At 55.1% G+C, this 558,801-nt stretch overlaps 11 protein-coding genes, 2 long non-coding RNA genes and 1 pseudogene across 70 annotated transcripts; 5 read left to right on the top strand and 9 right to left on the bottom strand.

Annotated features, from left to right (window-relative positions):
- The first annotated feature begins 52,113 nt into the window (after positions 1-52,113).
- Ncor2 (nuclear receptor corepressor 2) lies at positions 52,114-177,303 on the top strand. 29 transcript variants are annotated; one of them, XM_087198246.1, is made up of 50 exons: positions 52,977-53,108; positions 67,236-67,410; positions 89,164-89,370; positions 93,253-93,380; positions 94,437-94,614; positions 98,273-98,452; positions 101,552-101,665; positions 104,489-104,545; positions 108,324-108,376; positions 111,544-111,606; positions 113,791-113,857; positions 116,257-116,483; positions 116,718-116,811; positions 118,394-118,572; positions 120,287-120,341; positions 122,352-122,450; positions 129,774-129,889; positions 130,743-130,915; positions 132,300-132,362; positions 139,536-139,678; positions 143,000-143,147; positions 145,238-145,288; positions 145,917-146,547; positions 153,726-153,846; positions 154,346-154,514; positions 156,902-157,066; positions 157,916-158,055; positions 158,328-158,430; positions 158,577-158,681; positions 158,858-158,961; positions 160,100-160,250; positions 161,349-161,489; positions 161,706-161,792; positions 162,170-162,456; positions 163,476-163,830; positions 164,784-165,005; positions 166,045-166,296; positions 166,667-166,816; positions 166,893-167,036; positions 167,113-167,308; positions 168,348-168,874; positions 169,685-169,828; positions 169,921-170,066; positions 170,350-170,543; positions 171,171-171,320; positions 171,431-171,576; positions 172,139-172,192; positions 174,768-174,995; positions 175,726-175,905; positions 176,226-177,303. In XM_087198246.1, exons 3-50 carry the CDS (start codon positions 89,269-89,271, stop codon positions 176,405-176,407), a joined length of 7,764 nt encoding a protein of 2,587 aa, XP_087054372.1. In that variant the 5' UTR covers positions 52,977-53,108; positions 67,236-67,410; positions 89,164-89,268; the 3' UTR covers positions 176,408-177,303. The 29 variants fall into 29 exon arrangements, with proteins under 29 accessions (XP_087054374.1, XP_087054372.1, XP_087054377.1 ...); XM_087198248.1 differs by lacking the exons at positions 52,977-53,108; positions 67,236-67,410 and adding an exon at positions 52,114-52,252; XM_087198251.1 differs by lacking the exon at positions 67,236-67,410 and having other exon boundaries at positions 52,999-53,108.
- On the bottom strand, positions 72,843-78,769 carry LOC110348802 (uncharacterized). The gene is made up of 3 exons (XR_015446255.1): positions 76,603-78,769; positions 75,243-75,968; positions 72,843-73,703 (listed from the first exon to the last, which is right to left on the bottom strand). It is a non-coding gene; the product is annotated as an uncharacterized LOC110348802 (long non-coding RNA).
- Positions 177,304-178,285: 982 nt separating the features above from the next.
- Positions 178,286-188,096, bottom strand: Rflna (refilin A). The gene is made up of 3 exons (XM_013071938.3): positions 187,786-188,096; positions 181,657-181,766; positions 178,286-180,764 (listed from the first exon to the last, which is right to left on the bottom strand). Exons 1-3 carry the CDS (start codon positions 187,978-187,980, stop codon positions 180,452-180,454), a joined length of 618 nt encoding a protein of 205 aa, XP_012927392.1. The 5' UTR covers positions 187,981-188,096; the 3' UTR covers positions 178,286-180,451.
- A 94,309-nt stretch (positions 188,097-282,405) lies between these two features.
- Positions 282,406-326,193, bottom strand: Znf664 (zinc finger protein 664). 9 transcript variants are annotated; one of them, XM_087198042.1, is made up of 6 exons: positions 326,028-326,186; positions 325,408-325,536; positions 313,095-313,213; positions 312,685-312,773; positions 286,215-286,281; positions 282,406-286,113 (listed from the first exon to the last, which is right to left on the bottom strand). In XM_087198042.1, exon 6 carries the CDS (start codon positions 285,535-285,537, stop codon positions 284,752-284,754), a length of 786 nt encoding a protein of 261 aa, XP_087054168.1. In that variant the 5' UTR covers positions 285,538-286,113; positions 286,215-286,281; positions 312,685-312,773; positions 313,095-313,213; positions 325,408-325,536; positions 326,028-326,186; the 3' UTR covers positions 282,406-284,751. The 9 variants fall into 9 exon arrangements, with proteins under 9 accessions (XP_087054168.1, XP_087054167.1, XP_012927294.1 ...); XM_087198041.1 differs by having other exon boundaries at positions 312,685-312,770; XM_013071840.3 differs by lacking the exon at positions 313,095-313,213 and having other exon boundaries at positions 312,685-312,770; positions 326,028-326,193.
- Positions 326,194-326,313: 120 nt separating this feature from the next.
- On the top strand, positions 326,314-351,744 carry Ccdc92 (coiled-coil domain containing 92). 5 transcript variants are annotated; one of them, XM_021257631.2, is made up of 5 exons: positions 326,588-326,738; positions 345,356-345,440; positions 349,081-349,227; positions 349,820-349,861; positions 350,541-351,744. In XM_021257631.2, the coding sequence occupies exons 2-5, from the start codon at positions 345,374-345,376 to the stop codon at positions 351,305-351,307; spliced, it is 1,023 nt and encodes a 340-aa protein (XP_021113290.2). In that variant the 5' UTR covers positions 326,588-326,738; positions 345,356-345,373; the 3' UTR covers positions 351,308-351,744. The 5 variants fall into 5 exon arrangements, with proteins under 5 accessions (XP_004844023.2, XP_021113290.2, XP_021113289.2 ...); XM_021257630.2 differs by lacking the exon at positions 326,588-326,738 and adding an exon at positions 339,329-343,257; XM_004843965.4 differs by lacking the exon at positions 326,588-326,738 and adding an exon at positions 339,330-343,264.
- Positions 351,745-352,259: 515 nt separating this feature from the next.
- Positions 352,260-450,571, bottom strand: Dnah10 (dynein axonemal heavy chain 10). 7 transcript variants are annotated; one of them, XM_021257625.2, is made up of 79 exons: positions 450,305-450,562; positions 448,075-448,170; positions 445,711-445,811; positions 444,926-445,034; positions 443,277-443,392; positions 441,839-442,061; positions 441,174-441,331; positions 440,460-440,690; positions 437,322-437,512; positions 436,113-436,311; positions 434,651-434,845; positions 433,313-433,483; positions 431,626-431,802; positions 430,710-430,859; positions 430,152-430,324; positions 429,346-429,497; positions 427,403-427,567; positions 426,541-426,748; positions 424,608-424,764; positions 421,795-422,271; positions 421,564-421,722; positions 417,693-417,809; positions 417,510-417,612; positions 416,393-416,571; positions 411,309-411,520; positions 409,950-410,103; positions 407,648-407,881; positions 405,339-405,461; positions 404,303-404,536; positions 403,319-403,542; positions 402,448-402,717; positions 402,182-402,365; positions 401,146-401,280; positions 400,512-400,664; positions 400,045-400,233; positions 398,520-398,666; positions 397,203-397,394; positions 395,979-396,097; positions 394,154-394,312; positions 391,774-391,909; positions 390,084-390,206; positions 388,823-388,957; positions 388,307-388,523; positions 388,101-388,220; positions 387,072-387,217; positions 385,056-385,208; positions 383,063-383,323; positions 381,444-381,616; positions 379,990-380,083; positions 379,538-379,705; positions 379,072-379,260; positions 377,169-377,340; positions 375,735-375,938; positions 374,907-374,987; positions 372,451-372,648; positions 371,694-371,855; positions 371,032-371,206; positions 368,393-368,574; positions 367,420-367,556; positions 366,779-366,996; positions 365,426-365,647; positions 365,173-365,320; positions 364,078-364,357; positions 363,753-363,982; positions 363,003-363,276; positions 361,486-361,590; positions 360,920-361,074; positions 359,900-360,054; positions 358,410-358,593; positions 357,924-358,124; positions 357,309-357,518; positions 356,883-356,978; positions 356,296-356,467; positions 355,906-356,037; positions 355,538-355,749; positions 355,282-355,449; positions 353,879-354,059; positions 352,925-353,070; positions 352,260-352,537 (listed from the first exon to the last, which is right to left on the bottom strand). In XM_021257625.2, the coding sequence occupies exons 1-79, from the start codon at positions 450,516-450,518 to the stop codon at positions 352,391-352,393; spliced, it is 13,812 nt and encodes a 4,603-aa protein (XP_021113284.2). In that variant the 5' UTR covers positions 450,519-450,562; the 3' UTR covers positions 352,260-352,390. The 7 variants fall into 7 exon arrangements, 6 of the variants coding, with proteins under 6 accessions (XP_021113284.2, XP_021113285.2, XP_021113286.2 ...); XM_021257626.2 differs by having other exon boundaries at positions 430,734-430,859; XM_021257627.2 differs by lacking the exon at positions 379,072-379,260.
- A 315-nt stretch (positions 450,572-450,886) lies between these two features.
- Atp6v0a2 (ATPase H+ transporting V0 subunit a2) lies at positions 450,887-483,049 on the bottom strand. Its single transcript, XM_004843963.3, has 20 exons — positions 482,782-483,049; positions 477,554-477,632; positions 476,513-476,610; positions 474,257-474,394; positions 473,340-473,428; positions 471,498-471,624; positions 470,136-470,218; positions 469,078-469,171; positions 468,478-468,690; positions 466,980-467,130; positions 466,693-466,829; positions 466,161-466,348; positions 465,977-466,067; positions 463,705-463,823; positions 462,505-462,715; positions 460,751-460,870; positions 458,333-458,452; positions 456,279-456,396; positions 455,619-455,790; positions 450,887-454,194 (listed from the first exon to the last, which is right to left on the bottom strand). The coding sequence occupies exons 1-20, from the start codon at positions 482,896-482,898 to the stop codon at positions 454,092-454,094; spliced, it is 2,568 nt and encodes an 855-aa protein (XP_004844020.1). The 5' UTR covers positions 482,899-483,049; the 3' UTR covers positions 450,887-454,091.
- Positions 483,050-484,268: 1,219 nt separating this feature from the next.
- On the bottom strand, positions 484,269-505,111 carry Tctn2 (tectonic family member 2). 4 transcript variants are annotated; one of them, XM_087198037.1, is made up of 19 exons: positions 504,919-505,110; positions 504,651-504,758; positions 504,286-504,362; positions 502,298-502,493; positions 500,342-500,442; positions 500,022-500,218; positions 499,412-499,544; positions 498,244-498,382; positions 495,609-495,674; positions 494,817-494,951; positions 494,593-494,670; positions 491,708-491,788; positions 490,716-490,827; positions 489,184-489,290; positions 486,704-486,860; positions 485,582-485,707; positions 485,252-485,340; positions 485,016-485,118; positions 484,269-484,474 (listed from the first exon to the last, which is right to left on the bottom strand). In XM_087198037.1, the coding sequence occupies exons 1-19, from the start codon at positions 504,995-504,997 to the stop codon at positions 484,399-484,401; spliced, it is 2,160 nt and encodes a 719-aa protein (XP_087054163.1). In that variant the 5' UTR covers positions 504,998-505,110; the 3' UTR covers positions 484,269-484,398. The 4 variants fall into 4 exon arrangements, 2 of the variants coding, with proteins under 2 accessions (XP_087054163.1, XP_087054164.1); XM_087198038.1 differs by lacking the exon at positions 485,016-485,118; XR_015446178.1 differs by lacking the exon at positions 485,016-485,118 and having other exon boundaries at positions 484,376-484,474; positions 486,666-486,860; positions 504,919-505,111.
- Positions 505,112-507,444: 2,333 nt separating this feature from the next.
- Gtf2h3 (general transcription factor IIH subunit 3) lies at positions 507,445-522,497 on the bottom strand. Of its 2 annotated transcripts, none has more exons than XM_004843960.3 (13): positions 522,367-522,497; positions 520,336-520,415; positions 517,221-517,327; positions 515,684-515,850; positions 514,603-514,665; positions 513,438-513,467; positions 513,272-513,300; positions 512,236-512,310; positions 512,016-512,069; positions 510,491-510,559; positions 509,793-509,928; positions 509,673-509,709; positions 507,445-509,598 (listed from the first exon to the last, which is right to left on the bottom strand). In XM_004843960.3, the coding sequence occupies exons 1-13, from the start codon at positions 522,377-522,379 to the stop codon at positions 509,529-509,531; spliced, it is 930 nt and encodes a 309-aa protein (XP_004844017.1). In that variant the 5' UTR covers positions 522,380-522,497; the 3' UTR covers positions 507,445-509,528. The 2 variants fall into 2 exon arrangements, with proteins under 2 accessions (XP_004844017.1, XP_087054166.1); XM_087198040.1 differs by having other exon boundaries at positions 509,677-509,709.
- A 35-nt stretch (positions 522,498-522,532) lies between these two features.
- Eif2b1 (eukaryotic translation initiation factor 2B subunit alpha) lies at positions 522,533-535,880 on the top strand. Its single transcript, XM_013071837.3, has 9 exons — positions 522,533-522,656; positions 523,694-523,795; positions 524,823-524,959; positions 525,040-525,156; positions 526,435-526,547; positions 526,961-527,029; positions 528,453-528,528; positions 529,873-529,998; positions 530,498-535,880. Exons 1-9 carry the CDS (start codon positions 522,644-522,646, stop codon positions 530,660-530,662), a joined length of 918 nt encoding a protein of 305 aa, XP_012927291.1. The 5' UTR covers positions 522,533-522,643; the 3' UTR covers positions 530,663-535,880.
- On the bottom strand, positions 531,696-543,466 carry Ddx55 (DEAD-box helicase 55). Of its 7 annotated transcripts, none has more exons than XM_021257618.2 (14): positions 543,310-543,466; positions 540,723-540,773; positions 540,545-540,631; positions 539,765-539,856; positions 539,625-539,687; positions 539,139-539,288; positions 538,208-538,397; positions 537,739-537,821; positions 535,746-535,908; positions 534,788-534,880; positions 533,725-533,958; positions 533,277-533,445; positions 532,429-532,721; positions 531,696-532,112 (listed from the first exon to the last, which is right to left on the bottom strand). In XM_021257618.2, the coding sequence occupies exons 1-14, from the start codon at positions 543,415-543,417 to the stop codon at positions 531,936-531,938; spliced, it is 1,953 nt and encodes a 650-aa protein (XP_021113277.1). In that variant the 5' UTR covers positions 543,418-543,466; the 3' UTR covers positions 531,696-531,935. The 7 variants fall into 7 exon arrangements, 6 of the variants coding, with proteins under 6 accessions (XP_021113277.1, XP_004844013.1, XP_004844015.2 ...); XM_004843956.4 differs by having other exon boundaries at positions 533,725-533,839; positions 535,746-535,877; positions 543,310-543,464; XM_004843958.4 differs by having other exon boundaries at positions 533,725-533,839; positions 535,746-535,877; positions 542,443-543,415.
- A 15-nt stretch (positions 543,467-543,481) lies between these two features.
- On the top strand, positions 543,482-548,386 carry LOC110348927 (uncharacterized). The gene is made up of 2 exons (XR_002394577.2): positions 543,482-543,772; positions 547,769-548,386. It is a non-coding gene; the product is annotated as an uncharacterized LOC110348927 (long non-coding RNA).
- On the bottom strand, positions 544,778-555,472 carry Tmed2 (transmembrane p24 trafficking protein 2). Of its 2 annotated transcripts, XM_021257621.2 has the most exons (5): positions 555,190-555,472; positions 553,661-553,853; positions 553,241-553,261; positions 550,327-550,434; positions 544,778-546,266 (listed from the first exon to the last, which is right to left on the bottom strand). In XM_021257621.2, exons 1-5 carry the CDS (start codon positions 555,367-555,369, stop codon positions 546,142-546,144), a joined length of 627 nt encoding a protein of 208 aa, XP_021113280.1. In that variant the 5' UTR covers positions 555,370-555,472; the 3' UTR covers positions 544,778-546,141. The 2 variants fall into 2 exon arrangements, with proteins under 2 accessions (XP_021113280.1, XP_004844012.1); XM_004843955.2 differs by lacking the exon at positions 553,241-553,261 and having other exon boundaries at positions 555,190-555,469.
- LOC147822038 (U2 spliceosomal RNA) lies at positions 547,420-547,542 on the top strand (annotated as a pseudogene).
- Positions 555,473-558,801: the final 3,329 nt, after the last annotated feature.

Raw genomic sequence — 558,801 nt, 5'->3', positions numbered from 1 at the left:
TGAGGACCCAGAGCAGGTGTGCAAAGGCCCTGTGGCCAGGGTAGAGCTCTCAGGGCCAAGAAGGCCGGCATTGCCACCTGCAGTTGTGGATCTTCGATGCCTGTTATGGGTACATGTTTGACCCTTAAATTCACCGGTTGAAATCCCAACCTATCACATGGTGCACGGGGAGTGGGGCTCAGGAAGGTGAGCTGGGGGGGGTGCTGCAGGGAGAGCAGGACCCTCCCTGGCTGCCCCACCTGCCAGCCATCGAGGCCTCCCATGGGCCCCCATTGGTGGGAGCCAGATGATTGACAGTCCCGGGGCAGAGTGCAGTGGTCCACATGAGCCGCAGTGGGTGGGGCTGTGAGGATGAGTTTGCTTTCTCTCTAGGCGCCCAGGCTGAGCATGGGCTCGAACCCGTCTGGAGGCCAGTTCACATGGGCCAGCCCGCAGCGCGAGGACCCTGGCACCCGTGCCAACCAGAGCGCTCTCGCGAGTGGACAGTGGCACAGCCCCGCTGTGACCGGGCCGCGTTAGCTGGTGCCAGCCCCGCTGATGTTCATCAGAACCGCGGCAGAGAGAAGACAAAGGGCGCGCTACTTTGTAAACGAGGAAACCATGGTCCCTGCCTGGTGGACTTGTGTCTTCGAGCTGCTGGGACACATTCCTGCAGGCGAGGTGGCTTCCAGCAGCAGGAGTTACCTTCTCCCGCGGCCCTGCGACCCCTGCAGGCGTGACTCCCCATTTCCAGGCTCTCTGGGCATCGGGGCAGCCACAGTCCTTGTGTCCCTTGGCTTGCAGGCCCCTCCATCTCTGCCTGCAAGGACACGATGGTCACACGCTGTTTTCTCCGGTGCATCTCATGCCAACATTTCCCTCTTATCTCTGGGAGGCTGAGGCAGGAGGATGGCAGGTTGGAGCCCAGCCCAGGCAATTTAGCAACTTAGTGAGACCCTCTGCAGCGCGCCACGTGCCGGCTGAGCTGCAGCACCAGAAGCCCCTGATGCGGACAGCCTCTGTCTCTCCTCTTGGTTCCAGGCTGGGCCAAGGGCACACAGCAAGTAGGTGAGACAACGGGTTGGCATAGGGCAGGTGGGGACTGCACCGGGGAAAGCCCGGCCTACCAGAAGGGGTGGAGGTGGGGGCAGTGTCCCGGAATTGCACAGGCGGGAGGCACAGCCCTGCAGTGAGGTGGGGTCTTCCTGGCCTGCCTCTTGCTGCAGTCCTGCCATGCATGGTGTATATGTTGTGTACTGCACAAGTGCACTGGGCAAAGAGCCAATCGGGCTGATCCCCGACCTTGCTCAACTCAGCTGCCCTGCAGCTCGTCCTGGAAGCACCGTCAGCTCTGGTGGGTGCAGGGCCAGTGTTACCTCCATGTGTGGCAAACTCAGCCAGGAAACTGACTGCCACACAAGGACATGTATGCCGGGGCTGCAGGGTGGGGACAGAAGCAGCTTTGGGGCTGGGACTCAGCCCCTGGTCCCCCTGGGTGTGGTCTCTGGTGGGCACCGGCTACTGTTGTGTATGTGTGGCCCCAGCCCAGGGAGCCTGTGCTCCTCTTCTCCAGCACAAGGGCGGTCAGGGCCTGAAGGGGCCCAGCAGGGCGGTGCCTGAGCTGAGTCCAGCCCTGAGAGCTTAGGCCGGGCTCACCCGGGACCAGTGCCGGGAGGAGAGAGGTCTTCCAAGGAGGCAGCCAAGCCAGCAAGAGGAAAGCAGGTGGCTCTGGTGGTCATCCGGCCTCCAGCAGGAAGCCCCTGCCCAGAGTGGAGCCCACACCGAAGAAGGCAGACTGAGGAGCAGAGAAAGAGGCCTTTCCTGCTGGCCTGGAGCACCTGGATCCAGCTGTTCCTGAAGCTGTACACTGACCTGCTCAGATACCAGATCATAAGCTATGGGCTTAAGCCCGCTTGGATGGAGTTTGTGATTACAGACCCTGCTGGTCTCATGCCTGCATCTCCAGTCTCGAACACCCAGCCCAGGACCTGGGAATGAACCTTTACCTGGGCAGGCACCTAGTCCCCATCAGCCTTGCTGTCCCATCTTCTCTCCTCACTGTTCCCCTGGCAGGCAGATACGCTAGCGAGAGATACATCCTAATGTATATTTAACAGCAGCTCAAAATCAAATTAATTTAGATTGGTTAATAAACTGTAACATCCGTTTCTGAATCAAGCTACATTTTCCTCTTGAGCAACTGAATTCATGTCTGTTGGTTTAATTTGTTGCTATTGTAATCCTTTAACACTGATGAAATTATGGAAAGGTTTCTAGTGAAATTACCCAGATTTGATTAAGGTTGAACGTATTAATAGTGCTCCTTCCTGGGGCTGCTCTGGGCTGGGAGACTGGGAGAGCCTGGATCATTGTCCCTCTTCAGACAGCCCCGCCTGGGGTGTGCATTTATTTATTTATTTGTTTGTTCATTTTACGTTTTATTGAGACAGAGTCTCGCCATGTAGCCTAGGCTGGTCTTGAACTCACTATGTACTTCTGCCTGACCTTGAACTTGTGATCCTTCTGCCTCAGCCTCCTGAGTGCCGGAATCATAGGCGCATGCCACGTCGCCTGGCAAGTGTGCATTTATTGAGCAATAATGTATGCACAGCTTGCCGGTCAAGGAGGACCCTGCAGAACAGGCACAGGGTGAGAGGGAAGTTGTGGCAGCCACTGTGGAGACAGTCCCAGCATTCCTTGGGAGAAGAAACGTCCAGTCGCCACATGCCCCAGTGACCCTACCCCCAGGCCCACCCGAGGAGGCACACACAGATGTCCGCAGCAGCACCAGTCCCAGGGACCAACGTGTCCCCTGCAGGTGGTGGACACATACAGAGTAGTCCCTGTGCATGGAATGTCCCTAGGCTGGAAGACAGCCGTGGACAGGCCAGACACCCACAGCCACGGGCTGAAGGCTCCCTGGGTATTGCAGAGAAGTTGGGACAGATGGGCTGGGTCAAGCCAGTGCCAGAGGGAGGAGGAGGGGGACACGAGGTGGCCAATGGAAGACAGAAACCTCTAAAACTGCGAGCCAAATAAACCATTTTGTTCTTTAAACTGTGTGTGTCAGGCATTTTGTCCAGCCACAGGAAAAGTGGCCAATACATTTGCTGACTCATGAAACTGAATATTCCCCAGAGACCAGCTTCACGCACGCCTTGATCCAGTTGTTTATAGAATGTTTCAGCCAAAACCCTGAGCCTGACAGTAATTGGCTCAGTCTGAGTCACGTGTTCCACCTCGGAGCCAATCACAAGTGTCCAGGGCGATGAGTCGCCCTGATTGGCCTGCCCAGGTCATGGGGCCATCCCTGGAAGCAGGGGAGAGGAAGGTGGTGTACGGCTGCAGAGGACAGGTGTCACTGCAGCCTTGGAGAAGTGGAGAGCAAAGGCAGGAGGGAATGTGCCCAGGAGGCTGGTAAGGGCGGGAGAGGAAAGGAAGGGGCAGCCGGCTCCGGAAGCCTGGGGAGCGCGACTCGGACCCTGGCCAAGGGACCGGCCATGGGAGCCGCCTCGGCTGGCCGGCTGGGTTCTGGGGCTCCGACACCAGGGGCCCTAAACAGCACACTCGGCTGGTGTGTCATGGTCTGTACCTACGTACATGTCCCCCAAGAGCCTAGAGCTCAGCAGCGGGACCTTCAGAAGCTGACTGGGCTGCGAAGGCTCAGAGCTGACGGTCTAGGAGGCGGGGCCTGGCCGGAGGAGGTGGTCACCGGGGCGGGGCCTGGGAGGGGGTCTCCCAGGCTCCCCCCTCTCGACTTCCTGTTCCCCTCGCGGTGAGCTGCGCTCCTCTGCCAGGCCCCTCCGCCTCGCTTCTCTGCCATGGACTGTGGGCTGAAGCGGGAGCCTGAATAACCTCTCCTGTAAGTTAGAGGTGGCGGGTGTTGTGTCCCAGCGACGGGAAGGTGACTAGGACGGCGTAGAACTCAGGCCCCAGTGCACCCGCCGGCTGGACACCTTGGGGAAAGGACTGGAGCCGCCCTGTCCCCGCTGGATGCCATTCATTCCTCGTCCTGTGAGTGTTCCCCCAACACAAGTTTCTGTTCTGACATTTTTGCTACGTCTCAGCCGCCACCTCTAGAGTTGAATTTTGGTCCTGGAAGCGAGGCTTGGGAGCCCAGGGCCCCCTTCGCTCCGGAAGCACAGATGGGGTCACTCAGAGGCCACGGTCACCGAAAGTAGCTGAGGGAACAGGACACCGGCAGGGAAGCTCCACTCAGTCCCTGCTGGGGGAAGGGAACTTGGGGGTCAGAACACAGAGCTCTCCTGCGTCTCCTGCTTTGGCTTGTCCGGGCCAACTGTCCCCACTGTCAGTGTCCCCACCTGTCCCCCCGGGAGAGCTAGGTCACCGCTGCCTGTCCCTGCACCCAAGGCCTGATCGAGCTATAGCTCAGCTTTATTGATCTTGTCAAGAGCGGTAATTCAGGAGCCATTGGGATTCAGGGGAGGAAGCCAAGTGATTGCCAGGTCTGCTGGGCTTCTGTTATCCCTGGTACAGCGCTCAGCTCAGGGACAGACACCTCAGGGAGGGTGACGCGGCGGGAGCCAGCAGGGCAGGGCGGGTGGTGAAGACACTCTTTGGGGGGGGGCAGGGCCCCAGGGCTGTGAGTACATTTGTCCCAATCCCAGCCAGATCCCCTTGAGTGTTGGCACAGAACCCCGATTCCTGGGCCCTAGCTGCGGGTTTTTGACTTCCCCATGCAGTTGCAGTTTGATGAGACCTGGACTCCAGGGACTTGTGAGTGACACCCAGGTGGGCCGTGCTGTGTCACTGCCCCCTCCAGCCCCAGTGTCCCCCCAAGGGTCACGACTGCCCCCTCCAGCCCCAGCCCTTGGCACAGTGCCTGTGACAGATGAATGAATGAGCAGTGAGTGCTCCCTGCTGCTCCTGGACCCTGGGGGCCATGGCTTCTCCGTCCAGGCTTCGTCCCATTCTGCTGGGCCTGGCAGCTGGCAGGGGCAGGAGAGGCTGATGTCTCCCCTTGCTCCTCGCCTGCGCCCCCTTCACTCTGACTGTTGCTAACACGGGAAGGTGGAGGGGCCTTGTGCTCCCCAAAGAGCCCTCTGCATCCTGTGGGGTTCTGATGACCACGAACTGTCATGTTCTTATGCTTTTCAAGTCAATTCACATCTTTTCTTTTCGGCAGTACTGGGGACTGACCCCAGGCCTTCACATTGACCCACATCTGCAGCAAACCCCCCCCCCATTTTTTTTTTTTTTTGGTACCGGGGATCAAACTCAGGTCCTTGCGCTTGCAAGGCAGGTGACAGAACCTCTGAGCTAAATCCCCGGCCCCATCATCCCCCTCCTTTTGAGACAGGGTCTCACTGTATAGTTCAGGCTGGCCTTGAACTCATTATGGAGCCCTGGCTGCCTCGAACTCATGGCAATCCTCTTGCCTCAGCCTCCTGAGTACAGGTGTGCACCACCATGTTCAGCATCCCCAGCCCTTTTATATTTTGTATTTTGAGACAGGGTCTCTCTATGTTGCCCAGGATAGGCACGAACTTAGGATCCTCCTCCCTCAGCCTCCCAGAGTGCTGGGATGACAGGTGAGCCCCACCACCTGGCTAATTCACGACTTCTTGCTGAGGCCCACCTGCCTTCCCCACCTGCACACCCTGGGGCCCAGCTCCCCGTTTTCCCAGCCAGGGGACTTGGACCCACTTCACGGAGCATGGGAACCTCTGGTCTACAGCAGAACTCCTGTGAAACCGTAGGTTTGCTGTGTGGTCTACACCGCTGGCTGTGAGTCCAACATCCATGCTCCCCTCTGGCTTTACTAATAAAACCTAATTCTGTTCAGAACAGAACAGTGGCACCGGTCTACACTCTGTTTTCTTGCTTCCTCTGCAAGCAGGGGCCGCCCCCCAACACAGCTCTGGCCAGTAAGACATTAGCGGGTGTCAACAGGTAGGGATAGGGAGGCAGAAGTCAGCACTTTGCCTGTGCTCTTTCCCTTCTCTCTGCCTGGAACACAGATGCAGTGCTGGAGGTGGAGCAGCCACTTTGTGTCCATCGATGACTATGAGAAAAAAAATGGATAGAAAAAGCCCGAGTTTCCACATCACAGTGGGGCTGCCCTCTGAGCCTTGGACAGGCTGTCTCCAGATGTCTCATTAAGAAAGAAACGGAAACCTCTTATTTGGGCGAACCACTGCTATTTGGGTTTTTTCATCCGTGCAGCTCAGTGCAAATCCTAGTTAGAATAAACCCTCACAACTGGAGGTCACCTCCCCTCTCTGTGGCCCGTAACCTGACTGTAACATGGGAAGGAGATAAATAACTAATGCCTTTTCCTCAGGGCTTCCCTAACAATTTGCTGAGTGAGTTTACACAAACCACTCAGAACCGGCCTGGCAATAGCAGTCATTCTGCAAGCCTTTATTATATCTGTCATTCTCCAGCAGGGACAATACAGGAATTCCTGTCCCTCCTCCCTCAGATGCAGAGCAGACACCAGTGTGTTGCAGAGGAGCCATCCCTGCGCCCGCACATCTGGAGGATAGGAAATGTGTTCTTCCCCAAATAGAAAGGACAGCAGGGAGGAAGAGAGGGTGGCACGGGGAAGTGTCAATGTGACAGTGGTGTGTGACAAAGCGTGGGAGCGGGCCTGTGCCCGCCTGCTGCTCCCTACACGCTGGGGCTGCATTCTTGCTTTTCCTCCAGCACCAGGGGAGGAGGGAGCCACCTGGCAGCTGGGGCGGAGATGAAGAGGCAGGTTGAGCCAGGCATGGTGGCCTGTGCCTGTCATCCCAGCACTCTGGGAGGCTGGGACAGGAGGATCTCAAATTCAAGCCCGGCCTTGGCAACTTAACTTTGCAAGACCCTGTCTCACAATAAAAAGGGGCTGAGGACGTAGGGTAGGGTGAAGGCCCTGGGTTCTGTCCTCAGTATTGGGGGAGAAAAACCCGCTTGAGCACCCTCGGGGTGCCCTGTGCTGGGGGCTTTGTGCCAGGCCATCCCTGTAGCCGTTAAGTGTCCCCCCCTCTCCTGAGGCAGTGGCAGGGACCAGCCGGGCCACACCCAAGCCACTGTGAGCCACTGTGGATGGCACAGAGGGGCAGGCTGTGCAGGTCTCCTTCCCCAGGTGCCTGTCCTGGTCACGTTACTTGTGGCCTCTGCCCCATCTTATAGATGGGGAAACTGAGGCTCCCGACAGTGATGTGACCCACCGAGGTCACAAGTCTGGCAAGGGTCGGATACCTGATGCCACCCCTGTAGGCTTTGCCATTCGGAGCAGGAGTGCAGATCTGGGGTGAGGGTGAGCCCGGGAGGGGCCCTGGGTGCAGGCAGCTGGGCGGAGACAGAGAGGGGGAGAGCAGCACTGCACTGTTCCTCCCTTCCAGGCGGGCTCTGCAGGACTCGCCATGTCCGGACCCATCTCCAGCAGCTCCGGGCGCATGTTTGCCCCCATGGCCTCATTCACAGGGACACGCACCTGACTGAGCCCTGCACTCACCCAGCAGCAGATTCCCTGTGAAATCTAGAGAGGAGCAGATGGGAGTACCTGGGCCCTCATGGAGTGTGTTGTAGGTGCGGAGCTGGGAGATCCCAAAATTAGAAACAGTGGGGTGCAGTCGCAGGCAGCGGCTGCACTGTGGGAGTGACCGGCAGGGACAGGCAGAGGTCATGGGGCGGGCAGGGGTGACCCAGGCAGGCTTCTAGAGAAGGAGCTGCTTGGGCCTGGTCCAAGTCAAGAGTCATGGCTGGAGCAGTTCATGTTGGCTGGAGGCCACAGGACACACCCTGGGTTGGGGCGCCACGAAGTCCTCAGATTCCTCATCCAGACACTCAAACTCCCGCATCCTCACTGGAAGCTGCCAAGTGCAGGGCACTCACTGCTAGGGCCCTCTCCTTGGAGAAGGAGCTCACCAGTGGTTGGCTGGATTATGTCACATGATCACAACTGGCCCAATCTCTGGCTGGGGTGTGGCCATGTTGGACCAATCAGGACCCAGTTCTGGGCCTGGGCATGGCTTTGGGGAAGGAAGATGGCCGAGGCCAGGCTGGCCAAGAGGGGTACCTGTGCTGCCTCCCATGCTGTGAAGCCTCAGTGCCTTTGTGCCCTTGAATGCCAAATTTATTGAGCACCAGCTGGATGCCTGGGTTCTTTTCTGTCCCAAGCTCTGGCTCCTGCTCTCTTCCAGCCACCTTCCTGCCCCTGGGCCTTTGCATCTGCCGCACTGGCCTCCAGGACACCTCCAGAGCTGGGGAGTCCTCAGTCCGGGGTCCCCCTCCACTTCCCAGCACCCATGGCACTGGGCAGATAAAGCGTGGCATGATTTCATCACTTGCTGCCAACCTGCAGTTATTTCACAGCCCGGACAGTCCAGTCTGGCCTTTTGCTATCTGCGTGACATGTGTACGTGGGTGTGTGTGAGTGTGCACCCATGCATGTACACAACCCAGGGCCTTGCACAGGCTAGGCATGCGCTCTGCCACTGAGCCCTTTAAAGTTTTCTTTTGATACAGTATCTAAGTTGCCCAGGCTGGCTTTGAACTGTGTTCCTCCTGCCTCAGCTTCCTGAGTAGTTGTGATCTACGTTGGTCCTGACTCCTGCAGCCGGGCGGCCTCCCCACCCCTCTCCACCTAGGCTGGAAAGCGACATCAGCCGTGCTGCCTTAGTTTGGAGGTGACTCGTTCCAGGTCACCTGGGGAGAGCTGGGGACCTGGTCAGCCCCACGCCTGCCACACCACTCACAGCAGCTCTGTTTCGTGGCCCAAGGCTGGGGGCACAACACAGTGACGTGACCACGTGTGACATCACACGGCCACACACTGACATGGCAACAGAGGCCACACTGAAGCCCGGCACAGCTCTGCCCCAAGGCGGCTGTGGCAGGGTGGTTCCCTGGCCACTGTGTCCAAAGCCACGGCAGGGAGCCTGCGGCGCCTCTGCTCGTGCGTCCTCCCTGGGCCTCAGTTTTGCATCTGTCAAGTGGGAAGGATAGCAGTGACAGCCCGAGAGGAGGGCGCCATCCTTGAAGCTCCAGCCCGTGTGGCCCTGTCATCGTGCCATCTGTGCTAGGGCATAGGGAGGCGCCGGGCCAGGACCACTCCCACCACCCGCTAGCGGCCTGGGAATCCCATGCCAGCAGGTGGGCCATGTGTGTGCATTGCTAACCAGGAAGAAGGTTAAACAGAATATGCGGGGAGCTTTAAGACCCCCCAGGACCCCCAGAATTAGGAGCCCGCACAAGTGGCACCAGGCTGCTAGTCCACAGCTCCTGTTCTGCCCCCTGGTGGCTTGGGGACAGAGGTGTCTCAATGAAGAGGCTCCTTCCTGCGGTGGGAGGAGTGGCCCCTGGTGGAAACCCTGGCAGGTTGAGGGCCACAGGCCTTGTAACCAGCCCAGGGCCTCCAGGGCTCAGCTCAGCAGCCAGGTAGGAGTGGCTTTTACCAGCTCTCACTGAGCATCTGCCATGAGCAGCACTGTTCTGGGTGAGGACAGGAAACACAAATGCTTGGGCTGGAATGGAGGGGCTGAGGGTGCGGGTGCTGCATGCCGTGTAGTAAGGAGCTGGCCCCAAGGTGTGACTTTACAAAGAAACCTGCGCAGAAGGAGCCACCGTTGGCATGTTTGCTGGAAGGGCCTTCTAGCAGGGTGCAGCAGTGCAAAGGCCCTGAGGCGGCCTCACACTCTGGAACCCAGGAGAGGGCAGAGGCCAGGCAGCCGGGCCTGACACTCTGGGGAGGCTGCGGAGAGAGGTGAAGACCAGCCCAGGGCCAAACGCTGTGGGCCTGGCCAGTCCTGGAAAGGATCTGATTCGGGAATTTACTACCTCATTCCCTTGGCAGGGGGCAGGGCACTCTAAGCACAGGTGTGTGCACCCCAAAGTTGGAGGCCCAGGGTGCAGTGCAGATGCCTCAGTGTGACCTCAGACCGGTCTTCCTCCCTGCCCGCTGCCCCCTCGCTGGGGACTGTCCTGTTCCCCCTGGGATGACAGGTGCACCCAGCTTCCAAAAAATCTGTTTACAAAACCAGGTTTGGGGCCAAGCCTGGCTAGTGAGCCATAGGCTGCCACCAGGCCATTCATGTGACCCAGTTCCAGCCAGTGAGGCTTGAAGAGGATGTTTATCTTCTTTTTTTTTTTGGTATTGGGGATCGAACTCGAGTCCTTGCGCTTTCGCAGCAGGTGGCGAAACCACTGAGCTAAATCCCCGGCCATATCTTCTCTTAAAAGAGAAACAAAGAGGACATGGCCACCCTTTGTCCTGTGGGATGTGATGACCGGATCTGTTGCAGTCATCTTGGGACCTGGAGGGGAATCCTGATGCTCAGGGTGGCAGGAGAGAGAAAGGAAAAGCTCCGTGTCCTGAAGCCAGTGAGAGCTGCTGAGTCAGACAGCCCCAGAGCTCCCCGCAGATGCTCATTGCGAAAGCTGTTGGGATTAGGATTTTCTCTTACTTGCTCCCTAAGGCAGCCTGGCTAATCCAGCCTCCTCCCTGTGCCCAGGGCCCTGGGTGCTCCTGTGCCCGTGCTGGAGTCAGCACCCTCTTCTCTGGCCCTCTGAGTGGCAGTGAAAATCCTGCACAATCATCGTCCAGTGATCTGGCTTCCTGTTCCGAACCCGTGCCTGAGAGCCGGGCTCCATGGGGACAGCGAGGCGTCTCTCCCTCAGGCTGCGAGTGGGCTGTGCTCCGCAGGTCCACGCTCAGCCCAGCTGCTGGCTGTCACCTGCTCTGTGGCTCCGGCTGCCATGGCCCTCTCCCCAGAGGCAGGACGGGCCCCGCACAGGCCACGCGAGAGCCCTTGCTCAGCCTGGCACCCCTTCCTGTCGGGGACCCGCCCCTCAGCTGGGCCAGCTGGGAGGAGCCGAGTCTGTGCTGTGGGTGGGTGGGGAGCTCCCGGGACCCCGCTGTGACCCTAGGGAGCTGGGGGGGGGAGGCTGGCGCTCAGACCCAGCCCACACGATGCCCAGGACAAGGGCAGCTGGCCCGTCACCATGGCAATGGCCTCCAGGGACCTGCGAGCTGTTCTCGAGCGGCCGAGGGCAGCCTTGGCGGCAGGGCCTCCATGCCCATGGGTGGCCTCCTGATTTACAGCTGGGGCCGCTTCTGGGTCACAGCACCCAGCAGGGGGGGACAATCTCAGGGAGCGGCCACGCCGGGCCTGGTTAGCAGCCAGCTCCAGCCTTCAGGGGACTCCTCCCCACCCCGTGCCATCTGTCCCTGCATCCACGTTCTAACTGGGAGGCCTTGGGCTTGGCAGTTCATCTCTCCAGGATGCAGTTTATGTTCTGAAAAGAAGTGATGGAGCTGGTGTGGTGGTGCACACCTGTCATCCCAGCCCTCTGGGAGGCTGAGGCAGGGGGATCTTAAGGTCAAGCCCAGCCTGGGCAACTTACTAACTTAGTAAGACCCTGTCTCAATATTTTATTTTTTGGTTTTTTGTACTGGGGATTGAACTCAAGACCTTGCACTTGCAAGGCAGGGGACACCACTGAGCTAAATCCCTGGCCCCTCCTGTTTCAATATTTAAAAAAATTTTTTTCTTAGCCAGGCATGGTGGGGCATAACAATAACCCCAGTACTCAGGAGGCTGAGGCAGGAGAATTTTTTAAAGGGCTCAATGCACACATTCCCTCAGTCCTTAGGGGTCACTGCCATGCATTATCTCCAAGCCCCACCCTTTGTGACCACCGGCCCCAGGGGAACAGGGCCTGGAGAGCTCACTGCTCTGTCGTGCTGCGCTTCCACCCTGCTCCCCTGGTACGGAGGGAGACTGAGGCACGAGGCAGTTCCAACCCCTGCCTGGGCAGGGCCTCAGTTTCTCTCGCCTGTTTGATTTCACAGAGGTCCTCAGAGGACCCAGGAGGAAGGACCCAGCAGGGAGTGGTTGTCTACTGCATGCAGATGTGGTTCTGGCCACTGGGCTGCCTTGGGGTAAATTAAGGCAGAGATGGGACCCAGGGAGCAGAAGGAGGCCTGCAGAATCTGGGCCCCTCGGCCGCCGCCTCTGCCAGGTCGCCTGGCTCTGTGGGGTTGGGGTTGGTGCTGACTCCACGGGGCAGCTTGCCCTGGGGAACATCACTTGGAACCCTGCCGTGGCCCTGGCGCCGGGGCCTGGGGGAGGGGAAGCCATGCTCAGGGTGGCCAGGCTCATGCTCCCCGGGATCCTGCTCACCAGGGTCACCCCGAGGGACACATGCATGCACACACACACGGACACATACGGGCATGCCCACGCCTGCACATGGACACTGCCCGAACACAATCATGTGCACACACGTGAATACGTACACGTGTGCTCGTAAACGACAGATACGAGCACACCATACGTGCGCCCACGCATGGACACACGCTCACACGGTGGGCACTGCCCCAGGCGCTGCTCCTCTCTGAGCCTTGGTCTCCTTGTGTAGGTCAGTGCCTCCGATGGCCCCAGGCCTGAGGACCTCAGGATATGACAGGAGATGCTCTCTCCCAGCGGCGACGTCCTCGTACCCATGCTGTCGCCTCTGGGCTGGCCCGGGCAAGGTGACCTGCTCCCCTTGCCCCTCGCTCTCTCAGCTCCCTTCCTGGCTGGGCCTCATGGGGGCCACAGCGCAGCATCCGGAGCCGCGGGGGCGACATCACTCGGATGTCAGGTCCGCCCTCCACTTTTCATGTTCAGAGTGCTTCCTCGGCACTAAATAATTAATTCTTGCCGTGCTCCCAGGCGAGGGCATAAATAAATGTCACTTGTGTGGGGTGACTAGGCCTGCCAGGAATCGCAGCTGACAGCTCTGGCGCCTGCCCACAGCCTGTGGGGTCGGCTGGGGATGTGGGGACAGTGCGGGCCCAGGAGGGGACCTCTGGCCTCAGCCTTGTGCCTGGGGCAGCCAGAGTGGAGGCCCCGAGCCCCAGGGACAAAGGGGAGCAGATGGGGGCAGCGCTTCCTGTCCCCGCTGTCATCATTGCCATCCCCCCAAGGGCCCGGCCTAGACCCCCGACCATCCGACCCATCCCTCCTGCTCACTGCTGTAGCCCACGGCCTGGGGCTTTTCTAGGGTGCGGCCTGGGAGTGCTCGGTATGGAGCCCTCTCCCCGCCTGCCCCTGGCGTCCAGCACAGGTGTCCTCACGCCCTGCCTCATCCCTGCTCTGTGGGCATGGCCACATGGCTTTCTCCCCATCCCCGTGCCTGGTGCAGCCAGTGCCCAGAAAGGAGCCTGCACACAGTAGATGCTCGCAGCACCTGCCCTGCTCTGCACCAGAGCCTGAGCAGCTCCCAGCACACGGCAGGTGCTCAGCACACGACGGGGCTCATCATCTGCTCCCGGGCGGGTGCTTGGCCCCGAGGGAAGGGCCCAGGCTTCCGTGGGCACCCGACAAACGCTGGCTTTGCACCTTGCTGCACCCTGGCCCAGTCACCCTTCTCCTGGGCGCAGCCCAGCAGGTGCACGCGGCTCTCACCCACCACCACCCTGAGGAGCTGCAGACGGCGCCACCTGGCCACCTGGGAGGCCGGGCAGCAGGGGTTGGCCACCCGTCCATGCTGCACCACTGTCCTCTGGATGGGTGGGCCACACAGGGGCTTTAGGGTGAACAGGTGTCCTGGCTGCCCTGCAGTGAGTGGGGTCCACATCTGGCCCCAGTGCCTGGCACAGCAGGTGGGCATCAAGAAGAGTGACCAGGATGTGTGGGACCAGCCTGGGTGGGAACAGGACTGGGGCTGGACCCCACCCTCCCACAGCTGCTGCCCCTGTCCCCTGCCCGGGCACGAGTGAGGGAAGACAGTGTGTGAGTTTCCTGATCCGCATAATGAGTTGTGTGGCTTTCTGTTGGTGCCGAGAGCCTGTGCATGTGAGGACACACGTGAGTGTTGCTGTGTGTGTGTGCCATGTGTGGGTTGAGACAGCATGCTGGGGTGCTGCTGTCTTCACATGTGTGCACCCTGGGGCTGTGTGAGAAGGTTGCCCGGCATGCTGCTCCCTGCCCATGCACCCCGATGCCCTTGCGTGGGAGGGAGGCCCAGTGGCCAGGGTGACTCGCCAACCTGGAGGCTCAGGACCCCAGTGGCAGCGCCTGTGACACTCGATGCCACCGGGATCACAGCAACAGGATCCCAGCAAGTGTGGCCACAGACACAGGGACCAAATGGTCCACAGTGATCACGTCGAGAGGGCCTCGCAGCCACGTACCCATCACCACGGGGAAACCCATCAGCCAGTGCTGGCCCAGGGAGACTGCACGCGGGGACTCTGGGCATGACGGGGCAGCAAAAGAGGACAACGGAGACCACACCGCAGCCCGACTGCAGAAGGCGCTGGGCTCAGGCAGAGCTGGAACCACAGGCAGAGGGGAAGTCACCTGCCAGAGTCACACACCCAACAAGAAGGTGAGGCCACCCCGTGTCAGCATGCGGGAAAGGGGAAGCACCCACTGTCAAGCCAGGCCACCTTCCCAGAGCAGGGAATACTTCTCCAGACCCAGGCCAGGGCGACTGCGTCCCCCTCCTGTCGCTCATAACAGTTTTCAGTGCTTACTGGCTTTAACACATTCCTCCCAGCACTGGAGACCCAAGGTCTGAGAGACGTCAGCAGCCATGCTGTCTTGGAAGGCTCTGGAATGATCTGCCAGGCCTCTGCCCCGAGCTTCTGCGGTGGCCCCCGTCCTTGGCGTCCCTGGGCTCACGGCTGCAGCGCTCCAGCTTCTGCCTCTGTCCGCACACAGCCGTTCCTGTGTGTGACTCTGGCCCCAGATTTCCTCGTCAGGGCCAGGGCCACCTAGGCTGTACAGATTTGGGAGGCACCACTGACTCCAGTAGGAGCCCTGGGCAGTTGTCAGGCCTGGCGGTGCAGACCTGGGCTCTCTAGGTAGCAGCTATACCGCCTCCAGTGGTACAGACCCAGGCTCCCTGGGTTTGAATCCATGCTTCACAACTCACTGGCTGTGTGACCTCAGGGAGCTGCTTTGCCTCTCTGGGTCCCTCCCAGGTTGCCCGGAAATTAAATTAGCATGAGCCCATGGGGCCTTGGTGTGGCCCCTGGACCCCAGCGAGCCCTGCACAGGCAACCACTGCCACCCTAACTCACAGCTGTCCCCTCCCGGGTGGGCAGAGGCCGCAGTGAACATTCCCTGCCTCTTTCCTTCCTTCCCTCCCCGGTGGCTGGCGCTGAGCAAGCCCTCAGCCTCCACACACCCAGGCAGGTGGCACCTCAGGCCCGGGATGGGCGCCAGGCCTGGGGACACCTTTTGTTCCCTTTCAGGTCACCCGTTTCCCACAGGCGGTGTCACTTCCCGTCATGGGGTCACCCGAGTCTTCCCTGCAAGGCCCGTTTGTTACCCACAGAGGAAGCAGGGGCTGTTTTTAAAGACTCAGGGCTGCCAAGGTTGGCAGGGACAAGGCCGGGTCTGTCCTGCAGGGGACAGGGTTGGGCCCCGGGTGGTGTAGTGACGCCAGAGGGCCGAGGCGCAGGCAGTCACCGGGTGCACTTCAGAGGCTTCCACCATCAGGATCCTCTGCAGATCTGTGTAGATGCCACCAGGTACGGTCCCTGGACACTGGCTCCCTCTCTCCGGGTGATGGCGGACAGCTGGCCTTGGGTTAGGACAGGTGGCCTGGGACAGAGGGCAAGTTCCTGAGCCAGGCCAGGCCTGAGCTCTGTAGGGACCTCTTTCTCCCAGCCGGTCACAGCAGGGACAGCAAAGCTGGTCAGCCGGGCCAGGTCCAGGTGAGTGTGGCCTGGAGATGAGATGTGGGGACACAATGCAGCCTGTCGTCCTTCCCTCCGGATGTGAGCATGAGAGCTTTAGGGACAGGCTCAGCTTGTCTCTCTGGGGACAGCCTCTGGCATGTGACCTGGCCACAAGAGCCTCTGTCCACAGCCCTGCTGTCCCCCTGTCCTGCTGTCCCTTGTCGTAGGAGCTGGCTGTCATGCTATGGTCACAGGGTCACTAGGGCTGGACATTCTCTGAGCTCTATGGCAGCCAGAACTTCCATGAGGCGAGACCTCCACTGTCTGCCTCACAACACTGCTGCACCCCAACTGTCCCCAGAGGGCCCAGCGGGAGCCAGCTTCCCAGTGGACGGCAGTGTGCTGACTGCTTCCAGTCACAGCTGCCCAGCTCCCTCCCCCACCTCAGACTTCCTGGTTCTGATTAGGGTTGGGTTCCACCCATTGGTCCAGAGGTGGACATATGACTGGAGCCTGGCCAATCAGAATTTTCCAAGCCCCTGGCCTTAGCAGTTGGCTAGGGATCATCAGATGACCTGATTGGTCCAGTGTGCGGCCTGATCAGTGGTCTTTTCCATGTTGAAGGTGGGGCCGGCCCAAGACTGAAGTCAACAGAGTTGCAAGCGGCTGTGCTGAGCCCAAAAAGGGAATTCTGAGGACACCTCTCCAGCCTCTGGATCCAGCCTTGCCCAAGGTTAGGCCTACCGCCCCATAGGATTTGTTCTTGCAAGAGCTAGTTACTTTTCTTTAGAGCTGAGGCCAGTTCGAGCTGGGCTTTCTAGGAGAGCTGGACTCCTAGCTCATAAAGAGGCCAAGGAGGAATTTGAACCCAGACCTAGCCAAGTTCAAACTCCACATTCTCCACTTGATCTTGGCCAAAAGGCCGAGAAGTGATTTTTATTTATTTATTTTGGTACCAAGGATCGAACTTGAGACCTTGTGCTTGCAAGGCAGGTGGAGGCACCACTGAGCTAAATCCCCAGCCTAAACTCCACATTCTTTGTCATTTGTCACTTCCCCAAGTCCCACCCACAGATCCACTCTCCCTTTTCCACGAAAGCCTCTCCCATCCTATTGGGTCGCTGCCACTGTCCCCGGACCCTGCTGGCTGGTGTCTGGGGCCCGGGGCTTCTCAGGAGGGACATCCTGGCCATGGACAGCTGGGCCGAGCATTGCTCTCCTCAGTGATGACTAAAGCCCTCACCCTGAGAGCATAGCTTAGGTCACAGAGGCCCAAGGAAAATGGACAGAGCTCTAGCAGAGGTGTGGGGTAGAGAGGCTATATTTCATCAGAGCGGAGAGGAGGAAGGGGCATTTCAACTATACCTTCAAAGTATAAAAAGATGTAGCCAGGCGCGGTGGCACAGCCCTGTGATCCCAGCACTCTGGGAGGCTGAGGCAGGAGGACCACAAGTTTGAGCCCAGCCTGGACAAGTTTTTAATTTTTTTCCTGTGGTACCGGGGGACAGGGTCTTCACACTGAGTTATAGTCCCAGCCCTTTTTAAACTTTGACACAGGCATTGTTACCGCAAGTTGCTCAGGCTGGCTTCAAACTTGTGCTCCTCCTGCCTCAGCCTCCCAATTAGCCGGAATTACAGGTGTGCACTATGGTTAACTTAGTGACTTAGTGACCCTGTCTCAAAAAATAAGTTAAAAGGGCTGGGGGTTTAGCTCAGTGGTTCTGGTGCCTGCCTCCCAGGGGCAAGTTCCTGAGCTTGGTCCCTGGTACCAAAAAAAAAAAAAATTTTAAAAAAGGTCTCGGCTGTGGCTCCTCGTAAAAGCCCTGGGGTGCAGCCCCGCCTCAGGCTCATTCTCATCCTCCCCGCTGCCTGTCTGTCCATGCCACGGTAGCCACATTCCTGACCTGTCCTCCTGGGAAGGACACACAGGTGGTCTCCACTGGCCCCTTTTAACATTTCAGTAGCTTCACCTTGCTCCAAGGGCCACCACCTGAGATGGCGTTGGTGGGACAGGGTCACCGAAGTCTCACTAGTACACATTAAAGTGAGTGCAGTTCCAAACTCTTTCCGAAGCGCCTGTCCACCTCCCACCCCCCTCCTGTGCGCGGCTCACGCTGGCCGGGGCGGTGACAAGCGCTGGTCACCCCTGCGGTTTCTGGGGGGTGAGGATGGAGCTCGGGCTGCCAATGGGCATGGAGGTTGAGCTCGCTTTGCTGCCTGCCACCCTCCATGGACAGAGACACTGAGCACGATTCATGCCGCTCTAAGGCCTCTTGTGTGCAGCCGGCCCCGGTGGGTCCTCACTCAAGACAACACTGGGCCCTTGTGAGGCTGTGGCCATGGGTCCTTCAAGCCTTCAGTCTTAGACAAGAAAAACTTCCCAATGCTGACGTCACGGATCCTGCCGGGCCACCCCTGCCCTGTGCATATGTTGAAGTTCTAAACCCACTGCTTTAGAACACGACTTTGTTTGGAAATGGGGTCTGTGCAATGTAATCAGATGAGAGGGCTCACGCTGAGGAGGTCGGGTCTGATCCCACGTGACCAGGGTCTTTCCAGGAAGGGGAAGTCCGGACCTGGCCCCATACACCAGGAGCACACTGTGCCTACATGAACACAGTGATTGAAGCAGGATGCCTCCAAACCACGGGGTGTCAGCGAATACCTGTGATACCCCCGGAACCAGGCAGGACGGGAACAGATTCCCCAGAAGGAGCAGGCCCTGCCCACCTCGATCTCAGACTTCTGTGAGTGAGGACACTTCTGTTATATAGGCCACCTCGTCTGTCGCATTTTATCACGACATGATCGTTTATGTAGAAAATCCCAAAGAGTTCATGGCAATGACAAAAAAATACCAAAAAAAGAAAGAAACACAACAAAATCTCAAAATCTCTGACATGAACACACAATTGTGGCAGGCAGGATTGCAAGATGCAAGGTAAATATACAAAAGGCAGTTGCTTGTCTGCATGTTGACAAGGAACAAGAAGAACTGATGCAAGGAGAAGTTGGTGGTGACATTTCAGCCTCTGGGTGATGTTGGGCTCACAGGACTGGGAAGGACAAATGATGTGGAGAGATTCAGGAGCTGCCCTGTCTACAGAACTGGAGCATTCGTGGGCAGGAGCAAAGATGCCAGCCATAGGCACACAGGCCTATTTGCTGTGTGAGACTCATACATGGATATGTGTCCATGTCCCCACTGTGGGAGGCCTCCCCACTGTATCGAGGTGCAGTTTTCACCAAGCCCAGGAAGGTGCCCATGGAAGCATGGCCCTGGAGTTGAGGTGGGAAATGTTTTAGGACCTTAATGTCCCCTTTGGGGAACCCAGGACAATATCAAGTGCACGGGGTCACCTGTTCAGAAGCAGCTCAGGCTGGAAGTTGCTGGTGTGAGTGTGTGTGTTTGTGTGTGTGTGTGTGTTTGGGTAGTGGCAGGGTGGAGGCTCGGGAGCCCTCTCTGTTTGAAGAACAGAAGGGGCTGGAGGGCAGAGGAAGAGGGTCATGTCTGGGTGCTTGGGGCCATATCAAGGACTTTAGATTTTCCATAAATGACATGATTGGTGCATTGGCCCCGGCTCAGCCCCAACTTCCCACATCCACTGGGAGGACCAGGGGGACCTGCAGCAGGCAGCAAGGGGCCAGCATGTAGTGGTTGCCCAGAGGGCTCTCCTGATTGATGACATGGGACAGTGTGGTATCCACCTGGCTCAGTCCCAAGCCAGCTCCGAGCACAGTCCGCCCCTTGACCAGGCACCTGCTTACCCCCTGTACAGCACTGCACAAAGAACGTGGATTCAGGAGCTGGGCCGGAGATCTCGGTTCCCTGTGCTGGCTGTGCGCTGTGGAGCAAGTGCCTGCCCTCTCTGCTCTTGTTTTGCCATCTGTTACACAGGACCGCTGACAACCCTTTCCCCACAGGCTTGGTGTGAGAGCTGGTACATGCAGGCACTTTGCAGACTGCCCTGCATATAGTAAGGGCTCAATAAGTCCCTGTGACCTCTGTGATTATCTGGAAAAACAAAATCCAAAACACCCAGCAGCTGATGTGTTTGGGTGGGGTGGGGTCTCTCGTTGGGGTACAAAGCAAGGAAAGCTGGGTGTCCTGAAATGGTGCAAACCAGAGCTTCGGCCTCAGCCCCGCCCTGTGGCCTGGCCCCCTGCCAACCTGTGCCCAACCTTGAAATGGGCTGATGCCATGTGGGAGAGGCTCAGCTGCTGCTGGCCTTTGTCCTTGGGCCTGCGGCTCAGCCTCTCCATCTGCCCATGCCACGGCTCATCGGTGGCATGTGGTCGGTGGGCAGGGAGCCAGGACGTGCCTAGGGATAGGAGAGTGTGTGTCAGGAGATGAGGGTGGAGCCGGTTCCCCACTGCTCCCTGGGCCCAGGAGCTGCAGAGCCAGGGCCCAGCTGCCCTCATTAGCACCAGGTCCACGGACTCCCAGGACCTTGCTGGGCTGGGAGGGACAGATACCAGCAGGCTCTGTCCTCTGATTTCTAAAAGGAGGCAGGAAAAGCCATTGCAGCCTGCAGATCCCTCTCTGCTGGCCTTTCTTCCTGCAAGCACGGAGGTGTGGTCCTGTCGCCCGCCACCCTCCAGAGAGGGCTTGTTAATTTAGGGCTGAGCAGAGGTCACCATTAAGCACAGCCGTGTGGCTCCCTCGCAGACGTCCCTGACTTCAGGACGCTGCGTTGGGCTCCCACCCTGGAGGGGCAGGGAGGCTGCCTTGGCTGGCCGTGTCCTTGTCACTGGGGCCTGCAGCCAGACACGCAGTGATGGAAACTTTTAATTTTCATCGTGCCCATCTACCGATGCTCCGTTCTAAATCACGTTAACAGCAGATTAAAATATATATAAGCTCATATTCGAGGACATTCCTGGAGCCTTTATAAATGACTTAAATCAGAAGTTTGCTCAATTGTCCTTGGGTGGCTAGAGGAGGGGGCTGGGGTCAGGTGAGTTGGCGGAGGGGCCCAGAGGGGCGACTGGAGGTCGTGCGGACAGGGGAAGGGGGATGGAGGACCGCAGGCACAGGCCAGTGCAGAGACCCACCCTGTGTTCCCGGTCAAACAGCAGTACAGTGCCAGGTACACCTGCAGGACAGGTGCGACCAGACCAAAGGCAGGCCACGCCCTTCTGAAAGACCACGCCCCTGGACAGTGGGCAGACTACGCCCCCATGGGCAGGCCACCTCCTGCTAGGTGTCACCTTCAAGGACAGACCACGCCCTGAGGGAGGCCACACCCCGTAAAAGCCACACCCTCAAGCATGTCACGCCCATCTAAAACCCTGTCCTGGGAGGTCACTCTCTCTCAAAGGCAGTACCCTGGAATAGACCACGCCCTGCCCCAACCACGGGGTGGGCGAGCCCGGGCAACTTTGTTCTCTGCAGTTTAGGAACTGACCCCTTCCCCTCTGCACCCGCTCTGCCCCTCCTGCCCTGGCAGGGGCAGGGAGAGGAGCCATTCCAACTCCACAGTGGACCCTGCCTGCTTTGACTCCTCCCCAGGGTCTTTCCTGCTCCTTTTGGCGCCAGTGCTTGGATTTTTCCTTAGGGAGCCAGGTCTCACTGAGCTCCAGGCCAGGAGGAGAGAAGGGGTTCCACACCCCAAATTCCAGGGGTGGCCAATCAGCAGATGGCACTCTCCCCCTCACTGCAGTGATTGGGCCTGACGTGGCCATGTGACCTGCAGTGGTCCAATGAGAGTCAGTCTGCTGCTTTTCCTGGAAGCTTTAGGAAAAAGAGTCTGTGGGTTTGCTGAGCTGGAGGGCTGTGAGCTAAGTATTCCCAGGTGCTTCTGTCATCTGGGAGAGCCTGGAGGAGGGAGAGAGACCCCGGGTTCTTCCTGCTAGGCCCTGGATCCAGCCATTCTGAAGTCTCTGTGGTTTTAGAACTCAGTACATTCTCTCCTCCGCTTATACCCCGGGGTGCCAGGTCTGCTGTCCGTTGTTATCCAGGGCCCTAACTAAGCACTGGCCCCAGAGATTTCCACATAGCTTGATCTAATTGGGACAACTCTTAGGTTTGCAGACACCACCCCTGGCCCAGCTGCCTTGTCCCCAGCCTCTTGCAGATCAGCTGTGTGACCTTAGGACTGCCCCTGGGCCCTCTGAGTGGCCCTGGTTTCACCACTGGAACATAGGTGACGATTGTGGCCCCTGGAATGTGTGTCCAGTGATGCAGCAGATGGATTCCATCATCTTGGCTACAGACTTTTGTAGACTCCACCTGACACTGACCTCAGGGCCTTTGCACTTACTATTCTCCTCACAAGGTTCCTCCCCATTCTGTCTCCTGGCCCTTTTATTTCTGAAGTTAACCATTTGTGAATTTATGTCCATCTCCTCTCACAAACCTGAAAATTCTGGAGGGCAGGGACCCTGCTGTGACCCCAGACTCGCCCTCCACCTCCGTAAACCAGTCCCAAAGGAGTCAGTTCCCAGTCCCAGAAGCCTTTGGACCTTAGGGTAGGCTCCTTTGTATCCCAAAACCCCTCGCTTCCCCTCTGCACGGTCCCTCCCCTGCCATTGTCACCGCCCACTCCACACCTCCCAGCCTGAACTATGTCATCTCTCCAAGAATGCCAGAGGTCAAAGTCAGGGCTGGCTCCGGTGCCCCAACCCCAGCCTAGGGGGGTGCTCAGACCGCGCCATCTGTCCGAAAACAGTTAGTAAGGAATAGCGCCGGGCTGGGTCAGGGGACCAAACGGTGGGGCTTCCAAATCCACAAGGCCCTCGGCTGAACCCGCCTTCCCAGCAGCACCCCCAGGGGCTGGCCAGGGCTCCCTCCTCAGCCCAGAGTCCTCCAAGGCCCAGCTCAGCTGGGGAGGTGGCTGCGACCATCTGGTGGAGCACGGGTCTGAGCCAGACGGAGCAGCAGCCGTATTTGCTGAGCATAGTGCGTGCCTGTCTCAAAACATGCAGCTCGAGGGGCGCCAAGCAGCCAGCGGGGACCAGGCGGGGAGGGGGGACAGAGGGCAGGCCCGGCCTGGATGGGGCTGCCTCAGAGCCCCCCAGCTCGCGGGCCTGCGAGACCCTCGTCCCCAGCCCGCCTGGCCTGTGCCTCCGTCCCGTCCTAGGGCCTCCTGCCTTGTGTTCCGCTGCATTTCCCTTAGAAGGGAAGGGAAGGGGCCACTTTGCCAAACCTTGCTGATTTTATCTACTTAAGGTTTGGCTCGCTGAGCTGTTTCTTTTTGTTAATTTGAATAAGTTGCCTGTGTCTTTAAAAAAATCAGGAGATTTTACATAAAAATCTGTATGTTCAGCTTCTTTTGAAAACAGATGCAGCAAGGCTAGGACACTGGTGTCCAGAGCTGCCAAGGTCAGCGCCGGCGGAGGGTGGCAGTGCCCGGTGGAGACCTGGCGCGATGTCCCGGGCCTTCTGCCCGCTTGGTCATTCACTGGCTCATGGTGTGGGGCTGCGGTGCTGTGCCTAGTCCTGCCTGGGGTTTATGTTCTCGAAGGGGCGACAGACGCAGATCCTCTGAAACAGTGTATAGGTGTGACCCGTGTCACCGAGGAGATGGGGAGGAAAGGGGTGGAGGGGCTGGGGAAAGGAAGGGAGATGGGCGGGGGACCCATAGGCTGTCTGGGAGGGAGGAAGGGACCCAGGTGTGGCTGGCCTCGGACTGCAGGGAACAGCAGGGCGACAGAAGGCCCTAGGCTGGGCCTGTTCGTGAGTCCCAGAGCGGCAGGGAGGCCGAGCCGAGGGCCGCTGCGGGTTGAGGGGCTGGGTGAGAGGTGGCGGACTGGTGATCAGGCCGGGCGTGTTGTGCTGCTTTAGACTCTTAAGTCGTCAGCCACAGAGCCCTGATTTCCAGAGTGGGGGCCAGCTTTGAGCACAGCAGGGTTTTATTTGCTTTGTTTTAGATTTGGTGGCACTGGGGATGGAACCCAAAGCCTTTGCCCTGAGCTACATCTCCTTCCCCTTTTTAAGTTTTGTAATGAGGTCTAAGTTGCTAAATTGTTCAGGCTGGGCTTGAACTTGGAATTGTCCTGCCTCGGCCTCCCAGAGTGCTGGGATCGTAAGTGTGCACTGTCACGCCTGGCTACTCCATCTGAGTTGTCCCAAATCTCCAGAAACCCCTGGGCCACCTCGGGTCTCTGTCCCTAAAATGGGGTAAGGCAAACCCACCTGGAGGCTGTGTGCCAGGAAATTACTCTGGGGCAAAGCTGGGCACGAAGTGTTCAGACCATGGCCACGTGTGGGAAGAGCCTGGGGCCGGCAGCTGCTTTAGTGTAAAGAGCAGAGTGAGACCAGGCGAAGGCAGCTGTGTGCACGCTGGTCCCCAGGACACTTTTAGAAATCGTCAAGAACCCCAGCGAGCTGTTGTCAACCTGGGTTCTGCTTCTCAGGATGAAAACGGATACCATTTCCCAGCATGCATTTGGGACTCACATAAAGGAACAGCAGGCGCCTGCGTGTCATGTGACCGGAAGTGACGCTAGGGATGGCTAACAACTACTTTAAAGTCGCAGTGAGAAGCCGGGCCTGGGTGCCTCTGTGGGAGTCTCTCCGTCCAGGTGCCAGGACAGAGCTGGGTTGTGGATCTGCTCCTGTCTCAGCCCTTGGGTCGCAGCTCGGGCGAAGGACGGGAAGAAAGCCCGGTGTCTCAGGAAGGCTCGGGCCCAGCTCCTCGGGCCACACTCTGAGAGCTGCTGGTCGTGGCCTCTCACAGCTGTGATGCTGCCCAGTGGCTCCCGCCAAAGGAAGCAAAACATCTGGTTCAGGGCCGGACGCTGCGGGCTATCATGGGGTGCCCCGGGAGGCGTCCCCTGAGAGTGGCCAGCGTCACCTGCCACTGTCCCCAGACCTGACCCTGGGCCTGGCTCACTCAGCACGGCCCAGGCAGGTCAGAAACACCCTTCTCGGTTGGCCCCAGTGCCCTGCTGTCCCCAGTTTATAGGGGAGCACACGCACGGGTGGTGGACAGGACCCTGGGTGAGGCCGGAGGCCTGGCCATAGCACAAGAAGCTGCCACCATGCAAGGAGCTGGCTGGCCACTCTCTGAGGGAGCCTCAGTTTCCCCATCTGTGCAATGGGGCCGTAATGCTCCCTCCACTGTGGCCTGGGCACGGGGAAGAGCAGCACAGGATGCTGCTGTCTGCTCCCTACTCTGCTGACAGGAGACTGAGGTCGAGTGTAAGGGACACAGGCAGCCACGGTGCCCGGGGGAGCCCCCACCCCAATGGGGACCCAAGAAAGCATGGGGTTTTGTTTTTGTTTTGAGGATGGAACCCAGGGCCTCATGCAGGCTAAGCAATGCTCCGCTGCTGAACTACACTCAGCCCCTTTTTATTTAGATTTTGACAGGGTCTCACTAAGATACTATGTTGCCCAGGATGGGCTCAAATTTAGGATCCTCCTGCCTTGGCCTCTTAGTATCTAGGATTACAAGCATGTGTGGTGAAACCCAGCTGGCAAGTTTTTGTTTTCTGGGTGTTTTTGTTTTGGTTTGGTTTTTGGTTTTGTTTTGTTTTTGTTTTTTTTGAGACAGGGTCTCGCTATCCAGTTCTGGCTGGCCCTGAACTCACTATGAAACCCAGGCTGGCCTGGGACTTGCAGCGATCCTCCTGCCTCAGCCTCCTGAGTGCTGGGCTTACAAGCATGCGCCACCACGCCCCGTTGGACAGGGGGTTCTGGACACAGCTGCAAGCCTCCCCTCCCGGAAACCCAGGGAGGTGGGGACAGGCAGGGAGCAGGCAGAGCTGGCTGCCAAGCAATGACCTCATCCCTCCGCCCAGATTCTGATGAGGTGACCTCACCGCAGAGGGGAGCAGACGCCCGGGCCGGGGAGGCAGGGGTGAGGGGCCAGCCCATGCCGGCCCAGAGGGGCTGCTGATGATCTCGCGCCCTGGCAGCGGGGCGAGCTCCAGATCGAGCCAGGCCTTGAGTCAGCAGTGGGGCCGTGCAGCCATGTCCGGCTCTGGCTCCCGGAAATGCAGCTTGCTCTCTGGTGGGGAAACCAAGGCAGTACATCTGGAAGTGGGTCTGCTGCTTCTGGGCCCTGCGTCCTTGGGCAGGCTCCTGACCTCTTGGAGCCCTGGTTTGGTTCTGTTCGGTTTGGGTTTGGAGACCGGGTCTTGCTGTGCATTCTGGGCTGACATCATCTGGCCCCACAGCATCACAGAGTGTGTCCTCCGAGCAGGGAAGGCCAGGGCGGCCTGGCTGCCTCTTGACTGCTGTGCTCCAACACTCCCAGGAGTGGCTGGCCCAGAAGGATTCATCCCCAATATGTGGGATGAGGTGTGATCTTGTCATTGTACAGCCACTGTCCGTCCCCCTCCTCAGTCCCAGGGGCAGGTGATGCTACATCTTACTGTCTCTGCCTTCTGAAGTCTGATGACCAGGGATCAATAAACCACGGTGTGTGGGGGGGGGGATTTACCTCAGTGGTTTCGCCTCCTGCTGTACAAGCGCAAGGACCCAAGTTCGATCCCCAGTACCAAAAAAAAAAACCATGGGGATTGATGATGGTTTGTTGAATGAATAATTGATCACAGATTCTTTATGGGCAGCCAGGCTAGGGGCTAATCCAAATGGGATAAATGTCTCATTCCCACTCGCAAGGGATCCTTAGCTAGCGAATAAAAGGTGGGTTGAGTGTTCACACGGCCGACTTTCTGCCTTCCCTGACTGTTAGGTGCAGCCAGGAGGACTGAAGGTGCCACTGACCTTGAGCAGAGGAGGTCGCCAGGTCACCTGGGGCCCAGGCCGTCACAGGTCCTGGCATGGAGCAGAGGAGGCCAGGATCTCAGGGTGCTGCCTGCAGCTCTGAAGGGGAGGAGGGGCCTCAGGCCAGGGACCCAGGGGCCCTGGCCGACTGCTGAGCTCCACCACCCAGGTAGCAGTCTGTGCTGTCCTCAGCCCGGGTTTGCAGTTGGTCACTGGGTTCTGCAGAGAGGGAGACTGAGGCAGGAGGGAGAGGGTGTGAGGGGTGCCATGTGTACCTGGCGGGATGGGTCCCAGGAAGCTCAGCACTCAGCACTGTCTCCTGGGGCCTGTGTGGACTTTGTACGCTGTGGCTGCCTTCCTGGTACTCTGGGCTTTGGCACATGCTGATCCCTCTGGGAAATGCTGTTCCCTGCACTCTGGGTGGTCTCACTCAGGCTGCTGTAACCGAATCCCAGGGAATGTGTGGCTTCAACCACAGAGCTCCCTCCCCTGTGCTGGAGGTGGAGGGCAAGGGACTAGGGCACTGGAGTGGCCCCCGGGCACCACTTCCCACTCACTGAGGGCAGTGTCTTTGATGTGGGCTCGAGGAGAGTGGGTGAAGGCCCCACCCCAAAGCCCGGCTCCCCAGACCTGGGCTCGCTGAGTCGCTGACCTGCCTGGCAGGTGGCTCTTGGGACTCACCTCAGAAGCTTCGGGGTCTTGGAGTTCGAATCCCAGGCCTGCCCTTGAACTGTACAGCAAACACCCGCCAGCCAGGTGGGAGCCGACGTCACTTCCCTTTTTCAGTACTGGGATTGAACCCAGGGCCTTTGCCCTGAACTACATTCCCAGCTTTTAAAAATTCTTCTATTTTCAGACAGGTTCATGCCAAGTTGCCCAGGCTAGCCTGGGAGGTGCGATCCTCCTGCCTCAGCCTCCAGAGTAGCGGGGTTACAGGCATGGGCCATGGCGCCTGGCTCCCCCACCCTCTTTTATGCCAGCCTTTGAATCCAGAGGAGCTGATAGCTCAGTCACCCAGGCTGACCTTGAATTCAAGATCCTCCTGCCTCAGCCTCCAAGTGCTGGGACGACAGGAGTGCGCCCCCTTGGCATTGCACCCGCTGCTTGGAGCCAGCGATCTGTAGCTGCCAGGGCAGCTCTCGCCTGTTTCCTCACCCAGCAATGGTTCAGGCTGGGCACACAGTGGGTGCTCAACCTGGCCTGGCCCCGCAGGAGACTCAGCGACAGTGGCATTTTTCTTTTTTCCAGGGCTTTTTTACAGGGCTGCAAGGAAAGACTGAAAATGTTCCTCAGCAACTTTTCAAATGTCTAGCGACCCTGGGTGCGTGGCGGCTCCTTCCCACGCAGGGCTGCTTTTCCTCAAGCAGCAAGCGCGAACGCTCCCTTCCCATCTCAGGTATTGTCCGCCTCCCTCCCGTTAGCTGCTCCACGGTGCCCGCTGGGCTCCTAGCCAAGGCCCCTGGGGCCGAGGCTGTGGGCTGTGGGCAGAGGGATTGGCTGGGATCCCTTCATAGGGAGGGCCTCAGTTTCCTCCTTTATAGGATGAGGCTCTGCAGTGGACAGGACACAGCCCGGGCTGCCAGGCACCGCTGTCGCTGCTCTTGATGGAGAGCCTGGGGGAGGGGACGAGAGAGAGAGAGAGGAGGTGGCCCCGCTGTCACTGTCGCCAGAGGCCCGGGGCTCCCTGGGCCCCAGGACTGGCTCCGGCCTTGGCGGACTTACTGGTGAGTCTCGATTTCCCGGAGTCTGTGCTTTGGGGGGTCGGGGAATGGTTTTGTGGAAAACAATTTTCCCACAGACCAAGGGTAGGTGGTTTGGGGATAGTTCAAGCACATCCCATGTGTTGTGCACTGTATTTCTGTCCGCACTGTAATACACGGTGAGACCATCACAGGATGCATGGTAATGCAGACCAGTGAGAGCCCCGAGCCTGACTTCCTGCAGCTAGAGGACCCATCGCAGGTGATGCAGACAGCACCCCGCAAAGTGTGCTGCTTGTGCCCAGTCACTCCATAATCTCCTCTGGCTGCTGTCACCGCAGAAAACCCTGCTTCACAAAGACAGGACGGGGAAGGGGAGCGGCCAGCCAGGGCTCTTGTGGCCATGTCAGAGTGCGTGGAGTGGAAGCTGGCCAAATACTTGGGAGGCCAGTGTCTCTCACCACATAACAGCTGACCCTCTTCTGGCATGGACAAGGTCATTCCCCTGGCTGAGTCACCGGTGGGTCGTGGGTCTGTCCCTTACCACTTCAGATGTGTTCTACACTAGGAAGCCAGATGCGAGTTAGGGACAGATTCCGGTGTGGGCAGTGACTTTAGTCCCATCCTGCACAGCGCGGCTGAGTTTGGTGACATTTTCAGAAGGTGGGGTTTCTGTGCAGAGGACAGGGTGTGTAGACTCACGTTCAGAAGCGACCTCTGTGACCTGAGCAGGGAGACCAGGTATCTCCCTGGTCACGGCGGCTGCACCGTCCATGCAGAAAGCGACAGGAGGAGCAGCTCAGACCCCGCGGTGCAGGGGTCAGAGACCTTCATGGTGCTGCAGCTGTGGAGCGGTTGGCAGCAAAAGCACCCCTGATCCCTCTCTCTCGTGCACACCCTCCTGGGAAGCACATCACACAGACACAGGCAGTGCTGGGGTCATCCGCACAGAGGCCTCGCCGTCCTGGACCTCTTAGCAGGGCGACTCACCCATCCTGTCAGCCGGGCCTCAGCTCCCGCTGGTTCCTCGGTTCACCCGGCTGTGGTGCTGCTGGAGGGGGAATGCGTGCACCCTCTGAGCTGCAGCTGCTCTGGAAGCTCAGGACCGATGTCCTCAGTGGCAGGCGGGATCAGCTCTTCACTGGTAGTAAAGGCTGCTTAGCTCCTGCAACGCAGCAGCCTCCGAGAATGACGCTCGCCGTACGGACACATTTGATGCCTGGAACCCTCGGTCATCGCTTCTGTTCTTCATGTTTTTTGTTTTTCTTTTGAAAAACTCCAGAGCCTCCTCCCTCAATGCCAGGGGCTTGGTCTGCACGTAGTGGAGCAGCCGTGAAGTTTTCATGGCTTCACTGGACAAGCAGCTGCCAGGTGTCGTACAGCATGGCTGGGGAAGCGAGTCGCCCACCCCATGAAACCATAATTTAGGCAAGGCCCTTGGTTCTCTTGCAAACACAGCTTTCTTCTGGTCGGCATCTCAGAGTCTGCTGCTGTCTCGTCGCTGGGTCTTGGCCCCCTTCTAAGAGGCTCTCCAGTGATGTTTGTTTCTTACCTACTTTGGCCATGGTTAACTGCATTTGCCAAACTGCGCCTGAGAGAAATCAGTGCAGAAAGAGGCCTGGACAGAAGTGGTAAATAAAATAAAGAGTGGTCAGGCAAAGAGGAAAACAAGAGTCAGACTCTGACTCAGAGCCTGCACCTGGTGCAGCTGTGCCTTGATGTGCGTCAGCCCAGGCACGGCTCTACAGCCCGCTACCACACACGTCTCGACCCTCACTTGCCACACACGGAGAGGGCTTTGACCCGAAGCCATTGCTTTGTTAGATTCTCCGTGCAACCAGACCCCTCCAGTGTTCATCTGCATTTGCAGCCACTCCCCAGGACTGGCATCACCACCCCAGCCTCACCACCAGGGCCTCTGACCTCAGCCCCTGCTCCTCTGGGACTCCCGGGCCTGTCCCTGCCCCGGGGCCTCTGCACCTGCTGCTGCCTACCAGGACACCTCTCCCAGGAGTCTGTGGGGCTGGCTCCTTCTCATCGTCACCCCTCCTAATCCTTGGGCTGCCATAACCCCATCCCCTACCCAGGGGGTGAGGCTTCCAGACTGGAGTTTATTTCTCACTGCACTGGAGTTGAGTCCACAGTCAAGACCTTTCTGGGTCCCCAAGCAAGAACAAGGCCAGATAAGCACAGCGCTGTAGTTCCAAGAAAGTTGTTGGACGGACAGGGGTGTGTTTGAGGCTTCAGGCTCTTGCTTAAGAGCTGTGCAGCTTCAGGCCGGTCCATGTCCCTCTCTGGGCTGCTCTTTCCTTACCTGGTTAGTAGCAGCCCACTGAAGGGATGGTCAGAAAAGATGAAAAGTGTCCAGAGACATGAAGTGTGCACACCAGTGCCGGGCCTCATATAAAATGAGCTACACTCATGCGTCTGTGTAGATGTGTAGAAGAGACAGGAAGGAAACACACCATCAAATACCAGCAGAGGCCAGGCCCACAGAGTGTGGCAGCCCATATTTATTTTCTTCTTATTTTTTTATCTTTTAAATTTTTATTTATTTATTTATTTATTTTTGTACCTGGGATTGAACTTGGGACCTTGCACTTGCAAGGCAGGCAGTGGAACCACTGAGCTAAATCCCCAGCCTCTTATATTTTTAATGTTCCAGGTTGCTTGTGTTTTAATATAAATAATCAATACTTAGTACTTTTTTTTCTTTTTTTTTTGGGTACCGGGGATGGGACTCAGGTCCTTGTGCTTGTGTAGCAGGTGGTGAAACCACTGAGCTAAATCCCTGGCCCAACTTAGGGTTTTTTTAACGAATGGACCTTTTTTTTTGGTACCAAGGATCAAACTCAGGGCCCTTGCGCTTGTGAGGCAGGCGCGGTGCCACTGAGCTGAATCCCTGGCCCTAACTAATGGGCTTTTAATCAGCACGGTAATTACACACATTTACGTGGACAGTGTCTTGTGGTCACAGCGGCTTTAGTCATTACACAAGCCTACTTTCTCAGTCCCTTTGTCAAAGACCAGACAGCTGAGTGTGTCTGGGTGCTTTTGTGTGTGTGTGTGGGGTGGGGTTGAGACAGACTCTCTGTCTCGTGTAGGCTGTCTTGACTTCACTATGTAAGCCTGGCTGGCCTTGGACTTGCAGCAATCCTCCTGCCTCAGCCTCCCAGGTGGTGGGGTCACAGGTGTGCGACCCTATGCCCTGCTTGGAAGGGAGCGCTCTTGTCCCTGGCTCCTCCCTGCTGTCCCTGCTTCCTGGCCACCACGAGCTGAGCGGCTTTCCTCTGCCAGGGCTTCTGCCGAGCTGTCGCTGCCTTGGACTAAAACCACAGGGCCTAAACCCACCCAAACTGTGAGCCGAATAACCCGCTGCTCACTGGGGTTGTGGGTGTCAGGCACGATGCCCAGCGTGGCGGGCGTGACTAAGATGCCCTGTAAGCGTGGCGTTTGGGATTTGTCTTTCTGTGCCTTAGTTTACTTTGCGTACATTCGTTTGTCTGTCCTTCCTTCCTTCCTCCCTGCCTTTTTTCCCAGTGTATATTTGGTGCTGAGTATTGAACCCAGGATCACTCCCACTGAGCCATACTCCCAGCCCTTTTTAAAATTTTGAGACAAGGTTTTGCTAAATTGCCCAAGCTGCCTTCAAAATTAGAATCCTCCTGCCTCAGCCTTCTGAGCAGCTGGGATCCCAGGCATGTTCTTTAAACTCAAAAGTCTTTTCTGACCCCTTTGGGATAAGCACATTTCCATTGTCCAACGTAAATACGTAGATCCCAGTGGACAGGTGAGCTGGAAATGCTGGCGGCCATGGTGTCATCCGCTTGGGTTTCTTCAGGGCTGAACCTGGCTGGCCCAGCCTCAGCCCCAAGCTCCAGCCGCTCACACATCAGAGTCTCCAGGAATCCACGAGGAGCTGCCTTGTGAGACACTGCTTGGTTCCATCCTGGACCCACAGGACAGCACACAGCCGAACCGCGGGGCCTCCCAGTGACATGGCACACAGCGTAGGACAGGGCCTCTCTGCAGCTATGCTGGCTGACACAGCGGACACCCATGGAGGGATGTCAGCACACAGGCCCGTGACGGCTGATTTGTACATCCTCATGCACGTACTGTATTTTATATTTCGCAAGAATGCTGAGGACAGAGGGATACAAGTTCCTGACAATTCTCTCTTCCTTCACATCTTGATACATTTGTCTAAAATTCCGGCTCATCAGCAGCCATTTTGTGACCATGAGGCCCACTAGCCAAGCACAGAACAAAGCTGCAGAATAGAAAGAGGGAAGGATCCTGGCTTCTCAGGGGCTGTGTTGAGGCGCTGCTGGATGAGTCTTGATTTCCTCCCAGTGGACCTGGCTCAGTCTCTTTGAGTGCCTTGACTGGTGGCTGTGTGACTATGAGGCCGGGCCATAAAAGGTGGCAGCTCCCCCTCCCTGGCTCTCCGGGGGCAACCTGAGCTCAAGGGAGCCACCCGGGGCCGCAGCCTGGAGGGCTCTGTGGGGCTCGGAAGCAGCTGCCGGGAGTCTCGGCCCTGTGTCCCGAGATGGAGGCGGCTGACCCCTGGCCGCCGCCCGCCTGCACTCCAGTTTCTTCTGGTTATGTCAGGGAGTCATTGTCATTTTATGTTTTTAGATTAACGTTTTGCTCAAGGGCACAGTAATTAGTGAGCTGTGGGGAGCCGGGCTCTCTGGCTGCAAGGAGGGAAAATCTCCCGTAAATCTTCTTCTGTACCCCAGGCCACAGCGCCCACACCCAGTTCCAGGGCTATGGGTGGGGACGGAGGGACCCAGCTGGCCACAGCCCTCCCGCCACGGGCAGTGGGTCTCGGCCAAGGCAGCGGGGTGTGACTGACCCCGGACCACGTAACTCAGCTGCTGCCTTTACGGAGACTGAGCTGGATCCTGGTTCCCAGATGGTGGCTTCCTGAGGTCAGCATTCAGTGCCCGCTGGCCAGGGCCCGTGCTCTGCTGCTCCGGCCTGCTGCATGCCTGCCTGTCCTCACAGTACATCGGGCTTGGCTTCGCCTTCTTTCTTCTTTGTTTTTCAGACAGTGAGGGTTGAACCCAGGGCCTTTGCATTGAGCTACATCCCCAGGCCTTCTTACAAATTTTGACACTAGGTCTCACTAAGTCACTAAGTTCCCCAGGCTGGGCTCAAACTTGCAGTCCTCCTGCCTCAGCCTCCCAGAGTGCTGGCATGACAGGCCTGCTCCCCTTAGCTTTCTCTTTTAAGCAAGCAGCCTGGGCCTGGGCTGGGAACAGGTGGAGAACCCTGTGTGGGGGTGGAGGAGGAGGAGGGGGAAGTTGCGTTGTGGATGGAAGTGGGGAAACTGAGGCCGGGGAAGCTGGCTACAGCTGAGCCCCAGGTCTGTTTCGGGGGAGCTGAGTGTCTAGGCAGCGGTGCTGACCTTAGGGGACAGCCGGGCTCCACTGGCCAGAGCCCCCAAGGGCGCGGTGCCAATTAACCACCCACCGCAAACGGAGCTCACATCACTGCCCATGACGCCAGGTCTGTAGAGCAGTGTTGGACTGAAGCGATCAGGAATCCACTGGCTACAAGGAAACACACTTGAGCTAACAGTGGCTTCAACTGGAAGGCTGTTTCTTGTCTCCTGAGGAGGGCATGGAGAGGGAGGTGGTGCCCAGGGGCACCTCAGTTCCTTAATATCATACTGAAGGTCATGTCTGTACTGAGTCACTTGGTTTTCTCCTCATGGTGGCAAAATGGCTGCCACAGTTCCGGCCATCACTTAGTCATACAATATCCAAAGGTAGGAGGCAAATGGGAGCAAGTTTCTCTTCCTGTTTCCTCCTTATTTTTATAGTGAGATTTGTCTTTCCCAGAAGCTGCCAGCAGACTTTCCATTTCCTGGCCAGAAATGGGTCACAGCCTCTCCCTGGCACACCCAGGCCCAGGAGGTGGATTTAATTTCTAACACATGGTAGACTGAGGGTTGATTCTAAACAACAGTTCATGGAAGTGGGGAGTAAAGGATTTTTTACTTTTTTTTCTTGAAGTAAAATATGCATATTGTGAAATTCACCCCTTTGGCTTTTGTTAAGGGCTTGACCTCTGTGTTGCTGAGTGACCATTGCCCACGTCCACCTCCTGTCCCCGGAGACCTCGCAGGTGGGAACTGGGTGACTGCGTCCTTCTGCTGAGCACCCTGTGCCTGTGGGTTCCCTCCTCGTGGGGCCCACCGTCCCTGTGCTGTGACAGGGACCCAGTGTCAGGAGGAACCGGGACCCATGCTTGCCCACGGGGACGCACGTGCTGTGGCCTCCAACGACAGCAGAGGAGCGGTGGGTCCGTCCACAGGATGGAACCCTCCACAGCCACAAACGGGGGAACATGACCGGGCTGCAACGCTGGGGAAAGCCAGGCATGGAGGAGCACTGCCGAGTGGCGCTGCCTCCCCACATCTCTGGAGCTCATAAATGCACACACAGAGAGCCCAGCCTGGGGGCCGACAGGGCCTGGCAGAGGTGGGATGGGGACTGGCGGCTTGGTGGCCCCAGGGTGGAGAGAAGGTCCTGGAACCAGGCAGTGTGTGGTGGCAGGGCCCCCGAGAGCCACTGCTCTGTGAACGTCCTGAGACCCTGGCCCTGGGCACCCGAACCAAACAGAGCGCAGGGTCTGCCCGCCAGTCGCCCATGCTGACTCCCTGCCTCAGTTTCCCCATCCGTGTAGTCAGCGAGACCCGGGAGACGTGCCCGCGTCTAGGACCGCGCCATCCGTGTCTGCAGGTCGGGGACTGCAGAGGGCATGGGTTCCCCCGAGGGCAGTGCGGGGGCTGGAGGCCGGGTCCCCCACGCAGCCCTGTTGCCATGGTGAGTGGTGCCCTCTTCCATCATGGTGACAGTCCCGCCTGGCTGGCAGCCGGCCAGTGCAGCCCAAGGGCAGATTAATGCTGCCGAAGTGCCGCTGTCTGCCTTCTTCCAAGCCGTGCCCTGTTGGGGGGGACAGTGCCCACCTCATCCCCGCACCTCCGCACAGCTGCGTGCACTGGAGCTCAGGCCCTTCATGTGAAAAATCTCAGTGCCAATACCTTGTTCTCCACCGTGGTCAGAGGATCACTTATTCATTCAATTAACATCCACAGAGCCCTAACTAAATACCAAGCCATAGGGGAGTGGCTGTGCAAAGGCCCTGGGGCAGGAGGGCACCTGCAGTGGCAGAGGGAGCTGAGGAAGGTGGGAGGGGACAGAGCCCCCTCTTGGGGCCATGGGGGCTGCCACACCAGTTTTTAGAGGACAGGGAAAGGTGTAGGGATGCAGATGTGTGCCCAGTGACAGCACCAGGGTAGAAGCTGCTCCTGCCCCAGCCCCTGGATCTCTGAGCCCAGGAAAAAGAAGATTTTGATCGATTAGTGATGCCTGCCACAGGCTTGGGTTTTTAGCTGAGGCTATGTATGCTGTCTATGGGTCTCTGTCCTTGGGACTGCTCTGCTGGGTGAGGACAAGGGCTCTTCCTGGCACGTTTCACTGAGTCTCCTAGTGAGGTTCTCTCTGTGCGCCCTCCTTGTCCCTAGGCTGAACCAGAACTTCAGGAGGGGTTTGGGGGCAACAGCCAGTGACCATCCAACTGACTGTGCCACTCACCCACAGAGACACAGAACCCAGCCCCAAGCCAAGGTCCTTGGTTCACCTGACTGAGACTGAACTTTCCAGCCGAGGGGGAAAACAAAGGCGTCTGTACTGCACCTCCATCTGGGAAGGCCCTCTGGAACTCTAGGTCCCTGAATTGTGCAGTGCACAATCCATACAACCTCCCAGAGCGGCCCTGATGAAAGCATCCATAGCACACATAATTTTGGGTAGAGAGACTCTCCAACAACATCTGTCACTTAGAGAGCCTGCCAATGTCCCCTCTGGGCTGTGGCCCTGCGGCACAGGTGTGCGTGGCAGCCACCCCTGTGGGTGCCACAGGCACAGGGCGCTGCTTCTGGCACCCAGCTGTCTCCTTCCGCGTTCCTCTGCTCCTCTGAAGCGCAGAGCTGAGCAGGCGCCTGACCCCAGCCCCGCCCCGCTCCGTCCCCAGGCTCCAGCGCAGATCAATCCCAAACCCGTCACCCAGCCCACCGGTCAGTCAGGACAGGGACCCTGGCCGGGCTCACGTGGCCAAGGTCGTGGGAGCGCAGAGGGCAAGGACTGCGTGGGTCCCGTGTGGCCTCCCCCACCCCTCCGTGACTGTCATGGGCGAAGACTGGGTAGGGCCCTGCCGCCAAGGTAACGCTGACTTCCGCCGGTGGAGCTGCACGCAAAGTGCGCAAAGGCTACGCGTGCCGTGCGTCGCCCTCGGTTTGAAAAGTGAAACACGTCAGTGCGGTCGGTCAGGCTGTTGTCCCGCGCTCTGGGAGGCCGAGGCGGGAGGACCCCAAGTTGCCCCAGCCTGGGTGACTTGCCCACTTGGTGAGACCCCATCTCAAAATAAAAAAACAAAACGGCCGGGGATGCAGCTCAGTGCGAAGGTCCTGGGTTCAACCTCCTGTGCTGAAAAGAACGCAGAACACAGATGACCCTGGGGACAGGGACCTTGAGGCCACCCAGCGCTTCGGGGCAGCCGCACCCTCTGTGGAGTGAGCACACCGCGCTGTCCCTCCTGCCTGCCCTGGGCCTGCGCCAGCTCCTCTGCTGCCCCTTGACAACTCCCCTGGGGAGATTTTCTCCTGGATCCAGTTGGATGGAGCGGCTTGGAGGGGAGGGAGGGAGGCGGGGCTGTTCTGTGGAGAATGCCGGGAGGGGCAGCTCTCTGAGGCAGGATGTGGCCAGGGACAGAGGCAGGCCGCGCCGAAGCGGAACAGCACGTGCAAGGGTCCTGAGGCAGCGCCGGTCCTGGGCAGGTGAGGAGCAGAGGGAGTGGGGGCCAGGGGCCGATCACGGGCCTTGTTCAGCCAGTCAGAAGACAGGGACGGTGGCCCTGCAGCGGAGGGAAGGGCAGGTCTAGGGCAGGACCGCAGGGCCGCATGGAGGCGTCACTGAAGACCGAGGTCGGCGGCCAGCGCGGGGCCTGCTGCAGCAGAGCGCCACACGCCGGGGTCGAGTTCCTCCCAGACACAGCCCGTGGTTGTCTCTGCCTCCGTCGCACCTTCTGGGTCTCTGGCCTGTCCGAAGGGCTGGCCCCTGGGTCTCCGCCCCGCCCCGCCCCAGCGCAGGCTCCTGCTGCGCCCGCAGGGAGCCTGCTTCCAGACAAGGCCGTGGCTCAGCTCAGCTGGGTGAGTTAGGCCCCCGCTCTGTCCCCCAAGCCTCTCCTCTCCCTCCGTCCACCCGGCCTCTCCGCCTGCAGACTCTGGCTTAGCGGCTCTCGTGGCAGCCGAATCGGGAGAGGGAAGGCAGAAGCTCCAGCACCTGTCGAGGCTCAGCCCAGCCCAGCTGCGAATCCCTAGTGGCGCCACTGAGCCAGTCACTTTCAGGGAGTGAGGCCTCATGCTCCACCTTCCGGCGGGAGGAGCTTCAAACCCCACCTCCTGGCAGGAGGAGCCTCACGCCCCACTTCCGGTGAGAGGTACCACAGGTCCAGCTCCTGTGGGAGGGCTCACATCCCCGCCTCCAGTGGGAGGGGCTAGAGGCTCCACTTCCTGTGAGAGGTACCATAGGCTCCAGCAGGGGAGCAGGGCTCTGGGCTCCTCTTCAGAGGCCTCCCACTGCCCAGTGGGACCTCAGGGGCCCCAGGGGGCAGTAGTCTCACCCCCACCACCAAACGTCAGTCAGCTGGGGCCCTGGGACCCTTAGGGCTGATGGTGAGTCTCCCACCGAGGAGCAAAGATCAGAGCCACTTAGCCCCACACTCACACTGGGCGGCTGAGCACACGAATTAGATGCTAATGAAAATAAACAGTCATTAGAACGCGACAACACGAGGGGAAACAAACACCATTTGAAGGTATTTTACTAATTTGCCCGTGAACTCTGCCTGCCTGTATAGCTGTGGTTTCCAGCTGGTGGAGATGTCGTGCCTGTGTGTGCCAGGCAAGGTTGGTCCTCTAGGTAGCGAGTGCCTCAGTCTGCCCCTCTGTGGAGTAGGCAGATCGACAGCGTGGGGCTCAGAGCTGTTTTCAGTTACGTAAGGAAACTCGCGCATCTTCGTGAACACAGTGCCTGGCGGCTAGTAGGTGCTCGGTAAACATGCCGTCTTATTCATTCACTCACAAGGCAAATGCACAGAGGCCCATGGGATTCCGAGGCTGCCAGAGCCCCCGGGCCAGGCGATGCCATGGTGGGGCTGACAGAGGGCTCCCAGCAGGGTCCTCAAGAAGGGAGGATGGAGGGGCACTTTGCCTGGGAGAGCGTGGGCATTGGGACAGCACAGACTTCCCAAGAGCTCACTGCCAACCTTGTGGTTCCTGTGAGGCTGCGGGCAGCAGGCAGAGGGTTTCCCGGTGCAGGCTGCAGGGGCACTAGGTGCTTCCCGGGCCTGGGCAGAGGCAGGGTCCGTAGGCACAGCCCCTGGACCCTGGGGCAAGGCCACTCTGTGGTCACCCCGGGTCACCAGGGCCCTTGTGTATGCATCGAAGGAGACCCCTACCCAGGCCACCAGGGCCCAGAGCAAAACAGACACGTGTTTTCCCCAAGTGGCTATGAGGACTCCCAGGACGGCCCTGTCCCTACATCCCCACGGGCTCTGGCCTCCTGACCCCTGCCCAGCCAGCCTGGACCTTTTCACCCTGCGGCCGGCTCTCCTTTGGCCTCAGGGCCTTGTAGCCAGAAGGCCTGGCCATCCACGAGGCCCGGGCTCCCCCAGAGCCTTACACAAAGTCACCTGTGAGGCCTCCAGGGCAAGACCCTCCACACTGAGAAATCTACCCATGAGTCGGTGTGTTGCCACACACCTGTAATCCTAGCTCCACAGGAGGCTGAGGCAGGAGGTTCTCAAGTTCAAGTCTAGCCAGGACAACTAAACAAGATTCAGTCTCAAAAAATAAAAAGGGTTGGGGATGCAATTCAGTGGTAGGTGCTCGCCTACATGCATGAGACCTGAGTTCCCTCCCCAGCACCACACGCACACACTCCTCACACTCCATCTCACGACTCCTCGAGAAACCTCAGGAGAAAACGCTACACGCAGTTAGGAGGGCAGGGGTTAGAGAAGCTGGTAACACTGCCAGTGAGGGTGTCTGGCCCTGGGAGGCCCTTACCTGGCTTCGAGATGCAAACAGGCACAGCCACTTGGGAAGACTCTGCTGGGCAGGTGCTTCTAACGTGAAACTACGGCTGTCTCATGACCCTGCACACAGATCCAAGAGCAGCAAAACCTGTCTCCACAGAGAGGCTGGGTGCAGAGGTCACTGTGGCATTAGTCATAATTACCAACAACTGGAACCAACCTGAGGGCTACCTGAATGGGTAACCATGGTGTGGCGTTTCCACCCAGTGGAGTACTATTCAGCTATCAAAAATGTGAGCCATATGCAACAATACAAATAGGAAAATACAATGCAGAGTGAGGGAAGCCAGGTGGGAAACAAGAGTTACGTAAAATTTGAGAAGAGACAAGTCCGCTGCAGGGACAGAAGCTAGATCTGCAGAGTTTGGTGAGGGTGGGGTAGACCCCGAAGGGGCAGGAGGGAAGCTCTAGGCGCTGGCTGTGGCTCCCTCCTGCCTCAGCAGAGAGGACCCAGGCACAAGCTGTACTCGGACTTCCTGCATTGTTCTGTACCCCAGTTTTTGAAAGGGACTCTGCAAAATGCCTGAGGGCTATTCACTTGGGATTCACAAGACTGCCTTTTTCTTTCCCCTTTCCTTCTGTTTTCCTTTTCGTGCAGTCCTGGGGATGGCACCCAGGGCCTGACACACGCTGGTAAGTGCCTCACCACTGGGCTACGCCCCAGCCCTTTTTGTTTTTATTTTGAGATCTTGTTAAGTTGCCCAGACTGGGCTTGGACTGTAATCTTCCTGCCTCGGCCTTCTGCACAGCTGGCATTGCAGTGCGCCGCCTCACCCGGCTGCTGTTTCCCAAAGTATTTCCTTCAGTCTCAGCACAGTCACCGGCCTTATCCGTGGTTTCATTTTCTGCAGTTTCAGTGACCTCCCCAAGACATTCGTGTTTGTCAGGACCCCGGGGAGAGAAAGCACTCTGGGCGACTTTTATCACAGTGAGTTGTTCTCCGCGTTCCACTGGCTAGCAGTCATTAATCTCTTGCTGAACTTTAACCTAGGTGTGATCTTTAGGAGCAGCACTGTCCGCCCAGGGCTTGCTGCTGTCCACCGGGCCTCGGGGTGTCCCCCTCACTTTGTACAAAGTCACCTCTGGGCAGGATCATTGCGTTTGTATGTTACTGAGGATGGAACCCAGGGCCTTCACACTATGCTGCATCCTCAGCCTTTTTTATTTTTATTTTGAGACAGAGTTTTCCCAAGTTCCCCAGGCAGGGCTTGAACTTGAGATCCTTCTGCCTCAGCCCCCCAAGTGGTAGGAATACTGGCATTTTCTCTTTCTTTCTTTCTTTCTTTCTCTTTTTTTTTTTTTTTTGGTACTAGGGTTCAAACTGAGGACCTTGTACTTGCGAGGCAGGCAGTGGAACCACTGAGCTAAATCCCCACCCTGGCATTTTCTTATTGTTGACGACAGCCATTCTGACAGGCATGGGGTGAAATCTCAGTTTAGTTTGATTTGCATTTCTCTAATGGCTAAAACTGTTGAACATTTAAAAAGTATACCTACTGGCCCTTTGTACTTCTTTTGAGAAGCGTGTATTCAATTAATTTGCCTATTTATTGACTGGACTATTTTTTTTTCTTAGAGTTAATTTTTCTGAGTTCTTTTATTTATTTTTGAGACAGAGTCTTTCTAGGTTGCCTGGGCTGGCCTAAAACTTTTGGGCTGTGGAAGGCCCCCTGTCTCAGCTTCCTAGGCTGCCAGGACACAAATATGTGCCACCATGGCTGTTTTGCTTCGGGACCCTGAACCAACCAACCTCCCTCCCTCCCTGTCTCCCTTCGTTCCTTCCTTCCTTTTTTTCTGGGGAAGGAACCCAGGTCCTTGTGCATGCTAGGACTCTACCACTGAGCTACACCCATTTCAAAAAGGAATTTGAAACTTCATTTCAAAAGGAAATTGTACAGCTATCATAAATGAAAACCACACCATTTGCCACAAAGAAAAGGTTATAATAAACCGGCTATGGAGGCGGATGCCTAAGTAATCCTAGCACTCTGGGAGGCTGAGGCAGGAGGATTTCAAGTTTGATCCCAGGCTCGGCAAGTTTGTCACTTAGTGAGACTTCGTCTCAAAATAAAAATGTAGAAAAGGGCCAGGGGTGGAGCTCAGTGTGAAAGCCCTAGGTACCTAGTACCAAAACACTTCTAATGACTATGATAAAAACTAATTATTAAAAAGCATCATCCTAAGCCAACTTACAAGTTCACCACTGAAACTCACTGCAGGTGGCCTTGGCAGTATAGACCCATACTACTGGAAAGACTGGCAGGTGAGTACTGCTGGGTCTTACTAGCACAACTCCCCCAATTGTGTGGGGGTCCTGCCTCTTCCACCTAAGCAGTCAGCCTCAATTGAACCTGCCCTGGGCCCAAGGAAAGCTCTGATTGGCCTGAGGGTCCAGAGAAAGCTCTGATTGGTCTGAGAACCCAGGGAAAGGTGTGATTGGCCTGAGGGTCCAGGGAAAGCTCTGATTGGTCTGAGAGCAATCCAGCCTCTTTCTCTGGGATTGGATTAGGACTGGGCATGTGACTCAGTTCTGGCCAATAAGATGGTGGGGAAATCTTCTGGGGTGGGACTTCTGAAAAAGCCCTTCTGCCTTCATGGCTAGGAAGGGTCTTACTTCTTCCCTAGATTCTAGCCTGGAGCAGACGCCCCTGCTGTTCCTCCTGTTGTTCTCAGCCTGCAGGTGGCATCACCCCCAAGGATGCAGAGCAAAGAGGTGGGAAGACTCAGGGTTCCTGGGAACATCACTAGCAGCCCGCCCTGCCCCTGTCTTCCTACTAAAGCCATGGAGTGGACCTTCCGGCCACTTGAAGCCCACAGCCCTTCACCTGGGCACCTGGTGTCCTGGGCTTTAGAAGTAAACATGGGTTCTGATCCTAACTGGATTTCTCTCCCGCTGTGTGATCCCAGAAGTCCCTTTGCCTCTCTGAGCCTCATGGTCCTCATTTCTAAAATCTGTGCATCAAGGATCATCGGCAAGAAAGCGGAAAGACGAGATGTACGGAGTGGGCCTGGAGCTAGCCAGAGCCGCCCCGCCATCCTCTGCACCCTGTGACTCTCCAAGGGCCCAGTCACCTCCGGCCTCTGTCTCCCATAGCCCCAGCTCCAGGGTGTCAGGAAGCGGGAGCTGCCCTCCCTGAGACAGGGAAGGGCCCGGTCACTTCAGCCATGTCGCGTTCCCTCCGCCATCAGCCCGGACATTCGGTCTTGCGGTTGTTGGGCAGCGGAGTCCCACGTTCCTGGGAGCCCAGCCCACCCAGGACAGCAGAGGTGCCCATCCCTGGGTGGTGGGGTCTGTGCCTTGGGGTGGCAAGGTTTCGGAGGGAGAGGGTGAGCCCAGGGCTGCCACCTTTCCAGCTGGCCCCTCCTCTTGGCCCCTGGCCTCTGTCCGGACCTATCCTCAGGCACAGAGCTGGCCCGGGCAGCCTCTCCCTCCTCAGGCCTGAACTCCCCCACACTGCCTGCTGTCACCATGGCCATCTGCTGCCTCCTGAGAGCCCCTAGAGGAAGGCGAGCACTGGCACTGGGATGGGGAGGACCCAGTCCGAGTCCCGTGGCCTGGGCGGCTGGACAGCAGCGCGGCCCTGCACACAGGGCCAGGCCTTGCTCATGACCTCAGGGTGGCACCCGGCCTGGCCCAGGGTGAGCCAGGTTCCCTCCGCCTTTAGGCTCCCTGGGGCCCTCAGGCCAGGCCTTGCCCCCCGGGGATGGTGTTGCATTTGGGGACAATGCGGCCCTGCCTCCCTGTCTTCCTTCCTTTATTTGAAATTGTGATAAACATAAATGACATGAAATTGTCCATTTTTACTGTGTATTTTTATCTTATTTGTGGTCCTGGGATTGAACCCAAGGCCTTTGCACTGAGCTCCAGCTCCAGCCCTTTTTATTTATTTAGAGGCAGCGTCTCCCTACGTGAGCGGATGGGGGGCTGCCTCCACCTCCTCAGTGTTGAGATTGGGCGGCTGCCATGCCCGGCTTACCCTATTATTCTGGTAACTGGCAGCCACGGCTGCAGCTTTGAGCCAGGCATGGCCTGCAGGCCATGGTGCCTGCACTCCGGTCACTCATCGAGTCCCTTTTCCCAACTTGTGCTCCCCGTGCCCTGGTCCGAGGGCTCTGCCCTGCCGTGGCTGATAAAGGGAAGGTGAGCAGGGTCCCCCCGAGCGGAGAGCTTAGCCCAGCACCCCACTCTTAGTAAGCACTCCGCACATTATTTTGGCCACTCTGGGGATGCCCGGTGTGGCCACGCTGGGGACGTCCAGTGACAGGGACAGAAGCTCCCTGAGCCCTCAGTCCCGCCTCTCGGGTAGGGTCTGGGGAGCTGCTTTCTGTAGCAGCTGCCGGTTTCCTGTCTTCTGAGGCCGCAGCAGAACAGGATGGAAGCTGTGTCCCCCTGGCCAGTGGACAGGTGATCCTGACTCAGCTTTGTGAGCCGGGCTCCACTGCTGCACCCACTTTACAGACAGGGAAATTGAGACCCCAAGCTACTCAGAGGCGTCATGGCAGAAATGGATCTGAACCCCAGCCACCGGGTTCCCTTCTTTCTTGTTATGGGGACCCTGACTTTAGCAGAGGGTCTATTCCTTTCCATGCTCTGAGGGGAATCCTGAGGGCTCTCAGGCTACTGCTGTTACCCCACTTTCTTTACGGGGTGACTTAGGCGAGGGCTTGGTACTCAAGTCTAATTCATGAGTGCAGGGGTGCAGTGGGCTTTGGAGAAAGGTTTCTTGTTCCTCACACATTGGCTACTGTGTCAGGTTGTATTAGCTGGAGCAGCGGCAGCTCTTTTGTGGACATGAGGACATTTATGATGAGAACCAAACCAAGGAAACCAGGAAAACGGAAGGACCTTTGCAATGGCATCAATCGGCTGAACTCCCAGCTCCCTTCCTCCTGACTCACCGTGGGAAATAACAAAGGACACTGTTCAAGCTGCTTTCAGCTGAAGTTTCTCTCTCTACAGCACTGAGTGTTGATCAGCGTTGTGCAGATAAAAAGCCTGCCTGGCTGGGTTGCTGCTGCATGTCCAGTGCCTTGAAAACTGGCTCGGCACCCAGTAGGTGTGCAGTTAATATTTAGTCCATGAGTGGATGCGATGAGACAGAGTGGCGGAGGATCCATACGTTGGTTCCAGCATGGAGCAAGCGGAGACCGGAAGCCCGGGACAATGGTGGCCGTGATGTCAGGGGCTGGAGGTCATACTGCCCTAGAGGTCACAGCTCAGCCCTGAGACGTCTGTGTGTGCTGCCCCCAGGGCAGAGGGCCTGGGTTAGGCCAGGGATTTGGAGATTCAGAGAGCCGAGATGATCCAGATGATCAGCCCAGTCATCACTTGATGGCTACAGGCTGGGGGGAGCAGAGGTCAGAGGCAGAGATGCAGCCACAGGAGCAGAGGTGGGAAAACTGGGGTGGATCCCGAGCCTGAGTCCCGGGGACGCTGTGATCCAGGCTGGAGACACCTGGTTCCAGACTGGGCATCTGTTTCTGCCCTGTGCCCCAGAACTTTGCTGTTCTGAGCCCTGGCGTTCGACGTGATTTGTTACAGCCGGGACCATGGCCCCAGGTTCCATCCAGGACTCTCTGGGACAGGCCGTGCCCAAACTCGTGGCTTCAGACAGAGAGGGTCTTTGAGCCTGAACCCTGGGAGTGCACGCAACCCTGGCAGCCTTAGCTGTTACTGTCCAGGCAGCACTAACCATGGGCCTTGGCCTCCAGGAAGTTGGCCGGGATTCCTCCAGCCAGTGGGGACCCTCCCCTCAGGCGACAGATGGGGCCCTGGCCCTGGCTAGGGGCTTCACCCCAGCCCCTCCTGACCTGCAGGAGCGGCTCACAGAGGAGGACGCGGGGGAAGACAGCTGTGTCTGGGCTGAGAGTGGTGATGCGCTGATCATTGGTTGGCCTGCTTGGCCGCCCGCAGGGCTTGGCGTGGCCCCAGGCCTTGCTGCCACCCAGGAGTGGACCGTTCCATAAATAACTTCAAAGGAGTCCCACGGAACACAAATTGGAATTTTTCCTTCCTTGCTGCTGCCAAAGCAAATTGTCCTACAGGTGTGGACGGGCTCCGCTGCCTCCCCGGGCTGGACTTGTCTCGGGGCTCGCTTGGCAGGCTGCGCCTGGGGGCCAGGTCCTCTGCACCGCCCGGAGCCTCCTCCTGGACTCACTCTTTCCTGCACCTGCCCGCCTGGCACCCCAAGGACAGAGCGGCCCTGAGTTCCCCGAGACCCTGGCTCACAGGACTTGGATGAGACAGGTGCTCAGCCCCCAGCTCCACCTGGTCTCCTGCCTCATGATCTCTGAGCCTCAGTTTCCCCTTGTCTTCTGCATGCGCTGTTGTCCCTGTGAAATGCTGTGTGAACGCTGGACCATGCTGGGAGGCAGGCAACGGCCAGGGCCACCCACGCCTGCTTCTCTTCTTTCTGGCCCAGGCAGTCCTTTGTAATCCGCTGAGGACAGGCAGAAAACACAACCTGGCCCTTCAGTGGCTTCTCGAGAGAGCTCACTGCTCCTGCATCAGGCAGTGTTTCCTACTGAGCCGATGCTTCATAACACACAGCCCCAGAGTCTGGGCAGCTACCAGGGAAGCCTCTCCATCTCCACATCACAGAAAGCCCAGGGCAGCGGAGGCTCAAGAGCCAGGCCCCGAGTCCCTGGCTCTGCTGCCCTGGCCGGAACTCAGTCACATGGCCACACGGATGCCAAGGGGACCTGGGCATACAGTCTGGTCCCATCCTGGAGCAGAGGCTGGGGACGCCACACTCTAGAACCCTAGGCCCTCGAGGAGGAGTGAGAAGGGACGGGGAAGTGCCCCAGGAAGGGCCCTTGCAAGTCGGACACCTCCAGGGATACAGGGCCTGTCCTTCCAGGGGGTCACTGTGCCCTTCATGGGCCCCGCTTCCCAGCGACCTGACTTGAATCCTAGACCCACTGCTCACTGGCGCCTGACCTGGGCATGGGCTCTGGGGCCTCGATTTCCCCTCTGTGTAGTGGGCCAAAGCTCAAAAGCTTCCAGGGCTCTGGCTTGGGGGCACAGTTGCTTCCAGGGTGGTGACTTCCCCGCCCGGCTGTCCTCGCACTGTGGTGCTGGTGTCCCTCAGGGTGAGCCACCGGAGAATAAGGTGGGAGCCACAGTGGTCATGCAGCCATCATGGGCAGCACCTGCCACATTCACTAGGAGGCTTCTATCTGCTCATTCAGTCAGTCAACAAACACTTCATCAGTACCGACTCCACATGTGCTGCTCAGGGTGTTGGGGACACAGCTGCGGACAAGACACCCAAGCCACGGAATTCACATATTTATGAGAAGAGAGAAATAAGTGAAGGAGACACCGTGTGGGCCAGGGCCTCAGCCTCGGGGTGGGGACTGGGACTCTAGACTTCCCAGCCCCGAATGGTGTGACCCAGCTCCTTGGGAGAAACCTCTCTGCCTACTTATCTATCTGTCTTTCTATCTACCCACCCTGCTTTTCCTGTGTCTTAGGAGAACCCTGACTCATACGAAACATGACAAGTTATACAGAAAAATTACTGTACGCGGGGAGGAGGACCAAAAGTTGGCCAAGGGGGCGGGATGAGCAGGAGCCTCTCATGCCTTTGGGGGGAGGTGCCGTGCAAAGGCCCTGGGGCCAGGTCGAGCTGTGACGGAGGTGGCTGGGTGCAGTGGGGTCCTCGGGGGAGGCAGGTGCAGCGAGGCGGGGTCCCTCCTGATTTCCTGGCCTCCCACACCATCTGGGGATGTTGAAGTCCTAGGAGGGGCAGGTGCTAGGACAAGGCCAGCTCAACCCTGGGTGACAGCCTAGTGGCGCACTCGCCGTCTCTGGATGTGGGACACGAGCAGGGGAAACGCAGCCGGAGCCCCAGCCGTCCGAACTCCTGAGCCAGACCAGCCAGGCTCTGAGGTTTCCTGCTCTGCATAACGGGGATGGTAGTGGCTCCAGTCTTTGTAGGTGACACCCGGGCCTGGCCTCGTGCTCCACAGAGCTCAGTGTACACGCATTTGCTCAGTCTCCATGGTAACCACACCAGGTCAGGTCAGCTACTGCTCCCCATTCTGCGGCTCAGAACCCGAGATCAGAGAGGTTGAGTGACAGCCTCGCATTGCTCAGCCTGGCCATGGGGCTTCGAGGCCTTGACGCCTGCCCACCAGGTTACACGGCCCCCCAGCTGTGTCATCCCTGTAAAATGCCCAGCTACTCTGGGCTCAGCATGGGGTGCATGTGTGAAGGTTGCCCTTGGAATCTCTGAGTGGCCTCAGCAATTCAGTGTAATCAGCACAGCACCCCCAGAGCCACCCAGGAAGCAGCTGGGCGAGAGGTCAGCCCCATCTTCCAGGTGAGGAACCCAAGCCTCAGAGGGCAGAGTAGGCAGCCTCACTCATGGCGATCCTCCTGCCTCAGCCTCCCAAGTGCTGGGGTTATGGGTGTGTCCTGCCATGCCTCACTTCTGTGGATGCTCTTTCCTCCCTTGCTCCTTTGCCTTCTGATGGTCCTAGGCTGGCAGGGGACCAGCCTTGGGTGGCTGAGGGCCTGTGGCAGAGGTGAGGCTTCCAGGCTGGAGCTGGGAGGCCCCTCTGTAAGGCATGCAAGATGCCAGCCCCGCACAGGCTGGAGGCCCAGAGCAGCTGCGTTGGCCTGGCCGCTGGTGGCCTCTCGGGCCCCCGCCTTCAGGCTCTGTTGGTTCTGGTCACTGTGGCCAGGAGCCTAAGGGAACCCCAAGGCTAGGGGGCCTGGGAACCGGATTGCTGGCCCGGAGGAGAGGGCGGAGGTCAGCCCAAGCAGCACACGTCCCTTCCTCTGCCGGGCCCCAGGTTGACCTGCCCGAGTTTGTCGAGTGACTGACAGATGCATGTGAGCAGCTGAGCCCAGGCGGGTCCCAATTTGATCTGCTGGTCCCTTTCTCACGTCCTCCCCCTTGGGTGGGGCCTCTGGGGGCCCAGGCCCTGGGGACAACATGCATGTGGGAGCTTGGTTCTCCTCCTCCCAGTCAGTGGACCCAGCATTTGTTTATTTAGGCTCTTTAAATCAGGGACTTGCTGTGTAGCCTAGGCTGGCCTTGAACTCAGGGCGATCCTTCTGCCTCAGGCTCCTGAGTGCTGGAGTTACAGGTGTGCACCTCTTCGCCTGGCTAAAGCAGATCTGGCATTTAAACTCCTGAAATGAGCCAGAGGGGCCCAGCAGGGCCACACTGCTGAGCTCCACAAGCCCACACTGTCTTCGGTGGACAGGCTCTGTGTTCTGGTCTCGCCTGGCCCAGGTCCTGAACTCCGGCCCTGCAGAGGATGGGACAGCACAGGCCAGGCCGGGACGGGGCGGCCTCCCCAACACTGCCACAGCCCAGCCCAGCCGGACACCCAGGGCTCCCTCCTGATATTCTCAGGGAGTCCGGGAAGCCGTGGTGTGGTGCACATGTGGAAAAGGAGCCTCTGGCTTCCCCAGACTATGGCACACATGGGCTGCAGAGCAGATGTCCACGCTGGGAGAGAAGGAATTCTCTGTGCGTGCCTCTCTGAACAGCAGCAGGATGAGCACTGGCGCTCCAGTGATTCCAGGCACCTCTGTACCCCACTGCCCCCCGTGGCCCAGACACAGCTCCTGGAATCAGTCATCCCCCCCCATCTGCTCTTTGTTCTGGCCACAGGGCCTTTGCACAGCTGTCCCTCTGCACGCTCCCCTTTTCCTGGGGATTGGCCCCTCGAAACCCCCACCTGGCTGGGTTGGGCTCCTCCTGGTCCAGCCACAGTGTGCAGCACAGCGTCAGTGCCCACTATGTGCAGAAGGACTAAGTGGAGCTATAGTCGTGGAAACCAGGCTTTCTCAGAAGAGGGTCTCCTCCCTCCCAGAGGTTCTGACCTTGGGTGGGAAGCCGAGCTGGCCCCAGCGATTTCCATGTCTCTAAGCATTTGGGATTCAGTTTGCATGGCTTGCGCTCCCCAGGCCCCCACTGGAGCTCAAACCCAGGAGCGCCCTACTAAGCTACCTCCCTAGCCCTTTTTTATAATCTCACTTTGTTTGTTTGTTTTGAAATAAGTTCTCACTAGTAGTCCAGGCTGGCCTCGAACTTGTGGTGATCCTCCTGCCTCAGCCTCCGCAGTGCTGCAATTCCAGGTGTGCCACTCTGTCTGGCTGAAACTTGCCTTTTTAGGCAGGGTGATAGACCGCCGTGGGACAGGTGCGGGGTGTGCCTGAGCACCACCCCTCTCTGTCACTCACCCCTTCTCTAGTGGCAGCTGCCTTTCCTGGCCAGGCCTGGAGGCTTCTGGTTGGCGGCTCAGTTGGAGGCAGGTCCCCAGGGTGAAGAGGCTCCGTGATTTTCCTGCACATGGTCTGGGGCACACACATGGGCTCGGGCCTAGGGTTGTGGATTTGGGCGGCTGTCATTGGTGGTGGACACAGGCCCTTCGCATGTGCTCTGAGGCCCAGCCCTCACCCCCGGGGGCTGCTGGGAAACCTGCCCTGGCGTGAGGCCTGCTGCTCCATGATGCCTGGCAGGCTCTTTTCTGGGCTGGAAACATGACGAGGCCTGTGCCTGGGAGCCTTCACATTGCCAGAAATGAGGACAATGGGCAGGCAAAGACTGGAGCCTAACTTGTCCAAGGCGGAAGTGTAAAAAAGCAGGGTACAGGCTCGGTCCCCCTTGCTCCTGGATCGCCTGGGCCATGCCCGACCGCCAGTGGCCTCCCCGCCCCTCTGCTGCACGCAGGTCTGTGTCCGTTTTAATTAACTGAGTGCCTACCATGTGCTGGGGGTACAGCAGGGAGCTGCAGCTGACATTCTAGAGGCAAAAGACAGTACCCAAGTGACAAATAAGTGGCCATGAAAATTACAGATGGGGAGAGATAGTGAAGGAAAGGAATCAGGTGTTGGACTAGGGAGTACCTTGGCGTCAGTGAGGGATTTTTTTCTCTTTTTTTGAGACAGGGCCTCAATACTCTGGCCTCAGCCTCCCGAGTGCTGGAATTACAGATGTGCGTCACCATGCCCAGCCAGTGAGGGGCTTTCTAAGGAGGTGACATTGAGCGTGAACCTGAAGGGAGAAGATTGCTGGGCTGGAGAGGAGGAACAGCTATGCAAAGGTCCTGTGGTAGGGAGGAACTTAACTACTTCACCGAGTCCTTAAGGAGGAAGGGTTGAATGATTAGAAGGGGCAGAGGGAGGACACAGCAGGGCCAAAGCCCCCAGGATGTACACAACACCCCTCTCCCATCCCATCTGGCCTGTGTTGTTTACTGCTTGTTGCCTGACATTCGTGGGTGGCCTCTTAGCCCCAGCCTCAGCTTCCCCAGCCGTAAAATGGGTGCGTTGGTCTCTCCCTGGCAGAGCTGACGTCCTGGAACCGCTCTGTGATTATCCGTTACCACGACTGCAGCAGGGGCGCAGGTGCGCTCTGTTCAAAGCTGCTGGGGGTGCAAGTTGCCCAGCGGGGTGTGGGAGGGTGCGGGAGAGGGACTGCAGACTGGTCCTGGGTGCCAGCCTGGGGCGCTGCAGGGCTTCCTGCTCCATCCTCTGAGCCGGGGTTGGGGACACCTGGGACGGAGCACAGGCTGCGGAGTCAGCTGCAGGGGCCAGGCTCTTCATCTCCTGAGCCTCAGCCTCTCTGTAACTCTGGGTTCGTGTGGGTACTGCTCTAACCCTAACCCTAACCCTAACCCTAACCCTAACCCTAACCCTAACCCGAAGACGCCCAGCCGCTTCTCCTGCACAACCCTAGATCTGGGTCTCACGGAGCTGAAATCCTGGGGTGATCTCAGGTCACAGGCTGGGGGGGCTGACCCTTTCCCTTTAGACCCAGGGGAGGGTACGGGGGTCTCCCGCAGGCCTGGCCCTGTCTACGGGCTTCCTGCAGCAGAGGGCAGGTGGGTCAGGAGGGAGGGGCCTCTGACCTATGACTCCCCCCCCCCAGTTCCAAACTGCAACCTCCCCCCCCATACACTTCCCTTTTCCCCGGGGCTCCCCAAATACCTCCCGACTCAAGGCCTGTGGGGTGCACAGGGGTCAGGCTGCAGGAGGCCGGCACCGCTCCCTGATGGAGGGGGCAGACATGAGAGGGGTCCCTGGAAGCCGCAGCCGCTCCCCTCTGCCCCTGGGGTTCTCAGATGTTACCAGATGGTAGAACCGAATCTGCTGAGATGTCACTCCAAAAAAGGAAAGTTGAACTGAAAAAAAAAAATTCAAACCCCAACATCTTAGGGGAAGAGGGATGGGCGGCGGGGGCTGCAGGCTGGGGCTCCCCGGGCCTCTGCGGCTCACACTGACCTCCGGCAGGAGGGGGCAGACTCGGGAGGGGGGTAGAGGGGGTCCCGCTGAGCCCGCCAGCATGCATATGCTGTGTGTGTGCGACCACCACCTGCAGCGCGGCCCGCGCACGTGTTCCCTAGTGACACACTCCGGAGCCCGCAGTGACAGCCAGGGCAGCGCGCAAGGCCAGACACCTGCCCCACGCCCCGGCGCTGCCATTCTGGACCCGCGGGCCCCACTGGCACTCGCGTAGGGCGGTGACCGTGCACCCCCTGGGCCGGGTCTCCCGCCTCCCACGCACCCGTGTGCGTCCCGGCGGGCTCCGTGGCTGGCCTCCTCGCTCCCCCACCAGCCACTCCCGGGTTATAATTTAATCCTGAAACGCGATTCCCGGGGAACCGTGGGGGGGCGGGGGCCGCATTCCCCTCCTTCCTGCTCCGGGAGTCGCCGGAAAGCAACTCAAGAAACTCGGCGTCGCGCCAGAGTGCTCTGCGCGTGTGCGATCGCGTGCTTGCGCAGGGCGGCACGCGCGTCGGAGAAAACGCGGGCCCTTTAAGGCGCGGGGCCCGGGGCGGTGCGAGGCGCAGAGTCACCGCCTCCCGGGCCCGCGCCCCGCCCCTCCCCTCCCCTCCCCTCCCCTCCTCCTCCTCTGCCGCCGCCGCCGCCGCCGCCGCCGCCGCCGCCGCCGCCGCCGCCGCCGGGAGCTGAGCGGGCCGGGCGGGCCGGGCCCACGACCCGCGTCCACGACCCGGGGCCGCTACCCGCGCCCGCCCTGCGCGCGCCGCGCCCGGGGACCTGGCGCCCTAGCACAGCGGCGAGGAGTCGCGCCCGCCCACGCGGGGCCTGCGCTCTCCGGGCCCGGCCGCGAGGTGAGTGGGGGCGCATCGGGCGCTTCCGGGGCGCGGGGGGCGCAGGGGGCGCCTCGATGTGGTGGCCGCGTGTTCGGGCGCGGGAACTTGAGGAACTCTGGGCCGGCGGGGGGCGGGGGTGGGGGCGCGGGGCTGGAAACGGGGTCCCCCTCGCGGTGCGCCCCGGGCCTGCGCGCGCGGCCGCCACGCGTCCCCGCAGCCCGGACCCAGGGGAGACTCTGCCCCGGTTTCGCCACGGGCGGCGCGTGTTGGGGCGGCCCTGGGATGGCATCCCGGACCTCCGCGCCGGCTGCGGTGTTGGCGCGCGGCGGGCCCGGTTGCGGGAGGGTGGGGGAGTCGGGTCGCTGCCCCCCAGGACCGCCCTGGAGCGCGCGGGGATCCACGGGCGCGCCCTCCCCCCTCCCCTCCCCTCCCCTCCCCCGCCGGCTCTCGAGTCCGCGCCGCCCCCCCGCGGCTGCGATGCCTGCTCCGCACCGCCTCCGGGTCCCTCCCGGCCGGCGGATACTTGGGATGCCACTAGTTGGGGAAGTTGGAATTCCGAGCCGATCTGGGGCAGGCGGACTCGGAAGCCCCGGGCCCTGTGTGTGGGGCGGCGTCCCGGGCGGGGGGGGGGGGCTCCCAGCCGGGGCGGGCGGGAAGCGGGCGGCGGGAGGGAGGGACGCGGGTACTCAGGGTCGCGCCGTGCCTGCGAGCTCCGTTGCCTGGGCTCGGCGAGCGTGGGGCGCCCCGCGTGACTGTGCATTGTGGCTCGGGGCCGGGAAGCCAGCGTCCCCGCCGCCCGGCGCGCGCCCGGATCCTCGCGGATCTGTGCAGGCGGCTCAGCGTCCTCCCTTCCTCCCCGCCTCCTCCCCCTGTGGTGAGAACTGGTTTTATTATTATTTTTTTTTTCTCTTTGCAAATTTGGAGGAAGGATGTGAGGGCGGGAGGGAGGGACGGGGGAGGAGGGAGGAGGGAGAGGATCCCCTGGGCCGGTGGGGGAGCCCGGGGCCGCCGGGCTGTTATCGGTGGCCTTGACTTTGCCCTTTTTAAAGCAGCTCTGGGTCCCAGCAGCAGCTTTGATAAAGGGGCGCTGGGGCAGGGCTTGCGGGGTGGGGCGCTGCTGCGTTCCTCGTGTGTGGCCTCCTCGGGTTTTGTTTTGGTGGGGGGCGACCCGGGGAGGAGGAAATGGGGGGGGGGCTGCGTTCCTGGCCGCTCGCAGTGTCTGCTCCTTGGTTTAGGCTGTTCTTCCTTTTGCTGCTTTGCCGATGGCGTGACCCTGGATGAATTCTTAATCTCTCTGTGCCTTGCGTCTGAGTTCTAGGGTGGCAGCAGGACCGGGGGTCACAGTGCCCAGAGGGTACTTGTGTGTGTTTCTGTGCCTGCTGTTGTTGATTCTCACCCTTGATCTCTAATCCAAGGGCCTGGAACCCTTGTGGAAAGGGGCTGCCTGGACTTTTCCTGGGGTTGCAGGGCATCTGATGAAGGAGGGGCTCCTCGCTTCCGGCAGCCCCCCTGCTCCCCAGTCCCCGGGACGGAGAAGGGGCACTCTCCTCCCGGTGGTCGAAGGCCAACGCTGAGTCCAGGACCACCTGCGTGCCCAAAGCCCGCAGTGAGCCTGGGCGGCAGCCGGGGCGCCCTGGGTGCTGTCTGGCTTCCCGCACCCGTTGCCTTGTTCGTGCCTGGAAATTTACTGCACCCGGTGTCCTGTAGCCTGCAGCGCCTGGGCCCAGACGTGGGGGCGGGCAGGAGCCAGCGGGCAGCCCGGGATCGATGCTATCGATAGATCCGTGTAAACGGTAATGTGGCTGTCAGCCCGGTGAGGGATGGAGACCCCTGGGGTCCACCCTCCCCCTCTCGGTGTGGGTTCCCCTGCGTGGGAAGGATTCCTTTGGCATAATCTCCTCCTCTGCCCAAATCATACTCTCTCCACCTCCTGAAGAATTCCCAGAGCTCTGCAAACGCACACTGAGCTGGGGAGGGCGAGATTGTTCTGGGCTGGGCCAGCTGCCACTCACTGCTGGCACTTGGAAGGGCGCTGGAGTCGGCTGCCTGTGACCTCGGGACCGGGTGCGTGTGAGGCTGCCTTCTTGGCCTGCTGTCCCCGGATACAGGAATCCTGCGCTCCATCCAGGCCCTGTGGAGAGGTTGGCACTGATACCGAGGGGCAGAGGGGCTTGTGTGGCTGTGGGAGCAGAAAGGGAAGATCCCCACGTCAAACATGCCCTGGGAAGGGTGTGGGCTGCTGCTTGTGTGTTTTCCACTCTGTTTCCTCTGAATGTCTCAGACGCAGAGCAGCAGTCTCCCGAGGTGACACCTGGGGACCGAGACGACTGCCAGCCAAGGCACCAGTCTGCAGGACAGAGCTGGCAGTTCCTGCCGCCTCGGGGGAGGCCTGGGCTGTGCAGGAGCCGTGTCGCCCAGGACTCCAGGCGGTGCAAAGGTCAGCTCGTGGCCAGAAGCCCACTTTTCAGCCACCCAGTGAGCTCTTGGTTCCAGGCTGGAAATCTGTCCAGCAATAATGGGCAAAGCGCCGTGCCCGTGCCAGTCCTCCTGCTTAGTCTTCCTTAGTGTTGGTCTAGGTTGCTGTCAGTACTGTTCTGCATTGCGCATGGGGAGATTGAGTCTGGAGTGGGAAGGTGACTTGCCCAGGGCACTCAGCATCAGGGCCTGGGATTCTGCGTGTCCCGTGCAGTGCGGTGGCGTGCAGTCCTGACGGGTGCCTGGCAGAGGCCGCAGTGCCTGTGGCGGGCCTAGCATTTCTTTGAAGTCTCCTTTTATCTTATACATTCATGCAAATTTGGCATTCGTCTTGGTGACAAGGCTGTATTTATTTTGAAATGAAAACATGGTTTTGAATTATTTAGCACGGTGTATCACGGGGCTCCGGAAAGCTTCCCGAGATCAGCCCCGAGGCTCCGAGTGCAAGCAGGGTGCGTTCCTGGGCACAGACCTGGGGAGGTGGCAGCTCTGCCCTTGCTGGCAGAGGACGCCACCAGTCGGGCAGGGGAGCGAGGTCACTGTTGGGGACTCAGTTCACGCATCCAGGTGTCGCCCCGCCGGCCTTGACCGTCCAGATGCCTGGCCCTGAGGAACTGTCCTAAGCAGCAGAGGGCCCGTGAGAAGGGCGCCTGCAGTCCCCCGAAGGCAGCCAGTGAGCTCCCGAAACCCAGCTGAGAGCGGAGAGCTGCTGGGCTCTGGGCTGGGGGCTTAACACCCCGAGCCTCCGTTTGCTGGCACCTTGGCCTCCGATGTCGGGGGTGCGCTGTGGGCAATGCCCTCCTCATGGGCCCTGGGCAGCGCCGAGCTCAACCCCTCCCGTGGTCATGGGGCACCATTCTAGGAAGGGAGCTTGGAAATCAGGCTTATGGGTGCGGCTTGAGCTCTGTCAGTTCATAACTTGAGCCAGGTCTCTGACCTGCTGGCTCCGTTTCTTTCTTTTCTTCCTTCCTTTTTTTCCTCTTTTTCGCCAGTGGTAGGAGGATGGAACCCAGCGCCTGGCACTTGATAGGCAAGGGCTCACCACTGAGCTGCACCCCCAGTCCTTTTTATTTTGAGACAGGGTCTTGTTAGATGGCCCAGGCTGGCCTTGAACTCATGTCCCTCCTGCCTCAGCCTCCTGAGTGCTGGGCTCACAGGTGTGTGCCACCCTGCCTGACATTATCCTTAGCAGACAGCATGTAGGGGGAGCAGGCTCTCTCTGTGTCCCTGTGCTGCCCAGCCCCGAGCCCCAGGTGCCTGTGGTGTTGAGTGCGAGGTGGAGCTCCGGACAGAGTTTTGATTAATTTCAGTCTGCGTAAATGTGAGAGGCACCTGTGGCCGGGCTCATGGCCACTCAGCGTGACAGTGAGGAAAAATTTCTGCAGTAAAGTTGAGTGGCCCGGGGGTGAAGTCTCGGCCCTCTGGTCAGCCTGGCACAAGAGCCTGCCTCCTGCCGGCCTCGCCCTGCCTGGGCCCTGTCCCTGAGCTGGCGCAGTGGGGCCTCCCTGCCTGCCCTCCTGGCTGTTGCTCCTCCAGGCGCTTGCTGGGCCCCGCACTCCCTCTGGAGCCTGGGCCCTCCAGGGTTCCCCACCAGACCGCCCCATGGCCCTGGCTCCCATAGGCATGGCTGGTGCCTCAAGAGGGGCCCTTCCCTAAGTGGCATCCACGCGCCAGGATGTCTTTCCACGCAGACAGGCTCAGGTGACATTCTTTCCTGTTGCTGTTTGAATTTTATTAGAAAAACTGAAAGGAATGCATCAAAACTCTGCCCATTGCTTTGGGCTTTGTAAAAATATGTTTTTATAAAAGAAAATGCATGAGTCTGTAAAAAAGAAGTTTAAGTGGTATGGCCACGCGGAGAGTCCCTGTGGTCCCTGCCTGCCTGGTGTCTGTCCCCCAAGGCAGGCACATTTGCCAGCATCTGCAACACTGTGGGGAGAAGTTGGCTTTCAGGGGCATGTGCTTGTGCACGTGTGTGTGTGCAAAACAAACACAAAACCTGGTCTGGTGGTGCACGCCTGTAATCCCAGTGCTCAGGAGGCTGAGGCAGGAGGATCGCTGTGAGTTTGAGGCCAGCCTGGGCTACAACGAAACAAACACGCGGTGGTGTCAGCCGCACACTTGTGTCCTGGTCGCCAGCACATCTACAGCTGAAGAGAGCCTTGGCACTTAGGAGCACATGGGCAGGGGTCCAGCAGGGGATGAGAAGGGTTTTGGTCGAAAAAAAATCTGAAGAATCAAGTTTGATGATGTGAAATTCTCTGAAACGAAGACCTCAGGGTCTCCCGGTAAAGTGTGGCTGGGAGGCCGCGAGCCTAGTCCCCTAGGGGGTGCCCTCACCTTCCGGAGGTCCCACTTCTGTGCTGGGTGGCTGTGCCAGGGGTGCGCAGAGCCAGGGGTCCGATACCCCTCTGATACCCCTCTCTGACCCTTCGTAGAGAGCAGTTGCTGATCCTGGTCCCACAGCACTTCCTTCGTTTTATTTTAGTTTTGGCCGTACTGGGGGCTGAACCCAGGGCCTTCACAATGAGCTGTGTCCCCAGCTCTCTTGGTTTTTTTAGTTTGAGACAGGGTCTCCATACGTTGCCCAGGTTGGGCTGGAACTTGCGATCCTCGCACCTCAGCTTCCCAGAGCTCTGGGGTGACAGGTGTGTCCTGGCTGGCCCAGTTACTTTCTTCTTGTTAACCTCAGGGTTTTCTGGGGTGATTGCGGGGGGCCCCAGGGAGCCCCAGGACCCCTCCCTGGTCCTTGCTGAGTAGGGCAGGCTCTTGCTGTCCTTTGCTGTTGTAGAATGGAGCGGGAAAGGGGGGCCGGGCCGACTCAGCACTGTGGCCCCCAGGGTGGCCCGGGACGGTCGGGGTCTGCTTAGGGCACTGCACTGGCCAGGCAGTTTCTGCACAAAGCTGCGTGGTTTCTTTTTCTTTCTTTGCCTCGACAGCTGGGAAGCTCTGAGCTACACTCTCAGGCTGTCTGGAGCAGTTGCTGGCCTGTGTTTTGGGTTTTACCTACTTTACCGACTTCACCCTTAATTCTCAGGTTAGCAGTGTGTCCCTGATTTTCCCCCTTTGTCTTAACTTTGAGGTCTGATTTTATCTTACTAAATGGGTTCCCGGGCCAGCCTCAGCACTGGAGGCCCAGAGTTATCGTGGGCAAGGGTGGGGCCAGGATCACCCGAGTGCCTCTGGGCCACACGGGTCCTGGCCAGAGGCGTCACTATTCCTACGGTGGCCCAGGAAGCGCCCTGGAGTGTCCAGGGACCTCAGGATCCCTTTGGGGACCATGAGTCTGGCCTGGACTTGTGCTGCCACGCTGTGCCTCTGGTCCAGGGTCGCAGGTCCTCATGTGGGACTCCATGGTGCCTGCCGAGACCCTGGGTGCAGGCTCCGCAGCAGCGTGGCGGCTCGGTGGCCATGGCAGCCTGTCCAGCACTGCCCGCTGTCTCCCCAGCAACAGGAGGGCAGCAGTTTCAGGTGCAGGCCAGGTCCCTGGGGCAGGTGTCATGCACACTGGTGGCCCAGCAGGGCGTGGGGGTGCTGCCCCTGCACACCAGCCCCTCCACAGTCTCCGGGCCGCTGTGCCCTGGTCCGGATCCCTGTGGCCGGGTGACAGTGCCTGCCGCCCTGCCCCACCCCCTCCATGCCCTTTGGAGACCTACCTGCTTTGCAGAGGGGCCTGGCAGCTGACATGCGTTAAGATGGGGACCTCGGGGACCCCTGGGGTAAGGAGGAGGGACAAGAAGACAGGCGGAGCTGGGAGCCGGGCATCTGCCAGCCCTGTGCAGTCTGTCCCCCTTACTCCCTGGTGCCAGGTGCTGCTTCTGGGCCCCTGCACCCTAGTGCACGGCTGGGACCTGATTGCTCTTCCCCGTGCACCACGGGGGTTCCGTCATTCACTTTGCTCACCCACCACCTTCCCAGGCTCTTCTTGGAGATGCGTGTCATTTAAAGTCACTCTGCTCGCGCCTTGCTTCCTAGCTCTTTCTTAGCGTGTGTGCCTTCTGATTTATGGTTTTGTTGTTAACCTTGCCGATTCCTGTCATCTGCTAGAGCGGACGTCCTGTAAGGGCAGGAACCTCTGTCTTTGTCCCCTCTGCGACTGCTTGTAGAAGAGCAGGTGCTGGGCTGGGCGTCCAGTGGCCGCTGGGATCTGCGTCACCTGTCTGCCCTGCGTGCCACACCTATGCCCTTGCTGTGGCCCCCTAGTCTGTTCGTCCCCTCCTGCTCTTCCCTGGGAGGCCATGATGGGGTCGCGAGGTGCACACAGGCATGGGTGTCGCCTGCCGCCATTGGCCGGGCCTCCATGCTCTTCCGGGCAGCCCGTGTCAGTGCCCTGAGCCAGCCTGTCCCCTCGGGGTCACCTCACAGGCTCCAGGCTGTGGCTGCCTCTGCCGCGCAGGAAGTGGACCCTGTCTGTCTCAGCCTCTGCCTGCTTGGCTATAAATAGCCCCACAGTGGGCAGGAAGCTGCATCCCGGCACCTGGCCTGGAGGCTGCCCTCCGCGTGCAGCCAGGGGCGCAGCAGGTCTGCTGTGTGACCTTCGGGCCCGGAGCCCAGCCTGTGTCAGGCCCTTCTGGAGGCAGAGCAGAGCAGCTTGGCATTGAGAGGGTGGTGGCTGTGACCTGGTCGGGAGGTGACTGGCAGGTGACATGGGAATGGGAGGATGGGGTGGGTTGCCTGGAGCTTGGGGACCATGGGTCTTTCACATCTTCTGGCAGGCAGGTGACACGCAGGCCTGCGAGCCAGGAAAATGTTTCATTTCCTTCTGCCCTCGGTGGCCGCTGAGTGTATCGCTGGTGTCCTTACGTCGTGGTGGGGCAGGACTGGCTGCGTCCCTGTTGGGACCGCCTGGGGACCCTGGCTCCCCTTCGGCCTCGGGGAGGCTGCTGACCAGCACCAGGGGCAGCTGAGCAAGCCTGGTGACCTCTGATCCCCTCCCTGGCACCTGCTCGCTGTCTTTCGTCCCCGATTCCTCGTTGACTGCCAGCCCAGGGGCTCTTGCTTCTCAGCCACTGGACATTGTTCCAGACCCAGTGTCACGTGGCCGTTCAGCTGGGCCGTGCTGTCCTGTGGCTGGGCTTCTGGGGACATCTTGGGGGTCTGAAGAAGCCACGTGCTTAGCTGGTGTCAGTGTTGTCCTTGGCCTCGAAGGCACAGCCGGGGGTATATGTCTCAGCGGGGATTTCCGGGTCCCCTTTGGGTCTTGCTGTCCGTGTAGCCCACAGCAGGGTAGTTTGTGACTGGCCAGAAAGCACTGCTCAGGGAGTGGCCAGGAGCGATGCGGCTAACCAGAGAGAGGTCTCTGGCGGGAGGTCACAGGCTCTGCTGAATTACTGTTCCCTCCAGGCCAGGCTCTACATCGCTGCACCTCCGCTGTGCAGGTGACCAAGCTGGGCAGGATGGGCCCACTGAGTCACAGGGCCCTTGAGAATAAGCTGTCTGAGCCCAGGTTCTATGGGATGGGGCCTTGGGAGTCTGTTAAGGTCTCAGAGGTATTTTATTTTGGAGCAGAATAATGCTCACCCCCAAAGATGTGCTGATGCCCGCTCAGAAGTTGGGGGGATGTTTTGATAAATGGCAAAGAGACGTCCCAGTACTTGGGTGGTTGAGGCAGAATTGCTGCGAGTTACGTAGGGAGACCTTGTTCCACAAAACAAAAACAAAACCCAGATTGTTCCTGGAGCCTCCAGAGGATCTGGCCTCTCCTGCCTCTGATTTTAGCCTCATTCAATCCATTTCACACTCAGGCCCTCCAAAACCATGAACTAATGCAGTGTTCCTTTTTTTCTTAATTTTAATGTTTTAGCTTTTGCAGCACTGGGGTTGGAATCCAGGGCCTCCCTGCCCTGGCAGCTCTGTACCACTCAGCCCCTTTTTCTTTTTTTTTTTTTTGGTACCGGGGATCGAACTCGGGTTGTTGCGCTTGCGTAGCAGGCGGTGAAACCACTGAGCTAAATCCCCGGCCCAGCCCCTTCTTTTTTGAGACAGTGTCTCAGTAAGTGGCTCAGGCTGGGCCTGAACTTGCAATCCTTCTGCTCAGCCTCCTAAGTGGCAGGGATTACAGGCATGCACCATCACATCCAGCCATCTGTGCTGTTTTAAGTCGCCAAGTTTGTGGCCACTTGTCAGAGCAGCCACAGGACACTCATGCAGGGCCTGTGTTGGCCTGTGAGCTGGCAACCTGGGGCAGGGGCAGGGCCGGGACTGGGGCTATCTGTGTCCCTGGTGCTGGTACCTGGGAGTCAGGTGACTGCTCAGTCTCTCAGGGCTGTGGCTGAGGGCCCAGAGGGGAAAGAGGCACAGGGCTGAGGGGCAGGGAATGCAGGGTGCAGGAGAGACTCAGGAGGCAGCAGACACGGGGAGGTGACCCTGGGGAGGCCCAGGACATGGTGCCTGGAGGGGATGCTCGTGCTTCCTTACCTGTTCTTCATCCTGGCGACTCCCATGCCAGTGCCCTGTCCCAGGGTTGGCCCGGAAGACAGTGTGTCCCCAGCACGTCCCGTCCCATGACCTGCTCTGCCGGCATCCAGGGCGCTGTCCCGGGTGCCAGGCCCGTCCCCTGGGGTGGCTGTTCTAGATTGGCAGCAGCCATCCCTGCGCCTCCTTCCTTCCCAGTTGTGCTGAGCAGAGGACATGGGGCCTCCAGGGCAGTCAGGGTGCCAGGTGGCCGGGGAGGGCACAGGATGCAGGAGGTGGATGGTGCGTGGGTCTGGGGTCACGGGGCCGCCAGCCCAGCCCAGGCGGAGGTGCTCCAGACTTTTAGCTCACCTCTCTATAGGGTGTGGACTCCCTGACCCCAGCCGTCCTGCTGCGTGGAGCCCAGAGCGTCCTCCCTGGCCTAGTGCCCGCCTGGTCTGGGATCACTGGCTATGTATTTAGTTCAGCTGCGTGGCCTAGTGTGGCAGGCCTGAGGTCCCAGCAGGGACTGGCTGGCTGGGCTCCCTGCCCCACTGCCACTTTCCAGCTGCCTGTCCCTGGCCACGCTAGCCTGTCTTTTCTGTGCCTCAGTTTCCCTGTGTGAACTCCGGGTGCAACCTGCATTCTCAGGCTGTTGGGAAGATAGCGGGGCACCGTGTGCCGTCTAGAATGGTGTCATTTTCACTGTCTTTGTCACGATGGTTTCACCGCCTGGGCTGTGCCACCATCTCCTTGGCCCGTGTACCTTCGCATAGTGTTTTGTCCTGGGACAGCATTGGGGTTGGTGGGTCCCCGACACAGCTGCTCACGCTGGCTTTGGGGTTTGTGGTGGGCAGAGCCTGCCGGGGCCTCTCTCGAGCACCCTGGGGATGGCACAGCCCTTGCCCCCAGGCAGGGTCCCCTCAAGTCCTTGTTGCCCGTGGGAGCCTCTGGGGCCAGGTCCGGTGTCGGGTTTGGCAGCTGCCTGACAAAAAGAGACTTTTTTTTTGGTCCTGGGGATCAAACTCAGGCGCTTGCGCCTGCGCTGCAGGTGGCGAAACCATTGAGCTAAATCCCCGGCCCCAAGACTTGGTTTTGAGAAGCAGAGCAAATGTGTTCTCGGAAAGTTAGCAGCCAAAGCCAGCAGTGGAAAGGTGCGCTGCTGTCCCTCCCCCAGGAGGCTCCGGCTGGGTCCCATTCATCCAGCTGCATTCATTAGGCACCTACTGTGTACTCAGCCAGAGGACCTCTGCCCACTCCCTTCTTTGGCATCCGGGCATGGGGGAGATGGAAGGCTCCTTTCTGCCTCAGTTTCCCTGTCTGGAGAGTAGCGTCCATAGTAGCTCCTGGGTGGCCTGGGGTGTGGGCACCTCCGTCCCTGTCCTGGGGTGTGGGGCCCCCTGTTTCTGAGGGTCGGCTCAGGGAGTCCCTGAGGGGATTAAGTGGGATCATTTGATCCGTGTGTAAACCTGAGAGGTGGCCTATCTCCGAGGAGATAAAAGCTGCCAGGCCCCAGCAGGGAGCAGTGGGATTTTCGCCCTGGCTGCCTGCTGGCTGCTCCTGCCCTGGCCTTGCACTGCCCAGCCCTCTTTGAGACAGGGTCTTTCTGAGTTGCCTAAACTGGCCTTGAACTTGAGATCTTCCTGCCTCAGCCTCTCAAGTAGCTGGGATTATAGGTGAATGCCTCCACGGCAGGCCACATGCTGAGTTAGTGTGTGATTCTCAACAGTCTCGTGACCAAGCCCAGTCCTCTCCCTGGCTTGTGGTCCAGCCCCGGGGCTCAGAGAGGTGGGGGGGGGGGGCTACTCAGTGCTGGCCTACTCAGTGCTGCCCGGCGCCCAGCAGCCCCTGGCTACACGGGTGGTGTGTCTTGGGGACCTCCCCCTCCCATGGCACCAGGAGCCCCACCGCCCTCAGCATCCGAGCTTGCCTTGGTTTCCCTGCCTGTGGCGGGAGGAGGTGGAGGCAGGGTTGGCATCTCTCACAGCCCGGTGCTGGCCTGGAGGGCTGGAGAGACGCAGTGGGGACTTGGGGAGGCCTTGCCCTGGGCCCGTCCAAGCCCCATCCATCAGGGTCTCAGGGTCCTGACTTGTGCCTGGCACTTCCAGTCTCCAGGGCAACTACCCTGGAAGCTTGGTGGCACATGGTGGCCACCGAAACCCATACCGCTGGCCTGTCCTGCTGCAGAGGTGGTGGGCTGTGCTCTGCTGCCCCTGGTCATCAGTCACTGTGTCCTCCGGCCCTTGCTTGGGTCCTGGTCCTGCTGTCTGAGGTGCTGGGGGCACTGACAGGCACCTGAGTGGGGCAGCCCTGGGGAGGGTTTGGGGGTCCCCGTGAGGTGCAGCTGAGTCTCGGGCAGGTGTGCACTGTGTGCTGGCCTTGGCCCACCTCTCACAGGCGGGGACAGAGGCAGAGGAAGGAGGAGGAGGGATGGTACTGGCCCGGTCACGCCCTGTCTCCGCCCGGCCTTGCTTCCTGGCCTAGGGGAAGCCGAGAGCTGCATGCAGAGCTCGGGCAGACCGGTGGGGCTGTGGTGGCCCCCAGGCGGGGCCGGGCCGGGCTGGCATCCCCTCCTGCACGCTAGGCAGTCCTCAGCCTCAGTGGGTCGGGGCTGCAGTGCAGGGGACTCTGTGGTGGCACTGCGGCGGGCCCAGCGAGGCTGGGGGTGGGGACCAGAGCAAGGCCCCAGCTCCCCAAGTCCTCCTGACGCGGGCGGCTGCACTCTGCAGTATCCCGGCCCGGGGTGACAAGCTTCTTTCACCGTCTCCTGACCCAGGCAATTAATTGCTTCTGGCGATCGATGGCGGCCCCAGCCCTGTCCCTGGCCTCTGCCTGCTGAGCCCTGGCTCCTGGGTGGGGGCTGGGCCCAGGCTGTGGGGCCCTGGGGAGCCCTGGGGCTCCTGGATGGCCTCCAGGCGAGCTGAGCAGTGGTTTGGGGCACTCGCTCTGCACACCTCGGGGGTGAAACCGAAGGAGCCTTTGTGGGTGAGACCTGTGTGGAAGCTCCCCCATCGGCGTTCCCTGGGCCCCTCCACCCCTCCCTGAGGCGCCAGGCAGTGTGGCACCCGGCCTTGTGGCACCATCATCTGAGATCTGGGGCGTCGTAGCGCGTCTTGAGGTCCCTTTGAGTTAACGAGTCCAGGGGGCTGAGTGGTGCCCGGCACAGTGAACCCCTGGCCGCCTGGCCTGTGTCCCCGCCCTGAGCTGTGTGAGCCTGGCCTGGGGCTGAACTGCTGTGGTGGGCCGGTGCCCTCGGGCGTGGTCCATGGGCTCCTCCTGGCCTCCGATTGCTCCTTCTGCTGCCGCTGCCGGGTGACGCCCATGCTGGGGACAGACCGAGAACGGGGTCAGGCTGGGCTCTGTCTCCTTGAGTCTTCCTGGCAGTTGCAGCCTGGGGCCCTGGGTTATCTGTCCCTGAAGTGGGTCAGGCTGGCGCCCACCCGCCATCTGGGAGGACAGCACTGGGCCTGGGCTAGGAGGCTGCAGGAGGCTCACAGTCACCTTGGTCACTGGGTTCCTGTTGGTTCTGGAGCGTGGTCTTGGAGCCAGGGCTGCTCATCTGCTCCCCGGTCCCCTGACCTGGAGCCCATGGGTGACAGCACGGCCCTGTTCCCTTACTGTGGCGTCCCAGCCGGTCCGTCACACCTGCTGCCCCGGCCCCGATTCAGCAGTGGGCAGGCTGGAGGAGATGCTTTATGTCCCCTGTCCCGCCGTCCTCTTGGTGCTTAGCAGTGGCTGCTGCAGGCTGTGGCCCGGGAGACCGTGGCAGACTCCGGGAGGCTGCTCTGCATCCTCCAGGAGAGGCGAGGGCGGGCGCCTCGGCTGTCACTTGAGAAGGAAAATAAAACACCGAGGTGGCTGCGGAGTGGAAGGGCTGTGGGCAGTGTCCCTCCCTCTGGCTCTCTGCTGCCGGCTCCCTCATGAAGGGGACAGGAGGCTCCCTGGCCTGGCCTGGACAGATGTTCCCGGGGGCCCTTGCTGGGCCTGGGCGGCGGGAGGACCCCCCCACCGCGTGATGCCCAGGGCTCAGCCTGTCCAGCCCTGGGCAGTGATTGCAGGGGCCTCCTGGGGGAGGAGCGGGCGGCCTGCGCAGACCTAGGGGCGGAAGGAGGTGGGACATGAGGGACAGAGTGGGGCTGGGTGCGGGTGGGGCTGGGAGTGTGGTGCCATGGGGAGGTCCCCACGCTCCCACTGCTCCCTGCATCCCTGTCCTGGCCGTGGGGCTGGGAGCCCAGCAGAACTTCCTCTGCCTGCTGTGGGCCGAGTGGGGCGGGTCCTGCAGGAGGGAGGGACCGCAGCTGTGTGCACTGAGTGGGGGGTGAGCAGTCGTGGGCAGCCCGATTCGTCCTTGTCCCTCACCAGCCCCCACTCACAGCTCTGAGAGGGAAACCCTGACCCCAGGCCCGGTGTGGGCTCAGCCTGGGCTGCTCCCCAGTTCCAGCAGGGCCTGGCCCCTCTGCCCCGTCCCTCCCCGCCTGTGCTCTGTTCAGCCAGCTGGGGAGTGGCCTCTCCTGGGAGGTCCCAGCCGGGTTTACCTGTCGCTTAGGGGTGCCCTGTGCTACCCGAACACCCCTGCTGACCCCACGCTGTGTCTGGACTGGGGTGGAGGCCGGGGGAGCGGGCCTGGCTCCCCAGCCTGTGACGCTGTCCTGCAGGTGGCTGGCTGGCCGCCGAGGCTTCCGGGAGCTGTGCCCGGCCCTCCTGCCCACAGGGGCCGTCTCTGAGCTGCTGCAGATGGCAGGAGCAGTGCCATGCCTGGGGGCATGGCAGGGAAGGGAAAAAGCTTGAAAGAGAAAACAGGACGGGAAAGATGAGCCTGGTGGTTCCCCTGGGAGCTGCCTGCAGCTGCCTATCCAAGGCTGCTGGCGGGGCAGGAGGGCTGGCTGGCGTGTGCACTCTGGCCCAGAGCACCTCTGTGTCATGGTGTCCTGGGGCTAGTGCCAGAGTGGGGCGGGGGATGTAGCTCAGTGGCACTGCACCTGCCTGGCAAGCACAAGGTCCTGAGTTTGATTCCTGGTGCTGCAAAAAAAAAAATCGGAGGAAACTGAAGCTTGGGGTGAAGCTACTGATTCCCGCTTGTACAGCTGGGAAGGAGCGGAGGTAGATTGGACCTGGGGAATGGGCTCCAGACCCTGCGCTCCACCGCAGCCTCCCCAGCCTGCGGCCCAGCGCCAGGTGGACAGAGGGCTGCTTTCCAGGCTGCTTGGGACTGAAATGCTGGCGCGGGTGGGTCCTGGAGCGGCCTGGGGGACCCTGCCCCTTCTCTGGGTGGGAGCATGGAGCTCCGAGGCAGCTGCCCAGCATCGAAGCTGGGTCTTTGGACTCGCTGGTCAGTGCTCTGCCCCATTTTTTGATAATTCTTTTTCCTGTAGAAGGTTGCACAATAAAGAGTGTACACACACACACACACACACACACACACACACACACACACACACACACAAACGGCCAGGCCAGGGAATGTGAGGGAGGAGACACCCTGAGGTCACCTGGAAAGCCCATTTGTTTGTTTTTTTGTTTTGTTTTATTTTTGAGATAGGATCTTGTTAGGTTGCCCAGGCTAGCCTGGAACCGGAGATCCTCTTGCCTCAGTCTCCTGAGCAGCCTGTACCTCCATGCTCAGCTTGGTCTTGTGGTTTCACTGGCACTGTTCTGCTGACTGACATCTTTCCCTGCACTGTGGGCCACGCATCCGCCCTGTTTTGTGGAGTGTCCGTCATATGTGCAGCTCCCGCTCCGCTTCCTTTGGGGCACCTGGCCCTTACCTGTCTGAAGCTGTCCCTGTGTGCGGGGTGCAGGGTGGAACCACATGCTTTTGGCCTTGTGTGGGGACTCAGGAGTTCTCGGGTGTGTAGGGTGACTCGCTGCTCACCTGGGCCCCGGAGGTAAGGGAGAGGTGAGCTTGCGGTTGGGGGCTTCGAGGCACTGCACTGGCCACGCTTGCTCACCCCCAGCTGTGAAGCCCGGGGCTGAGTCGCTGGCCTCTTCCGCTGATGGCAGTGGCCTGCATGGGGTCACCTTGGCCTGGTGTGTGGTGGTCCTGTGGCCGTGGATGGTGGCCTGTGACCGGCCCTGCCAGCCCCTGGGGCGGAAGCTGCATGTGTGCTGACAGGACCCCTGTTTTCTGCTGCAGGTCTCGGGTCCCTGAGGACACGGCTTCCTGTGGTGCAGTCTGGAGGTCTCATCCCTGTCGGTGCCCTGGGGTGCGGTGCCTGGCCTCCTGGTGGGAAGCAGGTCTGCAGTCCCTGGGGAGCCGAGTTCTGCCTGGAGATGTGTGCGGGTGCTGTGGGGCCTCGAGCCTACCCCGGGTAAGGGGTAGCTGCTGCCCGGGTGGCCTCCCGGGGAGGGGTATTCGGTGCCCGGCCACTGTCGGGAGGTTTTGTTCTGCATTCACTGGGTGGTTGTTGCTGAAGCATCCACAGGGTGCCCCATTCTGGATGAGAGACTGGCAGCGGGTGGGGGTGCAGGTGGTGGGGTTGGGGGAACAGGCCCGAGGGAGGGGACAGAGGGCACAGGCAGATACCCCAGGGAGATGTCTCGGCGCAGGTGCAGCCTGTGCAAAGCCCCTGGGGTGCCCGGAGCCAGTCCTGGTTTGCAGGACAGGCGAGTCACCTGGGCAGGGGTCCCCAGAGGCAGGCTGGAGATCAGCCCTGCAGGCTGGTTTCCTGAGACCTGGCCTCGGCAGGATGGCGGCTGGTACCTTGGGTTGGGGGCCCGGGTGGCACTGCCTGCCATGTTGCCCGCCTAGCACTTGGACTGGAGGCCCAGGATCTCTCAAGTGGGAGACAGGCAGCCTTGCTGGGCATCTCCCTCCTCTTCCATTTCCTCCCCTCCCTCCTCTTCCTCCTCCCCCTTCCTCTCTGCGTCTCACTCGCCATCAATCTGCGTGGCGCCTAATGGGGAGCCTTCCTCCTGCCTGAGTTATCTGCCCGTCAGGCCAGCGCCCACCCGGGACGATAAAAGGGCTTTTTGTCTGCAAGCACTTAGCCTCTGCCGGCGGCGGGTGATCCATCAAGTCTGGGGCGGAGGGGCAGACACACAGGAGGGGTGGGGACTGTCCTGCCCCCCAGGGCCCAGCCGCTCCCTGGAGCCTCCTGAGCCCCCTCACTCGGGACCTGTGGGGGCCTCAGCTGAGGGTACAGAGGCCGGGAGGAGTGGAGCAGGTGGTGCCGGGAGCCAGAGGGGCTGAAGGGGCCCACGCTGGCCGTGGAGATGCCACCGGGCCACTGCCCCTGCACACTGCCATTGCAGTTCTCCCTACAGCCACCTGGAAGTCACCATCCCGCCCTGCAGACAAGACGCCCAGGCCTGGGGGAGCCAGGTGCTGTCCCTGGGGCAGTGGGCTGGGCACTCACCCCCGGGATGCTGGTGCAGGTCCCACAGAGGCCATGAGGGGCCGTGGGGTGGCCGGCCTTGGACGGAGGGGCAGAGGGACTGCGTGGCCGCAGAGTAGGCTGTGCTCTGTCCCCTTGGGCAGCGGGTCTGGCTTCAGCCCTGCCCCCCCCCCCCCCCCCCCCCCCCCCGTCTCCTTCCCAGCTCCAGAAGCTGTCCTCCCTCCCTCCTGCTCCTCCCTCAGGGCCACCTCAGATGACAGCAATTAATGGTGCCTGTTATGGTGCAGGCTGACAGCCCAGTGAGCGCGTCTGCCCGTGGCTGCCCTGCTAATCGGGCCCAGGGGACGCTTTTCCTGCGAAGCTCCTAGCCGCAGCCCAGCCCATTACTCGGGGTGGCAGGGCCGCCCTGGACAGCCCCAGGAGGCGGCGTGCCACTCCCCTTCCACCTGGTCCTTGCCCTCCTGTGCCCACTGCTTCTGCTGGCCGCTGGTCCCTGGGCTCGGGTCTGACCTTCACTGGTGACAGTGTGGCCTCCAGGAGGCCTCGCTCCTCCCCGAGGGTCTCTGTTTGTCTCCCTGAGGAGGCATCCTTGGGCAGAATCTAGGAGCCCGGTCCTGCCCTGGATAGGAGGCAACAGTCAAACGTCCTGGACAGCGAGCAGCCCGAGTCAGCGTGTCCGCCCAGGAGGGTCCTGGCTGGTCCCGTCCACGCTGGCCTCAGGCAGTCGTCCGCCACTGCATGAGCAGTGATGTCGTCCCTGCTGCCTGCCTGTGCCTGCAGCTGGCGCTTTCCCACGAGGCAGCGGGGCCGGGCCATCTTCCCTGGTGACCTGGCATGGCTGCCTCATCTGAGATTTGGCCCACACCTGTCTTGTGCAGTGCTCCGAAGTCAGGGCCTGTATTTATTGATCCAGTTAATTTTGGGTTTTCGAGATACGGTCTCACTGCATAGTCCAGGTTGGGCTCCAACTCGGTGGTAGTCCTGCCTCAGTGCTGGGATTACAGGCAGGCGCTACCACGGCTGGCCCCAGTGAGTTGCTTTTGGGGAAACTTGAGGGAGAGTTAAGGGGTCAGGAGGTGTGACTGGCAGGTGGGACACTGTCCCTGGGCACCAGGATTGGGGAGACTACGGCTCCTTCTATTAGCTTAGAAAACATGTGTGAGGCCAGGGATTTAGCTCAGTGGTTCCGCTGCCTGCCTTGCAAGCGCAAGGACCTGAGTTTGATCCCTGGTACCAAAAAAAAAAAAAAATTAAGAAAATATGTTTGAGATGCAGCGAGCCAATGGCAGCATGCGCCAAATAAGGTCTCCTTCCTGAGAGCTGGGCCGAATGTGACATTGGCACACCCACCCTGACTCTGCATGGAGCCCCCCCGAAGGTCCCCGTCCGTGGGCAGCCAACCCTCTCCCTTCCAGCAGTCACCGTCCACAGTGTCCTAATAAACTGTCCCCTGCACAGTGTCCCGCCCTTCACTGTGCGCCCCGGCAGGGCTCCTCCTTCCCGTGTGGGGAGCGCTTGCCCCCCTGCTGTGTGCAGAGGACTGGAGGTCGCTTCGTCGCTTTGTTTGTGTGTCTGGGAAGGTGTCCAGGTGTGCGTGCTGGGGCGGCATCTGCTTTCTGTCCCCATGTGTGGGGCTGGGGACTCGCTCCTGTCCCTGCGGGCACGTGGCACCGTGTGTCCCGTTAGCCTCTCCGTGGCTCCTCTGTGGCACTGTGGCGCTGCCACTGGCTGCCTTGGGAAGGGCTGTGGCTTTGCCTTTAGGTTTCGCTCTGGGCCAGCTAGGGAGCCCTCCAGCTCCCTGCCCCTCCCCCTCCCTCCCTGCCCCCCTTTCCCCCCACTCATCCCCTCCCTCTCCTTTTTCCCTTGCCAGAGGGGTGTCAGCTAAGATGACTTTTCAGGGAAGGAGGCCCATAAATTAAATAAGCAATCCCGTAAATAAATAAGTAATGGAGTTAGTGGGGTGCCTAATCACATCCGATTCGTAATTATGGATGGGCTTGTTTTTAACCCTCAGCTCCAACAAGTGTTTCCCGATGTCCAGTCCCTGCTCCCAGCGCTGGGGCAGTGGTGCTGCTGGAGGACTGGCCTGGACCGGGTCCCTGATGGCTGTACTCAGCCAGGGCCCCAGCGACGGGGCAGCCTTCACTATGCTGGGTGGATTTATCAGCCTCCTCCAACCAGAAGTTGCAGACGACTGCAGAAATAACAGCGGCCACTCACAGCAGCAAGCGCGCTGAGCTTTACATGCTGCAGAGCCTGTGAGTGTGGGTGATGCTGTCCTCACAGAGGGCACAGCACAGAGAAAGCGGTCACAGCCTGGGCCCTCCTGCCTCAGCCGCTGGGTTGCGGCCTGTGGGCGTGGGCGTTGTGGGTATCAGTGCTGCAGTGCTGGAGGGTCAGGGCCTACCCCAGCTGCGGGCTGTGTGCTTCCGTGCAGGCTCCACGCCCCTTCCTCCCTGGCCTGGGCTGGGTCCCTCTCCTTCCTGGCGGCCCTGCAGTGGCCGAGGGTGCCTGGGTTTGGGCGGGCTCGCCCTGGGGAGCAGGTGTACCCCAGACCTGGGGGGAGCAGTCCCGGGCTGCCTGGAGGAGGGGACACCCGTGCGTGGCGCTGCACCTTCCTGGAGGGGCCGGTGTGCGGAAGGTTCTCAAGTGCTGTGTTGAGCATGGAAATGCTGCGCCCGCCCTCAATGGCTTGGCCCGTGCACGACTGTGCCCCTGTCACCGTGTTAGCGTCCATGGTGACTGCTGCTTCCTGTGTTGCCTTCACACTCAGCCGGCCGCGTGCTCCGTGCGTCACACTGTGACGGCTCCTGTGGAGGACCCTGGGCAGCGCTGTTCTGATCTCCTCAGCTAACCTCTAACCACAGAGAGGTTAGGTGAGTTGCCCAGGGTCACACAGAGGGCATTGAACCAGGAAGCCTACGGATTGTGGTGCTGTGCAGGTGCCACTGCAGCCCCTCTGAGCCGTGTAGGCGCACAGCCCCTGCTGCAGCAGCCCGGATCTCTGTAGAGCTGCACTGGCCTCAGGCATGCAGCGGCTGCTTCAGGCTGAGAGGCCTGGTGTCCCTGTGGAAGCAACCCTTGCTTGTGGGCCACACGGGCCAGCAGGTGCAAAGGCCCTGTGGCTGTTGGGTTCCAAGAGTGCTGCAGGCCGGAGCAGGCCCTGGTCTGAGACTGCCTGCAGCCCCTGGCCCTCTTGCATGTCTACGGCAGAGGTCAAGCTCAAGTCCCGTGACTCACGTTTCCCTCTTGTTCGTGGTTGGTGCTAAGCTCACAGGTGTCAGGCGCAGGGAGTGTGCTCCATGCCGACCCCGGTGTGAGAAGGGTGGTATCTGGAGGGAGAGAGAACAGCTGGGAGTGTAGATTTTATAAGAAATGCAATTTTTATAAAAACATTGCAGGATGAGATGTGCTTCCCTGCTGGCCCCACTGGGCCCCCATCCCCGCCCTGTGGCCTCGGTTCTCCGCTGTGACTTTTTTTTTTTTGTACCAAGGATCGAACTCGGGACCTTGCGCTTGCGAGGCAGGTGCCAGAACCACTGAGCTAAATCCCCGGCCCCGCCGCTGTGATTTTTATCTTGGAGTATTTTGCCAGGGGAGCAGAATGTCCTGGAATGTTCCGGAAGGTCCCGAGTCTTGGGGAGTCACATCTGCCGTCTCTGCAGATGCCATTTCCGGAAGTCAGGGCCACGTTGGCACTGTCTTGAGGCCGGGAAGCCTAGTGATTAGGGATTTGGGTGCCACATTTCCTAGCTGCATGCCCTTGGGCAAGGACTTCATGGCTTTGTGCCTCAGTTGCCCTGTCTGAGTAGTGGGGATAACAGCACCTTGTGGGATTGCAGTGGTGCAGGGAGCCCTTGTTAACCTGGTGCCTAGCATGCAGAAAACACTGGTGACTGGCCGGCATGTTGTGACCTTCTGTCGGCACAGCCGGGTCCCCAGAGCCAGCAGCCACTCGCCCCCTGCAGTTGCTTGCAGCCGAGGGCACTGTGGTTAGAAGTGGGCACTGCATGAGCAGATGGCTCTGCCGGCTGCCCTCACACAGCTGCCAGGGTGGGGTGGGCTTCATGACGAAGACGCGACATATGACAGACCTTGCCAGCTCCAGCGGCACCCAGTGCAGTCCTGAGGGGGCGGTGGATGGAGTCATGGACCCCAAAGCGAGCCCCCTTGGAAACTGAGGGGAGGCCTTGCTTGGACGAAGGGCCTCGGCCAGTGTCATCCAGGGAGCTTGTCCTGGATAGCACTGGGCCCAGTCTGATGCCAGGTGCCCGTCAGAGGGAAGCGAGGGTGCCCAGGGCGGCTGTGTAGAGACAGAGGCCCAGGCTGGAGGCCGCCGTCTGCAGGGCCTGGCCATGGGCACCAGGGTGGGGGTCCGGCCTGGACCCGGAGAGGTGTGTGGTTGCTGGCCCCCCTCAGGGGTGATTTGTTACCAAAGCCACCAGAAACCGGCACAGTTGGGAATTTTATTTTCATCTGCAAGGTTTCGAAGTCTTCACGACTGCTGTCTGCCCAGCGCCCAGGCCCGTGCCCGGGCTCAGTGTGCGGCTGCCCCTGGCCAGAGCCGGAGCTTGCCCGGCCGAGAGGGCGCTGCTCCCCGAGGCTGGGAGCCCGCTGTGGGGGCTGAGGTCCTTCTGCTGTTGATGGAGGTGGGGCTCATTGATATGAAGTGAACCATCCATCAGCAAGTGGCTCCCCAGTTTTCTGTGTGTTCGTAATGTCGAGCCCCGAGCTTCCAGCACTTTCTCCACCCTGAAGGAAGCCCGGGCTAGCGAGGGTCTCTCCTGTCACCCGTCCCAGGCCCTGGCAGGCTCCAGTCAGCCCGCTGTCCCCAAGTTTCTACGCACATGAGTGGGATTGTGGGTCACACAGGGTGTGCTTTTTCATCTGGCCTCTCCTACGCAGCATTATCTTTCCGGGGTCTGCCCTCCCATGTCCTGGGTCAGGGCCAAATTCCTTTGTGGGAATGGGTTACTGGGCATTCACCCCAAGGCCTTTGCACTGAGCTACATCCCCGGTGTCCCTCTGTCCCCCTTTATTTTTTATTTTGAGTCAGAGTCTCACTAAGCTAAGTTGCTCAAGTGGGGCTCGAACTTTCAGTCCTCCTGCCTCAGCCTCCCAGAGGGCTGAGATTCTAAGTATGCAGTACCAGGGTCCATCCTTTCTGTGGCAGAATCATGCTCCATTGTGTGGATTTGCATCTGTGAAACTTGAGGTGGTTTTTCTCTCAGGTCTCCTGCTGCAGGCTCCCCGGCCGGAAGCAGCGCCTGGGGAGAAAGTGAGGCAGTTCGTCCCCCTGGGCCCGGCCTGAACGGGGCTGCCCACTGCTGTGGCTCCCGCTCTGATCCTCAGCATCCACGCCCCACATCGGGGTTTGTGTGGTCCGAGGGCGGGAGGCAGCGACACAGTGACGCCCTGCAGTGGGGCCACTTGCCCCAAGTCTCCTTTCTGGTTATTGTTTTGTGTGTTACCCAGGATTGAAACCCGGTCCTTTGCACTGAGCTGCATCCCCAGCGCATTTTTATACTTTCTGTTTGTTTTGAGACAGAATCTTACAAAGTCACTAAGTTACCCAAAAGGCAGGGTCCAGCATGTGATCGATCTCCTTCCTCAGCCTCCCAGAGTGCTGGGATTAGAATTTGTGCACTGAGCCTGGCGGCGAGTCCCGTCGAACCTGCTGTGCCCAGCCACCAGGCCTCTGTGGTCCCCCCGCCACAGGGCGCCTGTTGCTCAGCAGGCAGGCCTGGCATAGCCTGTCCATACTTGTCAGTCAGGGCTGAGGAATGCTCCTGCTGAACAGTTACCCACATGCTGACTTGTCCTGAACCCAGGCTCTGTTTGGGCCATGGGCTTTGTCTGGAAGGCACTGCCTGTGGCTGCTTCTGGTTTTTGATGATTTATCATTGTCATTAAGTCACTCAACAAACATTGTGCTGCTTAGTGTCTGAGGAAGACACAGGAAGCGGCAGCAGGTGACTGCAGAGTGACACTGCGTGACATCCAGACTGAGCCGGCTCCGGTCGGGTCAAGGAGGATCCTCTGGTCAGGGCCAGCCTTCAGGCAGGGCTACATGGGTCTGTGTGTGGAACCAGCGTCCTGCCCTGGCCATGTGCCCTGCCCCCTGTGCCTGGATTTTAGTCTCCCGGCTGTCAGTCCGAGCGTCGGTGCTGCCCCAGCACCTGCGCCCTGGGGACTCCGTGGCCTCACACAGAACACTGCCGGGCCGGGCTGCTGGGTGTCCGGCCAGGGACGGAACTTGGGCACGTCCTGCCCACTGCACTCCCTGGTGCCCAGCAGCCTCCCTGGCCCGTTCCTGGCATCTGAGCCCCGAGAGCGGCTGCCCCTCACACAGGCGCAGGTGACACCCGGAGGCGCTCAGGCTTGGCCCAAGTCACGCATGGGTGGCAGTCACCGTCCGGGCTGCTGGCTGACTGCCACACCATCTTGGCAGCCGGTGTGTGTGTGTCTGTGTCCGGCTGGCTCTGCCTTTTGTCCCAGGCCTCTTACCCAGATGACCCTGGTGCAGAAGCCAGGCCCTATTTTCTGTCCCTGAGATGAACATGAGGACAGGAGTCCCCCACTCCAGCCACCTGACCCTCGGGGCTCTCTGGGGCGCCAGCAGCCAGGGCCCGTCAGGCTGGGAGGAAATGGTTAAAAGAGGGGACACCGGGGCCGGCGGCGTCCCCTGCCCGCGAGCAGGGAGTGCAGAGGTTTGCTAGCCGAGCTATAAAAAGGCCTCGCAGTGTTCAGCGGAGTCGGCTGGAAGCCTGCCAGGGTTACCATGGCGATGAGGAATTATTACTTACTGCCAGGGCTGGGAGAGAAAGCTCGTACTTTTGGCTCCCAAACAAGAGGGGTGGACTTATGTAATTCCCTGTTTACAGGCCCGGAGTGCAGGAGCAGCACCGCTGAGGCCGCGTCTGGGTGGTGAGGCCCGCGGTGGGCTCCACCAGCCCTGCACGTTGTCCCTTCCGGGCCTCGGCCTGCTTTCGGGGGCCGCCGGGCCGGAAGCTGGGGGGACTGGCCTGGCCGCCGCTCCTGCTGTGCCTCCCGAGCTGGAGCCCAAGTCTCGCGGGAAGGGAGCGGCCTCCGTGTGTGCTGTTCAGCGCTGCGCTGGCCCAGGCAGGATGGGCCAGGCGTGGGGCGCGGGGGCCGTCTCCCAGGCCATCGGGCTGGGCCCCGGGTGCCGGCTGCCCTGAGTGCCCTCCTCCCTTTGTGTGCAGAGTTCCTTCAAGTTGTCTGGCCGAGGCCACCGAAGGCCGCGCGTGTGCTGGGTAAGTGAAGTTCCCAGGCTGCGTGGTGGGCAGGGGGAGGCAGCCCCCGGCTGGGGATCATGGGTTGCGGGATGTGGGCAGGCTCACTCCGCGGGGGCTGTTGCGATCCCCTGCTCGGAGCCCCATCCTGTCCCAGGCGTGGTGGACATGGGTCGGCCAGCGGAGGACGTGGAGGTCCCTGGGCAGGGTGCCCGAGGGGCCACCCCAGGCGGGCGGGACAATGGCTGGGCCATCTTGTCAGACAAAGTTGCTGGAGCCCTGAAGGAGTGCAGGGGTGGTGGTGAGGAGCTGCCGCGTGCGCGACTCTCACGCGTATCCCCGGGCCAGGCCAGCCCCAGTGGGTTGTGCCTGGGAGCCAGGTGCAGTGCTGTGACCCAGCCCAGCGCCCAGCGCCCCACCGAGGTGCCGCCTGGCTTGGTGCCCATGTCTGGTTTGAAATCAGTGCCACCGGCCCAGGCTTGCCTGGGGCTTTGGCAGTGGGGAGCGCGAGAAGCACTGGAAAGTTGGCGGGGCTCCTGGAGCTCACAAGGAGCCCTCAGTTGGCGTGGAACGAGGGAGGGACTTGTCCTGAGGCCTGGGTGCGCCCGGCAGGCGGGGCAGTAGGGGACCTGCGGGGTCGCCCAGATCGCCCAGACGGGGGCAGGCCCTGTGAGCCCCGCTTCTCCCTTCTCTGAGTGTTGCCTCGCCTGCCTCAAGGCTCCCCTGTCTGTGAAGTGGGCGGAGGTGAGGGCACACAGGACAGGGGTAGCTGACGGAGAAGGAGGTGTAGGTTGGGGTGGGCCTGGCTGGGCGAGTGACTCTGTTTCAGCCTCAGTTTTCCCAGTCTGGCAAATGGATGTGCTGTGGTCCCCACCCCATCAGTTGTGTGGCTTAGGGAGCTAATGAGACCAACCTGGGGTGCCCGGGCAGGCGCCGTCAGTGCTGGCAGGGGCCGGGGTTTCTTCGATGCACACCACCTGACCTGCAGTGGTGTGTTCGTGGGACTGTGTGGTCAGGCCTGTGGTGTGGCCGGCACGTCCTCGTTGCTTCAGTGGCGTTCAGCCTGCAGGTGTGGCTCTGGGACCAGGAGGAGCACCGGCCTGGGTGCCCAGGTGAGACCCTGGGTCGGGTTTGGAGCTGAGGTCTGGCTTGGCCTCCATCCCTGTCTTCGCCCTGCGGAGAACTCCCAGCTTGAGAGGAGAAACCTGGACCGGGGCTTGTCCCCGGTGCTGCCCGAGGCCTGCTCTGCTAGCTCCTGGGCCAGGTGCCCCCCTAAGTGCCTGGCGTGGCCTTGGGGGCAGCCGTCCTGGGCTCGTAAGGACACCGGATGCTGTTGGTGGCTGGCCCGGGGCCTTCTCTCCGGCCAGCGGGGCCAGCGGGGTTCCCGGTGTCCCTGCCACCCTGCCAGCTGTCTGCCGCCTGCCTGTCCTGGGACAGCTCTGAAGTGGCCCCGAGCCCAGCCCCTCTCTGCCCCCTCAGCCCGGCTGTCCCTGGGTGGGAGGAGCCGTGTGCTGCCCCTGCCGCCCCGAGGGCCTTGGTGACTCCATTTCCCTGCCTGCTGGGGAGGACACGGAGCACAGGTGGGCATGGGGAGCTTTTGGTCACCAGGGTCTGCACACGAGGTTCGAGCACACACTCGAGTGCGCCAGGTCTGAGCAGGGCTGGTGCTGGGACGTCCCTTCCCCGGACCTGACCCTGGTACTGGACTCTGGGTATCGAGGACGTCGTCCTGTGGGACCCTGGGCGGATGGTGAGAGGGACCTCAGGGTGTCACTGTGTTCTTTCTTACAGCTGCTAAGATCCAGTTATCTCCAAATGAAAGGTTTTAAAAGCAGAGCCCTGGCTGCAGGGCCCAGCCATGTCTGCCTCCAAGGGAGGGCACCGTGTGCCCCACTTGGCCCAAGGGGAAGCTGGGCCGAGGCCTGGGCAGTCGCGTTGTCCTCTCTGGCCGCGGTCCTGTCCTCTCTGCACTGCCTGTGCACTCGCTGGGCTTGGGCCTGGCTAGGCTCACACCCCTCCCGTTCCCCTCACGTGGGCTGGTGGGAGTCCCGTGCGAGGTTGTGAGGGAGTTTGCATCGAGATGTGCACAGAGGGAGGCTTGTGGCATGTGCCTCGGGTCTGGGCCTCGCTGGGCAGAACCTGGAGGGTGTGGAGCGGGCAGTCAGGCCTCACGTGGCTCCTGCTTCCTGGACACACCGTGCCCTGCCTCAGGACCCTTGCACTTGCTGTCCTCCTCTTGGCCTGCCCAACCCCAACATAGGCCTCTCCCCAAATGCTGCTTCCTGGGAGAGGCCGTGTCACTGCCCCTGGTCTAGACGCAGAGACCTCAGCTGCTGATTGCCCCCTCTGTCTGCTTCCTGTCCTGTGTTTGAGTCCCAAGCACCTGGTCTGGTGGCATCTACACAGCAGGTGTGTGCCACGGGCAGACTGTGTGCAGGCGGGGGCTCCCTGCCCAGTTGTGGCTCCTGCATCCTCCTAGCCAGGGCCTGGAGTCCCAGCGCGAGGACGGAGCCCTGAGCCTGTCACCCCCACGGATCTGGCTTCCGTCCCTGATGGCTGTTTTAGCACCGGGAGCCCTGGAAGCCAGGCCCTGGACACCACCGCTCCACCAGGACGCTGTGCCCTGGTGCTGGTGGTGCTGGCAGCGTGCTGTGTGCTACGCCCCAAGTGCAGCTGCCCCTTCTGCTAGGCAGGCACAGGGTAGGCCGCATGGGTGCTTGCTGGGGACGCAGCCGTCTGCATGACAGTGAGCCCTTTGCTGGTTCTCACCGTGACGTCATAATGGGCCCTTGTGCCCTGCCTGGCGGGCAGCTGTGGGGCTGGCAGGAAGTGGAGAGGTGGCGACGGCGGGGCAGGGCCCAGGGCCCAGTGTGGCCTCTCGGTCAGCCGGACCCGCACGCACTCACCGAGCCCGAGCCGGGCCCTGGCCCTGTGGGGTGCTGGTCCCCTCCCCACTCTGCTTCCAGCCCCTTCTGGGCCTGTGAAGTGGGTGAGTCATGGCAGCCGGGCCTCTCCCGGGAGGCGTGGGCGTGAGAACCCTGACTTCTTGTCACCCGGAGGAGGCCATTGCCCGGCAGCTACCGGATAGTCCGGGCCACTGAGCAAGTGCGTTGCAGCACCACATGGTGCCCCCGCCAGCTGTGCCTCCATCCCCGTCCTGGGCACTCTAGCTGACTGGGCGTGGCGCCAGGTGGGGAGCGCGCTCTGGAGGTGCTGTGCTGTGCAGGTTGGGCGGTGGGTGGCTGAGCAGCTGAAGACAGGAGCGCATGTCCCGGGATGGTGGTTCCGGCTCACAGCGGCGTTGGGAGACAGCGCCTTCGCAGAGGTGTGGGAGGAAGCCTCCTGGTCCGCGGGCCCTGCATCCCTGGGAGGGACAGGTAGAGACAGGGACACAGTGACTTGGCTGCAGCCCAGGGGAGCGGGAGGCGGGAGGAACCCAGGCCCTGGCAGGGGCCGGCCCTGCCCTCTGGCCTTCGCCACGGCACACTTCCGGGCTCCGGAGCCCAGAGAATAAACTGCTGTTTGAAGTCAACTGCTTGGTGCTCATTTTCAGGGCAGCCCTGGGAAGCAGATGAGGCTGTGACCCCGAGCTCTGGAGGTGGGGAGCGGCTGGGGAGGCGCAGGTGGTGCTGAGGGCCGGGGACAGCCGGTGACCCCCAGGCCCCTGCGGACCCCGCCCCGGGGCCAGGCCTCCCCAAGGGCGTGTTGCTCGGGCTGCCCTCTCCAGTGCTGCCGCGGAGGGCTTCCCTCTCTTCCCAGTCTTCTTCTGCCAGGTGTTCTTCACAGACGGCGAAACTGAGGCCCAGAGAAGGTCAGTGGCCTGGCAGAGGCCACACAGCTCCTTGGGGCAGTGATGGCTTAGGGGAGATGGGAGCCCTGGGCTGGGTGGGCAGAGTCAGCGTGGGGTCAGCGCCCCATGCTGGGCCCCTTGGCGGCCTTGGGGAGCACGCTGCGTGTAGATGCACCCTGAGGTGGCGGAGCTGCGGGCTCCCATATCCCCCAGGCTGGCTGGGCGACTGGGGGGGTGCGAGGGCACCTGGGCTCATCCCCAGCGGCCCGTGGTTCCCGTGAGCCAGGCCTGACTCCAGCCTGGTGGGAAGTTGGGGTCTCCCCGTGTGACCCCAGCAAGTCCCTCAGCCTCTCTGCACCTCCGTCGCCCACAGGGATGTTTGGTGGTCCCGGTGGCTGATGGGTGTGGTGGAGGCCGAGGGGCCCTCGGGTTCTGTCAGCACAGCAACTGCGGGGTCTAAGGGACTCTGTGTGTGCAGAGCTGCTCCTGCCAGGGGACGGGGCCTGCCCTCTGGCCTGTGTCCGGGCACGGTGGGTGAGGTCGCCCTGTCCTGTCTGCCCGGGTGGCTGAGGCCCAGCAGGATGTGGGGTGCAGCGCCCTTTCTGGGCCCTGCACGTGCCTGGTGCCGGCAGCACACATCCCCTCAGCTCAGGACGGGGATGCTCCTCCAGAGCCCAGGTGGCTCTGGTCACCCCATGGGGCCTCGGGTGAGGTGCAGGGGCCTTCCAGGGTGACCCAGATCCCTGCCAGCCGTGTCCCCATTAGAGCTGCTGTCAGTGCCAGACTGGGGCCCAAGATGCCCACCTCCCAGGGCGAGGGGCCACCCTCGGGGCTGGCCTCAGGGTCCTGTGCTCACCTGGGAGGGTGGAGCCCTCAGCAGTTTAGCTTCGGAGCTCTGGGGGAAGCTGCTTTCCTACGACCCTGGTCGCAACCAGCAGACTTTGTTACTCTTGCACTGAACATAAAAGGCTCCTCTAACTAAAAACAGCTTCAGGCGTGGTTGGGTCCAGGCGCACAGTCACAGCTCAGTGGCCAGGGGAAGGAAAGCTTCCCGATATCCCGGCCTCGACCCTGGGCAGTATTCCATCTGCTCAGCTTGGGAATTGCTTCCCCACCCAAACCAACCACTGCAGCCAGTGTGGTTTGGACTGGGGACACTGGCCAGACCGAGGGACAGGGTCAGCCTCCCACAGACACTGGGGCTGGGGATGTGGGAGGGGAAGGGAAGTGGGGTGTCAGGCAGGCAGAGTAGCAGCTGTCACCGTCCATGCCTTGAAGATGGGGCCAGGCTGGGGTTCCTGTGCAGCCCCGGCCTGCATGGCCAGCATGTCTCATTGGGGTGCAGGTGTCCCCTGCTCCGGCCCTGTGCTGGCTCAGCCCTTGCTGTGTGGCTTCTGGTGGCCACTCGTCCTCAGCCAGCTCTCATGCGCTCTACCGCCTGCTGCTGGGTCTGCTGGGTGGGGTTTGTGGCCTGCATTTTTCAGAAATGTGGACAAGGTCTCCAAACCAGATTTTCTGGCTTTGCCTGAGACTTGGGGCCTGTGGGGTCCTGGCCACCCCTCCCTGTGAGGCTGTGTCCGTGCACTCGGGGTCCTCACCTCTTACCCGTCCTGCCTGGTCCCCACTCCAGCAGGAACCTGATCTCACTGTTGTTTTTCGCCCTCTCCTCTGGAGCCTTCTGGTTGCTCCCCACTGCTCCGACCTAGGCCCAGGTGGATTTCTAACCCAGCTGCTGCTGCCTGGGGCCTAGGCGCCTGTTTACTCTCCAGGATCCAGGCTGCAGGGCCATCTGATGGTGGCCCTCTTCAGCCGCTTATCGATCTGCAATCTGCCATAGGACGAGTCGTCTGAGCCTTGGCCTGTCGGCTCCAGAGCGGGTTCTCCACTGGCCTGCGGCATGTGTGGCCACTGGATCCTCCCGCCTGGCCCGGTGGGAGGGTCCAGCCTGGGGCTGTGCCGGGCCAGGGCCCAGACATCGGGGTGGGCGCTGCTGCAGCAGGCAGCTAAGAATAGCCACAGGAACATTTGTCCTCGTTCACATGCAGTCGGCGTCCCCCAGAGAGCTGCCCCAGAATACAGGAGCGACCCTGTAAATTCCTCTGAAAGCCAGCCCAAGGCGGTAGGGAGGGGCCGCTTCCGGCAGCTGTGGTGAGTGCAGATGTTGGGCTGTGTGTGCAGGGTGGTGTGGGCCTCGTGGGAATGGGGGCGGGGCCAGGCCAGCCTCGTGCGCCCACCTTCGGGGACTGAGGCAGGAGGGCCTCCCCAGGCCCTGGTTCCCCTGAGCGCTGAGGCTGGTGCTCAGGTCTGGGGTGCTTGGCAACACCGTCACGGGTGGGGCAGCCCGGGCATTTGGAGCCACCACGGAGCTGGCAGTCGGGAGGCCTTCCTTCCCGAGGAGGGTGCGTGCCTGCGTGCGTGGGTGCGGCTGGCCATTAGCTTGTGGTAAATGTGTGTAATGTGAAATTTACTCTCCACATCTTAAGATTCTGGAGCCTTTTCCAGTGGGGGTGGTTGCTGGGCTTGAACCTAGGGACTTTGCACTGAGCTACATCCTCAGCCCCTTTTTTAAAATTTTGAGACAGGTTGGGCTTGAACTGGTGATCCTCCTGCCTCAGCCACTCAGATGCTGGGATCACAGTTGTGCGCCACCGCACCCGGCTAAATGTAGTTTAGTAGTATCAGGCACGTTCACGTTATCGCGTCACTAGGGCTCTTTATTTTGCAAAGTGAATCTCTTACACCCACCAAACTCTGCTCTTCTACCCACCCTTGGCACCCACCTACCATTCTAATTTGCTTCTCTCTCTCTCTCTCTCTTTCCTTTTTCTTTTTGTGATACTGGGACTTGAACTTGGGGCTTTACACTTGCTAGGCCAGTGCTCTGCCACTGAGCTCTGTCCCCAGCCATGTTAATGTTTTATTTATTTTATTTTTGGTACCAGGGATTGAACTTGGGTCCTTGTGCTTGCACTGCAGGCAGTGAAACCACTGAGCTAAATCCCTGGCCCTGTTAATGTTTTATTTTGAGATGGAATCCCGCTAAGTCACCCAGGCTGGGCTGGAACTTGGGATTCTCCTGCCTCAGCCTCCTGAGTATTAGGGATTACAGGTTTGGGCCACTGCACCTGGCCATCATTCTACTTTCTCTATAAGTTTAGTGGCTCTGCCACCTCAGGTAAGTGAGAATTTGCCCTCTTTGGTCACTCGGAGTGGTGTTGGGGACTGTTTCCTCCTGGGTTGTTGGTTCCCCCCTGTGCATACATTACAGTGGGAAGACCCGGCCCAGTCCCTTTAGAAAGCCCAGGTTCTGGCTGCCTCCCGAGCCCCTGCTGCCCTCCCCTCCATGGAAAACCTCGTGGCTCGCAGCCAAATAGAGGAGCCGGGCTAATGGGAAAGTGGCTTCCGGGGGCCACGGTGGACGAGGGAGAGCAGGCACCTGGGGTTCCAGGAGCAGAGGGCTGGCCGCGCACATCGGTGGCCCTCTGCTTGTGAGAGTTAAATTGGAAGAGAGGCAAGCAGGTGTGTGAGTGAGTATGGGTGTGTGTGTGTGTGTGTGTGTGTGTGTGTGTGTGTGAGAGAGAGAGAGAGAGAGAGAGAGAGAGAGAGAGAGAGAGAGATCTGGGGGCAGCCAGCTGGCCGTGGGCCAGGTGCACACATGCGCAGGTTAAACTGGGACCAGAGTTGCTCTGGGCAGCGGGGCTGGCGCCTCCCTGTGTGTGGCCCCAGGGTGGATGGGTGTTTCTGAGCCCTGTTCCATGCCGATCCCTGAGCCCTTGAACGCTGCTGTGTGGCGATGGGAGTCGCAGGCAGGACCCAGGGCGTCGGGGTGCAGGGTGAGGAGCCCAGTGTGCTTCCTGCAGCAGCTGGAGGAGGATGGGGAGGTCCTCCCGCCATTGGGGCCCTCGGGGGTGGCAGGCAGTGCAGGTGCTGGGGGCCTGCGCTGGCCTGCTGCCCCCAGGAAAGAGGCGTAGGATGCGGTGTGGGGTCTGAAGCTGTGGGGCAGCATTGTGCTGGAGGCTCACGGACGCAGTGCTCATCTGCGATGTGGGTACCATCACCCCCCACCCCGCCACTGGCCAGCGGTACTGCCCCCCACGCTGATTGTCCCTCCTGGCTGTGCTCCGTCTCCAGGGCTCCTCTGGGGCCAGGAGCTGCGGGGCCCTCTCCACAGATCTCGGAGCTCGGTACCCTAGTGGCTTTATCCAGGGCAGAAACATGTTCACCTCATGGAGTCACACGTCTTGCTTTTGTTTTTCTCACGTTCCTTTTGCTAGCTGAGCAGTATTCCATAGCACCAGCGAGCTCGCTGTGCCCTCCAGCCCTGGGATGATGTGCACTGTGTGGGCTCTGCCTGGGCCACAGGGTGTGGCATTGGCATGGACGCACATCCCCTTTGCTCTGCTTTTGCTGGTGTTCAGTTCCTCAGCCCAAAGGCCCAAGAGTGCAGGTGCCGGGCCTGTGGGGATGCGTGCCTCCCTCAGGCGCTGTTGTTCCCGAGCCTGCCTAGTGTGCGTGCTGTGTGACACCAGCTCGAGAGGGCAGAAGCCAGGTCCCCTCTGTTCCCAGCAGGCTGTGTGGGCATGGGCCTCCATGAGGGTGGTGGTGCCCCTCTGTGTGCTTCGTGGAGCTGGGGAAGGTGTCTCTGGACCTGGGGTGCCGTTAAAGCTGTGGGAGCAGAGAAAATGGAACGGCTAAACTGATATCCGTCCATCCGTCCTCCCATCCGTCCATTCCGCCCGCCCCTCCCGTCCTCCACCTTGCACCCACTCACTCATCTATGCCTTCATCTGTCACCCCCATCTTTCCTGCCATCTGTATCCGATCATCTATCTGTTCACCTGTCCGTCCACCCCTCCATTCTGTCCATTCGTCCATCATTCATCCGCCCATCCACGAGTCCATCCTCCCTCCTGTCCGTCCGTCCATCCATCCTCCCTCCCTCCTTCCATCCGTCCATCCATCCTCCCTCCCTCCTGTCCATCCACCCACCCACCCACCCTGACCACCTGTCCGTCCGTCCTCTCCAGCTGTCCAGTCTCGCTGCTCCTCTCACCCACTTGCCTTTTCTGCTCCTCAGCCATCGTCCCTGAGGAGGGCCTGACCAGGTGGCCCGCTGTTAGCAGATGCGTGCTGGCCCTGGGCCCTGGTGAGCAGGACTCCTGGGGTGACTCTGCCCACTGTAGCCTGTTGCCTTCTGCTGGTGCCTGCACACAGTAGAAGATGGCTGAGCTGGGGCAGAGCCCTGGATGTGGGTGGCTTGATGTGCATGGGCAGGTCACACTCCCGCAACTGCACCCCAAGTTGGGCCCTGAGCCTGGTGACCTTGTCCTGGAAGAGCCAGCACAGGCCAGGCTGGGGACCGATGGGCTTCCTGCCAGTGTGATGGTAGATGCCGCACCTCTGGGGCCCTGGTCACTGTTGCTGGGGTTCAGAGACCTCTCCCCTGAGCCCCATGCCCTGAGGCTGTGCCCTCTGTTCTCAGCAAGACACAGCTGAAGCAACCTCTTATCATAGAAACCAGAGGTGGCCCTGATGTAGGAGGCCACGTTTGGCCCCATGTACACCATGCCTGCCCTGGAGTGGCCGCTGCATCCACATGACCGCATGCTCTTGGCCTCCGCCCTCTGCTCTGGCCACTCGCAGCCCTGGATTCTGTGTCTCGCACCTCAGCATTGCAGGGCTGCCCCTGCTACCGGGAACCCTGTTCCCAGGGCTGCTTGCTCCCCCCTTCTCCAGGTGACCCCGGTGACATTCTGTGAGGCTACCGTGGCCCTGCACTGTTTCCAGACCATTGTCCCCTGGGTCTGTTTTGCTCCAGTGCTGCTGCTTCTGCCACCCTGAGTCACTCCTGCCCGCCTGCTGGGAGGTCGGGCCCCGAGCGTGGGCCTTGTGCGTGTGCTCAGCATGGCTCGCACAACGCGTGCCTCTAACGTGGCTGACAGAGCTAGGCCACCAGGGTGAGGTACAGGGGCTCTCTGGGTCTCAGGGTCACCTGAGGGCTCTGCAGGGGTCCGGGGGTGGCCGTCAGACCCTTGTCCTGATCCCCGATTTTTACATTCTGCTGGAAAGCGAAGGTGACGTGTGGCCAGCCAGGTGCACGTGGGCGACTCGTGTTTCCCCTTCCACCTGGCCAGGCTGCCCGGGGGTGGGTCCTGCAAGTACTTATTAGGTGCCTTCTGTGTACCAGGCTCTGGGACAGTGGCTCAGGTGTTTATTCAGCACCTGCCTCGGGGCTGGAGCAGGGCCACTCTTGCGCCTGGCGCCTGGTCCTGGGACTGTGCTGGGTCCACCTTCCTCAGAAGCAGGGTCTTGCGGATGTGCTTACTGGGGCCACTGAACTGGCCTGGGCCTCAGGAGAGGACATAGGGACTTGGAGGAGACACGGAGTGTGACAGCTACGTGACAGCAGAGGCAGAGACTGGAACAGGGCGTCTCAGTGCCGGGTCCTGAGGAGCTGGGGAGGCCGCAGGGCCCCGGTGCTTCAGGGGAGCACGCGCCAGTGCCCTCATGTAGGGTCCCCGCAGCCCCGCAGTCTCCCGGGGACCAGCCGGCCACTGCAGGCACGTGGCGGGAGCGAAGTTGTCTCTGCCCTCGGGTGCCACGTCTGTGGGGTCTAGGCCAGCGTGTGGTGCTCCCGGGGACCCTGCCCACGCCAGGGAGGCCGGCAGGTGGTGCCAGCTCCCATCAGTTCCCTGGGAACCTCCCGCAGGCGCAGCAGGGAGTGGCCTGGGCACCTCGGCTACTAGCCCGGGCGGCCCCTGCCACCGCGTTGCGCAGGTCTGAAACTGGCTGTCGGGGTAGAAATTGGTGGGCTGTGTTCCCGAGGGCACCAGCGAGAGGCTGCGCCCTGCCTCAGTGGGCCCCGGGGTTGCCCAGGCCTGGATGGTGGCTCATGTGCGCGGAGGCCGGGCCGGGCCGGGCTCAGCACGTTCATTGAGCGCCTGCTGTTTCCCCGGGCTGAGCAGCCCGCAGGCCCCGCTGTGCGCTGTGGGAGCCGTGCTCTGGGCTGTGTGGCTGGAGTGTCCCCTGGGCCATCTCCTCTCCAGCCTTCGTGCTGTCTGGCTACTTGCCCCTCTCCATCTCTGCTGCCGGATCCAGCCAGGGCCAGTCCTGGCTTGGACATCGCAGGAGCCGCCCTGCTGTGAAACTCTCTGACCCTCAAGCACCTTCTGTGGCTCCCCATTGCCCCCAGCACAAAAGTCCATCCCTACCGGGGCTTGGGGCGCTCAAGGGCCTCCCTGCCCAGCTCAGTGGTCTCCCGCTGGGCTGTTCTCCCCCAGTATTATATCCCTCCCTATTCCCTGACTCTCATCCGTGCTCCAGAAGTTCTTCCTGACGTCCCCTCTCTTTCCCTGGTGCTGCTGTCTGCCCTCTGCCCAAGCAGACTCGGCCTGCCACCAAGTCCGGCTGTCACTGAGTGAGGCTGTCCGCCTTGTCCGGGCCCCAGGGCAGTCAGGCCTCGGAGAGGTCAGGCAGACCCTGGAGACCCGAGGCTCCTGGTCCTGTCTGGCCCTGTCTTTGCGGGAACTTGGCGGGTTTCCCTTGGGTGCCCCAGTCCCGCTGAAAGCCAGGGCCTCTGTCCTCCCGCGCCCCACCGGTGTGGTGTCCAGTGCTGGCCGCTCCCTGCTTCCACCAGGGGCAGTGTGACCCCGTCCCAGGCTGACCCCAGTCCTTGCCACAATGGGTGCTGCTGGTCGGACTCTGGGCCCCCTGCCGTCCCTGTGCTGGGAGTCCCGGCTTCTGTTCTACGGGCTCGGTGCCTAGGCGTGACATTGCTGCTGGGTCTTACAGTAATTAATTCTAGGCTGAAATTTTTGAGGAGCTGCCAGACTGTTTTCCTTAAAACTTAAGGTTGGCAGGGTTGGAGATGGGGTTTGCCCAACTCACGGCCGTGTGGAGGTGTGGGATCAGAGGCCCCAGCTTCGGGGCCACCACGCCTGTGGGGACCCTGGCCAGGGCTGGTGACTTTGGATGACTCGGAGGGGTGGCCTCTCTGGTGACCCTGAGGGATGGGGACGCTGGCATCCCACTGACTGATGATCAGACAGGTTCGCTGAGGGGAGCTCAGGGATGGTGGCCTGGAGCTCCGTCCGTGCTTGCAGGAGTGTGTGTGCGTCCTGTCGCTGTGGCTGGGTTGTGCGTGGGTCTGGTGTGGCTCCGCAGTCCCCTGTGGGCAGTGTTTGAGGAGTCACCGGAGCGACACCTGCTTTCCCTGTATTCCTCGGTGGTGTGTGACAGAAACCAAGTGTGGGCCATGGCCGAGCGCCCCAGATGAACCTGGGAGGCTCCTGTCTGCCGTAGGGCCATGGCTGCCCACTCCTGCCCTTCGGCCCCACCATCCTCCCATGAGCATTGTTCTTGGGCATCTGTGGCTGAGGAGCTCCAAGCTTCCTTTCTCCAGCTCCCATCCCTGCAGGGCGCAACTGGTCCCAGATTCTTTCAGCTGACCCTAAGACCAACTCTCATTGGCTGGGATTGGGTCACATACACACCCCTCAGCCAATCACTAGCTTTGGGGTACAGGAATCTGATTGGCCAGGTCTGGAACACATGACCATTCTTGGACCCTGGGAAGCAAAGTCAGGACCACATTGGTCAAAGGTGAGGTGGGAGTAGAATGCAGTTGGGCTCTCAGATGCCCTTGTCTTGTGGACCAGGGTCTCGTTGCTTCTCTGTGGCTGAGTTGATCTTAATTTTCCCTCCCAGCATTCTTCCACCTTAGACTGCCAAGGGGCAGGTTGCCAGGGAGCCCACAACCTTGGAGAGCTCCAGGGCAGGGCAGGGGTGGTCAGGATGGCTTGCAGGGACCTGGGCCTGTTCTCTTTCCCTCCTCACCCTGACCCCTTGTGATGGAGCCCCAGCCCCCTTGCGTGGCCACCTCCAGATGCTGGGGCCTGCGCCCCCTTGGGTTTTCCCTGCCTTGGGTGGGGTATGGATAGGGGAGAGAGGTTTGTATGAAGCAGGGGCCTGGTGTGCAGGTCCGGGCCCTGAGCTGGTTGTAACTCCGGGATCTGGGGCAGCAGAGGAAGGAAGGGGAGGAGGGGCCCATGGGCATCCCCAGATCTCTAGGTGAAGCAGCATCCACTGGGTCCCTTGGCTTCTGCCAAGCTCTTGGGTCTCAGACACCTGTGCTGGTCTCTCCAGCGTAGCCGTGGCGGCTCCTCTCCGGGGACAGCACCACCGCTCCTTGTCCTGCCCTCAGTGAAGCCTGACCTCGTCCGTGTGCCTCTCGGTCACCCTTGCGTCATTCCGCCCTGCATCACAGCGTCATGGGGCAAGGAGGCCCCAGCGGCCTGGCTTTGTCTGGGTCACGCTGTGAGCGACCTGTGGCCTGCCTGGGCTGACCTGACTTCCACAGTTGCTCGTGTGTGCCTCCCCCTCCGGTGGCCTCCTGGGCTGGGGCCAGCAGCTGCGAGCTTTCCCTGCCAGGGACTTTTGGGGAACTTTGCCCCAGAGCCACGGAAAGTCCCGGAGGCTGTGGAGAGAGGCTGCCTGGCCGAGGTGCAGATGGGGCCAATGCCTCAGGGCTGGGTTCCGGTGCCTGCTGGGAGGCCAGCTCTTCCCTGGTCAGACCCTGCCCTTCTGTGGCTCTTGCTCTGGCCCTGCGGCTGCTCCCTGTCCCCTGGTGCTGGCGGGTGGAGGGCTCTGGGCAGCTGATAGTCTCATCTCCTGCTCTCTCCACAGATGCCTGTGAAGGGCCGCCCCTGAGCCGGTGACAGGGGCCTCCTGCTGACCCTCGGTGGTGACCAAGACAGCGACTTGGCTCAGAGCTCTCCGGACCCCACCGTCATGTCGGGATCCACGCAGCCTGTGGCGCAGACCTGGAGGGCCCCTGAGCCCCGCTACCCGCCCCATGGCCTCTCGTACCCAGTGCAGATCCGGTCCCACACGGTAAGGGGCACGCGCCCTGTATGCCTGGGGTCAGCTTAGGGGCTGCTGCCACCCGGTCCTTTCTTCTCTCTGAGTGAGGCTGGTGTGGCCGCCACACAGGGCGCTTGACAGGTGGTGTCCTGGATCCTGGGCATTGAATACAAGTCCTGGGTCACATTTTAATCCGGGAAGGTGAGCCAGGTAGTGCACGCCTGTCCTCCCAGCTGCTCTGGAGGCTGAGGCAGGAGGATGGCAAACTGGAGCCTGGCCTGGGCACTCAGCAACTTGGTGAGACCCTGTCCCTAAATAGTCAGGACGGTGAGGCTGGGCCGGGCCGGGCTGATCGGCAGTGGGGTCCTGTGTGCAGGGCGGAGCACCTGGTGTGAGGCATAGTGGGAGCTGACGGCCGGCCCCCAGGTGTGCCCGTGTGCCTGCATGCGTGCCTGTGCCTGCGTGTGTGTCTGCCCTGCTCAGTGCTGTGGTCCTCCCCAGGGCCTGGGCAGGCATTTCTGCCCCGGGCGGGACGTGTGCACAGATGGCCCAGCCTGGGGCCTCCCGCATGCTGTGGCCTCCACAGCTTTGGGCCTCAGGATGTGTTTCAGAGTCGATGCCGTGCGTGGACGCATTTGCTGGCTGGAGACTCCCCTTGGTTGGACTGTGGGAGACACACGGCAGGCAGCCAGCTCGCTCCTCAGCCTGTTCTGCGGGCGAGCAGGTTGAGGCAGGGAGGTTCCCTGACCAGCCTCAGGTTAAATCACTGATAAGGCAGTTGCCCGGGCCCTGGGTGTCAGGTCTCTGTTGTTGAGCACCTGTGAGCGCCCCAGGCTGAGGAAAGTACTCTCTGGATGTCACTGTCACCTTGTCACACCCACCACCACCAACACTAAGAGCCGTCCTTAGGCGCCCGCTGCTGTTGCTGTGGCTGTCCCCCGCTTTCTGTGTACGCGTCCAGGTCTCCTGAGGGCTGAGCTCTGACCTGAGGTCCTCTCGGCAGTGCCCGGCACTGTTGCCCTGTCCCTCTGCTGTTAGTGCTACTTGTCACTGTCACCCTGTCCTGCACGGCTCCTGCCCTTCACTACCCTCCGGCTCCTGCCCTTCACTACGCTCCACCGTGGGCCCGGCCTCGGGGAGCCCTGGGCCCTTGGCCCTGCCCTTTGCCCCCGCTGTGTCCTCTGCCGGGTGCTAGCGTCAGCTGACACCTCCCACTGTCGTGCTGGCTGTCGGTGACGCATGACGTGTGTGGACAGGACCTGGGGTCCCCGCCCCTCCTCTGGCGCCCACACTGTCCTGTGGGCAGTGGCGGGTGTGCATAGTCCCTTCCTGGGCAGCTGCCTGACCCCTGACCCCACTGTCTGCTGTGGGGCACCTGGGAACGAGAGCCGGGGCTCTCAGGCCTGAGTCCGGGCCCAGCTGGCCGCTTCCTGCCGTTGGTGTGAGCGAGCATCAGGTCTGTGGCTGGGAAGACGGAGATGGAAGAGGGGAAATCAAGGCACAGCCTACGGGCACAGTTTCTCCAGGGTGAGGTGCCGGTGGGGATCAGGTCACCCCACGTGGCCCTGACAGGGAGTGCCCGGGTGCTCCAAAAGTGAGTCCTCCTGGAGCCCAAGACTCCTCCGTGGCACTGAGTCACGGTTTCTGCCAGTTTCTGCCAGGCTGCTCCTTTAGTGGAGTGCGGCTGCCTCAGTTTCCCCTCTGGCCCTTCTGCTGGTGCTTTGTGGGCATTGGCTCCGGGCTGAGGGCATGCTGTGCCTAGTGTGGCTGGGAGGTGGATGTGGGGAGCACTGCTCATGGGGACTGGACCCCGAGACTTTGGAGAACCCTCCCGGCCTCAGCCTCCCTCAGACATGGTTTGATGTAGGGGACTCACCCTGCCCAGCCACAGACCCTGTCTGGGCCCCGTTCTCTCCATCCCACGGGATCAGGACCCTGGGTCTTTCCCTGGATCGAGGGTTCAGTAACAAACCCCCTGGTTTTGTTTTGGTGGAGCCCAGCGCACTTGGCCCGCCGCTGTGTCCCTCTTGGGCTTCCTAAGACGAGCTGGATTCCGGGACCGCTGAGCTCGCCTCTTGCTCTTCTGAGTGGGGCTGAACGGACCTTGTCCAGAGCAGAGACACAGGGCCGGGTCCCTGAGCGCCCCTCCTGCCAGGTGGCCTTGGGAGGTCACTTCAGCTGTGTGTCCATGGCTTGTCCTAGCTGCAGGACAAGCGGCCTCGCCACCCCGGGCCTCGGTTCTGTGTCACTTGGGCGAGGACATTCGCTGGGTGTGAGAGCAGGTGGGTGATGTGGCAGCTGTCCTTGTGATGCTGAGGACCACCTGCTACCATCAGAGCAGCGCAGCCCTGAGTGTCCTCCCTCTGCTGCCCTGAGGGCCCGGCATGGCGTCCCCGGTGCTGGGTGGGTCCTGTCCCTGCAGTGTCGGCTCTGCTGGCTCTGCTGTGCGCCAGAGTGGGGGTGGCCCTGCACCAGTGGCACTTGAAGCCGCCTTGGCCTTGGTCTTGGGCCCTGGTGCTGACCCCGGGGAAAGACCCGCCAGGCTGATTCGCAGGTCACTGCGCCATGAGGTCCTGTGGCAGACACCAGGGCAGGTAGCACTACTTGGGCTGAGCATGGGCCCTGGGATGGAGCCAAGTGGACGCCTGCATAGGGCCCCTCCTGAACTGGGAAACAGGCCAGAGCCTGCAGTGGCCTCCCACGCCCTGTGCCAGGGCCACGCACCGCCCATGCCTCTTGGTGCCTCGGCTGGCAGCGGCAGCAAGCGGACAGTCTGCCTGTTCCCGCTTTGCTCATTTTGCTTTTGCGCGGAGAGCCTGTGGGGAGAGCGCTCCTGCTGGCAGCTGGCTTAGCCTGCTGCTTTCCTCTCGCACCTCCGCCGCCCGCCTGCTGCGGAGGATCCGTGCCTGGCAGCCTGGCACGTCCCTGCCGCGTCCTCCTGCTTCCTGCCGGCCGTGGGCACCGGCGCCTTGTGCTAGACACTGTGGGGGCTCAGCTTCGGGGTACTGAGGCATCAGAAGCATGTGAGAGGCCCCTCTGTCTGTGCCAGGAGCCAGGTGCCAGGTTCCAAGCCAAGGATGCTGCGGCCCGAGGTCTGAGCACGGCCCAGCAGGTGCCTCCTCCGAGGCCCTGCAGCTTTCTGTCCCCGCCTCCTCCACACATGTTCTGTTGGATCTGAAATGAATCCATTCTCTTCACACCTACCTGGTGTCAGCTTGGTTCTTTTTGCAGAAGTAACTGCTTTCATCTAAAAAGCCAGACAACAAAAGAATGGCAAGATTTTTACAGAAAATTGGGGAAATTGTAGCTCTGCAGAAAAAAATGAACCAAGCAACAAAACAGCAGGAAGCGGTGCCAGGAGGAAACTTGAGTCATCTGCCATCCCACCTTCCCACAGCCGTGCCCGTGTCAGACATCACTAATCGCTTGCCCCACGCAGCAGAACTGAGTGTTCCAGACAGATAGAACTCATCAGCTGGGGCTGGTACACCAAGGGAACCAGTGTTGTGCTCTTGTTGAGAGGCTTGTTTCTGTCTTTTTAAAAATATTTTCTCCGAATACTTGATATTTCTCAAGCCAGGGTGTACCTGGTGACAGGGTCCGCCTGATTGGTTAGTGTTTGCCTTCACCCAGATGGTAAGGGGTGTGCTAGAGAACAGATCGTGCTGCTGTGCATTAAAGCGTGTGGACCTCCTCCAGGGACCTCACCATCGGGTCGGGATGGCAGAGTATGGCCTGGGTGTCACTGGAGCGTGCAGTGAGCTCTCACCGAGCATGTGCGAGGCTCCGGGTTACATCTCCAGGCCCAGAGCAGAGCGTCCAGGGCATGGGGAGCCGCCTGCAGCGTAGCCAGACCTTGGTCTGTGGGACGGACGACTCCTCTGTGCCCACTTTCACTCCGCTTCCTCCCAGGACGTTGGGCTGCTTGAGTACCAGCACCACTCCCGGGACTATGCCTCCCACCTGTCGCCTGGCTCCATCATCCAGCCCCAGCGACGGAGGCCCTCGCTGCTGTCCGAGTTCCAGCCCGGGAATGAACGGTAAGCCGGCTGTGGTGTCCTCACAAGCCCTCCTTCACTCCCCCGTCCCTTCCTCTGGCCGGCCAGGAGCGTGCTGCCATCTGCCCCGGGCTCCAGCAGCCTTGTGGCCTCGTCCAGGCAGAAGGTTGCGCAGGGGTGTGAATGATTGAGCCAGAGCTTCTACTGCGGCCAGCTGAGATGTGGGACAGTGTGTCAGCCAGGTTTTTGTTGCTGGGATACAATACCTGGCACCCCAGCCTACAGGAGAGGGTTAACTGGCTCACAGTTTCAGAGGCTTTAGTCCATGCTGTCTGTCTCCAAGGCAGGGGCATCATGGTGGAGAGACCTGGCAGAGCATCGCTGAGGCAGGGAACCAGGCCCCTGCTCTTGGAAGGAGCTGATGTGCGAGTAGTCCTGACAAAGTCCTAGCATGGGGAAAGGCCCTGGGGCAGGGACATAGTGACAGGAAGTGGGGGCAGAGTGGGTAGTTAGGGCAATGAGTTTGAGTTCTTTTCAGAAAGTTCCACATTCTGGAGTGGACTGGAAGTCCGGATCTGGAGGCCCATTCTAGTTCTGCTGTGTGTGTTCAGGCAAAGCCATGCACTGTGTCTGGGAAGGGAGCAGGTCAGGGGCCATCAGCCTACATCCTCATCAGGGCTACTAGCTGAGCTGAGAAGGTGTGAGGCCAGGTTTCACAGCAACAGTGCAGTGATCGGCTAGTGATGTCTGCCCTGGCCAGTGGACAGGAAACGGTGTCACCTGACTGTCTTTTTTTTTTTCTTTTGGTACTGGGGATCGAACTTGGGTCCTTGCGCTTGTGCAGCAGGCGGCGAAACCACTGAGCTAAATCCCGGCCCCTGACTGTGTCTTTTAAGATGCAGGAGGTCTGGTGGGGTGGAGGTTCTGCCTTCTTCCTACCTATGTGACTGTTTTTGTCTCCAGCCTCGGTGCCGATCACCTTGCAGGAAGTCAGCTGTGCCTGGGTCCCTCCTGGTTCTGGTGGAGGACACTGGGGGCCCTGGGTTCCCGAGACCATCATCCCCTGTGTGATGCCACCTTGTGCCCGGTCCCTTGCAGGTCCCAGGAGCTGCACCTGAGGCCTGAGTCCCACGCGTACCTGCCCGAGCTGAGTAAGGCCGACCTGGAGTTCATGGAGAGCAAGCGGCCGCGCCTGGAGCTGATGTCCGACCCTCTGCTGCGGCCATCACCTCTGCTGGGCACGGGCCAGCCTGGAGCATCTGAGGACCTCACCAAGGTAGGCCTGGCGGGCGGGAGCAGGGAGGAGTCCACTCGGGCAGAGGCACAGAGCAGGGACTGAGGGCTGGGTGTACAAGACCCGGCAGCAAGAGATGTGCAGGGCCAGTTCCTTGGAGGGGCCGGGGCCTGGGCCTGGGGAGGCTGTTTAGGTGGCAAGAGCAAAGACCCTGAGGACCGGATGTGTGGGCATCTCCACTGGCCAGTGGAAGGGTGGGCTGGGGACTGATCAGAGAGCTGGGGTCCGATGGGTGTGGGGCGCCCCCCAGCCCCGCCATGACGCGTGCTGTGTGCTGGGTCAGGGCTGGGTCCCTGCTTGTGTGAATCTGGCCTGCGGCGGCCCCTCAAGCTCTGCACAGCACAGGGGCTGGGACCTAGCCCTGGCCATCTCGGGGCGCCACTGGCTTAGGATGCTGAGGGCTGCAAAGGACACTGCAGGGCCCTGCCGGGAGAAGGGACAGTGTAGGGTTGGTCCCAGGGGATGGCGCTCGGGTGCTGCTGCTTTCTGCCGTCTGCATCCAGCTGCTCCTGGGGGTCAGTGGTCCTGGGCTGTCCACGGTCCGAGGCCTGAGGCCCTTGGCCATGCCCCCTGCGGCTTGGGGCTTCCAACGTGCCCCCCCCTCCTCGCCCCACACAGCCCCTCCGTGGATCCGTGGATCTGCCATCCACACGGGGCCCAGTCTGGTCTGTGTCCACCCACCTGGCCCTGCTGGTCTGGCTTGATCCAGGCGCCCTGACCTCCTCCCTGCCCACCAGCACCCTGGCCCAGTCCCCTTCAGCCCTGCGGACCTTCCTCACAGTTCCTTAAGCCTGCCCAGTGCTGTGCCCTCGGGTGCGATGCCTTGCCCTCAGTGGGCCACATCCTCCTTTCTGCCGGGCCTGATGGCGGAGGCCTGTCACCCGTGTCCTCCAGGCGCTGTGTCCCTGAGACCCACCTGGCCTCATTCCTGGTCCACCCCTCTCCTGCCCTTTGCCTGCCCCGTCCGCCTGTTCTCCCTGGAGTCCTGGGTCCTGTGAGTGATGGCCCATACAAGTGCTGCCTGGTGACCCCTCTGCCAGGCCAGAGGCCCTGAGCTCTCACTGCTGTGCCGGGAAGGAGAACCGGGACCAGGGCTGCGGGGGGATGGAGGGCTGCAGTTTGCTGCTGGGGCGGATGGCACTGCTGCCGGCTGGGCTCCCCAGAGTGGCCGAGCCCTGGACCGTGGCTCAGGAGTCTTGGGCTGCACGCCACGCCGCCTCCGCTCCTGTCTCCGCCCTGTGGGAATCCCGTCCTCTGCCCTCCGGGTCTCTGTCCTCTGCCTCGCCTCTCCGCTGGGGCCCAGCCAGGAAGGACGGGGTGGGGGTGGCAGGGCCCCCACAATGCAATTGCTGCAGGCTGTGCGGAGCCTGGGCGGCCTGAGTGCAGGGTTAGGCTGGGTTTGCCGCCTCTGCGTGGAGCCAGCGGGTGTCGGGGCGGGGTGTGAGCCCTCTCCACATGGCCTTCTCCCGCTGTGAGCCTCCTTCCCGTAGAAATGTGCTCAAATTGTCGCCTCGTCCCCCTGCAAGTCTCCCGGGCTCTGTGCGCTGTGGCTCACCACACACACGGCTCCTGACACATCACCTGGACGCGGTGTCCCCACGACCCTGTCTCTGCCCTTCGCTGGCTCTGCCGTGGCCCATGTGATCCGGGGGTGCCAACTACGGCAGCCCGGGACCCTCCTTGGTGCAAGGCCTGCGGAGACACGGCTCTCCCCCACGGGGTAGGCCTGGGGGCTTCTGTGGTTTCGGTTTTGCATAATGAGATTTTCTTTTATTCATGGCAGTCAGTGTTGCCTTGGAGTTTTGCCACAAGGGCATCTGAGCAGGAAAGAGGCAGTCAGTGAGGCTTAGTGATGGGTATCTATCTATCCTTTGCTGTCTCCTCCTGGCTTGGGCTAACGGGAGGGTGGCAGGGGTCCCTCCACTGCTCAGTGTGACTCCCATGCTTCATGCAGGGTCAGAGGACCTAGAAGTCGGGGGCCCTGGCCTTTCACGGTGCTGCAGCCACCACCTCTGCCTGGGCCAGCATGTGCCCCTCACCCCAGGAGGACACACGCACATCGAGGGTGCACCCTGCACCCCACCTCCCGTGGGTCCCTGGTGTCCGGCAGCTTCGTGCTGGGGGCCCGTCCACCTGTGTCTGGGCTGCGCCCCTTTCTGGGTGGCTGATGTCTCATCACGTGAGGACTGTGTTCCGTCACCTGAGCCCGAGCCCTTGTGAAACAAGCTTGGGCCAGTGAGGATACAGGAGGGAGTCGGGCCTCCAGTGCCTCTCTGGCAGTGGCTGGTGGCCGTCACCGCTTCTCTAATCACGGCGCTGTCCCCAGCCCTGGTCGGTGATGTTGCCTCTGAGAGCCATACTGGGTCAGGCAAGCAGTTTGCTCTGGTGATTTTGAGGGTGGCCTGGCCCCGCAGCCCACATCCTCATTCCGCTGCGTTCACCGGCTGTGGGGCCTGGGCTGTGGCCGTGTCCTGCCCTGGGTGACCCAGCTCCGGGGACTGTGCCCCCCACTGCCCTTTGTCGTGAGGAGCCCGATACACGTCCTGGAGGGCCCTGTGTTGGAGCAGACCTGGGCATCTGCTGTGTCCCTGTCTCAGATGGCCACGGGGGCCCGAGGCCGGGGGGCAGGATGGCGTGGGCCCCGCTGTACTGCAGTTGTTGGGGAATAATGCCCCTGTGTCCTGGGGGCAGCGGCCTGGCTCTGCTCCGTCCCCTGGGCCAGCAGCTGCCCTCTTGGCCCAGTGCCCAGGCGGGGCTGGCATGGCCTTGCCATGGGGCTCCAGCCTGGGCGTGGGCATCCGTGGTGTCCTTGCCTGTGCCGATTGAGGCTCAGGGCGTGCTGGGCTGGAGTGGAGCGGAGTGGACTCCTAGGTACCTGGGAGGTGACACTGCCACGCCGCCCACTGAGAAGGGAGACCGAAGCAGGGGTGCCGGGGTCTGCGCCTGGGCCGTCTTCCTGGCCTCTCAGCCAGAGCCCCGCTCGGCCTTCATGCGCAGCACAGGCTGGGGGCACACGGGCATAGGAGAAAGTAAGCAGGCAGGGTGGTGCAAGTCCGTAATCTCAGCATCCTGGGAGGCTGAGGCAGGAAGATCGCAGATTGTGAGATCAAGCCCAGCCCGGGGGCGATCTAGTGATGTGTGAGACTGTCTCAAGACAAAACCAAAAAAGGGCTGGGGATGTAGCTCAGTGTGAAGTCACTGGGTTTAATCGCCAGTAACACAAAAAAATTACTTAAAAAATTTAAAAAATACAGAAAAAAGGAAGAGAAAGGCCCCTGTTTCTCGTGCCCAGCGGGCAGCTCACAGCCCATCCTCTTGGTCCACGTTGGTGCCCTGGTGTGGGGGTCCCTCGCGGCTTGTGCCACCCCGGGTCCTGGCACTTGCTGGATGACCTCGCATCAGCAGGAGGCCTCTCAGAGGGCCGGGCCGGGCCTGGGCAGGGGCACTGCTGCCGTTGGCGGGCCGGGTCTGCGGGAGCATGCAGAGGGCAGGGTGTGTGAGGAGGGGTGCTGCAGGAAGCGGGAGAAGGAAGCAGGTGTCCGGAGAGATCCAGGGGCCTTCGGAGGCAGGGCAGGGCCACGTGTGGCACCTGGAGCAGTGCGGGCACCCTGGCTGACCTATGTCCCCACCTGTCCCTCAGGACCGCAGCCTGGCGAGCAAGCTGGAGCCGGTGTCCCCGCCCAGCCCCCCGCACGGTGATGCTGAACTGGAGCTGGTGCCCCCGCGGCTGTCCAAGGAGGAGCTGATCCAGAACATGGACCGTGTGGACCGTGAAATCACCATGGTGGAGCAACAGATCTCCAAGCTGAAGAAGAAGCAGGTGTGCGGGGCCGGGGCGGGGCACAGGGGCCCAGCTCCCTGCAGATCACTGGCGGTGACACCCACGAGGTGATGCCAGGAACGGTCCCGGATGTGTGCAGGTGCCTCTAGGTCTGGGCCAGCGAGCTTGTGTGCCCACGTAACATTCATGAGGCCAGCGTGCGGGTGGCCTCCCACCCCGGACAGCCCCTGAGCTGTCCCCCGCACAGTGCACAGTGGCCGTCTGACCTGGAGGCGGAGGCGCACGAAACCCGCCTAAGGCCCCTGCAGTCTCTGTTTAAGTTAAATATGGTTAGCTAGGCCTGGTGGCCCACGCCTGTAATCCCAGCACTTGGGAGGCTGAGGCAGGAGGGTCACCACAAGTTCAAGGCCAGCCTGGGCTACTAGAGAGTTCAAGGCCAGTCAGAACAGGTAGTGAAATCCTGTCTCAAGGCCTCCCCCCAAATTTAAATGTGGTTTGTCTTATTTCCCCTGGGGAACTCAGTTTTGGGGAGCCTCGGTTTCCTTGCCTGCCTTCTAGAGTTTTAAAGAGGGATCAAGATCCTGAGATTGAAAACAAAGTCTCATTGTCACAGTGGAAACCAGGCGAAGACACTTGGAGAAATGTTGATCTGAATGGTGTTTTTATTTGTTTATTTTTGGTGGGTTTGTGTGTGTGTGTGTCTGTGTGCCAGGAATTGAACTCAGGCCTTGCACTTGCCAGGCAGGCGCTGTGCCACTGAGCTACATTCCCGGCACTGTTGATTTGTTTTTTGAGACAGGGTCTCACTTTCAGGCTGGCCTTGAATTCACTGTTAGTCCAGGCTGACTTCAGACTCACAGCAGTCCTCCTGCTTCCGCCTCCTGAGGAGGTGGGATTATAAGCATGCACCACTGTGCCCGGCTGTGGTGCTGATAATATTCGTTTGTAATTTATTCGATACAAAGTTAGTTGATAATCTGACTTTTCCTGGCACTTCTGGGGTTCCCCCCCGGCATCTTTCAGTGCCTGCTCCGATACCCCCTCTGCAGAGAGGACTGACAGGCTGCTCCCCGTGCACATGCCACATGTGGCTGTTCCGGGTTCCCCAGCCGAGACCCTGTGGCCTCAGAGTCAAAAACATTTACCGCCAGGGCCTCTGGGAGACGCGCTGACTGCAGATCAGCCGCCCCGCCACGGCTTTATCATCCCCCGAGTCACTGTTCCTCTTTGTGACCCAGTGGTGTCCAGGCTAAGGGAGGCTGGCATCTGTCCCCTCCCTCGGGAGCACAGGCGTGTAGCGTGTGGGGTGTGCAGTGCGTGGGGCCGCAGAGGGCGCTGTGCTAAGCTGCCCGGGAGGTGGCTCAGCAGCTGTCCCAGGCCTGGGTGGCCTTTGGGTCTCCAGGCCTGGCTGTGGGCGATGTGGCAGCTGCGGGTCCCTGCTCACACATGTGACTCGGGCCAGGCACTCGGTCAGGTTTCACTCTGTGAGTTTTTCCCGAATCCCACTGTGATGTCATTGGAACTGAAGTTCCCAAGTGCAAGCTCAGTCCTTCAGGGCGTAGGATTCGGTGTGCTTAGTGCATTGCTGGTGCCGTGTGGCCTTGTCGCTGGCCGGTCCCAAGATGTCTTCGCCTTCCTGAAGGAAAGCCCAGCCCCTCTGCAGTCTCTGCCCTCCCTCCGGCGGGTCACACTGTGTTCCCCATGTCTGCCTCTTCTCTAGCGGAAGCCCTTTGGGGCCACCTGCGTGGTGGCAGCATCGGGGCCTTGTCCTCTCTGTCCTGGGGATGGGAGCCCGGCCTCCCACCCGCCGGGCCAGTGCTGACCTCTGTGGCCGAGGGGACCCTGTGCGCCTTGTGTTTTTCCGCCTGTCTCTCATGGACGTGGCGTTGTTTCCACCCTGTGGCTGCTGGTGCTGGAATCACGAGTTCGCCAGTGTTTGTTTGGATGACGTGTTCGGGTCTCTCGGGTGTAGACAGAAGGGAATCGCTGGGCCACACGGAAGTCTACGCTGAGGAATTTCCAGGCTCTCTTCCATTGCGGTTGCCCCATTTTCACAGCCTCCCAGCAGCGTCTGACGGCTCCAGCTTTTCCACATTCTTGCCCAACTCCTGTTATTTTCTTTTTAAACAAAGTTCTGGTTCCAGCCGCGGTGGTGGCCCTGCAGCTCTCTGTCAGCTGCTGGGCAGCACTGCAGCCTGCACCTCTGCTGGAGCCTCAGACAGCAGGGAGGAGGCAGTTCCTCCAGGAGTTTGAGGAAAGAGGACCCCAGGGTCAGAGTGGTGACCCCAGGCCCCAGAGCAGCAAGCGGGGCAGCTCAGGCCCGCATTCCTGACTGGGTAGCCGGGTCTCCGCACCTGTGTCAGTGGCTGCTTTGCTCTAGTCCCTTCCTGTGCACTCGCTGGGCCCACACCTCAGCTTCCAGGCCTCCTTCGCTGGGCCCTTGGGAGTCTGTGGCCCACGTGGAGGCCCCCGCCAGGGGTCGCTGTGGGGCTGAGGCGGCCCCGCTCTGGACCAGGTCTTCTCGGCTGCCTCTTTGGCATCCTAATGCTCTGCCCCTCATCACATCCAGGCTGTGTGGGCGTTACCAGCGGAGTGGCCTCTGATGTCACGTGGATGCCCTGTCAGATGGCAGCCTGGGAATTGGCCTTTTGTGTGATCTGGGGCCAGCGTCTCTGTTCTCTGGTCTTGGCTTCCTTTTGTGGTGTAAAGCAGCTGGCAGCTCAAAGGGAAGCCTCGTGTGAGGTGCTTAGAGAAGGCCGTGCAGTGTGGAGACAGCAGGGTGGATGGTGGTGGTGTTCATGCGGCGGTGATGATCTTGATGGTGATGATGGAGAGGCCCCGGTCGTGAGGGTGGGATCAGCACTGTCTTACAGACGAGGAAACTGAGGCCCATCAGGGTCAAGCCACTCCTCTTGCTCCCTCACTGCATAGCCCTGGCGCAGCATCTGAACCGGGAGGGTGTCGGGGCCGGGCCGGGCCTCCCTCTGCAGGCGCGGAGTCCCCGGGTGACTCAGAGGAAGTGGGGAACGGCCTGACTTCCTGCAGCGGCTGCGGGCCGAGCTGCCGGGCCCTCGCAGGGCTGCGCCTCTCCTTCTGCCTGAGTGCGGGCCTCACCCTCCCGCTGTCCCCTTCCCACAGCAACAGCTGGAGGAGGAGGCCGCCAAGCCGCCAGAGCCTGAGAAGCCCGTGTCGCCGCCGCCCATCGAGTCGAAGCACCGCAGCCTGGTGCAGATCATCTACGATGAGAACCGGGTACGTCCCTTCTGCACCGGGCAGCCACCTCTATCCCCCAAGGGGGCGCCACACGTGCCCCCGTAAGCCTCCGTGCTCCCATCTGCAGTGGGACCCGGCCCTCCTCCTGCCTGAGGGCCAGCTGGCAAGTGGGGGGGCAGCATGGGGGCCCTGGCTGGGCATCGGGTGGCTCTGCCCGCCGTGGCTGGCCCGGGGGCTGCAGCATGAACATGCGCGCATCGGGCCAAGGGGCCAGGCGGGCACTCCGGGCACTGCATCACTGTGAGACCCCGCAACGCAGATGGTCACAGTGATGTCACCAGCAGCAGCAGAGATGTCCGCTGGCCAGTCCCTTCCTGTCCACCCTGCAGGGAGCAGGGCTGGGAAAGTAGGTGCTGCGGTCATTTGTTTAACACATGGGGAAACTGAGGCCCAGAGAGGTGAAGTGGCTTGGCCCGAGTCACCCAGCCAGGTGTCCCAGACCCGAGACTGCCGCACCATGGGGTCTTGTCCTCCAGCAGGGGTCCCGCTGACTGACCCTTCCCCGGGAGCTGGCCCTGGGAGGAGAGCTGGGTGTTTGAAGGCCACCCGTCACCACCACCGCTGTAGGAGGCCCTCCCAGTGGGGCAGGCGTGAGGGCCGAGGCTGCCCAGTGCCCTGAGCGGCTGCGTGGGGCCTGGGGACCCTGTGCCAGGCCCCTCCCACACCAGTCGTGGGCGTCTTACGGACAGGGGCGAGACCCGACCGCCCTCTCCCTGGCTGTTACTTGGCTGTGTCACTTAACCCTTTGCCTCAGCTTCTGGCTGTGGAGTGGCAGCGACACATGGGCTCCTTGGCAGTACCCTTTGGACAGTGCCAGGCACCTCCGAGGGGCTCGCTGGCACGGTTAGACTGCCGCGGACAGGGCCTCGTTCCTTTATTCTTGTCCTGGCTGCACGCTGTGTGGCTTCAGTCAGCCCCGTCCTGGCCTGAATGAAGCAGGTACAGTTACCCCATTCTGCTTCTCGGGCAGTTGGAGCTCTGAGAGGGCAGGGCCCTGCCGCAGGTGGCACAGGAGTGAGCTCGGAGGTGCCTTGACCCTGGGCGGGAGAGCAGGTACAGCTGTCTCCAGCAGCTGGTGCACAGATCCCAGGCTTCCCTGTCTCCCTTGGCCCAAGCTGTTTATTCTGGTGAAGGGCAGAAAGGTCCTCGAGGGCGGTGTCCAACTGACTCCACAGCTCCCAGACCCCTGCCAGCCTAGAGGGTCGCTCAGGGAGGGCCCCAGAACGACTGCAGGGCAGTGTGGGGGGGAGACAAAGATGGCCGGGCCTGCCCCTGCAAGCTCTCCGTCTGGGGTGTGGGGCTGGGGTGTCCCCTGCCTGGGCCGAGCCTCAGAAGCTGGCGCCTGGCAGCGGGGGGCCTTGGCTGCCTGGAGCAGGAGCAGCCAGGATGGGGAGCCCCTTGGGGGATCAGTGGGATTAAGTTTTAATCCGCCTCCTTCCCTGCTGCTTCCTGTGGGAGCGGGGTTGAGCTGGGAGATGCGGCCCCTGCACGCCTGGCTCATTATCCATTCTGAGCTGCATGCAAGGCCCCGCTGTGCCAGGCTCTCCCACCTCGGGCTGCTGTGCGGGCAGCGTAGGCAGGGCTGGCACTGGAGGGGCTGGGTGGCCAGGAGTTCCGGGCTCAGGCTGTGCGGAGGCCCACGCGGGCCAGTGCCTGTGGTCTCTGAAGCAGTGGCAGGCGGCGGAGCTGCGGCTCGGCCTGGGCTTGGCGGTGAAGGTGCTGCGGGCAGGTGCAGCTGTGGCCAGGGCGGGGAGGGTGTGGCCCGTGGGCTGGGGGAGGCTGCCTCCCATGGCAGGGCCTGCGGCTGGGTGGCACAGAAGGGCGGGGCCCGGGCCGCCCTGGGCTTGCGTGTGGGTGCTGTGTGCCTGCGCGGCAGTCCATGCGTGTGCATTTGCTTGTGTGCACACGTGCGTGTGTGCATGAGCCTTTGCTGGGTGTGCCTGCCCATTGGGGTCCTCCTGGAGCCTGCAGGCCGCACAGTGTCCCCCTCTGCTCACGCTGTCTCAATGCCCCGGCCTCAGCGTCTGCACAGTGGGGTGTTCGGTCAGCCTGCTCTGTGCTTCCGTGAGGTGGAAACCTCCTGGGATGGAAACCATCGGGGCTGCCTGCCCCCCGCCGGGGCTGATAGTGTCATGGGCGGTGTGCTTGTCTGCCCAGTGCCCAGCACCAGGGTGAGGACCTGGGCAGCCATCCTCAGCCTGACCCTGCCTGCCTTCGCCCCTCCACCCTCAGAGGCATGGCAGCCCCCGCCCCAGTGCGCCTGGTTGGCCGAAGAGACCTGGTGTCCCCAGCTGGGCGCTGGCGCCGACAGCACAGTGTCGCCTTCATGGGTCAGGCTCCAGCGGGGCCGAGTCCCGCCTGTTGAATGCATGCAGGGATCCCTTTCTACTGCACGTGGCTGTCTTCCCAATAAGTCCCGGCTGTGCCTGGGGAGGCTGGCGGGGAGGCCGCAGCAGCCGGAAAGAATCACATGATTGTGAAACCCAGGGATCCCAGAAAGGGCATCTCCTGTGGCCCGCACCTCCTCCTCCTCCTCTCCCTCGCCCCCTGCTGCTCTGAGCTGTCACATGCTGGGCCGGCTCCCAGGGAACTGCACCCTCTCTGGCCCGGCAGCCTGGGGTGGCGGGGAGCCAGGCACCCGGGGACTCTGCCCTCTTGGGCTCATCAGGGCCACGGTGACGAGCTGAGGCCCCTGTGATTTTTGCAGCCAGGGGAGGGTGGGAGGGCCGTGGGCTGTGGGCCGGGCCAGGAGCTGTCCGCCTCTCCATTTCTAACTTGTCTGTGTGTTCTTGGTCATCACAGAAGAAGGCAGAGGCAGCCCATCGGATCCTGGAAGGCCTGGGGCCCCAGGTGGAGCTGGTGAGTCCCGCTGGGGCATGGGGGGGCACAGGGTGGTGGGGGAGGAGGAAGTCGCTCCTGCCCAGCGCCGCCCGGGCAGCCTCAGTGAGGAGGCAGGAAGCGAACCCTCCCATGAGGGAGGCCACAGGGCAGCGTGCCTGGCAGTGAGCACCTGGGGCCACACGCGCACACAGAGAGTCCAGCTGCTTCACCGCGGCTTGGTGTGGAGATCCCATCCTCCGGGCCAGGTGACCCGGCTTGGCTGCAGGTCTGCCCCTGGACCACTGTGCAGCTAACCCCAGCCAGGTCTCTGGACCACTCTGTGCTGCAGCTGCCCCGTCTGTGAAGCGGGGCCAGTTACGCTGCTGGGGATGGGACAGCGAGGATAAACTGTTGAGCTTTGCAGAGTGCTGGGACCGAGCCTCCCTGTAGCGTTAAGCTGCTGTCATGACTGCTGCTATGGGTCTTGGCTCGCAGACCGGAAGGGGCCAGGTCCACAGCCTGGTGCCTGCAGACCTGGCCTTTTGGAGCCGGCCTGGGGGCGGGAGGCAGAAGCCACAGCCCCAGGAGAGCCTCGGGGCCCCCACTGCTGGCCCCTGGGGCCCCTGGGAGCTGTGGGTGTGGTGGCAGACAGGGCCAGCGTGGGACGGCTGTGTGGTCGGGGGCGCGTGTCCGGCACAGCATTGTCGCCTGAGTGCTGCGCTCCGGGTGACGACCGCGTCGGCCTTGCCCAGCCTGGTGCTGCCTGCTCTGCTGACGCCTGCCGTGTGGCCGTGGGGAGGGGCTGCCCCCGTGCCCTCTGTTTGGTGTTGGGGAAAAGGGCAGGGGTCTTGGGGACCTGCGTGGGGCCCCGAGAGGACGGCTCAGTGCAGCACTTAGGGAGGACCCAGTGGGGACTGTGCCGACGGAGCCGCTGCCTGTGATTTTCCTGGGCACTGGGAGCCCTGTGTCCCCAGACCCAGGCCGCTCTGCCTGCCGCACAGCTGCCGGTCCACAGCACCGTGAGGGCCCTCCTGTCGGCTACGCCCAGCCGCGTTCCCTCTGTTGCCAGATGGGGAGGGCAGGGTTGGAGGTGCTGCTTCCCGCTTCTGGGAGGACACAAGCCCGAGCTTGCAGGTGGGGAAGCAGGGACAGGGCCGGGCCAGCCGTGGACGGTGTCCCTGGGTCCCAGGGCTTTGGGACAGGGCCTCGTCCCGTGTCTGGCCCGAGGGGCAACGCGGCGCAGGCTGAGGCACTGGAGGCCGCGCTCGGTGGCTGGGCTGAGGGGCGTTAGCTAGGGTCCCCTTGATGTTGGCCTGGTCTCTGGCTGGGCGTCACGCAGGCATCCCCCAGTCCATTTGCCGGGTGAGGCTCCGAGAGGGCAGTGCCGTGCCCCGGGCCGCACTGCAGGACAGGGCAGGGTCTGTGAAGCGGGAAGGAGCGGCTGGCCACACACAGGAGACCTCCTCTCCATCTGTCTCTCCCAGCTCTGGGGCCAGTGGTGTCTTCCCAGGGGCCTGGTCATCGTGGGTCGCAGTGTTGGGATCCAGTTCCAGGGGTCACTCTGGGCAGCCCTGGGTAGAGGTGTGCCTGGGCAGTGGCTGCAGGTGGCCCCAGGATTTGTGGGTGACAGCAGCTGCCACTTGTGGGTCCCCCAGCCCTTGGGGAACCAGGCTGCCCAGGGCAGGAGGTGGCAGGCGGGAGGCCACTGTGACCTCTCTGCTGCTGCTGCTGTGAGTCACAGCTTCCTTCCTGCTCTGAGCTGTTATTCTAAGAACTCAGTGTCACCAGTGGGGTGAGGGCTGGGGTGACTCCAGCTGGTAGCAGTGCAGCGTGGAGCCAGGCCCGCAGGGGACCCCGCCTTCTCCCCAGCCCCCTGTCGCTGTGAGCTGGGTTGAGCTGGGTGCCGGTGCTCTGTGCCCCCCTTGCAGCAGGGATGGAGGGTTGGCCAGGGCAGAGACAGCAGGGCCGCCCCAGGGCCGTGCCGTCCTCTTCTGGACCTGGGCAGTACCAGTCCCCATGGCCTGGAGGTCGCCTCAGAGCCACCAGCCTGGCATTGGCTTCTGTGGAGGACAAGGGGGTTCTGGGGCTCCCCAGGGGCCTGTTCATGCCCCACCCTGCCCTCCTGTGCCTTCCAACATGGTCCCCTGGGCCTGTTGCCATGGTGACGGGGAGCTCCCAGCCTCCTCTCCCAGGGTCTCATGTGCTCCTGCCTCAGTTTTCCCAGGAGCTCTACTCCTCAGCCCCGTTGGGTCAGAGGCTGGCTGGGGCCCTGCTGCCACCTGCAGCTCACGTCCCTGTGCTCCTGCCCGTCATGTGCCCTTGGGCCTGTGTGCTGGTTCTTTCAGACCTTGTGGGCCCTCAGGCTGCCTGTCATCTGTGAGAAACCGAGATAAACCAGCCATGGTGTTGGGAGTGTCCCAGGCCACTCGAGCCTGGCGAATGGGTCCTCCTTGCCCTGTGTCCATTCTCTAGATGGGGAAACTGAGCCCCAGGCTCTCAACCTGGGAGCCGGTGAGGAAGGAGGCAGAATGTAAGTCAGGGCCAAGCTGAGCCATGAGGGGAGGGCCCTCCCCGCCTGGCCTTTGGTCTCCTGGCTGATGGGGAACATAAAGACCAGGGTGGGAATGGGCCTCCTTCCCAGGGGTGTCTGACCCGCTCTCCCCGGGCGGTTCCGAGGCGACTGATGCGGGCTCTCTGCTTGTCCTGCCTGTTCCTCCCTTCCTGTTCGGCCCTGGGCTGGGGACACTGGGTGGTAGCCTGAGACCTGGTGTCAGAAGTGGTCTCCTCGTCCCAGGGGAGTGGCTGGGGGTGGAGCAGGGCTGTGGGCAGAGGTGTGGACCCCAGTTGGACCCTTGAGGTGTCCAAGGTGCCCGGCCACAGCAGGAGGTGTAGCGAGATGCTCCCTCTGTGCTGGGCCTGAGGATCTGCTTCACCTGTCTTCCACCAGCTGTGAGCAGATGCTTTTGCCTCCTGGAGACTTGGTGTCCCCATCTGCAAGATGGGGTGGTTGCACCCGTGAGCGGCTGGAAGTGGCCACCGTTCGCTGTGTCCCTCCGGCCGAGGAGTCCCCAGGGTCAGCCTGGGAGAGGACGGAGTGTGCAGCGGTGCAGACCCTGCCTCGCTGGCGGCCGTCCCCTCGGAGTGGCGGCCCGGGCGTGGGAGGGCCTGGGAGGCTTGGAAGCCCCTGCTGTTAGCGGTCTCGGTGCCCGCTGACAGTGGGGATGCGGATTCTTCTTGGGCGGCTGCATATTACAGAAGAGAGAAACTGAGGCCCACGTGGATTCAGTAACTCACTGGGGCAGAGCCAGGCTGTGAACCTGGGCTTGGCCGCTGTCCCTCAGCACAGCGCTGCCACCTGGGCAGGGACGCCCTGGCACAGGGCCTCGGCTGCCTGCTGCCCTGTGCTGTTGGGTCCCCCGCACCCATCCTCCTGGTGGTGACGTTCACTGCCAGTGTGGTGAGGACCCAGCGCCCAGGGCTCTGGCACCTGTGGGGCGGGCAGGGGCCATGGTGTCCTCCCTGGGGTGCTACCTCGGTCTCCCTGGTGCCTGTGTGCGTCTCGCCTGTGCACCCGGCGCTGACGACGCAGGGCCTTGCAGGCCTGGGTGCCAGGACATCTGTGACTGGGGCCCTGGTTTTCGTGCTGACCGGGATCGCTGTGAGCCCTGACCCCTTCCAGTGGCTCATGGGCTCTGTGTCCAGGGAGCGGCGCTCCTGGGCCGGTTGCTCCTGCGCACCTGCTGGGCCTGGGCGTGGCTGCTGGGCACGCAGGGTGCCGGCCCGGGTCCTTGCTCACCGAATCTCTCTCCCCCTGCAGCCCCTGTACAACCAGCCCTCGGACACCCGGCAGTACCACGAGAACATCAAGATGTGAGTGCCGTGCGGCCCGCACCAACTGGGATGTGGAGGGTGGGTGGGGCCCAGCTGGAGATGGAGCTGGCTGCCGGGGCAAGGGGCCACCTGTGGGCTCCGGTGTGTCCTGGGGTCGCTGGTCCTTTGCACAGCCCATGTGGGTGGCAAGAAGCTCTAAACCAGGGGCCTGGAGGTGGGCAACACAGTGTGACCCGACGACGGGAACTTTCCCAGTCTGGTGCCATGCACTTTTGGGGGTACCAGGACTGGGCTGGGGGCAGATCATGGAGTATCTTCCAGCAGGAGGTGGGACTGCTGGAAAGCCTGCCTTTTCCTTGGGATACATTAGCAGGAGCATAGCCTCCTGGGGTGTGGAGGGGATATTTCCTCCTGTCATCATCCGGGACCCCAAAAGGCAAAAGGGGCCACCGGCCTTGCCCTGGTGGCTGTGCATGTGGCAGGCAGTGAGGTCAGAGGTGTGTCTGTAGGATGGTGGTCTCCACTTGCTTGTGGTTTGTGACTGAGAGGGGTCAGCTGCGCACCTGTGACTTTAGAGGGTGGCCTTCTAGAGGGAGGGTTCAGTGGGGCCAGGTGTGGCTGGGGTGGCAAGTGGGGTGGGATGTAGCGCTGAGCGCCTAGCCCTGGAGACAGGTGAACTCTCCATGTCTTTTGAGCCCCGCCGGGGTTGGCCCCTGTGTCGTCATCTCTGGTCTGGTGTGGCTGGTCTGGGCCTGTCCCAGCCGGCCACCCTCTGTCCCCAGCGGCTCAGAGCAGTCAGGTGTCTTGCTGGAGTCCCAGTCCACACCGCAGGCCTCAGCGTGTTGGGGTGGCCACGGGGCTGGCGCAAGGTGCTGGGTCCCCACATCGGGACCACGTGTGCCCTGCAAACAGCTGGCCTCCCTGCAGCCTCTAGGCTCGGGCCTTCCCACAGCTGGGTTGGGGCAGGAGGTGTTTGCTGCCACATCAGGCTGCTAGGGGCTTCACCACTCACTCAGGTGCTCATTCATTCATCTGTTCCGCTGGTGCCTGGCCATGCCTTAGGCTTTGGCCTGTGTCCTGCAGCAAAGAAGTGAGTTAAATGACCAAGGAAGTCTCAGCTAATCAGAAGTATGAGGGTCGCTCGCCAAGCCTCATTGTGTTTTCCTTTTGATGTGTGCGTTTATGCATTTCTTTGTGGTACTGGGAATTGAACCCAGGGCCTTTGTCCTGATCGATATCCCCCGCCCTTCCTATGTTTCATTTTGAGGCAGAGTCTCATTAAGTTTCTTGGTTGCCAGGCTGGGCTTGAACTTCCCACCCTCCAGCCTCAGCCTCCCAGAGTGCTGGGGTCACAGACAGGTGCCACCATGTCCATCTTGGACGTGACTTTTGACAGCAACTTTACGAAGCCAGGAATTTCACGTAGCTTTTATCGCTCAGTGTGCGGCATTTTAGGTCTGATGATGCAGACAACTGCAGTAAGAACCAAGTTAGCCCAGCCCTGAAGGAACTGGGCCCCTGCACAGGTAATGGCAGCAGTTGAGGTCCGCTGCGCCTTGTTGCGGAGCAGGATCACGGTTTCCTTTGTTTGAGGCCCTATGTTGTCGCCGAGTCTGCATGGGCGGTTGGTGGCCACCTCGCCAGGCCCGCTGGTTGGTCCTGGGGGTGCCTAGTGGGAGTGGGTTCTTACCTGAGGTCAGTCTTAACCGCTCAGAAGCACACCTGTAAGTAAATCAACAATGGATCTGTGCTTAAAACTTGAAGGTTTTTTTCATGTTTTTTACCTAAGTCCCTGCTTTTGGCTTCATTGTGGTTGTTATTAAGACAGTGTATTTGTTTGCTTTAAAAAAAAAGTTTTCAAGATCGTAGCAGGTGATAGGAGAGGGCAGGTGATGGGCCTGAGCAGTCGGGGCAGGCTGCGACAGCAGAGGGGACCCTTCGGGCTGTGCTGCCACCAGCCATGTGGCCCTGAGGGCAAGAGAGTTGTAGGCAGTGGCAGAAGCAGTGCAGGGGCCCTGGGAAGGAGGGCAGGTCCTTGCTGCTTCTGGCTGCGCCCGCTGTGGAGGGAGCCCTAGTGGCTGCCAGCTTCGCCCCAGGGAGCGTGTAGTCCAAGCGCAGCCTCAGGTTCTGGTCACTGTTCAGGTGCTGCAGGCTCCAGAGGGAGAGGGCCTCAGGTCACTAAGTCCCAGTGCCTCTGCCTCCCCCTACAAGGTGGAGATGGCATCTCTCCGCAGCGCAGGGACCTGGTCACAGAGCCTCGGGCCCAGAAATGTCTGTGCTCGGTGCGGGCTGGGGGCTGGGGGCTGGGGGTGGGGTCCTCCATTCAGCAAACGCTTGCTGCCTTGCTCCGCGCTGGCCTGGGCCTCGGGGAACGGCCATGACCGTGGCCTGACATTGCAAAGGGGAGACCGATGCCAGCACGTGGCGTGTGAAGCCAGCATGCCGAGGAGAGTGGAGTGGCCGAGGTGGGAGGTAGCCCCTGGAACCCAGCCCGCCACTGTCATGTCCGCGTCTGCGTGCCAGGCCGCCGAGGTGCGGCTAATTCCATGCTCAGCTTCCTGCCGCCCGGCAGTCGGGGGTGGACGTGCCTCGGTCACCTGTGCTCCCTTGCCACCTGCACTGTCTCCGGGGGGTCGGCTTCTCTCTCCAGTGGGCTCCTGACTCCTCGCCGTAGGCACTGCAGTCCTCCGGTCCCCTCGGCCCGCTGGCCCCGTCCTGTCCCCGTTTTCCTTCTCACAGCTGGATGCCCCCATCCTGTGCCTGCGAGGGGTGTGGGCGGGAAGCTGTCACCAGGGCCTGGCCTTCTCTGAGACCCCAGGAGCCAGGTGGGGTCACACGGCCAGCCTGGCCCTGCTGTCGCCTCCTGGCCTGCAGTCCATCCCTGTTTCCGCCTGGGGACCCGGGGTGGTCACACTACTGTGCCCTCAAGTGGTCCACACACACACACACACACACACCCCCCGCTAAGACTGCTTCTCAGGGAGCTGATTGATGGCCTGAGGAGTTGCTTGGATTTGCAGGAAAAGTGCACGTGTGTTACAGAGAAACCTCAGGCCGCCGGGCGCTCTCCAGAGGGAGAGAGGAGCCCACATGGTGCTCAGCTTGGGTGTCCGGGGTGGCACCGGGTTCCCACCCAGTGTCTCCTTTGGGTCTAAGATCTGACCCGGCTTCCCGTGTGGCCCTGACTCCCTGTCTCTGTCCCTCAGCCTTGTGGCCCTGCTGCTCCTGGAGAGGACGGCGGGTGACTTTGTCCCACGTCCCCCGTGCAGGTTGGTGGGTGTCTCCCTGAGATGGAACCCAGACCGGATGGCGAGTTAGGGGCAGAGACCTCAGGGGAGGAGAAGCCCTCACATGGGAGCAGCACCTCGGGGCTGGGCAGTCACCAGGTGGCCAGAAGCCCCCACCCCTGTATTGTTGCCATTTCCCCGGGTGGTGTGATTTTTGGAAGCGAGTCCCAGAGTCCAGCCTGGCCCGGGGACAGTCGGGCGCCTACTTGTGGGGGAGGAGGAGCAGGATGTGTGGACCTTTGTTAAAAACCCCACCATGGGTGGGCCGTGGTGGCGCACACCTGAAACCCCAGCACTCTGGGAGGCTGAGGCAGGAGGGTTGCAAGTTCCAGCCCGTCCTGGGCAGTTTAGCAATTTAGAGACCTTGTTTCCAAAAAAAATAAATGGGCTGGGGGTATAGCTCAGTGCGAAGGGCCTGGGTTCAATCCTAGTAGTGCAAAAAGAACAAAACAAATATAAGAAACCAGCAGCTGGATGGTGAGGCCGGGAGAGGACCCTGCCTGTCTCCTCCTTTGCTGCGGAGTTGCCCTGTGAACTTCCCCGGGGCCCCTCAGCCTCCCATGACTTCGCTGCCGCCCTGCCCGGAAGGAGGCCATGTCCTCCCCGTGCGTCTGTGACCCCAGTCACTTGGTGACGGCCCCGTGACCTGAGTGTCACCATCACTGGGGTTGCTCCAGCTTGGCGATGCCTGCATCCTGACTCCCCTCCGTCCTTTCTGCCTGGGCCGATTCTCCCAGGGCTCTGGGCTCCTGGGGAGGCCTGGCCTTGTCCCTGGGCACCAAGCCGGTCCCAGGTGGCCCTGGTGCCAGGTATCCTTGCTGCCAGGCCTTCTTGGTTGTCTGTCGCTTCCATTTTAAGCCCAGATCCTTTTCTGGGAGCTTTCAATGCCCACACATCTGGGCCTGGCCACCTGGCGCTTGGCCTCTTCCATGTCCCTCCTGGCCCTCCCTGGACCTCTAGCCACCTGGGCCTTCTTTTGTTCTTCACTTTCCTCGAGTGTGCTCCTACCTCAGGGCCTTTGCACTTGCTGTGTCCCCCACCCCGGGCTCCCACCTCGGTCCTTCTGAGCTGTCTGCATTCAGCTCGGGCTCCCCCAGGGCTTCCTGTACCAGGGACTTTCAGGTGGCCGCACACCCACCCTGGTCACGCTTGCCACCCCCCTGGTTGACTATGGATCCGGAACAGAACTGCCTCGTCCTGGTTATCGTCACTGTAACACCTCTGCGGGGGCCTGGCCCTGTGCCTGTCCTGACCCCCATGTGCCCTGTGTGGTTGGTGCCCAAGGAATGGTTGCCATTGACAGAGACGGGTGCCCGATGTCTTTGTTTCCATTGTACAGATAGGGAAACTGAGTCAGGGTGCATCTGAGATGAGCTCAGATTGAGCATTGTTGGGGAGGGGCGCTGGATCCCCCCTCCGGTGCCTGGGGCTCCCTTTCCCGTCCCCAACACTGGGGTCCTGGGCTGTGGGCAGGAAGCCTCCTGGGCCGGCGTGGCTGTAGCGCCAGTCGGTGGCTGCTGAGCTTCTGTGGGTTTGAACCCTGTGAGCTGTGGGCGGCAGGAAAGCAGGCGAGTTCGGGGTGCGGTGGCCCTGAGGCCAGCCTGCCCTCTGGCCCCGAGTCTGCCCTGCGCAGTCCCTGCCCCGGCCCAGGACCCTGTTCCCTTCTCCACATCGCCCTTCGCCCTTCTGTCCCCTGCACCCTCCCACTGCATCTCCCCCAGCCCCACTCTGTCCGGGCCGCTGTCCCCCTTGCTCGGCCCCAGCTCTCCTGTTGACCCCTCCATCCCGGTCCCTGTCCTGCGGGGTCGAATCTCTCCCCTTTGGCTCTGTCGCTGCGTCTCTCTGGTCTCTATCTTCCTGTCTCTGTCTGCCCCATGTCCCTGTCCTTCTCCCCTCCAAACACCTGTGTCCCCTTGGCGGCAGCCCTGGTGCCACCCAGCTGTCTCCTGCCTGCAGGACAGGGTGCCCCGGGAACCAGGCCAGGCTGTGGGGCCCAGGGTCTGGGCCTTTGTCCCGGATGCGTCCAGCCTTCTAGGGGAGGCAGATGCACGTGGGCAGGACGTGGGTCGCTTTGGGGCCACAGTGGTCTTCCTAGGAGTGGGCCTGGAGTGCCTGCCCGGGCCAGGGCAACAGGGACAGAGCTGACCCCTGTCCTACATTCCCCAGAAACCAGGCCATGCGCAAGAAGCTGATCCTGTACTTCAAGCGGAGGAACCACGCGCGAAAGCAATGGGTGAGTCTCTGGGAGCGGGAGCAGGATGGGGAGCAGAGCCAGGAGAGAGAGAGGTGGGAGAGGGGTTGTCATTGCAGAGGCCCCGTGTGCCCTCCCCTTCCAGCCCGAAGCGGCAGGTGGGCTTGGGTCGCACCCTCTCGTCCTTCCCCTGTCCATGGGGTTGGCAGTGGCTGTGTCAAAACAGAAGGCCCACGCACGCCAGCGTCTCCACCCAGGCAGGAGGGCGGGTCAGGCACAGCATCAGTGCTCATGGAGGGATGGGCTGCAGGATGCAGGGGGTGACCCAGTGACCCTCGGCTGCAGGTGGGGAGGAGCGGATTCCCAGGGCTGAGCTGAGCGGAGAGGGCCTGGGGCACTGGAGAAGTCGCGGGTGGACTCAGGCCCTGCTTTCTGAGTGGTTTTCACCTCTGCAGGCTGGGACACTAACGTAGCAGTGTCAGAGTCCAGCAGAGCCACGAGGCCGCTGGGGGCGGAGGGGTGGGGCGAGGCTCGGGGGACCCCGGACGTCCCCTGTCCCTGCACCCCAGCCCTCCTGCCCTCGGGCCCTGCTTCCTTCCCAGGATCGGGCCCCCGGGGTTGGGTCAGCCCTGCCGGCACGTGCGGGTCTGCGGTACACAGTCGGTGCCAACTCAGTGCGGCCTGAAATGAAATGTGATGCTGACTGCACAGTGGGCAGGCACAGCAGCATCAGCTGAGAGAAGCAGCCACTGAGCGCCTAATGGGTACACAGAGCCCAGGTCCAGGCAAACCCCCGGCCCCATGCCGCAAAGGGGAAACCGAGGCTCAGAGTGTTGGAGTGGCCTGTCCCCTGCCACAGTGGGGAGGGGTTGAGCCCAGGCTGCTGGCCTCCTGAGTGTGGGAGCAGGTTCCGCCCTGGGCTGGGGCAGAGAAAGGAGACTGGGTGTTTGCAGGCTGCCCAGGGAGGGCGCTTGGTGGGTTGTTGACCAGGGAGGCTGAGCTGACCATATCTGGGAGCAGCATCAGGCCGAAGGCAGGCGTGTGCTGGGGCTCCAGGTTGGGCGCAGCAGGGGCGCTGGTGGCAACTGGGGCCATGCCAGGGGCTGGCGGTGGTTGGCATGGAGCCACACATTGGGTCACCCAGGGATGCTGGGCCTCTCGGGGATGGCACATTTAGATTTTATTCTCAGCACAGTGAGATGTATTGATTCTCCATCAAGTGCGCAGTCTCTGAGTTCAGGCAGAAGTGCGCCACACATCCCAGCTGGAGCCAGTCACCCTGGGGCCCTGTTCGGGGTGGGGGCAGGTGTCTGCTGCCTATCTGCTCATGTTGCACCTGGCACTCACGAGCGGATCTTCCTGCCTCAGCCCTTCACCTGCCCCCAGCGTCCCTGTGGGGCTGAGGGTCGCTAGGGTTGGGGAGGAGGGATGTGATTCACAGTTCCTTGTGGCTGCTAGACAGAGCCAGGGGCCGGTGCAGGTGGGGGGTGAGGGTTTGAGTTCTTAACAGCCGAAGCTGGGTGTGGTGGTGCACACCTCAAGTCACTGCACTCTGGGAGGCTGAGGCAGGAGGGTCGCAAGTCCAAGCCCAGCCTGGACAACTGAATGAGGCTCCCTCTCAAAATAACAAGAAAGGTCTGGGGACGGGGCTCAGTGCAAAGGCCCTGGGTTCAATCTCTAGTGTTGCAGAACATAAAATAAACAAAAACTAATTAATTAAAAAGGCCCCTAGGGGTCCGGCAGGAAGTTGGCACATGAGAGATAGGGGGGCGGTGCAGACCCTGTGTCTCTCTCAAGAACCCAGGTGGCTTTGCAGCCTGCCCAAGCCATCTCAGCTGGCTGGGGTGTCACTAGACCTCTGATCCAATGCCCCCATGCGGTGGCTGCCCTTGCTCAGGAGCCAAGGTGCCCAGGGGGTGGCCCAGTGCTCGCACAAGGCCCGGGCTCGGTCCCCAGCCCCACAAAGCCAAGAGAAGCAGCTGACGTGCAGGATGGGGGCATCTGGGCCCAAGGACCCACGAGGGGCTTTCTGATTGGCACCAGGCGGCACCGGGAGCGCGTCCCTGAGACCTTGTCCCCGGCCCTCCCCTGGCTGCCGGAGCTGGGGTGACAGGGCCCCGGGCGCCAGCCCATGTGGCAGCCAGACAGGTGGGGGCTTTCTTGCCCTGAGCGAGGGCAGAAGTGGAAGTGCGGCCAGGCAGGGGCTGAGGCCCCGATTTGGATTCTTGATTCCATGTGGCAGTCGGGGGCTTCTTCCTGGACGGGGCCCCTGGCGGAGCCAGCACTGGGCGGCCAGCTCACGGGAGGGAGGGCCTCATCCCGGGGAGCGTGACGTCTTCCTGGGCCCAGGGCCTTGGTCTGTGTGTGGCCGTGTGTCCTGTCCTGTCCTGTCCTGTCCGAGCACTTGGCCCGGTATGTGACCGTGCGCACTCTGGGGACAGGCAGGGAGGCTGGCTCGGTGCCCAAGCCCCTCAGTGCGGCCCGCGTCCCCTCAGGAGCAGAAGTTCTGCCAGCGCTATGACCAACTCATGGAGGCCTGGGAGAAGAAGGTGGAGCGCATCGAGAGCAACCCACGTCGTCGCGCCAAGGAGAGCAAGGTGCGAGAGTACTACGAGAAGCAGTTCCCGGAGATCCGCAAGCAGCGCGAGCTGCAGGAGCGCATGCAGAGGTGAGCCCTGGGCCTGAGCTGGAGACCCTCCTGCCTCAGCCTCCTGGCTAGCTGGGCTCACAGCTGTGGGCCACCAGGCCCAGTGGGTGTTACGAGGAGGAAACTGAGGCATTGAAACACTCCAGTGAGGAGGCCGAGCTGGGTCGGGAGCTCAGTTCTGTGGTGGGTGCCAGGCTTTGACCCGGCCTTCTTGCTGGCGAGGGCCGGTCCTGAGTGTGTCCCTTCGGTCCCCAGCAGGGTGGGGCAGCGGGGCAGTGGGCTCTCCATGTCGGCCGCCCGCAGCGAGCACGAGGTGTCGGAGATCATCGACGGCCTCTCGGAGCAGGAGGTGAGGCCTGCCGGCTTCAGCCGCATCCCCTTCACCTGCGTCTTGTCCGGTCTTGTCTGGTGCTGTCCTGGCTGCAGTCAGGAGGGAAACTGGATTCACCCCAGGGCTTGGAGGATGCAGCCCTGGAAGCCCCTGACCTGCCTGCTGCCCATGCCGGGGTCAGCCTCACCTCGGGCTCCACCTCCTCAACTCTTTGGTGCTTCCCATTGGCTGAGTCCAGCCAGTGCCTACAGGTGGGAGGGGCTGGGATACAGTGATTGACAGCTGCCCAGGACCCCTTACTGGGGCCTGATTCCAGGCTCCAGCCTAGCCATGGCCCTGCCTGGGGCACTGGGACACCTGGGGGCCAGCCAAGGCGCCCAGAGATAGCCAGGAAGCAGAGAAGCAGCTGTCTGAGAAGGAGCTGCCCTGCACCCGTCCCCTCCCGGTCTTGTGGGTCAGGTGCCCAGTGTGACATTGGTCCCCTGTGCCCAACACCCCGGTGGCCACAGGAAGCCATGCACACAGGCGTGTGGTGCTTCCTCCCCAGGGACTGTTCACATGCGAGGGTCTTGTGGCTCTGGCCTAGTCCAGCTGAGCTCCCTGCAGCTGTTGACATTGAAATTGATCAAAATGAAATCCAGGAAAACTGTCTCTCCTTGGGGCAGGGTGTGCGGGACAGGGCAGCTGGGGTCCCTGCTCTCGACCAGGCATCCTCCCAGCCAGTGCTCGCTCCTGATGCCACCCTCGGCCTCACCTGGGAGACCCCAAGTGGGACTGGAGGTCCCTAGAGCGTGAGGAGGGACTGGCAGGGGACAGTCACTGTCAGCCCTTAGGGGCTCAGCAGCCAGAGCATGTGCCCTGGAAGGGCTGGGAGGGCAGCCCCTGGAGAGGGGTCAGAGGCCACACACTAGGCTCCCCATGCCCTGCGCCCCCCACCGGTCAGAGCAGGGACGCCCCCCTCTGCTCTGTGGCTGGGGGCCTTCGTGCTGAGCCAGAAGGTTGGGGTGTGGGCGGCTGGGCTGCAGGATTGTCTGACCGGGCTGCCCTTGGCTGCCTGGGAGCCCTGGCTGCCTCCAGAGCGGGTCATTAATCACCACTAATTGGCCGATCGCAGAGACCCAGCGACTCAGCGCCTCCCCAGGGTCATCCCGACTCGGGAGGGAGCTGGGGCCCAGCGGGCAGATCAGTGGAGCTGGTGCTTGGGCTGCGGTGGCAGGAAGTGGTCCTGCAGTGTCCCAGGCTACGACTGAGCCCTCTGCCTGGCCCAGGGCTGCTCCCTTCTCCTGTGTCCCCGGGCTCCTGAACCCCGGCTCAGCCTGCTCTCCCTGCTGTGCTTCATGGTGCTCGCTTTCCGAAGGGGACACTCATGGCTCCTGCGGCAGATAGGGGCCAATTTTCAGCCCTCCCTCCTGGACCTGTCACTGCCCTACCGTCCTCCCTCCCTGGCCCCAGCCCCGGGACCAAAGCTCCTCCTCTGCCTTCCCTTTGACCCTCTGCCCTGTGTCCTCCCCTGGGTCCTGGGTGCTCCTCGCACCCCCAGTGCTCCCCCGCCTGGCCTCTCCCACCCGCCAAGCCCCGCCCCACCCTGCTGTGCCCGCAGAACCTGGAGAAGCAGATGCGGCAGCTGGCTGTGATCCCACCCATGCTCTATGACGCTGACCAGCAGCGCATCAAGTTCATCAACATGAACGGGCTCATGGACGACCCCATGAAGGTGTACAAGGACCGCCAGGTCATGAACATGTGGAGTGAGCAGGAGAGGGAGACCTTCCGGGAGAAGTGAGTCCGCCTGGTGGGGTGCGGCCTCCCTGCAGGGCTCCCAGGGCCTGGCCGGCCGTTGCCCGGTCCTTCCCTGGGTGTCCCTGTGTCCCCTCTTACAAGGACGCCAGCCGTGTTGGGGTCTCATTCTGAGGTCCCGTGGACGCCGTTCAGCCCAGTCCCTGGGGTGAAAGGGGTGCTGTGTGTCAGCAACAGGGCGGGAGTTGCGGGGGACACAGGCCCTGTTTTCTGTGTGCCAGGCGAGCACCCTGGCCGAGCTGCACCCTGGCCCCGGCTCACCTTTGTCTCAGAGCCGCTGTTTGTTGAGCAGGTCCTCGGACCCAGGGCTGGGCCATCTCCAGGTGGTGCCTCTGTCCCTCTTGCCCCTCACAGCAGCCCAGCCAAGCCACCCCTGTCCCACGGGCCACGAGACACAGGCACAGAGAGGTTAAGGGTGCAGAGAGCACAGAGCGGGCAGAGCCGGGGGCTTTGGCGAGCGGAAGCAGGAGCTGGGTTCTGGGCGGAGCCTGGGGGACCCCAGAGCAACTGTTTTGGGGAGAAGCGTGTGGCACTCGGGATGGAAAAAGACCTTGTCCCCCCAGAAGACTCTAAGTTGGACCATGCTCCGCAGTGGGGGCCATGGCATGACGTGGGCCTGGGGGTCCCACAGGCTGATCTGTCATCCCGGGGGACCCAGCAACCTGAGGACGGGGAAATCGAGGCACAGTTAGGGCCTCCCTGTTGGCCCAGAGGGCACCGTGCTCCTCTAGCAGGGCCCAGTGTCCACTGAGGGACGAGAGCCCAGTGTCTGGGCCGCCCCTTCACCTGGGAAGAAGGTTCTGAGCTCCCCCAGCTCTGTGGCAGCCTAAGGCGGGCAGGACGCCGGGCCAGAGACGCTGCCACCTTGTCCCTGACGCTTTCTCCAGGAAGAGACCAGGCCGCCCTAGATCCCTGGGTGTCTGGCCAGGTGTAGGCAGGCCATTGGCCTCCTGCCGGGCCACCTCGGGGCAGCATTTGGAGCCCGCCCTGGCCTGCTCTCTGGTGGAAGCTGTGCCCGACCCACGGGTAGCTGCTGCTGCTTCTTTGTCCCCGAAAGCCCGTGGGCTGGTGTCCAGTCTTGGGGACCCTGGTGTCAGGCCCAGCGGCCCCTCCCCAGCCTCGTGCTGGGGTCGGCCTTGGCCCACATCCCCTCCCCTGCGAGCCCTGGCCCTGCTCCTGGCCCTGCTCCTGGCCCTGCCGGTTCAGCCTTGCACAGCTCATTCTTGATGATTGTCCCAGCTCCGCAGGAAGTAGTGGCCCAGTGCCATCCCCAGCTCCCGTCCGTGCTTGCCACCCCCTGCTGGCCAGGCTCCTCCTGCCTGCGGGTTCCATGCCCCACCCCCGTCTTAGGGAGGCCCAGACCAGTGCCTCGACCTCATCCAGAGCAGGCTCCTGCAGGCCAGGCAGGCCCGGCGCCCCAGACCCAGCTAGGGAGAGAACCAGAGCAGGTTTCACCAGGCGCCCACCAAGGGCTCCATGCAGCATCCTCGTTTTCCCTGGAAGCTGCCTCGAGCAGGACAGCAAATGTCTTTCAAAGGCTCCAGCTGGTGACTCAGCTGAGGCAGCCTCTGGCCTGTCCCCGCCCTTCCCGCCCCCCGGCTTCCTCGCACCCGAGCGGGGCAGTGCCCGCCAAGCCAGACGCTGGACACAGCAGGCGCCCGAGTGCTCATGGGCCTCACACCCCTTCCTCCCACAGGTTCATGCAGCACCCCAAGAACTTCGGCCTGATCGCCTCATTCCTGGAGAGGAAGGTGAGTCTGGCGGCTGCTCCGTGTCCCCTCCACGCCTCACCCTTGGGCCTGTGGGCCACCTTCTCGTGCCTGCGGCCCCTGTTACCCGCCCCCGCCCCGCCTCCCCCGGGGATGCGCAGCGCAGGCCCCGTCTGGCCTGGCGCAGACAGGAGGAGCAGGAGGAGCAGACACCGCTGGGGGCCTGGGGTGCCGCACGGCCTGTGTCCCTGGAGCCCCTGTGCCTGGCTCCCCGCCAGCCCCTCAGAGGAGGCACTGAGCATCCTGGGAAGCTGGGGACCGAATAGGCAGGCGTGGCCAACTTCCAGGGCGCAGGGCTGTGGCCTCCGCAGGCTGTCAGGCCAGTCTGCTTTGCACAGACCGCCGATGGAGCTGACACCGAGGCTCATGATGTCCTTGGAACCTGGGCTGGGAGCCACTGCCCTTCAGCTCTCATGATCAGAGACCTGAGTGTCCCCACAGTGGCCAGCTCTCTGCCCCGCAGGGCTGGGCATCTGCCCGAAATCCCCAGCCCTGTGGGGTGCAGCAGGACGGGAGCCGCAGAGAGGTCCCCGTGTGGCCATTCGGGCATTGGTTCGGAGGGTGACAGTCGTCCATCTGCCCTTGATGGGCTGATGACCTCCGAGGAGGTGGGTGGGACAGGTCGGGGACAGCTTTGTGCCTGAAAAACCAGTGTGGCAGAGACGCCCTATAAATAGCTTCCTCTGAGTCGGCGACTGTGGACGCCGAGGGTGTGGACGGCTGGCAGACGCCAGCGGGAGCTCTGGGGCGGAGGCAGCACAGGTCAGACGGGGATTGAGCAAGGCCGAGGGGAGTCGGGACGTGGTCTTGGGGTGCAGAGTGGGTGTCATGGCATCTGAGGCTCAGCTGCCCTGGGAAACTGACCGAGAGTGTCCTGACGTGAGTGAGGGCACCCTGCCCTGTCACCTCGGCCTGAGGCGAGCTTGCCTGTATCACACGGGTCAGAACGCCCACCGGGCCGGTCGGCACGCGTTATGTGTGGGCTTTGGATTAAAAACTGTTCTCCTGGGGCCGAGGATGTAGCTCAGGGGCACCGTGCTTGCCTTGCAAGCCCAAGGTTCTGAATTTCACCCCTGGTACCGAAAAAAACCCTGTTCTGCCAGGTGTGCGGGGCCATGTCTGTAATCCCAGCACTCTGGGAGGCTGAGGAAGGAAGATTCTGAATTTGAACCCTAGGCAACTGAGTAAGGCTCTCAAACTAAGGGCTGGGGATGTAGCTCAGTGCAGAGGCCCTTGGTTCAGTTCTTAGTACCGTGAAAGAAAAGAAAATCTCCCAGGTTGGACTGGTGGCCTCCCGGGAGGACCTGAGTTTGTGGCCCGTTCCAGGAGGCAGCCTGCTAGTGGTTCTTTGCTTGGGGAAGCTGGGGTCTAGCCCACTTCTGTCCGCTCTGCAGCGGGGTCCTGGCGTCTCGGGAGCAGCCGCAGTGGTGAGCCTGTGTCCTGAGGGCGCCCCTCACTGGGCTTGCGTGGACCCTGGGCTGCCAGGTCCATGTGGGGAAGTCAAGGTGGAGGAAGAAGGAAGGCTTGAGTGGGATATGGGGACCCAAGTCCCCAGTGCTTGAATCCTGGACAAGGTTGCTCGGGACTCTGGGTGACAGGGAGGGAGGCTGAAGCTAGAGGAAGAGTCCTCGAGTGGGCCCAGGCAGGCTCTGAGTGTGTCGCCTGTGCCACGGGCCCTGTTTTCCACTGAGCTGCGGTGGCTTGAGGAAAAGCCATTGTTACCGCTAACAGTAACAACGGCGGTCCTAGTATTACCATGCTTCTCAGCCCATCTCTCGTGCCTCCTAGTGGTACCTTCTCTGATCTTCATGACAGTTCTGGGAGGCGCGGGTGTTGCATACCCATCTTACAGATCAGAAGACCGAGGTGCGGAGAGGTTAGGTCACAGGCGCTGGGTCACCTGGTTGGTCTATCGAGGAGCTGGGATTTGAGCCCAGGCCTCTGGCTCCTGCTTCAAATGCCCGCACCTCAGTGTTCTCTCTGTCCCCACAGACAGTGGCAGAGTGCGTCCTCTACTACTACCTGACCAAGAAGAATGAGAACTATAAGAGCCTGGTGAGGAGGAGCTACCGGCGACGCGGCAAGAGCCAGGTGAGGGCTGGGATGGTGGCTGCCTGGGGAGACCCTGTGGGATGCTTGTCCTGCGAGGCCCGGCCAGCTGTGGAACAGAGCTGGGGGCAGAGTCACTTCCATCCTCAGCCTGGGGGCTCCCGGACCCCTGGTCCAGGGCGCAGTGCTTGCTGTGTTAAGAGGAGGCTGCATTCCTGAAGCAAGGGCTTCTCGGGACAGTGCTTGGGGGGAGGGGCCCACAAGCTCTGTGGGTTTTAAATTTTAATAGCTTTGTGTTTGTTTTCGTGGTTCTCTGAGAGGAAAAAAAATAGACAGAACTTGGAGTTGCTGCTTTCCAGATGCCAGTGGCAGAATTGGGACCGGGAGCTGAGTGCGGGAGGGCAGCTCTGAGCTCACAGGCTCAGGCCAGCCCCCTGCCTGTTCTTGCGAATAAAGTTTTATTGGAACACAGCCACAGTCATTCTGGTACACAGGACCATGACAGTTGTGTGTTTCACAGCCGTTGTTACAGGAGCTCTGTGGCCCAAGGAGCCTAAAATACTCAGGCCCTTTATGGGAAACACTGGCAGGCTTCTGCGTCAGAGGGGAAAGAAGTTGGTTTGAAAGCATGCTGTGAATGATTGCGAAGGTTTGGGGGTCAGTGATGGTTGCCATTTGTCGACAGAGCTAAACCAGCCCTGGCCGCTTTCTGAGCGTCCTGGCAAATTGCCCGGGACCGAGGCCCACTCCTTGCCCTTGCAGGTGCGAGAGGGCAGCCACTTTGGTTTGCGGCTGGGGCTTCCCTGCTGACGGATGCCCAGGGTGGCCCAAGCTGGGAGGGGCGACCAGGGTGATGCGGAGATTTGGCTGTGGCACTGGGGGCTCTTCTGGGCCAGAGGTGGACGGGCACGCCAGTGCCAGGCGGGGAACTGAGGTGCGCTGAGGTGGGGCAGGCAGGGCCTGGGACTGTGGTGGCTGCAGAGGCGCTGGGGCCTGCCAGGTGCTGGTGCGCTGGCCAGCCTTCCCCTGCCACCTGCGTGGGCACTGAGGTGGGCTCCCAGCAGGGCCATGGGTGGCTGGCTGGGACAGCGGGAGGGAGGACCCACAGCTCTGCGGGGCTCGGAGTGGGAGGAGGTGGCCGAGCCTGCTGGAGGAAGCACCGGAGCCTCTTTGTTCTGCACGTTTGGGGCGGGTCAGGAGGGGTGGCTCTTTACCCCACGGAGACAGAGGTGGCACTTGGCTTCTGTCCCCGGGCGAGGGCCGAGTAGATGCAGCCCCTCCTCGGGTGGACTCAAGGGCCCAGGCCTGGGTCTGCCCTCGCTGACCCGCGCAGCACCCCGTTTGGCCACATTCGCCCTCTGGGCCTGTGCGGTGGCCAGGGCAGCAGGCCAGCCTGGTACCTGGCACGGAGCCGATGTGGGCCTGGAGGACAGATCTGCACGCTGCTGGGGCAGGTGTTCAGTGCCCTGCAGCCCTGGCGGATCAGTGAGGGCAGAGCCCCGGGGCACCCAGTCTCCTGCTGCAGACAGACGCACAGAGAGATGGACAGACAGGCCTCAGGCTCCTTGCCGACCGCCAGGCCCGGACGCTGCCTCGAGCTGGGAAGAACCTCACTGAGAAGCCCCACGGCTCCGGGCCAAGGGAGCCCGCTTCTTCTTGGCCGTCACACTTCTGGGGCTCCCCAGCACCCCCAGCTGACCTGGCCTGTCTGTGTCACAAACCACCCAGCCCCTGTCCCCCAGCCTTGCTAAATCTGCCTAGGAGCCCTCATACTGGCGGCTGGGGACAAATTTCAGTGGCAAATGTGGGTCAATTGAACTATACAGCGTTTGGGGTTTGTTTTTAAAAAGTTTTAGACAAGATTTAAAAATCAGTCCCTTTTACTCTAAACGAGACTTCTAGGGCATCATCAGGAAGACTAGAAGGGAGGCAGTTGAGGGCAAGCTAGCCAATTGCCCTACCCTAACCCTAAGGGGCTATGCTGGAATGAAGACCCTGCGTGTGGACAGTCGCAGGTGACCACCTACCGGTGGCCAGGACCCTGGGGGTGGGTGTCCAGGGTGGCTGATCCTGGGTGCTGACCCTGGGTCCCCTCCTCTTCAACTGACCCTCAGCCCACCCCTGGCAGCCTGGGGCCATGAGCACATGGCCCGCCCGCCCTCCCGCAGCTGCCTGTCACCTGGCCACTTCTCTCCGCTTTTGGGAAAACAGTGCAGCCACACCCGCTGGCCGGGACCTGACCTTGTGCTCCCTGGAGGCCCCAGGAAGGTGGGTGACTGGGCTCGTCCCCGTGGTGGGCACCAGCGCCGGGGGCCTCTGTCTTCTCCACTCCTGGGCCCCCAGTTTTGGGGGGCTTTTCTCAGCCAGTGAGGGCTGAGCCTACATGGGGGACACTGGGTCCAGCGTGACCTGGGAGCAGGTGCTGGCACTGCAGCAGGCTGGGGGGTGCCAGGCTCGGCCCTTGCCCTGGGGACACCCTGATGGGGGGCCGAGCGGTGAGGTGCTGGCTGCCGCAGGGCGGGTGGGGCTTACCATCCGGGCCCCACTCCTGCGTCTGTCCCTGCCCTGCTTGGGAATGTCCCCATCCCTGGTTGTGCACGTGCCCGACTCCCGGGTTCCAGCAGCTGTGCGTGTCTGTCTGTCTGTGTCTCTGGTCCATCTCCTCTCGGCCTCTCTTGCTCTGACACCCTCGTGGTGCCTCCCCTTCCTGGGTGGCCGGCAGTCGCAGAGGCTGCTGTGGTTCTCATGCTGCTGCTGAGGATGGCATGAGTGGCTGCTGTGCCGGGCAGATGCCACTCCCCTGGAGCCCGGCGCCTGGGCGTCTGTTGCTTGCACAGAGTGTGCATGCATTGAGCGCCTGCTGTGTGCTGCAGCGGTAAACTCTGCCTTCACAGGGGAAAGCAGCTGTGGCCTTCAGTTCAGGGCAGCAAGGCTGGGCGTTCCCTCTTCACCGCCCGACACTGTAGGGGGCACTCAGCCTAGGTTTGAGGTGCTGGGTGGGGACAGAGTGTGCCGTCCTGGTTCCCCTACCTGCCTGGGTGGACCGAGGGGGTGCTGAGGAGTGGGCTCTGTGGCTCCTGGGACGGGGTGCTGTGCTGCCCGTGAGAGGTGACCCCATGGGGACATCCGCCGTGCACGTCACTGCATCAGGCTTGGTCTCCTGGGCTCCAGGCTGATGTGGCTGCAGAGTAGGGCATCCTCACTGATGCCCTGGCTGCCTTTTCCTGGGGTCCCCACCCACCCTGAGCTGAGTGGGTGCCAAGGGCTGATGGCCAAGGTCAGGACTGTCCCCCCAGGGCGGCCGGCCTGTCCCTGCCACTGGGCAGCCCCTGCATCTGCCCATCTGCAGAGCTCTGCCTTACGTGCAGGCTTTGGACTTGCGACCCTTCTGGAGCAGTCTCAGGGCCCCAGCCATTCCCTCTGAGGTGCACACGGGCCCAGGCCTTGTGGCCAGCCCTCCCGGCCCTGCTGGCCCCTCCTGGTGGCCTGCTTGGTCGTTATTTTTGTGGTGGTGGCTTGCAGCCCCGGAGGTGGCAGGGTGGCTGTAGCACCCTGGAGGGACAGCGCTGGCTGTGGGACGTAGGTGTCTCCAGGCCCCCTTGGCTCTGCCTCCAGAGGGCTTGGCCTGCTCTGGGTCCCTGCCTGGCGCCCACCCTGCGCTGCCTGTGGGTCAGGTCTGCTTCCACCACAGTGCTTGGTCAGGTCCGCTGTGCTCCCTGGAGCTTGTTTGTTAGGACGGAGGGAGGTACAGGCCCAGACATGGGCTTGGGAGCCCGCATGCTGAGGAAGCCGCTCCCATCTGAACCTGTCCCCAATGTGACCTGGCCGAGGGGTGCCAGGTGCGTCCACCTGGGGTGAGCCACGGCTATGTGGGGCCAGCTGAGTGCTGGGTGCTGTGGCCTTCGGCGGTGACCCCCACGGGAGAAGCCATGTGAGCCCTGACAGCGGAGGCTGGGCGGGGAGCTGGGCAGCCACTGAGGCCCCTACTGGGGGACAGAGCCTGTGGTCTGAGGGCCTCTCCTACCCCCTGTCCACGTCCCCCGCTCTGCCGCGGAGCCTCTGGCCATGTGGGGTCGGAGTCTGCAGCCCACAGGGAGCCATGTGACAGTGGCCAGTGGCTGAGCCCGTCTGCGGGAGGGACAGCACCCAGGGTCGGTGGCTCCCAGCGCCTGGCCACACCTTGCCTGGAAGCCACTGGGTGGCCGAGGGGGCTGTGGGTCCAGGCTGTGCAGGGGACCTGTGGAGGGACAGCTGGAACGGGTCAGGGAGCACTGTGCCTGGGATGCGGGGAGCTGGGTGGCCAGTGGCCAGGGCACATGGCCTTCATGTGGCACAGCGAGCCACCCCCCATGCCACCCAGGTGGGTAGGACCCCCAGACCCCAGGGTCAGAGGTGGGTGGGGCTTAGCCGGGAGTTTCTGGGTCAGGCACAGGCTGGGACTCACAGAGGGCCCCAGGGACCGCAGCTTTCTGGGGACCTTGGTGGCCCTCTTGCAGGGACATCATCAAGATGATTCCCAGGGAGCAAGACACACACTGGCACCCACTGCGCACGGGGAGGTCAGGGCGGCTCTGGGGAGGTGTCGGGCTCCAGCTGAGTCACTGATGAGAAGGAACAGGTGGAGGAAGAGCAACTGCCCCATCCAAGGGCACCGCACATACGAAGGCCCTGAGGCCTCTCCCAGGGGCCCAGGGGGAAGGGGCCCGGCCATCCCAGCCTAGGGCAGTGAGGACCAGGGATTGTGTTCTGGGTTCCAGGACAGGGTCCTGTTGAGCATCTGAAACGAGCTTTGGGCCCAAGGGTGCCGCTGAGCCACAGGCTGCGGACCTGGTGTGTGCGAGGGCCTGGGTCTCAGCCCCGGCACTGAAGAAAATAAATGAAGAGGAGGCTGTGGATGCCCAGCCCCCCGGGCAGGGGGACTGTGTGGGCTGGATGGTGCCAGGCCCCTCAGGGACACAACTCCGGGCGACAGCCGTGTCTTGGTTGTGATCGCTGGCAGTGGCGTTTGAGGACAGCTTTGTCTGCCGCTGGCCTTCGAGATTCCTGCAGACTCCAGTTGCTCCTGAGCTGGCGCCTGCACACCTCTGTCTCGCAGGTGCCGCTGATGTGCTGCGGAGGTGGCAGCCTCTGTCTCCAGGTCCCCAGAGGGATAGATGGTGACATTTGGGGCTGGGGCCAGGCGTGAGGGAGGGCTGCCGTGGCTCTGGACCTGGGGTCCCGTGGGGGGGTGGCATGAGGAAAGACCGTGGGGGACTTCTGAGCCGGGGCCCTGGGCCCTTGGTAGATGCTGAGAAGGGTGTTTGTTGAATGAATGAATGGATGGATGAATGAATAGAACTGGGTCACGGTTGGGCTGACTGGATACTAGAAATTTTATCTCTTTGCTTTTTCTTTTGGTATCAGGGATCGAACTCAGGACCTTGTGCTTGTGGGGCTGGTGGCGGAACCACTGAGCTAAATAAATCCCCGGCCCCTCTCTTTGCGTTTTTGAGACAGGGTCTCACTATGTAGCCCAGGCGGGCCTCAAATTTACAGCGATCCTCCTGCCCCAGCCCCTAAGTGGTAGGAGTACAGGCACGTGCTGCCACACCCGGCCTGGAATGTTCTTATTATGTTTTTTTTTTTTGCTGCTGGGGATGAACCCCAGGCCTCCCACATGCCCAGCAAGCACTGTATCCTGGGCCAGGCGTACCCCTGGCCTGTGACATTTGTAAGGAGGGGCCTGAGGACCCCCCCGTGGGCCCCTCCCCGTGTGGGGCTGCAGGGGCCCTGCCGTGTGGGCAGCCCACCACTTTCCTGCCCCCTTCTGCATGGCCCCTGCCCAGCCCAGCGTGAGGATGTCACGGGGTCCTGGATGTCGGACCTGCCAGGCTCTGGGCCTGGGTGGGAGGTGGAGCAGTGGGCTTTAGGGTCTAGCTGAGAAATGCTGTGTGGCCTGGCTGAGCTCCTGAACCTCTCTGTCTCTGTGTTCCTATCTGTAAAGCAGAGAGGACACCAGGGGTCCTGGGGAATTGGAGTGGCTCCAAGTCGCAAGAGGAGGCGGCAGCGTGGTTGGGTGCTTGCTGTGCTTGGCAGGCCTCCATTCTTCTTAACGTTGTTTTCCGGAAGCATCTTCCCCAGGGGCTGCGCTGAGGGCCTGGCTGAGCATGGATCCTGTTGGTTTTCCGCAGACTCTCAGTGTGGCTGGGGGGCTCCCGACCAGCCTGGCACGCTGCCTGGCTCGGCCTGGCGGGGACCATCGGCTGGAGAGCACTTTGGCTCCCTGTGGGGCACAGGGTGCTGGGGTCTGGGTCCTGGTTCTGCTCAGGGCTGGAGGCGCCCAGGCCCCCAGGGCCGAGGTCCCGGGTGCTTTATGCACAGCAGCTGCCTGGGAGGTGTTGGAAATGCAGTTCCGGGCCTGGCCCAGAGCCCTGAGTGGGAATCTGGGCACCTTTTTTGGAGTACTGGGGATGGACCCTGGGGCCTTGGCACGGCGCTGTGTCCCCAGTCTCTGCCACCCCTTTTATTTATTTTTAGTCAGTCCCACCAAGTCGCTAAGTTGCCCAGCCTGGCCCCTCACTTGAGATCGTCTTGCCTCAGCTTCCCAGAGTGCTGGTATTACAGGTGTGTGCCACTGTGCCTGGCTTCACACCTCAGGTGTGCACAGCACTGGTGTAGAGCGAGGTGGGCCAGAGCCAGCCCCCACTTGTTGTAAGTAAAGCTTTCTTGGCCCCAGCCAAGTCCACTCAGCCACCTGATGGCTGCTGTTGCTCAGGGTGCCTGTCCCAGAGCGGCTAGAGGGCCTTACAGTGGAGGTTCACGGGAAGGTCCAGGCTGAAGTCCCTGTTCTCACATGAGGGTGACCGTTGGAATAAGCTGGGGTGTCCACAATGCTGGCTGGGCCTGCAGGAGAGCCTGATCCTCGGCGTGGCTGTATGGGGCGGCTTGGGGCGCTCAGCCTCGGACCTGGGCCTCCCTTCCCTCCTGTTGTACACACTTGGAGCTCAGGCGGGGTGGGGCAAGGCTGGCTGTCAGCGCCCCGTCCCGCCCACGGCAGGTCCCTTGTGCCCCACATGAGCCTTGTGCCGGCCACCGTCCTGAGTGCTCTGAGAGGTTCTCCTGCCTCAGCCTTCCACAGTACTGGGATTACAAGTGCACACCACTGTGCCTGGCTAAAATACCCACTCCAGGTGACAAAATCCAAGCACAGAGGTTAAGGCCCTCCTTCAGGGGGCACGAACAGAGCCTGGGGCCCAGCACCAGCGTCTCCGCCTCCCCTGTGGCCCCGGCCCCTTCCTTCTGGCCAAGTGCGCCCCAGCCCCGGCGCAGGCCTTGCCCAGGTGTGGGACTGAGACGCGCCTGCCTCACCGGCCTCCCCCACTGCAGCAGCAGCCTCCACCGCCCCCGCGCAGCAGCCAGGAGGAGAAGGAGGAGAAGGAGAAGGAGGCCGAGAAGGAGGAGGAGAAGCCGGACGTGGAGAGCGGCAAGGAGGAGCTCGGCAAGTAAGGCTCCCCACGTGGCCGCCTGCGCAGGACGCGTCCCGGGCGCCCTCTTCTGCCTCCTGGTGCCCTCGGGACGTGGGAGGCCGACGGCCCCTCGAGCTCTGCTGCTGAGCTGCCGACTCCGGGGAGCAACCGGGGCGCCGTCTGCCGTCTGCTGCCACTTCCTGTCCCCCCCCAGCTCTAGCAGGAGGGGGCTGGAGGCTGAGGCAGGATCACGGCCAGCAGAGCTGGGGGCGGCCCGCTGGGCACCAGGCCCCCGCCGCGGCTCTGGGAGCATCTGGCTGCCCGCCCGCCCAGGCCTCACCCAGGCCGCAGGTCCCGAGCGGGTCCCAGAAGGCCCGGGACAGAGGTCATGTGCCCCTGCGCCCCTGGGGCTGGTGCGGCAGCCAGCGGGAGCGTCCCCAGGGCTGCGGGGTCGCCCGGGGCAGGGTGAGGCCGCACACAGCTCTGGGAGGCGTCCCCCTGGGGAGCACAGCAGTCTGGCCTTGCTGCCAGCCACACCCCGTTCCACTGGGCAGGTGCTGCCGCGGGCAGGCAGCATGGAGCCTTGTGCAGGCCCAGGGCTCTGAGAAGAGCTCTGGCGCCTCCCAGGGAAGCAGGCCGCTGCTCCGCCGGCCCTGGCTGCTGCCTGCAGCAGTCTGTGGCTCCCACCTCCTCTGAGCCACAAGCTGGCGTCCCAGGTCTCTGGGGCCCGGTGCCTGTCCCGGGAGCCCCGCAGCCCCTGCCCTAGCTCGCCCTTTTCATGTGCGCTGCGCTGGGCACAGGTGGCGTCCCCGGAGCAGGAGTCGAGTCCCCTGCCACGATGGTGGCGTCCTGGCTGGCGAGTGCACTTCCACCCCGCTCTGGCCTTCAGGGAGAAGACGGACGACACCTCCGGGGAGGACAATGATGAGAAGGAAGCCGTGGCCTCCAAGGGCCGCAAAACCGCCAACAGCCAGGGCCGGCGCAAGGGCCGCATCACCCGCTCCATGGCCAACGAGGCCAACAGCGACGAGGCCGTCACCCCGCAGCAGAGCGCCGAGCTGGGTGAGCACAGGGACCCGGGCTCAGACCCCAGCGAGCTGCCGTGCGGCCTGGGGAAGGTTCCTCGCCCTCTCCGCGCCTCAGTATCCCCACGGTCTTCTCTGCCCAGGGCCTGGGGCGAGGGCAGACACAGGCTGTCGACCACCCCAATGTCCAGGGGGCGCAGCTGATGGGGCTTCCAGGAGGATGTGGGCGCTGCTGCACCCTCCCTCCCACCCTAGGTGTCTGCCGCCTTCTGCCCCAGGGTGTTCGTCCTCCCCCTCCCAAGACGGGAGAAAAGTGACCTGAGCTGCAGTTCCCCAGCCCAGCCACAGGGGGCAGCCGTGCACGTCTGCAGCTGCTTGGTGACGGCCCTGGCCCCTGGGGAACTGGGGCTGCCTGTAGTCTTTCCCGGGATGGGAGCCGGGCAGATGATGCCCCACTTTGCCCGACTCCGCTGCTCCCTCCTGGGGTCTCTGCTGGGTATGCAGCCCCTCTTCCCGAGGAGCTCATTAGGACCCTTTCCAGATGGCTCTTCAAGGCCAGAGAAGGGGCCTGTGCCCCGCGCGTCATGGTGTGCCTGGAATCCCGCTCGGCCCGGCCCCACATCCGGTGCAGGCCTGTGGGTGTTTGCCGCACCCCTGGCACACCCGTTTCTGGGGATGGTGCTTTCCAGGGCCACGCAGGGGCTGGGCTGCAGGTGGAAACGCACCCGGTACCCCACGGGCTGCACTGTTCTGGTACCTTCCGCCCCTGCTGAGCCTCACAGCTGCACTGGGGCCAGCAGCAGGGTCGGGAGGCTGCATGCCCAGGGGACTGTCCCCATCCCAGCTGGGGCTGCTGGCCAGCCCTGCTTGAGCGTCCAGACTGTGCCTGGTGCTGTCCCTGTGTCCACCCCCTCATGACCCTGAGGCACTAGAAGGGAGGGAGGAGGGGCCAGGCTCACATACCGTCACTTGGAGGAGAGCCTGGGAAGTGCCGCCATGGAGACATGGCCGCCGTGCTCTGGCCCCCACAGCGGCAGTGTTCCTCTGGGGCAGCAGGCGGCCGGTTCTGACCTGGACAAGCAGGGATGCCTGGGGACACACTGGGTAGTCACTGTGGGTGTTCAGCGTGGGGGCCTCAGCACTCCTGTCACCCCGCCCAGGGCAGCCCCTGCCCCCGAACAGTGAGCTGGGACCCCTGATGCAGGGACCCCAGGGATGCTCCTGCCCTCACGTGGTCTCTGCCCACCCACCCTCGGGCCACCTCTGCCCGGCAGAGTGCAGGCCACGGCCCCTGCCTGCCTCAGTGTCCCCATGTGTAGACAGCGGTGGCAGGGCCACTCAGGGGCCACTCAAGGATTGGGCGCCACAGGAGGCGGAGCATGGCCCCTTGGGCCCCTGCCCATGCCTGTGTCCCTTTGCAGCTTCTCTGGAGATGAACGAGACCTCGCGCTGGACGGAGGAGGAGATGGAGACGGCCAAGAAAGGTGCGAGGCTGCGGTTGGTGTGGGCAGCGGCTCCCGGGTCCGGCTCCTCCTCGGAGCCCCGTGTCCTCGGGCCGCCCGGGGTGGCTGCTGGCGCCTGCTGCGGCCGGGTCCTGTGATGCCGTTCCTCTGCGTGTCGGCCGGGCTTGGTGCTTGTGGCGGTCACCACGGGGCGTGCGTGTCTCCCGGAGGCTGTGGGTGTGTGAAGCTGGACTCCGGTTTGCAGGTCCTGCCCCTGCCTGGCTGTGCGGCTGTGTGGCGGGGACAGCCGAGCGGGTCGCCCACCGAGAGGGGCCCGAGACTGTTCTGGTGTTGGGGGAGCTGGGCAGGCAGAGGCCACACTCCGCTTCCTGGTGGCCTTGGGACCGGCAGCAAGGAGAGGAGGCTGGGCACCCGTACCTCTTCACCTGCGCCTGCAGACGTGCCGCCCGGGGAGCAGGCCAGCGTGGCCGCCGCGGTGCATCCTGATTCCTGGAAGCCGTGGCCTGCTGGCTGCTGGCTTCGTGGCCTCAGTGGCCGTCTGTAGAGGGCCCAGTGTCCAGGCCGGCAGTGAGGCCCCGGGCCTGCGTGGCCCCCTCCCTCGTGCCCTGGGGGGACACCTGTCCCCACACAGTGCCGCTCCCAGCTCTGAGCGGCTCTTCCAGTGATGCTGGGACCAGGGCTGTGCACGGGGTCCTGCCCCTGTCCCCACGGCACAGAAGCTGGCCCGAGGACCACCTAGCGCTCTGAACCAGGGCGGGGTCAGGTGACCCCTCTCAGGGACCAGGCCAGGCCGAGAGGCAGGCGTCCCGCCCTGAGCAGCCAGGCGCTCAGCCGCCACCTTCCTGCCTCTGCCTGAGCCGAGCGGCTCAGGGTCCTGGAGTTGGATCTGTCCAGGGTGGCCACGGAGCCAAGGACCCACAGTCCCCAGGGCATCTTGGGACCCATCCTCCCCTGGGCCACCTCCGGGCCCTGCCCTTCCTCCAGCAGCCCGTGTTGGGCTGAAGTGGCTTGGAGGCCCGGCCTGGGCCCTGGGTGTCATGTGGAAGGGAGCAGGGTCGTGGTTGGGCCTCTGGCTCCGGGGCTCAGGGAAGCGCTCGGGTGCCGGCTGTCCCCCTGGTGGGCTGCCGTGTGGCCAGCTCTCGTGTCCCCTGTCGTCTCTGGGTGAATCTCAGCAGCAGCCTGGGGGCCGGGGCCCCCGCACCTCTGCTGCATTAGTGAAGCAGCTCACGGACCGCAGTCTCGGCTGCTGAAGCTGAGCAGTCGGGCGGTGTCCAGCGGCCCAGTGTCCACCACCCGTGCCCTGCTGCCCTGGCAGCCGCAAGTGTGCCTCTGTCCCTGCGGTGGCGGGCACTGCCTTCCTGGGCGTCTGTAAATGGGGCCACACGTGGCCTCCCGCATCCACCCCTGCCGGCAGCGATCCGTACACAGTACCCTGCTGGAGCTGCGTGGCCCAGCGGCCAGCCTGCTTATGTGTGTTGTGTGCACCGCTGCCGTGAACACGCATGCAAAATGGCGTGGTGATTGTTGTACTGCTGGGGATTGAACCCTGGACTTTGGCCCTGAGCCACTCCCTCAGCCCTTTTTAAATTCCCAGACAGGTGTCACTAGGTGGCCTGGCTGGGCTTGAACTTGTGACCCTCCTGCCTCAGCCTCCCAGATGCTGGGCTGACAGGCGCGTGGCACCACGCCCAGCCAACGTGAATGAAAACTTCAGAAGGCCTATAATTAAAAGCGTAACCACGTAACAGTTGGTTATTTGGTTTGCTTTTTGGGTTTCTGAGATGGGGTCAGTGGGCCTGCTTCAGCCTCCCAGAGTGTCGGGGGCCCCCGCTTACAATGATGTTTTGATAGTACGAGGTCCCTGGTCTCCATCCCGCACCGCGGTCCTTGCGCCCTGTCCCTGTGTCCTCAGGAAGGGCAGGGGGGCCGCAGGCTGAGTCACTGCTTGGGTGACACGTGCCCTGCGGGCCTCAAGGTTGGACCTGCGGAGGGAGCCGCGCTGAGCTCATGGGCTGCGCATGAGTCGGGAGCCGGGGGCGCTCGAGCCTGCTCGGTGACATTTGTAACGGTGCCTGAGCTCAGTGCCAGTGCGCTGTGCCGTGAATTACAGCAATCTGGACAATTACCGCGCAGGGAGGCTGCCGAGGGCGGGCGGCGTGTTCCGGCGGGGATGGGAGCAGGTGCGTGCCCGAGACTCCTTCCATGCCGCCCGCCCTCGGGAGCCTGCAGCGTGGAGAGGACCCAGCAGCAGCTGTGCCGGGCAGGTGGCATCCCAGTCCTTCAGCCTGGTGGGGGCTGGGTATGGAGATACTTCATTCTCAGTAACCTTTAGTGTTTGCTTTGTTCAGAAGAGCAGGGCCAGGGATGTAGCTCAGTGGCGCTGCGTCTGCCTGGCAAGTGAGTGCAAGGTCCTGAGTTCAATTCCCAGTAGCAAAAAAAAAGGAAACTGAAGCCCAGAGAGGTTTACTGAGCTGCCTGAGGTCACACAGCCCTAGGAGCAGAGTGGAAATGGAGGTGGTGTGAAGATTGAATGAGCTGAGGTGCTGTTCCCCAGGAAGGAAGGTGGCAAAGACATCGCCCTCAGGGAACAGCATGTGCACAGGGCCTGTGGCCGGGCAGTGAGGCCTAACCTTGAGAGGGGATATGAGAGACAGGTGCAGGGTGGACTTTGGCTGTTGATCTAGGAGGATGGAGAGGGAGCACGAGGGCCATGGGTCGCCGTGTGTGCAGGGGTCAGGGCTGCTGTCCTGGGCTCACCCTGGATGGGGCCGGAGGCTGGGCAGGAAGCTGCCTCCCTGGTAACCTGGCAGCCCGGGCAGCTGGCTGGCCGCCTGGGCCGGGTGCCATGGGGTGGGAGGGCCTGGCAGGTGCCGGCCGGGCCAGGGCCGCTGTTTCCCCTGGGAAAGGTTGGCCTGGCCGGGCTCAGAGTCTTGACCCGCCCCTCAGGTGGCCAGGAGCCAGCAGCGGGACAGGTCGCCCATGGAGCCAGGAGCAGGGCGGGCCTCCGGGCCTGGGGTGAGGGCGGAGTAAGGTTGGGGCGGGGCACCAGGGCCTCCCGGGAGGTCCGGCCTGAGCCCTGGACACTTTGTCCCCACCCTGCTGCCCGGCCGGTGGGCAGTGTGGTCTGGTGGTCAGTGCGTGTGCTGTGGCAGAGGCCCTGGGCTCGGGGCGGGCAGAGGGGCCCATGCCTGGCCGCGGTAGAGCCGTGTCTGGGGACAGTGGGGCTGGGGCTTGGAGTGGTCCATGGGGAGAAAGCCCTGAGCTGAGGGCGAGCACCAGGGCAGGAGGTGTGGGGCAGCCCACGGAGTGGCAGGAGAAAGGGGCAGGCGGGAGCCAGGCTGGCACAGGGTGAGTTTGTGTGAAAGTCACCTGCCTGGGGGCTTTGTTTGGAAATGAGTTTCTCAGGGAGAGGGGACTGCACCCCTCTGAGCCCTGCTTGCTTTGTGCTTGCTTTGTCCGGAGAGTGCTTGGCTCTGGGGTCAGGGTTGACTCTCAGGCCAGCGGGGACCCTGGGGGGACATGGCCCCAGGAGAGCTGCTGGGATGCAAGGGGAGGAGGGAGCCAGGGCCCCGAAGCCAGGGATGCACTCAACACCCACCCTCTGGCCAGGCCTCTTGTCTGGTCCGTTTCACTTCCTAGTTCCCGCGTCCTGACTTCCAGAGCAAGCTGCTTCCTAGAAGAGGGTTGGGGAATCCACACCACAGCATGCGCTGGCAGCCTCCACTGTTGGGTACACTTGGGGTGCAGAGTACCCACCCCACCGGTTCAGATGCCAGTGGGCCCCAGATTCCGATGCTTGAGTCGTCTGGAGTGTCATTCTTTGCCGAGTGCCCCTGCATACCCAGTACCCGTGGGCAGAGGGACAGGGGCAGTGAGCTGTGGATCAAAGTGCTGATTGGGGGTAGCAAGAGCCATGGAGACAGTAAACCTCAGCATGCTGTCTTTGGTGGAGCCATCTTTCTCTGAGGAGGTGGCATTCAAGCCCAGCCCGTAAGACAGATAGAGCTGTGAGAAAGCCAGGCTCCAGCAGGAACAGCAGGTGCAAATGGCCTGTGGCACTCTTGGCATTCAGAGAAAGAAGCTCGGGCTGCACAAGCCAGGGAGCAGCACTGGCCCTCAGTGGCCTCAGGGTTCCTTCAGGGGATGCAGGTCCTGGGAAGGTCATGGGAGGCCAGGGATGACACCACAGGAATGTCGTCCTTCGTGGCTCGCCCAGAGCTCCCAGGGGGTGTGGGTGTGGGACTCAGCCACAGCCCGTGGTGCCCAGCAGGACTGGCTCTTGTATGCCCTCCTGGAATAAAGGCTGGGCTCGGGCTGGGGGTGCAGGGAGCCCCGGAGGTGCCCGTTGCCCTGGGGAAGACCAAGGGTTGGAAGAAGAGCAGGTTGATGACTCAAGTGTTGTGGAAACCAGCCCTGACCCAGATCTTGCTCCAGAGTTCAGCTGGGTTATAGTGCAGCCTCCCCGGAGACACCTGGGATGGGGAACAGGTGCTGGGGGTGGGCTGGGGACCCCGGAGCTCCTCCCCATGCTGCCTGGGGTCTCCCCCAACCGGGCCTGCAACCCCAGCTTCTTGCTGAGTGCACAGCCCGCGCCCCCACAGCGCCCCCAGCTGGCCAGGTGGGTGGGGACGCTCAGCCGGTGCAGGTGGAAGGGCGGGAGGGCATTGGCGGAAGAGGCTGCGTGCGCCCTGCCTGCCGGGGGTGGAGAGCGCTGTTTTTCTGGAGCCCTCATCTGTTACCGCTGCTGACGCCGCCACTGCCGCTGCCACCACCGCGGATGGGGAGGAGGGAGGGAGCCCTGTGCCAAGTCGGCCCGCCTCTCCTGGGCCCCCGCCCGCCGCCACCCGCCAGTGCCTGCCGCGTCTGGAGGTCACATTCAGCCCTGCCGGCTCGGCTCGCTGGGTCAGGCCGCAGGAGTGGAGCCACCGCTGCCTGGGGGACACTGCTGCCTGTCACCAGCCAGGGGCTTTGGATTTTGCCTGGCTCTGGGGCCTGGGGGCTCCCTGCGTACCCCCTGGCTGGCTGAGAGTCCAGCCCGGCCCTGGGGTGCCCCACAGCACAAGTGACAGCGGGGAAGGCAGCAGCTGGGGCAGCTGGGGCAGCGGCAGCAGTGGGAGCCCCGGCCACCAGGGTGGGCGGCGCTGCCTCCCTCCCGTCGGCCCGTCCCCGCCCGCCCGCCCCGCCCGCCCCGCCCGCGCTCCGCCTCCGCCCGCTGGACGAGGATGTGAGGAGCAGACGCAGCCACAGCCGCCCGCAGCTCCCGCCACTTCTCCTCGCTCCCCAGCCGCCTCCCGGCCGGATGTTTCCGGAGAACTTGGCCGAGGGGGAGACGCGGATGAGAGGATGTGAGTGGCGCTGGCGGGCCGGGGTTTGCCGGCGGGCGGCGAGGGGACTCGACGCGGCCGGGTGGCAGGAAACCGCGGCTTGGCTGCCGGGGGCGGCGGGGAGCAGGGGCCCTGGACCCAGCTGAGGATGGGGATCCGGTGTGACCCTCGCCCCATGTCCCCTTCCCGGCCTCTCTGGTGTCCAGCCGGGGCTCTCTGGGAAGGAGTCTGGGGTCCCTGGTGGGGCTCAGGGGCAGACTCGGGGGCTGGCTTGGCCGGGCTCCACACCGGGTCTGCAGCACTGCTGTCCGTGCCCAGCACTGAGCGGGGACCGGAACAGGACCCGAGGGAGCCTCGCAGGCCCCCTTCCGATCCCGGGAGCTCTGCTGCCCCTTCAGCAGCTTGAGGGGAGCAGGCCCCGAGGGCTCCCCGGCACTGTCCGGGCCACATGTTTTCAGGAAGGGCTGAACGGCCCCGCCACCCTGGGAGTGGACTTGGTGAGGCCCCCAGCGCCGCCCCACACGGGCCCTGTTATTTATTGGGCTGGAAGTGTCAGCCTCCGGGTCGGGCCACCCCGGCTCAGGCCCCTCCCACTCCGCACCTCCTCCTCCCCCTGCCGCCCTGGGATCCGGCTGCCCTGCGTCCCTGGCCTGACGCATTTGCCCAGCTCTCTTGGCCCAGGCTGGGGAAATATAAATAAACGCTCATCCCTGTCCACCAGGTTCTGGAAGTGGCAGCAGCTGCTGCTGCTGCTGCTGTTGCTGGCTGTTGCGGGTGGAGGGAAAGGTCAGGGGCTGAGTTACACTTGATCCTATGGCCCCCTTTGTCCTTGAGGAACCCGGGGAGCTGTGGGGAGCCACGTGGCCTCCGTGGCTGATGCAGGGAGCAGGTGGCCTGTGCATCGCCTGCTGTGGGGCCCAGAGGCCCCTCTGTCCCTCCATCCCATTTGTGGCTCAGGCCAGATGACCCCCTGAGCCTTGGTGTCCCCATCCTGGGAACAGGAAACGAGCACTGCCTGGACAGCGAGGTTAAGCCTGACCAAGTCCGTGTGGGCTCTGCAGACTCCCGGGTCACTTGGCCACTGAGGGCTGTGTCCATGTGTTCACTGCTATGTTGTTGTTGCTGCTGCTGCTGCTGCTGGAGCGTTTGGGGGAGGGGAGCCGTCGACCTGTGTTTGGATGGATGGATGAAGGAATGACAGTGAATGCCTCACCCCATGCCTTGCCAAAGGGCAGCCCCAGCCCCGCTGCAGCTCGGCTTGGTTCAAGGAAAATGGCCTACGATGTGGTTGCGGGAAACCCTTCCCTCAATCCATTAGGCTGCTGTGCATGCTCTTAGGGGCTCCAGGCCTCCCAACCGCCCACCTAGGACGGGGGCCCAGAGTCCAGTGTGGGGCTCTGGTTAGTCAAAGAGAGCTCAGGCCCCGTGGCACCCCGTTAAACCCGGCCCCATCCCAGCGCACCCGCCCCACCCTCCACCCTGCAGTCCCGCTCCCCAGCCCTGTGGCCGGAAAACAGCCGCGTCTCTAGGGGCCGTGCAGCTGCGCCTGTGTCAGGGCCGGGTCAGCAGCTCTCCTGCCAGCGGGTGGGGTCGGCTTGGGGGCTCAGACCGGTGTGTCCACGGCTGGACGTGGCCCTGTCGGGTCCCTCCGGCTGTCACCCTGTTTGTCCCCGAGCAGGCTTCTCCCTTCCGCCCCAGCAGGGAGCTGGACCCTAGGGCCAACCCCCGCCGTCCCTGCCTCCCGGCCCTGGGGCTTGGCACCCAGCACCGAGGTTCCTCAGGGGTCTCCCTGAGCGTGAGCTCCCGGCCGTGTGGGTCCCCTAGGGCCTGGCCTCACCTGCGCCCTCACTGCCGCCTTGCCTGCCCGCAGGCCTCCTAGAGCACGGCCGGAACTGGTCGGCCATCGCCCGCATGGTGGGCTCCAAGACCGTGTCGCAGTGTAAGAACTTCTACTTCAACTACAAGAAGCGGCAGAACCTGGATGACATCCTGCAGCAGCACAAGCTGAAGATGGTGAGCCCTGGCCTGGCCTGCTTCTCCCTGGTCTCTGCCCCGGGGCTGCCTCTGGTCTCGGTCTCCGTCCTCCTGGGCCCCCCACGCCTGCCTGCTGCCCTCCGCCAGCACCAGCAGCTCAGGTCCTAGTGGGCCCGGCTCTGACTCAGCCAGGAATCCCGGCCGTCAGCGTCTTGGAATGAAGACGCGGGCAGAGGAGCACGCAGCTCCCTGCCCCGCCTCACGGGATGGGGCCTCGGCAGGAGGAAGGATGGATCTGGGGGGCAGCCAGCCTCGCCCCGCTTCCTGCACAGCTGCTTCTGGGGCTGGGGGCCATCGGGGGAGGCCGTGCTGCTGCCTGTTTGTCTCCCGTCTTCCCTCCCCCTCCTCCTGCCCTGTCTCATTGCCTTTGACGTACTTGAGCATTTTCACGGTTTCAGAGCTGGGGAAACTGAGGCTCTGCCAGGCTCCTCCGTGGACCCCTAACTGCGCACACCAGACTCGCACCACCTGCATCACCCCATGTTGAGAGTGGTTCAGTGCTGACCCTCCTTCCATGCGGCCCGCAGAGGCCCAGGGAGGGCGTACGCGTCACACAGCGTGTGGCGGCAGGCCAGGGATAGCTCACCGGGCTCCACATGGAGCTTAAGGGCACCTCCCAGCCTTGAGAGTGACTGGCTGCAGGTGCCCCATCACTTCCGGCTCCCTGGGCCCCTTTGCCTGCCTCACTTGACCCCGGGTGGCCTGGGATTTGCCCAGTGGCCCTGGGCCGAGCCAGTCCTGGGTTTTCAGGGACTTGGGTGTGGCTGAGTGTGCAGAGCCCCTGTCCAGCACCTCTTGGGCTGGGGAGAGGGCAGGTCTCTGTGTCGCCAGGCTGGCGCCCTGGGGCTCTGCCGGCACAGGTAGTCCTGCCCGCCTGCCCGTCTTTACCCTCCCTGTCTCCCCAGAGTCCCTCAGCAGCCTTCTGCCCTGCTTGGCTTTCCAGATTTCCTGGGCTCTGCCCGCTGCGTCCCCAGCAGTGGCAGTTGGGGCCAGGAACCAGGGCTTGGCAGGGTGGGGAGAGAGGTGGGATTGAGCTTCAGCCTGCCGCTTCGATGCCCATGTGACTCTGGCAGTGGCTTTTGCCTGCCTCCCTCGGTTTCTGGATCTGAGCAAAGAGCAGTAGCTTAGCCATTCGAGGCCCCGTGACGGAGGGACTGGGGGGTGTGCGGGCTTGTTGCCTGCGCCTGCGCCTGGCCGCTGCACAGACCACCCCCCTCCCCGGAGTGTGGCAGGCCCCGCCGAGCTGTGGTGAGGAGTTGCCCGGGAGAGGCCCCCAGAGGGTCATGTGCGTGAGGTCCTTAGAGCGGGCGGCTCATCGCCAGCACCCTGCAGCCCGAGCCCCGGTGGTGCCCACTGCAGCCTGAGGTGGGTGGGCATGTCAGGGCGGCAGGCGGGTGGGCAGAGGTGCACCCCCATTGTCCTGCAGTCCCTGTTGGGTGCCTGTGGTGTCTGCAGGGGCAGGGCTGGGTGTGTGGAGGGCAGAGGCATAGAGGGTCCTGCTGGGCATTGCTGCCCTGGACCTTGGGAGCTGTGGCAGGCATTAGAGTGCCAGGCTGGTCAGGAAGACGCCCCGTTCCCCCTGCTGAGCTCTCGGGTGGCCGTGTGGCCAGGAGGGATGGAGACCAGGGTGCCACAAGCCTGTGCGGTCGGGTCTCGCTCCGCTGAGCACCACATAGGCTGTGGGAGCAGGGGCCAGGCCCCCTAAGTCAGCTCCCACCGGGCCACTGGGCACCGGGGTGACCTGGCTTGCAGGCAGGTGCAGGAAAAGCCCCGAATTCGGTGCCCCCGGGCAGGAGGGCAGGTCCCAGCATCCTGAAGTCCTGGCGGCCCCTCCAGCGGTGCAGGGTCAGTGCTGTCCCCACCTGCCTTGCCCTGGGCCGCCCGGGCGTTGGAGTGAGCCCGGCTCGTGTTTGCTGGGCACCGGCCCTGGGCTGCCTCCCCTCCTGCGGCCAAAGGTTGCCCTCACATCTGCGCCCCGGGCCCGGCTGGCTCGGCCCTGGTCTGCCTGTCTGTTGTCCTCCCAGCCTGTGCCGCGAGGCTGGAAGGCCGGAATGCAATGCGTGGGAAGCGCTCAGGAGGCCCGGAGGGAGGGGCTTCCCTGGTTGGGGTGGAGCTCGGGGAAGATGCCCTGAGGGCAGAGGTGAGAGGCAGCCTTGCGAGCTCCCCAGATGGTGCTGGGCAGGCAGGGCCGGCATCTCGGAGAGGAGGTGGCCCACTTGCTGCCACTCAGGGCCGGAGGGAGGGGGACTTGGGGCTCTGTTCCCAGTGCTGGGGTGACCCCTCATTTGCAGAGCAAGATGCAAGGAGTGAATACTTGGGAATGTGCAGCACACAGTGGGTGCTTGTTCATAAGCGGCAGCTGCACGGCGGCAGCTGCACCACCAGTGTCTCGCCTGGCCAGGCTCCCCTGAGGCCCTGTCCCCTAAACTAGATCCGGAACGGGGAGCCCTCAGTGCACCCTCAACACCCACAGCCGCTGCCTTCTGCGCCAGCGGCTCCAGGGGCAGGGTTCCCGTGCTGGGCAGGTCCCAGGCAGGGACAGGACAGGGAGGCCCCGCCCCGTGGGCCTGGGTCCCCACCTGCAGGACCCCGGGACAGGGGGGCTGTGTTAGGTGTCTTGGATTCCGGGCAGACACCCTGCCTGCAAATGTCTGCCACCCCAAGGTCTCAACCAGTCACGGATTTGGGGTTTACCAGGGCTGTTGGCACCCCTGGGCATCTTGGGGCCCCTGACTCCTTCCTGGACCAGGCGGGGTGTGCACCATGCTGGGGCTCAACTCCCTGCTGCAAACCCTGGTACCCTGCTGAGCCCAGCACACTCTGCCTCACCTGTCCACCTTCACGGCCTCTGCCTCTGAGCCTGGGAGGTGCTCAGTAAGCCACTTGACAAACGCTGCCCAGCCCGAGGCCTGAGGGAGGGTGCTATTGTCCACAGTCTGTGTGGAAGGCTTTGCTCTGCAGTTCTCTGTCACTGACACCACAGGGCCTTTGCACGCTCAGTTCTATGTCACCACCCCACGGAAGCCCTCTGACTGTTCTGTCCACCCAGAGTCCTCTCTCAGGGCTGGTCAGTCCTGGGGAGCTTGGTGAGGCGTGTGGGCTGACGGTGGCATCAGGGCTGGGGCAGTCTCAGCCTCCGGGATGTTGAGGGCCCAGGGTGTGTCCAGGACATGGCAGAGAATGAAGTCCTGGGTAAAAATAGCCATTTGTATGTTTGGCCTCCGAGGCCTTGCTGAGGCGTGAGGAGTCCCCGGGCAGGCAGCCCAGACCCGGCAGTCACTCCTGCCGTCCTGTGCCCAGGAGAAGGAGAGGAACGCACGGAGGAAGAAGAAGAAAGCGCCAGCCACAGCCAGCGAGGAGGCCGCCTTCCCACCCGTGGTGGAGGACGAGGAGATGGAGGCATCGGGTGCCAGTGGGAATGAGGAAGAGATGGCTGAGGAGGTGGAAGGTGAGGGCAGGTGCAGGGGCAGCTACCGGGCTGCGAGAGGGTGGGAAGCGACCTCTTAGCTCTGTTCTCCAGTCCACCTGGGCCTCCCTCACCAAGGGAGAGCATCACCTGTGTGAATGAGGGGAGGGGCAGTGGCAGCCACGACGGGAGTCGAGATCAGCCTCTCCAGAGGGCGTCACGCCTACACTGTCCTGAGCCCCCACACCAGTGACCATAGGTCCAGGACAGCCTTGTTGACAACTGGTCTCTTGTGGCGCTGAGGTTGGAACCTAGACCTTCGCCCTGAGTGACACATCCAGCCCTTTTTTTATTTTGAGACAGGTTTTTCACTAAGTTGCCCAGGCTGGCTTGAACTTGAGATCTCCCTGCCTCAGCCTCCTAGAGGGCTGAGATGCCAGATGTGTGCCACTGGAGCCTAAGAATGCACTCGTTTTTTTTTTTTTGGTACTAGGGGAGCGAACTTGGGACCTTGCGTTTGCGAGGCAGGCGCCGGAACCACTGAGCTAAATCCCCGGCTCTTTTTTTTTTGAGACAGGGTCTCATTGTGCAGTTCAAGCTGCTCTTGATCTCTGTGTAGCCCAGGTTGGCCTAGAACTTGCATCGATCCTCCTGCCTCAGCCTCCCAAGTGCTGGGATCACAGGCGTGCACCACCACACCAAGTTATAAAGTTTACCTTTGAAAATAGTTTTGCCCAGGATTAATTTACAAGTTCACTGATAGGAACAGAACAGCTAGTACGCACATCACGTGATGTGTGGTGCTCTCCCCTTGCCTACTGTCCCCATGGACCATGTGGGTACCGGAGGCCCAGGCAGGTCAGCGTCTCTGCTCAGGGCCGGGTCAGACCCAGTGTGGGCCCTGTCCCCGAGAGGCCCCCCTCAGGCGGCTAGAGAGAGAGAAAGGTGACAGCGCGGGAGGGAGGCCCGGCCACTCCGTGCCGCTGGTGGAAGGAGGAGCTGCCCGGGGGAGGAGATTGTCACTCCTGCACCTCCTCACAGAGCCGGCTGCTGGGGGTGTCTGAACCCAGGCTCCGGCCCTGTGGCCACTCCGACCACCTTTGTCCCACCCTGTCCCCAAGGAGGCCGAGGTGTCCCTGCCTCTGCCTCCGCGTTGGCCCTCCGGCCCCTGCGTGTGGTGAAGGGGGATACACTGGGCCTGGCCGTGCGGGCTGTGTGCTGTCCGCCTCCTGGTCCCCATCTCTGGGGCACATAGGTGGTGGGGCCCCCAGCTGGCATCGTCAACTCAGGCCTGGGTTCTGGAGCCCATTCCTCCTGCCAGGGGTTGCGCTGGCTGCGACTGGGCCGGGCGAAGGGGTCCCCACCGGGCCTTTCGTCTGGAAGGAATGGGAGCCAAGGGCAGGGGTCAGGGGCTGAAGGAGTGGGCCGCCGTGAGCGCCTGTCCCTGTGGGGTCACACCTGGGAAGGAGCAGGGGCCGGGCTGGGCCGGGAGGGTCACTGACGGTGGGGCCGCGGCGGGTGTGTATCTAACCGGGGTCGGGGAGTCCCCAGCCCACACGCGGGGCTCCCAGTCACCCCTCCGGCCACCCCTCCTGCCTGCCCAGGGTGCCCTGGGCCGAGACCCGATGGCCGGGGCCCTGTGGCGGTGAGGCGCCGGGCGGACGCGGCCTTGAGGCCTCTGCCTTTCTCCCGTCCTTGCGGGGTTTCCGGCGCCCGCTGTGTCTGCAGCCCCGTGCCAGGGTCCGGGCACACGTAGCACGTGTGGTCCTCGAACTCTGCCCTCCCTTCTCTGTGTTGAGGGGTGGCAGTGTCCCTGAGCTGTCAGCCCCTGGGCGCCCCACGGGCCTCCTGACAGCTGGTGTCAGCGCCTGCCACCCACGGGACCTGGACAAGACCCCCACCCCGGGAGCCACATGGCTGTCACCAGCAGGGCGGGATGGCCGGTGGCCAGGGTTGAGGATCCCCAGGGTGGATGTTGCCTTGTCCCTGCTGGGAGGCCTTGGGCACCCTGCGCACGCCGTGCCTCGGCTTGCCCACCTGTGCATGGGGTGAGGACTCGGGCCCTCCCCAGCCTCCCCTCTCCATGCTGCTGGCTGCCTCACGCCTCTGACTCTTCTGTAACTTCCTTCCAGCCTTGCCGGCCCCCGGGAACGAGGTCCCCAGAGGGGAATGCAGTGGCCCAGGTACGGATCTGGTTGGGGCGGGGTGGGCAGCCCCTCCCGGGAGAACCCTCTGCACCTGCCACCTGCGCTCTTCCGGGGCTTGGCCCGGGAGCTTGCTCCTGCGCCACCTTGCCTGGTGACCTGGTTTCTGGGTGTCTGCATCTCACAGACGGGGGCACACTGAGCCCCAAGACAAGGCCAGAGGGGGTTTTAGGGCTGGAGCCGGGTGCCCTTGCCCTGGCTGGGGCCTGCGTCCCCAAAGCCAGCCAGGGGTGTGGTGGGCCATGTCCCTGGTGGCCATGATGATGGCACAACGCCCCCTGCTCTCTGCTCCCTGTCTCCGCCCAGCAGGGCAGGACCAGGGTTCTGTCCGCACTACAGACGGGGAAACTGAGGCCAGGAATGGCCTTTGTGTCCCTCGGTGTGCAGCCCTTCTGAGCAGCCCCGGGGTGAGGCCCGGGAGAGAGCGGGAACCCCCAGAAGAGGGTGCGGCCGCAGGAACCTGCCAGCTGCCACCCCGTGGGTCACCCCTGGTGCCACCAGGGCTCAGTCTCAGGGCTGGGTGCCAGGCAAGGCAGCAGGCATGTGGCCCTTGGGCTCTTCTGGGGTGCGTTTGCATTTCTTACCCTCTGTCTCTCGCCTTGGGCAGCCACTGTCAACCACAGTTCGGACACCGAGAGCGTCCCTTCCCCGCGAGCCGCTGATGCTGCCAGGGAGCCGGGGCTCAATGGACCCCAGCCCCTGCCCGCCCCGGCCCCCGATGGGCCCCCTGCCCAGCCACCCACACCGCCGCCAGAGGACACCCCAGCCCCTGCTGAGTCTGCCCCAGGCCCTGAGGCCAGCGGCCCCCCCACATCCCCAGCAGTCCCCTCATCGCCCGCCGCACCGACTGCTATGGTCCCCAAGGAGGAGGAGGAGAAGGAGGAGGACGGGGAGGAGGAGGCGTCCACCATGGTGCCCCCAGCTGAGGATGGGGAGGGGCCGAAGCCCCCCACGGAGGAGCTGACGGGGGCCCCGGTGAAGATGCAGGAGGCCGACGCAGCCCCCGAGGAGCTAGCCAAGAGCGAGTGCACAGCGGAGGGCCCCATGGGCGCCCAGGACAAGGGGGCGATGGACGAGGCTCCACTGGTGCCCGAGGGCCCGCTCAAGGCTGAGAAGAAGGAAGGCCCCAGTGGCAAAGGCCCCGCCACCAGGGGCTCAGCTGCCCCGCAGGACAGCGATTCCAGCGCCACTTGCAGTGCCGATGAGGTGGATGAGCCGGAGGGAGGCGACAAAAGGAGGTGAGCATGGCCAGAGCCGGACAGCCAGGTCCGTGGAAGCCCCAGGACCACCCAGGGCCACAGCGCCCTCTCCCCGTGTGTCTGTCCGGGCTCCTTCCTGTGAGACGGACGGCCCGTTGCAGGCCTGGCCGGGCCCTCTCACCGGTCACACCCGTAGGCACCTGTTTCCTTACAAGGCCGCGCTGGGGTCCCAGGTCGGGCATGGACGGAGAGGCCCGATCCTGCCCTCCACGCTGCACCCGGGAGTGGCAGGTGCAGAGGCCCCAGGTGGCCAGGCCTGGCTCCGGAGCTGCAGGCCAGGCGGGCCGCTTCTCCCGTCTGGGGCAGTGGGAAGCCTTGGGGCTCCGAGCGCTGGGCTGGGACTCGGCCTCTGACCCCGCGTGCACAGCCAGGAGGTGACCACAGTTGTGCCCAGGATGACAACGGAGGTGCTGGGTGTTGGGGCACTGGGGCCAGGGAAAGCTGCAGATCTGAGACTGGGTGCTCTGTCACCAGCCCCTCCAGCCATGGCTCTGGGGGGACAGTAGGCCGGGGTGCTCCTGGGAGAAGCCGGCTGGGCGACCCCACACCAGCCTGTTCGGGTTTCTTCCTTTCCTCCCGTCTGCTTGGTGTGGGCCCTGCCCTGGCCTGGGCGTGCCACATTTTAACCGTTTTCCACTCGGGCTCCCCGGGTCATCACCTGACTGGGTGCGTGTGGTGGCCGAGGGAGAACAGGGCCCGGCCCTGCCCACATGCACCATGCCGGGCTGTTCCAGAGGCAGGTGCAGGTGCAGGCGCAGGCGCATCCCCTTATTTTGACTCTAAACAGTGTGCTCTGTTTTCTTTCTGGGTGGAGCCCTTGCCTTTGCCTGCATCTGCCTGGGGCCCCGAGTTCCTCACCCCAAAGTGACCTGCATGTCCCCCGCCGGTGGGACTCTCTCCTTGGCCTGTGCCCCGGGGGACACAGCCGGGCCAGCAGGTTTGTCAGGGCCCCAAGTCTCTGTTTCTCAAAGCCCAGCAGTGCTCCAAGTGCGGCCAGCCAGGTTCTGTGTGTCTAGCGAGCCACCCCACCCCATCCCTGCTGGCTGGGGACCTCACGGACCCACGTTCGTGCCCTGGTGCGAAGCTGAGCTAGTGCTGCTAGGTGGAATCCTGCCCAGGACACACGAGGCCTGCAGCGCTGGAGAGAGCCAGGTGCTGCCTGGTGCTTGCAGCCTCTGGCCTCTCCCCAGCACCCTGTCCAGGGACGCATCCTTCCTCCCAGCTGGGTCTGGCGTGTGTCCACCCTGTCCTGATGTCCAGCGCAGCCCCCATGGGACACAGCCCTGGGCTAGGAGTGAGGACACCTGGCCGCCACGCCCGCCTGCCCCAACCACTCCCCGCCTTGGGGCCTGCCTCGTCCTCCGGGGGAGCAGGGCTGGACTCCGGCTGACCCTTTCCTGGCAGACAGCCTGCCCCTTCCCTGCACCAGCCACTGCGCAGGGCCAGGCGGCGTCAGGGGACACAGCGAGATGCGTCAGAGCGCGCCCCAGGACGGGTGGGCCCCGCAACCCCAGGGCCTGGCTGCCCGCCCAACACCCCAGCCCAGTGAACTCTGTGACCCGGACAGCGCAAGACAGGGCTTGCCTGGCCTCTGGCCAACACTCCAGGAGAACATCGCCCGCTCTGGCCCCCCAGGCGGCGCTGCCCGGGTCAGCCTGGCAGGTGACCAGAGATAGAGGCTTTGATCGCGGGTCCCTGGCCACCTGCCCGCCCCATCCCGCGTCCCAGAGTAGGGGCCTCTGCACTTCCTGGCAGGCAGCCTGGGAAAGTCCCTTCCCGGCCTCAGTTTCCCACCAGTGGGCTGAACGAGGACACCCTGTTCAGTGTCAGCACAGCCTCGTTAACCCAACGCAGGTGCATGGGTGCCCAGCGGGTATCTGCTGACCCTCCTGGGCCAGTGTGGCCTTCCCAGGGTGGTACCCCTGCCTCCCTTTCTCCAGGGGGGAAACCAAGATACCCTTACCCCAGGAGGTGAACCTGCAGCACGGCGTGGGTGGCAGCCCAGCCGCTCCATCTCGGGCACCGTGCCAGGCCCTGCCAGCCCCTCCCCTCTGGCCTTTGGAGAGGAAATAAAAGCTGTCTTCCCGGAGAGCAAGGGCGAGGGCAGGAGAGGCCGGGCCGCCTGGGGATGTGAGGCTCTGAGTGCCAGCTCCTCTGCACTCTTGGCCTCCACCGGCCACCGTACCACCTGGGACTCCAGCCCCGCAGGCCTGGGCTTTGCACCCGGACCCCTGTGCTGGGTGCTTCCCCCTCACCCCTGAGAGGCCCAGCTGGGACCAGAGGCCTCCTGTACCCCGCCTTGTGCTGCGCGTGCCCCAGGCTCCTCCTGCTCTGCTCCACTGTGGAGGCACTCACTAAAGAGAGGTCTAGCCAGGCACGGTGGTGCATGCCTGTAATCCCAGCACTCAGGAGGCTGAGGCAGGAGGATTGCTATTTCTGGGCCAGCCCAAAGCCCTGTAGCAAGTTTAAAGTCAGCCTGGAGTACATTAAGACCTTGTCTCGGATAGAAAGGGACCTGGGCTCCAAGTGGCTGGTGGTGGCGAGTTAGAGGCAGGCCTTGCCCACAGCCCCTGCCAATCTGACCATCCTCCTGCTTGGGGGAGGAGCCCCTGGGAAACTGAGGAAAGAGAGCACTAAGGCCCTGTATCGACAGCCCCAGTGCCCAGTCCTTGTGGGGCAACGCAAGGACTATTTTAAACATGCTGTAAAAATAGACTTCATATCTCCGTAGAGGCGTATTTACACGCAGGCACGAGTTTGAATCTCAACTTAGAGATTTGTATTTTAGTGCTTTTGCGCTTTTACACACATAGGAAATAGAGCGTGTTCCTGTTTTTACCGTTCATAGGAAAATACAGCCGCTCCTTGGACAGCTCGCTCTGCCGGCTGCGCCTCTCCGTGCTCAGTGTGGCAGGAGCGGGGCGCACGCACTGCTGAGCTCACCTCCCTGGGCTGCCGTGGGTCCCTGGGCCTCCCGCCCGGCTCTGTCCTCTTGCTTGGTCAGGTGGCCTGGTCAGTGATGCCTTCCTGCTTTCCTTCTGCCCATGCGGCGGCTGAACCCTCGGGCCTCCATCTCTCTTTAAAACATTTTTTTCCATTATTTTATTTTTCATTTTAAAAAGTCCACGTTTGTAGGGTACGGTGATGACACCGTGGGGTTGGTGCACACTCATAGTGGTCTTAGTTCTCTTTGCTTTCCCTCTGCTCTCTCTTCCCTCCATCTCTCGGGCCCTTCCCATTTGATAAAGCTGTCTCCTTACTGCCCTACCTGTCTTTTATTTTGCTTTTTATTTCCAATTTGGGCTTCTCATGTAAGAGAAACCATGCAACATTTAAGCTTGTATGTCTGATTTATTTCACTTAACATTGTGGTCTCAGGGTGCATCCACTTTCTACAGATGAGTCAAGTTTATCCTTCTTTTTGGCAGAGTAGTATTCCATGGTGTGTAAATATCGTGTTTTCTTTATCTCTTCATCTATTGATGGACCGAGACTGCTTTCAACGTTTAGCTGTTATGAATTGTTTTTATAAACGTAGGTGTCCATGGATCCCTATAATATGACGTCTTGAACTCTCCAGAAGATACCAAGACAGGGAATAGCTGGGTCAAATGGGATTTCTGGTTTTAGTTTTTTGGAGGAGCCTCCACACTGATTTCCACAGTGGTGTACTAGTTTACCTTCTCACCAACAGTGTAGATGGGCTCCTTTTTTGCCACAGCCTCACCGACATCTGTCATTATTTTATGATAGCCATTTTTTCTGCAGTGACGTGGAATCTCAGTGTTGTTTTAATTTGCATTTCTCTAATGGCTAGAGATGTTGAGCATTTCTTCATGTATTTATTGGCCATTTATACTAATTCTGTAAAGCATCTATTCATCTTGTTTGCCCACTTTTTCATTGGGTCTTTACTTTGGGGGAATCTAATTTTTTCAGTTCCATATATATATATTTACATATATATATATATACACACACACACATATATATATATATATATATATATATATATATATATATATATTTTTTTTTTTTTTTTTTTTTTTTTTTTTTGGTCCCAGGGATTGAACTTGGGCCCTTGCAATTGCAAGGCAGGTGGTGGGACCACTGAGCTAAATCCCTGGGCCCCCTTTTATATTCTTGATGTGAGGAGAAGCTGGCAATTTTTTTCCCCGTTCTGTGGGTTGTCTCTTCATTCTGTTGGCTGATTATTTTCTGTGCAGCTTTTTAATTTGCTGTGATGTCATTTGTTGATTCTTGGTGCTATTTCCTGTGCAGCTGGGTTCTTTTCAGAAAGTCCTTGCCTACACCTGTGACTTCAAGTGTTTCACCTATTTTATTTTCTGCAGGTTTAATGTATCTGTTTTAACATTGAGGTCTTTGGTCCGTTTTGATTTTACTTGAGTACATGGAGAAATACATGGTCTAGACTCAACCTTCTGCACGTGGACAGCCAGTTTTCTCAGCACTGTTTATTAAAGAGGCTGTCTGTCCTCTGGTGTGTGGTTTTGGCCCCTTTGTCAAAGATCAGATGGTTGAATGTGCTTGGGGTTGTTTCTGCATCTTCTGTTGTGTTTCATTGATCCTCAGGTCTGTTTTTGTGTCGGTATCATGCTGTTTTAATCACTGTAGCTTTATAGTATAACTTGGGGATTGTGATGCCTCCTACTTTGCTCTTGTTACCCAGGATTGCTTTTGCTATTCTGGTTCTGTATGAATTTCAGGGTAGTTTTCTCCAGTTCTGTGAAGAATGCTGTTGGAATTTTGATTGGTACTGCATTAAATCTGTGTATCAGCTTTTGGTTCTGCCTATCCAGGAACAGGGGATAGCTTTCCCTTTTCTGATGTCCTCTTTGATTTCTTTTTTCAGAGTACTATAGTCCTTATTGTAGAGATCTTTCACTTTTACGTTAATTCCTGAGTATATCATTTTTCTTGGTGCTATTGTGAATGGCATTCCCCCTAATCTCTTCCTCAGTAGGTTCATTATTGGTGTACAAGAGTGTTTTGGTTTTTGTGTATTGATTTTTGTATCTTTCTCTTTTGCTGAATTTGGTTATTCAGTGAGTCTTTTGGTGCATTTTTTGCGTTCTTCTGTGTAGAGGATCATGTCATCTGCAAATCATGGTAACTTGACGTTCTTCCTTTCCTGTACGTATCCCTTTTATTTCTTTTTCTTGCCTAATTGCTCTGACCAATGTCTCGTGCTAGGTTGAACAGGAATGGTGACAGAGGGCATCTTTGACTTGGTTCTGATTTTAAAGGGAAGGCTTACAGTTTTCCCCATGTAGTACAATGTTGTCAGTGGGTTGGTCATAAATGGCTTTTACTGGATTGAGGTAAGGTCCTTGTATACCTGTTTTCTTCAGTGTTTGATTTTTTTTTTAATCGTAAATGGACGTTGGATTTTGCCAGAGGCGTTTTCTGTGTCTATGAGATGTTTGTATGACTCTTGTCACACGTTTATTGGTTTGCATGTGCTGAACCACCTACATCCCTGGGATGAAGCCTGCTTGGTCCTGGTTTATGATCTTTTTGATGATTTGCTGCACTGTTTACCAGTACCTTGTGGAGGATTTTCAAATCGATACTTGTTAGAGAGCTAGGCCTGTGGTTCTCGCTCTTGCCTGGATCCTCATCTGGCTGTGGAGCTGGCTTAATGGCAGCTTGCAGGGATGGCTGGGGAGTGTACTCTCCACCTGTCTTCCGGCGTAGTTGTCAGGTTCCCTGTCAGATGCAGGGCTGCAGCGCCTGCCAGGGTACAGGGAGCACAGTGAGTGGGGGAGGAGAAGGTGCTACCTAAGCCTCCAGGTCCAGGACAGGGATGGCGCCTCCGGTGGCCCCAGCTTGGGGCACTTGGCCAGAGGGGGGCAAGTGTAGCAGGAGGCTGGAGAGCCAGGAGGCACAGCGTGCAGCCAAGCGCAGGCTCAGGGTGCTCCTGGCAGAGCTGAATCTGGACAGCAGCAGAAGGAGGAGGGAAGCAGGTGGGCAGGGGCTGGCAGCATGTGGGGGTCAGGGTGACCTTCCTCCGTCCGGCCCCACCTGCAGGCCGTGGGCAGACTCAGCAGGCGTCACCCGGCTGCCTGCTGCTCCCGCTCAGCCGAGCATGTGGCAGGTGGGGGTGGGGGGCCGGTACCCGCAGCGATGGCCTGTCACATGCCTCGATCCTGCCACGGCAGAGAGAGGAGGGCGGGCACCCGCAGGGCTCTGCACACCCTGCGTCAGCCCTGCCCCATCCTCCAGGAGGCGGCCTGGGCTCTGCACAGACGGCCTGAGCTGTGTCCCTGTCGTCGCCGTGCCTGCCTCAGAGCAGTGTCTGTGGCTGCCGTTGGTGTGTGTCGTCAGTGTGTGTGGTCGGTGCCTCCCTCAGCTGTGCCCTCTGGTCGGGTTCCAGGCCCCTGGCTGCTGTCCTGCCCAGTGTCGGTCTCTGAGCCGACTGCTCAGGGCCCTGGGGCAGAGTCCAGGTTCTGTGTCCCCTGGTGGAGTCACTGTGCCTGCGTGGGGAGTTCCTGGAAATCTCTGTGGTTTCCTGAAGGTGGCAGCCGCTGTGGCCCTGGGGGGTCCTCAGCGGCAGGTGGCAGTGCTGTCTCTGTGCCCGCTAGGGCACAGGAAGTCTGTGGCCCTCTGCTTCCGTCTCACGTGGGGCACAAGGACAAGGGATTCCATTGCGGGGCATGGCTCCCTGCTGCCCGGTCCCTGTAGTGGGGTTGAGTTGGCTCTGTGGCCACAGCCCTGCCCTGTCTCCCGGAATCTCCCCTCCGCCTCTGTCTGCTTGAGTCTTTGGCGGCGGCCGGTCCGCTCCTGGAGGCCTGTGGTTTAGGTGCCGGCTCTGGCTTCTCCGGGATCTTCCCACCCGTGGCCATCTGGGGACTTTGGATCCTGGCCTGGCCCCGACCATGCCTGGCTTCCGGGCCCCTGGCTGGGTCGGAGGCCATTTGGGCCCTAGCGGGGCAGGTGGGGCCTGGAGGAGTCTGCGCTTTCCAGTCAATCCCTCAGCCTTGGCTGGGGGGCCCTGGACGCTCACCCCCCCTCTTGGGGCCTCTGTCCTGCACCGGTTGAGGGCCATGGTGACAGGCTGGGCCCTGCCCCAGGGCGTCCTGCTCATCCCGAATCTGCCAAAGGCGGGATCTGGCCTGACGTGCCTCTCCCTGCAGGCTGCTGTCCCCAAGGCCCAGCCTCCTCACTCCAGCCGGTGACCCCAGGGCCAGCGCTTCACCCCAGAAACCGCTGGACCTGAAGCAGCTGAAGCAGCGTGCAGCCGCCATCCCCCCCATCGTGAGTGTTGGGGTACAGCAGGGTGGGCTGGGGACTGTATCTATGGCTGCTCTGCGCTGGCACCTGCTTCCTGGAGAAGTCTCCTCGGGACGGGCGGGGCAGGGCAGCGAAGGAAGCCGGAGGGGCAGGGTCTTCTCTCTCGTACACCCCCAGTGGGCTCCTGAGCCCCCTGACCAGGGGGAGAGGAGGAGTCAGGAAGTCCCCTGGGGTGTAACAGCACCTCAGCCGGATGTGTGGGAGCCCCCAGTTCTGATCCTGGGCCTGTGGGGGACCCTTTGAGGGGCACCTTTCAGGACCCCGGCAGCTCTGAGTCCTCCAAGGGATTTGGGGCACAGGGCCGGAGCTGGGCAGCTAGGATGAGCCCCTTTCTGAGGTGGGTGACTCCCTGTGCCAGGACCCTTGGCCCCACTGGTGACCGGAGTCCCTGGCTGCCCTGGGCCCATCGCCCAGGGCCACATCTGTGACCCTGGATGCCGTCTGCACCGGCTCCCTCCAACAGGTCACCAAGGCCCATGAGCCCTCCCAGGAGGATGCAGCAGCCCCTCTGCTGGCTCCTGCGGCCCCTCCAGCCCCGCAGCACCTGCAGGCCGAGAGCGGCGCCTCCCAGCAGCCCAGCAGCAGCCCCCGGGGCAGCAGCAGGAGCCCCGCACCCCCCACCGAGAAGGAGGGTGAGTGAACAGGCGGGCTGGCATCAGGCCATCGCCCGGCCAAGCCCAAGGCGGGAGGCCAGCAGGGCTGTGGTGCACGGTGGGGGTGGCATCTGGTCTGCAGTGGGGCCCCGTGGCCTCTGGTGGATCTGCCCTGCCCAGGAAGCGTGGCTCAGCGAGGCCGTCCATACAGGGCTTCTGGGGCTGGTGGTGACCGGAAGTGGCTTCCTCCTGGGGCCCCTGGGGTGATGCCAGCAGCCCTCCTGTCACTGGGTGGAGCTCTGCCCCAGGTGCTGGCCCCAGGGCCGCCCATTTCTGGCCCCCTGGTCCCAAGGCACCCCAAGCTCGCGTCCCCAGCAGTTACCTGCCTGGGTCAGCCTGGCATATGGCCAGTGCTGTTGGCACACGGCATCCCCACCGGAGCTGCCCAGGCTCCTGCCAGCCGTTGCAGGCATCCAAGGGCAACAGGGCCTCTGGGTTCCAGCAGTTGAACACTTGTCCCAGGACAGAGAGCAGAGCTGTCCCCAAACGGCTCCTCGCCTGCTGCAGGAGGTCTGAGGCCTTCCACACAGGCATTTTCGCAGCACCTAGGGTAGCCCAAGGCCACTGGGCCGGGACACCCATGTTGGCCCAGCCCTACCTGGGCAGTAGAGATTCGGGCCCTGGGCAATGGCAGGCACAGGGGGCTTTGGGCAGGGCAGGAAGCGTGGGAAGAAGGCAGCTGGTGCTCTGTGCAGCCCGCACAGTATGTGCAGAGGCCCTGGGGAAGAGGTGGCTTGGGTTATGGGGAGGTGCTGATGGGGTGGCAGAGGTCAGAGAAGGAAGTGGGGCCAGATGGTGCCAGGCCTCATGGGCTGTAGGAGAGAGGGTTTCAGGTCAGGAGGAGAGGACCCCCGCTGCTGGAAGGCTTTTAGGTGTGCGTGGGGCGGGGGGCGCAATCTGATCCGTCTCGGAAACCTCGCTCTGGTTCCTGTCAAACTGAGAGGACCTCAGGGACTGAGTGTAGAAGCGGAAGGCCCAGCGCTATTCCCAGGCAGCGACAGAGGCAGCCAGGACTTTGCAGGTGGTGGGAGGAGGGGATGGATTCAGAGTTCATTTCCGAGGTGCAGCTGCTGGGCTGTGACACCCCAGCAAGGGGTGGGCTTCGCAGAGCCCCTGTGGGGAGACATAGGGCTCAGAAGGACACTGCAGGACAGCGGGAGGTGGGGGTGTGGGCTCCAAACCCAGCCAGGACCGCCTGGGGCCAGCCAGCGGCTGCAGGGCCAGCCACACACAGGGAATGGGAGCCTGCAGCCCTTGGTTTCCGAGCTGGCGAGGGGCCTGGAACATCAGTGTGGGTGGGTCCGCGCTGTTTCCTGGCCTCACTCTCCGTGGGGCCAGTGCACCTGGCTTCAGGCACCAGAGCCTTTGTCACATGGCCTGCTTTGCACAGGCCCCGGGAGCATGACCCTGACACCCAGCGCTGCCTCTCTGCTCTCAGGAAGAGCCCACCTGGCTCCCATGTGCCCCGGCTCTGCCACGCTGATCCCTTGGGCTCCTCTGGGACCTGCGGAGGAACAAGCTGCCTGCCCCTCAGGTTCCCAGCTGCCTGGCCTTGATGCCTGTCCACCCCTGAGGCCCCTCGTGCCTGAGCACACAGGCCGGGTCCCGGAGCTGCCAGGCTTTGCAGTACGGCCACTTCCCCTGGGGGCCGGCAGGGAGCATGGATCCCCACACCATCAGCCCTGCACCTGCCACTGCCAGCACAAGTTCAGGGGCAGCCCAGGGGCCTTGCCAGTGGATCTCCATGCTCTCCTGCCTCACCCCACAGGGGTGTTTGGTTCCCTGGAGGTGGCTCAGGAACCTGGTCCTGGGGCCGAAGCGCTGTTCTTCCCAGTCGGTGTCTGTGCCCACCTCTCAGCCGGCTTTTCCCCAGTGTGGTCCTCCTGGGCAGCCTCCAGGCAGGGGACAGCTGTTAGCCGCAGACCCCATGGGACTCCCCAGGCCCGAGGGCGAAGGTTGGCACACCCCTGCCCTTCCCGTGGCAGTGCAGGCCTGGCCTGGCCCGATGGGTGGACCTGCTCAGCTTCCGTTTGTCAGACTGGGGCATCGAGGTCGTTTCCTGGAGGCGGCGGAGGGTGGACAAGCCCATGCTTGTAGTGGCACCAGAGAGCCAGTTGGGTTCAGGCCCCGACACGTGTGCATGTTGGCTGAGACAAGTCTGCACCTCTGGTCCAGCATCCTCAGGGGCAACCAAGACTCTCGTGTCAGTTCCTGTGTCTTTTGGGGCATCACAGGGACATGGGCAGCACCCAGGCCATCGAAGGCCTCCAGGCTGCAGCCGGGACCCCATCCTGGGTTGGCGGGGCTGTGGGGTCCTCAGGGGCAGCCAGGCACCACCTGACCTCCCGCCCACCTCGTGTGCCCAGCAGAGAAGCCCACGTTCTTCCCGGCCTTCGCGGCTGAGGGCCAGAAGCTGCCCGTGGAGCTGCCCTGCTGGACAGCGGGCCTGCCCTTCCCCATGCCCCCTCGTGAGGTGATCAAGGCCTCCCCGCACGCCCCGGACCCCTCTGCCTTCTCCTACGCTCCCCCTGGTGAGTGACTGCTGACTGGGCTCCTGGGCGACCACACACAGGCCCACAGCACCTCTGAGTTTTTCTCTCCCATTGCCTGCCCTGCTCAGGAGACAGATGCTCACCTGCTGTCCCAGGCTCAGGCACCCCATTGGCTCCCTACTGCCTCACATGCATTAGCTCTGCAGGTTTCTGAAAACCTTAGCCCCCCGCCCCCAGTAGATCATCTGGCCCATCAGCTCTAGGATCTCTCCCCGTGTGCTTCTGAGCCAGGACAAACAGTTGGTGCCCAATGCCTGTGCTACGAGGCCAGGTCTGAGGGTGTCCTGGGTTCTCCAGGCCTGCTGGGCTTGGCCAGGGCTGACCCAGGTGAAGAAGGTGCCTGGGGAGCCCCGAGGACAGGAAAGGCACGCCCAGTGGGGGGACGGCATGTGCAAAGGCCCAGAGGCAGGAAGGAGTGGGTGAAGCTTGAGGACCCAACCAGGCTGTCATGACAGTGGCTTGGGGGCAGCCACAGGGGCCCATTATAGGGAGCTCAGGAGCCATGTCGGGGGTCACACTACCCTGAACACAGTAGGGAGCCATCGATAGTTCACAGCAGGAGGAGGGTGTGAGCTGCAGACTTCTGAAGAGATCTCTTTGGCTGCCATGAGGACAGTTGACTCCTGAGGGGTGAAGTTGAGAACAGGGACATGGGTTTGGAGGGCTGCACAGGGCCTGAGCAGTGGAGTGGGTGGAGGAGGTGCCAGGGGCCCTGGGTCTGAATGGGAACCTGGCCCCTGGGCTGGGTGCAGAAATGTGTGCAGAGCGCCCCTAGCGGCCGTGGGGGGACGATGCATGGTCCCCTGCAGACAGCCCTGTGCCCTGCAGGTCACCCGCTGCCCCTGGGTGTGCACGACGGTGCCCGGCCCGGCCCCCCGCGCCCGCCCACCATCTCCAACCCACCGCCCCTCATCTCTTCTGCCAAGCACCCTGGTGTCCTTGAGCGGCAGATGTGTGCCGTCTCCCAGGTGAGCAGGCGTCACCGTGCGCAGCTGGCTGCTGCCTCTGAGCCATTGGAGCCGGACATGGGCCATCCCGGGGAGCGAGGGCTCTGGGACCAGGCTGTGTGGCCTGAGGCAAGTGGCTTCACCTCCTGGGCTCCCATGAAACAAGGCAGCAGGCACAGAGCCCAGCTCTAGCTCCCGCTCTGGCCAGCACGTTCTCGTGTGCTTCTGGCTGGGTCCCGCTGGCTGCCCTGTGGTCGAGTGCGGCGGGCGCTGTGACCTGCCTCTGCCCACAGGGAATGTCGGTCCAGCTTCACGTCCCCTACTCCGAGCACGCCAAGGCCCCGGTGGGTCCCATCACCATGGGGCTGCCCCTCACCATGGACCCCAAGAAGCTGGGTGAGGACCTGGGGTCCCAAGTGGCTCCGGCTGCCCGTGTGGGGTTGGGGGTGGACTCGGGCACAGCTGGGGTCCCAGGCGGTTGGGGTGGGGTGGGGGCAGGCTTCCTGCTGGGTGTGGGCTCACCCTCTTGCTGCTGCCCCCAGTGCCCTTCAGTGGAGTGAAGCAGGAGCAGCTGTCCCCCCGGGCTCAGGCCGGGCCCTCCGAGAGCCTGGGCGTGCCTACAGCCCAGGAGACGTCCGTGCTCCGAGGTGAGGCCGCACGCTGTCCCTGAAGCCTCCCAGGAGGCAGGGGCAGCAGTGGGCGGTGCCGCCTCCCAGATCCCCCCAGCCACTGCCCGTGAGACCTGAGCAGGACCTCTGGTCGCTCTTGGGCCGGAGGCCCAGGATGGGCACAGAGCCCACCACCCACTTCTCCTGTTTTCCAGGGACGGCTCTGGGCTCTGTGCTTGGCGGCAGCATCACCCGGGGCATCCCCAGCACGCGGGCGCCCCCCGAGAGCCCCGGCACCTACCGTGGCTCCATCACGCACGTAGGTACCAGGTGCAGGGGCGTTGGGCACAGGGCCTGGTGCCTCTCCTATGTGGTGCCAGGCGTGGGTCAGACCGTGCTGCCCCGGTGGTGGCTGAGCAGGGTGACGCGGAGGAGTAGCCGCAGGGCTGTCAGTAAAATGCTGTAAGTGCAGATGCCTGGGAGTCACTTAGGCCAGCATGGAGGTTGTACGTGGGCAGGAAGCTTGGGGAGCAGAGTGAATGCAGGCCGAGAGGTGGGTGGGTCCCGGCATGTGGTAGAGTGGTGTGTTTGTGTTGGATGCACACCCACCTGCACATTAGCAGTGGAACTTGAGGCCTCACGATTGTGTGAGATACAGTGACAGGTGCACTCAGCCCTGTCCTCCCTAGCCAGACACCCCTCCCTGCCCATGCCCTCCCGAGTGTGGCCTCCTGTGCTCCGCCCTAAGCACAGTATTGCAAGGTGGCAGGGCGATGTGGAGTCCCAGCCCATGCCCTGGGGGCCCGGAAGCCCAGGGGTTCAGGGCGTTCTGCCACCCCTCCTGGAGGATCACGATGTGGGCCACGGAACCCATTTGCTCCTGGGGGGCCCCTCAGAATTTGGGGACACAGAATCAACTATGCCCTTTGTGGAAGTGCAGACCGAGGCGCAGAGTGCGGTGTACGCAGGCCCCTGTGACCGTCCGACACTAGAGCTGCATTGGGACCACCCCACTCATGTCCTTGGGAGTCACTGGGTGGGAGGCCCCGTGCGGCCACCTGTGGTCGGCGTGAATCCGTCTGCGTGCTCCCTCCACATTGGTGCTTCTGTGTGTGGGTGGGAGGTCTTGGCCATGTCTGGTGGCACACCTCGGGGCATCTAGGGGTGCAGGCTGGGTGCCCCAGCGCAGTGGTCCCAGTCCCGAGACGGTGAGGGCTGTTTCACAGTTGGCCCAGACTGGGCCCCGGTCCTGGTCTGCCGAAAACCAGGTGTGTGATGCGTGGTCCGGCACCTGGCAGATGCTGGTGACTGAAACCCACATGGGGGACAGGCCCCCACTCCCACTCTGGCCCTCAGGAGGCCCTGTCCGCAGTCCCATGAGCCTCCCCGCACCCGAAGGGGACGGGCGAGTGGTGTTGGGGGGTCCTGGGCTGGGCTCACAGGCCCTCACCCCGCAGGGCACTCCGGCCGACGTGCTCTACAAGGGCACCATCACCAGGATCGTGGGGGAGGACAGCCCTGGCCGCCTGGACCGTGGCCGTGAGGACGGCCTGCCCAAGGGCCACGTCATCTACGAGGGCAAGAAGGGCCACGTGCTGTCCTACGAGGGTGAGTACAGGGTGCGGCGGCAGCACCAGGGTACAGGCAGGGCCTTACCCCTTCTGGAGCTGCAAGCCCTGTGCCCAGGTGGGACTCGGGGAGGACCGGGGAGCAGAGCTTATCTGGTCACATGACATTTCCTGGGACCAGCCCTGTGCCAGGCCTGGGGACACCACGAGGACTTGCAACAGGCCCTGTCCCCACCCCGTGAGCTCCCAGGCTGCCCCAGCGGGCTGTCCCCACACCACAGGCCGTGCCTCAGCTGGTTAGAAAGGAGCCAGGGAGCCAGGTTGGGGTCTGGCCCAAGAGCAGGCAGAGAGGAGATGGGGCACAGCCATGCCGGCGTCCTTCTGCGTGACCCTCCTGGACACCGTGTGAGAGGCAGTGGCCGCACTGTCTCCAAAGGGCGCAACCCGGCTGCGGGTCATGTTGGCCTCAGCTCTGTGCCTCAACCCTGCCGTTCCAGGGTCTGGGCTCCAGATCCAGGGAGCCTGGGTAGGGTTAGGGGATCCGGTGGTAGGATCCGAGCTTCCTGGTGGGTGTGGGTGCAGGTGAGGCCAGCTAGGTCTTCCCTTGGTGCTGGCAGCTGTGCCCCTCTCCTCTTCTGGGGCCAGGTGCAGGTCTCCCTGCACAGTGCGGGGGTGTGGTGCTGGGGACCCCCAGCAGCAGGCGAGGTGGGCGGTCGGCCTGTGTCCTACCAGTCTTGGGTAGAATCGAAGCTCGGGGCTCAGCAGCCTCCGTTGTCACTTTTGAATCTGCTCTCACTGCCACGGCTAGGACGGCTGTGGGGCCTCTTATTTGCGTCCAGGGCCTCCGAATCAGTGGGGAAACCCAACGGCTCCGTGGGCAGCGTCAGCCCAGCTCCCTCCAGGTGCCCATTCCTGAGCTACAAATGCAGGAGCAGAAGCCAGGGCTCAGTGCTGGGGCGAGGCTGCGGCTCCTGCAGCTTCTTTCTGATCCCAGACTCTGCACATGCGGGAGGGGTGTCCTCAGCCTGGCAGCTGCCAGGCCCCAAAGCAGCAAACCCCGCTGCTCAGACCCGGCCATGCAGGTGCCCATGGGGTGCACACATGGCAGCAGGGCCCTCACCATGCCGTGTGGTTCCAGGTGCCATGTTGGTGTCCCAGTGCTCCAAGGAGGATGGCAGGAGCAGCTCCGGACCCGCCCATGAGCCCACTGCGCCCAAGCGCACCTACGACATGATGGAGGGCCGCGTGGGCAGGGCCATCACCTCTGCCGGCATCGAGGGTGGGTGCATACACTCCTGCCACCCCTCACCTCCCTGCCGTGGGGCCCGGGGCCACCAGCCAGGTCTTCCCACTCACAGGACAGTGGGTCCAGGAGAGGATCCAGCTCTCAGTGCCCCCTGGAGGGTGGTCGGGGTGGGGAAGCAGATGGGGTCCTGTGCTGCCCTGGGCGGTGACAGACCCGTCCAGTCCGTGATGCCCGCACCCTCTCCTCCAGGTCTCATGGGCCGCGCCATCCCGCCTGAGCGTCACAGCCCCCACCACCTCAAAGAGCAGCACCACCTGCGCGGCTCCATCACGCAAGGTGCTGCCTCTGCCCGCGGCCCAGCCCCAGGCTGGAGGGAGGCGGGTGGCCGTGACCGGCTGGCGGGGGTGGAAGCTGAGGGAGGGTGTGGTGGCAGAGAGGGCAGGATGCCGCCCTGGCCTGGCAGCGTCACTCACCTGCTGTGTGCAGGTGCCAGTGTGAGCCGAGGGCACAGGGCAGGGGCTGCGCAGGCACTGCGGGCAGATCTGCCCTGCCTTCCCGCCTCCTAGTCGGTGAGAGCTGCCCAGCTTGCCAGGAACCCAATCCTGGGCTCCAGACAGCAGCCGGCCCGAGCCCCGAGGCACGGGGAGGGTCTGGCCCGGGCAGCTGGGCGGGCGGGCAGGAAGCCAGGGTCAGCTCGCCCCTGCCGCCTGCAGGCATCCCACGCTCCTACGTGGAGGCCCAGGAGGACTCCCTGCGGCGCGAGGCCAAGCTGCTGAAGCGGGAGGGCTCCCCGCCGCCCCCTCGTGACCTGGCCGAGGCCTACCAGGGCCGGTCCCTGGATGCCCTGGGCCCCCTGAAGCTGAAGCCGGCCCCCGAGGGCCTGGTGGCCACAGTGAAGGAGGCCGGCCGCTCCGTGCACGAGATCCCGCGTGAGGAGCTGCGGCACACGCCCGAGCTGCCCCTGGCACCACGGCCACTGAAGGAGGGCTCCATCACCCAGGTGGGGCTCTGCCACGTGGGGAGGGCTCTGTTGCCCAGGTGCGGCCATGTGCAGTGCGGCGGGGATTCTTTCCCCGTCCCCGATTTGCCAGTCAGTAGACTGAGGTTCAGAGACCTTGAGGAGCTCACCCAGGGTTACACAGCACCCCCTGGCTGACTGTGAAGCCCCAAAGCGATGCCCCAAGTCTGCACCATGTGCCTCTCAGCGTCCCCTTCTCCCACCTGCAGGTGGCGCCCTGGTCGCGGGAGCCCAATGGGAAGGAGGGGAAGAAGGGTGGGGGTGGGGAGGACAGAGAGGCCACCGCTGTCCAGGGCCGGCGGAGTGCGCACGGTGGGCTCTCAGCCCGAGCATGGCGCAGCCGAGGGCGGTGCCCACTGTGTCCTGGGCAGGGCCAGGCTGCCGCTCGTGTTCCTTTGGCGGTGGGGGCGTCTCCTCTTGAAGGTGATGGGAATGCTCTCCTGCCCTGTCCGGGGTCCCAGGCTGGCAGAGAGGACGGTGGTGGAGGCGGAGTCCTGGCTGCTCCATGCCCGGGACCCTGTCTCTGTGCCCAGCAGACATGAAGCTCAGTCCCAAGCTCAGTGCCCAAGGCCACGGCCCAGGTCAGGGGAGCCAGGCTCTGCTGCTGAATTCCCAGAGTGCCGCCGTGTGTGGAGGGTTTGCCCAAGGGCCCACTGCCGCCCGCAGGGTCTCCACTGGGCTTTCTGCCCCTTCCTGGGCACCCAGGCAGCCTCGGGTCAGGGGTAGTGTGACCCTCTCCCCTCAGCAGGGCCGTCTGTCCCCTGCCCGTGGGGGTGTGGTGTGTCACTCCCACGTTACAGGGAACAGGCGGCCGGGCCCGGGATGCCACCTGCAGGCTCGGGGTTGTCCCCTTGCCTTTGCTAGGACAGAATACCCGGCGCCTGTGACTTAGAGGAAGGAGAGCAGCTTAGCTCACAGCTTCAGTGGGTTCGGTCCCTGGTGGCATGGAAGGGTTGAGTATCCCTGGGACGCTCCTGCCTCATGGCGCCCCCAACCCCCAGGGCACGCCACTGAAGTACGACACCAGCGCGTCCTCTGCCAGCTCCAAGAAGCATGATGTGCGCTCCATCATCGGCAGCCCTGGTCGCACCTTCCCGCCCATGCTCCCGCTCGATGTGGTCACCGACGCCCGGGCTCTCGAGCGTGTCTGCTACGAGGAGAGCCTCAAAGGCCGGCCTGGTGCCTCGGGGGGTTCAGGGGGCTCCATCACCCGCGGGGCCCCTGTCGTGGTGCCTGAGCTGGGTAAGCCGAGGCAGAGCCCACTGACCTACGAGGACCACACTGCGCCCTTTGCCAGCCACCTGCCGAGAGGCTCGCCCGTGACAACCCGGGAGCCCACGCCACGCCTGCAGGAGAGTGAGTGGGGGCAGCCGTGGGTCCGTCTGCAGCTCGTCCCAGTCCCCCCAGCATCCTGCCACACCAAGACGCTTTTAAAAATTTAAATTGGGCAGGTGTGGTGGGGCCGAGTCAGGAGGCTTGCAAGTTCAAGCCCAACCTAGGGAACTTAGCAGGACACTGTCTCAGAGGAAAACGTGAAGAGGGCTGGCCATGCAGCTCCGTGTGAAGGCCCAGGTTCAGTCCCTAGCACTGGGAAAATCAAATGATGCCATTCCTCGGCGTACTGCCTTCCAGCAACTCTAAACTTAGAAAAAGGCAAAGCTACTCCACCGTAGCCCAGGATGCCTGCGAGTTGGGGCCTCCCACCTCTCCTTGCAATTCCCTGCCAAATTCCTGCACTGCACAGGCTGTGGACACCCCATCTTTGTTCCCCTCGTGCCAGAGGTGGGGATGGAGGTGGGCCCAGCTGTCTGCGTGCTGGGCCTTTGCACGTGCTGACCCCTGCCCGTCACCCCTGGAACTCACTGACCCCTTTCCAGCCTAACTCTGTCGCCGCCCGGGTGATGTGGGAACCCCCACCTCACCCCAACTCTGGGCACATCTTCTGACATTTAAAGTGTTCCCCTGGAACATTTATCACTCTGAGATCCTCATGGGTTTACTGGCCCCTTACCTGTCTCCCACCTTGAATGTCACCTCTGTGGGGCTCGAGGACTTTGTCCCCTGGCTGACCCCAGCTCAGATAAGCACTGGACACCACTGAGTCGCAGATAGAGACTGTGTGAACATGTCGTTGGACGAATGAATGAATGAGTAAATGAATTTCTTAAAAAGGGATTAAGCAAAGCGAATGAGTAAGTGGAAAGGAAAGTGAACTGAGAGCAGGCGGGGGGCGGGGGGCGGGGGGCGGAGGGAGGGGCGGAGCCAAGCGGCTGTGCGTGCGCTGAGCCCACCCACCGCTGTCCCTGCAGCCAACCTCCTGACCAGCAAGACGCCGCAGGACCGGAAGCTGACGTCCACGCCCCGTGAGGTCGCCAAGTCCCCACACAGCGTGGTGCCCGAGCTCCACCCGCACCCCATCTCCCCCTACGAGCACCTGCTGCGTGGTGTGAGCGGCGTGGACCTCTACCGCAGCCACATCCCGCTGGCCTTTGACCCCACCCCCATCTCCCGAGGGATCCCCCTTGACGCAGGTGAGTGTCAGGACCCCGAGAGTGCTGGCCCATGGTCTCCTGGAGGGAAACTGAGGCCCGGGGGGAGGAGGACCCAGCCGTGCAGGCGCGAAGAAGTTGGCTTAGAGCAGGATTCGAGGGACACTGCTGCTTAAACACTTCCTAGTGACTTTCGTTTCCTGCAGGCCCTATCAGTGCCTTTAGGGTTGCGAGCACATCAGCCGAGGGCTCACGTGTGTAGGCTGAGCTCACAGTCAGGACCTGTGTCTTTTCAGGGTGCCCTGCTCGGGTTCATTAGTGATTGGCACTTCGGTCCCCTGTGCAGGGGAGACTCAGCGTACAGACAGTGCGAGGAGCTGCTCCCGCATGTCTGTCGGGGCGCAGGCGTTTGTGGACCCCGAGGCTTTCGGGGGTAGTTTTTTTTTTTGGTACCGAGGATCGAACTTGTGTCCTTGGGCTTGTGCAGCAGGCGGCGAAACCACTGAGCTAAGTCCCCAGCTTGCGGGGGCAGTTCTTTAAGCCGCTTTTATTATAGCAAGGGACGCCTTGCCATTGAACCCGTGCACAGTCCTCCCTCGCTTTGGACACACTGATCCCGCCATTCTCGCCACTTTCTGCTCAGCTCCGGAGCCCCCTTTCCCGAGTGTCTGTACAAGATGTGATAAAAGAACAGCTCGGGCCCCTGCCACGTGCTCATGAACACACAATGCCGTGTGCTCATCCCCCTACTCACTGGGTCTGGCACCGTGAGGCTTCCGGCTCCTCCCGAAGTTCAGATGACGGAGGCAGCCATGACATGGCAGCTAACGAGGCTCAGGAAAGAGGGCTCCAAGCTGCTACAGAAGTGCCGAGGACCCAGGGCTGTGTGAAGGGTCAGTGGCCATGAGGCTCTCTCTGTGGGAAGCTTTTCTCACTGAAGTGTTGACTGTGTTTGGCTACAGCCCTGCAAGGGAGCAGCCCCAGGGGCGTAGCAGTGGGAGCCTTCAGACAGGGCGGGGCGGGGCAGCACTGTGCCGGGCAGGGCGGGCTGGGCGCCTAACCTCGCCCCGGTGCTCCACAGCCGCCGCCTACTACCTGCCCCGGCACCTGGCCCCCAACCCCACCTACCCGCACCTGTACCCACCATACCTCATCCGCGGCTACCCCGACACAGCGGCCCTGGAGAACCGCCAGACCATCATCAATGACTACATCACCTCGCAGCAAATGCACCACAACGCCGCCACCGCCATGGCCCAGCGTGCCGACATGCTCCGCGGCCTGTCACCCCGCGAGTCCTCCCTGGCGCTCAACTACGCCACCGGCCCACGAGGTGGGTGGGGCGGCAAGTCCTGGGTCTCTGAGCAGCACACCTGTCCTGGCTATCCACACACAGTGTGTGACGCCCGGCACCCGCAGCTGGGGCTGCTGCGCGCGGAGTGCTCGGGGGCCTAGACAGCTGTGGACAGCCTGGCACCAGCAGGGGCCGGGCACCGTGGGCCCCTGCAGGACTGCGCGGGCCGACTGTAGACTGAGGAGACCCAGCAGCTGCTCCGAGGGTGTGGTCCCTGGGCAGGTAGACGTGGGCGGGCGGAGCTTGGGAGAGGGGCCTGCCCTGGGCCTGGGTGCTCTCTGTCCAGTGGCCTGTCCAGGGGCAGCAGCCAGGCCTCCTCTGCCCGGCTCCAGCTTCCTGTCCTCCCCAGGCATCATTGACCTGTCCCAAGTGCCACACCTGCCTGTGCTGGTGCCCCCGACGCCCGGCACCCCTGCCCCGGCCATGGACCGCCTCGCCTACCTCCCCACCGCACCCCAGCCCTTTGGCAGCCGCCACAGCAGCTCCCCGCTGTCCCCAGGTAGACGGCCGTCCCCGGGGCCCGCCCTCGTGCCTGCCGCTGTGCAGCCCGCCCAGTGTCTGCTTTGGTCCCCTAGGAGGCCCCACACACTTGACAAAAGCCACGGCCGTGTCCTCGTCTGAGCGGGAGCGGGACAGAGACCGGGAGCGGGAGCGGGAGCGGGACAGGCCCCTCCTCACGTCCGCCAGCACCGTGGAGCATGCGCCCATCTGGAGGCCCGGTGGGTGTCGTCCCTGCCCGGCCGGGTTTGGCGGCCACACAAGCCCTGGTCCCCTGACCCGGCCGCCCGTCCCCAGGTACAGAGCAGGGCAGCGGCAGTGGCAGCAGCGGGACCGGGAGCAGCAGCAGCCGCCCTGCCAGCCACACCCACCAGCACTCGCCCATCTCTCCGCGGACCCAGGATGCCCTGCAGCAGAGGCCCAGCGTGCTGCACAACACGGGCATGAAGGGCATCATCACCTCTGTGGAGCCCAGCACGCCCACAGTCCTGAGGTGGGGCGGTTGGCACTGGGAGGTGGGCTCCAGACCTGCAGCTGGGAGGCGCGGGGTCTAGGGGGTGCTGGGGGGGTCGGGAAATGCGCAGGCGGGAGGGTGGGGAGACAGACTTGTGGGTCGATCGCGAGGTGCTGCATGGGTGACAGGTGGGGAGGCAGGCGGTGGGGCGTGGGGAGGCCTGGCTGCGTTAGCGGGATGCTCAGGTGGACGGAGGGACCCTGGGGTCAGACACGGGTGGGGGGAGGGTGGGGGTGGATGAGGCTCAGGTGGGCGGGTGACAGGCTAGGTGGCTGGATGGGTGGATAGGTGGGGTTAGAGAGGCAGGAGGATGGGTGGGTGGATGTGACAGAGAAGTAGGATGGCTGGCTGGCTGGCTGGATGCCCGGATGGGTGAATGGTTGGATCAGAGAAGCAGGAGGATGGGCGGATGGGCGGGTCAGGCTGCAGAGGCGGGAGGATGGCCGGGTGAGTGAGGGGTTGAGCAGATGAGGTGCAGGCTGGCTGACGAGTGGACGGTGAGGGGTGTGGTTGGAAGGTGGAGCTGCTGAGGGGCCATGGGAGCCGGGAGGGACCGCTGGCGACCGTGGGGCTCTCGTCTGCTGCATGTGTGGCTCACCTGCCCCTTGTGACCCCTGAGCTCCCTCCTGCCCACCCTGCCGGCTTCCTGGCCTCTCCTTACCCTGACGTGTGGCTGCGGAGTGGTCACCGCACTTGGGCGGGGTCCTCGACTCCTTGACTGCGTGTAGCCGGTGTCCTGGGCACAGGCACAGCGCTCCTGTCTGTGCTGTTCACTGCCGGATCCCCAGGATCTGGAAGTACCAGGCAGCCAGTGGGGTGGTGACTGAAAGGTGGATGAAAGAGGCGGGCGAGGCCGCAGTGGCGTGAAGGGTGGGTGTGTGGGTGGGCTGTGCGGGTCCGAGTCAAGGGGCAGACGTATCCGGGCGCAGTGGGGCATCCGGACGTCCCTTGGTCCTGGGCAGTGGGGACTCGTGTCCGGGGTCGTCGGCGGCCGCCTGACCCCGTTCTCTTCCCCCAGGTCCACCTCCACCTCCTCTCCTGTCCGCCTGGCTGCCTCATTCCCACCCACCGCCCACTGCCCGCTGGGTAGCACTCTGGATGGGGCCTACCCCACCCTCGTGGAGCCCGTCCTGCTGCCCAAGGAGGCCCCGCGGGCCGCCCGGACAGAGCGGCCGCGAGCAGACACCGGCCATGCCTTCCTCGCCAAGCCCCCTGCCCGGGAGGCCGCCTCCTCCCCCAGCAAGAGCTGCGAGCCCCGGCCCCTCGTGCCCCCCAGCTCCAGTCTCGCGGCCATCACCCACACCCCAGCCAAGAGCCTCGCACCCCACGCCAGCCCGGACCCGCCGGCGCCCACCTCGGCCTCCGACCCGCACCGGGGAAAGACTCAAAGTAAACCCTTTTCCATCCAGGGACTGGAGCTCCGTTCTCTGGGTAAGACCACCCTGACAGCGGCCACCTTCATAGACGCGATAATCATGCGTCAAATTGCCCACGATAAGGGGCCGCGAGAAGGAGGTTCGCGGGCCAGCGGCTCCCCTCGCCATGGTAAGAGTCCCGGCCCGCTGCCCGCCCCTCGTGGCCGCCAGACATCTCCAGACCTTTGCTTTTATTTCCCCCCATTTTTCGTTGGTTTCGGTGTTTCGGTTTCGAACCCATCCCTGTCGATCTGCACGCTCTGATGATTCTCCGGCCGCTGCCCCTCCTGGTCCGGGGCTCCTCCTTATTTGCACATCATTTGAACGTGATTTTTTTTTTTCTTTTCTTTTTTCTATTTTTTTTTGGAGTTTTGCTTTTTTCCTTTAATGAATGGATCTGTGATTTGGACTCCAACTGCACCTCCCACCTGCCCCTTTGCACCGTCGTTTGGGGAGCAGGGAGTGGGGCTGCAGGGGGCCTGCAGAGGTTGATAGTTTTTGCCTGCTGCTGTGTGTGAATCTGAGGGAAACTGAGGCAGGGAGCCGGTGGGGAGGGGAGGAGCACCCACATTGTCCCGGAGGGGCTGGGGGCCCTGACTCCGCACCCGCCCTGACCTCAGGGAGCCTGTAGTTCCCTGTTCCCAGCCCCTGCACCCTGGGGAGAAGGGAGGCCCTTGGGACACAGCCCCGCCCCCCTGCCAGGCTGGGGTCCAGGCGGGGCCCCCCGCAGCTATTGCCCTCCTCATGTCCTGCTCTGTCCCACGCAGCGTCTGTCTGCCTCTGTCTCTGCAGACCCTCCCTTTGCCCTTTCTGTCCTGCCCAGGCCCTCTGGTGCACTAGGGTTCACACCCGGGCCCAGCTGTCCCCTCCATACCAGGGCCCCAGCCAGCCTGCCCCTTGGGTGCTGCCCCACCTCTGATCCTGGTCCTACCCCTTGCAGGTTACCATGGCTACAGCCCAGAAGGGGTGGAACCCATCAGCCCAGTGAGCTCCCCGAGCCTGACCCACGATAAGGGGCTCCCCAAGCATCTGGAGGAGATAGACAGGGGCCATCCGGAGGGGGAGCTGCGGCACAAACAGCCAGGTACCCTTCCCCATGAAACAGGGACGCCCATGACCCTGTCCCGAAGATGGGGAAACTGAGGCACCCCCTGATCGGCCCTGCTCTCCATGCAGCCCCCGGGAAGCTTGGAGGGGAGGCCGCCCACCTCCCGCACCTTCGGCCATTGCCCGAGAGCCAGCCCGCATCCAGCCCGCTGCTGCAGACTGCCCCCGGGGTGAAAGGTCACCAGCGGGTGGTCACCCTGGCACAGCACATCAGTGTAACTATGCGCCCCCTGCCCGGGAGGGCGGTGCACACGGTTCCCTTCCTGGGGCCTGGCGGGGTGGGTGAGGTCCCAGAGGCGGACACCGTGACCCCGACCCCAATCTTCTGCCCTGTGGGTGCAGGGCGTCAGGTCCAACTCGCTGGGGCCATTGGGGAGACCTCGGACCCGACCTTCCTGGTGCCTGCAGGCCTTGGGGCCCAGAGGCCGTGGGCAGGTCCCAGCCAGCCAGGGACCTGCTCTGTCTCCAGGGCGGCCGCTGACACTGCTCTGCCCGCAGGAGGTCATCACGCAGGACTACACACGGCACCACCCACAGCAGCTCGGCACCCCGCTGCCCGCCCCACTCTACTCCTTCCCTGGAGCCAGCTGCCCAGTGCTGGACCTCCGCCGCCCGCCCAGCGACCTCTACCTCCCACCCCCCGAGCACAGCACCCCAGCCCAAGGCTCCCCGCACAGTGAGGGGGGCAAGAGGTGAGCCCAGAGGGGCAGCTGGGCAGAGGCAGGCCCTCCTGGTGCACTGCGTGGGTGGAGAACTGAGGCTGGGCTGGTCCCTGGCACAGGGGACCTGCAGCAGCCAACGAGGGCTTGGTCAGACCTGCAGCATCGCCTCGTGCCACGGATCCTCAGCAGGAACTCGCTTGCCTGCGTGTCCTGGCCTCCAGTGTGCGTACATCTGTATGCCCGTGCATCCAGGTGCACACTCACAGGCCACAGAGCGCTGCGGTGATGGGAGGCATTGCCCGGGGTGGCACAACACTGGGCATGGAGTCCCAGGGCCTTTGCGCTGAGCTGCACTTTCTATGTTGAGTCAGGTTGTTAAGTCACCACGTTGCCCAGGCTGGTTTGAACTTCTGATCTTCCCACCTCAGCCTCCGAGTGCTGGGATGACAGGCTCGTGCCACCACACCTGGCTTTAGTTTTGCATCTTTAAAGGCTGGTGGGGAAGGGCGGGTGGCCAAGGCCACCATGGCCTGCAGCACCCAGTGCCCTCTGAGGGAAGCCTGCCAGGCCCTGGTGGACAGCGGAGCTGGCCAGGCCGGGGCGGGGCGGCTCCTGCAGGTCGGCTCTGACCGCAGCCTGGACCCTTGTTCTGCCCAGGTCTCCAGAGCCAAGCAAGACATCAGTCCTGGGAGGCGGCGAGGATGGCATCGAACCCGTTTCTCCTCCTGAGAGCATGACAGAGCCCGGGCACCCCCGGAGTGCCATGTACCCGCTGCTGTACCGGGACGGGGAGCAGGTGGAGGCCAGGTGCTCATGGTGCAGAGCCTGGCCCCGGGTGGGCTCCGGGCGGGCGACACAGCCCCGGGAGCCAGGGGCCCGGTCCCCAGCTGTCCAGTCAGCGCCCTGTCCCCTGGCAGGATGGGCTCCAAGTCCCCAGGCAGCACCAGCCAGCCGCCCGCCTTCTTCAGCAAGCTGACGGAGAGCAACTCTGCCATGGTCAAGTCGAAGAAGCAGGAGATCAACAAGAAGCTCAACACCCACAGCCGGACGGAGCCGGAATACAGTAAGGGGACATCTGACTCTGGCATGGGCGTGGCCACTGCAGAGCCGAGGCTGGCCTCAGAGTCAAGGCGATCCTCCTGCCTCAGCCTCCCGAGTGCTGGAGTTCCAGGCCATGCTGCCTGGCTCAATGCTTTTGAGTCCTTCCACGGCACGGAATTGCCACGCACAGCAGGTGCCCAGAGAACCCTGGCCACAGTGGCCTGGGGCTCAGGGCTGGGGCGAGGCCTCTCCAATGCTTTTCCGACCTTGCTGTGGCTGCTGGGTGTGGACTCCAGTCCCTGGTGCAGTGTCTGGCACGTGGCCCCTGCAGATGGTGGCATGGGTGGGTGGCCGGGCCCAGAGTGGGGACAGATGCCACGGCTCCACCCTGTCTGGCCCAGGACCAGCAGCGTCAGTGCCCCAGGCAGCGGGTTAGTGAGGAACACAGGCCGAGCCCTGGCCCAGCCTGCGACCCTCGGCATGGGGCAGATCCACGTTGCACAGGGACCCCACACGGGACGGGTGGTAGCAGCTGAGCTCGGGGATTGGGGCCGTGGGTCTCACCCATCTTGTCCCTGCTTCAGATATTGGCCAGCCCGGGACGGAGATCTTCAACATGCCGGCCATCACCGGAGCAGGTAACTGTCTGCGCCCGCAGGCCCCAGTGTGTCCTCGACCAAAGACAGTCCCTCCTCCTGGTCTCAGGCAACCCGCAGGAGGAGCCAGGCACGCAGCAGGCAGGCCGGCCAGCTGTCGTCGGTGTAGACAGCGCCCGCTGCTTGAGGGGGTCGAGGTCACCTGTGCTTAGTGAGCGGGGACCAGAGCCGACCTGCTCCAGTCACAGGCGGAGGCAGCACGCCTGGCCGGGGGTTTGTGGGCAGCACCTCCGTTTCCCTTGAGAAGCCAGCCGGGGAGCTAGGGGACCTTATTTTTTGCCATGTCAGATGCAGGCACACGTGGGAGGGGGTGTAAAATCCACATGTGGTCAGAAGCCAGAATCTAAGACGTCTATGGCCCTGGATCTACTCCCAGCATCCTCGGGACGTTCCGCTGCCCCAGGGAGGAATTTGGGGTTTGCAGCCCGGAGCCGTGGCGCAGGACACCCTGGGCGGCTGCGGAGCTGGGGTGCCTTGGGGTCTGTCCCAGAGCTCTTGAGGACAGTGCCCCTGCCGGGAGCTGAGGCCAGCAGGGTGGGCATCAGCGGCCTCCCAGGTGGAATCCAGGGACCTTGTGCCCCGGAAGCGAGGCGAGCGGGAGGTGGCCTTCTGGCTGTTACCCAAGGTCATGGGGGCAGTGGGGGTCCCACAGGGGTGCGTCATCCGCCCAGACTGGACACGCACAGGCCCTTCGAGGGCTCACACGGAGACCGTGTGGTGGAAACAGGATGGTAAGATAGGGTTTGTGGGTCTCCCAGCCCTTGGCATGGCCATCAGACACCCTGGTGTACAGGCGTGCTGGAGTTCACACTGCTCAAGATTGGTGAAGATGGGTACGGAAATGTGGATGTTAGCGATATGTGATTTTTGTTCTTGTTTTACTTTGTTTTTTGTGGAATTAGGGCTTGAACCCAGGGCCTTCACACTGAGCCGCATCCCTGGCCCTTGTTTCACATTCTATTTTGAGACAGGGTCTCACGAAGTTCCCTAGCTGGGCTCGGACCTAGAGTCCGCCTGCCTCAGCCTCTCGGAAGGCTGGGTGACAGGCATCACCGCCACGCCCAGATTTTCTCCCTTAATGCAGGTTAATCCCCAAAAACAGTTCGCAGGCCCCTTCTCTGGCACTCAGACTTGGCCTTCAGTGGAGAAACACCCATCCAAGCGGGCTCTGTCCGGTCCGGGCCGCGACCTCTGGGAGAAGCCCCGCAGCACCGCTGCACTGCAGCTGTCAGGCCTGGGTCTGCCCTGTGGCACTGCTGCTCTCCCGGGTCTGCTGAATGTGTGGGATTTTAACTTCTTTTCTATCTCTGTTGCAAATCCTGGTTTTCCTTGATGGGCGTGGCGTTTTAATGCTGGTGGGAGGTGGTGTGGGCAGCACCCAGCAGTGCAGCTGTATGGCCAGTGGCCTCCCAGAAGTGGGGCTCTGAGGGGAGTGGCTGGTTCGCAAACACGGAGCCCCATGTGCGGCCCTTCATGTCCCCGCTGTCTGGGCGAGGATCCTGGGTAGGCGGGTCGGACTAGGGCTCTGGGAGAGGTTTTGAGAGTCACATCTGGGTACCCAGAGAGCCGAGAAGAGGTCCTGCCTGCCAGGGTCTGCAGAGTCCTCCTGCGTGGTTCAAAGAGAAAGGAAACCTGGGAACCAAAAGGGGCTTAGCGGGGTTGCGCAGCGGGGTCTGGAAGCATTGCTCGGGACCAGGTGGTGGCATCCACTACTTTGTCCTTGTCCCAGGGCCAGGCCAGCTGGGGCTGGGCGGAGTGGTCGTCAGCTGTCTCTAGCTCTACCCTGTTCCCCGCATGCACTAACTGCATGGCTGCCAGCCCCGCCCCCGACCGTCTCTGCACCTTTCTCCTCTGGCTCCTGGATGGGGGCAGAGAGGCAGGCCCAGTTTGGGGGTCCAGCAAGGACATTGGGTTCCCAGCCTTGCAGGCGATCGGGTCACCGTCCCTCCCTGGGTCCTTCCCCAGCCCCTGGAGGAGCCGGACTGAATCTTCACCCCCAGCCCTGTCCTGCCACTGTCAGTGCCCAGCTCAGGCTCAATGCCAGACCCCAAGCCCCCCCCCCCCGCCCCTGGCCAGGCCAGCTCTCTCCTCCTGGCCCCGCTTTGAAGCCACTGGAGTTAAAAAGCAGCAGCAGCAGCAGCAGCTGCAGGGGTCAGGATTGGAGTTGAGCAGAGGCTTCTGACTTCCCAGGGCAGAGTAGAAATGAGGCTGGGGACCTCTCCCCTCCCCAGCTCCACTGCCTGGGAACACCCAGGGATTCCGGGGTCCCCTTAGGTCCCTTCCCATTGCCAGCACCACCCTGCAGGACAAGGGGGAGGGAAATGAAGAGACGTGTTGCTTTGCAAAATGTGCTCACTGTGTATTCTCTCTCCTCCCCCCTCCGCGCCCCTCTGGCTCCCGCCCGGCCCCCTGTGTGTGTGTGTGTGTGTGTGCGTGCGTGTGCGTGTGCGTGTGTGTGCGCGCGCGTGTGTGTGTGCGCGCGCGTGTGTGTGTGTGTGTGCGTGTGTGTGTGTGTGTGTGTGTCTGTCGTTCGTCTATCTGTCTCTCTCCATCCCAGGCCTAATGACCTGTAGAAGCCAGGCAGTGCCGGAGCATGCCAGCACCAACATGGGGCTGGAGGCCATAATTAGAAAGGCGCTCATGGGTAAATATGATCAGTGGGAAGAGCCCCCGCCACTCGGCGCCAATGCTTTTAACCCTCTGAATGCCAGTGCCAGCCTCCCCGCGGCCGCTATGCCCATAACCGCTGCTGACGGACGGAGTGACCCTGCGCTCACCTCGCCAGGTCTGCGGCCTCCCCGCCTGCCCGCCCCGTCTGTCCCGCCCGCCCGCTCGCCCACCCGGTGTTATTACTCCTCGCTCCTGCGTCCTCTGACCCCAGAGCTTGCAGCTTGTGTGACTCGTGCGTTGGACATTGTTCTGTAGTTTGCTAACCCTGAGCTGGGCGACACCCGGTGCCTCCCTGCCGCTGCTTCCGCAGACGCTGACACCGCTGCCCATGCCCTGCCCCACCCCTGGGGCTCCGGCTGGCTCCTGGGGCCCTGGTGGGAGAGGGCCTACCCGGGCTGCGAAGATGGGGGACAGCTGGCCAGGGCCCAGTCCCTGGCGTCCCCTGCCACCTCGGAGCAGGCGCTGAGCGAGGACTTGAGGCTCAGCTGGCCACTCTGACCCTGAGGCTCTTAGTGGGGTCCGGCTTGGCCTTGGGGTCCTGGTCCTGCACAGGGGCCACAGCCCGTTGGCCCTGGTGCCATCCTGGGCAACACGCAGGGTCCAGCAGAGGCCTGAGGCATGAGGCTCAGGGTTGCAACCCCAGGGCCTCGGGAGCCACAGGGCAGCCTAAGGGCGTTGTGACCCCTTCCCCCGGTGCCGGGCTGGGTCCGGCCATGTGGTCAGCCTCGGTGTGGCCCAGGTGGCTTCCCCATGGCAGGACTCAGCCCACCCAACTCCATTTCCCCATGGTACGGGTGCTGTTGTCATTGTCCAATGCAGCCCTGTTCCCTCTGTCCTTCCTGCAGGCAGCGGTGGGAAGGGCAAGGTCTCTGGCAGACCCAGCAGCCGAAAAGCCAAGTCCCCAGCCCCAGGTCTGGTGTCCGGAGACCGGCCACCCTCTGTCTCCTCGGTGCACTCCGAGGGGGACTGCAACCGCCGGACACCACTCACCAACCGCGTGTGGGAGGACCGGCCCTCGTCCACAGGTGCGCACCGCTGTGCAGGTGCGGTCGGGAGGGCTGCAGGCAGCGCCCAGATAGGCTGCCTTGGAGGGCAGAGGTGTGGCTGGGGCTGCCCAGGCCCAGGGAGGGGAGGGAGACGGAGGGCCACTTGGGCACCAGGATGTAGGGCAGGCAGCGGCCAGGGCCATGGGTTTCTTTTCGTGAGTCAGGATATCCTATGCATAGCACCCTGGAGGAGTCGGGCAGGGAAGTGAAAAGTGTCACAGGCCTGAAGGTCCCTGGGTGGACAGCGGCTGGTGTAGCCGGCAGGTGGCCCCCTGAGCCATGCCCCTGTCGTCCCACAGGCTCCACGCCATTCCCCTACAACCCCCTGATCATGCGGCTGCAGGCAGGTGTCATGGCCTCGCCGCCCCCACCTGGCATCCCCGCGGGCAGCGGGGTCCTCGCTGGTGCCCACCACGCCTGGGAGGAGGAGCCCAAGCCACTACTCTGCTCGCAGTACGAGACGCTCTCCGACAGTGAGTGACTGCGCATGGCGGTGCCAGGTCCCGGTAGAAGCGGCCCAGAGAGGAAGGAGCCCTGAGTCCGCCTGCCGTGCGCGTGCGTCTGTCCGTCCATCCAGAGCGGAGCTGGCGTCCTTGCCTGTCTAAAGCCTTAACTACGACTCCCACCCGGGCTGGCCCTGTGCAGTGACCTTTCTCAGGGGATGTTCACCTGGTGCTCGGGAGGGGAGGGTGGCGGGCTGGGGAGGCGCGTGGCGAGCATGTGGCAGCCACACGCGCAAGGCCGGGGCAGCGGGGACCCAAGACAGGACGACTACGCACCTCCACCCCACTGCCTCCCCCAGCGCATCTGGAACCAAAGTCTAATCCGAGCTAGTGGCCCCCGCACCCTCCCTCTGCCTCCCACCCCGCTTACTGCTCTGGACAGACGAACACGGGCCTCATCCAGCCTCTAGGCTCTTGTCCCGGTCCCCACGGGCCGCCCCAGCTGGTGAAACTGCTGGAAGCCGGGTCGGCCGGGCAGACGCCACGGACCTGGACCGTTTCTTCGCTCGCACGCAGTGGCCGCAGCGGTGGGAAGAGGAGGCAGGTGTAAATGGTGTATTGGTTTACAGGGTATATTTTTGATACCTTCAATGAGTTAATTCAGATGTTTTACGCAAGGAAGGACTCACCCAGTATTATTGCTGCTCTGCTTCCCATCTGCTTACTGCTCAGGGGCCGTGTGCGGCCATTGGGCGGTGACCCCACCATCCACAGGACCGAGGGGCTGGGGCCCCCTGCTCACAAGTCCCCCGCCTCCCCCCTTCCTTGGGCAGAATGAATTTGATGCGTATTCTGTGGCCGCCACCTGCGCACGGCGGTGGCATCCTGTCATTTACACATGTTGTTGTAATTAAAGCGAATTATACTCAAGTCACCAACGTTCTCTGCTTCGGATTGGCAACCAGGAGGAGGGCAGGTAGGAACTGAGGGCTGGGGAGTGTGACCCCGAGGGCCACTCCAACCTTCGGGAAGGGTGGTCATAGGGCATGGAGAACTCACATCATGGTCACACCAGGATAAAGATGGCCCTCACAGCCGCGGTGAGTGTGCTGTGTTCACACTCATGACAGTGTCAGATACACCCACAGTGAGGGTTTCCAGTTGTGACATCGTGGTGGGTATGTGAGGTATTCACACCTGCTACCTGAAGATGTCTTAGCAGCCAGGCATGCCTGCAGTGTGGGATTCACCCATGCTGGAGGGTGTTCACTTGTCACACCCCTGATGTATGAGGTATTCACACCTATTGTGAGGGTGTCCAGTAGTTGCCATGGGAAGTGTGGTATAACACCTGTGGTGAAGGTGCCTGGCACTCACACCCATGAGGAGCATGTCAGCTGTTCACAATGTGGTGAGGATGTCCACTGTCACACTTTGTGGGGAGTGTGAGATATTCGCACCATGGGGAGTGTTCACCAGTTACAGTCATGGTATATGAGATATTCACACCTGTTGTGGGAGTCAGCAGTCACACCCATGGGGAATGTGAGGTATTCACACCATGATGGTGACTGACGCCCACGGGGAGCATGAGGTGTTCACACCACGATGAGGGTGTCTCTCAGCCCATGGGGAGCGTGAGGTGTTCACACCATGATGAGGATTCTGTCACGCCTGTGGGGAGTGTGAGGTATTCACACCACAATGAGGGTGTCACACCTGTGGGGAGCGTGAGGTGTTCACACCATGATGAGGATTCTGTCATGCCCGTGGGGAGTGTGAGGTATTCACACCACAATGAGGGTGTCCCGCCTGTGGGGAGCGTGGTGTTCACACCGTGATGAGGGTGTCTGTCATGCCCGTGGGGAGTGTGGTATTCACACTAGAGAGCGTGTTTGGCTGTCCATCCTAGCTGGAAAGCATGTTCGGTGTCACTCCTGCTCACTGCATCCATGGGAATTAAGTGTACCCTCCCCTTCCTCCTACTCTAAACCCTAGGTGGAGGAGCATGGCCCTGCCAGTTTGGGCTGAGCCGCCACCTCCACTGTGGCTCGGTGTGAAGTCCCAGAAGCACCTTGGTCCCTCAGAGCCCATGGGTCTGTGCCATGATGCAGTATGTGCTCTGCCTGGGTCCTTGCCTGGCTGGCTCCCCTATCCCCCTCCTTCCCTCTGGGCCTGGCACCTGACCTGTGCTGTCCCCTCCCAGTGTTTGTCCCCATCCTGTCCCTGGCCAGGTGTGAAGTGGCCAGAGCCAGGCTGAGGGCTGAGCTGAGGCTGTGGGGAGAACACACCTCCCTGCTGTGGCCCATCGTCCCTGTCCAGCCACCCGGGGCTTGGGAGGCGCCAGGGCCCTCACAGGTGTCTTGGAGGGAGAAAGACCACCCCTGCCTCGAGCTTCTTCTGCCACATGGGCTCTGAGGGCCGCCCTGTCCCAGGGCAGAGACCAGAGGGCTGTGAGGTCACCCTTCCTGGTCGGCATTCCTGGGGCTGTGGGTGAGGGCTGGCCGGCCTGTGTCCCCCTGTCCCAAATGAGCCAGGCGTGGAGACCACTTGCTGGCTGCCAGAAGCCGTCCAGAGCCCCTCGGGCAGCTCCCAGCACCCCTGGCAGAACAGGTGCCCCAGGAAGGCCTGCAAACCCCTGCTCCTTTTTGCTCTCCCTGAGCAAAATGCCCCTGAGTTGCACGCAGGCCCCCTGGCCCCAGGCTTCCAGCGTCTGGTGTCCAGCCTGGGTGTCCCTTGGCTGTGGACCTGTGTTCTGAGGGTGCAGGTGGGGAGAGGTGTCTGGCTGAGCGGGAGGAGCGGAGTCCCCTGAGCAGTGCAGGGAGTGTCCTGTGTGAGCTCTGGGCCTTGGGTTCCTGCCTGCCCTGGGTTCCAAGCCACCCAGAAGGGCCATCCTGGCCTGGCTGCAGTGCTGAGGCCGGCAGCCAGGTGGCAGTGTGGGGCTGGCCACGGGCCTTGTCCTTCCACCAGGGACATCTGGCTTGGACCAGAATTATGGAGTGGGGGGCATCACGGGTCTCAGCCCACACGGTCCCCTCCACCAGCCCTATCCCTGTCCCTCAGCTGACACCCCCAGACCCCTGTCTCATACATCCTGCCAGGGTCGCACCTGTTTGCACCTCCAGATATGCACATCAGGCACATGGGGTCAGGGAGAAGGGCTTCCCACGGAGTGGCGCCTCCTTCCTGTCCAGGGGACTCGAGGGTCCCAGAAACAAGAGAAAGTCCCTGTGGGTTGTGCATTTTATTAAGATAATCGCTGACTTCTTAAATTACCTGTTGCTCACAACGCATCTCCAGATGCGCTGCCTGTGCAGCTGACAGTCTCTCCTGAGGTCACTACCCCAGGGGCCTGCACCCCACGGAGGGGCTTGAGCCCAGTGGCCGCCTCTCCCCTCCTGGGGCTGCCAGGGGAAGGGGGCAGCCCGGCCATTGGAGCCCCCAGGTCTGGGAAGGGGCAGCACCAGGCTGTGGGACTCTGAGCCACCCACTGGAGCTGAGTCTGTCCGGCCCTTCCTCCTCCCATGGGATGGCACTGGCCTGTGCCAGGCGGGAGCTGGTGGCCGGAGGAGGGTGGTGGCCCTGTTTCTCTTGAGGCCAGGGCTGAGCTCGGCACCCCCTGTATAGATTGGCCTGAAGAGGTCAACAGCGTCTCCAAGACCTTCTGTGCCTCCCATTGGCCCCAACAGAAAGGCTTCAGGGTCCAAGAGGCCCAGTCCTGAAGGCGACCTTAGTGCTGGCCCGGGGCGCCCTCTGTCCAGCTGCACTGGTCTGGGGCCATCGGACACTGCCACAGCAGCGCCCTTTCCAGCAGCTGCGCCCTGATGTCCAGGCTCAAGGTCCTCCAGGCGCTCGGGCCAGCCAGCCCTCCAGACCCAGGGGCGGCCTGAGTGTCACCCTCTCGCCTCCCACAGGCTCGGAGCCATCCCCACAGGGCGTGCACGCTGTCCTGGGGACGCCCCAGATCGCAGACCTCTCCTCGCCCGCAGGCAGCGCCACTGCAGGGCCAAGAAAGCGGGGCATCAGCTGGGCCCCCCACGCGGACAGGTGGCTGCCCCGGACAGCCTCGCGGGGCGGCCAGGTCAGAGCGCCGCGGGCGCCCCGCACAACCGCAGCTGCACGCTGGCCGTGAACGAGCGGCGCGGCCGGCCCAGGCTGCAGTGCAGGGTGGTACGGAAGGAGCTGCGCATGCGCTTGGGGAAGATGATGGTCGTGCTGCGGAAAAGCAGCGCGCGCGGCCGCGGCTCCAGGGTCAGCTGGCTGCGGAAGCTGCGCCACGTGCAGTTGGGCGCCGCCACGATGGTCTCGCTGTAGGCCGTGACCGTGGGCACCGGCGCATAGAACACCTTATCCCGGAAGTGCCTCTCAGACGCATACTTGACCTCAGAGTTGCAGCTGGGACAGAGGAAAGGTGCCAGTGAGCCGGGAGAGGACCCTAGTGCCCACCGTGCACTCAGCGCCCCCACCACATGTCACGGTCACGAAGGGCACAGAAGGCCGGGGCACTGATCCAGTTCGGAGAGGACCAAAGAGAGGAGAGAACAAGCGTGGTGGCGCACGCCTGTAATCAATCCCAATGCAGTGGGAGGCTGAGGCAGGAGGATCACCAAGTTCAATCCCAGCCTGGACAACTTAGCGATTTAGCAAGACCCTATTTCATAAAAAAAAAACTTTAAAGTGAGAGGGCTGGAGATGTAGCTCATTGCAAAGGCCCTGTGCTCAATCCCCAGTACCGGGGGGGGGGCACACGGGGGGCGGGGGGAACACCTGATTGCAGCACGTGACCTTATTTGGGTCCTGAATTGGGGTTAAAAGCAGGCATGATGGGGGCCGGGGATTTAGCTCAGTGGTTCTGCCGCCTGCTTCGTAAGTGCAAGGCCCCAGTTCGATCCCCAGTACAAAAAAAAAAACCAGCAGGCATGACGGTTCAGCAGTGGGTCAGTGGGCAAAATGTGGGCAAGAAGAGGACTGGATAGTGGTGTTGCTAGGAGCTAAAGGGCAAGGTGTCACCAACCTTTTCTCTAATGGGTCCCCAAAAAGTCCCTATCTATGAAGAGCGAGTGTGGGAACCCCTGGCTGGGCCCACAGTGCGGGGTGACTGGAGGCATCGGGACTCCTGCAGCTGTGCAGCATCCGGGTAGGGTTTCCAGAAAGTCACCACCCTGGATGCACAGCCTGCAGTGACCAGTGTGTCCCGGGCCCCCGGGAGTCAGGGCCGCATCCCAGCCGCCCGCTGCCTCCCAGCTCTGGGCCCTGCTGCACCGGCCCAGGGCCCACAGCCACTCACCGGATCTCATGTGTGGGTTCCGGGTCCACCTCGATGCTCTCCCCGAACACCACCGGCAGCATCCGTGGCCTCATCTGGGGGGCCAGGGCGTCTTGGAAGCGGGGAGGGGGCTGTGGGAAGAGGCACGGATGCCAGAGTTCGGTGGTCCTGGGGTCCAGGAGCCTTGGCTCCCCCAAGCCGGCCAGCCCTGGCTCCATCTTGAGGTGGTTTTGTGGGGTCCACCAGAAGCCCACCTGCCAGGACCCCCGCTCCCACCCCACCCTGTGGCCTGGTCCTCAGACAGCTCCTCAAGGGGACGGCCCTGGCCACACCGAGCCCCAGAGCCAGCACAGGGCCCCGTGGAGGCGGGGGCCAGGGCGGTGTGACAGAGCACCCCAGCCCATGCAGTGCTGCCCAAGGCAACAGCAAGGAGTGCGGAGACCAGAGATGGCGAAAGGTCCCGTCTTGCCCACGCTGTTGGCAGCCTAGGTCAAGCCAGGCCTGAAGCCCCTGGTCTTGGCTCAGGCTGATTCTGAAAACGCAGATGCCCCTGTGCCCGTGGCCCAGGCTGAAGCCAACATGGGGACCTCCTGGTCTCCCTGTCCCCATCCTTCACTCTTGAAAGGCTCTGCACCCCACACTGCACTTTGGGGCCTCCGCAGCCCTTCGCCGACCCCAGCAAATCCCTGTCCGTCTGTCACTGAGAGCCCTGGGGGCCCTCCGTCCTTGCCCTCCGTCCTTCCCCTCCTCGAGGTCTCAGTTCTAGCACTGTTGCCCCATGGTCAACTTTGGCCTGAAAAATATTTATACATCCTAAATAATTTTATTTCAGTGTAGTGTTCTGTCTTCCTACTACTCATCATCATCATCATCGTTCCTCTCTTGCTGGCCTGGTTTTAAGCCTAACCCAGGGTGAGGGTCCAGCCTGCTGCCAGCTCCCCCCAGAAACAACAAGTGGCTCAGAGGCCCCCAAAACTCAGCCCCCGCAGCCCCTGGCCCTGCCTGCCCATGCTGGGGAGTGGGTGAGCAGAGTGCAGACGCACGTGGGAGACGCGGTGGCCAACAGGACCGTGAGGACAACAGAAGGGAAGGGCAAGGACACCAGGAGATAGCTGCGCGTGGGGACTGGCTCCCTGAAGCCTCACACCCACCCAGAGCCTGCAGTGGGCCTGGCTCCCAGCAGGGCGTGGCAGACGCCAGTTAAGGCTCCCAGAGTGCGGCCGACCCAGCCGGGGGACCGCGTCCTTACAGCAGGAGGACAGGCCACACCAGACAGGAAGGGACGGGAGGGCCGGAGCCAGGGCCCTGCTGCCGCGGGATGGGGAGGCAAGTTCACTGCAGTCCCGTGTCCCGGAGCACTGGGCAGAACCCACAAAGGAACCCTGAGGTTCCAGAGCTCGGGGAGCAGCCAAGGCCCGAGCCCCCCTCTGGGGCTCCACCCTCTCAGCGACCCTGCTTGCCAAGCCCGGCCTCCTCCGGGCTGCATCGTGGGCACAAAGGGCTCTGCTACCGCTGCCCGTGTTCTGGCCCCAGTCACCCACCACCACACGTCATCATCACCTCCCACCCCACGGGCCACCTGCTGGCCACACTCAGTGCTCTGGACAGAACCCAGGCCCACCAAGCTGTCCGCCGAGCGAGCGCTGCCTGGGTCAGTGGTGGCTCCTCTTCCGCCCTCCTTTGGTCTCAGCTTAAAGGGCTCCCCCCAGACCAGAGCCCAGGTCCCTGGATCCTCACTGGGGAAAGGGACAGGGACGGAGCAGGGGACAGCCAGGCAAGGACAGGACGCAGTGCTTGGACACAGAGGGGGCACCGGCCCTTAGGGAGCCTCTCCTCCTTCAGGCTCCCGTTTCTTGGTGGCCATTCCAAGGCCCACTGTTGGGTCAGCATGGACCCCAGCTGCTGGACTCCACAACTGTGTATTTAGAGAAAGAATTCTGTCTCTCCCAAGGGCGCCTGAGCCCTAGCACGCCCAGGGTTCTCCTACAAAAGGGGGTGATGGAGGGCAGCCCCTTGGGCCACAGGCAGAACCAGGTGCCCTTCCCAGCGGGGCCAGATGGGCTCCTCCCTAACGGGGCTGGGCTGAGCCCGTGGGGCCAGCGGTGGGGCCAGCGGTGGGGCCAGGACACAGGCTGGGGCGGGGGGCTGCAGGGAACGGGCAGGCAGGGATCCCCCAGACTCTGCTTTCCTGCCCGCCCAGGTCCCCAGCTCCTCCTTGAGCCCAGGGGAGCCCGTTTCAGGCTGGGCAGCCAGCGGCACCCTGGTCCCCTGGGCGGGCAGGGGTGAGAGGCCACGGCCAACCATGCCAGAGTTTCAGGCGGCTCCCTGGAGCCCAGGCAAGGTAAACTCCTGGCTGGGAGGAAACAGACGGCGCACATGGTGCTCAGGGCCCCAGCCCGAGCCACCGGAAGACAGGGCGCAGAGGTGGAGCCCGCCTGACCCAATTCTCGTGTGCCCGGGCTGGGACAGGCGGGTAGGCACAGCGAGTTGTGCAGGGTGGTGGCGGGAGGACAGCGGCCAAGGAAGGGCCTCAGCAGCGTGAGTCCAGAGAGGGGTGTCCTTAAGAAAGGGACACAGAGGACAAGGCAGGTGAAAACGGAGCGGGGCTGGCCTGACGCCTCCACAAGCCAAGGAAACAAGACGGACGCGCGGGACGTTGGACGCGCTGTGACCGCCAGGGTGGGGCACTTGGCCGCAGCCCCAGGAGGCAGGGACAGGCGCCCCTGGGGTCCCCTGGCCAGTCCAGGGCCCGGGGCCACCTCTTGGGGGACCAAGGGCAGGGCAGCATCTCCCCTCCGCCGTGCCCTTTCCTGAAGGCCCACCTCATGGTGACCGGGAGGCCCCCGAAGACCGCGTGCAGAGCTGGCCCTGCCTCACAAAGGCGGACACGGCGAACCCCAAGGCAGCACCTGAGGGGAGTGACTGCGGGCCCATGGGGCGGCCCTGCCCTCACGACGGGCCGGGGCTTCTGCCGCTCCTCATCCCAGCAGCTGGAGCAGAGGCTCTGTGGGTGCAGGAGGAGGAGGCCGCAGACAGGGAGTCCGCCTCGGCTGTCCTCAGCCTCCCTCGCAGCAAACGGCCCCTCCCACGTGGCTACCCCACTTACTCGAGCCAATACCTGCCCCGTGAGCCTGCCTCCTGCCTCCTTACCCTGTCCGCCCATCCGCCCAGCCACCCATTTCTCTGTCCATCCACCCCTGCACCCAGCTGTGCGCCTGTCCACCCATCTCTTCACTTTCCCTCCGTCCGTCTGTCTGTCGCCTCTCCTGTCCATCGTCTGTCTTTCCACCCTTCCCAAGCTCCTGCCCTCACTCCCGGTCTCCTCTCATACTCGGTGTCGCCATCACAGACCGGAAACAACGGAGAAAACCCAGGCATCCGGGTGGCAGCCAAGATCCCGAGAGGACCAGGACGAGGTCGAGGACGGTGCAGGCGCCAGTCAGCGCCACCCCGCAGGCTGCCCTGGCGCCGGGCAGGCACCACGAGCACCCACTTCCGCACATGAGCTCCTGTGGTCACTCCGGGCAGGGACAAGCGAGGAAGGAAGTGGCTGTCACCCCGCCCGCGACAGGACTGCAGGCCTGGGAGCCGAGGGGACAGAGCCACTTCTGCCTCACCTGCCCGGCATGGTAGCCGTGGGCCAGTTGGTAGTACAGCAAGCAAGCCCTGCACACAGAGACAGGTCCCTGAGATGCAGAAGGCCACTTTCTGCCCAGCCGCTCCCTCCCACCCTGGCCCTCACCCTCCAGCCTCCAGCCGCTCAGGCCTCCTCCGGTTCCCTAGCGCCACCCCTGCCTCAGGCCCTTTGCACCTACCCTTCTCTTGGCCTGAGACACACTTCAGCCCTGTAAGCCTCATGAGCACCCCGGTGTATTCAGGTTTGTTAAGCATCACTTTCTGGACCACCTTTCCAAAGCAGCTGCTCCTCCCTCCCAGCTTTCTGTCATGGGATGTTTGTCACCCCACCCAGTGGCGCATCACGGATATCAGTTGGTGGCTGTGTCTGCCCCTCCAGAATGCCAATTCAGTGAAGGCAAGAACTTCGAATGTCTGGTTCACTGCTGTCCCCGTGCCCCCAGCCTGTGTGCAGCACACGGTAGGTCTCTGAGGTTCTGCAGTCATCAGGAACATTCCTACCTTTGCTCCCAGAGTGACTGGAAAACCCAGTGTGGGGGAGCCCATGTGTCCCTGTCCTGGTCCCTGTCCCCGGGCTCTTACATCCTGAGGGGCCGTCTGGAAGCCCTGCTCTCTTGGAAGCTCGGAAGCTTCTCTGAGGAGAAGCACGTGCTAATCGGGCAGTCATGGCCAGGATCAGGGCGGGGTGACAAACCGCCGAGGTCCTGGGTGGCCAGGGCTTGGGGACAGGGCTGCGACCAGCTCCCCTGGGCGAGTTGGCACCACTAACTCTGATAAGGCAGGCGGTGTCCGTAACCCGGCATCCGCCCTGGCTTGAATGACACAAGACGCCAAGGAAACCTGGCCTGGCTCAGCGCCTGCCTCAGCGCCTGCCTCTTCTGGTGCCTTCGAAACCCTCTGTCCCAAGGGCCTGGATCGGGAGCTGTGAACCACAGATTAGCAACACCGCCTGGGGTGGGGAGGACACGCCCTGGTGTTCATGGGGGGTGGGAGGTAGGCCGGGCTATGCCTGGGGGGTTGCCCATGGCAACCTCTTGCTTTCGGTTCATTAAAAGTAGCATTTCAACCCCCACAGGTACCCAGGCATTTGGTTATTTTTATTAAACTTTTTAAAGTAGTTCGTCAGCTGCACAGTGAAAAGCAGGAGAGTATCAGGCTTGGGGTCTCACTTTGGAGCCAGGGTCTCTGGGGTCTGTCCCAGCTTTGGGCAAGCTGCTAACCTTCCCTGTGCCTCAGTTTCCTTTGTAGAAAATGGGGGTAAAGGGTGTGCAGACAGCCATAGGCACATGGTGAAGATTAAATGGGGCAATTCGAGGAAAGCTCGGCCGTTCCTGGCGTGGGGGACGGGCTCCGGGCACTCCGGGAAATCACCTGTGAGGAAGGGGTCGGGCTTCGCTTCTCAGGGCGGCCCAGTTAGCAAGGAAGGGAGCGATGAACCCAACGGCTCAGCCAAGACAAGCAGGCCAGGCAGTCTGTTCGGGTGGCCGCCACTGCCGGCCTGGGAGAGAGGAGGCACCCAGACCGGCGGCAAAGGAGAGCCCCGGGTCAGACACCCTCTCAGCCCTGCTCGCAGCCCCAGTGGGAGCCACCGGCGTACCACCTCGAGCACAGCTCGCATTCCCCGACACCAGTGGGCCAAGTCTGGGACAAACTGGCCCCTTCAGACAGCAAGACCAACACCCCTGCACACAGCCCCGCTCCTAGAAAGCCCTGCAAGCCCCAGCACCCCTGCGACCCCCACCCATCCCATGGGAGAGATCTCAGTTCAAGTTCGCTGCAGGATTTTGGTGGAAGACAGAGGTTTCCAACTCCACCACACATGGACGGCACCTGAGGAGACCCCTTAAATCCCGGTGCCCGGTTCTGCCCAGTATCAATCCAACAGACACACGCACGGGCATGGGGGAGTGGGTGCTCCTTAGGGTTCCCCAAGCGACTCCACAGGCAGCCAAACTGGGGACCCCTGGACTAGGGCGCAAAGGAGGTGCACAGGGAGACTCCACTGGGATGCAGGACCCCACCCCCTCAGCCTGTCACTTCCCCACCACGGAGGTGGCGCCCTCAGCATCCCGGCCCCATCCAGCCGCCAAGCTGGGTCCACCCAGGGCTAAGCTTCGTCTGGAGGAGGCCCCGCTCCTGGGGCTCCCGACCTGGAGCTCCACGTCGACAGCCCTGCGACCCGGGAAGGAAGGCTTCTGTCTGCCTTCAGTTAGCAAAAGACCTTCAGGACTGCAGCGGGGCAGTAAACGGCCCAGGGGGAAGCAGGGGACGGGGCAGCCGCCCCCCCTCCCCCGGCCGCCCCCTCCAGCCGCCTGGCCCGCAGCCAGCAGCCCTTTTGGGGATCGCAGACACTGTCCCCCACACACCCCACGCGCCCCTGCCCCCTGTGCCCTAAGAGCGGCCCCACTCCCGGGAGGGCTCCACGGATGCCCGGGTCAGGCTGAGCACCGCCACCTAAGGCCGGGGTCCCGCCTGGGGAGGGCGCCCCAGTTCCTGCAGGGGGTGCATCCTTACCGCTCTGGCCTCTCCGGGGCCGGGGGCCTCTGAGGCCGCGCCGGGGCCCTCCGCCGGAGCACTGTCGAGGGTGCCGGGAGCCCGGGCGTAGAAGGGAGGGCTGGGGGGCAGCCCAGAGTCGGGGCTGTCCAGCTGGCCGTCGCGACGCTGCTCCTTCAGGCTGCCCACGCCCTGCAGAGGCAGGTGCCGCACCATGTCTGGCGGCGCGGGGTGCGGGCGCCCGGCTCCGGGGGCTCCTGCACCTCGCTCGGGCCGCGCAGAGCGCGCTCGGGCCCGTGCCCCGCACCCCGGGCCCCAGCCCGCCGGCTCCTTTTCTAGGCACCGCCCCCTCCCTGGCACCGCCCCGCCCCGCCGGCCCTCGCGCCCACGTGCGGCCCCGCCCCGGAACAGGGCGGACCCAGCGATTCCCTGGATTCCCTGGATTCCCTGCGATTCCCTGGATTCCCTCCGCAGCTCTGGCTCCATCTGCAACTCTCCCTCTGGGGACAAGAAGTTCATACTCCACGGCATCTCGGGTCCGCCCCTGATTTGTGCCTAATTATGCGGATGGCAGGCCACCGCCTTGAGCTTTGGGTGGAGAGCTTTGGGGAGCTGGCACGGGGCTTTCTCTCCGGGGCCCCCAAGCCGCCTTGCCTGTGGCCAAGGGCCTCGCCCATCTTATCTCTTATTTCCTTCTGCCCACAAGACCCCGACCCTGCTTCCCTTCCCCTCAGCAAGGGGTCCCCACGTCCGGTGCCGCCCCGGGGGCCCCCAGCAGGGAATTTAGGAGTCTGCAGGTGTCAGGTGTGGACAGCTAATAGGGCACGGTCACACTGGTCCCGTCCATCCCGGTCTGTGGCAGAGCGCAGGGCCCAGGCGGGGGCTGGAGAGAGGAGCGTGGGACACCCCAGTGCCTGGACTTGTGTTCTTCCAGTCGGGGCTACTAAGCCCTCCTAACCCCACCAGAGCCTGGGGCAGGCGTCCGGCGCTGGCCCTGCCCTGAGGAGCTGTCGGAGGAGACCCACACAGCAGGCCACAGGGCCGAGAGCTCCTAGGGGTGGCCGGACGCCCTTTGTCTGGGGACAGCGACTCCCACACCATCAGACAAGGACAGAGAGCAGAAGCCGCGAGGAACCAGCAAGACCCATCTGGGACCTTCTAAGGAAAACGGTGGACACAGCTGAGGCTCACAGGCTTCAGCCTGGGCCTCCTCGGCCCCTGGGCCACTGGATGGAAACGGGTGGCTGAACTTCGTCCCCTCCCACGTGTGGGGCCATTCAAGCTCACCCTCCCGTGCCCTCCAGGGCCCTTGGGCTGTGTTGTCGGTGGACCACGGCCACTTCTCTTCAGAGGATGGTGGGCAGGGCGCCTTCCGGCAGGGACAGAAGTCAAGGGCAGGAGGGTGGTGAGGCTGGTGGCCAGGAGCCCCCAACACAGGGTTCCCCAACCTTGTGTAAAATGTTAGTATTTTGTTCCTTTTGACCCGTGTGCTTCCATCTTGACTTTGAAATGTTGCAGGAAAAGTTGTCCCAACTCCCTGTCGTGAATTCTGTGCTCCGGGCGAGGGGCTCTCCCGCTCCATCCAACCTGGCCTGTGCCCTTCATGCCGGCTCACACGAGAGCCTTTGTGATGGTGCCCGCTTGGGGCCGGAAGCTCCCCTGAGGTGCCAGTGTGCAACAGAGTCAGAGACGGGTGTGTCCCAAGCGGAAAGAAAAGCACGACCCTACAGAGGTCAGCTGCCAGCGTGCAGCCCACGCACATGACCTGGTGCCCTGTGACCTCTGACCTATTCTGTTGGGATTGGCTGCTGCCGACCGAGGGCTGCCCATTGAGTGGAGAAGGCCAGAACTGTGGATGCTTCTACTTCTCATGGTGCCAGATGGCCCGCAAATGTCAGAAAGGCGGAAAGGCCGGAATTTCCATACACTTGCTTGCCACATGCTGGCGGGGAGCAGGAGGAAAGGGGCTAGAAGCTCTGGGGACTTCAAGATCAGAATGCCCAGCCCGGCCACACAAGCAGGGGCCACAGGAGGCAGGCGCAGGGCTTTGAGCTTGGGGTACCCCTGCGGCCCAGGGACGCTTGACCTGGATCCCCCTTCCTGTTTTGGGTTACGGGGAGGAGTTTGGAGAAGGAGCGGAATGGGGCAGGAGGAGACCCTGTCCCCGACAGTGTCCCGTGCTGTGCTGGACAGCAGGGGGGCTCAGTGTGTGTCCCGGCTGTGAAGGGACACATTCACCTCCATGTGCATGAACTCGCCTATGTTCACAAGCACCTGGAAAGGACAAAGGAAAGTGGCCAGTGTGACCGGAGCCCGGCACCTCAGCATTAGGATTTCCCAGGCTGCTTTTTGGGGGGCTCAGCCCTGCGAGAGGGAAAGGTCAGAGGGTGACGGAAGGTCACATAGAGAAAGGGCTCTTCGTCGACTGTCCTTAGCCACTGGGCACCATTGGCGTGATGCTCCTGGGTGGGCCTCTGGACAGCGTGTGATGTCCCCGCACACACAAGGCCTGCCTTGAACCCGGCAAAGCATCCCGATGCACGAAGTAGAAGCCCAGTGTTTTTTAAAATGGCAGATGGTGGGCCAGAGATTTAGCTCAGTGGTTTCGCCACCTGCTGCACAAGTGCAAGGACCCAAGTTCGATCCCCAGTACCAAAAAAAAAAAAAAAAGATGGAGCCCCAGAGTACAGAGAGGTTAAGTGACCTGCTTGAGGTCACACAGCCCTAGAAGCCAGGGCTAGGAGAGATGTGGGCATCTGGGACTGGACACTGGGGCAGAAGGACTGGGGTCCCGGGTGGGGCCCAGCCACAGGGCCTTCCTGTGACCCGCAGAGCTGCCTGCTGTGCAGGCCCAGAGACTCAGGCCCAGGCTGAGTCGAAAGCTCAGGTGACGGTGACTGACAGTCTGCAGATGCCTGTCTGATTGAGCCACTGTGCCAGAGAGAGGCTCCGGGCCCTGCTTCCCCTGGGCCATGCACCTCCTTCGAGTGCCCACATGCTGGACGGCCTGGTCACTCTGCAGCACACAGGATGCATTTGGGGCAGCCGGGTGGCCCGTGGATTCAGCCCCAGCTTCCTCCATGCATCTGGGAACTCGGGAAATGAGGCCCAGAGCGGGGGCCACCAGGCCTGAGCTCACCCCAAGGGCTGGGCCATCGCCGGGGGGCCTCCCAGGGTCACCACCCACAGGACGAGACTTCTCCTGGGACAGGGAACAAGGCTCTGTCTGTCTCCCCCATCACAGACGGGGTCCTCGAAGGCAGAATGAGTGGGGCACACAGTGGAAATGGGTGAGGATGAAGGGATAAATGGTTAGTGAGGGTCAGCCGGCTGCAGTGCACACAGCACAACCAGCCATGCGTCCCTGCTCCCAGGCACAAGCTGAGCTCTGGGCCCACTGTGGGGTCGTCCCCAGCTCGGCTGGTCCTGTCCCCAGGCATTCCACCCTGCCTGGCTGTGAGAAAGGAGCAAGGGAACTGATGCAGTTGATGATGTCTACACACATAGACACACAATACACATGCGCATGCAGCACACACACACACACTCACATGAACATGTGCACCCGTACACCCAAGTCATGCACACACACGTACACATGCACAAGACACACACACACCTTAGTATGTTCTAGAAGAAGACGGGAGGACACCATGACCTAGGTGGCTGCCTTTCCCGAGGGCCCTGGGGACTGTCGGTGTTCAGGGACCCTGGAATGCCCGTGGCCTCACACTGGAGAGGGGTCCAGGGACAGGGTGGACAGAGCAAGGGGCAGAGTGGTGCCCCCTGGCCACAGCCCACTGTCCATCCATCCCTGGCCACACGGTCAGATGCTGAGTGCTTTAAGGTGGGCGCTGTGGCTGACAGCTCCCCGGGACTGAATGTCCCAGCAGGGCTGGCCCTGTGGCCCAGCGGGCGCTGAGTGTCCCTGGTGGCTGGTCATCTCTGTGCTTTTTCCCTGGAGAAGCTGCCAGCATCTCCGACTGGTCACCACCTGGACAGTGAGTCACTGCTTCGTTTCCAGCCGGCCTTTCCTGGCCACTGTTGGCCCGGTCAGGGCATCCCTGGCGGGCTGGGCAAGCACAGCGCGTGGGCTGCTGTGACCTGGAATGTGCTCTGGGGTGCTGGTTCAGTGTCTGGAGCAGCCCAGGGGCCCAGGGCTTTAATGACAGGGACTTGGCTGGCCTGGCCAGGCACCGGCTCCGCCCCTCCTGCCACCAGCTTCTCCCTGGCTGTGAACTCGGCTTCACACCTCCACTTTCTGCGGCTCCTCCCAGTGCTATAAACAAAAACCCTATTTATGTCCTCAGTGCACTTAATTACACCAGGCAGGACCAGAGTGGTGACAGCGTGTAGTAAAAACAGGTCCTTACCATTGGGAGAAAGCTCCAAGCCAGATGTGTGTTGCGGGGGGCAGGCACCCCCAGATTTTTGTTTTGGAAAGTTGAAAGAAGGGAGGCTGAGGCGGGAGGATTGCAAATTTCAGCCCAGCCTGGGCAATTTAGCAACTTCGTGAGAACCTGCCTCAAGGTGAAAGGGGGGTGGGTGTTGGGGATGTAGCTTAGTCTGAAGGACTTGGGTTCAAACCCCAGTACCAGAAAACAAAAACAAAACCAGAAAATCCAAATCCACTCTAGGCCAGCCGCACTGACAGCCCCGCGCCCTCTCCAGGCCCACACACCACTTTGCTGTCTGTCTGTTTTGCTGATTTAAAAGTCCGTGGTGGACCTCAGGACCTGAGCCCCCAGATCCTCCTGGGCCGTCCCCCGAGAGCAGGGACGGTGCCTGTGCACTCGCACCCCCATCCCACACGGGGGCGCCTTCCGTGGGGGCTTGAACGAGCTCCTCTGTCCCGCACACCTGCTCCTCCGGAAACACAGGCGCCACCGGCCTGGATCGGCTCTGCCCAGGCCCTGGGAACTGCGGGAGAAAGCGGGGCCCTAGCACTTCCATCATCCCCTCGGGCAGGGTCAAAGCCCAGGCCCCCACAGGCCTCCTCCTGGTCTTTGCTGTTCCTGCTGTGGGCAGCTCGAAAGCTCACGATCAATGAGATCTCCGTGCGGCTTCCCCTGGCTGAGGCTCAGGATGGAAACACCTCTCCCAGGGTCTGTGCTGCCACCAGCTCAGAGCGGGGGGCCACACGCATCAGCTGGTCTGACTGCAGGCTGCCACGGAGGGGCATTGCCGCCTCTCTCCGGCCCTAGGGTGCTTTCCCGTTGTGATCCACTCGGAATTCCTGGCCAGGTATTTTGGCATCAGGGGAATGTCCTATCCCCAACGCAACCGGCACCTCAGCAGATGCTGCCTGGATCACCGGGGTCAAGCAGGGCTAGATGACAGCCCCGACTGTCGGGTTACTGAGTTTTCTTCTCGAGACAGAGACCATATAGTCTGTGAGCCTATTTTTTTTTTCTCTTGTGGTGCTGAGGATGGAACCCAGGGCCTTGCACATGCTGGTGAGCACTCTACCTCAGAGCCACACCCCCGGCCTTTTTAAATTTATTTTTGAGATTGAATCTCACAAAGTCCCCAGGCTGCTTTCAAACTTGAGATTCTCCTGCCTCAGCCTCTCTAGTATCTGGGATTCTAGGCATGCTTGGCTCTTTATAGAAAAAGGCTGTGGCCAGGGATGTAGCTCAGTGGTACAGCAGCCGCCTGGCAAGTGTGAGGTCCTGAGTTCAATCCCCGATACAAAAAACAAAAGAAAGAAAGAAAGAAAGAAAGACGGACGGACAGAAAGAAAGATTGGAAAAGCTTTCGTGGCTCCTGAGTCCCTGGGCAGGCATCCATCTCTTTGTCTTCCTGCATTTTACCCTCGTCAGCCTCAGGGCTCCATAGTTGTGGGTTTTTTTCTTTTTTGCTGCTAGGAATGGAACTCGGGGCCTCGCACTTGCTGGGCAGGCGCTGCGCCCCAGCCTGCATCCCCGGCCGGCAGTGGTTGTCTTGCAGTCTGTTGTGGTTTAAATTCGATGCAGATCCTTAGGGCTGGCATGGGGCGCCGGGCACACGTGGCATGGGGCAGAGGCAGGAGGGCCTCCCCTGCGTGCCCGGACGGTCACTGCAAATCCGCCACTGCCTGGCTAACGCCACACCTCATCCACCTGGGTTTCAAATGAGCCCCTCCTCAAGAACCCACCATGTTGCTCCCTGGTGAGTGTGGCTGCCTGAACCCACAGGGCCGAAATGTCCCTTGCTGACCCAGTGGGTCTAAGGATGAAAAAGGGCTCCCTGAAACGGGCCAGGGCTCTGCAAGAGCAGTGAGGGCAGACTCACTCGAGGACTTGTGGCCCAGTGCTACATCCGACTCCCGGGCAGGCGGACCACCAGGTGTGTTGGGGACCAGCTCAGCCAAGGCCGAGCATGAGCCACATGGACACCGGACAGAGGAGTCCCCCTAACACGGGCTGTCCCCACGCCCCAGGGAGATGGAGGCTGGCAGTTACCGGGGCCACAGCGATCCGCAAGGGCCCCGTATGTCCACAGTCTGCCCTTGTCCCCACCCTGGGAGATCTGGTCCAGGCAGACACCCGGGGGTGCGGGCTGCAGCTGGAAGTGAAGACCCGGGGTGTCTGGTGGGGCAGAGGAGACTCCGGGCCTGGGAGAGCAGAGCCTGGGTGTGGGGAAGAACATAAGTAAGCAAGATGATTCCAGAGCGGTAACATGCAGTGGGAATAACACGGGATGATGGGGTGGCCTGACCAGCATGGGGTGTGGCAGCTGGGGGAGGCAAGGCCAGTGCAGCTCCTTCAAGGAAACTTCTGAACTGAGATCAGTGTGGTGAGAAGGGAGCAGCACCCAGAGCCCAGGGAGGGCATTCCCAGCACGGGGAGCTGAGGTGCAAAGGCCCTGGGGCAGGCACACACTGGAGGGATCCATGGTACAGGAATGCGTTGAAGAGAGGCGCAGAGAGAGGGATGTAGGAATAAACAGAGAACCACAGATGGGAGAAAAGGACAAGGAGGAAAGGAAAAGTGGGAGCAATTGTGAAGAACTTTGAGAAAAGCAGAGATAAGCAAGAGGCTGGAAGGAAGCTGGTGCCTGCGAGGAGAGGGTGGCGTGGGGCACAGGCACCTGCGGCTCCGCTCCGGTGTGTCCCGTGCACCAGGCTGGCCTCGCTGCCAGCTGTGTATGTCAAGCTCTCAACTCCAAACCTGGATCGTAAACTTCTCAAAAGCAGAGCGGGACTTACCCCTTTTCCTTTCTGCACAGCGCTTCCTGCTGCTTTTGTGTGGGGTGGGTCATGAACTATTGTTTGTAAAAGGCGGAAGATGTGTCCGCTCTGAAGAGAAGCCAGTGTGGGTGGGTGGGGGTGGGTGGGCAGGTGGATGCATGAGGTCTCGAACTGACCGCATCTCTGAGACAAGCCGTGTTTAGTTTTCACTTCATTTTGCAAGAATGGGTCCACACACACTGGTAAGCCGAGTCCGGGAAGCTCAGTGAGAGGCAGTAGGCACCTGCCATGTTGGGACCAGCTGGGAGCCCGCCGTGGACTGTTTGCCCACGAGGCCTCGGCAGACGCTGAGGTACGTTGGCTGCTGAAGCCACTCGACAGTGGCAGTGGTGACAGTGGCCTGAGACACGTGGGCCCAGAGCAGGGAACATGGGACAAGACTACGGAGGCCTGCTGGCCCTTCCTTCCTCCAGGGGCCGTGTGCAGGGGGTGGCTGGCAGCGGAGTGCTGGCTGCCAGACCACGGTGGCCCATGAATGCCCCCACTGCATCGTCCTCCAGCCACTGGCTGACACGGTCTCCAAGCCCCCACTGGCCGGGTCCCGGGGCGACAGTGTGGACAGCGCCCCCTGCTGATCGCCCAGCGGTAGCCACTGCGCTGTGCAGCCGTTTGCTACAGCAGCCGATGGCAAAGTAAACCTAAAACTACAGACACGTAGGCCAGGGATGTACCTCAGTGGCAGCGCACTTCCTCAGAAGCACAAGCTCCCAAGTTCAATCCCTGGTACCAAAAACACTACAAATATGTAATTCACTAATTTTAATCTTAATTTAACAAGGTTCGGGAACTGTGTTCTAATTCTTAGAGCAAACACACAACAAAATACTTTGCATGTTTTGTTTTGCCAAAAACTTGCTTAGGGCACAAAAGGCATTCATCCCTTCACATTTGACTTTTTTGCAGTTGTATGGTTCAAAAATGATCTTTTATTTTGTTCCAGCTCTTCATCCCATTTCCGTGGGCTTCTTCCTTCATTGAACTCGGGACCTTGCGCTTGTGAGGCAGGCGGCGGAACCACTGAGCTAAATCCCTGGCCTTCAGTGAGTTTCCTTTAATCCTTTGAAATTTAAATCACAGTCTTCCCCAAGTGCAGAGCCAGATGTAATATCGCGGGTGACTTTTGGCCGAGCGGGGCCCAGAGTGCGTCCCCTTCCGTGCTCCCTTGAGGACAGACCCTAGGAAGGGACTTTGGCCCCCTCCCCGGGCCAGAAGGGCCAGCTGCACTTGGGAGCGGTTTGCTGACTTTGCCAAGGTCACCACCTCAGACAACGCCACCCCTGCAAGGTCCCCCACTGCTGTCTAGCCTGACCCCTGGCTGTCCTGGCTCTTTCCAACGACTGTTTTTCTAGCTTGCTTAGCCCACTGACATTCACAGGGGCAAATATCACCGTGGAGAGTAAGTTTTTGCTCAAAATCCAAACAAAGAAAAATAAGGGCAAAGGGAAAGAAGGTAAAAGGAGAAGAAGAAAAAGAAGGGGGATAAAAGACTGAGAAATAACGAAATGCTCTCGCTAAACAAACACTTTCCTGGGGCTTCTAAGGCACAAGGAAACTGTGGCTGCGAAAAATAAGCCAAGCTAAGGAAAACACCCCAGTTCAGACTTAGTGTTTTGTGCATTTGTGGGGGGTGTCCTGGCGATCCCCACTCAGGGCTGGGCTCAGGCGGGACAGTCTGTTGCTGACCTGCAGGAAGCTCTGACCCCTTGTCAGATTGCTCCCCGTCCCTCTCTCTGTTTCACTGTCTCGGTAGAATGTGTCACCTCCTGAAATCACAGGGCTGTCTTTTCTGTGTCTTCTCCACTAAAAGGCGACTCTGTGATGGAAGGCGTTTGTTTTAATCACCACCTGACCCCCAGCAGCCAGCAGGGTTGGGTACTTAGTAGGTGCTCAATAAGCGTTTGTCAGATTCAGCTGACTCCTTGAGTGAGAAGCATTCATTCCACAAGGGCAGAGCCCACGTCCCCCGAGTTTCTTTATGGAAAAAGTTATATGTTTGCTTTTTTTTCCCCCTATACATTCACTGAATACAACTCTTGTGCAAAGCAGGGAATGAAATAAGCAGGCTGCAGTGGAGAACACAATGCGATGATTGTATGGGAGCAGCGTGCGTGCTCTGGGAGCACCCGCCTTCAGAGCAACTCGCATGGCGCACTCAGCCGTGCCTCACTGCAGTCCCGCTGCTGCAGGAACATATCACATCTATTTCCAGCCTTTCTGGTTTGTTCAGAGATCGTCTGGCCTCAGTTTCAGTTCTCTTCCCAGGTCTGGGTCATTCTGAATGTGACTGGCACACCCTTGTAAGAGAAAAATCCTTTACAGAGCCCTGTGGTGTAGCACTGGAGACATTTTTTCTTTAGGTCTCGCTGGCCTTGAACGCACTACATAGTCCAGGCTGGCCTTGAACTTTGGGACTACAGGCGCGCGCCCCCTGACACTAGAGACTTTTCTGTCCTCCGCGTTAAAGTACCAAGCCACTGCATCACACTTTTACCGGGCTCATATTTCCCTGTCTTGTTTAAGCAAAACATCTAGGACATTTTTGTCCATGACTCGCTGAAACTCACACACCCTTAGAGGCACGGGATTCCTCAATCCAGCACTTCTGTAACCTATCAGATACAGAAAAGGTGTGCTTTGTCCTGAGAGGACCCCGCTGGCATCCAGACATCGCCCTTCGCTTTTAAGTTTTTAATGTTTGTTAGTCCACGATTGCAGTAGGCAGTGGGCCTACAGGCGGTGGGGAGGCGGTGCCTGTGGGTCACACAGCTTCGTTCTTTTTTACACCTAGCTCTTAGTTTCCTTCCTGTTTGCAAGAGCTCTGTCTCCCCATTTCCTAGTACCTATCTCTTATTTTGCTCTTTATGTATGCGTTGGGTTTCTACACCTTTTTATCTTCCAAATTCCACCGTGATCTGTCAGTCGCGGTATCCATCAGCAGAAGCCGGGTTATGCTGCAGGAACAGGCAGCCCCTGGCCTCGGCAGCTTCGAAAGGCAAAGGCTTGTTGCCCACTTTTCAAAGTCACTTCAGGGTGGCCGTCCATTTTTTTTTTGCACATCCGGGTTCCTTCTCGGTGGGGACAGAGAGAAAAGGGCGGGGCCCGCCGTGGCTCGCAGGGCTTCTGCCCCGGAAGTGCACCGAGTTTCCTCGGGCCGGCCGGGCCGCGTTCCCCTGGGACCAAATCTGTCCCTCACGTGGCCAGGCGGCTGCAGGGAGGAGCAGGGAGGGTGGGCACAGACTGGGCCCGGTGGGAGGTCGGCGGCCGTCACTGGTCGCGCGGATCCGCTCAGAGGAGTCGATGGTGCCCGTGACTTGGATGATGAAGGAAACCCAGAGCCGGTTGGGGCGCCCCCGCCCCTAAAGCAGACGCAGCCTGCACACACTGCAGTTCTCTCCCCGAAAAGCAGGACCCGCTGTGCAGACAGCGCCTAGCCCCTCCGTGCGGTTATGGCGATCCTCTTTGCCTTTTCCGCCGCAGAGCCCCAGAAGCCTTTGTGTGAGGGGGAGCAAGCGCTCCACAGTGTCACAGTGGTCACCACAGGAGCCCAGCCCTGAGACACCGGGCTGGGCTCAAACTTGGGACCTTCCTGCCTCAGCCTCCCGGGAGGGCGGCTGTGGGAAAACCAAATCCACTTAAGGCACCCCCGAAATGGGGTGGGGGGGCTGTGTCCACTGGGAGGGGTCTCGGGCCCTCCCCCGCCTGGTCCCGCCTCTGCTTGGGGTGAACTCAGCAAGTCCCCCGCGGTGCCCAGGGTGCCCACGGCCCGAACACCTGCGCACCAGGCCTTGTCCGCTGCCCTCCTGGCTGACCCGGCCGCGCCCGCCCTAAGCCCCACCCCTTAGATGCGCGGTGCGCAGTGATCGGCCGGTTCACACCCGCACCCGCTGAGCGCCTCCCGGAAGGTCCTTCCCAACCCGCCTCGGCAAGAACCCCGAGGTCTCTAGTGCCAGGAGGGGAGGCCCCGCAGGAGTCGGGGGCTCCCAGAGGGCTCCCCAGGCTGGCTCCTCGTGTCCCTGAATGGAGGGCCAAGGGCTGGCTCTGTGGGGACCACAGTACCCCGGGGACTCCAGGGGTGACAGGGGACCTCGGCAGCTCTGTGGAAACTGCTGGCTCAGCTGTCCTGACCTGAGAGAGGGAACACAGATGTGCAGGAGCCTGGTCTGGCGGAGGGACAGCAAGAGGGCAGAGAGACCGGAGGGGAGGGTGGGAGGGACAGAGAGATGCTGAGCCCTGCAGCAGCCTAGGGGGAGGAAGCAGAGCTTGGCTGGTGACAGCTGGGGAGGGCCCTGTGGTCTGTGACCCCAGCAGCTGGAGACCCTGGGTGGGGACCTCATGGGAGCAGACACATGGCTTGCACGCTGGGCTCAGACCCAGGTCCCCAGCACCGACTCCCAGGCAGCCCCGTCCAGCCTGGTGTGGACCCAGCCTCCCCTGTGTCCAGCCCCAGGGACCCCAGGGAGCGTCAGGTCCCCTCGCTGTCCCCAGAGCACTGGGACAGCCTTCCGTGGGCTCTGGGTGTAGAACTGACTGCTGAGGCCCTGGGTCCCACCCAGAGTGGCCCGTGTGCTGGACAGGGTGCTCCAGGCCCACAGAAGGTGCCGGAGACTCTGGTGGTGGAGGCCGGGGAGGGAGCGGGGTGGTGGTAGAGGGGGATGGGTAGGGGCAACAGCAGTGGTGTTGGCAGGGGCAGTGCCCAGGTGCCGCTGTCCTCTCTGTCCTTTTACTTCTCAGTACCAGGGATCGAACCCAGGTGCCCTGAGGCACGGAATTGCTCGGGCTGGGCTCAACTTGGGACCTTCCTGCCTCAGCCTCCCAGAATGTCCTGGAACAGAAGACACACATGGAGGCAGGGGAGCTACACGACAAGAGAGTCGGAGACACTGCATCCCTCTCTACTGCACTTCGCAGCGAGGAGAGGTCCCCTGTCCCCCAAGACTGGATTGATGACTTTCATTCCCCTCTGCCAAGACTTGAGCAGGTCTCTGTCCTTGGCAAGGCCAGGGTGATGGAGAACCTGGAAAACTCCCCCTTCTACCTGCCCCTGTCTAGTGTGACACTCTCTGATTTCAGGACATTTGCTCTATTTTTAAGCAGTATGAGCTTTTCTTTCAGCGATAATTTTTGGTTCTGTTGGCAGCATCATCTCTAGTTAGAGATCCTGTCAGGAATGTCTCTCACTTAGCATCCTGGTCCTGATTTCCTTCCTCCCTTCCTCCCTTCCTTCTTTTCTGGTTCAATACTAGGACTTGAACCCAGGGCCTTTGCACTGCCCACACCCTCAGCCCTTTTTACTTGTAATTTTGAGACAAGGTCTCACTAAGTTGCCCAGGCTGGGCTCCAACCCGTGAGCCTCCTTCCTCAGCCTCCCAGCATACTGGGATTATAGGTATGCGCCACCACGCCTGTCTACAATGTCTGTGCTTTCAATCGTGCACTGTCTGAGGAGCATAGTGACATCTGTGCCAACCCCCTCAGGCCCACCTGGGACATGGGTCACCCGCTCCTGGCCTGGCTATGCCCACGAGCCTCTCCTCAGAATAATGGTTTTAATGCATAATGCAAAATACATAGATCTGCAAAGTTTGCACTAAAAGCTTTATCACCAAATAGATTTGGGATTTGTGCTTACAAGGGCTGCTTTTCAGAGGAATTAAAGAACATGGTCTCAGCAGGGCCTGGTGGCGCATGCCTGTGATCCCAGCACTGGAAGGCTGAGGCAGGAGGCTGGCAAGTTCCAGTTTTGCCTGAGCAATTTAGCAAGACCCTCAAAATACAATAAAATAAAAAATCAAAAGGGCCGAGAATGTAGCTCAATCCCTAGGCCCTGGGTTCCATCCCCAGCCCGCCAAGCACATACACACACACACATACACACATGTATGCGCACATGCGCTCCGGGAGGGCAGGCGCTTCTGCCACTCTGAAGAGGTGCCGTGGTGTTTCAGCACTGCTGCAGCAGCTCTGATGTGACCCGCAAGGGTCCCGAATCTTATTGGGAACTGAGTCTCATGACCCGCTAGCCTGATGGCTGCTCTCTGCGCCCAGCGGAAGGGAGCCCGCTGGAGGCAGGAGAAGGAAGGCAGTGGATTCTTTCCCAGCCCAGAGCTCCTGGACTCCAAGCCTGGAGGGAAGGCTCAGGCCTCACCCCTCGGGGTGGGGCCGTATGGGGTCCCCCCCACCCCGTCTGCCCACAGGCTCCTGGTGCCCCAGGCCACCAGGCAGTGGCCCCACCTGGCCCTGCCTGGAGGGAGAGAAGCTGGGTCTTCTCTGAACCCCCGAGACCACACAGAGGCCGGGACCCAGCCACGACCACAGCTCCTCCTGGCCCTCCAGCTCTGGGCTGGGATGCCCCGCTGCCCACCCTCCCCGGCTCTGACTCCCCCAGGCAGGGAGAGGGGCCCCCAGGGCTCCTGTGAAGGGGCATCTTCTGTGCCCCATCCTCTGTGGTGAGATGTCACAGAAGCCGATTGGCTGACTGGGCCTGGACAGATTCATCCGACACCAGCCTGCGATTTTTAAAAATTGAGGCAAAATTCACATAGCATGAAATTAACCGTGTTAAAGTGAAAAGTTCATTCAGAATGCTGGGCAGACCCCTGCTCTCTCTAGTCCCGAGCATCTCTGTCCCTGGGCCTCCATCTCTCCCAGTGCGGCTCCACTCTTTTGCCTCCAGAGACTTCGATCCCCATAACTCTGGTCCGTGGCGTGGTCTGCCACGTCCTGTGATGCCTTCTGGCCAGTTGATGGCCCTGCCATGAGCATGCGGGACATTTGCAGTCTCTTTTTCTGTTCTGTGAGGCGCAGCCTAAGAGTGGAGGTGAGGAAACACTGAGTCACGCAGCAGTTCTGTCACTGTAAGTCACAGCCTCTGGGTCACGCGTTTCTTTTTTCTGCAGTGAGCAGGCCGAGGGGCCCTGCCCCAGGCTCCACCCCAGGCCTTGTGGCCTCGAGTTACCTGTGAGTCCAGCAGCCTAGAGGGGCAGGAAGAGAAGGCTGCAGGGTGAATCGGCAAATCCCGGCAGCCTACAGGGTCCCTCAGCTGGGGAAAGTAACGCTGGGAGACAGGGTGACTTGGGGAAGAAGCAAATGAGGAGGACATGTCACCCTCGGGCACTTCCCCAAAGGACCTGCTGATGGTCTCGCTCTGAAAGTCCCTGGAGGAAGGACATCCGTTCTGGGACTACGTGGTGTTGCCAGAAAAATGGGCCCCAGTGAGCCAGATGTGCGGGCGCATGCCTGTAATCCCAGCACTCTGGGAGCCTGAGCCAGGAGGGTCACGGGGAGTTTGAGGCCAACCTGAACTACACAGTGAGTTCAAGGACAGCCTGAATTACACAGGGAAACCCTGTCTCAACCAAACAAAACAAAACACCCAAAATACTACACCAAATCCTTGGTGAGTTATTCTTTGATAATTTAAAAATTCAGTGCACTTTTGTAATTGGAGTCTGATATGCATTTATAATCTTGGTACTTTTTCAATATAAAGTTCTAGGAAAAATCTCCTTCCCCAACTATTCTCTACAAAACTGGATCCCTTAGCCAGAGATGATGGCACACACCTGTAATCTCAGCACTCTGGGAGGCTGAGGCAGGAGGAACTTAGCGATTTAGCGAGAGCTTGTCTCAAAAATTTAAAAAGACCTCCTACGGGCTGAGATTACAGGTATGCGCTACCAGGGCTGCCTTGACTTTCCACCTTTATACCTCAGTGTCTCCAAGGGCTGGGAGGTGGAGCCTGTCTGACTTTACCCCCTGCCCTCAGTACCCCACTTCCCGGTGCACTGGGCTCTGGCACCCGGGTTCTTGGAGCCGGGCTTCCTTCCAGGAAAGACGTGGAGAGAGTGAGATGGGAACTTGGGCTGCTAAGGGGAGGGACAGAGACACACACTGTGTCATGGGCCAGCCTTGAGGTGGAAGGGCCTCGGGGCAGGGGCTGGAGTCTCTGGTGTGCCCCGGGCCAGGGACTGAGTTCTCTCCCCAAAGTGAGCTCTGGACTGAGGCTGAAGCGCTGTCACTGAGTGTGTTAGTGCCGCCCTGTGCGGAGAGAAAGAGGCAGCGCTGGGTGTGGTGGTGCAGGATGTGATCCCAGCACTCAGGAGGCTGAGGCAGGAGGATCTCCGTGAGTCTCCACATGGCTTTCCTGCATGTTATGCTCTCTGGCCACGAGAAAGCCAGGCGAAGGCTAGGGCCATGGCTGGAGCTGAGATGGCTGAGAAGCGGGGTGTTTCCACCAAGGCATCTGGGCCCCCTGGGCCCCCAAGCCCCTCAGGCTGCACAGGAGAGGGGCCACAGTTTCTGCTCTTGGAAGACTTCCAGACACTTCCACCCCATACGGAGCTGCGGTCGCCCCAAGCTGCTCCCTCCTCTCCTCGGCCTGGCTGGCAATCGAGTTGTTCCTGAACCAGCCTGCTGCAGGGTCTTTATCCACCCGCTCACTGTGAACTCTTTTAAAGCTAGCTGGAAAGAATTTGTTGGAGCGAGGCTGGGCAGAGTCGCAGTAAACAGCTTGGCTTCCCTTGCTTTCTCCATTCCAGCCATGAAGTCTGTAAAGCTGGAGGAGGCCGAGTTTTTCAGCCATTGCTCCCAGGTCGGGCGCAGGCCCAGGGCGGGGCTGGGTCTGATGAGGAAATTAGTGCACTATAGCAGTGGTGGCTGGGCTCGCTCTGTCCTCCTGCCTGCGGCCTGGGCAATTTACAGTCTCACAAAGGGTCTGAGTAGATTCTTGCTTAATCAGGGCAGGAATGTAGCAGGAAGTCCTCAAACCACAGGCAAATTGGTGGATTGGCAGCTGGAATGCCAGAGAGAAAATGGGTACCAGCTTTTCCATCTTATTATCTTTCAGGAAAATTTCTCTCTAAATAAGAGCTTCAGAAGATCAAAAAGATTGAGAGATGAATCCAACAAAAAGCCACACATCCCCTGCCTGGGTGAGGAAAGAAAATATCACAGAAGGAAAGAGAGAGCTCCCAGGGGGTCCCACCTGAGCTATGGTTACCCTGAATTTGGTGCTAATTATTCCGTTGCCTTGCCTTACAGATGAGCTCGGAAAATCTCCCTGGGCACCAGCACTGCACACACAGGGAGCTGCACACACAGGGAGTCTCACTGTGTCTGTTTTTCTACAATTCCCTCAATCTTAGAAATTCTGAATTCATCCACATTGATGCACAACACTCCAGCTTGCCCACTTTTCTTTCTTTGTTTTTTAGACTTTTAAGACAGGATCTCACTGTGGAGTTCAGACTGATTTTGCACTCACTGTGTGGCCCAGCCTGGCCTCGAACTCCTAGCAATCCTCCTGCCTCAGCCTCCCAAGTTCTGGGATTACAGGTGTGCAGCACCACAGCTGGCCTGTCCACTTTTAATCCTATGTAATCCCTTGAATAAACACTGAGCAATTTATTTATCTGTTCTCCTGTGGATGGGCACAGAGTTCGGTTTCCATCTGCCTTTTTTTTGTGGTACTGGGGATGGAACTCAGGACCTTACTCTTTCGAGGCAGGCGTGGTGCCACTGAGCTAAATTCCTGGCCCTCCATTCTGCCTTTTTTAAAATCACCAATAACATGGCTGACACTGCTCGGCCAAGCCACCTTGTTTCTCTAAGGTATTATTTTTCAAAGTGAGGGTCTCAACCATTCACAGGGTAGGAATCATGTAGTGAGCCATGTCTAGCGTTTAACAAATAGAAGTGACAGGCATAGGCTGCGTCATACACAGTGAGGGTTAGCAGTGTGGCAGGAGACTTGTTTCAGAGCTTGCCTGCATGTGTGTGCACGTGCGTGTGTGCACGCTGACCAGACTGAGACCCAGGTCGTGCCTCCCAGGGTCATGATCTGAAGGTTTGGGAGACGCTGTGCCAGGGAACATACCCAGGAGAGAGCCTTCAAGGCCACATGCCGTGAGGCTCAGCTTTGCCACCTGCCTCAGGAGCACTCTTCCAACACTCTGTCAATTTAAGCTGCGCTTTCATTAAATTTTCATAGCTCCTCCACACCACCCCAAGCACAAAGCTTGCTAATGAGCTCGGAGACAAATCCTGCTGCCTGGGGGATGCTTGAAGGGGAAATCACCAGGCAGCTTAAGAGGCTGGAAAATCCATCCTGTGGCCATTAGCCAAGGATGAGTCCTTGACCTCAGGGCTCCGGAGAGAAAATTCCTCCTCTCTGCCAGGAGGCAGCCAGCCAGGGAAAGGGGCACAGTGACAGCCCTGTGTCATCTCCACCTACCTTGACTTCCAGGGGAGGCTGTTTGAAGACTCAGCCCAAGCAACTCAATTTCCCGCTTCACAACATCACAACAACAAGAAGACTGTTCAGAGGAATATAACGGAATCCAACGCCTTCCCAATAGAACTTCCAGGATGTGAGCTAAATTACTTCACAAACAGCATGAAACATGGGACGCTCATCTTACTCATTTTCTTGTCACTGAGAGGAAAAACCTGACACCCACAGCTTGAAGGAGAGGTTTATTCTGGGACTTGGGTACAGTCCGTCATCTGCTGGCTCCAAGGTGTGTCAGAGGGGCCTGGAGGAGGTCAGCTGCTCCCAGGCATGGGGAACCGGAAGTTGAGTGAGAAGGAGCAGGGGAGGGAGGTGCCCCTCCCAAGCCACGCCCACACACACCCCTTCCAACAGGCCACGCCCAGAGACACACCCCTTCCCACCACACCCCCGCCCCCAGCACCAGTTTGGCTGTCAAGTCCTGGGTGGGTGAATCCACTGGTGACAGCACCTCATGATCCGAACACCTTTTCAAAGCCCTGCCTCTGAACACAAGAAACCACCCAATTCCTGGAGCCCAATCTGGGGATGACCCAGAGTTGGAATCATCAGGTCAGGGATGGATCTAAAACCAGCCACGACTGGGTTCAACGGCAGAAAGGAAAATGCTCACAATGCTACTGCATGGCAGGCAGACAGTTCCTGGCGGTGAGCAGATTTGACACATTTCAGTAACCCCAGCCCTGCGGGGTTGTATTGCTGAGTTTCGTCCCCATTTGGCATCTGGTGACACTGAGGCTCCCAGGAGCTCAATGACATAGCTGGAGTCCTGAAGCTAAATAACGGGCAGAGATTGCGACCCCAGGCCTTATCCGGGCAGCCGCCATGGACACAAGGACGCACCCCCTGCACAGCGCGAGGCCCGGAGGAGGCGTGGTGCTGTAAGGAGCAGAGGGAAAGAGAGGCAGAGGCGGTGAGACAGTTTTCAGCGAAAATCCCAGGCACAGGAGGAAGGCTGGGCGTGGCTCCCCGTGCAGCACACTAATAGGTATGCTGGGATCCAGCAGCATATTTACAAGTAGAAAGAAGGTCTTAGAAGAAAATACAAAATGCTTTCTTCATTTTTTTTCCCCTGGGGTACTGGGGATTGAATCCAGGGCCTCAGCCCTGAGCGGCATCTCCAGGCCTTCCTACTCTTTGTTTTGAGAGGGTTTCACCAGTTCGTTGAGTTGCTCAGGCTGGGCTTGAACTTGTGCGCCTGGCCTTTCCACAGCCCGCCCTGGGGCCTGCAGCCCTTGGCTGCTTATTCATTTAGATTGGGCTCTGGCTTCGGCAGCCCAGCCAGCTCTCTCCACAGATCTTCTGAGTTGGGTCGTGGAGAGCCAGAGCTGCCTTCTGCCTAAAGCAAGGAGAACAAGACCATAGGAACTGGAGGCGGGGCCACCCCACGGGCACCCCTGACCTCCGCACAGAGGCAGGGTCCAGGCCGGGAAGGCCCTGTCCAGCAGGGCCACCCTAACCAACCACGAGGAAGGGACAGCCCACCCTGGAGGCACCCTCCTCTCTCCTGCCTCAGGGTGCAGCCTCAGGCAGGTGGAGCAGGACTGCAGGGACTTAAAGGACTGAAAGCCAGTTTGGTGGCCCACCCCTGTCATCCCAGCCATCCGGGAGGCTGCAGCAGGAGGATCTCAAGCGATTTAGCGAAAACCTGTCTCAAAATAAAAAGTAAAAAGGGCCACTGTGTAGCTAGAGTGGTTGCCTTCAGGTGCAAGGCCCTGGGTTCCATCCCTAGCACCGCAAAAAGAAAAAAGGTACTAAGTGATAAAATGCAGCACCTTCTGTGGGCTTCCGGCCCAAGGCCTGTGATGTATTTATTGTCAATAAGGTGCTGTCTGCCTTTGGAGAAGCTTTGGAGAAGCCGGCGCAGGCTGAGCCAATGACCTTGGTGATCTGAGACACTGCCCCCTGCAGGCCACATGGGGAATGGAGCCTGTGGAGGTCCCGGACGTAGAGGGCAACTGTGACTCGTTTTCCTAGTGGCGCTGTATTTCCTCTCGGGGTCACCAGCAGACTCGTGGCCCACACTGACTCCAACAAGTGGCTGTGGAGGGAACGGGGGTCGAACCCCAGAAACACGGACCGACTTCCCTAGGCTTCGGATGTAGGACCCGGGCCCCAGATGTCACTTTGCATTTTCTAGTGGCCGCATTTTAAAAATGTCAGAAGCAGACAAGATTCGTGTTAATAATGCCCACTAATATAGCAGATCCCAAATGTCACCCTTTTAACAGGGCATCAGTATGAAAAAAATATTAATGAGATATTTCACTCGATTGTTGCTGCCTCTGAAATGCAGTGTGCATTTCTCACTTTTGCCTGTGTCCGTCTGCATGCCACCTTTAATGGGCAGTGTGTACATTTTCATTTTTGTGTCCTGACGCAGAGTCCCAAGGGACACAGGCTGCTGACAGGGAGGAGGGGTACTCTGGGAATACCTGGAAAGAGGGTGCCCTGCACCCAGAGTCCCCCAGAGGAAACAGGCAAAAGCCAAAAAGAAAATTCACCCTGCCAAGCATCTGCCCACCTGTCCACACCAGAGCAGGCTTGCAAGGTGGTCCCGATGTGGACTGGATGGTGCATGTGCCAGGCCTTGTGTCTCTGGTGCAGAAACTCTGAGCTGTTGGATGAAAGCAGCCCCAGGAATAGACAGCTAAAGTGGGCAGGCTCTGTGCCATTAGATGTGCCAATAAAGTTTTATTCTCTCTCTCTCTCTTTTTTTAAAACAGTCTCGCTATGTAGTTCAGGCTGTCCTTGGGCTCACTGTGTAGACAAGGCTGGCCTTGAACTCATGGCAATCCTCCTGTCTCAGCCTTCCAAATTCTGGGATTACAGGTGTGTGCCACCACACCCAGCTCAATAAAGTTTTATTGACAACAGTGCTGTAGACTGGATTTGGTCCAAGGCCATACACTGCCAGCCCAACCCATGTTATTCTTCACAAAATTCACTAAAGACTCACTGCAAAAAGAAAAAGACCAAGGAAGGAGTTCATTGAAAGAGCAACTTCCTATCACTCCCTTAAGTGGAAAGCCAGGAGTCCAGGCTAGGGATAAACCACCATGAAAGCAAATTTGTTGAAAACAAGGTACTGAATTCTCACAGACCTACGGCCTGAATCTAACCTTTCTTGTTAAAAGGACAAGGAGTTCTCGGACGTCCTGGAGGGACGCCTGTGGCTTGTGTGTGCTGCTGCTTTCCGGATCAGTGCAGCAGATGGGAGGGAATCGGCCACAGCCTCTCTGGGGTGGGGACGTCCCCGGGGCAGTGACCTGGACCTCAGCGCCTCACCATCCTTGATCCACTGCAGAGGTGGCAAATCAGGCCTTCCTGGCACCTGAGTGATCCTACAAGGCCTGCGTGACTCACCCAGCCCCGCCCCGGCCACCAGCAGGGCTGTCTGGACCACAGTGATCCCTCCATCTGTGCATGGCTTGTCCCAACCGCCCCAGCCCCAGTGGGCACCCAAAGCCTGAGCCCTGGGGACCGGCTGCTCCCTGGGAGGGAGGGAGAAGCTTTCTGCAGGCAGCTTCTGTCCAGGGCCCAGAGCAAACAAGGCTGGGCCTCCAGCGGAAGGAAACAGGGCCCAGAAGGGCACACAGGCTGGGCGGTGCCTGAGCCCTGCGGGGGGGGGGGGGGGGGGAGTCTCGGATATTGGAGATGTCAGAGGGCTGGGGGGGGGGGCTACTGGGGAAACTGAGAATCCCTAGTTGTCCCTCTGGGAAGGGAGGGCAGCAGAGATGCAGGTCAAGCTCCTAATCCGGAAGTCCAGCCTTCAAAATGCTCCAAAATTGGAGGAGTTCAGGGCTGTGACATTGCACCTGGAGAATTCCGTACCTGACTGAGCCTGTGTCGGGGCGAAGTCAAAGGCAGGCGCACAAAAAATGCGGCAGGGAATGACCTGCGGGCTGGCGCAGCAGTGTGTCTGAGGCAGAAATGGGTGTGGGGCAGAGTTGGGTCTCATCCTCCAGGTGTCGCATTACATGTGCACAAGTATTCCACAATCTTAAAGCACCCCAAACGCGAAACGCCTCTGTCCACAGCATCTTGGGCAAGGGCTGCCCCGCAGGCTGACCTCACACTGAGCCGAGGCAGTCCCACCCTCGGTTTCCAGGAAGGGGACATGCGTCTGCCCTATAGCAGCCGTGGGAGAAACAGCTCGTCTCCGAGCCCAGTTGGGCGGAGCCGGGAGGAGGTGGGGCCCTGAATGGGGCTGAGTGGAGGAGGCTGTGGGCCAGGCACACAGGCTGCACTCGGAGCAAAGGCATCCATGGCCACGAAATTCGTGGAGCCCCAGGACGGCTCTGAGCACACAGACGTGGACAACTCCACATGGGGACACAGCCGAAGCATCAAAGATGCCACACATAACTGGGCATGGTGGTGCATGCCTATAATCCCAGCACTCGGGAGGCTGAGTCAGGAGGATCCCTGAGTTTGAGGCCAGCCCGGACTCTGCTGGAGGGCTTTGTGGGATTTATTCTAATTCTGATGGAAAGTATGAGAGGGCATTAAACATCTTATAGCCTTCAACAAGCCCATTACTGGAGCAAGCCAGTGAAAATGCTTTTCTTTGCAAATGAAGTAGCTGACACAGGTGGGTGTGGTTGGCTCACGCCTGTGATCCTGGCTCTTGAGAGGCTAAAGCAGGAAGATTGCCATGAGTTCAAGGGCAGCCTGAAATGCATAGCAAGACCCTGTCTCAAAAAAAAAAGAAAAAAAAAAAAACAGAAAAGAAAAAGAAGTCATCACAGGCCAGGTGAGGTGGCGTAAACTTATAGTCCCAGCTTCTCAGGAGGCTGAGGCAGGAGGGATCGAAAGTTCAAGGCCAGCCTGGGCAAGAGCCTGTCTCTAAATAAAAATAAATAAATAAAAAGGATTGGGATGTAGCTCGTTGCTCCCTTGCTTTAATTCCCAGTACTGCAACAAGAAAACAAAACAGAAACACTATCGTGGAAATTCCACATTTGCGTTTGCAGCCGAGAGCTCTGTAACACGGTGCCCCTCATTAGAGCCCAGCACAAAACACTTATCTTGGAACTCGAGATGGACTAAGGAATTGCTATCATTCTGACTCGGCTACCAGGACGCTCAGGCCTGAATCAGAGGTTTCCTGGAAAACGTGCAGCCCAGCAGCGGGAACACCTACTCCCTCTTTCCCCAGCCCTGATGTGCCGTTTCCGGTACCTGAGTCTTTCTATTTTATTATTGAAAGATACCCTTTGTTGTACGCTGTCTCACATGCCTTTTGGAGAGAAGCAGGGACGTGAATAAAGGCTTTATTCATCCAAGGTACACGCTGAGGCGAAGTCGGGTTGACCCAGCTCCCCGAGACTGAAGACTTGGAATTCAAACAGACCCAAAGAAAAACAAACATGGATTTCATTTCTGACAATTAGCTTCGGGGCTGGGAATGAAAACACACACATCTCCTGGAATAGCTAATTATTCTCCCTCGTGGCGACACCACCAGTTTGGGGAACAAGACAAGCATGCTTTATTCCTGACATTGCCTCCTGGGTGGAGTCTGTCTGTCCTCACCAGGTGACAAGTGACATGAGCTTCTAAAAGGGAGTGGACCCGCAGAGCGGAGCCCAAACTGATCTCAATTAAAAAGCTGCTGGTGTGTGGGCGGGCAGCTCACCCTCGCCTCTGACAGCTGAGACCCTCACTCCCCTGCTTAGCTGGGACCACTGTGTGCTTTAGCGCCCGCAGGACAGGGCCTGCAGGGAGATGCTCCTCAGCTCATCTGTGAATGACCCTTTACAAGATGGAGCCACTCAGCGGACTCTTGGGTGTTGCCCAGCGTGGGTGAGGCCACAGGGTCATTGCCTCTGTGTGCCAGGAACCCAGGCCGGTGGCATCACCTTCACGCCAGGCAAGGAGTTAGCACAGTAGCCTCCATACTCCAGGCTGCTTGTCTTTTTTCCAGTACTGGGGATTGAACCCAAGGCTTCACCCTGAGCTACATCCCCAGCCTTTTTAAAAATTTTGGGATGGGGTCTTGCTATGTTGCTAAATAGCACAAGCTGGGCTCACACTTGGAATCTTCCTGCTTCAGCCACCCAGACTGCTGGGATCCCAGGCAGTGCCACTGTGCCCTGCTGAGGCTGCTGGTCTTTTATCTTAAAAAAGTCCCCCAGATAAAATAAAAAGCAAGCAGGCAGGATTGAGAAGTAGTCCAGCATGCAAACCAGAAAAGAAAAGAAGGAAGGAAGGAAAGGAGGAAGAAGTGACTGAGGGTAACATTGCTATTAAATGTGATGGCGTCAAAGGGTGCTCTTGCCCTGGCAGACTGTCACAGGACTGGCCAGCTCAGGGCCACCTTGGCAGACAAAGAAGCCTGAGGGCTGAAGTAACCCGGGATGGAGCTCCAACAGGGGGCTTTGCTGGGGCTGAGGCTGGGGCTCAGTAGCAGAGACCCTGACTTCCAGCACAAGCACTGCAACAAAACCAAATTCCTGTCAAGTTAGAAAAGTGTCTGTGAAGACCAGAATATTTCAGACAAAGGTGAATAATGTATTCAGGATGCAGTACTTTTTATGGACCTGTGTTCCTTTACAGAACAAATAAAGCTGGCTGCTTTGTTTCTGTTTATTTGTGTGGTTTTATTTTTAAGATTTAAATCCTTAAGGAAAGAAGAAAAGGGCAGGGAGAGACTGGCAAGAACATTTTGGATGCTGAGAAATGGACGGATGAGTAGGAACTGACTTGGGAAACTCACAAAAGCCGAAATTCAAACAGAAATGAGGAAAGAGGTAAACCAGAGGAGAGTTCGGTTCTCATGGGTGAGGCTAGGATGCTGTTTGGCCTTTAAATGCACACTTTACATCACTGGACACAGAACACACTTCACACTTTCAAGGCATTCTGGCTGAGAGAAAACATTCGGTGGAGAGCAAAGAAAGCAAAACCTCCACAACAATAAATGTAAATGGCCCAGACTCTTCCATTAAAAGGCACAAGGTGTTAAAGTGGAGATTTACAGGAGATAAAAAAGTGAAAACACAGCAACTTCCCAACTTAGGAACATTCGAGTTGGTGAACTTTCACAGGTATACTTTATAAGATTCACTTTGTCAGCTTGCAAATGAATCCTACTTACAAATAATTCTCTTGGAACAGAACTCATTTTTAAATTGGGAACTTCCTGTACAGTCCCCCCCACCCAGTAACAATGGGGGATTTGTTCTAAACCTTTGAATATACCAAACTCCACACATACTCAGCCTCCTATGAAAGGTGGCATCATTTCTGAATATAACCTACACACACCTTCCCATATACTTAAAATCATACCTAGATTACTTAAAATTCCTAACACAATGTAAGTTCTATGTAAAGAGCTGTTATGGTGTACAGTTTAAGGAATAATGACAGGAAAAAAGCCCACACATGTTGAGTATAAATGTGACTTTTTCCCCCAAATGTTTTCGGCTTGTGGATGGCTGAATCCAGGCTTGCAGGGGTTGTGGATACAGATGGTCAGCTGCATGAAAGACTAAAAGTAGCATCAAATAATTTCCATCCATTTTTCTATAAAGGAAAAGGATTCACATTTAATAATGTAGTGTGAAAAGGAGACTTCTCACCAAGATAAAACTTGTTTATTATTTTCAAAATAGTAATAAAATGGAAATTAAGCAATAAATTATAAACAAAATAGAAAGTATAAAATGAATAAAAACTAGTAGTAACATAGGGACAAATAAAAGCATAGCATACATATTACATATTTGCAATTTCATGCATAAATATAGAAAATAAATAAATTGAGTGTGTAGAACTGATAGTCTTGTCAAACCTATACCATCCAAGCAGGAGTTAGATTTGTGTCTTAGTCTGTTCAAGCCACTATAAGAAAATACTGTAACCCAGAGAACTTATAAACAACAGAAATTTATTTATCACAGTTCTGGGGGCCAGGAGTCTGAGATTGAGGAGTGGGTGATCTGGTGTCTGGTGAGGATCACTTCCTACATGATGGCTTCTTGCAATGTCCTCACATGGTAGGAGGGGTAGAGTCCTCGCTAGGGTCTTTTTTATATGTTGTTGTGTTCATCAGCTTTTTGTTTCTGTGACAAAAAAAAAAACCCAAAACCAAATATTTTGGCTCATGGTTTCAGAGGGTTCAGTCCATGGTTGGCTGGCTCCATTCCTTCCAGGCCTGAGATAAGGTAGAACATCATGGCAAAGGGTGTGGTGGAGGAAAGCTGCTCACCTCATGGTGGCCAGGAAGCAGAGAGGGAGAAAGGACAAAGAAGAAGGATTCAGGGACCAGATGTAGTCCCCAAGGTCATACCCTATACCCACTCCCTTCAATGAGTTTTTAACATTATTTTAGAAACCTGGGTGCTTAAGTTGGACATTGGTGCTAAAGGACAAATCCGACTGCGTTACCACCTAGACAGGTCTTAGCTTGCCAGTAAACAATGCTTTAGGGTAGAAACGGAAAAATGATTTGTTAGACTCCAAGTCCAGTGTTCAAAGATAAGCGATAAGTTTCTTCCAATCCAGGAGCCCAGGTGGCCTGGGGACCCTTTGGAGCCTTCCCCCTGAACCCCAGTGCGTGTGTGCATGTGCGTGCATGCGTGCATGCGTGTGTGTGTGCATGCGTGTGTGTAAAGTCTCCACTTCTTACCACCCACAGCTTCTGACTGAGGTCTCTTGTCTCAACCTCACACAAATGTCTCCTTTCGATTTTATCTGTAGATGCTGCAGACTTTGAGGCAGATGGAGAAGGTTCTCAAACTTTTGAACTGTGGAAAGAGATTTCAATTTTGCGGTGAAGACAAAATTTTAAAAAACATACTACTCCAGAAAGTGGAGCTATGGCAATCTGCCATTCTCTTCCAAGGGTATGTCTTCTGCAGACAGAGAAGTTGAGGGGTGAGAGAGAAGAGAAAGAAACGTTTGGCACCCACCACTGTTTGGCATAACGTTGAAAATCCTTTCTATGATCCTGTGAAAAGTCTGTGGCTCTGAGGCCCTTTCAGCTTTCTGGAGGTGGGCCTGGTTTTTGGAAACAGCCTAAAGTAATTCAGAGCTCAGTGGGCTGAACACGCACAGTGATTCACCTTGTTAATTAATTATTAATTAATTAATAATTAATTGTCATTATTAAGGCAGGTAGAGCGTGGTAAGATTGATTTCCATACGTAATTTACAGGCTACCTTGAAAAGGAATTTATAGAAATGACATTAATAGCAATGCTGTGGCTAGACCAAGCATAAAACACTCCAAGGCCTTAGGTCTGAAGGGAGCTCAAGGCCCGGAGGATCCTCATCATCATTCGCCGCTACCTGCCCGATGGGAGCTATGCAGACTGGGGAGTGGACAAGCTCATCATCACGGACTGAGCTGGGGACGTCTTCCGGCCTGGCCCCTGCCCATTTCTAGTCGCACTTTATACTTGTACATAATAAACTGTTTAACCTCTGAGGCAGGCGCCGCGCCACTGAGCTAAACTCTGGTCTTAAACTGTTTAACCTCTGAAAAAAAAAAGAAAGAAAATGTTAGTTTGAGTTAAAAACTTTCATATATTGTTCAGAGATTTGGGTGTTGTTATTTTATAGATGATTTCTTCCTTTTAAAGATGGAAAAATGCTATTGCTTTTCTCTGATTATAAAAGTATATGTAGAAAGAATTATGTTGAAAAACATAGAGGGGCACAGAGAAAAGATTAGTCATAATTATTTTTCAGAAATATTCATAGTTTAAATGTTGTGCGGAGCATCTTATTTTTTTTAATTACAGACCTACTAGGAGGGGGATTTTTTTTTCGGTGCCAGGGATCAAACTCGGAACCTTGTGCTTCTGAGGCAGGCAGTGGAAGCACTGAGCTAAATCCCTGACCCCTTAGGAAGGAGATTTTTGAAGAGGCTTGATCTCCCCAGATTTCTTTCCAATCTTAGTGTAATGAGTGAATAAGTAAAGATTTTATCTTTTCAGTAAACAAGTTTTACTTTTATGTTAAAAAAACCATGTGCGTGTGTGTGTGTGTGTGTGTGTGTGTGTGTGTCTCTGATACTGTAGATTGAACCAAGAACTTTTTCACTGAGCTACATCTCCAGACTGTTTGATTTTGTATTTTAGACTGGGTTTTACCAAGTTGCCTCAGCCTCCCAGATGCTGGGATGACAGGCCTGCACCACCATGCCTGGCTCAGAAATCATTTTGAGGAAACAAATATCTCTGTAGCTGAGTGTCCAAGCAGAATGGTCCTGTCTTTGTCCATCATTAGGACAAATGTCCGGAGAAGGTCTTTTGGCATTTATTTATTTTGAAGTTAGTGTTCATTTAGATGGAAACATTTTTATAATAGTTTATAAGAATACAGACTTTCAATTGCCTCAAATTTTATGTAATAGTGTATTTTTCTTACTCACAGGATTGGGAATATTGCCCTTGATAATTATGACTTTCCAACATAATTTAATGATTGCATGGTATGGGTCTTTCACAACGAACCACAATTTAAACAGTCAGCAACCTTTGTTGACCTTTTAGGTGGCTTTCTTTGTTTTGGGATCCTCTTAGAAACAAAACTGCTGCTCGGCATGGTGGCGCACACCTGTAATCCCAGCACTTGGGAGGCTGAGGCAGGAGGATCACCACATGTTTGAGGACAGCCTGAACTACATAGCAAGACCCTGTTTCAATAAAAAGAAAAACAAAAAACTCAGCCCCCCAAAAAGAAACAAACTGCTTCGGTCACTCTCACGAATAAATCTTTGCACACATTATTGTGAATGTTTGCCCCAGCCCCAAAGTCATATGCTGAAGTGCTCGCTCCTCACCCCAGCATGGCCGCCCGGCTGAGATGCTGTCATGGCAACCCGTGACCCAGCCGCAGATCCGTGGCCACTGTGCGTGGCTTGGGGACACGCATCCTTAAAACACATGAGTTCACTGAGTTCGCCTCCTTCCCTAGAGGACCCTGGCGACCGTGACGTGTGGCCTATCTGACGCCGAGAGGGGCACACGTGGCCGGGAGCAGAGTCCGGGTCTCCCCGTGGGACACTGACTACAGCCCACCCCCAACACCAGAGTCTCCCACTGCCACCATCTTGGGGCCTGGGGGCCCCAGAGAGGCCCGGACCATGTGGATGGAGAGGTGGGACAGGCACCCGGGCGGGGCCTGGGGTCACGGGAAAGAGCAAACTGGTCGCATGGGGGAGCTGTCCTGGGCCGGGGTCACGCTGCAACCCGTAGACCTTCTCCGTCCCCACGTGGAGAGGTGGATGGATTTTACCGATGCCACTACGGGAGGCAGAGGCTGGAGCTGGCACCCCAGCAAAGCAGGGGCCTCTCTGGACACCCATGTCCCCGCTGTGGCCCCAGGGCCCCCGACAGCACCCTGCTGCTGGGACGGGAGCACTTGGCCCTGCAGGGAGGGTGCTCCAGGGGCATCTGCTCACTCATCATCCCTGTGTCAGGGCGGGGGCCCCTGGCAGTGTCACCCACGGCTCCCCACTGGATGGACAGCTCTTCCTGCTCACCAGCACCAGACTGGGGGACCCTGTGGAGTCTGAATGGGCCACGTTCTGGGATTGCTCTCCTTTTGAAAGCCAGCTAGAAGTCAGTCCCTTGCCCATATCCTCTGTGGAGAGACCCACATGACATCACTGTGATGTCCCCAAGCCCCCGGAAAGCCCTGTCAACCAGAAAGGAAGCTTCTCAAAATGCCAATAACGCCAGAGGACAGGAAGACCTCTGGTGACGGGAGGGGAGTCAGGGGCGTCCCCTGCACAGTGGACACGACCTCCATATGCTGCCACCACGGAGGCCACAACCCATGGCCATCGAGACCTTAAGATGTGCAACTGGAAGCCAAACTGTTTTCTAAAATCAAATTTACATTCAATAATTAAAGCAGCCGTGGCTACCGTTGCGTTAGCCCAACTCCAGGCAACGCAGGGCCTGAAACAGCAGATGCAGTGTCAGAAAAGGACTGAGAAGTCGCTGCCCTGATGGCATTGACTCTGCTTCCAGGTCTCAGTGCTGGGCAAATCCCCTCCAGAGCCCTCCCACACCCTGGAAAGATGGCAAAGATGTCATCCGGAGCCACTCCCCAGGAGGGCCCTTTGGGTCTCCTTGTTACTTTGAAGTTTAAGCCCACGAGAAAGAGGTAAATGAAAACCACGGTTCAAGCACTCCTAGAAACGCGCATGTCTCCGTTCTGACCGCTGATATCCAAGCACCAGGGTGACAAGTGGAGCCGAGCACAGGTGGTGTCAAATCCTTGTTCCACAGGAATCTTTCTTTCTTTTTTTTTTGGTACCGGGGATCGAACTCGGGTCCTTGCGCTTGTGCAGCAGGCGGCAAAACCACTGAGCTAAATCCCCGGCCCTCCACAGGAATCTTTCTGATTCTGGTAGTCACATGCTGCATGCTGGAAGTGAGCCAGGCAGCCATGGGGACCCAGGCTGTGTCACACTGAGAGTCCCCTGCAAGCCTCTGGCCAGTGAGCAGCATCAACTCACAGGAGTGCGTGTCAGCGGCTGCTACTTCACCCCGGCCCAAGCCACCCCTGAGCGTCCTGGCCCCGGCTGCCATGGGCAGAGGGACGCCAGCCTCATGGTGTCCCTTGGTCCCCTGAGCAGTAGCTGGCACTTTACCACGCAGCAGAAGGAGCCAGGCAAGCAGACTGCAGAGCACAGGCTCTGTTCACTGAGGAGCGGGGCGCCTGCAGAGCCACAGGCCCGGACCAGAAGCGAGGGAGGAGGCTGCAGCCCTGTGCCCACGCTGGGCAGCCCCCCACCATCCTGACCCACATGTCCACACCCCACGACTCACAGAGCCTCCAGGGACAGAAGGCAGACGTGCTTGGGACCTGCAGCAGCACCGAGGCACAGGCTCAGAGCAGGGTCACGCAGAGGACGTGGGGAACAAGGCCCCAGTGTGGCTCCTGCCCAGAGAGGCCCTGCCACTCCGCAGGGCTGGCACGGCCACCTCGGGAAGCTGTGAAAGCAGCTCTGTGGATGGCCAGGCAGAGGGGGCCTGGGGCACCTCACATTCCTGTCTCAGGATCCCTTGATTCAAGCCCCTGAGAGCTGAAAGAGGGAACCTGAGGCCCTCACCTGCATCTGTGTTTCCCAGGGCAGGGAGCTGGAAATGCCATTCATTCTGCAAATATTGACTGAGGGCTGTGCACACAGGGCCCAAGTGAGGCGTGACTGGGGACGCAGCCTTGGTGTTTATCCAAAAGCAGGTTGGCAGTGCAGGGTGTTCCCTAGGGGCTTCCTCAGTACACTTCTGTGCGTGTGCTGTTGGCGGGCACTGTTTCAGAGGTCCGATGTTGAATGGCACTTGGCATCTTGGTGCCCATGTGCCAGCTCAAAGTGCAAAGAGGAAAGCGGGAAATAAAGAAACAGGATGGTGAGCAGGAGGTGGTCAGTCTCCTCAGCAGACAACAAAGTGGGAGGGCATGGAAGGGACTGGAGGGGCAGGTGATGGCGGCTCGGGGTGCGGCCAGGCAGGGACTGTGTTGGGGTTGAAATCAACACAGATCACCGTTCCCAAGGAACCAGGATCCCAGACCAATAAAGCATCACCTAGTAAGGAAGCGGAATTCAACGTGAGAAGGTGACAGAATGCAATGGGAATTTTATAAGAGGAGCAGGCAGGGCTGGTGGGGAAAGCCCAGCTGGCCGACTGTGGACGTGGAAGCTGAGTGTGGAGCCCACAGTCCCCAGGCCACAGAACCCTGAGTGATGATGATTCGTCCTCAGCCCTGGGGCAGGGCGGGGCTGCTCTGTACACACAGTGGGTGACAGCTCGGGCCGCCTGCACCCTGCTGGCCCGACTCCGGGCAACTGCTCCAAGCCGGTGCAGAGACGGAGGTCTTTTCTGATGTCAGATCCATTCCAGTCCTGATCATATCAATCAGGCCTTGCTCTGTTCTTGTCAGGGTCCCCATGGCAGAGGGTGTCAGCCTCCCAGGGACACAGGTGCTGCCTCCCCATCACCAGCCCTGAGCAGGCCTGGCACGAGGTGAGGACGACCCCAGGCACCAGCCAGCCCTGCAGAGCTGTCCTCAGCCCGTCTCCCACGGCCCGGCTAGGAATTGATTGCACATAAACGTTTGCAATCGATTTGTGATAAGAAACATTACCATCAAACTCCAATTCAGCAAAATATGATTCTCCAGCTTCCCATAAAGAATTCCACTTTCTCATTTGTAGATTTTTATGATAAAACATTGCCCCGGGTCATTATTATATTTTGAATTTTGTCAATAAAAATGTGGAAATTTGTCCTATCTCCTCTTATATAAGGATCTACATTCTATTCTTGATTTTGTATCGGCTCTCAAAGTCTAAAATAATACCTGAGCGCCGGGGATTTAGCTCAGTGGTGCTGCTGCCTGACTTGCAAGGGGAAGGTCCTGAGTTCAATACCTGGTACCAAATAAATAAATAAATAAATAAATAAATAAATAAATATAATACTGGAGCATTTCCAGAACAAGTTTGCTGACTATATTGCAAGACATAAAGTTGGGAGTGCCAGCTTGATGTTTTTGAGCCTCCCCGGTCCTCAAAGACTTTATCTGAAATTCCCTGACCTCACAAAATACTCAGTCACCCAGGCCTGGACCTGATGGGCTTCCCCTCCCTGCCAGTCTGCAGCATTAATCAATCCATTGTGTCCTCCCTGGAAGCGAGGGTCACCCTCTCTTTTGTTGCCACGAGACTGGGTTCTCCAGGCCCAAGGTTCACTCTGCTCCCAAGTGCAGCCTTCAGTGGCCCAAGTGGCATGTGATGTCCTCTTCCCCTGATCAGCATGACTACAGCCCAGTTGTAGACTCTGCCTGTCCAGTGCCATCTTGTACTATTTAGGGGAGGAGATCCCTGCTTCATCCATGGTGGGTGGGGTCATTGCGGGGGACAATGACCCCATCTAAGCAGATGGATGGATGGATGGATGGATATGGACGATGGGTGGATGAATGATGCATGGTGGATGATGGGATAGATGATAATGGATGAATAACAGATGGTGGATGGATGATGGAGGGAGGGAGGGATGGATGGATGAGTATGCCAGGTTCTGGACCCTGCTGCATTTGCCTGCACCATCTTGCCTCCCTGGCCCACCACCCAGCCTGCAGCTCCCTGGAGGGCAGCCCCAGATGCTGCTGCCCACATCCCACACTGCCTCTTCTGTGTGTTCCCTGCCTGGCAGCATAGACCCCACATCCTGCCGACCTGCTCAGAAAATCTTCTTGACAGCTTGACTCGGCCTGCTCGGCCCAGCCTCCTCGATCCAAGAAAAAGAAATGACTTTGTCCAAGTTTGGAGGCTGGACGTGCCCAGCGCTGGTCTGTCCACACACTGCCTCGGTGACCCTCCAGCTTATGAAAAGCCCTGTGTGAGGGGCCGGGGCGCCTTCTCGGGGCGAGGCTACCGGCTGCCTTCTCCCCAGAAGCGATGGGTTTGCAGGACACCTGAGCAAACAAGGCAAGAGCTGTGCCGGCGAGGGTAGTGAGGTCTGGGGGGAGGGCGGGCACGCTGGAGTCCAGAGGACAAACACTGGGTTCTTTGTGCTTTTTTACAGCTGGGCAGGGCTCACGGGCAGCAGGCGGGACCTTCGCTGTGCCTGGGAAGCCCGGCCCAAGCTGTGTTGACTCGACGTGAACATGAAGGGGCTGTTGTCTGCAACTCGGGCTCGGTGGCCGCTTATCAGTCAGCATCTCCGGGGCTTCAGCCACACTGCCGCCAGGAGGGGAGTGGAGCACACGTGGGGTGCACCATATCGGAGCAGTCGGCCGGCCCTGGGCCCCTGGGGAGGGGCAGGCACTGGCTTGCATGTGCCAGGCTAGGCTGGACCACGGAGGCCTGAGAGCCAGGCCGGATGCTGGCCACGGACCAGGCAGTGACTTTCAGGGGCCACAGAGCCTTCCTCTGTGCAGCCCCTGTGCAGTGCGACTCTGCCACCCCTCCTTCCTGGAGGCAGAGTCTGTGCCCACCCCTTTGAACCTGGGCTGGCCATGTGACTCGGTTTGACAAACAGGACGAGGTGGAAGTGACATCATCCTGGAGCCCAGGCCTTAAGAGGCTGTGCAGCTTCCGGTGCTTTGGGGAGAGTCTTGGAGACCCCAGGCCACTACTGCTGCCTGTCGGGACCCTGAGGAGGCTGCCTGACTGCCAACCCAGGATGCCCCAATGAAGGTTGACAGTGCTTATGTCCAAGTGACCCCCACTATTTTACTAATCACCTGGAGGCCCAAGAGCTGTGGTCCACAGGGGACCCTGGGCATGAGACTTGGGTGACAGTGAACTCTGACGCTAGGTGACAATACACAGGGCGGGACTTTCTGGGGCTCCCGCATGGACTGAGGTCTGGGGCCAAGCCTCGTGAGCAGGGGGACCGCTGCACACTACTAGCCTTGTAGCCACAGATGTTCCAGACCCCAGACTGCGGTGTGGACCAGTAGCAACACCCATATCCTCAGCTGAAGCAGGAGCTGTGGGGCCGAGGAACCGGGGAAGGACAACAAGGTGCCATTTGGTATGGAAATAAAAACAGACAACGTTCAGAAAACACTGAGCATGGAAGCAATGTTTGAAATGCTTTTCTGAGACAGGGTCTCACCATGTAGCCCGGATAGGCTTCAAACTCACAGTGATCCAGCCGCCTCAGCCTCCCAAGTGCTGGGATTACAGGTGTGCTCTACCACGCCTGCCTTGAATTTCCACCTTTATAACCCAGTCTCTCTGAGGACTTCTCACCCTCCAAACCCTGGCCATCCTCCAGGCTGCCGGCCCAAAGGGCAAATTTATCAACAATGCAGAAAGATCCTTTGGGCAGACTAAGCGTTCATCCACCTTCCTGTGCCGTCCAGCAGCTTTGAAGTCCTGGCTGAGTGACCGGTCGAACCAGGGGACATCGGGGACACCCAGCCGGGCAAACCCAGGCTGCAGCTTCTCCATTTCCCCAGCAGGGCGCTCCAGCTGATCCCTGCAGGAAATCCTGTCCAGACTATTTCAGGAAAATCAATGGCTTTTTCCTAGGCCTTCCAGGAGCCTGACAGATGGACCTAGATTTGTGCACTGGCCTGGAGATGCTGTCTACTGCATCAGGCCTGGAGACTGGATGCTTCCCTTCAGCAAATACTTAGCAAAAGCCTGCGCAATGCCGGGCGCCTGCCTGGGTGCCAGAGATGAATTGATGTGTTTATGGGACTCGAGTTATGCACCGGGGTGTGTAGGGGACCCAGACCCAGGACCAGCGCCCTCTGAGGGCCACTTGGGGTCCCCACATGGAACACATTAATGAGCAGCACCTGGCCCATCAGCCCGCGGTTGAGAGAAGTCTCAAAAGAAAAAGGGAGAAGGCGGGTGCGTCTGTAAGAGCAGAGGCTGTGACCTGTAAAGGGGACGCGAGGCGCTGGGGACCCAGCTCCCTTGTCCCTTCTGCCCGAGCACTGAGTAGGGACCAGCGAGGCAGGGTGTGCTCTGCTCTGGCGGAAAGGCTGCTGTGTGGGCAGCCACAGGACACAGGACGCTCACCGGACCTCCAGGAATGATCAGGCGGTCCTGGCAGAGAGGCCCAGCCCACAGCACAGAAAGGACTTCAGCGGGTGCCCTCGGGCTCCTGCTCTCCCCCCAGCCCACACCCTGCAGCCCAACTCAGAATCCAGAGCGCAGAGGCCTCAACGTGCTGAGCTCACACCACATCCCCCTGGGGCGGGAAGAAACAGGGCCGTTCTCCTTATCTGAGGTCCCAGTCCTGGTGCAGCTAGCTCACTGCAAACACCCAATCAGCTGACGGGAAACTTCGCTGCTGTGGAAACTCGGGTGGGTTCCTTAGAGTGAAGGTCTTGACATTTTGACATTTTGTTAATACACAGGCTGAGAAATCAATACACAGGCTCTGACCAGGAAACCGGAAAGCAGTAATGCTTCAAAATCCAAAACTTTTGAGCACCGACCCGACACCCTCCAAGTGGAAAATTCCACACGGTGACGCCTCGTTTCTTGAGCAGTTATTATCACGATTGTACAGTCACCCTCGGTCTGCGTGTAAGGTGCATACAACACGTGAGTGTGAATATTCCAAAATCAGGACCCCGCGGGTTGGGGGCCATGCTAAACACAAAAGTCACCAATAAAAGGCACGGGTGTGCTGGCACATGACCATAATCCCAGCATCCTGGGAGGCTCAGGCAGGAGGATCATAAGTTTGGGCTCATCCTGAGTAAGTTAGCAATTTAGTGAGACCCTTCTCAAAATAAAAAACAAAAAAGGGCTGGGGACGTAGCTCAGTGCAAAGGCCCTGGGTTCAATCCCCAGTACCAAAGAAAAAGTTTTTTTCTTTTTGGTTTTTATGAGTCCAGTACATGTTTTCAGTACATAATGATCACATTCATCATGGGAAGTTGGTGCACGTACATAACGCATCTTAGTTCTTTTAGTGCCCCTGTGAAAAGGGCATTTGTTAGACGCTTGAGAACCACAAGGCAAAGGCGGGTGTCACCCTGTACCTGGGCCTGGCATGGCGCCTCAAGAGGAGCTTTCGTGCTCTGAGAGGCAGATGCTGCAGGGTGCCCCGAGGACAGGGTGTGCAGGTACGAAAAATATCTCCAGGAGTGAGCAAGTTCACAGCGAGATTGATTGTGCCTAAAATACTGGTTAGGGTTCGAGGTGAGAGCTCCGCCCACACATGGCCAGGTCTCCAGTACCCACACAAGGCCCAGGACAGGCGGGGCCAGGCCCCTCTGCACACAGCTCTGCCCGAAGGAGTAGGCCAGGAAGGAAACGCTTCCCCTCTAAGGGGAGTTCTACCAATCTGTAGACCGGTAGAAGGTGTGACCAATGGCTGAAGCCCAGAGGGGATTCAGAGCTGAGATTCCAGCAATGAGAAAGAGCATGCACCGGGGATACCTTCCAGACAAAGAAACAGGAAGTAGAGGGACAGAGATGGTGCATTTGGGGAACAGCAAGCCCAGGGGCCCCGAGTGAGTAACATAAGATAACCTTGAAGAAGTAGCAGGGTCAGATCAGGGGAGTTTGGAGATCCCAGAACAGTTTGGATTTGATGCTAAGACCAAAGGAAACCCAGGGGGAGGTTTTAAACAGGAGTTGAGAGATGGATGGAAAGCTTATTCCTGCTATTGCATGCAGAGTGGATTGTGGGATCGAAGAGGAAAAGCAGAGAGAAGACCCTCGCCTGCCTTCTCTTGGGGTCTGCAGCAGGGCTTTGGGGGCTGATCAGGCAGGATAGGCACACAGGGCCCCTGCTATCCGGGGTCTCCAAGACACAAGGGAGCCAGCAGCTGAGCAAAGCCCTCAGGTTACTGCTCTTGTTCCACTGGGGGTGGAAGAATGACTGAAAGGAAGTGGCCACGAGGTACCCGGTAAGACCCCAGGGCTGGGCCTGGGAAGCAGCTTCGAGGCACTTTCGGGGCGCCCCTTCCTGGGGCCACTCCACGGCCAGCCTGGGGACTGGGCAGGGGCGGCTGTGTCCAAGGGGCTCCAGTCTCTCCTCCAGTGTGGGTGGGGGGAAGGGCTTGCTACCGTGTTTGCCTGGACCTGCCAAGGTGCCTGGGTGGGCCGGTGGGTGTGGAGTTCATTACAGCCCAGGGGCTGCCTGCCCAGGGCCGGCCTGCTCACCCCAGCCCCCTTCTTCAAATAAACGGGGCCTCTGTGAACCCCCTCGAGTGGCCTGCGGCACGGAGCCCGCAGACACCTTTGAGAGCCTGTGCCTGCCTTTGCCAACCAGTGACACAAGGTCCCCTTCCGACTCAACCTAGATCACAAAAGTACGTGAGAGGTGTATGGCAACCAACAGACAGCAGAGTGGTGAGTGAAAACCAGGATCATCGGGAATCTTCCATGTCCTCGACAATTAATATGGTGCCAGCTGTTAAGCTTAAGGTAAGTCATCTTTACCGTGGAAAGGAGAAATAGTTTGTGCTTCAAGCTTTTTCCACTACGGATTTATTCCTGTTGTTTTAATATAAAAGAAACATAAAAGTGTTTACTGAGAAGCTGCTCCTCTTCTCCATCCTGACGCCCGGGACTTATTACCTTCTTTCTGGGACTCACTGTCGTGCGTCTCTTCCGGTCCTCCCTGAGCTGGATCTCACCTGGATGAGTGTGCTGCCCACTAGGACGGACACCAGGACAGATTCGAGGGCAGCCACCTCTCCCTGACCCGCAGGCTGGAAGGGGCCATCGAGGCCAAGACGTGGCAGGTTTGGTTCCTCTTGCTCATTTCCATCTGGGTCCCCTGAAAAGCACTTTCAGCACCCACGTTCCCAGTGACTATCTTGCGTCTTCCAAGCAATTGTTTGCTAACGCGCACCTCCCACCTCTGGGCCTCTCCGTTCTCCCGCTCTCCGTTCTCCGGCTCCAAACCCATTTCCACATTCTCAGGTATTTGTCACAGCAGCACCCCACCTCTTACACCCCCTCCCTCCCTCTCTCCTTTTAAACATTTATTTATTTTGAGGCAGGGAGGTATTATGTAGCCCAGGCTGGCCTTGAACTCAAGGCAATTCTCCTGCCTCAGCCTACGGAGTGCTGGGATTGCAGGCGTGTGCCCTGCCCAGCTTACATCATCTAGTTTTTGATGGATCATAAATTCTGCAACTCACCCTCTGTGCATGCACTTGAGGGTGTCTCCGCTGTGGCACCAGCAGGAATCAGCTTCTTGGTGTCAGAGGCCCTCCCCTCACCTGTGCACACCTGGAGGGTGAATTCCCAGGGCTCCGCTGTGCATTTCTAACAAACTGCTCCTCAGTGGCCTTCTAGAACCTGTCCTGGTTTCATCTTCAGGGGAGTCTATCGTCCATGGCTCTCCTTTTCCCCCATCTGTATCTTGTCCCCACCTCTTCCTATTTCCTTTCCTTCTAGGACAGACCTTGAACTTGAACTCGAACTTCATACAGAGCTGGCATTTTCTGCTCTGCAGGGCAGGGAACTTCCCAGCAGTGACTTAAACAAGAACATTATGTCGCCCCCCGAAAGCCCAGAGGCAGGTCACTCCGGGCTGGCCGATGCAGTCCCGGGATAGATGGGTCCCTGCTCTCCACACGATAGTAGGGGACAGGTGCGGACAGGATGATGTCTAGCCCAAAGGAGGGCGCTTCCTCCTCTTGTAGTGACAGGCGTCCTGCCCAAGTTCTAGGACAGATTCACCTTCTCCAGCTCTGTCCTCTGATGCCAATCTCCATTTGGGGGCACAGTTCTAGTCCCCTGTGCCTTTCTGGGCACACTCGGCTGCTCTGTCTCTGCCTCATTGTCAGCCAGCTCCAGCTCCTTGCAACCCAGGGCTCCGCATCTAACTGTTGTCTCATTTTCCGACCACATTTCCTTGAATCTTACCGTCAAAGCAAGACAGCTTCCTGCAATTTACTCCCATTTCCTGTAGTAAATCTTTTTCAAAAGTGTGTTTTTCCTCCTGTGGGTTAAGCCCCCTGCCCTCGCTCCCTCCCATCTCTCTCTCCCCTCTCTCTCCCATCCAGGGACATATGATACAAAGCTATAGTTTCCACTTTCTGCTGCTCTTCCTGCAAGGAGGAGCCTGCTAGGAGCTCGGGGCTGGAGTCTGGGGCTGCATGCATGCTTTTCGAGTCCTCCACAGCCCACCTGCTTGCTATCAGACCCCTCATTTTTGAGAGTTAAGCCGCAGCATTGGCTGTGAAGGCCCAGCCTGCAGCCAAGTTCCTGTCTGGCAGCTGCAGCATCTCCCCCTCCCGCTGCCGGCATCCAGGGGAAATTTATTCACAGATAATTTGAAACAGTCTGAAGCGCTTCTCAAGCCAGACAGCATGCATGAAAGCTACAAGCCCTAGGGGAGCACCCCACCACGGTTCCTGCCTTCACCCCTCCTTCCCCCCAACCTGACTTGCAGAAAGCAATGCCCGCCCCGGGGGCAGAGCCGGCATGGGCCAGACAGGGTGGCGCTGTTCCTGGTGGCCCCGGGACATAGTCGTCCCCAAGATGGCTCAGAAGTGGCCCCAAGTCACCGGGATGAGACTGCAGGGAACGGAAGAGCCTTTCCGCCTGTCCTTGCCATCTCGCTGTGGACGCTCATCATTCCGGTGGTGACAAGCGGACCGGGCCAGCATCCCCCGTCCACCAAACCTTCCCTCTTTCGTTCAATTGTTTTGCTAACAGCCAAGAAAAGAGAGCAAAGGAAATCCCCAAGGCCTCTGGCTCTCTCAACAGGGACCCTCAGTGGGCTCCTACCCTGGGATCCGTCCCTGTCAGTGGAGCCCACTTCTGAGCTTCCACACCAAAGCTGCGGCGATGTTTTTCCATTCAAAGAAGATCTCGAAATAGAAGCCCATCCTCAGCCCATCTGAGCGCTCGGCTTCCGCCCGTGTCCCAGGGTGGCCTTGATGCTCTGCACGCCCACCGCGCGGCGGGTGGCAGCTGCCGCTCCCCCCCTCTGGCTCCTGTAGGCCCCCAGGCTGCACCGTCTTTGCCTGGCCTGATCGTTACCTAGGTTCCCCTCCTCTGTGAGAGCGAGGACATCATCAGCTGCTGTCACCACTGCTGACTGTGAGGGACAGAGCCTCCCTCCCTCTGGCGATGGTGAAGTCGTTGGCTCCCAGCCAGTGCCCGCATGCCGTCTCCTCCTGAGTCGGGGTCCGGCCTGAGCCCCGTGTTCGGGGTGGAGAGGCAGAACTGGAGGCTGCAGTGGGCTTCCACATGGGGTGCACACGCGTGTGATCCGTACTCTGGGAGTCAGGGCTGTGAGCAGCACGTGTGACCGGCTGGGGGTGGTGACCACCGTGGCTGGTCACTAAAAGCCACACATTTCATTCTTCCCCTAACAAAGACAATTGCCTTTTGGCAGGGTGTGATGGCGCACACCTGTGATCCCAGCACTCAGGAGGCTGAGGCAGGAGGATTGCTTCAAGTTCGAAGTCAGCCTGGGCTACAGAGTGAGTTCAAGGCCAGCCCAAATGACATAGTGAGGTCCTGTCTCAAAAAACCGAAAAACAAAAGACAAAAACCAAACAAAAAACCCCAAAAAAGCCTTTAGAGAGAATTTATAACATATGCGTATCAAGAAGCTTTTGGAAACCAATATTTTCCTTTTCCTCCAGCACTGGGTTTTGGGTTACACTTTCCACAGGTTGTCACCTGACTGCCTCGTGTGTCTGTGTCAGATGAGTCTTGTTCTCACTTTGCTGATGAGCTGGGGAGACTGGCTAGGGAGATTAGTGGTATTCAAGTGAGGATGGGAAATGCGTTCTTCATATCTCTAAAAAATCTCTTAGACTGGACGCCATGGCTCAAGTCTCATGCAATTCCACTGTGTCAAGGAAATACCCCCTGCCAGGTGTGGTGGTGCCTGCCTGTAATCCCAGCACTTGGGAGGCTGAGGCAGGAGGATCTCTGGAATTCAAGGCCACCCTGGGCTACACAGTGAGATCCTGTTTCCAAAAAAAAAAGGGCCGGGATTTAGCTCAGTGATTCCACCACCTGCCTCCCAAGTGCAAGGACCCGAGTTCGATCCCCTGTACTAAAAAAAATCCCCAATGAGAGGGGAAGAAGCTTATGCTCACCAGTCACCTTCCATGCCCTACGAGCTCCACTGAGCACTTTCTCAGCTGTTTTCTTTTTCACAAATTAGAACCCAGATCATCAGAGAGATGAAGCGACCACTCCAAGTCACACAGCCAGTGAGCAATAAGGCTGGAATACGGCGCCGAAGCCAGAGCTTTCTCCCTGTGCCTCCCAAGCTCACCCAGGATAACACATTTTGGAGAGAGGAGTGAGCAGGTCAAATAAAGGAATTGGCCATCGAGCCCACCACAGGCCCTTCCCACAGCAGCCTGAACCTGCAGTTCCTGCAGCTGCTGTGCTGTCGGATGCCCCTGGCTCCCAGCAGCGAAAGCCTGGGTGTTAGAGCCTCACATCCTGGCTGTCAGCCACCAAGCGTCACAGGCTCCAAGTCACCGAGATGTGCTTTCCAGCTTGGCTCCTAGACGCCTCGTGGGCACCCAGACATCTGGGGTCTTTATATGCTCAGCTCACCATAATGATGACAGCCTGCCGCCAGCTCTGGCCGGATGTGGCCACGCCCAGATCAGGGAGCAAAGAGGGAGCCCCTTCCGCTCCTCCCTCAGCTTGGAAAGGTGGGAGGACCAAGTCTGCCCTGGGGAGCCCCTGTGACCCCGCCCTGGGGAGCCCCAGCCTCAGCCCGCACCGGGGAGGTCCCAGAGCCGAGCTCCCTTTCCCACTCTGGCGCAGAATAAAGCCTCCTGCTCCCCCAGAACTGGACGACAGTCTCCCCAGTGTTACGCCAAGTCCCAGTGAAATTCACCTGCTGTTGCTGGCAGAGTCACAGGGCCCCACGCCGTGGGCACAGAACCTAGTTGTTTCCCCACCAGCCCTGATTCCAATCCATTTTATATGAATTCTTACAAGAAAAGATCCCCCCTTCAGTTTTTCCATGAATGTGGTAAGAGGCACATTCCTCCAGGACACGGCAGAAGTAAAAGTATCACTCGATCTCAAAGTGCAAGAGAAATTAATTAAATCCAAATTTTCCCCAAATGTTAAAAGTTGAACACAGCTCAGAACAGACTTGAGATTCAGACTGGATTTCAAAACAAGGCAACCAACGAAAAACCACAAGGAGGTTTTCCTCTAGCTGGTTCCCCTAAATCCAGAGCAGGGGTGGGAAGGGAGGCATCCCTGGGGAGGACACAGCCACCTCCCGGTCCCCTGTGGAGTCTCAAAGCCTGGGCCAGACAGACTCCACCATGGGAATGGAAGCAGGAAGTGGTGCTGGGAATTTGAGTCACAGCAGTGGAAACCGGGCAAGGATCCGCCAGCCGGGGAGGTGGCTGTGCACACTGTAAGGTGCCAAGGACAGAAGGCAGCTGGCAGGAGCCCAGGCAGGGCCTGGGTGTCTGGGGAGCAGCCTCCGAGGGTGGTGGCAGACTCTCCTCTCTGGAGGGGACCACCACGGGCTCGTGGGACTCCTGAAGCCAGAATGACCCTCCCAGAGCCTGTCCGATGATGGGAAGGCACCCCAGAGAGTTCTCAGCCAGGGGAAGCGGGCACACCTATCCAGAGGAGTAGCTCTGTCCCTGCAAAGGCCAGCTGCTTGCAAGCAACACCAAAATCCCACTCTGTCCAAGCCAGCTGGTGACATCAGCTACACTGAATCTTTTTTTTTTTTTTTTGGTTCCCGGGATCAAACTCAGGACCTTACACTTGCGAGGCAGGTGTGGTGCCACTGAGTTAAATCCCAGCCCCTATAACCTCTTTAGTCTCAGTCTCGGTGGGTGGGGAGCATGGCCCATCCCACTGGGATAGGGGTCTCTGTGTGACAGCCCCAAAGGGGGGCACCAATCATTAAGCTTCTGTTATCCCATAGGGAAGGACGCAAATCTGGCCACTGTGACTTCAGTCTTCTTCAGATGGGCTCCGGCCACAGCTGGATGTGTTCTCATCTTCCGCTGACTCCCAGAGGGCCCAGCCCGTCTGACTGCCTCTACTATGTCCACCTAACTTAGCTGTCTAGAATAAAATGATGATTTTTCTTGCTGAATCTTTGATTATTCTTTCAATCACCTTGTATTACCCAAGTGCCTTTTGGGCCTTCCAGGGGACACAGGCTCTGGGTTAGATCAGGGGCCACCATGGAGATGTCTGCTAACCCAGAGCATGGCTTCTGGGGTCAGGGATCCATGGACAGACGGGCAAACAGATCAGATCCCGCTGGGACAGGAGCAGAGAGACGTCACAAGGAGACTTCAGGGATGCTCAGTGATGCCTTTCCCGTGTGTTAATTTGATTAAATTGTGAATTTAATTTGATCGATTCATCTTTCCCCAGAAACATGGCTTCCCTCCATATTTTTGGACAGTGCCCATCCTGAGCTACATTTCTTTCTTTCTTTCTTTCTTTCTTTCTTTCTTTCTTTCTTTCTTTCTTTCTTTCTTTCTTTCTTTCTTTCTTTCTTTCTTTCTTTCTTTCCTTGCTTCCTTCCTTCCTTCCTTCCTTCCTTTCTTTCTTTCTTTCTTCTTTTTTGGTACCAGGGATCAAACTCGGGACCGTGTGCTTGTGAGGCAGGCGGTGGCACCACTGAGCTAAATCCCTGGCCCCTCAGCTTCATTTATGACCCCCAGATTCTAATGGGCTCCAGGGCTCCCCTGCCGGGGCTGGAGCCCCTTCCCTTCGGGACACAGGGACCCAGAACTTCGGGCTGCGCTGGCTTCGAAGCCGCTCTTCAGGGCAAATCTCTCTCTGTCTCTGTCTGTCTGTCTGTCTGCCTGTCTCCCTCGATCGCGTAAGTGACCCTCCTTCCCCCACACTGTTTGGAAAGGAAGAGGCTGGGGACAGCAGAGGCATCACAGGCTGGCTGTGTGTTGAGCAAGTCACTCAGCTGCTCTGTGCCTCGGTTTCCTCATCAGTACAGAGGGTCTGTCATGAGGATGGGGGAGAAGGCAGGTGGCAGCCCGGGGCATGGCACATCTGGATCGTGGCCCTCGGAGCCCTCTCCGAGACAGCCCAGCTTGGCTGTGGACACGGTTAACCGAGAGCAGCCCGCTGACTCGGGACCAGGACTGCGGCTCCTCTCCTAGTCCCCGGCTGCTCAGCAAGGTCGCATGCGTGCCTGGTGCCAGGCGGAGGACGCCCACGGCAGACAGGACAGAGACCAGCATCCCAAGCCCCTCGCGAAGTTCACTCACGGAACCCTCACCACTGCTGCCCAGGAACCACTGCCATCGCTGTCCCTCTGCAGACAGGGGCAGGCGCAGAGCGGCGATCACTGCCCAGTCACGCTGCCCGGCGGGTGGAGCTGGGATCCAGCATGGACACTTCATGCTCCGGGGAGGCTGCACTTGGCTCCGTGCTGCTCGGGGTAGGGAGCACAGCCACAGACACCGGGCCACGGAACCGGTCCTCACTGTGGCTGGCACTGCTGTCTTCTGTGGCCTGTTGCTTCCCCGAAGCTCCGGGCCTTGGCACTGTGGCTCAGCCCTAAGGAAGCCAGGCCTCCGCTCACCTCTTCCTGGGCTTCGAGGGGAGGCCTCTTCCTTTATGTCATGGCCACCGGGAGGTGACAGCTGGGACACCCACGGCCATCAGCATTGGCCGGGGCTGCCCCACGCTCCACAGGCGACCGGGGTGTCACCCACGTTGTGTTAGTAACTGTACTGTTGGTTATAGACTGTCACACACCACAGAGCACCAAGGTGTACAGCAGTGTACGTAACGCACTGGGTACAATACCTGCGTGTTGTATAGAGTGGAGCATCCGTGTCAGACCTGCGGTAGGAGCACGTGTAATACACACAGCTGTACTGTTAGGCCACATGTCATGTACGGCATATGCTTATTCTCAGTTGATCATCTCATCAGATCACATATTGTTCCACAGTAGCACACAGGCAGCGTGGAGAACCTTGCTGTGGGTCCCTGTCCGCCTTATCCGGGGATCTGCCCGCGTGACCCCTGCTCCTCCCCAGAGTCAGACTCAACACGAGAGGCTCTGAATGGATCGGGACATGGAGGCAGCCTCACAGCACAACGAGACACTTGGGAAAGAGGTGGCCTGGCCTCTGGTGGTGGCAGGGGCCCTGCGGAGCATGGCCAGGCGTCCCCAAGGTGGGGAGCTGGGTGTTGGCTCAGCTGGGCTGGTTTCAGCACTGGTTGCCAGACGCCTGGCCCCAGCTCTGCATGATAAACTTCACTTCTCCTAATGACAGCAGACACACGAGAGAGAAAGTGGAGACACACTAAGTCCCCTTGAGGACTGGTCTGGGACTGGCTCCTTGTCGCTTCTGTCTCGTTCTCCCGGCCAAAGCAAGTCACATGAGGCAGGGTACACAGGGTACATATGCCACCCTGCGCACTAGATGAGTTCTGAGGTAATATGACAAAGGGTATGGGTAAAGGAGGTGAGGCTCAGTTAGACCTGGACGTTGGCCTTCCCTGCCAAACCTCTCCCCATCCACTGAAAACCATGCAGACGTGGTTATTGCAAACACCTCCTTACACCTCACCCCTGCTTGTTCTTTCTCTCCAGCTGCAGCCTGAGCCCAGTGGGTAGAGCCAGGAAAGGGGCAGGGTTGGAAAGCTGCATTTTCTGCCTCTGGTGACTTCCCTGATGGCACCATGGTCACCACTCCAAATTCATACCCAGCTCTTCTTGGGGCAGGAAACCACCCGAGCAGAAAGCAGCCGCTGCGGGCTCAGCCTAGAAGCGGAGTGGAGTCAATAGCTCAGCCAGCTCAGGTGTCAGGGGGAGGGAGGGAACTGGAGACCTCAGGGAGGAGCGAGGCGGGGAGAGCAAAGAAGGGCGGGAGCCAGGAGTGGCGAGAAGCTGGAGGAGCTGCCACGGAGGAGACTGCAGAGCCAGGGGACCCTGAGGGGTCACAGCGGCGGCATCGTCCCCCTCTGCCCTGGGCCACAGAACCCTTTTGCAAATCTCTCCACTAGCACAGGACAGAACTTGTAGTGCTCAGGCCCTGGCTGCAAACCTTGTTCATGAAAAAGTCAGAATAAAGATATCGGCTGGCATCCCAGCACTCTGGGAGGCTGAAGCAGGAGGACTACAAGTTGGGGCTCAGCCTGGGCAACTTAGGAAGACCCCACCTCACAATAAAGAAATGCTGTAAAGGGAGCTCACCATGTTGGATGGAGTTACTATGAAGGCCCTGGATCCAATCCTGGGGCGCAGGAAGAGGAGGGAAAGGGAAGGGGAGGAGAGGACAGGAAATCAGGTGTGGAACCCAGGGCCGGATGTCTCTTGGCTCCTTTGATCTTCCCAAGGCTGCTGGGAGGTGGAGTTGTTTCTATTTTATAAGAGACAGAGTCTCACTGTGTAGCCCAGGCTGGCCTCAAGCTTATGACCCTCCTGCCTCAGCCTCCCACTGGCTGGGCTATGAGCACATGCCACCCCACTGGGCAATTTTTAATGCCTAATGTTTTCAGTGCAGGTAACAGCCTGGGGGAGCGTGAAGGGCCGGTGTGGGGCTTCCTGGGTGGTCAGCAGCACAAGCAGGAACTGGGCGGGAGTCTGTCCATCTACGTCAGCTGCTCGCTGGTGTGAAGCCCCGTGTACCTGTGCAGCACCACTGCAGCCACATGGCAGGGAGCACAGGCCCTGCGAGAGTTGAGCAGCAGGGTTCTTGCGGCATAGGAAGCAATGGCTGCTCACGGACACAAGACAGAAAACCAACGTGAAGATGCCAGGAGGACGTTTGTGGGAAGCTCCCAGGGTGGGAGGTTGTGTTCGCCCTGTCTCAAGTGTCACCTGCTCCTCAGATGCAGCCATGAGCTTTATGCATAAAAGCCAAAAGCTGATCATGGCCCAGATGCCCATGACAGACAGTGCAGCATCTCGATGCAGTACAATACTACACATCCATCCAAAGGAATCGTGATCTGATGCACACTATGGCACACATGGAGCTCAGGGATGCAAAGCCAGTTGAAGAGCCTGACTCCAAGGCCCTGCGCTGTGTGATTCCACACATATGATGCCTCTAGAACAGGCAAACTCAGAGACAGAGTGCTGTGATTGCCAGGGCTGGGGAGGGCAAAGGAGGGCCATTCAGGGTCTGCTCATCCCACAAATGTGCAGCCGTGGGTGCCAGGACCCTGGGGTACCAAGCCCAGGAGCACCCAAGTCCCTCGTGTAAAATGGCACAGCATTCACAGAACCATGCACACCTCATGGCCCCGTTCAGTCACCTCCACAGAGCATGTGACCCCTAATGACACACAAACCCTGGGCAAGGAGCTGCCAGCCCGCAGCCTGCACAGCGGCACCCGGAAGAGTCGGCCATAGGCCTCCAGAGAGCAGCAGCAGCTGGCAGTGTCGCCGACGGCAGCGGGCACCAACCGACCCTGCCCGAAGGCATCAAGGCCACTAGCAGAGCTGCACTTGGCCTTTGCGAGATTTCTAGCTGAGCTGAGCAGGAGTTCTCCCTTGTCCACCTGAAATCCACACCACACGAGCTCCTTATGTTTTCATTCACTAGACCAGGCAGCCACCAGCAGGGAAGGAATGTACGGTCTGAACTGTCAAGTGGCATCAACGTGGAGTTGTTTATTGTTATTTATTTTAATGTGAACGAGGATTCTGTGAGACATGGCCCTTCCTCATTTAGTTTTCTTTCCTGCCTTTCGCGATGTGTAGAAATCACTGAAGTGTCACATACATTGTCCTCAAGGTTCAAACCTCAGCTCAATTCGAGAAGAAAAGAACAGCAATGAATAAAGAGGCACTCTTGGGGCTGCAGCGCATGGGCAGGAGGGGTGAAAGCAGCCAGAAATGAAGGTGCTGAGCAGCAAAGGAAACGGAAGGGAATCCCAGGCCTGTGGCTGAGCTGACGTGGGGCCACGGGACAGGTGTTTGTCAATGTGCTCTTTAAAGCTCTTTAACTACAATTTCTCCCCTTTCTAAAGTAGAAAAGATGAGATGTGCTCTCTCATTCCTACCATTCTGCTTTTAATGTTCTCACGGCACAATTCCTCCTCGGAATGCAGACGAGAGGGAACAATTCACACTCGGTTTTTGTGACCCTGTAAGGCAGACGAATTGAAACGGTCGTCCTCTGCTGAAAATAAACATTCTCTCTGTTCTTGACAGCATGTCGGTCGACAGGCAACCGGAAGCTGTCCCCTGGGGTTGTGCCTGGCAGCCCAACCGGCTCCAGGAGAAATCAGGACGGGCAGGTCCCTTTGTCCCATGACTGACTGTGGTGCAGAAACACACGTTTATTTCTCTCAACACTTCTTTGGGAAATTTTTCTTGTGAAAACAAAGATAAGGCCAAATGCTTTTGTAACCTGTCAGATGTGGCACACGTCAGTTACGCAGGAGGCTGGTCAGACCCAACCAGCTCTTCCGGACAGTTCTGTGGGCCACAGGCAGGGTGGTCTGCTCCATACACTGCCTCGAGAGTGTGGGACTTCACGGAAGGAGTTTTCTCTGGCCTTGGACAACAGGTGGCCAGTGACGACCCCAGTGGCCAAAGTCACTCAAGGTGCCTGACAGATTATTCAAGTCTGTAACCCAGGTGTCATTTCCGGGATGGGAAACGCAGGGCAGCGTCCCTGGTCGGCCCTGGCTGGGAGCTCTGAGGAGAGGCCAGTGTTTGTCAGGCCCCGGTCCCCACAGCTCTGAGGATGCGGGGCCTCAGGGGACGTAGGTGGCTTGGCTCGTGTTCTGTCATCTCTGGGTTCACTTCCAACTTGGATGGAGTGGGCCGCCCCTGCTCAGGGCCTCCATATTCCACGTCTCTGTCTAGAAACAACGAATAGCACCTGCCTCACAGAGCCAGGGAGACCCATGGGAAGCGCCCAGAACTTTGGTGGTTCCGGGTATGGGGAGGGTATTAGCGGTTCCTGTTGTAAAAGCCAAATAGGCCTCCTCCCTGGCCAACTGGAAATGTCCAAACCAGAATCCACATGTTCCTCAGAAGGGATGACGTGAGGACCCCACACCTGAGGAGAGAAAGGCTTCACACAGCACAGCTGGACCCTGAGGCCCCAGACATAGAGCGGAGAATGCACATCCTCCACACACCAGTCCCCAGCCCGGGCTCTCGGCCACATCCAGGTTCCACGCTTCTCTCTCTCCCAGGTGTGTGAGCCTGAGAGCAATACTGATCCTCCGCTCTAGCCCTGCCCAGTAGGACTCTCCGTGGTGACAGGAAGTTCCATGCTGTCCACTATGGTGGCCCAGTTCACATGTGTCTTGCTTAGATATTGGCAGGAGAGATGAAAGGAAAGGCCCCGGGAGCAGTTCCACAGAGACTACTGGAAAACAGGAACCTGACCGTCTCTGAAGAGATGCGTGTGACCCGTGTCCCTCCGTGAGCCCCAGGTGCAGCCTGCATTTGTCACGGTGAGGACACTGCTTTGCACTACCTATGTGGGCCCAGCGTGGTCACAAGGGTGCCTGAAAATGGACAGGGGGTGGAAGAGAAGGTCAAAGGGGCACTGCTGGAGAGAGCCTTGCATGGCCTTTTATTCTGAGCCTGGTTTCACTTGGGCTTGTGTGTGCAATCCTCCTGCCTCAGCCTCCCAGAACGCTGAGATCACAGGCATGTCCCACCACACGTGGCCAAAGACCTGTTTAAAATATCTTTTCTGCAAGAAAAGAGTCTGCATTCCATTATATTTTCAAAGTCCTATCTACATTTTTCAATTTGTTTTTTCCTCTAAATGGCAGAGCAATTACAGCACACTGTGCACACTCTCACAGGACTTGGGTTAAAAGGAAAATCAACTCAGGGATGGTGTTTTTCCCATGTCCACACTCCAGGCCTCCGCAGCCTGCCTCCCTTCCCAAAACACAGTTTGCCTTGAAAACCCAAGGAAGCTACTCCTGTACCAAACTCTGCTTGGTCCCATCAGAGAAGTTGCCGCAAACTTTTCCAGCAGAGGAAGTGATCCTGCTGCGGGCTTCTGTGGGTAAGGCTGGTTTCTAACATCGGGCTGGAAAGGAGGTCCAGGGCTCCAGTCCGGGTCCGATGAATTGGAAACCCAGGCAGTCTGCAAACTGAAGTTTTGCTCAGGTTCCCTGGGCAGCAAAACCAGAGCTGAGCTGTCATCAGTCGCCAGGCAGCCTTTGCAGGTCCAACTGAGTGTGACCCCCCGTCACCGCTCACGGCAGGGAATAACGTGTACCCCAGGGTCCCCCCAGCCCCCGGCAGTGCATGTGCTGTGTGACTTGCAGTACACGTAACACCTGCTCTGTGCAGGTCAGGAACATTCTGATCCCTGAACACGCTTGACTCGGGCTCCCCCAGAGGCTGAGATAATGGGTTCTGAATTTGCGTGAGATTCACCTGTGTCTCACATTTTTATCGTCCTTCTCTGTCCTCCTAGGGACCTGAAATTGAAAACTGTATCTTTTTTTCCTCAAGAATATTTTAGTTTAAAATGGTGTACAAATTTCAAAATAGGCTAAAGGCACAACGGGAGGTCTGGGCCCACTTGTTTTAGCTGCAACCCTGACCCAAGTCCTCACAAGCTCTCGGTGGCCCTGCTGGGGGCAGGCAGGGGGCCCTCTAACGGCTGCATCTACATTGTTCGGTTTTTTTGAGTCAGGGTCTAGCTATGTAGCGGAGGCTGGCCTCAGCTGGGCTCCCCGGAAGCTGGGCCCAAGTCAGGACTTGAGTGCGGGATGCAGGTTGGAAGGTGCAGGTGAGTGTGGAGATGAGGAATAAGGAGGGGAGCAAGAGCCCACCAAGAGCCCTGCGTGTCAGTGTCGCGCCAGCTGCCTGGCGCACGGAACCAGCCCCACCGGGAAGTCCGGGCTGCCTACCCGGAACGCATTTATAGATGGTCACGTGACAGCTCTGGCCAATGAGCTACAGGTAGAAATACAAAGGAGACTTCTGGGATTTCATCCTTTTTTCTTTTTTCTTTCATCAAGCACTGCTATTCACAGACATAGTTACATAATAAATGTTTACATTAATAAAGCCAAGGAGAAATAGGATTAAACAATAAATTAATAAATTTCAAATAAGGCCGGGGATTTAGCTCAGTGGTTCCGGTGCCTGCCTCGCAAGCGAAAGGACCCGAGTTCTATCCCCGGTACCAAAAAAAAAAAATTTTTTTTTTCAAATAAACGAGTGAAGGAAGTGCAGAGGTGCCATTAGGCAAAGCCCACACCACACCCGCACGGCTGCTGGCAAAGCAGGGGAGGGGAGGGGAGTGGGGGCTGCTTGGAGAGGCCTCCCAGCATCTTCCCCAAGACCCTTACTCCTTGAAAGGGCAAACAGCAGCCGTATGAAGGAGAAAACTGGCCGGTACCGCCTTCCTCAAGATCAAGGCTGGCACCCTTAGTGGCCCAGCAAGCAGATGCCACAGGCCCCTGATTTGGGGCCCGAGGGCGACAGGAAGGCCACACATGCGGTCCTCATCTGCAGTTCAGTTAGTAGCTCAGCCCCTTTCTGCGAGGATTGAACTTTGGGCTGTGGTTGTTCAAGATTCCAGCATGTGGGGAGGTGAACAGGGGGTACTTGGAAACTCTCCACTAATTTTTGTAGTTCTCTACAAGTTTAAAATTATTTCAATGTAAGAATTGTTTTTTCAGTGGTACTAGGGATTGAATTCAGGACCTTCACACTGAGCTAAGTTCCCAGCTTTTCATTTTTTGAGACAAGGTCTTGCTAAGTCATTAAATTGCCCAAGCTAGGCTCATACTCATGATCCTCCTGTCTCAGCCTCCCAGAGTGCTAGGATTTCAGCTATGAGTCACCATGCCCAGCTAAGAACATTTTAAAAAGAAAGAATTGGGCCAGCTGAAGAGTGCTGAGCCTGGGGTGTCTTTGAATCAACTGCGCAAAGTTGTGGGCTGTGATTTCCAGGGTGGGGCAAAGCCCTAGCACTTCCGGCCTGGGGCTGGGTAAAGTGCCCTGGGATGAATGACCATCCAAGAGACATGCAAAGGACCCTGGCAGTGACCACCACAGTTGCTGCCGCGGAGAGGCAGCAGAAGAACATTTTAGGAGCTTGAGATTTGGTGCCAATTTGCCCTCCCTGCGAGCAGAGCCACTTGCTCCAAATACACTTCCTGACCCAAGTGCATACAGCCATCCAACCACGACCCTTCCCTTTCTGGACCTGGCGACTTAACCGCCCCAGGCCCCAACAATTCAGTGTCACCGTTGGGCCATGCGCACCACAAAACCCCGTCAAAAGTTCGTAGATAAAGACTAGAGAATTAGAAACAAAAACAAAATACACCACCATGTCCCAGTAATTCCATTACGTGTATCATTCAGCCGGAATCCAGAGGACAGCAGTGGCGATGAGGAGCGGGCTCTGTTTTCACTGAAGTCAGAGTGCGAGACTCCCGCCCACCCACACCTGCAGGCAGAAACCCCGCACCTCCGCCACCCTTGAGAAATGTCCGGGGCCCTGGCTCCCAGGGGCACAGGTTCTCCTTAGGACAAGTCACCTCTTTTGTGGTACATTTACTTTGGAAGGAGGCAGAGCACCTTATACACGCTTGCAACCTGTTTTAAATTATTGCTTCAAGCCTTCCTGCCAAGCCTGTCAGGTATAAAGAGATGCTCAGCAAAGTGTATAAACAATTTTTAAAATTCCTCTGGTAGTGATTTGGAAATAAAAGGGTCCCCTCCCTTTATTTTATTTTTCTGCTAGGATTACTAAGGAATTCAACATTGTTTTAATTTGCAACACAAGTCAACTCTATTAAAACCTCTTGTGCCTGGTGTATAAGACTTGCTCTTTACCTCACTACAAAGCTTTAGGGGATTAAGTAATTGATTTAATCAAACAAGTAATTTTTCAACCTTGGGCTCTACCCTGCATGTGAAAAGGTTTTTATAAATGTAAAGAATGTGGAGGCGTGGCAAAGACCCATGTACCTAGAAAATCAAGGCAGTTGGGCCAGCAGAGGTGCTGGTCAACAGACACCTGGGGTCCCCCAATTTAGGCAGACTGAGAGTCTTTAATACCCATGTGTTGTTATATCAAGGCTCACTGATCAGCAGGCAGACATCATGTATGTATGTATGTATGCATGTATGTATCTATTTATTTATTTTTGCTGCCCCTTCATTCATTTCCTTCTGGAACAGTCCCCCAATTCCCCTCTGGAAATCCAGCCCCTGCTGAACTCTCAGACAAGGGGTTCAGATGGGGCTCCATCTAGGCAGCAGAGCCCCAGGACCCAAGGCCACCCTGATTGGCTCAAGAGTGCGCATATGACTCAGGAATAGCCAATGGGAAGCCCCAGTTGTTGGTGGGCATGCTGGGAGCAAGGCACTGTCTTCTTTTCAAAGCACTGAGGTGAGTGTCGCCATCTTGGGACCACGATGGGTGGCCATGATGCTGTTGGTGCCCACTGGGGAAAAGCCCAAGAATGGACTCAACATGGAGAAGACAGGGACAAGAATTAGAGAGGGAAAGAGAGAGCCTGAAACCATACCCTGATTGCATTGTTGGAGCTCTGCAGCCCACTGAGCACAAAGCCTGCAATTTCAGTCAAATAAGAAAATACATTATTTTAGTGCTGAACCCAGATGGGGTTTCTGTCACTTGCAGAGACATATGCCTATTTGTCTGGAAAATTACTGACACCACAAAGGTTTAAAAGCCACTCCTTAGATGCTGCTCTGTTAGCCTCTCATGTCTCATCACCATGGATATAGCATTAAGGTCCACGAGGATCCTCTCAGTGATGGCGGACAAGAGCCCTGGGATCTCCCTCTGCAACTTAGCTCCAAACTGAGGAGGACCAAAAGAGAGTCCTTAGAATCCTACCTCTACACCAATTTGCTTGACTTTCATATACTGTGTATATGTCACAATATCATGTGGTTTACTTTAAATATACACAATCGATAAAACACACACACAAAGAATCTATGAGTTGGGTGTGCTGGAAATTTGAGGCATGAACAAAAACTATGGTGAATGGTTAAATTTAAAATTTTTATTACCGTAAAAAGCACATTGGCATTCCTCTCCCTACAAAATCCTCCCCCCCACTTTTCCCAGGCTCCTTTGCATTTATAGATGGTCACGTGACAGCTCTGGCCAATGAGCTACAGGTAGAAATACAAAGGAGACTTCTGGGATTTCATCCTCTTTTCTTTTTTCTTTCATCAATTTTTTTTTTCCTATTCATTCCACGGTGTTCACAAGTAACTGCTTAGTGCTGAGCACTGGAAACACAGGGTCCTGGAGTGAACGTGACCTAGCTCCTGCCCTCTTGGAGCCCATAGCTGAGAAAAGGTAACAGATAATCAAATAATCTACTGATGAGTGCATCAGTGTTGTGGGGGCAGAAGTTGGCAAACTTTCCCATAAAAGACCAAATAGTAAGTATATTAGCCTGCAGGAGCTACACACTGTCTTTCGCTACTATTCAATTCTACCCCACATAGCAAAAAACCAATAGACAATACAGAAGCAAATGAACATAGTAGAGTACAAATAAAACTTTATTTACAAAAACAAGTGAAGGGCCAGACTCAGCCCAGGGTTTGTAGTTTGCTTGCTCCTACTCTGGAGGAAAGGAACCTTGTTCTATGAAGATATATAACAAAGAAGGGTCAGGGGAAATTGGCAAGAAATGACATTAAGTAAAATGACCAGTTCCATCAAGATCTTAGTAATCATGTCAAAATTTCAGAAACTTGGATCCTATAAGAAATGGAAAGCAAATGAAGAATTTTAAGTGTTAGAAAAATTTCTATGTACAGTTTTGGCTTAACTGAAACACAAACAGACCTATGGGAATGAGCCAGACTTGCATTTTCTGGCAAAGAACTAATCTGTTAGAGAACGTGATGCTGAGGCAAGAGAGCCAAAGTATCACATTTTGGGGGTCTTTACAAGCTTGGAGCATGGTCACAGAAACACTGTCACACATGCCAAGGCATCAAAAAGGGTCACGTGTGGAAAAGTGCTTTTTCGGGGAATTAAAATGCCATTCGCACAGGAAGCTCTTGTTATTTCTCAAGACTGATATCCCAGAGGGATTCCCTGCATAATTAACTAATTGGTCTCACATTTCGCATCACAGATTGTGAAGTTTTGGGGTTATTTTTTAAAAGTATTTGGCTCCAGAGGTTTTTGAACTATTCTGTTTCGTGGTGTTAATTTTTCCATTGTCTAGACAGCTGCAGATTCAGACAGGATTATCAAGAGGAAAGAGCCGTGGTGTGACCCAAAGTCAACCTCCTTGGCAGATGGAATTTACATGCTAATGACCACAGTGGCAGCTGTCATAAGAAAACCTGTACAAACCAAACCTTCCTGTATTTGTGCAATTCTGGAATTTGGCACCGAGAAGATATTTTGCATTTTTAATCCACATGAAAGACCTTTCAGGGAAACCGCTGAAGAGATTGATGAATATGCATCTGGTGGTGGCAGCATGCGAGCTCAGTTTTGAGGAATACTTTCTGGAATGTTACAGGAAATAAGATAAATTCTGCCATCCTTGTTGATGAAAGGGCCTGTCTTCCCACCAAAGGACTCTTGCTTGGGGCTCACACTTGGCTGCATGGACAGAAACCTGAGTTCAGTGGCTGTCACTCCCCGGGTGATAGCTCCATCTTGCTGCACACTGCAGTGGGATAAAGTCCAAACTCATGAGCCTGGACTGGCACTGTGCATGGGAAATCTGCCACAAACCCAGAGTGAGTCCCAGAGACTCTTGATTTCCACCGACTTGGTCACTTATCCTTCGTGATGACAGGTGGGAATCAACAGGGGTTCTCTTTCCCATAAAACAAGAAATCGGAACAGTGACTTCATGATGCCATCAATGACACAGGTTTCTTCTTTCTGCTTCCCTGTCTATGACAGGGAGAGACTCTTCAAGGTCACAAGGTGGCTGCTCCACTTCCAGCTTTAGTTAAAGCAGGAGAAGAAAGAATAACAAAGAGGCAGAGGTGGTATTTATATAAAGAGAGCAAAGCAATCCCAGAAGTCTCCTTTGTATTTCTACCTGTAGCTCATTGGCCAGAGCTGTCATGTGACCATCTATAAATGCAAAGGACCCTGGGAAATGTTGTTTTATTAGTTAGGAAAGGAAAGAATGACATTGGACAGGTAGTTTGTTGCCTGCTAAAACCTGGTCTGATGCAACCTCTGGAATCCAGGGGTCTGTTATAAAACATCACATCCCAGACCTAGTCTACACAATCAGAATATAAAAATGAGATGGCATCGCTTCTTGGCTTTTTGGCTAAGATCAAGTGTAAAAATGAGATGGCTCCTAACTCAGGCCTGGGTTTAATTCAAATGGACTGGGGTTGGAATCCACCTCTAACATTTGCTACCTGTGTGACTTCCACCAACTTGCCTCTCCTTTCTGTCAGTTTTTCTGTTTATAAAATGAGAATAATAAGGATATTTTATGAAATTGTATATGCAAGTATTTATTTCCAAATAATAAATAGAGGATGATGCCTTGGTTCACAAACTTAATTCATTCTGCAATTCTGGGGAAAATGGCCATGGTCATGTTCCTCACCCAATGTGGAATTCATGAATGGAAGTGTTTTGCTCAAGAATAGAAGTGTTTGTGACCTGAGGTATTACTGTACTTTGAATTAAAATGAGATTGAGTATGATCAATGACAGCACCTGGCAGTTACTCAGGAAACTGAGTTTCCTTCCCAGACTGGATATGGACAAACTGTCCAGGAAGTGACAGAGGGGCTTCTCTGCTTCCATCCTTTGTTCCATGTCACTTCCTGCACCTAGTTTGCTTGGAGACTGGTTTCTGCCCCTTCATCTACCCCAGTTAATTCTCTGTTGATCTGGCTCATGACAGCTGATGGTTAAACTTTCGGGAATTCTGTAAGCCGCTTACTCAGCACAGCTATTCGTCAAAACTTAAAATGAAATAAATTACACTACAATTAAAGGTAATAAATATGCAAAACTCATCTCTTCATAATTATCTTTCTCCATCGTACCATTCCCAATGCTCCTGAGTTGCTTCCACCTCGAGCGTCTGGTGGAATCCTACACGACAGTGTCCTCGGAGCAGCCCTGCCCACCTCCCTCCCCTGGCATCAGGTTGGCAGCTTGAAGCTGACCAGGTTGGAACCTTTAACCATAGAAAGGGCCAAACACCACCAGCTGGGGTGTGGTCTACTGTTCTGCAGACTGTCTATGCTTAGGGACGGAATGGAAAAATACACCAATGCAGACAAAACTTGAACAGTATACCATGTCTGTAGTTCTATCACAGCACAAGAAACTGAGACAATCTCCTTGCGGTATTCCAAAGCCATTATCCAGTTCCACGGAGCCAGTCACGTCACGGATGAACAAGTGAAGCTCCGACACTTGTCCCTGCTATTTCACTTTCATCCTCCTTATCAACGTGAACGGAAGGATTGACCGATGGCCCTGTGAACTACACTCGCAGTCGGTTCCAGGCACGGGTTCGGTATAGATTCAAGAGTTTGGCAAAAATCAAGAAATGCATTCTATGAGAATCAGGGGGCTATATGGAATTTATATTAATGAATGTGATAAACTTTATTGCTATGTGCAAAGTATGTGTCTCACATTCTTTATATTAGCCGAATTTATTTCATTCTCCCCACCCCTTCTTGGAGCTGGTTAGGGTCAACCTTTACAAGGCACCATTGATTCTAAGTGACATTCCCTCTCACCCAGCCCAGCTCTGAGGCACAATGGTCCCGTGGCCTCGGAACTTTTAGAAGAAGCTAATGATGCCACATGGCCTGCAGCGGGCAGAGCAGAGGATGCAGGCAGCAGGTGGCCGACAGGGAGGAACCTAGTCTTGGTGAACAAGGCCTGGCCTGTCACCGGCATCGGGCTGCTTCCCTCTGGGTGTAGGTGTAAGGGGCCCCACGGGCTCAGAAACTAGGGCAGCAAGAGCAGAGCAACGTAGGGGTCCTGCTGGTGACACACCTGGGCTCAGTGTGGCTTTTCCGACGGGCTCCGTCCCTCCCTGGGTCCTGTCTTCAAACGAAGCCCCAAGGAGACGCCCAGGTGACGCAGCCCTCTGTAGAGCCTGTGCTGCCTTTGAAACCCAGGAGTCCCAAGGGCAGAGCCTGGCAATGAGAAGTCACCACTACTCCCAGCCCAGGAGGCTCTGCTTCTCTGCTTGGGCCCGGCGCTGTGTGGTGGAGACTCCGGGCTGTGCTGGTTTCCTGCATGGACGCCAGCCGCTCCTCCCGCACTGCCCCATAGAGCCTGACTCTGAGGGCTCATCTGCGGCCATCACAGAGTTTGAACATTCTGTTGCCAACGCCTTGGCCGGCTTCCTGATGTGGGGCTTACAATAAAGTATGCCAGCCAACTGCAGTCCCACAGGCCTGTCGTCTCTGTGTTCTGGAAGGCTGAGGTAGGAGAATCACGAGTTCCAGCCCAGTGTAGGCATTTTAGTAACTTAGCAAGACTCCATCTCAAAATTTTAAATTTTAAAATGGACTGGGAATGTAGCTCATTCCAAAGGCACTGGGTTTGATTCCCCAGGACTGCAAATATAAATAAATTAATTAACAATTGTGCCATGCCCCACCCCTCCCTTCCCTGGTTTCTATACCCTCAGAGAGGTCAATGCTCTCGATACAACGCAACTACAACAGTTTGAAAAGGGGTTGATGTCCAAATCAGTGCATTAGTTTTGTGTGAATCAAGGCAAGATATTTTGTCAAATTATTTTGAGACTTAGAGCAAGTTTTAAAAATTCTTCTGATAACTACTCGGCAAGAACAGCTAGTTCAAAGAAGGGACAGGGAGGGAGGATCTTGGCTTTCTATGTATTAAAAGTGTATTTCTAAACTACATTTATTACTTTTTTTTGGCACAAGGTCCTTTTATATTGTCCAGGCTGGTCTCCAACTCCTGGGCTCAAGAGATCTTCCCACCTCAGTCTCCTGAGAAGCTGGGGTTTCAGGCCCAGCTGTTAAACTACATTTATAAACCTACGTTAATAAATGCAGTTTGAAATAAATCCAAGAATGTGTGCATGACAAGGTTAGCATCAATTGGGGAAACTGCAAATTACTTACTGAACAGTGCTAGGATGATTAGACAGCAATTTGGGGAAATAATTGAATTTAGATTTTCACTTTAAACTAATGATGAAATCAAAGCTAAGAAGGTTTCCAAGGGTTTTGACTTTCGTCTTTCTCTGTACCTTATCTGTATAAAACAGCCTTAGTCAAACAGCTCAATTGCTTTGAGTAGATGGGCTTTTCATCTTGGCAAATTAGATGGGTGAAAAATTATTCTGATATGAGCAGAGATTACTCTTAATTAGCTTTTTATTTTTAGGGAAATTGAGCATTTCCTCGTGGGTGTTCGGCCCTCATGTCTCTCTTGTGAGTCCCTGTTAAGTGCACCGCCTCCTTCCCCTGTGGGGCTGGGGACTGGCCCGAGGTCTTCCTCTTTGAAGGCCGTCAACTGTCAACTGCCTCTCCCGGGTGTGCGGCTGTTTCCCTTTCTCTGTTAGCATGCATGATTTTGTTGATATTTCTTGATTCAAGGTCCGTGAGAAATAAGCTAGCCAATCTGCTGTTTTGTTCCTTTGTTGTCTCCAATCATACAAAGTCCTCCCCCCACCACTGGTATTGAAGATGTATCGTATTTTCAGTTTTAATCTGCGCATTTGACCCTTGATGTCATCTCTAGTTTATTTTTCCCTATGGTTTGGGCCACGAAGGGGACAAATGCGGAGCATTTTCTGCTGTCTGGGAAGGAGGCACCTCCCCACGTCCCCAGGGTCCTCCTGCACAAAGCCCACCGCAGCGTCCCCACAGTCTGTAAAGAGACGCACACATCACGTGCTCCCCCAGCGCCCTGCCCAGAGGTGGTGCCACAGCATGCAGCGTCTCCCGGGAAGCTGTCCCACCTGTCAAGCGCTGCCAAGTGGAGCAGAGTCCAGGCCCTGGGGGCGGGGACAGCGCTGGCATCTCAGCATCTGTCAGGTGCTGGAGGACACTCTGAACTCCGAGGCCCCCAGCTCCCAGTGACGGGATGGGGACAGCCCTTCATGAGGGGTGGGCGAGGCACCATGCACTGCGATGACAGCAGCCTCCTCCTCCTTTAAAGGCTGCAGACCCACATGGCTCGGGGTGGCACAAGCCCGTCATCCCAGCCCTCTGGGAGGCTCAGGCAGGAGGATTGTGGGTTCGGGCCCAGCCTGGGTTCATAGTGACTTAGCGAGATCCTCTCTCAAAATATAAAGGAGGCTGAGGGTGTAGCTCAGAGTGAAGGTCCTGGGTTCAGCCCTCAGTACTTTGAAAAAAATTTTTTTTAAAAGACATGGAGTTTAGGGGGCTGGGGATGTAGCTCAGTGGTTTCACCACCTGCTGCGCAAGCGCAAGGACCTGAGTTTGATCCCCGGTACCAAAAAAAAAAAAAAGACATGGAGTTTAGCCCCAGCCCACCTGAGTTCTGAAGCCGCAATCGGAAAGCCAATGCCAAGATGGGGAGTGAGGTCCTCCCAGCACAGGGGCCACCCTGTTCGCACAGCGGAGGAGACTGGAGGCGGTCACAGACCTCCCCAGTCCACCAGGGTCGCTGACACAGGGGCCAGTGTTGTGTGATTTTTGTTTGTTTGTTTTCAGCAGCCAGTTTTTTAAAAAAAATCCCTGCAGGACAAGTAAACATCCAAGAGAACCGCTGGCTCTTGCAAAATAAAAAGCAGCCTTTCAACAAATCACCTTCTGCCAGAGAGCAGCCAGCCGAGTGTGCAGAGCTGGGTTTTTCCACGAAGGGCATGGGGCTCATTTGGAGGAGGAGCTGGGGACTCATCTTACACCCCTGGGCCCGGTCCTGTATTGTCCCTGTGTCCCAAACGCCCTGAGCCCCCAGAGCAAGGAGACGGGGGCAGGAGGGGAAGGGCGCGGCGGGCGGAGTTTCCTGTAACAAAATCCCATCTGAAGGACTCAAAACCGCAGCAGGGCTGGCACCTCTGGGCCAGGCTGGAAACAGGCACAGGGAGGAAGCAGAAAGCTCAGAGTTGCCCTGCTGGCCACAGAACTCGGGATCTCAGCTGTCCAGTCACGGGCCGGGCGCCAGGCAAGGACCACAAGCCTGTGCCCAGTTGGTGGCCACAAGTGAAAGGTGCAGGTTCAGTTCTGAGGAGTGAAAGGACATAGGGCTGAGATTTCTCACCTTGCCGTCATCTGTCTGGGCCAAGGAAGGAGGCGAAGGTGGCCGGCGGGGAAGGAGCAGGCCAGGGCAGCGGCTCCACTAAGGCCCGCCTGTCACAATGTGAGAGAAATGGCAACTCCTCACAGGACGCCAGAGGAGTGAATGGGGAAAGATTTCAGGCCAGTGTTCACTGCTCAGAGTCAGGGTCCTGTGGGGACCCCTCAACCCTGATACTGGAACCAATGGTTTGCGGAGAACACGCCAGTCCCACAGATTTGGAAGGGAAATCATGTCGGGTCCAGAGCGAGCTGATTTGTGTCACTGGGGTTGGAGGAGCTATGTGGAGAGCAGAGGTCTGGCCACCGACTGTCCCCAAGGCCTCCAAGACATAATGGCCACCTCGACACCCTGGGTGCCTGTAAATGTGCCAGGAAGGAAGCCACCTGGGTTAGGGTGACCGTCCAGCATCAGTGTGGCCCCTGGGGTCTGAAGCACATACAAATGGGTGTACCCAGACCCGTGAGTAGTTTCCAAGGCTGTTGTGTGGGCACCCACCCCTGTAACCCGTTCTGTACATCGTGGTGCCCCATCAGGGACTTCAGCTGTCTGAAGGGAAATGGACCCTGTGCTCTGAGGGGACACCATGGAGACCCGGATGTGCCCTTCTTCCTCATGTCCAGAGTTCCCCAGCTGCCGTGATGGAAGCCACGTTCCACAGCTCCTGGCTGCATGCCGACAGACTTGTGTGTGGCTGTCTCTTCCCCAGGAAGCTCAGGCTGTCCCCTGCCTCATCGGCCTGGGCTGCCTCACACAGTACCACAGACTGCATGGTTTCACCAGCAGAAACCACTTCCTCCTGGTCTGGAGGCAGAGTCCAAGGTCAAGGAGTCAGGGCTGGTTCCTCAGGCCTCTGTCCTTGCCATGCAGACGGCTGCCTTCCCTGTTCCTCCTGTGGACTTCCTTCTGCATGTGTCTGCCTACGTTTCTTCTTAAAGGACAGCAGTTGTACTGCAGTGGGCCCCATTTTAACTGAATTCATTCTAACTGAGTCACTTCAGAGATCTTGTCTCCAGACACGGTCACATTCTGAGGTGCTAGGGACTAAGGCTTCAACCTATGAATTTGGGGCAGAGGGGGACATAATTTAGCCCAAACAATCCATGTGTCAGTCAGGTTTCCATCTCAATGATAAAATACCTGAGAATAACAATGTAGAGGAGGAAAGGTTTATTTTGGCTCACAGTTTCAGAGGTTTCAGCCCATGGTCATCTGGCTCCACTGCTCGTGGGCCTGAGGAGGGGCAGGAACATGGAGGAAAGATATGGTAAAGGGAAGCTGCTCACCTCATGGCAGCCTGGAAATGGAAAACCAGAGAGCCAAAGACAAGATGTACCCTTCCAGGTTACACTCCAGAGACGACTTCCTCCAACCCAGCCCCACCACCTCACACCCAGTCAGCTACAAATCCAAAAATGGATTAATCCACTGATGATGTTAGCACCACCATGATCCAGTCATGGTCCAGAAAGCCCACCAGTAGGCAACTAAGCCTTCAACACAATGAGCATTTGCGGGGGACATTCTAGATCCCAACCATAACTCTCTCTAAGGAAACGGAGGCTCAGAGAGGCCAGGTTCACACAGGAAGTGAATCCAAGTTCTGAAGTAAACCACAAGCCAATTTCTGACTCTATACCCAGCACCGCCCTCTACACCGTGTTAGAAACACTTCCTGGGCTTGACTGTCCAGCCCCCAAGCCAAACTGGAAATGTAGATTGGACAGAGTCAGAGAACAAAATACAGATTTTTGTCCCTGACTTTCCATTCCTCGGGTACTTGGGCTAGGGTTGATTTTATCTCGGCATTCAGGGCCTTTCAGGGCAGAGCCTCCACCAGGCCCGGACACCATCCAAGCGGCCTCCTCCTCTGCTTCCTGACGTCTTCCTCCCGACCGCAGTCACTTACCCCTGCCAGTTCCGGGGTCTCTTCCTGCTGCAAACAGCGTCTCCCTGTCCCTGCTTCCCCGAGCACCTGGGAGCTGCGTCACCCCCGGCACCTGATTCCGTTTCCTCTGCGCTTCCAGGCACAGTTCTGACAAGTGTGCTAATTGCTGATGTATTGGTCACCTGCTGCGTGGTCTCCTGGGCCTCCAAGGTGAACTCCTGCCCCGATCTTCAGCTGCTTGGGCCTTTGCTGAGCAGGCTTTCGACAGCCCGCGGCTCCGGGCCTCAGCTCACCCTCCCTTCTCATCCCTCTCCTCGGGCTGCTTTCCTCGAGCCTCCCTGGCCCGGTCCTTCCTACAGACCTTGTGCAAGGTCGGCCCTGTGGGTTCTCCCCGGTGACCTTCTGGCCACCAAACCAAGGACACCCGAGCAGCTCTTGGAGATCACCTTGCTTTATAGACGAGGAGGTGACCCGGAGGGGAGGGAGGACTCGCCCGAGGTCACACCTGTAGTTCGTGGCAGTTAGGTCCTAGCGCGACACTGACTGAAGCGATGTGAGCCCCACTGTGCTTTTCAGAAGGTGCCAGTAACGTAATACACGGGTGCTGTTTAATCCCACGCGTCGGCAGTCTTGTAAGCAACATAGCAAGTGGCTAAAGCGTGCTCTCCATGCCCACGCGCGTCGGGATGGGCACTGGCCCCGCCCCGCTCCTCCACAGCCCTGTGTGGCAGGTGATGCCAGGCGCCCTTCCCTGCTCTCTCCCCACCATGCCAGCCTGGAGAGCCCTCTGCTTGTCACGCCCTCCCACGCTGACCCTGGACCAGCAGCACCTCTGACCTCTCTCACCTTGGTGACCCTGTGAGCTTGCATCCTGGAAGTGCTCGTTTTCACCCCTCTTCCTGCTGCCATCCCTGGGTCACCTTTCCTCTTGATGATCTTTTGTGCAAGCATCCCTCAAGGTAGCATATTTGTGCTGACGAACACAATGGGGATTTTCCTCCTACTCAGTATTATTTTCACCGCCACCACCACCACTGGAATGAGCGAGGCACGACCGCAAGTGCTTTCTGTGTAATCCTGCGCACAAACCCCACAGCTGCCCCAAGAGGTAGGCACGCTCATCATCCCCAAGTGTTGAGTTCCTTTTGCTGGTGTAACAAATCCCCACACACCCAAGAGTGTGAGACTACAGGACTTGTATCATTACAGAGCTGCAGGCCACAAGGCTGACACAAGTCTCACGAGGCTAAAGCCCAGATGTGGTGCAGTGGCTCCTTCACTTCTCCTGCTCCTGTTGGGCACCTGCATGCCTGGACTGTTTGTGGCCTGTTCGAAAGCAGCCATGGCAGTGGATTTCGTCCCACGTCCCACCACCCAGCCCCACGCTGCCTCCCATTCCACCTCTACTGAGGCTTGTGATGAAACTGGGCCCACGGAGCTGATCCATGACAATCTCCCACTCTTAAAGCCAGCTGACTGTCACAATTGTCAGTCAGCGCTGTGCCGCAGTGAACAAAAGCAGCTAGAAGGAGGAAGACTGATTTCAGCTCACAGTTTCAGGGGGTTCAGTCCCTGGCTGCCTGGGCCTGTGGTTGCTGGGGCATCATGGCAGAAAGGTGTGGTGGACAACACTGCCCACCTTGTGGTGAGAGCAGGAAGCAGAGTGGGGAAAGAGCCAGAGCTGCAGGTGTCAGGGACAAGAGGTGGTCCCCAAGGTCACACCTCGTGACACCCCCTGGAGGCCTCTCCTAAGTCTTTATAGCCTCTGGATGACATCCTCAAACCCTGCATCCACCCACGGATTAATCTGCTGATGGAGGTAGAGCACCCCTGGCCAGTAGAGACCTTGACTCAAACCCTAGAGGGGCTGCCACGCCCCTTCCTGACTGCAGCCCCAGCCCACCCGGAAGCAGCCACTCTCCCTGGGGGCTGTCCTCCTGTCCCCACACATCCCACCTGCCTCACCACCTCTCCTACTTGTAGGCCATGCAGGCTCAATGCAGGCAGTTTATGCTGCCCACTCCTGAATCTGGTTTTAGAACTGCCTGCAGCCCTTGGGGAGGACGACCTTGCTGCAGCTCCCCCTGGCCTTGCTCTGGCCCTTGCAGGACGTCCCAGCCCCGGCTCCTTCTCCGAAAGGACTCAGACCTTCCCAAAGAGATGGATTCTCCAAAGCGACTCCCGCTGAAATGCAAGTCCTCAGCCAGCCATTCAGCTGTACGGCTTGGGCTCCCCAGGCACACACGCGTGTGATTTGGGTCTCACACGCCTTTCCCTCCTTGCTTTCCACACCCGATGGGGTGGCCCTGCCTGAGCGTGGTCCCTCCAGAAGGCCAGCCTGATGCTGGGGAAGGGAAGCTTTGTCTCCCCCGAGGGATATCTCTGGGGAACTCGCCGGTAACCTAGCTCCTCCTCAGCGGCGGCCAGTTCAGTAATCAGGGCTGTGCACTGTGCAAGGTGGGGCTGCTCTGGCTCCATCCGCTTTCACATATTCAAGGAAAGTAAGAAGTGTGCGAGGGCACTTCCAGGTCAGGGCCTCATGCTTCAGATTCTCCTTTTCCCACAGGTGTGCCTGGCAGAAGGCTGGGCCCAGGCAAATGCCCCAGCCACGGGAAACCAAGAAGCAAGGGCACCTCTGTCTAGAAGGACGGGAGGGCGAGGTCGGTGTCCTTTGAGCAAGCTGGAGCTGGGCATAGAATGGACGTCCACACAGAGGTGAGCATTCAGAGGGGACGCACTTGATGGCAGAGGGGCTGATGTTACTCTGTGCTTACATGAGATGTAGCCACGGGGAAGCTCAGCCCAGAGTGAAGGGCCCATTCACGCTATTTTTGCAGCTTTCTGTGCACTCTATAATTATTGCTAGGTTTTAAAAATGTTTCTTTTAACTGGGCATAGCGACACACACCTGAAAACCCAGCTACTCAGGAGGCTGAGGCAGGAGGATTCCAAATTCAAAGCTAGCCTACAAAATTTAGTGAGATTCTCAAAATAAAATAAAATAAAATAGAAAGGGCTGGGGGGACAGCTCAGTGGAGTCTTGCCTAGGTTTCAGCCCCAGCACCGCCAAAAGATTCCTGTTGGTATGAGGTGAATGGCTTGGAGCTGATGGAGAGGAATGGGAGGAGGAAGAGAGCACAGGGAAGGCATGAGGCCTGTGAAGGAAGAAGAGAGGAGCGAGGGCTGCTGTCGTCCCCCCCCCCAGGGTCCTGGGTGACAAGTTCGGGCTGGGGCAGCAGCGGCCGAGGACCCGGGCTTTGACCTCGCCTGCTCCTCCATCTGCCAAGGGCTCCCAACTGGGCCAAATCAGAAGCGACCTCTGAAAAGTGCTTGCAGACGCAGGTTTCTTTTTTATTATTTATTTTAGACCCACGCCCACGGGAAAAGCACATCAGGCCTTTGCCAGCTCAGGGCTTGCTTTATTGGCAGAACAATCGAAAATGATGGGCCGCATACGGCACAGTGAGGCCAGTGCAGGGGGGATGGTCCTCCATCAGTGAGGGCCAGAGCCCGGGCTGGGTTCCGGCTTTCCGTCCCGAGGAGGACAATCTGAAAGCTCCCCATCCTGACTTTCTGCAACCCCGATCCCCGATCACTTCGGTGAAACTTTCCAGTGTTCTCAGCAGAACTGAGTCTTATTTGACTTTCAAGAACACAGGCCACCAGGACGAGGGGCCGCTCATCCTGCGTGGTGGAAAATTTAGTCCAAAGCTCCAGTTCTCATTTAAAAAAGAAAAAAATAGGGCCAGCGATTTAGCTCAGTGGTTCTGCCGCCTGCCTCACAAGCACAAAGACCCGAGTTTGATCCCCAGTACCAAAAAAAAAAAAAAGAAACAAAGAAAAAAATAATAAGTCTAAGGAGACACACATTTTCCTGACAATGTATAACAGAAAAAGGCAGTGCCTGGCCTTAATTTTCAGATTGGATCCTCAAGGTAAATAAAGCATAAATTAAGCAATTTATAATAAAATGCCGGATAAATGCCTCTGACAACTCTGAATTTCCCGTGAAAATGCTTCCAGCTGTGACCCCCGCCTGAGATGCAGTTGCTGAGCTTGTTTAGAAAGGGTCACCTCAACCTCACAGCACAGGACAGGAAGTCTGGCCTGGGCTTGGACAGGAAGGGCAACCCCGGCTCGGACTTTGTCTTGCACAGAGTTGGATGGTGCAGATGCTCCTGAGAGTGAGTGACAGGGAAGATGAGCCTGGCCACTCCCAGGGCTCCCACACAGCCATCAAGAAGCTGCTTTCTCCCATCCCAGAGAAGCCCCGGGGTGGCAGTCTGGATCAGGGAAGGGGCGCAGTTCCCAGCATCAAGGACAGGGAGTGGAAGGGGGCCTGGTAATCAATAAAGTTTTACTGGTACACAGCCACACTCATTCATTCACGTCACCCATGGCCGCTGCCTGGCTTCAGTCCCCATGGAGACAATATGGTCCCCAACACTGAAGATGTTCACAGTGCAGAAAGGGGAGAGCCATCTGTGGTGGCTGGATAAGGAAAAGGAGGGGAGTCGCTGCCTGAGGCTACCGAGGTGGCTACATAGGGACTGAGGTGACAGTGCAGCCAGGCGGGCAGGAGGACCACAGGAGGGGTGCAGTGGAGCTCAGGTCTTTCACAGCTTGGGTCCGGCTGCACTGATGTAGGTAACAAACGCCGCTCCCTGGCTGACTCAAAACGACGTGTGTGAGCTCTGGGATTGTGGCTGCACTGTCATCTGAAGCTCATCCCCGTCACATGGCTGGGACAGAACTCCACGCTTTGGGGCTGTAGAACTGAGGTCCTCGCTTCCTTGGTGGCTTTGGCCAGGGTTGCGCTTTGTCCCTTGGGGCATGGCCCCTCGAGCTCCTGCCCTGATGTCCCCCACCTGAGCTCATGCACAGCACCTGGGACTAGGTCAGGCCCACAAGGCTCCCTGTCTCTGGGTCTGAGGACGGGGGACCTTAATGACATCAGCGGCACCTAGGGCGAGGCAGATGCCATTCCCATCCTCTTCCAGACCACCGGGTTTCTTTAGCATCGCGCGTCCTTTGCTGTGGTGAGGGTGTGTTCAGAGAGGGAAGTCCAGGAGCTGGCTTTCCTGCCCAGCAGCCAAGCTCACCTCCACCTGCATCCTTGTCTGCCTTCACTGCCTGGCCTGCAGTGCAGGGGGCCCCTCCTGAGGCCACTCGACCCTTGTGCCCTGCACCCCAGCCTCCCTCAGGTCCCCTGGGACTTGTTCTTTCCAGGAAACAGAGGCAGGAGCAAGGAGCGAGGGCATGTGGATATGGGAGGGGAGGGATTCAGGAAGGCTGTGCGTCTGTTGCAGCAGAACGACCCAGGTCACCTGGAGGACCCCAGGAGGCCACACGGAGCACTCCTGAGTCAGCCCGTCCTGGGCCCAGATGCCGGCTTCCACGTCGCCAAACCCCATGCACAGTAGGCAGAGGCATGGCGGGCAGCAGTCCCTTCTGCTGTCCCCAGACCTTCAGACCTGCTGCTCTTCCCAGTTCTGGGGACTTAGGCATGGCCCGAATGTCACAGGCAGAGGCCGAGTGGGCCCCAGCTGCATCTCCCAAAGCTCTCCCGGGGGGACTTTGAGAGGCCACGGGGACCGCTGTGTGGCAGCAAGTGACAGATGGGTTCCCAGGTGAAGGGAAAGGGACAAAACTGTGGCTCGAAGAGAAAGATGGCGCCCAAACCGGAGATCCCGGGCCCTGGCTGGCTGCCTGCTCCTCTCTGGTTCGCTTTCCTGCTTCCTTTCAGAGGGATCGGGCAGCTCACCACAGTGGATGGTGAAAAGACAGATAAGAAAGACAGCGGCCGAGGCCTGGCCTCAACCAGCCCTGCTAGACGGGCGCAGCCGCACCTCGCACTTGAGCCATGGATGCCTGGATTTAACGCGACCTCGTCTAGGAAGCAGGGCGGAATGACCCAACTGGTGCCACAGTGTCCCCAGTGCAAGATGGCCCACAGCCCCGTGCTCCCAGCACTGTCAGGCCAGCGCTAGACATCGGGGTGGGAAGCCACGGCAGGCTCCCACCCACCCAGCTGTCCTTGTTCAGGTCAGACCGAGGCTTATAGTCAGGAATCCCCCGCAGAGGGCAAGGGGTAACTCATGCCAGAAGTGCACACCCCAGAGTCCCAGACAGCGCTCTCTGCTGCTGTGTTATTCCATCCGGTGTTAGAGTATCAGCCAGATGGAGACGAGGTCAGCACACCGTGGCCCTCTGCCAATCCAGCCCGCAGCCCACTTTTGTCAATAAAGTTTTATTGCCATGCAGCCGCGCCCATTCCTGAGTGCCGCTCATCACCATGGTGAGAGCCCAGCCCTAAAAGACTGAGGTAATGACCCGGCCCTGGGGCCCTGGCAGGGAAGCGTGCCAGTCTGGTCTCCAGGTGACAGACGGGCCCCTCAGGCCCACTCCCATAGAGACGGACTCTCGAGTCCCCCTCTGACAGGTACTGCAGCAAGTCTGGGATCATCTGCCCCAGCAATTACCTGGTACACACTGCTCCATGGGGTGGTCAGAAACAGAGCCTAGCACTGGAGCTGATTTCAGGTCACCAGGAGAATCCTGCCCAGGACAGCTGCCGGCTAGGAACCTCTGCCTAGGGAACATCTGATTCCTGTGGGTTTCCATCCCACTGCTGTGTGTGACAGCAAGATGACTGTGTGTGTGTAGCAGGCTGACTGTGTGTGGTGAAGCACAGGAGGCAGGGCTAGCTCTGGACTGCATTCTCCCCACGTGGCATTCAGTTGTCACCTACTCAGTCCCTATTTGGCATTCAGTTGTCACCTACTCTGTCCCTACTTGAGCACCATGCAATCAGATCATGAAAAAAGCCCACTAAAACCCATTGCTGAAAGCTCATGATCGTGGGGCTGCATGAGGAGCTGCCCAGGGCCATGTGCAGCCTGCAGGCTGCATGCTGGAGACACCTGGGGATTGCTACTTATTAGTCTGTTAAAAGTTGAGAAACAACCACCAAAGTTTATACCACTGGATTCAAAGAGAAAGTTGGGATAATACCATTTTGTCCCAGAAATAAATTCCAGAGTGGGGCCAACTGCCTATGACTCGGAGACTGCCATGTCCTCCACATTAGAAGTAAAGTGTGTGCACACGGGCAGGGGGCGCGGGAGATGCCAGCATCCTGAAGTGGCCTCTGCTCCTTTCTGCCTGTGCAGGTGAAAACAGCTCTCCAGATAAAAGAGTAAATCGGGCTGAGTCCGCTCTGCGAAAGCAATGAGAGCCAGAAGGCAACAGGGCTGGAGTTCAAGATCCGGGTGCGACTGATCCCCTCTCCTCGGGTGGCCCCACCCCTGCCCCAGCACCAGCTCAGCGCCACAGGGCTCCCAGTCCCTCACCCCTGTGGGCTCTGCCTGGGACTGGCTTTGGCCAAGACCTGTCAGCAGACAGCGCCTGCAGAAGCGCTGAGAGCTGTGTGACACCTCACCGGCCCATTGACCTTGGCCATGGAAACACACCAGGCTGTCCTGCTGCTGGGCGGGGCACACATCACCCAGAGCAGAGCTGTCCCAGGCTTCCCCGGGTGCTCTCAGCAGGTGAGCACCCTCAGGTGTGCAGAGCAGGACCTCTGCACAGAGTAAAAACTTCCTTGTTAAAGTTTGGAAGGATGAAGGGACCCACACAGGCAAAAGTGCCCAGGGCCCAGGAAGATCCAGATGTGGCCCAACTGGCTGTGCCCTTCGTTTTCTGTTGCTGAACACGTGGTCCCAGCCACAGTGCAACCCTGGTATCTCCTCTGGCCTCCGTTGCCTGGCAACCTCCTCATCTGCAATCTCTCCAATCTCTCCCTGCTCACTTGGCGGTCACGGTGTCCCTGGCTTGTGGCACAGGCACCCTTGGCAGGGCCCCCTGCCTCCAGCTTCCTCCACTGCTTCTCTCACTTTTTCCTCCTCCCATGCTGTGTCCTCCTTTCTCCCAGAGCTGCCATGACAGATCATCCCTCTCCCTCCCTCTCGGACTCTTCTCCTCCAACTAATAGCACTGCTATGGCTATGTCTAGAGTTCCCCTCAAAGCCTCATGTGCTCATGGTGGGGGTTATTGGCAGGCGGTGGAACCATTGAGCTAAATCCCCAGCCTGGTGGGGGTTATTGGAAGTGGTTGGATTTGGGATGTGTGAATGTAGATTAAAGATGTGATAACTGAAATCATCCACTGATTGGTTCAGCATAGTTCTGGGTGTGGACAACGGGAAGGCCCACCCTGAGTGTGGGTGGTACAACCATCAGGCCTGTAGCCTGGATGGGATAAAAGGGAAAGGAAAGGTTAATGCTGCTCCTGCTTCCTGTCTACCCTGCCATGGACTGTTTCTCCTCTCCCATCCCCCCTGCCTTGGAGCCAGCCAACCATGGACTGAACCTCTACAAACTGTGATCTAAAATAAACCTTTCTGACTTTAACTTTTGGATGTCAGGTATTTTGTCCCAGCAATGAGAATAACTAAGACAAGCATTCTCAATTTTCTCCATCTGAAAATCACATGTTGACCAGGTTTCCTCACAAAAAACAGTCTAGCATTGAAAACCCTTGGCAGAGTGACAAGAATATGGATACATTGGTTGCCTCTGGGAAGGGTTGTAGGGGCTGGGAGGCTGGGGGGCTGGGGTGGGGACAGGAGAGGGCCGGGGACTTCTCAGGTCACATGTGAATTGGTCACCAATCAAAGTGCACTGCTCAGCAGCCGCCCAGCAGATGTTTCTTTCACCGCTGTCCCCTCCCTGGCCCCACACTGCTCTACTCTTCCGGATCCCAGATGTTAGACATCTTGCCCGCTCCCACCAGTTTTGCATTTATAAGGGTGTCGTAACAACCATCTTTGTACCCAAATCTTCAACCACATCTCTGCTGTTTCCTGAGGATAAATAGCTGAAAGGTGACCCACCAGGGAGATTCCTACAAGCAAGTCACTGGGTCAGGGGTGCTGAAGGCAGCTGTGCACCCCAATGTCCACAGCAATGCCAAGGGGCGCCTATCTGCACGCAGCCTCCTGTCTCTGGATGAGTTCAATCCTCACCAACTGAACAAGTTAACACATGCTGCTCATGGTGTTTATGTTCATGTCTTTCATTATTGCTGAGGTTGAAAATTCCAGCTTTTCATCTTAATTACTAATTGTCCAAGTGTATTTCCTCTCCCATAAATTGTCTACCTATGGCCTTTGTTTATTTCCCTTCTAGGATCCTACTCTTATTAATATGAGTACTTTCTACTTTTGCACTCAGGAGGCTGAGGCAAGAGGATCACCACAAGTTCGAGTCCAGCCTGGGCTACATAGTGGGACCTCATCTCAAAAAACAACAACCACAACAAAAGTATTTTCAAGACTTTCAAGTACATAAGGCTATGACTCTTTAAAACAGTGGAACAAATATTTATTTTTCCAGTTTATCCTTGGCTTTTCATTTCCTGTAAGCTTTTTTATGGATATGTGTGTGGAAGCTAAGTTTTGGTGTTTTTTTTTTTTGGTACCGGCGATCCAACTCAGGACCTTGGACTTGAGAGGCAGGCAGTGGAACCACTGAGCTAAATCCCCGGCCTGGAAGTTAAAATTTTTAAGTGGCCAACCTATTAGTTTCTTTACTTAGGGATTCTTTCCTATTGCTTTTATAATTAGAAAGAACTTCTTTATCCACAGAGCACATAAATCCATCACTCATGCTTTCTCTGATTTATTCATGATTTTATTTATGCACATATATTTCCTTGATGCAACTAAAACACCTTGGAATATGGGAGAGGTGAGACTCTTGGCTGATTATTTTTTCGCAAAGAACTTGTTCATCATTACTTACTGACCAGATGCTCGTGTAGCTTGGACAGGAGGTCCTTACTGCGGTGAAACCCATCAGGGCTCTTGAGCCTCATGTGTTTTCCGTGTTTATTTCAGCCTGGCGATGTGTGTGCCAACAGGTGAGCCCCTCTGCTGTCTCCATATCAGAGCTGTCCGCCACCTCTGCCCAAGGAGCCCCAGAATCACTCTGTCAAGTCCTTAGCTCCAGTGGGTTAATTGGTTGGTGAATCCTACCTCATGCATCTCTGCTACCCATTCATGCCTTTCGATTTGCACTCTTGCCCCACTAGTCCTCTCCTGGCCTTCCCGGTAAATCGCTGCTCTTTCTCCTTGTGAACCTCAGACTTGGCTTACTGAGGCGCCCTGGTGCTCGCAGCACTAGGTCAGGTTTAAACTACATGATGAGTAGTCTACATGCATCGGCTGTGGTCAACTATGTCATGGTTCCAAAGGGTCTGCTGGGTCCCCAAGGCAATTCTGCTTCCCTGCCCATTGGTGATGGGTTTGATGGTATGGTTTGGAAATTCAGCAGAGATCAGAAGAGGGGCCTTCGGGAGTTAAGTGGCTCATGAGGGCTTTGACTCATGAACAGATTAATCTACTTAGAGATTCATAGCTTCCTAGTAGGTGGTATAGATATTAGGACCTGGGTAGGTCATTGGGAGTCTGCCCTTGATGGTAGATGTTGTCCCTGGCCACTTTTCCCCCTTCTCTCTTCTTGCTTTTTTCTTTCTTCTTGCTTCTCTTCTTACCATAAGGTGAGTAGTTTCATGCCACCATGTGCCTCCTGCCGTGATATTTTTGCCTCATCATAAGCCTAAAAGCAATGGAGCCAGAGGCTATGTACTGAACCCTCTGAAACCATGAGCTACAATGAACTTTTCCTTCCTGAAATAATTTTTGCCGGGTACTTTCTCATAGTGACATAAACCTAACACATGTGGCTGCATGACTTATAGGATGTGGAGAAAGGATATGGAAATGATGGGGGTCATTTCTGAACAGAGGCTATTAAAGCAGAGTAATCAAGATGTTCCTGGAGAAAACATTCACTCACTCATTCAATCATTCAAATAAGGCCTATAGGGTGGGCCCTGATCCACTATAGCCAGGGTTCTTCTATGAGGACATCTGGACACACAGACACCAGAAAGGCACAAGGGGGACCATGAGAAACCCCAGAAGGAAGTGGCTATCAGCAAGCCAGGAGGCCCCAGAAGACACCTTGTGCCTGGACCTTGGCTTTAGCCAGTGGAACTGTAAGAAGCAGATATCTGCTGGCCAAGCCACCGTGTTCACGGTGTGTGAGCTATGGCAGCCCTGGAAAGCCGACACAGGGGCTGACACATGGTCCTGGCCAGAGAGAAATACACGTAAGTAAAATAAAGCATGGAAGGGTCAGCGTGGGGCAGATGCTAAGAGAGCTTGGAGTAGGAGCATCTGGTCTGGGGCGGGGGGACAGGGTGCCACCCACCACACTTTCCCCATGTGTCACACAGTCACCACCTGTACCTGTGCCTAGTATCTATCGTGACAGGAACATGCCTGGCTCTCCAAATGAAACTAGTCATAGTTAAATTTATATATTGCAATGAACTCAAGTTGCTTATTATTTAATTTGAGTGGCAAGATACACATAAAAATAATATAAGGAGAATATAATAAACACCTGCCTAAAGGTAGTAGCTTGGAGCAGATAATTTCTCTTTTCCTATGAGTTTTGTGCTTCTGTGATGCCCTCATATTTTCCTGGCAGACATTGCATTGAACTTCACCACTACCATTGCTTTTCTGGGACATGAATGAATACTGGAGGCTCAGCAGTGCTCTGGTAAGGTCATTGTATCAGTTGCCGATCACTGTGTAACAAACACTCATAAACATAAACAGTGTTGGCTGATCTTGCTGGTCTCCACTGGGCTAATCTTCTTAGGGGGAACAACAGTTCCATTTTCCCAGGATGGAGGGCATTTCTGGGACTCCATTTTAAAACAGGACCATTCTGGGCAAACTGGGAAAGTTGTTCTTCCAGCTCTACTTGAAGCTATGATTCCAGGCTGAGTTTGCTACTTGCTAAGGGTTGGCCTTCAAGTGTTCATTCAGGGACTCAGGCTGTTGGGATGACAGTCACACAGGCAAGCTCTTCTCCTGTGACAGCAGAGATGCGTGAGGACAAGTGGAAACATGCAATGCCTTTTCCAGCCTAAGCTCAGAACTGCAGCCCAGTCACTTCTGACAACACAGGAAGCTGGAGTCCCTGACAACACAGCTGAAGAGCCTTGATCCATCCATACCTGAAGCCAATTACAGCTATGCTGGATGTCTTGGTAACAGGCACCAACCCCAGTGGCTTTTACCTTCTTAAGCTAGGTGAGTTGGATTTTCTACCATATTCAAACAAAAAGATTTACATTACAAAGCTCTCTCTCTCTCTCTCTCTCTCTCAGTAAAGCTAAAGCTTTTTGGGATTTGACAAGATAATCCAAAAAGACCAGAGATACAGAGATCTTTTAATAAGTTTTTGAGGTTTGCAGAAAGAAAGGGCCTGTGAGGACCTACCACGGGAGGCAGGGGCCAGCTGCAGGACACCGCCCGCAACACCAGCACCAACCCCTCCTCCTGTGCTTGAGCTTACCGTGACCCGCTTCCCTTCCTGTCACAGCCACCTGTGTGCCTGTCCACTCCCCCATCAGACGCGGCCTCCCTCCTGAGGGCAGGGACCGCATCTCTGTCACCTCAGGGTCCTCCAGGTAGTCCACACTCCCGCCCGCTGAGCTGAAGGCAAACTCCTGCCCCTGCTGGTACCGTAAGGTCAAAGGCAGGTGAGGTGTGCTCTCCCGCCCCTCTCCCGGGCCGCCCTGAGAGCTGTTCTAATTCTAAAAACGACCACAGTGGCTTTCAGAGAGGAGGTTTCCTTGTCCCTAAAAATCCCACCACTGACATTTATCCCTCTGCTTCAGTTCTTTCCGCAGTTCATTGTATTTTTCCACTCTTCAGCTAATGGAAAATGGATTCTAAAATAGGCCGAAGTATTTCAGGAAACATCTTGATTCTAGAAAAGAACAGAGAGGCTGAGGAGCGCAGCGCTGCTGAGGCGGGGATGAGGGGCCTCGGTGGGCAATGTGCTGTGCTCGGCTGCCCCCTGGCGGATGCTCCCGGTAGCAGTAGTGTGCTGTTGTAGCGGGGCGGGGGGCAGAGAGAGAGAGAGAGAGAGAAAGACAGAGACAGAGACAGAGACAGAGACAGAGAGAGACAGAGAGAGAGAGCAGCCTTGAATAAATAACCTTGACTAAACGCCTCCCTCCTGGCGCTGTCTGCACAGGACATCTGTACAAAGGGAGGAGGAGGAAGCCAATCTGCTCTCAGTGGAGACATCCTGCCTCACCCTGTGCGTGTGCGGGCTCCCTGCTCGCCATGGGAGGAGGGCTCCCCTCTGCACCCTTGGTTCCCCCTTTACTCTTTGGAGCAAAGCCCTTTCCTCTCACTCCGAGGGCTCCTCTGCTCCCTCCTTCAAGCCACAGCCCAGGTCCACACTGGCTCGGTGGTACAGGCCTCGCCTGGCATACAAGGTTCACTCTCCAGCACTGCAGGAGAAAAGAAAAATAGAAAAGCCCAGCTTTCCCAGAGAGGGGAGGCACCTGGAGGTAACGTCATTCCACGGAATTTATGATTTCTTCATCTCCCAGAGAACGAAATCCCGGGCGCCGTGGCCTGAATGTCCTTGAGACATTTCATTTCACCGGTCAGGAGTCCAGCTGAGGCCCCCTCTGTGTCCCCCACATGCTGCCAGCACTTGGAAGTAACTGGACTTAGCAAGCATTTCCCCTGAGCTCGTGAGGAACTTTTAAAAAACTGCTTGACTAGGAAGGGAAACTCCAGTGTCCTCACTGACCGGCATCTGGACAGCTGGGTGGATGTGCAAAGCCGTTTCCCCAGGTTCCAATTTCAGCCTGGCAGGGATGCATTAGGGTGCTCTACAGGAGACTGTCAGGTATTTGAAGGTGAAAAACAGTCAAATATCAGCAATTCCACGTGGTCTGACCTAGTTAGGGAAGTCGTTGGAGCCTCACAGGCAGCTGAGTTACAGGAAGGCAGGTGCTCCAGAGAGAAATCTTTCCCAAGGCTCCCACAGGGACCTTCCCTTGTGTTTCACTGGCTAAGTGAGGGTTGCATGCTCGCCCCACTGACCAATCACTGTCGAAGGGAACAGGCTTTGCTGACTTCATCCCCAACAAAGGCAGATGAAGAGGATTCAGGGTGCTGGGAGGTGGCATGGATGGGAGAGAGGGCAGAGGCCATCACGAGGTGTTAGGGACCAGGGCTCCCACTGTCCTCTGGGGAGAGCCAGACAGACCGAGTCCCGGCCTCACGGAATGCTTCTCAACTGACCGTTGGGCCTTGTGTGAATTTCTTTTTTTTTTTGGTGCTGGGGCTCGAACTCGGGTCCTTGCGCTTGCGCAGTAGGCAGTGAAACCACTGAGCTAAATCCCCGGCCCTTGTGTGAATTTCTTAAGCGAAGGACTGGCAAGAAGAGATGTTTCTCTAAGGAAAAGAAACCCGGAGCTGCCATGGGGAGGACACTCATCTATTGGCAGGGGACACAGCATCGTCGCACACGCCCATGGCTGCTCACACAGAGCGCCATCGCCAGCAAGAAATGAAAGAACGAAGCGGGGCTTTCTCCTCTGCCTACTGACCTCCTTTAGGGACCGTAGGGTGCGTAAGGAATACTCATTTCCTCATGGGAAGCAGGACCCCGAGCCCAGTGCCAAGGACAGCGCTCCGCCTGGAGGCTGCCCGTGTGGACGCGTCCCCGCCCTCCACAGACGGGAGATGACAGGATAACCTCGTCGCAACTCTCGAACTCTGGGGCCATTTCTAACACGAGGGTCACTGGAACGTAGCACTGGGGTACCACGACAGCCGGCTCCGACAACCACAGCAGGCACCAGCCCGGCGGCATGCACGGCGCAGACACTGGGACACAGGAGGGTCACACCGCGGGCACGAGACCCCATCTCACTGCTCAGCACGGTGCACAGCTCACAACTTACAGATTCTTTGTGTCTGGTATTTTCCACCTACTATTTTTAGGCCACAACTGACTGTGAGTAACTGAGCCCACGGGAAGCAAGACGGGGAGAAGAAGAGGGCGGCTGTGTTCATTCCTCCTGCACCCTGAAAATCCTCCAAGCGCGGGCCAGTTCAGGAGGCCTGGAGCAGCCCAAGCGCTCAGCCCTGGGCTCAAGCCCAGAAGCAACCACCAGCTCCAGTTTGCTTCCCGGAGTCGGAGATCGGTGACCCTAGGCGGCTCACCCAAGGCTCACATCACAGTGACAGTGAGTGTCAGCACCACCAAGACTCAAATGGCACCTGACGGCTTTCCGGGATGCTGCGCCAGGCACGGGCTGTGCTTGCTTTGTGGGTCCTCTGCTCTCAGGCAGGGGTGGGGAGGGATGGACCCGGCGGACAGCGGCTCTCCACTGGAGTGGTCACCACTCTGCTTGTTCCCTTCTGCACACTCAGCCCTCTCACTTCTGTCCACGCCTGCCCAGCTCCCAACATCCCCAGAGCTAATTCTGCTCTCCTGATATTTATGTTTCATTGAGGAAAGGACGTGCCTGCAACAAAAATGTGACCTGAGGTGCATGTGAGCTGTGGCACTGTCTCCTCGAGGGCTGCATAGGGCTGGGCCCTTCGTTTGGGAGAAAGACTGTCATGCATGCAACCTGGGTCATGGGTCCCATCCTTCTCCCTGGGGAGGGGCTGGCAGCAGAAGATGGCAGAAGCGGCTCTTAGGGAGCGGCCGGGCCCTTTCTCCCTCCTGCTTCCAAGGGCCGAATCCACAACAATGGCCTGGGGCAGTGGCTCTCACCAGGGACGACGTGACGCCTGAGGGGCACAGGCAGCTCCTGGGGACGTCACAGCTGGGAAGATGCTCCTGGTCTGCTGAGCAGAGGTGGGGTGCTGCCAAACGCCCCACAATGCCCGGGGCGACCCCACCCCAGGGTGCTTCCCAGACAGTGGCCGCAGACATGGCAGCTCTCACTGCCCGGTCCTGCTCGTCTGCTCCATCGTGTAAAGACACACGGGAGAAATGAAGCCTTCGGAGTGATGTCAGCCTGTGGGATTTCAAGACTGCGGCGCTCAGCCATGGGCGGAGAGGGATTGGGGCCTGCGGCAGCCTCCTGAGTCCCAGGCCTGGCTGTCTCACAGGCCCTGCCCAAAGCCTTTAGCTAATCCACAGTGGTCCATGTTTCTAGGCAGCCAGCTCCTGTGTCTATGGCCTGGAAAATAAACAGCCTCACCAGGAGATCTGGCTCACCTCCTGGAGAGTAACATAAGCAAGGCTTCTGAGTGGTCGTCACTGGCAACAGAAGGCCCAGGAGGCCAGGGGAGGTGTGGTGGCTCAGTTTAATTGTGTCAACTTGACTGGCATGAGAGCTCCCCCGGCCCCACCCCGGGGCGGGGGGATTGGCAGAGCACACTCGCGGGTGTCTGGGTGGGTCATGGTAGTGTGATCCTGGGTCTGTATCTGACCACTGACCCCTTCCTCTCTGGCACTGTTCTACTGCTCTCCTTCCTGGCTGCCATGAACTGAACATCTTTGCTCCTCCATACCCTTCTGCCATGATGTTCTTGCATTGGAGCCAGTAGACCATGAACTGAACCCTGTGAAACTATGAGCTAAATCAAACTCCTCCTCCTTTACGTTGTGGGTGTCAGGTATTGTGTCCCAGTGCTGAGAAAGTGACTAAGGAGGCTCCCTGACTTGTCCCACATTTCTGGAAGGGGAGCTTGTCTTGTAACAGTGTGACAGTCAGCTTTCCATTGCTGGGACAAATACTTGAGATCAATCAACTTAAGCAAAAAAGTTTATTTTGGCTCATGGCTTCAGAGTCTTCAGGCCACAGCTGCTTGTCCCTGCTTCCTCATGACAGAAGTGTGCATGGCAGAGGAAGTGTGTTCACATCATGGTGGCCAGGAGGCACAGGGCGGGACAGGAAGTGACCAGGGTTCACACTTCCTCTCCATAAGGCCTCGGCTGGGAGGTTCCACTCCCTCCTGGAGTGTCACAGGCTAGCCTTTGGGGGCAGTCATAATCCAAACTGTAGCAGATGGGAACAGCTAGCCCTGCTTAGAGAAGCAGAAACCCATGCCAATCCGATCCTGGCTGGGAACGAAGCCCAGAGAGCCAACGCAAGCCCAGCTGCTCCTGAGCCACCTCCCTCACATCGCGACTTGGGGGATGTCTGGATCTACAGGAAGAACCCAGCCTGGGGAGAAGGCACAACCACCTCACCAGCATGACCCGAGAACCGCTGTGGAGGAGGAATCTGTCCAGGAGGCCCTGAGGTCCGGGCAGGGGGAGAAAGACTTCATTCCACCTGAGCCACAAATTCAACATTCACTCCTTAACCTTGGTGATTAAGACAAATTAGCAGGAGTTGAAGCAGAAGAAAATTTGGAATCAAAGGGGCTTTACTCTTACACTGAAGGGGCCAGGCTGGCTCATTATTGCATCAAGTGTCCCCACGGCCCAGCAGCTGAGACCCAGGAGTGTCCCCTAGGCCCAGCGGTGGGCTACATCATGTCTCTTGAAACTCATGTCCACCTGGGACCTGTGACTGGGACTTGTTCATTTCTTGTTTTGGGGGGTGTTTGTCTGTTGGTTTGAGACTATGTCTTGCTGTGTAATCCAGGCTGGCCTCAAACATCTGATCCTCCTGCCTCAGCCTCCTGAGTACTGGGATTACAGGTGTGGGCCACCACTCTTGGCTATTGTGACTTACATGGAAACATTGTCTTTGCAGATGCAATCAAGTTACCTCAAAGTCATAATGGATTGGGGTGGGCCCTGAGTCCACCGTGACTGGGGTCCTTCCCAGGAGAGGAAATCGGATGCAGAGATGCGCACAGAGGGAAGACAGCCCTGTGAGAGTGGGACAGAGTGAGATGACACTGCTGTGGCCAGGGGGTGCCAAGGGTGCTGGCGCCCACCAGAAGCCAGCAGAGAGGCAGGAAGAGATCCTCTCTGAGCACCACAGAGTGTGCCATGGACTTCTGGCCACCGGAAGTGTGAAGGAGTTGCTGCATGTTGCTGAAAGGCATCAGTCATGTGGGCCTTTGTCACGGGAGCCACAGGACCCTCTGGAAATGCCAGTGCCAGGACCTTGAGCCCTGAGGGTATTACCCAGAGGCCTGGCAAGCACCCTGGAGGCGGCCTCTCAGAGGCTGTAACAAGGTGGCCAGTGTCCGACAGTGGCCATTCCTCTAGCAGCATCCACATCAGTGCCTGCTGGACCACGTTGGTGCCCCCGGCCACTCTCAGTCTTGGCAGATTTACAAGACTACTTCTGGCCCCTCAGAGACCCTGCACACAGCCCAGTACCCTCCAGGCATTTCCTGCCCTGCTCACCTGCCTGCTCGTTTCTGTTGCTTGCAACCCAAATCCCTGACTGTTACTGAACGCCATCCAAATAATTCACGATGTTCTGTCTGTGCCTATAAAAGCCCCAGAGCTTTTCTTCAACTTCTGGGTTGAAGTTAAGGGTTGAACATACGGTTCAATGACCGGTGACACCTGAGCACCCAGAGGTTGTGACCATTTCCCCACCACTGCTGACCAGTGACAGGAGTTGACAGCCATTGTTAAACATGAACGCATTCCTGCAGATTTACTCAAAAGAAGTCAGCTTGTCTTACTTCTCAAAATCAAGGTTGGTTGGGCTGGGCATTTACCTTAGTGGTTTCGTTGCCTGCTGTGCAAGCACAAGGACCTGAGTTCGATCCCCGGTACCCAAAAAAAAAAAAAAACAAGGTTGGCATTTCTACGACGTGTCATTTAAGTTTTAAGAAAAATGGCTGCATGTATAAAATCTGAAAACAGCGAAAATGCTAAGAAACCCTAAGGAGGGATCTGATAATTTCCTGTGCACATTACCTTTTTACGGACACACACACACACACACAGTCGCCAGCAGAAATCCTGGCTGAACCAGCTGCCACTTTCCAAATCCCATCTGTTGCTCCCTCAAGATTTCAATTGGCAACTCTTGTATCTGAGTAGAATAAGGCTAAATTTACCAAGAAAGATAGCAATAATAATAAGGTCCTACCATGAAAAGTGTGATTAGAATGATGTATATCTAGTGGGGGGAAACCCTAAAGCAAGTATCTAGTACTTCGTGAAAGTAATCACAACTAAAACTATCAAATCTTAACTTGCCCCCAGCTGAGGGCTCAACGCTGGGGCTGAGATAAACTTGCAGCTCCCATTCGCTCTTCCACCCCAGCAGGAGCAAACAGAATCTGCTTGGCTCTATTCATTTTCCTCTCGAGTTCCGTCAGCGTCCCAGGGCTCCAGGCAAGCTGTCCTGCGGGTGGAAGTGTTTTCCAGACTCGAGTTGGGATCACTCTGCCCTGCTGTCAATTAATTCCCTGGGCCCCCCTCAGTGCCACCGAGACAGCAGGTGATGGGAGCTGGCAGTCTCTGGTCACCCAGAGAGCTCCAGGGTCAGGCTTCCCAGCCTCCTGCCAAGTGCATCCCACCCACCAGAACTGTCGAGGACAGGCCCTGTTTCGTCACTGTAGACATTTCCTGTTTCCCACATCTGCGGATTGCTCTACGGGACATTTAGGTTTCAGTTTCCTGTCCCGAAGTAAGGAAGCCCCAGCAGGGTCACCGGGGAACACCGATGCCACCGAGTGCATCCAGCCACTGGCATCACTTGCTTGGCCCAGCACTATGACTGCCCCGTCGTGTGATGATGAAAACTAAAGCCACACAGCCAGCCTGAGATGGCACTGGATTTGAATCTGCCCCTTACTGAGGAAGCAGATGGGGAAAAAGGAACATACAGGTTTTCAAGGAGGTATCTGTGCTACAAATTGGAAATGGGGCAGTGGATGTTCATGTAACCAACATGGTTTATGTAAATCTGCAGATTGACCAGGGACCTCACCACTTTATTCTCTGGACCGAAAAGCACTTTCTTTTTTCATTTTTTCCTTTTTGGTACCAGGGATTGAACGCAAGACCTTGCGCTTGCGAGGCAGGCAGTGGCACAACTGAGCTAAATCCCCTGCCTTTCTCATTCTATTTTAAGTTATCAATACCACTTCTTTCAGTAAAGGTAAACACATACTTCCTAGTTTAAAATGTGTCCCACTTTGAGTATTCAAATTTTCATGTGTGTGTGGGTGTGTTACTGGTGACTGAGCCCAGGGCCTTTGTGCTAATACACACCTCCAGGCCTTTTAAAAACTTTTTTGAGACAAGGTCACTAAATCAATAAATTGCCCCAGCTGGGCTTCAATTCTCCTGCCTCAGCCTCCCGCACACATCCTCCTACCACCTAAAATCTGCCTTTATTAAAGATCTAACTAATCTCAGCCAAGAAAAAGACTTCCTCCTTAGCCAAACTTGAAGTAGCCCTGCTGAGCTCCACCTTGGCCCTGACTTCCACCTGCTTCATCCGGTTGTAGCAAGAATCCCCAGCCTTGATATGTGACCCTTTCCACTATGTCTCTTCTTAGCAATTCCTCATCTACAGCTCCTCAGTCGGCTCCTTGGGTATAAATCCCCAGTTGTATTTTTGCTGCATCCAGAGCTGACCCCTCACTTCTCTCCCTGTTGAGACCATAGTGACCCCATCACAAGAGTCCTGAACAAAGTCTTCCTTAACCTCTTCAACAAGTATCACAATAATTTCTTCTTTACCAGGCAAAACAACTCGCTAGTGACACAACCTGCAAACACCTGGGTGATAGAATATTCAAACAGTGCAAAGGTATCTGACTTCAAAGCTAAACTTCAGAATCAGAGCGCTCTAAGAACATCCTAAACATGCTTTCTCTCTCCTCTCTCCAGGTAGTCTGCTCCACTCCTTCAGGATTAGGGGCAATTCTCAGTCACTGCCTCAGTGTCACTCCCAGTGGACAAATGGCACTGCCCAGCCAGCTCCCTGTCCTCTCTCTGCTTTCTAAGGTCACCCCAATCACTTTCCCACTGGGAAGGGCCCGTGGCTCTGGAGACAATGAGTAGCCCCAAACTTCCCCGACTCCTTCCAGGCTCCCTTCCCTGACATACTGTGTTCCGGACCCTCCTGGACCTTCACCTTGCTCTTCATGTCATGGCTTCCCGGAAGGTCCCAACACCAACTCACAGCCACTTAAACTTCTCCACATTCACCCCATTCTTCTGACTTGAAGCACACATCAAGTTGTGCGTGGTCACCGCCCCTCCCTGCTGGCTCAGAATGGTCCCAAGAGCAGGAATAACTGGTCTCTTTGCCAGCATGGTGCCCAGCAGAAAGCCTTGTGGGTGGTGGGTGTTGAATAAACACTCAGTGAGCAAATGAGCACGAATCCCCATTGAATTTGACAAAATGAGAAAGAGGCTTGTTTTTCTGGAACATTTTCCTTTTCATTGCCAACGGGAAAATTTTCAATCATGCAAAGCAAACAAGTGCCCCCTTGTGGCCGCAGGCTGACAGTGCTGCGCGCCTGTGAAAAGGGCCGACCATGCGTTTCAGGATGGAGCCCTGCATGGGAGCCTCAGTTTCCACACAGGGCCACACAAAGCCATCCCATTCGTAGGCCTGATCCATGCAGGTGGCTCTGGAGCTGTCCCTCTGAACCGAGCTCTGCCAAGGCTGCTGGTGACAGAGCTGAGGATACAGCATACAGCCAGGAATGTGACCAGCTTCCTCCCACTTCAGACGGAGAAGGTGCTAGGAGCAGTTACCAGTGGCCACGTGGGAGCCCTGACTGGATGGTGACAGTCCACAGGAACCCTGCCCTCGAATGTTCATGCCAGCTTGACTCCTACTGGCCAGAAAGAAGACGCGTCCCGGGGTCGCTCGGCAGGTGTCACTGAGGCTGTGTAAGGGACCCCGCATGGTCACTAAAGAGAGGGTGGTGCTAGCACGCACACAGCTCAGATGGGCATCGTCAGAGATGCCACAGCATGATAAGAAGCCTGGCAGGCGGCTCCCTGTGTGTGAAGTTGCACAAGGGGCAGTGACAGGGAAATTTGGAACGGGGTCCCCTGGAGCAGGGCCCTGACTGGGAAGGAGCATGGGGACATCCCGGGTGACAGTGATGTGCTGCGTCATGATGGGTGGCGGGCAATGTGGGGAGACGCATTTGTCTTCACTCATCAAATACTATATTTAGAATGCATTTCATTACAGGTCAGTTTCCTGTTGAAAGAAGAAAACCCCCACACGTGACACCCACGCTGACGCTTAGAGGGGGACAGACACCTGAACCTCACCTTGAAACCCAAGGAAACATGAAGATGGATTCGTGGCACACAGGATGGAGAGGTGGCAGGGGGACAAGGCACCCACGGCAAAATGCTCATTGCAGAACAGGGCCCGGGCAGACATAAAATGTTCTCTGTGAAACGCCTTCAACTCTCTGATGTCCAGAATATCCCTGTGATGAAATCGTGCAGGAAAAGGCTGGCGGAGTGGCTAGAGGTGTTTGAATACCGTCTGGGTATTAGGAGACTGAGCAGAACATGTTAATATTTTATGTGTGAGGGTCATGGCGCTGTGGTTAATAGGAAAACACCTCAACTTTAGATCCATCTACTAAAGCACTTAGAGGAGTCATGCAATGGCGGAATTATACTTCAAAATACTCCAGGGGAAGCTGGGCGGGGTAGTGTGCGCCTGTAATGCCAGCATTCTGGGAGGTGAAAGGAGAAGGGTCACAAGTTCAAGCCCATCCTGAACTACTTAGCAACTTGGCAAGACCCTGTCTCAAAAAATATTACATGGGGCCGGGGATTTAGCTCAGTGGTTTCATCGCCTGCTGTGCAAGCGCAAGGACCTGAGTTTGATCCCCGGTACCAAAAAAAAAAAAAAAAATTACAAAGGGGCCTGGATGTAGCTCAATGCAAAGGCCCTGGGTTCAATGCCTAGTACCAAAATAGAAAAAAAGAAACTCCAGTGTAGAAACAGGAAGCTAAAGTTGCGAAGTACATCACGCAGTAGGCACGGGAGTGATAGTTCTACTGTGCTCTGAGTTTGAACCTTTTTATCATACAAAGAAGGGGCCACACTCTCTGGGGACCTGGGACCTGTCCTGACGTCTAACAACGTGCTGAGCTGGCTGTGAGGGGCACGGCAGAAGGGAGACACAGATGAGGACACAGAAGTTGGGCAGGGACAGGAGGGGACAATGAAGGGCTTGGGGAGAGGAGGGCGGCCCCGGTGCGAGGACTCGGGGACAGAGGCTCCTGGGAGGACCGGTGCAGACTGCCACCTCCTGCCCCTGCTGGTGTTGCTGGGCCACCGGCAGAGTTGGGGTCCGAGATCCAGGTCTCACCTGCCTCCTCTCCTCTCAGCGCTGCGCCCACAGTGACTCTGGGTCCAGGAGCTCAGCCTCTGAGTCTCTCCGGGGTCCAGGGTGAGCCCTGTCCACCCACTGTGGACACCCTTCCTCCGGCATGGGCGCTCAGCACAGCCTCTGACCAGGCCGATGGTGGCTCTGGGCTCCTGGCTTCATCTGCACCATGGCCTGGTAATGCCAACACCTGCGCCTGCTGCTGCCGTGGGCACAGGGTGTGCCTGGCTTGGTCACCCACGCCGAGGAGCTTGGGGCCCCCTGGCTCCCCAAACACATGGCTCGGGCAACAGACTCCAGCAACACCCAGGGGCCTGCCACTCCTCACGTATGCGCTGTGGTGCAGTTCTTCTGTACCTCAGTTCTCAGAATGTGACGTCCCAAGAGCAGCAGCAGCAGCCCCTGGGAACCTGACTGAAACACAAATTCCCATCCCAAACCCAGTGAGTTAGAACCTTAGTGTGGGGCCCAGAGAGCTGTCTTCATGAGCATTCCAGAGGGCTTTGATGCACACTTTATTTTAGGAGCCACTGGTCACTGAGACTATGTTTTACTGAGACTTACATGCTTTACTATGCTCTGCTGAGACTATGCTTTCTCACTGTGCTGTGCCGATCAGGTGAACTCCTATGCATCCCTTAAATCCCTTTTACAGGAGCCCCTTCTGGCTCCCATGTCCCTTAATGGGGCTATTCTGGCTCACCTCTGGACCAGTTCTGTACTGTGGTTACACTTCTTGGTTGTTCTTATCTGGAAGTTTTTCTCTCCCACCAGGCTAAACATATGTGGCAAGAAGGATTATTATTCTATTTCAGCCCACAGCAAGGTGGCTCTCACATTCCCTTGGAATGGTGACGACCACTTCGATGGTGAGCAGTGGAGGCACAAAGGAGGCATAGGTGGGCTTCCCATGTTGCTGCCTTTCTGGGGAGAAGGGGGAGGGGGAGCGGGAGGGGGACCATGTCTGATCCAGGCTCCCAGCGTCCCCTGCACCCAGGCCGGAACTGCTCTCCAAGGCTGCCAAGGCCCGTGGCCTCTCTGCTCCTCACGCTCAGCAGCCTTCACTTGCTCAGTCCACGGCTGCTGAGGATCCAGTCAGGGCCAAAAACAACTGCTTCCCCGAAGGCCGCCTCGCCTAGGTGAATCCTGGGGACTCTGGCGAGCGCCTGGCCAGGGTTTTCTGAAGCGTTGGTGATGAGGGACGACGGACACACAGTGTCTGAACCCACTGTCTCTCAGTCCATAGCACAAGTAATGCAATGGTTTGTAGCTTACTAATGTGCAGACTGTCTTCATCCCGTGTTCTCCTGTTCTCTGGGGAAACTGCCCAATGTAGTCCCACCATGCAGAGATGTTTTTATCACACAACTCCTTGCAAAATACAAGCTTAGGGCGTGATTAATTCTGCCCTTTTGGATCTCTCCAATGGGTGGGTCCTTAAAGGACTGGCCTGGCTGCAGTTAACAGAACATGGGAGGGTCGAGAAAGGGTTTAAATGGATGAGAGGAGCATGGAGAGGGGGCACGAGGCATCCAGTCAGTACTGAAGTCACACACGGAAGGCTCACAGCACAGCAGGAATGGGGGCTCTGTGGGGGGCTTTAACGCATGGGCCTCAAACCAGAAAAGTTAAAAAATAATTTTTTAAAAATTTAGAGAACAAGGAGAGGGCGGCAGTTTTTGTCTTTCTTTTTAGAAATGCACAGGAAGTCGTGTGAGCTTGGTCAGATCCCTCCAAGCCCCTAGCTTCCAGGGCCCCAGCCGGGTAGCCACATCCCTGCCACCTCCCCAAAGCTCTAGGGCTCCGTGGTGAGGGTCAGCCTCCGCAGTCACATGACATGGGCTGCCCGGTCTCCTCCTGCCTCTTCCTTCTCTTTGCACAAGAGCTTGGGCATTTAGGTGTGCAGTGCTCATCCAATTATCTCCTGGGTTGTTTGCGTTTGAAAATGGACTAACCCTAAAAAGGGCGAGAGCGCACTAGCCCCTAAAGGACGAATGACAAAGTAAATTTTTCTTCGGTCTTGGATCTGTTTTGCTTTGTTTTATAAAGGAACTCAAACACCTCTTGTTCTGCTCTGATCCTAAAAGATCCCCAAAATATACAAAGAGCATAAATTCTTTGATATATGAGTGAATCAGCAGCTGCTAGATTTCTATTTTTCATGAGGGAAAACAGGAATGAACCTCAGGTTGTCTTTTCCTTTTGCAGCCGTGTAGGTGATGAGTTTGCTCACAGAGCAACTCTGGAGGGCAAATGAAATAGAAATAATTCGGAAGCAGCCCACCTACCTTCTTATTCCTGACTCGGGATACCGAGTCCCTGGTTAATCAGCCTGAATCAGAGGCATGCATGGGAGGCGCCAGAGGACCCTGAGGGGCTCGTCAACTATTCTCAGTGTCAGAGCAAGGGAGAGGAGATGCTGACATGCCGGTCACATTTGCTCGGTGTGTATCTCGATGGCAGCCCTGCCGGCCTTCGCGAACTCCCTGCCCTGTGTGTGTGCGGCTGACAGCCTGTTATTTCCTGGGCCTCTCCAGCTCTAAGCTCTCTCGAGGTCCCTGTTGGTGTGAAGCTCTGACTCACCCACCCTGCAAAGGAGGTGACCCTCGTCGGTCCTGCCACTCAGCCTCAGGGAGTCAAACAAGTTGGCCATTGTGCGTCCAGAGCAGCAGGCAGGCTGACAAAGTCGCCAAGTCCTGACCATCCCACCTGCGCTATTCATGAGCTGGGGCGTTCTGGCCTCCTCCTGCCCAAGAGTTGTGTGACGTAAGGTGCGTTTGTTCAATGGGTTTGGTTTGAGTTTCTTCCTTCCCCCAAATTACTGTCTGAGAAACGTCATGTTTGTTTACTCCCAGGGGCAAAGATTTCCCTCCATCGTGTCTAGCTGCACCTCTCTGCTGACCAGGCCCCTGGGAAGGCGTGGTCGGCCTGCCTTGCCCCAGAGCCTGGGGCCACTCCAGGGCCACTGGATGTGCCAGTGGGAGTGAGCCTAGCTCCAACCACACGCACTAAGGCCGAAGACGCCCCTGGAGAGGGGCAGCTACTGCCAGGGGCCCTTGCCTGGGTCCCAGCACAGCTGCTCTGGGCAGCCACTGTCCCCACGGCCCAGCCCAGGGTCTCCAAAGAAAGGGGTGCGGGGGGGGGCAGTCAGGCTGTGGCTGAGGCGGGGAGAAGTCTGCAGTGACAAGGCCTCCACAGAGAAGCTGCCCGCCAGGCCGTTCTCCAGGCAGTTGTCCCGGTAGGGGACGGGCATATTTGACTAACCTCTCTGTTCTCCCGCTTTCTCACTTTTAGAGATGCAGGTGCCCGGTACTCTTCCTGGGGTCACCAACACTCCAGGGCCACCTGCTGGTGAGATCCAGGGTTTCCTGGAAGCCTCTGGGGTCTGTTTTGAGATCTAACCCTCAGGTAAGCATACCACAAACGTATCTGTATTTTAAATAAGATAAAAATAAAAGAATAACTAAACACAGCATCTCTCCCTGGTAACCTGCTTCCAAAGGATCCCAAAGAGCTCACCCCAAGGAGACTTCAGGAGCAGGGAGAAGCCGGGGTGCCGGGCGCTGCAGTCTCAATGCCACCAACCCCCAAGGGCTGACTTCCACCACAGCCACAGCTGGGTGGTGGGCAGACAGTCGGCAGGCACGTGGGAGACGCCGACGGCCCTGGACATGCATCAGCACCCAGATGCCAGCTGGGAGCCCTGCAGGGCGTCCCCAGCAAGGGCAATCCAGGGCGCTGTCCCCTCCTCTCATCTCTGCCGGGATCTCAGCTCAGAGAGCGCACAGACCTGAGCCCTCGCTGCCAGAGAAAGGGACCAAAATGTTCTTCCCACCCCGCTTTCGCTGGGCCCTGGCTCCCTGCAGAACCCACCCAGCCTGTCTCGGGATCCCCGGGGGCTGCACTCAGCTGTGTCCGGGAGAAGGGGCTCCCAGGCAGCGTTCTGGGGTGTCGAGGGCACCCCTGGCTGGGCAGATGCAGACACACCTGTGCCAGTGCTCAGTGGCCACCTTGCTTCCAACTACAGCTGCGTCCGCCAGGCCTGTTGCTTGGTCAGGCGCAGGCCCAGCTGCCGGCAGCTTTGCTAGGGAGGCCCAGCTCTTTTCTGCAAGGTCCAAACACCCTGGGTGCCTCTACGGCTCTGCGAGGGTGCGGGTCAAGACAGCTGGGCCATGCTGAGCCCTCCCTCCAGGCCGAGCACCTGCCAAGAGCTTTCTACTCTCAAGCTCCGCTCAGCCTCACAGCCCTACCTACTTTTTTTGTACCAGGAATCAAACTCAGGACCTTGCACTTGCCAGGGAGGTGCAGCGCCACTGAGCTAAATTCGCGGCCCTCACAGCCCTCCTTTGAGACAAGGGACTGCCACTGTTCTGCTCTAGCGGAGGAAACGGAGGTGCAGAGAGATAAAGAAACTTGCCCGAGGTCCCAGGCTAGGCCCAAGGAGGGGCTCCGGGAGGCTCCTCCTCCCCTGTAGTCTGGCTGCTGTCCATCTCCAGGCCTTGTGCAGAGACAGACAGCAGGAATGGGAGACAGACCGACAGGGGAAGAGAGGACCATGGCGGGGTGAGGAGAGGCTGAGCCCCCAGAGTCCAAGAGCAGGGGCCAGGGCTGCGAAGGACTGGGGACCTCAAGGTGAGGTCTATGACCTGACCCCCTGCAGCAGCCCACCAGTCCTGGGCCCGGAGCATCCCGAGAGACAGCTGCAACAAGGGCGCTGCCCTGCTGCAGGCTCGGGGGATTCTGTCAGTTTCCCAGGGGGTGGAGAGTGGAGGGGACACAATGACAAGGAAGCCACACTTTGTGGTCACGACTGCTCCCGCCTGGCCGGGTCCCAGAAACGCACGGCTCACTGGGCCCCTGAGCAACCAATCACCATGTCCAAGGGGAGGCACTCTGATAACCGGCTGCACTTCGGGGAGCCCCACCCCAGGAAGGAGCCAGAGCTCCCAGGAACTACACAGTGCTATGACGCTGTGGTAATTCACCAAGGGTGGGTGGGACTCAGCACACAAACACGTGCAGGGTTAGGAAGGGGCATGCTCGGCATGAAGACAGTGCATCTGCTAAATGAAAAGTCCTACATCTCCCACATTTATTTTCCCAACCTTCATGACTGTTGCTAGTGGACTCACGCACAGCTGACGGAGGCAGTCTGTGCCACACAGCCGGGTCCTGGTCTGGCCGATCTGAGGCTGTCCAAGAAGGCAGGTTAACAGCCGCTGCCGAGGTGGAGCGCTTGGCTTCTCACCGGACCCTACTGTCTTTCCAAGCCATGCGGCCATCACAGCACGACAGCTCCGTGTTCCATCTCACCAGTCACCCTTCCACTGCCGCTGTCTTCCCTCGCACCCTCCGGGGATGGACAGTGCTCCCAGATGCTCTCTCCCAGCATCTTCTGACATCTTCCTGCCCTTTATTCCCAGCCGTTTGTGTCATCTCTTTATTTCAGGGGGTCTCATGCACCAGCGTATACACAGATTTGCAGTGAGGTTTATAGTCCAACTTGAAAACATCCATGAACAGCAGAATTTAACTCATCCACGTTTACCAGGAGTAATGGGTATTTAAGTGTATGCCAAGAGCTTATTTTATGCCTTCCTGCTTTTCCCTTTTCTCATCCCAACGTTCATGGGGCCGAATGAACTGTCGTGAGCAGTGCAGATGGGACCCACAGTTCCCTGATGCTGTGCTCAGCAGTGACACTGCATGGTGACAGTGGCTTGGGAGTGGCTTGCTGGCCATCCAGCCACAATCTCCAGCTTGTCCTCCAGCTCCTAAACAGCAGCAAGTGCCTGTGGATCCCGAGCTTAGCTCAGAAAGAGGACAGGACACCAGGGGTGACGGGACATGTTAGGGATGGACAGGGCGGAGGCTCGGGGAGGCTGGCTGGAGCACTGAGATGTCACCTCTCCTGAGCCCCAGCAGGTCAAGTGGGGGCCGGAAATGACACACAGAAGACCTCTCCAAGTGACAGGAATAGCTTCACTGAGAACCTGAAAACACCCCACACCAGCACCGGAGACCTCATGGCCACTTCACAGCCAGAACTGCCTCCTCTGACCCAGGGACACTCAGGTGTGATACCGTTTCCTGCGTACACAGCCAGTTCCTCCCACGTCCAGCTGCCCCTACCCTGACTTCCGTACACTGGTCACAGAGCTTTTGTGTCACACTGTAGACAGCTTATCCTCGGAGCCCAGTGAGGCAACACACAAGCACACACGCGCACTCACGCACTTTTCTGCCAACGTCCTTTCCCTCTCTTTATAACACAGCACACCGTTACTTTTTCTTGCACTTATTTTATCTGTGCGAATTGACGTTCCACTACTTGAACAATTATCTGAGCTACCAAGTTTCAAACAGAACTGCCTCGCTCTGGCCCTGCTTCAGAGGCTGCAGCCCACGGCCGGCGGCCCCACTGCTCGGGTGAGCACTGGTGGGGGGAGACCACGGGCACAGACTGCTCGCCTCGTAGCCAGGAAGAGAGCGAGTGAGAGGCAAATTCAGGGTCCTGCGGTCCCTTGGAGGCTGGGCCCCACCTACTGAGGCTCCACTTCCTCCAGCAGAGGCCGAGCTCTCCGAAGGCATCTGAGGGACGGACATTGCCATCCTGTCCTGGCTGTCCTGGGGCCCGTGCCTGGGTCCTTGCGCTGAGTGGCTCTCTGACTGCGTGCTGCTGAAAGCACAAGCTTCTGGAGCTGGTGCTCTTCGTGTGAGGAGGCAGTGTCCTGTCTGTCCGGGGCTCCCTCACCAGAACAAAAGTACACACAATGTGGGACTTGTCTCCCTCCAGGCCACCAGCGGACCCTAGGCTTCCTCTCCGGCTGGGACGCTCCCTCCGCAATTCCTGATGCAGAGAAGATGGGGACCGGAAGGGAGGGAAAACCAGGCTGTGAGTGAATCCACTTCTGGAAGCATCATGCCCGAAATACAAGGGCAGGGCGCACACAGAACAGTCTATAAAGTGTATAAATTCACCCGGCGTAGAGCCATCTCGTAAGCTGCTCTTCAGAGGTCCACTGTAGGTGCAGATGCTGAAACCCAAGCAGAGCTCTGGTCACTTCTGCTGGGATGTGTGCCGAGTTCTTACTGGGGCGTGCACATGCCAGGCCTTCGAGCTCTGATCTGCTCGTGTATGAGGAAAACCAAGAAAAACTCATTATTCCCCACATTTCAATGTACTCAAGCTCGTAAGCTGGTCTACCTTACACCAGGTGGTAACACAGGAGACCTGCCCGCCCCTAGGGGTCTGGGCCTGCTCCACCTGGAGCTCAGGAACCCTCTGGCTCCTCCACCCAGGGTCTCCCCTCTTCAGCCTGGACAGCTCAGTCCCCCCACAGGAAAAGGAAAGTTTACGACTCTACAGGGTCCTCCTGAAGGTCCCCTGCCTCCCTCGCTTTCTGGCTTCACCTTCCTGTCTCCAAGAGGAAGGTGCCTGTATTATGTGCAGCCCTTCCGCCTTTCCCAGGGCCTGCCTGGTCTGATGCCCCTGCCCCTAGCAGTGCTTAGTGCGAGAACTGAGAACCCAGGCCTGTGGCCAGCCCCCTGGAGGCCGCTGGGAGCTCTGCTGTTGTGCTAGTGCTCAAGGTTAAGGGCGTGTGTTCTCCTCCCGCCATTCTGGAGCTTGGGCACTTCCGCTACCTCACAGGTTAGCCACGAGGGTCAGGGAGACGCTGCACTAGGCCAGGGCAGGCACTGGGTCACCCGCACCATTCCTGTCCCTGCCATCTCTAGCCTGTAATGGTACCAGCCCCTCACATGGCTTCCTTTGGTTGCCGTTACCACTAAGTACTTTTCCAAGTACTAGAGTACTGCTTCTGAACTGGTTTTCCCTTCACCCCTTTTTTCATATTCCCGAGGACAGCAAATTACATGGAAAAATCACTAGATACATGGTTTTAAATCTTTTCCGATGTAGCTCGGTGGCACAGCGCCTGCCTGGCAAGAGCAAGGTCCTGAGTTCGATTCCCGGTATCAAAAATCAATCAATCAATCTTTCTGAGCAGCATCAAGATGTGGAAGGTGGCTTGGAGAGCTGTGTTCCGGCTGCCTCAACACTCAGGAATCCCCAACTTCCGCTTCTTCCAGCCGTAAGACGCAGGGAGGAGACCGTGGATGTCTCTCCCGACTTCCCGTGGCACTGGAGGGTCCAGCCAGAGCCCTCCTCCCAGCCAGCCCTCCAGGCCAGCTTGGGCTACTGCCACCTCAGAGCCAGGACCCCAGCACCAGCGAGGGCCAGTGAGCAGGCCGAGCGTCCGCAGGCACCATGACGGCAGCAACAAAAGGGGCTCCTACCGGAGACATGTGTCCCGCTGCCTATGTTTTAAGATCATTAAAGTCTGTGTAAAAATCTGGGGCATAATGTACACTTGAAACCACCCCCACCGACACACCACAACCACCGAGTTCATACACAGCAGGTCAAGCACGGAGCCCTGTTATAAAGTGATTTTATTAAATTGATTTGGACATACTGTAGGTCAAATAATATTTTCTGAAGATAACAATTATGGACTTTAAAGCTTGACATAAAATTAGTAGCTTCAAAAGTGTTAGTCATATTCCCCAGCAACAGCATGATAAAATAATTCAACTATGTAGAAATATAGAACTCTAGGACTAGCTGGAAACTCGGAAATCATTTAGTCTAATATCCTCATTTGGTGAGAAAACTAGACTCAAAAGATTAAGCGATTTGCCCAAGCTCACATACCTAATAGTAATAAAGCTAGAAATCAAATCAATTTTTCCTAAAACTAAAATTCTATCAATGATATTTCAATCGGCTCTCTATCAACTAAAGTCTAGGCTTTTCTCTACTGCTCCGCGCTACCGTGACATGGAGAGTGGCGAGACACTACAGTGAACCGCACGGTGGACTGCAGCTGGAAGGGGAGCGAGCGAGGAGCCGCCTCGCCTGAGGAAGAGCCAGCGTGAGGGCAAGTCGGTCAGCAGACGCAGGCTCACACCCAGTTGCGGACCGCATCCTCCCCGGCTCCCAGGCCCACCCGTACACCGTGTGCTCCTCTGAAACTTGCTTCACAAAGCGCTGAGGTTTTAGTTAAACAAAAACCCCTTCCAGTCACACAGAAAACTAAGTTAAACATGGAGGGAAAAATCAAAGTGTAGTTTCAGTATTCCTGTAACTATTTTGAGAAATTCGTTTCCAACCTCAGACAGCGGACAGACACCACCAACCTGACCACCCATTTCAGAGCTTCAAAGATCCTTAATTTCCCCAAAGACTTCCTGAGCATAAGGGCTGCATGTGGGAAATCAATGAAACAGGAATGAGAAGCAAAACAAAGGTAAGAACTGGTTGCTTTTGTTCTTGCCACTGGGGACTTTTGGTCTTCCAAACATTCCTTGAGTTCTCCACATGAGTTTTTAGTATCAATCTAGTAAGAACAAAGCAAAGCAACACGCCCACAGAAGTCAGGACACCATGCGGCTCAGCACGGCCTCTGTGCTCACACCCGGCCTGGCCCTGGCCGGCCTCCTGTCCCCCAGCAAGCAGCACCTGCCGCGGCCTGGCCCAGCAGCCCTTGGCAGGGCCCTCCCTGACCCTAGCTAACGCTGCCCACCCCCACCCCCCACTCTACATCACCACCCTCGTTTATTTTCTTCATAGCACTTAACCACTACCTCAAACTACATTATTTATTTGTTTACTTGCTTATCATCTGTGTCCTCCACCAGAAAAGAACTCAGAGAGAGCAAAGACCTCATCTGACGCAGGGGTGTGCCCAGCGCCCTGCACAGTGCCTTCGAAGAATGCGAATGACAGAACGAGAACAGACGCTCACGCCTGAAGAGGAACTGGCACAGTGCCGAGGACTCCCCCACATCACTGCCCAGGTGACAGAACAGCGACACGACCACGGCCACCAGTGGCTCCTCCTGCCATCTATCCCCTTCTCCTCAGGTCTCCCCTAGCTCAGGAGCACCCCGTGTTACAGAGAAAGCAACTCCAGAGGGACACGGGTTCACACTCTGCTTGCTTCTTCCCCCTAGGGTTATACTCAGCTACCCCCCCAACAAAAATTCAAGTTCAAAATACGTGGTGCAGCCACTAGAAAATAAGTCTACAGTGGAGACAGTGATTAGCAGGATCCACAAAACTTAAGTTCTAGAGCGTGTTCGCCTGCCAATGACTTCTGATAGGCCAGGGGAGTGGGTGTAATGAGTCACCTAAAATCTAAATCAAGTTGAATGCCATCTAGGAAGGGGTGGGGATTTGAGGACATGAGGTTAAGTGGGTGCAGAAATAATGGGACACATGGAAAGCGATGTCGGAGCCGAGTCACATGGCAACCTCAAAAATACCAGAACACGCGCAGAGTGGGAGCTGTCCCTCTCCAGACGCACTGACCAGGAGGGGCTGGAGAGGAGGAAGGGGCGGGAGCTCCCGAGGGAGCACCAGGTCACTTCTCAGGACAGCAGGCTGAAGGCGGCTCAGGAGGCCTGGCCCTGCTCCCTGGCTTGGGGCGGCATCTCAACTACTGAGGTGTCACCAGATCCTGGGAAGTGCGCATCCATGACTGGGACGCAAGAGCCGTTCTCGGGCACCTGCTCAGAAGGCTCCCACGTTCAAAGTCAGGTGCAGAACACACTTGGCATCAATCAATGAACCAAAAAAATGAACCTCGCCTAAGCCTCCTCAAAAGAACAATTTGCTGGGAACTGCTGTCAATCTTTCTTGGGTCAATGTAGTATATACAGGGTTTCCTTCCTAGTGGCACTTACGGGTTTTAAGATTTTTAACTCTTAGCAAAATGTTTTATATAACTGATATTTTGAGATGGTTTCTCTCCTTGGTGTGCACTCTCTGGTGGATGCAGAGGCTAGTGCTCTGGCTGAAGGCCTTCCCACACTCATCACACTTAAAGGGTTTCTCTCCTGTGTGCACTCTCTGGTGGATACAAAGACTGGAGCTCTGGCTGAAGGCCTTCCCACACCCACAACACCTATAGGGTTTCTCTCCTGTGTGCACTCTCTGGTGGATGCAGAGGCTGGAGCTCTGGCTGAAGGCCTTCCCACACTCGTAGCATTTATAGGGCTTCTCTCCGGTGTGGACCCTTTGGTGCATGCAGAGACTGGAGGTGTGCCTGAAGGCCTTCCCACACTCTTCACATTTGAAAGGTTTCTCGCCCGTGTGGACCCTCTGGTGCATGCAAAGGTTTGAGCTATTACTGAAGCCCCTGCCACACTCACTACAGACATAGGGCTTCTCGCCTGTGTGGACTCTCATATGAATTTGCAGATGGGAGCTCCAATTGAAGGCTTTGCCACACTCGTAACATTTATAGGGCTTCTCCACTGTGTGGATTTTCTTATGTCTATTGAGTTTTGTTGTAGTGCTAAAATCCTTGCCACAATCATCACATTTATAGACCTTCTCTCCTGTGTGGTCTCGCCAATGAATATGAAGTTCTGATATATGAAAGAAACCCTTATCACACTTGTCACATTTATGGGGCTTCTCAGCTGTGTGGATTTTCTGATGCATAAAAAGGTCTGCTCTCTCAGAGAAGAATTCCCTACACATGGGGCACTTGTAGATCATTTTTCCTATTTGGTATCGTGATTTAGAGGAGAAAATTTCTTTACAGCTACTCCGGTTCACGGCTGCTACTACACCAAGTCTCTTATTTGGCCATGTTGGCAGTCTATCTCAGGCTTGCTCTGTGGGGCAAGTTCAAGGTCAGCCTAAGCTTTTCCCTGCCTGTCTTTCTATGGAAGGCTTCTTCCTGCATAGTGTTCCTCACTCAGTGTTACTACTGATCATAAAGTGACATATACTTCCATATCAACTCCGTAACTCATCGACATAAAACTTCTTTTCGTTCCTGAGTTTCCAACATTCCAAGGGGCTGCCAAGGTGCAAACCTCTGTGTGTTTAAGACCCCAGAATCTTCTTGGAGAGCAATCTCATACTCCTCACATCTAGAGAAAGGGCCACCCAGTGTGTTCCCGGATGTCCAGGGAGAGATGACGCTGGCTGGCCGTGAGCCCCCGCAGGCTCCCGGGAAGAGTCAGTGTGTCGCTCTGCCTCCTCCACATCAGACAGAAAGCCTTCCCACAGCACCTCCAGGGCCCAGGCCGGCGTCTTGCTCCTGAGAAAGGGCGGCTCACCAGTCTTCTGCAACGGAAACTAAAGTCAGTCAACAAGGCCTTTTGTCCGGAAAGCTGCTGCTGCTGCTGCCCCCATTAATCCTATAACGTGCCAGGCAGACCACAAACCTCTTTGGTCCAGAGGAACCAGCTCCCTTTGCTCTCTTCCCGAGGGCTGTCTCCTGGGTCTGCAGGTCTGCAGAAGAAAATGTGCAGAGATCATGCTGCTGCTCAAGGCCGAGCACACGATCCAGCCCACTGCAGTTACTCAGACACCATCGGGGAATGTTATGGAAAGAAGAGGTCCTCAACACCCGAGTGTGAAATGCAGCTGCCTTGTACAAGGGAGTAACAAGGAAAAGAGCCACTCTGAACATCAGGAGGTAACAAAGCTGCTGACTTTGGAGAGCAACACTTCATCTGTGATTTGCCTTCTAATTTACAGAAAAATACTTACTTGCATGGCACCTTGGTAGTTGACCATCCATGCTTTCCTCATCCTAGAGTCCAAGGCCCTGCCTGACCCAGTCCTCGCTCTCTTCTGCTGCTCACTGTGTCTGGACAGGTCCCACACAGGCCAGGCTGCAACCTGCCTCAGGGCCTTTGTAGTCTCGGTTGTCAGTTCGGAGCTAACCTCTCCCCCACTCTAGGCAGGTTCTGTGTGTCAGCTGGGCCTGTGCTGCCTCAAGAAGGTTCTGGCTGGACTCTATACAATGGCAATCATCTCTGTTCTTTGCTTTTTGATCCATCTCCTGCACTAGGATGTAAGCACTTCGAGGGAGGAACTGCTATGTTCCAGCAGAGAGAGGCGTTTAATTAACATCTGCTGGGCATACCTGGGAGGCCTTTAGGACTCCCTCCCTCACCCCACGACAGCCTGCTCCATTTGGGGGAGCAGTGAGGATACATTTCCCATCTTTTGATAAACTACAGAGGGGGGCCGGGGATTTAGCTCAGTGGTTCTGGTGCCTGCCTCACAAGCGCAAGGTCCCGAGTTCAATCTCCGGTACCAACAAAAAAAAAAAAAAGATAAACTACAGAGGACAACAATTACAACAAACAGAATGAGGAGGCGATAAAAGAAGAAAATAAGCCCCAAATCCTCTACTTGAACTCTTTGGAGGGTTGGGACCATGTCAGCAATCTTTTCATCTTTATATTCTATACAGTGGTACTCTGAAGAACTAAATTAAATCAAGAGACCCTAAAGTGACACTTTTAATAATATACCCCACACAAAGACAGGGTGTGTGGGTGACTGAGAAGACATCAGCAAAAGGCAAAATAAACAGGGCTGCTTCTGGGTGGAGGACTGTGAAATTCACCTACTCAGAATTTCATTAGAATTACAGCTATATGTCTAGAAGAATTACATATGCATCTACCTTTTGTCCTAGTAATCACACATCCAGAAGTCTATCCCAGAGATCCACTGGTAAACATGAGAAGTGACTGAGGTAGCAGGTCATTCTCAAGGCAGCGTCTGTAGCAGCAAAACCACTGGCAGCCCACGGCCCATTGCCAGGCGCAGGGTGCATGGATCAAGGCCAGCATCCCTCCCCTGTCCAGGAAACAGGCTCTGTGCTAGGTGGGAACTGCAAGGCATGGAACAGCACACATCTGGTGCCACTGTGTGTGAGCAAAGGAAGGGAATGTGAATGCATTACAACTTCATTTTTATGTATAAAAATAAACACGGTGAAAGAGAACCTAAAACTTCCCTTTATGACCACCTTTAGGGGAGGAAGGAAATACAGTAGAATGCAGTTAAGAGTTCTCTAAAATACACCATGTTTCACAGTTCTGACTTTGGAAACATACACATACATGTTTATATAGTCAAAAAGCAAAACTGAATAGAGAAGAAAAAAAATTCTCAAAGTTGAAAACAGAGAATGAACCTTAGGCCATGTTGGTGACATAGCTACCCAGTGACTCCTGAGCAGCTCGCCAACTGCATGTACCAGGAACAAGCTCTAAGGTCAAAGCCTTGGAGACCACACCTCATGCAGCACTCAAGCTGCAGTGCTGCCCAGGAGGACAACACAAATAAGTAACTTATGCTAACACTGTTAGGAACCAATATTCAATATAAGAAAAATAGGACACAAGCATAAAATCAAAGGGAAAAAAATCCTGTAACATTAAATTTAAAAACAGAACCTTCAATTCATTCTTCATTAGCTGTCACCAAAACAGACTCGAAGCAATTAAGAACCAGAGCCCCTGGGCCAGGGATTTAGCTCAGTGGTTTCACCACCTGCTGTGCAAGCACAAGGACCAGAGTTCAATCCCTGGTACCAAAAAAAAAAAAAAAAGAACCAGAGCCCCTCCCTGAAAACCCTCCCCACCTGGAGGCAGACACCTGGAGAAACAGCTGGATTCAAGGCCACAGCACTGTTTACAAAACGAGGCTGGAAAATCTTGTAACGCCAAAAAGGAAGAGTCATGCCACAGAAACACAGAGCCAGCTCACAAGGGACTCACACTGCCCTGACACAGGGTGAGTGAGCATCAAAAGGATCCAGGAAGGCAGCTGACAGAAACTCGTGAAATCCGTATACAAATCCAGGCGCTCCTAACAACTGAAAGGCGGGGAGAAGGAGAAGACAGGCACTCAACAAAATGACCAAGTGCGGAGAACACCAGCTGCGGGCGCTGAGGACTGGCGTGAAAGGAGAGAATGAGGCACCCATCTTGTTTGCTCCACGTACTCTCTTCAAGACCCCGAAATGGCCCAGCTAACAAACGTGCACACCAATGCATACCTGACAGGACCCTGATGAACAGCAGGTGAAGATGAGAGTGGGGAGGCCGGCTGCCATCACCTGAAGCCACCGAGCGAGCTCAGTGGGACTCCAAGAGGGGCCAGCAGAGCAGAGTGAACGCCCAGCTCAGCACACCACCAGGGGCTGCACGGGGCCAAGGGAAGCAGGGACCAAGCAGACGATCCAGAGGTGAAGCCTCTGTCACCTCTGCAGGGCAGCTGCCCCATGGCTCAAAACAAGTGGAGAGCAGAGCAGGAGGGGAGGGGAGGCTCTCGATGAAAGAGACGGAGGCTCATTCAAGGTAACAGGATGCCCTTCTTCAGAACCTGATGAAAATAAACCAGCAGCTAAATGGAGACAACTAGTGAAACGTGACTTAGCCAGCGGATCAGATGGCACAAGGGCATGGTAACCACGGGACAAGGCCACCGCGTTATGTAAGGCAACGTGCAGTCTTGAAGGTGCACCCTGAGGGTACAGGAGTGAGACGACAAGGTGCCTGAGGTGCACCCTCAAGTGTCCCCCGAGGGAGGGAGGGGAAGTAACAAAGGGAAGACAAAGCCCATGTGGCAAACTCATCCTAACCAAATCTAGAGATGAATGTAGAGAAATGGATAAGATATTCTACCTGTGTGTGTGGCTGAAGTTTCTTATGATAAAGTAGATAATGCTGAAAAGACGTTATTGTTCCTGCTCTTCTCACAACAGCAAACTAATCCCCAAAAACCACGAACCAAATCAACTCCCTCCTCATAAGTTGCAGGTTGGGTATCGTTATGGCTGTGTCTAGATGTTCCCCCAGAGCCTCATGCAGTCACAGGGGCTTTTTGAGGATGGCTGAATCTAGGGTTTGTGCTGTTGAGATCAAGGACATGATGCCACAATTAAGGGTCTAAGATATAAAGGACAGAAAGGTCCTGGGCCAGGGATTTAGCTCAGTGGTTTCACTGCCTGCTACGCAAGCGCAAGGACCCAAGTTCGATCCCTGGTACCACAAAAAGAAAAGTCCTTAGGTGGTTGTTCTTATCCCTTCCTTGCTGCTCTGGCTGTCTTCCGCCTGCCATGAACTGTTTCTCCTCTGTGATGCCCCTCTGCCATGCGACCCTACCATGGAGCCAGCCAATTATGGACTGAAATCTCAAAAAACTGTGAGCCAAAATAAACTTTTCCTCCTTTAACTTTGGGTGTTGGGTATTTTGTCCCAGCCATGGAAAAGAACTGCACAAAACTGTATGCAGAATTGGGGCAGTTGCTGTGATTATACTTGACCATGTGGAAGCCTTTGAAAGTGGTTTGCAGGAAGAATGCGGAATGGTTTGGGGATGCCAGCTAGAGAAGCCCTGAATGCTGTGATGCTATGAGCTGAGCTTGATGGGTGATTCTGGTTGGAGCTCAGAAGACCAGGATGCAGATAGGAATGTGCACGGTAAAGGCCAGACTCAGGAAGTTTCAAATAAGAATGAGGACTTTGTGGGCCGGGCATTTAGCTCAGTGGTTCTGGCGCCTGCCTGGAAAGCACAAGGTCTCGAGTTCAATCCCTGGTACTCGAAAAAAAAAGAGGACTTTGTTAGAAACCAGACTAGAGGCCATGCATGTTCACACAAACACATAAAGAATTTGTCTGTTTTGTCCATGTCCTAAGACTGTGTGAGGCTGGATTTAAAGGTGGTGGATTAATCTGGCAGAGAAAATTTCAAGGCAGTCCAATGCTCAGGCTGTGGCATGGGTACTTCTGGACACTTCTAGCCATATCTATAGTGAGAATCAGGGGCAAAAAGTAAAAGTAAAGCTGAAGGCATGAAAAATTTGCAGTTTCACCAGAAAGGAAGCACCTGCAAAGCTGGGGCCCAAGGACAGTGTAGCTGCTAAAGAGATTACTGCCACTGAAAAGAAGCCAAGTACTCTGTATCAGACAGTAGGAAAGATGCCTTGAAGGGATCTCAGGAAATAGCCAGACCACACCTATCATAGGCTCAAAAGTGTGTAAGGGTAAATTTTGAAAGACTTTGCTTTGAAAAGAGAGTGCAGGGTGCCCTGTTCATTCAAGGCCTCCTAGGCCCTTAATTCAATCACCCCAAGCACTGTAGCTATGGGCCTGGGCTACTGCTGGAGCTGGTGGGATACCCTGGCATCATCTGCATGGTGATGGGGTTTTTCAGGCATGCAGAACGCAAGAGTTGTGGGGGCATGGAGGCTCCACCCAGATTTCAGAGGGAGGCCTGGGAGGCCAGGCAAGGACCCACTAACAGGGTGATGCATGAAGCTGTGAGAGAAGCCGAAGGTGCAGTGGAGACCCCAGGAAGCTGGAGATGCCAAGAATGTGGAACATCTGCTGAGGAAAACTACAGGAAGCAAACAGAGCCAGCCCGAGAGAGAAGCCAGGATGACTGCAAACAGCAAGGGCACAGGGATGGGGCTGCCCAGCCCCTTGGAGCTCACACCTCACCACAACCAGTCCTGGGTGCTGCACATGGAGTTACAGCATTTAATGTTCACCCTACTAGGTCTGAGTCTTGCTTTGGCCCAATTCCTTTCTAGTCTCCTATTCTTCCCTCTTGGAATTGGAACATTTACTCCGTGTCATTGTATTTTGGAAGTATTTAGCTTCCTTTTTAATTTTCTTTTTTGGTACCGGGGATCGAACTCAGGACCTTGCGCTTTCAAGGCAGGCGGCGGAACCACTGAGCTAAATCCCTGACTTCCTTTTTTAATTTTCACAGGGGCTCACAGCTAAGAGTTTGTCCTTGGGATTTTTCAGCAGTGAAAAATGTCAGTTGTCATGACCTTGGCAACCCTTAAAGATGGACTGATTGCATTTTGCATGAGATGGACGTGAGCCTTTTGGGCAGAATGTTATGGTTTAGATCTAAAATGTGTCCCAAAAAGCTTGTGTGCATGACCTGGAAGGCTGTGTTGTCACTGTCCCCAACTCTGTGGCCATGGGTTGTGCAGCTTTCTTTTGCCACACTCTTCCTCCACAGTATTTTCTGCCTTAGAGCCAGTGGATCATGCACCGAATACACCAAAACCATGAGCCAAATTAATTCTCTACTCTTTAAATCGTGGTTGTCAGGTGTTGTGCCCCAGCAAAGGGAAAGTAACTAATACACCACTTCAGCCTGTGCACCAGAAGACACACTGTGGGTTTCTCTGCAGAGCTGGAAAGGTGACAGTTTGCAGCAGAGGACAAAGGAAGCAAGGTCACTGGGCTTACCCCTCACAAGCCAACCAGTGCCCACTCTAGGAAATCAGGTGGCAAGGGTCTGGGGGTTCAACAGGGCTGGTCTCCTGGGAGGCTGTGCAGCTCAGGAGGGCCCAGGGGACTTCTGAAGTGTCCCTATGTGTACCCAGCAGAGCTCCTCTTGAGGAATCAGGCAGTCCCACATCCATAGTCTCACCACATGGCAAGGTATGTGCAGCGGCACAAGCTACACTGAAAATAAATAAAGCAAAATAAATAAATAAATAAAATAAAATGAAAATAAATAAAGCAAAAAATTCCAAGTGCTGGGGATTTAGCTCAGTGGTTCTGTCACCTGCCTCGCAAGCACAAGTTCCAGAGTTCGATCCCCGGTACCAAGAAAAAAAAATTCCAGAAAATGTCCCAAGTGACCAACCAGAAGACTGGAAAGGCAAACAAACGACAAAAAAAGGCTCACCAGTAGGTACCTTTCTGCACTAGCATTGCTCGGCCGGCTGCACAAATGAGGAGGCTGCAAACTGAGGGGCAGTGGTTCCCAAATACACAACGCTCAACATCCTACAAGAGGAGTGATCAAGAAGACATGCCACAGGACGGTGAGGCACCCCTCTAACTTGAGGCGACAGGCACACCACCCCTGCAGTAGCCTGACTGCCAAGGGCAATGCTCAGATTCTACACCTGTGGCCTCAGATGTGCACTAGACCTGCATTTGAGGAGAACTCCAAAGGTAAGTTCCTGAACACATCAAAGCTTAACATTTCACTATCTGCATGGCAGTCTGCCTGCCCTGGAAGAGCCTTTCCTGCCTCCCTGGAGTCATTAGCCAGGTCTGTGCTCATCACAACTCATACCAATGAACACCTGTGTCAGTGCTGACCTCTCAGCACAGGTAAAAGAAAGGGAAAAACAGATAAACAACTGATGCTAAGATGTAGGAAATATACAAAACCAGTCTCAAATACCAGGAAACTTTCCCAAGAGAATATCTGCTCTGGGCCACGTCACTGGAAAGGGCATCTATGGCTGGGGACACAGGACAGATGGGCCGCTCTAGCTCCAGTAGTCCACACCTGCTGACCTGCAGGTGCCACGTGGCAGGAGTCTGCTGCAGCATCTGCATTTCCTCTGGCAGACTCATGTGCAGGGAGCAGGCCTCCCTGGTCACGTCTTCAGGATGAAGGTCAGAGGAAGGTGAAATGAGAAAGACCCTGTGACTGCAGCCTGAGTCTGCAGCACTTGAAGCAGAACTTGAAGGTAGCAGCCCCCTGCCTGGAAGAAGGCTAAGACCCTGGGCTGGGGCCAGGGGACCAAATGTGGACACCAAAATGTGGATCACGTAACATACATTCCTATCTGTCCTTTATATATTACTCCCTTTTAAACAGCTGACTCCCACCCAAAAAATCCACTGAGGAAAAAACAAGGTGGGGTCTCTCATTTTTCTTAACTTTCTTGATATGACAATCCTATAGTTGCAAGGCAGTAACTTCAAGCAAGGGTGCCAGTCTCCAGAGGGAGGGTGGCGCTGAGGGGCACTGTCCACTGAGCCTGGTGTGAGGACAACTGACATGTAGAGGAATGCCAGCTGTTAATGTGAGGTGGAGTCCGGAAGGCTGCAGGCAGGATACGGCTCTGGATGACACTCAATGGAGGCAGGGTATAGAATCAAGAGAGAAACTCACTTCAGCCACACAGCCTGGGTGGCACACTGTACCTATGTCCAGCCACATCTGGGACAGCAGAAGGGCGTGAGCACCCAAGTAATGCTGCCCTGCACAAAGCTGTGACCTTGGCATGAGGGTGGCCGTGGAGCTGCCACCCCTGTAGGGAAGACCACAGCCCAGCAGCTAACGCTGCACGGCCCGCTGGGGAAGTGAGGCTTGCAGAGAATACACAGGGAGGTGTGGAGATGTCAGGTCGGCACCTGGGCAGAGGTAGCATGGCTGATGAGGGTCACAGGGGGTGGCTTGGGGAACAGGTGCCAATGCTGGTGGCCAAATGGGAATCTGAGGGCCAGATGCTGAATGAAGTTCAACTAAATGAAGATTTTTAAAACGTATCCACCCTTAACCTGAGAGCTCCAGGCAAGTACAGCACCTAACACCATTTTGCATCTCACACTCAATTTTATGTAGTATTAGTCAAAATGTGAAGGAGCGAGCTTTGGAGGCTAAAGGCCAGATGATAGTGTCCAGTATTATTTCCTGCTTAAAAACCATGACAGCTTGGTACGGAGTACTGGGGAGACCCTAACAGCACCTGTCCACGGCACTCAGCTCCCAGGGCAGCAGGCCTCTTGTGGAACAGCACAAGAACAGCAAAAAGTGGAGAGTTTCTGAACATGGGTTCAGCCCCGCTTAGGGTCAGGTCTTCAGGCTCCACGGCCCCCCTCAGCCCTCAGCACCCACACCCTTCCCGTGCCCGGAGATGAAGTGGCCGTGCCTTCTGGACACACCTTCTAACCGGCACTCCCCCATTCCTGTCCTGCCAAGCCCACCGCCACCCCCTTCTAAATGCTGGGACGCGCCAAGGCTCCACTTCGGACCCTGTCTCTTCCGAGCCTATACTCTACCTCGGGATCTCCTCTGGTCATGAGGCCTAACGGGCCACCCTGATGCTGGCTCCCAAGTTTACCTGTGGCCCTTTCTGGCCCACAAACACTCCTGAACCAGCCCTCACTCTTCCGAAGCTCGAACAGCAGCACCTCCAGCCAATCACTCAAGGCACCCTCAGTTGTGCTGCCCTCCTCCCAGCACCCCGCCGCCAGCCCACCTCCACTTCCCCCGTCCTGCCTTGTCCACTTGCCCACGGCCCTCCTCCCTGGACTCGACCCTGAAAGGCCCTAGCTCTCAGCTTTCCATCTCGCTCCTCCCACCCTGCCCTCTAGCAACAACCGCTCACCTTCCAACACAAACCTGTCCCTCCGTCCCTCCCGGCAGGCCTCCCAGGTGCACTGTCGCAGGCTCAAGAGCTGGGCCTGCCTCCAGCACACCCTGCTCTCCCCTCTCCTCTCCCTTGGAGCAGAGTCCTCTTCAGGTCTGGCACAGCTCCATAGGGCTTTGTCGCTCACACCTGAGCTTCCCTGGCTGCCATGCTCCATGACCAGCAGGATGGCAGGGAGCTTGCCCAACACTTGGAAAACGACAACTTAAGTGAAGAGAAAAAGCAGCAGAGCTCCAGGAATCAAAAAGCCAACAGGAAAACAGAAACTACAGAGAAACTGAAGGATGAAGAGGAAGGAAGGAAGCAGGCTGACACTAACCCTGGCTCCCAGGGATGAGGTCCTGAGGGCAAACACAAGTCGCCACAGCCTTGGCCCCAAGGAAAGCCCACAGTTGCTGTCAGCTGCACACACAGTGGAGGCGGGTGACTCGGAAAGTGACTTTCTCTGCATGGCCGCCAGAGTTGAGCAATGTCTGCACACTTGGGAGTGATACCATCAGCAGCCGTTTGGGGAAGGGGTTTACTGTTGAAGACTGAGCTACTCTGGAAATCGGAAGTCACCAAACACTATACTTCAGGGTCTCTGGGGTCACCCTACCGCAGTGACTGGGTAGGAGACGGGCACGAAAAGGGCCAGACCACTGAAAGGCTCCTGGGAAGGTTAAGCAGCGGCAAGCTCAGGCTGTGGAGGACAGGGAGGTCCCACACGGGTGAGAGGTCAGGCTGGGCGCATGGTTTCCTGAGAAGGTGATGACACTAGATCCCGGAGACTTTGTGGGCCCGTTACTACCCTCTTCCAGTACAGGCCTGGTGGTCTGTTTGCTCTTCCCATCTGCCAACATGATGAGGGAAGAGCCTGGGTGTGGACAGATGGCCCTCCCTGGGGAGTCAGGACGACAGGGCCTCTAGAGCAAGGGAGGCACCTCACGAGCCCGCAGGCCACAAGGCCAGTCAGGGAGCAGTGACTCGGGCACACAGAAGGGCACAGACACAAAGGGCCCCGGGGTGCACCAGCCCCAAGGCCGACATCACACCACCCACTGACCACACCAGTACACAGACAATGCAGGACACAGCACCCACACAGCAGGACCGTGCGGAAGTGAAATAGTTCCACTGGTGCCGCACCAACCCCGCCCGTATCTGATGGGTTCCAGTACCTCAGGCCCTGGAAAGGAGTCGCACATCCGAACACAGAACAATTTTTTGGACTCATTTCTCTTTTTTGGGGGGGGTCTTTTTCGCTTATCTTTTGCTCTTTGTTTTTATCTTTTTCTTATTTTCTTTTTGTCTTTTTGTTACTTTTACCTAATTTTATTAACTCTTCTTTTATTAATTTTTTTAATTCAAAAAATGTTTATTGAGCAACTGTTATGCTTTAGTCACATGTTTCAGGCCCAGGACCCGAGGCTATAGCAGCTGCTGTCAAGCTTACTTTCTAGAGAAGGAAGATGAGCAAACAAACACATAAACAACTGCCAATAAAAAACTGATTACCACTAAATACTGATTGCTGTGTGAGGGGTTAACACATGTTACAAGAGGAACAGGGCACTTCTGATGGGGAGGTGGTCAGGGTGTATCATTTAAACTATACAACACAGCAATTTAAAGAGGTGGGTGTGGTGGTGCTTATAATCCTAGCACACCAGAGGCTGAGGCAGGAGAATCAACAAGAGTTTGAGGCCAGCCTAACTACATCCCATGACCCTGTCTCACAAACAACCCACCCAAGAAGTGGGGAAGGTCCTATGTCAAGAGGGTGACACATTTTCAAGAGACACAAAATTCTGTTCTTTGGAGGAATTATTTTTCTGCTACTCAAACTGCACATTATAATGCAAAGTGGAGGCAAACAGGAATCTGACAGCTCCAGAGGCTAACCATCAACTTGGTATTTTTGCCCTTCAGATTCAGAGGATTTCCTACCCCAAAGGAGACTGATAAAACACATAACCAATCACTCTCCATTTATCTCTTCAATTTGCTTTACTTTTCTGAAAAAAATCTACCTAGATCAAAGATATCCATTCTGAAGCTCTGAAGTGTCAGGTGCAAAAGCTCTAGAGTGGGTTGCAAATAAGGGCCTGGCTGGGGATTTAGCTCAGAGGTGCCGCACCTGCCTTGCAAGCGCAAGGTCTGGAGTTCGATCCCCGGCACAAAAAAAAAAAAAAAAAGAAGGCCTGTTGCAAATTCAATTTTTAAAGGAAATTTATACCCAATACCTCTTCCCAAAGAAGATCTGAGGACGCCGCCTGCCTTGAAAGCAGAAGGTCTGGAGTTCAATCCCAGTACCAAAAAAGAAAAACAACCAAAAACCAAACAACAAGATCTGAGGCCCCTTTGAAATAAAATGCAATTAAGCACAAGAATACATGTTGACTTGCATACAGTCACACACACTAATACACATACGCATTATTTACCCTTCAAATCAGGGTAAAAGGAAAGCCAGGAGGATGAAGTCATGCAGATTTAATAAACAGAAATGCACAAAGTAGACATTAAGTGCCCAGAAATGCGCAATTACTAACTGTGGCTCAACCTGAAATCAACCTTTTTATACTATCTGGTTTGAACTCAGCTAAGCAACAGATACAGAAGAGGGCAAGTCGCTCATTTCAGGCCTGGAGCTATTAATAAAAATTAAATTTAAAAAAGCCTCAACTCCAAAGGCTCCATTTATTCTCTCTTAAGCCTCTGCCCTCATTAAAGATTTGAAATCAAGAGGTCCAGAAACATTAATCAGTTGTATGGCATTAAATATCATGACACCATTGCATCTTAAAAGACTGAAAAGATTAACCTGAGTCTATTAAGACTGTCACATCTGCCAGGAGCACAGAAAGCAAACGGATAAGAAGCAGCCACTCATGGGCTAACTCTCTGCCAGAAACAGGGAAGGACCTGCCCAGCTGGCTCTCACAATTGGATCCGAACTCCCCCTTCTTCCTGAGACCCCAAAGGACTTTTCTATTAGTTACGTTGTCTCAGAACCAACCAATATATTTTTTTAAAAAGGTCTACACCCTTGGGGGAGGGAATTTCTTTGTATATTTTCTTTATGGAGAACAATGATAAATTCCACAGCCAGGAGTCCAGTTCCTGACAATGAAGAATTCAAATCCAGCTCAGTCACCTTAATATAGGTGTGACGGGCAGGTTTTGTAACATGAACAAGGGTAGACTATCTATTAACTGGGAAGGAAAACAGTACATTCAGACTTTATTGTATGATTTAAATGAGATCCATATGAGGCTCTCAAATGTTGTAAATGAGTAAATGTTCCCAAGCGGGCATCTGTCCATGTCCAGAGACAGTCTTGGTGCTGCTGGCCTCTCTTAGGTACAGGCCAGGGATGGTACTGATCACCCTAGGATCCACAGGGCAGCTCCCTACAACAGAGAATTACCTGGCTCAAGTCAGCAACAGTGCTGAGAAACTCTGACGGTAGAATACCTGCCACATGGCAAATGCCCAAATGATAGTTACTATAATTTAATCTTTCCACAAAAAATCCCCAATCTTCTGACACCTCTTTGATATGAGGGGCCACATACTGTGCTCAATAAACTCAAGAGGTTGCATCAATGGCAGTGAGATTTTATAAACTGGAGTCTCAGAAGATACACCATGGGCCCAGAAAGCCAGTACAACTGAAATTTAAATTCTGTATCTGGCTGGACATGGTGGCACACACCTGTGATCCCAGCACTTGGGAGAATGAGGCAGGAGGATCGCCATGAGTTTGAGGCCAGACTGAGGTACAAGGCAAGACCCTGTCTCAAAAAACCAAAAGAAATAAAATAAATATTGTATCTGTGTACTTTTCCTAAAAAGACGCACATTAGCTTTCATTCTTCCAGCTCACTGTGTGCACTAGTCAGACCCCTTGTCCAGTTCCAAGGAAAACATCAAGCTCTTCCAACCTCAAGACCTCTACACTTCCCTTCCCTCTACCTGGCACACTCCCCCGGAACTTCCCAGGGCCGGCCCCTTCCTCTCCTGGGGTGAGCTTCAAATCTCACTTCCTTAGGAAGGCCTTTCTGTCCCACTCTCATCCCTTCATTCCCACAGGTCCTACTGAAGCCCTTTAAATTATGTAACTGGAGAGTTCCTGAGTTTGATCCCCAGTACCAAAAAAAAAATTATGTTTACTTGTTCATTGCCTGTCCCACCCCAGGAATATCCACTTAAGAGACCAGAGACTTTTGTCTTTACTGATTTAACAAGTGTTGGGCACATACAGACATAAATATTCATTAGATCAATGAATGCCTCAATTCCCAAAGGAGCCTGGAACTCTCAAACGTTGTGGATCAGTACAATGAAGTAGAAGAGAAATGAAATAAATGTAAAAGGAAGGTCCTACAGCCTAGGCAGGTGTGACAGGTACAGCCCCAGAGATCTTGAAAGCCCAAAAACTGGACCCACCTGTCTCCTTACTAAAGCCGGATGAAGGCAAGCCTCGGAGCTCGAGGAAACCTCAACATATGGTGCCGTGCTGGCCGGCCGGGAGCAAGGCAGGTGGGGAGCCACGGCTGCAGGCCTGGAGAGCGTCAAGCTGGTAGCTCCAGGCAAGGTCTGGCCTGGCCCAACTCCCAGCCCGATCCTAACCCCGAAGGCAGGCCCGGAGTCCGCTAGGAGCTGCCGCCCTCCGCAGGACCTGACAGGGCCCCCAGCAGCCTCACCTGCAGGCAGGAAGCAGTGCGCAGCTGAGCGCCATGGCGGGCGCGCAATGAGGGAGGCTGAGGGAGGCGCAGCGCAGCCCACTGCGGAGAAGGCCTGCCGAGGACTCTCCGGCGGGGCGGGGCCGGGCTGAGGGAGGGAGCAGGAGCCCACTGGGCTGCCGCCACGGCCGCACGGCCAGTCTTGTCCTCGGCAGCGTCTTGGCTGCTGTCGCCCCACCGCGGCCTCCGCCTTCGAACTCTTTGATTTTGTTTAATCTTGCTCTTTTCTGCACTTCATCTTCCTTTTCTTCTTTTTCAAATTTTACTTCTTTAATTTCCTCCTGTCCCCTCCACTTTACTATTATTAATAAGCTTTATTAATTTTTAGCTATTTGGTTGACTGCTATCATTGCCAGATTTTTTCCACTGCTAGTGGTGGTTTAGTTGTTGCTTGGCACTGCTAGTGGTGGTTTAGTTGTTGCTTGTAGTAGATATTTACTGTATGTCAATACTTGGTTCATCTTTGTGTCTACACTGTTACGGCAGATCTCTTTCCTGTTGTTAAGGATGGTATAGTTGTAGCTATTATCGGTTCTTATTGTATGCCAATAAATGGTTTGTCTTTGACGCTATGATTACTGATTTTTTTTCTATTGTTACTGGTGGCACTGTTATTGCTTTTTCCTATATGCCAATATCTGGTTTGTCTTTGCATTACCAACATTACTGTGGTTCATTTTTCCTCTGTGTGGTGCTGGAGATCAAGCCCCAGCACAAATAAAGGGCACTCCCCGCATATGAAAATGCTCCAACAGTGCACAGGCTGAAGAGAAGTATAAATATCAAACATAACCAAACCAAGGGGGTAACACTGGGAGATAGACTCTAAAGAGAGCTCCACAGTAGTGAGACAGTTTCTCTACCTAGCTGATCTTCAACCCACAGTACGAAAACAACAGAAATACAAAGAAGCAAGGGACCAGGACACCTCCCCAAATCCCTAACACCCCAAAAGCTGAGCTCATGGTCACTGAAGTAGAAGAAGCTACAGGCAAAGACTGCAAAAACTAAACGGTCAAAATGTCTGAAGAGATAAAAGAAGAAACATAAGCAAATGCACACGATGTTTAACAAGCTCAAAGACAATTTAATTAAACAGATAAAGGATTTTACCAATAAAATGTTTGACAAGCTTAAAGAAGCAAACAATAAGCTAATTGAGTTCAGCAAGACATTACAAGACACGAATGTCCACTTTGGAAAGAATCAGAAAGCATGACAAGAAAGCAAGCAGAGACAGGTAAGAAAAACCCAATGGAAAACATAGGTAGCTGACTTGACCAACTGAGGACTGAGGGTCAGAAATAGCAGACAAGATGGATCTAGGTCATAAATCCAATGATACCCTAAAAAGCTCCAAGAAACCATGCAAGCTGGATGCAACAGCTAGAAAACAAAACAAAACACAAAAACCCTTAGAATTATAGGAATTAAGAAAAAATTAGAAGACAACTCAAGTTATAAAAAATTTATTCACTGAAAACACACTAGAAAATTTTCCAAATCTAGGGAAAGAATTCAATATTCAAATACAAGAGACATACAGAACCCCAAGTAGCCACAACCAGAAAAGAGCCTCTCAGGACACATCATGACGAAAATCCAGAAATTCAACAAGAGAATACTAAAAGCTGCTAGAGAAAAACAACAAATAATCTACAAAGTCAAGCCCATCACAGTAACAGCAGATTTCTCAGCACAAACCATGAAGGCCAGGAGAGCCTGGAGAGCAGTTTTTCAAATCCTAAAACAACTGTCAACTCAGAATTTTATATTCTGCAAATTCAGCCTTTAAAATTGATGGAGAAGCCAAAACTTTCTATAACAAAGAAATCCTAAAGAAATACATGACCACTAAACCAGTACTGCAGATAACACTTACAGGGATAGCACAAAGGTAAATACACAACTAACTGGGAGAGCAATTAAACAAAAGGGAAAAAAAAAAGGAATCAGCCCTGGAAAAGTAATGCAATGACAGGATCCAATAACAACCTCACAATAATAACTCTCCATGTCATGATCTCGACTCCCCAGTCCAGACACAGACTGGCAGACCAGATAAAAGGAAACTAAATGCAAGCATAGACTGCCTACAGAAGACACCACTCACCCAAGAGGAAGCACACAGGCTCAGAGTGAAAGGATGGACAATGATACCCCATTCACTAGTGCCCCAAATGAGGAGGAGCTGTCTTATTTTCATACACAGCAGACATCAAGCCAAAACTGACCAGAGAAGACAAAGACGGCCACTACATTCCGGTAAAGGGAACAATTGTACATGTCTATGTACCAAATGTCAGCACACTCAACTTCATAAACACGAAACTTCATAAAATTGGATTCAAAAAGACAGACAGCAATACAGTCAGTGGGAGACTTCAATAGCCCACTCTCATAATTAGGTCAATGAGACCAGAAAAAAAAAAAATCAAGGAAACTCTAGAGCTAAACCACACACTGAACAAATGAACACACATCTAGAGTCTTTGATCCAACAACAGAATACACATTTTCTCGAGAGCACATGGAACTTTTTCCAAAAGAGACCATATCTAATGCCACAAAACACACTTAAATAAATACAAAAGAACTGAAATAATCCCCCAGATAATATCAGATCATAGCAGAATGAAGATGGAAATCAACAGCAGAAGCCAAAGAAACTATACAAAAACGTGAAGATTAAATAATACATTGGTGAATAATCAATAGATCACAGAAGAAATCAGGGAAGAAATAAAGTCCCTAGAATCAAATGACAATGGAAGTTCAACACACCCAAACCTATGGGATACAATGAAAACAGTTAGTTCTAGGAGGGAAGTTCCTAGCTGTAAATATACACATACAAAGTACAGAGTGATACCAAGTAAAGAACCTAATGAGGCATCTCAAGGTCCTCAAAAGACAAGAATAATCCCAATCTTCCACCAGAAGAAAAGAAATTGTAAAGATCTGAGTGGAAATTAATAAAATTGAGACTAAAAAAGTAATACACAGGATCAAGGGATCAAGAGTTGGTTCTCTGAGAGGAAGCAGATCTAGGGACGGGGGAATGGGAGGAGTAAAAAGAACCGAGATGTGGTATGTGTACATACCAACTCCCCCTTAAGTTAGTTACTGCGTATCACAAACATATACTAATAAAGACTGAGAAAAAAATAAAGTTTTATAACACCAGACTCACGTTTTTAGTAAGTGTGAAGTGCAGAAATTACCTGATGCGTGGAAAGCAAAGACCATGCAGGGTAAGCATATTAGGGGTTGCCTGTACAGTCTGGGTTGGAAGTGATGGACCAAAGCAGTGCCTGACGTGAGAGGAAAACTCATCAGGCTTGGTGTTGGGCTGAACACACAGGGTAAAGGAAAAGGAAATGCCAAGGCCTCCAGTTTTTTGTTCAAGTCACTGGATGGAGATGGAGCCATTCATTAAGATCGGAAACTCCAGAAAAGACCAAGGTTTGCAGATTAAAATCATGATTTTCATTTTAGACATGCTTGTGACATTCAACGGTCGATGCCAAGATATCATAAAGTACCAATTTGTAACATCTGATGGTTTCAGACATAACCTTCTGGCCTGTCCTTTCCCATAGGGGTGAGAGGAATGAGATGGGCCAGGGAGGAAGACCCAGGTGGGAAGTGAGAAGACCCTGGGGCTTTGCTGACTGAACCCTACACTGAATGACCCAGCCCAAAAGAAGCCAAATACAGGAGTATCCCTGAGTGGTCCACTTACACAGAGCTCACACATGGGCAAAATGGATGCTATCAGAAAGGAGAGGCTAACAATCAGAAAGGAGCAGGGGGTCTCAGGACCCAGATCGGGGGTCTCTGTCCAGCTGACACGGGCGTGCTCATCTGACAGTGTGAACAGTTCATCTGCTCTGGCTCTAGATCTGTGACCTCGTGTGTTGCACCTCAAGGAGCAGAGAGAAATCACAGAAAGGCAGACAGAGGCAGGCTCCAAAGCCCAGGCAGAGGGACGGCCTTAGGCCAGAGACAGGACGGTCACCAGGGACAGAGGCAAAGGCAGGACGCACAGCGCACCTGTGCTGAGAGTAGAGCTGACAAGTGCTGGCTGCCCCCAAGCAGGAAGCAAGGTCATCTATGGAGGGACAGGGTAAGCAGGGCCTGGACAGCCAAAGAACCCTATGTGGCCTGTGACGGCTGTGAGCAGCAGTGTGACCGGAGACACGCAGTGGACTGCCAGCAGCATCAAGGGTGGGCGTGCACCCGTCCCCAGGGCTTGGTTACTTAGGTGCTGCATGTGGAGGGGTGACACCTGACTTCTTGCAGGACTAAGTTCTTCCAAACGGAAATAGCTAAAGGGCAAAGGGATCTTCCACCTGGATGACATCCAACCCACCCCAACCCAATCTCGGCCTTGCTGTGCTGACAGAGAAACCCTCAGAACATCGAAGTTTTCATGGTCACCGCCCTCAGCTGGGCCTTCCACCAACTTGCCACATGGCAGCTACGGCATCCTTCCCATGTGTACCCGCTCTGACCCACGGCCAGCCCTCCACTCTGGGTGCCTCAGAGAAGGGGGAGCTCATCAGAGAACTCCCTCTACCTCTGCCAACTACCAAGCACACATGCATGCCACACGATTCCCATCCCTTTTCCTCCTGTGAACAGAGCCATCCCGACACCTTCCTCTCTAATGTCTGGGCTGAGTTCCTTTTTAAGAAGCTTGAATACATTACATGAAATTCGTACTTCTGGCTCAGAAAAATCTAAGTCCTCTGAAAAATACAATTGCATTGTCACAAAAGTCAAGTGAAAATTATTACCTCCTGGCTTATTTGTGAGACAACCACTCTGACTGTAAGAAACCCAAAAGCATCGCAGGCCTTCCGCAATCTTCTGTCTGCTGGATGCCTACAGAGCACTAAGCGTGGGTGACCCCACTCTAGGAGAAGGCTTTAACGTGCCAGTTACATCTGTTTCAACAGAGCATGGGAGCTTCTCATCCAGTACCAGACCTTGCAGAGTGTGTGGTGTATAATTTTGCCAGTGATGAGGGCATATTTTCTGAGAACAATAAAAAATGAAAAATAGGCAAGAAGGTTTGTCTCTATCCCAGGCCCTAGTGAAAACAATCCCCACACACTGCAGCAAGTTGAAAGGGCCACGGGATTCATATTCCCCACACAGAGCAGGCAATGGTGTCATGGGAGCCCATCCGACTCCAAGAAGATGGCAAAGAGCCTCAGGGCCGACACCCAGGCCAGCAACAGTGAAGTACAAAGAACCCACACCCACCTGGGCAGGGTTTTATAGAAGACCCTGCACTCCCAGCCCCTCAGACACACTGAGGGGCAGCACAGAGAAGTCGGCCCGGGCCACTCCGATGTGGACCAGTAGAGGTGCTCGGGCCCGGGGCCTGCAGCTGACCCCTCTCTGACACAGACCACGCACACAGGCTTGTGCTCCGCAGCTTCTGGAGATGAAGCGAGGACGTGGCCTCTGCACTTCCCTGGTTTCCCCTCAAGCACGCCCCTGGGCACACGGCTAAAGAGCCAGGCATCCTAACTAGTCTCGGCAGCCCAAGGAAGACTACTGGGCTGTACCCTCAAGTCAGAGCTCGCAGAACCAAAAGAAACCCGCCACAGGAGGAGTAGGAGTGCTGAGGGCCTCAGCTGAGAGGTACCCAGGAGGAGCCCAAGAAGGGAGGCTCAGTGTGCAGAGGCAGGGTTGGGGTGAGGCATAACCACACCCAAGCCAGTCCTGCAGTGCTGGGAACACTCCAGGAAGGCTAGGCTTTTTGCGGGACCAGGTTTTGAGAAAATGTAACTACTACGGCTGTAAAACACCACCGTGCTAGGATCTCCTGTAAAACCAATGAAGACTACAAGCCTTCCTATCAAATCCCAGGGCCAAGACACTAGCTTAAAAGGCGGGCTCCATGAGACGCCACAGGTTCCAAAGGGTGGGGCAAGGACGGTCCATAAATGCACCAGTGGGTAAAGATTGGCACTGGTCAGCTTGTAGCAAAGAAGACCTACCTGGTCTCAAGGAAAATCAGGAGGCGCAGCTGCACTTCCAGGTGAATGTGACCCCGCCCCTCCCCGAGTGCAGCTCCACCGTCTGCAACAGGGATGCCTTCTCCACTCCACTCGGGCTCACCTTGGCCGATGTCCTTTCCCTAGACCGAGTCAGGGTCACTCCTGCTGTCCTCACTCCACTCAACATGGGCACTCATGCCCTTTGCCTCCTCCCTCTGCAGCCTAAATCCCCACGGCCCTACTGCAGCCTCAAGCGCCAACTCTCCTTCAGCACCCACGTGTCAGTGCTGGGCTCACATCGCTGACTGGGAAGAGGAGGAAGTGTGCTGGCTGAAGAGCATCTCCCAAACTCCTGTTCACTGAGAATCTCAGGACGAAGCCTGATCTGGAGATGGGGTCTGTGCAGATGTAATTAGTTAATGTGAGATAATTACCTACTGCTAGACAAGGGCAGGCCCAGAGTTTGAAGCCTGGTACCCTTAAAAAGGGTGTGTGTATGGATGTGTGTGCACGCATGCTCGCAGAACGCAGCGACAGAGACCAAGAAGAGAGACAAGGGATGTACCCAAGTCGAAGAACACCAAGCACTGCTGGCAGCGACCAGAACCCGGAAGGGGCAAAGAAGGTGTCCTAGAGCCCTGGACGAGGTGCACCCCTGCTGACACCTTCATCTGACTTCTGGCCTGCAGAATGAAGCCCCAGCATGTGGCACGCTGTTGCTGGGCAGGGAAGGCATGGTGTGCTCTCAGGAACCCCTTCCCCCCGACTTACCTCCTCCCGGGCACCCTATACACAACAGGTACTGTTCATGGGTCACGGTATGTCACACTTCCCAAGCCCTTCGGGCTCACTTCACATTTACTTACTTCAGAAGGAATCTGAATGTATATTCAACTTGCATACTTTTTCCCAAGAGATCACATTTCACAGAAAAGCCTTGGTTTTCCCTTTCCTTTCCAGCAGTTTCACTGTTTGCTTCTAGGTGCAAAGGAAATAAGAATCCACCAACAATATGGGTGGTCTCCCACCACTGCCACACTCCTCACTGGCAGGCGGGCTCACCACAGCTGTCACATGGGTGAGCACCCTACCTCTGTCTAGGGCACACCGGCAGGACTTCTTAGTCACACAGGGTGAGCCCTGGCCTTTCCGGCCCAGGCAATGCCACCTACGTGGCCCTGCAGCGGTCACCATCCATGACTCTCATCCCAGTCTGAACACTCAGCCCCTCCTGCCCTCATTTTCACGCTGTGAGCCTGCCCTTTCTCATCACAGGCAAAGCCCTGATTCAGCAGAGGTAAGACAAAGCTCTTTTCTAGGCCACCAGGGTCTTCCACACACCTTGAGAGCACAGGATCTCCACACACCTGCAGTTCCTCGTCCACCTGCATCCCCCCAGCTCCCTCCACTCCCTGTGAAAGGCCACCTCCTAGCCGGGGCAGAAGCCCAGCTCTCCTGCTTACTACCAGCGTAACTGCAAGCAAGTTACTCATCCCTAACACTCAACTTCCTCTAATGTAAAAGAGAGTAATCAGCGACTGCTGCCTTTTTGCGTTCTTCAATTTGCCTGCCTGCCTGCCGAGCTCAGGTGGAGCACGAGTCATCTGGAGGACAGCTTCGGGGCCTGCAGGGGACAGCTCAGCCCCAGCTTCCACCCCTCTCTAGCTGCACCCGGATCCATATGTGGGGACTGCGTTTCCCTCTCTAAAGGCAATGGGGGGAGCAAGTCAGGGGTCCCCCTTCCACTGTGAAAGCCGAGACCCCACTTGCTCCCTGGCACAGCCAAGGGGAAGGACCTCAGTTTGGCCAGTCCTCCCAGAGGACTGCAAATTAGGAGATTCACAGGTGACACAAAACGAGAGTTCATCACACGCTCTAGGGCCATCCAGAGACAGATGCTCAGGCAGTTGCTACAGGGTTCCTCCACCTTCCTTCCACAATGCCTTGGTACTTGGTACCTGACGTTCGGAGCCTGTCTCTGTTGCTGATTACCAGGCAGCCCTAACTGACAAAGGGTTTTGTTTTGTTTGTGGCACTTGGAATTGAACCCATCCTCGGCCATGCAAGGAAGTGCTCTGCCACTGAGCTACACTCCAGCTCACACCATATATCTAGAGACATGCTAAAACAAATACTGCCACACTTCTTTCTTACTGGTTTTGACTTAGAAAATAGCTATTTTTCATTAAAATATCATTTATGTTCACATGAAATGGGTTTACCATTTTTAAATAAATGAGTTAGTATCTGCAAAATTTTAAGTTTTCATTCCCAGTACAGAGAATACCGAAGCCTGCAAGAATCCATCATAAACCCACTTTCAGTGAGCGAGAAGAACACACAAGTAATGGCAAGATAAGCACTTGCTTCTAACTTCCTCCATGAGATGCTGTTGTTCTGGGTGTAAGAAAAGTGTCCCCTAAAGTCTTCCAAAATAATTCAGGAGTTTACCACACAAGACAACTAAGAGGTGGACACCATAAGAACTCTACCAAGAGAGCACAAAGTGGACAGAGACTGCTGGGCCGCCACCATTCCATCAGGGTCTCCTCACTGAGCAGAGCACCTTGGCCCCCGGCTGCCACTCATGCACATGTGGTGACAGGCCTGCCGGGCACGTGGATGTCCCTGGAGCTGGAGCCAGTAACTCCCAGATGCACTGTTAATGACCACCTGCCTCCATTACATTAATAGGAGAACTCCCCCAGGGGTTCTGAAGTCAACTTTTTAGACTGGTGAAAGGTGGTTCTGACTGAACAGGATTCTCCACCTGCAATTCTGGGGTCAGACAGGGTCTAAGCTCCTTTCTGTAACGAGGACTAACTTTTAATTAAAAGTCTGCTCCTGAGGTCGAAGATTTAGCCCAGTGGTTCTGCCGCCTGCTTCGCAAGAGCAAGGACCCGAGTTCAATCCCTGGTACCAAAAAAAAAAAAACCCCACAAAAAGTCTGCTCCTGGTGGCACATGTCTATAATCCCAGCACCAGGGAGGCTGAGGCAGGGATTGCCGTGAGGGGCTACATAGTGAGTTCAGGGCCAGCCTGTACTACAAAGCAAGATCTCGTCTCAAAAAACAAAACAAAACAGGCCCAGGGATTTAGCTCAGTGGCACCGTGCCTGCCTCACTAGTGCAAGGTCCTGAGTTCAATCCCCGTACCAGAAAACAAAACAAAACAAAGTCTGTTCCTTTACTGACAGAAAGGATTTTGTGTCACTTGGATGTCTTTCTGTCTGCATCTCTGCCACAGGAGACTAGAAGGCCAAAGTGACCAGTGTGACTCCTGAGCACTGGAAGAATCCTGCTGATGGGCCTCCACCCACTCACTGTGCCCAGTGGGTCCTGCCCACTCTGCCCACACAGCCCGGTGCCTGGGCTCCTTATCGCCTGTCTCTCCCTGACAGTTGCCCATATTCCTCAAGTCCCCTGATTCATCTCATATCAGGCCAAGGTCAACTGGGTTTTAAAGAACTCTAGGGAAGAGTGATGGTTTCACTTGATCCTGGGGGAAATCGCTCTTCACTTGACTCAGCCCAAAACTCCAAGAAATGGAGAAAAGACAAAAGAAGCCATGTCTGGTTTTTCTTCAACTACAGATTGCCGAAGACTCATTATGAAATTAGGTGTGAAGAAGGGAAACAAGTTAAGGAGGAAACGATGCGTTTCCTTCCGGCTGTGGAAGGAGCAGGCCATGTGCTCGGCACCTGACACAGGACATGGCACACACTGCGTCGCTTCCCTTCAGCTTGGTCCTCCACAGAAATCACCCACATGACACAGCCAGCCCACGGCCTTGGTGGTGCTGCTGGCTCTGTGATTGGGGCTGTTCTCAGACTGATCTGCCCACACAGGGATAATAATGTTTACAGTGCCTTGCCGGGGTAATTAAAGAAGGTAATAAATGTGGAAGTACCTGTCAGCATGCCCAGAGCCTAGCTAAGGCTCAGTAAATATTTGTTTATTTCCCGTATTTCAATTAGTGCATGACACATTCTCGAGTTTGCCAAGAATGTCATTTTCCAGGCAAAGGCTTCTGCAGACCTGGTGATCTAATCTGGTCATGAGCACGTCCACGCCTGTGCGTCTGTCTTGGGCTCCAGGCTGCCACCCACCCATTTCTCCTCCGTGGCCCCATCACATGTGGTTTTCACAAATCTGACCTCAGTGGGCTCCCTTGGTCTAGATTCTGCTCCTTTCAGAGCCTTAGCCCACGCACAAGAACGCTGGAGGCGTGGGCCAGAATGGTCCCCATCAGGCAGAACCAGGCCTGAGCTTATCTTCCCTGCCTGCCAAGTGCCTATCAGAATCCTAACCACTCGGTGCATACAGCACTGGACTCACGGGCCAAAGACCCATGTTCAAATTCCTGCCCTGACACTCACTAGCTGTGTGGCCACCAGTAATTCACTCCTAAAAGCCTCAATGTATTCAGCCATGAGAGGTACAGGGCCAGCGTCAGTCACGAGGGCCACACGCTCACCCTCTAGTCCAAGGAGTGGACAATCCAGCACCCATTCCACCTTCCTCGAGGAGGAATGGCTGGGGTGGGTAAGTGGGCCCGAGAACACCGGGTCCTCACTGCTAGGAGATGGAGACTGAGGGCTGGTGCCACAAACAGGACAGAACGTAAGAAGACACCCTCTGCTCCACCTGGCCCTTCCCACTGCACCTGTGCTCTCACAGGGCCAGGCAGGTACTGGACAGGGAGGGACGTGGAAAGAAGCACAGCACACCCAAGGAGAGTGATTCCTGCTTGCTGCAGGTGCCCCTCTTCCCACTTAGCAGTGAGAGCCAGAGGGAGAAAACCCATGGTCCAGCCTGGGAGGAAAAGTGCAGAAGTGCAGAAGCCAGGCCAGCCCATGAAGAGGCAGAATGCACACTTAGGGTCACATAGGGCCCTGACTAGCTCACTGCAGGACAAGCAAGGCAGACTGAGCTGGGGACTCAGGCTGGAGTGGCCATAGTAGTTTGCAGGTCAAAAGTGAAAGTTGGGATTCTGGCTATTTTGTATGCATTTTTAAAAACAGTGGTAAGAAAAGTAACAAAATTTACCATCTATTTTCCAGTGTGTAGTTTACCCATTCTCCTTTCCCGTCTCTGTGACCCCGACTTTCCAGGGGAGGGGAGGTCAGGCCTGGCTGTTTCTATATGGGGTCACCACTCCTAAGTCATAGCATCTGCAAGTGGACATGAGAGGTCTGGGGAGAGGGCCACCCAAAGGAGACCCACTAGGAAGCACAGCTCAGGAACTGCGCTTCCTCCAGCCAAGGAGCCACAGTCACCATGTATACATGTGAACTGCCACCCACTCTCAGAAAGGACCAAGGAATGGCATATGAACAGATGACTTTTAGAACTGGCACTGGTGGCTGACCCACTGTTACTCTGGAAGTGCATGCCACCAAAAGCTAGTATCAACAGCCAGTGGTTGCAGCAAACACCCCTATCTTCCAGGCACCCCAGGTGGAAATGTGCACAGGACTGAACTAGAAATACAAGACATTATCAGCTGGGCCTGTGAATCCAGTTCCCAACACAGCGTTCCACAGCTAAGTGAGACCGTGTGGGGATCGCCCTTTCCCTACATCAGTGGCAACCTTGAGCTTGAGACCTAAGATACTGTACTGGTCCTGAATCTTTGATCTTACCTCCCACGACAAAGAAGTCTGGCCAAGGGTTCCCAAGGCAGCAGAGGAGGCTGGAGCCAGAGAGAGGAGAGACAGCATTCACCCTTTCACCACAGCACACTTGTCCCCATCTTCCAGCCTCTTTTTTGTGTGTGTGTGCAGTACCAGGGATCGAACTCAGGACCTTGCACTTGGTGAGGCAGGGGTGGCATCACTGAGCTAAATCCCCGGCCCAGTCATCTTCCAAATAGGATGGCTGCCTGGAAATGAACTTAGTGGGGTGTCTGGCCAGATTCAGGAGCAGCCGGTGCCCTAGCACTCGGCCAGGAAAGAGGGAAGACACCACCCATCCACGTGGGCTCAACCCTCCAGGCTGGCTGTCAGACCTGTGAGGGCAGAGGCCACTGAAAAGCCCCTTACCTCACTGACCAATTCTCCTCCTTGGGGTGGGGGTGAAGTCAGGGAAGGGAGAAGCCCAAGCCTGAGAAATTCACCTCTGGCAGTGGGAGAAAGAACACAAAGTCACATGCTCCACTGGAAGCTGACAGTGAGAAACACGGGCTGTCCTTTCGCTTGCTTCCCAGCTACACATGCAAGGATGCTCAACTCATGATCTATGAGATCCACAGGAGATCCAGACCATATTCAGCAGTGATCAGATGAGACAAACGCTGTCTTCCTGAGCTGAGTGAGGCGGGAGTAATCATTAAAAGATGATCACAGACCCAAAAGCTCAAAAGAAAAGAAAGGAAAAAGAAATGCTTGTGCTGGGATCATGACCGCTCTCAGCCCCAAGTCTGCACAAAGACTGACAGAAACCATAATCCCCTGAGGAACACGACTTTCTGGAACTCATATTTAGGGAAAAGGCCTTGCTCAGACTTTGGACAAAACACTAGAAACTCTTGGAGTAACAAACCAGCTTTTAAAAAGTTTTGCTATCTGGATGCAGACAAAAACCATGAGGAAGAAGAAAGGATGGTCTGAGATATAGGACAACTCCAAGACAGGAAAATAGGGTAAGGAGAGTAAAGCTTCAACAGCCAGCAGGTGATGTGAAGAAAATGAAGCCCCAGAGGAAAGAGGAGAGATGAGACAAACAGGTTTCTGCCAACCAGAGAGGAAGATGGCCCACGTCTAGGAACTCAAAGCCAGATGAAGGCAAGTCCAAGAAGAACATGAGACCATCAGAGCTGCTTCTTCACTGGACCCAAAGGCTCTGCTTAGCAGAAACTCCAGAGATGGCTTTGGCTTACAGTATTCCAAGGGGATTCTGCACATGGGACAAACAGTGAAACAAAGGGGAAACTCACCACAGTGACAGGAGTCAGAAACCCCAGGACATTCCAGAAGAGGCAGAGGTGGGCACAGCAGCTGCAGGGCTGTCGGAGCCTGGGTCCTGCTGGGTGGGAGAGATGCAGAGAAGCAGAAAGTTCACATTATGGAGCGCTTAGGAGCACAGTGCTGGAAGAACTGGCTCTTAGGGATCGTCCATCCAGCTCAAAAAGCAGGGCAGACCCTTCTTACAAGTGGAGTTTATATAAATATATGGGACTTGAAGGGTAGAAAACCAAAGAAGAGATGAGAATATTCGAGAAACCACGGGAAAAAAAGCCAGCAGTTCGCACAAACTCCCTCCAAGGCAGAGGAATTCTAGTCTCACAAGGGCCCCAACAGGAGCTTCGACCAAACAGATAAGGTTCACAGGTACTGGAGCACTGACCTAGGCCGGACAGAGTCCCAGGGAGGGAAGTTGGCAGAGGCTCTGACCAACTCTCTGGAGACAAGGCAGACAGCACGCGTTCATACCCTGGTCTTTCTCCCTCAGCTCTGCTGTGTAACCTGCACCCAACAGTCACAAAGGGAGCACTTAAGACAGGAAAGCCACAGGCGAAGAATTAAGCCAGTCAATGCGAGAGTACTTACAATGCAGCCTGCAAGTCTGGAGGGCTCGAGGCAGACGAGCTATCATTCTCATCAGTTTATTTATTCTAGCTATACCTTTTTCCCTCTGCTATAACTCCGTAACGACTCTGTAGTTTGGGTATACTGTAGATACCTGGGTCTATTTTTTAATATAATTATTAGTGCATAGTAATTGTACAAAATAATGGGTTTCACTGTGATGTTTCTGTATACGCCTATAGTATACTTTGATCACTGCCACCCTCCCATTACTGTCTCTTTCCCTACCATCAAGGTCTATCTTTAAGTTTGGGAACTCACTCTTCCTTGGAAGGTACGTGATCTATCAAAGAACTCAAGTATCAAACTGCTGCCAGGTTTACATTTGGACAGGGCATTGACTCATTTTCCTAAATGTAAATGCGGGGACAGTTCTGAGTCACTCAGTGTCTACACAGCTCCCAAGAAGTTTTGGGGAAAGGATTACACTAAAGACATAAGGTTATAACCATCCAACTTGCTCACCGCTATCTGAAGTTGCAATGCTTTTGCAGCAACAAGGCAGCTCATAGGATATATTTCAAAGAATAGGAATACATGTGGAAGAATTTAATTAAAATGGGTGATATTGGGCCAGGGGGTTTCTTCCCTTCTAAGGACCACAATCATGCCCCGAGAGTCCACAAATCCTACCAATGGGAACTCCTCAGCTTTCGAGGTGGACCTAGGCTGCCACTGGCCACATGACTGGGAACAAGTGCGACCAGCAGACCCAAGAGCTGACCTGTGATCTAGAATATGGCTGAGAACAGTAACAGCAATGACAAAACCAGATTCCTTGTCTCTCAGGAATCTAAACAATCTTAAGAGAATGAGGTTGTGAGAAACGAAGCTGAATATACAAAGAGACTGTAGAGGGCACCAGAAATCACAGCAAACCAGGGTCATGAGGAAGCAGAGAAAAGACAGAGTAAGACAAAGTGAGTCGGGTGGCAGCAAGAGAAGACGGACACAAGAGACAGATGCTGGGAGAAACCCCTGTCCCTGGGGAGGACTGACCTGACTCCACGGCCGGTCCTTGGTAGTTCCCTAGTCCACATGCACCCTACAGCACAGCCCACTTTTTCTTAAGCGCCACGTCCATCTGTCCCTGCGATGCAAGAGCCTTCCTTCCCTCTTAGGGTGAAGATTGCCCAGAAGGCTCCTCAGCCCCACAAACAGGCAGGTCCTTGGCAAGTCCCCTCCACCAGATACGCCCAGGGGTACCCACTATCTGCCTCCCCACAGGGCAGGAATGTCTTTTCCCAGGGAGACAGGCATAGTCCCTACGGCTCGTAGGACCTCAAAGACCCTGCAACTGTTGGAAACCCAAGAAATGATTTATTGATTGGAAAATATGAAAAGAGATTTGCCAAATCAGTTAATAAATATTGAATGCCTGCAAGTAGTCGAATGAAGCTTACCTCACGGTTTCACTGTGTGGGAAGCAGTGTGATATAAGGTCTTCACACCAGTCCCAGCGTGGCGGACACATCTGGGTTCCGGCTGCCCTGGAAGCACCCTTATTTTACCGAGCAGGCTGACTCAGAAACCACTCTTATACACTCTGTACTGGCACATCAGTGCTTCTGGGATTAGGGGTTTATTATCTTGGCTTAAATAGTTTTAAGTAAAGCCAACTAACTTCTGTTAGCCATCTGATTAGCTGTACCAAAAAATTAAATGTCATTCATGAGCGTAAATGGTCCTGTACATTTAAAGGATTTAACTTTCCAAATTTGCCAGAATAACAAATCAAAAATTGGCCACATCCGTTCTTCTGCAAGAACTCCCTCAACTGTCACAAACAGACCTAAACACTCTCTTCCACTGGGCAGTTCAACCTGAAAGAAGCAGGAAGTAACTTAGGTCACTTACACCCGGAGACAATCCTGTTAAAAATAAACTGAAACACCATCATTTCCCTGGCCACCGGGGCCCGCAGCAGCCTGCAGGGTGTACGAACGTACGTCCAGGCAGCTCTGCGTGCTCACCCTGGCAGCGGAGGCACCCGGGCCCTTCCTCCACAGCCATTCTGCAGTCCTGCTCGTCGCCATCTCCCTCCTTAGGTCTCCAGGCCGCCCGCACATCCTGCTCTTGGACTCAGTTTATCCCCTCCACCCCCATGTTCTCCCTCCTTCTCTGGCCTTGACTGCTGCTTTTATTCTTCCTTTTACTCCTTCCAGAAGTGTGTCCGACTCCTCTCTAGCTCACCAGACGATGGTAGTGCATGGTGAGAACTCCACCCCCTCTCAGCTACCTCAGTCTTGCTTCCAATCTGCATCTCCAGCTGCCCGCAGCGGCCCCACAGTCCCAGACAGGGAAGTATCGAGGGCATCACTTCCCCACCAGCTCCTGGGAGGGGTGGCCAGAGCCAACCCTCTCTCTGCCCACACCCCCACATCTCTTTCCACGTGCGCCCTGTCTTTTTTCTCTTTACAATTAAACACGATGCACAAGATTAAAGAGAAACCACACTTAATCCTACTCCCTCTCTAGGTGCTCTCTACTTTCCTTCCCCACTATTCCCATTTACCTGATTCTTACTGGTTCACCTCCCATCACACCACTGACATGCCATTCCTCCCAACGCCAGCGTCTTGACCCATCTCGCAGACCCTGCCGGCACACTGGTGTGGCTCCTTGGCTCCCTGGCCTCCGTTCCGCTCCTGCTGTGAAAACCCCGCACACCCGGCCTGCTGGCAAGCTCCTGGGCCCCTGTGACTCTGTCGCGCGTGGTTCTGCCTCCGCTCCTGCTCTCCCAGCTCAGCTCATCACATCCACAGCGGTTTCAACCATCTCACCCTGGCTCACTCGGCTGGTACAGAAGCCCGACCGTCCCAGCGGCTCCAGGGGCCCTCAACAACAGCTCAGAAACCAGACTGGATGCTTACAGAGTGCTTGGGACAGGAAAGGAATTTCACACTGGCTCACCACCACTAATTAGTGGTCAAGCATCATGAAAATGGGTACGTGTTGCTTTCTGTAGGTTCCCGGTTCTGACTGTGAATATGAACCTCACTGCAAGGTAGGTGCGGCATGACAGGCAGACACGGAAAGAAGTTAGCAAACACTGGTGAGTGAGAACCCCGATGTGTTTTCTGGCAGATGTGAGTACCCTGAACCAGTGAAATATTCTCCTACTCCATCGAGCCTATTTGAACTACACATGTACAAATGATTTTGAAATCCAGGGGGACATAACGGCATTCACTCAGCAGAAGAACAAGTTCCAACTCTTTTCATTAATTGTTTTATTGTTAACCTAAGAGCAGAAATTTATCATTTCTGGGACAGAGTTTTGCTCTGGCTGCAAGGGTTTCCTCACAAGCTGTCACAATACCGTGGAACACATTGCAAATAAGATGAGGAAATAAGCTATGATTATTTTATGAACTTGCAGGGCCATAAAAAATAAATGAGCTCTAGAATAGCTTTCCTGAATTTCTTTTAATATATCAGGTGACACAAGAGACAATGCATGTTCCAGTTAGGATAAAAGTACAGAGGTGCTTTAGTGTAAGAAAACAGTACAAATTATACTTTCTTAAAATTAAACTTTGAATGCTTTTTTTTTTTGGTATGGGGGATCGAACTCGGGACCTTGTGCTTACGAGGCAGGCGAGGGACCACTGAGCTACATCCCTGGCCCTGAATGCTTTCAATACATCTCCCAATGTTTTTAGAAATTTCTTCTGCTGTCTGTGCAGCGAACATCTGCCAGCACCACAGTCACCTGGCATGATTCTCCAACAGGGACTCACTATGGCATGTCTTTAAACCTGGGCTGAACACCTGCAAAATCTACTTTTACTTCTGATCCCTTTATCACATCTCTGGGCCATTTACTATAAATCTACTAGAAAATAAAGAAAAAGTTTGAAAAAATAAACTACTGGGGCTGGAGATTTAGCTCAGTGGTTCTGCTGCCTGCCTCACAAGCACAAGATCCCGAGTTCGATCCCCGCTACCAAAATAAATAAATAAATAAACTACTTCTGTTCGGCCCACCTCTGAAACTTCTTCCTCCCTCCAGCATGCCTCCTGAGCACCCTCATGGCCCTCCCTTTTGGCCAGCCAGACAGCATATGCACACTAAGGGCTTTTGCGGCCCTGGGCCCTAAAATGGTGAACTCGAGAGCAGGGAATGCAGGAGCTTGGCTGAACCTGACAATTCAGAGCTGTGGAATGGAAAAACTATGAAGAGGGCCAGCAGGGGTGACCAACCCAGAATGGTGTTCTGAGGCCATACAGATCACATCCCAGGAGAGGAGAAGGGCAGGAAACAGGACCCAGAACACAGCTGTGCTGACTTCTAGCCCCTCATAGGCCCAGCCAAGAAGCAACCTCAGAGTTCAGGCTGTCCCACTTGAAAGTCCTTGCATTTACACCATTTCAAATGGGCTTGGCTGGGACAGAAGGATTGCAAATTTGAGGTCAGCCTGGACTATGTAGTAAGATCCTCTCAAACCACCACCACCACCACCACCACCACCACCAAAAAACAGCAGTTGAGGCAGGATTCCAAGTTTAAGGCCAGCCTGGGAAACAAGACCTTGTCTTTTAGACAAGACCTTGTCTAAAATAAAGTAAAATACATAAATAAACAAAATCCTGTAAAATAAAATGGGCTGGGGAATGTAGCTCAGTGGTCAAGCACTTGCCCAGTACATCCAAGGCCTTGGGTTCAATTCTCAGTACCAGAAAAAAAGAAGGGGGCATTTCAACCAAATCTCTCCTTCCTCTCCACTGAACCTTTTTGTTCCTCTGCAGACAGTTCTCCTGGACTCTACCTTCTCCCACTTTGTCCTCTGAGCTGCCAAGCATCTCCTGCTCTGCGTATACTCACTCACTCCCAGACCCGTGGAAGGGACGGTGAAGACTCCGAAGTCTCTATACCTAACTCCTCAAGGCTAGATGGGCACTTCCGAATGCAAACTGGGCCCAGGCTCCACTCTGCCTGTTTCGTGGCCACCTCTCTTGGGGAAGTGAACAGTTCACACCAGCAGAAATCACTCCAGTCAGTCAAAAGTCTGACAGTAGGATGATGGACAGCTGGACCACAAAGGAAATCTCCAGCCTCTGCTCCAATAGGCAGAGTCTAGCCCAGCAGACCCTGAAGACAATCCAAATACCATCCAAAGTCAGGGCCGTGCAGTCTTAAATGATTCCACGTGAAAGCCATAATGCAGGTGAAGCTGGACAGATATGCTGCAGTCTAACTTACTAATATAGTTATATCTCAGGAAAAACTGACCACATGGAAGCAATGATTTCAACAATGAGCACTGCATCCAACTGTTCACACAGCCAAGAATATATGTGTACTATAAAATCATTCTTCTCAAATCCTCAAAAAGAATCTCATGTCCTATAACTACTTCACACTCAGTATGTCCAAAACCGAATCCGCCACCTCCTCACCGAAGCCTGGCATAACCCCCAGCTGTGGTGAGGGCACCCTCAACCGCCCACACCAGAAACTGGGCACTACCCACCCCACCCATCTCCAAGTCCTGTGCACTCCACCTCCCCAGCTACTTTTACACACATGCTCCACCTCAACTGTCTTAGCTCTAACACAGGCTGCCACTGTCTGCCCTCAGAGTCCTACTTCTCCTTTATCCATTACCCACTCTAACACATCTTTCTGAAACATAAAACAGATTGTTTTTAACCTGATCAAAAGTTTTCAATGGGTCCCACTCACTTTCAAAGCAACTTTCAAATTTACTTGTGTGGTTTTATTTTTTTTGTTGTTTTTTGAGGCAGGGTCTCCTTTTGTAGTTCAGGCTGGCCCTGAACTCACAATGTTCCCTGGACTGGCCACAAACTCACAGTGATCCTCCTGCCTCAGCCTCCCAAGTGCTGCGATTATAGGTGTGCACCACCACGGCCGCTTGTGTGGTTTTTTAAAAATGCACTCATCTGTCATAAAGTTAACATTTGTTCCAGATATAATACTTTGAAAAATTCAACGGCCCATTATATACGTAATTTATACATTTGTAAATATAAAAACCCAGATTCAAATCACCCAACATCCTACCACCCGAAGTCCGTAATTCTTTTATTTTTATTTTTTTTTGTTTTTGGTACCGGGGATTGAACTCAGGGCCTTGCACTTTTGAGGCAGGCTTGGTGCCACTGAGCTAAATCCCCAGCCCCAAAGTCTGTAATTCTTAAGATGTTATCAACTTTCCTCTACACATTTTCTGGATTTTTATTTAACCATATCACATACGCAATTATGTATCTCGATTTTCTTCAACTTAACAGCCATAAGCATTTTAATATATTTTCTCCATAAAGATTTTTAGTGGCCCAGGCCAGGAAGCCAGCACACCCTAAAGACCTGGAGGCTGGGCGGAAGACAGAGCAGAAGTGGAGCGAAGCAGAGGCAGCCTCACTGGAATGGGACATTAGATCACTCCTTACCTAAACCTCCTAATTTAATTTCTGTGTGGAGTCCGTGCATAGCCTCTTTCTTGGGTTCTGAGACTGGCCGGTTTCTATCTGGAGAGGGCAACATCTGCTCCAGCACATGTACTTCAAGGGCTCAGGGGGACACTGCTGCATCTTATAAGGGACAGTCACCACCACCCCGGGCAGTGGTCATCTGCAGCTTCATGTTCCCTGGTTCAGTTACTTGCAATCAAATCTTAAATGGAAAATTCTAGAAATAAACAGTTCTGATGTTTTAAATAACTTTTATTACAGTACATTATCGTAATTGCTCTATTTTATCATTAGTTATTATTGTTAATCTCTTAATATGCCTAAATTCTAACCAGCTACGAATATATAAGGAAAGCAATAAATAGCATTTGGAACCACCCACGGCGTCCCCCGTTCCCCCCCCCCCCAGGTCTTGGGCTCTGTGGACTGGGCTGGCGATGCGCATGCTGGGGTCCCACCAGCTCTGCTCAGGTGTGCCTGCTCTGGGGACCTCATCAACACTGAGTTTTTACATGACATGTGTGTTTTCTATAGCTTAATAACTGTGAGATGGTAACGCATTATTGGTTGCCATCTTTTTAATGATTTACAAAGTGAGGCCATTCTTGAGACATTAGTTTGCTGCTCTGGCTTCTTTTTATTTACTTACTTATTTATTTTTTCCCGTACCGGGGATCAAACTTAGGACTTTGTGCTTGCAAGGCAGGCATGGCACCACTGAGCTAAATCCCTGGCCCAAATTTTGGTTTCTTTTTATTTTTTTATTTTTTATTTCTGGTACTGGGGATCAAACTCGGGTCCTTGCGTTTGCACAGCAGGCAGCGAAACCACTGAGCTAAATCCCTGGCCCTTAGTTTCTTTTTAAATAAAGTCCTTTTCCAAACACACAAAAACAATTTTTTTAGTGACAATGTTATTTAATGGATGCATTATAACTATTCTGCAATTAAACCCTTAAAATAATTCTACAATATACGTACATCTGTTCATAGGCTGTTTTTCTATGCTTAAAAATACTCCATTAATGATTCCTACAGGGTTGCTATGTCAGGAAATAAGAATATATTTTACAATCTCAATATATATATGACCAATGTAACATAGGAGAGTGCCATTTTTACCATATCTTAAAAGGATATACTCAAAAGGTATGAAGAACTAAAAAGTTTTACTCTACATTTAGATCTGTATTCAACTGGTGAAAAACTATAACATCTTTATTACAAAGTGTTATTTTAAAAAATCACCAAAACTATGCAAAAGCATATGAAATAGAAACCCTTATCTTCCTATGCTTTTTTTTTTGGTACCAGAGATCGAACTCAGGACCTTGCACTTGCAAGGCAGGCATGGTGTCACTGAGCTAAATTCCCGGCTCTATCTTCCCATGCTTTTCCCTTAGGACTAATTACAAGCAACTGTTTTCTACAGATTCTTCTGGGTCTTTTTCTATATTTATTGAGACATACACACGTGATTATTTTTGTTTGTTCCTTATCAAAAAAGGAAGCAGGGTTAAGGTTGCTTTTTTGCCTCAACAGTGTATCACAGACATCCATCCAGGCTATGCCAATACACACGCACAAGTCTGTCTGTTCCACAGCACAAAATCTACTGCTGTTATCTTCAAGTTTTCCTCATTATAAATGAGGCTGCAATACATACACACCATGCATATTAACTGTTCTCCTGTAAGCACTGCAGAGTCCTTGAAAAGCTTACTCATTTATTTAACTGAAATCAATTTGGTAAAAGGTTTTTACCATTCATAAAGTTTTAGTAAATTTATGGTTTGTTCTCCAATGTGTTCTAGGTTTGTTGCTATTGAGAATAGAATCTTGTCTATCAGAGTAACTACTAATCATCTGATTATCAGTCAGATGCCATATAAGCTCTTTACATAAAACAGATATCAACTCTTTGCTTATCATGTTACAATTTTCTGACTTTATGGTTTGCCTTTTAACTACAGGATTTTGTTTCCCTTAAGTTTTAAATTTTTATGTAATCTAATACGCTGATTTTTTTTTTTTACATTATTTTCTCTCTAGCAATAACAGATTTGAGTGCCCTGCAGATGCCAGGGCCTTTACCCCTCATTCTAAAAACTCCTGAAAGGCAAGATTCTTTTCCTTACAAGATTCCAGTTAGGTACAACTAGCTGCGAAGCCTGTGCTAAGCATGCAGAACTCTTCTTTCCAGACATTTATGTTCCTGACTTCAATGTTTAGACTTGAGACATTCATGCTAAGTTATCATGTATTACCTTACCATATCAAATAGCTTATTTGTGGGGTAAGGAATAGATTCCAGTGACCTGTTGTACAGCTACCCTAAAGCCAGTAGAACCATTTTAGTGAAGATGGCTCTAAACCCCATTTGAGTATATTTGTCTCACCGTACTACAGCTTGTGATTAGACCAGCAGTTGATTAATTTCTGATCCCCCTCCTCCACAGACAACAAACTCACATTTACTGTCAAGTTCAATGAGAAAAGGACAGCTCTGTGACATTTAAATATCACATCTAGAAACATGGCTTTTCTTTAAAGGTATTCTTTCAGATAATTTGAAATATTTTATGATCTCCTCCATGTAGAGCATGCTTGTCTCAACAAGGCTATACCTACAGGTTTTGTTTTTTCTAATGTGGTCAAAGCCAGTTTCCTGTCTTGTTTCTTCCACTTTACTTTCTGCTAAGTTTTATTTGGTATTCAGAAAACTATGAATTTTACACATGCATCACATACTCCATCCTTTCATCAATCTTTTTTGTCCAATCATTTTTGTTATTCTCTTTGGAGTCAATAGCACCTACAAATATTTCTCTTCATTTGAGATCCTCACCTCACTCTTATGTGTTATGGCTGTGTCAAAACTTACAAAAAAACTATGTTAAATAATGTTCCAATTTTTAACTTCAGCCTCTGATACTTTTCTATTAAGTATAGCATGAACAACTAGTTTAAACTTTGTTTGCACTTTTTCATTGAAAAAAATGCCCGATTTTTCCTACTTTATCAGCCCTAATTTTTTTAAAGTAAAAAATGAGAACTTTTAAAAATCAAACATCTGAGCCAGGCACAGTGGTGCATGCCTGTAATCCCAGCACTCTGGAGGCTGAGGCAGGAGGATCACTGGAAATCTGAGGCCAGCCTGGGCAACATAGTGAGTTCAAAGCCAAGTTGAACTACATAGTGAGACCCTGTTTCAAAAACTAAAGATTTAGCTCAGTGGTTTTGCCACCTGCTGCGCAAGCCCAAGGACCCGAGTTCGATCCCCGGTACCAAAAAAAACTAAAACTAAAAAATAAATCAAATAAAATCACACATCTGTTTTGACTTTATAGTTGGTTGTGTAAATTCACTGTGAACTCCAATGCACAAGCCACGTCTCCCCTAGAGCCTATGAAGTGCCCTGCCTACTCTCCACTCTCCACCCACACCCCCAATTCTGCCCGGGGCAACTGGAGTGCTCCTTTAAAAATGCAAATCTGATTAGGTCACTCGCCGGCTTAAAACCCAATCTTTACAATGGTTTCCCATTTCACTTGGGATAAAACTCAACATCCCTAACCTGCACTACAAGATCCTACAGGATCTGCACACCCCTCCCCCACCCCCGGCCACACTTCCCCTTACCCATACACCTCGACAAGGTTCCTTTAATTCCTGGAATGGGCAAAGCTTTTCTCCCTTCAGGGCCTTCCCACATGCTGTTCCTCCACCTGGAAAATTACCCCCTACTTCACTTGACACCCACGCCTACTACTCTTCAAATCTCAGCTTAAATCTTATTTTTCCAAAAAAGCCTTTCTTGAGCACCCTCTACCCCTGACTTTACTCTCGCAGCAGGCACTCCCTAACTTCCCCAGCAGATACTACAGCTTGTGATGAGACCCGCAGTCAGGTGACGCATTTCTCATCCCCCCCACCCCAAAGACTTGACTACACACTCTGAGAGAACAGGAACAGGCTGATTTTGCTGGCCACATCACAGGCCACTCACATGCATCTCAATAACAATAAAAGAACCCTACAATAGCCCTCACTGTATTTCTTATACCTTAAAATGATACCCACTTCCTCAGTAGGTAAATTGGTAAAATTTCTGATGCTCCCTACAAATTCAAAAGGATTCCATTTTCCCTGAAAGAACATAAAAGCTAATCTGAATCTGCTGCTGCCACAGAAAAATACATATACAATTTACATCACTATGAAATAAATTTTATTTATATATTAGAATTTTTATCCAGTGTTCAATTCGCAGAGAAATCAATTCATAGTCAACTAATTTATGTGCTTATTTTTAATGTATGTAAAAAAGCACAATGTGCTTTACAAAATATTCTTTAGGTTACTAGTGCCATTTGATAAAAACTGCAACAAAATCACAAATTTAAAAGCACTCAATTAACTACCTCCAGTATTTTGTGATACATTTGATGAAAAAAATACAAATTATTTGGCAAATGAACAAATTTTAGATCACAAAAGCTAATAAGACCAATCTTTTCTTTTCCCACTTCCCATTCTACCAAGCACTTTCGCATGGTATCACTGTGGAGGAGACACAGTAGGTATTAGCGCCCTTTACAGAAACTGAGGGTGGGAGCGACTAAGTGTCCTCCTCAAGGTCACAGGACTTGTAAGCATACAATATAACTAACCCTGGGAGGAGTAGAAGTTCCCACACGTAAATTCTTAACCAAAGAGAACTTCCATCATAAACACCTGATCTCTGTAATTATACAGACTTCTACTCCTTTATCTGATCAGAGAACCACCACTGCCCAGCAAACCTGTTTTAATGTTAAAACTTAAATTGTCATCAATCTGGGAAATGGCTAAACTGCAGTTACCCAAACTAGGCAACAGAATGCAGCCGTTCTTAAAAATGAATTAAAGCACTATATGCTAAAACTGAAGGAGTACTAGTTGGCTAGTACTTGTTAAAATAGTCCAAGATGGTAAAGTACCTTATAAAAGTATTTTAACACACCACACTCACGAAATTCCTCGGAGATAGGCTGACAGCCGAAAGACTTTCACCACCTCTGTGGTGCATTCGTATTTACAAAGAAAAGTCAAGCTCTACGAATGTTACGTTAATTTTTAAGTGTTCAATTAATCTGTAGATTGAACAAGGTCATTTTTCTGCTCTGAAAAGGTATGCAGCTACAAAGGAAAAACACCCTCTAGAAAAAGGAGACAAAATACACTAAAAGAGTTCAATCTTGTTAAAACAATTAACTGTTTAAGTGTCACAAAACGTTCCTTAAAGAAAGCAACAGCTTGAGGTTTTTTTTTCAATAGCGGGTCTCCTTTGTTGCATGCAACAAGACAGCCAATAAGCAAAACTATCAACTCGAGCTGTGCGCAGAGCAGGCTCCTCCTCGAGATCGAGTTGTTGGGAGTTGGACAAGAAAGGTCTCACAAAGGAGCTGAGTTCTGAGGGAAAGGAGAAATGATTTGGCACAGATACGGGCCGCTAATCTGGAAGAGAAGACATCTAGGGGCGTCTACTGAATTAATCAGAGGAGAGAACAACAAGGAAACTGCAGTCAAGTCCCGGGGAGGAGAGAATGCCCCTGGCTGGCAGTGCGGGAGCTCGCCCGCCGGCCAGTTTACCTGGGAGCGCCCGGCCCTGGTGGTCAAACAATGGAAGCGTCCAGCGGCAGCAGCCCTGTGCGCGGGGCGCGCGGATCGGCACTCATCACCTGGGCAGGATGCTCGGCGGCCTCCGCCCCGACGAATGCGCTGGAAAACACACACAGCGCCCGCTGCAGCGGCGGCCCGCAGCTCTCCGGCGCCGGGCCCGCGGCGCGGCCCTCACCGCCCTCCCGGGACCCGCCTGGAACGGCTCCAAGGGCGGCCACCAGCCCCGGGGTCGTCGCGTTCCCCTTTCCCTGCGCTCCGACAACAATGGACCGGCCCGGGCCCGGCGCCCACGACCTCCGCCCGGCATCGCCCCGCGCGCTGCCACCGCGGCCTCGCGCCGCCGCCATCCGCGCCCCCCGTGCCCCGCGCCGGCGCTGCGGGCCCGCGGGCTCCCGAGGCGGGGGGCGGCTGGGTGCTCGGCCTGGGCCCGCCCGGGGGGCGGCGCTGACCTTCGTCCCCGCGATCCCCGAGGGCCGCCGCGGCTCGAGGCCCGCCCGGAGTGATGGGTTGTTTTCCTTTTCTTTACCCCGCTCCCCCGCCCCCATCCAGGAAGGAAAACACAGAGACTCCGACTCGGCCGAGGAACTCACTCCAAATGCGGGGTGCGAGCGCCCCAGGCCGCGGGCTCCGCACGCCCACCCGCCCTCTCCTCCGGGAACACCTCACAGGTGCGCCTCTGAGCCGCGCGCGCGCGCTCCGCACACCCAGACGCCTCTGGGGGACAGCGCGCGTGCGCACGCACGAGGCCGGAGCGCCCCGGGGATGAAGAGGGAGGGTGTAGCGCACCGGCCGCACGCATGCGCATCGCGCCGTCCAGGTCCCGCCCCCACCGCCGACGCGCGAGCGCTCCCGCTCGCCTCCCCTAACTCCCCCGCCCTCCGCCCGCGTTACCCGGGGCAACCGCAGTGCGGCCGCACCTGGGCGGTGCGCCTGCGTCCCACCCGCCGGGCCCTCCCCAGTATTGCGTAGTCGTCCCCGCCCCGCCACATTTGGGGTCGTCGGGGCGTCGCCCTCTTCCCGCGGAGGGAGAGGGAGCTTCGATCGGCTCCTCCGCCCCTCCCCGCACATACAGACCCGCCGCCGCGCCGGCGCCGCTCCCGCCCGCGGGGTCAGCGCCGCCGGCTCCCAGCGTGCACCGCGGCGGGCGCTCGCAGGGAGCCGGGGAGATGCGCCGGGCGGGCGGCGCCCACTGACCTGGCTCGGCCCCCGCCCATGGGCCGCGGGCCCCTCCCGCCGCCCGCCCGCCCGGAGGACCGCGCCGAGCCGCGAGCCGTCTGAGGGACCGGACCGCCGGGCCGCAGGTGAGGCGGGGCCCGAGCGCGCGCGTCCAGCCCCGTTCGCCTGGCGGCCCGGAGGGGACCGGAGCTCGCGTACCAGCTCCCGAATGAGCGCTGCGCTCTGCAGGAAGGGTTCCGGCTGGGAGTGCGGGCTGGGGGGAGCCAGGGGTCCCCTCGCGGAGACGACCTGGGACGAGGGGAGGGAAGGACGCCCGGCGGGGTGCGGCGTGGGGGAGGCGAGGCCGCGGGCGGGACGCGGTGGGGAGCCGCATTGCAGGTGCGGGAGCCGGGCCTGGCCGCCCGTCCGGGCGCTGCGGGAGGAGGCGTCCGGGTGCGCGGCGCCTGCCCTCTGCCGCCCTGCGGGCGAGGCACCTCCCCGACGAGCTGCACGCCCCTGCGACCTGGTACCCCTCTGTGTAAGTCTTCGGTCTACCCTGCCCCTCTCCGAAGCTTGGAAGTGGGCTCGAGTTTTACCCACGTTAAAGGTTCGCTGGTGATCCCTGAAACGGAGAGTATTACACAAATGCTCCGAGCTCCGGGCTTGGCCGCGGAGCTGCCGTCCCCTACAGTGAGTTACTCTAGTTTCTCTAACTTGCGTTTTCATGCTGACGTGGTTTGTTTAATTTCAAGCTTTGGTATCTTGAGCAATGCGATCGAGTCCACTAATGAAAGTTGAGGGGCCCTGAGAGAAAATACAACCGCGCTCTGGAAGCTAGGTGGCAGTTGTCGGTTTTATAACAAAATACCAATTCCCAGGCTGTAATACTAGATTGCGCATCTCCAGAAACCTGTAAGAGTGTTAAAGCTGGAATCACCGTTCAAAAACTGTTACGTTTGAAACTGAAAGAATACTGCTACTTTATTCAATGAATTTTTTTTCTTTCCTTTTTTTTTTTTTTTTTTGCACTTAGGGGTTTTCCTGTATTTTCTCGACATTTAGTTGTAAAGGGAAAAAATGCACTTAATTGACTTTTACTTCCAAAAATGTTCTGAAATTCATGTATTTGGTTTGCCTGTTCACCCAAATGGCTGAATATTCCAAATATGTTTGAAAGAAGGCTTCAAGACTCGTGATTCTTTATATACATGTGTGCAATATGCATACACATTACTGAAACAACCTTAGTTTTTATTGCTTCTCTGGAGCACGTTGTAATTGATAAATGTAGTTTCTAGTTTAGGTGGATGTGCATTTTAACGTACAGGACAGTTATTTGTGTTCACCAAACTTTTACTGTAACACATTAAAATGTATCAGTCTAACAATTAGTTTTTTCAGGAATTAGGTAATTTTATTGCGGAATCTTTTTAAGAAGTAAATGAACTCTTTTACTCACAAAGATCGTTCATTTGGGGTTCTTAACTCTTCATCTATCGTAAGTTGGAAAATTGATTTTAACATCAGTACCTAGCTGAGATGCTTTTGCAGCAGTACCAATATTACAGTCGATCTTGATGCTTTTAAGAAATCCTTATAAAGCATTTTCTTGTATTTCTGGCAGAACACATGGATCTTCTTCTATCTAGAACAAGGTCAGTCATAAGGAGATCCTGATGCTTAGTGGGCACACGTGTTTATTAATGAAGATTGTTTGTCTCTGCTGATTTGCATCTCTTCAAGGGTAGTGGCTGAGGCCTGCTTGTGCCTCCCCCACGGAGGGCGCAGTAGATGTTTGAGGCAGAGGGGAGGAGGTCAGGACTAGCTTGGTGACACCAGTTTTCCCATCTCCAGCTTTTACATTGAATTCTGCAGGAAAGTTTGGACAGGGAAGTGAATATATCCTAATGGTCTTTGTACATTGAAAGGCATGTTGTGCAGCAAAGAGGTTTATTTGAGTGATTCTGGAGTACAGAAGAGGACACATCATACTTATAAGGAGACATTCCCGTTGATATAAATGCAGAAGTTGTTCAGGATTAGAACTTCCACAGTGGAAAGAAGGGACTGCTCCAGGAGAGGAGGGGGCAAATAGGCTTATTCCCCACTCAGCATGAGTCTTCCTTGGAGGTGTCACAGAGTGCCACAGGGCGGTTTCAAGGCGGTGCCCACAGCGATGGAACTGGGTGGCAACTCCATTCAAGGACTTGTGCCTTTCCCTTCTTGCACTGTGGTTCTTTTTTCTTGTGCGGGCTTCTACAGTTGTGGGCACAGTGACAACCCTAGACACCTGCGTGAAGCCTCAGAAGATTTGTACCAGGTCAGCTGCCTGCTATCAGAGAAGACTGTAGCCCTGCCTTGCCTTAGTTCGGGGCCTTCTGGGTAATAAAGCATTCTTACATTCAACGCATGGTCTTAGGGCTCTTTGTAAAAATGTAAGTGTTTTTCTGTTTCTTCCTTTGGTTTTTATTTTCTACAGTAAACGTTTAATCAACAGGAAAATCATTTTTTCTGGGCAGGCAAGCAGAAGGTTAGGTGGTTTTGTTTTTTTAAAAGGAGATCTTTTTCAAAATGAGATGATGCCAGTCTTTTGAGTCACCAAGCTGTGTAGGAGCATAGTTTTTTCTTACTGAAAATAATTTCTAAAAGATACTGATTAAAAGATGATTCTTGTGCTTGCTCTGCATTTTAGTTTGTTTATTTCATTACTCAAACATGACTCAAGTGTCATAGCAAGAGTCCAGTCATCCCCACCCACAGTAAGGTGCATTGAGGCTTTTTTCAGTGTGTCTGCATGCTTTTTAAGTGCATGTTGGCAGCCGAAAGTAAAACAAAGCTAAGAAATAGGATCACAGTGAACTGAAAAGATTAGGTGAATGGGAGCTTTGTGTTTGAAGAAAAAAAATGGACATTCTGCATTCTAGGCCAATCTTGGGAATGGTAGATTTGTCAACAGTAGGAGTAATGATAGGGCCACTGCATGTCAGTCTCAGTGCGTGTGTAAAGTGAGTCCATGGGGTGAGGACTTGGCCCTGGCGAGGATGCAGAGCAGTTTCTGGTGAGCACAGACCTTATACACAGGACTGAAGTAGAGCAAGGTGCCAGTGAGGCCAGTGGAGTTTGCTGCCTGGCCTCTCCAATTTAGGAGGGAGTTAAAGCGAAAAACAATCTGTATAAATGTATATGTGTACTTAATTGCTTTTGTTTTGAGAGGATCTTGCTATGTAGTTCAGGCTGGCCTTGGATTCACCATATAACCCAAGCTAACCTTGAACTCCTGATCCTCCTGCCTCAGCCTCCCAAGTGCTGGGATTACAGCCATGCACCACCATGCTGGGCTTAAAGCATTTTTTTTTTTTTTTTTGCCACAGGGATCGAATTCAGGACCTTGCCACCTGCAAGGTAGGCAGCGGCACCACTGAGCTAAATCCCTGGTCCAAGCACTTTTTAAAACAGTTCCTCTCTTTTGTTTTTCAGCAGATTTTTTTCTCATGCTTTTGTGCCTGCCGCCCATCAACTGAATTTAGATGCGATAAGTTGACTGATCCCAAAGTTTGTTGGATCAAGAAATACATAATTTGTATAGTAGGCATGAAGGGAAAAGAGACAAAATCAAGCTTTTCTGGCCAACCAAAAAGTAAAAGAAAACGTTAGGAAGTATGTATTCCTTCAGGGGAAAAAAAATCACAGATGCCACTTTAAATATAATTACTGGGACAACAAATGATCGAGTAAAGCAGCCTTTTGAGAGGGTAAAGGTTACATTGAAAACTTCTCTGAAAGCATCGCGTGGTTATCACAGACGTCTGTGTTCATCCGAAAGCCATGTGTATCTCTGTGCACATCTCTACCCTACAGAGTCATCTTTTGTGATATTCCCCACTTAGCACTGTATCAGAAATGACGTTAGAAAGGGAGGTGGGCTCCTCCCCTGCGGCTGTGCCGGGGGAGGGAATAAGCTTTCTCCTTGATGCTGAATGTCTTCACTCTGGTAAGTTCTCAGGACTGAGCATCGGAAAGCCCTTGGTCAGCACCAAAGACAGGAGTGGGCGGCATGCGCGACACTGGGGTGCTAACTGGCTGTGAGGTGCACAGCGCTTGCTTCTACATATTTTCTCTTTGTCGCCTCTTTGGCAGATGCGGAATATTAAATTTGGATCTGCATGAGATCCACTGTCCTTTGCTCTTCAGATTCCTTTCTGATCTAAGTGCATCTCTGCCTTTCTTGTGCGCTGTGCGGATAGGTGAACTTATGAGGCACCCTTTTAAGCCCATTTTCTTAGGTAACGTGGCTCAGGCCTGAGCCTCTACCTATAAGTTCTAATTGCTTGCATCGTTACAGTACTGTGCCGCACATGAGCCCTAGAAATGGGTGGCCTTACACTGAAAGGGATGTAGAATCTGCGTAGAAGCCCTGGTTTCCCAAGAGCAAGTTCTGTCTGTCATGCGGAGTATCCTGGGACTCTGTATTTTTCCGATGGCTCCTACCCTGTTTTCTCAAATGTCCTGAAAGTTGAAGGAGGCTTTTTTTGAAGCTGTACCTCTCTAGCCATCACACATGCAAGGTACCCGTGTTATTTCTCCCTCTGTAGCTCTTGGCATGTGAGGGCAGATTTACTTTTTACAAATATCTAGGTCTTGCATATTGAGAACATTAATGCTTTAGTTTTATGTGCCCAAAGACGAGAATATAGCAGAGGTTGCTGGGTGTCTCCTGACCTTCTCAAGGAGGGTCAGGCTCTGAGAGCGAGTTGTCTTTCTGTGTGCCCACGTCCATGTGACCAGACCACAGAGTCCAGTGATGGAGCGGCAGTTTCTAGCCATTAGAGCCCCACACACCGGCCTGCCCTGTCACGCTCAGGAAGGAGAGGAGCCCTTTTGGTGGGGACACAGGACACGCAGCCCTTCTCACCTCTGCACAGTTGGGATAGCTTTCAAGTGGGAAATCATTTTCCACCAAGAAAATGATCAGGTCAGTTACGACCGAAAGAGTTTTATCTGTCTGCTATGGCTGGGGTATCAGCCCCAGTGCAGAGAAGACTGGGGCCAAGCCCTGTGGATTGAGGACAAAGGCGGCAGTTTCCAGAAGAGGCAGTGGGCCAGGAGCTGGGCCTTAGGGCCAGGTCAGGAGCTGTCCAGAGGCACTCAGGGTCTCATCCGTAGTGGCAGAATGGAACTCAGCATCTGATGGCCACTGACTCTGTAGGGCGTCACATTCAACTCTGCCCCTCAGCAGGCCGTGGTCGGAGCCTTTCCAAGTGCCCAGGTGCCTCTAGGACCTTCCTGTGCAGGTGTCAGGTGACGTTGAAGTGCCAGTGGGAAGGAGATGAGCTGGCCCTGTGCCTTAGAGAAATACAGCTTCTCCAGAAGTTAGGCAGCAGGCGGGGCAGGTGTCTTCCTTCCACAGGAGGAAGTGGGAGCCCTTTGCAGGAACTGCAGCGCGCACCTAGTCACACAGGCTTTTTGCATGCGGGGATGAAGTGCATTGAGACCCTCCGTCCGTGCCTTCCTGGAATAGAACACAGGTCTGTCTTGTATGTCTGTGTTCTACCATTGGAGGAGTAACCGGAAGTCTCACGAGCCTGCTCAGCTCTTAGGTGAAAGTTGCAGACTGGCTTGTTGAAACACAAGTACCCACTATAAGCGAGGATTCCAGCCACTTGCATTTCTGCAGAATCCTGGCCAGGTTATTTCTCAGTCCCTTTAGAAATCTCACTACCTTGCAGATCAGTGAAGGCCTTGATGAATGTGTAGGGCTTTACTGCTTTATTTACAACTTCATACGCTGAATCCAGAAGTAAAATATTTTAGAAGTCTTGGCAGTCATGTGTCAGCATTTGCACGTAAAATTACTAAACTGTTAACATGAAAACCAGTTTTCTTCCTTGAATAAAACTAATCTGAATATATTTACAGACATCCCCCATAGAGAAGCTGCTTTCTTTGTCTCTGGTTTCTTCCCACAGTGTGAGCCAGACTGGTAGGGTGACTCATACTGTGCTGTTGAGCTACTCTGGAAACTTGGGGGCACACAAACCTGTCTGATTGTCCCTCACATCCCTGCTCATGTGTGCCGTGCCCCAGGACACAGCAAGATGGGAAGTTATGTACTTTGGAGCGACAGAGGGGCTGTCTCAGGAATCCCAAGGATGCTTTGGTTTCAGACTCCGTGTCAGTCTTCAGAGGCGGCATGGAGCCTGACCTGGGGCAATGGCCACACAGGACAGAGCCGCCACCAGGGGCAGGTCAGCCTGAGAAGGACGACTGGCCATAGAGAGCTTTGAGCTTGTTCAGCAAAGGAAATAGATCTCCCAAACCGCCCCAATGTGGACAGCAGAGGCCCGGCAGAATCTGGGATCCCTGGAAGAGCAGGCAGTCCCCACTGGCTGCACAGTGGCCCTTGATCAGGAATGGTCAGGAGAAGCAGATCGTGTGCCCCGCAGGGCAGCACACTTTGTCTTCCGATAGTACAGCAACTGCGTTGAGTAAGCTTGCCGCCCAAAGACCAGTTTCCTTTTCTGGGAGCGAGTAGTCTTTTCTCAATTCTGCAGTCTTCACTCATTTCCTTTTCCTGGCACATGTATACATCCACACACAGTCACTCCAGTGATCTCTTTCATGCCAGTGTATTATGTAGACCTTGAAATTTGTAGTTTTAAAATAGTGTCACACGTCAGGTGTTCATAAATACATTGACTGCTTTTACCATCTTCAAAGCAAGTGTTCAGGAAGATGCAGCACATGGTCTGTAGGAATTGGCTGATGATGGGGTTTGCATTTTCCATTCGAATTTTAATTTCTTTACAAGCCTTTCTGTGAACACACATTATTAACTAAGTACCACAGTATTCTACTGGTCCATGAGGAATTAGGAATTTCAGAAAACAAAATTTATCTTAAGTACTAATGCAGTTGTTGACATTAAGTGTTGGCAGTGAAATATAGCACCTTAAAACTTAGCTAATGGAGGAACTGGATAGGTGGCCATAATCTGTAATATTGTCTGAGATTTTAAAAACAAATGATAACGGATACCAAGTTTCTCACGGTACCACTGGCCCTGGTTGTGTTTCCTTGCTTGGATTTACTTTAAAATAATAGCACAGTGTGGCCAGGGATTTAGCTCAGTGGTTCTGCCACCTGGCTCTCAAGCTCAAGATCTAGAGTTTGATCCCCAGTACCAAAAAAAAAAAATACATCATAATAATAATAATAATAATAATAATAATAGCACAGGGAGTCAACTGATCTGTAAGGCAATTTCGTTCAGCCTTTGTGAAAACAGCTGACTTCTTCCTATGAATCAGTACCACTGTGCTGTCTCCCACCCGAGTGCCAGGGCAGGGGCGGATGCTTGCTGCCTTCTGAGCTGCTTGGCTCCAGGATGCCCACAGAAACCCACTTCTTTATGGAGCGATGGACGGTGGGGCTGCCCCAGGACCCATCCCACAGCAGCACCCGAGGGTTTGCCCGTAGAGCACTTGGGCATCTGCTCCATCCGAGGAGCCTGTTCTTAGTTCAGAAGGCGGTTTCTTTTTTCAAGTAGCTTTTCAACTGTACCTTTTAGCTTTACTTGTGCACCGGATTTTATAACCTGAACAGTGTTTCTACTTTGGAAGAGCTTTTCCAGGTAGGAAATGATTTTAAGACTTACTAGCTCAGCACCAATTTAACTTCTCCATTATATGTGTGCAAATTACAAAGTTTAAATTATGACTCTTTTTGTAAAAATGGTTTCCTGGAGACCATGAGGCCTGTGCTTTGATTTCTCCCAGCCTGAAAAGTTCTTTTTAGAGTGCTAGTACGTGTAAAATATTAGGGGTTTGGGCATAATTTCAGAGGACCCTTTAAAATCCTCATAAGCCTTATGTAATCAGTAATAGCCCTAGAAGCTGAAACCCCCTTGCATTTGAGAAATGTTCTAGCCTTCAAACAGTGTTTCCTGGCTACTTGGTGCTCTCTCCCGGGGAAACTGCGCATGGGTTGACTTCAGCAGCAACCCAAGTCCTTGAGAGATTCCATCCTTATGAGCGCAGCTAGAGTCCCTGTCTGGAGTTCTGTAATTCTCTCGAGCACACCCATCCACTTCTCAGTATTGATACGGGAAAAGCAAATCCACCAAAAATGAGAAGGAGGTGTTTATGTCCACAGGCAATTTGGAGGTTAATTGTCCCTTTTCTTGCAAGGAAAGGCCTGAGCTCTGCTGCAGCATCAGTACACAGGGAGGCCACGCTGCCTGCACCCCTGCCTTGCCAGGGATTCAGGGTGCAGAAACGACCTTCCCCTGGCAGTCCGCTTCTCCTAGTCTGCTAGCGCTGATAAAGGGAGGAGGCCGCACACTCCAGGCCTTGTCCCTCCAGCCAGCTCCACATCCCCAGGGAGCAGAATAAACCTTGAGTCAGAAGGAGAAAGCGGCTTCCCACAAGGCAGGCTGACCCTCACCCAGGCCTTCCCAGCTGCAGCACAGCTGGCCTTTGGGCTGGGCACACACTGCTGTGGGCATCCTCCGCATCAGAGGCTGTTAGCAGCATCCCAGCCTCCACTCAGTAGTTGCCAGCAGCGCCCCTCTCCAGCTGTAACAACCCCAAAGGGCTCCAGACATTGCCAGGGATCACCGGGAGGGGGACAGTCAACTCTAGTGAGAGCCAGTCTGTGGGCTGTAGTTTGATGAAACTCTCAAAATAGTGTTCATCAGGAGGGTGGAATTCTCCTTGGTCTTCCTTAATTTTCACCACTTATAATTGTCTCAAATTAGCAAACCTACATGCTAATCCCATCTAGTCTTTGGATTAAAGAGAGCAACCGAATCTTTTTAAAAAATTTTATTGGTACATTTTAGGTATACAATATAATGACACTCATCTTTGGAAATGTGCACCTTTACATGATCTCTCTTGGTTATTTTTCCCCCATTCCCTTGCCCTCCCTTCAACCCCTCCATCCCTCCCTATTTACAAAGACTTTGTTTCCATTTTTTCATTTTCTCATATTAATTCCATTCCCTTCTTTCCTTCCCCCTACCCCTCCCACTTCCCTTTCCCCTTTGCCCCTTTTCTTCCTATTTCACAGTATCTATTGTACCTTTTAGTCCTTATTTACACTTTCAGTTTCTCACACTACAGAAACTATTCTGTATTTACACATGTGTGTCCTATTTATTTCACTTAAGAGTGTCACCTCAATGTGCATCCATTTAGCTATAAATGTGTCTAATTTCTCATTTTTTATGGCTGAGTACTCCATTTTATTTAAAAACCACATTTTCTTTATCCAGTCTCCAGTTGATGGGCAATTGGGCTGCTTCCAAGTTTTAGCTATTACAAATTGTGCTGCTATGAACATGGGTGCACATATATCACTGTGGTATGGTTCTTTTAATTCTTTGGGGAAGATACCCAGCAGGGGAATAGCTGGGTCAAATGGGACTTCCAGTCCTAGTTCTTTGAGGTATCTCCATACTGGTTTCCACAGTGGTTGCACCAGTCTACACTCCCACCAGCAGTGGAGCGGTGTTCCTCTTTCCCCAAAGCCCCGCCAGCATTTGTTATTGGTTGATTTTAGCAGCCATTCTTTCTGGGGTGAGGTGGAATCTCAGTGTTGTTTTCATCTGCATTTCTTCGAATGACCAGTGATGTTGAACATTTTTTCATATGTTTATTTGCTATTTCCACTTCTTTGAGAAATGTCTGTTTATTTCAGATGCCCAGTTTTGGGTCTTTAAATTTGAGAGGTCTGGCTTTTTTAAGTTCTTTATAGGTTCTAGATACTAGACCTTTGTCTGAGGGACCTCTGGTGAAGATTTTTTTCCCACATTGTGGGTTGTCCTTTCACACTGTTGGTGGTTCCTCTTGCTGTGCAGAAGCTTTTTAATAAGAAGAGATCCCAATTGTTGATTGTTTGTGCTAGTTTACAGGCAACTGAGGTTTTGTTCATAAAATCTTTTCCTATATCAATGTCTTCAAGAGTTATACCTAACCTCTGTTCTAGCCGGTTCAGTGTTACAGTTTTAATATTTAGATCTTTAATCCATTTCAATTTTAGTTTAGTGCATGGTGAAAGATATAGGTCTAGTTTTAATCTTTGGCAAGTTGAAACCCAATTTTTCCAGCACCATTTATTAAAGAGGCTGTCTTTCCTCCAGTGAGGATGTTTGGCTCCTTTGTCAAAGATGAGGTGGCTGAATTTGTCTGGAGTTGTTTCTGCATCTTCTCATCGGTTCCACTGGTCCTCAGATCTGTTTCTTTGCCAGTACCATGCTGTTTTTATCACAGTAGCTTTGTAGTATAGTTTCAAGTTGGGGGGGGGTGGTACCCCCCCCCCATGTCTCTGTTGCCTAGAATTGCTTTTGCTATTCTGGGTCTCTTCTTGTTTCAAATGAATTTTTGGATTGTTTTCTCAAGGTCTGTGAAGTATGCTGCTGGAATTTCAATTGGGATTGCATTGAATCTATATAGCAATTTTGGAAGTATGGCCATTTTCACTATCTTGATCCTTCCTGCCCAGAAGCAAGGAATGTCTTTCCATTTCCTGATATCATCTTCAATCTCTCTTTTCAGAGTGCTGTAGTGTTCAGAGAAGAGGTCTTTGATTTCTTTTGTTAGGTTGATTCCTAGGTATTTCAGTTTTTTGGATGCTATTGTGAAAGGTATTGTTTCCCTAATTTCTCTCAGTGAGTCTGTTGTTCATGTAAAGGAAAGCTATTGATTTTTGTGTTTTGACCTCGTATCCAGTTACTTTACTGAATTTGGTTATTAAGTCTAGAAGACTTTTGGGGGAGTTCTTGGGGTCTTCTATATAGCGTATCATCATCTGCAAATAATGACAATTTGACTTCATTTCCTTTTATTATTTATTTTATTCTTTATTCCTTTTATTTCTTTCTCTTGTCTAATTGCTGTGGCTAATGTTTCCAAAACTATATTGAACAGGAGCCGTGATAGTGGACATCCTTGTGTTGTTTCTGATTTTAGTGTTAAGGATTTCAGTTTTTGACCATTTAGTATGATATTGGCTATTGGTTTTTCATAGATGGCTTTTATCAGATTGAGGTAGAGACCATATATTCCAATTTTTTGTAGGGTTTTTATCATAAATGCATGTTGGATTTTGTCGAATGCTTTTTCTGTATCTATTGAGATGATCATATGCTTTTTGTCCTTGGCTCTATTGAGATAGTGTATTACATTTATTGATTTGCGTATGTTGATTCATCCCTGCATCTCTGGGATGAATCCCACTTGGTCAGGGTGTATCATCTTCTTGATGATCTTCTGCATTCTATTTTGCCAGTATCTTGGATTTTTGCATCTGTGTTCATTAGTGAGATTGGCCTGTAGTTCTCTTTTTCGGTTGGGTCTTTCTCTGCTTTGGGGATCAAGGTGATGCTTGCTTCCAGGAATGAAACCGAATCTTGCATCAGCCCCAAAGCAATGACTGTGGAGATGGTCTGAGCCAAGTAATAATAATAGCTTATGTAAGTGTGTTCCAAGTGGGGAGAGTCAGACTGCTGGCACTGGCCAGCTCCTCACCATCCCCAAGTGGAGATTCACACAAGGAGTCCCAGCCTCCGCTCCCCATTATTTGGCTACCCAGATAACGAGTTGCAGCACCAGCTGTTGGTCTAAGTAGGTAAAGATTCAAACCACAGTATGGAAGGAATTGGTCAGCATGTACTTTTGTTTTGCTCTTCTGTTTGAAGAGCATAACCCCAGGCCTCTCTTCCAGCCAGCCAGGAACCCCTTAAAATTTCAGTATCTTCAAGTGAGGGATGCTATGTTAAATTATGCTGTGAAGACAGTAAATCACCAAGTGAGGCAGCCAATTATGAAAGCAAACTTACTGAAGTTAAAAGTTCCATTTTAAAGGATTCTACAACCATCTCTAAAGGCCAGGTGTCTTAAGGTACTCACTTGGTAATAACAACAGAGCTGTATGCTTTTGCACAAGTGTCCAAATGGAATAGCAAGTAAGGTTGGAGTTCTTCAGCAGAACTGGCTTCCTAACCTGCAGTAGCATCTGCTTTTCTACAGCTTCAGGAGAAAACAAACAATTTCTCTTATTCTGAGATGTTTTTTCACAAACAGTACCCTCAAAACTAAGCACTGGAATTATATTAGCACACACACACCCCCAAAGGAAAAAAAACACCCTAGACATAAGAAGGTTACAACTCAAAATATGCAGAAAGGAAAGGGCAGGAGAACTTGAAGAAATGGAATCTGGGGCTGAAATGAAAAAGCCAGAAGATAAGGCAGAGCTAAGGTCTCTAGACTTGCCTCCTGCTAGACCCAGAGGGCCCTGTGCGGAAAGGTGAACTGCTGCGACACACCTACCTCTGCCTCCCTGTGTCTTAAAGATAAACTCTAAAAGCAGCACCTGCCTGCACCTCCCTAGCCCTGTGCTATGTTATGCTTTTCTAAAATTCTGCCTACTCCCCTGCCCTGCCTGAAGAGCAAGATAAAAATGCAAACAGACTTCAAATCAGGGCTCTGACGCTGGAAGGGGCTTCCCCTGGACCCTGGCTGCTGGATACGCCTGCCTTCCTTCAGTGCCGCTCTCGTTGGTGTGCTGGCCTCTGAGTGCCATAACAGGGTGAACCGTGTTCCACCCGAAGCGCAGGATTATGCATGTTTGCAAGCAAGGGCGGGCAGGCTCCTTCCCTCCAGCAGGGAGGGACCTCAGCTCTGCAGCACGAGTACTTTGGGAGAGTCCCACCTGCTGTTCCCTAGCAGCAGCTTTAGAGACGTAGTCTCCCTGGAAGTGTGTTTGCTGATGTGTAGAATAGGAGTAGTTATCGCTGCCCCTTAGAATGTTACACAGGACGGCGCATGCCTCAGCTGTCGGTAGGAGGCGACTGATTGTACTTTTTGCTCTACAGCTTGGGGAGCTGTGGCCACTGCCTCCTCTCCTCGGCATCCAGCTCCATCCCCTCCAGACTAAACCCCCCTCCCTGGGAATTTCTCCTCAATTTGTGAAAACCCAGCTTTTCCCCGTGTCCTACCTCTGCCACCTCAGCTTCCTGAGCAGCTTCCAGTGTGCACCTTCGGCCTAACACTGCATGTGTTTCTGACCTCAGTGTCCCTGCCCTCTAGAATGTGCTTTTCCTGTCAGATAGTTCACGGTCTCTTTCTGCTGAGCGCGCACCCACGTTTACCTCACCACAAGGGCCTTCTCCTGTGCACACTCTGCATCGCCATCCCTTGCTCTTGTCCCAGCCTCTCCACAGTTAGACCTTTGTCCTTATTACCTCCTGGTACCTGGCAACACTTCAGGCACCAGGAATGCTGTGATACTTGAGACCCAGCCCCTGCCCTCGGGATTCACTCCATCTGGAGCTGGCGACAGGCAGGTCCGTGAGAGAGCCGTGGTGCCGTCGTGAGCGTGCCTCCACGGTCCCCCTCCCCTGCCTCATGTACTGCTGTGTGTACCTGTTGAGGATTCATGTTTTCTTCATACCTCAGCGGCCGAGTCTCCTATCCCCACGCGATTGGAAGCATGGGGCTGGGAACACAGTGGGCACTTGGGAACCACCTGTCGGCTGCTCTCCAATCTGGAGCTCACCATGAGGAGGTGGCTCAGTTGCGCCCCCATGCAGTAGGCCTTGTGAGCATCAAGAGAAACATTTACAGACAAAGCCCATGATGGTGTTGGCTCCTGCTGATCTCTATAACCTCTTGGTGCCATGAGTGGTTGCCCACTTTAGGAGTCACAGAGCAGTGCATTTTTTATTTGGACAGTTCTGAAAAGGAACTTCCTTTTGAGTCAAATAAAATCAGCTTTATGGAAAACGGCGCTGTCCTTGTTTTTCTCATTTCATCACAGACCAGGAAAAGCATCATCAAAGCTTAGCACAGGCATTTCCTGAGTTTCTGAGCCTCTACACCACTGATGAGTTCATGAAGTGTGAGCTGAGCCCTTCCCTTGCAGGTGCATTGGCCACACCTCAGGTTAGCTGCTGCTGCTGCACAGACATGGCCAGCACTGAGAATCTGCCCAGGTGTCTGTAGGCTGGAGCCAGCGAGATACTGTATGTCACAGACCCTGCACAAGATCCAGAGCGAGCCATGGTTTCCTTCCCACAGAAGGGAAACTTCAACTTTTAAGTGGCTTGATGACTCTTTAGCCATTCCCCACCAACCTCAGTGGCCAAAGGCATGTGCAAAGTAGCCATCCCTCCTCCCTCCTGCCTGTGCCAGTCAGAGCGCTGTTCCCAGGCCCTCACCCTCGGGGTGGGCAGGATACACTGGCCTGGGGGCGGGAGGGGTGTGGCCCAGACGCTGTGTGAGCTCAGCCCTCACTTCAGGGGGCAGGCTCAGGTAACTGGAGGCATTCATTACTCTAAGTGCTGGGGAAATAGCAGGGCGCAAGACAGACAAGCCTTGTTTTCGTAGAATTGGCACGCTAGTTCGGTAAGAAAGACAAATGACCTAATTTTAGACCGTGATAAACACGGAGGATGTAAAATGGCGCATTGTGACGTGCGAGATTCCAGCAGTGCAGAGTGAGATGGCCCCACAGGGTCCATGGGGCGCGTCCCAGGCAGATGTGAAACTGCATGGGCTTTGTCCACCTTGGAGTAGGGCAGCTACGCAGAGGTTGCACAGTGAGCAAGAGCCAGAAGTCAGTGTGGCTGTCAAGATGCCCACCCCACCATGTTGCTGCAGCTCCCAGATAGTGCAGACCACAGACCTGCAGGTCCACTCAGCCAGACCAGAACCCACGGGCACATCACCCCACAGGAAGAGTTTGTCATTGGATGTTTGAGATTCGGCTGTTTAAGATTCATTACATTCCTACCAAAAACGTAGCCCTGTGTTAGCACCTCTCCCCGCTTCCAAAGGGAAGAACTCCAGAGCTCCAGGAAAACACCAGGCTCGTGTGCTCCCAATAAAGCAACCATCCAAGCTTTCTGCTTCAGTTTCCCCTACAGCGGTAAAGAGATAAAAAGCACAGCTTTCTAGAGCTGCCTGGAGACTTAAAAGACAGGCATGGGCGGCACTGGGCACTGTGCTGGTGCGGAAAGCACTCGGCGAGGGTGACAAGTGTGACCAGCTTGACAGCAGCATGGCCGCTGTGCTCCGTGGCCAAGCATGGACTCTGCGTTCCAGAAGGCACAGAAACAACCAGAACTGGCCGTTTCGGGGGAGGCAGCTCGACCTTAGGGTTCCAACCGCCATAAGTTGGGAATTGGAGAACGGCACTCCCACTCCGGGAGAACGAGAGGCAGAGAAGGTGCAGGCCTCGGGAATCAGATTTGCATTTAGCTCTCCTACTTGTAGGTACTCCGTAAATGTGGGGAGTTCTTTTTCAGGAACTAAGATTCTGAGCCTGGGAGCCTGACACAGTAGTAGCCATTGTTGCTAATTCATGACCTTCAGCTTCTTGTGATTAAACACTGCCCTTACACAATTTCTTGTCCAGATGGCCTAGGCCCAGAGGCCGTGTTAGGGTAGAAGTACTGGTTATCTCAGCTTTTCAGGGCAGTGAGCACTTTACCTTAAGAGGCAGGCGTCTCGGGCATGCTCATAGCAACCGCTGCACCCGGACGGACGCTGCTTCTCCTGAGCACTGGTTTTCCGAAAACCAGCCCAGAAAGTGGCTTCCCTGTGTGACCTGAGGTGACCACCCTGCCCCTTCTGAATACCGGAGGAAAAGCCAACTCAAAGGCTCCTGACTGACTAATCGGCGTACCCAGAATTGGATCAACCAGGAAGTGGCCCAGCCTAAGAATCTTGAAGTCCAAATGGAAAACCTGCACACTCTAACCCCAAATTGCTAAGCTCCCACAGCGTGGGTACATTGGGTGCTCATTAGTAAAAGTGCCTGAGTCCAAGTGGGCCCTGAAAGGTTGTTCCACAACCAAGGATTGTAATCAATCCCACGGTGGAAGCAAGAGGTCAAATAAAAGGGAAATGAGCCAAAGGCAGTTCTGTGTACAAGTGGAAAAAGTGACAAAAGCACGAATGGAAAGCAGTGAGCTTTAACACAATAGGGAGCCCCAGGGATTAGAAGGTGCTGGGAGGCACCCCATTCTTTCAAGTCCCAGGGGGTATGGGAAATGTTTCCTTTCTCCGGTTTCTTCCCCTCCTTCCAGTGCTGATCTATAATCGATGGACTACAGTGTCCAGCCTCATTTGTTCTTCGCTCAGTTTCATTTATTTCTCCTGGGGTAGTGTATCAATGCCTCATTTAAGTAAGATGGCCCAAAGTTGGTAGCAGAGACCAGCCCTAAGATAAGCTGCCCAGCACCTCAGCCCGTGTGGTTCTGGCACCTACCTCTCACCCAGGTCTCGGTGTGGCCCGCGTGTTAGTGCCAGCCCTTCCTGATGGACATACATGGCGGAGTGTTTCTTCTCCCCTGGAACTTCATGCACAGAACACTCCAGACTTGGAATCTAAGCGCGAGCCCGGGAGTTCTTTGCTCCCTGATAGAACAAAGGGCGACTGAGCAGAAGGAACACCGCAGAGTCAGTGCGCGAGGTCACCAGCCAGTGGGCCTTGGTCACTCCCCACAGCACAGCAGGCTCATGGGCAGGAAACTCAAGCGGTGACTTCGGCCTGTGGGGCCATCACCGGGGGGAAAGTCAAAGGGTCACTTAAGTGGCCCTAAGTGGCCATGCTGAAGCATCCACAGGAAGTCCTAGGAAATGAAGACTTACGGACATGGTAAACGGTAAAAAAGAGAAAGTCCTCTTTCCCTGTCTAAGGAAACCACTGACTGCTTTACTTTTTCTGAGAAAGTATGGCTGAGTGTATGGTGTATACATTTAGTGCGTAGAGCCATCCACTTCTGTGCACCGAAATGATAGAGCTTGGGTTAATGAATACTTTCCTGTCCTTAAAACCCATGCTGTAATTAGGCATGCCTGCATTGGTTAAGTCGGATGAAGGGTTTGTGTGTTTGGCAAGCCACATAGAGAGATTTTTAAAGCAAATGGATGCATCTTCTTGGCCTAGGAACTACACTTGAGGCGGTGATCAAGCACTAAGACCTGAGAAGTAGTTCCTCGTTCGTCAGAGACAGTTTGGCATTTGGGGTCATTATAACTTATCAACCAGTAGACAGCTAAAATCCGCAGTGATCAGGGACGGAAACCCTTGTTAGGCCTCGTTAAGGCCTACTTTCCCTTCCATTTAGGGAAAATGTCACGTAGAATTATTTGTATGCTGACTTGTGAGATTCAGGTTCCTAAACTATCATTTCAGGGTCATCCTGGCCAAGAGTTCTGGGTGACATCTCTGCCAGTGCACATGTCAGCTGCAGCTTAGGGGACAACGTTAATCGGGTGCTCCTCGAGAGAGCTGCCCAGGGAGGGCAGGAGGAGGAAGCAGGGAGAGCAGGAAGGGCCTGGCCTGCACCTCCTCCTCCCAGGAGCCTCTTGGCCAGGAGAGGTCTCTGGGACAGTGCTGGGCTGTCTGTCCCGGCAGCAGACACCTGCCCGCCCAGCCCTGAGGTCAGGAGATGGGGTGCGGGTGGGTGCTCTGCCCCTGAGGTGGGGTCTGCATGGGGTGCTGTTGCCCCTGCCTTAGGTAACTTGTTTCCCTGAGACCCAGGACGCCCTGCAGGCACCAGTGAGGGAGGGAGCTCAGCAGCCTCAGGCCAGCACGCACTAGGGCATTCGCCCTCAGAGGGGCCAAGCCCTTATCGCTGTGCAGACTCTGTGGTTTTAAATGGAAGGCAAATGGAAACTCTTAGAGTATGAGATAATGGGAGCGCAGGTTAATAAATCCATCATGCAGGCCCCAGGGGCTGCAGGCTTCCCAGACTTCGGCAGATCCTGTTTCTGTGTCTCATCACCATCTCCCTAATCACATCTGTTACAACCTTAATGTCGGGCTGTGTGTTCTCAGGAGGAAATGGCCATCAGTGTCGAAGGAATGTGGGCGGGCCTTGTATTCAGTGATGGATAATGTCAGAGGACCACTACAACCTGTAAGGCAGGGAACGGGAGGTATCAGTGGTCGTCACTGGCACATTCTGTGGAGCTTGGGGACTCCAAATTGCTGCAACTGTAAAACTGCTTCCTCATTGATTCTTGATTCTGGTAAACTAATCAGAATTCTGGCAATCCAAGATTATCCTGGAATATAGTATGAAAACACATTACCACTTTGTTAGTGGGTATTTATTATCTTTTTGGAGAGAAACTACTTCATGATTTCTTCTGACTGTACAGTATATGTTCATCATTAAAGAAGCTTTAGGGCTGCGCAAGTGCAAGGACCCGGGTTCAATCCCTGATACCAAAAAAAAAAAAAAAAAGACGCTTTAGGGATGACCAAAATACATAGAAGGTATAAGAAATAAAAGTCATTCATTAGTCCACTATACAGAGAGAAATGCTTTTTGCATTTCGGTGTATATTTGCTAGATTTTGTCCGTGTGCGTGTGTGTACTTACATATGTGTGTGTGATGTTATATACACAGCTTTTAACACACTTTTAAACTTCGCCTGTCATAGACGTAGTTCCCGATGGATAGACAGTTCTCTGTTATTGTTAATATTGCGCAGTTTAGGGCCTGGGATTTAGCTCCGTGGTTTCACTGCCTGCTGCGCAAGCACAAGGACCCAAGTTCGATCCCTGGTACCAAAAAACAAAAACAATTTGATTGCAATATTGCACGGTTTAGCTGTGCCCTGCTGAACTAACCTCTTCCGGACGGGTAGTCAGACCGCTTAGGGTGGTGAGTGTCTTGTAAAACTGTAAGATTTGTGTGAGTGTTGCCTGTTTCTCCTGGAGCTTACCTCCGTTCGCTTTTAGAGACAGACCGGTTATAAGATGCCGCCTCCTGGCCAGAGAAGAGGGGCCCCCCCGGAACCTCTCCACACCAAGCTGCCGCCTTTGGGTGAGTCCCCACTCGGGTCCTTTGCCGCTGTGCCCCAGGAAGCTGGGCACCCTGCTGGGTGTTCCGGAGAGAAAGGCAAGGCCGACTCCCGCCCCGAGAACCTGCCGAGCCAGAAGGTGGTAGAACGCTGGTGCACGCACACACCGATTCCCAGGGCCAAAGATGATTACTAAATGGGACCTTTTTTTTTTTTTTGCCTCTTTGAAAAACAGTTGCACCTTTTGCTTTCAACACTTTTTGCTTCCACATTAAAATGATGTTCACTTTTTTTACCAAAATATTTCTGGAGTCATTGTAGAATGTTTACCCATCCTTGAAAAGTTATAGCCCTAACTTTGTGAGATTTTCAAATCACTTACTAGTTAAATTTCTAAAATACGTGCACAAGTAGGAACAGGAGTGACCTATGATTTAAAACAGTGTATTTATCCAGGATATTAGAAGTTAGAATAACATCAGTGTCATTTTCAGACACGGCAAGGATCCTTTCTACAAGGAGGTGTTCAGGATTCAAAGCCGATGGCCTAATTAGCTGTGGGCCATTTCTAGCCCCTCCTGGAGTCCCCTCGATGTTTCCAAGGAAGAAGTAGGTTTTACCTTGCCCTGCCTGGCTTCTCTGTTCACTTCCCTGAATGTCTCCTGAAAACCCAGGCTACCGTCAGCCAGAAGGTGCTTCTGTGGCTTTTATATTTCCCTCTTGGAGGTATCTGGAATCTCTTTGCTAGCTCATTCCCACACATAGATGATGCTCAAGAAATAACTGGTAGGACCGAGTGAACACCAGGAAGTGTATTTATCGAAGTGCTGAGCAAGAGCTGTAGGAAGTAATAAACTAATACACATGAAGTCCTTACTCTGTGCCGGGCACCAGGCCGGGATACCCAGTACATCAAGCAGCCCTGTGACGTGGCCATCAACATGATTGAGGTTCAGCCTAAGTGAGTTTCAGCCTCACCCGAGCACAGGCCACCGTCTTGCAAGTTTGTCCACTCTGTCTTCTTTTGTTCCATTGTGTTAAACAGACCATTAGGCCTCTGTTGATCCTCCTTTCTTCTCTTTTCTTCCTCCTTTGATCCTTTGGGACAGGGTTCTCAGCGGTCGGTCACCCACACCGGCCTCAAACCTGCCATCGTCCCGCCTCACCGTGCTGAGTGCTGGATTGCGAGTGAGTGTGCACCACTCCACCCGGCTGGACCTTGCCCTCTTAGTCCCGACACAGGTCGCTGGGAGCCTATGCGCAGCTTCCTTCCACCCTCTGTGTTCTCCAGTTCCTCGCGAGCGATCGTTCACTTGGGAAACCAGCTCCCAGCTCCCAGCTCAGACTCATCGTTGTCATTCTCCTCCTCCTCCTCCTCCTCCTCCTCCTCCTCCTCCTCCCACATTTCACCCCACAATCGCCACCTCTGTCCCGGGCCATCTTCCCTTTTCTTGATGGCAGCACCCAAGCTGTAGGACACCGGAGCAGTACAGAAAGTTCCGCAGAGCCCGAAGAGGTTCCCAAGCCCCAGTGCTGAGATGCCTCGGGCTGTGAAGGCCAGGGACCCTGGGGGAGTGGGACCAGGTCTGCAGAAAGCAGACTCCAGCTCCCTGCCAGGGAGAGAGAACCGAAGCAAATGGGTTCTGATTTATTCACAACTACAGGCTAAAATAGCTCGCTGTAACTCATCCACGGCACCACCTGAGTGCTGGCGTGCTGCCTTCAGAGTCTAAAATTATTACCCTATTTCCACACCAGCTTTGTGTTCACCTAAAACGTGGCTCTGCTTTGGGTAGTCCAGAAACGGAGGAAGCTCCATTGCTAAGGGCCAGGACACGTTCCCACTGAAAACATTCCTTCTCTTTCAGTCTGAGAAGTGTAGGTGCTTTCAAATGCCACGATGGCTTGTTGAGAAATTATGGGATGAGGTCATGTCCCAATCAATGCTGTTGCAGTGCTTTTGATTAATGCAGTGTAATTCTGGCTGAGCTCTCCACTCAGTACCATTATGAAGAAGGATAAAATTATCTGAAGCACATACGTAATGCACCAGCTGAGATGTGAGGGAAGAATGGAAGTTCATCGGGGAAGTTCATCGGCAGAGGGCGGCGGGGTGTGCCTGCCAAGAGCAGCCGCAGAGGGACCAAGGGCCTGTGCTGGAGGGGTGTGGAGATGCCAGGGTTCGGACAGCCGTGCTAGGAGTGCAGAGCCCACAAAGCAGCCCTGGGGTGAGGCCAGGCAGGGCCCACAGGGTGTGGGCCTGGGCACTCAGGTGAGGGATGCATTGCGCAAAAGTGTTCTCACGTGGACGGGTGTGAGGTGGGAGTGTGCACACGGGAGGCTGAAGGAAAGGCGTGTTCTGAAAAGCGGGAAGATGAGCCACCTTGGTTCCTCATACTGGAACACTAGCACAGTGTCTGGCAGCTGGTGGCCCAGCCTAGCCCTGCTTCCACCCAGCACTGCCTAACCCTGACTCAGCCTGGGGGCGGGGGGTGCCCTGGCCCTGGACCGCCACCTGCAGGGGTTGGGGCGAGGACACATGTGCCGACTGGGACTCACTCCTCCTCCTCAGGCTGGCCTTGGCCCACAGCCCCACCAGCACCCAGCCTCCCGGAAGTCTGCGGGGACTGAAGGCCGGGTGGCTGCAGGCCTCTGTGTCATCTCGTTTCCTGTTTTGGGGTCCCGCTTCCCTGCGGCAGTGCTATTTCAGGGCCTCATGCTTGACTGGGGAGCGCAGCCCTTCCCTCTGGGGCCAAGATGCACTGTGTTCACCTGCCTTCTGCAGCCGAAGAGTGCAGATCTGGGTGTACAGTGTGGGCAGCATCTGAGTCCCACTGGCTCCCATGTGGGGAGTGGAGGCAGGAGGCGAGAGAGGAGGAGGCAAGCTTCTCTGCCGTGGTCAGGTGTGGGGAGGCTGGCACAGGTGGGACAGGCCAGAATGAATGGATTTGAAAACTGGTTTCAAAGAGCCACCAAGATGTCCTGTGCCAGGCCTGGCACCAGCAATGGGCAGGACCAGGTGACACGCAGGCAGCGCTGGGGCTGGAGTGGGGATGGCGCTTGATCAGGGCCAGCCCTAGGTCCAAGCCGGCTGTCACTCCACAGCTACTGGGACACGCCTAAGACACGCCCAGGAGAGACCTGGGCCCTCGCAGTGTCCTGCAGCTCCTCCTCCTCCTCCTCCTCCTCCTCCTGGATCTGACCAGCCAGGTGCCACCAGAGGTGCCGAGCCGTGCAGCCTGGCCCGGGCACGAGATTCTCTGCATGCCCTTAGTGGGTGCTTCCTTGTCTGGGGACTCTCAGGGGACTTTGGGATGCAGCACCCTGCTGAGTTAGGTGGCGTGTGGACTTGGAATCGGGTCCTGGGTTTGAATCTCCACTCTGCACAGATCGCTGTTATCTGCGTCCGGTAACTTCCCCCCCTGGCCCCAGTACTGGCTGCACCTGGCAGGTGTGCCAGGGCTGGTGCTGGTGAGCGCTGAGGCCTGGGGCACGAAGGTGCTTCAGGCCTGGGCTCAGCTTTGCTGGGGCCATGGAAAGGAGCCAGAGCCCCCAGGCCTCCCCTCCAGCTCCTCCATCAGCTCCATCCGTCCTCCGCACACCCCAAGCCCTGCCTCCTGCCCTCATGACCAGGGACAGTGACCGGGTTTGTGCCTCCTGCAGGTCACCTGGATGTCAGCATGGCAACCACAACCCTGGAGAACCAGCTGCTCAGCGCACAGAAGAGCCTCCTGTTTCTGCAGCGGGAGCACGCCAGCACGCTCAAGGGGCTGCATGCTGAGATCCGGCGGCTGCAGCAGCACTGCGCAGGTGCGGGGACAGTGGCCAAGTGGGGTCAGCCGCAGAGCCAGCCGGCCATGGTGGTGCACGCCTGTGATCCCAGCATTTGGAGAGGCTGAGGCAGGAAGATTGAAAGTTCCAGCCCAGCCTAGGCAATTTAGCAACTTAGCAAGGTCCTGTTCTCAAAATTTTAACAAGGCTGGGGATGTAGCACAGTGCAGGGCCTTGAGTCCAATCCCCAGGACCACAAACAAAGCGAGACAAGCTAGGAGCCAGGCCTGCTCCCCACACCGCCACCTGTGCCACCCCATCCTCTCCTGGGCCCGGCCAGCCCCTCACCCGCACCGCTGAACAGAACGCACTGAGTGAAAAGCTGCAAAGCCTTTGCTCGAGGTGCTGGGACGTAAAGACTGAAGCCGAGTGCAGTTTGGATGCAGCCTGTGGACCGAGGAGCGAGTGCTCAGATGCCCGCAAGGTCGGGCTGTGTGGGCTGGGGAAGGGGCCTCCCAAGCCCCTGTCCGCTGTGTCCTCACTGGCGTGCTCTGCCGGCCCTGCGCGCTCAGAGCTGAGGAAGGTTTTGAAGGACACTGTGATGGCATTAATGTGTGAACTTTCTTTTTAGATTTAACATATGAGCTGATACTCAAGAGTTCGGAACAGCCAGGTAAGAATTTCTCCCCAGAGCTGAGGGGGAAAGAAATGGCTTTCTCTTGAGAGGCATGGCAGGTGCTGTCCTTGGCCCTGGCTGCGCTCCTGGAAGCAATCCCGGTTGGCTGGGGCTCTCTCGGAGAGGACAAGAGGGAAGCGGGGCCTGCGGGGATCCATGACACCCGGGGATGAGGGACTGCTTCCCTCACGTCGGCACGTCTTAGGGGGCTATCCCAAGCTCGCCGGGAGTCTCAGGTTTTCCTACAATTAATACGCATCCCTCTGCAGTGAAGAAAGAAACCCTTCTTACCCAGAACAAGGAGCCCCAGAGCAGAGAGGGCTCTCGGGGAGCCCTAAGGGTGTGGGCCCCAGGGCATCAGCAGAGGAGACAGGGCCGCCCACCTGCCCGTCACGGGTGCCGCTCCCTGCGCAGGCGGGACTCCGACGAGCGAGCGTTAGTCTGCCTCTTCCTAACCGGGCTTGGAGGTGGCCTCAGAACCACGTGTTTGTGCCTCTGTCCCTGTCTTTACCCCTTTCAGAGTCTGTTGGGGTTCTGAGATACTTTTGGGTTTTGGTTTTGGCCCAGCCCCGGAAGGCCCGTGGAGGTCGGTGTGGCCACACCCTTCTAGGGCGGCCGGCTGTGAGCCCCACTGCCGCCACCCCTCACCCCTCACCCGGCCCACTCGCCCCTGCAGGAGATGGGGCCTCCAGAAGTGCAGAGCTCAAGAGGCGCTGCTCGGAGCTGGAGGCCCAGCTGCAGGCCAAGGAGGGGGAGAACAGCGAGCTGCTGCGCAGGCTGGAGCAGAAGAACGCCATGGTCGCCGTGCTGGAGAACACCGTCAGGGAGCGGGAGAAGAAGTACCTGGAGGAGCTCAAGCTGAAGACCCACAAGCTGAGCCTGCTGTCGGCCGAGCTGGAGCAGCGCGCCAGCACCGTGGCCTACCTCGCCTCGCAGCTGCACGCCGCCAAGAAGAAGCTGCTGAGCTCCGGCGGCGCCTCGGACGCCAGCCCGGCCGGCAGCCCCGCGCTGGCCAGCTACAAGCCGGCTCCGCCCAGGGACAAGCTGCCCGAGACGCCGCGCCGCCGCATGAAGAAGAGCCTGTCGGCCCCGCTGCACCCCGAGCTCGAGGAGGTCTTCAGACTCGGGGCCGAGAGCCGCAAGCTGCTGCTGCGCGAGCCGGTGGATGCCATGCCCGACCCCACGCCGTTCCTGCTGGCCCGCGAGTCGGCAGAGGTCCAGCTCGTCAAGGAGCGGCCGCTCGTCATCCCGCCCATCGCCTCGGACCGCGGCGCCGGCGCCGGCGAGAAGCCACAGAAGGCGCACGTAGGCTTGGCCCACCGCACCCGCCACGCCAGCCCGCCGCAGGCGCAGGCGCAGCTCGAGGTGGAGACGCTGGTGGTGGACCAGGTGAACGGGGCCCGGGGAGTGCGGAAGCACCCAGGGACGGACAGAACTGTGTGACCCGCGGGCACTCGCCCGGCCTCATGCCCGTGCATGCCACGTTGTTCTCGGACCTGCTCTTCCTGCCCACACCAAGACACGAGCACCCGCCGCGCCGCGCAACACGTGTTTGTGACACCGGCCAAGCCCGCGCCGACCGCGACCGCCTGCTTCCAGTCCCGCCTGTGCGAGCTCAGCGCGCGAAGTTCCCCACAGCAGAGAGCCCAGCCCACGAGGAGCAGGGCAGCAGTTCCCTGGCTCCCCGCCCCCGTTCACAGGGCAGCCTGCACGGAGCACCCCGCGCCTCCCGAGCCCTCCCAGGGCGGCGCCACCTGTGTCTCGGGACCTCAGTGAGGTGCGCTTCTCCTCAGCACCCCAGCCTGAACGTGTCTCCGAGGGTTTTGTTAGTTTCATCCAAAATGTTCAAGATCCCAACAAACTTTTATTTTCTAACCCTGCCTTCCTTCTCCTTCGTGTCTTTCATTAACTCCGAGGGAGGGAGGGAGAGAGGGAGGGAGGGAGAGGAGCGGCAGCCCCAGCTCCTCCCGGGCTCGGGCAGAAGGGCCTTTGGCCTGTTGTCCCCGGGGCGCAGCCCCCATGCCTCTGGCCCGGAGTTGCCGAGCCTGTGCCCAGGCCTGCACAGGACCCGGGCCGCTGGGCAAGGAGCTCCGACCGTCCCGTGCTGGGCTCGGCAGCCAAAGGACAAAGGACAGGCCAGGTTCCAGGTGGAAGAGGCAGGTGGGGCCCTCCGGCCACCTCCGCCCGGTGCCCTGGGCATCGTCAGCCCAGCCTGCTGCTCCCCGGAGAGGGGCTCTGCCACCCCCGCCCCTGCTGCCAAGGGCTCCTGCAGGGACAGACCCAGCTCGTGTGCCCAGGCTGCTTGCCTGAGGCAGCCGTGCCAGGGCACTCAGAGGAGTGCACAGCACATCTTCACATCAATTCTACTGTTTACTTTTTAAGAAGTAGTTTCAGAAACCATTCGGATTAATTTAATGCAAAGGGATCTGAACCGCAGACTTCCAGGGAAAGGGAGGTGGAGGCCCTTCCCCTTCTCCCGCAGCCCAGGAGACAGTGGATGGGCCCTTCTTCCTCATAGCCATCCAGTCAGTCAGAATTCAGGGTGAGGCACACGCCCTGGAGCACCCAGTGAGAAATGTGCTTTGTGGTGAAGAGATCAGCCTCAAATACCAAGCCGACGCCCATGGCGTTCCTCCTCATGGAGGTGGTATAGACAGGCGTCCGGAAGGTGTTCTGCAAGGGAAAGGCAGGTGACCGAGCCCCACGCAGGAGCAGGAAGCTCCTGATGGGGGTGGGGCTGTGCTGGGCACCCGCCAGCCTAAGGGAGGCCAGGCCTCACGGATGCGCCCCTGGCAAAGGTGGGTCCCAGCCGAGGCCCCACAGAGGGCACTGCCACTCACACCATGGTGGCCACTTTCTGACTCAGCCAAGGTCCTCAGGTTTCCCAAGCAGGGAGCCCGAGTCCCCTCAGGCAGCCCTCACCACAGGACCTCAACTGCAGTCTGACACGAGGGTGCAGCACACCGCTCCTCCTGGGCAGTGGCTCCAAGGCTGAGCTCCTCGATCCAGAAGGCACCTCATCAGCCCCTGGGGTGGGGACAGAGGCAACAGTGCCCTCACCTGCAGCTTCAGGCGGTGAGCTTCGATGGGGATGATCTTCAGGATGGGCAGGTCCACCACCAGCACCTTGGGCTGGCTCTTGACCAGGCAGCCTCGCTCTATGTCCCAGTCAGCACCTTCCAGGTAGAGTCCCGAGACAAAGCACCCTGGAGACATGGAGAGGCCGGGCAGACGTAGGGGAGCAGATGGGTGCACAGAGCAAGTGCTGGGACTCAGGACCCACCTGGCTCCCCCACCTTCCTGCGCTGGCTGCCTCCTCCCCCAGGAGCCTGGCACGGGGCGCTCGGGCTCTGAGCACTAGGGTCGGAGCAGGCACAAGCAACCCCGGCTCCTCTAGAGCCAGAGCCAGTGGGAGCAGGATGTCCAGGCCTTCCAGGATCCGAGGTGCTTCGGGTGTGCGGCCAGAGGAGAGGACAATATCTATCCACAGAGCCAGGCAGCCGGACACCAGCCAGCGCGACCTCACTGGGTTTCTGCAGCTGGCACCTCAGCACCCCCAAACCCTTACCGTAAACGCCCTCCCCTTAAGTTGCCACAAAGGGCTTTTGTTCTTGCAGTTAAGTGGCCTCTGACTGAGGTGGCCTGGGCCACAGGGAACAGCAGTCTGCAGCTGTTGTCTGCAGACCAGTAATCAATGTCTTGGGGATCGGAAGTCATCACATAGTTGAGTGTTGCCAACCAAGCTGGTCCATGCCCCTAGCTGCCGAGTGACCTAAGGGACCCCCTAGTGGCCTGTGTCTCACAAACCAGCAGGGCGACGGGGTTCAGGTCCCCTTGGCCTCAACTCCAAGTCTCCCCGGGGAAAGGGGCAGCGCACATAGTGGTGCTGGTCGCGGTCTGACTTCCTGGGAGGAAGTGGCCCACTCTGGCCACTCTACACTTGTCCCTTTGGACGCGATGGTTTGGGGAGAGACCTGAACGAGAGGCTGAGGAGCCCTGAAGAGCTGATGGTACCTTGTCCCGCCCGCTCGCTCACTTCAGCTGCATCTTGGAACCTGGTCACCTTCGTGAACAACGTGGACCGGTCCAGCGGCCAGCCATTCTTCCGGCAGGTGGCCTGCACCAGCGCGGTGAGGTAGGATTCTGGGATGTGCAGCCCCGAGAGCCACATGACACTGGGCTCGCCCTCCGTGACCTGCACAGAAGACAGTTCATGCTGAAGGACGGATTTCACCTTGGGGACAAAAGGACCACTCCGGCACAGCACCAGCCATGGGGGAGCAAGCTGGACCCCAAGTCCAGGCAGAGCAACGGTTTAAACCACAGAAGCACCGCCGGAGTGCCAAGCAGATCTCCAGTCGGCAGTTTCCTCACCTTCAGGTGGGGAGGACAGGCCCGGGAGCCATAAACGAGAAGCCTGACGCATTTGATTACATAAAAGCCGCAGGACTTTTCCATGGATAAAAACAGCATACGAAAGGGCAAAAGACTTAGGACAAGCCAGGAGAAATGCAGTGGTGCCTCAATTCATGAACTTAAATCTTTCCATGATTCTGGTCACAAATAGAATTGGCCATGAACCAAATCAAATTCAATGGTCAAGTTCAATTTGGGGGAAATTTGATTTGGTTCTCATCCAATTTGGCTTGCGCCCAAAATCATGGCAAGAATTAAGTTCGTGAACTGAGGGACCACTGTATGCAACGCCGCAGCCACAGGGATAATGTTTGTAACACAAAAAGCTCTTTAAAAAAAATCAATGAGAAAGATGGCATCCTCAAAAAAAATGAAACCGAGGGCCGGGGATTTAGCTCAGTGGTTCCCGCGCCTGCCTCGAAAGTGCAAGGTCTCGAGTTCGATCCCCAGTACCAAAAAAAAAAAAAAATGAAACCAAGTTACAAACAGACGTTTCAGAAAAAAGGAACAAGAGATGTCTATTTGCGCGACAAATAAACTAAGCTTCATCATAGTTGAAAAAAATACAACACAAAACAGTGTTTTTCACCTATCAGAGAATAAAGATCTAAAATATGTAGAACACACATTTGCCGAGAGGCGGGTTTCCTGGTTTCCTGGGATGAGACTATGAAACTTCGGAAGCATCCCTGGACTCCCATCATTGGATTTCACCCACAAGACACACTCGTGCATATTCACAGATGTGTGCACAGAATGCGGACAGCAACCGCCTGAGTGTCCAGCGCTGGAGACAGGGAGGGGACTGTTGGAAGACAGACTCCTCTAGGAAGGGCGTGCCAGCTCCACAGAGATCCGCTCCTACAGCAGGAGTGTACGGCAGTGTGCTGCCAGGTCCAGACAAAGAGCAAGTGGGAAAAGACAGACCCGCTTCTGGAATCCGTGGATGTTTCTAGAACCCCTGTGAGCTTTCCCAGGTCCCCCACGGCCCTGCCACTCACCCACAGCGTGTACTGGCTGAACCGCCGCAGGAAGTAGATCATCCAGGTTCCCAGGGACTTCAAGGTGTCCGGGGCCAGCTTTCTCCAGATGTTAGGGATCAGCCCGAGGAAGAGAGACCTGGCTACGTCATCCAGCTCGCTGCTCATGCCGACTTCCCCCGCCAAGGCCTATCCGCAGGACGAGAGCCATCAGGCCGCCCGCACGGGAGCCCCAGGCTCTGCACGCAGACAGCTCTACACCCGGGACCGTGCTCACCCTCTGCAGCTCGGCCAGGGACTTGCTCATGCACACCGAGAGCTTGTTGAAGCGCCCCAGCTCCTGCAGCAGCACAACCGAGGTGGGCGAGAGGCCCGTGCCCAGGTGCTTCCGGACCTGGTCCAAGTCAAAGACCTTGGGCATCTTGTTTTCTATGTCCTTGGCCACTTGGCTGATGTAATCATCCCGGCCGATGCCACTGCTGGATTCCCCTAAAACCAGAACACATGGAGAAGCGAGGCTTGGGGCGGAGGGTGGGGCATTCCGAGAAGCCTGTTACCGGGCAGGCGGGCAGCTCCCAGACCCAACCTGCAGCACCTGGGCTGCCCCTGCCCCGCCAGGCTCTCAACCTCCCCCACACAGCTCACCGGTCTGCGGCTGCAGCTCCAGCAGGTGGCCCCACATGGCCCGGGCTGCCTGCGTGTAGTATCCGATCTCAGCGTTGGAGTGGAGGCCGAACACCTCAGGTGTGTTGGCCAGCGGGAGGGCCTCGATGGCTTCTGGAGCCACAGGGGACAGCAGGTTGTAGCACCAGCTGCCCTCAGCTCCTGAGGCCCAATTTCCCCCAAGGACCGATTTCCGCCGCTGAGTGGCCACCGCTCTGCCCTTCCAGGCGGGACCTGACACACTGACCATCCTTCCCAGACAGGAACAGGAAATAATGAGCAGCCCCGAGGCTGAGAACAGGCCAGGGCCCCCACCCCGCTCTGCCCAACACCGCAGGAAGCGTGCTGAGACGCCTGGGCTCCTGTTCTCACCGACGAACTTGCCCTTTGCGTCCCCGGTGGGGAGTCTGTAGTCCACCCCCTTGCTCTGGAAGAAGTGGAACGGCTGGAAGGCATCGAAGAGGAAGTCTCCCAGGTACTCGTCCATGTAGGTGGTCAGGACACGGCGGTCAAAGCTGTCGATGGCACGTCCTCCATACATGACCTACGGTCGAAGCGTGTGGGAGGTGGCAGGGACCCGGGACCTCCGCATACCCCAGGGCTCTGGTCGCCTGGGGCCGGCCTGGGCCAAGACGGGCTTGGCCATAGTGAGACCCTGCCGCCCGGCCACCCATGGCTCCTGCACATCCACATGGACTGCACGCAGGAGGGCTTGTCCACAGGACTGGGCCCAAAGCCGGAAGCTGCCCTGGGGAGTGTGGGAGCGGGCACGACAGCAAACGGCCAACATCAGACAGCAAAGCCCACAGCCAGCAGCCACACTGCCTCTGGAATGGAGGCCACGCCCGAACTGTGCAGACCACAGAGGTCCCCATGCCCGAAGGACAGGAGGAAGGAGCGGATGCACTCCACCCAGGATGGAGGCCAGGAGCTCACTCAGGACCGAGAGCCGCTCCTACCTCTCCGATCAGGTACTTGAGGCTGGCCCAGGGGATCCGGGGGTCACACTGCTGGAAGGCTTTCATTAAGTACGTGTTCAGAATCTCCATGCAGACCTTAAAGGAGAGGAACAGAAGGGCTAACCTGAACCAGACCACCAGTCCTTCACAGCCAAGTCTTATCTCAAAAGTGGGCAGAAGCCGGGCGGGTGGTGCACGCCTGCGACCCCAGCGGAAGACTCGCAACTCAAGCCCAGCCTGGGCACCTTAGCAAGGCTGTTTGCAAAAATATTTTTGGAATTTAGAAAGGGCCGAGGATGTTTATACCTCAGTGCAAGGCCCCCTGTTCAACCCTCAGCACCGAAAAACAAACAAAAAGCGGGCAGGACCCAGCTGCCAGAAGCACACCGCCGGGGTGGCATCGGGGCGGCGCTGGCCACTCCGCACCTGGAAGTCCGACTCGGTGAAGTCGTAGTAGACGTTCCAGCCGATCTTGCCGAACTTCCCCCTCTCCTGCACCACGGCATGGAAGAAGGCCAGCACATAGACCAGAGGCTTGAAGGCGGGGTGCGCGCACTGCTCCAGCATTTCCGGGGAGATCTTGAAGTAGGTGGCGCGCATGTTCAGCTTGAGCCCATTGGGCGGCTCCATGACGACCTGCAGCAGGCGGGAGGCAGAGCCCCGAACTTAGGGATAGGGCTGGGCCGGAAGGGCCACGGAAGACGCGCTTCTGGGTCTCCCTGCTCCCCAGTGCCAAGTCTCCGGGTCAAGGTCCCAGGCAGACGAGTCACAGGACCAGGTGCTGTCCCAGTGTGGCCACTGGTTGTGAGAAGGTCCTCAGACCCCGGGTCCTCAGCTGTCAAAAGCAAGTCCCTGGCTCTTCCCCACCTGCCCCAGAGAAAGGGAGGTGACAGAACCTTCCCAAAACAATTTCCTGAGAACAAATTACAGGGCGTGTGAAGATCCCTTGGACTCCAGCACACACCGGGGGCCAGGGCGCCTCCGTCCCTGGGGCACAGGGAAGAGTGGAAGGCAGCCATGGGCAAGTGGGCCATGCCAGACCTTCAGGGACTTCTGCAGGATCCCGATAGGGAAGCCCTTGGTGGGGTCCGTGGTGAGCCACAGCCGGAAGTCGGGGTGGGGCTTGGTGATCTTCTCCAGGGACTTCTCCAGGTCCTTCAGCCACCAGACCAGGAGGTGACAGTTCTGTAGCATGAGCCACTGCCCACGGGCTACCGCCGTCTCCAGCAGCTGCAAGGCCACCTGTACCAAGGGGACAGACAGGTGACAGCCTGCTCAGAAGCCCAAAGGAGCCAGCGACCCAGAAAGGCCACCTTGTAGACGCCCTGCAGGCCACCTGTGTGGAGGAGCCGGGGACAATGAGTGAGCCTCACCCTCACCGCCACTCAGGCAGGGTCCCTGCCGGCCCATGTCGGGAAACAACCACTCCCCTGAGACGCAGGCTCTCGGTTCCAGCTGGGGGGATGCACTTCGAGCAGAGACAGGGGCCCACCCCACGCAGTGTCGTCTTTCCCAGTGACAAACTACCTTTTCTTGACCTTGGCCCATGGCAAGGAATTTGAGGCGGTTTCCTCCAAAGCCAGTCCGCTCAGCCAGTTTCATGAGGTCGCTGGCCGGGTCTGAGCCGGGACTCAGGATAAACACGATGGGCAAGTTGGGGGTGCTCTGCTCGAAAATGTTTTCAAAGCTGATCATCGGGGGCTGCACATACCTGGGGGGACAGGGGAGGCACCGTCAGGAGGACGGCTCCAGGGCGTGATGGGGCTGTCCCCCTGAACCCCTCGCTGCTCCTCTGCGCTTGCGACGGATGGGCCCAGCCACAGGTGACAGGACCCATCTGGCGCCCTCCAGCACCACACGTGTGCACACTGGGAAGGCCTGTGCCCAGCTGTCCCGATCGCCCTCCAGGTGAGTCTGCCCCGGCCCAAGACCCAGAGGCTGCCCGTCCACGGCCCCACCTCGTGTCCCAAACAGCCACATCCTGAGGAGCTTTCTGGTTTGCTTTTTCCTAAGTTGTTGCTGCTATAGTTTAGACACAGTTTGTCCTCCCTACGGTTCATGCGCCGGAAGCTTGGGCCCCAGAGTAATATTATCTTGAGGCGAGGATCTTAAAGAGGGGAGCCTTGTGGAAGGTGGTCCGATACCACCCTGGAGGGGATCAATGTTCTCCTCACAGGACCCTGTCAGTCCTCACAGGAGCAGGCCATTATAAAGCAAGGCGCCCTCTGTGTGTGGGCTCCTTTGCACATGGCTTTTCCCTCTCCACTTCTCCAAGTTGTGACGCAGCCAGGGGACTCTGGCCAGACTCTGGTGCCCTGCTGTTTGGACTTCCAGCCACCAGAATTGTGAGCTACATAAACCCATTTTCTTTATGCATTATGGAGAGTCAAGGTTAAAAATGTGAATTTCCAGCTTCTTTTAAAGCTAGAGGAGGAAAATGAAGCTGTCATTTCCATAACCTGCCGGCCTCCAAGGCTCATCAGGGTTTGCACCCTTGAGACTGTCTGGCTTCACGCACTCGGCCAGAGCTGTACATGTAATCTGCCGGCCACGAGGCTTACGGGGCCACTGAGCGGTGGTCCCACCCGAGATGTGCTGTGCATGTGAATTCACACAGGCCTTGGAAGATCGAACCAAAACACAACACAAAACAAAAAACCTGTAAAATACCTCAATCAAGTTTCCACTGATTACCTGAAATGATAACATCTTCACATATGCAGATAAATAAAATATGTTCTTTTTTTTTTGGTACTGGGGATCGAACTCAGGTCCTTGCGCCTTCGAGGCAGGCGGCAGAACCACTGAGCTAAATCCCAGGCCCAATAAAATGTGTTCTTAAAATCAATTTCACTGCCTCTGTCCTACCATGACTGGAAATCTGCCCTGACCCGTGGCCCTCAGAGGCCTTGTCCCGAGGGGCGCTGTGCTAGAGCTCACAGATGCCGGACCAGTTCTCTCGGGGGCCGGTCGCCCTGCCCCTCTGAGCTCAGGTGGGAAAACAGAGCAGCACTTACTTCTCCCCCATGGTTATAGTCACGTAGTCGGTCACTGCCCGATAGACCCGATCCACACGGAAACAGCGCAAAATAAGCAACTTCTGGAAAGGGCTGATGCTTTTATCATAACCCAGAGGGAACGGAAACTGCTCTAGCGAATCCAGGTCGTACCACTGGGGAAAGCAGAGAACATCACTGTGGTGTCAACTCAGAAATAGGCCACCACTGTCATGTGACAGGGTCAAAATCCACCATAAAGGGAAGAGAATCTAGATATGTATGAACTCAAGGCCACCTCTGATCTTGGGTGGTCGTTTTCTACAACAAAACTGTGAATTTCAGAAAGGGAGGAACTGAGTCTCTCACTGGGGAGTCCCTAGTGCCTGTCTGGGGACAGAGTATCTGGTAGATGCTCAGTAAGTGTTTCTTGGATCGATGGGTAGATGGATGGAGTAATGCTGGGTGAATAATGGATGGTGGAAGGATGACTGGATGGATGATGGATGAATAACAGATGATGGATGGATGGATAGTAAATGATGGATGGATGATGGAGGGATGGATAGATGGATGGATGGATCATAGATGAATAACAGCCAATGGATGGTTGGGTGAATGGATGGATGGTGAATAACAGACAATGGATGGATGGACAAGGATGGATAAATAATGGATAATGGAAGGATGAATAAACTGATGGATAGATTATTGAATAGAGAGATGAATGAATAATAGATGATGAATTGATAGATGAAGGACAGATGGATAGACGATGAATAATGGATGATGGATAACATGATGAAGGGAAGGATGGATGAATGAATGATGGATAAATGGACTGGATGAATGAGATGGATGGATGGATGGACAGGTGGATGGACATATGGTGGGTAGTTCATGCACACAGATAGCTAGAGGGTATGACTACACCCTGAATGTTTTATTCAAGGAATAGCTTCTCTTTCACAAGGCACTGGCCATGAATGAATCTGGTGATTGTTGTCAGAAAGGACAAGGGGAGAGAAAACATGAGCTCACCTCTTGCCAGACAGGAAGATGATTCTCAACATCATCAGGAAGGTGCCCAAAGTTGTCTGGGAACAGCTCCGATAAGAGGACGATGTCTTCCCATCCCTGGTCGGACAACCATGTGCAGGGCTTTTTGCGTTTGCTTTTCTCCAGGGAAATGTTTCCTAATGACAACGGAGGAGGAGAAGTACACGGCCATTGTGCCGGCAACAGCAGACAAGCAGCTCAGTACTTTGACTTCTCTCGCTCTGGGGAAAAGGCCACTTCCCAGGGAGGGGCCAGGCAGGGAACCAGGCACAGGCTTGTCCTTGTCACCACTACTGACCCCGGCCAGGCAGCTCAGCACGGCTTCTGGCCACTGCCTCCCTTAGGCACAAGCCGCCGGCCGCCCCAGGTCTGACCGGAACCATTGCTCAAGCCAGAGATGCCAGCAGAGCCACCAATCCAGTGGCACCCTTGCGAGCCAGGGATCAAGGAGAATTCTTGTGGGTGGTGTTTGTTGTCACAAGCAAACTTCCACCCTTGTGCCAGGAGGTCAAGGAAGTTAGGGAAATGAAGGTGAGCAAATCTGTTACCTTTTAAAAAGAAATCTAACTCCTCCTGGGGGACTCTGCCTTCTGCTTGCTCTATCTTGATGGTCATGTTGAAAGAGAAGAGCAGCTTGTGCTTCTCAAACAAGCCTGTGGAGGGACACTGGGTTGGAAGGGTGGCCGGGGTGACGGACAATGCAGGGACGATGGAGGGACAGGACGGACACAGATGACGGACACAGGGTTGGCGGCTGATTTTAAAACATTCATCTTAAAGACTGACTTTCATATGCACAGCTTGCTTACACGTAAGGGAAATGAAACAAAAGCACCAAGCGGCGTGCTGTGCTTTGCCCTCCCTGCACGCGACACCAGGCAACAGTGGGTGCCGAGCCGAGAGGCCGTGACAGAGGCCGTGACAGAGGCCGAAGCCGGAAGTTGCGACTGTGTGGCCCTCTACAGAGAACGGCCGCCCTGCCGTGAGGACTCAATAGCTACTATTCAGAGAGACGGTTCCAAACCAAGCAGATGACGGAAATCATCCGGGCACTCAGGGAGCCGTGCAGTGGGGTCAACGAGTGCAGAGCTGACCCTGCTGGGTGATGGGTAATGGGTGTGTGGGGAGCCTCACCTGTTCTCTTTGGCGTTTGAAATTTTTTGTTGTAAGAACTAATGAGAAGCCGAGGCTGTAGCTTTGTAACAGAGCTCTTGCCTAGCATGCACGAGGCCCTGGGTTCCATCCCAGCACCCCCACACACACGTGCGCACACTCATGTTCACACCAAGACCTGCACATGAATGTTCCTAGCAGCAGCATCCTAAGGGTCAAACGGGGCAGCATTCAGCCATATAGTGGTGACCCTGACACTTGCCACAACATGGACAGATCCCGAAAACCAGGCCAAGTGAAAAGCCAGCCGGGAAAAGTCATGCGCTGGCTGATCCTTTCGTCCAGAACAGATGGATCCACGCCCTGAGAGAGGACATGAGGGGCAGAGGCGGGAGAAACCGGGGGCAGCTGCGGAGCCGTAGGTCTCACTCCCAGGCTGTGTCCCAGACAGTAGGGGTGGCTGTCCCACCCTGCGCACCTCTACACCATGGAGGGAGCTGCACCTCTCTCAAGCATGAGTTTATGGTGCGTGAATTGTGTCTCCCCAAAGATGCTGTTTTAGAAAGTGGTGCTTGTGAGCTGGGGATTTAGCTCAGTGGTTCCACCACCTGCCTTGCAAGCGCAAGGACCTGAGTTCGATCCCCGGTACCAAAAGAAAAAGAAAAAAAAAGTGGTGCTTTAAACATTCTTGTTTGTTTGATTTTGTGGCACAGAGGATTAAGCTCAGGGCCTTTGTGGCAAGCTGTACCCCCAGCCCTTTTCTTTATGTTTACTTGGATACACGGTCTCACTAAGTTGACCAGACTGGGCTTAGAATGTGGGATGCTCCTGCCCCAGCCTCCCAGAGTGCCAGGGTCACAGATGTGGGCCACCACACCCAGCCCAGACGGTTCTCTCCTCACAGCCCCTTGACCCTTGTCCCACAGCCCCCCCTGCAGGCCACCCAGCTCACCTGTGCAGCCGTAGTTGTAGATGTTGAAGGTCAGCGTGTCTGTGATGTTCCGCAGGCGCTTCGTGAGGATGGAATCTGGCAGCGACTTCTTCAGCGACAGCCCGAAGACCTCCAGGAAGGCGATGAGAGAGTACTGGTACATGGAGTTCACCAGCGCCATCTCGGACAGGACAAAGAAGAGGATGGCGCCCCTCCGGGCCGCTGGCCGGTAGCCGTCCCGCAGCCGGTCGATGTCCTGCGCCGTGCTCTCTGCCAGCTTGAGCTTCTCCGAGACCTGAGGGAGGCGCTTGTCACCCGGAAATGGGAAGGGCTGAGATGGACAGGAGGTGCGGGCACAAAGAGTCCCCTGCTGGGGACCACGGTGGAGCCTCGGGAGGAGGTGGCAGGCAGCTGTCTGTTCAAACCCCTGCCTTGTGTCCCTCGCTGGTGACAGCCACTCACTGCCACCTTTCATTCCCCACGTGACCCTGGCCCAGCCAATCCGCACCAAGTATCCCAGGCCATGTGACTTAGGTGACAGGAACAGGAAAAGACTCACTTGTCCTCCCATCTGACAAAGAATGAGGCCAGCTCAGCCTATGGCCCAGCCCAGAAGCAGCAGAGAAAGCTAGTGCAGAGGGCATTCTTGGAGTGCTAGATCCAGCCCTACCTGTAGCCATGCCTGGCCTTTCTGCCACTCTCAACTGAAAGGGGCCACCGGCACGACAAGGGTGTCTGGGACCCTTGGGGCCAGTGTGCCCCCGCCCGCACCTCCGTGGCCTTGGACTTGGTGTCCTCCAGCGTCTGCACCAGCTCGGCATTGTCCAGCATGTTGCCCGTGGACGTGGCCAGCTCTCGAAGCAGGGAGCCCTCCAGGTCCTTGAGCAGGTTCCTGTTCTCGCTGGTCTCCTGGATCAGGTGCTCCCGCTGCTCCTCCAGCTCGCGCCGCTCGTGGGCCACCAGCACACTCAGCAGCTGGTCCTCCAGGCCCTTGAGTGTCACTGGGGCGGGGACACCGTGTCATGTGGGCCTCACGCCGGCCGAGCCGCTTCCCACCGGCCCCTTGGCTGCACTCGGGGTGGGCCCAGCCCCTCACCCGTGTAGTTGATGACCATGGCCTTGCCAAACACAGCCGGTGAGTATCTGGGGTTGGCCAGCTTGGTGTTGAGGTACAGCCGGAAGTTGGAGTTGTAGTCCACCTCCTTGTCGCCCAGGATGATGAACTGCCGGCCCTGCGTGCACCGGATGTTCTTCCCTAGCACGTTGTCGATCACGGGGTCGATGTACTCGTCCACATCGTGGAACAGGAATGGGGTCCCGTACTTGATGGAGATCTCCAGCTGCTTGAGGAAGTTGGGGTCGTTGAAGGACGCGGTCTGCAGAGGGAGCGGAGGTGGAAACCGGTATGTTGAACATGCCCGTGTTGGGGGGCGAGTGAGAACACTTGTTGGGGTCACGGAGGGGAGCAAGAGGTGACAAGAATGGAGAGGGAAGCAAGGGCAGAACATAGGCAGGAGATGGGAAAGCTGAAAATCGTGTTTGTTAATGAGTTCAGCAAAAAGTGACTGAGCCGCAGGGCCCCCACTCCTGGATATGTACCCAAGAGGACTAAAGCATGCATCCAAATAAAAACTGTGAACACGAATGTTCACAGCAGCCAAAAAGTGGAAAGAACCCTGATGTCCACCAACTGATGCAGGGGTAAAGAAGCACAAGTCCTATTCTGGACAGCAGAGTATTACTCAGTCATGAAAAAGGAACACAGCACAGACACAAGCTGCCACAGGGATGACCCTTGCCAGAAACAGCCACATTGTGTCTGATCCCATTCACAGGAAATATTCAGAACAGGCCAATCGTCAAGATGGAAAATGTATCAGTGCTTGCCAGGGGCCAGGGGAGGGGAGCAGGGAAGGGTTTGGTGGGTGACACTGAAGGATGCAGCATTTTCTTTTGGGGTGACTCTGGCAGCTGTTATCAACTCTGTAAATGGTCCAGACCCGCTGAACTGTGTGCGGGCGACTGATAGAAGACAGTGAATGACATCAGTCCAGCCGTGACCCTGACCCAGGGCCCCACGCCCAGACCTGCAGAGGACGCAGGTGGCCCAGCCCTAGGCGTGGTGCCCAGGAGTGGAGGTGGCAGTGCCCGAGAGCAGCCTGGGGACCAGCACGGGGTAAGCCTGTCCTACCCGCAGGTTGTTCCTCTCCTCCTTCCTCTTGACCCAGTTGAGCGCCTGCTGCTGGGGGTCGATGCAGAGCGGGAAGCGGCTGGCCCGCATGGTGAGGATGCCATTCTGCACGGACAGCTCGTCGGGCGGCAGCCCCTGGGAGCCCCACCTGCAGGGCGGCAGCCACGGTGGGGTGGTCGTGGTCGTGGAGCAGTCTGCCACCCGCCCAGCTTCCCCGCCCGGCCACGCCCGCGCTGCCTGCTGGCTGCCACACCTGCTGACCTCCACGTCGTCTGTGAGCAGGCTCTCCAGGTGGAAGGGCTGGCTCAGGGGGATGCCGCGCTCCAGCATGTCGCTCTGCCACACCCGCCTCACCATCTCCTCACGGAACTCCCAGGTGAAGGCGCCTGTGTAGCTCAGGAAGGCGGCGCACAGCAAGCAGTCGCCCAGCAGCTTCACGCGCCGGCGCACCAGCTCGTCCAGGTCCTTCAGCCACCTGGGGGGGGGGGCAGCTTGAGCTTCCAGCAGGGGGCCACTGAGGCCTGGAGACGCTTCCTGTCCAGGTGCCTGGACACAGGTGAGCCACTGCTGGAGGCTATGTAAGGGGGAGGCTTGGAGCCTGGAAATGCTAATTACCCATTCCGCACTGCGTGTGTGCACAGTGAATTATGGCACTGCGCCAGAAGCATGCAAACCTGGGGTGTCAATTAAAAAATAAATAAGACTAGGTGAACTGGGCATGCCTGTAATCCTGGTACTTGGGAGGCTGAGACAGAAGGGCCTCAGGTTCAAGACCAGATCGGAAGATTTTCCGAGGTGTTCTTCCTTTCTAGGAAATAGAGATCCTCAGCTCATTTTGCAATTTCCCGCCCTGGCAACCCCTTTCCTTCAAAGAACTTGGTTCAGTGCCAGGCCTGGCAGAATTTTGCCTGCACAGGGGCTCCGTAAATGTCAGAGGCCCTTGTCTCTCAAAGCCGCCTGTCCAGTGGTGATTGCATTGTTTCCAAATGCGTGGCAGAGCTGAGAGCTCAGGTCCTGCCAATGCCGGAACCTACCCGAGAGATGAAAGTGATGCTTCCTTGGGCCGCTTCTGCTCAATGCCCAAGGCCCGCTATGTTCCGAGACATTGGAAATTGTGTGTTTCCCATGGGCAGAGAAAGCTTTCCAGTGTTTTCTGTCCCACAGGCGCAGATGCCAGGTTGGAAGGCGCCATCGTAGCCAGCGGGTAAAGTGTCACACAGCCCCACCCACTCAAGGCTGATGCTCAGGAAGGTGGCTCCTGAGAGTCACCTCCATAGCAACAGGGATCAGCTCCTGCAGGAGGACGCAGGGGCTCACGGCCACCAGGAAGCCAACATCCCCACAGCTGGGCACTGGCTCTGTCTCTCACCTCATTGGCTCCTTCAGCCCTCAATGGTTACTGCATAAGTGACACTCAGGACTGTCAACAACAGTCTACAAAATGGTCCTGGGCCACCTTGCCCGAGATAACCCTAAAGCCACTCAACACGTGGGTTTTATATAAAACGCATCATGAAACAAAGAATCCACGAGGCCAGAAATGCTGCTGCTGGCCTCCCCTGACCAGCCACGTGAGCCCCAGCACCACCCCGGGGTGCCCACGGACCTGACATTCTCTGATCCCAAGCCCGAGATGAGCTTGTCCGCCGCGATCAGCCACCTTTCCATGACCTCCGCTTCCTCCTGCAGCTTCTGCTTCTCCAGGATGGCGGCCTCATACTTGGCCCCCAGAGCTTCCAGCTCTCTCTGGATGGTGGCCAGCTCATTCTGGATCCACTCCAGCTCCCGTTTGCTCAGGTAGAAATTCCGCTCCAGCTTGGCCACCTGGGCGGAGGGGCAGGAGTGGGGCAGAGATGAAGTGGGCTCTAGTGACGATCGTCTGCTCCTGGCCACCGGGGGCCCCGGCAAGGCACCTGGCTTCTCCCCTGGCCACCTCTTCAACTACTGGCTGCAAAATCTCCACTGCACAGTGGGAAACTGCACCCTGGGCCCGAGGCGTGGGAGTTTTCCTCCCAGGTGCCCAAGGTTCGCCACTCTGCTCTGGGCCCACAGAAGGAGCCCGGACTTCTCCTGTCTTGTGCTTTTCACGGCCGATCTGAAACCCGTGCCCCTCAGCCTGCCCCTGCCTGTGTCTAAGTGAGGGCTGTAGCTCAGGGCTGCCCACGGTGGGGGAGACATCCGGAGTCTCCCAGCTCTCTGCAGAGCTGCGGAGTGTGAAGGCTGCTGCGCCTCGGGCCCAGGGGCTACCTTGTCTCTTTTGGGTTTGACCTCCCTGAAGACGTCGCAGTAGCCCATGGCGGCCTCCACGAACTTCAGCATGCCCAGCCCCGCCTTGCTAACAGCCTCCATCTCCCCCATCGTGGTACTAAGGGTCTTCAAGAGGCCTAGAGGTCAGAGAGAGGTCAGCGCGCTTCACTGCGGGCAACACAGCTGGAAAGCAGCTGCCTGCGAGACGGAGGTACAGTTAGCTCCTTACTCCTGTGGCCTGGGGCAGAGTCCAGGCAGTACCTCAAAGGACCACGGGGGTCAGACAGGAAGGAGTGTGTGGGTGGTCAGGGCGCGCTATGACACCAGCACCCCGGGAGGACCCCAGCGAAGCCCTGAGGTGGCTCAGCTCATGCAGCTAACTGGGGCCCCCAGCCGTGCCAGGGTGCCTGTCACCTCAGCCTGCACCCTCCCCAGGGGACCCTCGCAGGGTGCAAAGCCATCCGAGCAGCAGGCTCCTTGGGGCGTCACGGCTGTTGTTGTGTCTGTGTTTAGTTTACTTTTGCTTTTAAGGGGGTGAGAACAGCATTTGCTTCAAAGGTTCTAAACAAACCTCGACAGTGTGAACTTGCTGGGGATGGAGCCCAGGGCCTCATGAAAGCTGGGCAAGCGCTCACCACTGAGCTGTACCCTAAAGACATCGTGGGCACACGGGAACTCGGGCTGGCTGTGGGTGATGCTGTCCCAGCCCCAGGTCTGGCCCCTGACGGCCAACCTTGGTGCCACCTGGCTGAGACACACAGTGGACAGAGCCAATGGCTGTCACAGGAAGACCCTGTTCCCACCGAGGGAGCCAGCGCGGCTGAGCCGATCACACAGTGTCCGTCAGGTGGAGCTGCCCTCTCCTCCGGGGACAGTCCTGTTCCCTCCTTCAGGGCCCAGTGACATCGGCCCCCTGCCCCGATGAGGCCCCGGCCTATCCGCAGGCAGACTCCCTGCACCCGTCCACACTCACCCTTGATGTTTTTGACTTGGCTCTGGGAGATGGAGTCGAAGTCCAGCTCCATCAGGGAGCGCAGGAAGTTGGGGTCAGACATCACGCCCTTGGCCGTCTTCCAGTTGAGCTCTCGGTAGCCCTTCAAGATGAGGATACACTCGCACACCGTCTGCACCTGCCTCGGGGGCTTCGCGAACGACCTGGGGGACAGAGGCTCGGGGTCAGAGCCAGGGCATGGCTGGGGTGGGCAGAGGCAGGGCAGAGGCAGGGCAGGTCTCAGCCGGCGGGTTCCAGACCGGGCTTCTGCCCAGCCACACCTCTGTGGTTGAAGTGCCAGCTTAGGCCGGCCCAGACTGTGCACCCCCAGGTCAGCGTGCAGCCTGAGAAGCAGCCTTTTAATTACAGCGGGGCAATGGAGTCCCCGAACTCTGCTGTCATTACGGCCACTGTCAGTGAGGTCCCCATTGCCTGTGCTGGCTGGGAGCCCTGGAGGACACGGTGCCCACACTGCTCTGTCCAGGCCAGAGTCCTAGTTGTTTTCCTTGGCTGCCATGATGGTCACCCTGCCCCCCATGCCAGACGCCAGTGTCCCCGGCCCTCTGGAGAACAGGAGCCCTGAGAAACAGGAGACGGGATGTCTGATGTGAAACCCAGGCAAGCGGGCGGTGCCCACGGCCGGGCACAGGCAGCTGTGAAGCCTCGCAGTGCCCAGGGAGCCGGGGCAGAGACATGGGCATCCTTGGGCACTACTGGAAACAGGCCACGCTTGGAAGGTCCACGACATTAGAAGGTCCCTCTGGGGCTGAGGAAAGCCAGCCCCGGGCAGGAGAAATCGAGCAGGCATTTCCAGGGCCAAGGCCAAATGAGCCCCAGCCTGCACCTTGAGAACACAGCCCGCCCCTTCGGGCTCCCTGCCTCCACCTGCAGGTTTGGGGAGCTGTCTGGAGCCCCGAGGCCCACTGCTCCCTGTGGGTCCCTCCCTCCATCACAGCGTGAACTGGGCTGGGGAGGAGGAAGAGGCGAAGAGAACGTGCACAGCACTGCCCATCCTGGGGCAAAATACCAGTCACCGCCCCATCCTGTCCTCCCAGGGTCTGCACGGTGCCCACTGCCAGCGGCCTCTGCTCTTCCCACAAGCAACTGCCAGTGCCTGCCCAGCATCTCTGCCCAGCATCCCTGATACCATGTCCCCATGTACAGAGGGGCTCCCCCAGGGAGCAAGGTCACCAGCCGGACAAAGGCGGCATTCACTTCCCTTCGCAGACACCCTTGTCTTCCCGACTTAATGTAGTCATTTCCGTGAGCACTGCAGAAAGCAGGGGCTTTTAAGGAACGAAAGGGTTGCAAAGCTGTCAAGGTGGAAGTGCTGGCCCGTCACACTGCACGACCAAATGACCCACAGAAGGCCAGATTGTAGTCACCTGCATATGCATGCATGTGTGTGTGTGTGTGCGTGTGCGTGTGTGGTCCATACTCACATGGAACCCCGGGGGGAACACCAAAGAGGTAAGATTTACATCCAAAACTTAAACTATAAAAGTACAGGAAGAAACCACGGGACAAGTGTTTTACAATCTCACAATGGCAAAGATTTAACTATGACTTGGGGTGTGAAAGCCACAACCTAGGGCTGAAGTTGCAGCTCAGTGGTAGAGCATTTGTCCCGCATGTGTGAGGCCGGGGGTCCAATCCCTGGGCCTGCCTAATAATAATAATAACAACAACAACAGTAAAAGTCATGACATGGAATACTGCTAAAATCTGCCACAAAAACATAAACAGCAAAAACAAATATCACACAGACCTCATTAACAAAGTCAGTCAGTGCCAGGTGGGAAAATACCTGTGACTCACTCACAGGTGGACAGCGAATCTCGCCCCAGGAGGGCTGGGAGCCCTGGGAGGGGGCTGCCCACCCAGCGAGCACCAGGCCCTGGGTTCCGACCCCAGCACCGCAAAAGCAAAACCCTGAACATGGCTAAGAAAGAGCAAAAGCAGCAATAACAACCACCACCCAGCAAATACATGGACAGTGTACGAGGCCGGCCACAGACAGGGAGGCCACGTGAGTCTTACACACATTTCTCACAAATGTAAAAGGCCACCTCGCTCGTCCTGAGGGAAAGCACATGAAAACCACACCAAGGGCCCCTTTTCATCTGTGAAGGTGGCGCCCTCTGCTGGCGAGGCTGTGGGAGAGCAGGCGCCTCCAGGACAGCTGCCAGCGCTCCAAAGGTGGAAGCTGAATGCTGGTCACCTGGGCCAGGCTGGTGGCAGGCTCCGCTGCGGGACTGTGACCAGAGCTAAGGTTCTCACGATGCTGGCTGTGCATCGGGCCCGGTTCTGAGAGCTCTTGACGTCTCTCGCTGGCTCCTCACAGCCGCTCTGAAGCAGGAGGAGGCATCGGCATCCTCCGTGTTTCACACACGAGGAGATGGGAGCACAGGGGTCAGGTGACTTGCCCAAGGTCACACAGCAGAACAGAGGCAGAGCCGGGCTGAGTGCACTCAACCCCACCCCCGTGCTGGGAATCGAACCCACACCAAGCCACATCAGAGCGCAAGGACACAGGCACTGGGGGAAGGGGCAGGAACGCAAGGTGGAGCTGCAGGGCACGCACAGGGGTGCCGGGGCGGTGGGTGCAGAGGCACTGTCACCTGATCTCGGTCACATCCGATTTCTCCAGCTTCTGCAGCTCCAGCGTGGCAGCCTCCAGGGTGGGCAAGACCTCGGCCAGCGCCCTCTCGGCCTCGGCCCTCTCCACCGCGATGACCTTGTTCTGCTCCTCAGTCTCCGTGGCTTTTTCCTCCGCCAGCTTCTTCTTCTCCTCCGCTGCGGGGCACGGGCGGGGTCCCCACAGACTGACCATTCTCCCTGATCACCCACACCCCACCCCGACCCTGCCTCTCCCCACTTCTTCCCCTCTCTCCAGTCCCCACTGCCTTTGCCCTGGGACACTGACCAGGCTCAAGTGTCCCTCGGCCACTGCACCCACACTGTCCACCTGTGGGGCCCGAACCCCAGTGCCCTCCAAGGCCATGTGACGGGACCCTCCCTTCGGGGTCTCATGTGAAAGGAAATGACCGACTAAGATGAGGTCGTGGGTCCTGACGAGCTGGAGGCCCTGCGCCCTTCCCAGTGTCCCCCCCAACGTGCACAACTGCGCGTCCGAACTGAGAAAGGGAAAGATGTTCAAAGGTGAGCAGGCGAGGCTCCCCGGAGGAAGGCTGGAGCCTCGGGCCGGGTGCTCAGGCCTGCAGCAGCCGGTGTCTCTGTCCATCCCGCCCTGTGCACCTGGCCCATGTCCACGCCCGCTCACCGATGGCAGTGTTGGTGGCGATCTCCTCTAGCAGGGTCTCGCAGGCGGCCGACTTCTCTGCCAGCACAACCTTCTGCTCGGCCAGCTTCTCCTTCAGCTCGGCCAGCTGCACGGTGGCCTCCTTCAGCTTGTCCAGCCCGCCCTCCAGCCGCCTGCACTGCGCTGGGACCCCAGACAGCGCTGGTCACTGTCCCCTCAGCACTGCCTGAGCCCCCAGGGGCCCCTTGTCTTCCAGTCCAGCCCCCCCAACCCCCAGCAGACTCCACCACAATGAATCTGGAGACCCCGCCTCCCAGCCCAGAGCTGTTTCTAAACAGCCTCGGCCCACAGAGCGCTTTGGGCCCCAAACAACGTCTGCACGGCCAGCACTGAAAATAAAATTCAGGGAACACTGGCATCCTACCCACAGGAGAACAGCCCCCCAACATCTGGGCTTGCTGAGGGAAACCTGCTTTAAGAAAAGGCCAGCACGGCCCGGCGTGGTGGCACACACCTGACACCTGAGGACTCTGAGAGGCTGAGGCAGGAGGGTCAATGAGCCAGCCTGGGCAATCTAGCCACCCAGAGAGACCCTGTCTCTAAATAAAAAATGAAAGAAGGGCTGGGGATGTAGCTCAGTGAGAAGGCCCTGGGTTCAACCCCCAGCACTGGAGGTGGAAGGAAGGAAGGAAAAAGGGAAGAAAAAGAGTAGGGATGAGCGCCCAGATCCTGGCTCCAAGGAGCACAACTTGGCTGGGTGCAGCCTCTGCCCGCTCACCTATGTTCCCCTGCATCTTCTCGTCCAGCAGCCTGGAGTACGAGTGAATGAAATCCAGGTAGTTCTTGGGGGTGACGTAGTTGCTGCGCCGCAGCTTCTGTAGGAACTGTTGGCTGAAGCCCTCCACGGACTGGTGCACCAGTACCATGTGCTCCACCAGGCCCTCCATGTTCTCGGCCGGGATCATCGGATTGTCCCCTGGAGAGGGCGGGCGGAGGGCAGCAGCATCACCCTGTGTCCAGGGCCCCAGCGCGCCCAAAGGCTGCAGATGGGACCCGCAGACCAGCGTCGCGCAGCACAGTTCGCCGTGGCCAGGAGCGAGAGGGACCGTGACCAGGGGAGAGGGGTGCAGCCATAGGACGGCCAGGGCCACCACAGAGCAAGGACACGGTGATCCGAGCTGCCCCGGGGCGGCCCTCATGGGGCCGACTCCAAGAGGCTCTGCTGGCCCTGTGAACTTGAACAACACGGAGCAGAGTGGAGGGGACCCAGCCGGAAAGGAGCTCATGTGCGTATTTGATGGGGCGGAGCCTCAGTGTAGATGATGGGGAGTTTCCAAAATAGGTGGTGGTGATGGCTGCACACTAGGAATGTAATTCGTCCCAGAAGTATACTTGTCCAAAATTTATAAAGATTTTTAAAATTAATACAAACAGGAAAAGAGCAGTGACCATTGTGGGTGGCGTTTGTGGACCCCTGATACCCGCTCTGCCGACTCCTCTAACAGAGGCCGATCCTGCATCCCAACTGCAGGAACCTCTGTCTGCCCTAAGGACTAGGACACCGTGGGCCACGGGCCAGGGCCTCCAGGCAGGGCCACACCTCATCCTGCCCTGCCCCTCCCCTGATGGCCACCTCCCCAGGTGCACACAGGGCTTACTCAGCCGTGCTCAGCCGGAGCCCCACATCCAGCACACTGGAAGAGCTCGTGATGGCTTCCAGGGCACTCAGACCGCCTGACAGATACGGACATGTCTCTCCTCTCTCCCTCTCTCTTTCTCTCTCTCTCTCTCTCTCGCTCTCTCTCGAGACAGGGTCTCACTGTGTAGCCCAGGCTGGCCCTGAACTCACTGTGTAGCCCAGGGTGGCCCTGAACTCACTGTGTAGCCCAGGGCGCCCTTGAACTCAGGGTGATCCCCCTGCCTCAGCCTCCCAGCTCTGTCTTCTACTAAGGGAAGAAAAGTCTGACACAAAGTATGGATTGGCTCAGGTTCTGCAGATCTGATCCTGAGTTATACCAGGGTATAGAGTGCACAAAAACTTTACCTAACAAATCTTCACATTTTGGAGCAGTCATTACAACTCTAGGAATTAACTAAGCAAATTCTAGGCATCATCATCATCATTATTATTATTTTGGTTCCAGGGATCAAACTCAGGACCTTGCACTTGTGAGGCAGGCAGCAGCACCACTGAGCTAAATTCCCGGCCCATAGGCAGCATTATTTATAATGCAGAACATAAATCTAGGTGTTAACCCAGGGAAATGGCCGATTCCCCTACGGAAACCAGGGTATGCTACATCCGGTCGGCAGATTACAGCCCAAAGGACAAATCCGGCCCTCCACTTGCCCGTGTAAATCAAGTTTTATTAGAACACAGCCACAGCCATTCATTTACATATTGTCTCTGGTGGCTCTCTGGATATAGTGGCAGGACTGGCAGTGGCAGCCAAGGTAATGTTTACCACCTGGACCCTTACAGAAGAGCCTCACTGGCCCGAGTTCTAGCATCAGAAGGGGAATTCTCTTGCCTTCCTTCCCAGGAAAATCACGTTGTCATCAAAGTTATGGCTTCAGCTTGCTTGGAAGGACTGTTTATTTATTATTTATTGGGTACAAGTTTATGTATAAGGTTGAAACTATAAGGTCACCCAGTGGCATTTGTCGTAAATCTGTTCATCAGGTCTAGAGAAAAAGATTTTCCCTTCAGATAAACCGACTTGCTCTCCTATGTAGGGATTAGTATCTAAGGCTGATGGTGCCGGAAACTCTGGATAGAGAGAGAAAGTCAGAGCTGACAGATGATCATTCCCCAAGCAGCCCCAGTGTCCTTTGGATGGCGGGGCAGCGTACTTAGGCTATGAAGGGCCAGCTGACGACTACAGTTGTGGTACAAAGCAGTGTGGTGCAAATTTACCATGTGGATTACTGAGTGAGTTCATGTTTCAATAACTCTATTCATCAGAACAAGCAGTGGGCTGCGTGTAGCAGCAGGCCATGGTGTACCAACTCCTGATTTTAATGCTCCCTAACCGATTTTCATTCTAAGTTCTCCTTGTAAGTCTCCTGAAATCCCTTTGGACTAAAACACAGAAACACTAATGCTAAAAGTCTCTTGTTGCCATAGGGGTTTCCAGAGAAGGAACATACAGGACCAAACTGCAAGTCAGAAAAGTGCTAAAGGAGCTGCTTCGTTAGACAAAGGACATGGTCCCCGCGATGGCTGTGACTTACCCAAGAATGACCTTGCAACCGCATTCAGGGCTTGGGGAGGCCAGGGCATGAACCAGTCAACGCCAGTGTTGTTCACAAGGCCTAGCAAAGAGAGAGAAACGGTCCTTCTGCACTGGAGCCATCTCTGGAAGCCACCACGGTAGTGGCTGCACTGTGCTGCCTGAGTCTGGCTGCCCAGAGCAGAGCTCCTCAGGCAGGCGATCCTCCCTTGCCGGAGCTGGCTGTGCCTCTCACAGTGTTTAGCAGCATCCTTTTGTCTGCCTTGTGCTGTCACAGCTAAAGATGTCTCCGGACACAGTCAGATGTCCCCTGGGGAGCCACCCCCCACTCGGGAAACTCTTTTTTTTCAGCAGCGGGGACTGAACCGAGGGCCTTCCCACTGAGCTTCATTCCCCAGCCCTTATTATTCCGAGACAGGATCTTGCTAGGACGCTAAGTTGCCCAGGCTAGGCTTGAACTTGCGATCCTCCTGCCTCAGCCTCTCAGAGTGCTGGGATGACAGGTGTGGGCCACCAGGCCCCGCTAGAAACCTGTGTGCTAAAGGCGGGCACTGTGGTTTCTACAAGGCTGGCAGGACTGTCCCAACTGGGAGGGGCCTGAGAGCCACTGTCCAGTGCTGTGGCCCCATTACTCAGGAGGGTGGGCATGGCCCGTGCCTGAAGGGCATCAGGAATCTTCAGGCAGCAGCACCCCCAGTCCAAGGCCCCATTCTCCTTACGCTGCGTCCTGTTTCCCTTCGTTGACAGAGGCTCAGGAGAGGGTGGCTGGGTTCCCTTGGCCACGCCCTGCTCCTGGGATAAGGGATTTGGAGCCTCTGCCTCAAGGTACCTGGGAAATTCCTGCAGCGGGTCCGCAGTGTGTCCCCAACGGGCGACATGCCCAGGATGATGTGCAGGTTGTTGGCACTCTTGTTTACAAAGTACTGCCACACGGACTCCTTGGCCGGGCCCATGCCATGCTTGGAGGCCTCCTGCATGAGCTGGCTCAGGATGCCCTCCTTCTCTTCCTCAGGGAACAGTGCAGGGACAATGCCTGCAACACAGACGTGGGAGCTGGCTCTGTGTCTGGCCATCAGCTCCCCAGCCCGGCTGCCATGACGGAAGTGCAAGGGGCAGAGAGGGCAGAGGTCGCAGGCTGGGCCGGGGCGGCTGCATCACCACACTGCCCCGTGACACAGGACATCTCCTGGGCAGAGGACTGGACAGAGGCCGGCAGCTTCCCAGGAAGCCCTAATTAATTACCACCAGTTGGGTGGTTTAAAACAACAATGAAATTCAGCCTCTCAAGTTCTAGAGGCCAGAGGCCTGAAACAAAGGTGTCACAGGGCCACCTTCCACCAAAGCTCTGAGGGAGGGCACTTCCCTTCTCCTCCAGTTCCTGGGGGCTCCAGGCATCCCTTGGCTTGTGGCCTTGTCACTCCCGTCTCTGCTGTGTCTTTCCAAGGCCTCCTCCTGTAGTCTCAAGTCTCCCTCTGCTTTCTCTTATAAGGACAGCGGTCACTCAATTCAGGACCCACCCCAAATCCAGGATGTCATCTCAGGATTCTTAACCACATCAGCAAAAACTTTTTTTCTTAAAAAGGTCTCAGGCAGGGGCTCCAGGGAAATGGCAGTCGGGTGCAGTGTCAACGTGAGTGGCCTGGGGTCCACCCTGGGGATTGGTGGAGCATGCTCCTGGGTGCGTCTGGGTGGTCATGGAGGTGAGGTCTTGGGATTTGTGTCTGGTCCCTTGTCCTGTCCTTTCTGGCACTTTCCCCACTCTGCTTCCTGGTCTCCATGAACTAAGCATTGTTGCTCCACCAGGCCCTTCTGCCACGATGTTCCTGCCTTGGAGCCACCCAGCTATGGACTGAATCCCCCAAAACCATGAGCCAAGTTAAACCTCTCCTCCTTGGAGTTGCGGGTATTGAGTATTGTGTCTCAGCTGACTAATACAAGGGTACAGAACCCAGCTGTCTCTTTCAGCCTTCCTCAGCAGCTCTGTACCTTGGTTTTCTCGGTTGTGAAACCAGACAGCAAAGGTTCCTTCTCTGTCAGGTCTTCACAGAGACTAAGCAATGTGACAAACATGACAAGGGCTTGGGGGATACTCGGTCGCCCGAGCTGCCCCTCTGACTGCCACGGTGACTACTCAGGTGAAGAAAACAGCGTGGCCTCGAGAGACAGGCCAGGCAGGGCCCTGGGGGTCAGCCCCATCGTGGGGGTGGAGAGGGTGCTGGGCAGTCCCAGCAGACGTGTGGCCGGGAGGCGGCAGCAGCGTTACCTGAGGTCAGCATGTTGTTGATGAGCTCCAGGAAGCCCTCCTCGGCCACATGCGCGTCCGTGAACAGGAAGATCATCGTTTTGTTCTCGATCCCGAGCTTCAGGTAAAGGCTCTTCAGGTCTTCCCGGAAGCTGTTCTCAGAGTAGCCACGGCTCAGCAGGATCTCAAACACCTGGGGACGCAGAGCCATGGTCACCAGTGCCGGTGGCTTTGGGACAGCAGAAGGAGCCTGGTGCCTGGGGAGAGCTTGAGGCAGCACATGGTCCAGGATGGACCCAGATCCGCGAAGAAGAGGGACGAGGGTGGCCAGTACAGGTGACCTGGGCCACCTCAATGCTGAGCGTGACACAGGCATGGGGAGGCTGAGGCTAACCCCCAGCACTCCGATGAGGTCACAGCACGAGCAGAGCCCATGTGCACACGTGTGCAGAGGCCACACGGGTGTTTCTGGGGGGAGCAGAGGGGTGTGGGAAGAAAAGCTGTAGAAGGCACTTCCTGTCACACAAGGGAGGTCCTTGGAGTCACAGACAGGGAGGGAAGAGACTCAGGCCCACAGAAAGGACACATGAGGGCCCAGTGACGAAGAGTGTGCACCCCAAAAGTGTGGGCGTGACACACCTGCAACCTTGCCACCAGACAGACTGTAAAGGGTGTCAGGAAGTTAAATAAGAAACCAATTTGCTTTTTTTTTTTGCAATACTGGAGCCTGGACCCAGGGTCTTCCCACTGAGCTATGGCCCCAGATCTTTTTTATTTTTTATTCTGAGACAGGTCCTACCTAGGCTAGGTTCCAGTTTGCAGCCCTCCTGCCTCAGCCTCCCAGGGTGCGGGGATTACAGGTGTGCACCACCTCTATTCTCAAATTAGAAAATGCTGCTCACACATGCAGTGGGCATAAATGAAGACTTACAGCCAAGCCTGCCTTCTCCACAGGAGTCTACTCTGGCTCAGAGCACCCGGCAGCTTGGAAACACGTCAGGTTCGTATGACAGGAAGAGCACTGTCCTCCACCTCCCCACCGCCTCGCCCACACCCAGCCGTGCACACCCACTGGCACACTCACTGCTGTGCAGACACACACCTACACCCATCGCTCTCCGGGACAGAGCCGTTCCCTCAGCCATTCTGTGAGCACGCTGCCACACGTGAACAGTCACCCTCGTGGTCATGCAGACAGACGCCCTTCCACACCACGCCTTTGCACACACAGGCTCCCACCCTTTCACAGTCACTCACACGCGCTTTCACAGAACACTCCCCAGTCTCACACTCGAACTCAAGGCCACCGCGTGCTGCCAGCTGTGCCCGCTCCGAGCCTGCTGTCCTGCGAGGCGCCTTTTCCCCAGGACCTCAGCGTCCAGCGCCTCCAGCTGTGAGCACTGCAGTGACCTCCCTGCCACCCCCTCCCCTCCCAGGCCCTGTCCCTGCCCATCGCATCACCCTCCGTCCACCCCGCCAGGACAGGCCCGGGGGACCTGTGAGAGTGAGACAGCGGGAGAAGCAGGAGCCCCCACATTGCTGCCAGGAACGTCAGGCAGCGCAGCCACGTGGGGGCCGGGGTTGTGGCTCCCCTGACGCTGGCCACGATTACCCTGCAACCAGCAAGCCCACCCAGGAGTGTCACCCGGGACAGCCGAGACCCACGTCCACACAAGGACTTCACGGACGTCCACGGCAGCCCTGGAGCCGGCCCAGATGTCCTGCGGGTGAGCAGACACACGCGTGGCAGACGGGCACAGAGATACCAGCGACGTGCGTGGGGCTGAGGCCTGGATGCTGAGCAAAACAGGGCAGACGCAGAATGCCATGTCCCAGCCACGCAACGGGTAAGGACAAGGACGTGCACAGAGACAGACAGCTGAGGGCGGGAGGGCAGCTGGGCGGTGACAGCCTCAGGGCTCACCTCGCAGCCCGCCGTGAAGGCGGCCAGGCGGGCCAGTGACTGCTTGCCCGAGCCGCCGACACCCACCAGCAGCGCGTGGCCGCGGTCCATGCGGATGATGCGGTGCATGCGCGTCAGGTGCTCCAGCGCATCATCAAACAGCACCAGGTTCATCCGGGCATTGCTATCATTATATTCCTCCAGAATCTCCTGATTTTTGGAAAAATAAAGAACCACGTGCTAAGGATCACTGGGTTTTAGAAGCGAACTCTCCTCCTGCCCAGAGAGATTAAGAATGCAGGGCCAATTTCCCTCCTCTGAACTTCCACAGTGCAGGAATAATGAAGTCACGTGGGCTAAAGAGACAAAGTCTGGCTTTCACACTCAAGATTCCCATCCGCTGGTGTTGGATTGACCGGCGGTGAGCCACGGGTGTCGGCCATGTGACACCCCGGGAAGCCAGCCCCAGCAAGGCACTGTGTCTGACCTGGAACAGGGCTTTGGCCGCCTCGTAGTCCTGGATGTCTTCGTAAATGCGAGCTTCCTCTTCATGCAGTGCCATGCGGAAGTCCCCAAACAGGATGGGGTCCCTCATCACCACCCCCAAGTCATCGGTGAAATGTTCTGAAACCAAGCTTCGTATGTGTTCTTGCACCTTAAAACACAAGAGAGTTCAAAGACTGGAAGTCAGAGCCCTGACAGGAAATGAAGGCATCCACTCATCACCCGTCATTCGCCTTGACGGCTTCGAGGCAGTTAATAACCCGTCCTCATTGCCTATTGACCTTTTATTGCTAGTGTCTATCTTTCTGCAGTTGGCGTCCTATATAAAGAAAAAAATCGGTCTTTGGGATTTTGTTAACCCTTGTGTATTCCAGTAAGAGAAGTGTTCTGGCTGGCATCCTTCCCCTCCCTGACAGTGCCCTTCGCAGGACTGACCAGCTGCTTGTCTGCTTTGCTGATCAGCCGGTCGTGGAAGACCCTCAGACATTCATTCCTCCAGACCCTCACCATCTGGGCCTCCGTCTGGAACCTACAGGGGAAAGGGGCAGGGTCAGCGGCGAAGACCTCGGGGGAACAGGGTCACCTGCTGGTGTTGGGTGGAGCCCAGGAGCCACATCCCTGCGTCCTCTCTGTCCCCCGGCTCATGTTAGTGCAGCCTGACCGAGAGCGAGCAAACTGGAGAAGGACCACAATGTCACCATCCAGTGCAGCTGGCCCCACTTCAGGGAAGAAAAGAGCATCCTCCGCCAACGGCATAAAGACCGGAAGTGCCCGACACCACCCCTGCTGGCTGCACTATATGAAAACCAGCATCAGAGCCACCAGAACCCCCTTTTCCTAGGAACTGACACCACCTGGACCCAGCTCCGGAGCCTACCCTGGTACCTGGCCCAGAGCTGCCACCCCACCTGGAACACCTGGCACTGCCCCCTCCCGGTGGCTCTGGAGCCCTGGGGCACTGAGGGCAAGTGTGAGCTTGGGCAGAGCCCCACAGGCCCTGGTTCAATAATGCTTGCGAACCTGCATCGCTCGGAGCAGTCATCGATGTAAAGACAAAGCCTGGCAGTTTTTTTGTTTTTTGGGTTTTTTTGGTACCGGGGATCGAACTTGGGTCCTTTTGCTTGCACAGCAGGCGGCGAAACCACTGAGCTAAACCCCCGGCCCAAGCCTGGCATTTTGTTCCTGCAGCACTGGGGATGGCAGCCAGGGCCTTGCACACGCTAGGCAGGTGTCCACCACCAAGCTCCAGCCCTGGCCCAGTAAGTCTAGTTTTAATGAGCACATTTCTGTGCCCAGACTTCAGTCCTCTCTGATCTCTGCCCTCTACAGACACACCGGCGGCTGGGACATCTTGGGTGAGTGAGCTAAAGGCTTCACACAGACAAATTCCACCCGCGGAGCTGAGAGGGGATGGGCAAAGCTGCCCGCCCCAGGGTCCAGGTCTCCTGTCCCCATGCAACCCTGTGCTTCTCTTGGTCTATCAGCCTGGGGGCAGACAAAGCATCAAGCCTGAGCTGAGCTGTGTTTCTCCTTTGCCAACATAAGCAAAGACATTCAGCAGTGGTGCTGCCACCTGCCTCGCAACCCCAAGGTCCCAAGTTCGATCCTCAGTACCACAAAATAAAATTTAAAAAATAAAATAAAATACTTCCAACAGTTATTCATTTGCCAGGGATTTGGCTCAGTGGTTCCGCCGCCTGCCTCGCAAGTGCAAGATTCCCAGTTTGATCCCCAGTACCAAAAAAAAAAAAAAAAAAAAACGGATTCAGAAGACATTCAGGAGTTCACTGCTATACTGACTCACCAAATGCACTGAAAAGTCCCAGTCTTAAAGCAATAAAAGAAACCACACCTACAGGGTATATTTTAGTGAGACAAAGCATACTCACCGCTCCGGGTTAGTGAGGACGAGGCCATTAAAAACCCTTGAGAGATCTCGAAGGTTGAAGATGTAGTGAAACTTGGAGGGGGTGGGCGGTAGATCCTGGAGGATAATTTTGTAAAGCACCAATGTGCAGAATGTCAGCTTGCTACTCACAGCCACGACGCTCTCATGGAAGTTCTAACAGAATGAAAAGACCCCCCACACCCATTAATAGAGGAATAAACAGCAAGTAGCATTCAGTGAGTGGGATATTTTCCAAAAGAATGAAGCACTGGCACACACCATAGTGTGGGTGAGCCTTCAGGACAGGACCAGCCACGGGGACAGAAGGAAGTGGCCACAAGAGTGGGAGGACCTTGGGCCCAGGAATCCCCAGGGCCGGGGCAGCAGACTCGGTCCCTGTCCTGCTCCATGGCCAGGTCCCTCAGGCCTCCCTGTTCTGCTCTTCAAGGAGCTGGGAGACAGGATGGTGCCCTCCTCGCTGCGGGGGGAAGAATGGGGGGAGGGGGAGGATGCAGCCGATCATTTGTTGCCAGGGCATGAGGGCTGGGACAGGAGAAAGTGTGAATGGACAGTTTCCTCCAGGTGGAGAAATCCTGGGATTTGATCATGGTGGGAGGGGGCACACAGCACTGGGAATGGACTAAATTAAATGCCTCTGTATTGTACGCTTTAAAATGGTTAAAATAATGCATGTTAGATTGTGTGATTTTTATCATTTTTTAATGGTGATAAGGGAAAAAATACTGAGAAGCTCAGAGAAGCTGATATGCTCACACTGCCTGGGACTTTCACATTTATTGACAAGTCCACGCTGTGAGGCCAGGGCCCCTCGGTGAGTTTCATGCAACTGGCAGCGAGCTCACAGCTTTCCGAGCAATGAGTGGCCCCGAGCCCACAGGTCCTCCTGACCACTCCCGGCCTCACTACGCAGCCAGCCCAAAGCTGTGGTGTATACAAGCCCTTGGTGGCCAGCAATGCCAGGGTGAGCCTGAGTGCCATGAGACAGTGCACACCCACCACGTACCCCAAGTGCTTCCTCCTCCTCCCAGCCTCCCCATCCGAGAGCTGGGCACCGTCCTGTCTCCCGGCTCTGCAGGAGCAGGACAGGGAGCACCCAGGGCCCTGCCACGGAGCAGGACGGGGCCGAGTTCTCAGAGCCGGCCTCTGTGGATTCACTGCTGTGACCAGTGCAGCTCAGGCACCTCAGAGCCAGGCCCTGACTGCCTGGCCCCAAGGCCCTCCCACCCTCATGGACCCTTCCTCCACAAAACATACCGAAATTCTACTTTATGACTGTGTTGGTAGAAAGATGAACTTTTTTTTGTACCAGGTTTCAAACTCAGAATCTCATGCTTGCCAGCTAGGCGCTGTGTCACTGAGCTACATCCCTGGCCCTCTTTTGATTTTTAAAGAAATTAAAATATATGGGGCCAGGGATATAGCTCAGTGGTTCTGAGTTCAATCTCTGGTCCCCTCCCCACAAAAAAAGAAATTAAAATATCCAACATCTCTCTGGCCGCAGGCATCAGACGTGCTGTGCCAACGTGTAAATCAGCCCCCTGCATGCCATGTACCCCACACAGTGACCCCAGTGTAGACTCCTATCTACAATCGAGTTACCGAGGTATGGCCTTTCAGGATGGAGAAGTAGATTAAATGCAAGGACTCATCAGAAGGAAAGGGCACACTGAAGACACTGAAGAGCGAAATGAACCGCGGGTCCACCTCGTTGCGGCCCCCTCCGGCCTTGCCCATGGCAGCGATGAATCCTAGGTCCCGGATGCTCTTACGGTTCAGCTCCTTCCCACGGTCATACAGGCAGCCTCTCTCCAGCAGTAGCCTCAGGAAAGCAATGGGTTGCTGGGTGCCATACTCGTCCACCTCGGGTGTTTTAGAGGCCAGATAGGACAGTAGCATCAGGACACAGACCTCAGGGGGCCTTGCTGACCACCTAAGCTAAGGCTCACATCCCTGTCACTCTCGGAGCAGCTGGTGTTAGTGTCTTGGGGCCTCTCAAAGTGTGCTGTTACCTATGTACTCCTCTGTGACTCTTCCCAAAGTGTGTCTCCCTCGCTGGACTGTAGGCTCCATGAAGGACTGCATGACACCAGTCCCATGGGAGGTGCTCAACAGAGAGGTGATGGGATGAATGGATGGGTGGGTGGATGGATGGGTAGGATGAATGGATGGATGGATGGATGGGTGGATGGATGGGTAGGATGAATGGATGAATGGATGGGTGGGTGGATGGATGGGTAGGATGAATGGATGGATGGGTGGATGGATGGATGAATGGATGGATGGGTAGGATGAATGGATGGATGGGTGGATGGGTGGATGGATGGATGGGTAGGATGAATGGATGGATGGGTGGATGGGTGGGTGGATGGGTGGATGGTGGATGGATGAGTGGATGGATGGATGGATGGGTGGATGGGTGGGTGGGTGGATGGATGAATGGATGGAAGCAGCCTATATGCCCATCAATAGATGAACAGGTCAAGAAAATGTGGTACTTATTGTTGTTTTGTTTGTTTGTTTCTTTGGTACCAGGGATTGAACATGGGACCTTGTGCTTGCAAGACAGGCAATGGAACCACTGAGCTAAATCCCTGGCCCAAATGTGGTATTTATATACAGTGGAGTATTGCTGTGCCATAAAGAAGGATAACTTGAGTCATTTGTAGGAAAGTGCAAGGATGCACCTTGAGACCATAATGTTAAGTGAAATAAATCAGACACACAAGCTCCAATATTGTGTGGTTTCTCTTACATGAGATGCCCAAAATATAAACATAGAGCAAAATAAAAGATAGATAACAGGAAGTAGGGAGATATGTCTTTCTCAAATGGGAAGAGGATCAAGAAATGGAGAGGGAGAAAAGGGAGGGAAAGAAAATTTTAAAAATTAAGATGTGTTATGTACATGCACCAATGCCACACAAGGAACATACACACTATGTACTATAAATATGTACTAATAAAAAATAAAAACATGAACTAGTGGATAAACGGATGGATGGATGGATAGATGGATGGACAGATGGTTAAACAGATGGATGAATAAGTGGAATAATAGATGACTAGATGACAACGGGATGGATGGATGGACGGATAGGATGGACGGATGAATCCTGAGCAGATGACTAAATATATGAATGGATGGACAGATGATCAGATATGTGGATGACTGAATGGATCCTGGTTTTGCACATGCTCCTCTGGAAGATGGATTTTCAGGGGAGAAATGGTCCCATAAAAAGATATTAACTTAAATTCCAATGTGTTGAGAAAGCTTTGTAGCTCTCAGGCTCTGGCCCCAGAAATGCACTCAGGATACAGCTGAAGTTCGCTGACTTGTTTCACCTTGAGGCATCTTGGGAAGGGTCTGTCCTTCCGCTTCCCATGTGTGGGGCCAAGAACAGCATCGCGGTCTGACACAGGGTGCGCCAGAGCCCCTTACTCAGTCACGTCCCCCGTGGAAGGGAGGCCCAAGGTGGTCCCTGCACACACTGAGGGCTAGGGCCCCGCGTGCACACACTCACCCTCCACACACTTGGGCCCACACAGGCGGCACTGGGTGGTGTCCGCCCTCCCACCCCCAGCCAGCTACCTTGGGCATGTTCATGTCGTCCATGAACACCAGCAGCCGCTTCCCCATGGGGGGCCCATAAGTGTCCTTCGTGCGCTTCTCTACATTTGCCTCCAGGTTTCTCTGGATGTCCATGGACGTGGTGCGGGAGGAGAAGTTGACCATCAGCACAATCTGAAACAGAGAGAGGGGCTCAGAATGTGGGCCCTTCTCCCGCGGGGCCGCAGGCTGCCGTCAGCTGTGCAAACTCCTGGTCTCTGAACTGGACACCCTTACAACCCAGCGTGGGTCTGTGCAGCATCATTTTTTCAACGCCAAAGTGAGAATTCCTCTTTCCTTCTGGTGGGTGGCATGAGTGGGTAAGGATCTGGGGACAAGTTGAAGACAGCAGGGACAGCGATGGACTCAGTCTCTGCAATTAACGTCTAGGGAGAGGTACGTGCGCCACACCCCCAGGTATCCGTCCTCAGCGGGTCTGGGGATTTTAAATGTGCTTTATGGTGACACCCACATTTGTGGGGACACTGGGAATTTCTGCCTTTTAAAAGAGCCACCAGGGCTGGAAATTTAGCTCAGTGGCACCGCGCCTGCCTCGCAAGTACAAGGTCTTGAGTTCAATCCCCAGTACCAAATAAAAAGTCACCAGCCAGGGTGCCCAGGAGAGCAGTGCACATAAGCCAGCTGTGTGGATGCTGGACGTGTGTCTTGTCACGGTGAATGCATTCAGAGGCTTCTGGTTGAGCCCATGAGCGCCAGCTGCAGTGTCCCCAGGGAGGGTGACATGATGGAGGCTTCTGAAAGTAGCTCCCATCAGCCAGGCCAGCCAGGTACAGCCCATGCAGAGCTGCTGGCTTCCAGGACCCTGCTGATACCTGAGCTGTGGGGGTCAGGAGCTCCTACCCAGGAAATTCGGGGAGACAGTAGCAGTGGGCAGCCCCTCCCCTGGCACATCCAGAGGCAGAGACAAGGGCTGGAGACCTAAGTGGGGAGCGTGGAGAGTGGCACTCACGGGTGGAGGGGACCGAGGCAGTGGGCGGGCAGAGGTCAGAGCTGCAGCCCCAGGAGGAGAGTCTTTACCCAGGCGTAAAATGCCCCGGACACTAGTGGGAGGCCAGGAGGGGGGCACGGTGAGTGGGAGCCGGCCTACATGGGGCTCTGCAGCATCTGAACACCTGTCTACCTGTCTGGGACCCAGCAGAGCTTGGGGTGCACACAGGGGACGCCCCAGCCCCACCTGCTCTTACAGGGGGTACAGGAAGAGAAGGGAGCACAGAGTCCTAGGAAACACTAAGGCAACTGTGGTCCCCTCCGGGCAGCTACACCCTGGCCTGATCCCTCACACACGGCGTGGAGTGCTTGGAGGCTTCTGTCTGAGCCGTGCAGCCTGGCCGAGGGGTGGCACGTGATGTCACAGGCTGCAAAATCATCTCAGTTCCCACTTCACTGTGTACCTTGGACTTCTGCTCTGCAGGAAGCCAGTCCCATGTCACAAGCACCACTGCGATCTGAGTAGGCCCAACCTCCTGCGAGCTTAGGACCCAAATCACATGTTGATGGGATTGGGAGGTGGAATTTTTAGAAGGCAATAGGATCAGGCCATTGAGGAAGTGGTTGTTTTGTTTTGTTTTAATAAAAGTGGACTTCCTGTAGTAAGCCTGCTCCATCCCACCATGAGACACCCTCTGCCAACTCAGGATGCAGCTGAAGACCCTCCCCTCAGCAGCTAGCAACAGCAGGCACTAGGACTTCCCACCCCCCAGAGCCATGACCCAAATCAATTATACCAATTCCCTGTCCAGCAACAGCACAAGGCCAGCACACGGAAGCAGCCCCAGAGCAAGAAGGACAGGCTTGGAGGAGCCACAGTGGAGCCTTCAGACAAATGCAGCGAAAAACAGCTTGCCTGCTGTAACAGCAGCCTGGAGAGAGGCTCCAGCCCAGGGAAATGCCAGGGAACAAGCATTTGCCGCATTCAGCTGCTTTGTGCTGTGTGGTTTGTTATGCGGCAGTAGATGACTTGTACAAACGATGACTTACATTAGTATCTCTGTTCAGATTTTTGAGGAAGTTCTGGGTAGTAACTGTTTTAGAAGTGCCAGATTCACCAACAAAAATAACAGGTTGCTTAATTTTAACCATTTGTTCCAGTATCCAGGTGGTGCGGGTCGTATCCACTGTGTGAACTAAAAGACATCAGAACAGCGGCATTGCAGGAGCAAAAGGGGGGGCATCAAAAGCAGCAGCAAGAGCCAAGCTGTGACCTCAAAACCATGCGTGGGTAAAACCTCTACCTAGGGGAACCGCGTCACCCCACTGGTACTCTCCATCACTGCGGTCCTGAGGTCCAACTCACCTCGGAACCGCTGTTCTCAGGCATGATTCGGTGAGCCCAATATATTTCTGCAGCTGTGTGATCAGTGCCCCCATCCAAGCAGAAAACACCAAACTGTTTCTAGTGCCCAATTCTGATTTATGCTTGGTGTTAAAAACCCAAGTGCTCTGTTGCTTCTGTCATCCCTACACCTGCAGGATGTGGTTCCCTGACTGAAAACTTCCTCTGCAGGGAGCCTCACCAAAGTCGGGTCCGGCCCCCACTCCCACTCCTGAATCCCAGTTGGTTCCTGAGAAAGTGGGGGTGCCTCACTCTGGAGGCACATCAGACCCAAACCGGATGCAATTGTGTGAAATCATCCAGCCGGACTTTATCCAAATCGCCAGAGCAATTCAGTGCGTTGACTGTACAGCCCCGCCTACAAACACCCAGGGTGCATGTTTCCAGGCAACACCGGGTCTCGGCCCTGCGGTCCTCCACGTGCCCAGTGAGCTGTGCAGGCTGAGGGAGCGAAAGTGAGGGCTACTAAGGGCACCCCGCCCTGTGGGCATCAGCCTGTGGTGGGACGGAGGTCACAGCCACCCGAAGGTGCCCAGAGCAGCAGCAGGAGAGCCCAAGGTACCGCCGCCCTTTGGAGGCCCCAGTTCACTGCCCTTGCTTCGTCACAAGCCGCTCCCCAGGTGGGACCCAGACGCCAGCGAGGCCTTGGGATGCTCTTGCTTCCTCCTGCTTACCCAGGATGTTGATAAACTTCCTCTGGTGGTCATGGATGTACTCTGGAACCAAATTGCCCCACGGGACCCACTTGTTCCGTTTGGAATCAAAATGAAAGTCGTACAAGGTCGGAAGGTGACCTGCAGGAAATACAGAAAAGCACATTCGTGTCCTCTAAAAACCCAACCCACTGTGAGCAGGACACCAGGTGACACTCAGTTCCTACCTGGCAATTCCCCGGGTTTGGCCCAAACCCCTTCTGTATCCACAGTGGACAAAGAAGAAAGGCGTTTGACACATTCATCAAACTTAATCCTTCCGTTCTCAAGCAGGGAGGCACCCAGTGAGAAATACAGAGCTTCCAGGAAGTAGCATTCCAGCAGGTCCGGGTCCTCGATCTCTCCTTCTAGTAATGCATCCAACATCTTGGTCAGCTGGGTCACCTGCCTCACAAGAAAGTGCCCAGTTCAGCCCCCATCTTCCTACCCTAGAGGGTCGGCTCTGCCCCAACCCTGGGGCCCAGGGCCCAGTGTGATGGGAACGTACACTCCGCCATATTGGTTTAGGCCAATGGAGCCCAGCACGTTGACTTGAATGGACTCACAGAGCAAGAGAAGAGCACCCACCTTGATGCCCACCCACCACGCTGCAAGCGACCTATATGGCATCTCTGCTCCCCTTAAAGCCCATGCTGGGGTCTACTGAAAGGGAGAATTCTGCCCCGGCAGTGACCACTCCTCACCATGTTTAGGTCTGTCTGCGGAACTATCGTCTTCAGCCTCTCCCCTTGTCTTCTGTCCACGATCCCTTCCACTATCACATCGATGAGAGGGGGCACATACTTCTCAAAAAGATGATTTAAATAGTTTTGTTCCCCCTATGAAAGAGCAGAGTCCCGATGAATTTTCAAAGGTTCATTTACTTAAACGGAAGTTAAGGTTTCACTTGCCCCCAAGGGAAAGGGACATCTGAGGAACAGTCACGTGGCAGATGAGGGACCCTGGCACCTGCCTGTGCATTGTCCTTGGCAACACACTTGCCTGTCACCTCTCTGCCACAGGGTCCACCCCACCCTTGGGAGCAGGGGAGAGGAGACAACAGGTCCCAATGAGCACGGAAGGGCCCTTCAGCCGGAGTTCAAGGGACATCGCCCGCCACCCCACAGACGGCGCAAAGTGCAAGATCCCTCTCCCTAGCAAGGCATCGAAGGCACCAGAGAGTGCTGGAGGCCCCAGAACCTCTCTCCCATGTGGCAGAGCCTCAATGTCTCTCCTGCTCTCTCCTCTCTAGGTCATCATGTCCTGGTCTCCGACTCCCACCACCCCAGTGGCCTTTGCAGAGACACAGCCAGGCCTCCTGCGCCCCTATCGAGAAGGTGGTCACGGTGCCCTGAGAGCGGCCGAAACACAACTCGCACACCCATCTCTACCTCTCAGGGGCACCTGCTGCCAAGATGCTCGGCCATCTCAGAAGCCTTGGGACACGCATGTCGCACAGTCTGGAGTCACCTGAATCTACTGGGTCTCTGCTCCATGCCAAGCTGGGGCTTCACACACTGCCCCCTCCGGTTTCCCAAAGTGCAAGGCATGGGCAGCTCCCGCCTCTCACTGACTGGGCCTCTCTGCACCAGGCTGTGGGCTGCAAACCACAACCACAGGCAACACCTGGCCCACAAATCAGCGTCTCCCGGCCCCCATCGAGCCCTTCATCTGCACACTGTGTCCAGCCATGTTCACACCACCACACCAGAATGAAGCAGGCATCTGGAAGTCTAAAACATCTACTACCACCCCCTTGCAGGGAGCATGTTGACCCCTGGTCCAGACCATGAAGGGGAGACCCAGAAGTGCGTCTGCATGTTTTCATTGGATTCACGCTCAAGGACCTTGGCAGGTCAGGAACACAAGGTCACCCCGCAAGGTCATGAACTTCAACCACAAACATCCCCCCGGGCTGGCCACTCATACTAATAACTTTACGTTTACTGGAGGAATAATTTTTACCTTGCTTTGTATTTTATTAACCCATTTTTTCCAGTATGGTTGATATTTCAAGTTTTGGGGGTCCACATAAACCATTCCACATCGAGACACAGTTGCAGGGGAGGCGTACTGTAAATCTCCAACCTGGAGAAAGAAAGGGAGTTGTTCACATCCACAGCTTTTTTGGTGGCATAAAACCCAAGTCCTGTGCAATTACCACAGCTTCATGAGGCTTTTGGTTGGACACTCAGGTTTAGGGTGAGAGTATACAACGTTTAAAGTTTCCCCTTACTTCAAAATTAATATGAATAAAAATGATGTAGAATAGCTGACAAAAATAAAAAAAATATAAAGAAGAAATCAAGTAATACAAGTCCCACCACCTAGAAACAAACATTGTTGTGGAATGTTTTCCTTTCAGTCTTTTTTTTTTTTTTTTTTTACCATAGTTGAGATGAGGTAAGTAGCATAAAACTTAATACACTGTTAAACCAGCAATATTAACAAAATCTCTCTGTATGAGAAAGACGCAATTCTGCCAGCCAATCAGTGACACACATGCTTCAGTGTGGATGGAGAATGTCCCCCACGCCCTCGTGTGCTCCAAAGTGGGGCCTCTGAGTGGGAACAGCTGCCCTGCTGTTAGGAGGTGGGGTCTTTTCAGTGGTGCCAGTCGCTGGGAACAAGACCTGGGAGGGTACAGCTCGCTTCCCGGCTCCTTGCCTCTCTGTGCTTCCTGGCTGTTCCCTGCTAATCCCCTCAGTGGTTCCATTTCAGCCTGAGAACCAGTCAACCTCGGACTATACCCAGGAGCAAAAATAAGCCTCTTCTCCTTTAAGTTCTGGGTGTCTGGCATTTGTCCCAGCAATGAAGAAACTGACTGAGACAATACACAGATGTGCTGATGAATTTCATAGGCTGGGACAGAAACAACATCAATATGAATCTGGAGCAAAAGCAGCTCCTAGGCCCACCTATGAAATAAGCAACTGGTATTGTGAGCAGGAGATGGGGGCCTTCAGCAGTAGTTTCCAGGAAGAAAGGGGTTCCAGCAAAATACTTGATATGATAGAAAGCTTGGAAAAACAAGGGCGGAACAAAGGCAAATAGTGTGGGAGGAAAAGAAAGGCAATAACAAACTCCAGACAGAACAAATGGCTCTAAAACTCAGAACTGAATCAAATCTCCCCACAAGGTCAACACTGAACCTAACCATTGAATTTGATCCAGTTCTCATCCAACTCTGTTTGTGACCAGAATTGTGGGAAGAATCAAGTTTGTGAACCAAAGTACCACTGTAAATATAATTATAATATACTAGTTGCCTTGCAGTAAATATTTCCACATTCATGAAAATGCAACTGTACACCAATTTAGCAACACACTAGTTGAGGAGGGATGGTCAGCTGGTAGTATAAGCTTTCTCTCTTATAGGTCATGTGTAAACGTGATGACAGATGAAACAGCATGCTGTGCATGTTGCTTTAGATACCAGAATAACTATCAGAAGAAACAACTCAAAAATACTAAATGTAGTCACTTTTTGGTTAGAGAAGGGAGAAGGGGAGCAGATAAACAACAAAGAGACATTACTCACTATAAACTTCTGTGTTTTAAGTAATCATCCATATGTATTGCTATGTTGATAAACTTTTAAATTTTTAATTAAAAGGAAGACTTCTGTTCAAAACTGTTCCTCATTGCTACTTGCCTCAAAGAGCAGAGCACAGTGTGCCTGGAGCCGGATGCGCTCCCCGTTGGCCAGTGTCAACAGCTTGTTGTCGTCCATCACGGAATTCATGTTTTCCACCCACAGAGCGTCCACATCGCCATCAAACAAAATGTACCTGGAGTGACCACAGGGAAGGGAGCCAGGGTCCGAGACGGCTTCCAACTGATGTCCCCGGCCACTGTCTTTTCCCAGGCTTTTCCAACCAGGATCTGACAGAGGGTCCTGCCCGGTCGGGAGGTTCTATCACATGCCACATGAAAACTGTCTTAATTAGCCACCAATATTTAAGAATCTGGGAGGGCCGGGGATGTATCTCAGTGGTGCCTCTGCCTGCCTCAAAAGCACAAGGTCCTGAGTTCCATCCCCGGTACCGAAAAAGAAAAAGAATCAGGGGACCTCACACAAATATCTGGATTTCTTCTGTCTTGGGAAAACTGAGTCTGACCACGCTGGCCTGCGGTCTTGCCTGGGAACCATTTGCTGGTGCTGAATAGTGGCTGTCCATGGTGACCGAAAGGTCACCATCCGCTCTCCACCCCCCACTTCATTCTTCTCTTAAATCTGAGGCTGAGTATCCCTTGCTACTTTCCATGTTTTATCTCCTATTTTCTGATGGTGGAGTTAACAGAAGAGGGAAGAATTCCATAAATCCATGGGTAGTGGGCTGGGTGGTTACTGCCCTCCCAAAGATATGTTCACCAAAAGTTCTGACCGTAACATTATTTGGGGGAAAGGTCATTGAAGATTTAATTACATTAAGCATCTCACGCCTGGATCATTCTGGGTCAGCAAGAGGCTCCCTGATCCAAAGATAAGCATCTTTTATGAGAAAAGAGTAGAGGGAGGATTCGACACACAGAGCAGGAAGCCACGATAAGGAGGAGGCGGGGGCTGGAGTGATGTGGCCACAGCCAAGCACATCTGACACCCTCAGAGCCTGGACGAGGCTGGGGAGGATCTGCCCAGAGCCTCTGCAGGGAGCAAGGCCCAGCTAACGCCCTGATCTCAGACTTCCAGCCTCCAGGACTTACAGAATAAATTTCTGTTGTTCTAAGCCACTTGGAGACTTACTATGGCAGTGCTGTAAAATTAACACACCCTGTAGTGTGGTCCGCGTCACTCATTTATGCTGCCCAAGGGGCTCCCAGGAACACCTGATATCTGAGCTCGGGGGTGACACACCATCGTCCCACCAGCAGACACACTCTGGCTCCACAGCCTCGGCTATTCAATCCATGTGACATTCGGATTTGGGGGCTCTAATGGGTTACATCACAGCAAAGCCCACCTCCAAGGCTGGCTCTCTTCTGTCTCCTCCTACAATGCTTTGATATTCCTTCATCTACTACACTGATATTAGTAGTCAGATTTTTAAACAGCATTTTGGTTTGTTTTCTGCTAGTATTTTTTTCTATTTAACTTTTTTGGTTTTCAGTAATTTCAGACTTACAGAATTTCAGGGATAGAATTGTACAAAGAACTCTCATATATCCTTCAGCTGAATTCTCCAGCTGTTAGATGTTTTGCCACATTTGCATTCTCTCTCTCTCTCTCTGAACCATCCAAGTGAGTCGCAGACATAACATCCCGTGTTCCTAAATATCTTAGCATGTGTCTGCTAAGAACAAAACCTTCTCCCACCTAACCACAGAGCTATTAACTCCAGGAAACTTGACACCGATATGATTCCACTGCCTAACAGACAGCCCAGGATCAGAGTTCGCTGGTGGCCCCACAGGAAGCCCCCGCTTATATTCATGGTGAGAAGACTGACGCAAGCAGCCATCAACAGACACTCAAATCGGGGAAGGCTCGATGCGGGAGGGGACAGGCACGCGGCATGGGTGTCTCCCCAGACAGGCCATCAGCCTCCAGGGTGAAAATGGGGTCTCATCTCAAAGACAAACTTCCCCGATCACACAGAAAACCCACGTCTCCTGCCTCTGATGTGGGCTCCCTCTCTCAGGGGAGAGCCTCTGGCAAACCCCAACTAAGTACTTCCGTGAAACAGCCGCTCTAGAATCTTCCAGAACGTCAAGGTCATAAAAGATAAAGAAATCCTGAGGAATCGAGATTCAAAGATGACAAAGACCAAACGACTGGGCCCAATTCGAAATCCTGGGCTGGTCCAGAGTCAAGGAGGAACGTTAAACAGAGATTTTAAACGTCATCAGCTGAGACTTTAGTCTCTGTCATTTGAAGAGGTTTTCAAAATCCCGGTACCCACTACCGGCCGTTGAGGAGGGCCGGTGGAGACCACACACAGAGCTCTGGGACAGCGCTGGCCACCTGGCTGTGACCCCCGTCTGCCAGACCCTGCACACCCATGGTCTCGGCTCTCTCCCGCCCCGGCACTCACTTCCGCTCCTTCTTGTCCGTGGGCTTGTTGATCTCCCGGAAGATGTTGGACAGCACCCCATCCGTCCAGTCTCGTGTAGTGGGATCCAGGATGCCATAGAGCTCGATGACACTCATGGCCTTGGGGTTCAGGATGTACAGCTTCGTGATGAGCCCCAGCCTGCACCAGAGGAGAGAGTTCAGCAGGGACTCGGGCACGCTACACACCTAGGAGCCCAAGCCAGGGGCTGAGGGGCCAGATGGGAACTGAACCAAAATGCAGAATGTGACCCTCGCGAGCTCCCCAGGGCCTCCTGGGTGCTATCAAGAGTTTACACCAAACGGGAATGGTCCAGGGCCACAGCGCTGCCTGGCCACCAGGAAGCCACATGTGCGTGTCCGTGACAAGTCTCATGAGGGGCTCCTGGCTGGTGGTGCAGCAGCAAGCATGGACTCCAGCAGGACGCAGCGAGCTCTCTGCACTGCTGATGCTTGGTGCTGTGCGTGTGCACGTGTGAGCATGTGTGTACGTGTGTGTATGTGCGTGTGTCACCTCGGCACTGAGCCACATCCCCAGCCCTTTTTATTTTTCATTTTGAGACAGCATCTGGCTAAGCTGTCAAGTTGCCCAGGCTGGGCTCAGACTTGCAATCCTCCTGCCTCAGCCTGCCAGAGTGCTGGAAATATGGGAGTGTATCATCATACCCGGCTCCAATTCTCATTTACAGAATTACTGACTCTGGTAAACAGGGCAATTCCCTTTATAGTGACTGTAAATTCCTCCCACGCTATGTGATTAATCTAAAGAAAACTAAACATCATACAGCCCTGGTTCACAATTAACAAATAAAAGTAGTATGCATACAATATTCCATATACACTCATATGCAAGAGTTCTATAAATTGTCTAACAGTGAACTAGTTCAAGAAGGAAATACAGAATTGTTAAGGCAAAAACCACCTGGAATCAGTAAGCTACTGACTCCACTTTCCTCGTCTCGTGGGGAACATATGAAGGAACAGGAGAAATAAGAGTGGTTTGCTCGAGAGGTTTCACAGAGTGTCTAGAAATGCTGGAGCCACGAAGCTGACACCGCGCGGTTTGGATGCTTTGGAGCACCACTCGAGCCTTCCTGGAATCCAGTTATTGCTTAGGAAAGGCGAGAGGTCGGGAGATCCCTTCCAGGAGAAGGCCATGGGCCATGAGGGCTTGGGGGAGTAAGGCATCCGGGTGGGTGACGCCCCTTTTCCCGCCACTCTGACACCACAGCAGCGCCACCTGGTGGTGAGTCCTGACTTAGGCAAGAGGAGCGCTCTGAACACCAAGGGAAGGACGCGACTTAAATTCGTTTGCAAAGTATTTTAAAACAGTTTGTGATATTCTCATTTCACAAGTCAACCTAAGCGCTGTCAGGTGCACAAAGGGGGCCTGCATTCTGCATTCTAAAATATGTTCACCAAGCCGGGCGTGGTGGTGCACGCCTGTAATCCCAGCACTGAAGGAGGCTGAGGCAGGAGGATCATAAGATTGAGTCCCATCTGGGTGACTTAGCGAGAGACCTTTTCTCAAAATAAAAAGGGCTGGGGCTGTAGCTCAGTGGCAGAGCACTCTTGGGTTCAATTCCCAGTCCTGCAGAGAAAATTAATTCGTCAATTAGTTCATTAAATGTGTTAACTCTATCAGCAATGAAACAAGAAAGCTACTGAGTTTAAAGGGTTGCTCAGGACAAATTTCCCCTCCCGGGAAATCAGGGATTGAGGTAGGTCCTGGTGATTCTGTCACCCACGAAAGCGCCCCAGCAGTCAGCACCCCCCCCCGCCCGCCCGCCGATGGTGCCCGTACTCACCTGGTCTGGGCCTGACACAGGGCACTGATGACCACGGACTTGCCCCCGCCTGTGGGCCCAACCACCATGGTCGTGTGCCGGGTCATCATGGTCTCGAACATCTGAACCACTTTATCCACCTGCGGGACAAGTACTGTAAAGACACAATTTTACTGACCCCGAACCCCTGCACCGTGCAATTCACCCAGCCCCGACTTCAGTGCAGTCACAGGGCTGTGCAGCCCAGGCCCCTTTCTGTCCCCATCGGCCACCTCTCTCAATCCTACTGCGCTCACACAGCCCTTGCCAGACACCAGTCTGCTCTGTGGATCTGCCCATTCTGCACATCCCACGTAGATGGAATCACATAATACGTGGCTTGGCGCCTGGCTTCTTTCACTGAATACCATGCTTTTGAGATTGCATTATGGTATGTGCAACTCCTTCATGGCTGAGTATTATTTCATGGTGTGGATGGCCATGGTCTGTCCACCCACTCATCAGGTGACGGACACTGTGCTGTCTCCACTCTTTGGCTGCTATGATCAGTGCTGCTGAGAGCATGCAGGACCTGGTTCCTCATGGGTCTACACCAAGGAATAGAATTGCTGGGTCCAACAGTTGCTCTGTTTAACCAGGTGAAGGACAGCCAGGCCGCACCCAACATGGGTGTGTCATTTTGCATATCTGCCAGAAAAGACATCTTTTTTGTTTTATTTATGGGGGGGGGGTGCTCTAAACAAAATACATAATTGATCTGATCTCATTGTGTCCCAGACAGTTGGAGGGTGAGGTGCAGCTACAGATGTTGTGCAATATCATTCAGCCCTAAAAAAGGTATGCAGTGCTGGCCAGGTTGTGACACAGATGAGCCTCAAGAACACCACACTGAGCGACAGAAGCCAGACCCCAAAGGACAAAGCTGTAAGACGCAACTGCATGCTGTCCCTAGAGGAATCGAGGCCATAGAAAGAAGGATAGAATGGGGGTGCAGGGCTGGGGTGGGGTTCACATGTACAGAGTTTCAGTGGCCAGACATGGTGACAGCGCACAACAGCTGGACTGAAAGCCACTGAGCTATGCTGTGCGTGGCTCCCAGTAAGCTTTGTTACCTGTGTTTCACCATAGCTTTTATGCTTGAGCTGCAAAGCTCGCGTGGTGGACATCTGCCTTCCTTCTCTGTAAAGAACTGCAGGATGGGCGGCACACCCAGCACCCAGCACCCCACCCGGCCCTGCCGCTCACCTGCACCGGCAGCAGCATGTAGCCGCCCTCCGCCAGCACCTGCTCCACAGCGTCGTTGAAGTTGGGGTAGCGCACACGCGGGCAGTCCAGCCCCGGGAAGAGGTCGGAGATGAGCCCCAGGAAGAGGGGGACGTCCTCGAAGACCAGCTTGGGCAGGTTCATGTCCCGCAGGGCCCGCACGAGCACCACATCCTGGGCAGAGGGCCGGGACACCCGCTCACTAACTGGAAACCACACGGTACTGGGGACTGAACCTAGGGCCTTCACAACTGCCTTTTCTCGTGTCTTTCATTTTGAGACAGCATCTCACTGAGTCACTAAATTGCCCAGGCTGGACTCCAACTTTTGATCCTCCTGCCTCAGCCTCCCAGAGTGCTGGGATTAGACATGTGTGCCACCACGCCCGTCTAAAGTATCATACACTTATATATTTTTATGTATTAAATATATATTTAGTATATAAATGCATAAAAATATATACAGAGTAATTATATATGGGTTTCTCTTTTTTTGGTTCCTTTTTGATACCAGGGATTAAACTCAGGACCTTGCACTTGCAAGGCAGGTACGGTACCACTGAGCTAAATCCCCACGTTTTTATGTATTTCACATAAAATTTTAAACTTTAAAAGAATTTCATTTAATTCTATATAAGGTATAAAATTTTATGTAGGAAACAATTTAGATAAAATTTTTTATTAAATAAAAATTTATATGAGATATCAAAGTTTTTTTTAAATGTGTACTTTATCTTTCAAACTTGTATATGAAAATTTAGAAAACTAAAATGGAATCTATAAAAATGCAGTATAAAAATCAAATGAAATCTAAAAATGCTTGCGTGTGGTCGCTAGGGAAACCGGGAGCCTGCGCAGGCTTGGGTGAGTCTCCTGGAAGAAGCACGGTGGTGCTTTCCTCTCGTCTTTGTGGCGAAGAGAAGCCAGGGAGGGTGGGCAAGGGCGGCTGGACCTGCTCAGTGGGCGTGGGCCATGGGCGCGTCTGGAAATGCCACCCTGACCCCCACGGGCCTGCACAGTGAAAACCCGTTAATTTTTCAAACCTCACTCTCAAGCCTCGGAAGAAGTCTGTCCCCTCCGCCCCACCATCCCGAGACTGCAGGTGCACCGTCCCCATGGGGGCGTCCAGACTGCAGGGGCGCGGGGCACCGCCCTGCCTCACCAGGACCAGGAAGTGGGCAGGCGGCCGAGCGAAGGGAGGGCCAGCCCAGACCCAAGCCTCCGGCCGGGCGCTATCCCGCGCGTGAGCCCGGCTCCGGCCTCGCCAGACGCAGGGACCGCAGCTAACAGCAGGGCGCACCTCGCGCAGCTCCGAGGAGCCTCTCTTCAGCTCTCCCGCCATGACCAGCACCGACTTCAGGGCGCGGAGCCCGAAGTCGTAGTGGTGCTGCTTGGACAGCTGCTCCCGCGCCAGCTTGTACAGCACCGTCATCTTCTTGGCCAGCGACTGCGGGAGAGACCGGGACAAAAACGCAACGATGCGAGTGCGGAGAAGCTGCATGCAGGCTTCGGCGCAGACTGCGCCAAGGACTCCCGGCGCGACCGCCAGGAGCACCCGGCCCCTCACCTGAACCGGAACCCAAACCCGAGCCCGAGCCCGAGCCCGAGCCCAACCGTCTCCACCACCAGAAAGGCGCCATCCTTGGCTTCAAGCCACGGCCTCCAGGGCTTCCCCGAGCCGGCCTCTTCCGGCCCCTTCCGGCCCCTTCCGCAGACACCCGGGCAGATAGATGCTTGTTCACTGTGACCCAGCCCTGTCACTCAGGCGCCTCCTGCACCCGTCCCGAGGGCGGCTCGGCCACCCTGTCTGCCACAGGACTTTGGGTCGGGAAAGTAAAAAAGACCTCATCACTCAAAGCCAGAATCCTGGCATCCGGATGAGCAGCAAGAGCCTTCGAAAACTCCTGCAGGAGAGCCGCAGGGTGACGCCTCAGCTAAAATCCCCTCCAGCTTGTGCCTTTTCCAGAACCTTCCAGAAACAGCTGTGTGCGTGCTGTTACAGAGAAATGTGCTGAAAGAGGAGTCCACAAAACCCACACAGATAGATACAGACATACACAGATGGATATAACACATTTATACTAGTGGTCCACACCTGTCATCCCCGCTGCCTGGCAGGCTGAAGCAGGAGGATCTCAAGTTTGAAACCAGCCTAGGCAATTTAGTAAGACTCTGCTTCAAAATTAAATAGCAACGATAACAATAAGGACTGGCATGTCGCTAGTGATAGAATACTTTCCTAGCATTCACACACCCCCAGGTTTAATCTCTAGTACCTCAAAAAATGTATATCTTTTGAAAGAAGGTATTATAAAAGATTGATCTATCCATCTACAGATATGTATATATAGTACCTATATTAAAAAGGATGTTATAGAAGATACACATATATGTGGCAGGATTCACATATATACATTTATATGTATTTATTTAAGCTGCAAACGTGAAGGGTACCAGGACCTCTGGGTTACTGGTGTCACAACTTCTCGTGAACCTTGAAACCTTCCAAACCTAACAGGGCCTTTTTTGTTTGGTTGGGTGGGGTTTGTTTGTTCTTTTTGTGGTCCTGGGGATTGAACCCGGGGTCTTTGCACTGAGCAACATCCCCAGGCCTTTTTATTTGTTTATTTTACTCTGACACAAGGTCTTGGTAAGTTGCCCAGGCTAGGCTGGAACTCGCAACCCTCCTGCCTCAGCCTTCCAGAGTGCTGGGGTTAGCAGCACTCACCGTCACGCCTGCATAGAAGTAATTGTAAGGAGAGAGGGAGAAAGCGAAGAGGTTTGCAGTGCCGGACAGACGGAGAGGGCCCGGCAGCTGCACCCACCTTGGCGCCCAGGAAGCCCTCGGAGAAGAGCATGATCTCGCAGATCTGCTGCAGGTCGGGCACGATGACCACCACAGGCCGGAACAGCGCCTTCACGGACTCGGGCAGCTCTGTGCGGCCCGCATAGCCAGGGTTCATGGTGATGAAGATGCCCACGCGTGCATCCAGCAAGATCTCCTGCCCTTCAAACTGCAGGCAGGACGGGGTCACGGGCAGCGCTCCTGGGAGGCGCCATGGGACCCAGCAAGTCGGGCGGCCTCTCTGACCTCAGCCTCCTTCTGTACCTATGAGTCCCAGCTCAGGCTCACTTGAAGTCTGAGGAGTAGCACAGCCTGGGCCGTCACAGAGCACGCTAACTTGGGGAAGCCCGGCCATCCCGCTCCCACTGGGAACCAGCCTGGCGAGACCCCGGCCCCCGCCATCCCCCCACAGGCCCACGGGGCTCCGTGCCCGCCATCCGGCCTCACCTGGAACGTGGTGAGTTGGTGGATGAGCGCGTTGCGGATCGTCTGGATCTGCGAGGAGATCACCGACAGCACGGACACGTCGATCCGGTTGAACTCATCGAAGCAGCCCCAGGCCCCGCACTGCGCCAGGCCGGAGAAGATCTTGCCCACAGCCTGTGGCAACACCAGCGTCAGGCAGAGGCCAGGCCCTCCCCAGCCCTCAAGTGAGCACCGCGTCTCCAGGTGCATCTTAGAAACTGAACGACAGGATCGTCAGTGGGCCGAGAGGCAGGGTCCCAGCCCTGCCACTGAGTTCCCTCTGGAAAGATCCCAAAGCCCCTCATGGGCCCCTCACACCCAATATTTTATAAATCAAGATTTCTCTCTGAGTACAAACTTCAGATTCCTGGCTTCTCTCAAAATGCTGAAAATCTAGTGACGGTCAGAGCCAATGACAGTGACATTCAGAGCTGAGCTCTGCAGCTGGCCACAGCCCACCCGACCCCGTCCCCTCTCGGCCTCCGCCTGGGAGCGAGGACCACTCGTTACTCCGGGGCGCTAGGCGGGGACCAGTGAGAAGCGGCAGTTGTTTTACAGGCAGCTGGGCAGCACCCCCGCCACACCAAAGACGGCCTGGGGTGGCGCAGCGCCGCACCTTGTAGTCCATGCCCTCGCCGCAGTTGGTGACGACGCACAGCAGCCCCAGGGCCTTGGCCAGGTCCTTGGTGGTCTCGGTCTTGCCGGTTCCGGCCGGGCCGGCGGGGGCACCGCCCAGGTACATGGCCAGCGCCTGTGAAGGGCCCAGGGCGGGGTCAGAGCAGAAAGGAAGTGGCCTCCGACTTGGGCCCTGTGACAGTGATGACAACGCACACGGGAGGCCTGTGGACAGCGGTGGTGGCGTCAGTGCAACGGGGTGTGAAGACAGCCGGGCGGGGACTTCCGGGCAGCCCTGGGGACACCGGAGAGAGATGCGCACTGGGGCCGGCGTGCTGGGACAGCAGTGCCGCCCAGCGTGGGGCACCGTCCAGGCCCCTGGGGAGGGAGGGAGGGACAGAGGCAGAGGAAGGTGGCTGCTCTGTACCCGAGGCTCGCGCCTTCACCGCAGGACCAGCTCCTGTCGGCCCTGACCGCCCAGCGACCTGGACCCAGGCTCGGAGGCTGCCGGCCACCTTGGTCATCTCTTCCTGTGTCCGTGCGTGTGTGCGTGCGTGCGTGCGTGCGCATGTGTGTGCGCGCCTGTGTGTGCATCTGGGGGGAGGTGAGGAGTTCTGGAGAAGCCCGACTACTGTAAATCAATTCACGCTCTCACTCTTCAAAAGAAACACGAAAGGGTGCTACAGCTACAGCCCCGTCTGTGGCTTGGGCTTCCCACTCGCACGCCTTCCCCTGCGCTGTCCCTGGGCCCCAGGCGCCCAGGGCTGAGTCTCCGCAGCAGAACTGGCACTGGCCCCTGCAGACCTGCCCGGACACGGCCTGCTCTAAGCTGGACGCCTACCCTGGGGCCTCTCCTGGCACCATCTCCCCTGAGGCTACTCACAGGCGGTCGCCCCGGGACAGTCCCACACATCCCGCTGGGTCCCCTGGACCCAGGCTGCGGACGGAGCCACGATGCCCACGTGGTGCCAAAGGGCCCCGTTCCCCACAGAACGCGCCACCAAGGGTCTGAGGCCAGAGTCTCCAGCCGGCGTCACCTGCGTGAGCGTCAGGTAGATGCGGTCGGTGAGGGGCGTGATGACCAGCCGCCCGTTGAGCCCCATGTACTCGTAGCCGTAGCCGAAGGTCCCTGTGCACTGGCGGATGTTCAGCTCGTCCGGCTCCCGGTCCCAGTAGAACCGCAGCTGACTCTCCCACTCGAACTCCCGCGCCTCCAGGATGCTGGGCAGGACAGAGGAGGGCGGGGTGGCTCGGGGAGGCCAAGGTGAAGGGGCCCAGGATGCCCGCCCTGCCGAGGGACCACCTGCCACGGATGAAGGAGTCCACGATGTCCCGGGCGTGCACATCGATGATGAGCATGGTGTTGTACTTCTTCCGGTCGTTCTTGCTCAGGGGCGTGGTGATGCGCGTGACCAGCTCGTCGATCTGCCGGTGCATCTTCTTGCCGAAGTTCTTCATAGCCTGCTTCTCCCCTGCCCGCACCTTGCAGAACACGTCCTCCACCTCCCAGGTCCACCACACCTGGCTGGCGGCCAGCACCACCATACCCTGGTACAGCAGCATCCAGTCCACCCTGGGGACAGCACACCTGTGAGCCATGTGGCCAACCAGGCCGGTGCCTTTCCTGAGTGTGGGGGCACACCCTGCACCCTGGGCACGCTGGAAGGCTGAGGCAGAAGGATCCAAGTTGGGGCCCAGCTCAGACAACTCAGCAATTTAATTAGATTCTGTCTCAAGAAATAATTTTGTAAGGGGGTGGGGATGGGGATATAGCTCAGTGAAAAGGCCCTGGGTTTAATCCCAGTACTGTAAAAAAATAAAATAAAAAGGGCTGGGGATATAGCTTAGTGGTAGAAAGCTTGGTTCAATCCCTAGTAGGAAAGGAGAGAGAGAAAGAAAGAGAGAGAGACTGGGGACTGAACCCAGGGCGGTGGCCCTGAGCTACACCCCAGCCCTCTTTAATTTTTATTTCGAGATGGAGTCCCATGAGGTCATTAGGTTGCCCAGGCTGGGCTGGAACTTGCCACCCTCCTGCCTCAGCCTCCCAGCATGCCCTCCCCTCCATGCTGGAGGACACCTTGGGAAGCACTGCCCTCGGGGGCAATCGCTGCTGACTCTCAGGCAGAAGCTCATGCATGCGGGGCCTGCCGGCCGCCTCCACACAGCCCACTCGCCTGCTCCGGTCCTCGCGGTACTTGAAGATGGCCTCCTTGGTGACCAGCCGGTTGGTCCTCCTCATCTCGTGCAGCACGGCCGTCATCCAGTCCTCCACGTGGCCCTCAACGCGGACCAGCTTCTGGAAGTTCATCACCTCGCCCTCGGCTGAGACCATGGCTGACACCAGCTTCTCCCCACTTTCCCCGTCACTAAAGCGCAGCAGGGCGATGTTGTCATACATCTGCGGCACAGAGGGTGGCCCGGCCATGGCACGCTTGCTGCATGTGTGTTACACATGTGTGCACACACGGTGCAAGCCAAGCAGGAAGCAGGTGCTTCACCCCTGAGCCCCCATCCCCCAGCCCGCTGCTTATGCTCCAGAATCCGGAGCAGCCAGTGCTCCGCCCTGCCACTGCTGCAGACAAGCCAACTCCAGCTCCCTGTAATCCTGGCTGCTCGGGAGGCTGAGGCAGGAGGGTGGCAAGTCCAGCCCAGCCTGGGCTCAGCACTAGCGCACTTGCCCAGCACACATGAGGCCCTGGGTTCCAGCCCCAGCACCACCACCACCAAAATACAGAGCTGACGACTGGCCTCCCTCTGCCCTGTATCACAAAGGACAGTTTCCCTGCTGCTTCCTGCTATCATGTAGGTCCTGGATATGTGTGTGTGTGTGTGTGTGTGTGTGTGTGTTTATAAAAAAGCAAGAAATCGTGAGGAGGAAAAAAATCACTCCAAACCATGACAGTGGCTTTCTCCAGGAAGAAGAAGTACAAGTACAGAGGGAGGGGACGATGGTGTGATGACTTTATCTGTGAACTTTACAGGAAAAGTGACAAGGGTGACTGACATCAGTGCTGGGTGGTGCTGGCCAGGTTATTTGGGCAACGCGAATGCAGGCATGGCTGCGAGAACTCTGTAACCTGAACTCTTCGTGGTGGGGACAGGCCCTCCTGCCTCGGCCTCCGAGTGCGGGGTTCCGGGCGTGCTGTGTGGTCACACACCTTGATCATGTGCTCCTGCACGCACAGCGGGTCGCTGCTGCCCAGGATGCTGAGCAGCTCGTTGTCCGAGATGAAGAAGAAGCGTGGGAAGGCGTTGCGCTTGGAGTCCAGGTAGTTGTTGAGGCTCTTCTGGCACTTCTCCAGGCCCTCAGCCACGTGCTGCAGGTCGGCCAGGCGGTTGGGGGCCTCGCAGCACCTCCGGATCACCGGGTCCTTCAGGGTCTCGCCCATAATCTGTGTGCACAGGACGAGGCGTCAGTGTCACCAGCCAGGGATGCGGTCCCCAACTGCCGCCCGCAGGCCCCACCCTCCGGGTCTGTGCTTGAATTCTCAGACCAAGGACACTCAGCCTACACTGCCAGGCCAAAGTGGTTCCAAGCTTGCAAAGTAACGTGTGTTCGACCTCCTACATTTTAAACAGGCAAATTACTTTCCTAATAAAAATAAGTGTAAAAAAAGTCACTATCATATGCATTTGTTCTACAAAAATATATATATATATACACACATATATATACATATGCATATATACATATACATATATATACACACATATATATAATAAGGGCCAGGGATTTAGCTCAGTGGTTCCGCCGCCTCCGCTGCAAGCGCAGGGTCCCGAGTTCTATCCCCGGTACCAAAAAAAATGCATTTGTTCTACTTTTCTACACTTTCTTAGCCAAGTGTGGTGGTGCATGTCTGTAGCCCCAGCACTCAGGAGGCTGAGGCAGGAGGAGGGAGCACTTCGAGTTCGAGGCCAGCCTGGGATACATAGTGAGTTCAAGGCCAGGCCGAACCACATTGCAAGACAGTGTCTCAAAAAACAAACAAAAAAGTTCTTAAGCAGATATTACTTTTATAATAAAAAGTAAGCATTAAAATGTGTCACTGCCACAGGCCAGCAGCTAAAAGGGTCAAAAAGAAATTTTTGCAAAACCAGTGAAGATCACAGAGTGACAGACAAAATGCAGACACTGCGCACGAGGAAGCGTCCAGGCAAACAGGAAGCCAGGCCTGCCCTGTCACTGCCACTTGCCCTTCTGAACACCCTGTCGATGTTGTCAAACTTCTTCGCCTTTTCAGGGAGCTGTGACCGGATGTCGCCCCCGATGAAGATGCTTTCGAGGTACATCCACTTCCGCTGCACCAGCATCCAGCTCTGCAGGGATAGCACAGGTCAGCAGGGACCCGGCCACCCCCCGTGGGGACGGGGTCGACTCAGCCTGGGCCCAGGGCTTTCTGCGTCACCCAACACGTGCCCAGCACCCTGCACCCCAAAACCCAGCAGAACCCTGAGCCACAGGTTTCCTTCCCATGATTTCTGTTACCCATGGCCAACTGCACCTGAAAAATGCAGCACAGCAAGAGACCCTGAGAGAGAGAGAGAGAAACTGCATCCCCGTCACTTTCATGACAGTAGACTGTTATGGCTGTTCTATTATATCAGTGCCTGTGTTCATCTCTTACTGTACATCATTTATAAATCACACTTTGTCATGGTGAAGAATAGGAAGAAAAAAACGGTACATCCAGGTCTGGGTTCGACCCATTTCCTGGGGAAGGCGACTGTGTGCAGGATGCTGGTGAAACCACAACAAAGCCTGGTAAGACACGTGGTCACACTTGACAGCAACAGCAAGCAGAGCATGGTATTGCCACCTGTAATCCCAGCACTTGGGGAGGCTGAGGCAGGAGCCTTGCCAAGTGCAAGCCTAGCCAGACAACTTGCTGACTTAGCGAGACCCTGCCTCAAAATTAAAAAATCAAAAGGGCTGGGGATGTGGCTCAGTGCAAAGGTCCTGGGTTCAATCCCCAGTATGCAAAAGAAGGAGGAGGAGGAGGACAAAGAAAAGAAGGAGAAGAAGGAAGAGGAGGAGGAGAAGCAAACTCTCCATGCCAGTCCAGGACAGGGAAGAAAGTCCTAGTCAGGAGCAGAGTTTGGAGCTCTGTAACCTACAGCACTCAAGGGCAGGCAGTGCAGGACAGTCAAGCTCCATGTGCTCGGAAGCTCTCTGTCCAGGTCTGGACCCAAAGCAACCCACAGCAGAGACTCCAACAAGCAGCCGCACACGAGCGGCCCCAGCAGCACCGCTTGTGACTCCTAAGGGGCGGAAACAACCCGCTGTCCATCAGTGAATAGTGAATGATGGGAGGCAAATCTGTCCACACAGAGGAGTATTACCCGGCCATGAAAAGGAATGGAGCCTCGACACAGGCTACGACGTGGATGAACCTTGAAAGTTCATGCCAGGAACAAAAGCCACACTGTGTCTGGCTCTGTTTATGTGAAATTTCCAGAGAGAAAAACCCAGAGAGACAGAAGGTGACCAGGGAATGGTGGGGTGACTGTTTCATGAGCTTGGGGTTTTCTCGCAGGGTTGTGAGAATCCTTTGGAACCAGCAGAGCTGGGGTGCGCACTGTGAATGTACTGAACTTGGTGAACTATGTGCTCTGGAGTAGTTAATTTTATGTCATGTAATTTCACCTCAATAAAAACTTTAAAACTCTTAAATAACAAAGAGAAACCAATGCTATGTCCTACAGAAGAGATCCCACACATTAAAAAGTCATAGATAAAGTAAGCAAGCAAGCCAAGGAAGCTGACCAGGCTGGGCACCAGAGGAAAGAGGCAGCCGCCCAAGTCAGGAGCAGCTGGGTAGCTCTGCGGCCATCTGAGGTACAGGCCGGGATGGACAGACTCCAAAGTAGACAACAAAGCGAAGCAGCACAAACAAAAACAGTCACAGAAAAACAAAAAAACTACACAGGTGAACTAAGAAGAAATCAGAATCACACAGAGAAAAGCCCACCACCATGAGAGATCATCAACCGGCACAGAGAAGAATTCTTGCCTAAGACAGAAGAAAGCCCACGAAGCGTTTAAAATGCAGACGTTTGCCACTGTCAATGTGTGGAGGAAGTGAATGCATCCTCGCAACAAGAACAGGATGGGACTAAAGAAGAACAGGGACACACTGAACAAAGAGCAATTATTCATCTTGGAAAGTTAAAATGCACCCATTGAAATAAAAACTCAGATCAAAGCCTGGCGTGGTGCCACAGGCCTGTCATCCCCACACTCTGGGAGGCTGAGGCAGGAGGACCACAAGTTCCAACCCAGCCTGGGTGACATGGTGATTAAGTGAGACTTTGTCTCAAAAGAAAAAATATAAGAAGGGCTGGGGATGTAGCTCAGGGTGGAGGCCGTGGGCTCAATCCCCCATAGGGCCAAAACAAATTTTTTTAAACTGAGATCAACAACTCCAGTCACACACTCCAGTCCTCCCCCAAAACAAAGCCAGACAGAGGTGGGAAGAAGACCTGGAGCCATGGCCTGCTCCCACCTCGATGACCTCCCCGATGAGAGACAGCGTCTTCTCCCACTTGTGCACGGTCTGCAGGAACGGCCCCACGAATCTGCTGCCCGAGATGCTCTGCAGGTTGACTACATTGTCGTCCAGACACTGGATGATCTCGTGCACGGAGCCCAGGACGTAGCCGCGCTCCTGCGTGCCCTTGTGGTACTTCACCACCGTGAACTTCATGGCCTCCCACGTGTCCAGGATCTCCTTCACGGCCTGCGGGACAGGAGGGGATGCATGGCCCTTGTGAGGACAGGAACCCAAGCCCACAGGCCTCCTGTGCTGGGACCCCATCCAGCCCTAGACGGCGGTCAGTGTGGGCAAAGCGGGTATTCTTCCAGGCCATAGCCGTCAGTGCAGCCCACAGGCTGGCTGTGTGCCAGGGAAGCGCGTCACACGCATGGTCTCGCTTGGTGAGCAGGCAACCCCATGTGGCAGGGTTGGAAACGCAGAGACCGGGCTCAGGCAGCAGATGCGCCTGCCAGCCCCCCGGCTGCTGGGTACCAGGGCCAGGGCTGACTGCCTCAGTCGGCCCAGAGCTGCATGCTCCCGGGTCCCACCCCGGGTTTCCTCACCTGCTGAGCAAGGTCAAGTGACAAAGCATGTGCCTTCAGACTCCATTTCCCAAATACCGTATGGGTAACCAGCAAGGTGTGTATATGTATACCTACGTAGGCATGTATTATGTGTATCCGGGTACATATGCATATGTATACAATGTGTCCCTGTATATATCAATACGTGAATATGTGTGCACTATGCATACATCCACACACATTTAGGTACATATATGTGAGTCATGATCAAAATATACAGTAGGTGTTTAAATTTTAAAAACTGATTACAATAACCAGAGACACATGCCCACAAATCCCCTTCCAAATCCTCCCCCTTTTCAAACACAGTTATCCCATTGTTCTTGCCACTTTCTGAAGCAGCTCTCGATCCTCTTTCGTGTCTTCACAAGATGGGATCAAAATACAGTGAGTGCTGCCGCCGATCGCCATCGACGGGAAAGGCAGCTCGTAAGAACCTAATGCTGGTCCCCAGCCACCTTCGTCACCGGATCTGGCTCTTCCCCAGAGTCCATGACCATGAGAGGTCAATGTTTTTGAGAAAATGGAAAAATGGAAACAAAGTCTTTGTAAATAGGGAGGGATGGAGGGGTTGAAGGGAGGGCAGGGGAAGGGGGAAAAATAAGAACCAAGAGAGATTATGTAAAGGTGCAAATTTCCAATGATGAATGTCATTATATTATATACCTAAAATGTACCAATGCTTAGAATGAATACTAGATAATGCAAAATAGGAAGAAAAGGTCCAAAGGGGAAGGGGAAGGGGAATTAGGAGGGGAAAAAAGGAAAGGAAAAAAGGGAAAGGAAAAATTGTGAGAAATGGAAAAAATGGAAGCAAAGTCTTTGGAAATAGGGAGGGATGGAGGGCGTGAAGGGAGGGCTGGGAGTGGGGAAAAATAAGAACCAAGAGAGATTATGTAAAGGTACAAGATCCCAATGATGAAGGTAAATGTATTGTATGCCTAAAACGTACCAATAAAAGAACTTAAGGAAAAAAAAACCATGTAAACCACACACACACAAAAAAGAAAGGTCAATGTTTTGAACCCATTCAGGACATCGAGGCAGGCAGGACAGCGTAGCTAAAGACATCAGGAGAGAGGGCTCCAGAGCTGCTGCAGGAAGTGGCGAGAACATGGGGTTAGTGTGTTCAAAGTGAGGGGAGGGTTTGAAGGGGCATTCGTGGCCATTTGTCTCTTACTGTATGCACTTTGTGGTCACCCTTGCCTGTGTACTTGTGTGTGGGCGCGTGTATAAGTGTATGGAGGCATGTGGGTCTGTGTGTACACAGGTGTGTAGTGTGTGTACATATATGTGTGTATGCACATATACATGTGGCACAAGCTTTTTTTTAAGTTGGAAAGGGCATTCACTAAAATGTTAGTAATAATCATCTTCAGGTGGTGAGATCAGGAGTGATTTGTTTCTTTTTTTAATTTTCTACCATGAACATCCCTCGTTCTACAATAAACAAGGGAGAGTGAAACTATAGTCAGAAACAGTAAAAAAGCTAATGGAGGCAGAAAGTCTCTTTTCAGAACAAAGCATCCTTTATCACTCAACCCAACAAACACTGGAGCAAATACCATGCGCTTCATCTCTGAACGAAAAGCGATCCTCCCCTGATGAATCCGGTCGCCACGCACTGCGACATGTACCAGTAAGAACGCTGGGCACTGTAAACCCTCTCCCCACCCTGTAGGCCCCACCTTCTCGATGGCAACCTCCTTGACAGCGGTGGTGACAATCTCATTGAGGACGTCTGTGTGCTTGTGAAGTTCCATGGCAAACATGTTTTCCAGAGTGAACGTTTCGGTCATTTCAAAAAAGACACCTGTCTTCTCCATAAGATCCTTCCAATGCCTGGAAGTGCATCAACATTAAAAAATCTTTATGCTGGCAAAGTCAGTGATGAACTCAAAGGTCCCCGCCAAAATCCCACGCCCCATGGCCTTATGGCAACTTCCTGGAGGGAACTGTGACACTCGGCCATGCTAGGCAAGTGCTAACCACTGAGCTACATCTCAGTCCTTGCTCTGAGTACTGCAGGGAAAAAACACACCGTGGCAGAGAACATAAGAAGCAGCTGCCTCATGGTTGGGACCTTCTGGGGTGGACGTCAGCAAGGCAGCCAGTGGAAGGCCAGGCCCACACACAGGCCTCCAACCTGCGCCACACCCGGAGGGTCGCTGCTTCTGCACCTCCATTTCCCAGCTCCACCCACCCAGGAGCAGACACGAAGCAGGACAGCTTGACTCTGGTCATGGGCTAGGGGTCCACAGACTCAACATTACACGGCATGGGGTCACCCGTGGACAAGGGGGCGGGTCCATCCCCCTCCGGGCCTCCTGCTTCTGTCAGAGGGGAAGTCCAGGCCAGGCTCATGGGGTGGCCAACACCTCCTGGGGGCTCCTGCAGGGCAGGCAACAGCTTGGAGCTAAATTTTTTTTAATTATTTTTATTTTTAGCCAGGTATAGTGGTGCACACCTGTAAGTCTGTAATCAGTGCAAGTTCCAGGCCAGCCTGGGCTACATAGTGGGACCCTGTCGAAAGAAAAGAAAAGAAAAGGAAAGGAAAGGAAAGGAAAGGAAAAAGGAAAGGAAAAAGAAAAGGAAGAAAGGGAAGAAAAGAAAGAAGTAAAAGTGAAATAAAACCACGACAGTGTAGGTGAGACCCTGGTCTGATCGACATCGTGGGAAGGGGCCAGAGCTCGAGAAACCCTGGGTCACAGGGTCACAGAACTGGGACCTGCTGCTGGAAAACACTGAATTTCACAGCTTGGAACAGTGACGTATGCACAGGAGGCCACCCCAGGCGGACATGCAGAGGGGCTGAGAGCCATGTACTAAACACACACACACACACACACACACACACACACTCTCTCTCTCTCTCCATGGGGTTGATAATTTTCTAGAAACAACACCATAGAGCTCCCTCTTGCCTAACTACAGCTCCGTGTCATCACTGGAACCTTGTTCTTCATCATTAGCTCTCAGCGGGGACATGTTTTAAACTAAAAGCTCCTCCCATGCATTCACACCGGCCAAGTGAGGACAAAGCCAACCTGTCCCTGAGCGCCTCGTGTTTCAGGTCGAGCAGCAGTGGGATGGAGTCCTTAAATGCCTTCATCTTCATTTCCAAGTGGCAGGTGACCGACAGGGTGCGCATGGCCCGGGGCAGCCTCTTGAGCGCCTTGAAGTAGCCATCGATGCCCTCCTGCAGCACTTGCACGTTCAGGTTGATCCACAGCGTCTGCGACCACTCCTCCTTGGCGACCTGGAGGTGCACCACAGTGTTCCATGTGGGAGCCCTCAGTCCCCAGCTCTGGGCTGCACTCAGCCCTCCGAAAACAGCCCACCCACCCGCCTGTCTGCCTGTCCGTCCACGGCATCCCAAGGGCCCACAGGAAGGACCTCAGCCATCAGAAAGGCTGACAAGAACTGCACCTGCCCCACTCCATTATCCTGAAGACACGCTCGTGTGTTATGTTTTCCTGAGATTTAATGTAAAAGGCCCTTTCTTGCATAAAATCATCCAAACTTGGACCTTCTAATGCCCAGGCTGACAGTAGCCCACATCACAAAATGCAGCCGGAAGCCGTGTCCCACAATGCCCAGCACTGAGCGCTCTGGTTTGTTTTTTGGGGGGTTTTTTCCCCCATTAACTTTATTGGTACATTTTAGGTATAAAATACAGTTACATTCATCATTGGGATCTTGTACCATTACATGAGTCTCTTGGTTCTTATTTTTTTCCCCTTCCCTTGCCCTCCCTTCACCCCCTCCACCCTTCCCTATTTGCAAAGACCTTGTTTCCATTTTTTTCCTCTTCTCATAATTTTTCCTTTCCCTTTTTTCCCTTCCCCTACCCCTCCCAATTCCCCTGCTCTTTTAGACCTTTTCTTCCTGTTACACAATATCAGTTATACATTTTTAAAATTACAATATTAAGATCTAGGAGACATTACCACAGATTTTACAGAATTTAAAAGGATATAGAAAGAATATTACAAAAATCTGTTTTAAAATAAATTTGACAACTTCTAAGAAGTAACTTAGAAGAAAATTAATGAAAATTAATGAAACTAACTCTGGAGGAAATATAAAATTTGAATAGCACCTATTAAAGACTTGAAAACCTACCCATATGACAACAGCAGGCTCATAAACATTTTAACTGATAAATTATATCAAACATTTAAAGCAGAAAAAAGAAGGAACAATTCTCCCCTCATTTTAGGAACTCAACATTGTGCTAATCCTAAAACTGTATAAAGATGATAGAAGGAAAAGGTATGAACATAGATAGAAATTTGTTTAACAAAACAAACTCTTAGAAGTCAGATCTGGCAGTATGTAGAAAGTGGTTTTATTATAGGGATGGCAGTGTTGGTTCAGCATTGGAAGATCCACCCCCAAAAGTAATCATTTTAACAGAGGAAAGGAGAAACCCATATGATCCCGTCACTAGTTGGAGAAAGAGTATTGGACTACATTCTACAGCTGTTCATGGTAAAAGCTATCAGGAGACTCGAAGTAGAACAGAACCTTCTCAACAGATCAAAGACATGTACTCCATACTTCCAACAAAAACTCCTTCTATGAATGGAGAAGATACAATGCTTTCTCCCTAAAGTGGGGAACAAGGGCATATATGCCTACTCTTCATCTGTCCATTAGACTTTGAAACATAGGCCCAAACCAAAATAGTCTGGCAATAAAATGACACAACTAGGATAGGATTGGCACAGCAGAAGCAAAATCTTTATATGTAGATGAAATGATCATCTACAGAGAAAATACTAAGAAATCTCTAGGAGCCCCTAGAACTTGTACTTGAATTTAGCAGGATTAGAAAACACAAGGTATATATAAAAATTCAGGTCTGTGTATACTTGCTATAAATGAAGAACTAGATATTGAAATTTAAAAGTTATGTAGGAGTACAAAGGACCCAGAAAAGCCAAAAACAAAAACAAAAACAAAAACAGTGTTGGAAGACGTTTAGCACCCAATTTTAAGACTTCTTCTAAAGCTACAGTAATCAAGGCAGTGTTGGTGTAAGGAAAGACATATAGATCATCTGAATAAAACAGAGAATCTAGAAATCAAACCATACATATATGGTCCACTGAGTTTTGAAAGATTATTTAACATTAGCATTTTATAGAATATAAACTCGATTCAAGAGCCGAGGAAGAGATAGTGTCTTCAGCAAACGGCACTAGCACACCTGGTATCTGTATATAAAAAATTAACCTCAACCCTTTTTTTCCATACATGAAAATAACTTGAAGGGATCTATGAACCTAAATAAGAAAGCCTAAAAGTATAAAACTTTAAGGAGAAATTATAAGGGAAAATATTTATGAATTCAGGGTAGGCAAGAACTACCTAGGATACAAAAAACATGATGTATAAAAGAAAAAATTGATAAATGAGATTCCATCAAAATTTAGAACTTTAAATGACATCATTAAAATGAAAAGTCCTTAAACAGACCATATTTACAATGCATATAACCTATGAGCAGAATATATAAAGAATTCTTAGAGCTCATTAATAGACAACCCAATTAAAATGTAGACATAAGATGAGAAATAGCCAGTATAGCACAAGGAATGGTGTGAAACTCTAGAATCAGAAAAATACTAATCAGTACAATAATAAGATTGAATTATACACTCATTAGGGAGATGAAGTTAAAAGTTTTAAAAGCCTTGTCATGACTTTTTCTTTTTGTTGGATTCTCCCCCTTTGAGTTTAATTTGTCACACCCAATGGATTCATTCTGCTGGGTTTCCTGGGGTTGTGATCCTCATTGTCTTTTCCTAGGGTATTGTCTAAAATTTTTTGGAGTGCCGGTTTGGTATTCATGAAGTTCCTGAGGTACTCTTTATCATGAAAGTATCTTATTTCTCCATCAATTTTGAAAGATAGTTTTGCAGGGTACATTAATCTGGGTTGGAGGCTGTTTTCCTTTAGGGCTTGAAATACATCACTCCAAGCTCTTCTTGCCTTGAGGGTTTGCATTGAGAAGTCTGCTGTGATTCTGATGGGCTTTCCTTTGTATGTGATTTGTTTCTTTTCTCTCACTGCTTGTAGAATTTTGTTCTTCTGTTGGGTTTCTGGAATCCTAACTATTATATGCCTATGTGTAGATTTTTTTTTTTGATTAAGGCTAGTTGGAGTCCTATATGCCTCACTTACCTGTATGTCAAGTTCTTTTCCCCTCCTTGGAAAGTTTTCTCCCATCACCTCTGTGAAGAGTTTTTTTTATGTCATCTGCACTCTCTCCTCTTTCCTCACTGACTCCAATCAGTCTTATGTTATTCTTCTTTGCATCGTCTAGCAGCCTCTGGATTGATTTCTCATGTTCCCTCACAGTTTTAAAGCAATTTTTCTTTTCCTCCTCATTAATTACAATCTTATCTTCTATATGTGAAATTCTATCCTCACATTGGTTCATTCTGCTGTGCCGACTTTCGATGGAGTTTGTAATCTCTTAGAAATGTGTTTGTATCTGTTTTATGGATTCCATTTGTTTCCTATGTTGGGATTCCATCAAGTTCCTCAGATCCTCTATTTTTTATCTGTGTCCTCTCCAGATTTATTAATCATGTCTTGCACCATGAGCAAAATCTTTGCTGTTATCTGAGTAATTATTTCTGATCTCATTTTTCCCAGATCCTCTTTTGTTGCCAGTTCAGAGAGTCCAGGTGGTTAAGTATCAGAATGTTCCATCTCATTTCCCTTTGGGGTTGCTGGAGGTGATCTGGAAGTCTGTTTTTGAGGCTTGTTTATGTGTCTTCTCATTTCCACGGGGTGGGGGTGGGGTGCTTCTGGTGCCCACGCGGCTCACCTTCTTGGCCCTAGGAGCCTGGGATGGCAGCGGGGGAGCTTCCTTCAGGGTGCTGGGACTGGCTGAGCTTCAGGGCTCTGGTTTTTGACCCCAGGTATGTGTGACCCACAGCATCTCTGTACTTGTCATTTCTACTCCTCAGGAGACATAAAAAGCTCTCATTGAAGTGGGGTTTCTGAGATGACTCTCATGAGTTGCCTCTTCCTTGTTGCAAGCATGTGGTGTGATGCAAAATCAGGAAGTCCCGAGCACCCCGAAGTCCTGCCCGGTTCCTGCTCTGTCACCTCTGTCCTGTCAGCCGTCCCCGCCTGGGCCTCTGCTCCACCCGCTCCTCCCCATCCACAGCCCAAATCAGGACCTGAATGCCACTGTCCCCTTGGCCCCGAAGCCCCTCCTGCAGATCCCCCTCTCCCTGCTGCTTCTGCTCACCTTGTGGCTGTGTGCACCACTGGGGAAACTGAGGCAACCCCAACTCACCCCAGGAGCACCTCTGCACATACACTATGCCTCCCATGCAACAACGGACAAACCCATCTGTCCCTAGCCTGAGGCCAGCGCTTGACCCTGTCCCTTCCCTCAGACTCCAGGACCCCAGACATCTCTGGAACCCCCCCCTCCCCTCCCCCAGCCTCTGCTCTGCCCTGGGCTGCTCCAGTCAGCAGACAAACTCGGCAGAAATTTCTCCATCTCTGGTAAAATCCACCTGGCCCGCATCTACTCCCCACCCCCCGGCGCCCTGGATGACGAAAACCCGGGAAAACCCGGTAATACCCAGTGTCTCTAGCTCCTCTCTTCCTGTTCTCAGCTTTCTTTTAACAGCTTTTTGTTGCTTTGTTTGTGGTTTTTGAGACAAGGTCTCCAAATGTAGCCCAGGCTGGCCTCGAACTCAAGGTGATCCTCCTGCCTCAGCGTACGGTGTGCTGGGACCACAGGCACCAGGCACCACACCAGCCCTGTAACAGCTGTCCTGAGGCCTCTCGGGCATGGGAAGCCAGTCACTTCCTTGTCGGGGAACAGCCTGGCCCCCGCGGAGGACCGCCAGCCGCAGGGTTGTGAGGTGGACACGGAGCCGGCTGCACATCAGGGGGTGCACAGGATGCCACTCGCTGCGGGCAGAAGCTCTGCCGTGTCCTGGCCGGCAGCAAGACCTGTGTGTCCCCGAGACTCAGACGACAGGGACAGCACTCAGCTGGTGGCACCTGCTTACCGCAGGCTCATGAGGAGGCCGGGCAGCTCCGGCCCTGAGCTCCTCGGTACCTGCCGTCTCGGGCCCTGCATGACACTCACCTTCAGCCCCTCATAGAGTTCGTAAATCATGCGCAGCCTGGCCATCTCCTTCTGCACCTTGAGCAGCTGCGGGTACATTGTGATGGGGAGGTCGAAGAGCTTCTCGGCATTCGCCAGCTCCTGCTGGTTCTTCTCGTGCTTTACCAGCTCCCTTTCAAACGTGCTTAAAAGTTCTACTCCTAGGAAACAGATGTGTAAGGAAATGAGTGAGGCCAGGCTTGCCTGTAAACCCTGCACTTGGGGAGGCTGAGGCAGGAGGATCGAAAGTTCAAACCCCGCCTGGGCAACTTAACCACTTAGCCAGACCCTGTCTCAAAACTGAAAAATGGAAAAGGGGCTGGGGATGGAGCTCAGTGCAAAGGGTTCAATCCTGCAATGGCAAAAAATTTAATTAATTAATAGAATTTGAAGGTATACAAAATTGAATAAGAAATTGTGAGTGATGTATATAAATTATCATCTCGTCCCCTAAGCCACAGGAGAAGACAAATTTAGGATTCCTAGGCGGTTTCACTATAAGTAAAACCAAAAGCCCAGGGACAGCCTCGAGCATCTCCAGACAGAAAATCCTCTGTAATTCTTGGACCCCGGGCAGGCGGGGGATGGGGCTGGTGTTCATCAGGGCCCCGGAGCTGTGCCTGTCGGGGTTCAGATCCCGGTCCTCCGTCTCCCCCGGCCTTGGAAACTCTGTCATCCGGCTGGGGATGCTCTTGGCCTTCTCCCTGCACCCATCCCCCGCCCGAGGTCACCTGCATCGGGACATCAGCAGCGATCCGCCACCTGTCCCAGGGCCACCTTCCCCAGATGCCTCCTCGGGGACCTGTTTTTGTCTGGCCTCGCTGCAGTTCTCATCTGTGTGAGGCTCACGGGATGCACAGCGTTCGACTCAGAATAAGAGCTTTAGGGTTCCCGTCTTCCCTCCTTTCAGACGGTTATTGAAAGGGGAGGGAACAACTCCACAGCTTGCTCAGGATGATAATCTGCCTTTTTTCTTTTCTTTTTTGAGACAGGGTCTCCCTGTGGAGCCCAGGCTGGCCTCAGACTTCCAGCGATCTCCTGCCTCAGCCTCCCGAGTCCTGGGATGACAGGTGTGCGCCACGCTTGGAAAGGGTCTTACCTTTATCGAGGTCTTCGTCAACAGTACCCGGGCCTTGGTTGTAAAAGCGCTTCGCAAAGTCGTCTATCTGACAGCGGTAGTTCATTATCTCCCCGCGAGTAACCTGGGGAAAGCGAGGGCCCGTTCATTCACGGTGAGGGCTTTCCCAGCATCCGGGCGGAGTGAGATGCGCAGCTACCGTACCTCGGTGAAGGTTCGCTTTATGCCCCCAAGCGCGCGCTCCACGTTCACGGAGTCACTGAAGAGACTGAGCCACATGCCCTCAATCTTCCCGACCAGCTCCCTCTCGGCATCCGAAGGCTGAGTTAAAAAACAAAAAAGCAGAGCCAGCCATAATCACCAGTAACGGGCCTGAAATTTCTGGGCAACTTGCTCCCCGGGACTTCTTCTCCAGTCACAGCAGGATAGGTCATTTGAGCCAACTGGAAAAACTGGTTGAAATATTTTTTAAAAATTTTTTTGCATTACTGGAGATTAAACCCAGGGCTTTGCACTGAGCTACATCTCAAGTTCTTTTCTTTTGAGACAGGGTCTCACTAAGTTGCTAAGTGGCCCGGGCTGAGTTCAAACTTGTGATCCTCCTGCCTCAGCCTCCCGAGCACTGGGATCACAGGTGTGTGCCGCCTCCTATGATTTCTTTTCTTGGTACTGGGGATCAAACTCAGGTCCTTGAGCTTGCAAGGCAGGCAGCAGCACCACTGAGCTAAATCCCCGGCTATGATTTTATAATTAAATGAAATCAGGATGAAATAAAATTTAATTTTATAATTAAAATTAAATCAGGATAAAATAAAATTTAAAAATAAATAGATGGACAGAAGTAACTCAGAGAGAAGAGCCCTTCATTAAAAAAAAAAAAGCTTGGGCCCAGGATTTAGCTCAGTGGTTTCACCACCTGCTACACAAGCACAAAGACCCAAGTTTGATCCCCGGTACCAAAAAAAAAAAAAAAAAAGCTTAACTTCAAATCAACTGAATCTCTAATTAAAGTTACCTTGGCTTGCCAATATACCCAGTTTTGCTGACTTTCACAAACGAAAATAAATATCCTCTGATGAAATATACCACTTCAAAGCCTTCAATTTCCTCTACATTTTATCACATACAATGACAAGGACTTGATCAGAAAAGCAAAGTATGTAAAGGCACAAAAGGGCTTAAAGGAAATCAAGAGATTCACAGGCCATACAAGCAGACCCTAAGGGAGTGAGAAGCCACAGAAATGAAAATAATTTTACTCAATAGAGTAAAAGAGCCAGGCATAGTGGTGCATGGCTATAATGCAGCACTCAGGAGGCTGAGGCAGGAGAATAGCCATTAGTTTGAGCCCAGCCTGGGCCACATAGCAAGTTCAGACAGGTCTGAACTACATAGCAAGACTCTGTCTCAAAACACTAAACAAAGAGAAAGAACAAATAAATGAAAGAAAAGAAAGACAAAATTGAGAATTTGGTCAGAGGACAGGAAATTGCTTTCAAAATGGAAATTCTCAAACTTTTCATTCCAGTGCCTGCAATTAAACACTAACAGGGTGGGTTACAGAACCAGTAACAATGGGCTAGACACAACTGAAGAGAAAGTTAATGAACTGAAGCTTTAGGTCACAGGGTTCAGAGTGAACCACAGAAAGGAAAGACAGAAGAGAGTATGAAGTGCAGATATGCCTGTGAGAATGGCCAACGTACGCATAACTGGAATCCCAGAAGAAGGAAAGGAAGGAAAAAGTGTTCATTTTCCAAAACTAGATAAAGGTATCGACCTGTAAAATTTTAAAATGCTACACAGCCCAAAAGGAATAATAATTTTTTAAAAAAAAAACCTAGTTGTATAGTATCATAACTTTTCTTTTCTTTCTTTTTTTTTTTTTGGTACCGGGAATCGAACTCAGGACCTTGAGCTTGTGAGGCAGGCGTCAGAACCACTGAGCTAAATCCCGGCCCTAGTATCATAACTTTTGAAAACCAAACTCAGACATAGATCTTCCAAGCAGACAGGGAACTGGTGAGACCAGATTCCCTTCAAATGGAGCAAGGGAATGACCACAGACTTCGTAGTCAGGTCAATGGGTCCCAAAGACAATGGAATAACATCTGCTCACAGGATTAGAAAAGCAAACATTTCAAAAAGACTAATAAAATCTGTGCAAGGGTGTGGCACAACTGGAACCATTACACCTTCTGGTTTGAGTGTAAATCGGTACCATCACACAGGAAAACTAGCAGAAAATAGTAAAACTGAACATATGAATTCCCTACAACCCAGCAATTCCACGGTTGGTCTTATACCCAGCACATCAAAAGTTATGCTAATACGAACATGGTAGCTACACTTGTGATATCCAAACTCTAGACATAGTCCAAATATCCTTTGGTGGGCTAGTCACACAATGGAATATTACACAGCAAAGATGATGACTGAACTATGCTACAGGTAATGACAACAGGGGCAACTCAAAATGTAAAACCAAGTGGAAAAAGTCTGGCACCACAGAATGCACACTCTATCATTCAACTGAAATAAAATTCAGAAACAAACATATGTAGTCTATAGTGCTGAGGTCCAGGAGAAGTCACAGCATGATAAGAAGACAGCGCATGGAGGGAAGAAGAGTGGGGCTGTGGGGCACTGGTAATGTCCTTCTCAACCTGTGTGCTGATTAAACACATGTTCTTGGGCCAGGGATGTAGCTCAGTGGTTCCGCTGTCTGCCTCGCAAGTGCAAGGTCCTGAGTTCCATCCCCGGTGTAAACAAAAACAACAACAACAACAACAAAAAAAAACACATGTTCTCTGTGTGAAAATGTATCATGCTATATGTTTACGCTTCACACAATTCCCTATATATGTGTTATGTGCAGATAAAGTTTTAAAAAACCAATCAAACTTAGAACCACCTGGTAGGTCTGAGCCAGAAAAAACAAAGAGGGCATACTCCAAGAGCCCACACTAGGAATGAGCCTGGAGCATCATTACCTACTCTGCAGCCACCGAAGAGGTAAGAGAATATGAACATTTTCATTAAATAAATTGGAAATTTTAGATGAGATCTTTTTAAAAAATCACCTTCCAACCAGAGGACAAGCAGAAATGCAAAGCCTAAGGAGTCCTAAATGGAACAGTAATCAAATACCTTTGCAAACACACACACACACACACACACACACACACACACACACACACACACACACACACACACACACACACACACACACACACACACACACACACACACACGGTCCCGGCAAGAGCCGGGTCCAGTGCTCATTCTTAACCAGCAGGTGGCGTATCGCGTCTCCCACGTTTACCAGATTCGGAGAAGTCAGAGTTCAGTCTTACACTTTGAGGCATAGCCTGGGCTGAGAACCTGAGGCCCTGTCAGGAAAACGCATGGTGCACAAAATCTCACAATCCCAGGGAGACCCTAGGCCGCCAGACCTACGGACTTGCAGGCACCTGTGCTTCACAACCCTAAACAAAGGAAGATTGATTTCCAGTTTCTTGTAACATCTTACATCCTGCTTTCTCCCCTCGTTTCCTGTCATTTTTATAGGAGTTCCTTATTTATCAAAGGTAATGAACCAAAAAGAAAGAAGGAAAGGAGGGAGGGAGAGAGGGAGAAAAAAAAGAAGAATCAAAACTGAGATGAAAGACATGCAGTTACAAAATGATCTACAAAATGCCACACGGGCCACGAGAGACCAAGAGATAGATACAGTGCTGCCTCGGCTCACAAAATTAATTCTTTCCACAATTCTGGTCGCAGAATTTATTCCACGATTCTAGTTGCAACCGGATGCAAGCACAGTACGCATGTAATACAACCGGAATCATGGAAAGAATTAAGCTCTGAACCGAGGTACCCCTGTACTATCTAGGCCAGGGGCGGCTTGTAGTCCTAGCACCCGGGAGGGTGAAGCGGGAGGATCGCTTGAGCTCAGGAGTTCAAGGCCAGCCGAGGCGTGCATAAATAAATAAATAAATATCTGTGAGTCGAAGTTATTCTTAATATCTGCGGGTGGCTTTACACAGACCGCCTTACAGAAACGCTGACTCACCAAGATGTGGTAGATCCCCATGGTCCGATAGCGCTCCTGGACGTCCTTGTATCTCAACTCCATGACTAAAGATTTACTCCTAATCTCTGCAATGGTGCCAAGGACGAACTTGAGGTCTTCGAGGGTGTCGGGGCTCTTCTTGAGGTTTTTGTTCAAGTGCTGGAAAAGAAGGCCAGAGGGTCCCCAACAAGCCCGGGGACGCGTGCCCACCGCACCTGGCCAAGAGCCCACCTCCATCTCCTCCTGCAGGCTGTAGAGCTCCTCACGGGCCGAGTCGTTGAGCAGCCTGCCCAGCGAGGTCACCCAGGACTTGGCTGTCTCCTGCATGGTGGTGGCCAGGGGCCCCAACAGGAGCCGGATGCAGTGCTGGTCCTTGACCAGCGGGTGGCGCATGACGTCGTCGGCGATCCTGGAGTAGAACTGCAGCTTCTCGTCGAAGGACACGCAGGGCGGCTTCCTGGAGGCGAACTTCTCCATCACGATGGCCTTGTCCAGCTTCCAGAGCGGCCGGTAGCGCTTCCAGCGCTGCAGGTACTTCATGAGGCTCACCAGCAGCCGGTGTACGTTCTGCGGGATCAGTACGGCCTGCTCCGCTACCTGCGGGTTCTGGGAGACGTCGCTGTGGAAGCTGAGGACCACCACCTCCTCTTCCTCCCCCTTCTGCGGGGGGCACTCGATGCAGCTGCCGTTCATCCACCGGACGAAGTGCTGCGGGAGAAGCGGGAGGCCACGTCAGGTCTGCTGCACCGCTGGGGGCCGAACCAGAGCCTTCACACTGAGCTGCATCCCCGGCCCTTTGTATGTATTTATTTTTATACTGACACAAGTGGGACTGGAATTTGCAACCCTCCCACCTCAGCCTCCCAAGTGCTGGGATGACACCCACGTGCCACCAAACCATAGCTCTGTCTTCGCCACTAGGATTCGGAGCGGTTGATAGGCAACAGATGCTAACCGCAGCTTGGACAAATAAAACAACACTTGCCTCTGTATTTACAGAGGCGAAAGCCCACAGGGCCTGCGAACCCATTGTCCAGTATCCCAGAACAAAGCTGCAACTTGACACGCCCTGGACACAGCCCTGGCTCCGGTTTCTTGTTTGTTTGTTTGTTTGTTTGTTTGCTGCTGTCGTTGCAGTACTAGGGGCTGAATCCAGGGCCTTCACACTGAACTGCATCTCTGCCCCAGTTTTGGTTTTTGTTCCTCTGAGACAGGATCTCACGAAGTCACTAAGTCAGCCAAGCTGGGCTCCAACTTGCAGTCCTCCTGCCTCAGCCTCCGGAGTAGCCGGGCCTCCAGGGGTGTGTCACCCCATCTGGCTTCCCTTGTCTTTCACACAAGTGTGACTCACGACCGCAGAGCATGAGGCTGTCGCCCGTGGCTGGTCTGACCACAGTACAGGCACCTGCTAGACAAGAATCTCAACGAGCCCCACTTCCCCTCCACCGGCACCAACAGGATACGGAGGCGACACCGGGGCCACGTGTCCTCTGCCTCCGAGGGCTCGAGAGCCTAGCTGAAAACTTGTGCTCGCTTCTCTCACCCACGAGATCCGAACCCGAGGCCAGCGAGACACTCTCTAGACCGCACCGGTGGCCGAGGCTGACCGGCATGTCCGTTTACAGAGATTTTTTTAAAATGAAGTACATTTTCAAGGTTTTCTAAGAGCGTAAGTAAAAAATTATTTTCATTAGATGAAAGCATGAAGATAAAATAGTATGGACTTCACCAAAGCCTTGACTTCCTCTGGCAGTGAGGAGAGAAGCTGACCGGCATGAAAGGCTGCAGGCCGGGGTCAGTCCTGTCTCCTGTCTGGGCCTCCGCACCGCAGCACCTCTAAGCCGACAGAAGCCAGACCCGGAGGCCTACAAAGTGACTTTGTTGGCATCAACAGTAAATCACCAGAGTCTTCCAAAAATGCAGGGAATGCTTCCATTTTAAAAATATATTACAGTGAAATGCACATGCCACTGATCCCTCTCCAGAGACCCCTCACTCCAAGCACGCACATTGCAGCCTTCTTGCCACTTTCTGCCGAAGCTCTAGAGTCCTCTTCCCGAGTGTCTTTATGAGGCGTGATCAAAAATACAGTGAATGCTGCTGCAGTACGCCATTGAATGAAAAGGCAGCTCAGAAAAGCATGAGGCTGTGTCCTCGTCCACCTGACTCCCTGGAACTGCCCCATGCATCTTCTAGCTCCGGGCCAACATCAGAATGACCACGAAAGGGAAACACTTTTGAATTGATTCAGAACATTGAGGCAGCCAGGACAGCGCAGCTAAGGACACTCAGGAAAGAGGACTCCGGAGCTCCTGCAGGAAGTGGGAAGGATGAGGGATGAGTGTGTACAGAGCGAGGAGAAGGACTCTGAGAGAGATCAATGGCAATGGCTATTTTACTGTAGTAAAGACCTCTTACTGAAAACCACTGTAAGCCCGGAATGTAGCTCAGTGGCACTGCACCTGCCTCCTAAGCACAGGTCCTTAGTTCAATCCTCAGTACCAAAAAAAACAAAGAACACAGAAACACTGTATTTTATCACACTTCGTATGTACGATTTATTAACAAGTGCATGAAATAAAATTTCACACACACACACATGTGTGTGTGTGCCTGAAACTTGTTTACTTGCCAAACAAACCAAGTGAAGAAGAAGATGTCAGTGGTGTCCCTAATCCCCCTGTTGGGAGGTATGAACTCTGGGTCATTTGCCAACAGACATTCATTCAACAAACATCTACTGGGAGCCAGCTGTTGCAGCTGTGCTTCTCAGCGCAGGGGACTCTCAGGAGAGGGCAGCTCTCCAGGCCTGTGCCCTCAAGAGGTGACCACGCAGCAGGTGGAACCCGAGGAAGGGCAGCCGGTGCTGAGCGGCGGAGGAAGACAAGATGGGGACCCAGTGCCTGCGGAGTTCCAGGCCCGGGGAGGAAGCTACCGCCACATGACAGTGGCATCCACAGCCGCAGACAGGAAGAGGCAGAGGGAAGAAAGGGGAAGTGGGCCGGGCTCGGGGACCTGCTGGTGGCCACAGGGACGCCCCTCACCTTGGTGACCTCCACGCAGCTGCGGACGCAGTGTACGCACAACTTGTCCACCTCGGTGGTGCTGGGGTGCAGGACGATCTCGGGCGGCGTCAGGATGGTCTCCACCCGGAACAGGGGGATGCTGCCCAGGACCAGTGCGTTGAAGGCCTGCAGGTTCCTGGGTGGGGAAAGCAATGGTCAGCTCGGTGACGGAAGTGGCCAGGGACATCCAGGCCCTGGGGAGCCTGCTTGCTCCTTATCTTCCGATCTTGGGCATTGCCGACCCCCCAATTCCAGCAGCCCCTGCACTGTCTCCTAGAACATTCTCCTGCCCTGGGTCTTTCACAGATAGCATCTCCTGTGCATCCACTTCCTGTGTCTTGCATCTCTCCCCAGGAAGACAGAGAAGCTCCAGGGGAGCAGGGACCTCATCTGTGACCAGGGTCTACTCCCATGCCTGGCAAACAACAGGATCTGATAAACCCAGAATGAATGGACAAATGAATGAATGGAAGGATGGAAGGATGGATGAACAGATGGACAGATGGAGGCCTGGGTGGATGATGGATGCATAGATGGAGGGATGAATGGATCCATGGATGGTGGATGGATGGAGACACAGATGCATGGATGGATGCGTGCATGGATAGACAGATGGAGGCACAGATGATGGATGAATGGATGGATAAATGATGGCACATTTATCCATTCATTGGTGGATGAAGGAAAAACACAGCACATTGGAAAGGGAAACACTATGGGACAGAGCACCGTCCAAGGGCTTGCTTTAGAAGTCTAAATTAGAAGGAGCAATAAAATATCCATGAAATTAGGTAGCTAAGGAAATTTGTCAAATGGGGCTTAGAAAACAAGACCAAAGGCTCCCACTGTACTTGTCAATTTGTTATTCCAAAGTGTATTAGCAGCTGACAAGGGGCCTTAACTGCCGGTAGAGACCCTCAAATCAAAATGGGGTAAAATAAGAAAGACGACAACATGAGTCAGAGACCTTTGAGGTGTTACACTGGGGCCAGACGCCCAGGTTCAAATCCCGGCCTCCCTTGACTCACTGTGCAGCCCTGGCGAGTCCCGCAGTCTGGGTGCTTCTCTGCACACAGTGAGGGCAGGAACTGCATACTGTGGGCAGCGTGGGTGCAGGGAGAGCTTTGGAAGCACACAGAGCCAGGAACAAGACTCGAACCAGAAGTACCTGTACCCTAGCTGGATTTCGGGTGCAAGTTTTGTTCTAAGCTTCCTACCAGCCAAGGAGAAAGGGGAAAGAAAGCTACAGAGTCAACAATCCGTGGTGTCCACGCCATTTAAAAACAGAAACAGGCGGCTGGGGATTTAGCTCAGTGGTGCAGCGCCTGCCTCTCAAGCTCAAGGTCCCGAGTTCGATCCCCAGTACAACAAAAAACAAAAACAGAGGTGAAAAAGGGAAAATACTTCTTTTTTTTTTTTTTTTTTGGTACCGGGGATCAAACTCAGGTCCTTGTGCTTGCGCAGCAGGTGGTGAAACCACTGAGCTAAATCCCCGGCCAGGGAAAAGACTTTTTCATCAGGCAAAGCTCAAAGAGGAAACTAGAGAAGTTTCTTCTGGGGTCCTTCCTAAGGGGTCACCCAGTGTCGAATGAACACCACCCTCGACAACACACAGAGCACGGTGACTCACGGTTTCAGGGATGACCCCGAGCTGCCCGCTCTGCCCCAGGCAGGTGTGGGGGCGCCACGGCGATGCCGTCTGGGCATTGACCGCAGCTGGCCCTGGCCACACACGAGCCCACCCCAGCCAGCGAGGACTCGCACTGAGGGGACACTGTGAATCCTTGGAATGGGCCCCTCACGACCAAGGCCAGGTGACAGGGACTTCCTGCAGCCACCGACACGCACCGCCCCTCCGTCTGTCTGCCCTCAGGGTTGGAGTGGCAGCCAGGACCCCTCAAGGGCAACTCACCTGAGCACCAGCCTGGTCAGGACGTCGTACACCCTGCTCTCCCAATACTCGTAGTAGGAGGCCAGCTTGGGCGCGTGGCCCGTGTTGGTGTGCACCACCAGCCCCTCCACCTTGGTCAGCAGCGGCCCGATGGCCAGGTACCAGCGCACCATGCGCTCCGTGTCCCGCACCCGCTCACGCTCCATGTGCTCGAAGAACTCCTTCACGCCTGGGGGAAGCCAGGAGTCGCTGTCACTGCGGGCCAGGCCACCGAGGGGACTTCGTGGGGACATGGTGCCAGCGTCAGGCACCGCTCTTGCAAATGCAGACAGCCACTGGCCTTGACACACACACACATACACACCCCGCGCTCGCCGCGCAAAACAGGCAACACCTGGAGTCAGGCGAGACTCAGGCAAGACTCACCACAAGCTAAACACAGATGGCGACACCAGAGTGGCTGCCAGGTGTGCTGTGGCTTTGGCCTCTTGAGGATTTTTTTTTTTTACGTATTCAGGACTGAACCCAGGGCCTTCACACTGAGCTACGTCCCCAGCCTTTTTTGTTTTTTGGTACCGGAGATCAAACTCAGGACCTTGCACTTTCAAGGCAGGTGGAACCACTGAGCTAAATCCCCCGCCCAACATCCCCAGCATTTTTAAATTTTAAGTTTTATTTTTTTTAGGCAAAGTCTCACTAAGTTGCCCAGGCTAGGCTCAAACTTATGATCCTCCTGTCTCAGCCTCCCTAGTGCTGCAATTACAGACTTGCACCACCACACCTGGCTGCAATCTTGTTTTTCTTGAATTCCTTGCTGACTATCAAACCGTGGCTGAGATTCGCTGTATAAAATCGCAGCGAGAGAACCGGAAGTCAGTCCCACCTGGGAGCTCATCCTCGCTCTTAGGGGCCGGGAACTTGAAGAGGTTGATGGACTCAATCAATGTGAGCCTCGAGACTATGTCGTCTGCATTCTTGTGAATCTGGTGGACCAGGGATTCGAATTTCCCGGTGGCCTGGCAACACCGTGTGATATAGTCAGCGATACCTTGGAGGAAAGAGAGGCGTTGGGCTGCCGACTGCATGCCCCCGTCGGCGACCCTAACCTGACTGCTTTGTGGAGAGACCCTTCTGGTGCCAATCCCTTGGGCCCCTGGTGGGCTGCGCCTGGCATCAGCTACGGTGGGCAGGGTGGTTTCAGTCCCTTGGTGGGGTACAGTCCGTGCCTTCACACAGAACCTCATTTGTTCATTCATTTTATTTTGAGATGGTCTCACATGCTCAGGCTGGGTTTGAACTTGTGACCCTCAAGGCTCAGCCTCCTAGAGTGCTGGGATTGTGATGTTATATTCATCTACAGAAAAAGATCCTGACCTGTGCTGAGCCTCTTCTGTCCATACCTAAGTGCCATCGTGTGGGATGAGCCCTGGGGATGAGGGCAGCTTAGGCCCCAGGTCCTTGCCCTGCCCTGGCTTCAAGCTTTTGCCCAGCTGCCCCCTGCTCAGCCACAAGGAGGTGAACGGGAAAGCGAGGCGGAGCACGGGTGGTCATTCTCACTCTTTACACACGAACCTCCAAGTGACTGCGGCCAGAACTATAAGACACGAAGCTGGAGCCATTTAGGGGAAAAAAGTTGAAAATCTTTGCAATCTAGGGTTAGTCGGTGATTTGTAGGCTTGACTCCAAAAACACAATCCATTAAAAAATACTGATATGGGGCCGGGGATTTAACACAATGGTTCTGGTGCCTGCCTCTCAAGCACAAGGTCCCAAGTTCGATCCCCAGTACCAAAACAAAAAACAAAAACAAAAACAAAAAATTACTGACATATTGGACCTCATTGAAATTTAAAACTTCTGTGTAACAAAAGAGGCTACTGAGAAGATGGAAAGACAAGCACACAGTAGAGGCGTGTGTGCCAGCGCACGTCCCAGAAAGGACTAGTATGCAGTACACACAAAGACTCCCACAGCGCAATATAGGCGCCAGGGATGCAGCACCATCCTGCATGAGCGGAGCCCAGGGTTCCATCCCCAGGACCACAAAGGAGAAAAAACCCTCACCTGTAAGCAAGGCAAATGATCTCATTCGAAAATAAGCAAAAGACATAACCAGGCCTTTCACCCAGAAAGACAGATGGCAAATGTGGACGTGCGAAGGTGTCCAACACCAGTCAACACTGAAGAAACACAAATCAAAACCAAGTCTCATTACACAGCCACCAAATGCCCAGAATTACAAAATGGCAGCAAGCTGTTCCAATGCACACCAAAAAAAAATAAAATAAAAATAAAATTTAAAATGGTGATGATGCCAAACATTGGCCAGGATGTGGAGAAATCGGGGTCACTCACACACTGCTGGAAGAAATGCAAAATGCCACCCTGAAAAACAGCCAGGTAGTATAAAACTACAGCTACCTTGTAACCCAGCAACTGAACACATGAGCATTTACCCCAGACAAAGCCTGATACACGACCATTTACACCAGCTTTATTCCAAAGAGCCCAAAGCAGAAAGAACCTAAGTGTCTTTCAAGAGTGGATGGATAAACAAAATGTGGCCCATTGTCAGCATGGAATACTACTGAGACAAGAAAAGGAATGCATTGGCCATAGCTGAGCCTCCAGAGAATCGGACTGAGTGCAGAAAGCCAACCCAAAAATCACCCGTCTTTTGATGATCAATATCCACATCTTGGCTGCCATGTTCTGTTTTTGCAAGATGTTGCCAGAGAAGGAGATCATAAAGGGTATGTGGGATCCTTCTGTATTCTTACAAGTGCAAGGGAATCTATGATCTCCCCAAATTAAATTTCACATTACCTAGCGAGTTCCAGTTGAGCCTCTTGTACCCAGATTGGAAGACGCGGACCAGCTCCTGAGTGTGGTCATCCAGCAGCACTGCCTCGGCCTCCGTCAGCGTGCCCAGCAGCGCGTGGTAGTGGTCCAGCATGCGCTGGATGTCCTCCGTGTACCTGCGCGGCCGCCAGAGGGCGCACACGGGAAACGCAGTGAGGCCCAGAGCAAGATCGGCCCCGCCCAGCCGCACCCCGCAGCTCCACGCAGCTCGAGCCTCAAGCGCTGGGCTGGGGCTCAGCAGTCAACCCAATGGCCTGGTCCAACCCCAGCAGCGCAAAAAAGGGGGGAGGAAATCTGTAGAAATTTAAAACAATGCTACTCTGCTTGCTTTCTTCTTTGAAAAGTATTGGAAAGCATTCATAATCCCCATGATAAATGTACTCTAGGGACGGGGATTTAGCTCACTGGTTCCACCGCCTGCCTCGCAAGCCCAAGGTCCTGAGTTCGATCCCCCGTACCAAAAAACAAAAACAAAACAAAAATGTACTCCAAACACGGAGCAATACATTTTTTAAAAAATTAAACAGCCGGGGGTGATAGAGCATGCCTGTAATCCCAGCACTCCAGAAGCTGAGACAGGAGGATCTCCGAGAGTTCATGCCCAGCTTGGGCTATGTAGTGAGACCCACTCTCAAAAAAAGAAAGAAAGAACCCAATAGTAGTAGTTTAAAAACCCACAAGAAATGGAAGCTTGAGGGAAAAAAAGTCCTCACTACTTTTAAAGAGTACAAAGGGGTCCCGAGACCAAAGAGCTGAATGAATCCTTTTACCTAAGAAACTTGTCCTCCTGCAGGGCCACGTTCCTGGCCAGCTCGGGGACAGAGAACCCCAGCTGCTCCAAGTATTTGGCCTCGTTAATGATCTCTCTGAGAGCCGGGGAGAAGTTGATGACGAACACAGCGCCCCTCTCGCGAGTAGCCACCTCCCCGGTCGAGGCAGAGGTCTACGGGAGAAGCGACATCGCTGGGTCAGCCAGGACGGGGCAGACACAGGGCCGGCCTGGTCAGCCGCACCCGGAGGACAGGGAGCTTAAGGAATTCCCCGCCAGGGTGACAAGGACAAAGCCCGTGAGAAGACCGCTTCCTGCCAGCAGCTTGCTATGTCGCAGAAGACTCAACCACCTAACGCTGCACGTGTTTATCTCTGGGCCGGCTTGCTTTACAAAAAGGGAAACTGAGGCTCAGAGTCCAGCCACGTCCCCCTGGTGTCAGAAGGGCTGCTGAGGCCAGCCCATTTCTCATGAATTCTCTTTCCTACAACTCAGGAGGGCCAGTAAGTCACGCCTGGAGAAAATGACACAGCCGCCTCCCGGCTCCAGGGGGCCACACCTGGGTGGGGATGCCAAGCTGCACCTTGGTGAGCAGGCTCTTCCTCATGAGCGCTGGCAGGATCTGCTCTGTGGCCTCTTTCCACTGCTCGTACTTCCGGCCTTCATACTCCCTCATCGTCCTACCCACTTCCAGGTATTTCTGTTTTACCTGTCAAAGAAGTCAAGCAATGGCCATTTGTTTGTTTGTCTGAGACAGGGTCTTGAACGATGTAGTCCAGGCTGGCCTCAAACTCCAGGCAATCCTCCTGCCTCAGCCTCCCAAGTGCTGCCATCACAGGCGTGGGCCACCACACCTGGCTCACAGCTGCCATTCTGTCATTATCAATAGCATTTTCTCACCCTCTCCTTCTTCTGCTTCTAAATATGTGCACGGGTGTGTTGTAATTATCTAGGACATATTCTGGGAAAGGAAGTGTTAGGGCTGTCAGGGGCGGTGGAGGGCCTGTTCCATACGCTGGGCCTAATGCCAGCCTTCATCGAGCAGAGAGTAGCAGAGAACAGCCCACCGGCTGTGCTTGACCCGGCTCAGGCGCTAGGAATGGATTTTACATTGGTAAATGGTTCAGAGGAAACCTGAAAGAACACCAAGGCTTTGCTGCATGCAGTGGACGTGGCTGTGTCCATCAGTAAAGTGTTACTGGAACTGTGCGTGTTCACCGCTGACCACCAAGGCTACCTTCTTGGGGCAGTGGCCATGGTGGTGGTTGTCGCCCTCGGGTGCCTGGGACCTTTACTACCTGGGTCTTTAAATGAAAAGTCGACCAAATCCAGGCCCCCAGGCCAGAACCCCCAAAGTACGAGCGGGACTTGAAATCCATCTGCCTCTCAGCTGGGAGCTGCACGCGGCGGGCAGCAGCAGACGCTGCCTCCTGCCCCGCTGCCTCCTGGCCCCGCTGCCTCCTGGCCCCGCTCACCTCCTGGCCCCGCTCGCTGTCCAGCAGCTCCTCCACCTCCTGGAAGCGCAGGATCATGTGCTTGATGCGGTGGAACAGGGAGCGCTCCCAGTAGATGGCGCCCGCCACCGGCGGGTAGTTCTTACACAGGGGTGGGCTCTCCAGGTTCTGCACAAAGATCCTGTTGACCAAGTCAATCTGCAAGGAGAACCAAGGCACCTGGTCAGTGACGCGATGGCAGCAGCCAAGGGGGTTACAGATTTGGCTCTTCAGAAACACAAACTGGAGTGAGTGCCGAGAAATATTCCAGGGTAGGAAACACTGCTCTTGCTATTGGCTTATCATTCCCTACTTTTCCTATGCCCTCCAGCCATTTTTTCTTCAGTTTAGCCTGTCGTGGTGGCGCAGTGATCCCAGCACTCAAGAGGCTGAGGCAGGAGGGTTGCCATGAGCCAGGCTCAGCCTGAGCTCCATAGTGAGTTCAAGGCCAGCCTGAATGACAGTGAGACCCTGTCTAAAAAGATAAATAAATAACACACACGTGCTCCAAAGTGCCTTGTAATGACACACCAGGCAGCTTGTGCACATTAGCTTGACAGGATTAGTGGAAATCCGTCCTAGACATGGCCAGAAGCCAACATTCATGAAGAAGTGTGTTGTTTGAGTAAATACATGCAGGAGGCTTGTCGCAGCCCCCAGAGATGCCCCCTCTCAACCAGATCCTGTGACCAAGAGGCACCAATGGCTGCATATGGAATTGAGGTTCCAGTCATCTGGACTCGAACCCAGAACCGGCCGGGATCTCGGGGCGATCTGGGGAGATAGAAGCCAAGGATTCCCCTGGGAGAGCCCAGAAAGGGACACAGCTCTGCTGACGCCCAGATCTGGATCCAGGAGACCGCAACAGACTTTGGAACCCCAGGACCGTGGGACAGTACCCGTGTTGGGTTAGGTCACCAAGCATGTGACATCTGTTTCTCCCACTAGGTCCTGATTTCTTTAAAGGTAAACTCTGTTTTCTTCATCTCTCTCTTTGCCCACTCCCACTGTGGATTCCTGAGTACCAGGTAGTTTTCTGGATTAACTAAAAATACATGGGACCCCCTCCAATGAGGTTCACCATGCTGCAACAATTAGTACCAGAACTGTTTGTTTTCTTTTCTTCCCTCCTATTTTCTTTCTTTCTCTTTTTCCTTGGAACTGGGGATCAAACCCAGCATCTTCACACTAAGCTACATCCCCAGACTTTTAATCTTTTCTTTAGTTTTAGTACCGGGGATTGAACTCAGGACCTTGCGCTTTCAAGGCAGGTGGTAGAACCACTGAGCTAAATCCCTGGCCCTTTTTTTTTTAGTTTTAAGACAGGATCTCACTAAATCTGTACATTGCCCGGGCTGGGCTCAAATTTGCCATCCTCCTGCCTCTGTCTCCCAGAGTGCTGATATTCCAGGCATTCACCCCACACCTAGCTACCATGACTATTTCCACTGCATACAGCCCCACTCAGTGATGGGTGAATAATATACTTCATAAATTTCAGGCAGAATTGAATTTCTCTACTGAATAAACAGGCCCATTTTGTTTGGGTTACCAGTATTATGATAAAATTCCAGTTTCTCTGCATTTGAAAGATGGGTAATAGAATGATTTGATTAATTTTTGCCACATGCACTTGTTCTGCTATGGCAGCTTTTGGTTATACAATTACCTCTTTCCAATACTGTGCCAGAATATCATTAAATTTCATCATCATTTGTCGATTAATAGCCTCCCGTGACCGAATGTGCTTAAATTTTAAAAGCATATCGAATGCTGCTTCAGCTGATCGAAGCGTCTTAAAAGACTCATCAATAAAATTTTTGGCTTCTTTCTCAATAACCTGCAAAAAAAAAAAAAAAAGGTGCCATGGGCCTGTAAATATTCCACAAAAACAGTGGCAAGAAATGAGGAAGGGGCCAGAAATCAGTGGCCAGGGACATAATTCTATCGCACGTCAATGGAAGGTAGCATCAAATTAAAGGAGGGAGATTGGCTCCATTTTTTTCCTGATCTCTCACTGACCAGTTCAAGATGAGAAGGCAAGGAAGTTTTAAAAGTATTAAGTCACATTTTTTAAAAAAGGACCTGATACAACAGCAGAGGAGACTGCAGGAATTCTTGGAAGTGCCCTCACCGCATATGTGGAGCGTTATACCCTAATGCTGGCAGCAGGGGCGCAAATGAGCACCAGTTTGCTCCCCAGGAAACCTGCAGGAGGCTGAGCAGTTGGAGGTCAGGAGGATTCTGGGGTTGGGGTAAAGATGAGGGACAAACCCAGAAAATCTCTTTCTCCACCCGGCCCATCCAGGCCACGAAGCACTGCATCTCTCCCACCCTCACCCCACTGCATGAAGGAGAGGAACATCAGTTCCAGAGAAATTAAATCAGAATGACACTAATAACCAATGGAGAATGTCTTCAAATTTCTGAAGAAAAGTTAACTTTCACTCTTGCCTTCAATACCTGTTAGCTCAGAAATCACATACACAAGATGCAAAACATATGCCCTGTGATACCTTTCTCCAGGAGCTACTATAAAATGTACTCCAGCAAAACAAAGGGGTCAACAATAAAGAGGAAGACTGAGATCTAGGAAACAAAAGCTCCTAGCTGGACATGGTGGTGCACACCTGTAATCCTGGAAAGAAAAAAGAAAACTCCAGCGCAGATGTGCATAGCCAGGAGTCCTGGGTAACTGCCTTGGGAGAGTTATTTATAACTGACTTACAATTTCATGGGGAGGGGGGTTATGTTTCTATTGCAGGCAATGAGCCTGGGATAAATGCTGCCGTGTCTGGCTCAATTTAAATTTATTCCTCCTGGAGAAGAAATGATGGTCACCTTATACATTTCTGTGTTGTTTTTCTGTATAAGGAGGTATTGTGTGTGTATGTGATTTCAAAACAAAACAAAAAATCTCAAAGCACCATCACCCAACCCATGGAACATAACATGGGAAAAACATGGCATCCGCATCTGAGGTCAAACGAGTGGATGTGTTACTTGCCAGAACTTCAATCTTGAAGTTGTCTATCACATACTTCCAGTACTGGGAAGACTGGATATTGAAGGGGTCAAAGTTCAGACTTTCCATGGGGGTGACCAGGCTGTCCACCCGGCACAGGACGTCATCGATCCGCTTGGGATCCCCCGTCACCGCCTTCAGCTCTGGACCAAATATGTTGTAAAATTCCTCTATCACCTGCGCCATCAAACAGAACACGGAGGGGGTTATGCTTCGGCCTTCTTGCAATGATTCTGCTACAAATGGATGGCATATCTAGATCACACAGCTGCCTCCTTCCCAGCTAAGACCTTTGGTGCTATGGCCACGGACACAGGATAAGGCCCAAACACCCTGAGTGAGGCTCCATTTTCCTCTCCAACCAGAGCTTGCTTCAAGCACAGAAAGGAGGCTAAGAATGTTCTACAAAACACACGTGGGCCAGGAGCCCTGGCACTTCCCTTCTTACTTCTGCCACTCCCTGCATTAACCAACTGTGGATGCTGAAAATGTCAACAGACAAGGGTGGCAAAGCCAGGGCTGGGGCCAGTGGTGCAGGGCCAAGTACCTGGGATTACAGTTGTGCGCAACTGCACTCACCTTTATATTTGCATTGTAACTGATCTGGCATACTATATAAAGATGAATGGTAAAGATCATGCTAATAACTTAAAAGTTTAATTTTTCTTCATTTTCTTTTGCTATTATTGTAGCAAACCAAAAAAGCTAGAACAAAGAGAGACATGGGGGAAAAAAGCTTTATATTTTAAGTTCTTTTGCAGCTTTTTTTTTTTTTTTTTTTTTTTTGCTGCTGCTGTTTGAACAAAGGGCCTCAAATTTCCATTTTGCACTGGCCAGTGAGAAGATGCAGCCGGCCCAAGCTTTGCTCACCACTGTCCTGTGGCAGCAAAAGGTCAAGAGCACATGGGAGTTCTCCGTCAATATTCAGTGCGGGTGGGTGGGTGGGTGGGTGGACAAGTGGGCGGATGGACAGATGGTGGATGGGTGAACAAACGGAGCTCCCCAGCCAGACACTCAGCACTCTGCACATCCATCCAAAAGCAGGTCGGGATCCGACAACTGCAGAGTCAGTGGCAGGGGGGAAGGAGTCTAGGATGGCATGGCTTAAGGAAAGAGTGAAGAGAGAGGGTCTTGGAGGAATTCCAGCATTTAATGGACAGAGGAGAGCTGTGTAAAAGACAGAGAAGGAAGAGCCAAAGAGGTCAGAGAAAAACCAAGAGGCAGGAGGAAGTTGTAGCAGGTCAGGTGTGCAATGGAACATTCCAGAATATTCTAGGATATTCTGTACATTCTCCTTTCAGGAGTTTCTCCCTGTTAGACCCTTTCAGACTCTGCTTTCCCCACACAGAGAGGCCCATTGTCAAAAGGCCGAACTGTCTCCTTTCCATCAGAGAAGTTCCACCTCCAATCGCTTCTACACGCCTCAGAGAAACAGCAGCCCCACCTGCATAATGTTGTAGAGGTCCTGGCAGATGGAGGCCATGTAGTCCGTCCTCTCAAACAGCCGCTTCTGGTCAAACTCCCAGCGCGCTTCCCGGCCCGAGGCCTCGATCTTGGCCCGGGTGTCAAAGTAGGCCTTCTTCCACAGCGTCAGCATGTTCTTGGCCTCCAGGGCCTTGTGCTGAGCGATGGTGCGGTTCTCCCTGGGAGACAGAGAGGCAGAGCTGCCGCATGAACCTGGGCCCTCCCAGGACACAGGTGTCAGGGAGGATGCTCACTGGAGTCCACAGTGCTAGCGCCTCCTGCCAGGTGCCTTGGTGACCACACGCAGGGTCAGGGATGCCACAGCCCTCAGCCCTGTCCGCAGCCTCCTGCCCAGAGCAAGCCGGGCCCTGGGGAGCTCTCTGCCTGCCTGGGAAGGGGCAGTGGCCTTGGCTCCCATGACAGCGGCCATCAGTGACACTACTGAGGTCTTGGGTCCTATGTCACCTGGGCAGATTTCTCCTTAACAAAGTAATAAAGGGGCTGGGGTGATGGTGATGGAGCCCACACGAGGCCCCAGGTTCTGTCCCCAGAGCTGCCAGACAGAAACAAAACACAGAAAAAAGTCTCCATGTCCCTCACATCCTAAAGTCCCCCACCTGAGGGGTATTGGGGTCCATGACTGGGGAACCCCTGGTGCTCTGCCTCAGTTTCCCCAAGTGTACCTAGGGAAGAAAGTCCTAGTTACAACAGAATTCTATGTCTCTGTGAAATAATATATAATTATACATTGTATAATATAATTATGTATGGGAATATATTGCCAGTGCTTGAATATATATTTCTTCTTTGTGGTACTGGGCATCGAACTCAGGTTCCATATTAAACCACTACATCCCCAGCCCTTCTTTATTATTTATCTTGAGACAGGGACTTGCAAAGTCGCTAAGTTGCCCAGGTTTGGCTCAAACATGCAATCCTCCTGCCTCAGCCTCCCAGAGTGCTATGTATATGTATGAAGCCCTGGGACATCTGTGCTAGGGATGAGCCTTGAACACCTGATGCCAAGTGAGGGGGCAGACACCCCGGGCCACGAGTGGAACAACTGCTGAGAGGCAGAGGCTTCTCTGGGGGACAAAGAGAATGTCCTCCAGTCAGCCATGACCCTAGGTGCTGCTCCTGGGGATGCACTAGAGCCTCCATGTTGCATGCGTCACAGCTCCACCCTCACCTGAACAACGTGCGCAGGTTGACCACGTGGCAGACACGCTCAGAGAGCTCCCAGGCCACGCGCTCCATGAGCGGGATCATGCGCTCATCCTTGTTGTAGTGCCGGGAGATGATCCACACCATCCGCAGGGTGCGCATCATGGAGGGGATGGTGTCCAGGACCACCTGGAAGCTGGAGCCGTGTGTGATGTTCTGTGGGGGGTCAGAGAGCGGCAAAGCAGCCTTAGCCTCCGGAACTCAGGGGCCGCGGAGGAGATGAGAGCAAAAGGGCTCTCACTTTGATTTTAAATAAATGTGCTTGTTATGGAGGAAAGCATGTAACAAGCAAAAGAAGTCAGAAAGCCAGATGTGGTTGCCCACACCTGTAATCCCAGCACTTGGGAGGCTGAGGCAGGAGGATCACCATGAGTTCAAGGCCAGCCTGAACGGCATAGCAAGACCCTGTCCATAAAAATAAAAAAAAGAAGAAGAAGCTTCAAATAGGTCTGTACAGCCTGACATGGAAGGACAAATAAAATGTAAGTAAATTAAAGTAAGTAAATCAGTGTGCAGAAAAGTGTAATGAAGTATGGGTATCTTTGTGTATTTTCTACAGATAATGTATTTGTGTGTGGCACACACATGGCACCTATGTGAAGTCACCTCTGGGTCTCCCAGGGGCGTTCCAGGATCCCCCTCAGATGCCAAACTCTGTGATGCTCCTGTCTCCTCTGGAAAATGGTGCAGCATTTGTATGTAACCTACTCATACCCTCCTGGGTACTTCAAACCATCTCTGGATTCTGATACCTAATGCAGTGTAGACGCTGCATGAACAGCTGTTATACCAGATCATTTAGAGAATAATGACAACTGGAAAGTCTGCACTTGTTTAGTACAGACACAACTTTTTTCCAAATATTTTCTTTCTGCACCCGCAGATGTGGAACATGCAGACATGGAGGGCCAACGCTACACTCAGTGTATTCATGTGTACAGTATGTATAAAGCAAATAACACAGGTGCATGTACTTTGCAAATACAGCATCTTGGTCCTGTCCCACCTGCCTTTGTCACCCTTGGTCAAGAGACACTGTCCCCTTCTTCACCCCTACTCACAAGTCTGCATGGCTCCACTCCTGCTTTGCCAGAAGAATACAAGGATGGTGACCTTGTGCCACTCGCATGCATGGCCCGTGGCTGGCCACTTGCTGTCTCTCAGAAGCCAGCCACTGGGTCACCTGAGACCTCCATGCTGTGAGCCAACCAGCCACATTCAGAAGCCCTGGGGCACTGGATTCCACCAGGACAAAGAGAAGCCCAGGATCACCTGGACCAAAGACAGCGGTGGAGGGGCCACAGAGAAAGGCATCTGCCAGCCCAACCACCCATGGTTGCCACAGGTGCCAAGATGAACCGTCCAGCTGAGCCCTTCCCAAACCCCCTGCCCAGGAAATGGGAAGGCAAGGACAATGGTTGTCATTAAGAAAGTAACAAGATGACCACCCATTGGGACACAGCAAATCACACAGCTGATAAACAATTGGTATTCAGGTTTAAAAACTTTGATATGAGGTATGATCAAAATACACAGTAAATGTTTAAATGTTTAGTTTATTATGGTAAAAGACATATTGCCAGGAATCACCTTCAAAATGTTCCCTAGATCTGAATACACTTTATAAAGCATTCTTGCCTCTTTATGAAGCACTTCTGAAAGTCCTCTTCGCTGAGTGTCTTTAAAAGGTATGATCAAAAGTATAATAGGGGCCAGGGATTTAGCTCAGTGGTTCTGCTGCCTGCCTGGCAAGTGCAAGGTCCTGAGTTTGATTCCTGGTACCAAAACAAAAATATTAGTAATCTGCTGCCATGTGCCATACAATGCAAAGGCAGGCTCATAAACACATGACGGTATGTCCTCATCACCAGGTCTGGCACTGTGCAGCTTCTGGCTCTTTTCAAAATCAAAATGATCATGGAAGCTAAATGTTTTGAATTGATTTAGGACATCAAGGCAGCCACAACAGCATAACTAAAGACCCTCAGGAAAGAGGACTTCAGAACTGCTTTAGAAAGTGGCAAGAACAATGGGATGAATGAGGAGGAGGATTTTGAGAGGGTTAATGGCAATGTGTCTTTTATTGTAATAATTTTTTTTTTGGTACCAAGGATCAACTCAGGACCTTATGCTTGCGAGGCAGGCAGCAGAACCACTGAGCTAAATCCCCAGCCTTATAATATGTATTTTTTTGAGACAGGGTCTCTTTATGTAGTTCAGACTGGCCTTGAACTCACTATGTAGTTCAGGAAGGCCCTGAACTTGCAGTGATTCTCCTGCCTCAGCCTCCCAAGTGCTGGGATTACAGGCATGAGCCACCACACCTAGCTCTGTAGTAGATTTTCCCCCTTTCAGTACCAGGGATTGAACTCAGGACCTTTCGCCGGCCAGGCAGGCATGGCACCACTGAGCTACATCCTAAGCCCTGTAACAAATTTTTGATGTAAACATTCACCATAGTATTTTTTAATCATGCCTCATAAACCAATAATAAGACAACAATAATTAAAAACAATAAAATGGGGGAAAGATTGAAATGGATGTTTCACCAAAGATATCCAAATTGATGATAAGCACACTGAGTGCAGGAAGCTTCAACCTCGTTAGTCATGAGGGGAAAACAAGGCAAAACCCTGCGTGACATCACCACACAGCCACAAGCATGGCCAGCATCAAACATGTAGACGACAGCAAGTGTCACCAAGAATGTGGAAAGCCTGGAACCCTCATATGCTGCTGGCGAGAATGTGAACTGATGTGGCCACAATGGGGAACTGTGTAGAAATCCCTTGAGAGGGAAACCCAGCAGCCCAATGGTCAGGCTGCTCCACTCCACTCCCAGGTACGAGGGTGAGTGAATGCACCATGTAGGACACTCCAGCAGCACCACCACTAATGACTACAAGTGGAAGTGACCCAAACTCCCGGCTTTTAATGAACAGGGGGGACCAGGGACTTGGGGGACACAGAAGTTGGAGTCGGTGGTCAATGCAGGCAGTTTTGACTCCAGATTGAGAGTGTTTTGGAGGTAGAGGTCATGATGCATATGCAGCTGGAAGTGATGCCAGTGGGCTGCACACTGAGCTACTAGCCAGGCACACACCTTGAAGTGCCGCTCCACGGTGGACAGGAAGCGCACATTGTCGGAGGCCTCCAGGTGCAGCTTGAACAGCTCGGTCAGGACTGGCTGCACGTTGGCCACCAGCATGGAGTCAGCTGCCCTGATCGCACCCAGGACCTTCCTGACAACTGGAAGCTTCGTCTGTTCATGCAGTGCACTTAAGGTGGCATTTCTTTCCCGCCAGAATTCAATTTCGGCCAGGGGGCCGTTGCCCTGAGAAAGGACATGAACACAAAAAGACTCTTGTGGTCTCTATGGGTGGACACTTGTTTCTCTGGTGTCTCAGAGACTGTCACCATTTGCTACCTTGCAGGAGACCTGCCTGAAGAGGAAGTCTCACCCCCAGAGAGGAGGCTGGAACCGAGGAATTCCCAGCCAGCATCCTGATCAAAGTGTACCTGAAGCCAGCACTGCCTCTGGACTGCTCAATTATGTAAGGCAAGGAATTCTCTTACCTAAGCCAGTGGAGCTGGGTTTCCTACTTCTGGCCACCCCAGAATCCCGCTGGCACACAGAATCATCTTTACCATCCAGCAGCACACTAACAAATCTGAAAGCTCAGGACTGACGCCTTGGGAGTATTCACTCTGACACACAGGGAGAAGAGAGGCTGACCCACAAACAGTCCCCAGACTCGCGGCTTGGAGGGAGTTCACTGAGGCCTGTATCAGGGCTCTCAGAGCCCACCCAGGTCACCTGGGGCGTCTTCTTGAGCTGGCCCTCCACAGCCGCCGAGATCTGATTCAGCCAGTTTATCACACACTGCTCCAGGGCTTCGAGGGTGTCGGGGTTACCCGCCAGCTCAGCCACGTCCCCCTCCACGCTGACGGCTGGCATCTCTAACTTGACCTCACCTGGCGGGATGGAAGAGGCCAATGAGCCAGGGTGCAAATGCTGCAGACAGTAACGCGGCTCTTCACCCCGTGTGCCAGAATAAGGCCCGAAACCTCCAGTCCTTATCCGACTCTGTCCCGTCCTCTTCTACTCGAATGTAATGCAAATACTTCAGATCATTGTTCCAGCAGTAAGGTCAACAGAAAGGATGTTATAATTCAAGATATCCCTGAATTTACAATTTAGTGCGTTCAATTTTTAAAAATTAGACATGCTGGGTGTGGTGGTGCACACCTGTGATCAGAGCACTAGGCAGGCTGAGGCAGGAGGATTGCAAGTTTGACCCCAGTCTGGGTGACTTAACTTTAGTGAGACCCTATTTCAAAGTTTAAAAGGGGGGTCAGGGGTGGGGATGTAGCATAGTGGAAGGGCCCTGGGTTCAATCCCCAGTACCAAAAATTAAAGAAGCTGAACGAACTCCCACGAGACCTCCTTAGAGGGAACTGGCCGCTGCCCACCACGCCCACCTTCGAGCTGCTGCATAGTCCTCTGGATGTTGTCCGAAAACTTCTGGATGTTCATGAGGAACTCGTCGCGGATCAGCTGCACGCTGTGGTACTTCATGCCCTTGCTCGGGACCTTGGGCAGGTCCATCTCGTACTCCGAAAACTGGGGCAGCTCCACGGCGGCCGGGGCTCCGGGGCCCTGGTCCGTCTTGTGCTGATTGAAGGACAAAGCCGGCAGGAAAACCTGAGAGCAGACACGCAGCAGATCACGGGTGGCCACCGTTAGCGCTGCCTCTGTCGCACCCAGAGCTCAGCTGACCCCGCCAGGAACCCATGGCCCAGCGCGCCACACCCTTCTGCCGGTGCCTCCTCGGCCTCCAGAGGCTCGGGGCACAGCTGGCCACGCCCCCGGGCAGCGCAGCCACGCCCATCCGCTAGGACAGTCAGGCCCCTCCGGCAGCGTCTCGGGCAGGCTTCTGGGTCCCCCACCCCCGGTTCTCCCCCTGCAGCCCCTTCATCGAAGCCCCTCCCTAGTTGTCCCGCCGGGCTCTTGGGCCTCCGGCCTTCTCCGTGCCACTGACGCCCCTGTTCTGAAAGGGGGGCGGTGAGGGACGCAGCGCGGGAGCCGAGAGCTGAAGCTGGGACTCAGGAGGCTGCTTCGAGGGCTGAGCTGGCTGCGCAGCGAGGGCTCCCGCCACCGGCCAGGCCACCTTCGGCCTCCCCACCTGGCTTCTCCGGAGCCCTTGCAGCCATCTGTATGCTTCCCACGGGCCTTGTCCGCTGTGACTCCTCCTCCCCTCCCACAGTCCCGCACCCGCCTCGAGCACATCACGGGCAGAGCAGAACCCCATCTCCTAGGCCGTCTCAGCGGGGCCTCACTGTTACCCTGGCTGCTCAGCCCAAGTCGTGGGAGTCATTCGTGTTTGTTTTTGAGATAGAGTCTCACTAAGTTGCCCTGCCTGGCCTCAAACTTTCAACCCTCCTGTCTCAGCCTCCTGAGTGCGGGGATTACCGGAGTGCACCATGGCGCTTGGCTCTAGAAGACATTTTCTCCCCTTTGGCACTGAGAATTGAACCCAGGGCCTTCACTCTGAGCTACATCCTTAGCCCCATTTTTTATTTTTTGTTTTGAGACAGAGTCTGGCTAAGTCACTAAGTTGCCCAGGCCGGATTCAAACTTGAGATCCTCCTGCCTCAGCCTCCCAGAGTGCTGGGCTGACACCAGCCAGCTTTTCTGATTCTTATGGAAAGCCCGGACATCACCTCTCCTGATGTCACCCTCCTGCACACCTTTCTATCACGTCACCAGGGTGCGAGGTCTCTGCACCACCTGCCACGCCCTGATGTTTTCTCGTTCGCACCTCCAGGCATCCTTCCCCTTCCCCTGTCCCTGCCCCTGCCCTGCTGAGCCACCGCCCAGGGGCTCCGGGAGAGGTCACACAGCCGCTGCAACCCATACCTGACAGAGGACATCCTTCAGGAAGTGCAGCAGGTGCGCGCCCAGGACGCCATACTCCAGGATCTCGGGCATGAGCTCCATGGCCTCCGCCATGTCGCCGGGCTCCGGGATGGTCTCTGGGAGGGACAGACGGGCAGTGGGGGTGCGCTGGGGGCGGCAGCCATAGCCCCACCACCCTGCCACGTGGCTGCAGAATGTCGCAGTCCCCAACTCGCACCTACACTGCCTCTGATTTCCCAGGTCCTGGGGCTCGTGAAACTGAAATGACCCTGCCCACGCGGTGGTCCACAGGTTTGTGACCCACCCACATCCAAGCCAATGAGGACAGGAAGAATTGAGGGTTCATGTCCTCCCTGGACACAGGTGCTGAAGCTTAAATCGAGGGTGGGAAGGAGCCTGGAGCTGGGACCCGGGCTGGCCTCGAACTTGCAATCCTCCTGCCTCAGCCTCCTAAGTGCTGAGACTGCAGTATGAGCCACCACACCCAGCCCAAAATGTCCTTTAAGGCCTGGGAGTATTTACAGACATATTTGGTGACTGGCTACTGTCTGACAAGGCTTTATTTGCTCTGTATTACTTGGCCCAACCAAAGACCCATGGCCACCGTGAACATGGGAAGATCCCGAAGACCCCTCCCGGAGTCAGCTGGGAAACAGCAACAGTGCATCACGGCAGCCACATCCCCAGGTCCCAGTCCCTACCCTGTCCCCGGCCTGCAGAGGCTGTGCGTCACCTACCCCATGTGTTTTCTCATACTTCCTTATGTAAAGTCATTTTAAAGGGAAGCTACACAGGAATCCAGTTCAGAAAAGAAAGGGAGTCTGACAGAAACACAACTGAGCACAGGAAACATCATTTCTATGTTACTGATTGAAGTTAGCTGAAGCTGGGCCTGGAGGGGCACACCTGTAATCCCAGCACCCTGGGTGGCTGAGGCAGGAGGATGCCAAGTTTGAGCCCAGCCTGGGCAACTTGGCAACTTTTCGAGACTCTGTCTCAAAATAAAACATGAAAAAATCTGGGATCTGGCTCAGTGTGAAGGCCCAGGTTCGATGGTCGCTCCTCCTACTCCCCCCAGAAAACCAAAGACAAGAAGCAGCACCACGTCTGCTCGGGGAAAGTGTTAAGTCACTGTGATCAGGGGAGCCTGAGCCGTTGCCTGGGGCAGCACAGGGCTGGCTTCCCACCAGCCGTGCACAACGCTTCACCCCCCCCCCCCACCCCGACGCCATGCGTGCGATGCATGCAGCCCAGAGCTGTGTGTAAGGACACCGCTCAGTGTGCCTTAGTGACCACAGCCCCAGCCCGACTCAGTGAGCCCTGCGCTCAGGGGCAGGGGCAACACAGCCACCCACGCCCGCTCACAGCCCAAGTCACCCAGGGAGGCAGAGCCCACCGTGCTCCTCGGGGCCTCAAATTGCCTCAGCTCTCTCCCTCTGCCCCGCGGCCAATGTCAGGGACACTGTGCGTGTCGCTCTGGGGTGACGGACTCCTCCAGCGAGCAGGTGGACTCTCAGGACAGAACCGTGAGAGGTGGGGGTCATGTATGACGACAGGTTATGCTCCCTGTCTCGGGGAGAGGGAGTCCAGCGCACTCAGGCATGCACGTCCGCGCCCCATTGCCACCAGCATGCACCCCAGAAACGCACCTGCTGTGTTCCTGAGGAAAAACACCACGTTCCGGCGCAGACACTCCTCAGGAACCGGGGTGCAGAGCACCTGGAGGTACATCCTGTCCACGATTCGCTTCACTAGCCTCTGAAATGGGGTCAAACACGGCCAGGCTCGAATCTCACACCCTGGGAGGCACAGGCAGGAGGATGGAAAACTCCAGCCCAACCTGGACACTGTAGTGACTTAGAAGACCTTGTCTCAAAATAAAAAATTAAAAAAGAGGTTGAGGCTGGAGCTCAGTGAAAAGGCTCTGGTTTCAAACCCTAGTACTGCAAAAAAAAAGAAAAGAAAAGAAAAGAAAAATGAAAATAAAATAAACGCTACAGTACCCGGATGCAGTGGCCCAGGTGTAGACAGAGCTCTGCAGGCTCGCAGGGCCGGGGCCTGCTCACTCCAACAACATGGCTCCTGGCGAAGGCCTGCTACTGTGAGCAGGACCCGGTCACACTGCTGCCCTGTCAGGGTGACCTCGGGCAAGACTGAGGACTAAGGGGCCGAGGGACCACGGCCAGCCAGGTGGACGCTCTGTGCGGACCCGGCTGGCCCTCAGAGCGCCCTGGACACCGGCTGGGCCGGGGCTGTCACAGCCAGGCCGCGGAGAGCCGAGCGCTGTGCCCAGGCCCGCCGGGAGGGGGCGCTGGCGCCCGCACCCCGCGCACTGGGCCGTGGGCCGAGCACACCCACTCCCCTGGGTCCTGCAAGTCCTCCGGCCAGTGCTGGGATCTAAGGCTGTCGGCCCCACCCCGCCAAGAGCACATACGCGGGTGGGGGCGTTGTCTGAGGCCTCTCTGTCCTGCTCCTCGTCCTCAAGGCCAAGAACTGGAGGCACAGTGGAATCGCTGCTCAGCTGCAAATTCTGAGCTGCAAAACACGGTCACATGTGTGCGGTGAAATTGTTCGGGCCTGCGTTTCATACTACAGTGCATTTCATTCCAGAGACATTTTAGGTTTCCATCTCGAGGGTCCCCAGCATTCTCCTGTGTGTGGGAGGTGATTCTTCCACCCGGAGCTGGACTCACCGGTGATTCGTCCAGGAGGCGGGGTCTGGGGAAGGGCGTGGCCAGGGCGTGGCCTGGAAGGGCTTCTCTCCCTCCCCAGCCCCTCCCTTCTCTTCCCGCTTCCTGGACGCCATGCAGTGAGCAGCTCTCCTCCGCCACGCCGCTGGGACCCAGCCAAGGGCGGAATGAAGCAGGAGCCAAAATAAACCTCCTCCTTTACTCTGTGGGTCTCAGGTATTGTGTCTCGGCTGTGGGACAGTAACTAAGACAGGTGTCTTCGAGTCTGTTTCACAAATGAGTCCTGTTGTAGCCTTGACTCACATTGTAATCGAGGGAGGTGGGTTACATTTGTGTCATCCATCAGACGTGTGTGTGTGTGTGTGTGTGTGTGTGTCCCAGTTGCAGTGTCTGCAGTGTGATACCTCTGGGGTCTGCACTTAAAGAGAGGCCTGTCATGAAGGCAGAGTTCCGGGCCACATGTCACCCTGTACCCCTTGAAACTCGCGGGGGTAGGGCCGGGGATTTAGCTCAGTGGTTCCGGCGCCTGCCTCACAAGCACAAGGTCCCGAGTTTGATCCCCAGTACCAAAAAAGAAAAAGAAAAGAAAACAAACTCACGGGGGTGCAAAGAGCACAGTCTCACTGAAAGGGCCCCCTCCCTTCGGTCCTTGTGACCAAGGCAGGTTGGGGACCTGGAAGGACACCGGGACTGGGCCCACAGACCTCCCAGGGCGGCACACAGGGTCAGCGTGGCTGTGGGACAGCTCAGGGTGGAGCCCGAACCCACCGCGCTGTCCACTTCCTCACCCATAAATGGGACAGTAACCAGCGGGGGACCAGGGACAGCACACAGGCTGGCAGAGGGAACAACTTCTAGACAGCAAGGGCTCGCATCACTAGGGTGCTGCCATTACCTACAGTCAAAAATACACTCAGAGCCAGGTGTGGCAGTGCAGAACTGTAATCTCAGCACGCTGGGAGGCTGAGCCAGGAAGATTGCAAATTTGAGGCCAGTTTGGGAAATTTAGCAAGATTCTGTCTCCAAATTAAAAACAAAAGTGCTGGGGATGTAGCTCAGTGTGAAGGGCCTGGGTTCAATCTCCAATACTGCAAAAAAAGAAAAAAAAAAGTCCTTTATTTCTAAATTTGCATTCCCCTCCCTGCAGTCTTTGTGACTTGCTTGAGAGTCACATTTGGTTAAAAATACACTCCTCTGAAAAGATAAAGCTGACTAAAGGAGATGCCATGCATGGCCAGGATCCTCTGCCCTCCGATTTCCCACGATGAGCTCATAGGTGGAGGGGTGCGTCTGCTTTTGTAAGGGAAGAGGGGTTACAAAAGGAATGGGGAGCAGGGCCCCTGTTTAGCTGTGCCCACACTGCAGGTCGCCACACTCGGGCCTCCACCTTGGCTGTACAGGCTCTGTGCAGTGTCCCAGGACAAATCCCCCGAGGCGAGAGCCACTTCTGCAGCGGACGGGGCCACACCAGCTCCCACACCGCCGAGGGCTGAGGTGTCACAGCGCACCAGGGGTCTTACAGCCCCTGCCACCAGGGCGCTCCTCAGCTGAAAACGCCGGTGTCACGGGGACCCTAAAGGGGATGGCAGCTGCCTGTACACAAAGGGACACCTCTCCCCACCCTTCATGTTCTGTGCCACCCTGGGTTGGACAGCGTCCAGTCCCCGGCGTGAGACCTTAATGGAAAGGGGTCCTGCAGATGTAATGAGTGGAGGAAGATGATGTCCCAGCTGACTAAAGGGGGACCAATGCCCGGGCCGGGCAAGTGGAGGGACAGAGAGACTAGATGCACAAGGGAGGAGGTCATCCTGTGACAGAGGTAGAGAGGAAGGCCGGGGCACAGCCAAGCAACATCCAAGGATTGTCATCAGCTACCAGGAGCCAGAGGGGAAAGGGAGGGCCCTTGGGACTTCAGGCTCCAGAAAGCTGAGAGAATAAATCGTGTTGTTTGCAGCACCCAGTTTGTGGTGACCTGTGGCCAGGGACAGGAACGACACCAGTCTCCAGTGGAAATGGACTGAGGGTCCCCGACACCTGCCCCAGGCCAAGGCTGTCTGGGGTCCGCCCTCCCCTCCATGTACCCGCCCTGTGCCAGGCCTGGCGCTTACCCAAGGCCTTGGGTTTCTGATAAGCAGGCTCTTCTTCTTCCTCCTCCTCCTCCTCTTCCCCCTCTTCCTCTCGGGACAGGACAGACACCTCGCTTTCTTCACGGCCAGGCCAACAGAAAGAAAACACACGTTAGGTCCGCACAGCCACAGTCACCTAACTTCTTTGCTCTTGGTGGAGCCAGGGTGTAGGATGCAGCCAAGGAGCCTCCTGCATGCTCCTGTCACCAGGCAGTTTTCTGTGACACATGAAGGCTGGCGCCAATTCTGACAAGGGACGAAGGACACGAGAATGGTCAGAGTTACCACGGCTCAGAAGAAATAGAAACGGCCAACAGGCCTGAAAGAGACCCACGAGTGGACAGCGTTATGGATGGGTTTGTCAGTCCTGAGATACACACTTCAAATGGTGACGACATGAGTTCTATGCCACAGATAAGTGACCACAGTTTTAATAACTGAAAGATGGTGGTGGCACACTCCAGTGCTCTGGGAGGCTGAGGCAAGAGGGTTGAAAAGTTCAAGCCCAGCCTGGGCAACTTACCAAATTAGTGAGCCCCTGCCTCAAAAAAAAATTGGGTTTTTTGTTTGAACATTTAGATAGCTGTTTTTAAATATAATACACGCAGATATTAATAAAATATTAAAAAGCACTCTTATGAAAAATAAAACAAAATTTTACACAAAATAATTAAAGGATAGCAATAGTTAATACACTGTGTATCATAATCTTTTGGGTTTTTTTTAGTACTGGGGATCGAACTTGGGTCCTTCCACTTGCAAGGCAGGCGGCAGAACCACTGAGCTAAATCCCCGGCCCTGTGATCTTAATGGCCAAAATGCTAGTCAGAGCACATTCTGGACAAAAAAAAAAAAGACTTTCTTTTACCAAAAAAACCCCAGATAATAACAAAACTTTCTTTCTTTCTTTCTTTCTTTTTTTTTTTTGATACCAGGGATCAAACTCAGGTCCTTGTGCTTGCACAGCAGGCAGCAAAACCACTGAGCTAAATCCCCCAACAAAACTTTCTTTTCAATGAACAAAGAGAAACTAGTGGTATAAGTGAAACAAATTAACATATATATTGAAATATTTTTGAAACACGGGAACAGAGAAGCTGGAGAATTATTTGAATGTCTCCCTACTTCCTATTTCTCTATCTTCTATTTTGCTTTTAATTTATGTATGTATATATTTTGTTTCTCATATAAGGAAACCACACATTGTATATGCTTGTGTCTGACTTATTTCACCTGACATTACGTTGTCAAGTTTCGTTCATTTGCCTACAAATATCTCAAGCTTATCTTTCTTTAAAGCAGCATAGTACTAACCTTGTGTGCATATTTTTTGAAAGGGTTGGGATGTAGTCAGTGCAAAGGCCCTGGGTTCCATCCCTGGTACTGCATCCCTAGCCCTAGAGCCCAAGACGACTCCAGCGGGGTCACACAAGTGCATGACACCTGCGAGCTGTGATCCCGCATCTAACCCTGGCCCAGGGCCTCCCGTCCACGTCCCAGTCCCAGCTGGGCAGGACCAGTGCTGTGCAGGGGCCCGCCTCAAGCAAAGATGCTGGTCCACTCCCTGCCATTCTTTATATTGAAATGTTATATTGAAAATACAAATACATTCAACATGAATTTCGGCCACTTTGGGAAGCCTTGCTAGGGGCCACTGCTCTCCTTTCCAGCACATCGGGAGGGTGGAGAAATGGAAAGGGGAGAGGACGGGGCAGAGGGGATGACGTGGGCCCCTCCCGCTGGCCCGCACTGTTGCCGGTCAGCCGCGTGGACTCCCCGCCTCTGTGGCCTTTACGGAAACGATTGAATGGCACCCGGCACAGGGCAGGCACTGAGCAAGTGCTCGCTGTGGCCTCTCTCGGCCGACTTTCCCAGCCGCCTGTGCGCGGGGCGGGGCGGGGGGGGCAGCGGTGTCTGGGGCTGTCAGGACACCCGCGACTGTTTGTGGTGTTGACAGCAGGTTTGATTTTGTTTTTTTGTTTCCCTGGGGGTTGAACCCTGGGCCATTGCACTGAGCTACATCCCCAGCCCTTTTTAATTTTTTAAATTTTGAGGCAGAATCTAAGTTGCCCGGGCATGGCTTGAAATTGTGATCCTCCTGCCTCGGCCTTCGGAACGGAGGGATTTCCAGCTGGCAACGGGTGTTTCCCAGCTGCAGCTGCGCCGGGTCCGGCGCAGAGGGCGGCAGGGCAGGGCAGGGCCGCGGGCTCACCTAGCTCCACTTCCACCTCCTCGGGCTCTGTGGCGCGGTAGAAGAAGAGCGCGGAGGTGGCCTCCTCCTCGCTCCTGCGGTTGAGGAAGTGCAGGATGAGGTCCTCCGCCTCGCCCTCGTTTCGGCTCAGCAGCTCCTCGAAGAGCTGGGGGTCTGAGAGGCCAAAGGCCGCGTACAGGCGGTCGCGCATCCAGAGCACCCGCAGGTCGTCCATGGCGCCGGCAGAGCAGAGCGCAGGGCCGACTGCGCAGGGGCCGCGGGCGTCCTTGGCAACGGCGGCCCCAGCAACGGGCGCCGGGACAACGGCCAGCGCGAGACTGGACTAGCGGCCTGCGCCGGGCTCAATCTAGACTGGCGCTGTGACCCTCGCGAGCCCCCATTCGCGGCTGCAGGTCCACGTTGCATTAAGCAGTGGAGCCAAGGGAGGTCCCAGACCAGAAAGGGCGCTGCAGCGTAGCCAAGGTGGGGGTAGAGGGCACTACAGAGGGGCAGGCGGCTGGGGTGCCCAGGATTAGGGCGGAAGAGCGGGGTTCTTTGGTTTTCTACCTGGGCCAGAACACAAGAAAGTGAAGCACACAAGTCTTAAAAATATAGATATATTTATTTGTCATTAGCAAAAGAAGTCCAGTACTGGTAGGAAGATGCAGATTTGTCTTTCAAGCATTGTGCAGCAAAATACTAAGTCGCTGTTGTTACCCAGCAAGGAGGAGCCGGGCGCTCTTCCTAACAGAGCCTCAGCGTCAATGGCCTGACTAGGGAAGCTCTCGCCAAGCCCTCATTTCCAGCCTGGGATTACGATTTAAATACCCTTTCTGGAGACACACGAGGCGCCACACAAGCAAGCCCGCCTTGAACTTTCATAGAGAAAGGTACTGGATTATCGTCAATGCAGAGTTCGAGGAGGTGTGAATACTTAATTGATCAACTCCTGTACTACCACAAACTGGAAGCTGAGACCAGGGAATGTTTCTAAAATACTCCTAGCTGGGCATGGTAGTGTGTACCTGTCATCCCTGCTGCTCAGGAGGCTGAGGGAGGAGGACTGCAAGTTGAGGGCCAGCCTGGGAGACTTGGTGAAATCCTGCCTCAAAAATGAAGCCTCCGGGCTGGCGATTTAGCTCAGTGGTTTCACCGCCTGTGTCAAAAGCGCAAGGTCCCAAGTTCGATCCCCGGTACTCCCCCCAAAAAGAAAAGCCCCTCCAGAAATGAGGACGGAGCTCATTCAGTGAAGGGGGAGCCCTTTCCAAGGTTCTCTGGCAGACAGGGTGTCCAGGGGGCTAAGCGACAGCAGCGCACCTCTGCGGTGCCCTCCGCTGTGGGACAGAATCAGGCTGTTTCACCGAGGGACAAGCTTGGGCTTTTCTCTTAGGGATCCAAACCAGGTGGCAGCAAATTTATCTGAGAAATGTGGCCGCCCTGGCCCCAATCTTCGGCCCATCTTTCTTTCCTCTAAAAGTTGCTATCAGGGCAGCAAAACTTGCCTTGCAAATGCTGTGAATAACAGACTTTTTCTTTTTGGACCAGGAATCAAACTCGGGTCCTTGCACTTGTGCAGCAGGTGGCGAAACCACTGAGCTAAATCCCCAGCCCTGAATAACAGACTCTTAACAAAAGCTGAGGGCCAGGATTCAGCTCACTGGTTTCGCCGCCTACTGCACAAGCTCAAGGACCCGAGTTCGATTCCCGGTACCAAAAAAACCCAAAAACCAAACAAACAAAAAGCTGAAAAAACAAAATCCGGCAGGCACTCTGGAAATGTGATCCAGGACAATCACTTTGTAAAGAAGTGAGACTTCCCCTGATGTCTCGGGATGCCCGATGAACTTATTTCCAGAGCCCTTTCACGAGTTATTAGTGTTTTTATATAATTACATTCTACATAATTGCTACATACCTCAATGGCAAAGTGAGCCTTCACTCTCCATTCTGTACCCTGCTTAGATGTTTTAATTAAAATTAAAAAGTGGGTCCCTTGACAGATACGAGAGAGCCGAGAGACCCCTGGCAGTCTGTGATCACTAATCCCCTGGCTGCACTGTGAAGCCTGGGTCCCAGGGACACGTTAGTCGCTGCTGCCGCTGCCACAGATTCCTGCATTACAGCAATGAGATGACAAGTATGGGGACAGAGCTGCAGGTGAGAACCAAGGAAGGGCGCTAGGCGGCTCACACACGCATCCGGTGCCCTGCTTCTCTGGAAAACAGAGCTTCTGGTACAGAACGCTTTCCAGGAGTTTTCCGAGCTTCGCTGTCTCTCGGTGGCTAAGCCTGGAGGAGGAAAGCAGGAATCCCGCCGGCTTCGAGTCGCTGCGCCAGACAGCAGCAACACCTCTGCTCTGATCAGAGCTGTAAGGTCAGTCACAGCCGTGACTCGTGACGCTGGGCTCCTGTCCCTCAGCAATGGGGGACATCACGAGACCTGCTCCGACGCACTGCGCCCTGGGGCTCAGCAGGGAAAAGGGGCCACGCGCACCCTGAGCAGCGGGCGACAAACAGGCCCAACATGCGTCCATCACTCACAAGTTTACCACCATGAGGACACGGCAGGCTTCATTTTGAAAACAATGCAGCAAAACTGATTAAAATGTGAAACACGGACTTAATTTACAGGAAGATCCACTGGACCGAAATGTTCAACAGGACTGACTCAAATCCGGGCCACCCTGAACGTCAAGTGAAGTGGTAAATTTAAGTTCAACTTTATAAATTAATGGCTTCGAAAGAATTAATTTTCTTTTTTTTTTGGTACCGGGGATCGAACTCGGGCCCTTGCACTTGCGCAGCAGGTGGGGAAACCACTGAGCTAAATCCCCGGCCCAAAAGAATTAATTTTCAACTGACCTAAATAGTTTTTGAAGGTTTAAATTAACCCCACCTTCATCAGACCTTTATTTAGAATTAGTCTAAAAGTAAAAAATTATTCTGTTCTCAAGAATAAGTGCAATCTCTTCATGGTAAAATATCTGAATTTATATTTTGCTGTAAAAATATACAAACACTTCTTTTTGTCTTTCATTCAGCATAAGCCATTCTGGTTCAGTAACACAGCTGAGGCAGTTCCCGAATTCCAATTGTGTCTGTATTTTATCTTTTGCAGTCATGCCCAGTGTTAAGGCTCAGTGTACAGTCTATCCTTCCAAATGTACAATCTTCATAATTGGTTTTATGTAAAGATAATAATCTTTAAAAAAATATACAAATGGGAAAACCATCTACTGAATAGTATTTTATCCCACTTTCTCCAATTATCAAAAGAAGACAAAACTGTAGAGATAATTCCCTACTTGTAATTCTAGGTAGCATATAATAAAAACTGTTTGCATTATTTTTAGTCAAGCAAAATAAATGTGAATCATTCAATTTAAAAAAACTGCTTAACTTCAACTGTTGGGTAATATTATCTGACAACTTCAAGTGACAAGATAATTCTTTGTATTTTTAATAAGGTTTAAAAGGAATCAAGTATCTAAGACCATTTTCAATTAGCCATACAAAACTGGCTTCTGTTCCCCAAGCCTATATTTTAAAAAATAACTTTAACATGACATTTGGCATTAACTTATCCTGTGTTCCCAATAAAAAACCAAAAGAAATTTATGTGTTTGAAAACTGGTAAACTTTACAGAATCTTTAACATGAGGAAGAGGTATATCTTACAGAATCATTTGGCTGTATCATAAGGCAATCAATGGAGATGGAATTTCTCCTATCATAAACTTGACAGAGGTGAAATGCTTAACATGATAGCTCTCCATAAATCTGAAAGCCTGTTGGTGACAGCAGGATGGTCATGCCATGTCGTCGTTAGTGAACTTTGACGAAAGTAGATTGAACGAGAAAGGAACAAATTTGGTGCCTGCACCAATGTAGAATTTGTTCTGAAATTCTACCCTACAAAAAAATTACAAAAAGGACACACATATTAGTGGAAGTCTGAATTAACATCCCTACATTTCTTCAAACAACGTTTACAATTTTATTTATTTTTTCGGTATTGGGGATCGAACTTGGGACCTTGCGCTTGAGAGGCAGGCGCTGGAACCACTGAGCTAAACCCCCGGCCCAGCATTTACGATTTTAAACAATCTAGTTCTCCTCACGTAGCTTCAGGTACGAATACTGTTCCTTGGATAAATGAATGCCCTGTCCCCACCGGACGCCTTGTGCCTTCCCTGTCTAGGTCAGGAGGGCCAGCAGACACTGCCCCTCTGGAGGGCTGAGCACAGGGAACCAGGGCCCCTGTCCCCACTGGGTCCCTGCACAGAGGAGTAACCTGATAGAGAACTGTAACCCTGAGGGGCATGCAGGAGGCCCCCACGTGGTCCCAGAGCCCTTGCACTCATGGGCGGGGCTTGGGAAGCCACTGGGGGGCTTAGATGTGACTTGTCAGGAGATTGGTCAAGGGTGTCCACAGGGGCGTGGCCTGGAAGGGTGCACCCCAATCCCTAGCTCCTCCCTCTCTCCTCCCTGTGAGCCCCTTCTCCTCCACCAGGACTCTGCCATGCTTCCCTCCTGCCTTGGAACCAGATGATCATGAACTGAAACCTCTACAGGCTGAGCTGAAATAAACCTCTCCTTTAATTGGCACCACACACACACACGCACACACACACGCACGCACGCACGCGCGCGCACACATGGCATGAAACAGATGGGTGTGGTGGCGCACACCTGTCATCCCAGCACTGCGGAGGCTGAGGCAGGAGGATCACCATGAGTTCAAGGCCAGCTGGGCTACATAGTGAGTTCAAGGCCAGCCTGAACTACACAGCAACACCTTGTCTCAAAGAAAACTTTTTTTAAAAAGCATGAAACATGTTATCATTCTACAAGCATAAGCTTGCTTTTACTTGTCAGTACAAATTACACTTTAATCAGAGGATCTCAATACAGATGCCAAACTATTATGGTTTAGTCTAGAATGTCCCCCAAGTGGCTCCTGTGTTCAGAGGCTTTCAGAAGGTGAGGAAGTTAAGGGGCCAGAGCTAGCATGCTGTGGGAAGGGGGCGTGGCCTGGAAGGGTACCCCTCCCTCCAGCTCCTCCCTTCTCTCTTCCCTGCTGCTTCCTGGCCACCCTGGGGGAGCAGGCCTCCTCCCAGGCCCTCCCACCTCGCCCCTTCTACATGGAAGCCTGCCGACCAAGGAGCAAGCTCTGGACCTGTGAGCCAGAGGAAACCCCTCCTCCCTTAAGGTATTTTGTCCTAGTGACGAGAAAGTGACTGAGACACAAAGTTGGGAGGGAGAGAACTAGTCTGCGTGGAGCCTTAGGTCTGGGGCGGGTGCGTATATCTGGGGAGGCCGCACTTCACACTCACCAGTGGAGGCGGATGGCATGGAGGAAGGCAGAAAGCCCTTCCATGACCAAAAGGATGAGAATCGTGAGAACTACAAAGGCGGCGATGAGCAGGAAGAGCAGCAGGACCCCGAAGGTGGTGTCCACGCGGAGGCCCACACGCATCAGCATGGCCCACAGGACGTCGGACAGCTCTGCAAGGGGACGGCGGGAGGTCACTTTCTGTCAAGATGTGAATGCCCTCTTACTGTCACTCACACATGTACATGCAAATGAAAAGAGTAAATCTACTCTTAAAAGATTAGGAGCATGAAGCATTAGAGTGTTTGCTGTTTTGATTTTTTAAAAACGAAAGAAAAAACGAGCACTCCCCGCCTCCTTCTGGGTGGCCGTTGCCTCCGTGGGAGCACATGATTCGAACTGTACGGGGTTCACTGCCCCAGCCAGGGGCTCTGCTGCCGGGGCCCCAAGGACTGGCCTCCGACCACACGCACAGCGTGTCCTTCCTGTGCCGCACACTGAAGAGCCCGCCGTGGAGCAGGTGCTTTACACGCTGCTCATGCTCCGTTAGCTCCGGCAGCTGGAGTTGGAACCGTGTTGCTGGGGGTTATTTCACACCAGTCCACACACTTGGAGGTGGAGCCGTGTTCCCACAGAGTGAGAGCTCCCTCAGGTGACTTACGCGCGTGGGCCAGGCTGAGCGCCCAGAGCCGCAGGTAGGATGCCGTGTTGGAGATGCAGCTCAGGCAGTACTCAATGGAGTGGATCGCCTGCGTCATCAGGATTTCCCCGAAATCAAACTGGGAGGGAATGCACACGTGTTAGACGTGCCCTGTCCACGTGCTCCCGCCTTGACAGATGTCCCCAGGGGCCACAGGGCAAGGCTGGCTTCTGGGATGCGATAAGGTGAGGACAGAGAGGCTGACCAGCTCCGTGGCCACAGGCCTGCCCCCACCCAGCCTCAGCTTCCCTAATGTGAACCGAGGGCACCGAACTAGAGGACTGTGATTGTCACAGCAGCCACGCCCTAGGGAGCTTGGTAAGATTCCGCACCAGCCTCAGAAGGTACTGCACATCTGAGGAGAGGACAGCGGCCCAGCTGCTTCCCAGGGCAGCGCCAGCTGAGTCGAAGCCGGGAGGGAAAGTGGAAAGGGTCTGTTTCGGTCTGGATCTAACATGGCCCCCAGATGTCTCCGTGTGTGGAAGGTGATGGGATCATGGGCGCTGTACTCATCAGCAGATTCACCCATGGATGAGTTAAGCACTGAATGTGCTGTTGGGAGCTGGGGCCTGGCTGGAGGGGGCCACTGGGGTACGACCTGGAGGGTGCATTCTTGTCCCTGGCTCCTCCCTTCTCCCTGCTTCCCGGCTGCCATGAGGTGAGCTGCCCTCCACCAGCCCCCTCTACCTTGCTTTTCAGCCTTGGAACCAGCCAACCATGGACTGAATCCACCCAAAACTGTGAGCCAACTAACTCTTCCCTGGAGTTGTGGGTGACAGGTACTGGGTCCCAGCGATGGGAAAGTGACTAAGACAGAGTCCCTGAGACAGTAAGACCCTGGGTGGGATGCTGCTAAGGTTTATCCCAGCTCTGCTTCCTATTGTTCCATCATCCTACAAGATTAATTACTAACCATCCCAAATCAAAACACTAAGTTGCATAATAACAAAATGATGAGAAATTGTTTGGTCCTTCTTAAGTAGCTAAATAGTTTCCAAAAAAATAAGGTAGGTCAAGGGAGTACACAAGCTCTGTTCTGCCTGCCCAGGCCATCTGTCCTGGGGGTACTATTTCTTCTCCTGACTCCCCAGAGCTGTTGTGGACTGACTTGTGTCCCCCTCAAAATACCTGTGCTTTACCCCTCATCCCAAAGTGACTGTATGTGGAGACGGGTCCTTTAAGAGGGGTCTCAGGGTGGGCCCTGAGCCCACAGCACTGGTGACCTTGGGGTGAAGCAGCTACCCCAGGAGTGCGTGCTCCAGGAGAGGCCTCGGGGGAACCCAAACCCGCCAGTCCTGGCCTAGACGGAGGGCCAGCCTCCAGAGCTCTGAGCCAAACCTGGACTGCTTGAGCCATCCACTGTGTGGTGCTCCGTTACAGCAGCCCTCACCACGTTAAGATGACGGTCACCGGCCAGCAATGACCAGGTGTCCCAGCCAGGCCCATTGGGCCCCTCCCTTGGGTCCCCGTGAGAGCAGTGTGCGGTGAGACGCTTTCCCTCTGGCTGAAGACAACAAAACGAGCCCAGGGTTGCCTGTGGCCCTTGTCCTGATGTCATGGGGCCAACCAGCTTGGGAACAGAAAGCAAACCCAAGCCTGGCCTTGAGAGACTGGAGACTCGGCCAACTCAGGTCCTGAAACCAGCTCTCCTCTCTGTCCCAGATGGGCTGGTAGGTTCCCCTTTAAAATCAGTGTGAGCTGGGGGTTTCATTCCTGCAACTATGAAAAGGCTCTAGCTGCCACAGGAGTCTTCTGAAAGCAATGTCCCTGACTCCAAAGTCACTTCCACCATAGCCTGCCATGGTGACACTCAATCCCAGTGCAAGGGGAAACAGACAGAAGAGAGCAACAACCAGACCCAGAGACACGACGCCAGCTGCGTGACCCAGAGAACATCAGGAAGCCCCGCTAAGGCCTGCTGTGTTCTTACACCAGTAACTGGCACTTCTCCCATGATTATCTCTGCAGAAGCCTCCGTTTATCCACCTCACCATCAGCGCGAGTGGAAAGATTACCTCTTCGCACGTCACTTCTCTGCATCCGTCCTCCACCTGGGTACTCCCCTCCTCAATGTCCTGGTTTCCCAGCAAGGATACTTCTTCCTCACTGTCTTTCCTCACTAGCGTGTAGCCATTCTAATGAGCAAGAGAGCATGGGGTCAGGGCCTTCGCTGGTGACAAAACCCAAGTGGGTTCGCTTCATGACTCAACTCCTTGAGAATAAAAAGGTCTCTGAAAGGTGAAAGCACTTTATACCCTTAGGGTTGCTATGACAGGGCGAGGAGAGGAGAGGACAGAGGGACAGCTTTGGTAAGGATGTGGGGAAACGGAAGCCTCATCAGGGCTGGTGGGAGAGGAGGGCGGGGCAGCACTGGAAAACGTCTGGCGGCACCGGAAACTACACAGAGGGACCGTGTGCCCCAGCACCTGCACTTCTGCTGCAACCCCACAAGAAGTGAAAGTAGACTCCGAGAGCCATTTCTGTAGCATCATTCACAACGGCCGAAAGGTGGGACATGCAGACATCCACGAAGGCATGAATGAACACACGCACTTGGTACAGCTCCCATCTAGAGGCCCTCAGGCCTCACGCGCTCCCAGGTGGGGCCTTTGGAGGCAACTGGATCGTGGGGGTGGTGACGCTGGACAGTGGGTGACACTGGATTAGTCCACTGACTGGTTTAGCACAGTTCTAGGTGTGGCTGAATGGATTTGCTGAAGAGGGAAGGCCCACCCCAGGTGTGGGTGGCATCAACCAAGAGGCTTGCAGCCTGGATGGAATAAAAAGGAAAGAAGGAAGGCAGCCGTTTCCTACCTGATGTGCCATGGACTGTTTCTCTCTGCCATGCCCCCTGCCTTGGAGCCAGCTGAAAATGGACTGAACCTCTACAAACAGTGAGCTAATAGGGCCGGGGATTTAGCTCAGTGGTTTCGCTGCCTGCTACGCAAGTGCAAGGACCCGAGTTCGATCCCCGGTACCAAAAAACAAACAAACAAACAAAAAACAGTGAGCTAATAAACCCATCCATCCTCCTTTAACTTGTGAGTGTTGAGTATTGTGTCTCAGTGATGAGAAAGTAACTAAGACAGCCATATATCCATCCAATGGGATATCATACATCCTTAAAAAAGGAAACTGTAGCATATGCTATAGCATGGATGAAACTTAAGGACATTACACTGAGTAAAAGAAGCCAGACACAGAAGGAAAAAATGCATGGTTCTGCCAGATGTGATGCCACATGCCCAGAATCCCAGTTACTGAGGCTGAGGCAGGAGGATACCAAGTTTGAGGTCAGCCTGGGCAAGTTAGCAAAGCCCTATCTCAAATTAAATTAAATAAAAAAGGCTGGGGCTCAGCGGTAGAGGGCCCCTGGGTTCAATCTCAAGTACTTTTTTAAAAAGCCAGACATGGAGGCACACACCTATAATCCCAGCACTCAGGAGGCTGGAGCAAGAAGATTGCTGTAAGTTCTCGGCCAGCCTGGGCTACACAGACTCTGTCTCAAAAAAGAAAAATAAAACAAAAACAAACAAGGGTCCCTAGAGTAGCCCAGCTCACAGAGGCAGACCATGGAAGGGGCCAAGGCTGGGGAGGAGGGGACCGAGACGTCAGCATTTAACGAGGACAGAGCCTCAGCTTTGCGAGACGAAAACATCTCTAGAGCTGGGTGGCGGGACAGTGACACGATGCTACCGAGCCGCACGACCCAAGCACTAAGCTCCACGTCACATGTCATTTATACCAAGATCAATTTCAGGAGAAAGTAACAAAAGACGCGCAAGAGGAGAGTCCGAAAGGGTGTTCAGCAAAGGAGAACTGCTCAGAACTAGAAGGCAGAACTTATCTAGATCTCCCACATTTTCTGTTTCTCATTGTATCCTTTAAATAAGAAACACTTTACGAGAGAAATCAAGAGGTGAAAATTTGGGGAAAGCTGCACTGAAGGGCGACCGAGTTGTCCTCTTCACAGTCTCTGCCCAGAGCGGGGTCTGGACGGCACCCCCTGGACACAGGGGCCCCAGCCCAAGCTTCCCCAGACGGGCAGCATCAGCTCCCCGACTAAGGGAGGCTTTGGCTCCTCACCAGCACCCTGGGGAGGTGCTTTCCACTCTGCTCTTTGCTTAACTAAAAGCAGACCTGTAGGCCAGGGATTTAGCTCAGTGGTTCCACCGCCTGCCTCGCAAGCAGAAGGACCCGAGTTCGATCCCTGGTACAAAAACAAAAAGCAGACCTGTAGCTGGACGTGGTGGTGCACGCCTGTGATCCCAGCATGGGGAGGCTGAGGCAGGAGGATCACCCCCTGGTCAAGGCCAGCCTGGTCCACTTTCAAGGCCAGCCTGGACTACACAGCAAGGCCCTGTCTCAAAAATCCAAACCCAAAGCAAAGCAGAAAAGCAGATCTGGCTTACAACATGGCCCATGTCACTTACCCGGTTCGCACCAAAGCAGCCGCAGCCATGGTGCAGCCACAGCAGGAAGAGCGGCTTTCCCAAGAAGAGGACGGGCACGGACAGCGCAGTGACGGCCAGCAGCACCCTCTGGATGTACGCCTGGGGGTGCAGAGCAGCATCAGGACGCTTGGTCATTTAGTGCAGGCAGGCAGGGCCGACCAGGTGGACCTTTCACTCCTCTCTGAGCTCCAGCTCCACACTCCGAACGTAAGGAGCACTAACAACTCGGTGGCCAAGGGTTACTTTGTTTTAGACAAATGAAAGAATTAGGAAACTTCTAAGTGCAGGTGAACCCTAGCTAATAATTTCCTGAAAACACTATAAATGGGCACTAGAAACTGAAGGCAGGAGGATGGCAAGGTTAAGCCCAGCCTGGGCAGCTCAGAGACTCAGCAAGACTCTAACTCAAAAGAAAACCTCAGAAGGGCTGCGCTGTAGCTCAGTGCAGGTCATGAGTTCAATCCCCAGTGCTGCAAAAAGCACCAGCAGGGGCGAGGGTGCAGGGTGGGACAACCACAGCTCCGTGGGGGCCTGGGTTCTGTCCCTGCACCACACACACACACACACACAGCCATGTGGTGGGTGCGGATTTAGGAGAAGTGAACACACAGACAGTGTGCTGTCCGGCTCCCGGCTTCGCCAGGCTGCCCAAGTTCGAGTCTGTGCTGTCCCTGCACCACCACCACCTCCTGAAATGTCAGGAGAGGTGGGAGCCCTGGGCTGTGGGGTCCAGAGGACCCAGGTTCAAATCCTAACACTGCCAGCTCCTGTGTCACTGGTCTCCTTGGGCCACAGGCTGTCACACAACGGAGGTCACCACCCTACTCGTGGGGGTTGGTGAGGACCAGAGGGGAGGTCACGAAGAGCGCCTGCAGATATCCGGGGGGCTTGGTTAAGGCAGCCCCTATGTGGATCCTCCTGACCACAGTGCTCGAGCCCCACTGAACTTGTACTCATCTGGACCTGTGTCCTTCTAAACTTCCAGTGAAACAATAATGATTCTGTAAAGTCATGAGCAAGAAAAACAAAAGAAAAGCAGCAACCCAAAAAGTTCAAAAGGAATTATAACCGTGCCGGGGATTTAGCTCAGTGGTTTCACCGCCTGCTGCCCAAGCACAAGGACCCGAGTTCAATCTCCGGTACCAAAAAAAAAAAAAAAAATTATAAGCCAGGAATGGTGGTGCCTGCCTGCAATCCCAGCCACTCGGGAGGGTGAGGCAGGAGGATCATAAGTTCAAGCCCAGCTGGGGCAAATTCAGTGAAACCCTGTCTCAAAATCAAATAAAAGGGTCTAGCGATGCAGCAGCCCAGAGGTTCAATCTACAGTACCAAAAGAAAGAAGGAAGGAAGAAAAGAATTATAAACCTGCTTGTGAACAAAGCCCATGGTCTGATGGCTGCACTGCGAGTCTGGTGGCCAGGGGAAGGTACATAGAGATGCACAGGCTTGCTCTTGGTCATGGACCAAGAACAAAGGCACAGTGGGGAGAAGGCAGCGCGGCCCTGGTGGCTCAGCCGGAAGCACAGTGAGCAGAAAGCAGGAGGCAGGTGCAGGCCCGGCACACGTCTGAGCACGTGCGGGCCCTCAGCTCTGGACACCCAGGAGGGCCCTTTGCTTTTAATCACTTTGCAAATGAGGCAACTGAGGCACAGAAGTGTAAAGTTCCACCTCTAGGAAGCACAGAGCTGGCGTCCGGTAAGGGCAGCCCCCAGAGAGCGAAGGAGGCGGCTCACCTGCCCCGGGTAGAGGCCGCTGGCCTCGCTGGCCGGGAACAGGAACATGTTGATGAAGTCGATGAGGATGCTGGGTGCCTCCCTGGAGGTGGTGGCCGAGTATGCCAGCCACTTGTAGACGATCATGAAGATGAGGTACCCGAAGATGCACAGCATGAACAGGAGCTCCGGCACGGAGACCAGGTAGATGTTGAACTTCTTCCGGAAGTGCCTGGGGAGAGCAGGGCCGTCAGCCAAGGAGGGTGCAGTCACCCGAATCCTGCGACCAAGGCTAGGTGAGCCACTCCGGGGTCACAGCGTGCATCTGGGATGGCTCAGTGCCCAGGTTCCAGCCCAGTCCACGGGGCAGAGACGAGGAGGCAGAAATGACTAAGATCTGTGTGGCCAAACCCACCCAACCTCCTTGGTGCCTCTTGTTTTTCAATTTTGTTGAGACAGGATCTCACTATGCAGTTTTTCAAGATTCCGATTATGTTAAGACTTTAAGCTACATTAATTACACAAATTATGGTTAAGAGATAAGAACGGGGCCGGGGATTTAGCTCAGTGGTTCTGCCGCCTGCTGTGCAAGCACAGGGACCTGAGTTTGATCTCCGGTACCAAAAAAAAAAAAAAAAGAAAAAAGAAAAAAAGAGATAAGAATGGATTGGTCTGGATGGAAAAAAAGGGTACAAGCTCGAAATTCTAATATGCTAGCTCTCATCAACAAAGTGAAAACAAAACCTGTTTTTTCTTCTTGTTTCTTTGGCTGCTTGTGACAGGATCTAGCTATGTAGCTCAGGCTATCCTTGAACTCACTATGTAACCCAGACTGCCCTTGAACTTGCAACAACCCTCCTGCCTCAGCCTCCCAAGGGCTAGGATTACAGGTGTGCACCACTGCAGCTGGCACAATTTTTCTAATTATAAAACTGAAAAGAAGTTTGGCAAAATTCACTTCTGGAAATAACTATGGCTTTCCATGGAGCATGTTTCCCTGCTGGCACGTAAACTCCATGAGGGCAAAAGGAGGTGCTCAAGAATCCACGAGGAATGAATGAATCCAAAAGGGAGCTCAGGAACCCAAACAGGAGCGCACAAAGCATAGGGGCTGTCTGGCTGCCCCGGCTGGCCTCACCCACACCACCCGCCGGGGTCCAAGGGAAGATAGGCCAAGCTTGGTACAGGAACATGCCTTTGAAACAAAAAATGTGTACTTACAAGTGGTTAAATATTCCCAGAATGACACCAAAAGTCATGTGAATAATTCCTAAAATCACAGACATTTTCATTTTGAAAGAATTGAGGAAGGTGAGGCGATTTGTGGCCAAGTTCCAAATCTAAGACCGAACAGAAGAAAAATGGAGCATTTTAACATCCATCAACAGGCGACACTGGAGAGCTGCCGTCCAGCTCTCTGAGCTCCACCTCCCACTGCAGGCCACGCTCTGAGTCTCAGGGGCCACCATGCCCTGCCTTGGGTTCCCCTTCGGCCCGAGAGCCTGGCCTGGAAGCCCTGGGGAGGGACAGGCGAGAGTGCATCTCTGACCTCGCAGCCTGGAGAAGCTTGACAGAAAAGGCGCCACTGGCCAAGAGACGGGGAGGGGTCGACACAACACACGACCTGTCCCACTCTGTCCCCACACCTTGCTCTCTCACCCCCCCTGGGCGGTACAAAGGTACGAAGAGGGCGAAGCCCAGCAGAGTCTGGCCCCTACCCCAGGCTCTCCAGTAACTCGTGTCGCATCACACACCCGTCCATCATCCCACGCGCAGTCCGTGCCACGTGTAACCCACACACAGCAAGTCTTTTTGTTGTACTGGGGGTTGAACCCGGAGCCTTTTCACTGAGCTGCGGCCCTGGCCCTTTTACTTTTGGACAGGGTCTTACTACTTTGCTGAATTCTCCGGGGTGGGCTCCAACTTGTGACCCTTCTGCTTCGGCCTCCCAGAGTGCTGGGATCATAAGTGTATACCACCATGCCCAGCTTCTCCTTTTTTGAAAATAATGATTCTTTTTAAATAAAAGAAAGATAGAAAAAAAAAAGTAAGATAGAAGTATTTAGGGCTGGGAACCAGAGGAAAGAAATGGGGACGCATCAGCTCTGCTGATTTAGATCCGTCAGTCACGTCAGCCTGGTCGGGGAGGAGACAACAGGGAAGAAAGAGAGCGCTGCATCCCTGACAGGCAGCTGTAGTCCGCCTAAATGCTGCAGCTGAGGCAGGAGCGTCTCCTGGGCGGATGTGGACAGGCCTCCAGCAGCTGCTCGCCTGCGCACATTGTTTCCCTGGGAACTGCAGCAATGGCCTAGCATTAATGAGACCGATCTCCCCTTCTGCCCCACCCACCTCACACAAGCTCTCTTCCTTGGCCCTATTCAGTGAATCTGGCTACAAAGAGCTCTCTCTTAAAGACACTGTAAAAGTCTTTCAAGTTTCCAACCATGTGAAGACTGAAGATGTGATGCTGAGTCAGACAAATTCTGCTCATGGTGAGAGAACGGGGTGTACTGCCAGACCCTAGTGACTTGGGGGCTCAGGATGCGGATGCCAGACAGCTCTTCATTCGGCATTTCCACTTGTTCCTCACCATGTGCACACATGATGTCATCACAGAGCAACCTGGAGACTGTTTCTAAGGTCTGCTCTAACTCCAGCTGGCACGGGGGGCAACCTACAATCCCAGCTACTCAGGAAGATTGAGAGTCGGAGGCCAGCCTGGGCAGCTTTGTCTCAAGATAAAAGAGAGGGAGACAGAGAAGGAAGGGAGGGAGGGGAAAGGGCTTGGGCTGTAGCTTGAGGGTGGAGTGCCTGCCTAGCATGTGTAAGGTCCTGGGTCAAACTGGCAACCACAAGGTCCTGAGTTCAATCCCTGGTTCCGCCAAAATAAAACATCAAAACTGGGGTGGGGTGGCTCCATGGCAGAGCACTGGCCCCATACAGAAGGCCTGGCTTCAATCCCCAGCATGGCCAAATGGAACTCCAGCACTCCTGGGGACCCCACCTTGGGATCCAAACTCGTGCAAGCCAGTCTGCCGGCCCCTTGTGGGTGGGGATGGGACCACAACACCCTCCTGGGAACACCCCTACTCCCACAGCCACGGGGTCAGCAGCAGCACGGGGACCCCTGGTGCCCTCCTGGCAGCTCCACCCGACGCATCCCCACAGCACTCACGGAACCCTGAGGGACGGTGACGGGACAGAAGGGCCCAGCTCCCTGTGGCCTCCCTGCCCCAACCCGGCTCCCCCAGCAGTTGGCCCTCGGCCCCCAGCACCGTCGACACATGGACTGGACTGGGGACACATGCCCAAGGCACACACAGTCAGGACGGACACACGCACACACGCGTGCACAGGGAACGGCCGCCGTCCATGTCCTGGTGCCCAGAGCGCCTGCCTCCTCCCCACACCGAACTGAGCCACGCAGCCTAGGAAGCACAGTGACCGCCGGGCCCCAGGGACGGAGAGCAGCACAGGCCATGGGCGCACTCACCGGGTCAATCCCAAAAGGGTAAGGGCCTCGGAACACACCGGGGACGCTTGGGTCCAGCTGGAGAACCCGGCTGTGCCTCACGATGCTGTCGCTGTAACAGAAGGCAGAAGTGGGCGGTCACTGGGCGCAGGAGAAGGCAAGGCACTGGCCGGACCCGACCCGAGCCGACCCGACCCGGCCTCACTTCCAGAGAGCCATCTTGCCACGTTCCTCGGCAGCATGGCTGGCCCTGTACATGGCAGACACGTTCCAGCCCGAGCCGAAGAGGTTCACCGACTTGGAGAAGCAGTCGTTGTAGATGAGGCCCGTGTAGACCGAGAACAAGCCCATGAGCAGGAGGATGTAGCGGCCGTTGAAGAACATCCTCATGATCTGCAGAGGGTTGAGCACCTGCTCAGCATGTACCTGGCATGGGCCTCCACTGCCCCCACCCTGGCTTTTCAGGAAACTATCAGGCTTAGCTGGGCACGGTGGCACACGCCTGTAGTCCCAGCACTCAGGAGGCTGAGGCAGGAGGATCGCTAAGAGTTCAAGGTCAGCTGAGGCTACACAACGAGACAATGTCTCAACAAAAAGAAGAAAGAAAACCTCCTAGCATGCCAGATGTCCCCGGCGCTGAGGCAGCAGGCAGGCACTGCTGTCAGTGAAGTTTCCACTCGGAGCTAACACACAGACGGCCGCCTCACACCCCACGCTCGCCCTTGCACACGTGTCACCTCCTGGCACTGGGTCAGCCTGGGATGATCCTCATTCAACACCAACAGGAGGGCAAACAGGAACATCACGAAGCCGTGGCCGAAGTCCCCAAACATCACGGCGAACAGAAACGGGAAGGTGATGATGGTGAAGAGAGCTGCGGAGAGAAGGCAGCGGCCGCGCACCTGAGCGGCGCACTGGATGGCGCGTGCCAGGGCCGACCTGGGGCTCCCCAGCTCTCCGGGTGGGGCTGGGAACACAACTGAAGACGGACACAGGCACCAAGGCCTGGCACACGGTGTCCCACCTGGGTTCACCTCACGGTAGCTGCCCACGCCATAGGCGTCCACGATGTTCTGGAAGCCCTCGGTGAACTTGTTGGTGCGGATGAGCGTGGGCGGCGTCTCCTTTGTGGGGATTGTGTTCATGAAGGACGGGACCGTGGCACTGCTCTCTCTCTTTCACACAGAAAAGAAAGACACGGCTGTCCAAGGGGCAGTCCCGAGCCAGTGCCCAACAAATCCTGGACATGGCTCCAGCTGCGCTGGGCATGGCGACATTGATGTCTGTAGCCTTTGGAGGACGGCAGGAGTGGGGGAGGGACAGGTGCTTGGGAGGGCGGCTTGGGGGCCGTGGTCTCCCACAGGAGCTGGGCCGAGGGAGAGGCTGGGACAGAGGTAGATGGGGACCCAGTCACCACTGCAAAACAGGAACTTAGGGCTTTCTCTCTTAGAGACGGTCAGGAAAGGGGAAGCTGGAGACACCCAGGAAACAGGTGGGAAGGAACCAAAGTGCCAAGGCTAACTGGTAAGGAGGGCCAGGCCTTACACAATGTTTTCCTCCAGTGTTTACAATTCCCCTGAAGCACGCACTGATTTAGAAAGGACAACCCAGAACGTGCCTAATCATCTCGGAAGCTAAGCAGAGTCGGGCCTGGTTAGTGCTTGGATGGGAGACAGGAGGCCATGGAAATTGCTAAGAAAAAGACCAGGGGCTGGGGATTTAGCTCAGTGGTTCCTCCGCCTGCCTCACAAGCGCAAGATCCCAAATTCAATCCCCGGCACCCCCCCACCCCCAAAAAAGAAAAAGACCAGCAACTCCACAGAAAATGGGCAAAGGAGATGGAGGTGCACAAAACAGGAACTCACCCCCGGAGCGGGGCACGAGCCAGCGCTGTCACCCGAATGGGCCAGCAGGTCCTGCCAGGCCTTGGCCTACATGGAGGGGGCTCGTGGGTGGCACAGCAAGGTCAGGGGATGTCAGAGCCTGGCATTTCCAAAAGGAAACTACCTAACTGTCCCAGGAGCAGGCCACATGCGCCTGCACAGGCTCACAGCAGACTAGTTCTAGGAAAAGGGGAAGTTGTACCAAGGGGAAAGAACAGCAGGAAGGGCACGCAACCTTTTACCTTTCTGTTCAAAAGCAGGGAAGGAGAAAGAATAGCTGTTCCTGTCTGTTTATCTGTGGTTATATAACTCCAAGATAAAATACAGCCACAACAACGCTACCTTTCAGTGGAGGAGCCGCACAAGCCACCTCCCGGCTCTAACCCTAAAAGAGTAGCTGTGATCCCAGCACTGCGGAAGCTGCAGATTCAAGCCCTGCCTGGCCAACTTAACAATTTAGCAAGATCCTGTCTCAAAGTATAAAAAGGGCTGGAGCTCAGTGCAAAGGCCTTGGGTTCATCCCCAGGCCCATTAAAAAAATCCCACCCCACAGGGCCTCGGATGACCAGCTCTCCTAACTGCCCAGCGCCTTTTTGGCAGGCTGCATGGCTCCCCGGCACAGAGCTCCCCGGGCCTCACCGAGCCTTCCTCCAGCGCCCGACACAGCTCCTGCAGGTCGGCCTCAGGGCACCAGACCTCGGCGATGAGGCACTTGTTGGTGACGTCAAAGCTGCACATGTTCAGCGTGTGGTAAATGGCTTTCATCTTCCTCACCTGGATGGCGTGGCTGTACACAGACTCAGCGGCCTTGCACAGCACCTGCCTCAGGTAGTCCTCTGTCTTGTACAGCACCTGGCGGAAGGCAGCCTGCAGTCACCCTGGCCCAGTCTCATTAACCCTGTGAGGCCCGCCTCCCACCGCAGCCCTTCCACCAAGAGACCCGCTTCGGTTTAAATGGGCTGAAGCTACCGCCCGCCACCAGCTACCGAGATCAGGAAGGACGCCAACAGTGCAGGGGAAGCGACACCCACAACTCTCGGGAGCCTCACCTGTCTGACAGGCAACACACCAGAGGGACCAAGGGTGTCTGAGGTCCCATCCCGCCCTGGGTCCCTAAGTGGCTAAGTGAATAACAGAAGTCCCCAAGGAGGCGAGAAGGACCAGCCAGCTCCCTGAGGCTCCTCCCTGTCGGAGGCGGGAAGGACCTGGGCATTGCAGCCGCGGCTGCCCAGCACTCACGGTGTAGAGGTCCTGGATCCGAACGTTGAGCCCCTCCTGGATCTCCTTGCACTCCTCGGCCGTGTTGGGGTACGGGTACACGTGGCAGCGGTAACTGGGGACAGAGTTAGACGTGGCTGAGCCTGGGGACTAGAAGAGCGCCTCCTACACGAGCAGCAGAACCGACTCGCCGCCAGGCCCATCTCCTTCCACCCCGAGCAGAGCAGCCGAGCAGAGCAGCCCCAAGGCTTTGCACGCACACTGCGCATCTCATCGTGCACTCTCTCCTGGGACCCAAACTCCGCTCCCCGCTGCGTGACTTCGGGAAGCGCATTCCCAGTGCAGCTTCCTCAGTCACGAACCATACCTTGCGCCTGCACCCTCCTTGCGTCCTACTGGCTCAGGGAGAGGAAGCACCACTCCGCGTGGGGGAGGCGCAGGGCTCGGCCCCCTGGACCTGAGCCTGGCCAGGCAGTGTGGGAGCACAGCTCAGAGCCAGCACCCACACGTGCTGCTGAGGGCCACAGGGAGCCTAGCAGGAAATCCAAGCCCATCCTCGGATGACACCAAGCCTTGAGTCCAGGGAAAGGTCAACTCCAGGAATATTATTAACATGTCACCACTATTCTTTTTTCTTTAAAATTTTGAGACAAGGTCCCACAAGTTGCTAAGTTGCCCAAGCTGGGCTCAAATTTGTGCTCCTCCTGCCACAGCCTCCCAGGGTGCTGCGATGACAGGGGTGCGCCACCACCCCCAACTGCCACTTTTAAATATTTTAAGTAATGCCTTCATAAAAGATACAAATTCAGTGTTTAAGAGTTTGCCCTTGCACCAAAGAAATCATAAAATGGAAGCTGGGCAAGGCAGCCCACACCTGTAATCCCAGGAATGGGGAGGCTGAGGCAGGAGGATGGCCATGAGTTTGAGGCCGGCCTGGGCTACAGAGCAAGACCAGTGTCTGGGAAAGAAACCACAGGATGGAAGCGGCAGGCTGTGGGCTGAGGCGCTTCTCTAGGCACCGAGGGCAGGGTGGGGAGGTGGGCTCTGCACAGGCTCCGGCACACACGCTGCGCCCTCACCAGTCACAGATCTTCTTAACCTTCTGGCCAATCTGCTCTCCCCAGAAGGATATCAGGAACACGTACCACTTTATGACTTCTCCCTGACAGGAACAAAGAGAGCCATCAATTCTACGTGCGTACCTTTTTTCTTCTCTTTTCTTCCTTTCTTTGGAGGGGGGGTTCGAGACAGGGTCCTACTACGTTAGTTCAGGCTGGCATCAAACTCCCAGCAATCCTCCTGCCTCACCCTCCCAAGTGCTGGGATTACAGCCATGCGCCACCACGCCCAGCCCTTGCTCAGCAGCTCACACTCAGTGTGAGTGAGCTATTCACTAAGCAGTGAATCCTCACTATATATGCATGTCACCTGCTTGCTACACCAGCCCAAACCAACACTCTCGTGCCACCAGTCCTCTGCAGACTGCAAGACAGGTCGGCCAAGGTGATGCTCCGCCTCCCGCTTACATCCCGAGCAGCGGATGGGGTCATCCTGACCAGAGCATCGCAGGAGCTAGCCTGAGTTTCCCCCAGGAGCAAGCAGCGCTTCCGTATTTGCTAATTCAGTTCTCACAGGAAATTTGTTTCCTTTTTTGAGCCAGGGTCTCACTATGCAACCCAGGTTAGCCTTGAATTCCCAATCCTCCTGCCTCAGCCTCCTGAGGGCTAGGATCACCAGTGGGGACCACCATGCCCAGCTCACAGCGACTTTAAGGAGCGTAATTCTGGGAGTAATGAGAACCAAGTGTGTTTATCAATATTCACCAAAGGAGAATTCTATGAAAACTGAGAACAGGAGCTGCACACCGCTCGCCTAGCACAGCCCAAGGTTGGTGCCCAGCACCACACCCATGAGCAAACAAAGTAATTCTTCATCTCTTCACCAGGTGCTGGCATGGGTACCAGGTACCAGTAGCACAGGGGACAAAACCTCTGCCCTAGCCAGGCCGGGGACTTTATTCAGGTAAAGGAAAGATGTACGTGCCAGATGGCGAGTGATGTGAAGAAAACAGGGCTAACCCAGGCAGTGGCGCACACCTATCAGCCCAGCACTCTGGGAGGCTGAGGCAGGAAGATCACAGTTCAAGCCCAGCCTGGGCAACTTAGTGACTTAGTGAGACCTTTCTCAAAATAAAAAATTAGAAAAGGGCTGGGGATGTAGCTCAGTACAAAGGCCCTGGGTTCAATCCCCAGTGCCAGAAAAACAAATAAAAGAAAACATGGAGCTCGGCTCAGACGGAGAGGCCAGCATGCTGCATCTGGGGACTTGGGGACGGGCACCTGAAGCCAGAAACCCATATGCAGTCTCTGAGAGGCTGGCTCTGTGCAGCCCCCGACTCGGTGGCGAGTCTGTCCTGGCTCAGGGGCGGGATGGGCACTCACAGTTTCGGGGTCCTCCAGGGACTCATGCAGCTCCGCGTAGCTCAGGATGGTGTACCCTTTGCAGACTCGCCACAGCATTTTCTCAAACGCTTCCACCTTTCCTCGCTGAATTAGGCCAGACACAAACCTGGGAGGCACGAGGACAAGCTGCCATCAACTGAAAGCTATGGATTTTACCAAACTGCGGGGGAGAATGTGAAGGCTTCCGCTTCCGGCAAAATGGTGAAGACAGGCTGAAGGTCCCATCTGCAAAGCATCTCAAATGCCAGATGAAATGTCTGTGAAACATGCTTTTAAAAGTGTAACTGGGGCTGGGGATTTAGCTCAGTGGTTCCACCGCCTGCCTCGAAAGCACAAGGAGTTCGATCCCTGGTACCAAAACACAAAACAAAACAAAACAAACAAAAAAACAAACCATGGGCCGGGTATTTAGCTCAGTGGTTCTGCCGCCTGCCTCGCAAGCGTTAAGGACCCAAGTTCAATCCCCGATACCAAAAAAAAAAAAAAATCATTCTTTTATAAAAGTGTAACTGAAGGCTGGGGATTTAGCGCAGTGGCACTGCACCTGCCTCACAAGCTCAAGGTTCAGAGTTTGATCCCCGGTACCAAAAACAAAAAACAAAAAAAAGTGTAAGTGAGGCCTGGCACAGTGGTACATGTCTGTCATCCAGCTACTTGGGAGGCTGAGGCAAGAGGATTATATGACTGAGACTAGCCTGGGCAACCTACCAAGACCTTGTCTCAAAAAATTAAAATTAAAAAGAAAAAGCCAGGTGTGGTGGCACAGGCCTGTATTCCCAGCACTTAGGAGGCTGAGGCAGGGGAACTGCTCTGAGTCTGAGGCCAGCCTGAACTACATAGTGAGACCATGTCTCAAAAAAACAAACAAAAAAACCCCCAAAACAAAAAATAAATAATAAAATAAATTTTTAATTAAATAAAAAAATTTAATTTAGAAATAAAATAAAACTTTAATTAAATAAAAAATAAATTTAATTTAATTTAGAAATAAAATAAAATAACATAACATGGGCCACAGAAGTAGCTCAGTGAAAGAACCTAGGCTCAATCCCCAGAGTCGGAAAAATAAAATAAAAAGGGAACTGCTACTGACCCAGTACTTTAAGGCCTCAAGTTTAATGCCACATGGGGATGGTGACAGGCACTGGGGCCAGATAAGGGAGGGGACGGAACTGAATCCCCCTAAAGTCAACTCTGTTTCAGTTTTTGTTCCAGGTGGAGGGAGAAGCCTTCCCTGAGAATCTACAAACACAGATTAGAATCAGTCAGGTTTGTGGCTTAAATTCACATTACCATTACTTCCCGTCCCAAAAGCCAGACCCAACCCTAAATCCCCGTGCTGAGACAGCAGCGGGACTGGCTCCAGGCTGGCAGCGTGCCCCAGGTATCTGGCCATTGCAAGCAGCAATTCTCTCTGGGGGAAACCCTCAAGGTGAGCCTTGGGATGCCTTCAGGTAAGAACTGACTGAGGAACAGGAGTTCATTAAAGAAAATCACAGATCACACAAGGAGATGAGTTACCACCAGTTCAAGTCAGCAGAAAGAGGCAACAAAAAGAGCCCCGTGAGCACGATTTAAAGATGAACCAGCTCGGCATGGGCCCTGTGTCCAGCGAACGAGGGATGGAGCCGAAAGGCCCAGCTCTGGCAGACTCGGAGCGACGCTGAATGACACCAGTGTCACTTCTTCCCAGCTCAGGGCACCAAGAGCAAGCCTTTCCCACGCCTGGCTCGGAGCCCTGGCCCAGCGAGCTCAGGGACAGCATCTGAGCAAACAAACCTCGCATGCACACAGCCCGCTGGTGCCCTCCCTGTCACCTACCCCAGCTTCGCTCCCAGCCTCTGCATGCAGGTGTAGTCCAGCAGGGACTCACTCTCCAGGGAAGGGAACTCTTCGTAAGTGGGTTCAAACTAGAAAGAGACAGGAAACCAAGCGTGTATCATTCTAGTGACAATTTCTCATCTCCTCTTTGCAAGGAAGTTTAAAGCATCATAATCAACTACTCAGATCCGGGCACAAAGGCCGCAAGATAATGTAAATGTATAACTCAGCCCGATAAGAAGACAATTTCCCATTCTCTATTTGCCAGCTGTTTGGGCCTCTACAGATTCAGTCACAGGTTAATGCAGGAGAGAACAGCGCGACCGCGTTCTCGATGAGGTCAAGAGCCACGGGGCAGAGGGGCAGACTCCCTCCTCGAGTGCTGGGCAGGCTAAACATCCATATCCAAGATTCTGAAACCCGCAATCCCCTGAAAATTGGGATGCTTAATCTGTAAAGTTTACCCAAATATTCGCAAATTCAAGAGACTTCAAAACCTAATGCTTCCCAGCTTTTCCCATAAAGGAGCCTTGGCCTGTATTACACCGCATTTCTTTACCCACATAAATTACAGATTATTTTTTTTACTTTCTTATGGTTAACAATTCAGGAAAACTTAACTTTAGGGCTCAACTTCCCCTATTCCATTTTTTCTCATGATCGCAAAAATATTTTTTTCAACTGCAAGCTAAAGCATCTTAGAAGTAAATATTGTTATGGCTCAAACAACCCACCCAGGGCGAGCCTGCTAAAGCTCTTCCCAGCATCATATGACACCACTGAAAAAGGCAGCTGGATCGGAACTTCTCACTTCAAAGAAGCATCGCATCTAAATGCACTTCTAACAAAACCTGCAGCCTTCAGGCAGGAAGTTTTTGTAAAAGCAGTGCCTGCCCCAGCCCGGAACCACCTCAGACCTCAACATTGCGCCTCACGAAGGTTCTCGTCACCCTCAGCATGTGGGTGTACTCGATCAGTTCCAGCAGGTTCTTCCTCAGTTTCTCCTTATTCTTGGTGACTTCTCGAAGCTCCACCTCCAGCTTCTGCAACTGCTCCTACAACAAGACAGCAGTCACTTAACAGTATTGAGTAGGCTCTGGGGGTGGTCGCCCATGCCCAGCACCCCAGCTCTCTGGGAGGTTAGGCAGGCAGGCCACAAGGTCAAGTCCAGCTTGGGCCACTTAGTGAGATCCTGTCTGAAGCACAAAAATAAAAAGGAAAGTGGGGAGGCAGGGGCCAGGGATGTAGCTCAGTGCAAAGGCCTTGAGTTCAATCCCCAGCACTGCCAAAAAAAGAGAATTACAGGGACTACAGAAATGTGTCACTGTGCCCAATGGCTAATAACCTTTGATGGGTTACCACAGCCAGTGGCATTTTTTTTTTGTACTAGGGAGTGAACTCAGGACCTTGCGCTTTCGAGGCAGGTGGCAGCACCACTGAGCTAAAGCCCCAGCCCGGCAGTGGCATTTTTGTTGTTGTTTTGGTTTGGTTTTTTTTTTCTGTACTGGGGATCGAACTCAGGTCTTTGTGCTTTCGAGGCAGGCACGGGAACCACTGAGATAAATCCCTGGCTTCCCAGTGGCATTTTTAACAAGCCAGTATTGAGGTAAGTTTGTGAAGACATGCCAGGGTTTAACAGGCCTATAGTAACTCCTACAACATCCATGCCACGCGTGCGTGGCATGACACTCCCGGGAGCGGCAGTAACTCCAGGGCCCCTCTCCTCGGTCTGTCATCTCCTCCCTTCCTTCCGTGTGCTTGCCCACTGCCCTCTGCCAGTGATGGGAAACCTCTCAGAGCTTTCAGTGCTACAAATAGCCTGCTGTGGCATGCGTTCCTTAGGTTCACCACCACTGCCCTATGCCAAGTCTTCTATCCTCCGATCTTGAACACAGAAAAAATTTACCTCAGCTTTTCCAAACATACATTTTCCTAGTCTCCAGATTAAGAATTTCTGTGCATTTGCAATTGACAGACTTAAGTAGATATTAAAATTCTTTTTTTTTTGGTACCAGTGGTCAAACTTCGGTCCTTGCACTTGCAAGGCAGGCAGCAGAACCACTGAGCTAAATCCCCGGCGCGATATTAAAATTCTTGAGAACAAATCTGACCAGTACTTCAGCATTAAAGCAAAAGACACAAAGCATCTATAGAGGATATCACAATGAACCAGTGAACACCTCTATTCAAACAAACCATTCAACACACGCCCCTCATTACTGCTGCCCATCTTATAAAACCAGAAACAGCAGTCACTGTTTGCAATGGTATCATAACCAATCCATCTGACGGGCTATACTGGGGTGATTTCCTGAGTCCACACTCAGGCTACACGGGAAGTGACTTCCTCCCAGTCAGGCAAGCACAGCAGCTGCCAGGGAGGGGCCCCAGCTACACTACACTCATTGTTTAAAATGAGCAATGAGTGCCAGGCAGGGCGGTGCACGCCTGTCATCCCAGTACTCAGGAGGCTGAGGTAGGAGGATCACCATGAGTCCAAGGCCAGCCTGAGCTCTACAGTGAATGGCTCAAGGGCGGCCTGGACTAGGTAGAAAGACCCTGTCTCAAAAAACACCAAGAAGATAAAAAAAAAAATTTAAATAAGTAAAGAGAGCAATGGGGACTTGCCCATTTCTCAGAGAAATAAAGCATAAGAGGGTCAGACAGACCCTCACTGGATGGTCCCCAGGGAGACACTAATACCCAACCCCAGCCTGGATCTCACAGGGGAGGGCGTCTGTCTGCTGCCCTCACTGGCCTCCTGAACACCACAGGGCAGGGCAGCCTCGGGGTCATCTGGGAAGAATGTGAGCGCCCAGGCCGTGCAGAGAATCCCAGGATGCACGCTGTCAAACGTCACATGGCACATGTGACAACCTACTTCCCGTCAGCACCTAGAAGGGACCCCTCAACTTACACCCTGAAAGAGAACAGGCTGGGCTCGATGACTCGAGCCTGCCATCCCAGCACTCTGGGAGGCTGGGGCAAGAAGATCACAGGTTTAGCCCAGCCTGGGCAATTTAGCAATTTAGCAAGAAATAAAAACATTTTAAGGGCTGGGGATGTAGCTCAGTGCAAAGAACCTGGGTTCAATCCCCAGTACCACCAACAAAACCCAACAAAACCCAACAAAAACAACAACAAAACCACCAGCATCCTCAGGGTCAAGTTACCTGCATTTCTAGAACCTGCTTCAGAGGTGGTGCCGGAGGACTGGCCTCGCCCTCAGGCAGGGGAATGTCCGCTCTAGTGATTTCCTGCACCAGATAAACTGTGAAAACAAGAGGGGAAGCAAATGAGACACAAAAACCTACCCCAGCCATGGTGGCGCACACCAGTAATCCCAGCACTTGGAGGCTGAGGCAGGAGGAGCGCTCCAATTTCAAGCCCAGCCTGGGCTCCATAGTGAGTTCAAGACCAGCCTGAAATACAGTGACACCCTGACTCAAAAAATGCCAAAAAAAACCCCCAAAACCAAAAACCCTCCACAGCGCATTTCAATCACAACATTCTAAATCCCCACATTTGAATACACAAAACTCTTGCTTGTCCCAACTGACTACGGGCCACTTTTTGCAACTCTGTCCCAAAGATCTGCAAAGCTGCCCAGAGACTGGTCTGTGATGGCGAATAAATAACACTCTGGATGAACATGTGCTCAATTCCTCCAGTTCTTTTCTTTGCTAAATTGGGGTCCAGGAACTTTTGAGCCTCTGCCCTGTAGACTGGGGAGGAATGTTGGGGACACACTTGCAAGTGTGGAAATAACCCAAGCGACGACCTGGAACTGTCCCCACGAGCTGCCACAGGGCTTCTCTGCAGTCCTCGGCAGAGCTGGCGTCCAGCGAGACCCTCTGCTCCTGCACTCACACAGCTTCACTATCTGAATTAGAAACGGGATTCCTGGAACTGTGAGTTTATGTTCTCAATAACATGAGGTCTTGTGGTGGCACACGCCTGAAACCCCAATGCTCTGGGAGTCTGAGGACTGCCGTGAGTTTGAGGCCAACCTGGGCTAAAAAGATAGCAAGGCTAGCCTCTGAAAAACCAACCAAACAAACAAAAAAACAACACAATGCATGTAAGTACCTCAAGAGAGTGTACTTGAACAACTGCTCTTTTCTCTTTCGGGTACAACCTCCGACTTTTCTACAATAGACAAGGTTTGCTCAGGTAACAATTGTGCTCATTACTAAAAGGCAAAATAAACTTACCCAATATCCGTTCGAGCTCTTCACACCTCTTCACCTCACCAACAAATTTTCTTTGAAAACAACTTACATTCTGGTTGAGCTGAGAAAAGGATGAAAAAATTGCCTTACATTTCTAAAACTTAAAAACAGATTGCTTTCATTGGTATCACTTACCTGTATTTTCAGTGCTGAGGATGAAGGCCAGGGCCTTGCTCACGCTAAGCATGGGCTCTGCCACTGACTACACTCCCAGCCCTAAGTTTATTTCTTTTCTTTTGGTATTCTGAGACAGGGTTTCCCTATGTAGTTCAGGCTGGCCTTGAGCTCACTGTGTAGTCCAGCCTGGCCTCTCTCCTAGAGATTCTCCTGCCTCAGCCTCCAAGTGCAGGGATTACAGGCGTGCAGCACCACAACCAAGAAAAATTTACTTCTAAAATAAAATATCTTTGGCAAGGATTTGGGGAGAAGTACTTTCTCGTATGCTACTGGATGGGAGTCAAAACTGACCTGATTTCTGGGCAGAGATTTGACAGCTGTTAGCAAAAAAGCCCAAAAAATATTCCTCAGCCCAGAAATATCCCATGAAGAAATTTAACGAAAAGAAAAACAACACAGATATAAATAAAAAAATTTAAAGAATATCAGACTCCAAGACAAAATTTAACAACCCCAAATCCAACAATAGGAAAAGGTTAAAGAAAGGAGTAGTATTCTGTGGAATACTACTTAGCAATGAACAGAACCAGGCATGTGTACAGGAAGTATCCAGAGGAGGCGAAGCCAGAGGGCTGACTGGCAGCAGCCAAGGGCTGAGAAGGAATGTCAGTCACCCAGCTATAGGAACGGGGACCTTATTGGGGTGGTGGAATATTCTAGAACTAGACTGATGGTTGCCTGACAAAGCACACTTTCTAATAATCAGTGAAACTGCACCCTTGAGATGTGGGAAATGGACAATGCATCTTAATAACGTCATATAAAAGTACGGTTTGGGAAGGAAGGGAGATGCGAAAAGAGATTAAGATGTGTTATGTACATGCACCAGCTCCACACAAGGAATGTAAACATTATGTACTACACACACGGACTTAGAGAGAGAGAGAGAGAGAGAGAGAGAGAGAGAGAAAATAGGTTAGCCAGGCATGATGGCACACAACTATAATCCCAGCAGTCTGGGAGGCTGAGGCAGGAGGTTCACAAGTCTGAGCCCAGTGTAGGCAACTTAGCAAGGGAATTTCAAAAAGGGTTGGGATGTAGCTCAGTGGTAGTGGTCAGGCAAGCACGGGTGAGGCACTGGGTTTCATCCTCAGCATCACAAATAAAGAAAAAAAAGCAGAGTTTGGCCACACAACCTATTACTATAAAACTGATGTTTTAAATGATCAGATGTTTGATTATAGTAAGAAATTTAATATTGCTGGGGATTTAGCTCAGTGGTTTCACTGCCTGCTGCGCAAGTGGCAAGGACCCGAGTTCAATCTCTGGTACTAAAAAGAAAAAAAAAAAAAGAAATCGAATATTAGAAAGTCCAGGAAGGATAATAGCAACATGGCTATGATTTTCAAAGAGTCTTTATCTTTCAGAGAAACTTACTGAAATATGAAATTATGCATCTTAGATTTGCTTAAAATGATCCAGACTGGGAGGGGGAGGGGAAGAGTTTAAAACAAGCAATTGTGAGTTCCCGTGAGTTCACAGGACAGGGGTCTGCGTACTCGTGACTCACTTAATTCCTTACATCACCAAGCTTAAAACCCTAAAGATATTGTAGGCCAGTGTGGTGGTGCATACCTACAATCCTGATGCAGGAGGCTGAGGCAGGATTACAAACTCAGGCCAGCCTGGGATACATAGGAGTTCAAGACCAGCCTGGACTAGAAAGTGAGACCCTGTCTCAAAAACAAAACAAAACAAACACAAAACAAAACAAAAGGCTGGGTATACGGCACACATCTGTGATGCCAGCACTCTAGGAAGCTGAGGCAGGAGAACAAATTCAAACCCAGCCTGGGCAATTTACCTATTTAGCAAGACCCTGTCTCAAAATAAAAAAATATGAAAAGGGCTCGGGATATAGCTCATTGGGAAGGCCCTGGATTCAATCACCAGCAAAGAAAAAAGAAGGTAAAAGAATATTTAATAAAATTAGGAAGAGTCAGGATGTACATGAAAAGAAGATTAAATACTAACCAAAAAGTGTTAAGCTGTAGGTACTGGGATCATGCAAAACAGTGTATTAGTCTCATGTTTTCCAAATGTCCCATAATTGACATATACTACTTTATAATAAAAAACATTAATCATTCATGTTGAAAGACATTTAGGACAAAAGTTTTATGTCTATTCTGTCTACAGTTGGTACTGGACACTCAAAAAATAATGTAGACAGGGCCTGGGATTTAGCTCAGTGGTGCCGCCGCCTGCCTCGCAAGTGCAAGGTCCCAAGTTCAATCCCCAGTACCAAAAAAAAAAAAAAAAAAAGTAGACAACTTGACAAAACTGCTCAACCCAAAAAACAAAAAACTGCTCAACCCACCTGAGAAATGTCTACTTCCAGAGTCTCAGCTCTTAGTTTTTTGAATTTTTAAAAGACTTAGCCAGAAGAAAGATAATTCCAATTTCACATCCGTTTAGTTCGTTTATTACACTCTCACTCACTCCAGGAGGTCACACAATCTAAAGTACCCACTTCATGGGGCCGGGGATTTAGCTCAGTGGTTCTCCTGCCTGCCTCAAAAGGACCCAAGTTCAATCCCTGGTACCAAAAAAAAAAATTAAAAATAAGAAATAAATAAAGTACCCACTTCAGGGCTGGGGATTTAGCTCAGTGGTTCTGGTGCCTGCCTTGCAAGCTCAAGGTCGTGAGTTCGATTCCCCGGTACCATAAATAAATAAATAAATAAAGTACCCACTTCCAAGTTCTGAGTGAATCACAACCTCTTCGTATAGAAGAACTAAAAAGGAAGCTGCATACCAGAAGCCGCCCACGTATGACACCACACCTCAGGTTCACAGTTTCTTTCTTCAGTGCCAAGCACTACTTAACCCTAATTGCACGTTATGGTTCCACAAACAACAGAATTTTTGTAAAGAGCTACATTTCTGTGGCAAGGGTTGGATTTGAATTATACATCCATCCCCAAGTTGCACACACTCTGTTTTTCTGTTGCATGAGTGATCTTATAAAGTTTTTTTATTTGTTTTTTGTTTTATTTTTTGAGACAGGGTCTCATGATGTAGTTCAGGCAGGACTTGAACTCACTATGTAGCCCAGGCTGGCCTCAAATGCAAGGCGATCCTCCTGCCTCAGCCTCCTGAATGCTAGGATTACAGATGTGCACCACCACACCTGACAATCTTGCAAAGTTTTGAGGGTTCTTTCCCTTTTAGAGTGGCAGTCACCCTCATTCAGTCAATGCCATACTGCACCTATTAACACAGCTTCCTTTTAAAACCAGCAGAGGAAGCCTGTGCTGAGACTATGGGGCTGGCACTAACGGTTGTCCCCAGCTGCCAAAGGACCTAAGAGGAAACTTCTTGGACTGAGAACTGTCACAAAAGGAAGCCACCTTTTTCCTTCCCGAGTCCCTCTGGGTAGCAGCACAACCACTTTTCCAGGTCTTCCCATTGGTCGTCACTACAGAAATCCTTGACTAGTGCCCTTCCCTTCACTCAGCGTCAGGGAAAAGACTCCCCATGCCAGAAAGGACTGGTCACATCTGCACCCCCACCCCGCAAATGTGAAGTCACTAAGAAACACTGGACAGCACTGGGGAAAGCTGGGACTTCAGCTTGGACATCCACGAAGCCTGACAGCCCTGAGGTGCCTTGAAAACCCCACCACGCACGCTTGGCTTAGTGTGTTAGTTTTCTTTGCCTTCTGGAAAAAGTCAAGAGGGGACTGCGGTGTCACTCAGTGGCAGAGCACCTGCACTGCTTGCAGGAAGCCCTGGTTCCAACCGCCACAACCAAAAAAAAAAAAAAAAAAAGACACCACTTTCTCTTTCCCTGATGCTCCATTAAAAAGGCCTGAATACACTTTCCAAGTTGATATAAAGGCACAGTCTTGGTCGTGAGGAAACCACTGGCTCAAAACTAAGGGCGAAGTGTGACAAAGTGCCTTGGCTTCAGCCCCACGGGAACAGAACAAAGGACTCTATCTCCCTCAGTGCAGCCCAGCCTTTCCAGCCCCACCAGGGCGCACCTGCCAGGTGAGTGCGAGCTGAGTCTGGGGCCCAGGGACCCAGCCACCAGGATAGTTCCCCACTCTGGCTGCCACCTGCTGTCACCTCTCCATTGATGTGGCATCTGCCCTCCAGGGCCCACCCAAGCGCTGTCAGTATCAGACCTCGGGTGTTTCCCCCCTAAAAGACAAAGTGAAACAGGAGACAGAAGTGGCCCGGGACATAAAATGTTTGCCCAGTGACTCTCAGTTCCATCAGTGCAGGTCCTGTTCCCTTGCACACCCTGTTCACTTATCAAGCTCACAATCAGTCAGTCTTGACTGGCTCCTCCTGGACTAAGAACCAAGAACACAGGCTGCCTTGTTCACGAGGCGTCCCCAGCACTAAAAACGGTGCCTGGGCATAGGAGACACTCAATAAAAGCTTGTCCCTTCTTTCCCAAACACCTGTCAATGCCAGCAAAGGCCAGGGACTGTGCGGAGTCCTGACCCCGGAGATCGGCAACAATAAACAAGTAAACACACACACAGGCCAGTGTGCGGGGACCTGCTGGGCAGGCAGACGGCTTCGTTCCACTCGCTGACAGCCCTCCCCTGCCAGCTCGGCTCCCTCTGCCTCTTCCTGTCCCCTGCACCTGAGACCCTCTGCCCCGAGCTCTTGCCCAGGCCGGCTCCTTCCTGTTCCCATTCGGGGCTCTACCCTAAGGCCACCTCCTCTGAGATGCCTTCCTTGATCATCCCTCCACCCGCTGATTTATAGTCCTCGGGGCTCACGCACTGACTGCCTAAGACAGACCCTCAGAAGTCCCGACAGGACTCGGGGCGGCCTCCCCGACTCGGGTCTGGGCCTCCGGGAGAGCCGCACGCCGGACAGGGCCACCCAGGGCAAGCGGGCAGAGGCGCCGCCACCAGGCGTTGGGAGACGGGAGACGCGGCAGATGCGGAGACTCTGGGGCCAGGCCCCGGCCCGGAGGCTCAGGCGGGGCAGCGGGGCCTCAGTTTCCCCGCCTAGGCAGTGGGGCAGGGAGGCCCGAGAGGCAGGTGAAGCCACGGCGCCGACACTCACATCTCGGAACTGGACCAGGCCGCGCTCGCCCAGCGCGCTGAGGCACTCGTAGGCCGTGCCCGCCTGCAGGAAGAGCTGCGCCAGGCACACGGGCTCGCTTCGGAACAGCGACCCCATGGCGGGCGCGCGGCCGGCTCGGGGCAGCCGGGGCTCGGGCTCCTCCTGCGGCCTGGCGATCGCTCCGCACCATGGGGCTCCTGGGGGCTGCTGCAGCGTACCCGCCCAGCCTCCGCCGCCTCGCTCCAACTGCAGCCACCGCCGGTTCCGGTTCCGCCCGCGAGGCCCCGCCCACAAGGCCGACCAATGGAAGGCCGACCAATGGGACCCCGAAGTTTCGGCCGCGGGCCAGGCCGTTCGCAGGATTCCTTCGGGCTTTGGGAACGAGTCCGTAGTTTGCTTGGCGTGCAGGGCTCCGGTCTCGGGATACAGTTCAGTGGCGTTCGTGGAGTTACACAGGGCGCAGCCATCACCGCAATCCACACCCGGCCCTCCCCAGCGGACTCCCCTGCCACGCGGCCCAGCCTGGCGTCCTCGGAACGGCTGCGTCCCGGGGCCACCCCGCGAGCCAAAACCTGACGGGAGCCTGCTCGAGATCTCCGGCTTGCAGCCGGGCTCGGCAGTGAGCACTCCTGTAATCCCAGCACTCCGGGAGGCTGAGGCAGGAGCATCCCAAGATCAAGCCCAGCCTGAGCAATTTAGCGAGACCTTGCCTCAAAAAAATAAAAACCTTCTGGCTTCTCTGCGTTCCGAACAGAATCCACACCTCGGGGGGACCCCGACTCCCACCTCCGCAACCCCCAGCTCCCAGCGCCCGCCCTAGGGCTCGTCCCTTAGCTCGAGCACGCCCCCCTTCCCTCTAGCTGAGGCGGCGCCCTAAAACTTGCTGGGGAACCCTCCTACCCCGGCCCTGTCAAAGCTGGCTCCGTCAAGTTCCGGTTGCAAAGTACCCTCCTTTGAGAGCGAGCCTGCCCGCCTCCGCTTCACACCCGGTGCAACCCTCCACGGCCACCCCGCTGTGGGAGTCACCTTTTCCCGGTAGTCACCGCCCTGGGAGGGAATCGCCCCGGGCGCGGGACTCTCACGCTCACCGCAGAGTCTCGAGGGCCCCGCAAGCAGGGTCCCTACCGTTGAGCTACACCTCCAGCCCAATAAATGTTCCTAGGGCTCGAACCCAGGGCCATGCTAAGCCTGTGCAGACTGCCGAGCTCCCCCCAGGATTACGCGCATCTGTAAGGCTTCATGCCTTCGTGTCTCTAGAATACAGGAAATATAATCAACACAAATATGTAAAACTTAAAAACTGACTCTGGCGTAAATAAAGCCCCTGTGACTGGGAATTTGTGATAAGCTGAAATTTCTAACCTTTATTTACATGGCTGATCTCCTAAACTAGGGATTTCAGTGCTGTGGTGATGAGAACGTGCATTTGGCACTGCTTTGAACATCTGGGTTGTTATATGAATGAATTAAATGCACACAAGCCCTGGTAAGAATTTTCTATAAAAATAAGATTTTATTTATTAAAGTATGACGGAAGCACGAAGGACCACAACAGTCGGAGAAGCCTAATGGTGGATGGCAGCGGAACGCCAGGCTTTGCACATGTGCACCCACGGGTTACTGAGGAACACGGCCAGCAAGAGGAGGGCAACCAACAGCAGGCCCTTGGCCACACACTGCGAATAAGGTTCCCCTGGAAACAATGATAAACACTGAGTAGTAGCATTTCTTAACTTCTGTTTTTTTGTGTGTGCGTTTGTGGAGACACAGTCTCAATATGTGGTTCAGACTGGCCTAGAACTCTCAGCGATCTTCCTGCCTCAGCCTCCCAATTGCTGGAATTATAGGCATAGACCACCACATTTTTCTAATAATTATTTCTCTAATAATTTAGGTAGGAATACGTCAAACCATCAAGGGTGATCATTTCCAAGTATATCAGTATCAGTACATTTTTTCTTTTTAAACTTTCTGTAAATTTTAAATTTCCTGCAATATTTATACATTTTTAAAAAATTAGCTGATACAGCCAGGTGTGGTGGTGAATACTTGAATTCCCAGCACTCAAGAAGCTGAGGCAGGAGATCACTGAAAACTGAAGGCCAGCCTATGCTACCTAGTGAGTTCAAGGCCCGGCTGAACTACACAGCAAGACCCTGTCTCAAAATACAAAGAAGAAATAAAATAATATGTAGCTGACACAGCCTGATGACCATTGCAGAAGTCAACTTTACCATGGTGGCGCAGGCCTGTGATCCCAGCATTCAGGAGGCTGAGGCAGGAAAATCATCAAGAGTTCAAGGACAGCCTGCAAGGAGCTACACAGCAAGACCCCGTCTCAAAAAGAAAAAAACGAGGGCCAGGAATTAAGCTCAGTGGTTCCAACTTGTGCCTCGAAAGTGCAAGGTCCCAAGTTCAATCCCCGGTACCAGAAAAAAAAAAACAAAGAAAGAAAATTGGCTTTACTGACCTTGATAATACTGGGTCAATGGATACAGAAGTTGCGGCCAACACACATCATTTCTGTTGCAGTCATACTCTGTGAAATTGATCTGGAATCTGCAAAACAGTTTAGCAGCTTACAAAAGCTACAAGGAGTGAAAGGCTCAGAGCTCGATGGAAGGGAGACGTGTGCCCAGTCTATTTTATTTTTTTTGGTACCGGGGGATCCAACTTGGGACCTTGCATTTTCGAGGCAGGCACCGGAACCACTGAGATAAATCCCCGGCCCTGCCCAGTCTATTTTAAGTCTGTATCTTTCTGCTTCCTCACAATGTCTACACGGCAGCAACCGGATTACCTGGTCAGGGGGCGGGGCAGCTGGGCAGGTATTTTGATAAACCGGACGTAGGCACTGAGTGGGAGGACGTCACTCTCACCCTGGCATGCCAGCCCACACTGGTACTGCCAGTCCACGGCGAAGAACCTGGAGGGGAGGCACCCCGGCCGTGAGGATGGCTGACGTCCTCTACGGGGTCAACAGATCACATTGACATTGCAAAACTCTTCAAATACAGACACAAGGAGAAAGAATCCAATGAACACTCCAGCCTGTCTCCCGGCTACAGTCACTAATTCTCTTCTGCTCCAGCTGTCTCATTTTATAGAGGTGGTTTTTTGTTTGGTTTTGGTTTTTTTTTTTCCTCTGTTATTTTTGAGACAAGATCTTCCTATGTAGCTCCTGCTGACCTCGAACTCATGGCGATCCTTCTGCCTCATCCTCCTAAATGCTGAGATTATATGCGCGAGCCACGGTGCTCAGAATAGGAGTTTTAAAAGTTAACTTGTCTCTCAGTATAACAGTAACAAGAGCCAACCATTTATTGAACGTTCTTGCTGTGAGCAGAGCTGAGGTGCTTTGTACACATGGTCTCTGTGTGGTGGATTTGGTAGTGTAGTGTTACCCAGCATCCCTTCTTTCTTTAGGGACCTGCACCCCAACTTTCTCAACTACTGCTCGAAGCTCTCAGTTCAGTGGAGCAGAAGATACCAGCCTGAATCACCTGCACCGAGATGAAGGGAAGAAAATTCCTGACCCCGTGGGAACCAGGACCCAGGAACTAGCTATGGGCGGACTTTTCCACTCGCCTTGCTTAATGGGACTCTGTAGTAGGCCTGCTACATACAGGCCCGGTCACCACTTGGAGCTCAGGAGACAGTGACCACCCAAGCCTCAGGCAGAGGAGAAATGGGCCCGCCAGGACTACACCTGTACCCACGGTGCGCCCTTGGGCCAGCGTGCCAACTGCAGGCCCACGGGGCACTCAGAGCTCTCTACGTGGAACAGGTGTCCCGATAAACAGTGCACACATCCATCGCCACTGCTGCTCACTGCAATCGGGGAGTAAATGACTGGTGTCCAGCCTCCCAAGCCCTCACCATACCCACTCCTCCAGACTCCATGGACCGAGATGGACCACACCTGGTCTCCACGCCAAGGATCTCCTGCTGCTCGATGCCCTCCACTGCACCGGCGTCTGCGAAGAGGATGCGGATGTGCAGCTGGGAGGGAACAGCTGGGCAGATGCCGAGGGCGCCACCGGCAGTCCGGTCCATGCTGCCATTGGGGGCTTCTACACCTAGGGGAACAGTTACTCATTTAGGGGTTCTTTTTGGTTTTTTCTTTTTTGGTACCGGGGATTGAACTCAGGACCTTGCGATTTTGAGGCAACTGGCTGCACCACTGAGCTAAATCCCCAGGCCTGTTTTGCTTTGTTTTTGAGACATGGTCTTGCCATATAGTACAGTCTGGCCCTTAACTCACTACATAGCCCAGGCTGACCTCAAACTCGCAGTGATCCTCCTGCCTCAGCCTCCCAAGTGCTGGGATCCCAGGTGTGCTCCACCAGCCCTGGGTCAAGTTACACATTTTTGAAAGAATAATAACAGTTTTCCTATAATGTCATGGTACCACAAAAAGGGGAAATAATATTAGACAGGAATCCTACTGTGAGCCCTTCATCTCTATGAAGCTGTAGATGTCACTCTGTGCCTGTGTGACTCCCTGAGGTCTATGAGGCACAGGCAGGTGCTGGTTACCCAAAGCTGGGTTTCAAACATTTCCTTGGATGGAAAAGTAGTTGCTGAAATTTGAACAGTCTTGAGCGCACAATAAAACCATCAATCAGGGTTCTATTTCCAAGCTGCCTACTGAAATCCAGCCAGCCTTTTAGCAGAAGCATTTTAATTGAGTTATTTCAGGTGGTCACAGTTCTAGTAAAAGCTATAGAAGGCCCTGATAATTCACTCCACAAGAGGAGTTCATAGAGGTGGATGAGGAGTAATTTCCTGAGGGAGACCGAGAGATGGGTGGAGGGGAGGGAATGGGAGGGAAGAGAAGGGGGAGGAAACAGAATGGAGATGTGTTACGAACATGCGCCAGGTCCCCACGATGAATGTGATCATTATGTACGCAGACGTGGACTAATCCAAAGTTTACAAGGCAATTTCCTAGTGTTGCCATGGCAGCAGCACAAATGCAAGAGAACAGAAGTGAATGGGGGATTAATTTCTGTTCATCTCAAAGAGTGGCACTGGGGAAATTAGCTGTGACAGGAGTGAGTGACAGGTCCCAGGGAGGCCCTGGAGGGGGCTTCTTTGTCCTTTCAGAGACTGTGGCTGACACTGTCCCCCAAGGCACCCAACTGCCCCATCCCTGATATATCACTTCCGGTTCTTAGCCAGGATGTGGGCTGCATATCTTGCTCTACCTGGAGGAGCTCACCCCTCCCCCACCGGGGACAAATGCTGCCACCTCTCTGATTTCAAAGTCACCTGAGAAGCTGGGCTCTCTGGAAACTCCCGTATTTCTTACTTCTCGGGTGCTTTTTAAATTTTGTTTGTGTGTTTTGTTTGGGTTTTTTTGGTTTTGGGGGGTTTTTTTGTTTGTTTGTTTGTTTTGGTACCGGGGATCAAACTCAGGACCTTGCGCTTTCGAGGCAGGCGCCGGAACCACTGAGCTAAATCCCTAGCCCTTGTTTGGTTTTTTTGAGACAGGGTCTTGCTACGTAGTTCATGCTGGCTTTGAACTCACTGTGTAGCCCCTAAGTGATCTTCTTTTCTCAGCTTCCTGAGTGCTGGGATCACAGGCGTGTGACACCCTCAGGTGCTTTGACCACATCCTTCCCTAGATTGCTTTGTGTATTTCCTCTCTAAAATGATAAAAGACTGCTGGAGGGGCCGGAGATTTAGCTCAGTGGCACCGCACCTGCCTCAAAAGCACAAGGTCCTGAGTTCAATCCCCAGTACCGCAAAAAGAAAAAAAGACTGCTGGATGTGGTGGGGCACACCTGTAATCCCAGCCCTTGAGAGGCTGAGGCAGGAGGATCACCATGAGTTTGAGGCAAGCCTGAGTGACACAGTGAGCTCAAGGTCAGCCTGCACTACAAAGCAAGACTATCTCAAAAAAAATTATATATATACACACACACACACCCACACACGAAGTTGAGCGTGGTGGTGCACACCTGTATTCCCAGCACTTAGGAGGCTGAGGCAGGAGGATCTTGGTGAGTTTGAGGTCAGCCTGGGCTACATAGGGAGACCGTCTCAAAAAAAAAAAAAGAAAAAATATAAAAGAGGGCAAGTGTAGTGGTGCACAGTTGTAATCCCACTTCTTGGGAGGATGAGGCACGAAGATCAAACATTTGAGGCCAGCCTGGGCTACACAGCCAGTTCATGGCCAGCATGGAACATAGAGTAAAACCACGCCTTGGACAAGTAAGTACATAAAAGACAGCACGAACGTGGGGTGAGAGACAGAAGGGCTTCCTGCCTGGAGCGGTGACCCCAGCTGTCCAGGTAAGCCACCAAAGAAGAGACCTCACACATCAGCCGCTAATGCACAGGCGCTGCAGTCACAGCCCCCAGTCTGCCGCCTCCCGAGGGTGCAGGGAGACTCACGCAGGACCTCCAGCCAGCCGTCGCTCAGGTCTCGGGAATCAGAGTTGCCTCTCGCTCCGACATGCGTGGCTTCTATTAAGGAACCGAGTTTCTTGGCCACGCTCTCCCTGCAAGAGAACGAGGCAGAGCTCAGCCCAGTCAACAGATCCATCCAGACACTCTGGTCGCTGCCCGACGCCCCAGTGCCAGCAAAACTGGCACTGAACCTGGCTGGGAGCCCTGCTTCTCCCCGGCCTTCCCACAGAGCTGCACCTGGGAAGCTAGGGAAATGCAGGCGGCAGCAGCCTTCCTCACACTGGGCTTAAAATACCGCTAACCTATGTACGGTGTGGGGGAGCAGGCCTGTAATCCCAGCACTCGGGAGGCTGAGGCAGGAGGATCGCTGTGAGTTCAAATAGTGAGACCCTATCTCCCACAAAATAAAACAGAAAAGCAAATTACTTGCTGCCAAAGGCTGGAGGGAGGAGGAAACAAGGAGTAACTATTTAACCAGGATAGGGTTTCCCTCTTTTGCTGATGGAAATGTTTAGAACTAGATAAAGGTGGTGATTATACAATATCATCAAAAGTACTAAAAGGCACTGAACGGTTCACTTTTTTTTTTTTTTGGTACCGGGGATTGAATTCAGTTCCTTGCACTTATGAGGCAGGTGGCAGAACCACTGAGCTAAATCTCCATCCCTGTTCACTTTTGAGACAGGGTCTCAATATGTAGCCCAGGGTGGTCTTGAACTCATGGCCATCCTCCTGCCTCAGCCTCCCAAGCGCTAGGATTACAGGTGTGTGCCATCATGCCCAGCTCCTATTCACTTTAAAGTGACTAATTAGCCAGGTCGGGGATTTAGCTCAGTGGCACTGCAGCTGCCTCGAAAGCACAAGGTCCTGTGTTTGATGCCCAGTACTGAAAATAAATAAATAAAGTGACTAAGTATATATATATAAATCCCCAGCCCAATTAAGAAAAAAGAATGCAGGCCAGGGATTTAGCTCAGTGGTTCCGGCGACTGCCTCGAAAGTGCAAGGTCCCAAGTTCGGTCCCCGGTACCAAAAAAAAAGAAAAAAGAATGCGTATGCATATATATAAATATACTTTCCAAATGCTAACAAAATGAACTAGAACATTCATTTTTTGTTTGTTTTTTAAGACAGGGTCTCACTGTGTAGCCCAAGCTGGCCTTGAACTTGAAGCGATCGTCCTGCCGCAGCCTCCCGAGTGCTGGGATCACAGATGTGCGCCACCACACCCAGCACTTTTTCAGAGCTCTCAGAACAGAAGATCACAATGGCCCGACAGACGGCAGCAGAGCTGCACTTCAATGGGGTTGGAGGGCGTTGGTCCAGACCTCGCTGTCTTCCCTGGCATCAGCCTTCTTGTCCACTTGGGTGCCAGTGCGACTTCATTCATTATTTGCGATCACTTCTCCACTATTTTCAATTCGCTCTCCCCTTACATATTCATGTTGTCCTTACTTTTTGGGCAGCAAATCAGCTTTAAGCCTAGCACACACAGTGCAGGCCAGCTCCTCACTCACCTGAGCTGAGTGCAGTTTTCGCTGACCCCTACTTCCAGAAGACACCCAGACTGCAAGTTCTCTCCAAATAAGACAGGCCTGAAAGTTGCTGAGGTGCACAAACTCCTTCCAGCTAGAAAAGGAAAAGATTGCCCTCCTCAATGTTTGTGTTGAACAAAAGTAAAAATGTAGCTGGACAAGGTGGCGCAGCCTGGAATCCTAGCAACTCTGGGAGGCTGAGGCAGGAAGATCACTAATTTGAGCCTGGACAATTTAGCCATTTAGTGAGACCCTGTCTCAAAATCAAAGAATAAAACAAGGGCTGGAAGGGGATAACTTAGTGCACAGAACCTGGGTCCAATCTCCAGGATCACAAAAATAAAATTAATTAATTAAAATTAAAATGTACATCAAAGTTTTTCATGAAGAACAGGGAAAACAACACATAAAGTTTGGAGTTTTCATGACCTGAGATTATTGTTCTCTAATCCTTTCCAAGCTGAACCCAGGCACCGTGCGTGTCAGAATCGCTGGTCCCATCACAGGCTCACTCTGAACAGGAAATCAGTGCCCGGGCAGATGCCGGTGATTGGCCGGGTGGTCAGACTCCCACACGGCAGGAAGCAGTGTTCGTGTGTCCGGCCAGCACCACGCTGAACCACAGGCAACAGAGGGGGGGTCCAAGCCCATCTCAGACCCACAGGTCGCTCACGCAGAGCCAGCGCTGCAGTACAAGCAGTGTTAATGGTCCTTCAAAAACAGCCAAGCCAGGCATGGTGGTGCACGCCTATCGTCCCAGCACTTGGGAGGCTGAGGCAGGAGGATCACCATAAGTTCGAAGCCAGCCTGAGCTACACGGTGAGTTCAAGGACTGCCTGAACTGTACAGTGAGGCTCTGTCTCAAAAAAAAAAAAAAAAAAAACCTAACTGATTCCTTGATTAAATTCTGAAAGCAAAAATGTTTCTAACTCTAGTCCACCAGGGGGTTAATCCTGGCGGCCAACAAGGATTACCTGACTGCCAAACACGGAGAGTCGTAGCATTGCTCGCAGCATTGGTATTCAGGGCTCGGACTGGCCTGCCAAGCTGGTAACCTGGAAAAACACAAGGAACAGCGTTAGCATCTTTCCTAACCCAGGCTAAGGTTGCAAGGGCTGTGGCAGCAAGTCCCACAAGAGACGAAGCCGCGGTGAGAGAGACGCTGCAGGCGAAGCCTTTCCAAAGATACCCTTGTGGAGCAGGGGGAAGGAGAAAAAAGAGAATTGAGATGTGTTGGGAGCAATGCTACATAATTCTAGGGAAAAATCATTTGGTTAGCCTAGTTCTCTTGCCTACAGCCAAGCTACAGAATAACTCCAGTTTGGCCTCCGGTCACAACTGAGACTTCAGTGATCCAGTGATGCTGTGATTCTCCAGGACAAGAAACATCCTGGGAGAACAAACATCTGCTCAGTTCCTCATTGTTCTTGGACTGATTAACATCTTGTTTGCCGGAGATGTACTGAACTCTCTGCAAGCCTTCCGTTACACCTTGTTTATCCCAATGTGAACTGTTGAACTCTCTGCAAGTCATTTGTTACATTTGTTTCTCCCGATGTACTGCATAAAAGGTGTGGTAAACTGGGGGCTTTTGTCTTTGCCGCCCAGAGCAGCACTGATCAGACCCAGAGCTCAGCTTCTTCTCAGTCTTTTTTTTTCTACCTTTCCTATAATTCGCCGTGTGCTGCCGTGGCTCGCAGGAGACCAGGACTCACTGCAGAGGTTCTGGTAACGTCCCCTTCCCCTGTCCCCTACAGAGATGTGTTATGTACTTGGACTGACTCACTACACTGAATGCAATCATGTACTGCAAATATCTACAAATAAAAATTAATAACTAAAAAAAAAAGAAAGAGAAAAAAATACCCAAGAGAAAGCTAGCACCTTCATTATTTTTTTGTTTTCTTTTTAACAGACAATTCGTGTTTTTCCTTTGTCTGTTTAGTTTTGGTTTTTTGAGGCAGAGTTTCACTGTGTAGCACAGGCTGGCCTTCAACTCACAGCAATCCTCCTGCCTCAGCTTCCCCAGTGCAACATCAGTATTTAGCCGTAAATATGTCACAAATACCAGAAGCATGCAAAGATACATGGCTTTTTTGTTTGGATGGGATTTGGGGGGTTGTTGAGCCAGGGTCTCACTATATATATATATATATGGTTCAGGCTGGCCTTAAACTTACTATGTAGCTCTGCCCAGCCACGGCGATCCTCCTGCTTCAGCCTCCTGAGTGCTGGGATTATAGGCCTTCACCCCCACCCCTGGCTAATATATTGTTTTTGCAGGGCCTTTTGAAGCTATGCTGCAGACCTTACAACACCTCATCTAAGATCTCCATCCTACAGCTCCTAAAATTAAGGCTATTCCCCTACTTAGCCACACGTGATGGTTGACTGCAGTGTCCACTTGAGTAAAGGAACCCAGTTCTGGGTGCGGATGATGGGCTCACTGACGAGGGAGACCCTGCCCTGGGTGTGGGTGGCACCGACCAATCAGCTTGCAGCTTGGAGGGAATAACAAGGGAAAGAAGGAAGCCTGGCTCCTGCTCCTTCACCATGGCCCTTGAACACCGTCTCCACCTCCAGGAGGACAGGTGCTGGGACTTGCTCACTGCCCAACTCCAGTGCTCAACGGAGCTCCTTCGTGCAGGACCATGTGGCTCAGGGGTTGGCTCTCAGGCACCCGGCCACAACCTGCCTCTCATTTATTAATGATCTCAGCTTGTTTCCTGTCGAGTCCCATCACCTGGTGCTGACCTTTCAGGTGAGACAGCTAATTCCCTGAAGATGGGGTCCTTGGTCCACAGTACTCCTGAAATCCTGTCCCTCAAACTACAAATGTGATTTTCAAATATTTAATTTTTGAAAAAAATTTTTACAAAATAAAAATTTTCCAGCTGGAGGACGGCAGCACTAGCGCCTGTTCCTGCCCTGCACAATGCCTTGGCTCAGTCCCCAGCTGGGGCAGAGGGTGGGGGGGACATCATACATTTTCAGGGGCCCGGCTACTTGGGAAGCTGAGGTGGGAGGATTGCTTGAGCCACAAATTTGAGACCAGCCTGGACATCATAGCGAGATTCACATCTCAAAGAAATGTTTTGAAAAAAGAAAATAGATGAAATGTATTTAGATACCATATCTTATTTAACAATGTAGTTTACAATCTACCTGAAACCTTATCATTTCCACATTGCCTCCCTCCAGGTGCACGACAGCCACCTGTGCCGTGACAGCACCCAGGAGCAAGCAGGAGGACAAGAAGCAAACATGGGACGAATCAGAGGATGGCAGGTTTGCACAAAAAGACCCAAAGCACAAGGGGCCAGGGAGTCCCTGGGCCCCTCACCCAGGCTCCCCATGGAGAACCCGCCATCGGAGCTCATTCCTTTTGAGAAGCTAATCCTACCAGTGTCACAAAGGCAGGCCCTCGGTCCAAAGACCGGGAGCTAAGAGAAAGAACTGTCAGTTACTCTGGATGACAGCTTATGTAAAGCAATTAAGTTGCTATCAGAAAAGAATAAAGAAGCAGGCCAAGCCCAGTGTGGTGGCGCAGGCCTGTGATCCCTGCATTCTGGGAGGCTGAGGCAGGAGGATGGAAAGTTCAAGACCAGCCTGGCCATCTTAGTGACTGAGCAAAACCCTGTCTCAAAATAAAAGATTAAAAAAAGGACTGGGAATGTAGCTCAGTGCAGGGGCCCTGGGTTTACTCCCCAGCACCTCAAAGAGGAAAAACATGAAGAGAAAAAGAAACCGGTCAGTAGAACAAACTAAACTGGGGGAGAGTTTCTTACAAGCATGGCACAGTGCCAGAGTGTTGCACTAACATCTCTTTGCAGGACGCGTGACACACACAGTCCTCTACCTGGGTTTCCAGATAATTCCTTTTCGTTGCCACTGTTACGGTTTAAAAACTTCACTGTGAATCTCTGTGTGAGTATTCCTAGAAATAAACCAAAGTGAAGATGGAGTCAGAAACACACCGAAGAAACAAAGCTGGCTTCATTGCATGTTTCAGATACGAGACTTGAGGAAAGACAGGAAGGGAATGCTCTGGAGGAAGCCTCCTCACTGCCCTTTCCCAGATACCTGTCGGCTGGGCAATGATTTCTGCCCTGACGATTCTGACACTGATTTCAGTGATCGTGTTGTTGTCCCATCTGAAAACGTAATGTTCTTCCACGGTCACATTTCTGGGGGCTGAGGGGCTGCTTAGCAGTGCTTCTGCAAATACAAGGAACCTTTCATCAGCAGGGCACGGTGGCACACACCTGTGATCCCAGCACTCAGGAGGCTGAGGCAGGAGGATTGCCACAAGTTTCAGGTCAGCTTGGGGTCCATAGTGAGTTCTAGGGCAGCCTGAACTACATAGGAAGACCCTGACTCAAAAACAAAGAGAAAAAGAAAGAAAACTTTTGTCACTCACAGGCCTATTCCTGGGTGGCTCTCCCAGCCTTCAAGGAAGGTCCTTGTCCCCTCTTCTGTTCCACCCCTGCCTTCGGGTCTCCAGCCATCAATGGTCAACACCACCCCTGGTTCCCTCATCCCGAGTCAGCACGCACTATGTCCCCTGTCCTGTGACAGCACACGTCCCTTTGCTGTTCCTCCCACACCCCCTGCACTCAGCTCCTGGCGCGATGCAGAGCCAGCCCTGGGCAGTGGTAAAATAGATGCCTGCAGCTCATCCCAGCCTGCTCAGGCCTCTGGGAGCTCACACAGCAAGCAGGGAGAGGCGAGGAACAAGGACATGGCACACAGATCTGCGGCTCTGGCGACCTCCCGGGGCCTCAGGCAAAGTGCCATCTACTATGAGGCTGATGACACTCGAGGGAAATGACCCCAGGTCTCCACAGCAAGGCCCTCAAGGCGTGACATTAGTACCTGTGGTGGTGAGGAACCTGTCCGGGTCAGCTGCTTCCTCATAGGTCACCGTGGGCGTAACTGTGGCTAAAGAGACAGACAGATCAACACCGTAGGGCCACAAGGTCTGGCTCGCTACCCACTCAAAGGAACGCTGCTCTCGCACACTGGCAACTGCATCCGCCCTGCACCAGCCACAGAGCCGCCCCCTCTAAGCACCCTCAGATGCCAGGCCTCCACTCGGGTTTGTTTTTTGTTTTGTTTTGGGGTTTTTTGGCAATGCTTATAAATTATATTTATGAATATGGTCAAGATAAGAAAGAAGTTTGGGGTTTGATTATAAAATGCAGCATATTTCTCTGATTCTCTTGGCTAAACTTTTCCTCTTCTTTTTTCCGTTCTTTTCTTTGCTGTCTTCCATCTTTCTGGCTCGAATTTCCCTCATTAAATCAAAAAATACCTTGTCCACGTTAGCTCGTGTCTTAGCAGATGTTTCCACATAGTTCACATTCCACTGGTCGGCTCTATTTCTTGCCTCTTCTACTGAAACCTGCCTTTTATCTTCTAAATCTGACTTGTTACCAACCAGTAGAGAAGGGACATTTTCACCTTCCTTTACTCTTTTTATTTTTTAATTTTTTTTGGTATTGGGGATCGAACTCGGGACCCTGTGCTTGCACGGCAGGTGGCAGAACCACTGAGCTAAATCCCCGGCCCTTCCTTTACTCTTAAAGTCTGCTCCCTCAAGTCGGCGGTGGCTGTAAAGGGTCCCACTTCTGTAATAGAGAAGACACGGAGGAAGCCCTCCCCGCTCCGGAAGTAGTTGTCTCTGATGGCCACGTACTCTTCCTGCCCAGCTGTATCCAAGACATCGATCTGCACTTCTCCATCCAGCACGACCTTCTTCCTGTAGCTGTCTGCTTTGGCAGGCTCCTAGTCCTCCACAAACTCATTATACATGAACTGCATGCAGGGTCAGGGCCGATTTCCCCATGCCACCGCTGCCCACCATGATGACATGCATAGGGCCAAAGAGTTCTGACCCTTGGGCTTATTTGTGGCCATCCTTTCTCACAGATTTTTCGTCAGAGGCTTAAGGAGAACCTGGGTGCCGAGCCGGTCCGCTGCCCGCAGGCTCCCGAAGCTGCGGCTGTGCTGCCTCTGGCTGGAGGCTTGGCCGCCTTTGTCGCCTGGGAAGCGCGGAGGGAGGCAGGAGGAGGAGTCTGGCAGGCGGTGGCGGAGCCTGGGCGGCTGGGAGCTCCGCTCAGGAGAGAGCCGCCCTCCTCCAGGCCGCTCTGCAGCAGCTGCCGCCCATCCCTCCACTCGTTTTTGTTGTTTTGTTTTTTGAGACAAGGTCTCTCGATGTAGCCCAGGAAGGCCTCCAACTCAAGATCCTCCTGCTTCAGCCTCCCGAGTGCTGGGATTATAAACCCATGGCACCAAAAAATCCTGGGGTTTTTGTTTTCTTTTTGCAGTACTAGGGATCGGACTCAGGATCTTGCACACACAGGCAAGGGCTCTACCACTGAGCCCCATCACAGCCCAAAGTCCCTCTCCACTTAGCACTAAATTACACTGGAGGAGGAGAATCTCCGAAGTCAGTGGAAACATCCGGGGCATCGCTCTCCCACAGGGATGATAGGCAGGCGAAAATACACGTTCACACGAAAACTTAGACACGTGTGTTTGCACCAGCACATGCACAAAACCAAGACATGGACAGAACCCAAGTGTCCCTGAGCTAACAAACAGATAAATGGGATGTGGTTTCTCCATGCAGTAGAATATTATTCACCTGTGAGAAAGAAGCAGCTGTGGGGCAGGCTGCACCATGAAGAATGAACCTCAAAACATTTCACCAAGTGAAAGAAGCCCGACACAAAGGGCCACATACTGAACAACTCGTTCATGTGAAATGCCCACCACAGGGAAGTCACAGATGGAGAGAGGTGGCAGGGGTCAGGGCAGCGTGAACGGGGAGTGGCTGTCTGTGGACACAGCACAGGCCTCCTATGGGGGTAAAAAGCTGTGGAACCAGACAGAGGAGTAAGTTACCACGGCACTGTGAACGTACTAGATGCCGCTAGATTACAAACTTTAATTCTTGGGCTGGGGATTTAGCTCAGCAGCATAGAGCCTGCCTGGCAAGTGCAAGGTCCTGCGTTCAAAAAAAAAAACTTTTTTAAAAACACTGTAATTCTGGGCTATGAACATTTTGATTAAAAAAAAAAAAAAAGCCAGGCATAGCAGTGCATGCTTGTGATCCTGGTCCCCTGGGAGGCTGAGGCAGGAGACTGCAAGTTAGAACTCAGCCTGAGCAACTCAGCAACTTAGCAAGACCTGGTTTTAAAATTTTGGGGACCAGGATGTGGCTCAGAGCAAAGGTCCTGGGTTCGGTTCCCAGCATGGAAAAAAGAATTGAGATGCAATATGCAGGCCAGGAATTTAACTCAGTGGTTCCAGCACCTGCCTCACAAGCGAAAGGTCCCAAGTTCGATCCCCGGTACCAAAAAAAAAAAAAAGAGCAATATGCTTTCTTCCACAAAAACCCCTGTCCTCCACTGGCAGCGGACCCTGTTTTAAGCTGATCCAGGAGAAGCATCTGATTCTCGTGCGCTCACCCCTTACCCCGACCCGCAGACGCAGCTCACGGTACCTCCTGCAGCGCCACCCTCCACCTTTGAGGTGCCCATGTCCCGCTCTTCATACACCTCCAAGTTGGTGGTGCACTCCGTGGCAAAGTCCCGCAGGAAGGCCACGGGGGCGTCGTGCAGACACTGCCCAGCCAGCGACACCTGGGGTGAGGAACATAGCCAGCAGGTTAGGCTTGGCTTCTCATAACAACAAAGAGATCTCTGAAAATCCTCTTTCCGCTCCTCCCTGTCACTGGCTCAGGCCCAGTGGCCCTGCTGCAGGGAGGTGGCTCAACACTCGCTAGGTGGGAGCCCAGGAAGTCACAGATTTTTAATGGAAACAGGGGCACCCCCTCCCTCGGCCGCTCAGCCTTTGCTTTAAAACACTTGGTTACATTCAATTCCATTTTCTCTTGTTCATCATAATTCAGATTTTTTTTTCCAAGTACTGGGACTCAAACCCAGAGCCCTACACACACCAGGCATGGGTTGTATTCCAAACCCCAGATGTCTTTTTTATTTTTTAAGACAAGGTCTCACTCTAGTCCAGGCGGGCCTGAAACTCATGGTGATCCTCCTGCCTCAGCCACACCTATAATCCCAGCACTCAGGAGGCTGAGGCAGGAGGATTGGGAGGGAGTTCAAATCCAACCTGGACTATGCAGTGAGACCTTGTCTAAAAAAAAAAATAAAGAACCGGGGATTTAGCTCAGTGGTTCTGCCGCCTGCCTTGCAAGCGCAAGGATCCCAGTTGGATCCCAATACCAATAAATAAATAAATAAATAAACCTTAAAAAAGAAAAGAAACTGGCAATTAAACTAATAGAAGCGGCTGAGGATTTAGCTCAGTGGTTCTACCACCTGCCTCGCAGGCCCAAAAACCCGAGTTCAATCCCAGGTACAAAAAAAAAACAAAGATAAACTAATAGAAATGAAGAATAATCATAACTTCCATGAAAATTTATAGACAATCATTTGGTTTTTATATTTCAGGTTTATTTTGAAATTTAGCAAAGACAGTGATAAACTTTAAAGGGACTTTGTTTTTTAAATCCAAAAACCATTAGCAGTTAAGTCCCTGGAAAATCCACAAGTCATTTGGGGAGAAATCTTCCAGAGAAAGAGGACTTATGTTGCCAACAGGGGAGGGGATAACAGCAGAGTCTGGCACATTCGAATTCAAGTCCTCACCTGCGGTACAGTGAAGTAATAACCCTTCTCCTCCCTGGTCCTGATCGGGTCTCCTTGTTTGTACCCAGAGTCTGCAGCGAGTTTGGGGACAGTGTGCAGAGAGGCTTCGAAGCCAAGCTGGTGTCTCGGGGAACTGCAATCCACAGAAAAGACCGTCGCTACCGCTATCAGTGCTAAAGTACCACTGTTGCTTTACATTTTTCTTTACTTTTGTTTTGTTTTGTTGGGACAAAGTCTCGCTACATAGCCCAGGCTGACCTCAAAATCACAGTAATCCTCCTGCCTCAGCCTCCTGAGTGCTAGGATTACAGATGTCCGCCACCACCCACAGCTTTAATTACCAAAAAAATATACATGGTTGTTAATTTTCAACAAGACAGAACTGTAAAATACAGAAAGTTGAGGTCCTTCATGGGCCCACCGCTCCTGTCCCCACCTGAGAAAATCCTTAGGACCTCTCTGCCGGGCTGACTGATCGCTTTCCAGTGAAGCCCCGCTCTGTACTTGCTCGCTGAAATCTAGAGTCCACTCTTTTGGGGCACAGGACACACAGACCCAAGCTAAGGGCCCCGGGGACGGATCCCTCCCAGGCGGTGGCTCGGGTACTCACATGGCGCCGTGATAGAAGTGACCGAGGAAGGGCGAGTTGACTGGTGAGGACTGCACACACAGGAGGGGGAACCAGTCGGGGACATGGCCTGCGGTCCCCGCCATGCACAGCTGGTCGAAGGGAGGGCTGACCTCACCCCCGAACACGCCTGGGAGACAGGCGTCTCGGAACAGCTGCCTCGCAGCCTGCGAGCAGTCCTGCAGAGCAGAGGTGAGATGGCGGTGGCACAGCCTCCACTCACTGTGTGGCCCAGCCTGGCCTCGACCACAGTGATCCAGGTGGCAGCAATCCTCTGTGCCCAGTAATCAGAAAGAACGAACCTGGTCACAGCAGCAGCGGACATCACAGGCCCCGGCTGTCAGGTTGCAAGGACAAGGCCCGAGGGGCTGGTACACCTGGTGAGGGATGACCGTGACGTTCTCTGAAAAGCACACGAGAGGAAGTCCAACTATGAAACAAGTGACACAGCCCTGCACACTGCTGACTGTCCAAAGGAGCTGACAGATCACCGCCACCAGTGTTCCCCTTAAGGAACCCTGAAATGAGCAACTCGTGAAACTGTGTGAGGTGGGCACCTATACTCCAACAACAGAGATGCAGATCTACATACAGCTGTGAAATGGGAAAATGAATACAATGACGCAAAGAATCAGAGTTGACTGTTAAAATAATCAGCTGGCTACAAACTACAGGTTAGGGCTGTAATTATGGTGCAGGCCTGTAATCCCAGCACTGGGGAGGCTGAGGCAGGAGGATCGCCGTGAGTTCAAGGCAAGGCCAACCTGGACTACCTAGCAAGACCCTGTCTCACCAAGAAAAAGAGACATCTGGCACCTGCCGCGCAAGAACAAGGTCCCAAGTTCAATCCCCATTATCCCCCCCAAAAAAGCAGAGACAAGGGAAAGCTCTGAATGCTGCAGCTGCCATTAATTCCTCCTGTAGTTTTCTAAGCATGTATTAATCATATTTTTGTTTGTTTTTAATTTTAAGCATTAATGAATGCCTTCTTCTGAAAAATGTGTCTATGTCTTTTTTTTTTCCTACAGGGGATCGAACTCTGGTCCTTGCACTTGCGCAGCCAGTGGCAAAACCACTGAGCTAAATCCCTGGCCCTTTATTTTTTTGGGGGGTACCAGGGATCAAAATCAGGACCTTGCACTTGCGAGGCAGGCAGTGGAACCACTGAGCTACATCGCCAGCCCTCTATTTCTTTTCTCAGATAGTTCATTCTTTTATTTTATAAAGGGTAGAGCTCATGTGAGGCCCTGAATTTGATCCCCAGCACCAGAAAAGAAAAAAATGAGGTGAACTTATAGAATAATTTCTAAGTTTTTATTGTTAGAAAGGTAAAAAATAGTGAATCATGTGTTATTATTGTGTGTGTATGTGTATATATATATATATATATATATATAGAGAGAGAGAGAGAGAGAGAGAGAGAGAGAGAGAGAGAGCGAGCATTCTGGTCCTTGCGCTTGCGCACCAGGCAGCAAAACCACTGAGCTAAATCCCTGGCCCTATTGTGTATATTTTTAAAAGAAAGGAGTACGTGTTTCTATGAGCGTTAATTAGCAGCCTGACTCTTACAAGGGAAGTTGGAGGTTCAAAACCTTCTCCAAAGTCTGATGGTTTTGGAGAACCTCACTCATGAGGCCTTCCTTTCCTTAAAATGGAGCCATGGAAGCCAGGTATGGTGGTGGTGCCTATAATCCCATCTCTCCGGGAGGGAGAGGCAAGAGGGTTGCAAATTTGAGCCCACCCTGGGGAACTTAGTGATTTTGTGAGACCCTGTCTCAAAACAAAAAAATAAAAGGGCTGGGATGTGGCTCAGTGTGAAGGCCCTGAGTTCAATTTCTCCTACCCGCCCCCCCAAAAAAAAGAAAAAAGAAAGGAACCACAGGTATCAATACATGAAAACAATTTTTGTCTTTTCCCAAAAATGATTTAAAGTGGTTTACAAGGGCCACGGATTTAGCTCAGTGGTTCCACCACCTGCTTCAAAAGCCCGTGGTCCCGAGTTCAATCCCCGGTACCAAAAAAAAAAAAAAAGTGGTTTACAAAAGTTACAAACAATAGAGCAAGATAAATCTTAATTAAATACAAGAGTACAAAGCAAAAAACTCTTAAAATAAGAAAACTAAACATAAATAGTAAGTTTAGGAAGGGAAGGCAGACTCACAAGTAAAATCAAGCAGGCGCTAGAAACTGCACAGCCCACATTTTACCATCAGATGGGGACTGCTGGATGCGGACCGTTGGACAAGGTCTTTACTTGCCTGATGCCTCCTGGGCGAGGGAAGAGTTGGCATAAATTTCCACCTGAATGAGGAGGTGTGCCAAGCAGGCTGCACTGCGAGAGGCTGAAACCAGCAGAGTTTGGACAAGACAGGGGGCCTCGGTGAAGGACTCTGTCTTGTTAGAGATGCATTCCCGCGGACCCCTGTTCAGCCTCACCGTCACCTCCAACACATCCTGAAAGAAAAATATTGCTGTACTTTCAGAGTCCAGGAGACCCTCGAGTTACAAACAGCCTGCCATATGAACAACTTGAGTTACAACTGGAATTTAGTTTTCGCTTACGACCAAAGTCCTAAGTTACGATCTGAATGCCAGCCACTTGTGCTTCCAGATGGTCTCAGATACAGATTAACCCTTAAAGAGTCCCGAAAGGAGCATTACAGCATCCTCTCCTGTGTGGGTTAACTGAGAAATCCTGGGCCAACGTCTCTCTAAGGACACTGAGATCTGCCTGTATACGGGAGAGAGACTCTGAAGGCTGTGTAGAAGAGCCTGAGCCTTCACTGACCAACCTGAGTTACAGCCAGCCCTTGGGAATGAATTGAGTTCGCAAGTCAAGGGTCCACTGTACTTCAAAAGAGAGCCTACAATTATCATTGCACATAACGGAAAACAAAAGGAATGCACACATTAGCCTTGATTTATTTTATAAAGGAGAACTGTATACAACGATGACAGAATTCTCTTTTAATATTCTACCCCTCAACTATGGTAATAGCAAGCTCTGATCCCTAAAGCAAACAACTTCTGGATAGAGAAAGATAAACACAGGTCTAATAAATTAACCCAGTTTTTCTGGAACTTTTTAATTTTTTACTTATTTTAGTTTTATTTATTTAGTGGTGCTAGGGATCAAACCCAGGGTCTCCCACATGCTAGGCAAGCACATTGTCCCTGAGCTACAGCCCCAGCCATCCGTCTGGAACCTTTTGAAGTGTCTTTATCCTCCCACTAGCAGAGGTTTTTTTCTTTTGTTTTTTTTTTTGAGACAGGGTCTCACCAGCCCAGCCTGGCCTTGAACTCACAGTGATCCTCCTGCCTCTGCCTCCCAAGTGCTGGAATTACAGGTGTGCGCCACCATGCCCCTAGAAGAAGTTTAAATACACTAAAAAGTCAGTGAAAATAATCCCAGGCTAAAATGTCCTGGTAGCGCCTGTCTTCTCCATCGGTTTATCTCCAGAGTCAATGCTGGGCACATAGTAGGCACTCACTCGTTCAGTAGAAAACATGTAGTCTCTCCAGGGTTGCATGTCCTGACACAGTGGCAAGATCAGTAGCTATGAAGCATTTGGACCCAGACCCATTTGACAATTTGACGGAAGCTGGTGGCCCTCTCGTCAGAAAATCACATGTACAGAGCATGATGGATCATGCCTATCAACCCCCAACTCTGGGAGGCTGAAGCAGGAAAATCACAAGTTCAAGCCCAACCTGGGCAACTTAGCATCTTAGCAAGATCCTGTCTCAAAATAAAAATTTTAAGAAAAGCCCAGGGATGTAGCTCACTAGTAGAGCAATTGTCTAGCATGTGTGAGGTCCTGGAATTGATCCCCAGTACACGAGAAAGAGAGAGAAAGAGAGAAAGAGAGAAAGAGAGAGAGAGAGAGAGAGAGAGAGAGAGAGAGAGAGAGAGAGAGAGAGAAAGGCAGAATCTCACGCACAATCTCATATGGTTCACAGACTCCTTGAAATGTGTCCAGAGACCCCCTGATCCCAGGTGCAGAATCCTGGGCTGGATGCGTGTCTACAGTGACACCCAATTTCAGGGCAGGTTTTTTTTTTTTTGGTACCGGAGATCGAACTCGGGTCCTTGCACTTGCGCAGCAGGCGGTGAAACCACTGAGCTAAATCCCTGGCCTCTGGGCAGTTTTAAACACAGAGAAAGCTACCGGGATCAAATCAAGAGTGCGCTGCAGAGAACCGATGCAGACATCTCCAGCGATGCCAGTTTTGCTTCTGGCCTTACCATACAGGGGGTCACAATCACACTCCAGGCTCCTGTCTCATTGCTCGGCAGTCCACAAGTGGGAACCGGAAGTACGCCTAAGGGAGAGAAGATGAGATGCAAGACAGCACTTTCTAGCCACGCATGGTGGCACACCCTGTAATCCCAGCACTGGGGAGGCTGAGGCAGGACGATCACGATGCACATGGGATAGCTCAACGAACACTAGCCATTGTTCAAGCTCCCTTGCAGGCCCTCTTTGGTTTACACACACACACACACACACACACACACACACACACACACGCACGTCCACACATCACTATTGCTTTGGTGAGGACCAGGAGGGCCCCACGGTGCCCCCTACTGGAAGGGCGGACTCTTACCTGCCTCGACCTGCAGCGGGGCCAGGGACACGGTCACATTCTCTGTGTCTCCGACCAGGAACGCGCTGACCTCAGGCCCGGACATTAGGATAAAGGGAGGGATGAAAACTAGGAGAGAAGGAAGAGGCAGGGAGGGGCTAGCCCAAGGCCTGTGTGGCAGCCTCTTCGGCTTTCGCGGCTTCCGGGGCCAGGAGGTCCCAAGTCTGGCCCCTCATCGCCAAGTCCCCTCAGCCTCGGCCCGCGCAGGTTCCTGCCCTGCCGTACACACCCAGGTCCCCCCGCAGCGGCCCCAGGAAGCCCAGTAGAAGGAGCCTCAGCAGGAGAGGAATCGGCGGCCGAAATCCCATGCCACCAACCGCGCGCGCCCTAGAAGTCGCAAAGGGCCCAGAAGGGAGAACCCGGCCGTCATAGCCCTGCTGCAGCCATCTTGCCAAGCGAACTCCCGCAGCTATGGTAACTACCAATCGGCGGCTAGCCAGGCGAGAGAGGCGCCGTGATTGGCCCACAGCAAGAGACTCCGCCCCCAACTCGGACCGGAGCATCCCGGCACCGCCCACCAGACCTGGATTGTTTTCTGCTGCTTAGTTCTTTAAAGGATGCTGAAAAAATGGGAGGTCCTGTGCGGTTCCAAAAGGGGAGCTTCCGGCCGCCCTGGACTTAACGCAAAGCGCTTCTCGAGGGAGCCTACTAGACGCTGGCTTTCTAACAACGGGGATAACAACTGCTGCTTAGTAAACTCTACTTTTATGGAGCTTTTCAGGGAATGGACGTAAGAGGGGGTGAGGCCGCAGGGCTCTAACTGAACAGCGCTGCTGGATTTATCGTTCTCCTGGTTTTCTTTTTTGGTTTTGAGTTTCCACTGGATGGAGCCCTCACTACTCCAAAACTAGATCCAATTAAAAACAAACCTGGGTAAGAGCCAGATGCGCGCCTGTGATCACAGCTACTCAGGAGGCTTGAGGCAGGATTGCAAATTTGAGGTCACCCTGGGCAATTTAATGGGACGCTGTCCTTTGGGGTCTCAAAAAGGGCTAGGAGTGTAGTTCAGCAACAGAGCACTTGCCTAGTATGTGCAAGATCCTGGCTTTAGGCTCTAATGCGAAGTGAGGGCACATAAGGTTTGGCCCAGCAATAGGACAGGTGCAAAAGTATACGAATTGTTTTCTTGCTTCAGTGTCTGGCAGCATTTTAAGCGTTATTATAGTTTGGTGACTCAGAGTTCAGGCTGAGGTGGGGCAGCTGGGTCTAGGGCTCCGCCTCCCACCTCATATACCCTACGTGGTGACTTTGGGCAAGCCACTTCTCCAAACACGTTAGTTCCTCTCTCTAAAAAGGAAACAGCCAGGCATGGTGGTGCACACCTATAATCCCAGCACTTGGGAGGCTGAGGCTGGAGGATTGCCGAGAGTTCGAGGCCAGCCTGGGCTACATAGTGAGACCCTGACTCTTCCCAAAAATTGACCAGTTATTCTACTATTCTGAAAGGTGAGACTCTTCAAGGCCTTCCACTGAACACTGTCTTTTCTTACATGTGTGCAAAACCATGGATCGCTGCGATCGTAACACTGGCATGAAATTTCACCCTGTACCTTGTCCTCTCTAAGAAACTGTGAAGTGTTGGTGTCTCTTGGTATCTGGGAATGCAGAACATCACTAAGGAAAGTTGTCACTTGTTTTTCCCCATCTGTCTTTGAGAAAATGAAGCTACAAATTAACTAAAGCTTGGAAGATAAATCCTCCTGAAAGAAAACATTTCTGTAAGTAACCAGGGCCTGTTCTTCCCTCCCCTCCACATCAATTCTGCACTGAGTTCACGAATGCTGGGCATGGTGGTGCACACCTACAATCCCAGCACTCTAGGAGCTGAGGCAGGAGGATGGAAAATTTGAGGGAATTTAATGAGACTTTGTCTCAAAAAAGGCTGGCAATGTAGCTCAGTGCAAAGGTCCTGGGTTCAATTCTAAGTTCCAGGGGAAAAGTGCACAGAAAAGGTTCTGTACAGAGCTGAATTTCCCTCAGGAGGCTCTGGGTTTAGGAGGCGAATCTCAACTTCTCCAAGGTCAAGTCCATGTTTACCTCCCATGAGAAACGTCCCCTAGCCCAGGAGGAGCTGGGACCTGGAAGTGGCCATCTTGGAGCAGCAGGTTGGTTGGGCTCCCTGGCCAAGGCTGGGTAGACACGTGAACAACTTAGCTCCGAAGATCCACCCAGGGACCCTAGAAACAAGCCCAGGGGACAACGGGGATCAACTCCGAACAAGTTACACCAATAAAAGAAGCCAACACAGAAACTCCTGTGTTGTGATTCCATTTATACCCAAGGTCCACAATGAGCAAAGCCTGAGACAGGAAGCAGAGTCAGGGCTGCTAGCAACCAGAGAAATGGGATTTCTTTTGGGGATGATGGAAATGTTCTAGAGCTAAATAGCGGTGATGGTTGCACCTACCTTTGAATTGTCCCAGTCCTGCAAAAAATAAATTAATTAAAAATTAAACCACAGGGGCCAGGGATTTAGCTCAGTGGTTCTGCCACCTGCCTCGCAAGCGCAAGGACCTGAGCTTGATCCCTGGGTACCAAAAAAAAAAAAAAAATTAAACCATGGGTTAAAGCCTTCAAACCAATGTATTATTGTACAGCATCTGTAATAGTGTTTTTGTGTATAATTTTGGCAAGACTTAAAATTTAAAAATTGATAATTGACCAAATCCATTTAAAAATGGATCAAATCCATTTGAAGATGAGTTGAATGAACATAAGATAAACAATGAATAAGAGGAAATAATTCAGTCAACTCTAAAAATTTAAGTATTTTATTAAACAAATTTATACAAAATAAATCATAAAAATAAGTTAAAAATAAAACTTGAACAGAACTAAGGAAGTATATAAAGCAGTTCAAATGAGAAATAACCAAGCCTTATTCACTTATTTGAAATTATGCATTTTTTAGATCTTTATTTCCTAGACTAAAATAAAGATTTCCATTTTGCTTAGTCTATAAAATAGTAAATTTTATTTATTTTTTTCCCCAATACTGGGCATCGAACTCAGGACCTTGTGCCTCTGAGCTAAATCCCTGGCCCAATAAATTTTATTTTATTTTGGGGGGGGGCTACCGGGGATCGAACTCAGAACCTTACGCTTATGAGGCAGGCGCTGGAACCACTAAGCTAAATCCCCGGCCCTGGTAAATTTTATTTTTAAGACAAACGGATCTCAAACTCAAGGAGTAACAAATATTTGCAGTGATCATCAAAATCTTTTGTGTGTTTACAAAACTGTAAATACAGAATAAAAAAATCTACTTGAAATTACTGAACCAAACACCAAATTACCTAATAAAGACTCAGCTTCAGAGATGGTCTTAGTCGGCCGTGGTGGTGCATGCCTGTAGTCCCAGCACCCCAGAAGCTGAGGATCTCTGTGAGTTCAAGGACGGCCTGGACTACATAGTGAGTTTAAAGTCAGCCTGGACTACCTAAGAAGACCTTGTATCCAAAAAAAAAAGGGGGCCAAGATGTAGCTCAGTGGCTCAGCCGCCTGCCTCACAAGCGCAAGGTCCCAAGTTCAATCCGCGGTGCCAAAACAAACAAATGGGGGGGGGGGGGTATAAAGAGTTTTCAATCCTATTTGTATACAAAAATTATTTTTGTCAATTTACTTTTTTTTTTTTTGGTACTGGGGATTGAATTTAGGACCTTGCACTTGCGAGGCAGGCAGTGGAATCAATTTACTTTCAAGAAGCTCCAAACCGGCCATCATTCCTTAAACTTTTCTTGTACTATACTGAAAATTATGAAGACTTTTAATTAATTTCTAGGAAAATCATTAAACAGAAGTGTCTAGGGAAATACCTCAAGGAAAGTTAATAGAAAAATAATTTTTTATTGTTGAAATTACAAATAATAATGCCAGGGATTTAGCTCAGTGGTTCCAGCGCCTGCCTCAAAAGCACAAGGTCCAGAGTTCGATCCCCGGTACAAAAAAACAAAAAAAGAAATTACAAATAATGCTTTTTTTGAATTTATGAAATGTTTCAGTATTCAGTTCAGCACTTCTAGAAAGAGTTCCCCAATACTAACGAATGGACCTTTTCTGGTACTGGCAACTGACCTCAGGGCCTTTGCACAGAGGTACATTCCCAGGCCCTTCTTATTTTTTATTTTCAGACAGGTTCTGGTTAAATTGCCAAGGCTGGGTTGGAAATTGCAGTCCTCTTGCCTCAGCCTCCAGAGTGCTGGGATTACAGGTGTGAGACAGACACTGTGCCCAGCTATTAGTGGGTTTTTCTCCCATTAAAAAATGACAGAATTCTATGTGCAGACAAGAAGTAACCCACAGTTATTTTCCCCAATCAATTCTCCCTCACAGCCTAACATCAGCTTTCACAAAAAGCTCTTCCCACAGCTGTTTCTGAAGAAAAACTTGCAAGCAGCCCCCGGCCCTTGCTCACCTTACACATCTAAAGTCAGATTCTGTAGTTAGTTGGGGACAGACTATTCCGAGTATTTGGATAACTGCCCAAACACACAGCACTGTCAGACCAAAGAATAAACAGCCGCTAATGTCTGAGGCTGAGTCTCAACGAGGTCACGGGGTTTATTTCCATCTGCTGCTCTCCAACGCCGGGTTCCAGCTTTGCAGTAAGGGCTCAGACTCAGGGCAGAGGACCCAAAGCCTAGAATCGGTCACAGCAGGTGGCTTTGACAAATGAGCCCCATTAAAAGGTCAAAGTCACAAACTTGTCCCTTCTCCCGGCCAGAGCAGACTTTAGGGCAATGCTTTGGACTGCTTTCCAAATCAGCCTGCCCCGACCTGTGCCTGGCAGCCTCCCCCACCATTTCTATGAATAACAGCCTTAAAAAAAATCCTGCTGCGTTACGCGGACACTTTCAGTTTCTTCTTCTTGGCCTTCAGCACAGGAGGAAGAGAAATCTTAAAGGCTGTCCTGAAACGGCAGAGAGGACACATGAGCACCCTTGTCCCCAAAGTGCAAGCCACCCGCACGGCCTGGATACTTACTCACACGTGGTGCAGATGGGGCTGAAGTTGCAGAAAACTGCAAAATTAAACAAAGGACATGGGTGAGATACTTCCTGCCCCTCCACCGTGGTAGGAAAGCACGGCAAGGCTGGGACTTACTTGACAGACACACAGAGCACACGTAGCCAATCTCGATGAGGTTCCGGTGACAGAAGCAAGCTGCCCGGTAGTCAACGTGAATTGGGGGCGGGAGGATTAACTGAGCTCTCTGGTCTTGGTCAGGAAGAAAAACCCACTATAAAAAATGAATGCATGAAGACGGGACTCGGATTTACAACACGGGGGGGAAAGTAACCAAGGGTCTAAACACACAGACATCAACACTAAATCAAGATTCTCCTTGCTTTGAGTGCCGATGGGCTGCGCCTGTATTTTCAGCACTTGGAAGGCTGAGGCAGGAAGATTCCTTGAGCCCAGGAGTTCAAGGCCAACTTGGGCAAAATAGTGAGACAGACTCAGGAAAAAAGCAAAATAAATCCTAAAATCTAGGCTTTTTTCCTTCAGTACTGAGGATTGAACCCAGGGTCTTTGTAATGAGCTGGATCCCCAAGCTGGGCTAGACTGTGAGATCTCCTGCCTCAGCCTCCCAGAGTTCTGGGGTTAGGGTCTGCACCACCATTCCTGGTGAGGAAATGCATTTATTCATTCAACAATGACCATCAGGTACACATACGGGTCTGTGTTAAAACCAGTGGTACACTACTCTGCACAGCCTACAGAGTGCAAGGACCGCCTCATGCCCACCCTTCTAAGGCATGGACTCTCCCAACCCTGTAGCACCCCCGTCCTGTCCTTACCAGTAAGTACTGCAGCAGGGACGCCATCTGGGGCACCTTCAGGTACAGCCCTCCCGTGATGTCACAAGCCTGCAAGACACAGAGGCTGCCACAGGGCTGAGGGCCATGGGACCAGCTGAGCTGAGGCGCAGGGCACGTGTGAGGCAGTGAGTGAGGCTGGGCAATGTCACAACTGTGACTCCCTTCACGGGGTCTCTCTGGGGAGGCCACACAGACGCAGGGGCGCCATAAGGCAGGGACAGCAGTGGAGCCGTGGAGCCCCGGAGGCAGCAGCTCAGGGCAGACGTCGCCTGTGTCCTCGGGCCTTGGAAGGGGTCCCTGGGCCCCCAGCGTGTTGGACATGTCGAATCCGGAAGCCACGCGAGGGCTCTAGTGTTAGTGAGGGTGGGGCACAAAGGGTCTGCAGGGAGTGAGCAACAATCGCATCTGACAGTGCGGCAAGGACCAGCTTTGGCAGGAGGGGCGAACGTGCTATAGGAGGCAGCTGACTGGCTTCTCCGGCCCCCTACGGAGAAGGCCGGTGGAAGACTCGAGATTTACTGGTAGATGTGAAAGGGGAGGTCGAGACAAAGAGGAGTCAGGTCTGCACTTGACCCAGTGAACCGCGCTGCCGCCTACGAGACAGGCAAGGTGCCTCCGGGAGGGACAGGCTGTGTACAACCAGTAAGCTGCAGATGCAGCCGGACGTGCAAGAGGAGCCACCGCTCATGCCCAAGGCCGATGGTGCAGGGCCACAGCTCAGAGCAGGGGCTGGCCGGAGTCAGAGACGGAAACGGAAACGGAGGGCTGCGCAGGCGCAGAGCAGGCTTTCAAAATCCCGGAGGAGGAAGGCCGGAGTTAACTTCGTGGACTGAAATGTGTGGCTAAAAACTAGTCAGTCCTGTTGGTTTTTTAATACCGAAATATAATCATTTATGTAAAAGTATATATAATGTGTAAAATGGCTTAAGTAACAAAATGAAAATATGACTGCCCTGATCTGATCATTACACGATGCATACATGTGTAGATATGGCCCACTGCTCCCCACAAATATGTCCAATTATGATGCATCAATTAAAAATAAAAATCTATTATATTGTTGTTTGTTTTTGGTACCGAGGATCAAACTCGAGACCTTGCCCTTGAGAGACAGGCGGTGGAACCACTAGCTAAATCCCCGGCTAAAAATCTATTTTAAAAATAAAACAGCTAGACATGGTGGCACACGCCTGTAATCTAGAAGCCTGAGGTAGGAGGATCGATGTAAGTTTAAGGCCAGTCTGGGCTACGAGAAGGCCAACCTCGACTCTATATACTGAGACCCTGTCTCAAAACAACCCAAAATCAAACCAAAACCAAAACAAAAAACAACACAAAAATAAACCCTTCCACTAGCCACACAGAAAAAGGGGAAAGAAACAGATAAAATTCACTTTCATAACACATGTTGACTCGATATATTCAAAGTAGCACTGTTTTATCATTACTCAATGTAAAAATTACTTTCCATAATTACCAACACCAGCACTCTTTGAAAACGTACCTGCTGGAGGAGGCCTGAGTCCGAGTCTAAAACACAGGCATCGATCAAAATATTCTGAAAGGGAGATTCCAAAATGATTACAGGAATAACAGCAGAGACCATGATAACCCACTCATAAGGCTCTTGAGCCCGAATTCCTCTCCGAGCAGGTCGTTCAAATAAAGAAACTGGATTCTTTCACTCTGAAACACGTGCTCTGGAAAAGGCAGACGCAGCTCACCTGTTTCTGTGCTGCGAAGATGACGTTCATGAAGTTCATGTACTGCAGTGCACTGTCCTCCGCGGCCTTGATCACCTGGAAATTGTGCACCGTTAGCGCCTGGGGGGCAGCTGCCCCGCAGGCCACCGTGCCAGGACCAGCGCAGCCGTCCAACTGCCTGCTACGCGTTGTTGAGTTAACACCCTGCGCGTAAAGACGTCAGCAGCGTTCCCATCTCAACAAGACAACCCCAGCTCTTGTTTACTACCTGTTTTTCTAGGGTTAAGCTTGACTTTTAAGGATGAAAGGCTCTTTTTTATTTTAGAAAAAGCACATTAATTTTCTGTAAGGTAGCTATGCTCAAAATACTTTTTCTTAAAAAAAAAAAAAAAAAAAAGTTTTCTTTTGTCTTCGCTTTGTGGTAGGGATTTTGAGGTATAAAGCCTTTCCTTAGAAGTTTCACAAGATGCTTACTAAGGCATCCATCTAACTTGAGATTATCAATGGGTATTTTCTTCTAGTGCTTTTACGTCTACACGGCAACGTCCCATCTTGATTGGAAAGAATTTAAGAGTCTGGCGGCCGGAGGAGGCCTCTTTGTTTTACCCCAGGAGGCCAAGTGACAGCCCCTGCACGCTTTAGAGAGTAACCCACTTCCTTACTAATCTGCAGTGCTTCACGACGCTGAAGCAAGCTCCTACTTAGTATTTCCTTTCAGGAAGTTCCTGATTCTTCTGATTTATTCTTCCAAATTATTGAACTTTTAAAAAAAATCTCCCTACCCTCTAGGAAAAAAAACCTCATTGATTTTCTGAGTGAGACTGGACTAAATTTACAGTGTTTTTGGAAAAACTGACATCTAAGAATACACTACAGCTCTCCATTTATTCATTTATTTCTCTCATCATTTTTCTTCATAATAAATTTATACATTGCTTGCTAAATTAGTTCTGCCTTTTGCTTCTACCTTACATGGTTTTATTCCTATTGTTTTCTTTTTTCCCATAGTTTCTAATTGTCTATAGTTGTACAAAATAGTTAACATTTTTAATCTTACCAATATCCTTGATTTCATCTCCTGATTATCTATAAAGATAAAAACTGATTACAATTTAACTAAATAACAATGTAGCTTATTAAACATACGTTATAATTATTGTTAACTGAATAACAATGTAGCTTACAGTAAATTATAGTTCTCAGAGAAAAATGCAGACTCCTACCTTTAACTTCTTTGTTCATTCTATGAATGTCTTAATTTCTTAGTATTAAGGAATATAAAAATATTATTTTATTTTAGAAACATCTATAGGAAACAAAAATTCCTCAAATTTTAGTTAAATAAACTCGGCATCTTCCTAGCTGAAAAGAAAAGTAAATGCTCCATTCACCAGGACAGATACACAAGGGTGATCAGGGTTTTCAATTACTAACTGTACTCAACTGAGCTTTGTAATATCATCAAACACAATTACCAATACTGGGACCACACATAAATCAGTAAGAATGAAGTGAGATGATGCATTTGAAAACTATACAAAGATAAACAGACCAAAATCAAAGTCTAGGACACAGGAATCACTCAGCACTGTCTAAAAAAATAATAATAAGCCAACCATGGCGGCACACCCTATAATGCCAGCACTGGGGAAGCTGAGCCATGAGGATCACTGAAAATTTGAGGTCAGGGCCGGGGATTTAGCTCAGTGGTTCTGCTGCCTGCCTCGCAAGTGGAAGGACCCGAGTTCGATCCCCGGTACCAAAAAAAAAAAGAAAAGAAAATTTGAGGTCAGCCAGCCTCCATAGCAAGACCCTGTCTCAAAACAACAACAATCAAACAGGCCTAACGAAGCCAGGCATGGTGGTGCACGCCTATAATACTCAGGAGGCTAAGGCAAGAGGATCACTGTGAGTTCGAGGCCCTTTTGGACAACCATAGCAAGTTCAGGGCCAGCCTGAACTGCATAACAAGACCCTGTCTCAAAAATAAATAAATAAATAAATAGATAGATAGATAAACAGAATTTTTAAAATATTTCAAAACCAGGCTGGGGATTTAGCTCAATGGTTCCACCACCTGTCTGGCAAGCGCAAGGTCCCATGTTTGATCCCTGGTACCAAAAAAAAAAAATTTCAGAGCCACAATAAACTGTATTTGTTCATTTGTTTTTTTGGTACTGGGGATTGAACTCAGGACCTTGTGCTTCCCAGACAGGCATGGCGCCACTGAGCTACATCCCTGGCCCTTATAAACCATATTTTATTATCTATTGCTTTTGAAAACGAAGGCTTCCCATGGACACAGACACCCAAAATGCTAACGGTACACATAAATCCAACGTGCTGGTGTCAGAAGACACATCTGTACCACACAGGTGCCAAGGATACAGCACAGGGCTTTGGCAAGGGATCCGGCCAGCAGAGTTTCTGTGTGTTGACCCTTTATGTCACCTACAAATAATAAGCGTTCAAAAGGGAATTTTTAAGTACTTTCTTCAACTACAGTCATTTCCAAACCAGTGTTTTTCATGAATGAAACTAAACAATGACACTTTCAAACAGGGTTTAAAAACCACAGAAAGCAATTTGTTTTCAGTAATGCTTAAATGAACAACTTTTTAGCCTTTTCTCAACTTAAAATACACAAGTGCTTGTTCAGGGGCTGGGAGAAGGGGGAGTGGGGATAGTGTTTAATGCCTATGGGATGGCAGAAGGTTCTGGAGATGGCTGATCATGGTAAGAAGGCTCTAGAATAATCTGGAATAGCAGCCCTCGACTGGGGCGAATGTTTGAAGGCATACATGTTTGTCAAGACTGGGAAATGTCACGGTACCTAGTGCATCGAGGTGGGATTTCACTAAGCACCCCACAATGCACAGGACAGCCCACACTACAGAGAAGCACCCAGCTCACAACGCCCATCGTGCCGAGGGGGACACAGATGACAGTGAGGGGTCAGTCTGGGGGAGCTCCTGAGGCCGCACTGACGGACAGGACTGCATAGCTTGTGACATCCGTGAGGAGAAAAAGGAGCCGGAGAGGAAAGCTCTGAATTTAGAACCACAGGTGGGTGGGGGTGGTCACAGCAAACGGAAATGGTGGCATTGGGAGGGCAAAGGTAGCCAGGCTGGGATGTTAGGGAGATGGACGGTGGGACAGCGAAATGCGGACATTTCATTTGAGCTTGAAAGAGGCTGGGTCTGAAACAAAGACTGGGAAGTGCTCGTACATAAACAATAACTGAAAGCCAAAGTGGATGAGAACACTCAAACCAGAAAGGAAGAAAACCATGTGCAGAATTAAAAACTTATTTTAAGGGACAAGAATTAAGAAAAACAAGAAATGGAAACTAAGAGGAAAGCAAGTGGCAGTATCAAGAGCCACACATCTCTGGACCTAAAGCCTTAAGAACCTGCCAAATCAAGTCCAGTAGCAAAATAACAACAAAAATAATAACGAGAGCTGTTACTAGTGGTCATCAGATCCTTAATCTCCTCCGCTATCACGTCGTTGGCTGCCGTCAACAGCTCGTATTTGCCATCTTTACTCCCGGAGGGATTGTAGTCAGGAGAGGGGCTGCCGGGGTCTCCAAAGAAGTCTCCGAGTCTGCCATTCTTTCCAGGATACAAGAACCGACTGAAACAGCAAGGAAAAAGGACTCACTGTCCCCACTCTCACTCACAATCAGCACTAAATTAAGTAGAACTAACATGCAATCAGGCAGACACACATGTAATCCCAGCACTCTGGGAGGCTGAGGCAGGAGGACTGCGAGTTCGAACCCAGCCTGGGCAACTTAGCAAGGCCCTGTCTCAATATTTAAAAAAAGGAATGGGGAGGGGGATTTAGCTCAGCGGCACCACGTCTGCCTCACAAGTGCAAGGTCCTGAGTTCGATCCCCAGTACAAAAAAGGAATGGGGAATGCAGCTCAGTGGAAGGCCCTGGGTTCAATCCCTAGTACAAAAAAAAAAAAAAAAATCACACCAACGCCAGGCCCGTAAGATTCTATAATAAACTTCATTTTGAAGCACCATGTAAAACAGGCACAGTGGTGAACATTCACCTGTTACCACAGAAGGCTGTCATGGTTCCAGTGTTTTCTAAAAAAAAACAACAAAAAAACAAAGAGAGGAAACAAAGAGGGTACTGGATGACAGTCTCCCGAAATGCTTCAGGTGGTCCCCACACGTGACTCCCTCACATGACAACCGGAGGGGTTCGTACCCAACTCCAACCTACTCCTGGCTTATTATTTGAGGAGATATCATCTACCCTACTATAAAAAGTGGCTCGCAGGTCCCTGAAAAGCTTCCCGACTGACTCTCACGGTTAACAGAGGACACTGTGCTGGGGGTGAAGGGCCTCTGGCCAGCGCTATGCCACTGAGCCAACTTCCGGCTGATTGGCTTTGTTAAGGAAAACATGACTGGGTAAGCTTTTGCTGCTCTCACTCGGGTTTAAGACAAATGTAGGGCACGGACTGGAGAAGCTGGGCCTCGGGGCCCACAGGCTCGGTCCCCATGAGCAGACAACCGGGGTCCGCTCACGCCCCTCCTGACACAAGGCCAACAAGTCACTGCTACTGTGAAGTGACAGCAAAGGCCTGAGAGCTGTGCTGACTCAGGGTCGGAGTCCGGTCAGGCACAAGCCCAGCAGACGTGACAAGAGCCCTTCCTGTGCCCAGCTGTGCCCGTGCCTCGCAGCGACTCCAACACGGCCAGAATAGGCCGTGCAGCGACGGCACGAAGCCACTGATGAGGAGCCGGCTGCTGTGGACACCAGTGTCCCAAGAGAAGCCTGTATTTCTCAACAGCAGAATCGCACAGAGAGTGGTGCAATGGTGGCACTGAGACGCACCAGAGCTGGGATCGGCGACTGACCCTCAGGATAGCTCGGAGGGGACCAGCGCTTCCTGCAGTGGTGGCCACTCACGGGGCAGGGGGCAGGGGGGCAGCGGGGGCAGCGAGGGCAGCGAGGGCAGCGAGGGCAGCGAGGGCCATCCTACCTCTCCCGAATGTGACTGGCGATGACTGCCAGCTTGTTGGAGCGGTTCATGAACAGGTGGGAGTTCCCCAGCACCAGCACGGCGTCCATGCACTTGGACAGCGTGAACTGCGGGACAGGTGGGATAGGACAGGGTCAGGTCTCAGCTAGGATTTCTTCAGGAGGTTAGACAAGTACGCACTGCTAAAAATCTGCTCAGGAGCTCCTCTCTTCCAAAATCATAAGCAGAAAACTCTTGAAAATTAGTTTTCTAATTTTACTCACAAGAGGTCATCTCAACACCTGCACGATAGTTTACAAATATTTTTTTCTTTTTTAAAAAATGTGTTTAATATATTTATGTTACTGAGGACAGAGCCCAGGCCCTCACACATGCTCAGAAAGCTACCTCTGAGCTGTGTTCCCAGCACTCCACAAATATTTCCTGCACAGAATTTAAAGAACAACAAACATGTCACATCTTCTGTGACAAAAGTTACTGGCAACATGAAATCGGGCGTGGTGGCACATCCCCACAATCCAGCTACTCAGGAAGCTGAGGCAGGAGGATAACAAGTTTGAGGCCAGCCTGGCCAATGCAGCGAGACCCCATCTCAAAAAAATAATAATTAGGACCAGGGCTTTAGCTCAGTTGTTCCACCCCCTGCCTTGCAAGCACAGGTCCCGAGTTCAATCCCCAGTACCAAAAATTAATAACAATGATAATAATAATAATAATTAAAAACAGGGCCGGGGATTTAGCTCAGTGTTCCATTGCCTGCTTCTCAAGCACAAGGACCCGAGTTCGATCCCCGGTACCAAAAAAAAAAACAGTTTGATTCATGGTTCAACACGTTCTCAGCAGCTGGAAGCACCCGTGGTACATGCATGACCGTCCCATTGGGCTCTGTCCCATCGGGCGCTGTCCCACCAGTGCCAGTGGCACACATGGGATGGTCGTGCAGGTGCTTCAAGCTGCCCAGCAGTGAGACATGCCAATCACACCCCCATCGTGAACATGTTAAAACTTCCCCCAAAAAGAAATCTCTGGACTCAGATGGTTTTACTGCAGAACTATCACATTTAAAAAATTGACACCAGCCGGGGATTTAGCTCAGTGGTTCACCTGCCTCGAATTGACACCACCGGGGATTTAGCTCACCTGCCTCGAAAGCACAAGGACCCAAGTTCGATCCCCAGTACCAAAAATAAATAAAGAAATAAAGAATTGACACCAATCCTACACCATCTCTTCCAGAGAGAAACCAGAAGAGGAAGAAACATTTCATGAAGCCAATAGGAGCCTAAGACTAGAGCCAGGGAGGGAGGGGCGCTGCAGATCAGTAGTTCATATAAACGTTGATGCAAAAATCCTCAACAAAATCTTAGCAAATTGATTTCAAGCGGGGTTTATTCCCAGAATGCAGGTCTGCTTCAACAGTAGAAAACCAATCAATGTCATTCACCCTGTTGACGGGCTAAGGAAGAAAAAGCATTATTTGATACAGAAAAGGTGTTTGACAAAGTTGAACATCCCTTCCCAGTAAGTCTCTGTGGTGGAGTGATTAATGGTCAACTTGTAACGCCCAGCTGAACTGAATCAGCGTGGTCTGGGCATGGAGGATCCACCTGAAGATTGTTACCAATAGCCATAAAAAAAGAACTGGAGGGAAAGATCTTGACCCGTTGATTTGCTAGGAGAAGCTTGCTGCAGATGGTTTTCCTGATGCAAACTAGGGTGGTTCTCATTGGAGGAGGAGTTCAGGGCCTCGCTGTTGGGAATGGCTGCTGTTTCCATCAGGGGAGCTCTGATCTTCACCGTGAGCGTCACTTCCTGGCTCCATTGTGGGTCCCTCAGCCTGGTGGCAGAAATCCTTCATCTCACCAGCGTAGATTTCCTGGCTTCCACCACTGCTTCTCAATACGGACAGGCCACTGGCTGGACTCAAGGAGGACACTGCCTTGGACTCTAGGCCTTCAGTTGGACTTGTGTGGGAAACTGCTGGGATCCAGGCCCTCAGTTGAATCCTTTGAACTTCTAGTGTGTGGTTAATTTCTTGCATTCCTTTGAATTTGACTCTTTGGGTAATTATCATTAAAATAATCTTATAAGTTATGTGTCCTGTATTTAAAGTATTCCCTAGCCGAATCTTTCTGACTACAACAGTCTCTAAGCAGGGGCTGAGGGTGTAGCTCACAGCATGGTACTTAGCACGTGAGAGGCACTGGGTTCAGTCTTCAACACCACACAAAAAAGCTCTAAGCCAATGATGGCGAAATCTTTAGGTGCTTTCAATGATAACAAGCACGTGTGCCATAGGTTTGCCACCACTGCTGTAAGTGGACTAGGAAGAAAAGAGCACCTCCTCCTCTTGTTGGAGAGTGGCCACAGCAGAACCTGTGGCTCCCACCAATCACTGCTGGGTGTGGTAGCACACACTTGTGATCCCAGCACTTGGGAGTCTGAGGCAGGAGGATTACTGCAAATTCGCCTGGGCTACACAATAAGCTCAAGGCAGGGCAGACTCCAGATAGTGAAGGAACTTTAATGTGGTAAAAGACATGTTCTCACTGCAGCTGTGAAGCTAGTTACACAACTTTGCTAATTTAGTAAAAGTCACTGAACTGTACATTACAATGGGTCAATTTTATGGTATGTAAATTGTACCTTTATAAGGTACAATTAAATCTTTCTTTTGTCCTGTTCTTTGAGTCAGGGCTTCTTTATGTAGTTCGGGCTGGTCTTGAATTCACTGTGTGGCCCAAGCTAGCCTCAAACTCATGGTGATCCTCCTGCCTCAGCCTCCCAAGTGCTGGGATTACAAGAGTGCACCACCATCCCAGGATAAGAAAACTATTTTTTTAAAAAAAGCAATATAGGGGCCAGGGATTTAGCTCAGTGGTTTCGCCGCCTGCTGCACAAGTGCAAGGACCTGAGTTCGATCCCCGGTACCAAAAAAAAAAATAGAAAGAAATATAGAGCCAGGAATTTAGCTCAGTGGCACCACACCTGCCTTGCAAGTACAAGGTCCTGAGTTCAATCCTTGGTACCAAAAAATTTTTTTTAAATGAAAAACCAATACAGACATAAACAAATTAAATTAGAACCACCCAAAGTCCTCCTGAAGTCGTCTTACCTGAGATTCCTTTAATGATTGTTTCCCCCACCAAATTGGGTTGGTATCAACTATGATGACCAGAAGATTCAATTCATCTTCTGAAAATATTAACAAGAAATAAAACTTTAAAGCATTAGCCTCATGAAATGAAAGCTAACAATCCCAATGTGTAAATTCAATTCACTGTGTGTCATTAAATGTTTAGTATCCTACACCTATGAGATTAACAGAGGCCAAGTTCCTTTAAAGATTTAAACTCAGTGGGTCCTTGGCAAGCCCCTTCTGCTGCCTCTGCCACTATATGTACAATCCAAGCTCCACAAGGGCAGGGACTTTGGTCTGTTTTGTTTACTTGTCACCTCCCTAGCACATAGCAAATGCTCAAAAAACCTCTACGAAATGAGCGCCAAGATATTTGCATCGTAACTACCTGGTCAAAGGCAGAAGACCCTGAATAGCCACTGACAGGAATGCCAGCGGTGGGGTTTCAGGCAGAGTCCAGAAGACCCAGGAGTCAGTGTGGCCAAGTGTCCAACCAATCAGGCAGCAACAAGGCTGACTGTGATTAGGGGTTTATTTTTATTATTTGCTTTTCTGAGCCAGGGTCTCGGCATATAGTTCAGACTGGCCTTGAACTCATTATGTACCCCAGAGGCCTTGGACCTGCAACAATTCTTCTGCCTCAGCCTCCTGAGTGTTAGTATGACAGGCATGCACCACCATGCCTGGCTCTTGACGCTACCTTAAATGAAGGCATATTTCATAATCCATACTGTCTCAGGTTAGATGAAATATGGTATATGCTATTCCCATTATAGAAATGGAAGTAACCTGCGGAGTCACGTGGACTCTTAGCAAGTGGAGAAGCCAATCATTTCTCAGTACTCGTGGTACCGACTACCTGATCACCCACAACATGACCAACTCTCTTCTAGCAACACAGCACTCACTAGCAGCTGACTGTAGTAAGTTGAGTGTTTCCGATCGCTCTTCCCAGAATTCCCTCCTGCACTGTGGACTCCATAAGGAATGTGAGGGCTGTGGATGTAGCTCAGTGGCAGAGCTCTAGCCTAGTATGCACGAGGCCCTGGGTTTAACCCCCAGTATCACAAAGAGAGGGAGATGATGCTTTTTGCTAATCCTAGGTTGAAATAATACGTGCAAATCACACAACAAAGTGCAACCCACAGAACAAGCACTTAATAACTATGTCTCGCACAGGTCTCCCCTAAAACCCTTGAGCCTCTGGCCTTGATTTCCCATCAGGCCCCGCCCTACAACTGTCAGGACTACTCATCCTTGTTACTACCAAAAAGCTTAAGAAAAAGTGCTGCCTGTCAGAACTGTATATTTATGCTCCTGCAATGTCTCTGTGAATGTCCTTCTTCATGTCTCCACCTCATTTTCAGACCAGCAATGCTAGGCCTGGCAAAATCCATTTCTCCACACAGCAGCCAAAGTGATTTTTTTTTTCAGCGCTGAGAGTTGAAGTCAGGGCTTCAAGCATCCTTGGCAAGGGCTCTACCACTGAGCAACACCTCCAGCCCCAAAGTGATCTCTCACCATTGTAAATCAGACCATAACAATTCTTTGCTTAAGACACTACAACAGCTTTATATTACATTAAATATAAAGCACAACCTATTGGATCACAAGACCCTGCATGGCCCAAATTTGGCTAGTTCTCTGAGTTCATCTCGTTCGCCTCCTCTTTCTTCAAAACATCAAGGCTTTATAACTGGTAATGCGTCAAAGTGTCCCTACCTGCCTGCATTCCCAGGAGCCCCCTAAAACCTGGTATCTCGACCTCCCTCAGGGCGCTCTGTACTTAACATGCATTTCTGAGGTTTTCCCAGTGCAGAAAACAATGCCAGGAACGCAGAAGGCGATCCAAAAATGTTTACTGAAAGAATGAATGGGCACACTGGCTACTCCTCTAAACACCGAACAGATTCCGCCCAGCCCAAAGATACAATCCATTTGGCAGGCTCTGGTTCTGCCGAGTCCGCCCAGCCCGAGGGTCGGGGCCTGTTCCTGCCACTCCCTCACCGTCTGAGACCATGGCGACACTGTGCCCTCGAAGCCGAGCAAGAAGCGGTCAAGCGAGCGTCCAGAAGCCAGCGAACCCCTACTTCCGGCGCCGCCGAATGACGCAAGGTGGTTTGGGCCGGGACGCTCGCTGTATTCATGGCCACGCCTCCAAAGCGCCGGAAGTAGCGTAAAGACGCGCGACGCGCTGTCAGTCACAGCCGGCGCGGTCGCCTGACTCGCTAGAAGCCGAGCAGGTGATTCCAGACCCCTCCGGCTCCGCCTTCCGGAGGGCACCATGGACGACAAGGGTAAGTTGGGGCGGCCAGAGCCGTGGATCCTCACAGGAGTCTCCCCAATCTCTCATCCCCAGGCAGAGATCGCCGTCCAAGCTCTGGCTGCTGGCTGGCTCTGTTTCTTCTAGTCAAGTAAATCTCCCTCCCTGGTCCCGTATCCGAGGGAGGGGCCCTGAGAGCATCCGCAGACCCCACTCCCATACACGATCTTGCAGAAACTTTAGACTTCGGATGGAGGCCGCAGGCCTTCGCGGTCCCCATGTCTTCAGATGTGAAATAGGTGCAAGAATCCTTGCCCCGATAGGTTTGTTACTAGAGTCAAAAAGCATCTTTGCCGTTCTCATCCATTGTGGTCATCAAGGTGTTTTATTAAGTTAAAAAAAAAAGTGCAAATGAATATAATACCGTGCATGAAGTAATGTGGGTGGAATCATTCGTATATATGCATGTGTACATGAGTGTGTGTGTGTGAATAGACATAGACTGTCCCGAGGGGTGCAGGACACATTGGTTAGGGAATGGCTTTGGAGTCCTCTCAGAACATACTGCCAGTAAGAGGAGCAAGAATGACTACATTATCTGAACCTTAGGGGTTAAATTTTGTGTACTGCACACTGATAGCTTTTTAAAATTAATTTACTTTTTTGTGTGTGTGTGCCAGGGATTGAACTCGGGACCTTGCACTTGCGAGGCAGGCGGCGGCATCACTGAGCTAAATCCCTGGCCCAAAATTAATTTACTTTTAAAACAGATCTTCACAAAGATGCTAAATTGCCCCAGCTGAGATCAGATTTGCAATCCTGCCTCAGCCTTCCAGAGGGGTAGGATTACAGCTGTGCACCACCAAACCCCACTGATAGCTTTTTAGAAATGAGATCTTGCAAACAGTAAAGTGGTTAAAGTCTATTTGCATCAACATTATCAGGAAACTAAATATCCTGAAAAAAGAGTATTTTTAAGTGATTTTGGTTCTGAAGATTAACAATCATTAAGAAGCTGTCCACACATCCTGCTAAATGATTGTGATGAATCACTTTTTTCTTCCTTCTTAGAGTTAATTGAATACTTTAAGACTCAGATGAAAGAGGATCCTGACATGGCCTCAGCAGTGGCTGCCATCCGTACTTTGCTGGAGTTCTTGAAGAGAGATAAAGGTAAAGGTCATCCTTGAACACTCTGGGCTTTAGGAAAGTCTTCCCATGATAAGAAAGGTAGAAAGTGAGAGACACATTTTGCCTGCATGAGTTGATGCAGCCTAAGCTCAGCTTCTGCCTCCGTTTCAAGCCTTTTATCTGGGACAAAGCCCTCACGTTATCATCCAAAGGTCCCTTCTGTAAATGGGATGTGCTTTGAATCAAGAGTGATCATCTGATATCTAATGTCAACTAACCATGGAGCTTCAGTTAAAATAGTTCCACTCTACAGATGTTTGTTGAGCTTCTACTTTGTCCCAGATTCTGTGCAGCTACAACAGAGGATGTTGCAGAATAAATCCAGATAGTAATATCATTTGTTGTGATCTCCTACTAATTCGGCCTCCTAAATGTAATCATCTGGGTATAGCATGTATAAGCGAAATAATAACGGCTTCTTTAATCTGGAGGGCTGGCCTACAGTCACACATTTCTAAGGTAGTCTCTCATGTCCTCCCACTCAACTTAAAACAATGCCCGAACACCTCAGGCTCCCCTGCACTGTCTAACAGACTCATCCACCTCTGCTACTTAGTTATCTTCCATGCTGTCCTCACCTGCCAGCCTCTTTGTGGTTTACTCTGAGCTTGTTCCCATCACGGGGCCTTTGCATTGTTACGGTCTGTGCCTGGCACCTTCTCCTCAGGTCTTTATGTGGCTGGGCCCTTATCAGGCTCAGTTTAAGTGGCCCTCACTCATTTCATGAGCCACACCTTCTTCATCGTTCTGCTGCTTTCTGTCATTATGATCTGTAATTCCCTTCCTTATTGGTTTGTGTGCTATTTATTTTCTACATTCTCCACTACAGCAGCATGTGGTCTCATTCACTGATGGACCCCATGCACCCAGAGCACTGTCTGGCTGCAGATGCACCCACTACTTAATTCACCGTATGAATGAATAAATGAATGAGTGAATCAATGATGGCAGACCCAGCAAGGGCCATGACCCTCAAATGAACACCACCTTCCTTACCTGATCGTTCCAGGGGAGACAATCCAGGGCCTGAGAGCGAATCTTACCAATGCCATAGAGACACTGTGCAGCGTGGACTCCTCAGTGGCGGTGTCCTCCGGCGGGGAGCTCTTCCTCCGCTTCATCAGCCTCACCTCCTTGGAGTACTCTGTAAGCCCCATGCCCCCTCACTTAGTAACCCACTCTTAGCTTCACCTCCATCCACTCTCATTCTGCTGTTTTCTTCCTAGGATTACTCCAAGTGTAAAAAGATCATGATTGAGCGGGGAGAGCTCTTTCTCAGGAGAATATCCCTGTCGAGAAATAAAATCGCCGATCTGTGCCATACATTCATCAAAGACGGGGCAGTAAGTAGACCTGTGCAGCACGGGTAGTCAGGAGCAAGGGCTCTGGAGTCAGACTGCTGGGGCTGAACTCCTAGCTCTGCTGTTATTGCTGGGTAACTGTGGGCAGCTTCCTTAGCCTCTATGTGCTGCAGTTTTCTCATCTGTGATGAGGGGAGCAACTGGGTTGTTGCTAGGGTTACATGAGATGGGAAACATAAGGGCTCAGTGCACTGTAAATGCAGACGGCATCATTATAGACACTTGTCATTGTAAACGGGCAGAGAGAAACACTGAGACAAGGCTGGGAATGAACAGAGGGTAGAGCACTTGTCCAGAAAGATGTCCTTCTAAAGAAGTATTTTTATGACTGGCTGTGTAATTAATTCAGTCCACACAGACCAGTGCTTGTCACTGGTCAACACCCAGCACCCTCTGAGCAATGGCTGCCGCTGGATGGAGATTTCCTTTGTAACTTCGTTCCTGATGCCCTTACAGTGGGTGGAGCTGCCAATAAGGACAGGCAGGAGCTTCGAGTTCAGCCAGGCTCCCAGCACAGGATGATAAAACTCTGATGATGTCTGTCCCAGTGCCAGCTCAGCCCTTGCTCACCATAAAAATACTTGCATCCTGACTCTTAACTCTTCTGTTTTATTGTCCCCCTCTGAGTACATTATTAAATACATGACAGAGCTAGGTGTGGTGACACACACCTATAATCCCACCACTCTGGGAGGCTGAGGCAGGAGGATCCCAAGTACCAGCTCAGCCTGGGCAATTTAGAAAGACCCCATTTCAGGGCCGGGGATTTAGCTCAGAGGTGCCACCACCTTCCTCCCAAGCGCAAGGTCCCGAGTTCCATCCCTAGTATCAAAAAAAAAAAAAAAAAGAAAGAAAGAAAAAAAGAAAGACCTCCCATCTCAGAATAAAAAAATAAAGGAGGGGCGGGGATTTAGCTCAATGGCACTGCACCTACCTCCCAAGTGCAAGGTCCTGAGTTCGATCCCCAGTACCGGAAAAAAAAATAACAATAATAATAATAAAAATTAAAAAGACAGGGGCATAGCTCTGCATGAAGGCTCTGGGTTCAATCTCCAGTACTGCCAAAAAAAAAAAAAAAAAAGGCAAACTTTTTCAGTTTGAAAATGGGCTTGAAACTCAGTGTCCTACTAAGGTCCCTTTATAATTCTGGTCAATTTGTGCAGAGGCACAGAGAGGCATGGAGTGCGGGGAACCTGAGTTGCAGGGCCGACAGTGCAGGGACCACCGGGCGCTGTTCCTGACCACGCTCTCGCTCTGCAGCGGATCTTGACTCACGCCTACTCCAGAGTGGTCCTGCGAGTCCTGGAAGCAGCCATGGCAGCCAAGAAGCGCTTCCACGTATATGTCACAGAGTCCCAGCCCGACCTGTCAGGGCAAGTACCTCCCATTCACTTCCCCAGCAGTGGTGCTGCAGAGCCCGAGGGGCAGGGCCCATTTTGCAGGGGGACAGGAACACACAGGAGTTAGATCAGAGGAGGGCAGGAGACTGTCGATGTCATCACCCACTGGGAGGTAGGACATTCACAGAAGAGAGTGAAAGCCAGTCTTTCTCCTTTTTTTCCTGAATTTATATCTTCCCCAGAGTCCCTAAGAATATAATTTTCTGGAAATTCATGCTCTTTTTTCCAGAGAGCCCCAGTTCTCTCCTTAGCCTAGAGCCTTTATGCATTCATATCAACTGAGTTTCAAGCCAACGTGTTTATTGCTATGTAAGTTAAGTGATGTGTCATGCATCACATGGGACTTTCTTGGCCTTTCTCTCATATTCTCAAAATGTCACCTTCAGTAAGAAAATGGCCAAAGCCCTGTGCCACCTCAACGTCCCTGTCACTGTGGTGCTGGATGCCGCTGTTGGGTAAGTGTGTGCCCTTGTGCCCTGGCCACGCCGGCCTGTCCTTTCCCAACCGGGGGCTGGCACTAAGGGGTGTTCAGGTTGCAGGACTGAGACCTGTCCTGACCGTGCCGTGGTGGTGCCGCCTCTTCGTTCCTAGTTGCCCTGACCAGCACAAGGTTACATGAGGCCTTAAGAGTGCACTGGAAGACGGGGTGTGGGTGCTAGCGGGCAGGGCCTGAGCCCCTGAGAGCCAGTGCTGATTAAGAGCAAGATGGCAGAGTCACACCCGTCAGAGTCAGCAGTGGGGTGCCCTGTGTCCCTTTAACTCCTGCAGGCTTGAATGAGTGGGGGTACATGCAGGACTGTCGCATGGGGTAGCCTGTATCACCGATAGGACTGTCCCATGCTGCCCAATGGGACAGTCATGCATGTACCACTGGTGGTTCAAAGCCACCCTGCAGCAAGATTACAAATTACAGCCCGGCCCTGAACACATCCAGGCCATGGGCTGTGGTCAGAGATCAGGCAGCTTCTCTCCTGACACCAAAGCCACGTGTCCTTGGGCCCTCTGTGTGTCTCACCAGAGAAAATAATGCTTGAGCCACTTGGAAAGAAAATACATAGTGAAGGAAGTTAGAAATGGATTTAAGACAAAACATTTTGAAAGCCAGGGATGGTGGTACACATCCATAATCCCAGCACTCAGGAGGCTGAGGCAGGAGGATCTCCAAATTCAAGGCAAGCCTGGGCTACACAGCAAGGCCCTGTCTCAACAAAAAAAGACAGCATTTTGAGCAGTTTTACTAACTGGTCATTTTAAAAGGTAAATTGTCTTTACCCTATTAGATTTTTTTTTTTTTCCTCTCAGTACTGGGGATTGAACCAGGGCCTTTCCACTGAGCTATATTCCCAGCCCCCTGCCCCCCTTTTTTTATTTTGAGAAGCTCTCTGGCCCAGGCTGGCCTTTTGAATTTGCAGTCTTCCTGCGTCAACCTTCCAGAATTCTGGGAGATTACATGTGTGCAAAACCACACTTGACAAGAAAGAGGTTTGTTTTTGTTTTGCTTTTTTTGGTTTTTTGTTACTGGAGATCAAACTCAGGACCTTGCGCTTGCAAGGCAGGCGCGGTGTCACTGAGCTACATCCCTGACAAGAAAGAGTTTTAAACTGAGTAACACTTGATTCCAACTTCTGATCACCTCAGGGCTTCAAAGCTTTATTTGTCTGGAAGTAGAACGGAAGCTCGAGCGTCCCACACTGGTTGGACGAGTGCTGTCACGTAGCTCTGGCTCCCTCACACATAAGTGTGGGCCCGCTCCAGGTTCCAACAGGAAGTGTTTGTCGGATTGTGAGGTCATGAGCAAAAGAAGATCTTTTTGTAACTTCTGAGCCTTCTTACCTAATCTCTGAGTCTCAGTTCTTCATTTTGTTTGCATTTCCCCAGCTACATCATGGAGAAAGCAGATCTGGTCATCGTGGGCGCGGAGGGTGTGGTGGAGAACGGAGGCATCATCAACAAGGTAGGGAAGCTCAAGGTTCTTGACAGCACTGCGCATCGTTTTCCCCCTCCTCATCGTCCTTTCCCCCGCCAAGCCACTGCACTGGCCGACAAACTCTTGTCAGATTTCCTTCTGTGGAGATTGATGTCTGATGAAGTCAGTGAGGTTCATATGTACACGATGGGTCTTAGCTGGAAATGGGATTTGGTTTTTGTTTTCATTTTAATTGAACATATTCAACTTCATTATATTTCATTACATTTTCTGTAAGTATTGCTTAACTTGGAAGAGTTTCATGAAAAAATATGTTTAATTATGGTTAAGATGGATACAACATAAAATTTGCCATTTTAAGTGGTTTTAGGCATACAGTTCAGTGGCAGTCAGTAAGCACATTCACACTGTCCTGCCAGTGCGACAGCTGTGTAGAAAACTTAACAGGCAGAAAGTCTGCATCCAGTGAACCCAAACTCGCCATTCTCTGCCCCTCAGTCCCTGTCACATCTGTTCTGCTCTGTGATTTTCCCTAGTCTGGGTACAGCTACCTCACATAAGTAGAACCATAGCCAGGCCTGGTGGTCCACACCTGCAGTCCCAGCGCTCTGGGAGGCTGAGGCCGGAGGATCACAAGTTTGAGGCCAGCCTGGGCAACTTAGCAAGACCCTGCCTGTCTCAGAATAAAAAGTAAAAGGGCCGGGGATGTAGCTCAGTGGCACCACACCTGCCCGGCAAGCGCAAGGTCCTGAGTTCAATCCCCAGTACTGCAAAAAATTAAATAAAATAAAAATTTAAAAAGTAAAAAAGGCTGGGGTGCAGCTCTGTAGTAGAGCCCATGCTTGCCTAGCATGTGCAAGGCCCTCAGTTAAATCCTTAGTACAGCAGCAAGTAAGTAGTCATAGCATGCTTAGCTGAGTCTGGCCTGTTTCCCCAGCATTCCAAGGCTTGTGCCCAGTGTCGGTATGCCAGTGCACCATTCCTTTCCCGCTGAACAGTGTCCACCGCACACTCTTAACTGCTCACTCCCCGGGGGACACTTGGGCTGTTCCCCCTTTGGCTCTTGAGAGCTCACCCTGCGGACGTCCATGAATGGGAATCTTAGTCCCTGGGACACGCGAACCACTATCTCCTGGTGGTTACGATCACATTTCCCTGCTAACCAGTGATCCTCAGCGTCTTTCCCTGCCTAGGGTGCCTACCAGCCCTTTGTGTATCTTTGGAGAAACACCTATTCTCTTCTTTTTCCAAAGGTCCCCTTTGATTCCAAAACCAGAATTACGTGTATTATGTTGATTCCTACACTGTCTGTTGCTTCTGCTTCAAATGTGCCTCAGGAGCTCACCCTTCTCCGGTTTCCCTGACCCCCAGATTGGAACCAACCAGATGGCTGTGTGTGCCAAGGCACAGAACAAGCCCTTCTACGTGGTTGCAGAAAGCTTCAAGTTTGTGCGGCTCTTCCCACTGAACCAGCAGGACGTTCCTGATAAGTTCAAGGCAAGTTCTACTCGGGCAGGGGTGCTTGAGTCCCTGCAAAACTGCAGCGCTCAGAATGTTCCAGAAAGTTCTTCACTTCCAGTTACCATTTTGTGCCACACGTGGGATAAGTTCCTCATCACGTGAGCAGCACCCTGTGGGACTGGGGGACGCAGGGAGGTCCCCGCTTTGTCACTGACTGGCTGGGCTCAGCTTCCAGGTCCACCACCACAAACCCTGTGACCTTGGCCCTGTGCTGTCACTGTGTCTGCTGAACTCGTTTCCTGAGCTGTACTGTGGGGTGGCATCGGACAGGAGGCCTCCGTCCATGGGGGGGGGGGGGCACAGTGCCTGGCACACAGCTCCCCATCCAGGTCTGGGGTCCACCCAGCACTCCCAGGGGCACTGGTTCAGGTGGCCCAGAGGCCACGTGCCATCCCCTTGGAAGCCGCCTTCCCCACCCTGTGGCCGGGGCCCTGCCGGGTGCAGAGCCGGCTGACACAGGCGCTTCTCTCCACAGTACAAGGCAGACACCCTGAAGTCCTCGCAGACCAGGCAGGACCTCAAGGAGGAGCACCCATGGGTGGACTACACCTCCCCTTCCTTAATCACCCTGCTGTTCACAGACCTGGGCGTGCTCACGCCCTCGGCTGTCAGCGATGAGCTCATCAAGCTGTACCTCTAGCACAGGCTCCCCACTGCCCACATCTGATGGCCACGTCTCCACTGTGAGCCTGGCCCAAACTCAGCTGGTTTATAATGCAAATTTGTGGACAAAGGATCTAAATCAAAAACCCTGGAGTGTCTTTTTTTATTCATGACTCAGTCCTATGTAAAATTTGTTCTAAACCCAAACCTAAATCTTAGTCTCCACGAACTTGCAGTCAAGTCGGTTTCCAGGAACCCGTTATAGCCACCTTAGCAACAAAAGCCAGCACCGCCTTCCACCCTGTCTCATGCACCTGATTGGCCGAATGCGTCCACGGAAGCGACGCAGGCTGCAGATGGCTGTCCCTCTGCCGCAGTGACCAACAGCTGGCCAGGACACTACACACGGTGCCCCATAAGGAAGGCAGGAGACTCACGGGACTTGCAGCAGGGTCAAGCCAGGCAGTGCCAGCTGTGAGGAAGAGGCCTGCAGGAGCACTCACGGAGACGCCTCCCTTCCGGAGTATTTGCAAAACCTAAATTCTGTATCTGAAAAAGATGGGATTTTTCCTTTAACCACGTTTGGGTTCTGAACAGTTTTAAAATCAGAGTTGGGGAAAAAAAAAAAAATCAGAGTTGGGAATGAACCGAACATCTTTACAATTTTGATACAGTGTAGCCTTGATACTGCCAGCTCATTCCACGCCTTGGACTTTGGCCTTGGTGAAAACGCTGCCCCTATGGCTCTGCACCCAGTGCGGTCGACAGGGAGCTGCGTGGTGCCTCCCACAGAAGGCTGAGCAACACCGCCACCTGCTTCTCAGGATGTCTGGTGGCTTCCTGTTTCTCAGGGACTTGCCAATCAACAGCACTGGGGACTGTTCTCAAAAGGAAAGCCTGCAGTTCGCCACTTGGCAGGCGCTGTGTGGGGGTCAAGGGTCAGATGAAGCGGGGACAGGGACCTGAGTCAAGTATACGTCGACATCTTTGTGTTAAAAATCAGTGTAACAAAGGACCCGAGTTCGATCCCCGGTACCAAAAAAAAAAAAAAAAAAATCAGTATAACATAATCTCAGGAGAAAAGTGCTCTTTAATTATAGGTGACCATCAAAACAAATAGCAACATCTTTTATTTACACCAAAGTCACTTTACATTTTCCCCATTAGACATCAAGTCTGGGACACTTGGTAAAGGGCTCCACAGTGAAGCCCGCTCAAAGCCCCATCTGCAGAGACTGCTGCTCTCCTCTGCCGTCTCCAAAGCTAGGCACACGGTGCAGTTCCCACTGCACGTCAGCTGAGGCACTCAGTCAGCAGCCATCCTCTGGCTCCCTGAGCCCTGGGTCTGCTGTCCTGGCTACTCTTTTGCCGCTTGTCAGCAACCCCTTCTCAAATTCATCTTCCGTAATTTTGCCTTTTTTAAGCTTTTTCAAGAGTCTTGTGTCATTAAGAAGTTCCTCCATGTCCTCGTCTTCGATGTCGGATCCCTGCATGCAGAAGAGGCATCCGATACTGAATCTCGGTCCCAGTGTGCGCCGCCCCCACCCGGTAACCCACACAGTGCAAAAACTTGCAGCCCTGCCAGCTCCCACTCTTAAGATTCTACTACAGGAATGTTTGCTCTGTTTTTTTGGTTTTTGGGGTTTGTTTTTTTTTAAGACACTCTAGCTATGTAGCCCAGGCTGGCCTTGAACTCACAGTGATCCTCTTGCCTCAGCCTCCCGAGTGCTGGGATCACATAGGCATGTGCCACACACCCAGCTTGTTCTGAATTTAAGCAATAAGGAAAACTGCAAAGTTTACCTCTTCCCTTTTCCTTTTCTCATTCATTTTCTTCTTCCTTTCCTTTTTGGCTTTCTGCTTTGACCAGGCTTTATTTTTTATGAATTTCCTTCTCCCTTCATTTTCCGTCTTCTCTTTTCTTTGCTGCTCCAGTAGTTTCTGCCTCTGCTTCTCCCTGACTTTGTCTTTAAATGGAATCGTGTCTGTGTTAACATCTACAGGTACAAAATCTGGAAACTGCTTGCCTTTCAGCTCTGGCATCCTAGGCATCCGCAGCAGGGCAAAACCTCGAGCAAGACTGGCAAAATCAAGATCTGATGAAACCAAAATAGCAGAGTTAGCACAGCCAGAAGACAGTTTCAGGAGTCAGTAATGGAAGATTTTTCAAAATAGAATCTTTACTAACTTCATGGATTCCTTTTAAGAGTAAAGTTAATTCAAAAAAAAAAAAAGTAAAGTTAATTCCATTTGTACAAAATAAAAAGGCACACTCAGCAGCCAGTGGCCAGTTTATTCTGGAAGTACATAAACTTTTTTTTTTGGTACCAGGGATCAAACTCAGGAGCTTGTGCTTGCAAGGCAGGCGCAGGAACCACTGAGCTAAATCCCCAGCCCTGGTTTATTCTGTCTACCCAAAGCCTGGGAAGATGTCCTCTTAAAACATTTAAAAAACATCAATCAAGGCCTGGGATGTAGCTCAGTGGCACAGCGCCTGCCTAGCAAGTGTGAGGCCCTGAGTTCAATTCCTGGCCACAAAAACCCCCGTAATCAAAGCTAACGTGTGGCGCACATTTTACTATGATGAAGCAGTTTCACACCTTCAACGCCACCAGGTAGAGGGAATGACTGGGAGGCAAACTCCGACTCACCCTTCAGCCTGAAGATGAGGTTGCACTCGTGCTTGGCGTAGGCCTGGACGTGGGACACGAAGGCCCTCATGCCCTTCTCAAACACGGCTCTGTCGGCCAGGGCCATGGCCTGGAGCTTCGGCAGAAGGTTTGCCACGTTCCCCTGGCGCCGTGTCTCCTGCAGCGGGCACTGCACACGGCACTCACTTGCCACCTTCCCTGGCCCCGCACCACACCCCCAGCGCTGACTGCATGCCCGGCACCCAGAAAACCACGGCATAACAAAGCCTAAGTCCAACCCTAGCATTTTCCTTAGCGGGAAAAGTGTTTTAAATAAAATTAGAAAATGCAATTTCTCGTATGACCCTCAACCTGGGCCCTGCAGTGGCTGCCGGTGGGGCTGTGCACCCTGTTGAGCTGCTCCCCACACTGGAGAAGGGGTGTCTGGTATGGACAGAGGAGCGCTTACCTTTTGGTTGATGTCCAGAAAGCTGACGTAGGCCTCCTCCATGGGCAGCAGGAACACCAGGGCACTGCCACCATGGCCAAAGCGGGCCGTGCGGCCACAGCGATGTACGAAGGCACTGTGGGGACACAGGTGGGGGCCAGTGGACCCGGGAGAAGGTGAGCAGTGCCCCACGGGACTCTGCCCCCAGAGAACGGGACAGCTGGCAACTGACAGGCACTGCAGACAGACAGGACCCTGTGAGAGATGTTTATTTCCAACTCAAAGCCATACTTAAGTGAAATCTGTATCTTTCTCTGTGATCAGACAAGAAGGACAAGGTTGGAGCAAAAAATGTGGGAAGCAATGAAAAGTATAAATAGCTGAGTGTAGTGCCTCATGGCTACAATGCCAGCACTCAGGAGGCTGAGCCAGGAGGACTGCCATGAGTTCAAGGTCAGCCTGGGCTACATAGTGAGACCCTGTCTCAAAAAACAAAAAAAGAACAAAAATAAAAAGTATAAAGAAAATAAAAAGGCGGGGCATGGTGGTACACACCTATAATCCCAGCACTTGGGAGGCTGAGGCAGGATGATTTTGGGGAGTTCGAGGCCAGCCTGAACTCCACAGCAAGACCCTGTCTCAAAAAAAATAAAAGTAGGGTCAGGGATTTAGCTCAGTGGTTTCACTGCCTGCTGCACAAGCGCAAGGACCCGAGTTTGATCCCCGGTACCAAAAAAAAAGTAATCTCAGCAGTGGCGGTGCTTATCCTGGGGGGGGGGGCCCACACGCACACTTCCGTACGTTTGGAAGTATATCAGGAATATGGGCTCACTTTGGGGAACACCACTGCCATTTCCACACCCGGGATTTTGCTTCTTTTCATTTAAGCATCCACCTACTGTCCATCTCTGCAAGAACTTTCAGAATCTGAAAGCAGCTTTACTTGCTGAAATATGACGCTGCCATTGACACACCCACCCCAGGGTGTTTGCCCACTCCCTACTTTTGCTGTGGACAATGATGATGCTCTGGACATTCCCAGTGCCCGCTCTCCTAGACAGACAGCCGCTCCTATGGCACCTACCTCGCGCTGCTGGGAGGGTCGTACTGCAGAACCCAGTTCACTTCGGGAATGTCGATGCCCCGGGCCATCACGTCTGTGCACACCAAGATCCCACTGCAAGAGGAGAGCGTGCACGCGCTGAGGAGGAGGAGACCAGCTCCATGGCCCTCTAGGTTCCTGCCTCAATGAGGTTCAGTTTCCGAAACAATCTGACTGATGGCAATATTTCCATTTTTGTATTGTCCCCAAGAATCTCCAGGTCTTTAACAAGTTCCCAATATAAACAGGCAGTGGAGGAGACAGTGAAAGATTGTTTTTACATTCATGTTTCCACTGGAAAACCAAAACTGAACAGTGGCAGGCCTGGCCCTCAGCAGCTACCTCAGGGGATGGGTGGCACATTCGCTCTGTGAGGAGCACCAGCTGGCTATGTCACTGGGCCCTCCAGGGCTTTTGTGTGACTGCACCATGACTGATAGAAAAGGATTATTTACACAAACAAAACCAAACTGTGGGGCCAGGGATTTAGCTCAGTGCTTCTGGTGCCTGCCTCACAAGCGCAAGGTCCCGAGTTCAATCCCTGGTACAAAAAAATAAAAAAATAAAAAGAAATAAAATAAAACCAAACTGTGGTCACCAGGACCCCCAGTTCCCTGCCGCATGGTCACCACCCTGACCGCCTACAAGTGGTTTCGTCCAGGGGACAAACTGACCAACACCCCTGCTGGCCAAGCCCAAGAGGGTGGGAGTGCGAGGGAACCACGTCCCTCCTGTCCTCACAGGGCCTACAGTTGGGCAGGGACAGAAGTGGCCTCAGCCAAGCACACAGGGCATCAGGGCAGGAATGGGAGCTTTGCTCCCACAGAGAACATTCGGAAATGGCACAAGGCGGAAGAGGCTCCGGGTGGGGACAGGCGCTTGTGGGCACCAGGAAAGGTGCGGCACTGGAGCCTGACCACCGCCCGCGAGTCCGCCTCACCTCTGCAGGGTGCGGAAGTCCATGAAGATCTTGTTGCGCTTGTACTTCATCTTCCCGTGAATGCACATGATCTTCACTCCCTTCACCAGGGTCTCCAGGGCCTTCCCGTAGTATTCCACACAGGCACAAGTGCTGGGAGGGGGACAGGGGCTCAGTCCTGCAGCTGGGGAAGGCAGCGGCCAGCGATACATGCAGGCGAGTGGACCAATGGCAGAGCCTCTTGGGAGGACAAGGGGCGGAATGGCCTCAAAGGCATCCACAACTGAGCTCCGGGTCGGGGCCAATCTTTCCTTTAAACATGAGTCAAAACCCCAGGAAGTAGCCCATTCCCTAAAGATGTTCAAGTAAAGGGCCAGGTGTAGGGGGGCCAGCCTGTAATCCCAGCATGGGGATCCCTGTGACTTCAAGGCCAGCCTGGGCTACACAGCGAGACCCTGTCTCAAAAAACCAGAAAGATCTCAAAAATATTCCTGCTTTCCTCGCAGAGAACCACTCCTTTCCTCAATTAGCAGGATTCCCAAGGGCTCAGGAATCACCCAGCTGACCAAGCGGATCCTCTCTCACCCTGGGGTGACTGCTGAAGACACAAGGGGGCTGTAGCAGTCACCTCAAAAGGACTGCTCTACAGAGATGGCTCTGGAATGCTGCTAAAGCTTTCTGCCCGGGTTGGGGCGCTCTGCTTTAAGTATCTGAGCAGTTTACCGCAAAACCTGTTCCTAAAACTTAAGTGGGAAGAGCCCACATCCTTTTACAGCTGAAGGAAGTAAACCTCACCAAGAGGGAATGCGAGCAAGCGGCAAACCTACGAGCCAGGCCCAGCTCCTCCAGAGTTCTTCCCACCACACAGGCCCCCAACTCCTTTTTAAATACCTCTCGCTGGGCCAGGAGACCATTACTCTTCGCTGATTTCCATGAGGCTCACGAGCGTACATTAAGGTGGTGCTTTACACACTAAGGGCTGCAACCCTTACTTCTTTTTCTAAGTACATGTTTGCAGTACATAATGACAATATTCACTGACAACCAAAAGCAGCCTGGAGGGCTTGGAAATCAACTTAGTGGTCTCAGCCAGCATTTTAACAGGTAAACAGAATAGAAAACGTAAGACTGCATCCCACCTAGCAGTGTGCAGTTCTGTGACCTTTGTGTTCTCAGTGTGTCCGCACGCATGTGTATACCTAGTTTTCTTCCTGGGATCAGGGTCCATACCACTAACACTCTTTTTTCTTTTTTGGTACCAGGGATCAAAGACTAACACTCTTTATTGGTAGAGTGATGGATGGAAAAGACACAATTTTTTGACACTGTCAAAACTGAACACAGCTCTGTTTGAAGGAGAGGGGGAACAAGCCAGCCCAAAGAATGTGCACGGTGCTCCTGGCTGGCTTTGTGACCACAGGAAACGCCCCGGGGCCTACTGGGTGCTGCTCAACCACTTCCTTCAGCGAAGTCCGAGAGGGCAGAGCAGCTCCAGAGAGCCTTCACCTTCTGATCAAAAAGGCAGACAGTGCTCCCCACGCCCCCATCGCTGCCTTCAGAGCAGACATGCCCGCCTGGTTCTCCACAAGAAAAGCAGGAATATTTTTTAGAACTTTTTGGGTTTTTGTTTTTTGGTACCAGGGATCGAACTCAGGACCTTGTGCATGCGAGGCAGGCAGCGGAACCACTGAGCTACATCCCCGGCCCACTTTTTGGTTTTTTGAGACAGGGTCTCGCCATGTAGCCCTTGGCACCTGGGTAATGAAACAGCACCCAGGAGAGGCCAGGGCTGCTGCAGAAGCACTAACGCTGAGAGCTGGGACAGAGGCGGGGTCAGACGTGCGGGCCTTGGGACTTCTCTACAGCAGAAACCCAAGCCCTCCCCTCGGCGCCACAGCAGTTGGCAGCCTGAGGCCCATCCTGCCTGGGACTGAGACCCCAGGGCTGCAACCCCGGTACACTGTGGGTGGGGGGTGAGTCCCAGCCCCCCCTAACTAAAGCCCAGAGGGGTTACCTGAAAAAGACCAGGTGTTTCTCCTGCTTGTGATTCCGAAGAAAATGTACCAGCTGATTGAACTTCTCATCTGCCTTACATACCTACAACCAAAAAAGGAATTTTTAAAAATCAATAATCCCCATAGCTATTTTCAATTTAGTGCTCGGGTACAGGTCAGAAACACAGCACTGGCCCACACGTCTCCTGCATGGTCTGCCAAGCCATGCCCCGGTGACAACGGTGCCATCTGACGCCCCGGGCCCCTGGGTGCCAACCGCACACACCCACACACACGATACAAATGTCTGGTCTGCTGGGTGGATTCAGAGATGCTGTCCTGAGACACTGCTCATCTGTCATTCAGATCACTCATCCTGGCTCTGTCCCTCAACACATCTCCATTGTGTCACCAGGTCGTATGGTACAGATCTACCCTCCCAGTGGCCCCCAAGCGGACCCCGAGAACACTGGCCATCGAGGTGCCCACCATGTAGTAGTTGTGAAGCCTCGAGGGTGTCTTCTGGGTGCTGCTGGCTGCCACGCCCTTCTCCTTCACCGAGATACGCACCGGGTTTCGGAGCCCGGCGCGCACCAGGTTCTCCACCTCCTGCGTCTGTGTGGCCGAGAAAAGGCCCGTTCTCCTCTGCTTCGGCAGAAACTCCAGGATGGTGTTGATGCTGAGAGAAGACAGCATGCACTTCATCCCGTGCCTACCAGCAGTCAACAGACGTGCTAAATGGATATTTTAAAAGATTGGAAGTGCCAGGTGTGGTGGTGTATGCCTGTAATCCCAGCACTCGGGAGGCTGAGGCAGAAGGACTGCTTCAAGTTCCGTTCTAGGCCAGCCTGAACAACTGAGCAAGACCCTGTCTCAGAAAAAAAAAAAAAAAACTGGAAGAGAAGCCAAAAAAATAGTTATAGTTGATGGTACTGGAAGTAAAATTATAGGCAACTTGTTTTTTCTTTACACTCTCACTTTTCCCAGGCATTTCCAATATAAGCAAACAAGCATAATGGGTGTGAACATAAGAGACTTTGTGAGACTAAAACCCACTGTCCCATAGACTTTATGTGAGTCAATTATATATCCTCTAAAACTGCTGTTTACTAAACAACAAAAACTTGAAGGAAAGCACATTTTAAGAAGATCAAAGAGGGCTCAGTGGTTCTGCCACCTGTCTCACAAGCACAAGCTCCCAAGTTCGATCCCCAGTACCAAAAAAACCCAAAAAAACAAACAAACTAAAAAGAAAATCCAAGATAGAATTGAAAGGAAATGATGACAGAATGTGAAGGCCTGAGCTACCTAATGATCTGAAATTCCAGTAGTCCTGAAGCAATAACGGACTTCATTTTGCTTTTTCTACCAGCACCACCCACCTGCCCGCCTGCCACCAGTGGAACCCAAAATCCAGTACCTGGCCTCAAATCCCATGTCCAGAAGTCTGTCTGCCTCGTCCAGCACCAGGACGTCCAGGGTCCGCACACAGCTGGCCAGGGCCAAGCCCTCCGCCTCCCTTCGGAACATGTCCTCCAGGCGGCCTGGGGTGGCCACTATGATGTTCCCTCTGGGAAGAAAGGTAACGCCTGCCGCTCCTCTGAAACTTGGAAATACTGGTGATTTCCCAAACCAAGTTTCACAGCCCTCAAAAGCCATCTGATCCCAGTGAGGAGAAGGAAGGCCAAGAGGGCCCTGGGACAGATCTGGGTTTCCGAGCCAGAAGAGGAGCTGCAAGTGTGCACCAGGCCTCAGGAGGAGCCCGCAGAGCACCCCATAGGCCGGCCTGGGGGAAGAGCCCTGAGACGGGCCCTGAGAGGCATCTTCAGTCATGGGTCTGCCATGGACGCCTCTAGGGTGCGGGCCCACAGCAAGGCCAGCAAGGAGCCAGAGGAAGCAAGCTCACCCTTGTCGCTTGAACCTCTCCACATCTTCTCCAGGGTTCCTGCCTCCGATCCAAAGGATCTGGCTAAAACAGGAAGCACACTCTGAGCAAGTCAGGTGGGACAATGGCCCGGGGCAGACAGGGACCAGCATCCAACTCACCTGAACTGCGGGAAGGGCTTCGTGAAATGCGACAGGACCTCATCGATCTGAATGGCCAGCTCTCGAGTGGGGGTGATGATTATGGCACCCACCTAGCCACCGGGAAGGGGTGTGGTCAGTGGGCAGTGGAGACCCTCAAACATGCACCCTCGGCTCCTGGAGGACCAGTGCCCAGGGAAAGTGCACCTCCTGGGCTTTCACAGAGGACAGGTCACAGCATGTATTGGCTGCCTTGAATTCCAGTCACTTGTCATTACGCACCTGTGAGCACAGAATGAGTGAACACGGAACCGCCCAGCTCCTACGGGAAGCTCGGGGTCAGGTGCCCGCAAGTATCTGGGTCCATCTGCATCCATCAGTCAATGCCTTCGTTTATGGAGGTTTGGCTTAAAGGCATCTTAGTTACTGTTTACCACTGATTGTGACCACCAAACTCACCACCAACAGCTCTATGACTCTCGACTGAAAGGAGCTTATCTAATGCTTTCAGGACGAGAAACATGAAGGGGCCATTTCGACAGCGAAATCACCAAGAAAAAGCCCAGAAATCTAAAAACCCGGGCACTAAGCAGACCATGAGAAGGACACACACTTACAATACAGGAGGGGAAACAGGAGGAGCTCTGGAAGGTCCCTGGCTGACCAGAGGCAAATGCGAAAAGTCAGAATCCACAAATAATGAGAACCGACTGTACTTTACTTTCCCAGTTTGAGCGGCTCCTTCCCGAGCCGTGAACCCTCTGGTGACCAAGTGACGTTAAACCACGTTCACGCCCTCACCTGACTCTTCTTTAGCTTCTCTTCCCTTCTCAGAAGGATTTCCAGGATGGGGATCACAAAGGCGAGGGTTTTGCCACTACCTGTGACCTGCAAAGGCGAAAGAGAAGGTACCATCTGCTCCCCCATGCCAGTTCACTGGAAGGGACTGTGGGGACAGGCTGAGGCACGAGGCACTCACCGCTTCCGCAGCGACATCTTTGTTCTTCATGAACAGCGGGATGGTTGCAGACTGTGGAGAGATCGAACAGCACAGGTTAAAGAACACCATGAATTCTCGGTGACACCGAGCCCTTGGGACACAGCGAGTAGCTGCTGGAACCTAGAGTAACCAAGGCATCCAGCACTCCGATTTAAGGTGTCTTCCAGCTCTGACTCAAATACACCCTCTGGGTTTACACCCCATGTAGGGCCTCCAGGTCTTACACGAAGACGGGCCCTTAGGCTTGGGCAGGAGGTCACCCCTCCAGGACTCTGCTCCTGGTCCCAGAGCCTTCCTCACCCAGTCTCAGCACACACTGTACCAGTCCCAATGCTCTTTGAGGTGGAGCTTAGTGGGTGACTTCTGTCTCCTCTCCCCCCAAGAAAAGCTTTGCAACCCCTGAAGATATCTCTCCTGACCAAAATCCAGGATGAGTCGGCACCCTGGTAATCAGCACAATCCTATGATCCCAGGACTCAGGAGGCTGAGGCAGGAGCCTCACAAATTTGAGGCCAGCCTGAGCTACACAGAAAGACCCTATCTCAACTCAATAAAACCAAGCCCAGGTGAAACAGTGACTGACCTCTGCTGGATAGATTTTAGGGACACTGAAAAATATCCTACAATCCCCAAGATAGCCTCACAACAAAGAATTTTCTGCCCCAAATGTCAACAGTACCCAGGCTGAGAGCCCCTCTCTAGACACTATTGTCCAATAGAAATATGTGAGTCACATCCGTACTTAATAAACTTTATAGTAAGAGCTGGCTCGGTGGTGCAAGGCTGTAATCCCAACACTTGGGAGGCTGAGGCAGGAGGATTGCCCCAAATTCAAACCCAGCCTGGGCTACATAGTGAAACCTTGTCTCAAAAAACAAAAACATGGGCTGGGGATTTAGCTCAGTGGTTCCGATGGCTGCCTCGCAAGCACAAGGTCAGTCCCGAGTTCGATCCCCGATACTAAGAAAAACCAAAAACAAAGGGTATAGTAGGGTATAAAGAAAAAGAAAGAAGTGAAAAAAATTGCAATAATATATTTTATTTAACACAAAATATCTAAAATATTGCCACTTCAATAGATATTTTCCTCTTGTTTTTTGGCTTTGGTTTTATTTTTGAGACCAGGTTTCACTATGTAGCCCAGGCTGTCCTCAAACTAGCTACATAGCCCAAGCTGGCCTTGAATTTAGTCCTCCTGCCTCGGCCTCCTGAGTGCTAGACTGTAGACATTCACCACAGTATATAGCTTTTCCCATTCCTTTCTACAGTAGTAAGTCTTCAAAATGCAGAGGGTCTCATCTGGACGTGTAGTTGCAAGGGGCGTGGCCGGGCCACTGCAGACACTGAGCTCTGACGAAGGCGACCGGGTGCTGGCGGCACCACACTCTCAAAGCCTGGCGTGGCACACAGCCTCCCCGTTTCATCTCCAGCCCTGCTTGCTCCCCCTTCCTGCTCTCCTGGGGACCTCAGGGACATGGCAAACTCAGCATTCTGGAACAGAACTCTTAAACTAAACCAAAACAAACAGCCCTTATCTTAGTAGATGGCACCCCACTAAGAACAAACCCCCAGTCCCCTAGATCCCCCTTTCCTAACCCCTCAAGTGGCCCTCATAACCCTGGAGCCGCCCTGCATGTGTTGTCTCCCCACCACTCCCGCCCACCTCTCGCGACAATCATGGGCCCCTTGCTCCTCTTACCCCTCCACAGTCCGTCCTCCACGAAGCAGTCACAGCCAAACCCAAGCCCCTGCAGGACGCAGGACCCAGTCCCGGCTCTGCCCAGCTGATGCACCACTCAGGCTGCTCTGCCACAAGTCCTTCGGGCGCCGAGCTCATCTCCAGCCAGCCCCAGGGCACAGCGTGGGCACTTCTCTCTGCTGGAGCAGTCACCCCCCCACCCACCCCAGAGCCACCCCTTCCGGATCACCGAGGCCTCCGTCCAGTGACACCGATGGAGGAGCTCCTGGGCCCGCTCCTCCCCACTTCTACATCAGTCTCCCAGTTCCTTCCTCGCTCGGCACCCGTGGAAACCTCATTCCTTCCTTCTCTACGGTGGCTCCTGCTCTAGAAACGAAGGCCCAGGCCTAGGTACCAAGACTGAAAAGTCCCCGGAGTCTAGAATACTTGATATACATAGGTCCCCAATAAACGCTTCTTCAATAACTGGGGCCAGGACGCCTCGCTTTTCCAACTTCACAGTGAACATTTCTTGAGCTTCCACAACATGCCTAACTTTCTGAGGCAAGCCATGCTATTTTCATCATTTCACAGAGACGGAGAATAAAGCCCGGAGAGGTTAAGTCTTTGCAGTCTCACAGCGGGGAGGCCCGGGATCCGAACCAGGACCCGAGGCCCCAGCAGCCCCGGAGGGCGCGGGGAGCGTCGGGCAGGACCCCGGCGCAGGCGCACAGCCGCGGGTCTGCTCTAGCGGCTGACCATTGGCCAGCTCGCAAAAGCCCGGCGGGGTGAGAACCTGGGGCTTGGCGTCTGGTTCGGTCACCCACGAAAAAGTAGGTGCTCGCCCGCTCCCGGCCTCACTTCCCGATCTGGCCCCGGGTCAGATACCTGCACCGGCGTCGTATACCGGAACCCCAGCTCCCGCAGGGCACCCAGCACCTGCGGGTGCAGCGGCACCGGCAGTGACTCCCAGGAACCCTCGGTCACGAGCTCCATGGCGCTCTACGCAGCCGCCCGAAACGCCGACCGTGGGCTCCAGCGACACTTCCGCTTCCGGGAGCGCCCGCATCCGGCCGGGAACAGTGCCCGGGAGGCAACGTTCCCACGAGGAAGGAAGGTGTTCTCGCCCCCGGAGCGAGGAAGGCCACTACCGGACAGCGGAAGCGACTGAAGGGCCGGGTCCGAGTCACCGCCGCCCTGGCTGAGGCTACCTTTCCAAAACATTGAGCAGGGATTTCAGCGGGAAGGACTCTGGCCTGGCTCCTCCATTTCTTCCACCAGTCGGAGGCAGGTGGCAGTACAACTCCACGTCCGGGGCAGGACGGGGCGGATGGTGGGGACCCAGCGCCCGGTAAGTTTGTGTCCCTTTCGGAAAGTTACGGCCGGCGTCCTCATCGAGTCTTCCCAGTCCTGTGCTCCCACCCGCTCGGACCACTCGTTTGTCCAGTCACGCATTCCCTCGGCACGCTGTCATTAGCCGTGTGCTGGGCTCCCGGGACAAATCCCCTCCAGATGCGTGCGTGCCTCGCACCTCACACCCCACTTTTCACGTCACCGTCTCAACGACAGCTTTCCTTTCCAGTCACTAAACCCCCGCCCTGCTTTTATGTTCCCGACGTGACATTTACCATTGACACACTATGTAGAAGGCTCATCTCCACTGAACGGTCAGCCCTCCGCAGGGTGATTTCTCGTAACGTAACTGCTGCACACGGGGCAAATGTGTGGGATGAATAAATGGGAGGAGGAAGAAATACCACTCGTTCAGACTTCCGTCACCTCATGGCAGGGGACTTCCAGACAGCTCAGAACCAAGTACACAGGGAACTGCACAGCTGTTGGTCTCTTTCCCCTCTGCTAGTTCTCTAATATTCAGGCCTTTTCCAAGCCTAGTCCCTCGTTCCCAAAATGATTTTACCCAAAGTAATGAAGTGACAAGCCATAGGCCAAAGCATGGAAAGCATTTAGCACCAGGCCAGGCCATTACAAGGTCCTGAGAGGCCATCGCTCCATTCCTAGAAGCAGTCAGTGTAAGGGAGAAGAGGAACAGTTTCTACAGGAAGAGCCCCTGCTTCAGCCTTTTATTGAGGCCTTGAGCAAATCATTTACTCTCAAATCCATTTCCCACATCCATAAGCCAGATGGTTAAGAGACATGAATTCACATTATTTTCCAAATTTTAAAACAATGGAAACTAAAATTGGGTTCCTATTCACTATTCTCCTTTGTAGAAATAAAAAGTAACATTTATAGCAGGTGTAATTACATAAAACATGGAAATGTCTCATCTCTAATAGAAAGTTGGTATTTAACAAAAGTGAGTCAACCATTAATATATAAAACACAGAACACTGACTGTTTTTAAAAAGAATTGTTTATTTTCTGAACCTGGGGGATATTAGATACACAGCCAATTTTAAATTTACATATTTTAATTCAATTTGGAGATGTTTCCACACAAAAAAATTGGCATGCAACAGTTGTCCTAAGGTGAAACAGTCACCTTATTAGTAAACTGTTTGCAAGTATTTTCACCCAAGGTTGAAAAATTGTCCTGAACATGAAAACCTGTAACAAATTTAAATTAATTATATAAAATTGTTACTTACAGTTTTCCCCTTGCAAAGATCAAAAAAAATGTACAAGTAACTAATATACATCAGTCACAACATAATCTTGAATCACTCCCACACCACCAGAAGCTCCTTTAATCTTAAATCCATCATCAGAAAGCAAGGAAATCTTTTCCTTTTCTATAAAACAAAACTCACGTGTCCCAAAAGAGAAAGACCCGGGAGAAACAAAAACAAGAACCACGGTGCTGACACTGACACTGGTGTTCAGTGCTCTGAATGAAGAAAAAATAGTGGCTGTTTATCACTGCAAAGAAACCCAAGAGGCTTTAACCCTTTGGCATCAGAAATCCCAACTTTTCCAATGATGTGATTGCATATTTCCTACGTGCCAAGAGTGGAGAAAAGAGATGTCCCAGCACAGAGAGTAGCTGGCATTTGCTGAAACACCCAGGGAACTGGCTTAACAGAGGTTTCTTAGGCTAGGCAGAAAACAATGGTCAGTTTCGCTGCTTGTGTCACCAGTTGAAGTGGAGGGTGATTCAGTCTTAAGGTTCAATGGAAAAATTTAGGGGGAAATGTTTGTTGGGGCAAGTCGTAGACTGAAGCACACTAGGGGAAAGTATAAAAGGAGCCAGCCTGCTACACACTCCCAAGTCAGAGCACTCTGCTGTTACACCGGGCTGAAAATGTCAGGATGGAAATCACCGTTTCATGTAACAGCTGGACAAAGTGACTCTTTAATGACTTGAGCCACAGGAGGAGGGAGTCCAGAGACTGCAGTCATTGTAGTAAGGTTCTATCAGGCTTTATGCCGAATTCCTGAACAAACTTTTTTTAATGAAAACAAAAAGATAAAGCATAATAAAAAACTAGACTCCTGTATTCTGTTTACAGTGTCTGAATTCTGGAAGGATCTGTGTAACGAAGGCAGCATTCAAATAAGAAATTTTATGCCAATCAAATGTCAAATTTTCACTATAACTTTCCTAAAAAGGTTTCCCCCAGTATCTATTAATCACAAAGAAACATAAGCTGTGAATGTACAGTTCCAAAAATAAAAATGTAGAAACTAATGACACTATTATGACCAAGGTGTTTGGTAAACAAGTGAATTATGAGTTTAGGATCATAAGGAAAAGGCCTTTTAAACAACCCTCCGGACTTCAAAAAATCTCTTCAGGTAGTAGATCTGTCCCAATGTCATGGCAACTAGAACAAGAGCTTCAAAGAAGGACCAAAGGACCACTCTGCTGTTTGTGTTGTCGTTGACTGTTGAAGACAAAAAAACAAACAGACTTTAACAGCAGTGCGACCCCCCAGAAGGAATAAGCGTTATAGATGATTTTCTAGTCTTTGCTCTGTATCACAGTAGTACTTTGCACACCACTAACAAAGCTTTTGTCCTGGGTAACTCAGCATACTCAGAAGCAGAGATGCTTAGTTCTAAGGGACCTTAAGGATCTCTATGTACAGCCACGCCTACTATGCTTAAGTTCAGGAAGAGAGCAAAAGTGACCTGCCGCGCTCACACTTCTAAGGTTAACTCCAGACCAACCCTTTCTCATGCACCACAAATATCGTTCATTACAATGCTTTTAACTGAATCAGAAAACTGACTTTAGAAAAAAGTAAGGATTATTTCAAGATCGTAGTTCAACAGAAAGCACGATCTACCACGTCAAAATATGCCAGTCTAAACGTACTTTTCCTAAATATTTATTCAACAAAATCGTCACTGAGCACCTACTATGCACCTGGCTTTTATTCTAGATGCGAAAAGCTTCTCAGTTTCATGGACTGATTATGGCAGTTACTACCAGACTGCCAAATATAAACTATTTTCACCACTTATCTCATTCTCAAGCTAAGGATTTCATCCTTAAAAGTAAAAGCCAGGACTACTTTATATCCGCTGCTCACTTTGTCACATTTCCCATCTGGTAGTTCCCCTTCTATTGTTACTTTTGTAAACCACTAGGTAATTCCCCAACTTCTCCGTAAATGGCCAAATGTTGAAAACAATTACAATTAGTAATACTAATCAGCTGAATATGTGGCTGCCATATTTTAGATGCATGCCACTTACAAGATTGAAGAGATCTGTAATCACTCAGTAAGAAGTGAAAAGCAACTAGCATTTTTCCCAAAGGATAATTTTGTTGCTCAAAAACCATGTAATTTTTTTCCAAAAATAATAGACAAATGCCCAGATGAACATTAACTAGATCCACAAAAATCACTAAAATTTTAGTATTAATTCCATAATATAAAAAGCTCACTTTTGCTGAAAACCTAATAACCACATTTTAGTATAACTGTGAATAACTAACATGTTAAGATTATGTCTGAAAGAGGAATGGTTGAATAAATAATTCAAAATATTAAGCAATTATTAAAGGTATTTTACCAATAAATGTTTTGTATCGCTTCTCGGCCTTTTGGCTAAGATCAAGTGTAGTATCTGCTCTTATCAGTTTAATATCTGATATGTCCTCTATCCAATAAATGTTTTGTTCCAAAAAATATATATACAAAAAAACCCTTCTTCCTTAAAAAAGTTTTTTTTTTTGGTACCGGGAATCGAACTTGGGTCCTTGCGCTTGCATAGCAGGCGGCAAAACCACTGAGCTCAATCCCCGGCCCCATTAAAAAAATTTTTTAAAAAGGTGTTTTAGAGGTATGGAAAAATGAGTTTCTTAAAGAGTCTAAGAAACAAGATATAAAATTGTATACACAGCTTTACTCACTTATGTCAAAATTCCTATTTCTAGGGAAAAGCAAGCTCGCTGGACACAGTGGCACACACCTATAATCCCAGCACTTCTGAGAGACTGAGGCAGGAGGATCTCAAGTTCAACTGGTGCCAGAGCAACATAGCGAGACAATGTCTCAAAATAAAAAAAGAGCTGGAGACATAGCAGTGTCAAAGCCCTTGGTTTAATCTCTAATACCACCAAAAATGAATGAATGAATGAAAACAGCTGGGGATACAGCTCAGTGTGAAGGCCCTGGGTCCAATCTCTAGGATCAGCCCTCCCCCAAAATAAGATTTAAAAATGAAAACACAGGCTGAAAAAAAAATTCTTAAATATAACAACCTGGCGTAGTGGTGCACACCTGTAATCCCAGCACCGTGGGAGACTAAGACAGGAGAATGCCGTTTTCTAGCCCATCGTGGGCAACTTAGCAAGACCCACTCTCAAAATAAAAACATAATAGTGGGGCCGGGGATTTAGCTCAGTGGTTTCGCTGCCTGCTGGGCAAGCACCAAGGACCCAAGTTCGATCTCCAGTACCAAAAAAAAAAAAAAACATAATAGCAGCACAGTTTGTAATAGCTAAAACTTGGAAACAACCCAATTGTCCATCAACTGGAGACTGGATAAAGAAGATGATGGGGCCAGGGATTTAGCTCAGTGGTTCTGCCCCCTGCCATGCAAGCGCAAGGACTCAAGTTCAATCCCCAGTACCAAAAACAAAAAATAAACAGACAAACAAACCACCACTGTGAGAACCAATTCAGCTTCAAAGTTGAAAATTCAGTTCTACAAAAAAAAAAAGTCTCCACTGAGGGCAAGAAAACAAAGTTGGACACCTCTACAGACCAGAAGACAGGTGCTTCCCCTGAGAACTCTGTCTAGCTTTAAAGTCATGTGAGCAGAGCAGGTGTAGTGGCACAGGCCTGTAATCCCAGCACTTGGGAAGCTGAGGCAGGAGGACTGCTGCAAGTTTGAGGCCAGCCTGGGCTACATAGTGAGTTCAGGGCCAGCCTGAACTACAAAGGGAAGCTCTGCCTCAAAAAAACCAATAAAAAAAGGAAAGAAAGGAAGGAAAGAAAGAAAGTCTGTCAGTCATGTGGTCTCACTTGTCAAAAGTGCAAAGCGGTGAATGTGCTTAGCCCTCAGATTCTCACCCCAGAATGGGCTGGCTTCACCCTGGGAGCAAGGTAAGCAACAAAAAGGCCCCTTGCAGTTGAGGCGAAGAGGTGGGCGTCCCAGAGGTGAGAGGGGAGTGGTGGCGAGGAGAAAGATTGTGCAGGAGGCAGGACAGGCTTCGCTCTGCCCCCCAGAAGGGCCAGGGGCTTCTCCAGTCTCCTGCACCCCCATCACCTGCCCAGGGGAGGGAAGCTGCTCCGGGGCCTGCAGCCTCCTTCCCTCCAGTGGGTATAACAGACAGGACAGTGGAAGGAGGAGAGCCCGTGCAGCCAGTGGCAGAGCTGCACTCATCTCTACAGTGCCTCCTCTCCACTCCCCGCCCCAACTCTAAACAGAGATGGGCTCAGGATGAGAGCTACACAGAGGAGCTACTGGGAGGGCAGAAGGTGCTGAAAGGCAGTTATGGGTCTGGCCTAAAATACAGTATTCAGTTTGTTTGTCAGTATGGTAACTCTTAAAGGCAAAAGCATGATACTTAATGCTGTATCTACTGCTAGGCAAAGTTTTGCAATTTACCCAAAGAAAATACATTCCAAGTTCATAACTCAGAAACCAGAGCCAAACTCATCTTTACCCTGGTTGACTTCCCTGTATTCAGGTTTTCTAACTAGTCTTAGCCTTTCGTTCCAGGAAAGTTAAACATCAGTATGTAGTATTGATTACAACTGAAAAACATTTTAGGGATGTGATTAAAGCCAATGTTTTAAAATCCATTTTACAATGTTTTTCCCCTATGCGTTAAAAAACTATTAGCTTAATCTTTAGCTTATCATAAAACTTTTTTTTAACTCTTAAAAGCTTATGCTAAATCTTAATAGTATTCTTGGTATCCAATGAATGTCTCAATAATAAACTACCTTAGTACAAAATTCTACTTAGTACAAAATTCTATACTAACCCAGGCATGGTGGCATACACCTGTAATCCCACTCCTCAGGAGGCTGATAGGAGGATCACTGAGAATTTGATTGAGGCCAGCCTGGGCTACACAGTGTGTTCAAGGCAGCCAGAATGACGTAGCAAGACCCTGTCTCGGACAGACACAAATGTGTATACACAAAAAATCTTTGTGTAGGTGCTTTTACAAAGCAACTCACATGTGCTGAGTGTGGAGGCACATGCCTATAATCCCAGCTACTTGGGAGGCTGAGGCAGGAGGATCCAAAGTTCAAAGCCAACCTACCCAACTTAGCAAGACCCCATCATTTTTTAAAAAAGGGCTGCGGATGTAGCTCAGTGGTAGAGTACACCTGGGTTTGACCCTACTGCAAACAAACAAATAAAAAAAGCCATAGCGTGATTATTCCTGCGCAATTTGTGAATGAGGAGGACAAGTGCAAGCTGCAGGTCGACTTTCCCTAGGAACCGCAAGCTGCGGCCGAAACATGAACTCACTGGCTCTGTGTATCCTCTCCCGGACCTCCATGTACTCCTGCTCGTGCTTCACAGCTGTCATTGCCACTGCCAGCTCGTTGATCATCTCTTCCAGCTTGTTCTGATGAGCTGCAGGGGGACAAGAGCACATCAGCCAGGGTGTCATGGAGAAAGACTACAGTCATGTACTTCCCAGAGAAGGGGTACGAAGAAGCTACTTTTAGAAATGGAGCAGACGTCAATTTGCACCACTGGTATGAACCACTAAGGACAATTTAATTCTCAGAACATTCTTTTAAAGTCCATTCTCAGACTGGGCATGGTGGTGCATACCTGTAATCCCAGCACTTGGGAGGCTGAGCCAGGAGGATCGCCATGAATTTGAGGCCAGCCTGGGCTACACAGTGAGCTCAAGGCCAGCCTGGACTGCATAGAGACCCTGTCTCAAACAAACAAAAACAAAACTGATGTCCATTCTCAGTAGAGAAACCTCTTCAGTATAGGAAGCGTACCGCTCAGTGCTTAGTGACTACAGGAAAAGCCTACAAAATGTCTGCTAAGGGACTGAGGCTGTTACACCAAGCTCACAAGACTGACTGCTAACTAGAGAGGACAGAAGAAAAACAGTGTACTTACAAGTATGTATTTTTGGAACTCTAAATCCTATAAATAACAAAATTTAAACTAAAATTGAAATCTACTTTTAAAAATCATATAAACCAGGCATGATGACACATGCTTGTAATCCCAGCACTCTGAGAGGCTGAGGCAGGACGATTATAAGTCTGAACCCAGACTGGACACTTAGCAAGACCCTCTCTCAAAAAAAAAATGGGGAGGGGGGGCGGGGATTTAGTTCAGTGGTTCAGGCACCTGCCTCAAAAGTGCAAGGTCCTGAGTTCAATCCCTGGGGGGGGGGGGGGGGGGAACGGGACATACCTCATGGCAAAGGCCCCAAAGTCCTAGTAGTACTACCAAAAAAAAAAAAAAAAAAGCACATAACTCTAATTTAGGAGTAACTTGAAAGTAAGACTTTTAAGCTCTATGAAACTAAGCAGAGAAAAACATGAAGACGCTCTTGGGAAAAATTACACCAACTCAAACATTTTTCTATGAAAAGTAATGTTTTCACTGCAGTGGGGAACAGCAGGCATTTTAAGTAAATAGCCAAACTCAACTGCACAAGTTTTCAACCATGTAGTCTCTTTTACCAAAAATGAACACAAGATTCTGTCCTGAAGACTAGGCTTCTAATTAGTGCTGCATCGTGACAAGGAAGAATTCACAGGAGGAGGTGGGCATCTCTCCAGCCCTGCCCAATCCTGGGCCTCATGTACGACCCCAGTCACCACACGAGATCCTAAGTGGAAGCAAAGCCGCAGCCCCACCTAAGGGAGTGGAAGGGGAATTGCAAAGCACCCTCACCAGCTTCGCTCTGGAATCCCCATGCACCATATGGAACCTCTGGAGCAGGGTTTCTCAAGAGTAACACTGGTGACATTTGGACCACCTGCCCTGTGTTTGTTGTGGGGAGGTGCCCAATGCACGGAGGATATTGAGGATATTCAGCGGCACCAACAGCCTTCAGCCCCTTGGAGGCCAGGAGCACCCACCCAGCTTAGTCTTGAGTTTAAGCAGTCTCCAGATAAGTATCAAGTGTCCTGAGGGCAAAGATCAGCCCCCACTTGAGAAGCCCTGCTTTAGAGGAAGGCTCAAGTTGACAGCTGCTGTTCACTGACATTAACAAGCAAAAGCAAGAATTTTAGATACTGCATTAAAGGATTACTTAAGAAGTTCAATATTGGGCCGGGGATTTAGCTCAGTGGTTCTGGCACCTGCCTCCCAAGTGCAAGGTCCCGAGTTCGATCCCCAGTAGCAAAAAAAAAAGTTCAATATCCACATTCACAGCCAATACTTTCTGACCACTTAAATTGGACCAATTTTCAAAAAAATGACCAAACACAAACCCCTTCAAAACTCCTAATTCACCTTGAGAATTAGCCAAGCCCAACCCGTAAGTGGCCCTGAAAAATAAGCACAAGTATTATTACTAAGTAGTGTAACCCTCTCCATTGCTCAGATTTAACAACCTCACACAGCTCTCATCTTCTTAGTGATGTTAGTACTCTACTAATTGTGAAATAGCTGGAAGATATGTTATCATGCTGATACTATGGAATTTTAAACAACTGCCAGCTTCCAAAACCCCTAGCAAGAATTGTGTGTTGAGGGGGTGGTTTGCTGGCTTTTAGTAAGCAATTTATTCAGGAGAACCAATCAGCATTCACTACTGGTCAGTTGAACAATAAACAATCTCTCTGAACATATGGCCAAGACTTTTTTTTGGGTACCAGGGATCAAACTCGGGACCTTGCACTTGTGAGGCAGGCGGCAGAGCCCAAGAGACCTTTTTTCATCTTTAGCTATTTGTGGCCTTTTAATTACATTTCATATCTAACCACACTAAGTCAGAAACTTTCAATAAAAATAAGTGAATCCATAAAATACCTGCTACAAAGTCAAAAGCACTATTTGCAATTGATCTTTTTAATCAAGTCTCCATCACATGGGATACTCCTGTAATCTCAGCATTTGGAAGGCTGACATCAACCTGAACTATGTAACAAGTTCAAGGTCAGCCTGGACTACATAAAGAAACTGCCTCAATAATTTAAAATAACCTAATCCATGTCTCATATCAACCATCAAAAAATAATCTAGTTGTAGGGCTTTTTTAAAAAGAGAAAACACTCATTGTAAATGTATTGTATACCTAAAATGTACCAATAAAAGAATTAAAAAAAAAAGAAAACACTCTCATGCCAACAAACTGAGTTAGAGAAAAGGAAAGCAGAAATTAGACATTAGCAAACAAAAAGATGCAAAAAAAAAAAAAAAAAAAAAACAAACAACTATCAATAAGCAATCCACATACCATCCCAGGTATCTCCACCACCTAAAGAAAAGTGTAAGATATAAACAAAAATACCAAAAATTATTCATATATATTAGCTAAACTAGTTATGTCTAGGAATGCGCAAATAAAGGAATATATCCCAGGATTACCAAATTAACAGAACAACCTAAGACACAGGTAACCTAGATGCTCACAGGAGTACGAAGTGGTAAGAAAAGTTGCCAGAGAGCAAACTAGAAAGAACAACAGCAACAACAACAAATTAACTTTCAGAAACTTTGTCAGTTAAGAGACTTAAGTAAAAATTAAAGTACATTTCACAACAAGTTTTTGGTTTAAGAACAGTGAATGGACAGGGAATAAGAAATCTTTTAAAGATGTACAGAATTAAAATGAGCTCTTGGAGTAGGATATAACCCTTCCAAATGTTCATCTCACCTTCTGTTTCCATGTCTTGTCCTTTCGGAGCCTCCCCTATGTCAATGGTGAACATCACTATCTTTGGAGTCATGGTAGACATCCTGTTACTAAAACAAAACTTGTATGTTCCGTCCATGTGAGCAGCAAATGTGTACTTCCCACTGGACTCACGGTCTCCTTTGTAAATCCCTTTATTATCAGGTCCTGTAATCTGCAGGCAGAAGAGAAATAAAAATGTCACGTGCCATCGTAACCCTTGTAAGTAATGTCTCCTGCCATAGGAAACTAATACGGAATTCTCACTTAGCTCCACTTCAGTTAAGTGACAGCAACCACCGGCTCCAATCCTCTCACTTCATGAAACAAGATGGCTCTGTAAGGCATCCTTCAGCTCTGGCTGCATTATGTCTTACTGTCCAACTGAAACTCAAATCCCTCAGAAATAAACTACAACTTACACATAAGTCTGCAACTGGCCTAACAGGATCAACAAACATTTGAACATATGGCTGATGCTTTAAAAAAACCTCTTTGAGGGCCGGGGATTTAGCTCAGTGGTTCTGCCACCTGCCTCGCAAGCGCCAAGGTCCAGAGTTCGATCCCAGGTACAAAAAAAAAAAAAAACCCTCTTTGAAATGAGTATTTTTATAAAATTACATTTCAAGAATTTTGTAATTACTGCCACACAACGAAAGAATTGCTTTACGTCTGTTAAGTCTTAAGGGAAAGGACTAGATAGGAAATTAGAAGAACCAAATTTTCATTCCAGACTGCTACAAACCAGCGATTATGGCACGGGCGGGTCAGTTCTTTTAAGGCCCTGTCACTTGTCAAACTTGGCTGGAAAGCTGATCTCTAAGGTCTTAGCTAATTCAAAGAGCCTCTTGTACTGTGTAACTTGCGACCAGCTCTACTGCCCTTTGCTGATAAATGAAGAATCTACAAACCCAATTAGTCAAGCTACCAGACGAATTAAAATATTAATTACACTTCGCATCAGTCATTACTCCTAAAATGCACGATCAACTCCTCTCCCAGGCAAAGCGGGCGAAACGAAACGAAGTAGCTGGACCCTGACATAAACCATTATGATCGTTTCTATGGAAATTAAAGAAAAACGTAACTTCTGCCTAGCTTTCCATCTACTTTTTAAGAAGTTTGCAAGCCCCGTCCCGACGCGATCCAGCAACAAGGAAAGTGGCTGCCGACAAATCGGGACCTGAACCACCAATCGCGCCCGAGTCTCGGCGCCTTCGGGGCGGGGAATGACACGCGGCGCCTGGGTGACAAAGCCGCGCAACGAGGGATCCTCCGGGCCCAGCCGTCCAGCTGCGGGCTCGCGGCGACCACCGGGTGGCTGGCTCGGCGTCCGGGAGGCGTGGGCGCGGGTCCCGGAGGCGAAGGGGCCACGAGGGGTCTCCGGGGGGGCGCAACTCCTCCCAGCACCGACGGCGACCCGGCCCGCACCGCTCCCTGGCCCACCCGCGCGCCACCAACGCCAGCGCCGCCCCGTGACCCCGCCTCGGCCGCGGGCAACGCGCCCGCACCTCCACGTCGATGTCCAGGAAGCCGCCCTCGGCCACCTCGAAGATGAGGCCCATCTTGGTGCCCGAGGTGACCCGCTCGAAGAAACACTCCTCGGCATGCGCGTCGATGCTAACGAAGTAGCCCGAGGCCGTGGCCAGGAGAGCGGCCAGGAGCACCAGCAGCTCAGCAAGCGTCACCATGGTGGGACTGGGGCCGAGGCCAGGACCCGGACTGCGGCCTCCAGAGCCGCCACCACTGCTACCTCCTCACCGCCGCCACCTCAGCTCCACCCCTTCCGGCTACGCCACCCGAGGGGGCTGATGCGGGAGCCAGGGATTGGCGAGCGCCCGCGGCTGCCACGTAACGGATGTACGGCGGCCGCCAAGGGTCATTCCAGCTGAGCGAGGCTCAGGATCGTAAGGCGGCTCTAAAACGCCAAACGGTTCTTACGCAGCCTTTTGATACCCAAACTAATCTTCACGTGAACTTCTCAAGAAAGCAGTAATCAAGAGGCTTCCCCTGCCCGGTACAACGCCGTTTTACGATTCCTCAGAAAAATCGTAAACGATTTTGGAGCCAGTGATGGAATAGAGAGAATGAAAAGTGGGGAGTGAAGCCAAAAGCTTTGAGGGGTTTTTGTTGCCCCCTCCCCATCTCCCTGCTTATCTGGGTCTGGGGAGGGGTGGAGGTGCGTGTAGACGCGGGTGCTGGATGGAAATGCCCTAGATCTTCGCCTCGGTGTGGATACCTGGGTGTTTTACCTGGATTTTTTTAAAACCCAGAAGCTGCTTACTTAAGCAAATGCACTATATTTTATTATATGTATGTAACCTCTTAACTGCCGGAAAAGTTTACCTTGTTCAGATTCCCTCAGAGTAGATCTCCCAGTTCTCTAAAGTCTTGCTGCATTTCCGCACCCCCTTGACTAACTAGCTGCTGCGGTTGTCTTTTCTGACGCTGGGCCTCCTGGCATTCTCCTACTCATCCCTCACAACCCGATTCAGACGTCACCTCTTGTGTCCCCAAATACTCCTAAACGTCCTTCTGCCCGATACTTGCCTCTTCTTTCGTTCTTGCGACCCAGACCTGTTCCAGTCAAATGACTGATTTACCACTCCTGGTACACAGCCTCCGAGCCAATGTACCATCCTCTCAGCCCTAGTTCACTGACCTGACCTGGTGTCGACCTGAACTCTTTCTCCACTTTTGCACATAACTGTGTGAGCTTCATTTTATTCCATCTCCTCTCAGAGCCTTGGTTTTCTTATCTGTAAAAAGGGATGACACCTGAAAATTTGAGGGCTTATTCTTTGCAAAAACCAATAGGCAATAGGGGGCAGTGGTGGCACAATATCCAGGCTCCCCGTTTTAGTTGTCGCGGACAGGAGCGTTTTGGTGGTGAAGGCTTCCTGGCGTGTCAGTTTCTTACTGGCCCGAGTTTCCAGCGGTGGCCCTGGCTACCCTTGTCCCCTGCCTGCCAGAGGTCTGGCTTTCCCTGCCAGCTCAGACCTGAGGAAAGTGACAAGGACAATTTTGTTTCCATCTAGAAATTTCAATGCTAATTTTCAACTTTGAACTGATTAAAAATAGTCTGACTCCACCTATCAGGGATTTAAAATATAGACACTGTAGGGCCGGGGATTTAGCTCAGTGGTTCTGGCGCCTGCCTCGCAAGCGCAAGGTCCCAAGTTCGATCCCCGGTTCAAAAAAAATAAAATAAAATAAAATATAGACACTGGGCCAGGGATTTAGCTCAGTGGTTTCGTCCGCTTGCTGCACAAGCGCAAGGACCTGAGTTCGATCCCCGGTACCAAAAAAAATAATTAATTAATTAAAATATAGACACTTAGCATCAACACAACACAAGGAATTAAACATTGTGTTTTTTCTGGGGGTTTTTTGTGCTTCTGTTTTGTTTAGGTACTGGAGGTGGAACACAGGGCCTCCTGCATGCTAGGCAAGTGCTTGACCACTGAACTACTTGCCCAGCCCTTTTTATTCTGAGACAGGGGCTCACTAAATTCCCCAGGCTGTCCTTGAACTTACCACCCTCCTGCTCCAGCCTCCACCCTCCTGTTACTTTATTAACAGCAATTTAAAGAAATTAGAATAACCTCAGTTCAAGCCTTTAGTTTTCTTTTTGGTTTTTGTTTGTTTGTTTGGTTTGTTTTGTTTGTGTGTTTGTTGGTACTGGGGATCAAACTCAGGACCCTGAGCTTGCAAAGCAGGTGCGGCGCCACTGAGCTAAATCCCCGGTCCTTGTTTTTGTTTTTTTGAGACCGGGATTCAGTAAATTGCTACATTGCCCAGGCTGGGCTCCAACTTGGAATGTAGTCCCCTTGCCTAGGCCTCCCCGAGCGCTAGGATTCTTTGCACCAGCCTCAAAAGGGATTGAACCGTAACATCATCACCTAATCCGACCCGCTCGGGGGGTGGATCCCTGAGCTCGTAGTCCTTTCTCTGTTTGCTCTCAGTCCCCCCAACCCATCCTGCGTCACGGGAACTACATTTCCCAGGCTCTCTTGCGCTCAGCCGCCTGGAAGACCTAGCCAATTGCAGGCACTGGCGACTGGGAGGAAGGAAAAAACCCGGCGCTTGTCTCTTTTCTGCCTTGGAAACCACCTTGTTAGTCACTGCAGCCTTCAGGCTCCAGTTGCCGCCTTCCACTGCGTCTTCTGGTCCCTGGGCTCCGGTGACCCCACTTCCTTCCTTCGTCTCCCCAGTTCCGAGTTAGTGTATTTCTGCTATCCTTAGTTTCCAGGGTATCCCCCAGGCCCGTCTGACAGTCAACTCTGTCATCACCCATGGTGATGGGTTTGAAAAGTACCCACAGCTTGTGTGGCCCTCTCTCTGAGGTGAGGTGAAGTCCTCCCCTTGAAGAGGAGCCAGTCGGGCTTATGACTCACTTCTACCTTACAGATGGGCTGTCCCAAGTTCCCAGGCCTGGCCTTGTTCTCGAGTGACTTCTGCTGGGGAGGGCGGCTGTCCTTCCAGCATGTCCTGGGGGCTCTCAGCAGCCCTGGGAGCCGCTCCCGAGGCGAGAAACTTCTCCCCAAGGTCCGTGCCAGTGTGCTCTCTTGAAAAGAGGTCCACCAATCCCATTCTGGCCTCCCATAACTCCAACCTAGATGATGATGATGTTTGGGATTTTAAGGCAGGGTCTCACTATGTAGTCTAGGTTGGCCTTGAACTCTTGGCAATCCTGCTTCAGCCTCCCAAGTGCTGGATTTACAGGAATGTACTCCATGCACAACCCCAGCCTGTATCTTGACTGCAACACACACAGAGATGCTATATCAAAACTACTCAGCCAAGTCACTCCCAAATCCTGGACCTGCCAAAACCCTGAAAGATAGTGAATGATGACTATTATTTTGAGTCACTAAGTCCCGGGCAAATCGAACCACAACAGATACTGATGCATCTGTTTAACCAATTTCCTACATTAAAACGTTGTGTTGGAAAAGTCTGGAATGGGTTCTACTTTCTGACTGGTGCAGACCTTGAACTGTAAACTAAGTGCAAAAATTAGACAAGAGAGAGCCAGGCCTGGTGGTGCATGTCTGTCATCCTAGCAGTTGGGAGGCTGAGGCAGGAGGATCACAATGAGTTCAAGGCCAGCTGGGACTACA

Source organism: Heterocephalus glaber, unplaced genomic scaffold, assembly GCF_053883595.1.
Source record: "Heterocephalus glaber isolate CG9 unplaced genomic scaffold, H.glaber_assembly_v1.0 deba00001687, whole genome shotgun sequence".
NCBI classification, from domain to species: Eukaryota; Metazoa; Chordata; class Mammalia; order Rodentia; family Bathyergidae; genus Heterocephalus; species Heterocephalus glaber.
This window is presented reverse-complemented; position numbering and strand designations above follow the sequence as displayed.

Excerpts from the sequence above, each read along its gene's own strand:
- Tctn2 (XM_087198037.1), bottom strand. The coding sequence starts at position 504,997 with ATGGGATTTCGGCCGCCGATTCCTCTCCTGCTGAGGCTCCTTCTACTG. Across the intron at positions 494,952-495,608 it reads CAGGTTCCTCACCACCACAG|AAGCACTGCTAAGCAGCCCC; the intron begins GTACTAATGTCA and ends TTGTATTTGCAG. Across the intron at positions 485,708-486,703 it reads ATCCTTGGCGTGGAGACCAG|GTTCTTCGCCGTGGACTGGC; the intron begins GTGTGGTCCATC and ends CCTCCCCTCCAG.
- Ddx55 (XM_021257616.2), bottom strand. The coding sequence starts at position 542,580 with ATGAGCTCGGCGCCCGAAGGACTTGTGGCAGAGCAGCCTGAGTGGTGC. Across the intron at positions 537,822-538,207 it reads GGCTTCACAACTACTACATG|GTATGTAAGGCAGATGAGAA; the intron begins GTGGGCACCTCG and ends TTTTGGTTGTAG. Across the intron at positions 532,722-533,276 it reads CCTCATCTTCAGGCTGAAGG|ATCTTGATTTTGCCAGTCTT; the intron begins GTGAGTCGGAGT and ends TGGTTTCATCAG.
- Dnah10 (XM_021257625.2), bottom strand. The coding sequence starts at position 450,518 with ATGGACGACCTGCGGGTGCTCTGGATGCGCGACCGCCTGTACGCGGCC. Across the intron at positions 417,613-417,692 it reads TAAAGCGAACCTTCACCGAG|GTTACTCGCGGGGAGATAAT; the intron begins GTACGGTAGCTG and ends CGCTTTCCCCAG. Across the intron at positions 411,521-416,392 it reads AACTCTATGAGGGGCTGAAG|GTCGCCAAGGAGGAGTGGTC; the intron begins GTGAGTGTCATG and ends GTGCACCTCCAG.
- Rflna (XM_013071938.3), bottom strand. The coding sequence starts at position 187,980 with ATGGTGCGGCACCTGCCTCTGCAGGGCGTGGGCAGCCTGAAGGAGCAG. Across the intron at positions 181,767-187,785 it reads GCCCCGGAGAGGCCAGAGCG|CCCCCTCCCCGCTTCCAAGA; the intron begins GTAAGGATGCAC and ends CTCTTCCCACAG. Across the intron at positions 180,765-181,656 it reads GAACCCACACATGAGATCCG|CTGCAACTCTGAGGTCAAGT; the intron begins GTGAGTGGCTGT and ends CCTCTGTCCCAG.
- Ccdc92 (XM_021257630.2), top strand. Across the intron at positions 345,441-349,080 it reads CACCAAGCTGCCGCCTTTGG|GTCACCTGGATGTCAGCATG; the intron begins GTGAGTCCCCAC and ends TGCCTCCTGCAG. Across the intron at positions 349,862-350,540 it reads CAAGAGTTCGGAACAGCCAG|GAGATGGGGCCTCCAGAAGT; the intron begins GTAAGAATTTCT and ends TCGCCCCTGCAG.
- Tmed2 (XM_021257621.2), bottom strand. The coding sequence starts at position 555,369 with ATGGTGACGCTTGCTGAGCTGCTGGTGCTCCTGGCCGCTCTCCTGGCC. Across the intron at positions 553,854-555,189 it reads TCCTGGACATCGACGTGGAG|ATTACAGGACCTGATAATAA; the intron begins GTGCGGGCGCGT and ends TTCTGCCTGCAG. Across the intron at positions 550,435-553,240 it reads TGGTGGAGATACCTGGGATG|CTCATCAGAACAAGCTGGAA; the intron begins GTATGTGGATTG and ends GTCCCCCTGCAG.
- Eif2b1 (XM_013071837.3), top strand. Across the intron at positions 525,157-526,434 it reads CATTCATCAAAGACGGGGCA|CGGATCTTGACTCACGCCTA; the intron begins GTAAGTAGACCT and ends CTCGCTCTGCAG. Across the intron at positions 529,999-530,497 it reads ACGTTCCTGATAAGTTCAAG|TACAAGGCAGACACCCTGAA; the intron begins GCAAGTTCTACT and ends TTCTCTCCACAG.
- Znf664 (XM_013071840.3), bottom strand. The coding sequence starts at position 285,537 with ATGATCTACAAGTGCCCCATGTGTAGGGAATTCTTCTCTGAGAGAGCA.
- Atp6v0a2 (XM_004843963.3), bottom strand. The coding sequence starts at position 482,898 with ATGGGGTCGCTGTTCCGAAGCGAGCCCGTGTGCCTGGCGCAGCTCTTC. Across the intron at positions 466,830-466,979 it reads CTACCGTGAGGTGAACCCAG|CTCTCTTCACCATCATCACC; the intron begins GTGGGACACCGT and ends TTCTCTCCGCAG. Across the intron at positions 458,453-460,750 it reads GCTGCTTTGGTGCGAACCGG|AATGGCTACACGCTAGTGAG; the intron begins GTAAGTGACATG and ends CTTGCTCATTAG.
- Ncor2 (XM_087198248.1), top strand. The coding sequence starts at position 89,269 with ATGTCGGGATCCACGCAGCCTGTGGCGCAGACCTGGAGGGCCCCTGAG. Across the intron at positions 98,453-101,551 it reads CCAAGCTGAAGAAGAAGCAG|CAACAGCTGGAGGAGGAGGC; the intron begins GTGTGCGGGGCC and ends CCCTTCCCACAG. Across the intron at positions 153,847-154,345 it reads CAGCCGCCATCCCCCCCATC|GTCACCAAGGCCCATGAGCC; the intron begins GTGAGTGTTGGG and ends TCCCTCCAACAG.
- Gtf2h3 (XM_004843960.3), bottom strand. Across the intron at positions 515,851-517,220 it reads GCCAGTCACATTCGGGAGAG|TCGGTTCTTGTATCCTGGAA; the intron begins GTAGGATGGCCC and ends TTGCTGTTTCAG. Across the intron at positions 513,468-514,602 it reads CCTTGCCAAAGCCCTGTGCT|ACATTCATAGAATGAACAAA; the intron begins GTATCCTTGGCA and ends TAAGAAATTAAG.